This window comes from Pseudopipra pipra, chromosome 1 (assembly GCF_036250125.1).
Source record: "Pseudopipra pipra isolate bDixPip1 chromosome 1, bDixPip1.hap1, whole genome shotgun sequence".
Classification (NCBI taxonomy): domain Eukaryota; kingdom Metazoa; phylum Chordata; class Aves; order Passeriformes; family Pipridae; genus Pseudopipra; species Pseudopipra pipra.
In genome coordinates, this window is record NC_087549.1 from 103,238,729 (window position 1) to 103,815,444 (window position 576,716).

Below are 576,716 nucleotides of genomic sequence, written 5' to 3' on the forward strand. Positions count from 1 at the left end.
TACTTCCCGGCAGCTTCTGTCCGGCAGCTGCCAAAGGCATGAGCGTGCATTTGCGCCGCTGTTCGCAAAAAAAGCGGCGTGGCCCTGGCACAGCTTCTGTCTTTCCTCCCGGGAGTGTTGACGGGGGGCAGAGGATTTGCGGGAGTGCGGGTGCCCCGGGGAGGTTTGCAGCAGAAACGCTGTCCTGCCCCGTTCTTTAGGGAGAACTGTCCCGTTGCAGCGCCAGGTAGAGGAGTGCGAGCGAGGAAGGACTGAGGCCTTTTACCGGGGAGCAGCAGCGGCGAAGCCGCTCCGGAGGTTGTCTGCTCCCTAGGGGAGCATCTCCGGAGCTCCGGCCTCGTTTCTTCTCTCCGAAATCAGCGGAGCCCGCTTGGCCTCTGCGAATAGTCCTGCTCTCGTTCTCGGCATTTTGCTGCCAATACTTGCAAGGCCAAGTGTGTGGGTGAAATAAAACCGCGCTGAATTTGTGCGTTTTTAGCACACGGATAACAGGGGCCGTATCTGCCCGTACCGTTTCTATTCCCCTGCCACCAGCAGTGAGAAAGTGCTCCTTGTTCCGCGTAGCAAGTTACTTAATGAACACACAATCATACAAGTTTTTTTGAGGTGCTCCAGGGACATCCACAGACATTAAACAAAAGAGGGCATGTACAGTGCTCCTTCCCCCCAACGTGTTTTCCTCCAAGAGGCAAAACCAAGCTATTCAGTGTTCATTAAAACGTGCTTATGGTTACAAGCTCTTTTTCTAACAGGCTGTTCCTCTGGAAAGTGGGAGGAAGCACTGTCTTGTCGCTCAGGTACGTAAATAGGACATAAAAGCGCCACTTGTCTGGGCTGGGATTTCTTCGAGTAAATCATGATTCAACACTCAAACTTGTTAAATGATGGTGGATAATTTCTTCATAAAGTTCTTGAGAAGACCTGGGTTACACAGGCAATAGGATATGAAGTGTTAAACTGTAATGATTAAGTGGGAACTCCAGAACTGAAGTCAGTAATGACATGAGGTTTGGGAAACTACGTGCTAAATGCCTGTGTCTATCACAGAGCACTGTAACACAATAGATTGCAAAATAGCCACTGAGTGTACCTTTACTTTCCTCTGTTATGCATGTTCCGCCGAGAGATATCTTACTCTTCTTCTACCAGTCAACTTCCTCTGTAAAATCTTTTTTTTTTTCTGATAGTTTAACTAGTTACTCTCTTAACCAGGCAAAGAAAACTACCAACTCATTTACTTATCCTAGCACCTGACCAGTTTAACCGTGTATCCTCCACCATGCCTGTGATCATTTATTAAGATATGAATTGGGTTACAACTCAGCTTTTGAATGCTGTGGCTGACATTCTGGTTTGATTATATTTTGTAAATAATGTGAAAGATGTACTTCGAGGTAAACTCAGACATTAATAACATCCCAGGAACTCTACTTATGTGATTGGTTTCATGGTTGTAACTGAGGGCAGAACCTGAGCTTACAGTACAATATTAATGCAATTTGCTTCCAAGATTCTCATACAGTGCAACTTTGTAAACACAGTGTGTGTGTGGTTCATTTTGATTTATTTAGACAAACAGGAGGATCTTTAAAAGTGAGAGACCCAGGAAAAAGAGATCAGCTTCTAGGGAGGGAAGATTTGCAAAGCATCCTCAGCACACACTGACGATTACAGCTTGCATTATAAGAAAGGAAGTGCAATTAAGATAGCCAAGAAATGAACTTCAAATCAGTTCTGTACTAAATAAAAATATGCCCCTAGATGTGGACATTGAGCATCAAGCTCAATGTAGGAGGCAATAGAGTTTTTAAAATCTAGAAAAAGAAAGGATTCAAAGTGACAAATGAAAAACAAACTAAACATAGGAAAAAAAGAAAACATCTTTTGCATGTGAACTCGGTGGAGAAACTTGTCCAAGTCCCGTCCTAACATGCTAAAGAACAAATACTTGCTTTGCAGACTTTTTTTTGTGCAATTATGATTCTACCTGCTATACTGAGCAGGAACATTTCATGCTTGCTTCATCTCCCATCACGTACTGTACTGACATAAATGCATATAAACTCAAGTATTTGATCCAAACTAAACTCCTCCTTCATTGCCAACATGGTAAGCAAGGAGAGCCTAGGCAATTTCCTCTTTAATTTTTTTTCCCATACTGCAGATATCCGCTACAGGATACTCTCATCTGCTGCTGGTAGTGCAGTACTGCTGAAGGGGCTGCACAGCAAGCTGCCGTAGATTCCATCCTCCCACCTTTGTGAGCACAAATGTGTTATTTTTGTGGCATTGTGCTCTGCTTGCCAAGGTCATGAGATACATAAAGAGACTCTAAGACTGTGGTTTGAGAAGCTTATCACAGGCAGGAATTTCAGGCCTTGAACAGTTTCTGAAATGGTTTGAATTCAAACATGACATTTTCCCTAAACAGCTGGTCACATACCCGGTGACTGCCTTTGGTACAACTCCTTTAAATCTAACGTAATTACATGAATTTTACCAAGGTCATACAATATTCGTGTTGCAAAACTTTTATTACCAGCTGTATGTGTGCATGCATCAAAGGTCATGGGACAAAAGCCAGTCTTTTGACCACGAATTTTTAAATTGATAGTTCATCGTGAGAATACTAAATACAATATCTTTTTTCAGCTTTCTTCTTACTTGCTTGCCTCATGGTATGTATATATCTCCTGTCTTCTTTATATTAAGCCTAAACATGCTGACCTCTGAAGTGAAGTCCATGGAAGCTGGTAGTTCTTTCATATGAAGATACTTCTGGATTGCAGAATTTGGCTGCAATTGCTCACGACCACTTGCCTGCACCACTGAGCTGATTACTTTGCCACATGTGGAGAGAAGCTGTTAAGAGGATGAATAACTGATTTTCCTATCAGTGGAAAAAGCAGGATTAATTCTCATATCTCTTCCACATTCCCTCAAAAAAGAATAGAGTCTCAAAATCCTCTCAAGAGTAAAGAAATCCCTGCTACTGGGTCCTTTCCTTAAATGAAACAAAAACGTGTTGTTTTTCATTATCCACTGAGAGTGGGTCAGCATTTGCCCTCCAAAAAAATTCATCAGCAACCATTCCTGGATGGCAATGCAGTTCTTCTCTTTGTGTCGCAAAAGTGATTCTAAAGGGCAGGCCTTTTACTGGAAGAGGAGAAATGAAGTAGAGCTGAATTAGCAGGGGTTTAGAATCAATTTGCTCAGATTCTGCATGTTTTTTGAGATAGTTGACATTGTATTTTGCATTGTAGTTTGTATTCTACTGAGGTTTTAAAGCAAGGGCTCAGGTAATAATTCATGGAGCTTTATGGCATTTTGCATGTTGAAAACATTGCACAAACATTAACTGATTTATCTTGGCAAATCTCTTGTAAAGCAGGTTAGTAGCTATCATTTCCATTTTATAGATGTAAAATAATTTGCCTTGGGCAGAGTGTTAGTGGCAGAGCTAGGGTTATCACTCCAGAGCTATTCATTCTAAACATTCTGCTTAAACCTTCTTGGATCGTGCTGCTTCTAGAGACTGTCCCTGATGAAAAGGGATGCATTTTTACGCACTCAGATTCTCTCTCTCTCTCTCTTAATGCTGTTTTTTGTTTGTATAGCATCATTTAGAAAGGACAACAACAACAAACACATGAGTATTGAAATCACACATGGGTATTGAAATCAAACCTTAGTTATAGTAAATTGCACAGTCAGTATTTCAACACATGATCACAGTATTATCTCCGAAGGGTTCCTACATGTTCTTTATTGTTTTCATGTCCAGGTTTTATCTGTCATCTCAGTCATGAAGTTCAGAGTTGCATTTTTCAGGGAAAATTTACTTAAATCAGGAACAGACTTTTAATATTATTTAAACTCTGTTGGGGATTTGCAGCACCAGCTCATATGCTAATGACAGTAGGCAACAAAACAGTAAGTATAAAAATGAAACCTGTGTGGCTGTTGCATGGGAGAAAGTGTGAGCCATCTATTCTCTGAATTATGTCTTCTCCTTGAAAAGACCCCCAAATTTTGTCCAGTAGAAAGCAGAAAAAAAAATTGTTTTGTGCATTTTGATTAACGTCTAAAGTAATTATAAGAGAAAAAAGGCTATAGCAAATTCTTTCAGTATTGACAATAAACATTGCAATTGGTAACATAAACTGAAAAATGTTGTCAGGGTTTCATAAGAATAACTATATCATATTGACAAAAATATGCATATTTACTTGCCGTATAGTTAATCTTTCCCCTCTCACAAAATCTCAGTTGAACTCCTGGGTAATAAGGCGTCTCCATTGCCATCTAGTAGATATTTTCAAAGGGTAGAATACATTCCCTGCTTAAAAGTATCCATCCCTTTGGTGTTTGTAACTTCATGTAGGGACTACTGTGTTTTTTCACAAACTTTAACAAGTCCCAAAACTAGACATTTCTTGCTGTGTTCTTACCTCACTAAGTTTTATAGTTTGTATGGGTAAGGACATCAGGACTGATACTGTCATGGAATAAGGTATGTTATATAAAATCTTTGTTACTAAACAGTACAACAACTTCCTACATAAAAACAAGCTTCTGCCTTATTTCTGTATTTTGTTAAGGTGACTTACACTGATATTGCTATACTACATATAGTTCTTCACTCAACCAGAAATCATACAACTCTATGGTTGCAGCACAGTTGAACATGCTGTCAATAAATCGGATGTCAGTAGAAGCAGAGCTAACACGGAATCACAGAATGAGTAAGGTTGGAAGGGACCATAGTCAGTCATCTGGTCCAACCTCCCTGCTCAAGCAGAGTCAGTCTAGAGCACCTTACACAGAATTGCATTCAGACAGGTCAGTATCCCCAGTGAGGGAGTCTCCACAACCTCTCTGTGCAGTCTGTTCCAGTGCTTGGTCACCCGAACAGCAAAGAAGTTCTTTCTCACATTCAGAGGGAACTTCCTGTGCATCAGTTTCTGCCCTTTGCCTCTTGTGCTGTAGCTTGACACCACCAAGAGGAGCCTGGCTCCATCCTCTTTACACCCTCCCTTCAGTTACATATATACATTCATATGGTCCCCTCTCATGGACATGGCTCATGGACAGTTGCTTGTCCACCAGGACTCCCAGGGCCTTCTCCACAGAGCTGCTTTCCAGCAGGTCAGCTCCCAGCCTGTACTGGTGCAGAGGAGGAACGTTACCAGATCATACTGTATAGTTTTTCAAGATGGGTGACTAGTAACAGCAGGTGTTTGATTATGAACACTGATACTGCTAATTGCATTACTGTCACTGTCCGTTCTGCACAAGCAAAAAATGAGCCCTGCTCACCTATTTCCTGACCCACTGCATAGCCCGTCATAGCCCACGTATGTCCACAGTGACAAAGAGATGGGGACAACAAAACACAAGCCCATGCCACAGGCTTTGCCTTAGGAAGAGTAAAAGTGGCATGAAGCCAAGCTCAGGTGTGATGATTGGCTGGCATTGGTTGTATTTATCCTGCCCCTTCCAAGTCCTTTGACTGACCCCTTCCCAGCTCCCACACAAAGTTCAATGCCATGTTCAATACCATTTGCGCAAAATATTGTCTCCTTGGGTGTTTGTAGAGCTGAGAAATCTACAGCAAAGAGAGAGTGAGGAAAGCTGGTAGCCCTGAGTAAATGCACAAAGAATGTGAGTTGCATCAAGGGTGTGGCTAATGGGGGTTTCTTCAGATTCAGCCATCTCTTGCTGTTTGCATCCAAAGCGGACACAGATAAGAATGATAAGAGATTGCAACACTGTGATTCTGCTAAACAACTACAGCTACCAATCCTTATTTAGGCTAGCAAATATAAAGTAAATCAGCCTTCCCTTATATCCACTCCTTATTTTTCACTAAGGAGGTATCTCTACCTTGACTCATTTTCCCAGCCCTGTTAGACAGTAAGAACCCTAATGTTTACAGACACTTTCTTGCTTCTTGCTTCTTGCTTCTCTGTGACTCCAGAGATATGCCACTGAAATCATTACCTTGCATTTTTCCACAGGAAAACTAAGCCCAATAGCAAAGCTGTCACTGAAGAGAATGGAAAAAGAACTTTTCTGTCATGTGCTTTGAGGTTTTGTCCCCAAAGTATTTTAACCACAGAGTAGATGGTAATTTTTATTTAAAGCAAAATAAGTCATTATGCTTTAGAAAAATTCTATCACATTTTATTCAACACTGTATAGCTAAGTAATAAAGACATGTGGCAAAGGCTGGTCAATTCAATATGATTAACCCAACCAAAATCCTGGAGATATTACAACTGCACTGAAAGAAATCCCATAGAACATGGCCAGGCAACCAGTTGCCTTTTTTCTTTTATCATACCTCTAACTTCCAAAATCTTTCTCAGGCAAATGTTTTCTGCAGCATGTTGGAGACCATCAGCAAGTGTGACTGAGCAGAAGAGCAGGTTCTGGAAATCAGAGAGGTCACAAAGTGCCTGACTTTCCAGCAATGGCATCTTTATTTTCAAATGAGGAGGATCCAGTGTAAATGCCCCTGGGGAAGGCCTTAAGGCAGTTTGGCAAACATAGCAATGTACAATACTGAAAACTGAGATTTGGGTAACACGGTTTTGGAGGACTGGATTTGTAAAGCAAAACAACTGCAACACAGGCCCTGACATCCTCACTGCATGTGTTCCTGAGCATTTTAGTTCAGACTGCCTCTTGTGATCCTATGGACTGAATGTCCCTTACTTGTCATGGTATGTTATGTACGCCTCCGGAGCACATCTTTCAGCTTAACTCCGTTTGGAAGAAACGCAGGTTACTCACCCCAAGGCCATGGCACGAAGAGGATCACACTCAGAAGCACACTCCCAATCTATATCAGAATGCTTTTACAAATTTTCTGGTTTACTCTCTTCCTTATTTTCTTTTCTCTTTGCCAATACCCTTGCCCACAATCTGCTGTTTCTAGAAAAAAAAGAAAACAACAATGAAATATTTGAGTTCCTACCAAAGTTTTAATCTATAGAAAGCAAGACAGGACCTGGATTCCAGCTTCAGTCTTTGAGGTTTCCAAACTGGGCTGACCCCAAACCCAGAACATAAACAAACACAGTCTTTTACAGGTTACCTAGAAAACTGCTTGATATGAAAATGGCAATGGGATGAGAATGCCAAGCACTACCCGTTACCCAATACTGCGAGATAAACTAGATGAAGTAAACTCATGGATAACACAAAACACGTATAAGACCTCTAATGAAAAGAGTAGGCTGAAAACAGCCAGGCAGCTGTTCGGAGAGCTATTCCAGTGGCACACACCAGTGAACAGGCAGGCTGGGAGCCAGGGCTGGCCACTGCATCCACAGGAATCAGGTGCTTCTACTGAATCAGGGCAAGGTTAGTTAGCCCACAAACCAGATAATCAAGAACTGACATCACATTTTAGATGCTGTCAAAACATAGCTACGAAAAGGGGTTGAGAGGGGTCACCTGAATGCTCCTGAGCTTTTTCTTCCTTCCTATTTATAACATAGTCCCCAATACACCTCAGGATATGTGTTTGATCTCAACGCTCTGGTATTTACTTCTTGAGCTCTCGACAGCTTTTCTGTTCAGACAGATGAGCAATTCTCTGAGCATTTCAGTAAACTTTCCAGAGGTAATTAAGATATAGCTGTCTCTGCAGCTTCCTCTTCTCCAAACTCAGATTCAGTCCTTAAAATCCTCACGTGACATGACAGCAAGAGGATGTGAACCTCTAATCCATTCCGTGTGCACACTCCCACCTCCATCAGACCCTCAGCTACTAGTGTGTGATATCCTGCACCGCTGGTAAGAATGCAATATCCTGGTGTAATAGAAAGCATACCATGAAACAGCCCGGGGATATATGAAGATAAAGAAACCTGTCTCCTGCCAATTTTTTTTTTTCTGAAATGGGTCAGATTGGATAGGTTACTTCACATTCTCCATCATCCCATCTTCATAAGCAGCTCCCCAAACTACAAGCTCCTCATCATTTGATTTCATGCATTACTTCCTTTCCCAGCCACTTCTGCAGAACTAGAGACCCAATTAATTTAAAAAATGAAACCCAGCGCAAGAGCATTAACTTTTCCAGACTTGCTTCCTTCCTGACCTCACTGCTTATTTGACTGTAAAACAACCGATGCTGCAGTTTTCAAAGAGGCAAGTGAGGACCACAATTTCTATTCCCAGTCTGTGGGAGTGGGAAAGCGACTTTGGCATAAATACATGAAATTTGAGATGTTAAATATATTTTAAACCAGCTCCTTTTCCTTTAAACCTAATTTCCTCTGAAGACGGAAATTTATCACCAATGACTCAAGTTTCCTCAAGGTTTTATCAATTTAAACTTCAATAATGTTCTTTCTTTGTGAGTTCATGCTACATTGCCTAGCCCTCGCTTACCCAGCCAGTGCTTACTCATGCAAACCAATAATTTGGCTTTTCTGGTTTATTTGGGTGAGTGCTTTTTCATTATGTCCCTTGCCCAATCTATTAATTTGAGATGAGGGTCTTGTGGGATTTAATTATAAGTCTGGACATGGATGAGTGGTTTAAGATTTTGCCTGTTTTCTATAAGGTTGCAGCATATAGAAATGCTCGTTCTATATGGAGTAAGTAACAAATTCCTGGGCCTCTCAGCAGTGGAACTACTGGAGACTGGTTTTCTACAAATGATTTTGCTTTCTCCCCTTGTTGTCTGCCATCTACACTACCCTCCTGTGCCCTCCTCACAGGATAAGAGACAGCCAGTATGGAGATGTATGCATGGTAATTGGACATGTGGGCTGAGAGTGACACAACAGATAGCTGCTGAGGCTGCAGTACCTCCTCTTTACATACCACCAGATTTCACAAGGCTCATGAGATCCTCACTCCTCCATGGGTTTTGGTTAAAATTAGTTAACAGGGCTGGGGACCAATAGATGTAATGACTGCGTGCATCTTGCTTCCAGACTAAAAAATCAAAAGCTGGCAAGAAGCTGTGATTGTCTGACTTGAAACAGTTGAAATGTATCCTTGATGTCCTTTGTAGTGCCTCAGGAATAATGGCAGGTTTAGAGAGTGCAACTCCATGACCTTATTTGAATTGGAGCATACTGCAGTGTGTCTAAATGCTCTCTCCAGGCTTGTTTTTTAAGTTTAAAGAGACTATATCAGGACATCGGTGCAGTCCAAGGTTTCCAAAGTTGTTATAGCTAATGAGAGAGGCATATGTGCTCCATGATTCTGATGTTTGTCATTTACAGATCTGCTCCTGACCTTTGTTTTTATCTCTGCATCTCACCCCTGAAGCTAACATAAAGTGCAACAGAAGCCAGATCTACTTGAACAAGCCCACACAGAAGTCAGAAGGCTTCCCTGCAGAGCTGACCACGGCTCACGCAGACTTCCCTCAGGAAAGGAAACCAAGGAGATCGCCTTTCATTTACAGTTTCTCAAGAACCAGAAGATTGACCGTAAATGAACACCAGGCTTGTATGAGTACAAAGAAGGAGGCAAGAGAAAATAAGAATGACAATGAAAATGCCTCAAAGACACTAGTGGGAGCCCATCACTGCTTCTCTGGGAGACCCGCACAGCTTACTAGTGCAAAAAGGTAAAAAAGTCTGTCCCAAAGTTGGTAAATTGCTATGTGTGGCCTAAAAAAATTAGGTGCTGAAGTAGGAGCCAGAGCTTCAAAAGCTGGAAGTCTGTGTGAGCCTAACCCTCCCTATGTAAAATGGGGATAATGAGTAGCACAAATACCTAAACAATTTTTAAGAATAACAACTTAATAACTACATGGTGCTTTAAAGACAGGAAAGGCTTTAGGAATGCTAAGTATTCTTAAAATCTTGACCTTTCACCGTGATTTTGGTTTGGTATCTCTGAGATGGGGTTTTCTGTCTGAGGGAACCCCTGCACTCTCACTTCTTAAGTGAAGCTTCTTCCCTGAAATAGAAAGAGGGCAAAGTCAATGAGATACAGCATTGGCATTGCTGCTCTGATCACTCTAATTACTGCTATGGTGACAAGAGCAGTATAAATCAAGCCAGTTCAGCCAAGAGTTTTTACCACAGGCTGGTTAACCACTACATTAGTATGAACATCTGACACTTCATTTTCTAGGAGGAATTAAAACAAGGGTAAAAGCTGGGAGGAGGCCATTCGTTTGTATTGCATGGGAAAGGATAGGGGGAACAGAGGCCATGAACAGCAATCTCCATGGTTTCAACTAGTATAGATGGTTCAACCCTCCCTTTTGCCCTTGATATGGAGCCCACTCAGACTTACTCAGAGCCTAATGTGAAAAGGGGCACTGAACTTAGGTGGGATTTGCTACATAATGGTTGTGTATGTGCCTATAGGCCAGTCCAAAGCACACAAATAATTCACTGCCACTGGCAGAGTGGAATGATGTATTTGCTTTCTTTCCATTTTAAAACAAAAATCCAGCCTTAGCATTTTAAATAGCAGCATTTCTCTAGGAAAGGCATTTGTTTACTTTAGTGCCAGTAAAATTCCTCAGAAGGACAGTCTGAGAAGTAGAAAGCTTCGTCTTATTCACAGAACAAGTATAACAAGTCCTGCAAGCTCTCTTCCAATGTTTCACCAATATGCCTCTACTCAAAGCTGGAAGATTAGACTTCATATTCAAAACAGCACAGAAGTTTTCTTTAAGAATTAAATACCACAGCGTCTTTGTTAATCTGGGTCTAACACAGAGAACTACCTCTAACACAGATAACTGCCACACAAATAGCAATGGCATTGCTAATCAGCACCAGTTTTGCTGGGGACAAAGTCAGGACATTGAAAAACTTGTGCTGCTGACACCTGCCCAAGAAGAGCAGAGCTCAGTGGCCATCTTCTGCAGGCCCCATACCCCACACTCCACAAGAACCTTATTTTACCAAAGGCTTCTCCCTTTGGTGCCCAGTTGTGCTGTGAAGCTCATTGCCATAGGATGCTATGATGCATATGAGCAATGCATAAAAGAATTCAAGTTCCTTGAGGGCTGTTAAATACAGGGACAGAAGCACAATTGTTGTCTCAGGAAAGGTGTAACACCACAGCAGCCACTGGTATTGTTTGGGATGGGGAAGGAGAGGTGTCATAGAAACACCAATTTCAATTTGACACAGTACAGCTGCTCTCCTCTTGCACCGAATTAATACTGGCAAGCAAAAGTGGAAGTCCTTAGGCACTGTTCTCCAGCTTTTAAGGCATTTACATACACAGAACACCTCTTCTTCTTCCTCTGGGGAGTGAATGGTCTTCATCCACCACCACTGGAGCTAATTTTAAACAGCAGAGAAGGCTTGTCCCTTGTAGCAACTCACGAGCTACTCTCTCCCAGAACTCATAGAGTGGGACACACATTCTGTCCAGCTACAGAAAATACTTATGGAGTGTTGGGTGTATAAGAACTGCCAGATCCTTGAGATATCCATAGAGGTGGGGGATAATTTGGGTTGAGTTCCCCTGATTTGTCTCCAATACCAGGCTGCCGCACACATTTCTGCTGTTGACTTCATTCCCACATGACACTAACCTACCTAGGATCTGTATGTGTGGGATCAGATCAACCTAGAAGTACAGGAGGGGAAGAGATGATATTTGCCCCTAATTTTACAGGGAAAGGCTCTAAAGCTTACCATGTGTTAAGTAACACTTCATTTTACCGGGAGCTTCCCTAATCTGGAAGGCATTACTCATGGAGGAGGGACCTACTCACCATGAGTAAAGGCTTTGGAATCTAGCCTTTAGTGTGGAGCTTTATGATGGCAATACTGAATATGTAAATCTCTGCTTTGTACAATATGTGCATGACATTAGGAAAACACTGCATAACAAAGAGCAAAATAAGGAAAGCACGTCCAGCACCTCCATCTACATTCAAGCTTGCCCAGGTTAACAGAGCCCTGCTGATTTACGGGGCCATGGGGCAAGCTCTTGATCTTATGTTCCAAAAAATTGCAGGAACAAGATGCTGACAAGTTATTTAAGGAATGTGGTCCTCTAAGAACTTATCAAGTCTGTCCATAACTCCATTCACGTGCAGGGGCATTGCAATTTTGAACAGCACTAAGAAAAGAGACCAGGCTCTATAGGCACACATATGGCTTCCACAGATCCTAGCAGAGCCTCATACTCAGGACCATGAACACCTGTGGCTTGACCTTCCTTTATCTCAAGCATCAGATTCCTCAGAATACCTTACAATGACAGAGAAAGAAAGGCAACAGAATTTGATCTTTGAAGACTTCTGGACGCATATTGCTTTGCTGTGGAAAAGCAGCATATACGAAACAGAAAGCCTCTTTTCTGCTCTACCTGTTGGGTATGCCCAGTGATTTAACCTGTCTGCTAGTACCACTATAAAAGAAGAGATCAAATTCATCAAATTATAGCCTCAGGATTTATGTTTTTGACTGATTTTGCAGGGGAGGCAGAAAGGGAAGGAAAAGGAATGGAGTTTGTTTCAAGCTTGTCTGTCTTCTTCATATAAAAAAATAAAAAGTAGGAAAAAGATTTTTTTAATTATTTTTCCTGTAACAGAATGGGGTTCAATGGATACACAGCCAGTACACGGGTAAGTGTTGAAATTATGTTGTATATCACAAAAATACACATAGGTTCCTTGACTCCTTTAGTTTCATATGTAGCTTGTAGTTCACAATCTACAATGAGATGTGAGAATGTGGTTAAGAGCTGAGAAATGAATAAAGAAACCCCAACATGTTATTCTAATGGGCAAATTCTTCACTCTACACCATATTATCTCACTAACTCTACTTGAAATTAAACAACATCCAGTTTGAATATCTGCTCAGTTCCTGCCCTACACAGAGGTGTCAACAAGAGGGCACAAGCTGATTTTTATGATGTGAATCAAGTCTGGTGAAAACTATTACTTCAGCAGCGTTCCAATAGATGGTATAAAATAAAGACTATCCCTGCCCTAGGAGGTTGCAGTCTAAAAAAAGACCAGAGGAAAGTATTTGCCTCTTGCAAAGTGATTTATTCAGTTGGTTCTCTGAGTTTATAGTCTACTTTGAAGGTGGGCACATTTGTCATGTAAATTTTCGTTTCTGTGAGAAGCACAGAATAGGCCATACTGATAATGTATGCTGTTTCCAGAAATTGTGTTTGGTTAAAAAAAAATTCAAAAGATTGTTTCCTGTCTGTTCAGACATTTTGAAGTTGAAATTATTTAATTTATTGGTTAAGAACGAATTTTATTTCTAGACTTCTTTGAATAATTTGCTAAAGAAAACATCTTATGAACAAAATGTGTCACTCCCAGAAGTGATTCCTTCTACGTTTTTGTTTTACTGAAAAATTCTGGGGAAAAAACTATTCTTAAAAAAATTCCAAACTGAAAGCTGCCAAACAGCCTGCTGTTCAGTAAATTCTGCCATAATAACCCAAACTAATAATTTCAAAAAAGACTGATCATTATAAACAAACCTGCAGCAAAGCAGAGGGCTGGACTAATTGTTGGATTGGGTAATCTGCAGGACTCTGATTTAGCGTTCGAAGTCATAATTGAGTCCATGACCACCTGCTTTGGTCACTGGAAATGAATGCAGCTGGACTTGGCCGGTCACTGTATCAAACATTTGCTGAAGGATGCACATGAGCTTGTTAGCAGTTAGTTGTTGTTCAGGCTTTAGTTGAGTAAATTGTTGCTGAGCTTAAGTCTTGCTGTCAGTAACAGCAGAAGTGGTAAAGGAAAGAAATAGCATTTCCTCTCTCCATTGCCACAGGGCTTTCTGAAGAACAATGGCATAAATGCCTGATAGATAATCTACAATTCAGAATGCTTCCTACACAGAAGAGGCAAAAAAAGTAACATGGCTTAGTGGAGACTGCAGGCTTTGTGTCAGAAACCTGGTGTACCAGTGCACGTCTCTGCCAATTACTTGCTCTGTATCCTTCAGCAAAGGGCATAACCTCTGACCCTGCACTTCTCTTTCCCTTAGATAATGATATCTACCCTCTTTTTAAAAAATATTTTAAAATATACATCTAAGATAGGTTGGATCATTACAGAGCAAGCACACAAACAAATATATACACACCCAGACAAGCCATAGTGATACATAAAATGCAGACACTCCCATGCACAGAAATGTACCGATGACCTTAGGCTAATGACTGAAGTCTGGGTGGTACTGCTGGTATTCGCAGAGCACACACTCACATAGCTGTGCAGGTCTGCGCAGGCAGCCAACCAGCCCTTTTGCATGACGTTGGCCAGCGCTGATGTTCCCGGGCACGCTGAGCCATTTGGGGTAGCTGGCAGCTGCTGGGATGCTACTGGGCAGGCAGCTCTGCTAGCTCTTCTCTGGCCTCAGAGGGGAGAGCTTCTAGTCATAATGAAGAGGGAAAACAGTTCCCGCTTTCCAGAGAGCTGGGATTTTTATTTACTTATTTATCATAGCTGCTATTTAATTTAAAGACCTTATGTTTGTAGCAGGAGCCTCACTAAAGTAAATGTGGCACAGCTGGTGGCCAGGTTCCAGAAGTGTGTCTTGTTCAACACTTTCCACAGTAGCGAATGGCCTGGCCTTTTCCATGTGGTTTAAAACTGATGTGTTTGGAAATGTGGAAATGAAAAGCCTTGGGAGAAGAAAGGACAGAAAGGGAAAATTGGTTGTGGAGAATACCTATTTCCCTAATTTTAAGTGCAATTTTAGAAGCAATCTAAAAAAACCCAGTTCATTCCAGGTGGGCCCACGCTTTGTAATTTTTGCACTTCCAAAGTCCTTCCACAAGATAACAGGTTATTAATATTATTTTATCAGAAACAAATCTCACAAGTATATCCTATTCTCGGTACGCAGCACTGCAGCTCACTCTGCTTAGAGAGGTTTAGCCGAGCAATAGCCCCTCTGCTGTCTGATAGCCTCAAGTCTTACAGCAGCTCATGTGTGATTCACAACTTAGTCTTGTTTCATATATTTTTTGCTAGATCACCTGCAAACTTGTGAAGTGAAACTGTTCTTTAAAAGAAAAAGCTGTGGTGATGCTCCTGCTCTCTATGAATGGAGCCCTTCCTCCAAGCTTCCTGCAGGGTTCCTGTCCAATCTGATGCAAGGTGCTTCAAACTGTCATTAGCACAGACTGAACAGCACAGGTCAAATTACTGCATCCACAGTGTTCTGGTTAGAATCATAAGCTGAAAGTTACTCCATCCTAAAAGAAAAAGGCTTACCATACGTTGCCCCCCTTAGTCTGCCTAAGATTTTGCCCAGATACAAGTTCAGTCACATGTGAACAGCACTGTTTGTGAATTGAAATAGTATGTGAAACTTTGGACCTGTCCTGCCTCATAAATAGGGCTCAAGTTCAGAAGTCATTCAGAAACTGTTTATAGCAGTTCTGTATAATCAAATCAAAACTGAAAGCACCCAAACAATGATCAATGCCTGAACTCAAACACCTCAGCATGCTTTTGGCTATGCCATAACCATGCAAATCAGTCTAATTTCTCATTGTGTATATTCAGACTGGAAACTACTCTGCAAGCATTTGGCCCTGAATAAAACTGCTGCTTTATTGGGCAATGCAATCCTAGGTGTACTTATAGGATACTTAAAGTTTATTTCATATGCAGGCAAATAACTTTATCACCATTTGACTTGCTTTATTGCTTTGTCTTTCAACACCTTAGATATTATGGGATCTTCCTAAGTTTCTCCTCCAGCAGCACCTCCCTGCTTGCTACTACTAACCCTTCAGGCACTGCTTCTAGTTTGGTAACTCCTAATTACCAAAAATAAAAGATCCTTTAAACCTGCTTTCTGAGATGAAACAGTCTTGTTAGATATGAGAAAGTCCCCTCAGAGAGAGATAAACGTTCTGTAATGAAAGAGATTTCCACTGAACTTCTCATCCTTTTCAAACCAAAGACAAGAATAATAAATAGATTTAAGATAAATAAATAGATTTAAATAATTTAATAGATTAATAAAGGATTTCTACATATTTTCTTAATAAAATAGATTTATAGGAAATTAGGTTTATTTAGTTCTTCTGTTCCTGGAACTACTCCTTTTACTAATCTCAAGATAGTAATGATTTTTATATATTTGTCAGAATTGCTCAACAAATGTTTGTAATAGTTAAGACACATTCCATTTCCATTTGCCTCTTTGAGGCCAAGTATCTTCTCAGTTTTTTGATGCTTGACACTGTATCTGGCCAGCATGACTCAGCACGGGAATATGATTTCTATGCCCTGAATGGATGACTCATTCTGTGCATACGAGAACAGTGCCTGTAGAGCATGTAGAAAAAGATAAGGAAAAGAGAATCCATTAAGAATCTGCTTCAGGAATGTTAAACATGCTCTGTAAATATTATTGGCTTTTTCTGCATAGGAATATAAATAGTCTGTGATTTGAAGATGAAAAAAAGTAATCAAATTTACCAACAGTTCCTATACTCACACTTTCTTGGCACAAAATAATTTCCTGTAGGTTTTGGCAGGTTTTTTTGGTAAATGCATTTAATGAATGGATTAGCATTTGTGTCTGGAAAAATAAAATGCCTCTCAAATATTCCTGTGAATTGATAACAAATTTGAATTGATAACAAATTGATAACAAATTTGATAACTAGTTGAGTTGCTTAATGTACTATTTAAAAGAAATCAGATGGTGAACATAGTACAAAGACCATAAGGAGACAATCCATATGCACTGACTTACAAGAAGTCAAGTGAAATGGACTTTGTAAACATGCTTGCCAAAACCAAAACAAATGTTCCCAAATAACATCACATCCAATACTAAGATCACAGACACCAAGAGATGGGATGACTACAGCGACCCTCTGTGTGCAGAGGCTTTCCCTGCTAAACATCTTGACAGAGTACTCAGTCCACTCTTGAAACAGCTCACATAAGGGTTACTGCCTTTATGAAACACCTAAGTAAGCTTAACCATTCCCCGGTATCTCACTCCAGGAGCAATAGATGGTTGTGGAAGCTTAGCTTTAAGTCTTAAGTAGAAATGCTTGACCAACATCTGCTGTATTTTAATATATAGATAATAATGTTTTATAGATGCTGGAAAATGCAGAGACAGACAAAAAGGATTAAAGCTAGTATTTTTTTCAGTTCAATGTGACTGTTATTAGGAGTTCTGCCTTTTACTCTGTTCACTGCCTAGGTATAGCTAGAGACCAGGCAAAAAGTGATCTGAGGAAGAAAAAAAAATCAGACTGCCTTGAGTCAGAGTGCATCTCATGCAATTATGCAGTAGCCTGCAGTACACCTTGACCACAGCACTCAGGCACTCCAGGCAGAAGAGCCCAAGAATATGGCTAAAGAATATGACAAGCGGGCAAAACACTTGGAGAACTGAACACCAGTCACCTTGCATTCCCACTGTGGGCAAAACGTCCCGGCTTGTGTTTTCCAAAGTTTATGAGTGCCATGAGGTTCTAGTTGCCTCTATGAAATTGGCCTCTTGCCTTCCCAGAGCAAAATGTACCCATGTGTAGAGCCAGACATTAATTCTTACCTCACAAGAGTTTAGTAAAATTTGAAGGATGCTACTCAAGACCTTTACCTGAAAAGTGCTCTCAGTGAATCATTATAGATTGTTACCAGGTCTGTATTTTTAAATAACAAAAAAGAAGCCTCAGTCACTTGATTAAAAGGCTATTGCATACCAGCACAGACCAATAATTTTCTTCCCAGAAGCCAAGCCATATGATTTAGGAATGAAGAATGCTTATGGCTCTTGGACAGGACTTGCTGATAGCCCTGCTCACTTCAACAAGGAAATCTAGCCCTTACCTGGCTCCTTGCTGAAAAGGTTGTGGTGAGGTAGGGTAGTCACATCTGTTGAGTGTTGGTGGTCTTGTTCTGAACTGTACAGAACAGGACAACAGAGATAGCTGCCTATCATGGCTTTGCCCAGGTTGAGAAAGAAAAGCAGGCAAATGAGGTGCCTAGGTGCTCTCGGGGCTGAACCAGAGCCTGAGACCCACAAGAGTTTTTCTTCTCCATGGCAGGAGTTGAGCCCTGCAGAAGCACCTGTCAGTTGCATGGGTATTCAAAACATTTATTCAAATGCTACAAACCACTAAAACTTCCATGTTCAGTACAAAACTATAGTTCAACTGAGATAAGTGACTCTCAGGGGGTCTCGACTTAAGACAGTCTGTAGCATATGAAGTCAGAATCAAGCTCCTAATCATGTTTTTTCAGGTTGGCTATGCCAAGTTTCCTTTAGGGACTTTTGACCTCTAGAGCATAATTTCCTTACATTTCTTGCAACCTCAGTTTTTCAGAGGTGTTCAGCACTCCAGGGTCATGAAGCTCTTCTCTGAGGGCATCACCTGATAAGGAAATTATTTGTTTTCTATCTTGCTGTCTGGCATTGTTTTGTGAAGCCTGTCTGATTCTCATACATGCTATCGAGATTGTGTTTTTGCTAATCATTGGACTCATTCTATTTTACTTAGTCCATGTTTATAAATAATGGTTTGAACAACACTTGTTTTAGTGTGAAACGTGATATTTGGTATCTTTCTTAAACCCTCTGCCTTGGTTTAACAGAGAATTCCAATCTACATATTTTAAAGAAAATGTCATGCTCATTGGTGCTGCATGAAAACTTTAAAAATTGGTATGGAAAAATACCCCTGGCAAATAAATGAATGAGAGAGAAGTAAATCCCTTTTCTGTCAATATTAAAAAAAACTAAAAATCCAAAAAAAGGTGATCTGTAGATGCACCACCAAAAGGTAAAGAAGCAAAGGTCATATTTATTAGCATGATCTGATTACTAAAACAAATCACCCTATTTCTGGATGACAGAGTTTTGAATGTCTGTGGGTTATAATACCAGATAGAGAAGTATCTGTTCAGATACGAGGAGAAGGAGGGAAAGGGACTATGGTGCCTCATCCCTGGGACCTGGGAATGCTCCCCCATCCAAACAGATGCTTTTTCACCTCCTGCACTGAGTTCAGTTAGATTGTAGGACAGCTACAAGGTTGTAGATACCCCTATGCTATTTCTTTCTCTACTTCTCTGTGAATGTCAGGTTTGGAGGGAACTGAGCACAGGCCATGCCAAGAAAGCTTCCCTGGGGAATGTCACTGGATCATTGCTCAGTTCCAGCAGTCCCAAGCAGGGAGTCAGATTGCCATGCATAGTTCAAAGCAGCTTTTCTAGAAGAACAATTGCAATATGTGGCGAATTAACCCTTGAAAATTTTCTTCCACAGTACAGTAAAATTTTTACTATTAGTAGTTATTTGTACCCAAATCATCTCTTTTCCCTGCTAGGCATCTATATACTTGCTGCATTAGGGAATGCCAGCAGAATAAACACTGCTTTATAAGCCTGTGGAATTTATGATATGGTTGGGAGCTGGGAAAAAATGCTTTGTCTGTGCCTTGCCAACTCTGTGGTAGCATAAAGCTGAAGACAGACATCAAAACATTAACTGAGAGAATGCAAAACAGATTTGAGAATATTTTGCACTTACTAGAGCCTTAATCAAATTGGGAGAGGTAAATATATTTATAGCTGCTTTCAGAAATGTCTACATTGAAGTCAACTGTGCACAAGAACTCAGTGCTTTTGATACTTAAACTTTAAAGGAACGAAATAGCTCCAAAGATATAATTCAGAACTAAACACTGCCATCTTTGCTTTTATAAATTATTATTTTACAACTTGTCATGTACATGTCACAATGAATTTAAGTAGCTGTTTCCTGCTGTCTGCAACCTAACCTCAGTCATTTACAGTTACATCAGACAAGATTGCAGATTTCATCTGACGCCTAACCTAATTCCTACATCACTGAAGCATATTGAACTCTGGGGAGGAATTCTCTGTGGAGCAACTTACCCAAAAATATCCTTATCATGAGGCAAATCTTGAATATGGGGAGCAGCATCTTGCCCTAATCTATCAACCACACGACATTTCTGGAGCAACGGGGGATTCTGTAACTACGCCATGATCATTATGACGATGTATAGGTTGCCACAGCATCTTGTTCCACATGAAACAAAGAGCAGAGCCAAATGTAGCTCTTAATCATCTGCAGTGGGCTGTTTAGGACAAATCAACTTGGCCATAGATGTTGTGTTTTGAATGGATTTCTTTTCTTTTGAAGGAAAACACTGCAGAAGGACTTGCTGTCCTCTACAGCCAGGACATTACTCCACTAGTTAGGTTTGAAAATGTAGTTCCACCACCAATCTTGAATATATTACTCTTTATTTCTGTAAGGAGAATAAAACCAATTCTACTTGCTTTAAGAAATATGCCTTAAATTATGCCCACTCTTCAGTACACCTGCTTGTGTATACTGTATTACAACACACTCACACTTCAAAAATGTCAGTGACGTGTATACTTTCAAGGTGGATTTCTTTCATCTCCTTTTGTTCTGCTGATAATTTTCTCTCTCTGTGTATATACCTGTTCAGATGTTATTGAACCACCAGGTGTCCAAACAAACTTAACTGACTCTCTAGCTATTTGAGGAAAATACCATTTTTCATATAATCCTACTACACCTCATGCTACTTATAGCTTAGTTTCCTAAGGCACTGAGGTTTATGTAATTGTGCACTGTATGTATATGTTTATGTGTATGCATAACTTGACTCAGTCTCCTTTTAGTAACCTTTAATCGTGCTGGCCAGCCAGTCCAATGTAAAAAAACTTGCCAGCCTCAGATATTTTAAGTTCCTCCAGCAAGAAAAATAGGCAAACCGATAGTGAGGAGAACACCCTTATAAACTCTCCCACTGAGAAGGCTACTGCATGGATGCCCTGGCTGAGTGCAGAGTGAAATGTCCTGAAATCTAGTCCTGCAGAAACAATGCGAGTATGCATCCACTTGGATGCAAGACAAAACCATAGGAAATCAGACTCCACCATCTTCACAGCTCTTGGATAAGTTGTGTATGATCTAGATATGGATTAAGGTTTAGGTTTCCTCTCAAGACATGGCCACTGTCCCATTTCTCGTTCAGGGTACCCCTACCCAATTCTTACATCACTGATGCCTACTGAACATTAAAATTCCCTGCAGAGCAACTCACACAAAAATAACCTGTGTTAATGAAGATGTGGAGCCCTTCTGTAGGCCCAAGGGCCATCATGCTTTACAAATTAACCTCTCATGGTACATGCCCTTTTCTTCCCTCTTTATGCAAGGTGCTCAGTAATTTGCTATCTGTACAATGACTGACAACTACAACATGTTCCAAGCTATGGTTGTGAATTCAGCAATGAAGGAGGAGAGAGGAGAGCTCATTGACCCCATCTGCTTTAGCTGCTGATGGCTATTATTAGCTCAGATCTACAGATAGCTCAGATAGGTTCCTCAGCTCCTTCTTTCACCTTTCTTTTCCCTGCAGTCCAGGCAATTGGCTACATTATCAAGGCTACAGAAGCCCTGTGCATAAACCAGTGTGTTGAAACATCTTTTTCCCAATTCCCTAATCAGTTTGCAGCAGCATACCTTCTTTTTGTGCCATCCATCCATGGTCAGAGGACATGTTGGCTGTTCAGCAGCACAGCTGACCCATCAGCAGACAGACAAGACTGGAAAAAGAGCATGCAATTCCTGCCAACTCATCAAGCAGCATTGCTTCCTAATACCCAATTGGATGCAAATTGCTCTATCTTTCTAAAATGGTGATTAGAGTTAGATCAGCAAATGTACTGTTCATTTTCCTCATAGGAATGCCTTGTTCCTATAATAATATTGCCTTCATACAGCCAGTAGGAAGTGTCCTGGGCTTTGTAAGTCATAGAATATCTTAAACTGGAAGGGACCTGTAAGGATCATTCAGTCCAACTCCCTGCTTCTCACAGGTCTAAAATATAGGACACTAAAATATATGACAGCACTGTCCAGATAGTCCTTAATTTCTGTCAGGCTTGGTGCCCTAGCCACATCCTTTGGGGAGCCTATTCCAACACCCAACCACCTTCTCAATGAAGCACCTTTTTCCTAACGTTCAATCTGAACTTCACCTGATGCTTCATTCCATCTCCTCATGTCCTACCACTGGTAACCAAAAAGGGGAGGTCAGCACCTCCCCCTTCACTGTCCCTTGGAGAAAGTTAATAGACTGATGAAGCCTCGTCTCAGCCTTCTCTAAGTTGAACAAGCCAAGTGACCTCAGCTGCTCGTTTTACCTTGGCAATACCTCCAACCTAGGTGAATCATCATCTTCATCGTTTGCTTCCATTTCCAGAGGCTCAAACATACTGTACATAGGATGAGTACAGATTAAATATTGCTATATGATAAGCATAGCTTGTGGGTTTTTGAACAAGATACACTAAAATTAGGTAACCAAACAGCACACAAAATAATCCCTTACGCAAAATTTCAAATGGGGATTTCTGTCAAGACCTATGACTGTGTCAGAGAACAGCAAGAGAAAGATTGTTTCATGATAGGGGATAAGCCAGAGGCCAAGAGTGATTCCATTGCAAGCAACCCACAGGGTTAGAATAATATGATCCAGTAAGGCAAGTTGACAAATCAAGTTCAGAGGACATTCCCGAGTCCAGTCATAACCACCAGGAGGCAGAGCTAGAGGCCCACCCAGGAGACTGGTCAAAGACAGAACTGAGTACAAGCATACCCATAATATAGTTCAGACAAGAACCAAAAGGCCAGGGCTACGTTTAGATGGGGATTCTGGGCCTATTGTCAGAGGGTGTGAGAGAGGCCAATGTGAGTCTGATCTGGGCTATTAAGGTCTATTTGTGCCCTAAGAGCACTGAAAAAGCTTGAAAATTTACCCCTGGTAAGGTATCAGGACAACATTGATTGCTGTTCACACAGTTTCCTCTCTGTGTCTCTCTGTCCATCTATCCACCCAGAAATAGCTCCCACGAAACCTCCTGTGGTCCAAAACTAACAGTGTGTGATAGAGTAATCACAGTGTGCACCTGTATCAAGGAAAAGTCACTACCAATACAATGGCTGGAGCCACAGATGGTGACACCAGCTGGGAATTAATGATTCACAGGTGATGGATCACCACCCAGCACTAGAAACGACCTGCAGGACAAAGGCAACCCCATAGCTGATAAATTAAATGCTTTTGGATTTCTAGGTCAGCAAAGCAGGTTTATTGCAAAGAGTACCTGCTAGTTGATCAGCTCTTTAGTTCAAGACAAGCCACCTTGCACACTCGGGTTTTCTTGCAGTGGAAAGCACTGTGTAGATACGAGGCATGGGAGAGTTGGGGGAAGAATGCATGGAGACTTCAGTGTCAGGACCTATCCAGGGCTCCTGCCCACCCCAGGGAGACAAACAATGCTCCCAAGAATGCAGTGCACACAGAACCAGCTTATTCCATGACAGGTAGCACAGCCAAGGTGGAGAAACCAGCAAAGAAATAAATGAAATTTGATTACCAGCATTGCCTCCAAAACCATAGATGCTCAACTGCAACATGGCCAGTTGCTGTGGTTGCCCAGTCTCTAAAGTCAATAGGAGGGCAAGCAAATGCTCATGAAAATGAGTTTACATATTGCACTTTGATACCATATCAACACAGTGGGGAATGACCCCTACTGAATACTTCCCACGCCTTGAGGCATCACCACAAGATTCTTCTTAGTGTTTGAACATTAAAGCTATCATAAGGTAAAGTGGTATTGCTGTGAGGTTAAAAGCCAGAGAAGGAGTCAGCCTTTTGGCAGTGTCATGTTCGCTTGATGATAAAAGCTCTTTGCTATCTCAGAACTGTGTTTGACAAAACCATACATTTTAAATGGATATTCTTTTCTCCCGGAATTGCCATCTATGTTGAAGCTCTGTTGCCACTATAGCTAATGGTGTAAAAATATTTGTGTGAATGGAAACAATAGAAAGGCAGAGAAAAAAAACTTTTCCATTTTATCTGTTATGAAATTTCCAAAAAGATGCTTCATAGAATGACTGCAGAAAAAATTTACCTTATTTTCTTTTTATGGTGTGACACAGTGTCAAGTCATGCTGGCTTTGGCTGTAATCTTGTCAACAGTATCTCATCCTTTAGAAATCTCTTCTACAATTTCAGTTGAAGTACCTTTCTGGAAAAAGAAGACTCTTGAGAAAGAAAAGCAGTTGTACAAGATGACCTAATAGTTGAATAATCTTTTCCCTTTAGGGAAAGCATGAAAAAACATGAAAGCTACCAAACAGGATGATCAGAAAGAACTGGAAATACGTGTCCTGAAGGGTGGGACGTGATAGATCCCAAGGGTCGCTCAAAAACTCACTAACAGTTGTTTTCCCCTTCTAAACCTGGAGGTCTTTGGAGATTCACACTTTTCTTTTCATTACTTTAATCTCTTTCTCACACACACACATACACACACACACGCGCGCGCGCGCGCTCATTTACAAACATACAGTGCCAGGATCTAGACAGATATATACTGTTGACAGAAAATAAATGGCAGTAAAGGAGCCCTAGAGATCCAAGAACTTTCCTGTTTTTATTTAAAGGCTTGTTATTGAACTGACAGACTCTCCCTTCAGGTATCTACCATACTTATGTTGCCCAAAGATGCATCATTTATACTCTATGTTGTTGAACATGTGTTTCCTCAAGTTTTCTCTGCAGAGCTAATTCAGCACAATAACAGTGAAATGTAAAAAACATCCCTTAGACAGGACAATAGTAATACACATTTTTTTTATATGAGGCCTTGTTAGCTCCCTGCCAAATAACACCTAAGCTAACCATCATTCATTAGGGAAGCTTGAGTAGCATGCGAAGGACCAAAATTTGCTTAAGTGTCTGAAGTTATCAGTGGGCAAATGTCCAGTGTTTCTTTGGATTTGCAGGTGCATAGAAAGAGTAGTTTTTCCTGAAGTTATTTTTGTATTCTTCTACTTTGTAGATGTGTATTTAAATGCAGAAATTCACATGAACATAATACCTGAGAAGTTACTTTCTTAATAAAAAAAACAAGTATAGGAACTAGGTCAAATATTCGTCCCATTTCCAACCTCATTGACTTCAGGGATTTAGTAACCTGCCAAGGACTAAAATTTGGCTCTTTGTTTCCAGAAAGGATTACGATTAGGAAATCTGAAACCGTGTAACCTTCGTGCATTCATTAAATGTGAAAATAATAGAATTACTGGCATACGAAGTACTTTCAGACTATGCCTGTGAGACTGGCTGTCAGCCTTTTCAGAGAACAACCTTGCCTCTTTCCCCTCCTTGAACTGGAATGCAGAAAAAACACAAAACCCCCAGAACAGACTCACTAGAGGGTAGGGTTAGGGTAAGGGGAGTCAAACCCAGGCTTTCCTGAGGCAGATTAGCAGCAAGTGATTTTAGTAATTTGGGGTATCAGATGGCTTATGCCAGTTATCAGACATGTTAGGGAGGGAGTCAGAGCATTTTGCAGAAAAAACATATTATGGGAGGGAAACTGGCTGGCCTTTATGGGAGCAAATGGGTAGGCAGACTGCATACATCTGTAGGGGGACATCTGTGCTGCAGGACCACTGCACCACACCCGAGTCAAAGAGACTAGAAGAAGAGCTCTTGAGTGCAGGGTGGCTGCTAGTGACTGCCATGACATCAGGAAGGGAAGGTACAGGACGTTTTTAGGCAAAGCAGAGGATTTGTGGCTCTAGAGAAAAGAGCAAAGGAAGACAAAGGATAAATGTCACCTGAGGTGCCAGGGTCAACAGTGAGACTGATAGCTCTCCAGTTTGGAAGTAAGCAACTGACAGTGTGCATTTGCAGCCCAGAAAACCAACCTTATCCTGGGCTGCAACAAAAGAACTGTGGCCAGCATGTCATCTACTCCTCTACTCTGGTCTTGTGAGATCCCACCTGGACTGCTGCATCCACCTCTGGTGTCATCAGCACAGAAAAAACATGGACCTGTTGGAATGGGTCCAGAGGAGAGCCACAAAATGATCAGAGGGGTGGAGCACCTGTCCTATGAAGACAGGCTGAGAGAGTTGGGGCTCTTCAGCCTGGAGAAGAGAAGGCTCCATGGAGACCTTATTGTGGCCTTTCAGTACTTAAAGGGGGCTTATAAGAATGATGGGGACAGATTTTTAGTAGGGTCTGTTGTGACAAGACAAGGTGTAATGGCTTCCTGATCTAGTTGAAGATGTCCATGCTCATTGCAGGGGGGTTGAACTTTAAAGGGCCTTTCCAACCCAAACTATGATTCTGTGAACCAGAAGTACTGTAGCAACATATCTGAATGTCTAGCAGAGGAAGGGTATGGATCTGACAGGTTTTAATGAGTCTACAAAGCTGAATAACTCAAGACTCTCAGAAAAGACGTGCTTAAGTAGTCTTGAAATTATCTTAAAGTTTGCCTGACTTATGGTGAGACTTGAAGAGAATGTAAGAGAGAACCTCTACCCCCAGGTTGGCCCATCATGAGATGCTTTAAAGGGGTTATTTTTCCATGTGTAAGGAGAAAGCTTTCAAAATGTCTTTAACCTGTCTCAAAGATGTTCTAAAACATGTAGCCAGTGCACATACTCAGTGCAGTGAGGTATGAGTACACCTGGGAAGTAGTTCGAACTTTGGTTAGGGTATTGAACCAAGGCACAGAATTGAGAACACCAGACACAAGAGTAGCCTGAAAAAGAAGACTCCACACACAAGCATAGTGCATCCTCATGTAGGGTCAGAAAAGGAACAGACAATGTTGCGTCTTGAATGCCTTTACATCTGGCTGACAGAAGGTTATCTCCAGTCTGAGGTGCAGACAGTGATATATTACTCTGGCTTGTGAAATGTGTAAGACACAGTGGCTTGGACAAGGTCTGATGTGGATGTTATGTATTTCCTAAGAAACAAGTATAAGAAGTCCCAGGAGCAAACATGATCAGTAGACCCTTAGTTATGGCTCCATTTTGTTCTACTGCAATCAACTGTTCCCAGGGTTTGGGATAGAGGTATCTCCCACAAACCAGTATGAATGAGGCTGCACTGATTTTGTAGCACTCTGCACTGTGCTACAAACTTATCCCAGCTGGTCTTCTACCCTTATATATTTTAACATGTCCTCCTGCCATTTATCAGGGCATGAAACAAATGCCCTGAGATGGACTACGTGCTCTGGAGGAACAGAGTGCAGTCCTCACATTAGATCATTCACTCTGAACACAAGAAAGATATCTTGCAATCAGGAGGGCATTGAATGGCTTGCACTCTGCTGACTAGGAGGGTGGATGTCTCTCTACATCTGCACCTGCAGGCTTACTCTGCTTAAACAGGCAGAGTTACAAGGCGCTTTGGAAATAAGACACACAAAGTTGTAGGGCAGTGGTTCAGATCTCCATCAGTTTTGACTCTCTCCCCTCTCACAGGGTAGATGCACTTCCTTCAACTTTGCAGATTCTTCTCTTTTGAAGAGATATCAAAGTCGGCAATTCAGCCCCATGTTTTCTAAAAATAATTATTTCACAACTTTCCCTTCTTTTCTATTTTCCTCATGCCCTACATCAAGTTCAAGACCTCTGAATAGCAACAAGTCACAGGAGATTCTGGTGATCTTCCTGTTCAGAGTTAGGAGAACCATTTCTTTAATGACGATCTCAGTGGAACCAAGATAAGTTCTTTCTTGATTTATTTGTCACTGAGCGGAGCACTCAGAAAATATATGTTGTGATGCCTAGTGCATTCCTGTGAGAGGTGTATCACTCCCAGTCACGTGGCAACAGCTTTACTCAAAGACTGCAGTGTATGTGTTCCGAATTGCATTATTATGCACATACTCACACATGTAAATATGTTGCATTGTGTTTGTGATCATAATCAAGCTGTCTGTGCAAAGCAGACATCAATCTCACATTCAGGCACTGGGACAGAACTTCCATTGCAAAAACAGATCAGTCAGGTGTTGTGTGGGGTTGCCATATTCCCAAAAGGCTGTAGTTCTAAGAGCTGGCATCTCAAAAACATTCTCTTCATGTGTTTGCTTCCTCCTTTTGTGCACTGCTGCCTGTATGTGTGTTTACACGCACAGCCCATGTCCTGTATAAGTAAACACTGTGAAGGGAACATATGCATTACATGGGTCCGTACACGAAAGTGCAGAAGAAATGACTCTTCTTTTCTTTTTAGAAAAGCAAGTATCACTAGGACCACGTGACTTTGGACTCTAACTAAATTTATAAATATAAATACTTTATAATATTTATAAAGTGGCAAAAAGTACTGAAGGAATGTCTACTTGGTGGGATGGATAGTAACACATTTTAGATCTATTACTTACGTAAGAAACTCTGAAGATGTGCTCCTAAAGATATGAATTTGAACAAAGGTAAAGAATTGTGTTTTATAGATCATTCCTTAATTTCTGTAGAGTTTAAATGAAGACAGCTTTTTTACTTGTTGAAGGTTTTTCTCCTCATATATACACCTTTTTGACTTATTTTACTGAAGTCTATGCATAGTTTCCTGCAGCAGAAACTGGCTGTTTTGAATACATCTGCTTGCACACCTTTAAGAGCTGAAAGGTTAGTAATTTTTAAAAAATTATTAGACCTGACTGAAAATATTCTACTGAGACTTTCTTTCTCTTGTTTTCTTTAATGAAACAACTAAGAGCATGCAAACACATAAGAACTTAACTACGTTTATCCCTCTGCAAAAGAAAAGTCTTAAAATTTTGCCTGTGAAAGCATGAGAATTCTATACACTTCATTTTTATATACATGCATATATATATATCACACTTCATTTTTATATACATGCATATATATATATATATATATATATCACCAGAAGTTTTGGCTCATCCTCTTTATAAGCAATTAGTTATTTGAGCCTTTTGATTAAATGATCTATGTAAGATCAGTGTTCCAGAGTCTCAGTGCTTTAATACATATTTAATTATATCTTTTGGGTAAATGCCAAAGTGATGGATGGAGTTATCACAAATTACATTTTCTCCAAACATGTCAAAACACCATCTTTTTGGTACACTAAGCAGCACCAAATTGGCCAAGCAATAGTTAAGTGGTTTTATAATAAAAAAGCTGATACAAGCAAAACCCTAAAAAGCACTGAGTTTGTATTTGCCTTTTGGGAGGACAGTGCAGAGTCCAAATACTTGAGGAGCTGAGGTTTAAAATATAATCAGGTCAGAGATATTGTATTGGGTATTTCTGGTGCAGATCAAGGGGAATTGAAAGAGCTCAATTAATCCTTCTGTCCCAGCATGATGCCTCTCCCACGTAAGCAGAATCTGATGGGCCAGTGTTTGTTTCACTAAGGTGGTATCTTTTTAATGGCCAGTTCACAGCCACTGCTCATGATGTGCAAGAAAGCCCATGAAACACAGATTATTTTGCATGAAATTGTAGTTAAACTCTGGCAGAAGGTGTATGCTAACCTGTCCTCTCATCTTTGAGGATGTGGCTCCCTTCTTGCTACAACCACAGTTCTCCTAGGTCTAGTCAGAACTGCTCAATGCTGTATTTCAGGAAGGCTCATTCTGCCTTAAAAACATGCAAATTAGTTAATCAGCACTGTAAGTTGGACAGCCAGTTATAAACTTTTTTACATACTCCTTGACCGTCTTGCACTGTCTGCATGAGACAGACAGATCTAACTAGGATAAAAAAATCTGACCTAAGGCATCAAAGACATCGCTGTTGATTGAAGTGAGACTGGAGTGTCTGAAGGAGTCTGAGGTGGGAGGAAGGCTACAGGAGCTCTGTCCTTAGCTGGTGTCATGTCACTGAGCATGAGAAAAAAGCCTAGTTCTCATACAACCCTTTGTATAGGCACACTGTAGACTTTGAACTGGAAGAATTTCCTTTAACTGCCTCTGTCTTATTGTAGGCTCTGCAAAGCCACAGTCGGTAATAGAATCCCTGAAAGAAATTCCAAAGGGAGAAAAATTCCAGCATATTTTTGTTTGTATTCACAGACAAAGACAGAGACCAAGCAGGCCATATGGTCTAACTTTGACGTCTCTCATCCATCAAACCAGTTAGTCCCTCTAGTACTTCATATACAAATGAGAATAACCACAGGCTGGGCAGACATGAAGCTTCCTGCCCAGGAATGTTTATGCTGCAGAGGAGCAAATCCTAGCAGTGAGCAGCAAAAGTTAAGTACTCAAACAGAAGTGGGAAATGTGGGGCTACACTTGTCATTTGAAGCATTTGGTTTTTTTAAGAATGACTGAGACGATGGTCAAATATCTTTAAGGTATACAGCTCCGCTGACAGCCCTGGTTTGTGCCACTATAGTAAAGAATAGCCTTCTAATTATACATGCTAAGGAGTATAGCAGAAGGCTTTGCTCGTTCTTACTGAAACTTAGAGAAGGCCAAATAAAAAGTCTGTTTGTTTCCAAATGAGAGGGGTTTTCTGTGTTACTTGTCATCACATGTGGGACTCAATAGCAGAACTGCTACTAATTTTTGCAATTATGATACTACCTTTTTACCTGGAATTTCTTTGAGGACCCCAACTCTCAACTTACCTTCTCGTAGAGAGGAATTACATATTTTGAAACAGTTCATCAAGACAGAACCTACTTTTCTTTTGTTGTGTTCCCGACACAAGATTATAATCAAAACCATGTGGGAAGAAGCTCCAATAAATTTGTTTATAGATGCCTTCATTTGATAGTTTGCATGGTATATCCCAATAAGGGCATACCTGATTTTTTTCCAGGAATTGGGAAAATAGTATGAAGTCAGAGTTAAAACTGAAAAAAAAAAAAAAAATCTACCTGGTCTTTTTTTTTTTTTTTTGGACTAGGTGACCTCCAGAGATCTGTTCTGATTTAAATCATCCTATTCTAATGATTTCTTCCATGAAGTTTGTGTTCTGCCATACACTTTCAAAACACAGATGAAGAATCTGTGTTCTAGCTTTACTCGTGTCCTTTATCTTCTCACCCCAAAAGCTCTATCAAAACTAGCAGTGAAATCCAACTCAAGGTGAGTAAGAGTGCCACAGAATCCAAGATTTGCTGTTATATGCAGTTATGCATATTTGTGCACCAGTCCATGCTCTGTGTTTGGAGGCTGGCAAGATGAAAGCAGGTGTGTTCCCTTTCAGTTACTCTGTGACTAAACACACTTCCCCAAAGAATCCAGTCCAGTTTGTCATGGATTTGTTATGACTGCTAGCCATGATTACAGCAGAGAGACTTCTTTTGGATTTGATCCAAAATACATAGAAATTGATGGAAAAATGCCCACTTCAAAAGGTATTCCAAGAGAGTTTTTTGTTCCTATGCAGTACGAATAACATTCTATTCTATTCTATTCTATTCTATTCTATTCTATTCTATTCTATTCTATTCTATTCTATTCTATTCTATTCTATTCTATTCTATTCTATTCTCACACTTCAGGCAGACAGTCACTAGGACATGCACTTCTTTTTTGGCTGTACATGAAGATTACAATGCTTTGGAATTCATTTAATAAATCATAGCTGGGTTGGGGGAGATATGAAGAGAAGGACACAAGGAAATACCAGATAGAAGTAGTCAAAAATGCAGCATTTCTTCAGAGTTGCCATGGGATCTTCTTTTTGCATATGAAGACAAATGATCATACAGTTTTTTGCCCTTGTGCTTCTGCTGAAGAATTCCCTTCAAAACACCCCTTACTTCACAAGGGAGACATGCTTCATAGGAAAAAGCCAGGACCCGCATGAACAAGAAATAGGTGAGAATGAGCAGGGCCAGTTGTTCAGACTTGCAGAGCAAAAAACCCCCAAACAAACCCCAAATCAGACACACAATTAAATATGTGAGAACTGGCTCAGCTCTTTAATAGGTTGTTTGGATTAACATACCCACAAGGAAGAAGAAGACACCATTTGTATTTGCAGTCCAAGTACTCAACCTTCCTTAGCTCTGCACTACTTCCACAGAAAGGATGTCTCCACATCTACTGCAGAAGTGGCAAAGAGCTCAATCTGGAGAATGCTGAGGGAGATGGAAAGGCATGAAAAACACGAATGAGAGAATGACCTGTGCTGGTCTCACAGCCACTTGCCCCAGATTTCCTCTCCTCGTCAACAAAGCATCCAGGTCAGCCTCTGTGTCAATCAGAACCAAAACAATACAGAAGAGCAAGTGAAAAGTTGCTGGTTTCAACAACCACTTTAAAAAGTGATGGGCTGTTAACCCTTTTTCTTCAGAGGCATCCTTCCCTTTTGTGTAGTTTTGCCATGACTACACGCAGTCCTGTAATCTGTTGCTCACCACAGTCAAAATGAATTTAATATTTTCCTGTCATACCAAAAGGCCAATCTGTGCTACCTGAGAAGGTCCTCAACAGGCAACAGTTGTGCAGCACTGTGTTACATGAAACTTGACCGTTCAGGCTTTGAAAAAAATCAATAAATAACAAAACCTGCCATTGGATGAACTCTGTCCCGTGACTCCCCTTGTCTCTCCAGGGTAGACAGGGCTGGCCAGGTGCTGCTGAACAACCCCAGTGAGTATTCACCACTCAGGACCTTGTGATCCAGATCCTAGAAAGCAAGTGAAGATAGGTAGGTAATATCTCTCTATCTGCTGTCTCCAATTAAAGAACAGCAAGAGACTTTAGGCTATCTGAGGGAATATAATATCAAATTTATAATCTTTCAGGAGCCAGCCATGAATATCACAACATATGTTGTAAAAGACTGAAGCATTATTACTATGACACTTTTAACTCTGTTTCAAGTCAGAAATACTTTTTTTCAGTAAGTATAAGGTGTGCCAATTTTTCTTCACAACTTCATGTGCAGGAATCCTATGCATTCAGATCTTCCACACCCTGCAAACTTCAGAGATGCTAACGAAATTGTACATAAAGCTCTCCCAGAATGTGTTACCTCTCTAGCATTTCTTCTTCACAGTTCCCAGTTGTGTTGCTGGGAGTCCAGCTCTACAACTCCGAGCCTCTCTAACTACCAGCTATGTGTCACAGTACATTGCTTATTCCCAGATGTCCTCCTCTCCACTTGTACCTTTTCTGTGGCTGAGCATAACCTTTTTTCTAGCTCTTATGCAGTAAGATAAGGCTTTTCACTTCCTGATCAGGAATCCAGAGAGTTTCTTTCCAGCAATTGCAACAGCATATTTTCATCAGAGTGTTTTTTCCCGCCATAGAGTAGTTCATCTACCTCTTCCACTTGGATTTCTTTTTCTGGACTGTTGTACCTCTTCTGAGATCAGAACTGAAATGGAAATAATCACCGAGGTGCGTTAGCTCAGCAGAAAAGTTGGCTTTGCTCAGATACGAACAAGTTTTGAGAAGGAAATTTCTCTGTGTGCACACTTATGATGCTTTCTGACAGTGCCTACAAAGTCACTGATTATGATCTTTCTTTGTATCAGCAGTCTGCAGAAACAAGCTCTTTAGACAGTGATGGTATTTTTCCTATGTTGCAGATATGAGTGTGATTAAATATGTTCCTGGAACACTGTGGCCTGACTTCTTTTTTTTTTTTTTTTTCAGGAAAGCAGCCAATGATCTTGGATGTCCCATCTGAGACATCTGACTTCCAGAAGAGAATGTCAGGAATTTCCAAAGAATCAAACCCCCATACCCAGCATATGTTTTGTACTGACACCGGAAACAAATGGTCACTTGGAAGGAGGCTTCTGTTTTCTGAACACTCCTAAATAACTCTGAATGTTCTGATGAGGAAGTGAGGTGTTCACCAGAAAACTGGAAACTATTCAGAAATGCCAGGCACCAGAAAAGAACATTAAAAAAAGCCAATTTGATATCCAATTGTAAATTAAAAAAAAAAATAAATAAACTGCCCAAACAAACAAAAACCCCACAAAAACAACCAAAAAAACCCATGGCAAGGCCATCATTAGCTCTTAAAATAGGAAAAATTTCCAACTCACATGGTTCAGGAACATGTCCCTGGCAGAACCGGGGTTAAGAGTGGCTCAGCTCCCAGCAATCAGCCACATCAGTATTTGCTGCCAAATATCTCCTCTGGGATCACTATGCCTATACATATGCTATTCTGCTTAGACTGCCCCTGGTAAAGGACTGGGATAGAGCACTAGAGAGGGAAGGAAGGGCACACATTGCATTGACACTGGGACCAGGACACAATACCTGGGCTCCACCAACTGGTTATGGGCTCTGTGAAGTCTGACCTTTTATTTTGGCTCTCACGGACTCAGGCTGTACACCCACAGTTCAGCACTGGCTGAAAGCAGGCTCTGGACTGTGTGAAAGCTAAAACTAGGGCAGGGGAATTCTTGCCCTTGGCATGAACAGCTACCACAGCAGCTGGCCGAAAATATTATAATACATGGGAATCTGGCAGGTGGCTCAGGGCTGCATAGCTTTTGTGGAAATATTCTGTATTGCCCCAGAAAGCAGGATTCAAGATAAAACACATTTTCATGTGCTGCAAAGTGATAAATGAAAGATTTTAATAATGTAAAAGATACTATCCATGTTTAATATTAAATATAAAGCCCAAAAATTATTATGAAATCTTCCCAAATCCTGAGAGCAAAGCAAGCTGACTCTCGGGGAAAGGGTTACCACGTATATACCACAAGTTCTCCGGATGGCATAACAGTTCAACAGGAGATCACGCTCCTGGGAATACTAGAGGAGACATGTAACAATCTTTAGGCTCTGGAGCCCTCTTAGCAAGTGCTGGTTTTTGTGCAGAAAACAAGGAAGGACTTTCTACAGGAGCAGGGTTACTCCATGCCTTTGCAATGCGCATGACACTGAAGCCTCATCTGACTTCTCAGGTAACTCTACTTCTCTAGAACCCTTTTGGCACTTGCAGATGTTGATCTAATGGTAGATAATATAACAAGTGGGATTAAAATTCCCTGAGCTGAAGATAAGTCTCTAGTCCATCATGGAAAGGATTCACTTTCCCCCCCCCCCCCTCTGCTGCATGCTTCTTCCAGACAACTGTGAATGCTTTTGAAAGAGAAGAAGAAACATAGCAATGAAAGATTTTGAATATCTGTACAAGCCATCAATTTCTGAAGAATTCTCTCCAGAACAAGTTCTCAGATATTTTGGGATATTTTGTTGGCTGTGAGGATGTGATGCTCATAATTTAATACAACAATACTCATGAAATCAGCATGATGTCAAAAAGTTTTGTGCTGATATCAGTCCCAAGAAAAGCCAGATTTCTACAGTTCTCATTCTTTTGAACAGAACATAAAAAACATACTAATTTAATAATGTGACTTTTTCTGGGATCAGCAATGGAAATAATAAGTAGTTAGAACAACAAATTTAAACTGTATCCTGGAGAAATGGTTTCACCAGAAAGATAAATCTTTAAGTTTTTAATTCCTTTTTTTAAAAGTCATCTAGTTAGATTTAAATTGATACTAAATCAAATTCAGTAGTAGTTCTGTAACCAATCAGTGTACATTTCAGCATATATGCATTTTTACGCATGCGCTTTCGTGGTTGGTCAGTAACTTCAGGGTTGGCTTTTCTATTGCCTGATGATGGCACAGATGATGCCTGCAAAGCTCGAGTCCCAGACTGCTGTAAGTACTTCTGTATGTACATTTCTTGGCATGCAAGGGTTAATGTTAAACATCTTTAGTGAGTGTCACAGCTTTTTGGACTCATTTTACCCCATTTCTTTTTTCTGAAAAGCATGATGCAGTCCTTACCCAAAAAGGAGGAAGGAAGATCAGATCCCAGTGTAAAGGCACATGTCCATCCTCCTTGGCCATGATAGCTGCAAGGTGGAGCACATCCAGTCCTGCCACAGGCTCCACTTCTTAATGGTATTTGAATGCCTCATGCTTCTGAGACTGCTTGCCTATCATGAACAAGGCCTAAGGGGCTCTCACACACCATTTAATGCTTCACACATGTGTGTGAAAAATGGTACATTATGTTCTGGCTTCATGTGCAGGCTCTGCGATTATTTTTTTAATTTTCCTCTCCTTTTTTATTTTTCTATAAACGGTTCTGTAAAACCAGTGCCTTCAATATCACCATGTGTTTCATCGCAAAAGTTCCACTTTTGTTGGAAATGCTGTTCAAGATTTAACTGTTTGCCAATTATTTGCTTTAATGTTTTAATCCTGTGTGGTTTCATAAAATAATCCTATGCAAGTTTGATTTTTTTCAGACATTTGATCAGTCCAGTTTGCTTGCTAAAAATGATGCTTGACTCATATCCTGGCAAGTGTGTTTATTTGACGTGCGCTGGTGAAGAACTCTAAAAAACTGTACTCAGGCCATTCCAAATTTAGCCTCCTACATCTGTGTGTATTACTGTTTGGGTGCGTCTGAATTATCGGCGTGCGTCTAGTGGGTGACACAAGCTGATCAGTGCACCTTTGTTGTTTAATTAGAAGTTTGGTGTTGAAGAAGCCTTGAGAGAGAAAATATCTGTGTTTCTTATGGGCTTTTTTTAGATCTGTTTATGTTGGGTAGCTTTGTGCTATAAGAAAATCCAAGTCCCTTTAGACCGTGTCTGTCCTTAGCCAAACTCCAATTACCTTTGTATTTCTGTCCAAATAAAACTACTTGCTGTAAATGCAAACTTAGGAAAAATTTGCAGCTGTGAAGTTACATCCATTCCTGTGCTCAGAAATGTTAAACAACGGGGCCAAACTTTTTTTCAAGAGAGGCATACATGAAGACTAGAAGGCGAGGGGAGAGGCTGGCCACATGCTAGGTTTCATGTGGGACTGCACCAGCAGGACACTACGAAGAAGGGAATGTCTCATTGAAAGTAGCTGTGCTAAGTTGGCTGAGTGGGCCTTCCAGAGCACGATGGGTGTCACCCAATGTGAGCACCTTGCCAAGGAGGTGCTCCTCCAGGATCACAACAGCTCTGGTGGGAGTGGAGGCATCAGGCTGAGGTTCAAGCCAAGCCCCAGGCTGGGATTGCATACTGCTTACTGGCAGCTTCTTGCAGCCTCTGTTCAGTGGCATATTCCTTGCTCCCAGAGGTGGAAAGATCTGAGGGCTGTTTTTCCTTCAAAAATGGGAATGAAATTTTCTGGTTCCTGTTTATGAGAAGTGAGCAAACACGTAACTGCTCAAATGAACAGGCACTAAATTCAATTTCTTGGCACCTTCTCAGTGACTCCACCACCCAGCACAGACCTTTACAGCCTGTGATGCTGTATGCCTGTGCTAATTGTGTTTGCTCATCAGTGGGAGGGGGCAAGTGCCTTTACCACCACCCTTTCACCATTCCAACTGTCTTAACCACCTCAAATGCCTCCTGTGTGACTGCAGGAGCTGCAATCATACAGTAGGACTGGGGTACAGACAAAGGCTAAGAGGATGTCTCCTTTCTTACCACATCTATGGTAAATTAGGCTGTATTTTCACTGAGCAGAGGCACTTCTGCTATGTCCTGCTATGAGGACAAGGCAGCACTCTGTCCCAAGGAGCCTGTCACCTTGCTAACAGGTTCTCTCTTAAGGTAGGATAATAACATTCCTTCAGGAGACCTGACTGTTCCTGTTTGTAACGTATGCAAAAATGTGGAGGATAATGAGGCTGCTAAAATTTACTTCTATGAACTCATTCCTACCTGAGATGATTTTCCTTCAGGGCTCAACATCAATCTGATTTTGGAATGTATCAGATTGTGCCAAAAAGCAGATGATAGAGAAAATGGCAGGGTAACAGCATGAGATTTTAAACCAAGCTGCCTGCTGCCAGACCCTACTCTGCGCACACTCTCCATTTCACATCACTCAAGCAGGACGGCACAAAAGCCTTCATGCATTCAGAATATTTCTTTTCAGGTTGAAAGTGCATTTCCAACCAGCACAAGCTCAGGTTAGACTGCCAAGATTTGTTGCATTTTTCCTTAATTACAGCAGCAGCAAATAGGTTTAAATTTGAGAACCAGTGAACAGAATCCTTGCCTCTCCTCCCTCTTTGTTGATGGTTTGAATCTTCAAGAAACGGCTTCCCAGTGTCTTAGTTGGGAGAACTTCAAGCACACACTTATTTTCGGCTAATGCGCTGCAGTCAACCAGCTAATGCATTGCAGTCAACATGTTTGCCAAGTTTAGCATGAACTAAAGTGCTTTCTGGGGTGGAGGCTGGAATATACTTGGTTCACAACACCAAAAGCATGTGATTGCAATGAATTTGTCTTGCATCAGAGAGGATTTTTCTCGGAAGGCCTCCTGTTTAAACAAGAATCCGTTGGTGTTTCTAGGGCTTCGGGAACAAAGCTGCTATCAAAAAATGCAAGTATTTCAATGTTGCACAGATGTGTTGTATATAGTCAGATGTAATAGTATGTGTTGTATACAGTTTGCAAAGTGTACGAGACTTTTGGTTGAAAGGTACACTGTATCGTTACCATCATCATAATAAATGCATTGAAGGCACAGAAGCCTAAGCTGATCTATTATATGCACCTGTCCCTGTATAATTTTCTAGCACTGCCTGCCTGTCTGAACTGATGATATCTCCTCTAAATTGGGATAGCCTGTCATTTTATTCAGATTGAAATGGATTTTCTTGACTTGAATTCCTGGCAGAGAGAAAACAATCAAAAAATAATGGCTCACAGATAATAAGGTTGCATGTCGAGCTAGGCATAACAGATACACAGCTGTAACACACTTTTCCTGCACACATTTATATTGTTTCATTATGAGATGAGCAAGCCCAGGATGAGAGAAAAAACAGAGGCAGGGTGTTTGCCATTTGACCCTCCAAAATACGCTTGAGATCGTCTTAATAAAGCTGGTTCTCATAATTTAGAACAGCCAGAGAGATGGGCTCCCTGACAGAAGGATAGGCAAATAGTTTGCCTTCCTTCAGATAAGCAACACTAATTATATTCCACTGAAATGGTATCTAATATGGGGTTTTGTATATTTTGGCCCTCAGCATGGCACTACATCTCCTGCTCTCATCTCTGGAGAGCTCTTAATATCCAAGTGACGCATTTTGTGGAGATTTCAAGAAAAATACAGGAGTCCTGAACAGCTTTCTTTTTTCAAGGCTACACGGGAATCTGCAACTCAATACATAATGGTTTGCCTTGCTTGTCAGCAGAGTCACACTGGCCCAGGACAAAGCCCTGCTTGAGCCTTAAGACTCCATTATGCTACTGTGACCAAGGCACACTAACCCCACAGCCAGCAGCCCACAGGACAGGGATATTGTTATCACACCAGGCTGACTCCAATTCCCCAGACTGGATGAACAAGTGACCCTTTCCAGTGGGATGTGCCTGCAGAGCCTTGGTACTCTGGCTCCAGAGCCAACTACTTCATCCTGTCCCTGTCATGTCCTTTCTCTTGCCTAATTCAGCCTTACTTAAAGTCCCTTAAAAAATTATTATTGGAGTATGAAAAGATATCCAAGGTCTATGCTTGATTCCTCCCTTCCTTGCTGTGTCTGAGTATGTACTGCAAAACTGGAGGCAGCTGCTGCCTGCAGCTCATCTGTTGACGAGGCTGGAGCTGAAATCACATTCTCCAAGTGCCAGAAAGATAGACCTTCTGGAAGGAAGTATTGGGTGAAAGAGCAGGAAAGCAAGTTTGCTTCCAAACAATAAACATGCAGATCGGAAATAATTGAGGCACTAGAACAAGGAGGAGGGAAAACAAAACAAACCATAACAACGGATCCTTAGATGAACTAGTTTTTCTCTAGTAATAGGGAAGGAGGAGGAGAGGGAAGAGACAGAAAAACCCAAACCAACTCAGCTTTAGGTAGCTCAGAACTTACCAGAAAAAGATTTTTCACTGTGATAAATTCCAAGGAGTTGCTGACTCTTTATGTTCAGTGTCACGGTGACAAAGCTGACATCCTGGTGGTTCTGGCAAAACAGACGAAGTCTTTCAGGACCTGTCTGCCTGCTGGCTGACCTGCCGATGTGCCTGATTTCCTTTAAAAATGCCAAAAAAATTGCCCTGTTTCAACAAAGCATTCAGTTCTACCAACTCCCCATTATTTCTCCATACTTCTGTCTGATAAGGAGATGTCCAGACTGCACCATGATGCCAGACAATTGCAGCTATAAATATTTTTATTATGGGATACCACAATATCATTCTGTAGAAAGACATAAAGACAAGGAACAGAATAAAAGCCAGTGTCCCTTATTACTGGACAACACCTAAATTCTAAGCAGATGACTTGTGGGTCTCTTGGGATGCAAGGACAGAGGGACAAAGAATTTTGGAAAGATGAGGAGCACACACACACGAAAACTGAATCAGGGAAAATGGAGCTTTTTTTTGTGGCTTCATGGAATACTGTGTACAGATGTAAAGGTAAGTGACACTGCTTTCTACAGCACAGAAAGGATTTCTAGAGCACTGAATTTAGCCACCCAACCTAGCTGGTTAATTTACCTGGTTTGCCTTCTGAACTCCCTTAATATAGAAGCTCTCCCAGAGGCAATTCAGAGCAGGAACCTGTCACAGGCTTATTGAATTACTCCTGGAAGCAAGTCTCTCTCTCCCTCTCTGTTTATCCATTGACTCCAGAGGGAACCTGGAGAGCCTAGCTGGCTAGTTTAACCAGCCAAGTTGGGTGGCTAAATTTGGGTGGTCTGAACAGCTCTGCTTTTGCATGAGGCCTGGATTAGGATTAGAGCTTTGTCTTTAACATCTGCATTTGCTAGAAAAATACATTGCTGTTTTTCAACCTTAACGTTGCTATGCTTAAAATGAATGATATATTTGTGTTTTCACTCGTACATGAGGTGTGAAAGTGAAAATCTAGCAGCGTGGTCTATTCAAGAATGGACGGACAAGGGGAAGTTGACAAATAACCTGGAAGCAAGCAGAAGTTCACATTCACTTTGGGACATTGCTTCTATCGAAGACAGAATATTCCTGCTTTCTGAGTCACAGGAATGAATAATGAATATCAGTGAAAACCCTGCATGGCTGTATGAGCATCATGGTATTGTTCACTCCTTGTTCACCAGCTTTATAATGAACTCTCTGAGTGCATCTGCTCTCTGTCTGGTTTTCACAGCTTTCCCAAATATGAACATGCCTCCCCAGCTTCAGCCTGCATTATTGCATTCCAGCATAGTCTCTTTGCATGACATACCAGTTACCTTCAAACAAACTTTGGGCTAAGTTTGCAAAGACTAAATCAAAGGTTGCCATTTAAAGAAGCTAAACTATCCCCAAACATTTAGTCAGAGGTTTTCTTCAGGTCAATGAAATAATACGCAGCCAAACACCTCCTGCATTTCCAAAACTGGTCTTCGACAGTGCTGGCTCAGACCAGATTAGGAAGCTGAATCATAAATTATTCCTTAAAAAAAATAAGTCTTTGTTCCCAAGTGCCCAATCCTTACTGCAGCAGGATGAACTGCCTCTCCTGTGACACAGTTAACAGTTTGAACATGGTAGTATCTCCAAGCACTTGGCAAACAGGAGGAAGAGCACTGGACAGACACAGTCTTGCCATTCCAAGCAGAAGCTTGGGAGAATAACATGATCTTGCTCTGGAGTAGTGTTCCTTCCCCAGGTGATACACAGTCACCAAAAGGGTTATGTTATGTAGTCCAAAACTCTAGTCACCTCCTGAACAGACGAACCTGCAAAAGAGAAATAGATATTTATTATCAGAGCAATCCAAGCATGAACCTAATATGTCAGAGGGTAGATCATGTAGACAAAGATGGAGCCAATTGTTACCAATACCTTTTTCAAAGCAGAATGACAAAGATTCTGCATCATACATCTAACTTTTCCATATCATGGGGAGGAGGGGTAGGTTGGTGGGAAGAGAGACAGAAATGTTTTCCAGTCTTGAAATTACTGATGGTGCATATTGCTTCTTATAGTTCCGTCCAGCTGAAAAGGCATAAAAGAATCCATATATGCTTGGATGCATGCAGAGAAGAAAACAAAAAACTTCCCATGCTCCTGCTGCCTGATTTTCACTAAGCAGAACACAGACTTGCAATTGTGCTATTGTATATTACTCAAATAGGGGTAGGTCTGAAAACATCTGGCCTGATCACATCCCACTTGGCATGGATGAAAATTAATATATAAACTCTAATAACCAAGATCTACTGATAGGTAAAAAGTGCTGAGATTTTGTTGTGTATACTTTGGGAGAAATAATTACATTTAGTTATATAATCAGTTATACAACACAGATTCTCCTCAAAGTAAACGGTAGCTCCATCCGTGAAGACTTTTGATGTGTATTCCAAGAATTCATAATAAATCAAGGCATAAACAGGCTTTTTGATGGCACAAGTTGGAAATCTTAACAAGGAAATAAAGTTTCCTTGAAAAGAACACTGCTTTTAAACACTTTTTTTTCATCAAATTTTTGCCAGGTCCAAGACTTTGAGTCACACATGGGTCCTTGGAGAGTTTGCTTGAGGCTGGTGGTCTTCAGACCCTGGAAGCCCTTGGCCTCATAGCAGCTCACACATCTGCAGCTCACATGTCTCCGGCCCCAGAGCAGACAGGCTTGAGGGCTACCATCCTGCTGCCAGAGCTGCTACCACCTGAGTGCTCCTGGCTCCAAGGCTCACACATTCAACAGTTCTGCCTTAGGAAAGGGGGTTCTGGAAGCTTCTTGGAACCACCCTGAGAGAGTAATGTTTTTGAACACTGTGAAGCCAGGAGAGCTTCCAGCTTGATTGCAGAAAATTAAATAAAAGTTGGATTCCCATAAGAATTCAAACAAGTTGAATTAAAATAAGAAATTATCCTGCAAGTCTCTGCGTGGTGTGTGGCACTCTTAGTATTAAATATCTTGGTTTCCTCCAGAGCTGGAAACACCTTTATTAACAAGCAGAGCAGCACTATCAGCTGGTGCTCATTCAAGTCAGAGGGGTCTGTGCCTGATCAAATCGGTCAAGGATATAAGCCGCAAGCTCATTTTTTGGGCTAATTAGTGTCAGGAGGAAGTAACTTCCGCCTGTCATCACTGAGAGTCTTTGACATATTTAATCTGCTCAGTACTAGAGATCTCATGTTCCAGTGCTGCAATGCAAAAATGAGCAATGTGAGAAACAGATACCAAATCCTCATGTTTTAATCCAAAATCTTGTGTTGTTCTTCAAACAAAATTCAAAATAATGAACAAAAAAACTTACACTATTTAAAAGAGAGTGTGAAGAAGGAAAAGAATGGGGTGACCTTGTCTAAAATCTTGCACAGGTAGCTTGGCCCATCTTGTTGCTACATGTCAGCAGGAGTTAGCCAGCAACAGTCTTAATATTTGGTCCTGGAGGCCAACAGTCAGTCAATAGCCAGGGAGATTTAGGCCACCTGACATGACCTCTCAAATTCATGCACAAGATTTTAATTAATTCTATTGTGGTTATCCTGACATTCTATTTTCTTCGTTACTATGGCCTGAAGTCAGTAATACACTTGAAAGTACATGTGTATCTTTAATATAACTTTGAAATTTTGAGAAGCCCCATTATCTTCAATGAATGTGTGCAAGTCCTTTCCTGGAGTCTGGGCACAGTTTTACTCACTGGCTTAACAGGGGTGGCCAAAAGAAGAGCCTCAGTTTCTTTTTTTTTTTTCCAATTAAGTAGAGCATGACAATAAAGATTCTCTAAATGTCCCTCATTAACCAGTAGAGGCATTCATTTTGATCCAGTCATTATTTCTACTTCATGGCTCCAAATTGAAACAATGCTGTTTTTGCAACAAAGGTTTGAAATCACTTTCAGTGTTTTACATAGCTCCACATGGTGACCTAATATATCTGGAGTTGTAATACAGAGATGTGCTTAAGGTATTGCCTTGTTTTGGTTATTTAGATATATCATTGCACAAGTTCAGAAGACCTTCTATCAGGACATCTTCCTTTCCTGGCTATGGTCTGTGACAGTCTGTCAGGACTCAGTAGGACTGAAAATTCTGATTGTAGCTATCATTAAAATTTCTCCCAGTGTCTTTAATATTTCTCTCAGAGGCAGTGTTTTATGGGTTATCTCCTGCAGTTTGACCATCTTCAAAGAAATACAGGAAAACCCTATGGACAGCTTCAAGTTTGGATCCTTATAAATTAATGCAGCAACCCCAGACAATGTAAAAATATCTAATTCAGTGGACATATTTGTAAACAGGACATTCTTCTTTCCTACCAAAGTAATAACAAATGCATTTTCTTGCTGAATGACCTCCACAGAATGGGCTACATCTATTTATACAGTTAATGAGGTTATAACATTTACCTTTTCTGTTCACACATTAAAAACTTCTCATAAATCAAAATTGAAGCTTGGCTCATTTCCAGTATGTGATTTTTAAAATACTTCTATTTTAAAGTGACTATCATAATTCTTTTTTTATTCTGAGATATTATTTTTATTATAACATTTACAATGGGAAATCTAATAAATTAAATAAGCTTGTGGGTTTTTAAGCATCACACTCTTCCACATGGCTGAAACACGATTTTGAATTTTTAGTGAATCTGTGTTAGAGTATTCTAAGGACTAAAGTATGGGTCATGTAGGTAATATCATATTATTGTTTTTCATTTGAATATAAATATATTCAGTTATCCAGTGGATCTTAAGTCTACAATAAAAAGACACTTCATGTGTCAGAGGTGAATTCTTTATTACTGTAAAAATACTATAGTATAATCTTGTTTATAAAATTATCTGGCCCTGTTATTAACATGTTTGTTATAACTACTGGAAGCCTGTTCAAGAAAATGCCTTTGAATTTACAAGTTAAGCGTATTCACAGATATGTACATATTTATATATATTTATACATATGCACATATTTGTATGTATATGTATGTAGCACTGAATAAAATTTGAGAAAGTACCAATCTTTATGGGGCTGCTCTCGGTGCCAAGAAAATAATTAATGGACAGTTGCAATAATTTTGTAAATTATACTTACAGTAATAATATATGGGCTTGAAAAGGGGCCACAGCAGCATTTTTGACAGAGGGTGAAGCTATTAATTTCCATTTATGTCTCTAGTAAAGTTATTAAACACATGCACAAATCCTCAATAACCTGAGCTGAACTTCAAAAGTATGTCTAAGGGCTTTGCATAATGGGCCTGGCACATGAGAGATCAGAAACAGCACACTTCTATTTCCCAGAAAATACTGATATTTTGACTTTTTTCCACTTTTCAGTACAGTAAAAGATGAAATCATTTTGCAAAATGAACATTTCATAATTAACTTTATAGCCAAAGTGATCAATTTCAAAGAGATTTGACAGATAAACCATTACAGAATAGTAATATGTAAATTAAAATATATTTCTGTAAGAACAGTAGAAATGGAAAACCAGAAAAAAAGTATTGATGCCATCCAAGTAAATAAAAAAGAATTCTTCATCTAAGTATTCTCTCTTCTCAACACTATAAAATCAAGATAATCCCCAGAAACATTTTCAGTTTCAAAAAAGTACACATTCCAAATAATTTTGTTCTTGAGCTGTTTTTAAACCAACCAACCAGTATTATTTGTAGGCTTAAGCATGCAAAACAAATCTTGATATCTATCCTGCCTTCAACACTCCTGCTGAGTTTCTTCGATGCTGCAGAAACTGATCTTTGTGTTTCTTTATACAGTAACTGAAGCCTGAGTTGCACGTTTCATAGTTCCAGGTTATGAATCAGTGGCTGGGTGTCTTCACGAAGGAATTCAAGTAAAACCATGCCTGGAAATAATGCACATAATTTTGGGAGTAAGTGAACATTGGAAATGTATCAACGCTTTGCAGAGAAAAGCAGTGAAAAATGCACTGTTTGAGTTAAGGGATCAAATTATCTCAAAACTACGTATTAAAAAAAAATGTGATTCACCTAACACCTATAAAAGACCTAATTTAAAACAAACCAGGCTTGCTAACAGCAAGATACTCCTGATATTATTCGTGCTGCAGTAGTTCCTAGAAGCCCCAGGTTCTCATCATGTCACATACTGCACAGAGTGGACATACATTTATTTATTTACAGGGCATTAGATTTCCCTGCTCCTGAGTGAACAGGTAAAGCAGTGATTACCAAGGACAGCACATACACCCAGGCAGTCAGCCACAGAAAGCAATTTTAACCTCAGCCTTTGTTTTAAATGCTCTTGTTTCACAATGAGCTGTCACAGCATGTTTGCCTGCTAATGAACCAAAAGCTCTTTGAATTCTGCCTCCCATTCTTCCCACACTGCAATTTTGCCAGCCCTGACTATCCCTTTTAGTGCTTTTTGTTTTTCTTTATAATTTTTCTTTTTTTCCTCTTGAACAAAACATTCTTGCTTAGGCCTGCAGTTACTTTGTAATTCCCGTACCATTTACTACATTTACTACTTGTCTCCATTCACAGAAGAAAGAAGCAGATCACTGTCACTGCTATGTGCAGACAGGTATTTCGGTGGAAACATATACTTGGTGGTCAGGACAGGGAGCTCAAGACAAGGCTTTTCGTCACATCCAGGATCATGGCGTAGGATACCATGCTCCTGAGAGTCCACATACAACCCAACCTGGTCCCACAAGTGGCTGTGCACTCCAGCCTATTAAATCCTCAAAGACTTCTATGTCTGAGGCCCTCCTCCAGTATAAGTGTGTCTGGCATGTGTGGCAGCATTCCGAGCTCTCCACATAAGCCAATCCTTGCTTTTAGCATTGTAAACCACGGAGTCAGCCTTTGCTTTTCTGTATCATCTTGAGGGATTTTACACAAGAAAGTCTGTTTTCTTTGGGCTCTTGTATCAGTGCAAGTCCTTTGGCAATTATCACATTTAACCTTTCTGCTCCCCCAGATGCTCACTGGGGAAAAGCACATATTGAAGAAGTGATGTTATGCAAGCACAAGGTTTTTTTAACCTCGGCAATTTCACATGGGGCCCATTATATCATATGAGGAAGAACAACTGAGTCATTTGTAAGTATAGGAGTTAAAGCATAAAAATAGACGATAAATCCTTGCCTTGAGCCCCAAACTCATCCCTTCTCCCTCCCCTTCTGCCTTTCCATTATGCGTGGGCTTTCCCCTGCATTTTTTCTTGCCTGCATTATACTACTATATGCATCCCACCTAAACCTTACTTCATGACAACGTGAAAGGGATTCCATGGCTCTCCCTTCTTCCCCCAGGTTAACAGAGGAGACAGGTCTGCCTGGGCAGCCCACCAGAGTTCTGGGAGTGCGGAGATAAAGAGGGTCTCTTGCAGCCAGGGCTGGGGCACAGGAGTGAGTGAGCAGCCTGGGGTGGGCATGAGGAGGTGCTGTGGAGGCTCTCTGCTGTCCAGCAGTGTGGTGACATGTGGGCACAGAGGTGTCGGTGTCACCATGGGGCAACTTCATGGGGTACCTCCAGCCATTCTCAGCACTTCACAATAGAAAAGGTCTCTTTCAAGCTCCTATTTTCTTCCAAATCCTCCTTCCCTGACCATCAGACTCCACAAAACACACATTTTTTGTAGCTACACACACAAATAATGGAGAAATAAAATGTTCAGCAACTCTCTGGCATCTTTTCCAAGGCAAGTGGAAGAGAGAGTGGAAAAATGAAAGAGATGCGATGGTTCACCAGACTTCCCCCTCTCCCTCTTTCCAGCTCTTGACAGGAGTCATCTGGGCTGCCCTTAGGGGGCTGGCATGCACATCTCAGGTACCTGAGTCTGTTGGTACCAGCAGAACTCCACTGGAGAGATGACAGAGTCCCAGCTCTGCCCTACCTTGCAGGGCTAGACCAGGCAGGCAAAGGGCATACTGACTGCTGTCCAAACCCTCATGCCAACATGGTGGTGATTCCCGCAGCATCCCATCTTCCTCCAATCTGGGGCCACCAGCATCATCTCTGCAAGCAGCCCTCCATGGGCCAGCTCACAGAATCAGATGTGTTTAAGCTGAGACTGTAGCAAGCATGGGACTTTCTCTTCTAGCAAAGGCTTCCTCTCAGCAAAGTCACCCTCTGTTTTCTCAGCTGCACCTTAAAACGACAAGCACTTAATAAAAAAATAATATAGAAGAATATAGAAAGCAAGAAATGCCTAAGTACTGCACATCACATTCCAAACTGCTGACTGAGGGATCAGAAAAAAAACTGTATTAATGTTTAAGAGATGGGGAGGGAGGTGCTTTTGGCTATGAGGCAGAGAACGCAGGGCTGTGACTCAGTCCTCCTGCTGCCCTACTGCCAGCCCAGCCAGTGAGTTACTTCTGCCCCGCTCTCCCTGGTGTTCCCTCTCTGTCTTCCCTTCCAAGTGCCTCAGGTAGACCTGACACACAGGGATGCCCAGTGCGACCAAGGCTTTGAAACTCCTCTTCTGTGTAGGTAAGAAAAAAAGGAGAATATTTCCTTTAATCCTTGCCATGAGCCAGATAGAATTACACCAGTTTACAACAGATGAGTTTCAACATGGAAGAAAGAAAATAAAGTAAAACAGAGAGATATCAGATAAAAGTTCTCAGCTGGAGGTCTTCTAGGCACTTAGTACCATTTTTACTCTACCACACACAAGTTTTACACTTCCAGGGATATCAAGCAGTTAATACTAATAGCAAATAGTGTACTATTCCCATAGTAGAATTAAACCAAGAAATTAAATAAGAATCTGCCTTGCTTTGAATTGTGGCTGAATTTAACCATTGGATGTCAAAGTCAGATTAAATAAAAAGAAAAAAAAATCAAAAATTCTTTATGTGCAACTACATATACACCGAGGACAGGAGTGGTTTTCTTGCTACTTGATGAAAGGGAATTAGCAGGCCAAAAGATCATTTTTAAGCTGTCTTGAAAGACAAACTTAAAAGAAATACTCTATAACCGGAGGGGAAGGTGGTAGGGTGGGATAGGATTTTCTTCTCCTGTTTATTAAAAACACACCTTGGGCACGATTCTAATCTGATTTAAGTATCACGTGAGGTGTATTTATTACATGGGAAAATTGCCTCGGTGCATTCACTGACACAGTTTGGACCTAGCCTGTAGAAGCTACTCTGCATGCAGACAACTCTCCAGTATGCAGAGATGAAGGGCGGGGAAGGCAAGAGAAGCCAAGAAGAAAAAAATCTGGGGGAAAGCCTCCTAAAAAACAGGAGAAGGTGGCATGAGCACAGATATTCTGCTCCTGAAAGCTTCAGGGCAGTGACAACCAAGAAGGGTGGGTCCACTGGCAGAGGGGAAGAGAGAGTATGAGGAGAAACTGGCGTCTGAAAGGTCTTGACCACACCATAAAACTGAGCAAATTATAGTCGGCAAAATAATGTGTGAAACAACCAGCTGTTCCTGAATGTGCCGAATTGTGCTGCTGCGAGGTTTTCAGGCTTATAGCTTGGAGGCACAGAAAGCCCAGAACAAGGAACAGGCAGCAAGACTCTGGTCTTCCAGATGGATCAGGGATCATCTGTGGGTCCCTAGGACTATGAGACACCCACTTCACAACACAGACAACTAGAAAACAATTCAAGGTGTAGGCAGTCAATAAGTTGCCTGGCAATGACAGCAATTGGGACCAGTTAGCTGAAGCACCTCACTGAGGGTGCAGTGGGTGGTGGAGAACAGCCTTCCACCACAGGGTTAACAGTCATTTGGTGACGGCTCCATCCGTGCAGCCGAACCCTGGCTACACCTCAGTGGAGCTATTGGACTTGACATCAACATGCCATGTGCATGGGACAAGGGAGGCAGTGCAAGAGAAACAGCCAGGATCTCATATAATCATGAATCTCTGCTCCAAAAAGAGGACTTATTATTCAAAAATAGCCAGTTTTCTGGGCAATAGCCCAGGGCAGTACTTTGCCAGAGGTCTGTAGAAACCAAATCCATCCTTTTCCCTTTACTGCCAGCTAAAGGAATTGCAATTGGCTCCCCATATCACAGTTACTTCTCTCTCCTAGTTACAAGGTTGAAGAAATCATCACAAATGACTCTAGGGGTAAATCCCAAATGACTCCAGGGGTAAATCCCAAATTCTCAGAGTAGATCAGTTGATTAACAGAAGACTGCAACCCGAGCAGTAAGTCTAGAATTACGGTCTTGGAACTGAAATGTATTCCCGATTCTTACAAACAGACACGCTTCCTTCGGAAAACTCTCCCCACAAACCTCTGGCTGCACAGAAAAGCACGTTTAGCCCAGTCTCATTCATAGTTGCAGCTGAAAGAAGTCTTCTGCAGTTCATAGTCCCATTATATGGAAGCTGGAGTTCAAGAGGATGAGGTTATGCCTACAGCAGTCAAACAAGGAGGGGGATGGTGCATGTGTGTGTGGGAAATATCATAAAAGTGGTATTAATTATTAATATTCACCCAAGTTCCTGAGGGCCCAGTGGGAGCTGGGCCCCCAGAGTGCTAAGTGCTAAGGCTTTTTCCATGCCAGGAGTTGGGGCGCTACAGAGAAATCCGTGAAGCAAGGGAAACCAAACATGCTCTCAAAGCAGCAGTGCCTTCTCAGTCAATCACTGAACAGCTTGATTACCTTGGTCAAGGCACAATGTTATGTGACTCCTGACACACCAGCTGATGAAGCCCTTGCCAGGGGTGTCCAGCCTGGAAAAAAACTGCCAGGAGCATTGTCTTAGAATGCAGCATTTGTATTTTTCTCCAGTTCCACCTCCTCTGCCCAAATCTGCAATCCCGTAGCACACCAGGTAGCACAGCTGGTGTTGAGGAATACATCCGATGCAGGTAGTTTGGTTTGCAAGCTGCATTTTGAGATGCAGATTGAGCTCTGGATGGGAGCCCAGAGAGACAAAAGGCGGTGAACTGCCAATCTTTTGCACAGCAAAGAGCACAAAGATCGGTGGCACCAGCAAGGGGGATGGACGCTGAGACACAGCAGGAACGGAACACTCGGGAGGAAGAGCGAGACTTGTGCTTGTGTAGACTGTGAGAGGATAAAAGCCTAGGGGTTCCTTGGTTGGGGGTTTCTCCTCGGAGGCACCAGCTCAGGCTGTTTCTGTGTAACTGCACTGTGAATAAACAGCTTTATGGAAGGAGACATCTGAGATTCTGCTATGGGAAACTTGAGGTTCAACTAGTAAGGAAAACTGGTCTGACTGTGTGAGGGGGGTGTGCAGGAAGTCAAGCGGGGCCCTAGAGCTGTCCACTGTGAAGGGACTTTGGTCCCAGCTGTGAAGGTCTCTGGTGCTGGGAGTGTGACTGCCAGAGAGTCTCGTGAATGGTCAGACTGGGAAGTTTCCTTAGTAGCTGGCAAAGGAGAACTTGCTGGGATAGTCTGAGCTGGAACACTCAGGTAAGGACACACTTTTTGGTCCCTGCTGTTCTACTGGTAGTACGAAGATCAGACTAGGTAGATGAGGTCCCTTTTGACATGACATCTACCAAAATTCATTCTGAAGTTGGCCAAGTCATTCTGGAACTTGGTTATAAACTGCAGACTATGTTGGACTTATTAGTAGTAGGCTTGCTACATCATTATTGTCTATTTTTCAGGATAAAACTACATAATGTATAATATGATACAAGAAATGCCTCATCCCAGGCCATGGAAAGCAATTTCAATTGGTGAGACTATAATGAAAGCAGCATTTTATGTCAGTTGCTGACATAAAAAAGCAAATCCTCTCTACTACCTCCTCAAAGAGATCCTCTGTTTTCCCTAAATTGGGTAAATGTACAGTATATGCCACATTAGGACATGGGCTTCCTACTTCAGGGGTAGAAATCCAGTCAAGTCTTCAGATGACCAAAGCACCACCTAAACTTTGGCAAACAGATGCATACGCAGAAGATACTGTATCTGTTGCCAAGTTCCGGTCCTGTACATACCTTCTAAAGGTGAATTCAGGGCAATTATTTATGTAAAAGCGTTATTCTTACTTTAGAAGTCATAAAGACAGAGGAAATCATGGCAAAATTGGTTAGGAAGGGTACTGAAGAAGATTTCTGGTTCCCCCCCCCCCCCCCCCCCCCGTGCTGAAGGAAAAGTCATATGTATCTGATTAGTGTGGTCGTTGGCTCTGTGACTGAGACATGTATATTAGCATGAAAGAAACGATATATTGATTTTTTATGTTACCAGTTTACTTCTTACAAAGCTGCATGGTCCAGAAGGGTAGATTGCAGTTGCAGCAACTGTATTTGTTATTAATTAGATCTCTGGCTGCAGCTTAAAGGGTGCATTGTATCTCACAGGTCAGACTTTCCCGCTGCCAGTGCCACCAAATATGTAATTGACTCCATAATTCACTTAAATTTTTATGGCAAAATACTATATTGAGCACTACCTGACACTCCTTTCTACATAAGTTCCTTACAGTGCACATGATAATAATGACTTATTTAACCTTTGCATATATGCATTTTTTTCCCATGCAGAGGCAATCCATTGAAATCCAGATTTTTTTTTTTAATCCATAAAAAACAAGTATCTTATATTTCACATGGACTTCGTTGTGACTGTTAAAGACATCCTGGAAGAAAACAGCAATGCAGAGAGACTTGTAACTCAATGCTCCTTCTCTCTTGCAATATAAAATTAATGATTTATTAAGAAGTTCAGCTGATCTGACTAGTAATGGGAAAACAGTGCCTTCCAGTCTGCCCCATCCAATTCCTAATTAGGTACTGCACATAGCTGAATTACTTGGGAAAAGACCTATGGTTCGTGCAGTTACTGTAGAAAACTCACTCATGAGCTGTCTGCTGCTCCACCAGGTAGTTTGGTGGTATACACTGTGGTACAAATTCCATGAATTAACGTCTGAACATTTAATGGCAGAACTGCATGAAAAAGAGAAGTTAAGAAATGTAACAAATATAATTAAAGACGAGGAATATTAATTAAAAGAAATCCATATATGGTAGTCCAAACACACATTACTGTTCTTTCCAATTAAAGCTAAATGAATTTTCTTCAGATTCTTCTTCTCAGACACAAATGAGTATTCTCCTTCAGATCAGGATCAAGTACACTTAACATGGTAGTAGACCTTTACTTTATTTCAAAAATCCACAAAGTTACATGACTATAGAAATAGAAATTACAGCTCCACTCTGGAAGTACACATTCTTAAGGCTACTCATCTCTCCCAAATATTGCAGGAAAGGGGTCATGTAATGGAAAGCTAAAGTTGTAAATGCTATGTCAGGTGTGGCTCTGACAAAACATTAATTTTTCTTCAGCAGATTGGGTTCACTGTCTTAGCTTCAGCTACTATATCAGATCCCAGAATGACAACATGGATCATGAAGAATTGTCAGTCACTTACAAGGAATATTTAAGAGAGAGCTATGAGTTCCTCCCACTTTCCGTGGGATAAGTGCTTCATAAGATTGGTTTCCTGAGCCAGAGGGAGGGAAGAAGTCTGCTTTGAGATGACCCTGCTCCACAATATCTCTATATATAATTTCTGTTTTATAAGGGAGAAATCAAAGTAAAGGTGACTTGTCTGATGTTACATGGTGCTAAAAATAAAATCTAAGCATTCCGAACCATGGTACAACAGCAGCCTTTCCATAGCACCAACCCATTTCCTCTCCAGTTTAAGAATCCCAGGAGGAAGACAGCGTCCTTGGGCTTTAGGAGACAGTAGCTTCTTATATTTACTTTAGATGAGAAAAAAATGTAATGGTCTAACCCTGAAAAAATTCAACCTTTCCACCTGCTACCCTCCTACAGACCTGCATTAACACAGAATACACCAGGTTAACAGTTTTCTACTAAATGGATTTGCAGCCTCTTAACATTTTCAGCCTTATGACAAGTGAAATTTCATTTTATTCACAGCAACTTGTTTTCTTAAATACCTGTCATTGATTGCCTCAGAAACATCTCATGGGCTGTGAGGGCTCTGAAACCACTTCTCTGGAGAACTGCTTGTCAAGTGATTTTATGCCCTGGTCTTTTACACTACAATGTAAATCTTACAGTAAATCTAAAACAAACTTTGTATACAGGTGGACCTGCTTACTTCCAGAATTAATTACTTCCTACCTTGTCACGTCTTCACCATTTTTGATTTCCGAAACACTTATCATCCATAAGGGCTTTAGATGATTATTCCAAAATGCTTGCATTGCAGACGTGCTTGCTCTCCCAGGACAAAAACCAAAGCAACCCTCCCTCCTCAAACTCTACCACGCAGAATATTGCTCCCTACTAAGATCACTGGTTAAAAGCTATACTTCAAAATGGCAAATATAATAGACAGATTATGTCTGTTAAAAGCTCATATGAACTACAAAGTAGCAAGCAGTAAGTAAGATTTCTGTGCTGATACCTTAACAGTCTTAGACAAATGCTTTTCTCTGCCTAAGAAAGACTTCTGACTAAGGATGTCTCTGCAGGACTTTACTCAGAGGCAGCAAATCTCCTCTACTTTCACCCGCAGCTGAAACACAACAGACACGTTTGGGAAGAACTGAGCTCCTGGGAATGGTTTGCATGGCCATCAATCTCAGCCCTGCACCAACTCCTTGAGCAACTCCAAGAAAAAAACATCAAACAAACCAACAAAAAAAAATACCCTTCCTGTGCTCCTGTGCTATTGTCTGTATTTAATCTGTAAGATGAAGAAAATATTAACTTCTTATTAATGTAAAATGTCTGACAGTCTGTGAGAAGACCTGAACCACTACAGATGTTACTGCAGGCTGCTGAAAATCCATCACTGGCTGCCATCAATAAAGCAAAACTCCTCTGTGAGAAAAGCCAAAATAATTGTAACAATTAAAATATATATATCAATATAATTATGCTATATATACATGACTCTTTTTTGACTTTTATTTAAACTAAAGCAAATTGCAGTTATTCGATATCCAGATTTTGCTCAAGAAATCACAAAAACTTAATTTTATTGTTCATTCCCTTCCAAAGACACACTCATTTTGGAAAAAACAAATAAAACTGAGAATTTACTGAATAGTGAGCAAATCTCATCTCTTTGACATTTCAACTTATATGGTGGGACTAGTCTCTCTTCAGCTTTGAGGTCCTACGTGTCAGGTCTGGTTGAGCAGTTGCCAGTCAACCAGACATCCCCAGCATGTGGTGACCTCCAGCGAGGGTGTCGAACTGCCCATAATGGAGTAGCATGTGCCTCTGAGCAAGGCTCCTCTTAGGAGGTACAAGTTCCTAATGGCAGCTCCAGCTGGTGGCCCTTCTACCACAGCAGGGTCCTGTAGGCAACTTCCAGGGGCAGACAGAGAGAGAAATACCTTCTCTCCCTATTAGAAGGCACTTACAACTTATGGCATGGAAGAGGAAAAAAGGAAATAAGTCTTGAAAACATAACTTTGAAGTGCAATCTTTCTTGAGATAAGTGCCTGGGTTTCTAGGTTTATTCAAACTACCCAGATCTCTTGGGTTTGTGGCAAATGAGCTGTGAAATTTCCAAGGCAATTGCCTGTTATGTGGTTATCACTATTACAGGGAGTGTAGGAAGCAATCCAGAGTTGTTTTTTTCTTGAATCCCTACATGGGTAGAAGTCCAGGAGACAGCTACTAGTTGGTGTAATGACTGCTATTAAAATAATAAAATAAAAAAAAAATCTGTGTCCCTTTTTTGCTCTGCTCCTTCCAATTTTTTTCCCTCCCCCCTCAGTTTGGTGCCTTATGGTGACATTTGAACTCCTGTGCAGTGAGAGTAAATGTGCCCCTGCAATTTCGTAGTGCTGTACATCCACTTTGCACAAGCATAAATTATTTAACAGTGTTCGAGACAGCAGCAATCAGGTCAACACCATCACCCTCTCACAAAGATGGTGCTTTTTGCTCGTCTTGTTCACTAAATCTGAAAGGTCACTGCAACTGGAAGCATATGTTTATTCTTTTATATGGAAAATATAATACTACTTATTTCCTTCCTGAGAAGCCAGAAATGCTGGAACAACCATTTCTTTCACAGTATTACTACACTTCTGCTTCTAGTCCTGTCCGGAATCTAGAATTTCAAAAGGGCATAGAATAATGGAAAAGTTACCATGAACGTTTCTGGAAAGTAAAAAAGGGAAATATTGATTTGAGTTGTCTCTAAAAATAAAAATCATTATGTTTTTAAAATCAGTTCATCCAGATTGCCTGACTTTATGGTCCTAGGGGCCATCATTCAGAGCAATCGTTACGGCTTCCCAATCAGCTCTTTTGAAAGGATGTTTTTTTTTGTTTTTTGATCAGCTTCGACTTATCACTGCAAAATGACAAAGAAATAAATCTATAAATCTATATTAATGATATGTACCTATACAGTTAAGCCATCTTTTACTTTTAATTTAAGCTATCAGAGTTTTTTGACAGAGCTGTAAGCAGTTCCATAAATTCTGTGTTTCTTCAGTTCTTCCCTGCATAACTCCTCGGTTCCTTTGCCAGAACTGAAACCAAGCTCAGCTGCTAAGACAGCAATTGTACAGGTCTATGGAACAAAATTTCCTAGTGTGTGTCAAGAAACTGGTTTGAGTCATTAACAAGGTAAAAAATCAGAAACCCCAGACTTTATACCAGAACTGCAGTTCTGCAAACTACAAATTAAGTATCTGAAATCTTTTCTGCATAGTTTGAGCTTTACTTATTCTAGCTCTGAGTGTCCCATGGGGCATTCCTGGTTATTTTAAGAATTTCTGATGGGCAACAACCTTGGCATTGCCCTGATATCTACATTACTCAGAGATCAGGGGTCTCACTGTTTAAAAGCTCCTTGCTTCCATAAACATAGAAGTGATATTTGATGCATGTGATACCTGGAGACCAAGGGTGAAACTCTGAACTTGTGAGTCTTCATGGAGCTTTGCTCTCACTGTTATCCATGTGATCAACAACATTCCTACGCAGGAGTGATAGGTGAAAGGAATGAAGGGCACGAGGAAAAGGCTTTATAACGAAAAAAGCAAATAGGCCAAGTTTTGCTCTTGCGCATGGCTTCTAGCATGCCAGAAAAAAAAGAAAGCATCTTCTCCAGACATACTCACTCTAGTGTAATGATGATAAATGAAAATATGTTCTATTTAGCATTTAATCTTGTTTTTTTTTTAAATTAAAAGCTTAAAAAGATAAGTTCTTTCAGACAAAGAAATAATTCCTCATTAAAGTGCAATAGATCTCTTACCGTAGTACCCTAAGTATGCCTGCTGTATTCTTACAGAGCAGATTCCTCTCTCTTTTTCCCATTCAGCATTTTACTCTACAAGTTATGCTCTGAAAATGAGCATGAAATGAAGAGCTGGATGCTAGCTGGATGAATGGCAATAGCAAAACTAGAGCAAGAAGCTCAGGCACCTACAGTGCATTGTAAGCAGGTTTTCTTTAACCTCTGGCAAGAGCTTGCAGAGCAAGTACCCAAATTCAGTCTAAAGAGGAGAGACAAAGTACTTAGCCACAAAATCAAAAAACACCAGACAGATCAGTACCTTGTAAAGATATTGTCAGCGTGACTAAGACTTTCTTTTTCCGTATTTAATTTTTTTTTAACCAATGGATGTTTGTATGGGATAAAGGTTTTTTCCCTTCATTGGAATTAAATAAAAAAATAAACCTCTCTTTATTCGTTATTTTTACATTTCTCCTAATAAAGAGGTCATCCACAATTTCTTCTTTTATATTTTTCATCCAAAGAAAATCACTTACAAGCCACGGAAAAATGACCTTCGAGCTCCATAAATCAATATGACAGGTGATTCAATCAGCCACATGCCTTCTCTGATTTAAGCAGCTGCTGACTCTCATAGAGCATGCTGAGTGCAGGTCCCAGTGGCCCTGCGAGTGATGAAGAAAGCAGCAGGTTTGCACTTTTAAAACCACCGAAGCCTGGCTGAGGAAATCACTGACACAAGTGAAATAAAAGGGACTGAATATTTATTTTGCATGAGCTGCTGGCACTGCACACACCTCCACATTGCATTTTCTCACTCTGTATGCTCTGTCAGTATCTCTGGAGAAACTGCAACTTCAATGGGGATTTTGTTACTAGGAAGTGATACTCCAAGTCCATGCCTGCAATTTTACTGTACTTCCCAGGTATGCACTTCATGAACTTTAAGAGAGCAACAACAAAGGTAGGGGAAATACTGTTTAAACTCAAATGGGAGAAGCAGAACTGGACAGGCTGCTGAGTGCCAACAGGAGACCCTCACATGGTGTGTCTAATTCTCCTTAAATTCAGAGTGGCTCATTGTATCAGAATGACTCATTGTTAAATTTTTATGGCATTGCTTTGGATTTATTCAGATAGATATAATAAGACGGTTCAACAGAGTTCCTGGGGTCTAAGCCAGGATACAGTTTATGCCTACAACCAAAAATATGTACTTTATCTACTCTTGTAGTCCATATTTTTCTCCTCCCTTAAAATTTCTCACACTGCTAACTCCAAGTACCCTGTAAATTTGCACAGTTCAAAGTGCTTTACCAGGAGTAAAACCTGGCCCCTCAACAATACTCCTTCAGGACACCAAAGGAAGCACAAAGAAAAACTCAAGGCTTTCCTATGGATGCTGAAAAGTCCAGTCTTTGAAAGCAAGTTGCCAGTATGCTTCTAACTTCGCAACATCTAATTTGAATGAATATTTAACAAGCCTTGGGGATGGGAATGTTTCTTATATTTACTTAGAATCAAGTCTCTGAGCCTCAATACTTTTTTTTTTTTTTTTTAGTAAAGGACATTGTACAAATTAATTCACTGAAAGAAAATGAAAATGTGGAAGAAAACCCAGAAAATTGTCAGCTTTATTTTTATAAAGCCTGTAAAATTGACCTCTTTCTTGGGGAAAAAGCAGTGGGAAAGTTCTGAAATGTATGTGGAGTAATTCCTCCAGATCCTGGAACATAAGATCTGGCAGACTACCTCAGCTGAAAGATCCGTCTGTCCCAGCGTCCTATTTTAAAAATACAAATGGTGGAAACTCAAGGTAGAAGACCCATAAAATATAACAATTATTCATATAAACCATTTGTTACAAAGCAATTGTGATCACAATGACCTTCTAGCTACTGCCAAATTAGAGCTTCAGAGGGCATCTTCAGATTGCATCATGGTCCACTGTATTTGGGGATCACTAATAGGCCTACCCTTCATGTTAAATTGTATTTTAAAAATTGTTTACAGTTCTAGACTCTAATACGTCCTGCAGCAATGAGTTAATTATGGCAATACTGTCATAAGATTTGTGTAAGAAAAAAATCCAACATTTCTTCGCTTTCATCTAAAGCTTCTGAATCATAATTTCATTACAAGGTTTTTAGTTTAATACAGAAATATTAAGCTATGTAAGTGATTAAGGGATCCACCATTTGTTTTCTCTGCACCATACATGAATTCACAGACCTTCTTCTTCACATCATCTGTTTTATGAAACCTTGAATGTCCTAGTCTATTTACGTCTCCTTGTACTGAAGACATCTCATACTTGGGAAAACCCCTGTTGCATTTGTCCACAATTATGCCAGTTCTGCTGCCTGTTTTGGTTGGGTTGGTCCAGAATCACACACAACTACCAAGATCTAAGCACAGCATGGTTTTATCTATACAATGATTTAATTTTGTGTCTTCCTTTTGTTAATAGAAAGTTAACAGACCTACACACACACAGAAGGAATAACTCTGCCTCAGATGGCTGCAACCCAGCCAACCATCCCTTGCCTTACCACCTCCTGTCTCACTGCCTCAGCACATGGTTGCCACCCTGACCAAATGGCAGCTGCCTTGCCAGGGTTCCAAATTGCACCAAATGCAAGCATTAGGGCATGCCACATGCACATTTCACCTAGAAGGAACAGCTGATTTTTCATGGCATAGCTCCTTTCTGTACTCTCCTTGGCACATGGTTTTGATCAAGGCTTAATTTGAGAACGTTTTGTGGTTAATGCTATGAAGAAAATCAGACTGATTTACTGCAATGGTCCTTTTTGGCCTTGAAATGGAAAAAAACTGTGGTGCATAGAAATTTAGAAGGACATACTTTCCCGGCCTTGGGAGAGAAAATGAGAGAGGAAAGGAAAGGTCTCTAATCCCTTTCTCTTACAAATTACTTTCCTTCTACTCACCATGTTTTCCATCATCATTATTTTTTCAGGGATCTGCTTTCTCCAATATTTTAGTGTCATCTTTCGTCCCTCAAATAAGCCCATTAGGCATCTTCAACTTCAAAAGCTAATAGGCAGAGGCGCAAAAACCCACTGACACAGACATGATCATTAATAATAAGCAATGGTGAGCACGGTCTTATGCCTTTCCTATTTAATTACAGTTCATCAGCTGTATTAATGTATGTTGCTTAAACTCTATCCCACAAAATAATCCAGACTTAGGCGAACAGAAGCCCAGTCCTGATTGATTTAGGCAGACTTCTAGTCACCTTCAAAGTCATAGTTTTCTACCAGATCCTCAGCCAGCAGTGGGGAACATGCAGTTACGAAGAGCAAAATATTGAAATGAAGATCAGCTCTTCATTTGGCATAAAAGGCTCTCGACTGCAGTACATAGTTTGTGCAAGAAATCCCCGAAATTAATCTATCTTTAGACAGGTTGCATGACTACACTGTTTCATGCTATTTTTTCGGACGAGTATAAAGCATACACCAAATGACACAGAAAATATTTAGGAAGAGAATACAGACCATGCCTCTCAGCTAGAAAGTTAACTTCTGTGGAGATGGAAAAGCCTGGAATAATAACGACTACTGGTTGGATTTAAAAGAAAAAAAAAAGAGAGAGAGAGAAAAGGTTTATGGTACATTCATATTTAAGTCCATCTGAAACTTACATTTAGAAATCAAGGAATGTATTAAAGGCTACATTCTTAGTTGGAGCAAATTAGTTTAGTTTTATGAATGTGAATAGATGTTTGCATAAGGCAAGGACCAGAGTTTTATATTTTGTAGGTGTGTAATAGATTTGCCTATTTTCATTTTAAGGCTAACAATGGAATAATTTGAGGGAGAATCATGAACGGATCAAAGCAAAAACATAACACGGGATCTCGTACCGATGCTCTAGTTGCTCTGAAGTGTCAAGTTCTGAAAGTTCTCTTGGAAGTTACAGTGAAACATTTCTGTCTATCACTTCTCTGTTTCAAGGATTTCCAAAGAATGTACCCCTGCATTCCAAAAACTCAGTCTTTTGTTCTGTATTGCTTAATTTCTTGGAACATTTTTGGTAAGTCTCTCATATAGTAAGACTGAGGAAATGAGCAGATGAAAAACAAAATCTATTTCTAAGGGGCTTGAACACGAAATTATTCTTGGGACCATGGAGGTGACAAAGACTAGTTTTTTTGATAGAATCTGTAAAATGTTAGTTGCAAAACAATTCTAGTAATTTTATTGGCATAATAAATGGTCCAGGCATGGTATTTTCTCTTTCTATTTTTTTTTGTTTTGTTTTTAACTACCAAGATCCTCTATAAGGCACTAGATATACACACAAGGAGATAAACTTGTCTGTCTAAGACCCTTGCCAGGCATTGTATTCAGATGCCTCTTCCCTCTACAATAATTAGGTGTTTCATAATTTTTCACAGATTTGCAATTCACTTAAGATAGAAATTCCTGTTGAAAATGGGAACCTGAGACACATACAGGTAAAGCCTGTAAAAGGTATCTAGAAGCTTAAATCCCCTTGAAATGAGTTATCTCATTGTGTAATCTTTCTGTTGATCTCTGATTGGCAGAAACAGGAGATGAATTCAAATGTTAGGAGTTATTAATAACTATTGGCTCCAGCATCCTCCCATAAACTTGAGAAAAATAAACTGTTCAGTGCTCAGATGAGCTAACCTTTCCCACTTGCAAAGGACATATTAGGCCGCTGTACAAAGGATGTGCTAAGAAACAACAGGAAAGGATTAGAAAAAGATAAACAGGTAGAATGCAATGCCAACTGCTCCTTTTCTGAAGTATAGCAATAAACTTGTGAGCATCCCTCTCCAATTTTCTGCTGAGAATCATCTAGGACATCTGGTTACTTGCCCTCACGTGAGAACATCTTACTCGCAACTAAAGGGTGTTAAGCTCTGGGGTATTGTCGTGTCACATCACGGGACTCCAGCCCATCCTATATAGCTGCTCCTCCTCTACTGACCCCTCTAGCCAATTCCCCACTCCTCCGCTCTTTCTGCTCTTCAGGAGATGTAGAGCAAAGAGTAAGGACAGCCATATCAAAGGGTAACACTTTGCAAATACTTTGTCATTTCAAAATGGTAAAGTATTTTACAAACACTTTCCTTTCTTTTACACTCTGATTTTTGCACTCAAAAGTTGCAAATTATTGCCCTGAATTAAGACGACTCCAGCACCACTTAGAAGTAGTTACTTGACTCTAATTTTTATACTTCATAAAACTGCCCTACTTTAGGCTATGCTTATATTTATTACAGAAATGCTCCAAATATTATAACACAAACAAACATAAATCAGACATGTAAGGCCTATCTATTATTGTTATTCATGTTCACTCCTCTTGACAAGACATCACTGGACTCTTTCCCCACTCAAGGCATTGGAAGACCAAACACTACATTAGGTTTTTCATCTGAAACATGCCTCTCATGAAAGTAAAGACAGCAGACAGGAGCGCAAAATGTGAGCAACATATACCCCTGCAAGTGTAAAAATCTTGTTCTGCTGATTGGTAGATTTTATTTTTCTGCTAAGTAAAAAATTAATTAACTCTTCCATTATGTTGAAGAAATATATCTTTACGTCATTGTCAAAATCAATTACTTGTAAACACTTGATCGTGAATCCTATAGCAGGGTTTGTAAGGAAAACAGGAATTTTTACTATCTAAAATTTCTAAGGCACCTTGAGAACTGTGTTTTCCATTCTTGGTCTTTTGTCATAAGTACAAGCACAGCTTTATCATAAACAATGTAATAGGGATGAAAAAGAAACAATAGTCTTGCAAATTAATCGAACCATGTATTGTTAAGAAGAAACAATGGAGGCTTTAACTGGACTTGGATTTAATCCTCACTAGTCTCTTATTTGGTTTGGATGCAGTAAGAAGCAGGAGCAAGGGAACAAGGAGAGTGTTGGGAAGATTCTTATCATTATTCTATTAGAGATGGAAAAGTTCTGTTTTGAAGGTGTATATTTTGAGCTTCAGTAGACAGCATATAACAAAGCCTGCTTTTCAGAGTTAGATGAAAGATGCTAACAGTAATTCCATTCTTTTGCATGGCATGCTAAAATCTTTGTATTTCTCTGAAATTTCAAATACATTATGCTAATCCATTTTAGGGAGGCTTATATTTCTCTGTTTAAAAGCTAATACAGGATACTTTTTCTACTTTTCTTTCATTACTTTAACAATTCAAGAAACAGAGGAAAAATAATGGCAGTAAATACCATCCATGAAAGCTCAAATGACCAGGAAATGCAGGGGTTTTTCCAATCATGTTCAGGCTTGTGGAAGTGAGCGTAAATCTATTTATTTCTATATAATCACCATGCCACACTTATAAAATTCAGAGCCTTATTTTGAGACTCCTTAGGCCCAAGTAATTTTTAACAGCCTAGTATCAGTTTAAGAAACCTTGGCCTGAAGCAGTATTAGCTATTTAATCCTACAACCATCTCTGAGAGATGAATGGTCATGTGCAAGGTCTTCTGGCTTTAAGGAGGGGGAAAGTAGAGACAGAATATAAAACAACATGCTCATGGGCAGGTGGCAATTCAGAGCACCAGACCACTACACTTTCCTGTGGATTTGACTTTGAGCTGTGGATTTGACTCCCAGCTAAGAGAGTTCCTGGTCTTGCTTCATTATGTCACTTGTAAACTCAAGCAGTATGGGTTGGGAACAGGAACCACATCAATGAACCATACTGCAACAGAATTAGAGCAGCTTATTTTAGCCCCTCTCTGAGTTGCAACTGGTTTACAACTGAGAAAACAAATGTGTGCATGTGAGGGCAAGAAGGACAATGTGGGAAGAACGAGCTGGGATCAGAGGTGACAGAAGGGAGCAGTTTAGATCAACATAACTTCCAAACTAAAGGTCTGAGCTGGCAGAGCCCAGAAGAGAGCATATGACTTCCTAACATTTATTCCCAGAGGCTTGGGTGATACAGGTAATTTCTTATTTCTTCCAGTTTACCACTTGAGTTTCCTACTCAGTTCTTAAGATCACCCTCAAACATTAAAATTTCTCTTCTAGCTTTTCTGTACAAAATTTTTCTCATTTTCGCCAATAACATCCAAAGGAAGTCTAAAAAAGGTGACACAGAGCTCAAGAAAAAATAGTTATGTAGAGAGAATAGAAAAACTGCCCTTTTATGTGACAATTTACTTGTAGAAAATAGTACACAGCGTTCATCACCCACAATTTGAATGAGGTCTCCAGAGTTTTTGAACCAACCAAGTAAACAGGGGTCTTGACCAAATCTGGGCTGAATTTGAAGTGATCTCACTGCCTTGCCATGGGCTTCACACAAAGTTTACACATTTCGGTATGGTCTGGATAGATGCTATGAAGTTAGAAGTAAGTGGTATGAACAGATGGACTTTATTTTGTTTGTAAGTTACAAAATATCTTAATGCATTAAAGTTACAAATGGTCCAAAGTGCGTGCCATCCCACGAGCCTCAAACTCAGGTTTTTACGAAAGAAATGCTGCAACACTAATTACTATGATATTTGGATGGCCAGTTTTCTCATGATACAAAACACAAAAGTACCATCCAAAATTATCAATTAAGTGTGTGGCATTGCTTAGGGTACTCTTCCATATTTATACAGTGATAATAACAAAAAGGCCTCTGTTTACTAGTAGTTATAAGGGTTACCATGAGTCTTTTGTAAATGAATAAATGTGAGATGATGACACATGAGATGCACACACCTAGTAAGTGCCATACATAGACTGAACAGACCAGCACTGCCTGGGCAAGAACCTGGCTAGATGATACAGCAGGCAGAGAGGTATAATAATGTTTTCATTTTTCTAATGGTTTCAAATGCAGACAATGAAATAATCCATCAAATGCATACCAAGGGAGGACATAGAACAACTATCTTCAGATGGGACACGTCTGCTATAACCACAACTTAACACAGCCTAGGTAATTAACACATGATATGATCCTAGGACAGGGACAACAATTGTTCAACTGTTGAACTTCACTCATTGTCTTAATTAATCCCACAACTGAACAGGAAGAGAATGGTGACTACTTTCATGTTGGTTTAAATCCATCTGTTTTCACCTTTTTGGTTAAAAAGCTCCCAAACCCTAACACAATATTAGACAGTCATCTGAATTTGGATGTCTAACACATTAGAAGTTCTACTGCAGAGCAACATCACTGCACTCTTCTTTCTGTTTTTCTCGATTTCATTTGTTCCAGTAGCTGTTCAGCCTTCTTGGAGAGATATGAGCAATTGTAGGATCTGAGAGAAATGAGGTGAGGATGCAACAGCGAGTGTAATGCCATGCCTGAGATTGCTCAGACTGAGCTATTTGCACACTGCAGACATGGAGCCACTGACATGAGCAAGACAAGCTGCAAGTCCTACCAAAGCAAAAAAAGACTCATGGAATCCTCTTGATTCTCCAGATAAACAAATTATTCTGCTTACTGGGACTGCCACGCCACATTGCCATGCTTTGCTGTTTCTGCAAGGGCAGCCACGGTTTTGGGGACTCCCTCTGAGCCTGTGTACTTTGGCAAATCCCTTAGTTTTCTTGAAGGGCTTTATGGGCTCAACAAGGGAGGCAGAGAAGGTACTTCAAACCTCAAAATGGCCTTCAAGTAACAGCTGGGAAATTGGAGCAGCGACCCAAATCAACCACGTTCAGAGATTTGGGAAAGACGGCCACTCCTTCAACAACTGACAAAGAGAAAGCAGATGAGACCACAACAGTGAGAGGAAGGTGACCTGCAAATTTCTCATTCAAAAAGTCCTCCAGAATGCACTTAAGTCCTTTGAACTACACTCCTTTCATGGTCACAAAGACACTGCTGCACCTCAGTTTTCTATCACATTCCACAAGGTTTAAAAAAATTATTTCTATAGAAAGCTATTTATTTAATCCTTCTAATCTCTTCAAGTATATTTTCTGTGCTTGTTATTCAGTTCTGATCTTTAGATCTATGGGATTAAATTTGTATTGTAGAAGAGCCTGGAGTGTTGCTTTTCAGTTGTATTTTATTGAAGGGGGAAAAAAACCCCAAGTTTAAATTACTGAAATAAATGTCAAATGACCCAAGCAGCAGTTCATCAAATTCACACCACTACAAGTCAGAGCAAGCTATGGACTCAGAAAGCATGAACTACGAGAACAATTACAACATAGATCCAGTGAAAACTCCAGAGTCCCTAAAGAATTGCACAGCTGTTTTAGGCAGCCTACATCTATCTTCCCTGGGTGCACGCTTTGATCATTTTCCCACAATGACATTTATTTCAGATTTTGTGAACCTCCTCCCTAATTCTTTGTTGCCTCACTCCATGAAAGCCTGGTTTCTCCTTGTGCTCTATGCAAAGTGGGTCTGGGGTGGCTGTAAAAAGTCACTGAATTGAAACAAGTCTACTGCCCATGGGACATTCACTTTGTATAAGAGTATGCAACTCTGTAGTTCTCGGAGGCAAAAAAATAGTGGGTCTTGCTGGGTGGTTTTCTGCTCTACCCATCCCCTGCTTTTTTTTTAAAATCAATTTATAATATGGTTCATGGCCCAGCCTCACAAATAGCTTTACTGCTGCAACTCAGGGAGCAGCATGGAAAAGCTGTGGCCTTGGTGGTTAAAGTACAGAGCAGAGAAAACTGGGATCTGCCGAGTTACACGAAATTCCTTTTTAAACTATGAGGAATAAAAATATAACTATCTTGACTTTAGCATGAGCATATTCTGTAGGTTCAGATTCAGATTGTATATATCATATTGGCAAGAACTAAAAAAAAATACCCAGTTCAAAAAAGCAGTTCCTTGTTATGGCAGAAGAACAATTTCTGTGTACAAAAGGTCAATTTTTATAAGGCTACATGCACATAAGACTTATTTCAGTATCTGTGCGAAAGTTCAGGATAATCCATTGACAATGTGAGGGGAAAGATGCTTGGTGATGTTTATTCTCAGCTGTTCTGCGTTGGCAGTGGGCAAGTCCCCCTTGGCAAACCAATGAGATCCAAGGTCATGCATTTTACTCCATATTTTGCGGGTAATCAATTACCAGCCCAGCTGACACAAGGTAAGTCATTTAAATATGAAATACACCTTAGCTGACTCACTCCACTGTCTGATGTCACCAACCAACTAACACCTTGCTCACTCCCAAGTTCCACCAAGACCTTGTACCAGCTACCCTCACGTTCCTCTCTCTCATGGTTCGCTCCAACTAAGCATAGCTAAAGGGGACAGAGGACATGGTGGGACTGGTGGTGATGTTCCCAGTCTCTTTTAAAGCAATAATTCAACAATCTGTAAATTTGTTTTTCATGTGAAAGAACCAGGTTCAACTCCTTCTCCATCAGAAGAGTTGGGAGACTGCACTTTCCCTGACACAGGGAAATGTTTTAACCCAGACCTGAAAGTTTGGGGTGCACGTCCCTCACTCCTCTCTGCTCGAGAGGGCTAGATATGAATCAGATAGATGAAGTAATTATTGCAATTATTAATAAAAATGACCAAATACTTCTAAACACAAATTACTGCAGTTCTAGAAACAAATACACAACTCTTGGCCTCACAATGAAATTATGTGACTTAAGGTTACCAGCTGTAACTGGACCAGTGGGCTCCAAGGCATGCACTTGTTCAGCAATCACACTTCTTTTTTGCTGGAAGGGCTTAGATATTTGCTTTGAAGCTCAGCATGGAGCTAAGAGGAGCAGTTATCACTAACCACTGCATGGCCATGTACTCTTTTCTCATTTTCTCTAAATCCCCCTGACAAAATATTCCATTCTCTTGTAAGCTGCAGCAAGGTTTTGTGTGAAAGCATGCTGCACTTTGAATACAGAGTAAGCAGTTACTGTGTCAGTGTTTGCTTCTCATGAGGCAGCTCTTACTGCGTTTTCAGAGTTTACTTCATCTATTTTCAAAAGCTTAATAACTATGGTAACAAGTTTTGTTTGTTTTGTTTTGTTTTGTTTTTATATGAAAAAGATGCCAACAGTAAGCAACAAAGCAGTATGTAGTGTCCTAAATAGGAACCTCTGAACTATACAAAGTTTAGCTATTCAGTTTAGCTTGCTCTCCATCATAGGCTCTGTGAGGGGCACTATTCATCAGCAATGTTTTCATTTAGGACTCTGAATGTGTGTTAAAATTATCCCTGGCAGCTTGACTGGAAGAAGAGGCCTTTTAAAAACTGCACTAACAGATTAGATACTCAGTAAATGCGTGTGTGTTTTGACAATTGTAAAGCTGCTTGATGTAACTTCAAAACTAGCAGTCCTTCAAGAACTTGAAGGAGTCCTCTTTTTTTTTTTCCCCTCAAAAGTACAAGGATCTTCGGCAGCAATTATTAAAATCACAGAGCCTTAAGACACAGTAAAACAGCCCTGTTCTTCTTAAAATCCAGTCATTCTAGACAGCATAGAACAAAATCCATCCTCATCAACAGTAAGGATAGGTGAGGAACAGTTCAGAAGCAGGAGAGAGCAGGAACACCTTTCGGCTGGATTTAAATCTCACATTCAGTCTGAAAGCCCAACCAGTACTAATAGCCCCTCCGAGAACAAAGTAAGGCAGGCAGAGGACACCTTGCAAATGTCCAAAACGAACAGCTCCACTGCAGTGCAGGCTGAATATGGATGGTCTCTCAGATGCATTGCAGCTCACAGACAGCCTGAAAGTCCAGAAACGATGCCTGCAGAGATGGGCAGTGTGAGAAAGACAAAAATATTTGCCTCCATGAAAAATACAGTGTTTCCTAGCCCACCTGCCACTTAGAAAGAGATGCAGGGAGCTGCTACTGCTATCTTGGTTGCCCAGGAGGAAGAGAGAGAAATAACAGGACATGGAGATTAGGAACCATCCTGGAAAATCATGAAGACCGTATTTTATGGTCATACAAGAGTATTAAATCATTGTGTGCAGAGCCACAAGTTAATTTGGGTGACAACCCATCTGCTGCACTCCCCCCCTTCCTCCTGAAACACCTCTCAGCCTCAAAAAGCCATACCTTTCAAAAAGGGATCTACATTGTCTTCTGGCTCCTGTGTTCTTGACAGCCCTATTTTCTTGGCTGGTGACAAGTGCACCTGGGCACATGCAGGGCCACGCCAGCAGGAAGCTTCTCTGATACCTTCTCTTAGAGCTGCACAAGTCCCTGAGGAACAGTGAAGGTAGATTCATATTGACAGCAGTTCAAAAGAAGTTGGGAAGGGGATGGGGAACTACGGCCTCCAATAATGCCAATGCAAGCACATGAGAGGCCATCATAGAATCTGTCTTTTTATGAAATGCACACAGATCCTTAAGGAGAACAAGCTGAGACTTCTTGATGCATTCATCACAACAATTTCCTAAACAGACTTGTGTGGATTCACATGCAGGGAAGGAATGGTGGAAGAGATGCAAAACTCACAAACCCGGAAGCATGTGGAAGTGGTGCAAGTGGAGGGAGAAACATGGATGTGTGGAGGGTGTTGCTTGATCTTCAAACACCATTGACTTGCTATTTATCCTCCAGTGCTATTTATCCAGTGAAGCTCTCTCTGGCAACCAGTAACGCTATGGCAAAATGAGATGCAGTAGAACATGATATCTTTTAGAGAATTTTTTTTAAAAAGGGATTGAGAAAGCAATTGTAGTTCACAGACAAATTGTTCAGTCTTTTTTTTTTTTTTTTTTGTGAAACTGGGACATGGAGTGGTTTAGCTGAATTAGGGCTGTGGGGTTTGCCCTTCAATGTTCCTCTGAAAAATTCTTATCGAGAACTGAACCTTACCATTTGTACTGGCCCAGTTCCTTCTGCTTTTCAGAAAGCAGTAATTGCACACAGCTTGTTTTACTTAGCTTCAGTTCTCCCCCTGGGAACCAATACTTCTCTTTTCAGTGAACAGAGCTGAAGCTGAGAAAATGAAGCCTATTGTTACTTGAGCTCAAGAGACAAAAGATGTTTGGAAGTTTTATAAATTTGGCTTAGAAGACAAGAATCTTTCCTATACTCACCATCCACTGGGACCAGCTGAGCTACAGGCTTATGTTTTGATAATATGGAAAAATATTCTTTCACAACTGCAAGGGCACCACCCTTCTCCAAACACCTCTGTCCATTGAGCAGAGCTCTTTGGCAGCTCCCTCGGTGCAATTACAGCCCATCTCAGGCACTGAATATACCATGAGTCCTGGATTTCCCCTAGATGTTCAATTCAGACTGAGCATAAATGAGCCATAACTACATCTCATATGGGAAATAAGGCTTCTAACAAGCAGAGCAGAGAGGATCTGAAACAGTCATGCCACTGGGAGGACAGAATGCAAAAGGTTTAATTCTTTGTAAGGCAGAGCTTGATTTAGCATTCCCTAGCATTAGAGGTAATAGCTGCCTACACAATCATGAGGTTACTGCTCATGGCATCACTTTTAGTCCCACAGTATAGTAAAGAATTTGCACAAAGCTAGTAACCCACTAGGCTAATGCACTGTACATTAAGCTAACTAGCACAGCTGTATCTCCATTTCTTAACCAACTTCGCACATACTAGAGATTTGGAATATATAAATCTTCTTTATCCAGTGGAAAGATACCTGCATCTCACAGACTGCAAGACTCCTCAAGAAATGCCAACAAGTTTGTCTTCTGTTTGCCAGAGAGGCATCATATAGCTTTTGCTGCGAACATTTTTCTTTGTATAAGCTAAGCTACCATGAAGCTGCCGGACACCTTCTTCTTCCCTTCCACTCAAAAAGGCATCAGCTGAGCCTTCTCTCTTTGTAGTCCCTGCTCCCCTCACTTCTCATTTGTATACAGTTGATTATGATCCTGTGAGACCTATGGCCAGTGAAGGGCAGTATGGGTTAACCATCTTCAGAGACCAGGTCTTGCTATACTTCATCTAAGTGCAGGTTTGGGGTGGCCTGAATCCTGCTAAGTGTCCAGTTCCTCTTTTCCACAACCCTTTCCTGCTTGGGAAACTCCCATAAGGAGTTTCCCAAGAAAATGCACAATGAGACCAAAGGTATTTTTCATTACTGACCTAGATCTTGTGCAAGAAATTCTCTAATCAGAAGGTGGTTCAAAATATGAGATTGGGTTTTAAGTATTCTTGGTGCTTGATACTTATCTTTCTGGCTTGGTGTGAACCTACTACACAAATAAACGATATTAGCAAAACCTAAAGGTGTCTTGAGTGCATTTGGACAAAAAGTGTTAAAGGCTTAACTGTTTCCCACATTACTGTAAGTCATTCACCACTCACATTAGCTTCCTACAGAGAATACCTAGCACTTGTGATCCACCTCTCTGGAGATGGATCTAACGTGGCCTTCCACCAAAGGTTTCAGGTGCTGTATTCTACCTCATAAATACTCAATAAGTTTGATACACAATAATGTTTAGGAAGTTCATGTATCATAGCTAAACTGAAAGAATACACATCTTTATTAGCTCTAAAAATGGCACAGAAATAATGATCACACCAACACAAGCAAAATGTTGAAAATAGGCCCTAATATGACACTTCTACTTCTACTGCAGGAAGGCATAGTTTTGAAAGCTTTTTACAATTGTAAGGGATTAAATTTTTCAAAATGCTGCTCAGAAAATACATACTGTCAAGAAATTCCTACCTTATAGATTTTAAAAACATTTATCTGCACATGGTGAAGTTTGGATTTCTGACAGCTCATATATCAAGCGATTCAAAGCTTTAGAGGTCGGCCTTGTAAGAATTGTTTTTGTTCCCTTTTTTGGCTTTATTATTTGGCTTCTGATTTGAGATCTGTGATTTTAAACAAGGCTTTCTTTCAAAACAAGACATTTTTTCTGCTGGAATTCAAACAACGGTCCTACAGCGCTTCATGAATTATCGCTCTAGACAAATGTCAAAAATTTATAGCAACTCAAAACAAAATAGTGTCACTGTCTTCAGTTCAGGCTTACAAGCAATAAACTCCAAGACACTTATGTTAAGAGCCTGATTGTGTATTTTATATGGGATAGCAGAAATATTTATGAACCAGAACTCTAGAATACAGCATCAAAGTGTACTTCTGTTGTTTTTTATACAGATGAGAAAAATGGGCAAGTGTGGAGGAGAGCATTAAATTTATTTACTACGAAGAATTCAGCAAAACTGAAATAATTATGTTTTAGAGATTTTAAATTAAATGTCTTTAAAACACATATATGGGTTTTTTTGTAAAAAAAGTAAAATGTTTAGGTTTTTGAAAGGAAAGTCCTTCCCAAGGAACCAAGACATAAATTTTTAGCAAAATGATTACTCACTAAAATTTTGTTTTCATCTTTTTTTTTCCTCTTCACTTATTTTGGGAGAATGACCCCCCTGAGAAAAGTCAAACTGTAGTATTTGGTGGTTTGCATTATTATTCCACGTGTCCTATAGCTTCAAGAGAGTATAAGCTATAGGATTAAAGTTATGTCACTGGACAAGCACATTTCCCCTGAAACCATTGAGATTTGGGTTGAAATTCAAGAAAATGTTTTCCAGTATATGAATCAGAGCAGTGTACACGAGGAAATAAAAGCACTAACCTCACCCGCTGACTTCAGTGAGTGGCTCAGCATTTTTTAAAGTCTGGCTTCTGTTTTGTGGCCCAGAATTTTGACATCTAGTTTTAAACATCCAGGCTTTAATTTCCATGGCTATATAACATACATTTGTACATTAGATTTTTGTTGTGAAGGTTTTGTATAGCTTTATATACACATACAGAAAATGATATCTTCAGTGTGACCACAAAATATTGTAGAAATTGAAGTTATATCTACCTTTTTCAGACAATGTAACCTCTGAGCATCACCACTGAAGATAAAGCTCTTCACAGTGAATTTCAGTGTAGCTACAAGCACAGCTTGGTCTGCTCTCTCTTCAGGGGGCTGCAAAATGGCCCTGTGCGACATCTTCCCTGCAACACACTTGTAATTACTTTTTGGCCCTGATTTGGTCCTTTGAAACTAAGCAGATGGTCCTGCCACCCCACTGTCCTCTTCTTCATGAAAGACTGGTGTTGGCAAGTGAATCCTTTGTAGATGGAGCCTAAGAGCGGCACTCACAGTGACAGCTGTGGGACCAGCTAACCCTTGACTAATGGGGCATTTGTGATGGCTGTGGTTTCTAAAGACACTGACAGTCTTGGAACCACACTGACAGCCCTGGAGGGAGGTCTGGTATTTCACACACACTGTCCAGTACATAATTTTTGCATTTGGGGGTTATGCATGAATGCACATGAGCTGGGCTCTCCCCAGCCATCTTTTGAGCCTTCGTAGTGCCTGGCAGTGCAGGTGCATTCTCTCTATGCCTTAAAAAGAAACAAAACCAGAACACCAGGCTTGGAAGGCTAAAAGCAACAAAGCCACAGAGTTGAAAAGTGACTGTTAAATTAATGTTCTGGGATATTGTAATTTTGGGACAACAAAGTTTGTGAGCAGTATTTCTTTCTTCTTGTTGCCAGGTCTCTGAACTGCCGACCAAGAGCCAGGTCCTTCTGTCTGGCCACCTGTCACGAGGTGCTGCAGGCTGAGTGATGGCCTCAGAAGAACTTGTTCACCATCACTTGTTTTGCAGATTTGCCACATGGAGCTGGTTAGAGTTTGGTAGTCAGTGGCTTGCAAAAGAGCTGCTGACTGTCAGTAGCAGGAAAATGCATTTCTCATTATCAGACTCAGCAGGCAGGACAGAAAGCAGCTCTATCAAATTAGAAAATATTATTTTAACATAGGCAATATCTCAAAGAAGGACCTGTTCTTTAGGCTTTGTGTAAGGGCATTTTGACATGTGATGGAAACACAACCTGGAGGTCTCTCATCTATAAGCAACCTGTGCCAAGCCTCATTTTCTGATCTCAGGGACCTAACATTTGACATCTACTAGACCATTTGTTTTTAGCATTATACTGAGATAATGGCCTTGTTCTAATGGGGAACCTGATCTCTGAAACTCTGCCCATCTATAGACACTCATCTTGACCCAGTTTGTACAGTCAACACAGCATGGCTGTGCACAGTGGGCAAATAAAACTTCATACGTTCCAAATACTATTTATATGGAGACTAAATCAGGCCTGTCTCATCTGTCACCTGACAGCCACTTGGCTCAGGATGTTAGTCAAGTGAGTTCTCCTAATTTGTCAGACACCAAATCACCAAAATAATCTCTTTCTTAACAGAACTAAGCTTAAACTAAAAGTAATTTGCAAGTTATTCTTCAATATCTGTTATTTATCGAATGCTTTCCTATTGGTTTACTTTTTCTTCATGGCTTTCTGCTGCCCACCCACAACTCTTGGTACTTCTAAAATTAGCATCCTCTGTGCTTCTCTAGAATAATGAGTAAGTTTTCAGAACAAGTGTTCAGTTAATCATCTCTCCAGTGTTTTTCTTTCTGTTTTTATCCTTCCACACAGATCATTATGCAGCCTATACAACTACTATGTAACTTTCAGGGGAGCAGGAGTAGGGAACTGAAGGGTTTTACTAAGATTTAAAGGAAAATAAGAGAATTTTTTTGCTTGTGAGATGCAATTTTCTTGCAATTAGAATAAAGCCCTAGTTTTGTGATATTCAGGGGTCCTTCTCTAAAAGCTCTGAAAACCACAGTTATCCAGACTGTCCTGAAATCTTAATTATCTTCTAGGGTGATAGGGATGAGAGGTGTATGCTGAGTGATTTGTTTTTGTGGTCTTTGAGCCACATACACATATAGCTTCCCTCTACCCAAACCAGAGAAGAGCTTTTGTAAGGTTTTTAGGTTTGAACAGACCTTTCTGAAATCAGACTTCAGCTCTGAACTTGTCCAGACAGTCCTATTGTCTTGACACCTCTTCCCAGGCTTGTCACATCCTCTCTTTTTCGTGAAGGAAAATTGATATGAGTGTTTATAACAAAGAATTCAGAACGTAGCTCCCTAAAGAGGCACCTGCTCATCACTCACAAGAAGGACGGATTACCTGACACACAAAAAGACTGCTCTGCTAACCTTTATTCTGCCGGTTTTGCATGTGAACTGGTACCTCAAGGGGGCATGCAGAACCTCTTGAACCTGACCTACATCCAACCTGTGTCACTCCAGATTTCACTCTTAGTGGAAAGTGAAACAAACAAACAAATAAAAAAAGCACAGTGCTGCCATCTGCTTCATTTTATTTGGAAAAAATATGAATTAAGGTTGACGAAAAGCCAAAAAGTTGCTCAACCCATTGTTAAAAAAACAAATAAAGTACATACATGGATGTTTGCTGGAAGGGACAGGAGATCAATGTACATGGGAGCCAGGAAAGGACCTGGAAGAGCAGATGAGAGAAGAAAAGTACCCCACGGCTGACATGATCAAGTCAGCAGTACAAATTATGAGAGCTAAGGTATTTCTTGAATATTCACATCCTGTGTAACAAGGCCACTGATGTTCCTGGATGAACAAGGGCCATGGCTCAGTAGGTTGGAGCACAGCAGGGGCCAGATGCCTAGGCCAGGAAAACTGCTCATTTTGGTCTACCCCAAAAAGAAGATGTGCCATCACTTGCATTTGCAGTAGCAGACACTAAGACATCAATAGTATTTCACTTGGGAATAGCTTAGATGAAAGGGCTGGGTCAAGGGGATAGGAAGTGGAAATGGTAGGTGACGAAGAAGGAGAGAGATACACTTCTCATTTGTTTCTGTAACTCTGGAATAAAACAGCTAAGACTTTGAGATACAGCTCAGGACTGTGATTCCTCCTGGTAAGTTACAGGTGACACACACTGAGTGCTTTAAAATACAACTACAATCTCCATTTAATGTCAAAGGATAAGGGATAGAGAGGGAGAAGCAGATAAAGCAATGCAATTTCTAACCGTAGTAGTGTCTTAGCCACATAAACTTATTTTCAAATATTCAATTCGACCATTTCCCTGTGGCCAGAAGTTTGCTGAGAGCTACCGCTGCCGCCACCTTTGTTCCATAGCACAGCAAGGAGGCATACTGGAGCTCCTTCACAGGCACCCAGGGCTATTTGCTCATATGTGGCCAGGTGAGACAACAGGGCTCTCCCATCTGGCACAGAAACATGGCCCAGCCACATCTTATCTTATCTAAACTGTGCTTCCTTATAAGCACAGCTGTCTTCTGACTAATATGATGGGTACAAGCCAGCCAGTCAATGCAGCCAGAAAGTTATCACTGGCTACTGTTGGCTGCAGGGAAAAGGCAGCAGTAGGCTTCAATATACTAGATGAATGCTACAATTTTGTTATGTCTGGGTTTTCAGAGAATTGTTACTGAAATACGTAACTCTTCCACTACTCCAGAGGTGAGAGGTTTGCTGAACAGTCTGTTTCAGAAGGCAAACACTGTGGGATAACTTCATTTCACTGTTAATGAAGTTTACTCTTAAGGAGCAGAGCTCTGAGGTGGCAAGCCCAAGTTGCAATGGCAGCTGTACTCCTCAAGCCCCCAGGGAAATACTGTCTCTGCCAGCTCTTCCTTGGCTTCAGAGGCCTCACATTACTAGCAGAAAATCACATCTGCTTTGCCAGTTTCCAGAGTCAGTTATTTTTCTCTACTGCACATACAGTCGTATCCTCCGTGACACAAAAACACAGGTGAAAGTTAGCTTCTATTTTCCATGTCCTTTATTGATTGTGTATACATGTAATGGAAAAATAAGCACTACCCATGGGAGCACTGGCTGAACCCCACGATGGAGTCTTGCTGGCATACACATGTGAACTGCAGGTTGGCTCACACTGAGGGCTGCTTGCAGCAATTCCTTCCATCGTATTGTTTACAGGTCTGTTTGTGCATTTTGCGTGACAGGTTGCGTTAGCAACTACTGCTTAGGATTCTCAACATGTGTCTGATTTAAGGAGACAGATATCAATGCAAAAGAAGCCAGAATTGGCAGTAGAAACTATTGATACAACTTGCACTTACTGACGGTGAGACCCACTGTTGCTTCTTCCGCTGCACAGAAGAAAATTCACACAGGTAAATCCAAGAACAATCAAAGAACAAGGAGAAACTGGATTTTCTTCTGGACTGATCAGGAGCTATTGTCCAAAACTAAAACTTCTCACTTCCTATATCCCCCTCACCCCAACTATAATAAATGTTTTATGAGAATGCTTAGAACTTGGCCAGATTCAAGTGCTACATGAAGTCTTAGACCAATTTATAATATTCCCATATAGTTCTTCATTAGGGGTCTTGCATTGAAATGCTTGTGCTCCCTCGCTTCTCATTTATACCTCACTTCAAAACTTCTTAATTACAAAATTATTAAAATCTGAAGATTTGAATTTTGCTGCATTTGAAAATAAGGAAAAAATAATTATGTATCAAGTAATGAAAGATTTGTCCTCAGACTCTTGGCCACTGAAGAAGTACATGGTATTCATTCTGGCATTGAGTCTTAAGTATTTTACATTGTTCTGGGTTTGGCGTAAGCAGTTCTCTCAGAAAACCTAGTGGGAAGAGATAATGGAGGTAGTCAGCATAAGATGCTGTTGATGAAACCAGCATTAACAGTGGAGTTTGTGAAGCTGAAAAGCAAAACTGTGCACTGCCAGCTTGGTCCCATTGACCTCAAACCCATCGGAGATAAAAATGTCTGCAGAAGGGGACTTCTCTATAGCTTGAACCTCTGATCTGTTCCTGCTATAGGTATCCCTCAGAGCCATTTTCACCAGACATGGCTCCCATACACTGTCACTGCAAAGAAATACATCTCCCAGGTGGCTAACATGAAGATGGAGATTACAATTTCTTTCCTATACATCCACACAATTCTGGTGACAAAGGCAACCACGATCAGAAGAGGTATACTATCATTAAAACTTAGTATGAAAACAGACAGAACTAATTGTTCCTACTTTAGCTGATGCTTTAGAAAAATTAGACCCATCAAAGAATTTCTTCTTCCAGAGTGGAAAGCTGAGAAGTCTCTTGGGTGATCTTTTTTGCCCCCTCAAACAAAAGTCAGAATTTAAAACCCAAAGCCATGATTTGCTTACATTTAATGTAAAGACCTTTCTGAGATTTTTAGAGAACTCTGTCTTACAGTTCTCTCCTTTACAGTGACAAATTTAACAATTCCCAGGATTATGAAAACAGAAGGAATTTGCTGAGTTGTGTCATATCCAAATGATAATGGAATCATTTCAATTCAAGGGAGTAAATTTTTCCATTTTAGCGTCTTCTTTAGGACACCCCACCCTTTTCTACAGACTTGCCAGAATCTCATTCCTTCCATCTGAGCTGCTCTAAGAAAAAAATTGGAAGTAACTATTTTCCTCTGTAAAAGCTGACTCGGGAGAAAACAATATCCTTTTGAACACAGTATACAGCATGCTATCTTATCAGGAGCTGGACAAAAATGTCTTGGAGGCACTTTCTTTGTTCAGTACAGTTACAGGGAGCTTGAAGACTGCTCAGTCACTGGCAGGCTGTTTGTTTTCAGAAGGATTTCGCTATCTGCCTTCTGTTTGATCCCACACTACTTAATATGTGGACATTTCTGCATGTCCAGCCAACACACCTAGATATAGAAGGCTCTGTCTCTAGGAACTGTCATGGTGAATTTTATTCCACTGTTGCAACAACACAATAAAGAAAGCAGGGCCCATTCTGAAAGTACTCTTAAAACTGCCATTCACCCTGGCTTCTTCTTTAGAAACCTATCTGGCTACTAAGCCCCAGATCTGTTCCTTTCAGGGAAGCTGAGATCACCACTACAAGATTTAATACTCACATTTGGAAGAAGTCATTGCCTTGTCAATCCGTATAACCAGATCTTTGGAAACAGATTTTAGTTGTGTTGCCTTTTCCTCCCCTTCTCTCTTCTGCAAGCCCTGTAGAAGCAACATGTGCAGTGCCTATCTATGAACACTTGGGAGCCTGAGTCACAGTGCCTCCATTCCCGTTTTCTTCTCCAAAAAAGGTTTCAAGATGTGGAGCCTGACTCTGTGCAGAACTATTTTTCCACATACTGCCATAAGAGTCTTTACTGCCTTTCCAAGGACAAAGGTGATGGTGGCCATCTAAAACATGTTAAAAAAATTAGCACATCTGATATCTGTCACTGTAGAAACTGGTGCCCGAAAAAATAACATGCTTCTCAGATGTACAAAGCAGTGCACACCTGCTTTCAGCATCAGCTGAAGCCTTGGGGCACAGGGGCCTCAGAAAATTAGGGCATTTATGGAGACTCAGAGGGCAGCAAAAAATATTTGCAAATAGCAGCCAAGACTCCAACACTTAGTATGGGCAATGTTGAGGCTTGTTCAGCTTCCTATAAACATTACAAGTGTTACAAAATGTCTAGAAGGGCTTTTTGCTTGGTTTATTTTCAGAAAGAGGGAGAAAGAAAGAAAGAAGGAGGAGTAGTGAAGACCATGGATATTTGTTAGCACTTGTTTTCAGCTACTAACTGAACCAATTTCAGTAAAATTCCCTGTTATCTCACAACAAGTGAGACTAGAGATATTGGCCACTCACACAATTTGTCAGGACCCAACCTAAAAATGGCAAGTGTTTGACTAAGTCTCGTATTAAAGCTGCTTTAAATGTATATTCTGCTATTTTTAAATGCTTTGTATCCTAAAAAATATGTACCATTCTGAAATCGACACTTACTTATGCAAATTCCTTGATAGGTAAAGAGAGAGTAATATTTCTATGCAAGAGATTTGTACCCAGATATGGAAGCGTGTCTGCTTTGGATTGCCACCCTGTCCCCCACTGTGGTGTGCAGTCACTGCATTACAGGTTTCTTGAGCCCTCACCCACATAAATACACAAACATTTTATAATGCTACAACCAAGCAACAACCTACGTAAGAAGAATAGGAACATGGGTTAGTTGCAATATTGGAATATTTGCTCTTGAATCTCCATTTCCATGAACGCCTGTAAAACAGACTAATAAGACCTTAAATTTGCCAGGCTGTGTCTATGATTCAGACAGATCATAGCTGCCGCCTGCACCCCCCTCCTCTGCTGCAGTTTGGCTACCATCTTTGTCCCCGGGAAAAAACTGGTCACACAGATTCCTGTTGGGAGTGATGGTCATCTGCTCCTCTCCTCCCAGCTACTGAAATCTCCTCCTAGTTCCAAACCCATGTCAAATTCAGGCTGCCCTTCATGGTCTGCAATTTTGTGATTTGCATATCATGTAGGTTCTCTTCACACACGAATGACCTTCTTTTTACATTCAGCAAAATTCATAGGCTAAAACCTTGCCCTTTTCCTCCACAAAGGGGCAAAGCAGATCTGAGCACTCAGCAACTGGGACAAGTGGAAGAAGGGGGTGAGGGAGAACGAAAGAGGAAAGGCTTTACCATTCTTCTCTCGTGTTGAGGTATCTGCCTGATGTAGGGAAGTGTCCAGCCACAGGAAAAATTAGGAGAGACTGTTAATGGATTTTTTTCTGTTGTTGCAAATTTTGTGTACAATTTAACTAATGCATAAAGCAAGACCCACTACAGAAAGTACTCTTAAAACTGCCATTAGGCCTTGCACCTTCACAAGAAACATGTCTGGCTACTAAGCCTCAGGCCTCTTCCCTTCAGGGAATAATGCACAGTTTTGGAAGAAGGCATTTTCTTGGGCATACTCTCACGACTGTGGTTATCTGGTCTTGTTAGTTCACTGGGAACCAAGTGTGTTCCAAATGGACATTAAATTTTTTGTTTTCCTTTTCAATATAATAGGTGACTATTTTATTAGCACAGCCTAAAGGCAGAACAGGATGTTTAACAGCCTGGTACCTTCTCTCAGGACTTGCCTAGCTGATGATGTGCCCACTTTGACAAGCCCTGCTCTGCCAGCTCACCCCTACCATCTCCAACTACCCTGCCCACAGGCCTTTCCAAGCCTGAAGTGCCAATATAAACACCGGGGTGTGTACTTGGTTTACTTCTCCTCGTGTTTGGAAGAGGAAAAAACATCATGCCATGGACTAGACACAAGCCAAAATTCATTGTTTTTTTAGCTCTTTGTTTGTTTTTAATCAAAATGGGTTTTCATTTCAGGAAAGCATCTGGAAACATTGTTTCCAAAGAAATTGCTTTTAGACTAAACTTTAAATGACAAGCTTCTGAATTAAGTGAGCTTTTCTAGCAATTTATAAGCAAACTGCCAGCAGATAGTAAAATATATTGTTCAGCTATAATTAGAACAACACAGAATTACACGATAAAATTAGAGGTCTTAGGACTATACCTTACTTTAGTTTGGAAGGACCTTCTATCAGAAAAATGCTGTTTGAGTGTGAAGCTGAGTGAGGGAGTACTGCTAAACCCATGCTACGTTCAGAGTCTAAAAGTGTCTACACAGCCTTGCTAAACAGAAAATTCAATACAAAATGGAAAGGAGTTTGTAGTCTCCAGGGCCTATGTTAGTACTAGTGAGGTTAAACCAGACAGACAGATGCTACAGATATGAGCAGCAGTATCCAAAACCCCAAGGTTCAGTTGGACAATAGCCACAAGTCAATCTGACCTGCCTAGCTATTCGTAAAATGCCATCAACTCAGTATGGGGATACCAATGTCATCATGATGCTAGAGGGCAATCAATTCAGCCTTTGGTAACCAACAGAGAGTGCCATTATAGAAAATTCATAGACCAAAGCAAAATCCATGAGGTATAACAGGAACATAGTACTGATGTCATCATGCAGGTTAATCTAAGTCTTGTGTGTGGTAAGGCTCTGCATCTTTTCCAATCAAGACATTACTCATGACTGTTTTTTTTCCAAGTAGTTCATCTGTATGAACCACCTCTGACAAGTGTTTTTGCTTGCTCATTCTTTCTCTCCCACAAAAGGCTTTTGCTAACTGATTTTAAAAGAAAATGCCTTTCAGGGATCTCTAGTGCAGCGTTTTGGGGCTGCTCGAGCCTAGTGGCTCGGTTCCCCCTTGGCATTTGCTTGGCTGGAGGCAGATGGCAGTGGGGCTCTCGGGCAGTCGGCAAGCAGATGACAGGCTCGGGGTGCGCTGTCTGCTCCAGCACGCTGCGCAGCAGCCAGGCTGAGCTCCTCGGAGTCAAGCCTCCTGTGGCATTTTGAGGTTTGCTCTAAATCTAGGAAGGACGTAATCAGACTGTAGCTGGCTGTGCTGTGTCTTCAACCTTAGAAATTATTAATTCAGGAATAAGATCTTAATGCAGTCACTCCCAGCAACCTATCCAGAATCTAGTTCTTTTTTAAATGCTCCGATATCAGATATCAAGAGAATCCAATCTTGCACTAAAAAAATATATACTTTTAATATTCAGAGAAGCTAAGAAATTCAAAGCTACCATCTGCAAATCAAGTTGTAAAAGGTACCAAGCCATGAATTGTATTTTGTGCTGGTTTATATCCCAAACTGTGTCAAATCACAAGACCTTTAAATATGCAAGAGCAGGGATGACCCCACTCCGGAGTGGCATGGGAGTTGGTTGCAACAGGGGGATTTTAAATTTAAGTTTCCCAGAAGTTTGGGGATTGTGAAGATTACATGTTGCTTTGGAGTTGTCTTTCCCTTGTCTGAGGGGTTGAGACTGGTGCCCCAACCAGACACCACATGCTGCTTGTTCCCTGTGGTAGACCTTTCACACTTGGCAGTTTGCAGAAAAAACAGAATGTATTTGCTGGAACTTTACACATACGTCAATTCTTGGCCAAACTTAAAGGAAAATCAAAACAGTCCTTTCAGGGATAAAATCTTAAACCATTGAAAAAGGGGAATTCTAATAAAATAGATGATTTAATCCATATCAGCAAATTGCCCATAGCTAGGCCATAAAACTGTCATGGCAAAAAGTCCAGTGTGAAGATTTTAGTCTCTGAGTCAAAAGCACTGATGTTTCACATCACCCTCAGAAGCACAATGCATAGCTCAGTCTGTGGCGATAGAAGGATCAGTCACTTCCAGGTGAGGATATAAAGCATCCTCAGCCTGTCCTCCACAGGGGAGAGGGAGAGGGAGACAGAGCCCACTCAGAAACAATGGCCAGGGAGGAATGCAGTCAAAGATACCCTGCTGTGAAAGTGGTTTGTTTGCTCAATAGTCTTGTGAAAGATGGCATACTATATAGCTGTTGGGATTTCATACTTGGTCTTCTACAGCCAGTGGGGATTTAACCTTTAGATCTTCAGCTGCTCCCTGGTACAGCAGTCTTTGTCCTCAGTAACCTCACCAGCCATGACACTCCTCATCCAACAAACATTTGGAAATTCCAGGCTGATTTCTCAAGACCTCCTAAAAAGTCACTGAAGCAATATCCCCGAGCCAGAGATAATCACAAATGCCTTCCTGCCTGCAGAAAGGAGTTTTTCAACTCAGTCACAACATAGTTCATGTAACTTGGCTACTGGTGGGAGCAACAGGAAGGGATAGTCAACTTATGTAGTGGTTTCTTGTGGAAAGGAGGAGAAACTGTTGTAATCTACCCTAGAAAATTTACACTGCTCAAGAGGAGTCCTATGCATGAACAAAATCCTATTGGTAAGCTCTGGCATGTCATGCACTTTCACCTTGGTCAGACAGAAGAAAAGTGCAAGACTGGATCTTTCTGTCTGATAGGTGAGATGCTACAACGTGCTAGCTAAGGAATGTGCTCAACTTGGCTCCCCTGGATTCATTGAGCACAGATGAATCCACACTGTAAATCTGACTCCATCCCAGCCAAGATGATTTAATTCCTTTAGAGCTTGCTGATATTTCTGCTTTTTGTCTCCTGGAGAGTGTCACACTTTCAAGTTCCAGGCAGAAGGTTCCCCGAATCTCATCAATATTTCCACCTTTTTGCTGGTAAATTTAAACAACAATATCTTCCCACGTGTCTCGGTGCAAGGAAAACTGAGTATTTGATTGCTCATCCTTCCAGCTCTGCTCTTACATAGCTGCACATGTGCAGTCATTGCAAATCCAAACACCATTTCAACACATACATACTTCCCAGGTTCCAAAGCAATTCATAGTTGAGCTCGGGACAGGACTGTGAAAGCTTGCCAATGCTCAGGTAGAAGTTAAATACATTGAATAGTGTTCCTTTGGGGTGCTTTGAATGGTTTTGATTAGAACTGCTAAGCTAAAAGGATCTTTCCTTTAACTTTTGTGCACTTCTACTTCCTCAGTAGAGATTCAGAATGGATTTTCCACATATATAGATGCCTATGTTTTATTGGAAAGTATCTTCTATGTGGCTAAGAGGCGCAGATGTAGCTGGCATTGTTTTCATTCTCCAAGCTGTTAAATACATCAGGCTCTAGACAAAAAAAAGATTGGTGCTTTGCAACCTGGGTGCAAAAATAATCAGATGTCCTATTCATAAGAAAGTAAAAGCAACATCCAAGTCTGAACTCATGCTGCAAATTATACTTGAGACTTCATGGTGTTGGGATCCCTATGATGAGTTCCTTACTGGTAGGCCAAGGGCTGACTGTAAAGTTCGTTTGTGCCAGGATTTATCAGCTCCCAAATAGCCTTGCTGGCCATCTTGCAGAATCTAAATTGCACCAGGGGGAAAGTTGAGGAGATGAGGAAGGATGGCTGGTGTGGCAGAGCAGCTAAGCAAGAAGTCTCAAAACTATCAAATCCAAACAGCCAAAGTGGCATTGATTTAGGGAGGGAGATAAAGTACAATAATATTTGGTTCTAGGTAACATACATGTAAGGCCCACTAACTGTCCATCTCTCCATCCAGTCTAGAATTCAGCCATCATTTTGGATGTAAAAAGAGATGTTTTCTACCATGCAAAAATATTTTACCCAGTCCAGAATTCAGGAAATCCTGTCATATAACACTTAGGAGATGGATGTCAGCCTGAACTTTAGGAAGCTGAATTAACACAAGTCATATCACTCAGAGGTTTTTTAAAGCAAAATTAGCAACATGGAATCCTGTGGAGTGACCTGCCAGGGCAGCACGTGTTTGTTTTACAGCCTGACCTTCCGGCAAGAGAAATGTAAACAAATTCAGGCATTTTAACTGGCCTTAGCACTCAGCTTCTCTTATCCTGTGTCACTTCTCACAAGCTGAGTAAAATACTTTCATACACAATGGAAAACTGAAATTTTTCTTCCCTGTGACTTTCCCCCATAATATAAATCTACTATGTGCCTATAAATCAATAGGGAGCAAAAGTTATTTGAAGTCAGATTCTATTTTTTTTCTATTCAGGGCAAATATTTATCAATCAGGAAAAAAAAATAAAGGTCTATTAAGTGGGTTTCTCCTGAACTCATTTTTACTATAATCACACACGGCATGCTAGAGAATTGCCAAAACTAGACAGGTAAACAAATGCACAGAGCTTTCAGAAGACAGTGGAAAGCTGAGGCATAAAGAACAGAGAAGTCAGGGATACAATACCAACTCTCCCAGAAGAGGCTTAGTAAGGAAGGTGATAGGATTAAAGAGAAGAGGACAAAGCATCTTAAGGCTTGGTTTTTACCCTCCCTCTCCCCCAGACTTTCCCAGGGTAAGGCTTTTGAAAGTTTGAACACATTCAGACCTAAGGGGATAGAATTAGGAATCTAATCTGGCATCCTGTTTCAGGGACTATCTATGATATATGGAGCTGACATGAGTGGCCTCACACATTACATCTTACAGTAATATTATTGCAGCTGTGAAGAATCACAGTGTCTGTATTTCTGGCTGATTACAGATGGACATCATGCCCTGGATATAACCTTCTGGTATGGCATGTAGTAAACTATAAATCTACCATGACACTCAGGAACAGACTTTCAAATCAAGTGTTGGTTTTAATTGCTCAACACCCAGTGATACTGATAGGAATATGGCAGTTAAAGCAGAATACAAAGTTCTGAAAACATGCCAGTCCCCAAGTACTTGCTGTGTCAAAATCATCCCATTATACTGAATCCATAACTGGCATGGATGACCAAAGCTAGTTAGGCCCACACACTTTACTGCAATTTAATCCAAGTGATGACTGCAGTCTAGTCCATAGGCTTTCCATATAAAACATATTCAAAAGATAGCTCTTATCTCTTCCTCTGACATGTCTAGCAGCAAAGCTAGACATGACAGATAAAAAATATGCATTTGTCTCACTAAAATATACCTAGATACAATTATAACCTAGTTTCCTATATTATGCAATTAGCTGGAAGAAAAGGGTCTTTATTTTTACTATTATCTTAGGACCTACTCTGGGCACCACATTTATCACAAGCACTATTTTAAATGAGGCAGAGACATAATGCTAGCATAATTTTGGTGAATAGTTAACAACAATACCAAGAACTATCAGTTACATGCTTTTTTTTCTCCACACTGTTAGCTCACAGATTGATTTTCTTCTCCTGCCTTGACTTCTTTCCATTAATAAATATTAACAATTTTGAGCCACTGGGAAAGCTGATTGAAAAAAAAATATCAGTATCCTTTAATGACTGCTTTGTTAGAATTGATAACCTCTCAGAGTGCAATTAAGCAAGCTTCAGACATGTAATGAATAACCAAGGAAGCTGAGAAGACTTTCTTTTCCACCCAGAGTGTTCAAACACACACAAACACACGGAGTAGAAAGCTCATTGCTTGTCTCTGTTGCCTTTCTCATCAACATAATTAAATGTTTCCCTCATTTGTCCCTGAGAAAGATTACTTTCTCAGATAAAAACAGGGAAGAAGAAAAGCATGTCTTATATCTTTCATATGTCTGTCATGTGAGCAGCTTAAAAAGCACTACCTAGAAAGGTTTTGGGGTTTTTTTCACTGCACTTCTGACACCATCACTCTGGTGCATCATTTCCACTTATCTGCCAAAAGAGAAAGACACTGTGCTTGCACACTTCATGTGTCTGAAATGAAGGGATCCGCTGGGCAACCAGGATGAAGGACACCCATCACATCTATCCCACACTCTTCCTTTTCTCCCAGGAGAGGACAAACGATACAACCGAGTTTTTAGATTCGGAGATCTAATTTCATCACTCAGTATTAACTATGCAGAGATGCTCCCTATTGTATAATTCATCAATTACAATAATAGCTCACTGAATTACAATAATAGTTCTTGATCCTACTCTCCTCTCCCCCCCTTTTTTTTTTTGAAGCTAGAGAGTTTACCTATCAGCAATTTCAGGGGTTCATTATTATTCAAAGTGAAGTTTGGCACCTAAGATAGAAGGCTATTTTTCTTTTGGAATTAAATCTGGCTGACATTTACTTAGATCTTTCTCAGATCTACAAATAAAACAAAAGAAGTAGCTTTGTTATTTCAGTCTGGTTGGATAATTTTCTCTAGGCCGGCTTGAATTAAAAAAACAAGCAGGAAGCCCATGTGCTGGGCTTTGCAAGTGAAAAGCCCTTTGAACGGCCAAAATGGTAGGCCAAATTCTTGAAGATTTTCATGAGAGATAGATGTGAGAGTCTGAGGCTAAAATCCCAGCTTTGCTTAAATCAAAACCAAAGATTCCCCATCATTTCAGCCCAAGATCATTTGAACTGACCAGCAGGAAGGAGGAGCTCATTTGAAAGTTAAGTTGGAAGGAGTCTAAATTAAACATCCTCATATGATTCTTCACTGTGAAAGATGACCCCAGAAGGTGACAAACAACCCCAAATGAAGCTAGGTCTTTAGTGAGATCAAAAGTCTATGGAATTTGATAGATACTACTTCTATGAAATCCTAAAGCCATTTCTCGAGCACAATGACAATTGCAGCCTGTTACAATAATCTACAGATGGATTTCAAATTAATGGAATTAATTCAAGAGTTTTCTGTTACACGCTGCAGTTCTTCCACAGCACTGTTGCTGTTACCTAGATCTTCAGATTAGGCTGGATGACTCACAGATACTGGAAGTGACTCATGCCTTCCGATGAGATCACCATTAGGACAGGTAAACCCTGAAGAAAGGTGCTTCTGGAGGTATGAAAAGACAGTGATTCACACATGAGGCCAGGAGACAGACATTTTCCCAGATGAATGCTCCTGGTTATTTTGGCCACGCCAAAACAAGGCAATCGCAGTGATCTCATTGCGGAGACCAGCCAGGCAAGGCTCAAATCTGTTTGAGGAGAGCAGACTTTTTGCTGTCGTACAGTAGCATCCAACATAATTTTGCTATTTTGATATCTTCACAGTATCAATGGCCACTAATGATCTTGCTGTAGGTATTAAAATTTTTACTGGAGAAAAATGGTTGGCATTACCTCCTGAGGACATAGTAGTCACAACAGGGAAAGGAGACTATCTACTGCTCGCCTGGGCATCATCCTGGAAACTCATTGAGCCTAGCACACAGTGAGAAAGGTGACCTCCTTTCCCCTTCTCCCAGTAATTAATGCAGAAGGAAAATCAAAACGTGGATCGTGAGGAGTCCCAATGAGTAAAAATAGGGATTCTATGGAAAGTGGTATAGTGGTATAGCATCTATAACTTGAGATACCTTTTGTCCTGACCAGAGAAAAACTGCCATCTATGCTAGATGGCAAAGAAAAAAAGTGTAAAATTATGTCTGTTGCTGGAACATGTATTAGACGTTAGGTACTTTCCTGTGGTATAAATGGGCACTTCCAGCATCTATCTTGGATTCCCAAATGGTAGTAGCTTAAACGAGTTGCAGCAGTGCTGCATCACATACAGATTTTGCAATATAGTTTTCTTGTTCTACCTCTGCATCTTGGGCAGTAAAATACAGGCAATATATGTCAAAAACACAGTGAAAATATGCTCACATAGTAACTGAGAAAGGGATTCAGGGGAGAAGAAACAAGGCACACAGAAAACATATTTTCTGCATGAAGTAACTGTTCGTTCTGCTTAAAAAAAGTCTTTGGGGTTCAATGAGGAATTTCAATAGGAATCCCAAATGTTTGATTTCCCTTGAGCAGGTTCATTAAGCATGTACAGGCAGATTTTCAAAAATATTCACTTCTCAACAGCTCCTATTAAGAATAATGAGACTGGCTGTATGCTAAATAAATTAAAGATCTGGGAAGAACTGGATAAGGAAGCAAAACCTTCACAAACATAGTAGTACCAGGGGTCTGCCAGTGAGCTCAGCACTGCCACTTCTCTGCTGGTTCTCTTATGTTTGTGCTACTGGAAACACTAGTTAGATGAGGCAGACATTGTGAGTTGATTTCTACTTGCAGTCATACAGCACCTAAACCTGAGAAACTACAGAAAACTGTGTCATTATTTGTGTTTATCATATTTACATCGATCTGACATGTACACAGAGGAATGGGAAGCTGGCCCTGAAGCTCCACAAGGTATGTGGAAGGAAAGTCACTCGTTCAGCACCAACACCATGTTCAACAAGTGCCAAGAATAACAACATATTAATAATATTTTCTTTGTGGTGGTAAGAAGCTTGGAATTAGATCCAAAAGAGCAAAGAAGTGGCTTGGAAAAAATGTCTTGCACTTTCACTGCCATTGTATGTCACTCTGCCAGCATGACTGATCCTACAGAAGATGAACCAAAATAAAGAGTGGATGATTTCCTTTGCCATGAGGACAATAAAATATATTTGCTATTACAAACAAGCAATAAAGATGAAAAGCAATGTGAAATAAAAAAAGAAGAATATGGAGTATTTGTATTTCTTGCAAATACTTGAAAATATAATGAAATAATAAATCTCTGATTAAGATTATCTCAATAAGGGGTAGCTAAGATAATCTACTGACAACAACTGTTTTTCCAAACTGACAGAGCTAAATCAATAGGTGCCTCACTTAAGCAAGACAATGCCCACCAAAAGTCTTGCATTATGTTAATTGAGCCTGCTATAAGGAGTGAAGAGCAGAAAAAAAGAAGAAAGATAATCACAGTTTAATTAAATTGACACAATTACGCTCTTAGAACCCCTCCCCTGGATTTAACAATCATGTCTCTTCCACCTGAGTTTAGATGAATATCTTCATTTATGCCACCAAGTACACAGGCACAGGTGCTGCTGGAGCCCTTTAATAGGCAATCTCTCTCTTAGAGTGTTACTCAGTGCATGCTCCAAAGAGCCAAGTTTAACCAGGGTAATGAACCCTGGAGATGGAAAAAGAAGGAAGAGAGTAAACAGTACTTTAAATGATTAAAGAGAATAACCAAAAATATTTCAGATCAAATAAATACTTAAATAAATAACAGAGGAGCCAATAGTGACAAAAAATGGCAGCAATAAGATCTTCTCTGTGATCCTAATGTGTGTCTTTTGGGAGATGGGAATATAAATATCTCGTCACATCACAAGTTGACGAATATTGCAATCTGCAAGGCAGTCAGGTACAAGGATGATGGATGCCACATTAACTTACAAAGGTCAAAGCATAGTAACCCCAAACAATAAAAGACAACAGATCTATGGTTGCAGCTGGTATGGGCCCTCCTCTGTAGCTGTAACCTCCCTACAAATCATGATTCTGATACTGCTAACAGCTAATGCTTGCAGATGTCGGTATATCTTTTACATTATGGATACAGATTATTATGGGAGAGCAAGTTGCAGCAACATTACCAGTTACCATCCTCTCTTAGCTAGGCTCTACACCTAACAATAAAGTGTGTTAGTGCAGAGCTGCTCCAACAGACCATGAAATGTGTAGTAGAAATCCTTTTACCTCTGGTATTACAGGTAGTGATACCTATACCTATACGAGTTTAAGCTCCTGGATTCCTCCCCACAATGCTAAACTGGAACCAATTTAATAAAAGCACTGAATCAGTCCATTGACTGAGCTATTGAATGGGTAGTTTAGTTCTGTAACTATGTATATACTGATGCATAAACTTTCTCTAAGGTTTCTCTGGAGTCCTGTGGGCTTATAAGGACTGGTATATATGTCATATATATGTAAATATGTATAAATACATAGGAGAATCCAATTATAGGATTTGAATGTAACCTGCAGATCCAATCAACTGCAAGAGGGTTTTTGATTTTGGCATTTTCATTCTTTTATTGCTTGTTTGTGAGGGACATTCTAGTGTTATATACTAGTTTCACCCTTTATTAATTCATACTTTTTATCTTAGTTCCTCCTTCCTGGTGCATGTTAAATGAAGGACAAACATATTAATAACTTCAAGAGATACTGAATGCATATTTAAGATGATCAACAGGTATGTGCACCTGGCCCTTCACATTAACCTATATCTGCATGTTCCATGAAGTTCCATTATACAACCTGCTATAAAATAAGGTTACCAGGCCAGAAACAAAATTACTACATGTTTAGATCTGATACCCAGCTTTAACTCATACCAAGTCAAAATTCATTGCAGTAAGATGAAGCAGGGGAAAGGAAAAAGGAAAGATAATTCAGAAGAGACACTAGTTACCTTTTGCAGTTCAAGCAGAGAAGATGTATAAGCAGGGAATTATCTCAGGTTACATTCAGGGAGAGTTTGGAATACAACCTTTTAATAAAAGGCCATAAGTTACTATGTAAAAAAATCAAGTAAAGAAAAGCTCCCTAATGAAGCCTCAGTGTTATTCTGCTTTGACTTGGGTGTGAGAGGGGGAAGAAATGGCTCATGGGAAGTTTTGGCATCTGTCACGAAAATGTATTTAAAACCAAGATGAATTTCAGCTGCAAAGCATGAATCTGGGGTTCCCCAAAGCTCACAGATGTTTGACTCCAAGGTTTCGTTCAAGCTCAACTATATGTAAAGCATTGAATTAACCCACTTAGATTCACCCTATCTGTTATTTTAAACGTATTTCAAGAAGTAAAATAAAAAAAGGAATTTGAGCATCTACAGTTTGAGACAAATGGTTCATCTCTAAATTCAACTAAAGTGCATCCAGTCAGCTCTGAACAGTCACAAAAAATGCCACCCCTAACTCCCAAAAGTCACTTTTAGTCAAATAAGTTGGTATGGAATCACTGATTATTTTAATTTGCATGTTAAGCTTTCCACAGTTGCTTTGCAGAGTGACAGTTCCCGGGACATTTGATTTGCCTTCCACACTATTCTCCTCTTTCTTTTGTTCCCTGTATCCAGTCTTTGGAGTGTATTCAGCCCCCTATCTGATTCTTTTGATGCAAAACAGGAACAAAAAGCAAACTACCACAAACATCTTTGATGTTCTGAGGAACAGGAGGCTGAACCTAGAACTAGCTGGGGAGGAATGAGGGGAAGATGCAGCAGGGAATAACCAGAACAGTATTTCTTTTCAACCAAGCCATTGTCAGAGGGACTCACAAGCCCAGTAGACTGCAGCAGCTGATGATGGCCAAAGCCAATGACACCCTACTGCTACAGAGGTGAGTGGTGTTGCTTGCTTTTGCCCTCAGCAAAAACAGTGTACTCTGTGTTCAGAGACAAAAAATCCAGACTATCAATCTGAAATATTTTGAATAAAGCAGTTGCTGCTTGCTCAGCACTGTGGAATTAAAATCTCTCTTCAGTAACCATATAAGCATCTTATGGTCTTTCATTCAGGTAATGGAGTGCAGGTCCATTTGTACTCTGAGCTGTTTTGAGTCATAAAGGCCTAGAGCCAAGGATTTCTCTTCCATTAGCCTTATTATAGATGCAGGTCAAATCCCAGTTCAAAACATGAGGCACTCACATGAGTCAAGACATGCCTTCCACATCCTCCCATGGAATAAGTAGAAGCCTTTTTTTAGCTGGCATCAGTCAATAACCAGATGCACTTTGCCATTGCTTTCTCATCTTACTATTTTTTCTCTCATTTTGACCCAGTTCTGACTTCAGATATCTGCAAGGCCCTCATATGTAGCAAAGTGTGTGGCCTATTCCTCCTCCTGCTACTTACATGATGTGAAAGCCCCATGATGACATTTCACTTCTGTACCTGGTGCCACATGTTCCTATGAATATCAGATCATCCCAATGAACACCTGTGGTCCATCTGCTGGTGGCCATTTATTCTGCAGATTTCTAAACCGAGAAAACATCGCATAAACATCTTGCTACTTGAGAGTTTTTAAGAAAAACAGCATGACCTTTGTGCCTACAACTGCTCTTGGTCAAGAGAGATCATAGGATCATTGGACAAATGAAGTTAGGAATGTGGCAGCCTATCACCCCGTTTTCAGTGGATCAATCCCACCTCAGCATCAGAATACTCAACATCTATTACTGGGAACTGGCAAAAAGTATTCAGGTAGCAGACCAGAGCACATATACCTGCTCCAGCAAATACAGTTTTTCTCTCCCAGCCAGGCTCTGGTAAGCCCCTTGCATATTATCCCTTCTCCTGTGTGACAATAGGGATAGGTCTCAATCTCAGGACTGTGAGCCACCAGGACTAGGAAACCCCAGACACTGATACAGCCCTGCTTGCAGGCTGAAAGCCATCCCATCACTTACCCCATCACCAAAGAGGATGGCACTGAAGCTGTCAGTCTCAGGGTAGTAGCCTTCACTTGTCACAAGCAAATAAGCCTCGAAAAACTACGGGATGACCAGATGTGAGGCTTCTGTTCCTACTTGTTCGAGGCCCTAATTGGCTAATAATCTCACAAAGATGTGCATGACAGCTTTTTCTGCACAGCACTGCTCTGCTTCAGGACTATTTGCTGTTTTCCTATCCCAATCCTCATGGTCTGCATGAGTCACTTCCACTAGCAAGGGACACCTGACAATTTTTTCAGGTCCTTCGTCCAATATTAGACAGTCAGAGGTGTTTAGTAAAACTGCATCAAGCTCAATTTTTTCATGATGGTCTTTAAAACTCATCTCTTGTTAATACTGAGTATAGTGTACTGCCTGAAGTACTCTGAAGAATGCACGGATAAGTGGATCATATCCCAGAGAAAGAAAAGACAGCTAGTTACTTGTAACTTGAATTCTTTGAGGTATGATACCTATATGTTTGTTCATTTTCTGCCTTTCTCACTTTTTTCTTGACTATTTCTGCTTGGATCACACCTTCAGAAGAGCTGAAGGAAAGGACATTCTCTCCTAGCGCAAATGTGTACACACAAAGGGGAAGCAAACATTCAGTCCACTATTGCTAAGCAAAAAGAACAACTTAAATGCTATGCCCTCTTGACTCACAATCACACATTTACACAAAACAGACACAGACCCACATCTTAAGCAACTCTGACTACAGGAGAGTGGCACCACTTGGGCCTGAGAACATTCAGTGGAATTTTTGTGATTTACTACACACAGGGTTGCTTAGATATTCTCAAGTTTAATTAAATATTTTGATTCCTATCCTACAAAAAAGAGAAACTATGTAAAGTTGCCTTATTATCACAATCATTCTAACTTTGTCAAGTGTTGTTGTAAATGTCACAGATGCTGCATATTTGGTAAGATAGCTAAGCTCCACCAGATATTCCTGGCTTATATATCTATGAAAGCATGGATTTTGAAGAAAGTATATTACATCTGGAGTCACTTCAAGTCTTTTTTTGTAATGGACTGGTTATTTCTGGAAGAAGGAACTAAAATAGAAAATAGAGCACAAAACTGGCAGCATTCCTGACCTCTGACAGATATGCTTATGATTCTTACATCTTTACATTTCAGATATTTTTAGGTGCTCCTGTCAAAATCCTGTGTTTTGGAAACATCAGCAAATCCTTACATTTTGAGTGAAAACAGAATCCCACTTTGATAACTGAATAAGTAATGGAATTACAGGAAAACAATCCTCCGTGTCTCCTTTAGCTTAATAGAGCATTGGTCTGCCATTTGCCAGACTTTCAACTTTCAGCTTCTCCTATTGACATGGATTACACTCTGGGAAGTATAATTAGGAATCGTCTTGAGGTACAGCAGCCTACTTAAAAGCACCTCAAGTTTCTATAGAAATCAAAACAAAAATGGCATTTTTGAACAAGAACAACATGGTGAGACAGGCCCTTGTGGTTACCTTTTCCTAAGTATTATCTAGCCATGCTTTACCCTTTCCAGCTGCTCTTGGCAAGAAAACAATTAACCCAGGCCTACAGCAAATCTTGAAAGGCTCAGATGTTTTCCCAGTGTAACAACACTGAAATCTGTCTGAGGTACATGAAAGTTTGGGTACTTCTAGGGTCTCTGGATTCCAAGATAAAGAAAGCAGCAAACTCTTACATGCACCTGCTGCACTCAAGTGCTGGCAAATTATCAAGCCTATGTTCCTGCAGGGAGACTTGGATAAACAGTGGTCTTCCTTGGACTCTAGTTCTTCTGCAGGGAAAGGTAAAAGACCTCTTCAATCACCCTACCCAGTTGACAGCCTGGATGCTGTGACCTCCAGCTCCATCCTGGAAACCTGCATAGAAGGTTTTGCTGCCTGCCTACGGGTTTAGTCAGTATCTTATTTATACTATTATAAGTAAATGGATTTTGGTTTTATCAGAGCTACCTCCCTTGCCAGGAGCAGTAACAACACAATCTATTGGAAAATAAGGGCATACATTTCCATGGAAGGGAAAAAAAATAGCTTGCTGTTGACACCTCCTCATAATGCTAGTTACTTCATTGTAAATATCACACCCAATAATATGTGCAACAGATTTTGCCAGTTGCTGATCTTCACGTTCTTGCAGGATATACTCTCAAAAGGTAACCCCAACTAAAGCAATGCAAATAAATGGAATCTTTATTTCAATGCCTACTTTCAGTGGCTTGCCCCTTGTGAAAAAAAAAAAAAAAAGAAAAGAAATTCCTTCATTAGGATGTGAATTAGGAGGAAATATTTTGTTTCTTTTCTGGGTAACTTTTAAAAATCCTGAAATTGACAATTTTGAAACAAATGGTTTAACATTTTAATTTTTTAAGAAGTGAAAACACATTTTGACATTTGAGATTTTAATCTTCTTTTTTTTTTTTTTTTTTTTTGGTAACAAGTCCTATTTAATGAATAGTGATAATCTTGTTTAAACAGTACATTTGTTTCAAAGTACAATTTATTGGAGATCAGTTGCCTATGTGTAGAATTGCTCAGTGCAGACTTTTGTGCAAAAGCAGCCTCCCAGTGGACTACACTGAGTGAGTGTCCCCAGTTCATATAGTTACCACAGCAGAAGCTCACCAGTGACTCAGGACCTTTTTAGTCTCTTTGTTCTGGAAGATTGTTTCATTTCTTTGGTGATCATATGGTTAGTTTAGATGCATTCAGCAATGTGCTAGCATTTTCTTCCTCTCAATTTTCTAGACCAGACATAACCAAATAAATCTTTGCTAAATAGTATGCGATATTCTCTGTAACATTGAAAAAAGTCTCCTTGCTAGAGAAGTTAAATTCTGTGTTCTCTCCTGCCAATAAGTATATCCACCTCTTGTAAACTACAGCTTTTATTTCTTTTCAACCTCATGAGCTTGTACATAAAGTCAAAGAGGGACATACACTTCGGAGTATCCAACCAAGAGGGGTCAACCTTCTGAACTGAAGTTAACTCATTCTTCTAAAATCAAACACACACAGTGAACCGTATATTGATCAGCCCTGAAAGGTAGTTACACCAAAACCCATCAATTCCTGTAAAGGACGAGAACTATTGTCACCTAGATAGTGTAGACACGTTACCAAATGTCTTTCTTATTAAGGAATAGATATATCATAAAATCTTCTGTATGCTTTGCTCACAACCTCCCTGGCAGAATAGGTATCAAACATGAGTTATGAGATTAAATAGAGACTGGCACCATCATATGCTTTCCTTTACTGCACAGTCAAATTAAATTTTGTGCTGTTGACCCTTGCAGCCAAAATAAATGTACAGCTAGGATGAAGCTGGCTGATGACTCCCATTGGCTTAGCTTTGCCAGGGTTAGTGATGCTTGGAGTACTACAGAGGCATTGCCTTCAAGTCTCCAGGGTAAATGCCTTTTGCAGAGGCATGCTTGAGTGACAAAGTACCATTAAAGTAAACAACATGAAATAACTACAAAAGAGACATGTGGAAGATAGGGAACAGATCTGGACCTGAGAAGAGACTCCCTTTTCTCCTGTACCCTTCCAGTATCTGTGGTGTTCTCTCACTCCAGTGACACCAAGCTGGGTGTAGCAAAGTTGAAACTATAGATAATACAATGTTTGTTAATGTTCTAGATAAACTTTTTGTTTTCCCTACAGACCACCTTTTGCATTTTACTTGAGAGAACCTCATGCTCACCTATAGTCCAAAGTTACAACAGGACTCACATCCCCACAGCTCTGGGTCTTACTTCTTGGGAATATATGCCCTGCCTTGGTCTATACAGCTTTCATGAGTCATATTGCATCACTTTCATGTGCCTCTTCTCTGAAGGCAGATGGGCGTGAGCCCCAAACCAAACTCAGTTTTCAAGCAAGCCATTTAAATTCACGACAAGCTGCTTGCTTAGTTGTTCTGCCTCATGCATATTCCAGCCAATTCTGGAGAGCATCAGAAAGCTGGAGCCACCTGTGGTTTAGGTAGCCAAATCATAAAGACTCTCTAGTACTTTTCAGCATTGAAGAGAGTGCCAAAAAGAGAATTAGACAAAGACCAAACAGATCTCATGACACTGTGTCCCTCTGTGGTCTAGTTTAATTCCTGACTTCCACACTAGCTAACCTATTCATTTAGGTTATAACTCTCTGACAGTCTGACACTGCAATCACAGACAGAGCATGCTTCTCCCCCCTATTTTACAATAGCAATTCCCCTTGAGCTGTGAGTATGCTGAATTATATGAAGAGTACTTGACACTACAGGTTCTCTAGAGTGGGTGATTAGAAACATAAGTGATGCTATGGGGATGCTCTGAGATTCACTGCCTCAGCTTCTTTGAGAAGGCAGCACTTTCTTTAGGTTGCAATTACAAGGTAGTCAAAACAGATAATGGGCAACAGCCCTGTACGCAGCTGTAACATATTTAGAGAGCACTCTTTCTTTCCCTGGAGCTAAGGTTGTGGAGAAGCTGTTCCATCCTTCTTTTGGATTGGTTTATTGTAATGCCCTTTTCTATTTTGATCAAGTTTATTGCCACAGAGGTAAATTATTGTCTGAGTTATTTCACATGCCCAGTTTATAAAGCACATGTTGAACCATGTCTTTGTTAGTGCTCCAGCATGCAGAAGCTTAGCTACAGCCCCAAGTGTTGCATTAGTTGTCACAATGCATTCTTGCGATCAAAAAGAGCTCACATCTTGCCTTAGGCAAGTACGCTTATCTCAAATAGCGATGTCATTGCAAATAGATAAATAAGAGTATTGTATGTTGCTCTTCTTCCCTCTTTGCTCTGCTTGGTGCTTTATTTTGAAGGGGTACAGTTACTCCTTTATATGGTGCTGAGTAGAGACTGAAATGTGTCACCATTCCACCTGTTCCTCCTGACGACAGAAATCAAATTCCCTAAACCAAACAAACCTAGCAGAGAAGCAGAGCTCTGAGGTATCTGTTTTTGTTAGAAAGCATGGGATACGGTGGGGCAGATTTGGCTTTGAACAGATCAGTAACATTAAAATCAGGTTGTCTCCTTTTCCTCTTCCTATGATGCCTACACTTTCCATGGTCTGGCTATCTGCCCTGCTCTAAGAGTGAGCTTGGGAGGGCTTGGATGCTGCTCCCTGAGCACCATTACGCTTGGCCTCACTACTATCAGTGACAACAGCATGGGCAAATTTTCCCCTAGTTCTGAACTTAAGAAGTGAGCATCCAACACAGGAGCCAAAGGATGTTTAGCCCTGTAAAAGAAGCAACATAACAAACATCTTCATGAGCTCTATGTACTGTCAATGAATAGACACAGCAGGTTTAAGCTGGTTATAGACTGAAGCCAGTGATCACATATGCAGGGACAAGAACTCCTGAAGTCCTTGCAGTGAAGTACATGCATTTCCCTTTTGCAGCCAGCAAAACTCCCCTGAATAATTGTATTCACATTATTGCTGTAGCTATTACTGGGTTATTAGAGCCACTAATTTAATAGTCATCTGCAAAGAATGACAAGTTGTTAATGCAAGGAGCTCACCTTACAGCAATCCGTTGAAGATTGTCATTGGAAAAGGCAGAGCCTGGCTAAAGGCCCCGCTGAACTGGTTTCAAGGAGCAGGGCAAAAATCCAAGAAAGCACAAAAACAAAGGCCTCTTTTGCTTCAGTGAGGACATCGGGCTCTTGGCCAAGCGCAGGGACTGCACTGATGTTTTGTATTATGCTAACATAGACACAAGTTCTTGCCCCATTTCCCTTGAGCAGAAATGCTACAGCAAGAACAAGGTCTGACAGATGAAACAGAAAGGAATGCCCTGACATAAAACACAAGAGAAGATGATGGAGAGCAAGTTTGATAGAGAGGATTATTCAGCAGCATAGGATTCTGGCTTAGAGGATCAGCACTCAATTTGTTGGTCCTCTCTTCAGTCTCCATGTGATCTTGGGCCAGTCAGACACTGTGCCTCCCCTTTGGAAAAGGTGTTAAGCAGCACTTTCCCGCCTCACTGCATGTTTGTGAGGATGTGCTCAGGTACAATGCTACAGATTGTCAGCCTGTGGGTAAGAGACAACTGTAAAAAAATGGACCTGAATGTTCCACAGCATCACCAAGCTGCAACTCCAATGCTCCCTTCCCATCCTCCAGTCTCCAAGGCACTTATTAGACTGGAGGTTCAAAAACCCTTCTCTTTTAGATCAGATGTACTGATCACTTTAGGATTTTTCAAAGGATTCAGCCAGCATGTCTTTACAACTAGAACATAAAACTCTGTCATCTGTTGCTCACTAAAAATGAATAAATGAAATATTAAGACTCATTTATTTAGACACCTAGAAAAGCCAAGTAATTTATTGGCAAACACAATATAGCTTATGGTAATGTATTTTAACAACCAATGGCTCTTTACGTTTTCCCACTGGAACTTAGTATATTAGTGAGACAAAAAATTCTGGAAATAGGTACAGGGTAATCACAAAAGGCCACTGTGACATTTGACATCTAAGTGAGTACCAGTACCTCATTCCTAGTTTACGTGTGTGCTCTCTGAGTTCAGCAGTAAAAGTGTCACCAAGTGTCATAGTCAGACTGAATTCCCATGCAGGTCTACAACTATTTGCTGCTCAGTTTTAAGCCAGTAGTACCCTGATGGCCACAGCTACAGAAAGTCCAGCTTTCTCTGTAATCCTTGCTCTTCCTCCTGAAATGGCACAGCAGGAGTAGTAAAACAACACACAGTCTTATTGTGCTGCCAGAGATCACTGGTGGAGACCAAGAGGACTGCACTCATCAAGCAACAAAAGCAACTTGCCAGAGTAGAATCAATGCTAATTAAAATAGATACAAGTCACTCAGATCTGAAATTAAAAAGTAACACAGAAATCCCATCTATCATTATATTGGTTTGTTTTTTTTGAGAATGTATTCCCATTCATAAAAAAGTCTTTGGCATGCACAAATATAAAGTAACACTCTCAAGAGGAAGATCCTGTCTGTTCAGAAACTGGTTGAAGTACTTAGGGATGCAAAAAAGGAATAACTTCACAAAAAACCATCTTTCTGCAACTGTGTATGCACTAGCCTGCAGTAAAGAAGCAGGTATTGGATATTTGGAGTAATTCATTCTGGTGAAACAAAAAGAATTAATTTATGCTGAGTGTGTGGTCTCATGTCAGTCACATTCAGAAGCACTTGACAGTTCAGCCCCTCAGCAAGGTTTATGTACAGTGAGGAGGACATCAGTGTGCAAATGTTAGGTATATAGATCAAACAGTATGACTGTCACAGTAACTAAGAAAGTCTTGAAAACAAGCCTGTGCTCAGATATCATTTTTTTCCCGCTCAATATTTTGGTTCAACCATCGTTGGTCACTGGCCGGCCCACTTTACCTGCATGTTACCTTGGACCTCAGATTAAATGATGTGGTTCTTGGCCATACAACTGGGTGGAAAATTAATTCACTAAAGGGATGAATCTCATCTTAAGTGTCTTAGAAACAGCCAAATTTCAGTCTTGGAGATGTTAGGACTGCAGAGCATGGGCACAGACAGAATGCTATCAAATATCTTAGCTGAGCAGCCATGGCCAGCTCTCAGAAAGGAAACATCAAGGCCACTTGCAGTGGAGGGGCTGATTCATTGAGAGTACAAAAGCTGTATGTCCTCTGTTTCCAAGCACGGCTCTTCTCTTTCCTTCTGCTTCAGATTCTGCTTGCACACACCTGCACCTTGTACATCTCAGCGGGGCTCCAGAGCGCAGGGAGTTGGCTCTCCCCTGCTCTCCTCTTGTACCTTCAGCCCAGAGATGACAGTACTGAATTTCATAAATGGCTCAGGCTGCTCACAGACCTTAAACACTGCTTTTATATACAAAGCTGTGTGTTGGGAACTGGTTAGCCAGCTTTAACTATGAATCAGCTTTGTGCTGCGGTGTTTCCTCCAGAGCATTCACCTTTGGGGCAAGAATGCCATATGGGTGTTTCAGCTTTCAATCCACATGTTTGATAAGAGATGGCATATGAAAGCAGGCTTCCCTTGTGATAATACCACCTTTTTACCCCTTACCCAGGGCAGCTAAGCTCACTAAGAGCTAATGCTCATCCTGCAAGTTACATGCATGTTACAATGAAGGAGAAAACGTGAATTTAATTTTATCATTTTACAAACTTAGTCTCCTCATTCCTGGACTGCAAATGACAAAGGAAGACAAGAATAATTTTCTCCCAACCAATACCGCACAGGATTTATTATCTCCTGTCAAATATGAAGGACCAAGCAATTCAATCACAGCTAATTTCCAGAGCTGCAGCTGCAGCACTAGCCAGTCAGTACAACTAAAACATGGTTGTAGAAGACTATAAAATATATACATTTAATGTCATTACGCTCTTCCAAATACCCATCTGCTTTTAAGTAACTTCTGTCTAAACCCTTGGGTGTTATCTCCCATAAGCCCTTCATTAAAGAAGAAAAAAATCTTTTTTCTCTAAATGGCCTTGTTTTTTTTCCCCAGGTGTTTCAGTTCATTGTGTTTGACCTTCTCTAGCTACTCCACAAATCCTTGTATTTTAACTTTCATAGTCTGACCTTTCTTATTGTCAGTTGCTTTCTTGTTAACATGGACTGCACCACCTAAATGCCTCTCAGGAAAAATAAATATCAAATTAAATGTTGATGGACTTACAGAGAAGAGATGCTTTGGCTTACGTTGCACTAATCTCTGATATATCCTCAAAGGATGCAATGTATTAGTTCCCTCACCTTTCCTTGATTTTTCTGCGCCAAAATCCACAGGTAGAAACCATTTACCACTGACTATATCTGTCATATTGTTTCTCACGTCAAAGCAGGTCTTGTATGAAATAAACTTGACATGTCCTATCATTAAATACTCTGATATTTACCCCATGCAAGAGAGAAGGAAAAACTGGAAAGGCTGTTATTGATTGTTGGGCTTCATGGCTGTGATCCTGGGCCAGAACACTCAGTGTTTGTTTATTTCTTTATTTATCTATCTATCTATCCATTCCTTTATTGATGTAGGATGCATTTCTATTATCCTATCTAATCTATGACTTCGCAGAAATCTTACATTGATATCATAACACAAAATGAGCAAAGTATTTGAAGAGCAAAAATTGTATGTGAATGGATGCAAGAAGACACAAATCAAGGGATATCCCTTAGATCCTTCTTAACAGTTCTAAGCAAAGTTATTTTCACACCCCTTTGATATTCAAGTGCTATCTGTAATATATACTGTGCAACTCTATGGCCTGGAGGGTAATTTGGATTTATGCAGTCTGCTGAAATCTTGCAGTGGGTGTCACCCCTAAATTTAAGCTACATAAACACTCAAATGTTGTTACCTTTTAAGTAAGGGCTGAATTTGCTGCGTTTGTTCACTTGATGCCTGTCCCCTGCCTGTAGCAAGAAACATATCGTTGGTGCCTCTAGCGTAGATACAGAGGGCTTGCTTTGGGTTTTGACAGCAATAGTTGGGAATACACTGTATCTGTTACCAAAGCAAATACAACTATTTCAATATAATACATACAGAATATATACTGTCATTTACAATACTGTGGGGAATTTAGAATTCACAATGTGAAAAAAGAAAGAGAGTGCTTGTTCCTTAGGAGTAGTATTTGCACCATTTGAATTTCTGACACCTTCGTAGGTACAACTGAATTTTTTAGTGTAACTAGCTACATGCAAGACTAAAGAAGTTAACAGTGGTAGACTTTCTTCCTAAAATATTGTATTAGCCCACTGAAAGTTGTTTGAGAGCAAAGAGACAGGGAAGAAATAATTTTCCAGCATATTAGAGTGTAAGTAATATGAAATATTGATCTGAAATCATAAGCCCATGAGAATCTTATTTAGAAAAGCTTCCTGAACTAGACAGTACATCCTTCCACATAAAGCAGTACAATTTTCTCTATGATACCTGGTCTCATCAGCACCAGTCTTGTTTATTATTAATTACTTCTTAGAGATGAAGCAGTAGCTGGGAAAGCTAAATGGGGTGGTATATCTCGTAGCGATTTTTCCTTCATATTAATCCCTTTTATGTCTGAATTAAAGCCAGAGGCTATGGAAGTTAATTCTATGCTGGCCATGCTAGAACTATAATAACCTGTGAAAACTGCAACCTTGACAAAGAGAATTAATCACTGCTTGCATGTATGAGCTTGTGAAACTGAGCAAAGGTTTACATCAGTAGGAAATGCATTTTTCTTATGCTGATTGAAGGATGTGAATCTACGTGCTCACTCAGCATCTTGGCACCACGGAACAGGGATTAAAAAAATAAACCTTTTTACCACTTTTACAGAAGAAATTGGATTTGCCAAGACATTTAAAAATACAAAGTTGAAAGATTTATTTGTGTAGGATTAAATGAAGGAAGCTGAGAAAGTGAAGGCTGGCAGCAAGTTTGGCATTGTAGTTACCCCCAACATGCAGATATGTTCCTGCCCCAATCACTGCCATTAAATTTAACATGGAGACAGTACAGAGTCAGAGAAGATCGTTGGTGGTCCAGGAAGCTCAAAATACGTTCTGGGAGCTGGTTACTAAAGATCTCTGAAGCCGGGTCAGGATTGTAATCTCTCTGGCATGCAAGATCCTCCATACAATGTCTAATCCAGAACACCGAAGCCTGACTTGAAAAGTATCCATCTGAGCAACAAAACAGTCACCCAATATTACTTGTAAGATCCTAATGCCTGGGGCACCTAAGAGACGATTCAGATTCTTCTGCTACAGATTCAAAATACTCTCCCAGTTCCTAGGCATATGCATTCATCCACCTACCCATTGAAACATCCCTGTTTAGGCTGTGGGAAGAAATCAGGCTGTTGTGTAGCTGGCAGGAGACCTGGGCCAAAAGAGGCAGAGCAAAAGAGGAGACTGATGATCGCCTGGCAGCGGCAGCACTTCAAGTCCTAAGGAGTTTATTCTGAGCTGTCATTCCTCATATAGGTATATGTGCCTAACTTGTTTAATCCTAGACAGTAAACCATTGAAGGAGCACAGTTCCAGGAGCACAGTTCCAGGCAGCAACCACCACACTGCTTTGCACCTAGAGTCTTTGCTTATTTCCCTCTTGTTCCAGCCCACTGTTTACATCCCTTGCTGTATATTGACCATAAGCAACCTGTAGGTTAGGTCCCTCTTTCAGGATGCGTGGGATGCAGAGATAAATCCTTTTGTCCTGAAATAAGAGGTGATGCAGATAGCTCCATTCTTAGGTAAATGCTCAAACTATTAGACAATTATACAAATCTAAGGAAATAGAGCTCTCACCTTGCTTTTTAGGCAAGGAACAGATTGCTGGGCTTTGTTCTCAATTGTTTTCTGCCTGCAAAGACATTAAGTGTATTCAGAGATTTCAGCAATATTACCCCAGATTTATACACTATCCCATTTCTGAACTGCCATAGTGCCTACGTAAGATGCTAAGCAATCTGACCCTTAAGGTCTTTGGAGGGAGTCTTGCCTGTTGCTCTGTATTTGGGCTGCATCCACATAGAGAAAATTAAATCCTCTTGAGGATCTGATAAATGTAAGTGCCTGTTCAATATCACAGAAGAATTCTCCAGTGAAGGAAAGAACCAAGCAGGGGAATTTCCAGTCTTTAATCAATTATTCATCTGTAAGAACATCTACTGCTAAGAGTGCCAGTCTCATACTATGCCCAGGTTCATATATTTAATAATTTATTTTGGACTAAAGAACCCTAAATTATTAAGATGAGACCCACTTTTAATTCTCTGTGTATCTGTTGAGGGTTGCTTATTTTTACTATGCCTATTAATTATTTTCACTTGTTTTCCTTTAGTAATGCAATAAGTTAAACAGTTTATACAACCTTGATCTTTACCCCTACATTTCCATTCAAATTCTGCCAAACATTAGCCCATACTCAAAAAGCAAGAAAGTACATGCACTTTCTTTTTTTCCAATAAGGAAAACAAGAAGATACAGTCTTGACAAGAAATGATGTTTCTACGACAGCACTTTCTAGTTGCTACAGACAGTGTAAAAAGTATGTTTCTTATCCCTGTAGACAGAGAGCATTTGCAGAAGTTTAGAAGAACAGACATAGAAAACATGATTGCTCAAATTTTCAGTGACAGGTCAGAAAACTGTGACAATGCATGCCATGATCCATGAGTTGGGACCCTACTTATTTCAAAGAAAAATGCCTTGCCTGAGCAACTCTCAAGTGATAAAACTCCTGAGAACACTTTCTGGAAATATCTCTTGTGGCTGTCCTGCTGTCTCTGGAGTTTACTGACTGCAGTCTTTCCCTGCTCTGTTAGAGTGCATTGGACTGCACAGGAATTTGCTCACAAGCCATGAGAGCATGCTTTCTGAGAGCATGTCGTTCTGAAACATGACAATCATTATAGTCAGGTCTCAGTGCCACTGGCAGCACACAAAGGAGGACGACAATTCCTCTCAGGTTAAGCTGGCAGATCTCTGTCTGGGAGCTCAGACTCAAGGCAAGTACAACAGTGCAGACTTCAGCAGCTTTGACTCACAGGCACATTCATGAGCTGCTTTTCATTACGCCCGTGGCTTCCCTAAAGCCAGTCCTGAAGTACACATGACACCAGGCACAAGGGAGAAAGTTCAGTGGAGGGGGTTTACTCATCCTCCCAGTGCTGTCTGCCCTTTCCACAGTGCCCAGGATGGCTTTATTTCTGGCCAAGTGACTGAGGTGTGAGTCACAGATGAAGCACTGCCAGTTTGTGAGTGGTCACTAAATGTTCAGGATGAGTAACGGTATGGACAATGAGATTAAACGAAAGACAGAGAGGGACTGAAGTTAAGAGATCTGTCTCCCAGACTTAACAGAGTGAACAACTATATGAGGCAAAAAAAATTCCCAAGATCTTTGCCTGATTTTTCAATAAATTAGTATGTAACTTCCTTTGTGACTCGGAGTTTAGTAACAGAAATCACAGGAGAACTGCAAAGCCGGAGAGGGTCTTCCTTCCAATGTAGTCCCCTGGCAAAAAGTGGCCAGTGCTACTTGTAAGAAGGACACAACAAAATCTCTTTTTGTATTCTTATGAGAACATCCATATTTAAAAAAAAAAAAACACCAAAACCAGTTCCTTTTAATCTCCAAATGCTGGCAGCTACCTCATGCCATGAGAATGAGATCTTATGCCCTTTCTACAAATAAGAAAAAAATTATGGCTTCTGTCATTATCCGTACAAGCACCAAATCCTCTTCTGATTCCCACTAAAGTCTTTGCTTTGCTTCAGGCTCAGGGCTTCCATGGTTTAGTTGAGCTCCATGTTGCACTTCACCTGTAACACTCTCATGCCCTACCAGGGAGATTTTATATGAGGCAGACACGCTGTGCCCATATTGAGGCAACACCAAGCCATTGTGTATGCTAAATACCTTCATTCAGGTGCAGCACCAGGTGTCACACCTGCAAAAATGCAGAGATGATGCTGCATGACCCCCTCTCTTCTGGTAACTACAAGTTTGGTTTTGCTGAGTGTTGAAAAGGTTCATTACATTCTCCAGAATCCATTTACAGTGGTATCTGTAACTTAAGAAGAACCAGACCCGAAATATGCATCATAAAAGCAAGACCATTGATGTGACAGGTCAATCAAAGAACACAAGTTATCTGAGGGATTACTAAGAGGGACTCTTAAGGATCACAAAGCACTTCTCAAAAGCTCAGCATTTATTTGGAGAGGGTGACTTTCTGGAACTACATTTTCTTACCTTTCTCACAATGGAGCTCCTGCTTTTCTAATTTAATAATTTATACATTTGGAAGTCTTTCCTAATACTTACTCTTTGTATGCTGATCTAGCCAGAGAAGATTATTCAGTGGTTAGGATTCTGCTTGAAACTGAAGACTCACAGAGTGCCCACCCTGTGGTGAATTCACTCTGGGTTTTAAGCAAATTACTGAATCTATCTATTTTTCTTCAATGCATCATGATGATAAGGTGTCTAGTAGACAGGGGTGTTACAAAGACACATTCTTTGCATCAGTGTGGCAGCTGTAGTAAGGTTGTAAAATAAAGGTAGAGAAAAAATGAGAAGCTGTAATCATACTGTAGAGAAACCCTTTCTCTTTTCACATGTTGGCGAGGTATGCTAACTACTGGATATTCAGAAAAAGCTGCAAGAAAAAACATTCTGATCCAGCTGAAATCCACAGTGTGACTGAACTCACTGGGATAAGGATTTGCTTTTCTCTATTTAAAATCAGGGCAGTACAGTCTGAAACAGATTTTGAAATCTTGTCCTGGGGACAAGACTGTCAATTGGCAGGTGCACGATAAATCTGTCCAGCCCCGGACGATCTTACTCCATTAGGTAACATCATAAAACATATTTCCCTTTCCACTCTGGTGCATGGAGTTATACAAGAACCCTCCCCCCACTGCCAAGGCATTACACAGCCTTGTTATTACCTGGGATCATCCTTCTGTTACGTGTCCAGGCTTTTCCTTTCTGATGTGGACTGTTTTGATTCCCACAAATGAGCCTGCAAGCAAATAATTACACTCTTTGCATTTTGTGCAGAGGTATGGAAACCAGACTGTTCCATCCAAAAGGCTGGATGCTGCCTGGGGAGTGTGTGGGAACTGGGAGAAGGGGACTTTTCTCGTCCATTACAAAAGTTTGGAGCTTATGGTATTAAGCTTGAAGAAAACATGCCAGTAAAAACCAGATTGATTAGAGTCTGTTTTTGTAGCATCCCAGTCGTTGTTTTGTCCAAAGAGAATGGATTCATTTACTTTTTTATTTATTTTAAATAAACAAAGCTTTATGGCACTTGGGAGAAATCTAGAGTTTGAGTAATGACCAAAGACAATAAACTTCCAAAAATGTCAGAGCACAGTGAGGAAGTGCACGCTAGGACACATCTCTGACCAGGTCTGCTGGTTAACTGAGATTTTATTTAGGGAGTAAGAGGTCCAGCTTTCTCAGATTTCTGAGTCTTTTAAGCACTTATATATACTTGGATCATCTTTATCCTTGCATTACTTAGTTATATGTACTCTTCCTGTCCTAAATACTCCACCTGCATAGCCTCATGATAACCTCTCAGGTACTTCATTGCTCCAAGGCCCTCCTTAGTTAAGTGAACTATATCACTATTGAAATGAGGAGCGGAGCAATGCTTTGCTAGATGTAGCAGCACTAACTGGTTAGTGCTAATTCCTTCCTCAGACTGTGTTATTAAAACATAGAAGGAAAAGTATGAAACGAGTGGAGTAATTTCCTTCCTACAGAAAGGTCAAATCTGAGAAAGTGCTCAACTACAGTGATGTGCAAAGGTTATTGTCACAAATACAGTTTGCTGATTAAAGATGTGAGGCTTCTCATCATATTTACTTGAACAATTGCACTGATGCTGGGAGGAGTCAGGTTCATAAGACAATCTGTCTATTAATGGGCAAGCAGTCCTAGAAAGAAAATAAACAGTAAGGGAAGCCTTGTTGTACAGAAGATTAAAGTAACGTGGAAAGCATGTATGTCTCCAGCACTGAAAGCAGAAATAGGACACCTCTACCTTACTCCAAGGCAGGACTGATGTCAATGCCACAAGGAATTCAGTCTTTTACAAATGAGAATATTTTAATTTTTTTGTAGGCTTTTTTTTTTTCAAGTAGAGTCTGGACTTACAATGTATTTCTTAAAACCCCAGCTCCAGGAAGCAAGTGAATATGTGAGAAATTCAGCCTTAAGTGGAAACGATAACGGTTTCTAGTCTATAGCTATACAGAGAAAAAAGGAAAAAACCCAACCAAAAAAAAAAAAAAAAAAAAACAAAAAAAAAAAACCACAAAAAAGAATAGGAGGGGGAAAAAGGATCTCTAAGGTTCAAAATCACTAGGACAAAAGGTCCATTCCCAAAAATAAGCCTGACTCTTCAGTTTTTTACACCTGGGAGTGATAAACACTGATGACATAAAATTACATTAATGCCAGCTACAATCAAGAACTGTACAATAGTTTTGTCAAGACAAAGGTATTAACGCAGCTGCCTTGGCACATTTTCCACCTTTTGTCCTCCCAGTCCTCAGCATTTAAATACTTTCCATTAGAAACAGCCTTTTTCTTCCTTCTGCCAACAGAGACTGGAAGCTGACTTGGCAGAGCACAGTGCCCACCATGCTCTCTCCTTTTTGGCTGTAGGTGAAGAGACCTCTTTACATGCAGAGCCAACTCCTCCATTCACTTGATTATCCACTGGTTTAAGTTACCCTGCATTCTCCCTGGTGAAAGAGCAGATACTGGCACGGACTTTGAAATACTTTGCAACTCCTCAACATGAAGGATACTGTTAAAGGAGAGGTGTAATTATTAACCCGTGAGCTAGAGAACACTGTCTGAGAATTTGGAAGCAAATCTAAAACTTGTAAGCAAGATCAAACTAGTCACCTGAGGGAGGGTGGAGTGGGACAATAAAATTTATTTCACAGGCCAAAAAGGCAACAGCAGTCTTGTTAGTGCATGCTAGTAAGTGTACCCATTTCTCTCATTTTCCATCTGAAAATTAAGGTTATTATATGGCACGTATTTCCTTTGTCATACTTCATGAATACATCTGGAGCCAGACTCTACTAAATGATACTCAGCACCTCTCAGCTTGTGCCTCTAGGTATCCCGTTAAAATTGGTCCCACGTTTGTTGGTTTACACTCCCTGCGGTGTGAATGGCATGTTCGTGCATATCTGACTAACAACTGATAAACAATGTGCACAGAATGAGCCTTTGTGCATGAAGACAATTTGTTATTTATCAGGTACATTTATCTCCTGTGTTTGCTAGAGCTCAGTCGTTCTCCCCCAGGGCTCAGAAACACCAATTGGGTGCCTCAAGGCTGGACTGGTCCTCCTCTGAAACCTCTGTCTTTCACACGAGATTCTTCTTTAAGTGTTCCAGCAACACCTCAAAGTCCCAAACAGGATCAGCGTCATCTTACATCTTACACAAGCTAAAAGGCATTCCCTGCCTTGAATAACCAAGAAACATGTGAACACCCTCCTCTTCCTCCACTATCATTTACCTGCCTTCCAGCTCTCTGCCCAACCTCGAGCTCCAGAGAGCAGATTGATGGGCTTTCCCATGCCTACCCATCCTGACTGCATTCCTATACCTCCTCCCCCCTACTCCTCTGCTGCACATACCCCTGCTGCTTCTCTGTCAAGGAAAAACTGCAACACAGGCTCTACATGACTGAAAACCAGCCTCCTTGCCATGACCCACAGGGCAGAAGGCACATTTCCAGCAGGGTTGTGCAGGACAATGAAAGAGGGATTGTAAACAGCCTTTCTTTTATTTTGTTTTTTTACTTAATCTCTAGCATATCTAGAATATTTCATTTCCCATCAGAACAATGGTTACCTGTGTCTGCCACGGTGCCCTGCAGGACCAGCAGCAGGAACACTGCATCATTTAATGCAACAATAATCAGCATCTGGACCACAGCTGGCTATGGCCATCTGGGTAGATGCATACTAAATTTGAGTAAAAATGTTTCAAACCAAATGAAAGAAGTGTATATTTTGATATAGAATATGAAGAAATGTAACAGGAGAATTCCCTGTTATTTAACCTGTCACAGTAATGTGGCAGCTTGGCTACACCTTCTGAAGTAGCCAAATGGATGAGTAAGAACAAAAAAAAAAAAGGAAAAAAAGATAAAGTAAATCACAAATCACATTGTTCAAATTTTACCTCAAGCAAAACTTTATGGGAATCTGGCCTGTTTCATCCCCTGCTTTTTATCCCGTTCTTCCTAAGAAATGGGAACCAAATCTAATTGTTTTGCAGCCACGTTCTGATCTAGAATGAATTATACTTTTAGCTCTGTCACCAGCCTCATCTACTACACTAGGTGGCAAATTATTCAGCCATACTGTGCTTCAATTCCACGGTCTGTCCAACAATGACAGTTTTCTCAACCTCCTTTACCTTTACAAGAATGCTCATTTCATGATGAAGCAGAACCTTCTCCTGCAGTTGCAATTGGCACGCTGAGGATTACACATGCCAATTTGGTGGCATCATTACAAAAGGGCACTGCAGAGTGCTGAGATTAACCTATTTTAGACCTGCCATTATAGGGAAAATGGGCAGTTGAGTATGGTACAATAAGCGTGTCTGAAATGATGAAGAGTTCACCCTTTGCAGCAGCAGAGATGTGCCTTTTCTTCTGCACTTGGGAGCAGGAATGTCTCCTACGGTTGCCACAGATCAAACTAAATAGTAGCCCTCACTGTTCCCCATAATTAATATTCTTTCCTCACACAGCCTCTGCCTCCTTTGATGACTTAAACATCATCTGTAATGAGCCATCCTCTATGCTTAAGTTTCTTTCTTAGTCATAGCTTAAAAAAACCCAAAACATTTAGTTTGTTCCATGACTTTCAACCATATTCTACCCCTTCCACAAAGCACAAACGAATCAGTCAGCAACCATGTCCTGCTCCCTTTTGGACAGAAATCCTGTGTCTTGACACAGTTACAACAGGCTTGAATGGCTCTTTTTACTCATTCCTTGGATTCAAATAACATTTAAACGTGGCACATTGGGGAGCAGCTCACCAGAGGTGATGCTTTAGCAGTGTTTTCTGTTACCATCCACCACAATGAGAGTCAACAAGTACTGACAAGAGGGAGGGAAGACATTAACCTTTTATCTCCACCAGAAATGCTTCCTTCAGGAGAAGGTTTGGAATGAAGCCACTGTTGTGCCCCTATCCCCAATGCAATATTATTTAAAAATAAAATAAAAATCCTGCCCACGGGATGAATTCCCTTAACAGGAACCTCTGTCCATCTGGATGGAGCTGCCTCCCGTCACAAGCAGCTTTTGTTTCATGGAGGCTGCCAGATATTGCTGAGCTGAAATTTCTGTTTGGACTTATTTGGAGCATGAGTCCCAGGACAGCAGAGCAAAGAAAAAGAAGTAGTAAAAATAAATAGTCAAAGGGGGGAGTATCAGCTTCCTCATCATTATAGCATAAAACATGCACTAGCTTTATTACTGTCTATTAATAAACAAATAATAATAAATACTCTTTTGTTTTTCTTTTGAGAAAATAAAAACCTATTCTATTGCGGAAGCCAAGATACTATGATTCTAAGTCTTCTTCTATTGTAAGGTACTGTTAGCTGTCCATGCCATTTACTTTTCTTACATCTTTTGAAAGTTGTATCATGAATACTGATTGAAAAACCTTATAATAACTATAATAGCTTAAAAGGAAACCAAGCAGGAAATACATATACAAAAGAGTGCTTTGATAAGCAGTGGTGATTTGCTGAAGAGTAAATGAGGGTGGGTAACAGCAACCTGTTACTCTGATGCTCAGGCAAAAAGGGTGTCAATATTTTGGCACAGGAAAAGGTTCACTTCCTAGGAGATGTATAGGAAAAGGGAAAAGCATAAAAAGAAATTCCAAGCCAAAAATAAATTAATCTCCCTTTCTACTTCCTTGCCTTTCTACCTCACTTGAAGTCTTCCCCCATTTTATAACCCTGTTTTCACTAATTTTATCTGCCCTCTTACTGTCTGACACCTATATTGTCTGTCATACTTTCATGCCTGATGAGTCTGTCTGTAACTCTGTGGATTAACTGGTCAAAAAGAATAGGAGATTCAGGACAGGACATTTTTCTCTGCTATAAAAGATAATTACTTTTTTTTAAATTAATTCTTCTAGAACATAATTTTTTTATTAGGTAAACAAGGGGTATGTCCCTGTCAGGTGTTTCACAGATAGGTACCTATTTCCAAGTGGCACAGAAACAAGAAAAACACTACCAACCACTGGTACACCCAGACATGAAGAAGGATATGCTGGCATGCTCTGCAGGTTTACAGTGAGGGAGAAAGCTGTTCTGTTTACATGGACACCTCAGCTGGTTTTCCAAGGCAAAGAAATGTCTGACTCATGAATGCCTAAAATATTTCTCTCCCTTTTTGTACAAGCCAGGATAGATCAAATATACACAGCTGTCATGAATAGATGGGTTTCCTTCTATCTTTCTTAAAACTGAACAAGGAGACATATTAAGGTATATTGCATCCAATAATACCTAATTTAGTAGTGGTACCTCTTTTCTTTGAATTGCTGGTATAAGGTGCATCTACATGTTTTAAAAAATATTTTAAGGAGGTTGAGTGTGCTTTACATTAACAAACTGATAGAAAAAAATTGTAATTGAACTTTTTTTTCTTTAAAATGTGCAACTCTGTGTGCTACTCAAATTTGATGGCTTAATGACATACCTTGTCATATATCATTTAGCAACTACAGGTACCCATACATGTCCAAACATTGTGACAGATACTGTCTGTACTTTTACAACATAGATCATCACATCCTGATGAAGCTGCCTTTAATGTTCCAAATTTGTCAAGACTGTCATTAAAAATTAAGAAAGCCCTCAACAACATCTAGGAGAAACAAGCAGATCAGCTAGAGTGTTATCTAACATTTTTCAGAGCTTGAATTTCTTCTCCCTATATTATGTACTCCCACAATACACAATGCTGAAAAACTGGTAACAGCACATGAGGAGAAGGCTGAGCTACTCAACAATATTTTTGCCTCAGTCTTCAATGGCAATTTCTCTTCCCACACTTCGCAAGTGGACAAACAGCAGGATGGGGACTTGGGGAGCAAAGTCCTTCCCACTATAAGTAAAGATCATGTTCATGACCACCTGAGGAACCTGAATGTACATAAGTCTATGTGACCCAATGAGATGCATCCCAGTGTCCTGAGGGAATTGGCTCATGTAGTTGCCAAGCCACTCTTCATGATATTTGAAGAGTCATGGCAGCCAGGTGAGGTCCCAGGAGATTGGAAAAAGGGAAACATTGAACACAGCTTTAAAAAGTGTAGAAAGGAAGACTCTGGGAACTACCAACCTCTCAGCCTTACCTCTGTGCCTGGGAAGATCATGGCACAGATCCTCCTAGAAACCACGCTAAGGCACATGGAGGACAGGGAGGTGATTCAAGACAGCCAGCCCACCTTCGCCAAGGGCAAGTCCTGTCTGACAAATCTAGTGGCCTTCTATGGTGGGGTGATTATATCAGTAGACAAGGGAAGGGCTACAGTTGTAATTTATCTGGATTTCTGTAAAGCCTTTGACATGGTTGCCCTCAGCATCCTTCTCTTGAAACTAGAGTGAGATGGATTTGATGAGTGGACTGTTAGATGGATAAGAAAGGAGTGGGACAGTCACATCCAGAGGGAGCTGTCAACAGCTTAGAGTTGAGCAACTGGTCTAGTGAAAGGTGTCCCTGACCATGGGAAGAGGAACAAGATGATCTTTAAGGTCCCTTTCAACCCAGGGCATTCTATGATGCTATGCTTGCACATCAAGAAAAGGTTTATCTCAGATCAGTACAGAGGTATATCACTCAGGGTCTTCCAACCCTCAGAGCTATTTGTGCAATTCAAGGGGTGAGATAGTTTTTAAATTCCTATGAATTTGAAAGGTTGTTCCCATATAGCATTTTAGAATGTCTTTCCAATGGTAGTGTTTTAACAAAAGATGTACTTCACAAATCAGAATAACTCTCTGGAAGAGTTTAGTGGAGACGAACCACAGTCCATTTCTACCTCAGCAATGGTAGACACCTGGAGCTGTACATCTTCAGCAAGAGAGTTCTCCAGAATTCCAGTACAGCAAAAATGTGCTCGGATTTCTCTCTGCTGAGACTGTCTATCAAGTTTGTTATCTTCAGCTTGTTATTCTGATATCAAAGTGATCTTGTAGCACATACATGGCTGAGAAAGCACCTCAGATTCTGTCAACATGGTACTTACAAGATTTTCAATCTCATGAGATAACAAAAATAAATTTTGAGTTGTGCCTGTATCCTCCGATTTGATGTTAAATAGAAAATGATGGGCAGCCAACAACAAAAGTGCTGCCCTGCCAGAGAAACCCACACACAGCAGTGAGTTGGACTTGAGAAAAGTCTATGCTTCTAGATGGACACAAAACTGCAGGTGCAATGGAGAAAGCTGGGAGGGGTGTTACCCAGAAATTTAATGCCATTAGAAGGATGGGATGTAATATATGCCAATTACCCCGGTAGAATTGGGCCATCTGATACTAAAATCACTGAGATTTAAGTACATAAGAAAAGACCTGTTCCTGGGATTGTTAAGACCTTCAAATATGCCTTGCTGATGATTTGTTCTTCCTTCAGATTTCAGGTAATAGTCTCATCCTAGCAGTTCTCTACAGTTTAAGAAGTCTAAATTAATTTTTATTTGTTTGGTAAATGACCCTTAATAAAAGGGCTATAAACAAGAGGAATGAATTCGGCTAAGGACACTGCAAATCACATGCAATGTGCTGTCAAACAAATGCACCAAAGCAGTGCAAACTTCGAGCAGCCAGTACACTTTGAGCAGGACGCTTAGCATGGGGTGTCTGGTACTGGACTAAAGGAAGTAAATTGTTTGTAAATTGCTCACTTGCCCAACGTGAGCACAGTAAAAATCACTGTTATCTAAGAGAGGGCAGAGACACATGGGCTGGTTTTTATTAGCATTTCAAAAGGAAAGAAAATATGCACTTTGGACCCTTGAAGTCCTGCAGGCTGACATAGGATCTGTAGTCACAAAAATTACTACAGGACTTGCCTCCCATCATCTCCAGAGACAGATCCCCTGTCACCATACCCAGAAAGATGTAGACATTGCTGGTGGAGTCCCTTATCCAGCATCATGAATCATGCTCAGATAAATCCTTTTCATCTCATGAGGTCATTAGCAGAGGTAAGAGACTCAATGGGAGCATGACTTGTAGTAGGAGAGCCAGAAAACCTTTCCAGCCTCTGGGCAGAGTAAGGATCTGTTTTCCCAACACCATCCACAGGCAGCTAATGCAGAGCTGAGCTGTGTTAGCTATGGCTGGGTTTGGCTCTGCTAACACACTCTCATTTGAGCTAGTGTTTTGAATACTACACTTCCCCTTCACCCCTCTGCCCACTTTTAGGATATGCTTATTGCAATGGGAGGTGTTTCTCTGCTGTTCTAATTACAGGAGCTGGGAGGAGGGCAGCAGTCCTCACAAGAGGTAAGCGGGTGAGCACTGCTCGAAGATCATTGCTTCAGGGTATAAACATAGAGTGACTGCTGAATTGGTTCAAATGATATTGCCCTGCAGATGAAGGTGACTGTATCAACCTTTTCCTTGGCACCTGTGACCCAACACATAAGAAAAGCAGCAGTGAGGTCTGTTCCAGTAGCAAGGAAAGCAGGGATATGGTGTGCCAACAGGACAAATCTCAAAACCTGATGCAGAAATCCACGTTATGTTTTATGCTATTTGCCAAGGCAGATGAAAAGGTATCTGTTGCATTACTCAGGAATTCCTGGATCATTTTTTCACTTTGTCAGTAAAAATCAATTAAGCTTCTTTATTAGACCACAGTCTCTTGATCTTTTTATATTGAGAATTAGTATCTCACTCTCTTGCTACAGGGATGAAAACACAAACCTAGTTTGACTGAAGACTTGATCTTTAGAAGTTTTATATCTATATTCAGCAGCATGAGTCAGCATTGTTCAATCATGCTCTGAAGAAAGAAAAAAACACCCCAAACCTCACATGAACCTTTTCCCATCTTCCCACCCTCTAGCCCCCAGCACATTAACCCTTGACAGAAACTTAGCCCGGACATTGAAACAGCTCTCAGTTGTGGAAGCAATTAGCACACTATGCTATATATAAAAAACACACCATAAATAAATACTAATATAGTAATAATGCAACAAAACCAGTAATATAATCAATATACTGATATACTAAATTATATATGAAAATTAAATATATAGATATGACATTAGCACTGCAGTAGCTTAGGCTATGTGCCATATATATATGTATATATATATGTATATATATATACACACACACACACACACACACATATTCACACAATAAAAATCACGATTGTGGGTATACATACATAAAAATATATACAACTTTGCCTGGGGAATTTCACAACTTGATCTGTAGGTCTCACAGTGGACTGAGCTCTTCTGGATGCCTGGGGCTATGCAGGGAGCATGCAATCATGTGTACAGCCTGGGGATCCACCCGAGTAACTCCCAAAGGCAAATGCCCATCTCACTGGGAACCAATAGACAGAGCTAGTTCCAGCTTTGCCTAAAAGCTTGTGAGTGAATGCTGGAAAAGAGACATTTAGAAAAGTCTTCTATGACTGTGTTCTATTATTATGAATTTTTATTCAAAACTATGGGAAAGCAAACAACCCATATTTTTCCAACTTTGAACACAGAGATAATAGTAGCACTTGTGGTGAACTCGGTCCATTTCCCATTTCAGCTTGCATTTTGTTTTAGTTTGTTTCTAGAAAGTTAGGGGCCTTCTTACTGATTGTTGACAGGTGCTGATAGCAAACTGCAGTACCAATGTGGGAGAATAAAAACCCTTAAAAAATTGAGGACGTCTTCCTGGGTTTAATCAAAAAAATTTCAAAAGGCACAAGAGATGCTTTGAGAATGAAAAGAAATATTACAATAAAATTTCAAACTCTGGTAAGTGCTTAAACAAAAATGAAACTTCCTGAATATTAGTTATTATTTTCTTTATACATGAGTTACCATTTACATGTTTTATTTTTGTAATCTTCATGGGGTCAGTGAATGGAGAAAGAGTTACGTAAAACCCCCAACACTCTTGTTGTCATACTAGGGGTATGACATTTTTATCTTTAAGGATCTGGAGGAAAGGATTGTGTCCTCATGCTAAAGAAGCTAATGAGGCCCATGGGAACATAGCTCTGCTGACTCTCAGTGCTATTTACACTGGAGTCACTCTTAATTTCCTGATCTTAGCAAGGTTTGAAAAGAAAACATTGCTGATCAACAGAATTTTATCTGCACTCAGAGATGATATACACATCAATACATATTATAATTTGACATAGGATGGAGTAAAACCACGCACATTCATATACATATAAAGATACAGCATCTGATAAACAACATTTTGTTTCAGAGAATGCCAAAGAGCTAAGTGATACACAGGCTTTTGATATATCTCCATAAATATCTTTTAAGTATTTTGTAGTTAACACTGGTTACATAAAACTGACATTAATGAAAGTAGTTTGCTGAGGGTTTAACTTTTGCTTTTTAGAAAGCGATTGAACGAGATTTCTGTTTTTGAAATACTAGCAGTAGGGTAGTTATGGATAAACTTTCCACTGAGGTAAAAGGAGCCTGAAGTCCGTTTTCCAGAGCGGAGTGAAAGCAACCAATAAAAAGTATGAAACTTGGTAAACAATGATTGATCAGAACAACCCCGTTTGGGCAGAAGCAGGGGGAAGGGTATGTGTGTGGTGGAATTTAGTCCTGAAAAGTGACAATATGTGAGCTATAATAAGTTTAAGGGAAACTCCCGACTGCACGGACAAGAATGGACACCACATCAGGGACTGCTGGTTTTAAAACTTTTTATAAAGAGTGCTTCGTCTAGGGCAGTACAATACAGCACTAAAACACTTGCTGTAGCCAAGGACAATCTTGCATTATACATGCACCTCACAGCACACACACACAGTCTCTGAACCTGCTCTACCTGATCTTTGCAACTCTAAGCAGATGCCTGTGTTATCATAGCTTTTATTCTGCCAGACACGTCTCTCCATTCGACCTTTTTTGGAAATTTCATGTTAAGACTAGGTACTGCAAAAGTAGGATTGCATGGTTTGGTGTGAAGATCTCCTTGTTTTGTCTTGTCACATGAAGGAAGTCATGGAGCAGGCAGGTGTGGAACAACAGCAGCCTGACCACAAAAGCTTTGGCTTTAGGTGGGATATGGGACCAAAAATAAAGCCAACACACACATCCTAAAAGCATGACTGGGCATATTCTGGGCTTAAAACCCAAAGGCAGATCTGCATATCTGAATCTAGGTACACATCAAGCTTGCAGAGGTTTAGAATAGCATAGGACATTGCTGAAATACTTCAAAGAGCTCTGCAGTGTTTCAGCAGAATAGCAATGGCATGGCATAGCTGTGACCACAGGGGCTTTTCCAGATCCTAATGAGACTTGTTCTTTAAAAAACATAAACCAGAAAGCAGAAAATATTTGGCAGGGATTCATGTGCTCTCAGGATAAGAAATATTTATCATTTGTTCGCGGACTTAAGAGGGAAGTAAAAATTAAACAGAAGTATTTAGCAATGTTTGTCATTTCCAAAATGGTCTATTTTAATATTAACATGAAAATACTATGAATGCACCACTGTGAGTCTAGAGTTTGGACTTTGATATAATTTAATATCACATTGTGCTTTACAGTAGGAGACAGTCAAAGAAATGATTAAGCAAAACAGATCAATGCGTTTTATGAAGCCTGGGAATTTAATAAGCCACAGAATAAATATTGACAAGCTGCAGACAGGTGGAACAGGTTTGTAAAGACATAAAATGACTGTTCTAAGGTTCAAGAAACCTGAAAGCTTACTAACGGGTTGTATAGGATAAATTCTTGGCATGTTCTCCTCCTGCTAAGTAAGGTCAGTCAGGCTCAATCCATGCAGAACTGGGACGAGTTTTAATGTTCTCCTGAAGTAACACTGCCATCTAGATGTAACCTCCTCATCGATGCCCACTACTGCTGATCACTTCTAATTTAGGAGATGCTGCCAATCTGATTAGAGCATAACAAAAGCAAAACATGCATGTGTGTAAAATATATCTGGAGCTGGAGGTCTGTGTTCAGTCTCAGGCATGTGTCACTTCAGAAAGAAACCAGATTGACTTAAATTTTTCAGTCTGATGGCAGGGCAGGGTAAGGACAGGGTACCACACTGCAGTGGATGTCAGAGGGAAACTTCAAGGCGATCACAGCAGTGGGATGTGTCCTATTTCATACTAACTATACGTGAGGCTTTCCTTACACTTCTACTGTTAGACACTACTGTGCAGCTACCATTAGTGGTTGTAGACTCTCACTTTGGCATATATGTATAGAGACTGTGAGCTGCTTAGAGTATCAGTATCAGCAACCTCTCTTTTGAGCAAGTACTTCTGTCACTGTGGTCCAGCAGAGGAACTGCGGGCAAGGTAGTCTATGGGTCACCTTGTGAAAAAAAAATATTCAGACAAAACCAGCTCCTATACAACTACATGAGAATTAGACATCAACACAGTTCTAAAGATTCGAGTCCTGTTTGAATCACGAGGTCTGTACAGGAGTAGAGATCATACATATCCACTTGTGAGCCAAAACACCTGCCAGTGGGACATTTGCGTATTTACATAAACTGCAGCACTTCACTGTCAAGCTTGAGTTTCATGGATCCTGAGGAACTGCAGATTCGATTCAAGCCTGAGTTTAAGATTTCTTAGAGCCTCTCTGGCACCACAGTTTTCACATGCTCTTCCAGAAATAAACTGTTATCATTCCAGGCACATGCACACTCCCTAAATAGGCACAGATCTAGATCTAGATGAGAGAAGGAAAAGGTTATGTTGATTTTTAGTCCTTACCCTTTATCTAGAGGGCATGTAATGTATGATAAAGAAAACACCAAGAACTTCTATTATGAAGTCCTGACACTGAATCTCTTAATCCACGTTTGCATTTTCTCACTTGTAATATGGAAATAGCATTTAATCTTTTAATGCCTACAAAAGCAGCTGTGATTTGCATTGCCTAGCAGAGGGAACAGGGCGCTGGCCCATCCACTGAATCTCACACTGCTTGCATGCAGAAGACAGATTGGAAATGTGGCACCCTTCTCACAGAATACTTCTGATCCATGTACATAAACAAGCAACATAACTGGTTATTATATTGTGTTTATTCTTTTGTGGCTCATAAAAGCAAGACTGTGAAAAAGTCTTCCAGACTTTTGAAAATTAGCTGATCAAGCTCCAAACATATGACTTGCACCAGCCTAAGGCAGAAACAAAGTGTATTGATCGTAAAATCCTGGGATTAGGTAAAGTGGGTAACAGTTAGGAAAACCACTCTGCTGCAGGTTTGCTGCAGAAATTAATTCAAAAGCATAACTGGATAGGCAGGGTCTCCACAGGAAGGAAGTCATTCTTAAAGCCTATTTAAAGGCATAGCCCTTTGAATGCACAGCAGAGTTCAAAGCCGGAAAAAAGGTAGGAAATACAAAAGCAGAGTTTCAAAGCTGAGTAAGAAGAAACACAAAAAAAAGGGGATTATGGTCTTTTACAGAGCTTGTGTCTTCAGTACCTCACAGCACTGTTGCAAAGATGAGTGTAGAGATATTACAGATATCATGCGTGAATTATTCAGGATTCGTAGCATCCTACGGAACCTGCAAATAACATTGAAGCTGCTGGATGAGGCAGGATAAACACACATCACACTAGGAAATCAAAGTTGTTGATCTATTTCTTAGTGGCTGCAGTACTGTGTAGTTCTGCAAATAACAAAAAAAATCCCCTGCTCCCAAAAAAAAAGGCCAGTCAGTGCTGCTACCACTATCTTTGGTATTTAGTAGAAAGAGCCCACAAAAGGGCATAATCCCTTTAGGGCCAATGTGTGATGTTTACCCCCTCTGCTGTGAACAGGACTTTGCCTCCCTCTTCCTTCAGGCACTGGATTTATTTCTCAGCCACAGCTGGAGTGGCCTCACAGGCAGATTCCCCGCCAGCATGGTCACACTCAATGTGGGAACACTGGATGCAGACAATGAGTGTTTAATAAAGGCTTACTAGGTTTTTTTTTTTGTTTTGTTTTGTTTTTTTTTTTTTGTTTGTTTTTTTTTGTTTGTTTTTTTTGGTTTTTTTTTGTTTGTTTTTTTTGTTTTGTTTTGTTTTGTTTTTTTGTTTTGTTTTGTTTTGTTTTGTTGTGTTTTTGTTTTTTTTTTTTAACTTGGGCTTGTTTCATTGCTAATGCAATAATGGATTGCAGTTCAAGTCAAGCGTGGTCTAAATTCAAATAAACCTATAAAAGCCCTTTCTGGGAAGTTATGAGGCATCAGAATGACCGAAAAATTTAAAGAATAATCCCCCATATTTCTCAAGACAAACAACTGGCTAGTCCAAGGGTTGCTAAAGAATTCAGGGCAAGGCGGAGCAGAGCAGAAGCAGCTCAGAACTGTGTTGAAACAGACAGTGGTTGTCTACTCCTGAGAGATGATCTGCCCCCAGCCAGCTCACTGCTGTTATCTCCCACCTGCTATGACTACCTCCCAGCAGTAACCATCCAGAGGACAGTCATCTTGTCAGCTGTCTGTTTTCCACAGAGAGAAAATACGCTGCTTCCATTGGTTAAAGATCAAGAGGTTAGAGAGAGAATAGGGGATAGCACAGGAATCGCATCCATCATCTTTCAGCATTCACCAAGGCAAGAGCTGCATGAAATATCCCAAGCAGTGCAATACACTAAGTGTTGTAAAGCTAGGGTCACTGTAAACCACAGGCACAAAAGCAGACTTCATGTCTTGTAACGATTTCTTTCTTCAAATATCTGCATGGCTTCAGTGAAACTTCAGGGATTTTTTCTCCCTATTTGGGGTTTGTGGTAGTTTCTTTCCTCTGTTTTAATTGCCTGCAGCAAAGTTATTTAATCCTCTACCTTCCTTCCCACACATAGAAGCACAAAATTACGCTGAATGCAGCAAATATGCAGCTTTTTCACAGGTTTTAGGATTAACAAGTTTCCCATAAGAGCAAGGAAGCATCTGCAAAAATCTTGTAACACTTTTCCCTATGGTTATTTGAATGTGTTCAGATATTTTAAGAACATGTCTTCAGAGAAAGCTCATCTCTCAGGTTTTCCTGTTTCAGCAGTTTGTATTTTTCATGCAGGTAAGTTCAGTGACCATTGTTAAATTAATTTAGGATTGTGATTCCTGTTAGCAAACATCCACATCACTGAAGTTGCTGCTCTGACTGGTCTTGACCCATCAGCTGGAACAACTGCATGTAAGAGAAAGAGTAATGCATCGTAGAAATAAAAATATGGTCTGTCCAGAAAAGGCAAAAAAACCCTAGCAATATTAGGGCAGTGTAGAGAAGTCTATATTATTACCATTAAGATGCAGCTCTTCTTTCCATAAATAAAAGGACAAAATCTCTAAGTGCAGCAGCCCCAAGGAAAACTGACTTCAATTGCCAAAAACATAATACGAGTGTGGAAAAAAGTTGTATGGAGTGGAATGTATGTGGTAGAAAGATATTTTTTTTCCATGAGTTGATTTGCTAGTTACATTCTTCACCTTAACATCGAGGTAACTCCACTCAAGCTGGCAAGTTCCTACTAGCCAGTGATGCAAACCTCCCAAGCCCCGGCAGAGGAATGCTTCCGTTTGTGGCACTGGGGTTATTTTTTCAACTGCCTGTCTGCATGATGAGATGTTTTCTTAATTTTCACCTCCCTTTTATTTTCAGGCAGTTGCTGTGGTAAGGTCAAAATCCTGACACTTGAGACCAGTTACTGAGGGCTGGATTTGCAGACAGTGATCCCACTAAACTTAACATGGCGCCAAATCCAGGTTCATGCATGCAGTAAGGATTTAATTTATATATTCTTACCAAATATTAGGTAAAGATAAACCAGGGCAAATTAAAAAAAAAAAAAACAAACAGAAAATTTCTTTGTGTAGAATCAGAACTGAAGCCTGTAATTTTATGTTCCTTTGATCATTTTCTCTTTTCAAAGACCATGCAGAAATCTTATGCTGGCATTCACCTACACACTCCACCCCATTGAAAACACCTGCTGGTACCTCTCCTCAAGCAGCATTGTCTCATCTTCCACCCTTCTGGATGTCCTTTTGTACTGTAACACCCACTGCTTTTATCAGGATTTTGTCATGGACTTCTGTATTTTCAGCAAAACAATACTCAGAGTAGAAAACTTAGTATATGTCCTGGCTCTACCTTAACATTTATTTATCTCCAATTAAAAGAATAGTTCAAATGCTGCCTGTGGGCCTTCCCCAGCTGATCCATCCCTTCAGCTTGCCAAGGGATGCCATGTACCACCACAAGTCGTATCTCACTGTGAGAGTTGCAAAGGTTTGCTGCTGCAAGGGCAATGTGAGACACTGCACACACATTTTATAGAACAGATTATCCTTGCCGTGACATTTTCGCTGTATCCAAACACCAAATAACAGATGGTGATGATAAAACCTTGTGCAAAATTAAGAAACCAGTTGATGTGGTAAAGGCACTGGTCCACAATAGGACCCTAGATAATGAGACCATGAAGAGAGGGTGCTTGGGTCACCCCCTCAGGTTACATCATACTCAGTGCATGATTACACCTGACAGTTCATCTAACCTATTTAACACCTCTACTGATAGTATGCTGTCCACACTGCTCGGGATCAATTTTTCTTATTATTAAGCATTTTTCCCCTTACTGTTTAATCCAAAGTCTGTCTCACTCTGGCCACTACAATGGTTAAAAACTCCACTGCTACCATGGCAGGAACACCATTTCCTTTGTCCTACTGCAGTCACAGTTTAGAGATTAGGATGTCCTACCTACCCAACATTCCCTTCTGCTTTCAAGAACCTACGGTGTTCCTGTCCTAGGGTGTGATGCAGAGCTGTATTGTGTTGCTTGATACAGAGATACTGCCTTGTAAATTTAGAGGGCTACATAAATAATTCATCATGAAGAGAACAATGTGCCCTGAAATCTACCATACATTACACTTATTGCTATCCGAGGGGACAAAAAAAATTATCTGCAGAATAACATTTTGATAGCTGGGAAACATATGCCATGATCTTCCTCTCTTAAGACAGAAATTTCCAAAGAATTACATGGTCTGAATTAAAAATCTATTAAGTTTTCTTAGTATGAAAATCCTTTGGATTTAGCAAAACTTTCCTTTTTCATTATCTAGAGGAACCCACAAGTTGGACAAGAGGTCTACTTAATTCTCCTTAAATGTGGCAGTCCAGTTCTCCATTCCCTTTGGTGCCAATAGATGGGAAATGGGCTGAGGAAAACCCAGGAAATGAGGAAGGGGAAAACAAGTCTCTCCAAGAGGTGGCACCAAACTGCTGCCTAAGGATCCTGTGAAGGAGCATGAAAGATCTCTCTTTTTAGGCAGTCTTTCATAGATTCCTCACTTAAAATCTTATTATTTAAAGGTACTAAGGGGGAAAGACAAGTATTTAGCAAGCAGAGTGTTTCTGTGTAAAATCCAAGAGATTTCATGGGAGAAAAGCCCACTTGGCATGCTCTCGCTCCCAGCTTCTCATCCTTGAGTGACTAACTTGCATGCCTGTGGCTGGAGAGACTGGGTCAATAATTCATTCTTTCCAAGTCAAAGAGGCAGAATTATTCTAGATTAGTTCTAAACTGAGTAGAATTAAAATTCAGAATGATTAATATTTTAATCTACCCAAATTTTTATAGTCTCAGTACAGAAAGGAGATAGAAGACATCAAATCACACCGACAAGAACATCAGAAGAAAAGATACTAAAGAATCTAATAGTTATTTTCCCTCTCTTGTGGTGAGGAAATATTATCTATGTTTGGTATTTCAACTGCTGAGGGTATTGACAGACAGTGTCAATAAATCTACTTCAACAGTATACAGAAGTCATGACTTCTTGGTGATGTCCTACTTCTTATATTGACAGAATTAGTTTACATTTTCCAGTGTCAGATAGTGCTGGTTTCTGATGCAACTTTCTCACTCATGACATGAGCTATTATTCATCAAGGCAGCCAAAATCCAACTCTTTCCATGATAAATCCTGCCCACATCTGAGATTAAACATCACAGTTGGAACTGTGATTTTACAACTACTAACCAGCAGAGTCAGCCAACATGGTCAGAAGCTTAGCAGTGTGGTCTCTGTTCTCACAGCAGAATCTATACTGAGCCCCAGGCTCTGCTGTGCCAAGGGAGAGATGCTGGACAGTTATCCTGCAGACCCTCCAGAAAAGTCATCTCTGCCAAGGCAGCACAGCTGGTTTAACAGAGCCCCTCCACCGCCTTAGCAGGATTATGGGATAATCCTTTTTCTCAAGGGTCACAGTTCATTTTTCCATCGCAGACACATTGCTGTCAGTCTGAGTTGCTGGATTGCTGCTGCCTGTATCACGCAGCCTGTGAGACCAGACAAAGCATAGATCAGAAATGATAACAACCCCCCACCCAAAAAAAGGCATAATCTAAAAAGAGACAGTTTATATCAAGTCAGACCACCTTCCTGGCAGTTCGGTTTAACAGCTCCCAAGCTTGCAAAACCTCCATTGGTAGGATTGACTATGGCTGTTTCATTTGACCCTGAAAAGCTGGAGAAATAAATCCTGTTTGGTTCACTAGAAATTAAAATGTGTGGAAAGCTGCAGTTTTATCAGCAAGGGGTTTTCCCCAAGACAAGCTGTTAATAACAGCAGGATTAGAGCTCATGGGTGGAAGCAGAAAGGGGAGTGACGGGATGAAAGGAGAGACTTTCTTAGTAAACCATGAGTGTAAGCTGTGCAATATTACCAGGTCTTTGTAAGTAACAATGGACTTTCAGATGTGCTCTGGCCAACTTCCTCAATTTTTGCCCTCAGTGCGGGGAATTCTGATTCACTGATTGCACAGGGTTGTGGTGGGAACCTACAGGCCACTTGAGAAAACAGACACCCTGAAGCCTCTCAAAATGTGCATCTCCAAGAGAATTGGTTTCTTTGAATCCTACAAGAAGGAAGAGGCACAGAGACCATGGTCTCCATCCCTCATTCTGGTGTAACAGCAATCCAGATGGAAGCCAAAGGATTTCATACAGTCTGACAAGTTTTTGTGAACATCATAACTATTCTATTATTATTCTTCCAAATAACTGTAATAATATTAATAATTCCAAATTACTGTCCTCTGTGCAATAGCTAGTACTACAGTATTACTCCTATAGTTATCTTGCTTTTTTCTTTCCTTCCATATGAAATGTTTAACCCAATACTACTCCAGCCCATTTTATTCTCTCTCTAGAGAGAGTCACAGTACCTGTGAGAACAGAAGTACCAAAAGCAAAATCAGAAGTGGTGCTTTACTACGTTAATAAGGATGATTTGGCAGTGAATATTACACATTCTTCCCTCTCCTTTTTAGTCAGACCACAATAAATTTCATCAGAGGATGTCAGTAATTCAAATTTCTATGCAACCCCAAGAAACCAATTTTTGTGTTTTTCTCTCTGAAGGTGGTCTTTCACTTGGGCTAACTGCATCTGCATGTCCCACAAAGCCACATCACTGAATCTGGCATCCTGACTAACAATGAGTAACATAAAGGCAGTTATGATATTTTTTGGAGCAACTCTACAACATATTTTCCTTAGAGCTCCTCGCAGCCAAGAGCAGCAATAGCACACGGTGTGCTGCAGTGACACCCCACAGCATTGCTCCTGATGGGCACATCACCTGCCCTGCCCTGTACTGCCCTGGCCACATGCAAATCTGCTCCTGCAGTGCTCCCTCATCCCACCCAGAGAGCACCTAACCTTCAGTATGTAAAATAATAACCCCCAAGCAGGGAGGAGGCATCAAGAAAGCAACCTCTCCTTCACAATACAAAGAACAAGGAAAATCTGTGTCCTTGGCCAGCTATCTGCTTTCTCCTGTCCTTTTTAAATTATTAGATAAATGTCAGACTGCATTTATTACTAAATACAAGGTAAAAATAAAAGGCTTCTGCTAAATACTAGACTGATTATAGATCACAGGCTGTTAGTGATGGTGATTCATTGACTTGAAATCATTGTCTAGGGAAGAAAAAACATTGATTACTCTCTGGCCCTGAGCACCAAACTTGTTCATTTTCCTCTCTACTTAAGGTGCCCAGGCCCAACTAAATACAGGATTTCTCAGGTACCACATTCAAGCCCCGTAACCCACTACACTCAGCTAAGAGGTGCTTTGCTAATTTATAATGCCTTACAAGGTGCTGGCACATTTGACAGCAAAGAGTAATGCAGAGGACGGAGTGCATCTGATGTCCTAGAGGTGGGATATAGGAAAGATGTCCTCTTCTGAAAGCAGGCACCAGAACCCATGGCAGTTGTCACCAAAATCAACTACTTTCAGCATGTTATGTAAAATACTCTTTTGTCTTCTTATTAAAAATAGTACCTAGAGACCTGTGCCCAAGTTTTATACAATACATCACTGCCTGGGATACCTTTTGTCTCCCTCTCTCCTTTTCTCCCCCTCTCTCTCACACATGTGAACTGATTTGTGAGTACATGCACCCTGTGCAAAGACAAACTGCCATTTTCATTTTCTTCTCCTAACCATATAACTCCTTATTCCTTTGTTTTTAACATTGCCTGACCTCAAAAAAAAAAAAAAAAAAAAAAAAAGAGAGAGAGAGAAAACTCATTTTACAAATGGCCAACACTAAGATACAGCCAGCAGTTGCATGATATAAACCCATCCCCTGTAGGGAAACAACTCTTCTCCCAAACTTTCATTCCCTGGACAAGCATTCCAAGAGAGTACTTATTCCGCTTCCTAATTGCCACGGATCTCCCAGCATGACAGGAGCTCTCATGGCCATAGTGGGTACCCTGGAACAGGTCCTTCCTCGTTGTGAACAGTCCTGAGGTACTTTGTAAAAGGAGATCAATCCCCAATTTGAAAAGCTAAGATCACAAAGGTAACATCAGTTACAGACAACCCGTGTTACAGTCATTATTTTAAACCGTAGCCTTTAGCCCAGGAAGCGCAAGATCTCCCCACTTCTGATCAAGGACCAGCTCTAAGCTCTACTATTATGACGGACACATATTTGGCAGGGGAGGGTCAGTGCTCAACATAACAACAGAGTCAGCCCAAAGATAACAACACCACTCATTTCCTAACACTGTTTTCCTCAGCGCTGTTTTTGAAGTACCCTTGTAACACTAAATGACTTGCATGTTCAAACACAAGAGCAGACCACTCGCGGGAACTCAAAGCAGTCATTTAGCAGGCTGAGACAGAAACAAGGCTGCTTTACATTTACCATGTCTTTACATTTCTAGGAAGCCCTTCACCCCCTTTCTTGCAGAGGCATAAAAAGATAGGATTAACTTTTTGTACAAACACAAGACCCATCCTGAATAAGCTCTTACCACTCATAAATACAGAATAAAACAACTCGGGTAAGACTTCTTCTAACAGTATCTCTGAAGAGAAACGGCAGTAATCTTTACCTAATTACTCTAGCAGCTCCTATCCATTCCTTCAGCATTCAAATCGTTTCAGAATCTTTCATCCAACTCAAGCACTTCTAATTCCTCTCTCCCCTTGAAAACAGCCTAGCAGTTCCTCTCTCTCCAAATCCCTCTCCTGCTAATAAGCATCATCTGAACGAGCCTCCCGCCACAACGAACCAGCAACTGCAGTAATTACACCAGAGGTTCTGCTCCCCATGTGTATTTGGGAAATTGAATATTCCCTTGTTTTTACTTTGGGCTGCTGCATATATAATGCACACCAAAATATTTTCAGTCAGCTTTTACAATACTTGGAGTTTATCGTATCCTTCTAATCCCTTGGATCAAGTGATTAAAAAATTAATCCTCAAAACAAATGAAGTTAGATGCTCCCAGCACTCACAGAGGCAAAGTTTGGAGATAAAAGCCATTTTGACTAAAAGCATAGAATTTAAATAAGTAAAGACAAAAAAACCCAGTTCACAACACATGAAATTTAATTATTTTACAGCTATCCCATGATTTGGTTTGGTTTGATTTTATTTTACCGTAATGGCTCAAATCCTGTTGTTTAGTTTCTAAATGGCTGCAGGCCTCAACAAGTGACTGTGTAATAGGCATTTTAAGAAACAAGTCTAGAGCTTGAGTGGCAAGCCTCCAACACAATACACATACCTCAGGCGACTAAAGCCAGCACTTGTAAAGGGACTTGCTGACTTCAGGATGTCTTTCCCTGCAGAGAGCAGCTTGGAGAAGCAGGAATCCTTTCGAGACCTCAAGCAATGCAGACAGTGATCCCATAAAGCCACCATATGTCAGAAGCAATACACCACTTCATTTTGTCTGCACACCATGAATTCACTCTGCCATTTTTAAGTCCCCATTAAATGCCCACTCTTTCCCTTTAGCAATGATTCCCACCATTTGTATCACAGAATATGCCAAGTTGGAAGAGACCCGCAATGAGTCCAACTCCTGGCCCTGCACAGGGCCATCCCTAAGAATCACACCCTGTGCCCAAGAGTATAGTACAAATGCTTCTCAAAATCTAAGCCCCTCATTCTCCTGGATAAGAAGCCATCAAGAATGCCAAATATGTATGCACATGGAAACAAACTGAACCTGCAGGAGAAATGAACCTCAGCAACTGGGACTCTTCTTGGAGGGTCTTGTGTTCGAGCTTGTATGTGGGTCAAAATAAGGCATGGGAAATGCTTCAAATATTAATTTAAAAAATACAGTTTAAAAGACATACCAATTTTGTGCATATTTTTTGAATTTTACTTTAAAGGAAAAAGCACTCACGGATGACTCCAAACTGAGCTCAGGTCTTCAACAAACATTTCTCCCTTGGTTTGTCAGTGGGGCAGACAACGAATCACACCTCTGACAACCACTGTGATTCAGAAGAGTCTCAAATGAGCTTTGTGGGTGGCCTCGGTGAACATTTGGTTGATCTGTGCTTCCCCCAGGGCTTAGCTCTTCCTCCAGAACAGTCTGGGGACTCACACTCTCTTTCTTATTTTCCTTTCTCCCAGTCCCTCCCCCACTGCAACGAAGATATTGCTTGTTCTTTCAGGTCATTCAGATATATTCTCCAGAGTCCATATATCTTACGATTTGGAAAAAAACCCAAAACACGTGAATTTGAGACTACATTGCTTTTTTTTTCAGTCTTTGGGCCACCTTTTCTAATTTTGCTAACAAGCCAACTTAGAATTACATTTGCACCATCTCTGCAATACTGTTCAGTGTATGGAGAGAAAACCCAGCAAACCCAGAGCAAAAATTAACGGTCCATATGGGCTCAAGAATTAACACTGATGCAACAGGAATTTGTTTAATCTGCCACATCTGCAGACCCCAAACAAAGTACAGCTAACCTAAACAAAGTGAATCTACTCTTCTGTAAACCTTTCACTGAAAAGCGCAGCCTGTGGCTGACCCTGTTTTGCGGGTAACGGTGCCATCTTGCGAGAGAAAAGACTCACTGCGCCACTTACGTTCTCCAGGTACAATACGAAACATTCAGATTCATCCATTGAAATGATTGCATGAAAAGCACACTACAGGAGACAGAATGTCCACTCATGAGGCCACCTTTTTGATAAAGGCAAGACGTAAACAGATTTTTCAGCAACACTTGAATATTCATTTGTATGGGAAGATTTCATTATCTCTTCTGGACTTCCCTATTATACATATATATTAGAAAATTACTGTAACTATTTTTAATTATGGAATATTTCTTAAATAAACAGTAAGTTTCTCACTGGTTTGACGTTAAAAAGTTATCTGACAACTGATTACAATGACAATTGGTCAGATTAAAACGTTTCAAAGTTGATTTTGATCCTGTTGTTTTGCTAATTCTAAGAAAGGCTGACAAGCACTCTGTCTGCCTGTTGATTATTTTTTAAAATTCATACGTATGATCATACATTGAGAAATCTAAGAAAATATGAAATATACATTTATGTACGCAAACACCCAAAGAAATGTTAGACCAAAGTTGAAAGTGCCCAGCTTCTGCACAGACAAAGTCCATGCAAAAGAGAATATATCTGCAAGCAGAACAGAGGATGAGATGCCTTAATTATCTGTAGAGGAAAAAACTCCAAGTCAGATGCTCCTCATGTATAACCCCTTTGCACCGCTCTGTCTCACAGCACAAGAAACAGTATCATGGGGGCGTATGTTACAGCGAATATGTGTTCATGGTTGTGTTTGGGATGAGCTACAGAAAAGTGCTTGGAAACCCAAAGGTCTTTATTAATGTCTTGTGTCTGGTATTGGGGTTTACCGATTGTACTGCTCATATTGATCCCGAAAGTTTAGTTCACAGATTGCCACTTACTTGTAATGAATAAATCCTTAGGCCCCTTTGTTGAGGAATACATCTGGTGCAGGTAGTTCAGTTTGCAAGCTGCAGTTTGAGATGCAGATTGAGTTCTGGTTAGGAGCTCAGAGAGATAACAGGCCTTGGTCTACCAATCCTTTGCATAACAAAGAGCACAAAGACCGGTGGCACCAGCAAAGTGGGACATCGAAGGACACAGCAGGAACTCAAGGGAGGAAGAGTGAGACTTGTGAGATTTGCACTTGGGTAGACTGTGAGGGGATAAAAGCCCAGGGGTTCCTCCTCGGGGGCACTGGCTCCGGCTGTTTCTGTGTTACTGCACCATGAATAGATGGCTTTATGGAACGAGATTTCTGAGACTCTGCTATGGGAGACTTGGGATCCAACCAGTAAGGAAAGCTGGTCTGACTGTGTGAGTGGGGAGTGCAGGGAGTCAAGTGGGGCACCATTAGCTCACTGGAGCCACCTGCAGTGAAGGGACATCAGTCGCAGCAGTGAAAGTCTCTGGCCTTGGGAGTGCAATGGCCAAAGGGTCTCGTGAATGGTCAGACTGGGAAGTTTCCTTAACACCCTTTGAGCCTGTTTTAAACCTTGTGAATTGACCAGTTTTTCCCCAAGACAGCAATATTCCGTTCACCATGGTAGATATGTAAAACTCGATTCTTCCCGTGCAAGATCCAATGGATCTTCTCAGTTGTACAAATTGCTGCATGTTAAGACACCTTTGAGTTTGTTGTTCCAGCATCTATAGCCCATGTATTTAGTGCCATGAAAGCACTGGGTACCCAGCAATACCTGAAGCAAACTACTGGCAAATACAAACATATTTGTCACTCAAAACTTGCTCTTTTATTTTGACAAACTGTAAGAAAGATCCCCTGACAGAATCATGACTTCACAGCTCACAGCTGTTATTTATGCTCTATAAAATGTCAGCAACATCTGCTACCTTAGTGAAATACAGTACTGCAATGCAATCTGAAGTTCAGATATAAACAAACCAAAACTGTTTCCAAACAATGGCATAAAAGGCAATAAAGCTGAAATAGCCCCAAGTATTTTAAAATCTAAAAGGGTATCAATCTGTTGATTGTTTTATAGAATGAGATGCATATGAGAATGGAAAACTTCAATTTTCCAAATTTAATTCTTATGCGTCTCTTGAATAAATTCAAGGTTTTCAAAAGTTGTTTGTATTTTTTTTGTCTACATCTATGCCACACTGACATTTCTGGTCCTCACATTTAATATTCACAGAAAAACAGGTGTCCCTTCACATGCTGCCTTAGGATCTGTCACCTCTGGGCAACTCAGAACTGCCACAGGCACACTGACAACCACATTCAGAAAGGAATGTTCTGGGACACCGAGCCAGACCTGCAGACACCTCCTGTGTGGGCTCATGTCACATAGCAGCCACTCTGACCTGGCTGGCAAAAGGAACATGCACACTTGCTTTGGGGCAGCCAAATGACTCCAACTTTTCTTTCTAGCATCTGGAAATGGCTTTAATCAGTTAAAAAGCATCAGTTCTTGCAATCCAAACACCTGAAACTTAGAAATATCTTGTGAAACACTGTGTGAACATGTAATCCCTGCCACCAGGGATGCCAACCTAAATGTACATTTCCAAATACACACAGTCTGATTCTTACAGTCTGCAATGAATCTCCACTCCCTATCTTTTGTTTCCTTTGGTACGAAGAACTAACTCCTCTAACGTAGCTCACCCAGAGCAAAAGAATCTGTCCTGACTGCCTAAATTCCAATACAATCTTCATTTCTTGGGCTTTTCTGAAAGGAATTCCTGCAAAAAACAATCAGCAAGGAACACTGGAGAAAGCATTGTAAGGTCAAAGGCTGGATGTCCAAACCTTGGGCCACTCTGTCCATTTGGTTGGCCATACTAACAGCCAGTTTCCTAGAATTAGGCTTTACTGAAATAGACAATGATGAGAACTTTTCCAAGTGTGCAGCCCTCTACACACCCCCAAATGCATGGGCTGGTGCCAGAGAAGCCTTTCACAGAATAGAAGCACTAGTTAACTTTCTATTCTGAAGCACACACCCCACCGCCAAAACTTGGAGATAACAAAAGACTGCACCTACAAAACTTCCACAGAACCACAGTTTTAGCTTGGCACAGGCAACCTATCAGTGGAATCAAGGAAGTCACCATTGCTAGATGACCTTTAAAAAGTAACATCTTGTAAACTTCAAATTTACAGAGAAATGTCCTGAGAGAAACAGAGCTACAGATGGCTTTCTACCCTGAGGACCCCTTTGCAGAAGCAAAACTTGAAAGTGCACAGGAGCTGACAAAGTTGAATTTTAAAACCAATACTAGCTGTGGATAGCAGGGTAGCATTTCCTCCTAAGGTTTGGGACTAAGGAAAAGCATAAAAAATCTTCCATTCCATGGACTGTTTCAAGACCTTGAGTGGGATATTTAATGATGGTGCTAAGATTTCAAGCAGTTCCAAGAAAGCTCAGGAGTCCAAGGATGGACAAGTAAAGATCACCCTGCTAAAAAACCTGCGGGAATAATTAAGAGCCAGAGAAGACTGAAGAACCTCTACATTCAAGCCCTGGGAGCTCTCAGAGAAGAAAGAAAAAAGGTTCCAAGAAACTAAGAGAGGTGCAACACCATTCCTCTCTGTTTCAGCTGCCTGGTTGGTGGGTGCACTTTCAAGTCTAAAGGACTGGCCCTGTTATTGCAGCCAGCAAAGGCCACCTGGCTCAGTGCTTGTGCACAGGTATCCCTATAGTAAAACAGTACATATAGACAAAGCACTTAAAGCAGAATTATGAATGTTTAAAAAATGACATAAAGAAGACTCACTTCACAGAAAAGATGGGAGTTATGTATAAAACCTTTAATCTTATACTGTTGCAGTCTAAAAGGAAGCCCAGCCTAACTCATATTACAATTCGTCCGTGGTTATGTCTTAACATTATGTCTTAACAAGACATATGTCTTAACAAGTTGTAAGATTGGAACAAACTGGTGTTTGCCATTTACTTCCAGAATACATTGCTAGTCACGTGAAATCTGCAAGTGACTCCAGCTGTGGCTCTTCATTTCCTTTTGTAAGAGAGGACATGGACCCTACAACTGCTATAGGAGAGCCCATATTGCTCAAGTCCACTCAAGTTCTCAAGACCTATTCAAGTCTTGTCCATTTAGAACAACTTCATGGGATTATTTGTTTGATAATTCATCTCCACTGGCCCCCTGTCAGGTTCCAACCCCTGAGAAGTGAGGCATTCACTGCTCTAGAGTAAAAGACCAGAAAAAGGCATCTTGGACATTTTCCATGTAACATATTTTGCAAATACTTTAAAAATCAGAAGTCTTATTAGCATCACCCCTCTCAATCCATGACAAACTACACATCATCAGTAAGATTAGCACTAAAAAGTTGCTGATGCAATAAAAGACCCTAACTTATGTAATTGAAGCTGTGTATTTTAAAGGCCAGGGGTATCAATAATGCTGAACTGACAATAATAAAGATTTGTCAGCCTTTAAAAACCTTAAAAGTATGCAGCAGACAAGCCATAGATTTGTCAGCATTTCATACATAACAGCCTAACGATTAACTCACAATTAATTACATCATATTCAGTGGCCAGTATGTTTGTCAGGTTCATGTCTATAAACTATTTGTAGGAGTCCAAATGCACTGCAGCCCCAAAGGAATAACAAGAACCTCTTCAAATGTTCATATTAGCCCTTGTAAATACCAGAGACAAAGCTGGAATACTTCCCTCCAGGCATCTTTATCCTTCACCCAAGGTAGAACAGGCACCTGAAGATCCACCAGCTGAGCTATTAATTTATTTAGTTATTTACTACCCGGAGAGACAGTTTGATACAAATAAACCACACTATTGTCCCCTGAGACAAAGGATGCTTTGCTTTGCAATTTAATTGGCAAACGGGCTTAACACAGAAGTGCAGCAAGAAGTAGCATAAAACAAAAAACAAACAAACAAAAAGATTTCCTGTACTTTGACAACGTAACCAGTCCTTCTCTGCTTTACCTTGCATTTTCTCTGGCTCCTCAGCTCACACAAAATTTCATGCTTTCTCCCCCGTACCGACATTACATACCACACCTGAATGTTCCCTGGCTTCATTGCCGTAGGGAAACAGAGTAACACCTCCTTATCTCCCTCCTACAGATTGAGTGTCCTAAAAAAGGGGTTTTTTCCTAAGCACGTGACTTCTCAGAAGCTAATTAAGGGTAGTTAAAGCTATTATTTTACAGTGCAAATCAGGCTAAGGGTTGAGGGATGACATAGTCGGCTAAAGGAATGGTTGCAGAAAAGATGCTCATGAGTTAGGGTTGAACAGTTATGAGTATGCAGTGCTTGTGCCCGGCATGGGTAAAAACGTAAAGAGATTACTTATAGCTTCCTTAGCCCAGAAAGATCTCTCAGGTGATGTTTGTCAGCATAAGTTATATAACACGGATTACTATTATTTTACAGTGTTAGCTTCTTACATGTTTATTTTTATGCAAGAAGAGTGAAATATTAAATTCAAAAAAACCTCCAAAGACGAGGACACTATAGCCATGCAGTGATGAACTGCTTTTTCATCGTTCCTAAATATGTTGGTTGCTCTGCCACCTTGGCTTGAAGCAGACAGGAGCTGCATTCAATACACTTGTACAGATGCTTTGCTTGCACTTTTCACTGTTACTTCTGTATCCACTGTATGATTGAATCTCATGTATAATGTATCCATTGCATACTTTTGAAAGCCATTTTTAAATGTCTGAACACACAGACACAGAGCACCTGAAAAACATTTGTGCTGACATAAAATATTCTTCTGCTACAAAATGAAAATTGTCACTTCATTTTTAATCAAATTTTGTGCTCTGGAGAAAAAAAAAAATCAACTTAAATTTAAGAATATTTCCAATTTTAACTTGCCTTTTTTTTTTTTTTATCTGAAGTGGTAATTAGCATTTTCACAAAAAGCTTTTATTATGAAGGAGTCAGCAAATTGTTTATTATACACAAAAGTCTTCAGGTGAAAATTGCAAAGTTAGGGACAAGGCCTGTACCATCACCTGCTATTTACCAGGGGAAGCATTTTCTGGCCCATTATTTACCAAAGTTGTTTTTCTACATACTTTTGTTGCATATGCCCAGAAATGACGGGAGAATTATATTAACTGGCACAAAAAACTGCCCCAAAACAAACCAAGAACTTAAAAGGTGTGTACCTCAAAGAAAGAAACTACAGCCATCAGTTGTGCTAAAACAAAACAAACCATTACAAGCATTGCATCAGAGAAACTAGTAAGTATTTCATTTTTCTTTATCTCTCTGACCTGAAGAGCTGATGGAGGACCACTTATTCCTCTCTTAACTTTCCTGTATAGCTTTTGCTATCTAGAAACCTTATCTTCAGACCTTTTTTAGTCTGAAGTATCATTTAGCGATGCCATTTTAGTATACTGCCCTTGTTTCTCTCATTTCGCATCTATCATTACGCAGACACAAATCTCCCACGTGCTCTCTTTCAAATAAAATTGAACACAGCCTTTTTATAAAAGGTCATCTTTAAAATTATATACAATAAATCTAACGCTGGTAGAAATCTATTTTAACAGCACTTCTCTCTCATCCCCATATTTCATCTCCACTGAATATTAAGCAGCACAAATCAAAGGATAGAGTTTGTTGACTGCTTCTGACTAGCGACTTTCACAACCATGGCATTAAAGCCTGATGTAGCGGTATTTCTATAATTAATGAGGCTAACCCAAAGACACGGACCACAGGCACTTCATCATTTCCTTCTGAACCCCAAATCTGAGCTACCATTTCCTTCCTAACATTAATTCCTCATTTATGTTCTTACCCTGCATCTGTACAGCTACTGAAGAAGGAAATAATCTTTCTTCTCATCGTAAATCATGCAGATGTGCTTATCAAGTCCAAACAGAGTCTCTGGATCATTCAGGAGAATGAAGAACTCAAAATAATTTTTAAATGCCAAAAGAATATAGGTAGTCCAATGTTTTTTCAAGTTATAAATTAATCAAACACATTTATGAGAATGTAGAATTAAGAAATAAAAGGTCCCATATATCTTAGCAATTTCTAAAGACAGAATTTTATAGTTATTTAGTCATCCAACAACACCGATTGTCAGGCAATGGAGCATTAGCATAACTTCAGTGAACAGGGCTACTATGCTGCTGCTTTTGAAAATCTGATAAGGCATCTACTTGCAGCACTGTTCAACAAGGAGGTCCCCTAACACCTTTCCCACATCACTACTTTGCTTTCTCCTCTCTCTCTTCCTTCTCTGCATTGCTCCCTTGTTTGGGCTGGAAATCTCTGCTGTTGTGCCTTTGTTCTCAGCTACCTGTTTTCTCACCCAGAGAGCACACAGATGCCCACTCTCTGCAGTGGCCTATCTTCCTCGCATATGAAAGTCCACAAGTGGCCACCTTCCTAGTTTTCTTAGTCTTTTTCTTTGCTTTTGCTGTCTCTCAGGATAACCATTTCCCTCTCCAATTTGTGAAGGTAAGTCGGATTCTGTCCCTAAAGGCTACTCTTGCTCAAAACAGTCCATCCCTCCCAAAAACTCCACTGTGGAAGAAGCAGGTCTTTTGCCTTGCCTTCTGCAGTTCAAATGCCTCATGGCCTACCACAAGGCAGGCATTTAGAGATCCTGGGCACAGAACTGGCTGTGTCTCCTGCCCACCCACTTACCTCTCTGGCTCTTCCTGCAGGGGAGCAGCTCAGTTCCTGCTGTCCATCATGGGATGGGTTGGGATGTAAAGGAGATAGCTCAGTAAGACCTCATATCCAAAATCTATCACTTTTTGTGCAGGCACAGGAAACCTGTCAGGACCACTACAAGTACTTTTTTCTAAGATATGGGGAGTAATCCTTAAAACAAAAAAACTAGACTTCCTGATCTCTCTGCTCTGGCTTGCAGAGATAAGAGCACTGTCCCTGCCATGGAGGAGTGCTGAGGCCAGGCAGTACTAGCCTCATGCAGCCTGAGCAGGAGCAGACGCTTTGCTCTTTCTCTTTGGCTGGGGCTGGAGCATATTCAGGGTAGGGAAAATGGGGTTTCTACCTACAGGAAAACAGGGAAGCTTGGAGACCCATTCAGACAGAGCTATTTCTCTGTTCTACCCACACCCCTTGGGGATTGCATGTATGCCTAATATGCAGAGGCTGAGCTTCTTCTCATACTGAGGACTGTGTCTTTTCTCCTCTCTTCTCCATCTGATCCCCAAACTATGCTTGCTGCAGCTGCTGTCAGCTCTCTGGCTCCTGCCACCCCACCATGTCCTGCAGGCAGGCAGGTAGCAAGGAACGGGAGAAGCTGATCTCACTGTTCATGTGTAAGTGTCCAGATACAGGGGGATGGATATCATATCACAGTCTAATGTTCCCATAGTTAAAAGCAGATATTTATCTTTCATGCCCTTCAAAGGACAAACAAATTACAAAGCAAAACGTGTAAATATGCAAAATAAAACTATCATAAAACCAACTCTTTCATCCTTGGAGCACACATAGGATGAAAAGCCCCCTGGTGTGGCTCCAGTTTATGCAATATTCAGAAGCAAATAAGCATTAGCCCATTATTATACAGTATTACAATGTCTTTGGTTATGTACTGCTTAGATATTGCTGTAAATGCAGACTTGCAAAACTGCCATGAAAATTTACCTGTGCAAGCACACCACTTTCTTCCTCAACCTTGCAAGAACCATAAAGAAGTGGAAACAAAACACCCTAGTAACAGTCTAGCTTGCAGTGAAAGGAAAATACACATGTCTGGGAGAAGTAAACCTTTTCATATCTTTGATAAATGCACGTCTCTTTGTAAATATATATAGAAGGGTAACATAGTTGCCCTGAAGACCAAGTCTAAGTAACAAGTATTAGTTCAAAGACACTAAAAAGACGATGAAAGTTGGAAAATAGTTCAAGGATGACCAGCAAACATTATCTGTGCACAAACCAGGACTATGCCTCTTCCCTAAACTGCTGAGGTCCAAACTCACAGCTTGGCAGGAAGAGTTTGTGCTAGAGTGAAAGACAGCTGAGGCAGGACAACTGATACCTTCTCTACCCCACCGTAGCAAACCCATTGTACAAATTCATGACAAAGCCACATTGTTAAGTCAATCAAGATGCACTATGATTCTCCATAACATTTCTCCTCAGGAAAAACAACTTCAAATAGAAACTTCAGGGGAGGGGGAGAAAGCTTTATTTCAGCAAATGCTTTTAAAAATCAAAATCTAAACCAACCAGAAGTCTGTGTCATGAAGTGTTTCACACGTATTTCTTCTTGTTTCAGGTAAATTTTTTTTTCCCAATCAGCAGGAATCTAGTGCTGTGGTAACTATTCCACTCTGGGGATGGTTCACAGTAAGGCTCATCATGCAGCACAGCTGGAATTGTGAGTTTAGTCTGATCATAGAGATAAAAGCCTCAGGTATTTATCTATGACACTGAAGGGAAAAAACAAACAAGACAAAACCCACCAAAATCTTCCTCCACCCAACCTGATTCTCATGCAGAGGATCAGCAACCTACTCTGCCCCACTGCACACTGTGCACTATGATTACCAGGCCCTCAGCTGCTTTCCTTAGGGATCTTCCTCTCCCTGAGCGGTGACTGCCCATCCTTGCAGACTGCAAACTGGCCTCGAGAGCAAGAGACAAATTATACAAATATTTGCTGTGGGAAGCCTAACTGACTGTAATCTTTCAGTGCTGGTGTGCCAATGGAAAAGTTCCAGCAGAATTTGGCCACCAAAATTATGGTCCCATCTGAGGAATAGTGTTGCATGAAATCTCATTCAAAGCAAAATCCAATCCAAAGGCAGACTTTTGGAGAAAACTTGTAGAGGACCTCAAGCCAATAACCCTCCAAAGCCAAGTAGAGCGTTCATCTCTGAAGGAGATCAGTAATACTGAGGGACTTGCCCTGTGGACGGAGAAAAAGAAGGTGGCTGTCAAAAAATCCATGGAACAACCAACAACTCCCAGCTGTGATGTGATGGTACTTTATCTGTAATGAAAGCTGTCAGCAAAAAGTTAAGCCCAGAAAATATTTTGTGCGTGCTTATATGCAATAGGGAGTTGAGACCAGTAAAGCTGAGACCCTTTTCTGGCTGCAAATGCCCAACAGTCTGGCTGAATAATTAATAAGCTTTGGATACTCAATATAAAATCAAAGGTGGCAGCCAATTAGGAACAGAGTTCTAAACCAAAATCAATAACATCAAAAGCAAAATAAGGCTTTAAAGAAAAAAATCCATGTTATTTTTCTTCTTCCTTTACCTGATACAAGATGAAGTTTTCCTTTCAAAAACGGCAAGGAAGGGCTCACTTTAGGCAGTGACAGCCTCTTTTCCCCCCTCATGTAAGGAAGTGTTCTACACTACTTTGTGGCACTGAAATGTACAAAGCTTTCCTACCTTGTTTAAGAGCTGCACACTTCTCTACACACAAAAAAAAAAAAAAAAAGAAAAGAAAAGCCCAGGATTGTTTTCAAAGGTGATGAACTCCTGTAGTTTGCAGTGGCTTCAGCACTCCTACAAACCAATAGACTTCTGACTCCTGGGTAGTCACAGCCTGAACAAGTTTTTAATGGGTTTTTGTTGGTTTGTTGGGTTTGGTTGTTCTGGTTTTGTTTGTTTGTTTGTTTTTGTTTGGGTTTTTGTCGTTGTTTGGTTTTGGTTTTTCGCCATCCCTTCATCGCACAGCATTTGTTACAGGCATATTCATAGAATCAGTTAGGGTGGAAAATGCCTCTGAGATCATCAAGTCCAACCTATGATGGAATATATCCGTGTCAACTAGACCATGGCTCTGACTGCCACGTCCAGCCTTTCCTTAAACACCTCCAGGGATGGTGACTTGCAGCCCATTCCAATGTCTAACCACTCTTTCTATGAAGAAATCCCCCCCAATGCCCAACCTAAACGTTCCCTGGTGCAGCTTAAGACTACGTCCTCTCTCCTGTCTCTTGTTGCCTGGGAGAACAACATTGGTACTTTCTTCCCTTTATTTCCGGCTACGAGATTCTTGGATCCCAAGGCTACAACCGCACGGAAAGCAAATGTATCGTCAGACACCCTCAGAGGAGTCCCGGAAACCGGAAGAAAAGAAAAAACAAAACAAAACAAAAGAAAACAAAAAATGACCAACTCCGCACTCTCCAAATCCTCCCTTTTCCCCTCAAACCCCGCCCCCGCCCCCCGGAAGGGGCGGGGCCGCGCGCGCGGCGCGGTGACGTCACGGCCCCGCCTCCGCTGCTCTGTGCGACGTGTCCCTGGTGCGGCGGCGCGCGCGGTGAGGGAGAGGGGCTTCCAGGGGCATCCGGGGGGATCCCGGGGCGGGTCCCAGGGGTCCCCCCGCCCGGGGAGGCAGGCACGAGGGGTCGGGCAGCAGGGCCGCTGAGCCCCAGGAGGGCGCGGGGTCCGAGGCCGGAGGTGGCGGGGGAGCTGCGGCGGGCAGGGCCGGCCTCGGCCGCAGCGGGGGGGAGGGGAGGCGCTGGGAGAGGCGGGAGGGTCCGGCCTCTCATCGGGATATCAGGGGGTCCGTGCGAGTTAATGCCAGCGGACCCCCCAGGCTGGGGTCCTGCGCGGGGTGGCAGTGCTGGCACTTGTGTGCTGTGAGAACGGGACGCGGCCACAGCGTCCCCCCGGTGCAGCTTTGGGCTGGGGCGCTTCTCGAAACCGGTGACTTCTGCCTGTTCAGACATCTTCAGCAGTGTTTTCTGAAACGCGGCGTAGGACATAAGCTGAGAGGAAAATCTGATGGAGCTGTTGTTTTCTGTGCCGAAAGGCATAATTTTTCCTATTTTTTTTTTTCAGTCAGAAGTAGGCCCTCATGTTTGTTTATTGATACAGTCTCTTCATTTTCTGCAAAGTGGAAGTATCTTTTAAAGTCCACTTAGGTTGGACTATGAAATTTTAAGTTATCTTAAGTATTTACAAATTTTGTAGGTAACTGCTATTTCTGTAATTAAAAAAATCTGTTTTGCAATATATATATATATATGTGGAACCATCAATGCTAAATGCATTCACCTTTGCAGGTAATCATGGATCAGGTAATGCAATTTGTGGAACCCAGCCGTCAGTTTGTGAAAGACTCCATACGACTTGTTAAAAGATGCACCAAGCCTGACAGGAAAGGTAAAGCACACAATAAACCAGAACACAAACTTATATCTTACCACGTGTCTTTCCATATGTCACTTCTGCTGATTAATTTGCTGTGAATGTTTCTCATCTGCCAGTATGAGATTTAAACTTGAGCAGTTGTCTAAGTGGTAATGGATTTATGGTTCTGGATGTAATAAACTTGGATGTGTTCTTTTCTGGTACGTACGTAGGTGTGTGAGTGGAAGTAAAACTCACGTTATGAAACAGGCTAAGTAGCTGAAATTAGCCATTTCGAGACAGGCAAGCAATGCTTTTCATGTATTAAGTAAACTGATCTGAAAAGAACTTGTGTGCACTTTGAAGTGACAAATGAAGCAGTCAGATATGACTGATTGCAGTGAAATTGGGGGAAATTCTAGTGGAAAAGACTTTATTTTAGGAGACTTCAGTGGAGCCAGAACTGCTTTCTGTAGTGCCCATTCAGTGCTCCACAGTTGTCAGACACTGCCTGATTGGGATGGGAAGAATTTTGTTGCTGGGAGTATAGAAGAGAGGTTTTGGACTTTCTCAAAGGCCTTAGAGAGAAGCTGTAACTGTAACCAGAATGCAACTGGTCATTCTTACTGTTAATATTTACAATGCTTTATTTATGTTCTAAGAGTGAACAATTCTATGACTCTAAGTTTACTGGCATCTTTTGAGATCAGTAGGGAACTTCATTCATGGTCAGACTGGCAGGTTTGTTGACCTTCTTAGTCTACTTCATGGTTGCTGTCTTAAAATAATTGAAAATATCACAAGTACTCAATTTTTGTGGGGACTTAAGGTGCTGTCCTTCTGTGACAGACATTAATGGAGCTTTTATATTTTTGATACTGTATTGGGGATTATTTTCAGGGCTTGTAGGGTTGTAAAGGAAAGATAAAGGAAAAAATGTTCCATGAATTGTCATGGATTGTAGATATTTATGATTTTGCTACTTAAAGAAATTGTGATTGGCCATTGTTTGTGGAAAGCAGCACCTTCTCTCTTAAAATTATCATCTGTCTTCTGAAAAAGTGGATTTGTTTCTCGGGGTCACTGCAGTGACTATTTCCAGAACTATTTCCTGTGTTAACATTATTCTCTAAAGAGATACCTCTCCTGGGGTCACTGCAGTACACATCTATATGCCAATACATGAGACTTCCTAGACAATTTTTTTTGGTTTTGTTTTTGCAGAGTTCCAGAAGATTGCCATGGCAACAGCAATAGGCTTTGCAATAATGGGATTTATTGGTTTCTTTGTCAAATTGATCCATATCCCAATCAACAATATAATTGTGTAAGTAAATATGACCTTTAATTTCACTAAATTTTTACCTGTTCATTTTTAAACAGAGGATGTCAGTGAGCTCTACAGGATCCATGTTGCTTTAGTGTCTGCATTTCACATGTTAGTGTAATGTAAAAGGAGTTACTTGATTCAAAGAACTTAATCAGCAAGTAGATTGTTAATTTAGCATGCTGCAAAATATTAGATCTGTAGATCTTAATTTTTTTTCTGAGTATTCTGCTTCAAAACTGAACTTCAAATATTTTCATTTCCAGTTCCTCAGCGTGTGTTTGACCGTAGAACATTTAATTTATTTGGATCTTATACTCTCACAATTTGCAGTTTATAATTTGGGTATCCAAAGTAAACAGATGGATGGTAAGGTAGAGAAAACTGAGTGGGTGTCCTGCAGGATGACAGAGCACAGAACAAAATTGGTCTTGTTTCATTTACTCACTGCTAGATGTGTTTGAAACTTTGGTTTATGTGTAACTGCATTCTGTAAAATCCCTTTTGGAATGAATGTTGCAGCAGGAAAATCTTGACCCTTAAGTTGACTGGCACCATGGTACTGACCCATTAACACTACCAGTTAAAACTCCTCTTGTTATTCAGAGCTGATGTAATGCCCTTTCTAGCACTGGAAGAGGTTAAATACTGTTCTGTGACCATGATGTGTGGCTTGCTTATACGTGTAAGAGTGGTCCTGTAGGCAAGGAGAAGTGTTTGAAAATAGGAGATAAGCTGCAATGGTAGTAAAGGTTGTCCTAACAATGCAGTGGTGGGAGGATAAATTAGACTTCAGGTGGGATCACTTGATTAGTTGAAACTGATTACTTTGTTCTCTCAACAGAGGTGGCTGAATATTCATCATGAAGAAGAAGAAGAAGACAGTTGAGACACCTGCTGCAAAGATTTCACAGCTTTAATTTGTTTGATATTAAACAAGCTCAGTTTGGGTTTTCAAACACCGTTGTCACCTTATTTTTCTTTCAAAGTGTATGTGATCATACCTGTCTATATTACAGAATTTTTTTCTTTTTTAGTAGTAGTGCCTTTTGTTTGTTTTGTTACATCTTTTAACTGGTAGTAGAATCATTCAGGTGGGAAGGAAGCTTGGGAGGTCTCTAGTCCAATGTCCCGCTCCTCGCTGGGTCAGTGTTGCACTCTTGACAAGATTGCTTAAGCTTTGTCCAGTCATATATTGGAAGCCTCCAAGGATGACAACTGTATGACCTCTCTTCAGGAGCTGTTTACTAAGCAGTAAATTAAGCATAGGAACAGCATTGTTCCAGCAAAAGTAGACAGCAAGAAAACAACATTCCTGTATCCTTTCAGGTGGTAATTTAAAAGTCTTATCAACTGAAATTCTTGTCACTAATTTCTAGAATCACCATCATTATCACTAATTCCTTTCTGCATTTGGAAGTGCTGCTAGGTTATATTATGTACTTGACTGGAAAAATCCTCCATCAAATGAAGAACTTGCATGGCCAGTCCTTATTCTGATGGCATAATTAAAAAAGCCAAACTTAGTTGGTTACTGAGATGTACCATTTGAGCATAATTTAGTTGTCAGAGATGCTAAGCAGTCCTTCCGCAAATCTGCAACTTCCTCACAGTGTTGGATAGGATATACAACCATTTTGGATACTCTTCTGCACACAGAATTATAAAAGGCTCTGCATGTTGACCTGGAAGTCAACATTTTGATTTTAAGAACTAAGCCTGCAAAAACTCTAGTAGGTGCAATGCTATTCCTCCTCACATTGAGATTAAGAAATTTATTTCACTCCAGAAAGTTTACTGTAAGCATTTAGTATTTGCAGAAGTTAAAATGGTACTTCTATTACAGATTTTAAAAGCACTTAATACTTAGAAATTTGATATTGGTGTTACAGGAAAACTGAAGCTCTTTCAGTACACAAACTTGTTTCCTAAGTAGAAAAGTTCAACTATTATTCTTCTTGAGAAATCTTCACCAGCAGCTACATATGTTACAAACCAGGACAGAAAAATGAGATTAACTAATCCTAGTGCTATCACCTTGTAATACAGTTACACTGTGTGCAACTGGGTACTGTATTTTCTTTTGGCAAAAGGGGAAAAACAGTTCAGTATTGCAATAAAATACTTTGCAAAAGTAGTCTGGACTAACCAGATAAGCAGTAGCAGTTTCTTTACATTCATTTTTGTTTGTGACTGCACTGGGTGGCTGCTCATGTGTCTAATGGTTAGGTAGTGTGAGGTACCAGAATGAAGTACTCTATTACTGCAAGTAGTTTCGATTGGATCTCAAGTAACTTTTATTTCAGACTTGTTTTCCATTCGATACATAAAATCAGTGCCTGCTTATATTTTTTGGAACAGCTTTACTGTCTTAATTCAGTGAAATTTTGCAGTAATTGGAGTTGTGTTGGATCAGAAAAGGCAGCTGTAGCTGATCTTATCTTTTGATAGCCATTGTCCACAGCAAAGGTTTGTCTGTCTCCACAGTCACAATCCCAGAGCCATCATAGGTGTTGGAAGTACTGACGAGTGTTCCAAATTTCAGCACCTGGTTAGCTGTGAAAAAGAAATAAGAGACTTAGTGTTACTCTTCAACAATAAATGCACATCAGTGCATTTGTTTCAAAAGATGGCTGCTCCCACAAAGAACGAAAAAATTGCTGAATAAATCTAACCCAGATAAACATAATTAAAATACCTACGTTAAATGTTAATTAGAAGGCTTCAGTGAAGCTTTTTGATGACCTGTAGTGGGAATAAATTAATACTTAATCCCCAAATTAACATTTTGATTTTATAGCAGATTATTACAAAAGCAGTATGTCAGATATTCCCCAGAGTTTCACATCTGGAAATTTGTACTTCATTAGCATCAGCTCAAGTACCAGTGCTAGAAAAGGTATTTAAAGTAAGACAAGGCAGAGGATCTTATTTTACTTCCAAATTTGGGATTTGCTTTAGCTCAACAACAAACCAATAGTCTTTTAAATGAACAGTTCTAGAGCAAAGGCTAACAGTTAAAAGGGGTATTATTTAAGAACTTTGAATCAAGTGACTTGCATGTTTTCTTCTATTGCATGCCTAGTGAGGTAGGTGTCTGTGTACATTAGAAACCACGTGGCATTACTCTTAATACCAAAACGTGCAGTTTTTGTCTTTAATTTCTTCCCTTTTTGAGATAGCATTGCTTGCATTTTGCAAACATATCAACTTCCGCAATGGTACTCCACAACTAGTCAGTTCTGTTAGTCCTTGCTTATAGAAGGGTTCAGAGTAAGAACTCTTAGTCTCCTTTGCTTTAGCTTGTAAAACAAGCCAAATGACAGCTCTTACTCACTGGCAGCACAGAGATAGATTTCCATGGAGGATACAAGGAGAGCTGCAGCTGAGGAGAATTATTCAGGAAGATCAGCAAGTCTGTGTGGCCTAACAGAATTGCCAAATTGTGCATTAATACTGAAGGAAAAATCCTCTGGGTTTGCTATTGAGTGACCCACTGCAAATTGAGATCTCCCAGTGATCGAAAGGTGTGCAGAGCAACTTAGTAAACTCTATTTTGTGATTTGTGCAGGAGACACATTTTCCCATGTTGAATATCAACATAGGCTGTAGTACACTTGGGTGTAGTGCATGATTACAATGCATGTTACACTGTCTACCTGTTGCTGGAAGCTGCACAGGAGGAATGGATCTTGCCAGGCTGTATGGCTTTAAAATAAGGGACAGTCTGACAAAAGCCAGGACATGTGGTTCAGTATCTCTTCTGCCAAATCTGTGCTTGCTGCTACTTATTCCTACTCCTACACTTGTTATTAGCTTGAAATGAAATGAACTGAAGAGAAGGTTTCAGCTGCTAGCTCTGTTGGAACAAGAGTAACACCCAAATTTCAGTACTACTGCAAATGGAAGAGTCTTGCCATTTGGATTTCTCAGGAGCTGGGAGCATAACTGCAGTGCAGTGCAGTGCAGAAATTCAGCAAAGAGAGCAAAAGAAAAGTACCACTGTATTTGATCAACTGCGTACCTAAAATAAAGGTGCTAGATTCTATCAGGGTGCTTTTGGACACACAACAGCACTGGGGAGGCTTCTAGACAAATGCCAGGATCAATGAGTTCTGGTGTTTGCCTTTGGAAGACACACAGCAGAGGCCACTGGGGTCTTGCCAGAAGTTGATGCACTGGAACTGCATTGCCAGAGAACCCAGATTTCGCCGTTTACAGGTAAAAAAGTCATTTACTGATGAGGTAACACATGGGTAGAGTTCCCTGTGTAAAAATACTCCCAAAATAGTGTTAAGTCAAATCAAGTTATGAATGCTGCCAGTCAGTTTTAAGTAGGAAAGAACTGTAAATAGTTTAAAATAATTATTGACACACAAATTACCCATATTTGGTTACTATATATTGAAGCTTGAAGGGAGTGGGGAGGTAGAACCTTGTGGATCAACTGCTATATAAACCCACTCATTTAGTATCATTTATTGCTTCTTGCTCAAGAGTCAGAATAATACTTAATGTTTCACAGCTTTGCATATGAAATAATGGCTCTGTAGAAGGCAAGAATTAACAACATGGCAGCTTAATGAAACAAAATCTAAAGCTGTATTTCTTCATGCATAAAATTAAGTGAAAATGAGAGCATTTTTTTTCTTTAAATAGAAAATTCTTGCCCGCTAGATGGAGCCTTTTATCTTTATCAGGTTTTCTTCTCACAAGGATCACAGTTTGAAATGCTGAAGTGAAAAAATGCAGAAACTATAAAACAGTACTGCTGATTCACGTGGGTCAAATGGACCGACTCCAAGCACTTGGTTTCACAACCAGCCAACATTTCCACTAACATAATTAAAAATGCATGCTTTCCATTCAGTAAATGAACAGTAATTAATGTGAAGAACTAGGTTTGAGCCAGTAAAGGAAATAAAGAGGATGTACATACATACTGCTGCTAGGCAAACATCCTGCTGTGTCATGCATTTTGATGTGAAGTTTACAAGGTCAAAGAAGTGGGAAGTTTTATCAGTTCATACCTGATCCATTCCTTTTTTTAAAATGAATTTCAGTTGTATTTGTTAAGTCTTAGCGAGAGCTTATGCCTTGGGAAAAAAACCCTATTACAACACCCATTCTTGCTCTTGAGATTATTTCTCATGAAATGCTTTCCAAAGAAAACCACTTTTTTGTTTTCTAATATTTAGCATTTATAGTTTTGCTGGGTAGTAAACCCAATTTTAATAAAGGATTTCACATTTTGATTTAAAAAATTATCTAAATCTCAAAAACCTGGGAATTCTAGAATTTTCTAATTAAAAGAAATCTTATTTTGGATCACTGAAAATTTTCTTCTCTTGTTTTTCATGAGAACTTTCAAGAACTGATTTGGATAAACCCATAAGTGATTTATTAAAAACAACCCCCCCACACACCTGCTTCCAGCACTGTTAGAAGTTTTGCTTAGTGCTTTGGTTCCATTCAGACTGTGTTTACTGATAATAGACTGTTGATGAAAAAAATACCCAGCTCCTCCGTTGTAGCTATATAGTGTTTCACATTACTCTCCACCAGTCCAGCATAGACTTCAATACTAAAAGCAAATGCTGTTCCTGCCTTTATTTTTTTTGGGAAAAAAACCCCAAACACACAACAACAGCAAAAAAACCCAACAACCCAACACAGTCAGAGACAGCTTTTTGTGGTGTGCCCTATGTTCTTATCAGTAAGGACTTACTGATAGATTGCAACATACCATTAATTCAGACCAAAACATGGGCATAGAGAGGACTTATTTTGATGAGGTAGTGGAGGAATGTTTTTCCAGCAGTTTTTGTTTTGTTTATCAGGTGTTTGAATCTGCCAGTGCTTGAGAATGTTAGAAATCATTTAGAGAAGAAATTTGAGGGCATGTAGGTAAGCTTCCCAAAGGAGCATAATCACAAAGATCACTATTTCTTAGACGTGTCTTTTGCTGACCAAGTTATATGACTAAAGAGGAAAATTAACCCTGAGACTGCCAATTTCCACGATTTTATTGCTCATATTTTGATTTTTTTTTAAAATATGCAAATCTAAGGATACCATGTGGACAATGTTAATCTCAGTTTAAGAATTGATGACTTAAGGTTGCAAGAACAACATTTGGAAATGTTAACAAAATGCACCCTATAAGTAGTCAAGATATATAATCAAACAAAAAACCCAAACTTGAAAATTTATTTTGAAATCTCATCATATTTATACCTCTACCACAGTTAGGAGTTATTTTTGAGTTGATGGTACCATAAATGATTCCTAAGCCTTGCTTGCAATCTTTGTGCTGCCGACTTTCAGCCTGGAAACTGAGAAATAGTGTGGACTAATTATAAATAGATTGGGAGTCATCATGTTGGGTGCTCCAGAAACACTAACTCTCACTATCAGGTAATCTCTCTTAATAATTCTATTAATGATCTAGTAGATTTATAAACATTATTTCTATAACTTCATTGTACTATTTAGGATATATATATATATATATATATATATATATATATACACACACACACAGGGCTTGAGGGAGGCATATTCAGAGAAAAACTTCATCGTAAACTTGTCATATATAGCAAAAGCAAATCATGTCAGGTTCTTATCATTGTTACCACAAATGACTTAGAACAAAACAATATCCTGATAAGCATAATACTGTGATACTTATACTATGCTTCCTTTTCTCAGCTAGGTGTTTCAATTACTTCCTGAAATATGTAAAGTCACACCTTGCTGGTTTCCACCACCGAAAATAGAAATAAGGAAAGGAATACAAGCAGATTGCCAATTCTGGCATAGATGTTTGGAATATTAAAATAATTAATTATTAATTAAAAACCACATTACAGAATGTAATCCTCTTCCCCCTAGGCAAATGCTTCATCAAAATGTTAGAAAATAAAGATCAATAAGCTGAAACACAAGCTAAAGTGAAATATTGAATCACCATTTGGTATCCTGTTACAGTTTATCTGGAGAGGATTTCCCTGAAGTTCTGTGTTAGGAGCAAAAATCTGCATTTAAATGGAGATACATTAGTAATGCATGAGATAGTACTTTGCAGGTCACCCTATGTCTGCAGAATAGCAGCATTAATTTTGCTATTTAAAAATAAAAGAACCCAAGTAGTTTGTGGACTGATTTTCCTTTCATTCCTCCTAGTTTTACACTTGTGGTTTAGACTGACTTTAGTGGAGTTAATCTTGATTTACACTGATGGATACAAAGGAAAAATTGGGTCCTTGATCTCTGTGCAGTGGGAACTGCAAAACTGGAAGTTGCAAATAACAGTAATTTACAATAAAACACGGACTATTTTCAATATTGATGCAACAGAAGTACCATAAAGGCTTGCTGAGTCTGCTGGGAGGGAACAGGCTAGCCTGTTAGTGCACTGATCCCATTCAGGGCCAAGGGGAGTTTTGAATAAGCAGAAAATTGCATTGGGCAATTTTTATAACTATTGTAGCTTTTGGTACCTGGCTTTGTAGCACAAAACAAGGGCTTTGCAATCTCAATGTATTCATACAAGCAGGCTTATGAAAGCATTGAGAGGATATGGGGTGAAGGGGGTCCAGCAGGCAGGGCCAGGTGGCTATTCCACCGGTTCAGATGCTGGCAAAGACTCTTGGCAGGGGCTCTGCAGCACAGGCTGCTTGGCCTCACATCGATGGGAATTCAGGAGGTGACAACAAAAGCACTGGCTGTCAAGGCTTCAAAATTTCATTTAAAAAGAGAGAAAAATATGTTAACAGGACTGTGTGTTCTACCCTGGATAGAAACCACCCGTGTTGGGTGAGCCTTCAGAAATGCAAATGGATGTCAGAAGTTTTCAAATTTATTTCCAGCACACATTTTTTTCCAGCTTTGTAATCACGGTGGTACTGTAACAACAGCTCTAACTCTTCCTGTCACATCACCTGCTTGGTGGCAATTTAAAATGATAAGCTGATAAAAATGATGCTAAGAATCAGAGTGCTTTCTACATTTAGGTATCTGCTGCTTCTACTGCTTCACCAAGATCGACAAGAATCATTAACTGCAGGGAGCTTCTACAGCTATTAGCAGCGTTTTAGCACTGCTAACAAGATGTGCTTCAGTGTTTGTTCAGGATCACTTTGGCCTCTTAACTTAGCTAAAGTGACCTGGAAAGTAAGACAAGGAAATGGTATATACTGTTTTCAGTAGTGTCTTTCCAGTCGAGATATGATAAAGCTGTACCAATACTACAATAGTAGCAGTGATTTAGGAAAAACAGTAAGTCAGAGAAATAGCTGTCTGGAAGACTGTTTCACTAAGCTAAAGGGAAAGTCAGGCTATGAAGTAACTATAAGAGTTGAGTTTAGCCAGTAAGAAGTAGGGTGTTTACTTATTTTTAATGCTTTCCATTTGTATAATGTTTGTAAGTTTGTATAATGTTTATCAAACTACTTACAACTCTAAGGGGCTGTACAGGTGACAGGTACTATTAATAATAATGTTAGAGCACTGAAGGAACAGCTGCAGAAATAAAATGTAGCTTCAGTTTGACAGTCGCTGCTGTAGAGATTTTGCATATAAGGTAGACAAAATAACTTGTTGCTATTTTGGTCTGTCTCTACTTTGTGTTGTGAGATAAAGAACACTATTCTCATGAGAAAAAGGGCAAGAGTAATACTGAGATGCATCAGCTAATGAATTGTCTTACTTCTAACTTGTCCATAAGACACCTCCTTACGCACATCATCCTATTATGCTGTTAGGCTTTAGAGACATTACTTAGTCACACAAAGCTGAGGATGGCAATCTCGTGCAATACTGAAACCTGAGATTAGCTTAAAACAATGGTGTTCTGTCACGGCATTTTGGTCTGAAGCTCTGGTTTGACATGACAGCAAAGAACCTAAAAATACTTGCTATTTTGAAAGCTGCCATGCTGCCAAGTTGATATGATGCTAGCAGTGAAATCTACCGAATTTGTTAGAGAAATCCAAATGATCCTAGCAATTGACCACACACAGTGCTGCAGAAAGGAGTGAAATTCTCCCTACATTCCTCATGACTGGGTTGTTGGAGACAGGGAAGAGAGATGGGGGAAGAGGAAGGAGAAGGAATCTTTTCCTGACCCAAATCTCAGAGCTAGGTGACTATGTCCATGTAGTCAGGCTTCGAATAACTTGGCAGCAGAAAGCTTTTCAGCACAACCAGCTCCAGGACTGACCATGGTCAACAACTTGCCTCTATCTACAGTAATTTTCCAGCACTATATATAATGATGAAAAAAACCCCATTTATCCTTCAGCGTGTTTTAAAGTACGATACTAGTTAACTAGAACACAATGATAATTATTTTTCTCTTCTATTATTTGGAATCCTGATAAATCCTGTTACATTTAGATTAATATATTCACAAGAAGAGGCAGTAAAAGAGGATTTTAAAACACATTCGTAATACAAGTCTTTCAGCTTCTGTATGCATACTATTGTTCCCATCATTTGCAAAAATGTGCAGATACAATGATTATTCCTGTAACAATCAAACTGGGCCTGTAGCTGCAATATTGATATGTGGATATCTGCTCAGTAAATACCTACACAGCTTGGGTTAAATGGGGATTTCGCTCATCCGCTCTATGGAGGAGAACTGCAGCAATGCCATAAATATTGCACAACAGTCTTGGCCAACCTCTTATACCGCCTACCAGTGTGTAGGAAGAGTCCTCAGCATCAACTCTCCCAAGAAATTTAGCACTTCTCTGCTATCTTTCTCTGCGATGGGGATATGATTTTCCTAAGGGAGTTGATCTAAAGCCAGTCCCTAATCTGCCCTGAAAACCAAATTTAAGCAGGCTACCTTCTCCAGTGCTGCCAGCACTAGCTCAGGACCATATCTAGAGTCCTGTTCTGCTGCACACTTTGCTTTGTCACTGGGCTTCAGTGCCAAAATAAAATTAAATATGATTTGACAAAGCTCTGTAAAGGCTCAGCCCTTAACTCCAGTTTCTGCCATGTTTTGCAGGGGCAGGAAGCAGAGCAGCCACACAGCGGTGGGCTGGAACCAGTATTTGTGGCAGAGCAAATGTGGATGCGCACAACGTGCAAAGTTACAACAGCAAAGATCAAAGTAGATCTTCTGAACTCTAGGAGGGTGTATTGGGTTTGGTAGCAGGGGGGCTACAGGGGTGGCTTCTGTGAGAAGCTGGAAGCTTCCTCCATGTCCAGTAGAGCCAATGCCAGCCAGGTCCAAGACAGACCTGCCACTGGCCAAGGCTGAGCCAATCAGGAATGGTGGTAATGCCTAAGTAATAATGCATTTAAGAAGGGAAAAAAGTTATTGTGCAGATGTAACTGTGGCCAGAGGGGAGTGAGAATATGTGGGAGGAACAACTCTGCAGAAACCAAGGTCAGTACAGAAGGAGGGGGAGGAGGTGCTCCAGGTGCCAGAGCTGAGGTTCCCCTCACCCCATGGTGAGGCAGCTGTGCCCCTGCAATCCATGGAGGTCAACAGGAGTGCAGAGATCCACCTGCAGCCCATGAAGGAGACCCATGCTGGAGCAGTGGATGCCTGAAAGAAAGTTGTGAAGCCATGGGAAGCCTGTGCTGGAATGGGCTCTCAGCAGGGACCTGTGGACCTGGGGAGAGAGGAATCCACACTGGAGCAGGTCTCCTGGTAGGACTGGTGACCCTGTGGAGGACCCAGGCTGGAGAAGGCTGTGCCTGAAGGACCGCACCCCATGGAAAGGGACCCACACTAGAGCAGTTCATGAAGAACTGTTGCCCGTCAGACGGACTCATGTTAGAGAAGTTTGTGGAGGACTGTCTCCTGTGGGAGGGACCCCGCGCTGGAGCAGGGGAAGGACTCTTATCCCTGAGCAGTGTCAGGAACAACGTGTGCTGAACTAACCATAACCCCCATTTCCTGTCTCCCTGTGCCACTGAGAGGTGAGAGGTAGAGCCCAGAGAAGGAGGGAGGGGTGGGGGGAAGGTGTTTTTAAGGTTTATTTTACTTCTCATTATCCTGCTCTGATATTTTTGGTAATAAATTCAATAAATATCCCCAAGTTCAGTTTTGCTGATGATGGCAATCGGTGACTGATCTCTCCCTGTCCTTGTCTCAACTCATGAACCTTTCACTATATTTTCTCTCCCCTGTCCAGTTGTGGAGAGGAGTGATAGAGCAGTTTTAGTGAGTACTTGACATGCAGCCATGGTTGAGCCCTCGCAGAGGGCTCCAAGTCCAGCCCTGCACTAGAACTGACTCCTGGATGGCCCCCCAGGAGCCACAGATTCTCATGACCACCAATTGCTGAGTTTCTTGCTCCAAGGCCTCATGTCAGTCAAGCTGCCTGATGAGACAGAATGGCAGACCTAGTGCTCAAAAAGTTCCTCTGACCACAAGGAAGTGAACAATTGCCTTCAACTCCGAGCACTGGTCAGAGTGCAAAGAAGGGTATGTGCCCTGCCACATTGAATCCCAGGACAGCTGTTTGCAACATGGCCTGCAGAGGGCCATCACCAGTCTTGAAAGCAAGCTGCAACCCCTCTTAGCTACTAGCACTTTATTACAAATAATCAACTTCAATCAAATTAAATCCCTGACAAACAATTTTATTATGCTAGCTTTAACAGAGAAAGGCACCATTTCCTAACAGAGTTTTATGGAAATATGGTATTACATTTACATGGAAAAATGAAGAGAACAAACAACATCCTTACACACAAAAGGCACCATTAATACAGCAGCTGTGCTTTTGTCTAAAACATTTCTCTAGAAGCGGGTAATTATTATTTAAAAAACCCACACTGATCTGCTCCTGACAGCTCACAAGGTACATGTTTATCTACTTGCTCTCCCTGACAGCTGATCTATTCTAGGCACAGGTAACCAACTAATAAAACCTATTATATTTCTAATAGAAAAGTAATTCCATTTATCTTTACCCTTCCTAGCAGCACTGCTTCCTTTCACTGCGTTGGGGTGGGATGCTGTTAAGAGGTTTCTAAAATGGGGTTATTTTCACCCCTAGAATTGCTGTGCATTACTTAGAATTTTAGATTGCTCTGCTTTCTTGAGAAAAAACAATTAGACACAGATAGTATCACCCTGAGGATGAAGCAAAAGCAATTATTTCTGTTACAAAATGTCCCCCTAGATCTGCAAGTGAACAACTAAGCTTTTTGATTTTTAATTTTATTACTTTGTCTTTCTCTTAACAAATAATTAATATGGTTACTAACATCCGATGTACCTCTAATGTCTATATGATTTCAATTATAAAGCCATTACTGATACTTATTAATTCTATTCCATTTATCTTCAAACTTGCATCATAAACTTAAAACATATGTTGACATTCATGGAGCTGCAGCTCCTCTAAACTCGCTTACAGGAATCCAGCAAAGTTTATGTGTTGCAACCCTTGAGACAGAACATGAGATTCAATAGGAGACTGAAAACTACACTGTTTGTAGTTCAGAGGCAGTCAGTTGGATTAGATGGCTCTCCATGTCCTACAAAAAGTAAAGGATTTTTTTGGAAAAAGTGTTGTTCAATGTGTCTTTCAATCTTCCTTCTTTCTAAGCTATAAAATCAGATTTTAAAACAAAAGAATAAAAAAAAAATGTAACTTATGACACAGCAAAGCCTGTTTTAGCTGGTATAAGCCACTTCACCCCTCATTAGAACCCTTTGCTCCAGACAGGACACGGGAGTGGAATCCGCCTTCTATAGGAATCAGTAAGTCCTTGCACATGGCTCATTTAAAGTTCCTGGCTGTTTGCTTTTACAATTTTTTTTGGGGGGGATGCAAGATTCAGATTTGTTATCGATGCTGCTGAATACAAACAGCTTCTATATAAAGTTTGTCCCCAAAATGAAGAAAGGGAAATTCATCATTAAAGACAAGTCCTAAGTCTCATCGACTGTCAAAGACTTTATTCGAGTGGAAAACTAGCTACTGAGAATCCATTAGCCAGTTGTGCACTTTGAAAAAATCTGATTGATTTTGAGCAATGATTTCCAATATGAGCAGTGCTCTTCGTGTTGGTGTGCTTCCTCCTCCTGACCTCTGAAAAGCCTTTTTTTGCCCTGCCTACCTCCCCTCTTTGCAAACTGGCTTAGCTATTCATCTTTTACATTCAGAAACATGTCATGCACTTCAAGGCCCTGAAAGGATTCAGTGGCTGGGGGAATGTTTTCTCCTGGTTCTTCTTCTCTAGGGAACTCCTCCTCAGCAGGGCTATACCATGCTTTCTGCCTGGGCTGGGAGGGATGAAAGGCTTCTGCATTAATGATGCAGTGCTGAGCCAGGCACTGCCCAGGCCAGGTGGAGTAAGCTCTTGAACCTCAAACGCAGAGACTGAATGCACCACTAAATTAATGTAGTGCTACATGGTGCAGCCAAAGACATTAAAGTTTTAAGAGTGCAATTGATTATATGTAGTTCAACTTTCAAACACACTGGTCAAGATGGATTGCAATAGTCATGCCATGGCACAGTGATGCATGACAGCAGGCTCTCAGTTTTACTGCATGGAGGACTTGACATTGGCTTTTAAGCTACCAATAAACTACCCTAACACTGCAAGAAGTGGGAAGGAAAAGGAACTACAAATCCAGTAGTCACATGTAAAATAAAAGCCTAAGCCAACTACATTACAGCTTGTCTGCTGCCAACACCAAATAATTTCTAGGACTTGAGGTTGAAAGAACATGATAGCTGCAATTGCCAAGTAAGGAAGTGCCTCCTCAAACAGCTTCTTTTTTTAAACTACAGGGAGCTTCCATGAAGTAAATCAGCTTATAGACTGGAATGTTCCTTCTCTTACCTGAAATTACTGTCATCTTCAAACATTTGTAATTCCTCACTAATTATCAGTGTCTGAGGATTACTGTAGGAGAAACATTCCTATCAACAGTTAAGAAAGCTACCTTTCTGAATTATATTTTGAACTCAAAATCAAAGTGGTGAGATGCTGGAACAGGTTTCCCAGAGAAGTTGTGGATGCCCCATCTGTGGAAATGTTCAAGGCCAGGTTAGATGGGGCTTTGAGCAACCTGGTCTAGTTGAAGGTGTCCCTGTCTATGGCAGGGGGGTTGAAACTAAATGTCCTTTAAGGCCTTTTCCAAACCAAACTGTTCTATGATACTATGAAATATGACTGTATCTTATTTGACATTGCTTTTCCCATCCTGGCCGTTTGTTATACTCAATATTTTCAATTTTTTTTTGTTTGTTTTGTAGTCACTTCACAAAATGTGTGATATCTAGCAGAATTTCATTGACATAAAGTATTTCTCTGCCTAAAATCACTAGATGTGAAATACTTTTTTATTTTGAAAATATGGAAAATTCTACTGAAAGCAAAATTATCTCAGAGGAAAAGCAAACTTTGCTACAAATTACTATTAAAACATTTCTGTTAGTTCTAGAAACAATGATAGCAGCTTAGATTCCTCTTAAATTCACATCTTCCTTAAAAGCATCTGAAGGAAGAAAAAATAGCACTGTAAAAGGTATCTGATTAACTCACCATCTACAGCAGACTAATGCAACATTTTAGAGGTGTGGCATAAGTGTGAGGGAAAAAAAAGTACAGTTTAAAAAGATATGAGTAGGGTTGTGTATTTCTTTATCCTGTGGGGAGAGTAATAGATGTAGAAGTTTATTTCATATCTTGTTTCAAAATTTATTTTAACTAGGTGTGTTTGCTTAAAATTGAAAAAAAAAATCCCAGCAACATGAATTTCTACTTTCAAATAAGGCAGATCAATAATAAAGGACACAGTGTTTACAAATTATAACCATTTCTTTAACAATTTGCTATGAGGTTTCCCACCAGTAGTCTCAACATCTGCTGCACAGAGCATTAAAAGATGGATGTATCTATGACTAATGCTCATGGGAAAAACTTGACATAGCAATAATAGTTCAATTTGAATTCTTCTATGCTGTACTATTCTAAATGTCCTACAACATCCACATTTAAAAAAACCCTCTGATGTCTACATGATTACAAAGTAAACAGAAGTACCTAAGAACTGACGCATCTAGAGATTAATCCTGGGATATTTCAATTAGAGACTTTAACCAAATTCAGAAGTCTAAAAGTAAGTGAGCCCTACAACTCTATTTGACCTCTTGGAAGATGTGGGTATAGGCACATATTCCTCTTAATATCATAATTTTAGAAGGATATTGTTACATATCACTAGAAGACACCCAGTGACATGGAAGAGGTCAGTATATCTCCAAGGTAACCCTCAAAACCTAAAGATGTCTCATGCAAGGTTTGGACCCAACATGAAGCTTGGTGATCTCTGAACAGTTATATCTACTCTGTAATTTAAGGCATGGTCACCGAGTATCAAAAGGTGTATCTGTTACAGAACAGGCAGCACTGCTCTTCTAGAAACAAGTAGGTTTGTTTCAAGACCATCAAAATAATGTCACATGCATGGCCACTACAAGGCAGCCTTCATGAGACCAAGGGAAGCACTTTGCAGTGATCCTCAAAATCAGTCAGGAGGAAAGTCTGATAAGAGCTTAAACCTTACTGGGGGTTGGGTTTAGAAAACACCCAGTTAAACACCAACATTTACAGGAAGAACTGGAGAACCTTGCAAGATTTGTACATGACTGGTATAGAGGAGCCTTGCAGCAATGAGGTCAGGACATGGTGAGAGGTTTGTCATGTCATGTGGAAGAGTGAAACCTGAACAATACTGATTTTGAAGGGCTCTTTTACAGGTACATAAGCATAAAAAAGAGCAATAAAGTGTCACGTTTAAAAGCTGTGTGCAAAAATGTAGTTATATGACTTTTAATATTATTGGCTGCCAAGGGAATAAATCCCTGCATGCTGTGCTGAAAGGATATCCATAACTAGCTCTAGCATTCTCCAGTAAAGCACAGAATCTTTAAGGAAAGGCAGAATACTGCAGGAAGCTCTTACTCAAATATACCTGAAATCAGTCAGCCATAAAGGATGCCTTACAGATGGCTCACACACAAACTATACTGGTAGTGGGCTGAGAGGCTTGAAAACAATGCTTCAGAACAGAAAAAGTCCCTCAAATCTGTAGTTTTGGGAGAAGAAAGGAACACTATCAAAGATTTAACAGCAGAAAAAGCATGCCTTGGAAAGCTTGCCTTGCTGTAGCACGCTAAACTCATGAAATGCACTTTGCTGGCTAACCTCTGTTGCCCACAGGTAAACATTCCTGTTAAGAAGTTTTGCTCCCTCTCTTGGATTGTGGACTTCAAAAGTCAGGGGATGCTGAACGCAACACTGAGACAACTCCTGTAATTTGTGGAAGACAGAATGGACAATATCATTGATGTAGCGTAATGAGCCGTTTCCCTCCTCCCCACTGTGATTAATGGTGTGGAGAGGAGGTCTGCTGGCTGAGCTGGTAGCCGTGGTTCTGGCCCTGGAGGCATGCCCTATATATAGCGCCTGTGAATACTTGCATGAGAGATTGGCAGGCAGAAGCAGCTCTGGGAGCCTTTGTTATTGTCCAGCTTACTCTTTCCTGAGCTCCTCCAGCTTGCACAATCTGTGTAGCCTCTGGGAAGGCAGCTTTAGAATTGGCTTACTTGATGGAAAAAGCTGCTCTTCTTGATGCATATGATGCAAAGTAATGTGACAATGATTGACAGCTAGGGGAGAAGAGGAGAGAAAATTGAGTTAAGTTGGGTATTGTGTGAAGAAGCAGAAGGGAGAAGGAAAAAAAAAGGAAAATTCCTCATTACCACAGCACGTGTGTAGTGGTGAAGATAAGAGTTGCTGGTTTTTGTAATAATAATCATTATTAAAATCAGTTAAGTTGACACAAGTTTATGATGGTATAAACAGTACCCCAGTGATTACTGGATGTTTTTCTTCAAAACTTCATCTTCTCCAAATAGAAAATAATTAATAAGTTTAGGAGTCTGCCAGCCTACTCCCCCTTCTAATTTGCGAACAGTTAATGTAATGTGAACACAAACCCCAGGGCCTAATCCTATCTGCACCTCCATTGATACACTATGCTCCTCATGTATAATTTAAGGTGAGTCAGAACTTGCCTGCCAGCTTCTCATTTCCTTCTCCCTTACACTGTGGAGTCAGTGGTAATTTTTATTGAATGATGCAATTACATTGCAATGTACACCAGGCGAAAGTGCACTGAATGCTTTTGTGCTTTTTTAGTTCAGGTCTGAAAGCAGAAGAAAAAGCTGTAATTGATTCCATCAGCCTTTTTTTGTATTGAAACAAAAGTTAACACCCAGAGAAGCTTCCTTGCACTAGAAAGATGAACTCAAAATTTGGAGTCTCACTTTTTTGCTTTAGGAGATGGTACACGACCAAGAGAGACATACCATCTCAGTTTATATCTTAGTTTATCTTCAGCAGACTGGTATGTTCTAGATCACTTGCATGGAAAGTTGAAATGTTGGAGAAGAAAAAAAGGGAGACGCGGAAATTATAACAACTTGAAGACACTTGTGGCAAAATTGGAGATATATATCAAGGAGGAAAATGCTTATTTGGACAAACCCCAACTGTCTCTTATTCTTAGTGATGAGTAAAAGTCCCTTTTCCTGAGCTCCAGAAGGCATGCTAGAAATCACTGCTAGTTGCTGCTGTTTAGAAAGTTCTACAAGTGTCTCATAAAAATATGCCATGCTTGCATTCAGCCTGAAGGAACTACCATCATTAGTAAACAGGTAATGTTGTAGTTTGCCTCCTGCTGCATATATACATGCAGCTCTGTATAACAAAGTCGTAGGAGATAAGGTTAGGAAATGACATGCACAGTAGTTGTCTGTCTGTCAATACAGAAACCTTTTCTTCCAGAACAAAACCAAATGTTGGATTTTTTTTGTTTAAATTCTGATCTTCTACAGTTACGAATATCAGACCATATGCCACAGCACACTCAGTTTGATGTAGCATTAACACCACTATTTTAGCAAGCTCTGCATGGATTCATGATGCTCTAAAACACCAAACCGTTCCCTCAAAACCCCTTAATTGCTAACGGGACTAATTTCAGTTTCTGTCCCTCTGAAAATCCTAGAACTTAAGCCACTCCCTCTTTACAGAGGCTGTAACCCAGGGTCATCTTTGCAAAAGATCTGCAAGTCTAGATGGGTCATGATGGGTCAAACTTTGAATGTATTTCCTGCTTTGAAAATACCTGGTAGGTCTCTCTATCATTCCTTAGGGATGTGGGGTTCAAATAGTACAAATCTTCAGGACAGTTGAGTACATTCACTATCATGTTCAGGGACAACTGCAATTTCAAGACATATGCACACTCATCTTTAGGGTAAATTCATGCCTAATTTGGACCTAGTCTAGTCAGTCTAGTTCACTGTTCATTTCTGTAGGCTACAATTCAGAGAGGGACTAAATTATGTGCTTAAGCTAAATTCACATAGACATGTCACTGTTGTCATAGAAACCTCAGTACCCAGCCTGTGTTATACTGAATCGAAGTCCAAAGAATTCCCTTTAAAACCTCAGACCACATAACATGATGGAAAGAGGACAGATATATTTGCAACCTCTCACAACAACATCTAGACCCCCCCAGTGCCTTTAAAGTGCAAGTAAAACAAGCCAAAACTTAGCCTAGCAAAGTCTTTCTACTTAAAAATTAATCTCTTTATTTATAACCTTAATGATAGTAAAATACATCAATAATAACATGGTATGAAAACTCCTCTCTTTTCTCCCCAAAGTGGTATTTCTTAAAACAATTATGCTAATTTTCAGTATGTCGTGAATAAATGAAGGCGGTTTGCTTCATTTACACATGACTTGCCTGAACCAAGCTGGCTTCACATGATGGCATGCACACAGAACTCCAAACCGAAAAAACCTTAGCTAAGAAAGATCTAGTGTTCAAAAACTACTCAGTCTTGACACTGTATAGACTCCGTCATTTTTGTTGCAGCTTGGTTATGGAGGAGGGAAGTTTTTTAACCTGTCACATTAAACTAAAATTGGGTTAATCTGACCCTAGTGACAACGAGCCAATTTTAGGAACACATGAAAGCTCTGCACTACTTTTCAAGAAACAGTAAAAGCAAGAGTTATCTTTCCCCCAATCTCTCAAATACCCCTTTCCCAGCCCTCCTCTACTAAAACTAGAGATGTATGCTTAGAAATTCATCCTATGAAGCGTTTGAGACATTCTGACGGCTGCAATTTATCAACATAAATTACTGTACTTCACAGCAAAACTTCTGTCATAAGAAAACACCATGTGCCCTAAATTGCTTGCTGCCCTCTTCAATAATCAGCCTAGTTTTTAAGATCTAGAGATTTGCTGATAAAGGACACCTCAGTGCATACAGCAACAAAAAAAATGAGTTTCATACACATCACTGGAAACGTTCACACACTGCTCTATTAATCTTTAGATTGGGGTCATTTTTCTCTTGAGATGTGGTAACAGATTACTTCGAGAGAAAATGGGGAAGAGCACCCAGACAGCGGCCTGCTGAATACTAAGCAAGCTCGCCTCCTTCATTCTTGGTTTAATTCTAAAAAGTATCTAATGGTCAAAGCTGCTGTTAACTCTGTACCAACCAACATTGATGCAGAAGGAGCACATGATGTGTTAGTAATGTCAGTCTGCTCCTACATCTTCTCAAGCACCCTGTGCTGTAAGACCCGTGCAGCCACGGCTCATCTTCTCTCCCTGATCACAACACATTTTGCTGGTTCCAGCGTCATCACCCACCTGTCCAAGAGCTTCTTAAATTCCCTACCCAATACCCTTTGCAACTCTCTTTGTTTTCTCCGGGAATCAAAATCTACTCTCTTCTGTAAAAGCAGTCTGACCCCTTGTCTTTTCTCCTGTGGAGATTCAATTTCTAAGTTACAGCATACAGAAAAGACTTTCTCTCCTCTCATTCCTCAATCCCTCTGGATGAGTCTCAGCATGGTCCCAGACCTTGAGCCCCACATATTAATGTTCTTTTGTTTCAGGATATTTAAAACTGCATAAGGAAAAACATACCTGGAAGCTCCTGGGAGGAGATTATGAAGGGAAGTGGCCTCATGTTCTTCAGTACCTTTTTCAGTCCTGATTTTTATAGTATTCTTCCCATGTGGACTCTGAAAACTGCAATTACCAGCAGCATAGGAAATGCTCATCATTGTGTTTAGGGGCCCAATTCTCCACCCACAGAGTGAAAATCAGGACTGGGAACAGAAATCAGCAGAGTGCCCTTTGTGCAAATGACCAAGTGTTCTGCCTTTGCTCATGAGGGTACAGTCCCTGATCCTTGGAGGATCTCTGCTGGATTCCTCCTCTTTCACCATTTAATTCTGCAGCCAAGGAGATGGTCTGTCAGGGTAGAAGAAAAGCACATTGTGCTTCACCACTCCTACATCAGCTGAACTGCCTGTGGGGGCTGTGTCTACAGGCATAAACTAAAGTAGTCTCAAGCTACTGCATGGAATACCAGCATCCAGCATGCCTCCTGCATGGTTCAGGAACCCCAGCACAGGGAATAACAATTCAGTGGTTTAATGACACCACTGCTTTGCATCTATGCAGTCCTCTGGTGTGCTTACATCTCCAGAGAGCCTCAAGATGAAGCTCTTCTGATGTACTTCTCTCTGTTCATGGTAACCTCCAAACACCTGCTCCTGTATAACAGTATGTACTGGCAATGCTGAGGTTAAAAGGTTCTGTTAGAATTTTCACTGCATCTTCCTCCTTTTAAGATATCAATATTCTGTGCTGTTGCCCATGCAAAATTTCTCAGGATGCACACAGCTTTTAAATGATGGCTTACGGCTTAAAAGTTTTAGGCTCTTCACTATCAGTTAGGAAAATCTATGGAAAGGGTGGAAACATTTTGAACTTTTTGGGACAATACAGACTGGACTTGACTGAGAGAGAAGAAAGGTATTTCTATGAGGAACAAATTAAAGTATTACCAGGTAGTCCCCTATATAATGGGACAATATAATACTAATCAATTCTAATATATTCTCTAATGGTCCTGTTCTATTCCAGTCTTGAATTTCTAAATGCCACTTGTCCTGTGGGAGACTCTTATAGACCCTCATTGATATTAATGACATCTGCTTCACACAGCCAGCATGTCCCCAACATTACGAGACATTTGAGCTTTAGAAGGGGAGATGCTTTTATTACACTTTATCATAGACACTGTGAACTTCTGCCTCTCCAAACTCTGGGAACATCACCCTAGCTACACAGCGGGGATGATTTGCTCATTTCATTGTTGCTGTTTCTTGCTGTTTAGATGATACAGACACTATTTGGCAGAACTTTCCCCCTCCTTTTCATGGTTTGTGCCAGTCTCATAATTTCATGGATGGAAAAGAACTTTGTTTCTCGGGAGAAGCTGCACAAATGAATGACAGAAGTTCATACGGCAAGAACCTTGCAAAAACACACACTGAGAAAGAGCCGCCATATATTGATCCTACCTGGATGCTAAACCACAGCAGTTTTTGGCTGCCAGCAATGGTGCTGAATATCTGCACACAACCCTTTCAGCATCAGCTTTGAAAGTTATTTTTACACTAAGTAGGTCATAATTTTTGTTCCCAAGTCACTGCGCAGAGAGAAAGAAAAAAAACACTGGGGCACCTCGTGACATTATGGGGGACAGGATGAAGGTAAAATGACAGTGCTTACTTCTTCATTAAAGCAAGACATCTGCCACTTTGTTAATATTCCAGTATGCCCTGCTCTCAGAGAATTGTGAAGGCAGCAATGATTAAAGCCAATTCCAAACGGGGAAAATGCATGTTACACTGACCTCAAAAGTGTAATTCAAAATTTATGCTGCTGAATGGTCTACACTCTAATCCGAGGAACCATCTGTGTAGATGTAGGTACAGTACATACACAGTCTCAGGAGAGGCACCCTGGACTTATCATCAGCATGACAGGGAACAAAAGATGACAGTCCACTATCAATCCCTCCTGCCTAAAAAAATAATTTCAAGTGAAACTTATGACCCAGGATGTAAAAAGTTACTGAACTTTGTCCTCAGAGAGGCCACTGCCCTGACCCAATCAGCTGTAATAGCTCAAAGAAGTCACCACAGGCTGCTCAGGGCAGTTTTGCTGTAAATAGACAGCTGTGAACATAGGAGACTACGGTGGCTTCCTGCCAAAAATCTGCATTTTAATAACTTTGTAATTGCATATTTTTGCAATCTGTTGACTCTGACTTATTTTAAGAACATCCAAGGAATAAAACAGCATCACCACCAGATTTTCTGGTACTTTAAATTTCACAATGAAGTTTGCAACAACTCAGTAATTACTGTGAATAATTCATAATAAGGGTTATAATGATGTGACACATTTTAGTGAATCCCTGAAATTTAGGATGCTGAAGTGATAAAAACAAAATCTAAACTAAATTCAATAGTAAATATTAGAAGAAAAATAATTAAATTCCATAATTAAAAAAACCAGATTGCAAATCCAGTCTGGGTGCTGGTGTTGCTATCAAGCTCATGTAATTTCATTAGAAGTGATTTGCTTTAAAGATGAAGCATTTTAATGAAAATGGCTGTGATCCTGCAAATGCCAGCATCCACAGGCAAAGCCATGCATATGAGTAGTCTCACTGCACAATGGGACAACTTGTGTGAAACTATTTGCAAGACTATGGCTTCCCTAACAGTTTGCACAACAAAACACTTGAAAAAAAAATCCATCTTATTAAAAGTAATGGGGAATTAAATCCACTTTTACTTCGTTGTGCTTTTTAGATTAGTGCTATGAACAATATTACATTGTATATAGGTATTACATAGGGGATATGGAAGAAGTTTCAAATTATCAAAGTCCCTCTGCTTAAAGAAACGGAGTCAATTATGTTCTATCTCACCTTGGCTCACTGTACTCTTTCTATCATCCAATATTCTGAAATTGTGATCACTAAAGCAGACTTCCAGAGAAAGCCATAAAATACTAGATGAAGTATTTCTTTCATGTACTAATGAAGTTTGAGAGATCTCGAAAATCTTTTTTCACTTGAAATTGAAATAATGGGCTTTTTACATCTTCCCTCTATACAGATACACTGTCTGACCATTCAAAGTCAACCACTTGAACTCTAGTGCTTAAACAGAACAATAACATGAGTTCAGTTTTGTATTTGTAATGCTTTCTTCCAATTTTAAGTCAAAATTTTAACAATGGAAATGCTTGTTGTTCCATTTCATGAGTGCAAGAATCAAAGCCCAGTTCTCATACCCTTCTTTTCAGTGAGGCAGTAGGTTGAAATTAAAATTAAGTCTCTAGTTTCCTGGACTACTATCTAAGAATCCACCTCATAATAAACAGATAAATAGTTATAACCTAAAGTGTATGACTCTGAAGGTTGATGAGGCTGAACAGGCAGTGACCAACTGCTTTTCTTTCCTATTCCCGAAAAGCAGCAACAAAAGCCCCTTGTGGGCAGGTGAATTTGCCCCAGGATACACTGAGAAGGACAGGGAAAGACTGCCAGAAATACGATTGAAGGTATAGCTGTGCCAGTTCAGCCCAAGAGGTGGAGGGCTTTTTGTCATCACTGTTCCTTCCACCCACAAGTTATCATTCCTTGTCATTAGAGCTTATTTCCTCAGTAAAGGTGTGTTTGCTAGCAAGAGAGGGGAAGTGCTGGGTGACAGATCCTGGTGACAGATTTGCCACATATAATGATGTACGGATGTGGTTTTCATCGTGCTTTGCAAAAGCAAATGCAGTGCTTTCACCTAATTCTGAAGAATGTAAAAATGCAAGGAGGTTTTTTTTCCCCCTGAATATTTAGCAATGACCTTTTTGACAGCCTGTTGCAATTATTTTGTTGGTTTTCTCATTAATTCTCTTCAATAGTCAGTACATGTACCTTGTCCTCCAGTTTGAAATAGTACCACGTAGCCCCAATGAATACACCAATTTTTACCAACAATGAATTAAATATTCAGAGAGAATACATTAGACTTGCAAGTATTTAATACTGGTCACTAAATACAACAGAATAAATACAAGATCCTAGAAGGATGGCAGTCATCATAGATAAGACAGATTTGTGATATATGCGGAATGCAAACTCTCCCCAACTTCCTAATGCCACAACTTTTCTAGTGACAAGGGAAACACTGCGGTCTTTTCATTTCCATGTCAGTTCCAACAAGCAAACTGAAGAGCTTTATTCACTTAGAAATGTAAAGTAATAGACAGTGAAAGACCATTCTTGAAACATTCTCCATCACTCATCCACTAAGAAACCTTCATCGCCAGGCAGCAATAACAACACTTTCTAGAAGGGGCTTCCAGTGGCTGCTTCAAGGCTCAGCGATGCCATAGGAGGAAAGTAACATTTAATTTTACTTCTTTATTGGTGGGTGGGAAGGATGGGAATGTAACAAATGACCCCTGACATAGGGCATTTCATGGAGAATTGACCAGTTGGGATTAATGGCCCTTGGCTGAATTTGGGCTATAAAATTTTTCAGCCAGCCATTAATTTTCAGGAAACGTTCTGTTCCTCAGTCATGATTACTTAAATAAAAACATATATTGTATATATGGCCAAATCAAATTATGGCTAGAATTTTGTCAAGCACAGAAAAAGGTGTAAATTTACTGTGTTATTAAAGCTTTTTCTTTTATGTTCAGATAACTATACTTTGGTAGTGGGAATGACTATTATACATGCTCAGGGAAAACACCCTTGCTTTGTCCTTGTGTAAAGTGATCACGGGATTAGAAGCCAGGATAACTAATTTAAAAAAACCATCACCAATTACCTCAATTTTTCTGCTATTATCATGAAGAAAAGTAGTGTACATATACACACAGATGTTCACTGTAATTACATCCAATGATACATGTACTTACCACACAAAAATATATACAGTATATGAAACACATCGAGGGTGGTGTGGCATTTTTGCAGTGAATTTGGGCTGACTGCATTAATTATGTGTGTGAAAGCTGTAAGTGCATAGTGCAGATCATCTTAAAGAAAGGCTAATAAAACTTACCTATAACACTTATGTTCCCTGGTTTTTGCTGCAAACTGCAGGGCTAATATATAAAAAGGAATTTAACAAAATTTTATGGAAACTACAGCTTGCAAGCCTGAGTCTATACTTCAGCTGCCATCAGTGAAATCATACAGTGATTTGAGAAAGACTATAACCAGTAAAATTTTAGAAGCCTCTATAAATGACTGAAAATAGATTTTCTATACAAGTGCCTTGAATTGAAAATCTAATAGTAAGGTCTGGACCCATGATAGGTATACAGTCCACTACAGTTAGTATTAATGTATTATTTTATCAATAGACAGAAGGAATTTATAAGCTTACCAGGGATTACAAAGCATCTATGTAGAGCCAAGGATGGTTCACAGATATCTGACTTTAAAATCTTGAATGCTTTTTATGTATACAAAGTGATGTTAGTTCATGTCTGGAGATGTTTTACTTTTATGAGATGCACTGTTTTTCTTCCAGCCAGCCCAGAGCAGCATGCCTACTGAGTCAGGCCTTGTCCTTTGGCCCACTAAGGCCACCTGATTTTGAGGTGACAAAGCTAAGAAAGGAATGGTGAAGCTCCACTCTCAGCAGCAATGGGGGATTAATGCCATTCCCTGTTTCTTAGGAGCAGCAGGGCTGGACATCAAACTCCACGCTGCCCCTCAGCACCTGAGGCTGAAGGGACCCCTGCAGTGCATGCCAGGTGTCCACAACACCCCTGAGGGGCGGTACTGTGTCCTACACTATTTTTACAATGCCAGTTGCAGAAAATGAAGGACATTCTAAATCAGCATAAACAATACCCACTAATGGAAGGACAAATACCAATCTTATTTATGCTTAAATGCACATTACTTCATTTCAATTTTTGGGCATGCAGTCTCCCACCCTCCCTCTCACCTCCGTGTGTTGGTGCTGCTCCTTGGCACCCTCAATGTGGTGTTCTTGAGGTGCTCTGACCACTCCTCTTCCCTCTCAAACCCAGCCGCCAGCCTTCTTGTTTCCTGCACAGGCTGGCAAGCTCTTCCTTCATCCATTTACCACATTCGGCCTTCTCACACTCCCTTCCCCACGCCAAGAAGTACCTACTCTTTTAGCAAAATAACAACCTGAGTTTTCCAAGGTACTCAGCACCTGCAGTTTGTCAAGTGAGAGGGAACTCTGCCCAAAACACATGCAGAAAGGCCTGTTCTAGAAAGAGTTTCAGCTTTCCAAATCATTTGCTATTTCTAATGTCTTCCACAATGGTCTGCCTCACGCCTTGTTAGCTCTGTAGATCACACAAAGACTTCCAAGCAGCATGATATTAAATGCTTTAAAAGATGACAAAATCAGGACAGGGCCCATTGTAACGTGAGCTTTATACTAATACAGGATCAGTGAAATAATGACTTACTGCCTCCACACTTCATGGGCACATTTGAAACAAAGGAAAATTAAGATCGCATGTTCTGATTCACCTTGGCCTTCTTCAGCCTTGTATTTAATGTAGTCACTGATATGCAAACCAATTTTATCAAGTCTCAAGAGATTATTCTGGCTGGTACTAATGACTGAGCTAAAAAAATCAGGTTTGATCAAGCTCTGATGCTGAAGAGCTGCATATTGAGCTCTAAATTTGTATTTCCTGGCAACTGCCCATTTACTGTGAACACACACAGATCACAAAAAAAGTGCTTTCTAAGGACACCACACTGGACAAAACTTATTCTCAAATCCTGCCCATGTGCACCCCAGGAATCCAATGGACCACAACTGAGAAAGCGGCCAAGATTTTCTCTCCTTTTCATTCTTTGTACTGAAATGAAACTTTTTTTACATACTGTGTTAACCCATAAGAGAATCAGAAAGCAAATATTAATTTCTGCCATAAAACCAACGAGCAAATGTAGCATATATTTTATGTTGCAATTTCAGTAATCACTAATGTAAAAATTGGTGAAAAATGCATATCCACCTTAAAAAGCAGAGAAGCCCTGTAATGAAGGTTAATAGTCATTATTATGTTTAATTTATCAAACAGATGGAGCATAAGAGATCATATGCTGTGAAAGATACAATTCAGTTTCAGAGCCCTAAAATAATATAAAAACAATAGAACAGAAAAATATGTTTATATGCTGTGGATTTAAATTCTCTTCTGAGTAGAGAAAAGGCAGAAAGACACCATGAGGTGATATTACCATGTTCCTTATGTCTACAAAGGTACTTAAGAAACAATCAGGTAAAAAGAATCATACTTTGCTTTTTTAACAAATCAGTATGTCTTACTAAAGAAATGTATCACCTGGGAGACAGAAAAAACAGCTATGCCAATAAAAATTAATATTAATTAAAAAATAGTTTTTTAAAAGGAAAATGCTTTCCCTGGCTGTGACCTCTGGTTAATGCAAATCCACTTCCTTCTATTGCTACACTCTCCTTGCTTTATTTTCCTGTTATTTAATTTTTTTCCCAAGATTAAGAGCCTTTGGAGGAAGGTATTGTATATATACTGTATGTTAATACACTCTTTTTTAAGAGTTGCTTATAGCTTCTAAATGCCATAGCAATGACTGAAAAATGAAATTTCATCAGCTTAGAAATACAATCCATGAGATACAACACAGGTAGATATCCAAGTACATAGTCCGATTTTAGAAGTAACAGTAATCCGTGCTAAGCAAACTAAGGATGAATTAAAGGATGATATTTTCAAGACTTTTGGGTATTTTTATCTGTAATGGTTATTAAACATGGTTATCAGAGGGAATTTGTTAAGCATCTCTGAAAAATCAGGACACTTAGCACAGGGCGTGTAAACATTTTGGTCATGGTAGCACAGAAAATGCATAGTTAGGGAAAAATGCCTAATACCTTTTGCAATTTAAAACCATTGTACTGTTATTTTCCACATCAGTCAAAACTCCTGTAACTTCCTCATGCACATGAAAAATAACATCAGACACTGAGAACCAATTATCAGTTCCTGTGTAATTAATCCCTTCTGCTTGTAATTAATGTATTTCAGCTTAAAAATAAACAAACAAAAAAATATCTGAAATCAATAAGTATTTGTCCTAGTTAGAGCAGCTGGAACCAGTTCATCACTGGATAGGTGTAACCCAAAACTGTGTATTCTATAGCCTTCCATGCCATTTCCCAGAAACTGTTATCAATAGAGCATTTACACCCTCTGCCCAGAGCAGCCTGACTCCTCAGGCTATAAACTGGGTGTTAAGAGGCCTGTGAGATAGGAGGGTGCCCCCTCTCCTCACACCTATTGTGGAACTCCCTGCCCTGAGGGAGGTACTGGGCATTCCTGCCTGAACTGGAGAATATATAGTCTTGGAGTCTTGGAACTTTTTTAACCACTCCTGGGATCCAGAGAAAGACTGAAACCACCGCTCTCAACCAGACTGCAGACCACCACTTTTCAACCAGACTGCAACCACCATTTTTCAACCAGACTGCAACCACCACTCTTGACCAGACTGCACCAGCACTCTCACCAACAGGTTTTTTCCCTCTCTTTTTACTTTGGACTCAGGGTGCCCAATGAACACCACTCTGTTCATGCCCCAGGGTGCTGGGTTATACATTTGGGTTTTGTGGGTTAAAACCAATTGTTTGTCTGTATAATCGTATTTATTGTATTATTTTATTAAATTGTTATTCTGACTTATAATCTCTCTTTTGAGTTGGGTTCATTTCCCCTGCCGGTTTACCTTTAAACTAGCACAGTATTCCATTATGCTTTCTTTGTTCTACAAAGAAAACCCACCAGGCAGCTAAAGAAGAGCTATATCAATATACCTTCTCATAGTTTTCAAAGTTTTTGGCCTATATAAAATAATTAAAGATGGTGGAGGAAAAGTATTTGCTTATAATGCTTTGAATGGAATTATGATGTTATCAGCTTGAGATGATTAGCTACTCATTTAATATAATGCTGAAGTAATTTTTCCTACATAGGCCCTCATATACATGGATTTTGCACACATACATACAAGATATGCATTTATTTCACAAAATAAACCAAAAGCACTGTTAGCAGTATCATTTAGTCCCTTTCAACTGATCCTGATGAGAATTATTTGTGTCCTTTTTACCCATCCATTAAGATATAATTTTAAACACTTGCACAGGAGCTATTTTTTCTCCCAATTCCTGCCTCTTTGATACTGAGGTGTTTTATTCAGACCCTTGAATTACGATTCTGTGAGTAGTTTTGCCTGTGGAATATTCTGGACCTGACTTAATACTGTGTTTATTCCAGCAGTGCTGAAAGGTTTTTGTCCTATGTACAGCTCTAGTTGTGGCAATGCTGAATTCAGCCCTGGTGTCTGAAATGCTTTGAAATCTCACAAGGTGAGAAACAGCATGAGCTTGCTTGATCTTGGTATTGAGGCCTTTTGTTCACTCCTCACTTAAAAGGCACTATGGGTGAGGACTTTGATTGGGAAAGAGAAATTTCAGGACAAAACCCTACAGTGAGATGCGGTCTCCAGAAAGGTTAATGTGTTCTTCAGAACAGCAAAGATAGATTGCTGCTCACCAGTAGCACTGTCATCCACTTAGGTGAGACATAAAAAAAAAAAAAAATTTGCTCCTTCTGTTTTCTGATGCTTTTCATTGCTCTTTATATAGGAAAGTAAATAGCTGATGCTGGCCCAGCACCTGGGCAGTCATTGCCCTGTTCATAAGTCAGAATAAAACAAACATCTCTTTCTTACAGTGTAATCAGGCCACAAGTTCCCAGTTGATGGTGCTTTCAGCTGTCAGGTTTCCATATTTATTTTGTCTTTTGAAAATCAATCCTATGCAATGTGAACATAGAGAGGTGGAAATGAAGAAGAGAGAAATTTGCACAGTATCACTCCTCATGTTTACTTATCTTGTAAATCCATAAGGCACCTCTCATGCTCATGGAATGAGCATGTTACAAATAAAAAAGATAAAGAAGACATCTCTGCAAAGTAAAATCAACAACAAATCAAACACTTTTACCCTAATAAATACGAGGAAAATGCATGGAAAAGAGATCCCTCCCTTTTAAATGTTTTAAGGCAAGACATTTATGAGAACATAACTCATTGAGTATGCTTCCAGTATTAAAGAGAAAAAGTTTCTTCAAGACTGAAGCTATAATGGAAAAGAAACAACAAAGAAATTATTTATGGTGGAACAAAGGGTTTTTCACATGGAATCAGACCTGTATAAATAAAATCATTATATTAGGCCAGTATTAACCCAGTTGCAACTTCAGCTGTAACTGACAATAATGCCTTTATATTACATATAAATAATATAAATTATATATAAATAATGGTTATATAATCATTAGAGCAATCTTTTTTCAAGGATGAATCAGTTATGACAGGCTATTTACTTGTAAATGCTGAGACTTATGGTTCAGCTTTGTTTTATGTGGCCCAAAGAAGATCTGGAGATAAGCAAAGTAAGGACCTCAGGACTTCAACCAGTGTCAAAAGACAAAAATGAATATATATTTTATAAAACTTTGATAAACTTTTTAATACTCCTTCAGCTCTGTCTTATTTGCATTACCTGCTATCACCCCACAGACAAGTACAATACAAATGCATTTGAATAATGAAACTTCCTCTAATAGTCTCATGAGTAAATATTAATAAAATTTTTCTTTAGACATCTAATTTGATGTCTAAATAAGAATAATTCCAGAATTGCACAGAATAACCCCACCATTGCATTGCACCACAAGAGGGACTGAGTTGCCTGATTTTAAGCCTCTAAGTCATATCTAAACTAGAAGCATAAAATGATTCAAAAGAGGTGATGGAGGGGCCCTAAAAGAGGTTTCTGGAGGACACTTCTAGGCCACTTCTCATCCACTGCTTGTGACCTTCTTGAATATTGTGGATCATAAGCATATGGAACTGGAAGGGCTAACAACAGCAACATAGCGAAGTGTAAATAACTGTAGTGTCCACCTTGAAAATGATTCTCTTCATATCCTTTAAACAGAACTGAAACCCTATATTCCCAAGAAGAAGAGTCCAGTAGTGAAGAGGGGAACATTTTTTTCTCTACTACAGCTCACACTTTTCAGTTTCAAGAGAGTTCAGTTTGGGGTGACCTACAGGGGCAAATTTCTAGGGGAAGCAGACCACTAAAGAGCTTATGGTAAGAAATGCCAGCTGATATTCGTTCTTGCCACCTCACCTGCAGATGTTGTGGAGCGGAAAAATGAAGAGACAGCCAAAACACAAGTGAAGTTTAAATGAGACTGGTGTGAATCATGACTGTAATAACCAGCTCACCTGGGGCATGTCTCCTATGTGTAGGCAGGAACTCAATCAAAGCAGTCTGGTACAAAGGATGTGACTTTATGGAGAATGACTTAAGCTAACTCTACCTAGTATGTGAACATTTTGTGTTGATCAAAACCTGAAAAAAAAATCAATACAAAATGAAAATTCAACTGGTCAAGCTTTGAATAGTGGCAGACCCTGCCATTTAGATCTGAGCTCCGCAGGCAGACATCTCTTTTCAGGTACAGACATGGCTCCATATCAAATGCTCATTTCCCCTGCTTGGCACAGCAGGCCTTTAAAAATTGACTGTCCCTTACTTCCTTTGGACACAAAAATAAATCAGGTTAGCTCAGCCAACCAATTGGAACTGTTAAAGCTAAGTTGGCCTGCAGCAGATCAGGAAGTGCACAGGTGCCCTGCTCTGACAGCAGACTGATGGAATAGCAAGCCTGGTAGAGGAGGATGAGGGAGTAGTGATGCACCTCTCCCACTGTGTACAATCAGGTCTGCACAGGGGCCATGGTAAGGAATGCAAGGAATTACATTAAGGGCCTTCTGTGCTAATCCATCATGATGGGACAACCGCAAGGCTTCTCCTTCCTTGTTTGCATTTGGTACCTGTGTAAAACAGATCAGTTATTAATTCCTATGCACATGATCCAGTTAAGTGCTTAAAGCACATACATGATCTTTAGTGAAAAACTCTTCTTTTTCAACAAGTGTAGAACTGTATAAAGCAAGAAGCTTCAACTCAAATCAGCAGGCTGATCCATATGCTTACAATAGGTAAGTGCAGGCCCCGAGTTACATATGTGAATCACATTACTAACCCCAGTATGCATAGTACTCGGATTTTAGGCAAAAAAGTAGTACTGATTTTAGGCAATAAGCCTCAAAAGATAAAAAAAAGCCTTGTTAACAAAATGACTAGAATATTTCCTACAATAAAGGGGTCTTTCAATGCTCTTCATGTTCACATTAGACTATCCTAGCTGCTCTTACTCTCTCCCTCTCCTTTTCTCTCCTACCCTCACCTATAGCTCATGGAGCATTGGCTCTGCTTGGGTTAATGGGCTCCGTTTTTAGCCATCTTCTCACTTGTCAGGCAGAACTGAGCTACATCTTGGGGAGAACTGTGCAAATACAAAGTAAACAAAACCTAAACAGCTTTCCTTTGATTGTAAAAGCTTACATAGGGTGCTGCAACAGGTATTGTATTAAAACCTAAAATAAATAAATGTAAGCTGTTCCTAGCATAGTAAATATAACATTACTTTCCGTGTAACCCAAGGATTGAAAAGAGAAGAAAAATCCCTAAACATAAAACAGGTGACAGAACAAAATGGTCACTACACCCTGGTAAAAGTGAAGTTACTTACGCTCAGAACCTAAAGCAATATTTGTACCCTTTCTCCTGGGTGATCAACAGGCAGTAATTATTTGTTCATTAGCTGCTCAGATCACCGTAAGCTGGCGATGGGTTCAGAAATGGCTGGGGAGTAGACAAAGAAATTTTTCTCCCAAGAAATCAATTCGGCTGCTTCAGGAAAACATGATTAATGTTTTCTTGGGATGCTGCCTGCACCAGAAGGGCAGCTATGTCTTTACACATTATTAATATAGAGTGCACTCCTGCTATAAAACTCTCTCAGGTAAAGCCAGCTATGACAGAATTACCGACCTGTCAAACCTCACCAATTTGCTTTCTAACACCAAACCATGCGAGTGCTTACCAAAGCTGCTATTTCTCACTACTCCCGCCTTGCAAGGCCACCTGCCCACTAAGAGGCATGGGGAGGTGGACAGGGTTTTTCTTCCTTCTGCATACGTCCATAAACATGTGGAAACTTTGACAACATGTAACAAGCCAGAGTCAATTAGGTGGTGAACACACTCCTACACGAAACACTTAAACTGCTCCAGGATGGGGAAGATGCTTCAGTTTTCCTCTTCAAGGTGAGAAATAGGAATCACTGCATTTGTCAAACAAATTTACTGCTTTGGAAATGGGAATTTGAATAGTTTTCTCATTTTTTGGGGACATTACTACAGGTCTTATCTCATTGAAAGTCTACCTGATGGCATGATGACAGTGTATGTTTATACCTTCTTAGCCAACAAGACATATAGGTACGCTAAACCTAGAGATGTTAAGACTTTAATGTGCATTTGTATGTATGCAAATATCCACTTACATAGTGTAAATGATCCTAGAATATAGCATTGTACTATATTCAAATATAGCTTTTTGTAGTTAAAACAGAAAAAACCCAAAATACAGACCTCACAGTTTTAAACTTTTTCCCCATGAGAAAAGACATTATAGATGCATACGGAAAAGTTTCTTACTGCTACAATACAAGACAATTTATTCTCAAGATGTCCACTGAGCAATAAAGCACAAGTAACCACAAAGTATTCAGCAACTTTTCTGCAGTTTGCTGTACTTCTTTATCCAAGATATTTTTATGTGTGTGCAAATGAGCACATATATTATCTGACTTGTCATTAGCTTATCTAAATCTTGACATGGAGTATAAATTGTTAATGATGTGCAAACAATACTGCAAGCACTGAGAACTGTCAAAAGTATATAGCAGGACCAAAAGTCACAAAAAGGCAAACAGGAAAACTTTCCATGGCATCTTCTTTCCTGCTATAAAAATGTAGTTCACTTTAACACCAGTTAAGTAATCTTTACACAGCATTAAACAGGTGAAAGAGTAGAAAAATCCTTCTTTCACAACAGTACTTACGGGGGAAAAAAACTAAGATTCCTTAAATGAACACTGGAATAGTCAGTCCTAGTCCTTCCTTCATGACAGAAACCTTCAAATGCCCATGTCTTTGAGCACTAATGTTGGCAACTGATCTCTAAGCAGGATATTGCACTTTAGTGCCATCCTTGATTTTACACTGCATTTACAGTTGGATACACTGGTTCGTTGCAACAAGGTTTTATTGTTTTTGTTATGTTTTTATTTATTTAACTGCATGAGGAAGGGTCTAATTCATAAGCACTGTTAAATATTTACACACCAAGATTTGAAGAACAGCTATTATAGGTCTAGAGTTTGACAGAGAGAATTTTTTTTACTTTTCTTTTTTACTTTTCTTACTTTCTCTAATGAGAAAGTAAGAAAACTGCACTCTGTAATGCCAAGGTATACTCCAGGGAAGAAGGAGGGATGGTGGGAGGGATACCGCCTAGTTGTTTCTTGTAATCCATTCAGATGTCACCACCTCTGAGATAAACAGGAAGATGTTGGTTTCCACTTTGTGTTGGTGATGCATAAGCAGGAGAGTATTGTTCTTTCCATCTAAAGAAGGGAAGGGTCATCACACATCTCCCTATGTCAGGCACATGTAAGTATGCAGTCAGCATGGCTGCTCTTGAGATGTTGCAGTTTAAACATTACCTCTTGCTCAAAGGTGCATAAAATCAATGTCAAGCTCATCCTGGCTTCTAATAGTTACAATGTAACCAAAAGTTACCCCACTGAGGCTAATTGAGTAATTTATGATTTATACCAGTTTAAAGCAAAGCAAAGCAAAATACAGTAACCTTTGTAGTGCATAGCTCATACACTTCTTGTAAATATGGGTGACTCTGAAAGTTATCCAATTTCTTTGTCTGAGGAAATATTTACTTTGTGAACTGCATGTTTCAAGGTCACATTTCACATCCAGCACATGTTCATACTTAAGAACACCATATTAGCAACTCTTGGCACACCAGTCTCCTACATGCAGCATCAATTCTCCTGCTAGCAGAGGGAGGCAAAGCTGCCCTACTTCCTTGAGACTTTTAGGCTTTGCATCAATTTTATAGCTCGGTGCTCTCTGACTGAGGTTTAACATACTGTAGAAGCTCACGCAGAACTTCAGCTACTTTTCAACCAAGAAAGACATTTCACATGAACAGTTTTTATTCAGTATGCAGGAATGCTGGTTTGTAAAGTGCACTGACTATTCAGTGCTATTAGGTATTGTGTCCTAAACTATGGGCCATTATTATTATTACTGAAAAAGTTGTTCATTAATACTTTGTTAAAAAAAACCCCAAACCAAAACCCTCTTTTACGTGTCCATGGTTTTACAGAGTGCTCTGGTACTCAGCGGAGAAACACGAAGGTAAGAGCACAAAGAATGGGGGTGAACAGCCAAACTAGGTGGCCTCAGGCCATGATAAGAATATTGGAATATGAGGAATATAAAAGTAACAGCAGAAATAGAGACTTTCAAGTGCCAAAGTTTGATGTTCCGCAGGTTAAATTAAATCAAAACCAAATTTCTGCATTAAGGGAAAACAATTCAACAAGAAATTGGTTCAAAATTTTGTATTTGGAAAACCTGCTGATTCAGCAAGTTAGGATCTGTCAAACGGTTGCTACACACAAAATCAGTAATTAACCTCAAGGTACTAAACTTTCTTTTTGCATTTAATGCCATTCATATACAGACACACAGAGCACATTGTTTCTACCTCCTCCATGGAAGTAGACACACTCAAGTCAAAGGATAGGTTTAAGGTACAACATTTAATTTTAATTTAAAACTAGAATCTTGAAATTTTAAGGACATAGATTTGTCATACAAGCACCTAAGAACAGGAAACTTCCAAGGTATCATGCAATGAACAGAGAAAAAAAATACATGTTGAAGAATACAACAACATCTACTAATCCTGACTAGAAATCAGGTTCATTGTATCATCTAAGTAAATTAAGGATTCTTTTTGATCCAACTAACTTCAGACAGTCAAAACTATAACTACTGCACTTGCTGACAAACAGAGGAAAAGCGAATGACTAAATAAAATTTCGAAGGCTCCTGAGGACCTTGAGGATGTGCCAAAGCATGGAATACAACAAAAGTAATGTATGTTCTTTAAAAATATCTCCAAAATGCTCCGATTACTAGCAGTGGTCTTTCCAAAACATGATTGAGACCAGGTTGCTCTCAGGAGGGAGAGGAGCTGACACTATCAGGACTGTTGGTAGTTCAGAAATAGAGAAGCTTGATAATATTCAGGATATGATGCCTTACCTCAGTTTTTATATTTTAAATAACAAAGTTGCTAATTCAGTCTCAAATTTCAGGGAAGGGGAATAAATTACTTCCTTGACTTTAAACTAACTTTGAGGACCATTCCTCACCTCCCTAAGAAGGTGAAGCAGGGCACCAAATAGTGTTCATTATTTTCCAGCAAAGCTGAAAATGAGTATGGTGCTAACAGTCAGATTACTAAATTAATTCTTACTTCCCTATTCTATAGATAATTCTCTTTATGGTCTGTGTTAAAACAAACAAACCAAACCCACCTACCAATCATAGACAAAAAATTACAGTTAAGCGACGAAAGCAATGAAGCAACAAAAAGAGGGTTAAAAAAAATTGGGACAAATAAGGGTCAGTCTCCTCCATGCTTTTCATGTAAATTACATAATTATCTTTTCAACATTTATTACAGATTTTAGTGCACAAATCTTATGAATTCAGAAACAGATTTTACAAAGACTGACAGCTTTACTAACCATTCAAAACAACAAACAGTGCTGATCTCAGAACAGAGGGGGGTCTAAGCAGAGCTGCTATTAAGCCTGAGCAATTAATTGACTTTCTGTTCTATTAAAAAAAAAAAAAAGAGGAATAAAGTCCACATTATATTGTTGGCTATTTTTTTCTTTTGCAAGAGTGACATTAACAATTTATTATAAAGGCTCTCGATTACATGTGCCGATTTATAGCCAGTAAAAAAAACATAGAAAAGCAAGTGCTATATGTTGGCTAACATGAACGTACCACAAGTGCCTTAATTTTTCAGTTTTCTGAGTTGCACCAATTATTAATAAAACACTTTAGAAAACAAGTAATTTGCATTAAGAAAACATTAAGGAAGCATTTGTCAGCACAGTCATGGTCATCTTTAGAGATCATCAGAGGTGTGAGATGGCATCCACTCCCTACGCAGTCAATTTCAAATTCTGCAGAGGACAAGAGGATGAAGCATTTTGACCTTCTATGTTGCAGAGGAAAAATCTCTAAATAAAGTAAGGATTTACAAACATACATATTTGCATCCACAATGAAAATCCTCAAAAATAGAAAGAAATAAGAATGATGGCAATTCATAAAGTATTTCTCTTTCTGAAAAATACTTCAGTCAGGAGAGGAAATGGGAGTGAGATTCATCTGAGTAAATGCAAACACCTACAATGCCCTAAGGCTGTATCTGTATAGGGGGTGTGACTCATCTTAAGCTAAGCATAAGAAGTAAATCAATAAATGATACCCTCAAACTGCCCACTCATCTTCTGAGCATAAAAGGAGCAACTGTGAATAGCTAGCTGCAGAAATATAATGTTTGGTAAGATGAATCACAGCATGAGTATCTACATTTTCCTAACAGCACTACCGTGGACAGACAATTTATCCCTTAATCCCTTGTCCCCTCTCCCCCTGTAAATGTTATGTTTCCTACGTATTTTTCCAGTTATATTTTGAGAGAAATGCAATAACTGTTATAAGTCTGAAGCACTTACACCAAAATTGTCTGTAATGGACTATGTATGTATGTATGGATCCCTGGATCCTTTGCTGTGAAGGCAAGGATGCAATGGTATTCCACTTGATTATACACATATCATAAAAATGTCTAAAATACTGTCAAAAGTAGCATGCAATATTTTGAGTAACACAAACTACAGCTGCTGATTTACATTCATCCAAACAACTACTGATGGTTTATGAGCTGGATATTGATAGACTCTTAATAAAAAAAGTGACCTCAGTTCCCAGAGAGCCCCTTGGTTTCTCCTGCACTAGGAATTGTAGGCATCTCCAGTGAAACTGTCTTTTCAGTTTGTTCACTCCATCACCTAGAACAAGTCCACAAGGAATGATGTGCGATCAGTGTTAAGCAAAGGAAGAACTAAATCAAATCCCCAATTCTGGTGTTGCACTGGGAGCTCATCTAAAGTGCAACAGGAATTGCACTGCAAAAGTCAGATTAATATCATATGAATGAAAGGAGATTTATTACGGTAAATGTGACGTTTGAGAAATTGTATGCTAAGCAAATAGAGAAGGAAACAGAAGGCAGCCCAAGCTGTTTTGCTGACCCTCACATGCAACAATATATTTACCTCTCAACAAAACATTTTAATCATAATTCTGCAGTAAAGCTGGCAAGTAATTTTCAACCAGACTCCCTACCCTCCTCTTCCTAATCTTTTCTGGTTGCAGAAGCACTTCTGCAGCTGGCCAGCTGTTCACTGCTTCATGTTGTCATGGGGAAAGAATGATAATAAAATGCACAAATTAACAAAAGACGGCGTCAGTGTTGCTGAACATGTTGGAAAAGGGCAAGTTCCCCTGCTTCTGATGTAGCAGAATTTTACAGAGAGTTAACCAACTGCCCAGGAGGGCAATAATAATTAGTTGGGAAAATTATACTAGTATGTGTAGAAATAGGAGAGTGCAATGAACATTGAGTTGTCAAGCTGCTGGCTGGCATTTCTCACAGTGACTTGAAGTGCCACCTCTCATTAAGCTGCAGCATTAGCTTCACAGAACACCACAGCACCACACAGGTCGGTGTATACTTCTGTGGTCCAGAGCCTCTGGCAGGACTTTCTGCATTTGCCAGGATGCACCCACAGCTGCACAATCCTTTCCTTTTCGTTGCTTCCGTTTCTAGTCATCACAGTTAAGAAGACAGCTTTGAAGAAGTGCACAGAGCGAGACAAAGTAAATGCTACCTGATCGGCTTTGAGATGCAACAGACACCTCATCAGTCACAGTGACTTGTTAAACTATTGAACCTAAAAGGTGACAACTAAATATCAGCACAATCATTTAATTGCTGATCGTTTAGCAGAAAAATCAAGTCTGTCCCACAGTCCAAACTGCCTCCCACACAGTGCCAGATAGAGAATTGAATATTGCAACAACATCAGGGGAAGAATGTCTGTTTCTAGTCTGTGCTCTCATCTTCCCCCCTGTTCAAAGACTAAATAAAAAACTTCCTTTCTTTTACAACTTGCTAATGTGAAAAAATATTCAGATTTAAATAGGATATGAATTTAAACTGATACAGTTATTCTCATGTAATTCCTTGTATTAGCCTAGAGCACCTTCTGAAGCTCAAGTTTACCTGGGCAGAGATACAAGATTAGCTTTAAAAGCTGCAATTTCTAGGAATAAAAGCACCTAAAGCAGCATTACATGAGCAGTTTGACTGTAGTGATATAACCAGGGAACACGAATGTTGAAGGGATATGAAGAAGCTATGAAAAAGCTCTTATGGGAGAAATATGACTCATATTTATACAAGAAGAATAAGTACAGCAGTCAAGATTCAGTATTTAAAGGACATTTAGATGTGGCACTTAGGGACAAGGTTTAGTTATGGACTTGGCAGTGTGAGGTTTATGTTTGGACGCCATGATCTTTTCCAGCCTACATGATTCAGTGATTCTATGAAAGTGGATGATGACACAAGTAAGAAAGAAGGTGTATCTCCTCCCTATAAAATGTGCCGGTGGAGACACAAAAGAACATGATGCTGCTTCTAAAAATTTCATGTCAGGCTTTCTCCCAGGAGTAAGCTGAATATGAGCAGCAGGCAGGGGCCTTCCATGACCACTCACCTGGAAGTCCAAAGGCTCTCCCAGTGCCTTCCTCCTCCTACCTCCAACCACCCTCATCTCCATTGCACAGTTCTTTGGCACCTCTGCAGTGATCCTCGTCTTTCCTCCAACCTTTTGTCAAGACCATACTCACTACCCTCTGCATATTGGAAGCTTATGACTGCTTCTTTCTCCGGCTGTATTTCTTACTTGAGGGAAGCTGGGACCCATGATAGGAGCTGCACTAGGACCACTTCTCTTGGGGGCAGGAGTGACAGGGAGGAACAGATCATACAAAGAAAAGATTACTAGGGCTTGTGTAGGATGAGGACTAAAACATAAGATCTATTCTTTTTTTTATATATATGATTTAACAGTTATCAAACATTTCAGGTTCTTTGATACTAAAACCAAATTTCATGCCTGCAAAACTGGTAATGGTCAAGCACAACTGTTAGGGCTGTCCTCTCAGCAAACATGTAGATTATTAGTGCTACTTTTTTTATCATGCTCACTAAGAATACAAGTGTCTTTGATGCTTTGGCAACGCTTCTGTAAGTATCAGACACCTTATTAAATAACAAGTGATGGAGCAGTTTTAAGAAGTGTGTGACAGAGGGAAAAACAAAGCTGTATCGTTTGTATAAGCAGCAGCAAATGGAGATCCACCTGTGATCTGAAATAGCTGAGAGAATAAACAACTCCAGAAAGTCAGGTTCTTAATCTTGCAACTTCCAAAGCTCTGTTAAAGTCCTTTATGTTTCTTTTTAAATGACAATTTTGCTACATATTTTTTGACTTTCAAATGAAACTACACCCTCCTCACCACCATGTTCAGAGTTGTCATTGAAAGATTGTGTTACAGCTGTTGCATCTCGCTGAATTCAAAACAGTCTGGGTAGAAGCAGCGAGAAAGAATTTCTTTTTTCAATGCTCTGATACAACCCACTGATTGTGCCATCTGTCTGACACATGATGAAGAATCTCTAAACAGAGAATAGCTGTAGGGGACATAGTACAGTATTTGTAGATCTATGGTTGGTAAGAGATAAGAGCTTGTATTAAAAAAGCAAATTTGGTTTTTTTTGAACACAATATATTAGATATGCAGTATGTTTCTGGCATGAAGTGAGGAAAACATACACCAGCAGATATGTCCAGATGGAAAAGGGAAGTACAGCCAAAGGCAGGACAACAAAAAGGTGCTTGATCCTGTGTGAAGACCATGTCAACACAATCTGCCTATCACAAGTATAAAGGAAGATGGTGAGAGTTTTAAAGATGTCTTCCTGCAATGCAGGAAGTCACACAAAGGATAAAATATACACAGCTCAAATTACTGTGGGATGAGTGTGCAAAACTGTGCTAATAAAAGTGACAGCACTAAGTGCTTCAGCTAAGTATTTAATAGGATTGTAACAGCTACCTCCATAAATCTGTCCATGCCAAATATCAATTATGTAGGGATCTATCTCACTGCAATAATTTCTCTAAATTGGCTCCTCACTGGCACCTCTCCAATTATTCTTAGTAGTAAGGATAGTATGTCTTTATCCTTTTGACTAGCATAGGACAACATATCTTCAGAGAGTCTGGTATATTTATAGGTCCTTTCACCTCAGAAAAACCTGTGGGTATAGCAGGAATTTTAAAGACTTGGGGAAGAACAGCAGACCAGAGAGAGGCAAACCCTCTACCTGTTCAGCAGCTCTGTTTGGATCCCTCTTTAAATATCTCAGGCTGTCCTCAGACCTGACTGCTGCTGCAGTAAAGGGGCTGCAGCAAGGCTGGAGCACTGTGACTCCTTAGGTGTGCAGGACCAGGTGACGACTGCCCAGCTGTCTCCTTCCCATGTGCAGAGCCAGATGAAAGCCAGAGGACTAGCTTTTAGGCTATGGAGATTGATGGTTTGTTTAGAGCTTTGTGCCAGCATGGGCTTAATATTCTCTCTTCTAAAAGTGCATTCCTAACTTCCCAATCCCTAGAGTTGGCAAGAGCCTTTCAGCAGCAATACTCTTAAATCTGGTGAGAACTGAGGCCTTCTAAAGTCATTATATAAGTACTTGTATAAACAGAATGAACAGAAACACTCCTTCCTATCCAAAGCCCAAACTACAACCTAAAATATTCTGTGATGTTTTTTTCCCCCCACTGAATTTAAATTATACAGAATTGGAAGTACAGACCATGCAAACACTGTAGTTTAAATAAAGAACAAATTAGCTGTCTGTTGTTTGAGTACAAGATCATAAATAGTTTCACTTCAAAAGGCAAAGGAGCGTGTTAATTTAGCAGGAGAGAGAAACAAATACCTAAGAACAGCTTTGTGAAACCAATGGAGCCTATATACTTCAAAAATTGACCAATGACTGTGTTTCCTCTCAAAGTATTCTAACTTGCCTAAAAATCAAGTTTTCCATTCTACACAGTGAGAAACCTGGCAAGATCAAAATGTCACAAATACAAGTATTCAACAAGTTAGGAATGATCCAATTCTGTACAAGAGGGATTTACAGGCTATTAACATAATAACCATCCCGTTACAGGCTATTAACATAACCATCCCATCAACTTACCAAATTCAGTTTTAATTACCAGTGTGATAGCAGTCATTGCCTTCAGACTTCATTATGCTGGGCACTGTGCAAAGAAAAACTACATGATTGTCCCAGTCCTGAAAAAAACCTACCAGTCAAAGGAACCAAGACAGTGAGAAGATGGGAGAAGAAAGAAACCAATGAAGAGTGCAGCCTTCTGCCACAGTTAGACAGCACATCTAGTGACCCAGTCAGGAATAACAGCAGCAGCATTAGCTACTGTAAAGAAATGTTCATCAGTAGATCTCACAGCACTTAAAGGATGGTCAGTGGCATTATTCCTGTTTCTGAACTGGAGAAAATGAAGCACAGAGAAGTATGCTTGAAGTGGCCCTGGGTTACCCAGCATAACCTGAGAAAATGCCCGTCTAGTGATTCCTAGCACAATTCCCCATCTGCTGGACTATGATGTTTCTAATCTAAAATATAATTAAAAACCTTAATGGAATATAATATAAAGGTCTTTTTTTCTTATGAGGTCAAATACAGATTGAATATTAAAGCAACTATCCGGAATACAGGCAGTGGACACTCACAACAACAGATACTCATGTTGACATCAGATAATAAAAATTGCAGAATTTTATGATTGTTGTTAAACACTTTGTACATAATGAAGCCTGTTTTCTCAATTTCACAACTCTATGAGAGGCATGGGGAAAATCCAGTGCTGAAGACAGTGCTGCTTAAAAGTGAAGGATACTCCATAACTCATAATTATTAAAGCTTTCCCTGAAGTGACAAAGCCATCCAGGAATTCCCATGCCTTCAGCTGGTTAATTCTGGTGCTAAGTCTTTCCTCCTGCCTCAGACTGTAGACCTGTGACACAAATCAATTGTCACTCTGACATCTCTGCCCCTCTCCCCTACACATAGAGATAAAGGTTTAAGATTTTCTAGTTAACTAAAGGTGTGGTCTAATTCCAGAACTGATTAAACATTCATCTTTAAAACAGTTCATGAACCAGCTGTGATGCCATCCTTTATAGGGATCCCTCCATTGGGATCCCTCCATGGGACTTCCCAAATCTCCATTCTCACTGAAGACTGAGGCTCTGCAGTGGTTTGTTTGCTTATATTTCCTGCAATACTTCCTTTTGAAAAACAACAACCTATAATGAGGAAATATAAACCACTGAGACCTATCACAAGACTTTTAACTGCCTTCCCACTAGTTAAGTTGCCCTGAATACCACTTTACTACATAGTGTGAGTTACTGTTAATACTGCACTGAGATTGGCTGTAAGTTATTTAATTACTTCTGATTTATGCCTCATGCTTCTGAAAGAAAGTAAAGCAAACAAGTATAGGAAAGAAATGGTATTTACCTAACATTAAAAGTTGCTTTAAGTACATATTTTGGGTTTTAGGCAAACGAATGCCTAAACATCAATGTGTTGATTCTAGGAGGTGCAAAATATTATGAAAACAACAAGAAACTAACTTTATGTGAATGTAAAATTATGATGGAATGCTAAAAAAACTCTGGGTCTCTGAAGTACTAGATTTTCCTCAAAACTGTGCATAAAACAATAGCAATGATATAATGTACTTGGAGCTTATTCTCATCTTTGGATTTCAGTGTGCTTTTATAAATGCTAATTAATTAAACTTCAAAAGACTCCTGTGAGATACAGTAGGTAAGTATTATTGTACCTATTAAACACATATAAACCAGAGTTATGATGTTTAATTATATTCAGAGTTGCTTCTTTTTAAATTGATTTTCTTCCATAAAAGAAGATGCTGATGGTCTATTACTTTTTGAGCAGCTTTTTATGAGTTAGGTTTTTAATAGGCAACATTTCACTGCACCTATGTTTGCACATGCATGTATTCATTTAGAGTTTAAAAACATGCAGCCAACCAAAAGCTGGTAACATTCTATACAAACGGTTTGTGAGACAAACAAGCTTTAAACCAGAACTAGGAGTAATTATGGGAAAAGGCACACAGATCTCACGAGAGGCATCTTTTCCTTTTTTGGTAACTTCCCAACCAAATTCAAATGTAACAACAATGCCCTACTAATCTAGGCAGTTCTGACAGAGATAGAATATTTCTCCAGGGAAATATCATTCTAACCCCTAAAGGCTGACTACAGTCATGAAAACACAAAACGTTGAAGAAGCATTTGTGTCTTTTTTATTTTAACTATGGACGGTTCCATTACTCAAATAAATTATCCACTGTTTCAAATCTTCCACCATTGTCACATCAGGAGCTCTCATGATGGTTTGCCTCTGTCGTGGACATTGCACACTGTAGGTTATTATATTATAGGCAGCCAAGGACAAGGCAATCAGGCAGGATTACATGCTGCTGTCCAGGCACTCACTTTGAAGGAATACCGTGCAGTCACAAACAACTAGTGCTGACACCATCTCAACCCAATGTGCTTCAAAGTGAAACTATGCACTGCAGAAAGCAGTACCTTACTATCAGTTTTTGGTTTAGCACAGATCAGTTTTGCTGAATATTCTCTGCTGGCTCCCATGTCTCCATTTCATCTAAGTTCCAAAAGGACAGGATATATTTAGTAATTATCTAACTGTAATAACCAATTGCTAAGTCTTTTGAGAGCACACAGAATAATAAATATGTATGTGTTCCAAAACTAAAACATTCAAGGCAATACAATTCTACTAACAATTAGTTTTGCTTTGATACAAAATGTCATATGATAGCATCAGGTGACCTGCATCAGCTAAGGCACAGGAGAATCTGACTTGTTGCTTTCAGTTGTTCAAGAAACAAATTCTCTCTGGAGCAGGATCTGCTTTTCTTTGCCTCTGAATCCCCAGAGTGTCCATGTAATTATCACTGTGATTGTCATTCCCAGCCAGAATAGTGAGACTAAAATGTCATCTCTAGGCTATGGCAAAAGCTATATATTTGAATCAGCCTCTACTAGCTCCAGTGAACCTTGACATGACAAGGCAGAAGGTCTAAAATACTAAGTACCGTAATTCAATGCATTTTTCTTTCCAAGACAAAACACTGCACTTTCAAGTAATGGGATGATTTTACTTCTTCTGAAGCAATACAGTCAGCAGCTTGGAAATTTTCTGCTAGTACTGTAAGTTAGCTGAACCACTGATTAGGGGGCAGAAACTCCTGCATCATCTCTTCCCATCAATTTCTTTTCAATTTATCACATGGGAAAAATAATTTATTTCAGGTCACTCATTACAGATCACTTTTCCAACAGGGACTATTTGATTCCTGAAATCCAAGACTTTTCAGTAGCCTGCAGAGCACAGCACTGCCTTTGTTTGCCACAAAGGATCCCCTACCTTTCTCTAAGGCCCAGAACATGAGACTGAACCATTCACGTTTGTAACTTTCAAGTCATGGGCCATTTCTCTTCCAAGATAAGATTATACCTAAACGGTGCAGAGACAGAGCAGTTTAGGCTACAGAAGCATAAAGAATAAGCAAATATGGGATGAGGTTGGTGTTACTCAAGCAACGCAAAATAACACTGCAAAAAGGCAAAGTTACATCAGTAGCACCACTTTTGGACTGTATCTGCTCTAGGTCAGTTATCACTCTACTTGTCACCTGAGAGTTGTGGTAGAGTCACCATAATTGGAAGTGTTAAAAAAGTGAGATGACATGGCACCTCGAGATACAGTTTAGTAGACATGGTGGTATTCAGTCAAAGGTTGAACTTGATGATCTTGGAAGTCTTTTCCAGCCTTCATGATTCTATGGTTAGGTATTTACCCTCAGGGGTTTAGTTTTGGCGAATAAGCTTACTGCCATAGTTAGGTGCTGCAAGCAGAACAAAAAAAGGTATAAGCTACTTCAAAACAAAATTTAACATTAATTCTCTTAAGGCAAATTACTCACTCTGATTATTATATAATGAAGTGCCTCTGACAGTCTGAATCCACTACCCCATATATACCATGTTACTGTATGTATAAGTCCTGTTTGTGCTTATAGATATGTCTCCACCCACAAGAGACCATTTGGGGTTTTCTTCCTTTCCTTGTAGAGAACAGGCTGCAGAGGTTCAAGACTCAAGATAAAAACAAAAACAAAACAAGTAATATCTATAATAATTCTCTTCTGTATATGGTAAAATTTCACAACCCTTTGCCGGATATTACTTAATTACTTTCTACATTATCTCAGTAATGCTTTAGTCAAAGCATTTGAATGAAAAGGGGTGTGACCCTGGCCTGTCCCGGAACTCTGGCGCGCGGCGCAGTTCGCGGGAGCTCGGCGTGGCCCGGCCCCCAGCGCGCAAAGGAGAGAGAGAGGGAGGAGCTTTCGATACTGTGAGCAGAAAAGGTCTATGGCAGATTTTGGAATGCTTAGGATGTCCCCCCAAGTTCCTTAAAATGATCATCTCACTCCATGAGGATCAGCGTGGCCAAGTCAGATATGGCAATGCACTTTCTGAACCCTTTCTAATAACAGTGGTGTGAAACAAGGCTGCATTCTCGCACCAACTCTATTCACAGTCTTTTTCAGCATGATGCTCCAAAGGGCCACAGCAGACCTCGATGATCAGGACGGTATCTACATTCAATATCGTACTGATGGAAGCCTTTTCAACCTAAGGTGACTGAAGGCCCACACCAAGACCTTAAACCATCTTGTCTGGGAGCTGCTTTATGCTGATGACGCCGCCCTTGTGGCCCACACAGAAGCAGCTCTGCAGCGTTTAACATCCTGCTTTGCAGACGCTGCTGAGCTCTTTGGGCTGGAAGTCAGTTTAAAGAAGACAGAAGTTCTCTATCAACCTGCACCTCAGGAAGTCCCGGATCATCCCCACATCACCATTGGCCAATCAGAGCTAAAATCAGTCCAGCAGTTTAATTACTTAGGGAGCCTCATCTCCTCGGATGGTAAGATTGATGGGGAGATAGACAACAGGTTAGCAAAGGCATACATTGCTTTTGGAAAACTCCATAAAAGAGTATGGCGTAATAAATACTTGAAGAAAAGTACAAAGATCAGTGTTTGCAGAGCCATAGTGCTGTCTACTCTCTTATATGGATCTGAATCATGGGTCATTTACCGCCACCACCTGCAACTCCTAGAACGCTTCCATCAACGCTGCCTCCGTACAATCCTAAACATCCACTGGTCAGATTATGTGACCAATACATCTGTTCTAGAACAGGCAGCAATCACAAGTATTGAGGCCATGTTGCTGAGAACACAGCTGCATTGGGCAGGGCATGTCTCAAGGATGAAGGACCACCACCTCCCTAAGGTCTTGCTTTATGGTGAACTTGCCACTGGCTGCCGCACGAGAGGAGTCCTGAAGAGAAGATACAAGGACTCCCTGAAACAACATCTCAGCCTTGGCCATATTGATCAACATAACTGGTCTACTCTGGCCTCCTATCGGGAGGTCTGGAGACACACTATCTATAACGCAGCTGTTTCCTTTGAGAAAGCATGCAGGATCACTCTCAAGGAGAAAAGACAATGCAGAAAGAATCGTGTCTTGCAGAATATACCATCTAAGGAGTCCTTCTGCTGTGCCTTTTGCAACCGGACGTGCCTGTCTCGTATTGGCCTTTTTAGCCACCAGCGCACTTGCAACAAACGTGGGTAGAGCCCTCCTCAAATCTTCATTCCCAAAGCCTAGCCATGATGATGAATGAAAAATGAGACTGAAGAGAGAAGGTTCTCTTTCGCATGGTGATGGATATATACATGGATGTAAAGGATATCATCCACCTGATGTTCCTAGTAGGCAAGGTGCTAAAATATCAGGATCTTTTAGAAAGATGTGGAAAATTACACTTTTTGCTTCATACAGCATAATTCAATTACCTTTCTAAATGTGAATTTAAGTTTTTACAGATTTAGAAGTAAACTCATGACAAGGAAGTTCAAGATGAACAGGTTCTTGAAATTTTTTTATAATATAATGGTCTAACAATCACAAGAATGACCAATCAAGCTGCAAATTACAACATCAGATGAACCCCCAAAAGTGGCATTTTTCTAGAATAAAATATAACCTGTCAATGCTGGATATTGTTACTAAAAAGTGCAAATATGTTTCATTCACCTTCCTTTCCCATCACCCTGTATATAAATGTTATATAGTAACAAAAGCCACAGTTATAATGGCTGTGGTAAGAATTCTGGAATCTTACGCTCCTGCCAGCCGCTACTATATCTGCAGCAAACTAAAGAGACATTACAGCCTTTAGAAAGCACCATCAAATGGCTATTATACTGTAGCTTTACCTTTCAAGTCAGTGATGCAACATGCCAAGAAGGTACTCATGGAACATCTAAACTGCAGTTTCAGTCCTAAAACTGATTTACATGAAAACTACAACTCTAAAAGCAACATGGACTAGACAAAAGCCTTCTTTGTGGCTATATTCTGTCCAAAAGCATTCCATTTGAGCCAGCAGAGATAATATGCATCAGAGAAGATACAAATGGGATGAATTTGAAGAGAATTAATAGTTATTTAATTCTTTCCCAAAGAGGGCTTAAGGAAAGCAGTGAAGAGTTTCCACCTGTCAGGTGAGCTGCTATGAATGCATTTTTGGTCAGCAATCACAGAGAATTAACAAGAGAACTTAATGAAAGATCAACTGCCTAAGGCATAATATGGATAACTGCTTTCAGTTACTTATACCTCCACTCTTACCGCTCAAGGTTTGAAGTGCTCTTGTAGCTGCATACCCTGTGATGTGTATTCACTTCATAGCCTCTGGCAGGGAAGCTACAATTGTACCAGTTAAAACAAAACAAAACAACCAAATGAACCCAAACAGTTTTCTCTGTTAAAAGTCTGAAAACTCAGGAGAGAGCAATAAGGGAAGTCAGTTCTCTGCTTGAGACTCCACGCTTCAGGCCCAGAAACCCACTTCCATTGACGCCAACACCACCTTTAGAAACCCAAACCAGAAAGCAGGTTTTCAAGTAAAGCAGAAAAGTCCTTCTCTGAAACCTTTGTAGACAAAGCCCATTAAAATGCTGAGGCAGCCTCTCAATTGCCAACTGAGTTTGACAATTTAGCAAGCAATTGAAGGCTGTATTTTACAGCTGCACTAGCAGAAACAGCCTAGAGATGGTAAAAAACATGTGGCAGGTTAGATGTTTTCAGCAGAGATAAACACCTATTATTGCCACAGTACAGGTAGTACATAGGGGCCTCTGGTGGTCTAGTGGTTAGAGTGCAGGACTCGCACCGCTGCGACCCGGGTTCAATTCCCGGCCCCCCGGGCAGCTGGAGCTCGTCAGCCTTGTATGGCAATCCAGCTACGTCCTGGGGACCTCACTGCCACTGTCCAAGCTTTGCTCGGCCCCGGCAGATGAACCTCAGGATTAAAGGGTGGGCTCAGTTCAGCGCACGCTGTGTCTCACCTAAAAAATCCACTGCGCAGGCTCGAAGGGTTTATGACCTTTCCCAAATCTTCGCTTGCGAAGACTGGCCATTATTTATTATACAGGTAGTACGTTGTACAAGGGAATGCTTTCTGAAGAAGGGCGTATAGTTCTAGTCCTCTGTCCAAGAAAGGATAATTTAAACTGAAAAGATGAATCCCTAATCTGAACAGGGGACAAAACATCTTCAAGAAAAGCCCAAAAGGAAGAAGATAACTGTGCTCTCAGGAGGAAAAAGAGCTTCAGACTCTAGGGGTCAAAAGAGCACAAAAGCAGCAACCGTTGTCATCCCAAAAATTTATCTTAGTAGAACACTGAAATAGGAGCCTCAGGCAATTGTCCATAACAGGTATTCAGGAAAGACCTTAAAAGGCAGGGCAATATGGAGCATTATTCCCTCAGCACACCCTTCCTCAAAGGACCTATAGCTCAAGGGTTTCTTGAGGAAGAGACTGTATCACTGTGTTTGCTGAAGTGTTTTCCTGAACCCATTTATATCTGTGGTTGCCAGTATTCTGTGATTTTCACAGCCCAGGTCTGCCTTGTGCAGTGGGGTATGGCTGATCATCGCATGGCATGCTTGTTTGAGGCAACAAAGACTTGAATAAAATGACTCATATCCCCAAAATTCTCTCTAGTGATCCCCAACCCAAGATAATTTCTTTTCTTGGGCAATGAGTTATCTCAAAGGCTACCTGAGAATATACAGGTGCTCTCACACTGATAACTAATGGTTAAAGGACTGTTGAAGTGGAGAACAAATACTGCATTTGACTTTTCAGAAAACTGAATTTAACTCCATTTTTACACCTACACACTCTCTTTACGTTCAGGGATGGACACATATCAAATGACCAAGAGCTGACTACATATTCTAAGAGAAAGGCAGCGTTCCGAAATATAATTTTACTAGATACACTTTGAAAATACTGAGTACAATAATATTACATATATTTTAAAAAACTCCTGAATATCAAACAGTTATTTCCTTTGTCCTAATTTGTTTCTATCAGGATAAAAAAAAAAATAATTCCAAAGCCCAAGATACTAGGATTCCTACCTTTTAATTAGCTTCAGTTACAATTTTGGACCAGAAAAATGCTCTGTGACTCAGTTTCCTCAGTTAAAAGATTGGGAATGAAGCAGTTTCTTGCAACAAAAATGCTTTTCAGACACAGTAATGGATTTAATTCTGGTAAAGTGCCTGTAGAGATGGCTGATGGCAGGTGCTATGTAAGTGCAATGAAGTATTTCCTAATGTTTCTCTACTTCCTCCTCTGCAAAGGAGGAAACTTGTCATTCTTCCTTTTATGAGCAAATGCAGCTGGGAGCTAAAAATGCTGGTGACTCCAGCTGACTGATTTGGTAGTGTTTATGCAAGTAAGTAGCAAGACACACTAAATCAGCACATAAACAAATCTTAGGCTAAATGTGCAGATGAAAACCTAATACATACTAAAAATTGTATGTTCCTGAAATTAGTTTTCAGTTGGTAAAGATCCAAATTTTATTTTCCGGTTTAATTTTCAAATAATTTCAGTACTAAAGCATAACTGCAGACTGCACAGGGAAAAATACTGTAATGGTTATTTTCCCCAAATTTAGAAACCATCTGTTTTGAAGTTCTGTTTGGCTAAGCAAATTACAGGACTCACAGATCAGCTAAGTAGTTAAACACATACAGAATACCTTTTCTTTGGTGCAGGAGAAAAATGTCTTTAGCTGAGCCGTTTTGCATGGCACCTCCAATTTATCCCTTCTCAGTTCTCTCTGACAACTGTGTCCTGGTGGGAGGGTAACAATCACATCAGGGTGCTCCACAAAGGTTAACACAGACAGCATTTGATGTGTAAGGAAACAGGACTACCATTTCCCTTGCATCTAAAAGGTCAACAAAACACAACCTAATTCCCTTCTTTTATACAAGCCTAGGGGCAGGCACAAGACAGAAAAGACAGCAAGTTCATTGTCAGTTCTACAACACCACAGGAAAAGTAAGAGACAGATTTCAGCACTGCAAGTGAAGCAAACAGAGCAAGGAATAGTGGCTGCTAATGATCTGGGGCTTTTCTTTGGTAATATCCTGCTTATTTTTTTCTCAGCGAATAGAATAATTTATGTAGAACGAAGATTTAGCCTGTAATTTAATTACCACAGGTTACTTTTTGCATTCTATGATACACAAAGAGCTGATATTAAACTCAAGCTGCTGCAATAAAAATCCCTTTCAATTAATCTAACTACCAAAGGTTGTTACTGTGATTAATAATTAGCAAATGGCAGGTGACAAACCAAATAGAATTATAGCACCATTAGATTATATAAACTTCTTATCCCACCCCGCTTTTCTAGAGACAGCCTTGGTTGCTTGTTCACATCACAAACATACTTTTTCTGTCTCAAATGGCTCCTACAATGGGGGTGTAACACAATCATTCCGTGGCTGTCAAATACTGCTTCATAGCAGTAGAGCCTGATAGCTCTACAGGGCAGAAGAAAGGAGACAGGACATTGGAAAGTTGCGAAGGCAGGAGCCATGAGAAACAATAGAAAAATGAAGAGAAATGGCATCTCCTCTTCTTTTGAGCTGAGGATCAGTGGGCCTTCCCCACCAAAAGCCATTATTCAAGAATGCTCAGCCTCCCCATCTGTACTTTCAGGCTCTCTCCTGTAAACCCACCTTCCCAGCTGCACTTGTATTCAGGTCTGAACGTGAGCTGGCAGACATTAGGTGCTCAGCCCAATGATATCAATGGCAAAGTTCACCAGTTACTCAGGTAACAGCTCTGTGGTTATCTCAGCCTACAATATTGGCCTTCTACTCTAAAGCACTATAGTTTGAATTCATATTTCATGCATCATCATTTTGCCTACGGGCTCCATCCTTGCTGAGTAAAAAAGTGTTTACAACGGTATATAATGATAAACATATAAAGCCATCATCAATCATTCATCAGTTACAATTACCATTTGCATCCGTTTATCTAATCACAGTCTGCAGTAACTGCTGCACTTAAGCAGTTCAAAACCACTTTAAAGATGGAAATGTTGAGGATAACTACTACATAATTAACTTCACATTTTGTAGCACTTTGCTAACTCATATTTCTGTCCCTTTTCAGGTTTAATGTATATTAAATAAAGAGAAATTGTTATTTACATACACCCCCACTCACCTACACAGTCACATGCACTGACTGCGACAGTGCAGGTGAGAAATGGCAGACTAGTCTCATAAACTCTATTTAACATGTAACTTCAGCTGTCTCAGACACTCAGCTTCCCTGTCCATTTCTGCTGCTACTTTAAATACATTGGATTTCACAAGTAACTGTACAAAAAAACCTCAAACAAAGACCCTATCCCTTTTCACCTCTGCAATATCATCTGCCAGAAAATTATTTTGTTTCTGCTCTGGATGTCAGAATTCATTCTCAGCCCTCCCTTTCCATTTCTGTTTTTCAACCCCACTAATTTGAAGATGCCAAACAGTGGGTCCTGAGCTAGTAACAGCTAAAAGGTCAGATAACTTCCAATGCTCAGAAGCTAGACAAAAGAGGACAGTCAACATTTTGTTCTGCAGTGAGAACAGTAACTTAATTTGCTATATTACATATATAATGGACTCCTGAGAGTAGAAGGAGTGATATTTGTGTGTTCTTTCACCTTTTTCATCTTAAAAAAAAAAGAATTATTATTGAGCTTTCTGCACTAAAATTAACATTTCTCTGAGGAGCACTCTAAAGATTTTGGGGATTAAATCCAACTCTCCCTGCAATGTCAATACTGTCATTGCAACCAGTGGACCATGCAAACACAGAACTACAGCTTAACAGTTTTCTCTACAGCATGTGCTTAGGTAACACATGGGAGGACCTGCTCCCTTTCTCTCCACATTTAAACTGACTCTTAACAGAGAGGACAGCTGACAAGGTGCGATAGTATACTTCATATTCCCAGCATAATCCCATTGGCCTTTTTTCTCTCTGGTCCCTTCCCTCCTTTTTCCACCTCTGTGTGCCTGTCAGACCACTGTAGTAGATCATGCAATTGCTAGGAAAGCTACCTGCAGTCACAGCATTTCTAGAAATAGTCGTATTAAAAGAACCCCAAACCAAACCCAACAAAACAACCCCCAAAAATTTAGGCTTCTAAGAGAAATATTAATACTGGGTGTTGTTGATGAAAGCTGATCTATGGACATTGCAGATTACAGCTGAAGCAGATGAGCACACAAACCACATCCTATTTGGGTACCCTGGGTGACATAATCAACTTCCCAAGCAGCAGCAGCAGTTGAGAGATTAGGAACTGCACCCCAACACTTCAGCCAGAGCTCAGTCAGGACCCAGGGCTCTTCAACTCTCATCCTCAGCCTTCAATTCTGCAGGCATCTGACAAATACTCCTCATACACACTCTAGCCATTAATATCAACTGGAGTGTGAAAAAAAAGAAAAAAATACAGAAACTCAAACGAAAAATCCCATATAATGCATGAAGTGCAGGCTTGCACAACCTATTCTGTAGATGGCACTGTATGTTAAACAATGATTTTTCTTCTCTTTCCACAATACCCTTTCTGAAGATAATAATCCAGATGCAGTCTCTAACATAAAGAATATGCATTTATTTAAAATCAGGAATCATTCCATGGTATTAGCTTTCAACAGTAACTCCAGAAGTCACCTTCCAATTGCAATTAATTATGCTTCTCCCCGTAGTACCTCACTACCAGGCAGAACAGGGTGCACTGTACAGTCCCTGTTCCAAAGAGTGGGACAAGTGAGGTAGCATTCTAATGAGAGAGAATGGTGTGTTCCAGCCATACTGCTGAATTCCCAGCCTAGTGTGCTACCCGCTGAGTCAGGAAGTGGTGTTGTGCCATGACAACAATTTAAGTTTCTTGATGTGTTTTTTTGTTGTTGTTTTGTTTTGTTTGTGGGTTTGTTGTTTTTTTAAAGACTCTTTTAATTGTTTTTAAGTTCTAAAGGATTTGTTGAAAATGGCATCAGAGCAGATAGAGAACAAATTTGGCAGAGAAATTCAGAAAACATGGGTACAAAACCAAGACTGACAAACATCTAGGAAATCATTACTCTGGGAAGTTAGAGAGTGGCATAGACTGGAAAAAGTGAATATCACAACAGGTGAGTAAAATTCTTTTGAGATTATTTCAGAAGTGACACAAAATAATTATGGCATTAAAGCTAACCTAAAAATTCACTGACAACAATGTTTTCTTGAGATATTTGGGAGGTAAAATAATTACCAGCAGAAGAGCTCCCAAAAATCTAAGACAAGTCTTAAATGGTCCAGAGCTACGCTAACATAAACACCACAAGATAACAAAAGGTAGCAGCAAAGACAAAGTGGCATGCATAGGCTCTGAATAACCAACCAACCTTCCTACTGTACATTGCAAATGAGCAACATAAATCTCTACAGAAGCTTACAACAGAAAGCTGCTGTCTTTCAGTGTATTGCCAGCATTTGTTGATTTGCACTTGCCAAAAGACAGTTTGCAGGCTTTTAGAATGTTAAAAGGTAAACATAACTACCCTTCATATTTTAAAATAAAAAAGGAACAATAGTTAATTATTCTAGTACAAAAAGATTTATGTTGATGTTAGTATTTCATACATTCTAGCCCAAAACACGATATAGAAAATGTTTCTTATTCCCTAGTGGGTGTCTTGCATTGGCTGCATACATGTTTTTTATGTGGATTGAAAATCTTGCTTTACATATGGCAGAAACATAAAAGTGTGAAAAATTTGTATCATTGTAAGAAAAAAAAAATCAATTCAAATCCACTGTGGTTGATTCACTCTATTCAGAATGTTTTGTTCTCTTACAACTATGCAGACATGTACCATATTCTAATGCTTTTGGCTATTTATGAAAACTTTATGATTGTTTAAAAATTCTGGTAGGTATCCAGAATTGGTCTTTAACCGTTTTTTCCAGAATTCTCATATGAGAAATTCACTTGATACATGGTCCTGACAGCTGTACCGGTAGGAAACCACATCTGTTGAACTACAGATAAAGAAGCCAGATGTGAGAAATATTTCATAGTCATTTGTCTTACCATGTCTTCATACTTTGCTGAGGCATTCAACAGTAAAATCAGGAGGAATTCATGTAAATTACTACAGTCAAAGAGCAACACATAAAAAATGTGCAGAGCTAGAAAAGGGAGCTTTATAGCACTGGGGAGTGAGAAGAGGAATTCAAGTAGGAACGAGCCCTGACAGCTAACCCTGGAAATTGAGATTAAAGTCACTACCATGTTATTTTACATACAGAAAAGCCATTTCAGACATTTTTGAAGGTTATATTCTCCCGTGGCAGACTTTGACTTGCAGTAAGTACTTCTGTACATGTTTTAACTTTACCCACTGAATAATCCCTCTATATTCAATGGAACTAGTAACATGCATGAAAATGCATGAATGGGTAAATATTCTGATGAATTGGGGGTTAAATTACCCTAGTAAGGAAGGGACAGAGGCACTCCAGATTAACATACTAAAGTAAATTCTCCCATTGATTCCACAAGCTTATTGTTAAGCTCTAATATTTTCATAAAATATGAATTCTTCAACATACATTGGTTATACAGACTACAGAACAGCAAGGTTTGTTTACAAGGGTTTTACAATGATTACTTGGGGATAAATTTGGAAGAGGTACTTTATTTGTGTGTACCAAAACTATTTGTAAATCGTGCAGGTCAACTGAAGCTCATCTTGTTAAAACCTCTTAAATCATACAATAAATCGTTTCCATGCCAGACAAAATTGACTCAGCTTACATGTGGTATAGACAACATTTTTAAAATTAAAGCTATTCCATCTGTTACTGAACAAAAGAATAAAATAGATAGGAAGAAGGCAAAGAATAATTAATTATTCCCTGAGTGGTAAAGAGGGTTGGTTAAATTTATTGGGCTGAAAGCTAAAATTTGACGTGAAAGGAATGGAAAACTGACTGTGCCTCAGCTTCAACTGACTAGACCCAACAGACTATACACAATGTCACATAATTATTATTAAACAATGACTGGAAATGTAACACCTGTTAAAAACTAGAATGTTAATGTTTAAGCTATCATCACCCAGTTTTCAAAATGCACAAAGGAAATAGCCTGAAGAATACTGACTCATTCATGCCACAGTTTTTAATTCTACACTGAACTTTTAAAAGCATAATCCAGATTCGTGACATCAAAGCTTTCTATATTTGTGTTTTTCCTTTTTTTTTTTTACTGTATCAATACTTCATAAAATGGAAAAAAACCTCAAAAACAAACCTGATATTTCTCTTTATAACTTGCTTTTTATCCTGGCTTGTTTTTATAAGCAAAACAAACCCCGTATTTCTCTCCAACTCTGCTTTAAATCAAGAAGCAAGCTCCTGATGAGTGTTCATGCAGCTGATTAGAAAATTGTCTTATAAACAGCATCATTAGTGGCATGCCAATCAGCAGTGATACAGTGGTATTGCTGGTGCCTTTGTAAATTATAGTTATGCCCTACGCTTGGGAAACCTAAATGTACAATTCTGAGATTTCTTATTGGCAATTAGATTATAAATGCTGTGTTATAATGCTTAACAGCATGAAAATATGTTTATCACATCCTGTATCTGCAGAACACAGGAAAGAAAAAAACCCTAATTGAAGCAGACTTTCTGAAGAAGCTATTATGAAGGAATCCCCAAAGTTGAACTGAAAGCTCATAAAAGAACCTCCTTTAAGGTTTTTCAGGAGTGATGCCTTAGGAAAACTATACAGATTGTAAGATCTTTTGACATTCATTCCTCCATTTGTTGGGGTTTACTGTTTGGTTTATGACATGTATCACCACTTAAAATATACTAAAAATATTTGGAATTGTTTGAAAGGTTTAATTTGTTTTATTGAACTTTTCTTATTAAATACAAGGAAAAGCTTCAAAATCTAGGTAACACAGGAAACTCAGCTGCCACATGCTGACCTAAACTTCTGTTGATACAATGTGACATGCACCATACATACATTATATACATACATACAGTTAAACAGCACTTGGACCCACATTCAAGTGGAAATAATACACATGGAAGAAAACTCTTAAGAAATGCTAAGGTTGCAATGTCATGGACTTGAGAGCAATGAGATGCCAGAATTAAAGTTTGCCTGTGAAATTTTAATTCATGTTCTTTAGCTTTCATCCTTTAATTATACAGTCACATTAACCAAACAGGCCAGACTCATTACAGTAAATAGTATTCTCTTATTTGACACACTTTCATCACAGTGCTCTATGCCTTATTTACTGCACAGATTTAAACTGCATCGAATGCATGCATGCAGCATTCCTCATGGGCTTGTATGTATGTTGCTCATTACAACAGAATTGATAATGCCATTGCACATGCTAAACTGTGCAAGAGCAAAGACTCCAATACACTAACATCTTATGTAGTATCTCAGAGATGATACTATAGCTTTCATTTTGGACTATCCTGTGCAGAGCTCTCAAGAATGTTAGGGTGCCGAGAGCTCAGCCCCAGTGCTAAGAGAAATGAATGGCTGTCTTGCAAGTAGCTAAAGTATCTGCACAGAGTAACAACCCCAGATAATCAACTGCCTGAACCACAAGAAAATTCCACGTTTCAGCAGTACTTGACCTTATTCCCCTCAGGTGACTCTGCTTCTGCAGTGGGAGAGGCTGAGCTTGTACACACCTGCACCATCAACTATGGTTGCAGATTCATTCCTAGAGAATACACCTTGGACACTGAGTGATGCTGGTGTCTTCAGTCTAAATGCATGATTACATCCAAACCCACTCATTAATTTTATTTCTCTGTTTCTGGTTTTCCCTAGTTTCAGAGTCCTGCATTGGTACCCATAAGAGTGCAAATAAAGAGTTTTCCTCTTGTTCTCAAATCAAATGCCTAATGCCATCTTTTGCTGTTGGATCAATACACAGGCATATCCTGTGTACAGGCCTGCATGACTTGAGCTGAGCAGTTTACTGACAGTAAAAGTAGGCTATAATGCCTGGACAGCACTGGAAAATAAGAGAAATTGCTAACAACAGAGAAATAACAAGACTGAGAAATTTTGGTCTCAATTCAGTGCTTCAAAAGAGAAGATGTCAACTGTCCACTTAAAACACTTCTGTTCTCATTTTCTCAATCTCTGTATTCATATCTTCTCCCATTTTGATGTTATCTGCCTTTTCTCAAAATGTGTTTCTAATTCCAAATGCAATCTCCTCACATCCCAGTTTTGCCAGTCTCTCTCTCTCTGATTTTTCTTCCCCTTCCTCCTGTTTCATTGACTCCCTCTGCCATGTGAATTTACTGCCCAAAAGAAGCCACAGCTGCTTCTATGGCAAGACATAGAATCATCTATCAGAAATCTATATTTTCCAACTCACCTGAAAACAACAGCCTTGCATAGTGATTTGTAATTGGTATGTACATCTAAAATTAATAGTTCCATAGCATGCTCACTACACTCAATTGTTAACGGCTTATTAATTACGCATCAGGATGCCATAAACAACTTACAGCTAAAACATAATTTTTTATAAAATAAAACAAAAGTTAGTGATGACATCCACCAGACTTTTGTCCTCTCTGGAACTTCACATAACAGCAAGGAAAAATCCACCTCTTCATTTCCACAAACATCTAGAGGCAAAAACTGAGAGAGAGCAGAGCCCCCTCAGATACAACGTGCAAAGTGTTTACAAAGGGAACAGCCAGTGAAGAATTGAGACACTGCAGAGGAGATAGCCAGGACTGTTTGCCATTAAGGTACAGGAATAGATCACTGCAGAGAAAATAATTTCCCTCGGTGTCATGTTTTTGGGGAGAAGAGATCAATCATATACACCAGTATGTACTAAAAAATACACAGAACTAAAAGGTCGGCATACAAATTGGAAAGGAGGAGTCAATGCTCAGTGGTAATGCCTACCTATTTGAACAACTTCCCCCAGTCTAAATAGCATATGTTCATTAACTGAGTCACCAAACACAAACGCATCTCATTTTTTAACTCTGGGAGACTCTAGCCAGACATGATTGATTTGTCTTCCTACCAGTCCTTGCCCTTTTGTGGTTCTGCAGAGATGCTGGTAATGGCAATAACTCACCACATGCCTCCGAGAGCTTTTTTGTTTTTGGAAATCTCTCAGCAGTGTGACATTTACATTTATTATGGCTGATTCTGAACATTTAAATATGAAAACAATTAAAGTATATTTGCAAGGGATATGACAAACGAGCATTTGTACTCTGGCCAATTTTTCACTGATTTTCATTGAAGTACACCATTATGTTTCAGCTTTGACTCTACTATTGTCTGAACAAGATGATTTCCCGGCATCCATGGGCAGGTTGACTGATGAGAATGCCTTTAGGGTTAAATGTCTTTAGTATAAACTATGAGGTCTCTTTCTTGGACAAATTCATCCCCCAAACTCACCTATGAAAATTCAGTCACTGCTGAAATGGTCCCCCATCCAATCTAAATGGTAGCTCTCTGGCTCTCTGCAAATCTCTATCTTGCCCAGAAAGGTGTTTTGTCTTTGCAATCACCATCCTTCTGTAGCAGCAGGTTGCTTTTGATTTCCATGTGACTTTAGTATTCTCACCAACCTAGTGCCACCAGAGAGATGAGGATTATCTGGACCAAATCTGGGCTGAAGCAGAGCACCTACTTCCTCATATCTCCAGGTTACATTTCCATTAGCAGAAACAGGGACTGAAGTAACATAGGGAATGCAAATGAAAGAAGAGACCATTTTGCTCTCTTGACAACCCTCTCCCCTCTATATTAATAATGAAATTAAATTTCCATAGTTGCAATGTGCCACAACAATGCAGTTACACATGTATGTGTTCTGGTCAAGGGAGGTGAAGTGAGTTAATTGGGGACAGCAAGACTGGAGGCAGCGTAGGCTGCAGTGATCACACACAGGTGGAGTTTGTAGTCCTGAGGAATATGAGTCAGGTAAGAAATCAAGTTAGGCCCCTGAACTTTAGGAAAGCAAACTTCCAGCTCTTCAGGGAGATAGACAGTGAGATCCCCTATGAGGCTGCCCTCGGGGACAAGGGAGTGGAACAGTGCTGGTAGATCTTTAAGGAAGTCTTTCTTGGAACATAAGAGCAGGAAATCAGGCAAAGAAGGTAAGAGAGTGGCATGGCAGTGGAAAGAAAGACAGGAAACCTGGGAATAGTATAGAGATGAAATACAGCTGTGTAGGTGAAGCTGGAACTGAACTTGGCAAGGGACACAAAGAAAGGGCTTCTACAGGTATCTTAACCAGGAAAGGAAGGTCAAAGAAGGTACACCTTCCCCCAGTAAACAATGTGGAAAACTGGTAACAATGAGGAGAAGGCTGAGGTACTCAACATCTTTTTTGCCTCAGTCTTCAATGGCAACCTCTCTTCCCACACCTCTCAAGAGGATGGACAGTAGAAGGGCTGGGGACAGAGTGGCTGGAGGGCAGCCAGGCAGAAAGGGACCTGAGAGTTTGGATTGACGGGAAGCTGAACATGAGCCAGCAGTGTGCCCAGGTGGCCAAGAAGGCCAATGGCATCCTGGCCTGGATCAGGAACGGTGTGGCCAGCAAGACTAGGGAAGTAATTCTTCCCCTGTACTCAGCGCTGGTGAGGCCTCACCTGGAGTCCTGTGTGCAGTTCTGGGCCCCTCAGTTCAGGAAGGATATTGAGGTGCTGGAGCACAAGTCCTGTGAGGAGAGGCTGAGGGAGCTGGGGTTGTTTAGCCTGGAGAAGAGGAGGCTCAGGGGAGACCTCATCACTCTCTACAACTACCTGAAAGGAGGTTGCAGCCAGGTGGGCGTTGGTCTCTCCTCCCAGGCAACCAGCAGTAGGAGAAGAGGGCACAGTCTTAAGCTCTGCCAGAGGAGGTTTGGATATTAGGAAGAAATTTTTTACAGAGCAAGTAATCAGACATTGGAATGAGCTGCCCAGGGAGGTGGTGTATTCACTGTCCCTGGAGGGTTTTTAAGATGAGACTGGATGTGGCACTTGGTGCCATGGTCTAGTAACCACAGTGGTGTTGGATCGAGGTTTGGACTTGACAATCTCGGAGGTCTTTTCCAACCCGGTTGATTCTATGATTCTATGGGGACTGGGGGAGCAAAGCCTCTCCCACTGTAAGTAAAGATCATGTTCATGACCACCTGAGGAACCTGAATGTACATAAGTCTATGTGACCCGATGAGGTGCATCACAGAGTCCTGAGGGAACTGGCTGATGTAGTTGCCAAGCCACCCTTCATGATATCTGACAAGTCGTGGCAGCCAGGTGAAGAAAAAAAGGTGACTTTTCCCCAGGTGACTAGAAAAAAGGAAATCTTGCATCCATCTTCAAAAGTGTAGAAAGGAACCACCAACCTGTTAGCCTACCCTCAGTGCCTGGTAAGGTCATGGAACAGATCCTCCTAGAAGCCATGCTAAGGCACATGGAAGACAGTGATTTGTCAGGTGATTTGAGACAGCCAGTACAGCTTCACCAAGGGCAAGTCCTGTCTGACTCACCTAGTGGCCTTCTATGGTGGAGTGATTACATCAGTGGACAAGGGAAAGGATACAGATGTTTATCTAGATTTCTGTAAAGCCTTTGACATGGTTGCCCTCAGCATTCTTCTCTCTAAAGTGGACTGTTAGATGGATAAGAAAGGGGTTGGACGGTTGCATCCAGAGGGCACTTAGCGGTCAATGGCTTCCAACCAAGCCATTCTATGATTCTGTGCTTGTACATCAAGAAAAGCTTGATGACCAGTGACACTACTCAAGGGAACAACGTGAAGCTGTGTCAGGAGATTTAAGTTGGATAGTAGGAAAAGGTTTTCCACCTCAGAGGGTGGGTTGGGTGCTGGAACAGGCTCTCCAGGGAAGTGGTCATGGCACCAAGCCTGCTAGAGTTTGAGAAGCTTTTGGACAATGCTTTCAGGTACATGGTGTGATTCTTTGTGTTGTTCTTTTTAGGGCCAGGAATTGGACTTGATAATCCCAGTGGTTTCCTTCCAACTCAGGATATTTTGATTCTGTGTATCTTCAGTTTATTTCAGGATGGTATTACTCAGGTTTTGGAGAGTCATCTACTCTGTGTACAGCTGTGCTGGAGCAGTCTCTCTGAGATTTTTTTCTTCCTATCTCTCTCTGGCAATTACTGCCTATTACTGCTGCATGGACAGATCACATATACACTACCTATATCCCATTAAAGACAGCCTTCCAGCTGGGCTAAACTAACCACTGGAAGTGGTTTGAGCTACTTCAGAACTAAGGTACTCACATGAATCTTTCCATAAGTGGAGTCCTACAATAGTAATGTCGCCCCAATAGTGGATCTGGAAAAGCATATCTGTTTATCATCTTAAAGAACCCTTTCCAAACTGGATGCCAGGACCCTGCTACTTCAGTAAAGAGGAGCTGGAACCAAATCTGTCTCCTACTAATTCCAAACATTTATTGAAATATGTGAAAATGAACTGAATGTGTGACCACAAATCCCCATTTCAAGCCTCTTCACAAAGCCTGACTGAGTTTTCAAGCTGCTGTTCAGAAAAAATTCAAATACAGGTTTAGGGGCCCAGCACAACTGAGCTCAGTGCTCATCAGTCCTTTAATGTAGACCAAAGGTCTTTGTGGTTCAAAATCATCTACAGCAATGCTAAGCAATGCACTCGTTGCTTTTGCTGACTTTCAGTAAACCAGTAGGATGCCAGGCTGTCACGATCTGAACATCTGCTTCATTGGAAAAGTATTTCAGCAGCCTTTGCCTTGTAATAAATGATGTGATCCTGGAAGGCCGACAGCAGCGCAGGAGTGCGGGCAAACAGCTCACCAAAGGTCAAAGCCACCCAATGCTTCTGGATCAGCAGCACCATTTCTGTCCACCCCACCCTACCCAGAGTCTTAGAGCTGCAATGAATAAGTGAAAAAGTACATCACTGATAATATATCTTCTACCAGTGAAGAACATGAGAAGGGAGGAAAGGAGAGGAAAGCAGAGGAGAAGGGAATCCAGCTGTGAAGATATTTACTCTCCCACTGGAAACAGAGCGATTCTCAGAAGTGCCGCTTAGTTTGCCTCAGTCAGAATGAACTTGGGTAGCAAAATGTGAGATATAAACTATTTCAGTTATGAAATAGGCTACAGAGTACTTACACAAACAGCTTCACTAGCACACAGATACCTGTCCATCTTAATTTATAGCCTTTCCAAGAACAGTCCCTTAGCATCTGACTTTTTTTTTTAAGGAGTTACTCATTTTCTTTCATCTTTTAGACTCCATATTCTCCTAAAACACAACCCTCCACTGCTTCTGTAATCTCTTTTTTCCATCTACAGTGCAATGTCAAGAAAACCCCAATGCCATAAAACAGTGCAAACATTTCAATTTTACCAACAATGTAAACAGCATCAAAAAGATTTTGGATCCTGTTCATCTACCTGTGGCATTAGTAGTCAGTGGATGCTCTGCTGCTACAGTTAGAGAAAGGTCTTGTTCCTGTTGTTATTGTTATTGCCTTTTAAAGTGAAATGATAGTAGCACTCTGTTGAATGGTAGCATTTTACAGCAATTTAACTTCCTGCCTAAAGAAGCAAATCTGCATGAGAATTACCTGGAAAGCACAATCACATACACACAGTGTTTATACATATGTATGCACATATATGCTGGCATTTTCAGAACAGGTATGTCATACAGCATATCAAAGACCATAGGGATGAAGCATAAATTAGTTGGCAAGATTATTTTCTAAACTAATTTCCTAGAAAAGGAACCATTTCCTAAAAAATCCTACCATTACTCTCCAACCTATTCTTTGATGAAAAGTGGAGCTGATTTCTACCTTCATTCTTATTTACCTTCCATGAAAGCACCACTGAGGACCTAATGAAGAATGCTGGGTAATTCTGGCATTATTGGATTTTTGGTTATTTATTTATTAGACATGAGAGCTGTTATCAGCAAGCAGCCAGGTGAGTCAAATCAGATAAAGTATTATCTGATTCCTGTGCTGTAAATCAGATTTTAATAGAGAAAAGATCTGTATGCCTTTGGGATTGGAAAGAATATGTTTATAATGTGTTCTGAGTGTCTGCTACACAGTAGCAAGTATGGATAAAAATATTTTCTCTAATCAATTTTCCACCTTCTTCTCCAAGTTCTTTCACACATAAGATGAGAACTAAAATAAATGAAAATTCTGTTTGTCACAAGTGCTACCAAATAACTAAGATAAGCATGCATAAAAGCATGCATACATGCTGCATTCTCAAACGGACATACAAAAAATACTGAATTCTGCAATATTAAAAGACATTGTAATTTCTCTGTTGGCAGAATAACTTGCAGATTTCAGGTTTATCTAATTCAGCCATTGAAATGAGACCTTTAGTAGCCTACTCTTAACCTCAATACACCTTCTATCCTAGGTATTTATCCTTGTCTTTGAATCTATAAAGTCTTAAGACAGCATCTGTAGACTGGACACAGATAATATTTGACTACCTGTTGAAGGTTTTACAAATTTTAATCAGCAGAGTAATCTAGATATGCTCAGACAGAAATTAATGTTAAACATAAAAAAACAATACAAAGCCAGCTCTTTCTTGTACTGCAGTCTTACTTGAATTTTAATTTGCTGGAAATTTTTGTTCGCAAAAATGAGGGCTCCCCTCTCACCTAATGCATCTGTGTTTGAACTAAAATCCTGTAATTAGTTTACTGTCTGGATACTTAAATATTCTGAGGACTCAAAAATTACTTTTAAAATCAAACATGCCAGGTCACATCCAATTAATTCCATAACAAACTGGAGGAATAGGCCTCTCATGTTATATTTGGCTTAACATTTCTTCTATGATTTACACATGAAAATGAATTTATAGCCAAATGTTTTTATTTACTGAGGTTTATGAAGGTGTGAGCTCAAAGTACCATTAAAGAATGAATAGGGAAAGCTCTGCCACTGCCAGCCATCAGCAGCAAGGCTGACATCCACATCACACTTCACTATCTTCTTATTCCCTTTTCTTCCCAGGTGAGAACAATTCATCACAATTCACAGGAGGACTAATATTTTTAAAAATAACTGCAAAACTACAGGCAGCATAGAAGTCATTAACACAATGGAAGCTAATATCAAACTTAAGCTATCTGAATGTAGGTCCTACTTTCCAGTGAAAAAAACCCAACCAAGTCTCTACTAACCATATGCTGTGTTTGAGCAATTGGTTTCCCTTTTGGGAAATGCAGCTGCACTTTATTTTTTTTTTATCACTATCTGAACAATAACATTATTCCAAGGTTATTCTGTATTTGGATGAGTAAAGGTTAGCTCTAGTCAGTTGGTCAAGAGAGTAGTTTCAGGTTGTAATGACCTTGATGTCTCAGACAGACTGAATATCTACAAGGCAGACCAGATAATTTTTTGGTTTTATATATCTCTCTATACATACATCTGTGATTAAAATGGAGAAATAAATGAAGGAACTATGACCTGTGAGAAACATGAATACTGAGTCTGAAAGCATAGCCTGTAATTGGACACACTGTACACATCACTAAGGAAAATACTGTAAAAGTCTGTTCTCTTTCCTCCTGGAGACAGTAACAAGGGTGGGGAGAAGCATAGATGATGGTGTAGTGTTAACACGAAACAAGTAGGAAACAGTTTTTTAAATAGTTTTTTGCCCCCCCGCAAAAAGAAAAAAAAAAAGAAGAAATTAAGTGTAATAAAATTCCCCATTGGTCCACATTTAGTTATGTCTCTAAGAAACCTGAAGAAGTTTACTACAGCACAACTAGAATGACCAACACTGAAGAAACTGATATCTCAACCCAATCCTAGATAGGAAAAACCTTTGCTGCCATTGCATATCCCCTCTGTGCCCTCTTTCAGCTGGCACAGCTAGACTAGCAATCCCTTTTTCCTTAGCTTCAGCAGACCAGGTAATCATAATTTAGTACTAACAAAGCCACAAAGCCATGTCATCTGTGGGAGCAAACAGACCATCTTTAAAATTACCGTCTTTCTAATGAGCAGCTTGTAAATCCGATGAAATTTTTGTCATTAAGCTCAAGAAATTTCTGATGTATCTGAAAAACGGCATTTTAAACTAATAGTAAAAACCACAAGAAAGGCTGCAGCCTCACAGTATCTACCACATTCTGATCCACACAGTAGCCTTTTGCAATACGACATCAGAGATGCTTCCTTCATTAACATGACGTTGGTTTGAGCTTTTTTCCCCTCACCATGGCAGGTAGAACATTTTCTGAGAAATTAGTGTCTCAGTGCAATGGGCCACAAAATTCGCTGCATAACAGGAGATGAGCAGATGCAGATTCAGAACCTTATTTATCAATTGTACTTATAAATACAAGTGAAAATATCTGACACTTTTTCAAATTAAAAGAATGTCCCTTATACAGTATAGTCAGCTCTTCCAATCCAGTTTTAAAGGACAAAAGCATTGCTAACCTGGCATCTCTTCATCTGGCAATTCTCTCACATCCCAAAATTAATGCCATATTTATATCTTTTATCATTATTGAGGTACTAATGCCTACCACCATCTTAATTGCACATGTTCAAGCTCTCAGTGGAGTAAGAAATCCCCTGGACTAGCACGTGTTCTGCTGCCTGGCACAGTGGGTCAATCTCAGATTTTAGCCAGCAAAGGCACTGCATTGCAAACTGTGAGAACTGTATGCCCTTTCTACATGGGATGGGTCTAAAGCCTGGTCATGTCAGACTGTGAGACCAGAGCCTCTCAATTACTGCTTTCCTCTCCCTTAAGTTTTAATGAATCTTTATTGAAAATATCCCATTACTTTCCTCTGTAAATACATCCTGAATGACTCAGTACAGGAGGAAGGGGCAGGAGGATGAAGGTTGCTTCAATTTTTTTTTTTTAATCATGAAACCTTCTTTTTTTACAGATAAATGTCTCTGGTTCTAGATCAAATGCACCTTTTTTCCACTTTAAAATAAGAAAAGAGATGTGTTAATTCAGAGTTGACAAACAGACAATACACATGAAGCAGTTCAGGAGAAGTGAGGAAGCTTTAATAATCTGTATCACATTATTATTTGTCTGTTGTAACTTTATGGCTTATAAACAGAAGTTTAGACACTCGTGGCTTCTCCTCCCTGGAGGGTAATGTATCAAGATGGTAATGTATCATGACCTCAACAAATGTTCTATTTGAAGAGCACAATGACTCCCGAATGGAAAACATGTTTCTGCCTGTGATATCTCAGGTTTAAACATATTTCTCTTCTTTTTTTGTAAAAGCCCCTTCATTTCTAAGAAAAAAAATGGCCTGGCAGAGATTCAATGCCAGGCTCCACCTTTAAACTTGTAAGGCCCTTCAGCACCGGTGATGCTGGTGTAAATGTATGGTTAGGACCACATCAAACCCACCGTCCCAGAGGCATCTGACTTACTGAGGTTCCACTTCAGGCCTGTCGTGGTCACGCTCTCGCAGGAGTTCGCAATGGGGATGAGGCCACACCAGGCACCTTCCAGTCCTGTGTCCACACGCAGCTTGTGCTTGCCCTGCAAGACAGAAGGGTTTCTGGAGTCAATGCTTGCCAGGCACCCAAACCTGCTAACAGACCTTGCAAATAAAACAGAAAGTACTTAGATGGAGACAGGTCCAGAATGTCCCCCAAGAGCTCAAGAATATTTCATTGCAGCAGGAACTCAGGCCATTAATATTTACAGAGGGTGGAGAGATGTGTGCTTAGGTTCCAGACCTCAGGGCTTTCTGGTTTGCTTCTAGGTTTTTCTAAGCAGAGTCTGGCTTTGTGCATTCTTTCCTATCATTTTTTGAATAGACGCTTCTGTCAAAGCTAAGCTCTTTATTCCCATGAAATGAAGGCATCCTGATCCATTAATTCATTTTTCCCTCATCTAAACAGCTGTGTTTCACTTCCTAAACAATACTAGTCAAAGTGCCACTGAAACTCCTTCATTATTTTGACAACATCTGTAAAATTTCATGTACTTCCCCAGGCATGTACTCTTCCCAGAAGGACAAATATGTGCAGAAACTCAACTAGGTGCTAGAGAAATTAGCCTAAATATTTAAAGTAACATGCTTACAATGAGAAAGAACAAAAACTGAAATTAAAGAAAATTTTTTGTACACCTAAGATAAATTTATCTTGTAACTCTACAGTTCATGGGATGCAGGAGAAACAACAGCTATTAATGATGATGGATTTGTGACAAAGCTCTTAATTAGCACTTATAGACCCTGTGTGAACATCTTGCCAGGTATCAGCATATGAACAGTTGCAAGGAAGAGTAGATAGAGGAAATCTTATACAGAATGAAAATAAAAGTGCTGAGTGTTATAGTTCTGGCACAGTATGTGTTCTAAGAAACTAAGGAGGTGTTTATGGAAACTAGCTACAAGAAAACAGCAAATGCCAAGTAGTGACAAGATCAGTGAAGAAACCATCTCTGGTCTCTTCTACACAGATAATTTATTCTTTCAAATAAACATGGGCTTCATCTGGGGGAACCTTAAGAATCTTTAAGGGTTTATTTTATTTGCTTGTGGATGCACGGGCAAGTCAAACTCTTGAGCATGTCTTTTACACAAATTCTTCATCACTATAAATAAAATCATATATGCCTATTTATAAATATACCAAAATAAAAGGACTCTCTGAAACCAAATAAGTATTCAGTGAGTAATTTGTTAAACAAGAAACCAAGGTTTTATACCAAGAGCAAAAAAAACCCAGTTGAATCGTAAAAATCAAGTAAATGTCCCAAGCAGCAAAAAACAATGTCTCACAAATTTTCTAAGGAAAATGTATTTAAGCTTTTTTCTCACGCCTTGTCCTGTCATATGCTCATTTCACATGCTCTTGCAAATACAAAGTCACCAGTTAGAAAGTCAAAACTGGAGGCAAAATATCTTATTGCTGAGACATGATGTCTGAGGCGTTCAACAACTTCTCCCGTTAATGCCAAATGCATTATGAAGAAACAACTTCAATACTTGTCATGCTCTCAGTTAACAAATGAACCTTGGAAAAGCTGTCAATTAGAGAGTATCAGATTGCATAGCTTAAGCCTATTTGATTGTTTGCAGAGCAACAAAAAAACCAATCCAATATCATCTGACTTCTCAGGGTGTCCAGCTTCATGTGGTGATGAGCCATGTATATCCGTAGTGGTTTTGAATGCTTGCCTGCCAAATTCAGAGGTGTAACAAATTCAGGCTTGATAACCTTTTAGCTATGCAATATGCCATGCTACTTCTCTCTCACAGCACAGAGGGAGGAGGAAAGGGAGAGGTACAAGTACAAGCTCTCTTGTTATACGATTGCAAATATTGTCTGTAATGAAGCTGATAATGAAGGAGAGATGAAGGGGTGGGACTGTCTATTTCCAATGAATATTGCTGCTCAGAGCTACTCTAGGAGGGGAGCAAACTCACCATATTTATCTATTAGTAAGGGAATACGAAAAGCAGATGTAAAAGTAGCTGGCCCCACAGAGAACCTGATTAAGTTGTGTGTTCTCAAAATCTATGTCCAACTACTATGAGGTTTGCATTTCCTATTTCATGACATTCTCACCCAGCTTATAGATAAGGAAACAATTCAATGGAAATTTATGCAGAAAGTTGTCTTCCTATGCTCATGAAATAAATCTTTAAACAATACCAGAGGCTCACCAATATCTAGGATTTTATCAGGAGTCTTTCAACGTCTAGTACCTCCCTAAAATTCCAGTTCAATGTTTCAGTGATTATGTGAGAACATTAACTTTCTTCCCTAAAAGGACATTTTCTAGCACTCAGTTGTGTTTTGCAAACTGGGAACCCAAAGGGCTAACTCAGGGCAGCAGGTAAACAGGAACTGAAATATTGAAATGCAAATTATTTTTTAAAAAAACCCCTCTGAACTGTTAGGACAAATTTATGTCTTAGGGATTACTCCACTAATTTAATGGAAGTCAGTTTTTAAGACTTCTCTTTTTATAAGTCAATAAGGGTTCTTAATATTACTGGGGATAGTGGTGGCAGAAAAGGGAATGCACATTGGGAAAAACCCCAAACAAAAGAATTCCAAGTAACCTACTAATTTTTGACAAAAAAGGTTAACCAGTCAATGCATTTGCACAGTACTCTAAATTCAAAGCACTGTGAGCCTGCCATGGGGGAAATTCAGTGCCCAAGCTTATCTTCAAATTTTTGAGTACAGATCTCTCAACCAAGCAAGATGGAACTGATATTTGCAGGAGGAAGGGAGGATCAGAGCTTCTAATTTGCAAATACAAGTAATAATTTGTTCTATTTAAGTCTGTGTGATTAAAGGAACAATTATATACTGACACTTAAAATATCAAACTGTTTTCAGTTTCTGCAGAACTCAAAGTTCTAAAACTAGGTTTAAAAAGAAAACCAAAGTTTGACTAAATAAATTCCTCCTTCTTAAGTTTTTTTCCTCTGTTGGAGATAACTGAAATATTTTCACATTTAACTTAGGAATCAAATATTACCATGTTTGAATGGTAATTCCTGGTGATAAAAGAATGGCAAATAATACAGCTGCATTGATTCTTATCTTATTAAGTCAGTTTTGAAAAACATTGATCAATCTTCAGCATTGATTTTTTTCCTTCATTTTGTCTCTGATGCTGGAAAATAAGATCAATTTCTGAGTTCAGCAATAAGAGGAAAATGTCAGAAGATATTTTTAAGAATTCTTCAACCACGTAGGTTAAACTTTTCCTTTTGATTCTAATGCCTTGTGTTATAAAAGGCATTTAAGCAGTAGTGGTTAAATATACACCCACTCGAACACTGTTTTCACTGAGGAAAGACCTAAAGACATAGTTGTTCTTTGTCACATCTCCTAACTGAAATGAATAGAAGTCTGATTGCTGGAAACTCATGTACCTAACCCAATTCAAGGTGGTAAGATGCTAAAATCCTTAGTCAAAAATTTTCAAGCTGAAAAGCACATAAACAGTATCAAGATAAAGCTGATAGCTTCTCTGCTTATATAGATATCCCAGTACACAGAAAATTACTCCTCCAAGTGCTTTTCAGACCAACTTGAATAAATGTGCTGCAATAAATGTACACTCTAAAATAGACATCAAGCAACAAAAAGTTATGAAAGAGAAGAGGGAATGAGGGCTGATCTTCAGTACTGCATTCTGAAGGGATCTGAAGGAGGGAAACTTGGAACTTGGCAGGCTGAAACTGTACACAGACGAGTTAACAAGATGCTGGGGAAGAATAAGGAATTAAAATTAAGCTTTAAAAAACAAGTGAAGAAAGACATTGTAAGTAGATCTTGGAAACTGCTGAAGAACTAGGACATGTGAAAGGTAACGGGGAAGGAAAAAGAATGAGTTACCTGATTAGAGGGCAAAGCAACCTTATTCTGATCTTCAGGCTGCCCTGATAGTTTCTCTAGTATAATATAAGAAATCACTGATTTTCTAAAAGGTATACTGTCACCTGTACTTGCTGTGAGATCTGGGAATACAGAGAAACAGGATTTCTTGAGATTTGGCCAACTGTTCTACAATACCTCCTCTGCTAGCTAGATCTTGTTTTCCATGATCTTTCAATAAAGCATCTTTTTTATAGCAGCTTTATTTCCTTGATTACTCCGTAGATGGCAGCACACACTTGAAAGCAACAACAGCAGCAGAAAACTAAATACAGATGTCATAGTGTTACCCAGGGAAAAGGCAAAAACCACAGTTTGTTTTAGTACATAAACATCTGGGTGCAGAAAATTGTATATAGATAAAAGATTTGGGGAATGGGTGGAAATCAACACAATCACTAAAGACTGCAGAAGAGAGGAGGAGGAGAAAAGGAACAAGTATGAAACAAAGCCGAGAACATTTATGTTTAAAATCAAATATCAGTTGTTCCAGAAATATTTCTACTAATCATTAGTTGTGCAGGAGCTTGACTTAACAATAATAAAAGCTTTTAGGTTGAGATTCTGAGCAAGATAAATGCAGCCAATTTTCTAAAAGGATGTGCTTAAGAAGAGGCATTTTATTATAACCCTAAAATATCATCAATTGTCTTTTCACACAAATACACATAGTGCCAAGTTGCGATTACATGAATGCTATTCAAAGAACATTTTCTGAGCAAATCAGGCTTTTTGTTGTTGCTGAAAACTAAAGTAGTTACAGTTCCAGCAAAAACTAGGAAGTTTAAAAGCTCTTGCCTGTCATATCAATGACTGCTCAAACACGTATAGGAAAACCAGCAAATTTATTATTCTTCAAAATAATATTGAAAACTATTGGACCCAATCTTGCCAATCCCTACTATCAAACGTTTTTAGTGTTCTTGCATTGAAATGGATAGACTTCAGTATATCAGCTACTTTCAAGACAGAGCCTTACCAAGGCTATCCTTCAGGAGAAGCACTTCATAAAAAATGACTTTATAGTGAATAAATTCCCAGGCAGGAGAGAAAGAATATATTATAATCTTTATTAGATCCAATTAATGAACACATGTGCTTCAAACCAGTTTATGTCAAGGGTACAGAAGGAAATTCCTGTGGAGGTGAGTGCAACTAAACAGAAGAGATTTACTATACCCTGATGTTATTTGTTGAAGTGGTTGCCACTGTATATCTAATGTACAAATTATTCACAGAGGAAACGATTCCAGTTTCACACATTCACACATGAACATCTTACATACAGTCCTGGTAAAATCCTCTTGAGAGTACAAGTACACTCCTCATGTAATAGCGAGGCTATGTTTTACTGAGCACAGTGAGTGAATCCCTTGACTGTCCATCACTTGTTGCAGCATGAGCCTGTAAAACAACTCTATCTTCTGCAGTCCAGTCTATACGAGTGACAAAACCCCAGTCATCATAAATGCAAAAAATGTGAAAGTTAAAACTGCCAGCAGTGTAGACACTGGTAACATGCACACAAATGAAGGGATGAAAACATTTTATCAAGCTAAAAAGATATCCGGGAATACAAAAGCTACTTTTAAAGACACAGACATATCTTAAAGATTGACAAATGTCATAAATACTAACTCTTGTTCTACTCTAAACACCATACAAAAGAAAAACTCATTCTGTTGAAGCTTCCCACTTGGAAATGAAATTTCACAATATTTTCTCCAGTTCTCCATAAATCAATGTAAAATACACCACAAATGGAGAATGCACCAACGATAATCAAAAATTTACTGGTCCTTCTCTACATTCAAGTAAGTCTTAGACTGGCCCAGTGTGACATTTTATCCTTGAGCTTGTGCATTTGATGCCTTATCCTCAGCAGGCACATCATTATAGGTTTAATTAGCATTTTTAGTGATGCTTTAAAAAAATCGGAACCATTTTCTATAAATCCATTTACGAGACTACAGAGTATAATAGATTGCAGATAGGAGTAAAAAGTAGACAAGCTGCTGAAGATTTCATATTGCCTGTATAATTATTATGCAATGTTGCAGTTAAATTGTCAGCCTAGAGGGGCCTTCACTAAGGGTACTAATACCCTGTAATTCCCAAGTGATAAAAAATACAGCATAATCCTTCTCATTATCCATCAGTTCATAATAAATTTAGTGTCACTGCCCATTCTCTTTTGTGCATTTCTAGAGAGGAAGAGTCCCTAGGATCCCTTCTATCTAGACTTCATTCTCTTATTTTCCTGGGTATTAGAGAAGTATGGGAGTTAATTTAGAAGACAGGGTATTGTTCACCTAACTTGTGGCAAGGAATAATTTCTTCTTCACTGAATTACTAAGTGTTTCTGGAAGGCACCTTTATGCTATGTAAGATAAGAATACACAGAATTCAAATCTGTTTATCTGTTCTCGGGAGTCTTCCCAGACAAACTTGCAAATCTCTGAAGCTTTCCTCCTCCAAAATCTCACTTGGAAATCTTATATACTGCATAATTAAGAAGAATGATCAATAGGTTGCTGGCTAACACCTTTTAGTTTCTTGTACTTCTCAATCTATGTCCATAGGATGCCCTTGCTTTTTTATATGTTATACAATGCAGCAAATCATGAGCCCACAAATCCTCTTATATACCACCATCCTTTTAGTAGAACTGGCTTCATATTTGGGGCTTTCATGTTAGGATTAGGGGCTTCACAAAAGCCTGGCCTCTATGATTTCTTCACTGCCAACAAACTTATTAACGGAATTCTTTTCATTGAGTGGTGGAATCCCACAAATGCTCCTTTCTCCCTCTCATTTCCGACTGTTACTTTCATATACCTCTAAGCAAGAAAGATAGAGGCTTGAAGTAGCAAAGAATGAACTTTGGAAAAAATTTTGCACTTTCTTGAACTCTGTTACAGGAAGAAATAATTTGCTGATATTATAAGGATCTTCATTGACCTAGGATAAGAAACCATATCTATTTTCAGTAGACAGGAAAATAGCTTCTGTTTTATAACAGCAGGCTTTGAAGAAGTGTTATACCCGAGATCTTGCACTAGCAATGACTGACTGCTTCTCTCTACACCTGTGAAATTCAAAGATGTGTTGCTCAGGTCAGGAAGAACAAATATAATTAAAGAAACTTCAAGCTGGTTGTTCAAATAAAGAATTTTTTCTCCTCTTTTTTTTCAACCTTCTTCCCTTTTTCTTGTATAGGTCAGTAGTCAGTCGGAAATCACAGTCCACACAAAAATCCATTATTGGATTGGTGGGGAAACAGAATACTATACTGCCCTGAACTCCCCTTTCCTCATTTATAAGTCACACTTGGATAGGGGTGTGAAGTTTATTTGCAATAGCCTTTTGTAATGAATATAGCTTCAGTTCCCTTGCATTTCAATGGGAACTGTACCCATGTCATCACTGGTATCAATGACAGGTTTGGCACTCAGAATACAGAGGAATATGCACAAGCACACTAAGAGCATTCAAAGTAGGCCAACTTGAGTCCTAAATATTTGACAGTGATTTCTTACCATAAACAAACACAGTCAGCCTGGTATCTTTTCTCACAAGAATTTGAATGCTGAATGCATCTTTCCAGCACCCCATATGTCACCACAGTTATAATTCTGAGGGAGCATCCCAAAAGAATTGTAGCTTTATTTAAAATACCAAAAGGCAGAAGAAATTGTATTGTATAGCAGACAATGAAAGAACAAAAAGCTCATGTGGCATTTACCTTAGGCCTATGTGGAGGACCTCTTATATTCCCCAAATAAGTATTAAAAATTATCAACATGCTGAAGCATACTCAGCCTTAGCATGAAATAGTTGAGTAATAAAATTTGGTACAATAAGAAAAAAAAAGGTCAACCTGGATTTTAAGAGACCAAACTTTTAGCTACTCAAGGAGCAGTGTCACCTGGGAATCTGCTTTTGAGGGCTCACAGGTTCACAAGCACTGGTCATTTTTTAAGAATCACCTTTTAAAAGCACTGGAGAGCAGTAAAACCCATTGTGCCAGAAGTCAAGCAAGCAGGATAGAAGACTTGGCTGAGCAGGGAATTCCTCTTGGAACTCAGGAGGAAAAATAAACTGCATGATCTCTGGAAGCAAGGTCAGGCTTTGCAGAATGTTACAGAACTGTGGTTCACATATGCACAAGGAAGACAAAAAGGGCCAAAGCTCAACTAGAGATGAAACTGGCCAGTGTTGCATCAAGCAAGAAAGGCTTTTTCAAGCATGTTAATTGCAAGAGGAGGTCCAAGGAAAACATGGGACCAATACTTGTTGAAGATGGTCACCTGACAAACAGGGATGAAGAAACAGAGCCACTAATGTCCTTTTTTGTTGTTGTTGTGTTTGCTTTTTGTTTGTTTTTCTTTTGTTTTTTAGGTTTTTTTGTAAGTCTATAGGGCCTGATGGGATTAATGCTGGAGTAATGAGGGAGGCACCAGATACTCTGGCAGGACCCCCCTCAAACATCTAGAAAGACCTTGGGAGCCTGGTTAGGTCCCCACAGCCAGCTTAATTATCAACAGAATCTCTCCAGATAAATCATCTATTTCTTCTGGGGTGTTTTGGGGTTTTTTAGCAAGGAACCAAATGGAGACAAATGCAGAGTTTTAAACTTTGGTCAAGACTATATTGGTTAGTCAATGTGGCCAAGAAATATTAAGCACATCAGATTTTTAAAATGCTTTCAAGAGAAAGACAGAAACATATACTGTTTTAAAATGTAATTCACCCTCACTGCTGGGGGAAAATAGTATGTTTTTATTAACAGACAATAAACCAGGCACTTCAGATTTCTTTTGGAAGTGAATGGAAGACAACCCCTCTCTAATCTGATATTACTCTAATGAAACACCTATCCACAATAACATTGATTCAATGAATTGGTTTTATTTAATGTTAAATAGTCACAAGATCCTTGTTAGCTACTTAAGGACCACTTGCTTAGATAATTACTGAATATCTAGAGTGGATGAAATGCACCAGGAGGTTTTATATGGACAGTTTGTGAAAGACTATTTAAATAATAAATATGGTAAGCTCATTTGGTTTTGCTTTAGCATAGTTAATGCCAAAAAAGTTGGGTAATACATTGTTTCATTCAGCTCGTGCTGCAGGCTTCTATATATTCTACAATATGTTACTATCTACATTACTTTTGATATTTGAGTTTAATTTAGAAAGTGTATTTTGTTGAGACCCCAAAATTGTATCATTTCAACTAATTAATATGAGTAATGTCTCAGTATTTTTTTTAAATGAAGTTAATCAGAAGTAAAATCTGAGATTCCACATAAGATGAAATATGTTAGTATTAATTTTGCCCTTGTGTGGACAATATAATTGTATGTTCCTTCATCTCCACTTTAGACCAAAAGATTGTAACTTGTCTTTTTGGGATACAAGGAATAAAAAAAATAAAATCCAGGTCTGCTTTCTAAATTTGTACATCCTGTTTTCCTCCATTTCTCGTTCTCTCCTTTGCTTTTCTTAGGTAGTTTCAGGACAGCAACTTATCAGCCTCAAAGACTAATAAACTCTTGAGATAAGTGTTTTCTGTTAACTTCAAGAAAACATTACTTCTGATGAAAATAACTCATCACTTTTATCACTAGTGGTTGGTGAGGAAACCATTTCACTATTTGCTCTCAGCCACCAGGACCAGGTTCCCCAGAGGCCCTGAGTATGCCAAGAGAGTGTCATAACCCAGTGGGTTTTGATTTTCTGTCATTCAAATCCTTTCCTTGTCTGTTGATAAAGATACTGTAAAAGCCCATCAAAATACATACGTGCATCAGGTTATCTGTTGTCGCACTTGGGCTTTAAGTGCCATGCTAAATTTTAAGTAAAATCCAAAAACCTTCAATTTTACCTAAATTATCTTTTGGTGGTCAAACTGGAAAAGCATTTGTTTCCCCCATCTGCTTTATGTCAGGCTAACTGTAAGCTGGCACTTAGATTTCATGCAGGGAAAAAAAAAAAAAAGAAAAGAATGAAGAATTCAGATGTCTAAAATGCTTCCCATCGCAAATGCAAACATAGCTAGACAGCAGAAGTGTCACACTTGACTGTGTTAAATACAACTAGAGAATTTAAAGCGGAGTTTTATTGGGTCATCAGAAGTTTTGGGCCAGCAGAACTTCTATCCAACTGGAGTGAAACTGCTGGCAAACAAAAATGATAAAGCTTTTGAGAATTTAAATAAGAATAAGAAAGAAGGTTGACAGGTGCTAAGGAGCACTCAGGTCAGACAAAGACATCTGCCAGAGACTTCAGCAACATATAGGTAACTTTGAATCCAGTAGTGGAGGACAAGACAAAAAATTAGAGCTGAAATGAAGGAGGGGCAAGCTGAAATCACGGAAGTAATTTCCATACAGAAAAAAAAATCCACTGGGGATTTTAACAACTTTAAATAAAATATACCTACATGTATAAAATGAGGGAAAACTTAAAGGGGTTAAAGCTGTAAAATAGAAACATAAATACTAGTAGGCTTTTACTATTGATGATTCAAAGTGTGTTTAGCATGATATTTTATTTCAGACCAGGGAAAGTTGTTTTGTTGTGTGTTGGTTTTTTTTTTTTTAAATACTGTGGACTGTCTCCACACTTTGATTCACAGTGAGCTGGAGCATGCACAACAAATTCCTTCAGGACAAAATTAAACTGGAAGATGCTCTTCAGAAGGACCCCTAAAGCACTCCACTCACTAATGAGCATTCATAGAATCACAGACCCAGACTAGTCTGAAATAAAACACTCTGGAAAGTGTACAGTGTGGACATCAGACATCACAAAGTGTTTCAGCCCTAAGAACCTCCTTCTACTGGTCTGCACTGCTTTTTGTCATAGATACAGGGTCTGGAGAAGAAGGAGGTCTAAGACGAAGGCAACAGTAGTTACCGGGTAACATGATCTGTCTCCAAAGAAAGTGGCAAATTTACATTCAGCAAGATTTAGGAAAGCAGATTCTTGATGTCTTGAAACAACTTATGTTGTCCCTGGCAACAATTTTAAAATGCTGTACAGTGGCATGATCTACTCTATGAATACTGTGGTTTATCTTAGTACATTTTAGAGAAAACAGTCATGCAAAAAGAGGTCAGCTCAGGATAAATTTTTCTTGAATAGTTATCTATTAGAATACAATGGAGAAATGAACAACTGCAAAGATTTTACTTTTTAACTCTATACAAAAAATATTGCCTCAGAGGATGCCAGATAAAATTTGGTTCTGGCTGTGTGAAAGGACCTGTCACTCTCTGGCAAGGAAGAAAACTTCCTTTGGAGAAGCTGTTGGTTAAGGATCCTGCTCAGGGTATTTCCAAAGACAGGTCTGCCATTGCCAGAGATGATTAAGGCTAACCATTTGACAGAATTAGAAGCAGCAAACAGCACCTCCCACCCCTTCCAAACTGAAATTTAACCTTCTCAACACCAAATTTAAAAACAGTGACATTTTATGATCTGCTTGCAAGTTAATAAGCATAATTCATATTTTGTATTTCTGCTCCATTTGATCTTTTCTCATCCTCTTCATGTAAACTATTCTTTAGCTATAAAATAAAGTAAAAACCAAAAATATACTGATGCAAGGAAAAAACAACAGTAGCACGTTGTTAGATCTGCAATCTCTTCACTGCATGAGCTGGTTCCTCTCAAAATTATTATGGGCATGGCTACAAAGATGTTGTAAAAAAATAACCATTCTATTCACACAAAGCGTGTATATAGCTTTAAATAATAAAATTACTATTGCTCTGCACTCCCTACATGCCAACTTTAACTAAGGAACTAATAAATAATCAGATCAAATAATAAATCGATTGTTTACTAAACTTCTACCCTCCACTTTCCTCCTGAATTATAACCATACATGTTTCTTTATTTCAAAAACAATATACATGATACTGATTTGTTCTAGAAAGAAACACATTTTTTTCTTAGGAAATGGTTACACCCATGTGCAAGGGAAGACAAAATCAGATATGGAACAATCAAAAAGTTCAGATCCAACCTTAAATCTAAGCTTTTCTGAAATTTTCAATGTTAAAATACAGTTTTGGTTTTCTACTACTGCAAAATGTGATTCACCAGAGAAACCTGCTTTTAGACCGTCACAGGAGAAATATCTATGGAAAACATATACATCTATTTTTAGTTCTAGATTAAATTAATAGAACAGAAAGAAAGTGAGAAAATGTCAATGTTCCAGATTTCTGTTCACAAAAATAAAATGTACATCTGCGTCTTATTGTTCCTATACAGCTTCTTTGCCTACCTGCTGGATAAGCAAAGTCTTTCTTTCATTTCTTTAAACAGCTGCAGCTGCTGAAACTGAAACAACACCTGTATTACAACGACTGCCCTGCAATTTCCTGAGATGATGGATTGTCTTCAGTTTACACATCACTCATAAGAGACAGCTCTGTCTCTGATGACCCATCAGCATCTGGGAATTCCAGCTATAAACTTAGTGGTGGTTCTGTTTTGCAAAGAAGTTAATTTTCCATACATCAAAATTTCTAGCTGCTTCATTGGTTATGCCCTTTTCCACCTGCTGTCTTTGCAGTTATCAACTGTGCAATCCTTAAATTTTGCCTCACAATGTGTAATTGGTAGGCAGTTTTCATCAGAGGAGCTACTGATTTTCTCAACAAACTTAAAAAAAAAACCTACAGATTTTTTCACTTTCTTTTTTTTAATCCCAGAAAACATAGAAAAATCAAGATCTAACAAAACTTAAACTTGAGTTATTACCCCTAACCTAGAGTTACTGCAGATACATCAAAAAGAAATGTGGCAGTAGTTAAAGTTTCATGCTCAAAGCAGCAAGCCTGCTTTCAGGATATTGCATCTTAAACTACTAATGGGTGAAGTTAAAAACACCAGTGTGTTTCCTGATATTGGCAGCTGAGGTAGCCTTAAATTCACTCTAAGTTTGGAGAGTTTGTTTTAAATACCAAGCATCTTTGATGCACAGCTTTGTGCATCAGCTTTGATGCCTACTCTTTTTCTTTCCTGTAGGTGTGTACTTTGTGTCAATACACATAGGTGTATTGGTAGGATTTAAATATTTTCACACTTCATATACCTCATTTGCATGTTCCATGAAATGTCTACATAGACAAAATTTATGTTTGTTTCTAAAATTAGAAGAACCAGAAAGAGCTTCAAGTAAACATTTGCCTATCATATATTCTTATGAACTGTTCCAGGTATCACGGAAAGTAATGTCAGTCACAAAGTAAACCTCTGGACAACTAGTACTGTGTTTTCTACTGGGAAGTTTGTGTACATAAACAATCACACACTACACGTATCTTTTGCCACTTCCCAAAAGCAGAAGGGTTTTGTGAATAACTAGCCTCTTTCCCTAAATTCAAAGATCAAAGGTAAATACATTGAGTATTACCTGAAATTATATTGCATATTTTCTGAATCACTCATCTCCCCACAGTGCATGCAGGTATGACATACAGAACTGTTACCACATGTGATTACTACCATAAATCTCTAGAAACCATTGAATGAAGTTTTATAAAATGGATTCTCCAGCTCTAAACATTCAACAGCCCATTCTGTAAATTCGGTGTAGTTAAATCTGCGAAGGGCCATCTCTCTAGAACCAAAAGTTATACTTTTCTAGTATAACTTTTCAACATGATGAAGTCAGGGACTTCATTTTTGCCTGTATTTCAAAAAGTTCATGTGTGATAAATGGTACACTACCTAAACATACTTTTTTCTTTTTTTAATTGCAAGTACTCTTAGCCTGCAATTTTAAATATTTAAAGATATCTAGAATGTAATTTGAGATTCTTATGAAGTTCAAGGTCCTTAAGCCTCTGTCTGTATGACACAGATCCCCACACAGTTATATATCTATAATCCCATTCACATCACACGCATTTTTAAATACAACTCCCATGATGAAAAGGAAAAAAATTCTTGCTCGGAAAGATAAGTTCTAATGTTTTCTAAGTTTAGGATAAGCTGCTATGCTGTGTATAAAGAGCAAATTCTGGTTACATCTCTATCTGGTTCACTGTACACTGAAGCTTAATCTGAACACAGGGGTGGGCTGAACAGTAAACACAAGATATATACTGGGAATATGTTATGTGAAGTACAGGAGGATAATACTGTTCCTAAATCAGGCTACCAGCTGATCACATCTACACAGCTGAGATGTGAATAACTATTTGCTGTAGGCACCTATTCATTCAGCAAGGGAGAAATAAGAGTCCACTTCTTTTGCTTCCATAACAAAGGCTTCTGACTTTGGTTAAAAAAAATTGGGTGACTTTAAGACTTAGAAGCCAAACAGCAGCCAAAGGTAGAGTTTACCATGAGGATTTATTAACATAAACTTGCTCAAAATCTTAAAGTACTTTCTGCTTCATAAGTAAACAGAATATTCCTATTGCACCTCAAGAATTTCTTCTTCATTGCTGCCTTTATTTCACCATGCAAAAATATTTCAAGACATTTCCAAAAATGCATAATCTCTTAACATGCAAAAATATTTTAAGACATTTCCCGAAATGCATAATCTCTTAACTCTGCCATCTGCAGAGCCAGAACAAAATGAACAAATGTGTTCCTACTTTGTGAATGAAAGATCTTATATTTCAGTGACTAGACTACGCAGTAAATGCCCATTAACCAGCCAGCTGATAATATTTAATTTTCACCATTTCCTCAAAAACCTCGTTAATGACTTCGCAAATTATCGGCGCACAGTCAGTCTCAGTTTGCGTGAATAGTACTGCATGTAATTATGTGGCAGAACTAAACCCCATCAGGCTACAGGCCAAATCTTCGTTTCATTGCAAGGCAATGTTTTACCATAAATTTAAATGACTGAAAGGTAGGAGGTTTTTTTTTGTTTGTTTGTTTTTGGGTTTTTTTTGTTGCTTCCACAGATTCATCCAACAATCATAGATTTGAGTCACTGCTGAAACATGCTCTAGAGGCTTCAGCTAACTTAAGGAGAATGAGGAAATTCATACATCCTAGATCCTTAAAAGGCATTTATATTTCTACTTCTGGCAGCCCCTGCCTAGGCCAAAGAAGAGTGGTTTGTTTTTCACTTAAAATGCAAATTTTTCCCTCTTGGAAAAGTCTCAAAGGGTTCACTGTATAAACAAGAAAGTCAGCTGGCAAGTGTGACAAGTATGTGGATAACCCCTTCAATCTATTTCCACTTTCATATTAGCTATTATTAACCAGAGGCTGAAAAAGGCACCCCAGGATGCTTTTTCTGTAGCTGTCTAAAGATCAGCTCCACAATACCTGCCTGATGGGGAGAGCTCCCATGCCTGCTAGAAAATGAGACAGAAAAAAACCCAAACCTACCCAGAGAAACATGAATGACTGTTCATTTTCATATTCAAAAAAGATTATTGGTAATTGCCTCTGCATGCCATGAAACATGCTGCCTCTGATGAACCTTATGCTTCCATGCAGAGCATAGGTCTGCTCAGTTTTTGTCCCTTGTGTAAATAACTCTTTTGACCCAGGGCTCACATTCCTGAGGAAATCTCTTTTCATTGTCTGAAAACCAGCAGGCTTCATGAAACTATAAGCAAGGGAAGTAAGTAAAATGTCAATCAGCAGACTGAAAACATACTTATTGTCAAGGCAATGCAACATCTCTCACCAGCAGTCATGCAGCTTTCGCACATTATATCCATCTCTCATGCAACACTTTGTCTGTCCTCCAGTGCTCAGAAAGACTGTATAAAGGAGTCAACCACAATTTTATCAGCAGACAGCAGTAACAAACAGACTCGGGGGTGAGGGTCTTTATGGAAAAGCTGAGTATGCAGAGGGGAGGGCTTTACTCACAAAGTAAGTAAAAGCACCTGGAACTCCCTGTTAGGTGACAAACACATCACTCACTTAAAATGTTAAACCCCTTTCCCATCACCCTGTTGAGGTCCTAAGTCACTGCCTGCTCTGACTGTGGCTGCCCAGCCTCCAGGGGCTCTCCTACTCTGCCTGTGGCCCTGAATTTGGGGCCATTAGCCCCTGCCCCAGTGTCACCATGTCCCCATGGCCCTGCCCTCCTGGGCTCACATCTTGTCCTGTACCCTTCTCCAGGGAGGTGCCCAGTGCATGAGGCTGGGGTTGTTGAACTGGTTGCCAGGCCCCCTACAGAGCTCCTGGCTCCCAGGGAGCCCTCCCTGCAACCCAGATGTCTGTGCTTTCATTTTACTCCTAAGTGAAAAAAGGTACATGACACTGGGACATATAAGGATGAAAAATCACAATTTGAACTCTTACATCATCTTCCTAAGCGAGATCTAATATTTCTAAAGCAGAAGATAGAAATAATAAAAAAATCAGATTCTCTGATAAGTTGAACAAAAAATTACTTGCTTTCACCACCAAAAAAAATAGACCAGTTATCAGTGACTAATGTATCATCTAACAGAATATTGTTATTTTATTGAAAAAGGACACCTTCCAAACCATCTTTTACTCATTCTTTGGCAGAAGTTGTTTGGTTTTGCCTAATTTTTCAATATTAAAATGAAGGTCATAAGGGACCATCTCTTGTCAGTTACAACGTTGTTCAGCTGAGTCCATTGCATTAATTACAGACTGTATACCGCTTGAAATAAGAATGAAAGAGGAAAGCCAAATTAATGTGCAAAAGACTTATCTGAAACTAAGATGCCTTCCTAAGAAAATCAATTTACAACGTCCATTGTTTTTTCCTAAAGTGACAAGTAACCAGCCAGCAGTATATTGATATTTTATTGATGGGTGCAGTAAAAGAACACATAAAAACATTTTCTGCAAACTCATTTACAGGTTTTTCTCCATGTTTCTCCATGTACCATTTCTTCAGTTGATCTCTTTTCCACTTAAACTTCCTAAAAATAGTCTTGGTCTTGAAAGATCTGCTTTAAGACACCCTTCCTTTACTTTGCAAAAGTTAGGAAAGCACTTTACCATGCCACAACTTTTTTGTTGCTCCCAAACCCTAGAATCAACTAAATTAAAAAGATATGCTTTCCTCAAGCCCAAGTCCTTTGAAGTACATCTGCAAGTGCCTCAGTTTTACTGATCATTGCAGATGTACTGAAATGTAGAAATTAGCTTTCGGGTCAACATGTACATACCTTCTCTCATGCATCACACAGTTTAAACATGTGACAACAGTTTTATTTTAGGATGGTTAATCATCCATGAATATTTACTTATAAAAGCCTGTTTTCAAGAGCACCTAACTATACCATAAAAATCTGCTTTAGGCAGAGACAAGCACAAAACAAAAGTTGATGCTTTTAGTTTGTTCAGAATAATAAAAACTCATTTGAGCACTCCTAAGTCATTGACATCAGTAAGTCTGGTAAAAATAGCTTTTACTTTTAAATTAAGTTTTGCTAACCGGAGTGTAAAGATGTCTAACTGTTCTGATATTTATTTTAGGTCTACAATACTTCAGAAAACATGCAAAGTCTGGCAGAAAACACTTTTCTTGAGAAGGGAGGGGCTGTTATGACAAAAGGCTCCCTTTTACAGATCTCACAGACCAGAGCTGTCACTGGAAAGAAAGTGTGTTGTGGGTCATACTATCGTAGTGTTTCTCCCGCACTTCAGTGAAAAGTTGAAGTGGTGTTTTCAAGGGCACTCAGCACCCATTTGACTCTCACTAACATCACCATCATTAACATTCCCCAGGGTCCAGTGGGAGTTCAGGTGAGTCACACTGGACCTTTTCTGAAAACATGTTAATAATGACTTACTTATACAACTGTGCCCTTTGCAATCGGACATGTCTGTCTCATATTGGCCTCATAAGCCACCAGCGTGCCTGTATCAAGTGTGGATAGAGCCTTCCCAAATCTTCGTTCGTGAAGCCTAGCCATGATGATGATACAACATTGTTTAAAAAGAGGAGCATTCATTTTCTAATGCTGCCATCACCATCTTTCCTCTATGGTTTTTTCTTTCTTATTTCAAATGTATTGACCAATTGCCTAAACAACTAGTTTCCCATTTGGTCCAATAAAATTGTCTGTAGACAACTATAACAGTGATCTTTAGAATCAAACAGAATTTTTTTTATTGTAATGTTATGCATACAGGGTATTTACATAAAGGCATGACACACTATCCTGCCTGTAAAACTCTTTCCCCATTCATTTCTACCCCAGACTCAAGCCTATCAAAATTCCTTTAAGAGCTTCTTTATAATTTTTAGAAACTAAGAAATTGGCACAATCAAAGTTTATTTGCAAGAGGCAGGTGCTTACTTATAATGTACCATAATGATAAAGCATCCCAAACTCCTATGCACTGCTGAAAAATCCTACCAGACATATAATTTATGCACAAGTACACAAAGCATAAATTTCTCACACCTTTATTCTCTCTTTTTTTTGGCCTTCATATCTTCTTTTTTTGTTTGTTTGGTTGGTTTTTTTACTCTGTTCATTCCCATTCTTCTTTTTTTACTTTCTTTATCCTCAGAATATTTTTCTATTTTCCTGTACATAAAGCAGCACATCCCAAGATCAACATGAGTCAAACCATGTTTGAATTTAGCTATTCATACTGCAGTAAGCATACGGACTCAAGCCTACACAAAGCACTCTTATTCATAAATAAAAGAAACATAAGGGATGGTCTTGGACTAACCCTCTAATCTGACCTCCCCAGAACCTGGAGAAAGTTCAGATCTACCTGAACTTTCCCTAATCAGGACCATACATATATGCACAAGCAAAAATGATCACATTTTAGACAAGAGTTACATAAGAAAGGTATAAAGTTCTGAAAAATATATCAAGAATGAAGAAAAATGAGAAGTGGATAATGGAGACAAACATACAAGTGACTTGAGAAATGTAGGGCTTCCTTCTTGACTATTCAGAGTTCTAGAAATGCCAGGAAGACTTGCTAAGCTACGGCACATCAAGGAAATGTTTCTTAGCTTGGCATAACATTTTGACAAGTCATTTAAGGCCTTAAACTTTAATGAATATGGAAGCAATAATAAAAATGCATGACATATACAGTGTGTGTTTGCTGTCTAATAGGAAGTTTATCTACCAGAATGTGTTCTGCCTGTAACCTCTCAAAATGTGGCTGGTTGTCTACTCATGAACTCACAAATGCTCTTAAACTCAATGTTTTACTGTAAAAGCCTATGTGGTTTAACTAGCTTTGTACACAAATACACCCACATTTCCCACCCAACATAAATATCAGTCAGGGAAGAAATAAGGAGTCAAACTTCATCCTCATCCATTCTCAACAATTGCAGCAATATCAAGTTTCTCTATTCAATACTCTCACCTACAGAAATGCAGGTGTTTATTTTTAGCACTGCTAAGATAGTTAAACCAAAGAGGGGTCAGGAACCTTGTTTGATAGGAAGGTTCAGGTAGCCTTTTAAAAAATTAACTCCTGCAAATGAGGTCTTGTCTTTTCCCCTGCAAAGAACTGCATTCTTCTGGGCAACAAAATTACATGACTGTCTTAGAGAAGTGTAAGATTTTTCATCCACGTGGACACAAAAGTTCAGATAGTGCTAAATATTCTCCTTCCACTTTCCAATTAGCTTTCTCATAAACACATGCCTTTTCCTGCTGATGCACAAAACACGTCTGTGAGTCTGAGCAATGCCTGAGATCCAAAAAGCGTTAATGTTTTTAATTTCTAATGAAGTAAATGGCAGTGTACACAATCCTGAAGTTGTGTCTGTATTTCTAGGACAGATATCTTTGGGAAATTTCTGTTGTAAAGCAAATATTATATTAATTTTGCCTTTTAAAAAACACACACAGACATTTGGAGAAGACTGAGAGTGTTTAACCTCTGTTACTCCACAGATTGTAAGTACAGACTCATTTTTACACTTCTGTCTGGATGAAAGCTGGATTTTAAAACATTTAGTTTTTATCTAATCTGTCTTAACATCATAAAATGGAAACACCCCTTTTAAACCAGCAAAAGCATCAATCAGTTCAAACAGAGTAGCCTTCAAGTAATTTCCAATAAATATCATTATATTGCTTTTTCTCTTCCATAACAATAAAGTACCACATTTGGGCACACTTATAAGCATATTCTTTCCATTCATCCATCATACTCCTGGGAGCATAACAGTTATAACACTATGGTTAATAACTTCCCCTTTGAAAATCATGTTCCATTTTTGAGAACATATTATGGGTCTATAATGAAAGTAGGCAAAATGTTCTGTACTGGATAGCACTCAAATTTTAGAACTATGTAATTTTCTTCAGGTATGTAAGAACACACCCACATGGCAGAAAAAAATCTCAGGAGTTTTGCAAGTGGAAAGATCCTACAGTCAGAGAATCTTTTTTCATACATGTCTAGCTGTGATTTATTTATACTTAAACACACAGACCTAAAATCTTTAAACCAAACTATCCTCATTATGTATTACATGATGTATCATGTTTATGTGATGATAATTCACAGAAATCACATCAGTTACTCAGAGATGAAATTACTTCTGAGAAGCTCTATCTATTGCTCTGGCTTTGTTTGGCCCTCTCTTATTTCAACAGGGCCATTCAATTGCAAGGAACAGACTGGAAGCAATTTTGTTTATTTCCTTGGAATATTTTTTAGGATGAAGAAAAGAAATCACACTTTTCATGTGCCTCTCAATTATAGGTAATGAATATTAAGGCCCTGCTAGTGCCAATTATAGCTCACTTTGAAAACACTGGCATGCTTTGCATGACCTTATCTGTCCTTGGAAATGGAAGAGTTTGTACATGTACAATTTGGGAAACTCATTGCTTTGTGATGCAGAAACAGAGCTCACGTTAAGAAAAATGCTCATTGTTCCAAATATCTCCCTCTGCTTCTGACTCCTTACCAATCTTTTTGTGTCTGTCTCCTCAGCTGGTTATGTTTCCACCTACCACACCAGCCCTGTACTTGCCACAGTGCCTGGGCTCCAGAGAGCTCTTTGTGCCAGCTTATGTATGAAGGTCTAATAAGAAAGTTGTGCTCCTTTCATCCGTAGTTTGGAATGAGAGGCCCAGATTATTCTGAATGACTGAAATGTATTTCCACTAATCTGACTGGGACTAGGGAGGTCACTCTGTGAAAGCCTATACAATCAATGAGAAAAGGAGAGACAAATAAAACAAGAAGTAGCTTCTTCTGAACAGAGTTTATCCACGTAATCCATATTAGGTGCTAAGAGATAATTTACTTCAAATAGGCATACATTACTCAGGATTTTTCAAATACTGGGTTAGAAATAGTGACAGCACAGTTTTCATATAAGGTACTGGTATCTTTCCAGAATGTTGTGTACTATTAGTGCACTGGTGAATATTTTCATTGGTTTAACATGAAATCACAACCAAAAAACGAAGCAACGAAGAATCATTCCCTTCGTCTCCTCTAAATCAAACAGAAAAGAACCTTCTCCTGTAATGTTGTTCCTTACATGAATAAACACTGCCTGGGGAAGCAGTTGACACCACAAGAAGAGTGATTGTGTGCATGTGGAATTGCAACAGATAACTCTGCTATGACCTTAGAGTTCATTTCAATCTCCTTTTCAATCTACCATGGATCCAGATAATGATTATGAGCACCTCTAGAAATTTTTCCTAAACAATACAATAGGACAACAAATGCTTCAAATTTTTATTCTAGTAGAAAATGACCATGTCCATACTCTATTAGTTCTTCACATAATTCATTTCATCCTCTGCTTTTATAGCCTGTCTAAAGTCCATAGCATTCTCCAGTCTGCATACAGTTTGCAAGATCTGCATTGCCTCTCTCTTCTCTTTGCATATTTTCACCAATTTCACTTCTGTAGCACATCAAGTACAAATGTTTTCCCTGCATTTCCAAAGTTATTAGATAATTTGGCCTAGATTACAGACCTAATCCAACATTTAAAAACCTCTTCTGCCTTCCCTCTATGAAAGAACAGGCTGATTCTGATTTTCTCATAGCTTATTTGGTCTCTTCCTCCATGCTGAACACTTCACTTCAAATACTTTATTTGACACATATTTGTAAAGTTTCCTAATTTCAGAAAAAAAAAAAGAGAAATGCATGCTAGTTCTATACAACTGGGGTAAATGAGCATTCAACTCCGTATTTTTAAATTAATTTTAAGAAACTTGGCCTCTCTAAAAAGATAGGTCAGCAGCTCTTCCAAGAAAGGAAAGAATCAAATTGCTTAGGGATTTATATAACATCTACAGTTAGAGAGTAGTTTGGATAAGAAAAGGGGAAAATGTGTCTGTCCATCCAACCATGGAAGTTTGTCTGCCTACATATTAAAGGAGCATCAACATACTGCTATGCTTGAGTAAGCTGTGTTCATGACAGCTCACTGTACCGAGACATGCTATATGTATTTTGTAGACACCTCAGAGGATGAGAACAAATCTTGCTGTAAGCTCTATTATGTGATATCCTAGGATTTTCTTTTGCTCAGTGGCCTATGAAAGACTGTGATAGCTATAGTCATTTTCCCTTCTGCATTTTGCATTTGTAACCTACATATCTCTAACACTTTAAAAAAGGCAGGAGGGAACAAATATCCATCCTCTGATGTCTTCTGGGAACTACTTTTTGTTATGACAATGGAAATAGAACTTATAAAATTCTGATGAGATGAGAAATGTTTTATTGGATGGCACAGTAGTCATGTACAGGGGCAGATAGCTAAAAGATGTAAAAATGTAGAAATTACTACTTCTAATAATTGTCTGACACACTCTGACTAGCTCTTTGTTTCTTTTTTTACCTGGATATATTGTTCATTATAAATAATCAGCTGTTGATATAATTGGCATATATATATTTGGCCACTCTAAGCAATGGCATTTTCAGATTCAAGCAGGAGATTTTTTTTTTCATGTTTCTTAAGAACTGAGGTTATTTATACGTATCCATCTCTTCACAATTTCTCCTAAGGAAGTTAGGATGAGTTTTTGACTACTGTAGAAAAATGAGCTTCTGTGATTTTTCAGAGAGGATTATGCACTTTCAGTAAAAATCCCTATCATCTCTAAAGGTCACTCCTAATAAAGTCACAAGCCCCAAGAAGGAGGGAAAAGGCCCCAGCTGACAGGTCACTGGAGATAGAAACCTGGAAAACTGTATTCAGTTTTCAATGTGGTATTGACTCCCTGAGTACCTGAGCAAATCATTTCACTTCTTCATGCCTTTGTCTCTCTCTCTCCCTCTGTAATATTGGTGTAATACACCTTGAGATCCAGCTAAAGAGTGTGATATGACACATAGTCCGAGATTCACTAATGGAAGATCAGAGCCTGCACGAAAAGCTAGGTAAGTTATTATTCCTCATCTTATGGATTCTTCTAAGAGTAACTATTTCTTCAAAAGACTTTGTATGTCAGCTGCCCTGCACAATAAAAAATGCTGAGAATAGACATAGCCCCAGTAATCTGATTTTAGGTGTAGAAGCTGGAGGAAAGGAATCGTGGTCCTACAGTACAGTACTGTATAATACTGTAGAGGCCAGTATACTGTAGAGGCCAGTATAAAACATGCCTAAATACTAAGCTGATTTTCAGATTTAGTTCACTTTCCCCCTCTCCAAGATGACTACAAAGCAGGAGTAATCAAAACAATCAGCTTCAGGTAAGCTCTTCCTGACGCAACATTGGATTTTTATCCCTCAGATGAGAAAGAAATGTCCAATTATAAAAAGGTGGTGCTAAAATCACCCTGCATTTCCAGAGTCCCGTGGAGAAACACTGCCAAACTTCAAAGAGAGATGATCTTGTTCTCACTTCCCCAGCTGAAAGTGAAGTTTGCATGGTAGCAACCAGATGCAGGCATTTGACAGGCATGGACTTCCAGGAGGAGACAGCAGCAGGGTATCAGTTTCCCTGAACTGCAGGGGTTGTCTCAGCCTGTCTCAGAAACACGAGCTCCTACTGTCTTTAAAGAGGAGAGATTTGAACATCATTATGCATGAGTTTCCAAGGACTACAGAAATGAGCAATTACATTCACTTCATTACCTGAAGACTGGCTTTGGTAGGGACACCTCTCACTAGACCGGGTTGCTCAAAGCCCCATCCAACTTGGCCTTGAATACTTCCAGAGGTGGGGCATACACAACTTCTCTGCTTTTTAACAGACTCCACTAAATAGCTAAAACTGATTCACTTTCTCAGGTGACTTGGAATGAAAAAAGAATGTTTAAGTATTTTGCCTCCAGTTTTCTAGAAATATGTTTGACAGTTCAACGGGCTCCCATACTGGAAGCACTTAAAAACTTCCTAGACTGCTGCTGGAAAACTTTTCTAAATCAACAGCTTTATAATACCTTCCTAAGGAGACACAATGCATATAGTACAGTAATCTGGAACTAGGTTTAAGTAAGAAACACTAAAAAAGAAGAGAGATGTTCATGAAGGGCATTAATATAGATAAATTATAACAGAAATTACATGTTGCCCTGATATTTCTGCAGTATCACTGAGTGCTTATGAACAGGAAAGGAGATCCAGAAGTCAGATAGATGAAAGACTAAGAAATTACACCAGCTGAATGGCATTATTAATTCAGCTGATATCATTAAGCTTACAGAAAATTGATAAACTATGTATAATAGGGATGATTAACTACTTCCTTTAACTGCACAGGTTCTGAAGTGCACCTTCATTTGTGGCATACATTATCGGGCACACCAGAAGAGATGGTTTTGTTTATGATAACTTGGGCTGCTGTTCAAGAGTTCTGCCTGTGGGCACCCATTGCACGCAACAGGAATACACCAGACTCTCCACATTCCTCAAGGATTTCAAGAACCAGTGAGCATGGGTGGATTAGGGCTGCATGTGGTACCTTGCACACTTGCGACATGTGGAAATAACTCCTACACAATCCTGAATGAACAGGAAGGCCTGGAACTTTACGCAGAGACATACTGGCCCCTCAGAGACCTACTGAGTCCTCCCTTGGTGCTCTTTCAATTGCTTTAAAGATTCAGCCAATACTTTGGGGAGAATGAAAATCTTAGTTTTATTCCCTGTTCCCAAATTCCTCTAACATAAAGGAGACAGGCAGCTTCTCCTTAAAAAACCCCACCAAGTTCGCAGCTGATGAGACTGTCTGCCTGTGGCATCATTTGCACCAGAAGACTAATTCCAGATCTTCAACTGCTCTCACTTCACTCTGAAGTACCTCCTCCAGCTGAGGAAAAACTGTGGTGGTTACAAAGAGAAGATTTTTTTTTTTTACCAGAGAGGCTTTTTCCCCAAAAGAAAAGCAATAGCTAAGAAAGAACTGAACAAGGTGACCTCGTTATTGAGAGGGAGATACCTGCTGCAATGCAGCTTTTAGATGCTTGTATCTAAAAAACTTTAAGTTGTGAGGTAGGGAGACAGGGTACATTTCATTGCCAACACTGTGGTTACTAGCAGAGAATTCTGCAAGCTAATTATTATTCAATCTGATAATTTATTCTTTCTTCAGAATAAAAGGATTCCCCTCTGGGTACAGCTCCTTCTTCTCCCTCAGGTATCTGACATTGCCGAAATTGAAGGCCATAATTGAATTAACAATGGATAGGAACTGTGAATGAAAATTAACCATTCAGAAACAGATGTTGATGCCACAGAAATGCAGATACACCCCATGAAGCATCAGTGGCTGTCATGTAGATGGGAAAACGCAAAGACATCTTAACTTAGAATTATGCACCAGATGAGATAACAGTACTTACATCTGCAGACCACCATTAAACGAAGTGCTTTAGCACATGCTTAGATTTCATTAATCTGCTTTGCCATATGCTTAAATTTATTCTGTACTGGTAACATTACTAGCCAAAAGGTATACACTTTCACACTAGTAAATTTTCCCTGATTGCTAAACCACCTTTGATATCTGTGATTTCTTGTGGCATACACAAAAGCAATGCCTAGATTTCATGGAATCACAGAACTGTTAGGGTTGGAAGGCACCTCTGGAGATCATCTAGTCCAGTCTTCCTGCCAAGGCAGGGTCACCCAGAGCAGGTGACACAGGAACATGTCCAGGTGGGTTTTGAATGTCTCCAGAGAGGGAGACTCCACGACCATCCTGTTCCAGTGTTCTGCCAGCCTCAATGTAAAGAAGTTCTTCCTCATGTTTAAGTGGAACTTCTTGTGTTTTAATCTATGGCCATTACTACTGTTGCTGAGCACCACTGAGAAGAGTTTGGCACCATCCTTTTGACACCCACCTTTGAAACATTTATATGCATTAATGAGATCCCCTCTCAGTATTCTCTTCTCTAGACTAAACAGGTTCAGGATCTTATCTCCTCGTGAGACGCTCCAGACTCCTAGTCATCGCTGTGGCCCTCTACTGGACCTTCTCCAGTAGCACCTTGTCTGGACACAGTACTCCAAATGTGGCTTCATTCACCTGCTGGCTGCACTCTTCCTGATGCATCCCTGCATACCATTGGCCCTCCTGGCAGCAAGGGCACACTGCTAGCACACTTATCATCCACCAACACTCCCAGGTCCTCTTCTGCAGAGCTGCTCTCCAGTAGGTCAGCCCCCAACCTGTACTGGTACTTGAGGATATTCCTCCCCAGGTGCAGTGCTCTACACTTGCCCTTGTTGAACCTCATTAGGTTTCTCTCCGCCCAGCTCTCCAGCCTACCAAGGTCCCACTGAATGGCAGTGCAGCCTTCAGGTGTATCAGCCACTCCCCCAGTTTTGTATCATCAGCAAAGTTGCTGAGGGTGCATTCTATCCCTTCATTCAGGTCGTTGATAAACAAGTTGAATAAGACTGGACCCAGTATTGATCCATAGGGAATGCCTCTGACTACAGGCCTCCAACTGTATTCTACTCTGCTGATCACAACCGTCTGAGCTCTGCCATTCAGCCAGTTCTTGATCCAACTCACTGTCTGTTCATCTAACCCACATTTCCTAAGCTGACCTTCGAGGATGGTATGGGACACAGTGCATTTCCAGGTACAGTAAACAGAATGTAAAAGGGAGCTACATGTGTGAAACAGGCTCCATGGCTGGGGTTAGAATTCATGCTTTTCTTTGCAAACCAGCACTGCTGAAAGTCTGGTCCCAGAACATCATGGCTCATGTGACTCATGGTTCAAATTGACCAACAGGGCTATCAGCTTCATGTTTAAATAGCAGCAAATAAGGGCAGCTGGAAACACTATGCCTACGTGTTAGCAACTTTTGAAAGTTTTGTGTTCATTTTTTTTTTTTGGAATACAGTTGGGGATATAAAATCAACATAGTGAGCTCTGTTTCTAACTGTCCCACTCCTCCCCATTTTTCCCTTTCAGAAAGCTGTTGTGAAATGTCATCAGATGAATGACTAGGGACTTTTCCCCTAATTTCATAGAGTCATAGAATCCTATGGGCAGGGATGTCATTCACTAGACCAGGTTGATCACGGTCTCATCCAACCTGGCCTGGAAAACTTCCAGGGATGGGGCATCCGCTTCTCTGGACAACCAGTGCCTCATCACCCTCTGTAGTGGGTTGACCCTGGCTGGATGCCAGGTACCCACTAAAGCCACTCTCTCACTCTCCTTCCTCAACTGGACAGAGGAGAATAAAAAAAACCAGCTAAGGATTCATGAGTTGAGATAAGAGCTGGGAGAGGTCAGTTACTGATTACCTTCACAGGCAAAACAGACTCAAAGTGAGGATAGTACTTAAATTTATCACTAAGAGGATCAGAGACAAAGAGTGAGAAATAAAACAGTCTTAAAAACATCTTCCCCCACCCCTCCTTCCATGTTCTCCCTCCTCCCCCTCAGAGGTGCAGGGAATGGGGGTTACAGTCAGTTGTTTTTTCTGCTGCTGCTCAGGGAGACGAGTCCTTCCCTGCTTCCGTGGGGTCCCTCCCATGGGAGACAGTCCTTGATAGACCTCTCCAGCATCAGTCCATCCCTCGGGCAGCAGTTCTTCCCAAACTGCTCTGCCATGGGTCACTCCTCCATGGGGTGCAGTGCATCATGGATGAGTTGCACCAGTGTGGTTCCCCCACAGGGGCCACAAGTCCTACCTGGGAAAAAACCTGCTCCAGCGTGGGCTTCCCTCTACATGGGCTGCAGGTCTCCAGCAGGACCCTGCTCCATCTTGAGCCTCCCACGGGGTCACAGCCTCCTTCATGCATCCACCTGCTCCAGCATGGGCTCCTCCATGGGCTGCAGGTGGGTCTCTGCACCCTGATGGTCCTCCATGGGCTGCAGGGGCACAGCTGCTCCACCATGGGCTGCACCGTGGGCTGCAGGAGCCTCTGCTCTGGTGCCTGGAGAACCTCCTGCCCCACCTTCTGCACTGACCTTGGTGTCTATCGTGTTGTTCCCATGCGCTCACTCTGCTCTTCCCTGGCTGGAATTCTTTCTGTGCAACAACCTTCTGTTCTTAAATATGTTATCATAGAGTTGTTACTATTACTTCTAATTGGCTTGGCCAGCAGCAGGAAGTTCATCCTGGAGCTGGCTGGCATTGGCTCCACAGGACAGGGGAAGCTTCTAGCAGCTTCTAACAGAAGCCACTCCTGTAGCCCCTCCCGCTATCAAAACCCAGCCATAGAAACCCACTACACCCTCACAGTAAACAATTCATTCTAATATCTAATCTAAACCTACTCTCAGTTTAAAACCACCACTCCTTGTCCTGTCACTATCTGCCCATATAAAAAGTCCTTCTCCCTCCTTTTTATAAGCCCCTGTAAGGTACTGGAAGGCTGCTCTAAGGTCTCCCCAAATGCCTTCCTTCTCCAGGCTGACCAACTCCAACTCTCTCAGCCTCTCTTAGTAGGAGAGGTGCTTCAGCCTTCTGAGCATCTTCATGCCTCTCCTCTGGACTTGCTTCAACAGGTCCACATCTTTCTTGTGCTGAGCATCCCAGAGCTGGACATAGCACTGCAGGTGGATTCTCATGAGGGCAGAGAAGAGGGGCAGAATCACCTCCCTCAACATAATGGCAACTCTTCTGTTGATGCATTCCAGGATACAATTGGCTTTCTGGGCTGCAAGAGCATATTTTTGAATCATGTCCAGCCTCTCTTCCACCAGCATGCCCACGTCCTTCTCCACAGGGCTGTTCTCAACGAGTTCTTCTCCCATTGCATACTCATGTCTGGGATTGCCCTGACCGAGGTGCAGCACCTTGGACTTGGACTTGTTGAACTCCATGAGGAAGATTGAGGGCTCACTTCTCAAGCTTATTCAGTGGCATTTACTTAGTGCCTTTAGAAACAGCAATCATTTCTCCTTCCAGCATTTTTTATTGTGAGGTTTTAACATACCTGTTCAGTCCACCTCTGTTTCCACAAGTGTCCCAGAATCACTTACGTAGGATGGTGTTTTGGGACGTCATTGAGTGCAGCCTTCCCATTGGGCTTTGAACACTGCCAGGGATGGAGATTCTCTGGGCAACCTACTCCTGTATGTAATTAACGTCAGAGTAGAAACTTTTCCTTATAGTTACCCAGAATCTCCAATTTCAGTTTAGGACCACTGTCCCACATCCTTTTGTTGTGCATCTCAGGAATAAGCCTAGCTTTATCTTCTTGATAATCTCCTCACAGATCCTGGAAGATTTTTTCCAGACTCCCTTTCTTGCTTTTAACAGAAATATATTCACTCCAAATATCTCAATTTTAGTATTAAGAGTAGGAAGCCTGTGCACTCCCATGAAGGTCATTAGTCCAACTGCACTGCTTGCAAGTATTTTTGATTGGAGTTGACATGAGAGTGGTAGACACTTTACAGTCTTAAAAGACAATGAAGAATGCAATCCCTGATCACCATCTGCTCTTGGGATGTTCGGTTATGGCAGAGAGAGAGTGTTGAAGTAATGTAATCAGTTGTTATCAACACGAAGAAAATTCATATTGCTAAGTCAATCACTTCCCATGGCAAAGCTGAACAGTTCTGGCTAAATCTTGTATATCAGTGTAATACAGCATTTTCCCAGGAACCCCCGATATTACCAAATATTATCATTCTTCTTCTCTGACCCCTTTTTAACAGTAAATGTCAAAAATCCATACAGTTGACACCAACGCCCTGGCAGATGCAGAATTAACAGTGATACTGTAAGGGACTGGAAAAGCCTAAGCCATTTCACAAAGGGACTGAATTGAAGAGATAACATATTTTCAAATATAACTGAGGCCAGAATACAAATGCTCACCTTCTACAACTTCAACTATTGCCAGTACTCAGATGTGAGCAGAAAGGACCATTATTAAATTTACCTCTAAAGGATTCTAAAAACCCTTCAGACTTGGTCAGCCATTAGGTGTTCAGCATTCAGATTTTTTTTTTGGTAGTAGATAATAATTTATCACCCACTATCACACAATTTTTGCTGTTATTTACATTCAGTTTAGGTTTAATAATACTGATTTTTCCCTGCTATATTTTTAATTGTATGCAGTAAAATATTTTCTTTTTAGAGGAGGCTCTGTCACAGAGTACAGACTTCCAATATCTGTTAGTTTCCCTACTGAACTTTCTGTAACTCAGACAGGGAGTGAAAAAAATCCCATACCCCCAAACCAGCACTGAAATCCATTTAATACTCAAAGAGAAAAGTTCTTACTACAAAACTCTGGTGAAATTCATCTCAATCAAGCCAGTAAGATGCTCTCAGAAAGACAGTGTCACTTAGTAGGTAGAATAGAATCCTAGAATTTGAGAGATTTGGGCTAATACAATAAAGCTGAACAAAGAGTTATAATGCAGCAATAATTCAAGGGTGATGCATAGGCACTCTGCAGCAGAAATCACCCCAGTAGATTCCAATATTACACAGATGGGGCCACTTTGGTCATTGGTACAAGAGAATAAAGAGAAAACACTGTGAGACTGAAGAGGAATGTGATTCTATGAATTGATTAAGCCAGAATTACTAGGCATTGATGAATTAATGCTTTGTAGCATACAACTGTAACTGCTGGGGGAAGACAAATCCTGGGAAAAGTCTTCAGGGCAGCAGTGGCTGCTTTAGTTAAAGCTAGAACATTTTATACAAAACTAAACCGAAAAATTAGGATAACATGATGTGCTATGAAAAGACAGTTGATAGGATCCAAGAAAAATCCAGAGAGGAAAAAAAAAAAAAAAGGAAAGAAGAAGAAACAAGATTAGAAAAAAAGTAAGATCTTGCTGTATGGTAACTAAATAGTATGGGGGCTGGCCTCTTACAAGGCAAGTCACATAAAGTGTTCATAATTATTCCTCTAAGTCCCCTTAGTTCTTCATGTCTAATGGCTGACCTTGAAATTCAAAACATTTCATTATCCCTTCCAGGTGTTAGATGGTAGACAAATATTTTAAACCACAGCAATATTCATAAAAATACTAAAAAATCAATCCATAAAGTGCCATTCTATGAGACCATCATACAGACAAGCATTTGAATATTTTTTTCTTTTGTAAACTACAAAAATATGGCACCCTGTAGAAATATAAAGCTTATTAAATTATGCACAAAGTATTTAAAATTTTGACCAAATTTGGAATCCATATTAACAGTATTTTAAAATGCCTTTTTTTTTTTTTCGTGATCAAAAATTTATTCACAAAAACTTGGGAATTCTTTAGCTTGCTACAAAATCCCCATATAGCATCAAAGTCCTACCTGGAAAAAACCCCAAACAAAACTGGAATGAACACACACAAGCACACACTCCAGCTTTGTTCTGTTCAGTGACAGAACACACAGCAAGTGAAAATACTGCTGTGGTCTTCCTCAGCTTACTGCTATCGTCAAAACAGCAGAAAGTTTTACCAGCTTCCTATTGATCCCAGTTTAAGCATCAGCTTCTGATAAGCAAATGTCAAAGACAAACATTATATGTTTTATTGTTGACCATTTAATATAAAGCAGAAGAATAGTTTTACAGTACACAAAATTATTAATACTACATTGCACACAAAACCCTGAAGTATCAGACCACTGCAGAAAGAAGTTTGTTAAGGCTGAGGATGAAAAGATGGATTAAGACTTCAAAGGAAAGAAAAGTAATTAAGATGTTTGGGAGAAAAAAAAACAACTCCAAGAAAATTAGCTTTGTAGCTAACTTTGTAGCTAAAAACACTTCTTGCGGTTTCCATAAAGCAGCAAAATAGATATTAACATATTAACAAGAGCACATCACAACAGCTAGGGGCAACAACAGAGAGCAGGAACCTCATTGGAAGAGTTTTATTTAGGGTCAAGGTTCTCCTAGATGATCATTCATCAGCTGCTGTAGTAACTAATTAAAAATCTGGACATATACTGAAAAAATCTGAGAGCAGAACTGTTGACACTTACCAAGCACAACATATTGATTCAGAATCAAACTGGATGACTTCAGAATTTAGAAATACCTAAGTAATCCAATTAGACTCCTTACATTGTCTTCTCTTCCAGACACCATTAAGATGTGAATTTAAAAAGAGTTTTGTGATTATCATATCCTGCTATAGAGTATTACTTGTTTCTTAAGAATTATGAGCAGATAAAAATCTCACTTAGTAATGATTATTCTTTTTCTCTTTTTTTCACAATGATAATTTGGTATTTTCCTTTCCTTTCTGAAAGATAAGTATTTTTTCTAAAGCAGTTACCTACAAACTAACAGATTGACCTATGAATTTGTTGTTATCTGTTTGTTCAAGCAAAGGTTGTAGGATGAGAGTTACTAAAAAAAATATATTTTACATAATCTTCATTATACAGAAGTAATACATAAGTATTAGATATCATCCTCTGCAAAAAAGTTCACAAAAATCCACATAATTCCAAACTGTTCATAAAGTTGATGCAGGTTGTACTTTTAACTGATGCTAAATAAACTGTTTAAAAGGATTTGACTGTTTCAAAAGCTAATTATTATTTCTAAGATACTATATAAGCTTTGTATATTTCATACTACACATTTGCAGATGCTGGAATAGAACAAAGTTACAAAGAATTTAGCTGTTATGAGAAAATCCACCTAAAAGTTTCCTTTAGTAACAGTGAGAAACAAGATAGCAAGTAAATCTTTCCCAGGTCAGAATGTTACTGACAGATATGAATTAATTTTGGATCTCTGATATTCAGTAAAACACAGAAATCCTGTGGTAAACAGGAAATAAACCTGATTTTTTGACCTGTAGCTTTTTGAAGGTCATATTTACAGAGGCCCACTACATTAACACATGATAAGAATGATTAAATTATCATTAGTCCAGCTGGATTTGCTCAGGCAAGAATAAAAACATAGACTACAAGTCTTATTTTAAGAACAGAATCCTCAAAGTTTCTTACCTAAGAAGGAAACTAAGGCAGTTAAACTACCAACATAGCAACTATTTTTTTCTGAGAAGTAATTTAAATGTGAGACTAAAGCTCTGGAAGCAAAAACCCCTTTCTTCAAGGGTTTCTGTGAAGGATTCAGATTCCCAGAGAAGGGCTTAATTAAGACTTTGCCACTGCTAATATTTTTGACATTGCAGTCTTTCTGTCCAGCTGAATGGCTGGCTGTTTCATAGAAAGTCATAAAAAAGGTATTTATCAAAGAACAAGAAGCTGTATGTTTGTGAATTTAGTATTTTAAGTACTAAATATATGTTTAAATATTAAATATTTGTTTAAATGCCTTCCTTTACAACTGCAGCCTTTTTGTAACTAAATTTATGCACCAAAAATATGTATAGGAAAAGGAGACATTACATTTCCAAATTCCAAAGTTATCCTCCATAAGAGGCACATTCACTAAGCATTTTCTCCACTGAGCCATGGCAAGTCAGATCTGCTCCTTACACATATGAGGGGGTACAGAACGAATTGGATAACTCATTCTTGAAGTTCCTGCAAAATTCAAGGAACTGGCCCCCTGAAAAAAACTCAGAGGTTGAAGGTGTATACCCTGAACTTCCCATTAAACTTTACAAGCATAGATACAAACCAAACCAAGTAACACTGGCATAGAGAACTGCAGCAACAAACCTCAGCAAAGTTTCCAGTCTTGTACTTTCTCTCACGTCTATTGCAGTGTCTACATCTAGGAGCAGATCTTCATGCCTGGTCACTCTGTCTGCATCTGTAAAACTGTTCAGGTAATACTCTTTGGAACTCAAGCCAACTAGCACAGCAGTGCTCATATGCATGTGGCTGTTCTCTCTTGCTCCCAAAACAAGGCAGTACCTTCCAAACGCTACTGGCTTGTGCTAAAACTGAACTGTGCCCAGACACATCTGCAAGAATGACACCTAGCTCCCCCTAAAACTGAGTTTGGAACCATGCTAACTAATTATCTGCAGAGCCTCCGTATGGCAATATTTATGTTAATTAAAGGCCTTACTAATACGGTTGTTACTATTACCATAACACTGTGTTCCATCCCAGTGCAGAGATGAGGATGTAACCGTGTTTTGTAAAGAACTAAATGAGCCTCAAAGTACCCATTCAGAGAAGGGTTTTACACAATTTACAAACTAGGAGATGTGAGATCAAAGGCTGCACAATATACTTCTATTCAAGTACATGGTAGTAAAGAACCAAAGATAAGGGATGGGATTCCTGATTCTTATTGCTCACATTTAGCTGCTGGACCACTATCTATGATGCTAAATTATTCATAATCTCTCACAGGGAAGGCAGGCATGCACTCAAAAGAAAAGCCTGTGTGCAAGAAAAAGAGTTATCTAAGTAGTCACACACTCTTTCAAAAGAGTTAGCTAACTGACAAAAATATGCTGCTGTAACACATTTTCATGTGTAGGCAGCAATTCTTCTCCACATCCTAGGGCTGGAATCCTGTGTGGGGAAAACTGAACTGCTCGGTGTGTGTAAAAGACAGGCCTCATTAACTCTTGGACATCTTCTCATTTCTTGGTCATAAATCCTATTACCTTGTATTACAAACTGCCATAAAACTCACAGATAAAAGATAATTTATGCTCAGTGTACAGAAGCTAATGTTTCTGTACTCCTGAGAAGCACAAAACCAGAAAATGAGAAAGTATGTATGTGAAACCTTAAGCCATTCATATTGAGCATGGCTAGCATGATAAACACGACTCTAAGGGCCTAATGCTTTTCAGCCAGGGTATAGTCTAATAGTAATTGATATTACCAAAATTTCCAGCATAAAATGCATGAACTGTTGTATAAAATATTCTGCTTATAAAGAGGGATTACTCATTAAAAATTCAGGCTTTCCTTCCTCTCCCACTACAGAAAGAAATATGATCTCTATTCAGTACACAGGTACATTTTTTTTTTTTTTTTAATTTCAACCATCACATTAGAAAATGCTTCAGAACAAGCATCATCTCCTGGAATTCTTACAAAGTCTCCCTATTTCTGACTCCTATCCTAATTAGTGTTCCATGGCACACAAAAAGTAACAACCCTTGGAGTTGGCAAAATCAAAGGCAACTTAATCTTCTATTTGCTTTTTCTCTGAAGCAATTTAAAATCTTCAGGCCTTGCCACTGATTTTAACTGTGTTGGTTATCTGCTCAAAGGAATATTTTGCTTTAGTGAAGACTGAGCAAAAGTGCTCATTTAGGCTGCCTGTTATTAGTTTTCCTTTCCCATTCAGACAAGAGAAAATCTTTCACTGTCAACTTATAACTTCTGGAGCTACAAATTAGGGTCTCATTTCTTGGGCCCTTCCAGAGGGGCACCTCATTTCATGCCTGCTTTTTTTTTTAAAAAAAAATACTTGCTTAGTAATTTGACATATATTGGAATTCATTTATCTAAACTTAGATACCTACAGCGTATATAGTTAGATCTCAGCCTCCCACCCATTTCTCCATAGAGACCATGGAGACAGATATTTATGGGGTGTAATTATTCCCACCTTTTTTTTTCCATTTTCGTTAGAGGAGCTCATCCTTAAAGGTCAGAAATGAACATTAGAGAGTTTACTTCCTTGTAGTTTTCTTCACTTTCCATGCCAAAACATTTTTATCTATATATTTCAGAAACTTGCACTGTCTGTCCATCTATTTCCCAAGAAATGCCTCAATACTCAAAGTGCCCATTACTCTGACATTCAGTACTTGGATAATTTTACTGGCTGATGAAAAAAGGCTTTGTTTACCTGGTCCCCCTTGCTTGGTCGTCTGCAGTGGATCCCAAATCAGACATTGTCCTTGCTGTCTTTCTCTTATCACCCTGAAGACTTTCAAGAAGTCTATAATCATGTTTCCTACAGCATGTGGACCCTTTACAAGTGTGTTAAATACTAATATATTTCTTCTGCTGTAACCCTATATATCAACACTGTAATAATGTGAAATCACTCTCTTTCAAAGCAATTACTTAATAGATTTTATGGTGTACTTACATACGTACTCACACCATCCTCCTCTTAGTTTCTGCATTAGTAATTAAAAATTCAGCACCTTGACTTGTTACTCCCCTTTGTATCCTTCCTAGGGCTGTTATGGGATTACCAGTTTATCTGCTGTATCCAAATATTTTAGACTCTGCCTAGGTACACATGATAGAGAACCACACTCCTGATATTGTGAACAGAGGGCTAATGTTATTTTGAAGCAAAACCATAATTATATTTTGCTCATATATATTATCCCAAAATCCAATACAGATCAGATTCTTCTTCCCCAAGAGAGAAAGCTTTCAGATCTACATTTTATAGAAAAAGAAACATGCTCTTAACTTTATAGTTTGCATTAGCATTTGAATCTCAAAACCTTGCTTCATTTGTTGCAGTTTCCAGAGACTTGCATTTTGAAAAGTCAGTGGTCTCCCACTGTGTTAAACTCCCTCCTACCTTGATTTTAAATTACAAAGGGGAGAGGAGGGAAAAGAGAGAATGTCATGATTGTGGCTGTTTGCAAGAGAAAAATACCAGGCTGAACTTCATACAAAAAAAAAAAAAAAAAAAAAAAAAAAGCACTTCCAAGCTTAGGATCCTTGTATTTTTCTGTGTATAAACTACTCACTTGATTTTTATCTAAACTAGGTAGGATTAATGTTATTATCTGGAGGTACCATGACAGTTGACTGAAGATGCTGACAGTGACAGGTTTAAACAACAATCAAAAGCAATTTTGTGTCAAAATTAGCACAGAGATTGTTTAAATGGCCTGCCCCCATATCTGCCCTTTATTTCGGTACCCTACAAACAGTCTGAAGTTACAGAAGTCAGTTGCTGGCAATACAAACTGACAGCCAGGTACGGCAGAAAAAAAATAATATCCTGTAGAACTCTCCCCATCTACAAAAAATATTACGTGCTTCTTGTACGGCATTATTAAAAACAGAACAAAGAAGTTTTCAGCAAACACAAACAATTAACAACCTCACATTTCTATTTAAAATGCACAGATTGTGATTTTTTTCAAGTTATAAAGGGTTTAATTATTCATGGAAGATTCTTGTGAAAGCAATCTTAGGCATGGCATTTTAAAGCTACTTATGGAAAAGACGAATGAAAATAATTAAAAGTCTTTCCAGTCCGAGCAAGAGCTTTGTAAGCTAAACTAGGAATTCTCCATCTTATCTTCAACATGTTCTTAAAAATATCCTAAAATAAATTTACAGTGGTCGGTGAAGTACTGCAATCACAGATCAATCACAAGTAAGTTTCTCCTCACTTTCAGATTTTAACCGAAGTTATCGCTTAGCCCTCTCTCCCCCTCATTCCTGCCTCTATCCATTTAGCTGTGTAACTAATGATCAGAGTAATTCCTCATCATACTGACAAAAGACCTCCTGTGCCTACTATCTTTCCTGCAGACACAGTGCTTCAAATTGTTAATAGAGTATCTGCCCCTGTGGCTTTAAATCTATAAACTCATAGAACCTCATTAATGCTTTTCTCGAATTACAATGAAGCACACCTGGTGCAAGGTTTTGTCTGTGAATGTTATTTATTTTAATGAAATAAGCTTTCCAAGAGAAATTGGGAAAATTAGGTAAGCTTCTAGAAACCTCGACAACAGGAAAAGATATTTCCAAACAAATAAATGAATCACTGTTAGAGAACAGTGTTTGATGTTTAGATTTGCCTTTAATTTAAATCTTAGAAGCAGAAGATCAGCAAGATCTTTTGCATGTGTTGTTTTATGAATCAATAAATGCAGTAACAGACCTGAAAAACCACAAAAATAACACACCTTAAAGAAATTCTCTTGCTGATGCTATATGGATTCCCATCATGATGAACTGCACCACTGGGACTGCATAAGACCTCTGCCTGATGTGTATGTCAGGAATTCCCTCATATCATCCTCTCGTGTCTTTCTTTTATTCTTCTTATTGCAGACATCCTTATTGCTACTCAACATGCAAAAGGGCTATGTGCTAAATTTAAACTTACTGGAACGAAATTTAAAAGGTTAATTTTAATTTTTCCCATTTATAATCAAAATCCTATATTTACCCAAATTCAGTTTTCATAGTTTCTGTTTTTCTTCTTTCTCTGCTTTAAAAAAAATCTATTCTGAACAAATTCAACAAAATCTTTTCCAAGGCAGGAATGCAGATCCCATCATTTGCTGTTCATTTGTCTGCAATGTATATTATTAGGTTCTGGTCCTACAGAACACAATTGAAAAAATGAGCACTTAACGGTGCAAGACCTATGGTGTCAGGGTGGGTGGAAGGTCAATTTTATTATGAAGTAACTTTTCACAACACTTACAGGTTGAAGCAGGTAAATCAGTGAGCACTCCTGGATAACTATGACTGGAAAGGGAGTGATATTTGTTGCATGAAAAAGCGTTTCCACTGATGCCATTGTTTGGTCAAAGCGTCCTCCAAGTCCGCCCAAAGTCACAATCACATCAATCTAAAAGATAAAACAAAAACAGTCACCAAGAAGACTCTCAGGAATGATCTCTAGACCCTGAAAATCCACAATAAAATCACTTTGGGAAAAAAAAAAGAAAAAATAACTACTGACTATAGAAAAGAGAATGTCAAATACAGTTATTTACTCCCATTACCAATAAATACCATTATGTGATTTTGAGGCTGAGTAAATTCACAGACAACATGTGGTACTTTTTAAAAGGATGTAACCATTCTCCATAAAATACAGGCCAGTCTTCGAAGGTATTTATCTGTCTGCCCTAAATATATGGAGCCTAAGATCTATCACTCCATATCTAAGCTCCTCAGGTAAGTGTGGTATATCTGAGCCATAGCATTTCCAGTTCTTCACATCATTTCAGTATTACCCTCACGGTTTATAGAGCAAATAAAGGAAATTTCAGGTTAGGGCCATTATATGTCATTCTCATTCCTGCCACACAGCATTTCAATGTACAAGCAATACCCCTGAAAGGCTGGCTCTGCCCAAGATTAGAAGTACTGCTGAATAGGAAGTTCCACCCTAAGCAACTGGGACATCATCTCTGTCAGGGACAGAGACAGGCACAGGAGCGCTCTCCTGTCCCAGTCACAGATACACAGAAAGTGCTATCTGACTGTTTGCAGTAGGCCATGGTGTTGGACTGCTCCTGCTCAGTTCCCTCACACAAATGTTCTAGACTTTGAATACTTTATTTCCTATAATCAGAAAGGGAGTATTTAAAAGCCTTGGTTAAGAGCTTTCAGGTCCTCAGACGAAAGGTCATTGAGTGCAAAGTATTATTATTATTACTTCCATAATGTTGATCAGTTTTGTTCATTAATTTTATTTTAAAAAGCTACCACTAAGTCATATCTAGGGCCCTAACACATTGCAGCTTTAAAGTCTTTTAGAAGCTGCCTTGACAATGGCCATCTGGTGAAGTTTTCAACTTTATAGAGCTTAAGTCTATGGCTGCTGTGATTACATGAAATTTTACTCAACCCAGGAGCCACATAATGGTGCCCTGTGAATCTGGAATGATGTATTAATAGCATCAGCTTCTATTTTTATTACCAAGTCTAGGGCTTTATGATTCTGTTGAATATTCTTTTGCATGAAAATTGTCTTTTCCTTCCTTGAAGAAATATACCATTTTTCTCACCACCAGGAAAATACCTGAGAGGCCAGAACGGATCAATATAACACATTATATTAGCAGCAAACACTGAAACAAAAAAACTATCCTTGTACTGCTGACAGCATGTATTTTCTGTGCAGATTACAGATCACATAGACCTAACATACCACCAATAGAATATGAATTGTAGCAAAACCTATTCTTAAACAGAAGATAAAACAGCAAAAAGTAAAAAGCATGTGTTCCCAGCTAAGCCACAATACCATAATATATTTTCCCTTTTATTGATTCCACTGTAGAAGCAAACTGCTTTTGTTTGATTGGTGATGACTGTGAGTTAAAAGGGCGGATCAATTCTCTGAAGATAAAACTATTAATAAGACCCATCAGCACCAGTTCCCTACCAGACAATCAGCAGCAAAATTCTCCCATCCTCCCCCAGTAGAAGCCACTAGGGAAATCTGCTACACTAACCTGGAACCACAGTGAAGTTAAGGTGTCTGGCAAAGGATCAGGATCCACATGTATGTTGTTTTTCTTCTGAGCAATGGGACTGAAGCTTAAATATTAGCCTAGCCTCATCTAGAAGAAACTGAGCAACTCTGTATAGTTTCTTGGTGTATATGTCTCATCATACATGAACTTGTTTGTTTTGGCTTTGATGTTTTGTACAGTTTGAAAGGTAAGAATGAAGGAAACACAGACTCCCTTTGACTTGGAATTAAAATGATGCAGTAACATTCTGAATGTGTCTTCTTTCTCTTGTAAAACTGCCAGTATGTCAGAAAAATTCTGCTCTGTTATTCACACCCATGTACTTGCCATGAAGTACAGGACATATCTCAAGCAATGAAGTGCTCAGTGACTGCAGCTTTCTGTGGTAGAGATAGCCAGAGCCATGCAAGCTGAAGAAAAACATAACAAAAAAATACTTCTGTATTTTCCAGTATGACAGAAGTGATCCCAAAGTCCTGCTCCTTATTCAATGGCAACAGTGCAGTCTTGTGGATTGCTTCCCAAAAAGTAAGAAAATAAAACCAATCTAGCATGGAGTAGATACATTGCAAAGGCATTCATAAACCAGAGGTTTGGGGTTGAGGTATTTTGGGAGAAGGTTAATAAAGATATCTGAAAAGGAAACGCAGCTACTACTTAGGATACTTGCATGGATTGTGAAAATGAAAAACACAAGTATGTGACAGGTATGCAAGCAAACCCAGCTGGAGTACGAGAGCAGCAGACTGAGGGAAAAGCTAGAATTCTGCACTCCTGTGAGTGCAGTTGACAGTCTTGCCTTTCACTGGATAATCTTGCAGAAGCAACAGGCATAGAGACATTTTAGGACTTTCAGAGCCTTTATTTGAAGGTCTAGGTATACACACTTTGTTTATTTAACAGAAACACAAAGAGACTAAGTGCAACAAAAGTCTCAAGAGCTTTTCCATCCTAAAGTTAACATCTCTGTTAAAAAAACCACACAACCCAAGAATTACAAACTAACAAAACAATCCATTCCTTCCCTGCAATCACTACTCCTCTCACTCTGTCAAGCACTTAAGAAAATGGATGTGCCACGAAAGCACATACACGACTCTTGGTCATTCTACAACCTAAGACAAAGTGAATACCAATGCACAAGACACATATATTCCCACACTACAGAGACAAAAGGTCATTCATTTTTCTACTATGATTTCCTGTATAACACAGGCCTCAGAATTAATACTATTACTGCTAATGAGCCCAGCAGGTAACATTCGACTAACACACTGTACTTCCATTGAATTGTCCATGCTTCACTTAAATGTCCCATCACCAGTCCCTTTACACAATTTGTTTTCACACAGTGCTATTCATTTCCTGAAAAAAGGATATAAAATCGTAAATAACTACAAAGAACAGCTTAGATCATTGCAGGCACATTCTCTTGGAGTATCTATAACCTGACTTAAATGTAATGCACAGCATCTTTAAAGACTATGAAGGTTTAATTTAGAAAGAGTTGAGGATCTAAGGGTATGACCCAGTCATATTTAAGTGATACAGCTATATGTTATTATCTCTTTAAAAAGTTTTAGAAGTCACTACCAAACACCAGAGCAGTTAATAGGAGAAGGGAAGCATAAAGGAAGACTTTGTGCTTGCATTTCAGGGAGGTATTTCTTCCTTCCTACCCAAGCTGTAATTAAGGGGTACAGTAACCAAGGGGAGCTGAGGCTTCCACCACATCAGAATGAAATTGCTCAGATTCCTGCTTCCATTCTCACAGAGACTATTGAAATGGACAACCTGCTGTTACCTTTGCAGGCTTGCTGAACACGGTCTGTTAAAACTGGTCCAGCTGACATTCCCGTTTCTGGCACGAATGGGTTAAATACAAAGAATATTTTCACTGTATGACTGAGGAACATGTATTTAAGGATACAGGAAGTTGGGAACTGCCTGGAGTGGGTGAAAAGTGTGCAGTATCATTCGTTGTAATGTCAGCATCACCATGACATACAAGAGTGAAGTCCAAGGCTCAAACTGACAGCAAAGGATGCTCACTCTTTTCAAAACCATGCTCATTATCTCTGATAAGAAATACTCTCCCCAGGGACAGGACAAACAACTCAGAGGACTTTTTTCCATATGAGCTCACTTTCAGTCAGAAAACTTGCAAACAAACATCCCTAGGGTTTGGAGAAGTGGGTAGGTGAAAGGAAACACATTTACTGAAGCAGCACTGAAAGAACTGCAAAAAAGACCTCCCCTGAAGGAAAAAGGGAACATGTTGTAAAAGCTCTGAAGCCATGATTAAACTCCCGCCCTCTGAGACCATGGAGACTGTCCACTGCTAATATCCAAGACATTACTATGCCAATTACAGTCAGAAGTCAGATAGCTTCCTTTATCACCTCACTTCACTGAAATCTTTACATCTTCCACAGCCTTTCTTTATTTTCTGTCATTCATAAGCCTACTCCTTTAATTTTTGCAGGAATATGACATAGACAATGAAATTATTGTAGTAACATGCATGTAGTAACATGCATTGGAAGCATATTTTATGATGAAATATCTATATATTGAAGTATATCATATGTTAAAAAACAATCAAGTAGTAATGTGAATACTAAATTTAATATTGCTTTATTGCTTCATCACTTCAATTTTGACCAGTTTACCAGAAAAGCATTTTTTTCTTCATAAGGCAATTTGTCAAATTAGGATGTGGTTTAAAACTCCAGATATATCTTTTCTAGTCTTTGTATCAATACTGAAGACTTTAAAACACAGCAAGCACTTCCCTTGACAACAAATGGGCCAAAGCAGATTTTAGCTCATTTGTCCATAGCTGTATCAGAGCTCTTGTGCTGGTCAGATCACAGTCATTTTTTTTATATCATCCTCAGAATTGCAGTGTAAATTTAATGAACTATTAAAATCCTATTACCCAATGTTGAATATATAGCAACTTATTATACATTTTCGTTGATTCTACTAGCTCTCTAGCTCAGTGTCTTACATGAAGGTATGGCATTCATTTCCTATAGGAATGATAAGCTGAACCACACAGCAGCATTTGAACTTTGCTCAGGTAGAATCCCCTTTACTCTAGCCAGAATTTCCTTGTTGTTTCAGACATCTGACTCTTCATGGGAACAAGAGCTCTCAGCCAAAGGCTGCCATCCTGTCTGTGTACCTTCAATCAGCTTCATCCTCACTTCACTGACTCCACTTATCTTTATATTATATTGTTCCAGCTCCTTCACAAAGCATTTCTTGCTTCTTACCTTCATTTTCTTACATTCTTATCCAAGTGCTTTCTCTATTTATAACCCTTTTTATTTCAAATAAGAGGTTAATTCTTTCTGCTAATGACAGTAAGTATGCAGATTGCATTTGTCTGCTTAAAGCAAGTAACATGTATGACGGTAAGATGGAAATGAGAAAGATAATCTCAAAATCCAGAAACAGATCTGAGTAGCTGGAAACATTTTAAACCTCGTTTTACTACTGACTTGTATTTACATCTCTGGTCAAATGACCTTATTTCATTTCAGTGCTTTGGCTTTGCTCTTTCTTGCAGGTAAATGGAATGTTTGAGAGTGTATATAACATCATCTGGCATTAATTTTGTGGAACATAAACTTCATAACCATTGTCTTAATTCTTTCTTACTTAAAGAAACCTAATCTAAAAAAATCTACAGGAACTGCTGGACTCCAAGCAATCTGAATTTGACTGATTGTTTTTTTGCCGAATATTCGTGTTATGACCTTGATCAAACAGTACTCACTGTGTCTCAGATGGAGTAAGGACACCAATAATTCCCACTCTGCTATTGCTGGTCAGCTGGAGAAAGCTCTACAATTCCTTCTGCATGTGAGATCAGGGTCACTGGAATTCCTTACTGCCTCACATTTTCTGGGTGAAAGGCCTGTCCCCACCCCAGACTGTTACCATGCTGTTGTAAGTAAGTAAAAGTGCAATAAAACTCTTAAAGCAATTTATTCACTGAGGCTTTGTAGGAAAGTGTGTGCTGGTTTTGACCCAGACACATTTATTCTGCACATGAACAAGGATTCCAGGACTATCAATCACGTGTCTGCTGAAAAATCATAAAATCTCCTCATCTTTTAAAGCAGTATGAAAAGACATTCACGAGCATCAGGCTAATCTCTCTGTTCCCATAACTGAACCACTGTTATCCACAGTTCTCACCGTGGTATCACCCCCATGGAAGCACAAAACCAATAACCAAACTATCATATCCCTAATAAAGGAAGTCCTGGATTTGTATTAGCAGCAATGCAGGAGGCCCTAAAAAGATTATGCTGAAATGATCTAGCAAACCTCTTTAATGATCTGTGAACACTATGTTGGGCACATGCTGTGGTTTTAATAATTTTGTATACTGCCTCTAAGAGTTAAAAAAAAAGAAACACAAACTATCTAAAACCTCTCATCAATGAACAACTCAAGGAAGAAAAAAAATTATTCCATCCTCTTCAAGAGAATCTGTTAATTGCGAGCATTGTATTTTATATTTCACTTAACTCTGGCTGTCAGTCTTTACTGTAGCAGCCTTTCTTCCTCTCCCTCCAATACATTTCCATGTTGTCACAAGATCAGCGGGTCAACAGAAGTACAACAAGCTGGCTCCCAGCCAGCAGGGCCCCCACCCCACTGTGCTCATGCCTGTCATTCCATACCCTTCAACTGGAGCCAGTCTGCAGCCTGTGCTGAAGGGTCGGCAGGTGAGAAGGGCACTGCACAAGGAAGAGGCTCTTTGCTGCAAAGAGTCTCCCTAAAAGCCTCCCCAAGGGATACAGGTCATGATCCAGACCAGGGAGCCTTGCCTGGTCTGTGGCTCCTGCTGCAGCCTGCTGGCAGATAGACAATCCTGTACAGGAAGGTCCCTGGCTACTCAGGACCTGATAGATCAGACAATGTTCTGCCTGCCAGCCCACAAACAGGATATATATCCTATATCAATAAGAGTGTGTGTGCCTTCGCAAATCTCCTTGAGCCCTGACAATTCTGTGACGTCCCTTACAGTTCTGTGGTGGGTTGACCTCGACTGGCTGTCAGGCACCACACAGCTGCTCTCTCACTTCCCCTCCTCAATAGGACAGGGGGAGAAAATGAGATGAGAAAACTCACGGGTCAGAACAAGGACAAGGAGATTGCTAATTACCAATTACATCACAGGCAAAACAGATTTAACTTGGGGAAAATTAATTTAATTTATTGTCAACTAGAAATCAAGTTAGAAAGAGAAAAAAGAAAACCAAACCCACCTTTCCACCACCCCTCTTATTCCCAAGCCCAACTTCACTCCTTCATTCCTGACTCCTCTATTTCCCCTTCCCCCAAGCAGCATAGGGGAACAGGGGACTGTGGTCAGTTCACACTACCTCCTCTCTGCCACTCCTTCCTTCACATACTCTGCTGCTACAGTGTGGGGACCCCTTCACAGGGTACAGCCCTTCAGGAACAAACTGCTTCTCTGTATGTCCCTCATATACTGTAGCTCCTGCCAGGAGCCTGCCCCTGCCTGGGCTTGACTTCCCAGCCTGTAGCTTCCTTCAGGGTACATCCACCTGCTTTGGCATGTGGCCCTCTGCTGCCTGCAGTGCGGCTATCTGATCTACCATGGTCCTCCACAGGCTGCAGGGCAGACACCTGCTCCGGTAGAGATACTGGCACAGGCTGCAGCTCCCTCAGGAGAGACCCACTTGCTCTGATGAGGCTCTCCAGGGGAACTCAGTGGCCAGAGCCTCTCTTGTCCCTCCTCCTGCTCTCCCCTCAGCACTGGCAAGGACGTTTCTCCCCTGTTTCCTGTCATCCCTCCCTGCCCGGGTTTGAGGGGCCAGCATGGGGCAGCAAGACCTCACCTCATTGACGTCCTTGCAGCCCCTGCCAGCACCTGGGCACACAAAACCCAATACAAGTCCCCACTGCAGGCTAACTAATAACCCTCATCACTTAGCTCCTTACTATTTCTGTTTCTCTAGAAGGTTGGGATGAATAGAAGATGTGTATCTTGGCCACAAATCTCCCTTTCCTTCCCCACCACACCTTTGTGTGGTTTTGTTTCAGCTCCTGCTCAGATGCTGGTTTGGGACCCTTGGAAAGCCCACAAAGGAAGACAAAAAACCCCTGTGTTATTGCAAGGCAAGGGGGTAGGTTTTCTGTAGACAAGAGTGTCTATATGATATGCTCTGCCAGCAGCCCTCAGGCGCTTACATTCCCCCACGAACATGGAAAGCTGAATTCAACACTATTGAGAGGTGAGACCTTTTCCTGTGACTTCCTAAACCAGGTAGGTCTATTCCTTAAAATTAACTTTCTACCTATTTTTATTTCAATTCTGTCATATTAAGTTTAGGTGTCAAATTTTAAGGAAAGAATAACAGATTTTTAAGGGGAAACATTCCATACAAAACATGGAAAATTTAAAAATCTCAATTTCCATTATATATATAAATTTTTTTTTATTATTTCATCTGAGTAAGAGGTAATGGCTCAGGCACTTTCGCTGCATATCATAGCATTTAGCAGTGAAGTCTGTATAAAAGACGCCACAAATAAGGCAGAGCTTTGGGAGACCTTAACTCTCCCACAGCAGCATTGCAGAGGACATAATTGCAAGAGGCACTTGTGTCTGGGTAGGGCAAGATGTTAGCTCTGCTGTTTAAAATATTTCAACTCGGGTTCACACAGGTCTGAAGATCTCCTGATAGGTCCCAACAGAACAGTAATATTTTCAGCTGGTCTGAACATTAATCTTCATGACGAACAAGGGGATAATAGCCTATCCTATTACACTCCAGGGACAGATATAAGACCTGAAACTAAAGATGGAAAATTTTTCCTGTGCCTCTCAGGCCTTATTCTGTGGATGGTTCCTCTTTTGAGTGATTTCTCTGAATACCTGGGCTGTACAGAATATTTTTTTTTTGGTAAGGGAAGACAGATTTGCAGAAAGAAGCCTTGAATTTATACATTTGTTTATAAGAGGTTGGATATATTTTTATATTGAAGAAAGTAGGTTACGATTTGGATGCCAATTTTCCTTTTCAGCACAGGTTCAGTATTTATAGCAGGTAATTTACACATAGCCTGAATAATTACAGAATCTATTTTATTTTTCTACACTGTCCTCTAGACTATATAAGTTTAGCTACACACTTAAAAGAAATGAAGCATGATTTCTTAAACTGGAGGCCCTTGTGAAGCTGTAAACATTTTATGTGAACATTTAATTTGAACAAAATATTGAGCTTTAATTGTTCAGTGCTTAATTGTTCAGTAGTTTAAAAGGGAAACTTGCTGAGTTCTCTAGGCAAGTTGAAGAGACCATCCCGTCAGTGAAAAAGTCAAAGTAACAGGTAGGTGATTTAATAACAAGCAGCATGAGCATCAGAACTAGCAAAGCCTGGTTTCCAGTGCAGCTCTGCTATGAAGACCTTCCTTCTGTTGAGCTTGTGCTACTGCCTTCTCTGACAGTGAGAATACTGTAGGGGCGTTTCAAATATTATGAGGCTGCCTCATTTTGACAATATTTGTGAAGAGTTAAATTACTGTAAGCCCCTCTGCCCCCTTCTTGTACACCATTGGTGTCAGTGAAGTGGTGCAGAAATAGATGTCAGGGAAAGTTAAAGGATTGCAGAAGACAGCAAAGCCTCAGGAATAACAGGCTAAACCATTTCTGTATAGCACCAGCCACACACTTTTACTTTCCAACAGCCTTAATACCTTCCTCTCCCCTCTGCCCCTAATACTCCTTTCTAGGTAAGGAAAAGAAAAAAAAAAGAGGAAGAGCCACCGCAGATTCAAAAGCTTTGACCACTATTACAATTTCAGTGTTTCTTCTGGCTATTCAAAGGCCATACAATATTACAAAAAGAGGGAAAATGTCATGCGAAAAAAAGAATCCCAAACTGGTAAGGAAGCATTCTTATACGCACTACTGAGGTTAAATAAGTTTCCTTGAAGAGGATAAAAAAAGAAGAGAAGGTAATTTGTTGATTGATTCACCTACTGCTTCAAGGAACAGATCACTGCAGTTCATGAAGTTATGAAAGTGCCCTCTCTAAAGCCAGTGTTTCTTACACTCACAAATGTAGAAAACTCCTAAAGTTTTTATGAAACTATCTCAACAATAGCCAAAACCCTGTCATTTATTCTTGACAAGCATCTTAATTTAGCAAGGAAGAAACCATAGTTGAGATGTAAAAAATGCCCTGACTATTATAATTCGCAGTTAAAATTTACCATACTAGCACAAATTTCTTAATATGCTTAATGAGAAACTTACATACCATTAACTAAAAAGATTTTCATAAAAATACTCATAACTTATGGGAAATTTCCTAGCACCGCAGTATTCATGTGTCAAGCAGGAAAAAGAACCAAACAAGTTATTTATGAAAATCTCAGGCAACAAACTGAGCTCTCACTCTGTGAACTGCACAAAAATTCCTGGTGTCAAAAGTTATGGCTGTTCAGCATTTCCTACTACAATATCCACCTCCAAGACTCTGTCAATTCAAGTATGATAGTCTTTTGAGAATAATGGTATGTCAGTGTAGCCTGACCATTTTCCCAGCATGGAGGCAGTTACATCAGCAATACCTGCTATCAGGGAGCTCTGCTCCTGTAAAGCAGAAGGGGCTGGAAGAGAGAGAATCACATCTCCTATGAAAAAGAGTTGTAAACAGGACAAAATTGGTGGTTACAAAGGGAGCAGTACATCACCTGTAGTAACCTCACACTTTCTGTTTCAAATATATTTTGACTAAGTTGAGAGAACAGTAGCTGGCTTCCTTATTAGCTTCTGCAGTCCTGTTAATGAGCACATCCTTGATCTCTTAAATCCCCTGAACTGCCTAATAAACAGTATTTTTCCCCTTGTTCTTCCTCTCCCCAATGTTTGATACAGGGTTTAACTTTTTTAAACAAACAAACTGAAATCAATGTGTTCTTCAGAATCCTAGATCAAATACAAGCCCCAGTAGAATACAGAAGGATTACATAAAAAAATTTCTTTGTATGTGATGCACTGTGTTCTTGCAGACTCTCATTTTGCATGAAATTATTCTAACACAAAGATATACTTGGTGTGTCTTGCTATACTGGAATAGGTAGACAGCTTGTTTCCTTGGCATGAAATTAGGGTGCTTCTCTTTGGAAACTGGCAACTTCTGATATCCTGTATTGCACAAAATGCATTTTGTCATACCTTTACAATGGAAAGCATTAAAATAGTTCAGTAGGAAACATGGGTTAGACACTGCATTTCTGGAGGGTGGACTTGGACCTTAGAGTTAAAAGGATATGTCTGAAAACCCTATAGGAGGGATTTACTCCAGTTGGAAGGTATTATGAAGTTCTACATTTTAGAAGTGGGAATTAACAGGATACACTTTAGATCCATTTGTTTCTTTTGGACAGGAAAGGTTCATGAGGAGGATTACTATTAATAACTCAAGAAAATCTTTTGATGCAGCACTTGGCATGATAAGAACCTTTTCATTACACATATTTAACTTCCCTGAAAATATATCTCATTTGCATTTTTTATTCTCCTACCGTGAAGCATTAAGAAGAAAAACTCAATGGTGCCACAAAAACTGAACAGGTTTATTCTCAATCCTGCCTCCTACATAGGATTTGGAGATAAAGCCACAAACTTCAGGGTCCTTATGGTCCTTCAGGTCCAGTGGTGGAGCACTGGAACAGATTCCACAGAGCAGTTGTGGATGCCCCATCCCCATAAGTGTTACAGGCCAGGTTGGATGAGCAGCCTGGTCTAGTTGATGGTGTCCCTGCTGTGGCTTGGGAGTTGGAACTAGACAAAGGTTAAGGTCCCTTTTGACCCAAATGATTCTATGCTTCCATGATTTCTTATAAAAGCTTCATACTCCAGCTCCATGTCAGCTTTGGTATTTTCCAGGTCGCCTCTCCTATTCTGGTATTTAGTCACTTCCTTGTTCCCAAATTCTGGTGTGACTGTCCTCATTCCTAAGCTTTGCTTTAAAAGCCCTTACCACTACTGTCCTGGATCCCCAAAAGTCTTCAGAAATGAAAACAAGTAGTGTTCTATCATGAAATTACCAACTACTAACATGAGCAGCAAAATTACAACTCAGTCAGGAATGGAAGCCAATGTATTTAGTGCTAAAAAAAGTCAAATCATCAGGAATAACCTCAACTGATAGAAAAAAAACAAACCTAAGCCGAACAGAGCACAGTAGTTGCAATAATTATACCCTTTCTCTGTAGGACTGTTCTTTATATAAAAAAAATATTATCTTTTAAAGTATTTTCTAATTTTTGTTTTAGAGCATTTTCTGTTTTCCTTCAAGGTCTTTTTCCTCATGTAAGACAAAGCAGAGAGGGCTTAATAAGCTGTTTGGACACTGCATAGCTGAAGGTGGTAAATGAACATCACTTCATTGTCTTCGGCACTTCATAAACAGAGGACTGCACTAACATTATGTTTAGCCTCCCTCAACAGAAAAGAAAGTGGACTGATATGACACTTTCTTTAAAAATGCAAAGAGAAGAATGTTTGCATTCACTTAAAAGAATTAATATCCTAGACTGCTGACTGATTGAACCTTTAAAGTGTAATTTGAAAATGGAAATGTTAGTATAGTATGCCTTTATTGCCAAGGGTTTTTAGGAAGAGTTGGTTTGGATATTTTCCCTTTTTCATATTGACACTGGTACTTTTATCAATTTAAGCACACTAACATTAAACCACTAAAAGGCATGTAGGTTTCAATAAAATTCATTTTTTATATCTTCAGCCCATATAACTAAATGAGCTGCTTTAACTTTTTTTAAGCAGAAAAGATAATAAAGTTAAATGAAAAGTCCCAGAGCCTAGTTTTAAGACTAAATGGTATTTTAGATGAAATAGTTTAAAGAAAGCAGAGTTTGTAACTCTGAGATAAAGACAAAGGTTTAAATCTGTCTTTATATTATGAGGATTCTTCTTGGAGCTGCAAAATTGATAAACACACTTCCAGGTCTCACTGGTGTGAGCTGCTACGAGCTACCTGTGAGTCAGACCAGATGCTGTTATGGAAAGAGCATTTGATGAAGATTGGGAATTGGAGTATCACCCCCAATTGTACCACTAGCATGCTGGGAGACTGTGGACAAGTTGCTTCTGTACTTCTGCTTTCTGATCTGCAAATGGAAGATAATAGCGTACACTTCTAACGCAAGATCTGCTGATCCCTAAATAAGAGATATTGGAAGCTTGCCTATCATTTTGCCAGTTCAGTTGGTTTCTTGAAATAGCTTGTGTTAAGATGAGAGAAAGTTAAGAACAGAAAGCAGTACCAGGCAGAAATAAGTTTATTTGAAGGCCTTGTAATGAAGAAAGGAAAGTATTCACATAACTACAGGATGAATTAAATAGTGATTAAAGCAGTAAAGCTTTAATCTATTAGTGTGCACACCTAATAGACCATAAACAACGTGAAAGAAACACACAGCAGCAATAAAGGCAGAGTTATTAAGATATTTAAAAAGCACCACTTAGGGCAGAATGGTGCACTGCCAGAAAATGTGTGCGTTTACAAATGTACTTGCACATACCTGTGTGTGCATGCATATTCAGAGTCATGCAGAAAGAGAAGAGAAATATCTAACAGCCTTTAGGCTGGAAAGAAACTTCAGGAGTCAGATTCTCTTGGTGGTACTTCACTGCTTCACCCATCCAATAGAATGCAATTCACAAATGAATTAGGGCTGTGGAGAGGGAAGATTAAGCCTGATTCTAGCTTGCAAAATTTTGTTCTAAAATCACTGCAGTATGCAATTTTAAATACATATAATTAGGTGACATAGATTTCATGAAATGACCCAAATGCTGCTTTCTGCATGACTTGCCTATGCAACAAAAATATGCAATGTAAACTAGAAATAAACGACTCTGAGTATTAAAACTAGTCTAAGAGTGTTTGTTTGGGAAATAAAGAAAAAGCAGTCACAAATTTGGCTAATTGTTCTAGAAGACAGAATTACTGCTGTTTATATCAAACAAGATGCTAAGGAACTAATGCATTTTTTCTCCCAGATTTTTATCTCAATTAACCATCAACTCTAAATGCATATTTCCTTGTTGTAAAGACATTTCCAAGGCCTCTTCTCAAAGTAAACTCTCTAAACACCTTTAAAATCAAAACCAACTTTTTTTGCAGCCTTCTCTCCAGATAGATACTGAGTAGCTATCTCATCTCCACTTCCCCTCAGGTGACATCCAAGAAAACTGCTTGACATGATTATCTTTCAGTACTCCATTCCTCTATTCAAAAGTTATTTGTTCAAAAGCTATTTGGATGATCAGGAAGAAAGAGAAGGAGGGTGATGAAGGTGCAGAGACATGGAAAGGAAATTAGACAAACTTAATTCCTTTGGAACAAAATATTGCCCCCATATGTTCATGTGATCTCAAAAACCTCCTTGACATAGAACTTCTGCAGAGGTGACTGATAAATCAGAGTAGAAATTTTATCCATTCAGTATAGCAGATCAATGATAACTTATTCTCCAACCAGTGAAGGAACATCCATTTCAAATACCTCTGCTACTCACAGTTGAATTTTATCCAGACAAACTATGCCACAGGATTGTGAATCCATGGCATACTCCGAATGCAATTTAGTTCCCAGCTTAACATATTGCTACTCAGAAAGAGCAGTAAGCACATCATGACTGTGGTATCATTTTTTTTAAAGATACTAAAGAGATACATTCCTTGTTTACCTATTTCAACTATAACTTATGAGAAAACAGATTTGTAATGTCTCTTTGTCATATTTCTCTTTGACAAATACTTTGGATAAGCAAGACAGAGGGGAAAAAAAACAAACTGGTGTTACACATATTTTTCCTGGAACCAGTAAGACATATTCCACCTAGTTAATACTCTCAGTTAAAAGGAAAGCTTTTATGATATTTTTTCCAGAAGTAAAAAAATTCCACTTTGTGACATGCAAGTTTGTACTTGAGGTCAAAAAAACTACATACAGATGAAGAACTCCTTTATCTTACCACTTGACATTTTTTATGGCGGAATGTTACCAATAAAAACCCCCAAATTAAGTGCAAATTTAAGTATTTAAAGTGGCTAGAGTTTCAGAGGAGCCAAGAGGTTGTATCCATAAACTGAGGACAGTGTATTTTGCAAGTGCTCAGAATCTCTGTGCTATTGGGAAACCAGACATCAAGCTATGCATTGCATTACAAGGACATTCTGAAGAACCGCTAATCACCTACTAAAAAATTATTCTTAATGCTTCTGAACAAAGGGCAAATTGGAGACCAAACTTGTAATTTATACAATTGTATTACAGTTTTGTATTCCATTTGTTTAAGTTTCACATTTTATCTGCCTGAGTCAATGACCTTATATCAGAGAATGCAGAAGACCAAAAACAGAAATGCATGATGCTGTAGCTAGTGTGCATTAATCAGCTGATAGCATCTTATTATGTTTGATGGAATAGACTGTAAACAAGAAGCAGCTAGGATTAGTGAACATGGTACTTAGTTTTAGAAAATTAATCTGTGTTACTTTTTACATGTCTAAAAAACTCGTATTTAAAGCACATCTCTTATATGTAATGGCATGAAAATATAACTGAATGGAAATCTTAGGTTTAGTGCATTACTGCAATGACACTCTGGCTTGTTCTCTGGAGAATATCATCCAGGACTACAATGCAGTATCCTTTAGCCAACACAACATGGCTTTATTACGAGAGTGGTCAAAGAACTCGAACTTCTACAAATAGACTACTTATTGTTGAAACATATCTGTAGCTGCCATGTTCCCATTGCTCTTATTTTAACCATACATTGATTATTCATTATAAAACATGTTGTGATATCTTAAAAAAATTCCCTCTAAAATAATAGCTGGGATTTGATAATGAACAAAATTCAGGAAACATTAAAGTTCTCCTTCGTTCTAAGGGTATTTCTGTTAAGAAGAAAGCACCTTACTTGCCAAATTCAAACCAAATCCTAGGCACATCTGTTCCAATGGCACTTATTATCACTCCCATTCTGGATGGGAAGACACTCCTCTGAACCCTTGTGATGATAAATTATAGGGGAAAAGAAAATAAACTACCATACAAAGAGTTTCCTGGCTCACAGACAAACAGATAAGAGAAGTGTATGGTGAAACCTTCCCATATCTGTCTATACTGATGGGGAAAATAACTCTGATGAACAACAGTGTGTATTGAGATGGAACTGCAGATGGGCATTGTGCAACAGCACTCCAAAATGTCCCATGGACATTTATTTCCTTTAGAAGAACATGACATTTCAAAACAGCTTAAGGAAAAAGTGGTTAATTTTTTATCAGCCTGGAGTGAGGAAAGAAGAAAGAGAGAGGGGTATTTGGCATTTCCATCCCTTGCTGTTTTGCTGGATTACGGTGATCTCAGAAAATCAGACAACTTCCTTATCCTGCTACAATGAAAATGGGGAAAAAGGTTTACGCATATTCTTTCATGTTGTGCTGTTTTAATTTGCTTACATGTCTCTTGCCCTCACTTTAGGTAAGAGGATGCAGCAGATGTTTCCTCTCTTTACCCACAGGTGAAGAGCAGAAGAGAGAGGTCAGCCCTTACGAATGACTGTTCCACTGGGAGGAAAGGGCAGCAATTCCAAGAGCACATCTGCTACTGACCCACCACATTTGAAATTCCTAAGGAATTTTAACTTTTCATCTCAGAGAGACAAAACAAGTGGGCCTCCGAAACTAAACTGTGGAACGGGAGGCAGAACATTGCCTTCCTTGCCTTTCAAATGAAATGAGCTGCTGACAACTCCATATGGCTCCTTTTAAGTTTAGTGCACTCCTTGCTCTGCAAAGGCTCCCTTTGATTCCAGGGAAACTGTTTGCAGAAGGAGGTATTGCTTACCATATGTAATATTGGCAGGATAAGACTCCCTCTCTCCATCTCACCTTTGGATGGGGAGAGAAAGGAGATGAACATCAAGGCTTAGTGTGCCAAGTCTTGAAAATATATTTACATGCCAAAGCGGGACTCTTTCTTTGAACACCAACCACAACAGCTCTTCTGTACTTTGGGTAGTTCATTAACAGAAATCAATGCAAGCTGCCTTTTAAGAAAGCCAACACTTGTTCATCGACACACTTTATAATTCCTTTTAGCAGAAGCATCAATGCTTACAAGGTGTGCAGTAAATTATGGCAAAACTGCAGAATGGCAAGGCTACAGAAACTAGTTACATTTCAGTGTAAACTTATAAGATAAACCTAAATACACTGAGAGAAAGAGTAATTACTAAGAACCAGAGACAAAGGATTTGTTGTCTTTACCTGGAGGCCCTTCTTCTCTATCTTTTTCTGGAGTATCTGAAGACACTTGGTGAAATCTGTGAGGTCCTGATCCATGGTCTCAATTAACTCACATCCCTAGTGAAGGAAGCAGTAAAACAGAGAGAGAAAAAAAGTCAATCATTTTTCAATTTTGAGAACTAATGATGTCTTTGGTGAATTTAACTGCAGTCAATAACTCAGAGTCTCTGCATGGAGATGCAGAATTAAGCAAAAGACTATTACCCTTATAGAGCCCAAAGACTGTAGGTCCCAGCTTAACAAGTTACTATGAAATAGCAGTTTGATGGCTAGAGGAGTAGAGATTCAAAACCCATTGAGTACCTTTGTGCCTTTGGATAAGCATGTTTTATGATGCTCTGCTGGATGAGCAAGTTCTGGTGTAGCAAGCCCTGAGTGATCAGTAACTTCCACGAAAATGACTGTTCTCTCTGATGCTGCTACATATATTCAAATGTGTATAAATGTAAACATACAAAAGTGTTCAAGCTTCCAGACCCCGATGCAGTTCTAGAAGTTAATTTGCAGTGATCCAACAGTGATTTCCTTGCAGTGGGGTACTATGGATGAGAGCATGTTAAAGTAGAGAAGAGCAGGAGTTCAGATTTCTTAATTAAGAACTAAAGCAATTCCTAAGCCTCTGAAAAAAAGCTGAGTAAGGAAAAGTTGAGTGCTTCTACCACATAACGTCACTATTCAAAGACGTTTCAAGAACACAAAATACCAAGTAAAGCATTGTAAATTAAAGTAAAAACCATGCATGGTGTATTTAGAGGTTCCCTTTCGTACCACAAGGTTCCCTTAAAAGCCTTTTATCTTTGTCTTACCTGACGGATTTTAATTTTCTCCTATACACAATAACAACTGATAAGAGAAAAACATTCAGACTATATGATATTTGTATGTGTGCCTGTGTTTATAAAGTGCATTATTTTGTTACATCAAAAAACCCAACCCAATGCAAACAAAACCCATAAACCAAAACCAAAACCAACAAATGAAAAAACCCAAACAAATCCCCCCCCCCCCAAAAAAACCCCAAACCACAACCAACAACCAACACCAAATTGCTGAAGTTGCATCTACATTAGTTGTGAAAATAAAGGTACAGAAGACAAAACTTCCCAGATTAGTGAACACATGGAGTTTAGTGAATTGCATGCAACAATGTAACAAGCCTCCAATAGGAAAACATACACTATCACTGAGGTGCTTCCCCACACAGTCAGAATGTATATAAAACCAAATAAAGCCATAATGCAGAAGGGGCTGCATTTGGATGAAGTAAAAGAGGTAAGGGAGGGGAAGATAATGACATGGTTTTTTATTATACCTCTTTTCCTCCCTCCTCAAAAACTTCTGAAAGGAAACATAGTCAAAAGTAATAGCCTTTCTGATACCTGATATTGCCCTAAATATCTTTTCAGGCTTGCCTGGATGAAGAATCTTATTGCTGCAACAGCACAAGTAATCAGAGGCCTCCACTGCAGACGTGATGCTGTTGCCCCCACAAAAGGGTTAGGGAAAATGTAGCTGGATCCTGGACTCAGTGCTAAGCATGAAACAACCTGAAGAGCTGTCACATCTCCACTCTTCACTAGGAAAGGCAAAAGGGTAATTGGCAGGAGAAGAAGGGACACAAGCCATCTGGAGCCTATAATGAACAGGTGAGTTTGGCAACACCAGCCAGAGACACCAAGGGAGCCGAGGAAAGGTATACGGGTGTTCAGGACCACCCAGAAAGCTCACGGTTGGATCTGAAAACTACCAAAGGGGATTTGTTAATCAAAGCCACTCTAAATGAAAAGATGTTTCATTCACTAAGGATGGGGTGCTCTCAGACAGTCTCAATATCAGAACTGATAGTGGGAAGAGACACCAAGCTGTGAGAAACTTTGAACAGACAGAACCTCCTCAGTCTTTCTCAGACAGCCGCTGAACAGCATGAGAACAGGACAGATAAAGAGTAAATCAATGGCAGGGACAGCTACTGCTGAGCATGGGAGAAGAGACACAACCTCAGTTACCAGCTCTTAAATTGGCAGTAGAGAAGGAAGGCTTTTTGTCTTTTGCCAGGGCCATTCCTTGGCTTCACAGCATTGGCAGAAGTAAGCATTTTATAGGTACCAATTTATAAATAAAAAATTTAACCTCCACTCTCCCTCAGCACTTTGAAATACTCCTGCACTCACTAACAAGCCTGATCTCCTTGAACAGGCAGGTTTTGGCAGCTGCAGGTATGCTGCAATTCTGCTTTCCACACAGGGAAGACCAAAGTGCCAAGTTCTATCTTTTCTTTTTTTTTTTTTTAAGTGATGATCTAAACCAGCTTAAATTATTTTATTATTTATTATTTTATGCTACTATTAAGAACATTTCACTTGAGTTCCATTCTTGCCCAGCTTCTCAGGATGTTCTTTGATAAGAAAAATATTCTAAAGCAACTACGCAAGGTACTACCAAGGCAAGATAACATTAGCATGGTGGTTGGAGAGCACTGAAGGTCATTTACCACAGTCCAGAAGAAAGCTGTGATGTACCACACATAGAAAACATATGTTCAGACCTACTACTGTCTTTTCTGCATATTCACCATAAAAGGCCTCAAATACCCATCACAGAAACCCAATATGTGGATGGGATGTCAAATGCACAGTTCATTAAAGGCACATTACTGTACCCACAATATTGGTACCAAGAAGGTACTGTGGCTTAGGAGGAGTATCCTGAAACTGCTTACTCACTGCTCGTACCTTTGATGCTTTATACAAGTACTGTTGTAGATCATCATATCAAAAATGTTGATAGAGTGTTACCATTAAATCCACAATTTCCTTCAAATTAAACTGTGATTTCTCATTCTCTTTCCACATCGAACAGATAACCAGTTCTGGAATTGACAGAGATTTTAGAACTGCTCCTTTTGCCACAATGTCAAAGAGACTGGTATGGCCAGATCGAACTGGGGGTGGGGACAAGCAGCAGCACTTGCATCATCCTGCACCCTCTTCACAGCCTTGTTGGAATTAATGTCTGTGCAGTTCGTGTCCACTCATGGTTTAAGAGCTTCAGATAAATCTGTTGCTCCTGATATATCAAATCCAATATTTTATGCCACGAAATTGGATGACAATTGTAATGCAGTTCTTTTCAACCTCCACTGCATTATTCTGGAATGACAAAAATCTTCAAGACAGAGCTACCCACTGCAGCCAGAGTTTAATGAAAGGACAGTATAACAATGGCAAGATAGGCAATAACGCTTGTAGTTTTATAGATACCTGCTCAACTTAATAACATTAACCTTTTGTAAGAAAGTTAAAAAGCCAAACAAATTTAACATTAGGAAAGGTTAGAAAAATCAATACCACACAGCAGGAATGAACACAATAGATTGCATCTGATGACGATATAGCTTTGCTGAATGATAGGATGAGGCACACAATATTAGGCTTTGGCTGTTCTGTCTTATTATAGCAGCTATGGGAGGCACATTGCTAAAGAAGGAGGAGTGTGTCAGACACACATAATAGGATTATTGAACCCTATATTTCAGACAGACACTGAATTTAGACAGGCACTGAAATGTCAATCTGAACATTTCAGGATTTCTCCAATTTTTAGAAATGTTACACATCACAGCACGTTGCGTGTTTGGAGAAAGCAGCGTGTAGTTGTCCACTCTCCCATGTTCTTCTTAACCTTTTATTAAGAGAAAGTTATCCTTGCTCTTTCTCTTATCTTTCTGAGCATGAGAATATAATTAGAATACATAAAATATCCTAATGTGTACTCTATCTCCAAGATCTTCATACAACAAGATATTCGAGACTATTTTTGAAGCCTGTATCTGACTGTGCTCACTGAGTGCACCACTGACATTCAGTTCAGTCCTCTAACAATTCCTGTGCACTGAGGCTCAATTTTGAGGTATCCGTCTCAAACAGATGCACTTATGCATAGTGTTAATGGTAGACACAGGAAAGACAGATATCCTCAAGTTAAAAGAGAAGAAAGGAGACAGCCTATAGAGCCTCTCAAAATCACAGCACAGACAAACAAAGTCTAAGAAACCTATAAAAAGTAATGTTATCTCTAAACATGCTCCTTCCCTAGATTTTACCTACCCAAACAGTAACGAACCCACTCAATCCTAATATCTCACTGACCAACTAAGTAAGAGCTATAGATTCTCAGCACTATTTCGGTTGGAAGGGACTTTTCAAAGTCATCTGGTCCAACCTCTTGCTCAGAGTAGGACAGATTTGCTCAGGTTGCTCGAAGCCCTTTCCAGTCCACGTTTAGCACCTCCCAAGATGGAGACTCCAATTCTCTGGGCTTGGCCACTCTTGTGGTGAAATTTTCTTTCCCAATGCCTTTCACTGAGATCTCCTGTATTGCAAATTGGGGTTGTTGCTTCTTTTCCTGTCCCTACTTAACTTAAAGAAGAGTCTTTTTCTATTTTCTCTCTGCCCACCCATTAGGAAGTTTGACAGCAATACAATCTGCTGTTCACCTTGTCTTCTGGAAGCTGAATAAACCAGTTTACTTCAGCCTCTTCTCACATATCATGTGCTCTAGACTTCCCTAAAATACATTTCCCTCATTTGTGCTTTATTGGCACGCAGTATTTCCACCTCTAAGAGCTTGAAGAAGTCAATTAACAGTAAGGAGGCAGAGGGTTCCTAGTTCTCTCTTCCTTTTAATTTCTGGCCCCAGGAAATTTCATTTTGCCTCTCTGGTATCCTCTACCTCTTTTGCCTACTCAGAGAATAACTCCAAACCTCTGCATTCTTCATATACTATCTTCAGTTACCCGAATATTTTGAAGCCTCAAACATTTTCATACCCAAATGTGCAGACAAGTATTTACATTCTGAATTGGACTCCGTGGAATTGATACTGAAAAGCAACTCTAGGGAAAAGCATATATGGATGCAAGCAAGAGATGCTGTTCTATACAGAATGATGAACAGAAATGAACTGCAGCATCTGACTGGGGGTCTTGGATAAGGCCTAGCAAAGAAAAAAAAAGTGTGTGGATGCATAACCAAACAAGTTTAACAGATAACAGACATCTACTCATCTGTAATAGGAGGGTGGTGGTGTGAGACCAGAGCATTCAATCAGTACCAGAAAGAAAAAAATATTTTGGGAAACATCTTTTGCAGAGATAGCAGTAACCCAGACAGTAGCTATCTTCATTGTTGGCCCAGTGTTCCACTGCTGATCCAAAGCAACTCTACCAGAATTGAAACCAAGTCTAGCATGGGATAAATATGAGTCAGGCTAGAATGTCACATGAGGTTTCTGAAAACATTTAAAGAGACAGGATTGTAGAGAGACAGACAGAACAAGAACCTCTAACTTGAGCTACTGATAACCATAAAAGCTGCATAGGTTTCCTATAGGCAGTAAATTTCTGAAGACTGATTTAGGATGACAGCTCCAAACTAATGGAGCTGGTTTATGTCTATGAATTACAACCAGCAGGAAACTTGTGAATTGAAGCCTTTTGCATTTTGGGAGTATGATGCAAGTAAGGAAACCAAAGCAGTTACGTTCACTGATTTCTTTGGGGAATTTCAAGTACTGTTGAATAACAAATATCAAACAGCTTCTCTTTAGATCAGCTTAATTGTATGGATTGTCTTTTCATTTTTGTAGTGGAGAACAAAACAAGTATGTGTAACTGGTGAAAATTATTTTGGATTTTTAAATAGCCAAAAATATTTAATTAAGTGAAATGTATTTTCTTTCAGTCTTTGGCCTCAAATTTGGCTGACTGCTTGGCATCAGCACCAAGTTAATACTGTACAGATTGCCTGGCCCTCAGTTCTGGGGTTGACGATGTTTTGACTCATCCAATTGCACATCAGTGACACTGCCATTCAGATTGACTAAAATAAGTTATTAATCATGTTGAAGTATATGCACCAGAAGCCAAATAACTGAAACTCACACTCCAGTGAAAAGTCCCATTACTGACAAATAAACCAAAAATGTTCAGGTTTGACCATCACTTCTAACCTTATATAACATAACTTGATTTATTAAACAAGTACTACCTGGTGGCAGGAAACAAAACCAGTAAATATATGTAAACGTATGCATAGCTCTACAACCCAGAACTTGTCAAATTTGACAAGTGTTAAAAAAAATAAAAGAGAGAGCTCTGTAGTTGAAATTTTGACTGCAACAGCTGCAACCTCTTCTCCCTTCCTCCATTTTCATATGATCTTTTTCAAAGTAAATAAAATGTTTCCTGATTTTGTTTTTAGCAAGGCAGCATGTCGCTTCTGGTGGAGGGTAGTTTTTTTGATACCATACATTTTATGTTGAGATAATAGCGATGACAGAGTTCTTCTGCATTAATTAGGTTGCTCCCTTTCAAAAGAAAAGTCTATTGCTCATGAAATTGTAGCAATTACTTAAAATGGACAAAATATGAGTCTGTTTAGTTGGTATCTGACCAATACTAAAGAAAGAAAGCCAACATGCCTTTGCCACCTAATAGAAACTGAAAAGCAGAAAACCAAAGTTTTCTAAATCTAAAAAAATCAAACCAAACAAAAAAGCCCCAAGCTTAAACAAGCCCCAAACAACAAAAGCCATAACAAAACAAAAACCAAACAGTACAGTTAACAATCACTTGCTGGAAAAATTCCCAGTATTCATCTGTAATGGAGCAAATTCTTCTGATGTATTAAGTTTGGTGAATGAAAGTAAACCTCTTGAATACTAACCTACAGGTCAGAAAATGCAGTAATACACACGTCACTGAAACACCTCTATCAGAAGGCCACTAACATCTTCTAAGACTTTTAAATAACCAAGCAGAAAGGTAAGAATGTTGTGTGAGAAAGGTCTGTCAGGAGCCGAAGTCGCATATATACAACCCATATCTTTTCATACCCATTTCTGGCATTTAAACAGTGGACCTACTTTTGTACATCCCTGTGCAACCCAAACATTATTTTTCCAATCTGATGATTAAAAATGAGCACAGCACAGCAGTGACAGCCACCTGCTATTTTTGGATCTTCTCTGAAATTTCCCTTATGTTCCCTTCCTTGTCTGAAAAACAAAGGTTCAGAGAGAGAAATTTTAATTGATGGTCAGGCTCCCTCTGTAATCGGCACCGTGAAAAGCTTTTGTCTACCAAGCTGATTAGGCCCTTTGGATCTTAACCCATTGATGAGACTGATTGCAGTACCTTGCTTTTCTCGGAAAATAACTTGGAAACAGGAATAGGTACTCTATCTGTGTGCATTTATGTAAGAAGATATGAGGTAGCTGGTGTAAGGGAAATCAGAGTCCTGGAATTGCATCAGTCTCTGACAGAAGAGAAGCATGTAATCCTGATTGTAGACAGCATGAGCCACTACCCAGTCGTGTAGATGAGAGCCTTTTTTGTTGACTTGGACACACTTTGAACCAATACTAAGAACTGTATAATTTTCAAAAATGTAGTAATTATACTTAACCAATATTAAAATGAATACTATCTTTGGCACTTGCACTACTGACAATGCAAATAACAGTCAAGTACTCTCCTAAAATAATGCACCAAACAGAAAAGCTGCCCAACCACAAATCCTATGCCCACAAAGCTGAAGCAATAGGGCATGCAGTTATTTCTTGACATTCATTCATTTGAGGCGGGAGGGAGCAAGAGAGGCCATCTACACATCAAATATCCCACTTTATGGACAGTAACGGAACAGATTTTCGTTTTGGGTTTTGTGGGTTTTTTTTTGGTTGTTGTTCTTTTTTTTTTCTTCTTATATTAAAAGGGCTTCAGGTTAACAAGTTTTGCTTTTTGTCACATAGGATGACAGACACTACAAAGAACTAAAGTTAATAAGCAGATACTGTATCTGAATTGACTTCAGTTTCCAGACTAATTGCCAATTCTCAAGATCATCTCAAGGTAAGAAAAACACGGAGGAAACAGCAAGGTATGTTTTCAAGGATCTGGGCTGATAAATTTTAGACATCCTAAACACTATCTTAACATGATCCTTTGCCAGCAACCCAGGTACCCAAGAGCAACACGACTATGAAAAATGCATAGAAAATACAAAGAAGATGTTAACCTGGATGGCATAAAATTCCCTGCAAGGCATCTAATCATAAATTTTATTTAAATACATATGACCAGTACAACTAGTCCCTCTCTCTTGCATTCAGACAGGCTTTATGCAACAGAATTCTTGTTCCTCACCTAGTATCTACCAGTATGTCCTTAGTTTCAGAGATACGTAATTGGTTTGAAAAGAATTTGGATTGTGAGAGTGAGTTGCATTTCAGATATTGATTACTGGACAGAATTAATTGAGACCAGACCCCAAATGTGTCCTAAGTGCAAAAAAAAAAAAAAAAGGGTACTTTCTTACACAACTATCTAACTATCTACATGTACAAGATGAGTACAAAGAGCTTGATTACCTAAAGGTAGCAAATTGAAAAGAGAAATATCCTCCTGTTGTGTATAAAACTCTGAAATTTGTGCTATCAATACAATTTAGTACCTCCTTTTTTCTTTTTGGTATTGGGACAATAATGAAAATAACAAGATTAGTTCCAAGACTGATCCTTCAGGAAAGTCACTGATTACTTCCCACTACTTGTTAGTTTTCTTATGAACTGCTGACTGCCTACAATTTGTGTAGTAAGTTCTAACTTGGCTAGGTATGTGCCTAGATAATACTCTTTTTTTTCCTTCTTATTGTTCTGTCTGACACTTTCTAAAACCTCTCAGCCTCAGTGTAAGAGCTGTATGTCACAAGGAATAGAAGAAACTTTCTGTAGGGAGAGTTTATTCACTGTCTACAACACCCCATAATTTCAGGATCATCTTATATAGATCAAAAGGAGAATGCTAGACTATATGTATCGTTAGCACAATGTAGATCAGCTTCTGTGTTCAACATTTTAAATGATATGCTGTCCCCTCTTTTTCCTCCTTCCCTTTTTCTTTCCAGTCATTTTTCTCCTTCTCTATAAAGGAAATAGCTAATTTAAATTTATGGATATCTCTTTTGCTTTCTCTAGGCAGATCATCTGGGACAGGCAGTTTATATAACATTTCTAATATGTGCTGGTGCCTGAGAAAGCGGGAGGTTTATTGCTGAAAACAGGATATATGCCTGCACTGCTACACCAGGTCTACATCCTGCTTATATATTTATAAGATATCAGAAACAGTAATGCAGAATGAAGCAAATATATTTTTTGTTATCCTTACATACTCCATGTTAACTACAGGCAGAAAATTAACACACAAATGAGGGGTGGCTGAGGTCACTTGGTCTGTTCAGCCTGAAGAAGAGGAGACTAAGGGGAAACCTCACTGCAGTCTACAGCTTCCTTGTGAAGGGAAGAGGAGGGGCAGTCACTGATCTCTTCTCTCTGGTGACCAGTGACAGGACCCGAGGGAATGGCCTGAAATTGTGTCAGGGGAGGTTTAGGTTAGATATTAGAAAGAGGTTCTTCACCCAGAGGGTGGTTGGGCACTGGAACAGGCTCCCCAAGTGGTCCCAGCACCAAGCCTGACAAGAGTTCAAGAAGCATTTGGATGATACTTTCAGGCACATGGTGTGACGCTTGGGGATGGTCCTGTGCAAAGCTAAGGGTTGGACTCAATGATACTTTTTGGGTCCCTTCCAACTCAGCATATTCTGTGATTCTGCGATAAAAGAGATTTTGCTTTTGGGAAGTAATTGGAGGAAAGTTCCTAGTCATGCCACAACAGATTCACGTCAGAAGTAACAATGTTGTAAAGGGTGCCAAACTCAAAGGCACATTCATTTAGCTATAGACTTCTGTACTTAAGAGAGCTTTATGGGTCCAAGAATTTTAAGACCAGATAAGGTTTTCAAATGCCTAATCTTAATGTAGGCCAGTGAAAACAGGTTTCACAAACTCAAAATAAAATTAAATTGTTCCGTATTTTAACAAGTGATATTGCAAAGCTAACAGCAATGAAAATAAATAATAATAATTATAATAATTATAATAACAACAGCAGCAACTACCACCACTGAGCTTTACAATTCATTTCTGCCAAAGATCACCAATCATCTGGGAGCAAGGAACAGAAATAATTGACACGCTGACATTCTGACAGACATAAGGGAAAGCTTGGGAATTAAACCACTGCCCAGGATAGCAGTTCTGACTGCATCACTACCAAGCGTTCCACTGAGTATGAACAGATTTCCAAGTGAAATTCAGGCTATTTGCTATATTTCCACATAATTGAGGTAGATTCTTGAATAATAAAAGGTCACGCATCATATTCATGCAGTTGCTGCATTTTTTATTTGTGGAGGGCTTCAACTGAAAGTGAGGTTCCTGAATAAACATTCAGTCTTTAGATCTGAGAGTACTTAATTATTTGGTAAACAGGAAACCAGTTTTATCTTCAAGGCCTGCATTTCAATAGGCAGAGGCTGCAGGTTTAAAAACCGAACGCTTGGAATTGGGTTGTACATCCTTCTCCCCATCTCTCCTTTCCATGTGATATATAAACAACTACTCAGTTCAATTAGATATCAGAATATCCAAGCTTACTGTACTGACTATATTTCCATTACATATGTGAAATATTTCAAGCCTTGAATGGGTGAAAAATATGACATAAAACCAAATAAAAAATGTGTAGCCAACTAATAGCAATTACTCTGCAAGTAATACAGAGCTTTGCAATAAGATAATTTACATTGGTATACCCTAGATATCTCCTAATAGGATATTCCTTTGCATTATATACGAACAGTGATCTCTGAAGTCAACATTTCTAGCTTTTCTTATTGATAGCTGTGATCCCTGGCAAAAACACGCTAACACAACATAATAGATACAAACACCACAAAGGAACTATGTAGTCGTCTTTTTGTTCTAACAGGGTCTGTTCAGAACCCACTCCAGTAACCATCTTTTGAGCTCTGACCAGTCACAGTACACTGGAGAGGTTATGTTTTAGGTGATATATCACAGAACCACAGAATGCCCATCTCCAGAAAGCAGGGGGCCCACTCTGATGTTTTTTAATGCTGTATGCCTGAAGTGATATCTATATGAAATATCAGATCCCATGATCTTCCCCAACATGACTGAGAGTAGAATTTGGCCTCCTGCATCTGCTGTTGACAAAGAGCAATGGAACTGTCAGGGCACATTCGTAATTCAAAATGCAAGCCACAGCCTTTTGTGCAAAGAGCTGTAACAGATTTGTAGGAACTAAATGCAGCAAAAAAAGTAGAGTTACATACTATGCCAAAACACGAATGCCAGTGTCAAAAGGAGCTGCATACATGCACAAGGGCAGACTGGCCTAACAAACTATCTGGAGTATGGAAAGATGCAAGACAAGTTATTTCCTTGACTGCTGCCTAGACAAAGCATAAGGCTCCAGAACATTTGACTGTGTTTTGAGCTTCCCATCAGCTATCCAGGGTAACATGAGAGCTATGTGAACCTGAACTAGCATTCATTGATACCAATACTTAGGACAGTAAGGCACAATATAAAATTTCCATAACATACTATTCTAACATATAATCACATCCGTGAGCTTCTCCTATTCTGCTTTCCTTTCTCCTGCCCATACTCTATTTTAAACTACTGCTGTTAGAAAGAAAAGAAAAAAAGATATCAAGATCTGCTTGTGCATTTTGATCAGAGATCTAAAAAAAGCTTACAGCTTCAAAAAGCTGTGAGAAGATGCATCAGAAGCTCAGCAAGGCTATATGTGCACATTTTGAAGGGGCAATTTTAATTTTTATTTTAGCTCATGCAAGTCTTCCACACGTATTATTTTCACTGAACTTTGCCTGAATTGTAAGTCTGAAGCTCATCCACATGGACATAGCAATATATGCAGATATATATAGTCCCCCAAATTCTGAAGTTTTCCAAATATTTGGTTCTTTTCCATCTGGGGTTTGTAGATGATGGTTATGTCTCTACCCTAGTCAACGCTGTGATTGGAAATGGTAGTGGACATAACCAAGCTTTAGTGGGCAACAAAATTCATCCTGAAAGCCTCTGGTTTTTTTGGTGGGTTTCACAGTCTAAAAAAATCAAAATACTGCCACTGCCCCTGGATGGCCAACTAGCTGGTTCATAGCTAGGTAGGTTTTCCCAGTGACCTAGTTCACAGCAAGGAAGGCTATGTCTGCACTGAGCAGGCCCAGAACAGCCCTATGAGCCAATTAATGCTTTACTCTCCCACTTAAAAGCCTCTCCCTGCACAGCAGTTTCAAGCAATGGTGAACATTAGTGACTGCCCTTTAACCCATTCTGCTAAAGATTTGTCAGACACTTCTGAAGTGATGAGGACAGTTGAAAAGAAAACTCTTTCTAAACATTTTCCAGGGCTTGATTTGCTGTGAGAAGGTAATATATACACTAATCAGGTGATAAAGCATGGAGATTAAACTAACCTTTTCAGTTATCCTGTCCATCTTTCTAAAGAAAGAGTTTTTCTCCACTCACTCTCAAATGTGTTTAGTTTGATTAAAAGACTTTTCAAGCTGCAGAGGTTTTGCTTCTTTCCAGCAAAAAAAATGTATCACACCACAACTGATCCCTCTAGGTATTTCTTCTGATATTTCCTAAAGTCTTTTATTCAGCTGTATCCCACCTCAGACATAGGCACTACATAAGTATATCTCCCCAGTCCATGCAATGCCTAGTTACAGTCTCTTTCCCAATCTTCATTCAAATTCATGTTTCAAAATCCCCATCATCCAAAGAATACACAAGCAATACATGTGGCATATAGAAAGCAGCTTTTCTCTACTAACAGAAGGCATTAGAGCTGCTCTCCTTTTATCAGGAACTCATTGTGCTTTTCCTTACATAATGGGATGGCAATCCTGTGCCTGAATTGGACTACAAAAATTATTTAAGAGGCTTTGCTTTTCAAGCGGCAGATCATATTCTAAACATCAGCAGATTACAGTACATTCAGACACTTGATAGTTTTTCCTTATACAAGCAAAAACTACCCCAACACCTTTCATTCCATATCTGTCTAATTAGTGGTTGTCCACCCATGGCTTCTGGAGACAATGCCCTAATTTTACTATGCATTGCAACCTGCAGTTCTAAAATCCACATCCAAAAGACTAACAAAGAAAATGTCTTGAGATCAAGGCACCGAGACAACATTCATCAACTAAAGGTTCAGCCACTGATGCTCCCATGGGAATCGTGTGACCTGAGCAAGCCGTCAGAGCACAGTGTCCAAACTCATGTTTGGGCACTAAGTGGTTCCTAGCTTCTTTGTCTGTTAGGCTTTGATTTTGGCCTCTCTCCATCTCAGTCCTGCAAGTTTTGGTCTATCTCAGTCCTGCAAGTGTGCAATAAATTAATACTTCTAGCATGCACTGCGAAAACAAGTGACTAGGCATTCAAGAACCAATCTATAGCACCAGAACCATCATGGTACACACATGTAAAGTAATCATAATCCTAACCAGATAAACAACTGCTTAAGGCAAACACCTCCCTCTTCTCCACAATTTTTGAAGACATAGCCATGCACATTTATCTCTGCTTTTCATATATTAAAATTCTTTAAATACTTAGTTTCTTTACCGTGACTTTTACAGAAAGAAGTTACCATAAAAAGGTAGCAATCATCATCTATTCTACACCCCCATTTTATCTATCTTAGAAATTCTTCCTTTAGAAATTCAAAAACTAAGCACTCTAGAATTACATGCTGCATCAAGTAAAAATAAAAATACCACAACAGAGGAAGTATGTGACACACTTATTTTTTCATTTGAATGAATCACATTGGATACATGCAGTGAAAATGATTTTGCAGCAGAATTAAAGCAAAAGCTGGGTTTTTTTAATTAAATTATATTATTACTAAGTAAAAGAAGACAGTTATGTAACACTTCCTTCTTCATGTAACCTTCATGTACTGTTACACTTCTAGACATTTTATGCTGTCTGTACTTTTATACCCTAGATACTTTAACTCTTTTCAACTCTTCTATGCATGCAATGCAAATGAAATTTAAATCAGCAGCTTTCAATCAGATAGTTTTTTGAATGTGACAGTCTAACACCAAAATTGGTATCTGAATGCAGTCTGGTGGAGCGTAAGATACATTTTTTTAATGGATTCACTGGAAAAAAATCTAAACCCACTGTGATCAATTCATTCAAATTACAATTAAGCAAGTAAAGGGTTTTGCTAGATTGTTAAAATGGAAGCTGCATATAGGCAAGACTATAGCACTAAGAAAAAACTTTGTGTTTGTATGTTTTGCAAAAGATAGTAACACGTCTCTTCTGACAGCAGAGCATTTTCCTTTATTCTTAGCAAGCTCAGCCAAAATTTAGCTAATATTAAAACTCACATAGTGCTATGGCACCAGACATTTTTATTAACTACTTATTTGTTCTAAATAATTTGTCTGAAAGTGAACAGATCTTATTTTTAAAGGAACCAAGATTATCATGTGCAAGAAGAAAAAGAATCCCTCACTCAAGAAGAATTAGTAGGTCACTGTAAATAACATCTGCACACTTACTGTAAATCATTTTGGTGACAGAAGGTACTGCCATGCAGTCTGATCAACATTACCAATGAAGCACAGCCAATTTTCATATGTTTGTATGACAGATTGCTGTTATTAGTCAACATTAAGATGTTTGATGTAGTTGCATAGGGTTTCCATTCCCCAAACTTCTTGTTTTGTATTCCCAAAAAAGCATCTCTGCAAAAAATTAAATTGACATGAGAAACAAGGATGAGGGTTTTATTTCACTTGCATCATGTAAAGTTCAACTTCAAGCCACATCTTCTCTTAACTTCTAACAGTCTTCAACTCACCTTGAAAATCAAATTCTTATGCCGTATTCTGAACACCTGCCATCATCACCAGTGCCTGCAACTAGAACTCAATCAACACCTATGCTTTGCATGATGCAACACTGAACTAAGCCCTTCTCCTGCTGAGCTGGAATAACTAAGAGCAAGATCTCCCTTTGCTTCAGAAAAATATGGCAGTTTCTCCAAGTTTTTTTAGCTAACTAGGCACAGTTGCTTTATCCATAGATAACTCCAAAGAGGGCACAGTAATTCTGGTACTGCTCTGTCATTGCTCTTATGCCAACATTGATGTAAGGTGCAGGTTCTAGTCTGGGGGGACAGGAGACTTCCATGTTCCTTGAAAGACCCACTTAGACTTAAGGGCCAAACAACTATACTTCAAGGAATTCAGCTGTTTTTTTCTGAAGACATGGAAGATTAGAAACAACATACATAAATGGAGAATTTGGAAGGCATTAAGCAGACAATAGTTCCAATACACTGGAAGACATTGCTGCACAGACTTTCATAGGGCTGGGAAAGCAGCGGACATAATCAAGCAAGTCCGAAGGCAGTAAGAGTTCAAAACACTACAGCTGGATTTGCTACCAAGATTTGCATCATTCCATATTCATCTTCCATTTAATTTTTCATGGTATCTCATCTGCTTTGAATAAATAATGAATTATTGCCTCAGATACTTATTTTTACATACCACATTCATCTCAATGGAAGCCCTGCAAGTGCTGCCAATCTCTGTTGTGAACAGCCCATCTCTGAGAAGGCTGATGTACTGCCCGCTTCTCTTACCCAATATCCTTTTCTTTAAAAGCAGTGAACCAAATAGCTATTTAATACTGAACTCCCCCATCACCCTGAAAATCTCCAGTGACTCAGACAGCAAATGATCTGAGTGGATATTCCTGCTGCACCACCTAGCTCTCACTTCTTCCTCTTCTATTCAAAATACTCAATTCTTTGATCCCCCATGTTTCAACTCGCTAACCACTTTCCCAGATTTCTAGCTCAGAAGCAGAAATAAAGACAGTATAAACCACAAATTGTTAGGATTTACACTCACATAATTCTTCCCAATGGTAGCCTTTCCTTATTCACTTGAGACCCATTTCTGTTCTTTACAACTTAGTTTCTCTGCCTAAACATTTTGGTCAAAAGCTGCTGCAGACAGGATCCACGCTGCGTCAGTGCCTCGGCCCTCCTTTGTTGGACAACTACATTACAAAGCAAAACAAAAAATCATTCCAATTAAATCCATATCTGCCTTGGCTTCCAGCTGAAAGGTGTCCCTCTAGCCACTGTTTTGGGTTTCCCATGTTGCCCCCTCCTGGCCTGATAAGTAACTGGGGTTCCCATCACCAGCTTGCTCTGTCACCAACAACCGAAGAGTCACTCATCTTCAAAATTAGCTCTGAAATAAGACAATGTTTTTAACACTTGGAAGATGCCTCCAACCTCTGGCTTGACATTTGGAGAAACAACTGGATGGAGTAGACTGAGCAAGATGCTGATTAGTACAGTATTGAACTTATACATCACAGTACAAGGAGGGGGAAAGGGAAGAACATATACAGATACACACACTCTACCTGAGCCCTGAGGATCTTCTTTACTCACTTTTTCCTAGTGACTGTGAAAGAATATCAGTGCGTGAATTGAATCTTAAGAAGCACTGAATGATGCAAACAAGTGGTAACACTACAGGGAAGGTGAGAGTGCTTGACCAGTCTTGGTAAACCTCTTCAAGGGCCATCTTGTGTTGGAGGGAAGCCAGAGTCTTCACTTGCGAAGGGAGTACAGTCCCTGCTTGGAACTGCTCTTTTAAAACCAGAGTAGAGGATGGAGGGGGGGAGAAGGGAAGGAGGGCAGGGAAGAAAACCTAAACATATGGGGCTCACAGGTACTGTGACACCACAAATAATTACGACATCATACATCTGACTCCTAAAGTGCATGTGGTACAATGAAATTAATAAAGCAAAAGGGATGAGGGAAACAAAGTATTAAGAAACACATGGACATGGATCAATGAGTTAATAAATTGGCCTTGCAATGTTGGACAAAGGATTTTTGCAAGGCATCTCTGATAGACTGAAATGCTAGTGATAATCTGTATTACCCCATTTCCTGTAACTGTGACTTATCCCTAAACTAACATCATCCTTTCCTCTGTTACTGAGATATCTTAGGCCATCCTTCTTCTGTACATAGGTGCAAAATAGCAGTGACAAGATTAAATGAAGCACCCGCTTTTAAGTAAGCTATTAGTAACTCTCTGGGGAGGCAGAGGGGTGGGCAGAATAAACACTCTGTTTGATCCTACCACAACAGTAGCTTTTCTTGCTACTGCTTACTCTGTAAGGCAGAGTAAGCAGTATGCTTACAGAGATGGCTTTTCCAGCTGAAAAATTAATCATAGCAGATTTTATTACTTCCTATACTACAGAGTGATAAACACAACTAGTGGAATAATTACATTATGTTATAATTACATATAGTAACCAATTGTCAATGGCATGGCATTGCTCTGGAAATACTTTCAATTCTAAACACTCTGCATTTCTCAGGCAGCTGTTAAGGACTTTTCTTTATTGATAATTCCAAACCTATGACTTATCAGTACATGACAAGTGAAACCCAAGTGCACAAGCTGTGATCCCTCCATGCTCGCCCCGGGGAGAATTGTTCCACACACCTTTGTATCATTCTCAAAGTCTGGAGCAACCAAAGTCATGCTGCAGAGGCATTCAGGTCAATCAGGATAAAGACATTGTAGTGGACACCTAATCAAAGCTGGAAATGAAGTCTGTGCTGGCAGGGGAGGCCGAGAAGAAGAGGAAACAGAACAAAAGGCAAGGCATGGTACTAGAGTCTTGAAGGGAATTTAGCCAGAAGCACTTAGCTTGACAACCTGCAGTTCAGCCAGAAAACAGAGACATCAGACAGACATTTCGTTCTGGAAGAAGTACGGAAAGGAAATACTATATATGATTGGGCAGAAATAAAAAGAAAAGAAAGGTAAAAATCAAGATTTATTTTGTTGTCACTCTTATCCTCCTTATGACCCTATAAGCAAGTCCTGTCTTAGTTAAGGAAAATTCATTCCCTCCTTTTGTACTGTATTTCTACAGTACCTGGAAAAAGGTTAACACAAATTATAAATAGCAATAAAGTATCAACCACAACTACAGGCTTGTAACCCACATCATAACCACAAACAAGACATTTGATGTAGAAGCTGCTTGGTATAGAAGGACACAAGAGAGCAGATAAAAATCTGCATCTGTTTACAGCAAAGATGCATCTCCACTTAATTTTGAGTACAGTCCTTTCAGGATACTTATCCAGACTAATCAGATTAATGTAGCTGTGGACTGTCCTCTATGATGGATTGTCTGAATTCCTTACCTAAAATTTGCATGAAATGTGGTGGTTGGTTTGTCTGGAGGTCAAAAAGGAGATTTGATCGGAAAATTTTGTTTGCACTTTTTGTAGCTCAAAGGCACAAATGTTTGAAGTTCCACTGAAAAGCACACATTCACTGTAGTAGTTGCTCACTTGGATTAGTACATATAGTTAAGTGAAAGGCAAACATCAGCTCTGCAAGTATGAAGATTCTTATTTTCCTTGAAAAAACTAGTGCTATGCCTTAGAACACACATTCCAGTAGTTAGGAAAGTGCAGGACTAATAATAATAACAATAATAATAATAACAATAATAATAATAATAAAAATAAAAAAGGATATACTTTAAAATTCTTAGTTTACTGAATATTTAGAAAACAATGCCTAAGATCTGAATCTATGAATCAGATATATGTTGATGTAAAAATTTAGGACACATGCTTTTTCTCTATTATTTTTAGCTTTTGCTGTACTCTTTAGAAATCACTAAAACAACCACAGAATGGTTTGGGTTGGAAGGGATCTTAATGATCATTTAGTTTCAACCCCTCTGCCATGGGCAGGGACACCTTCTACTATAGCAGGATGCTCAAACCCTCATCCAACCTGGCCTTAAACACTTTCAGGGATGGGGCATCCACAACTTCTCTGGACGACCTATTCCAGTGCCTCACCACCTTCATAGTAAAGAATTTCTTCCTAATATCTAATCTAAACCTGCCCTCTTTCGGTTTAAAGTCATTATCTCTTGTCCTAGCAATATCTGACCTTGTAAAACTCTCCCTCTGGAGAGGATCTTTTTATATTTGGCTCTCCAGTGGTCTATCAGTTTGGGTGGAAAAAGTCCTGGAACAGTATTAGTGGCAACAATCAACTTAATTTGCCAATACTGAAGAAGGAATGTTGGTATCAAGATTCAAATTAAGCCCATTCTCATCTCGTATTTTCAAACAAGATTTAATCTATCTATTGTCAAATTTACCAATAAAGTCATTAAAATGAAATACAAGCTCTCTCTGCAACAGATGCAAATCACATCAGGTCACATTAAACTGGCTATTAAAAACATGCAGAAGAAAAATAACCCAATGATTGTAAAATCCAGTTTTGCTGCTGGACTATTTATTATTGCAGATTGAACAGGTTTAAAAAGGAAGCAAACAAAACAATCACCTACGCTATTTCTGTTTAATGATTAGAGTTACAACTTGAAAACCATATGCCTGGATTCTGTTCTTTAGAGTCAAGCTGGTTTCACCATGACTTCATGAGAGGAAAGTCCTGCTTATGAAACCTACTTGACCAAGGGGAGCCAGTTGATGTAATCTTTTTAAACTTTTCGGATTTCAGTAAAGCTTTTGATACTGTCTCTCACAGTATCCTTCTGGACAAAATATCCAGCACACAGCTGGATAAACACATCATGTGGTGGGTGAGCAACTGGCTCACAGGCTGAGCACAGAGGGTGATAGCGAATGGGGTAACATCAGACTGGCTACCTGTCACTAGTGAGGGTTCCACAGGGCTCCATCTTAGGCCCTGTGCTCTTCAACATCTTCATAAATGATTTAGACACAAGGCTGGAAGAGCCCCTCAGAGAGACCTCGACAAATTAGAGGGCTGGGCAATCACCAACCCTATGAAGTTCAACAAGGGAAAGTGCTGGATTCTGCAGCTGGAATGGGACAACCCTGGATGTCCATACAGACTGGGGAATGAGATGCTGGAAAGCAGTGCCATGGAAAAGGATCTGGGGTCCTGGTCAGTGGCAAGTTGAATATGAGTCAGCAGTGCCTTGGCAGCCAGGAGGGCCAGCCATGTCTGGGGGAGCATCAGGCAAAGCATCACCAGCCGGTCGAGGGAGGAGATTGTCCCACTTTGCTCAGCACTGGAGCAGCTTCACCTTGAATACTGTGAGCAGTTTTGGGCACTGCAATATAAGACAGATATTAAGCTCCTAGAGAGCATCCAAAAGAGGACAACAAAGATGGTGAGGGGCCTTGAGGGGAAACTGTATGAGGAGTGGCTGAGGTCACTTGGTCTGTTCAGCCTGGAGAAGAGACTGAAGGAAAATCTCATTGCAGTCTACAACTTCCTCATGAGGGGAAGAGGAGGGGCAGTCACTGATCTCTTCTCTCTGGTGACCAGTGACAGAACCCTAGGGAATGGCCTGAAGTTGTGTCAGGGAAGTTTAGGTTCGATATTAGAAAAAGTTTCTTCACCTAGAGGGTGGTTGGGCACTGGAACAGGCTCCCCAGGGAAGTGGTCACAGCACCAAGCCTGACAGAGTTCAAGAAGTGTTTGGATGATACTCTGAGGCACACGGTGTGACTCTTGGGATGGTCCTGTGCAGGGCTAAGGGTTGGATTCAATGATCCTTTTTGGGTCCCTTCTAACGCAGTATATTCTGTGACTCTGTGAAGGTCACAGAAGCATCTAAACGGATCATCCAAAAAAAAAACCCCAAAAATTATCTACTAAAAGCAAGGTTTTTTCTCAGTAGGTTACCATGACAAGCTCAACCCAGAAAACAGTTTTGTTGTTATTCTTAAATGACACATTTATCTTCCCAGACGACTCTGTCTAAATGCTTCTAATCAGTTTATTAATTTTATACATCTTTTTAGTCTTCTAGAAAATGGTGAATGGTTTTCTCAGTTTTTGTTTTTTCCTTTTTTTTTTTTTAATAATCAAGCTGCACTCAGACGGAAATCGAAATCAAAATAAAATGCACACAACCACTATTTCCCATTTTTAAAAGCAGTTAAAGATTTTAGTTAAAATCTAGGACAGGTAGGATTCTCCTGTCTCATCAAATTTAATCCAGTGTCATCAATGAAACATGTCGTGAACATGTCAATACTTCTCACAAATTTTCTAGCATCCATTTAAAAGTACTTCTGCTCCAGCTACAATCTCCTGGAAGGCTCAATTCTCCAATGGATAACAGCACACTTACAATTTGCAGCTTGATTTTATTTGAACAGATCTTAAATCAAGACTACTTTTAATCTTCTCCAGTCCTCCTGTTAAGGCGTTTATGTATTTACTTTACTTTAATTTCATTAGGCTAAACAATATGAGCTCTTTTAGCCTTTTCTCCTAAAAAAGGCTGTTGGGCCCCCTGCTCATTTTAGAAGGTAGTTTTTGAGCCTGTTTCAGAACAGGTTCATGTTTTCTGGAGATGGATTATCAGAGATGTATGTTGTGTTCCAGAGGCAGCATCAAAACCTTCTACAGGGTCACTGAGAGAGATCCTGCTGCTGGCTGTGAATCTTTCCTTCATCGGGGAATCCTCTTTGCTCCTGCTGATGTCATATTGTGAAATGACACGTCCAGTGTCATTAAGTCTATCTCTTCTCCTGCACATGCGATTGTGAGCCTGAGCTCTGTGTGATATGTGGAAATTGAGTCTCCTAACCCAGCTTTTATGTCCAAACTAGGATTCTAACAGGAGGTTTAGCAGGTTTATCATCCAGTGTGTAGCTGTCACCTTTTGATAACAGCAATTTTCACTGCCATGTTCTCCTTCCCATTAGCCAGTGTGTTTTTCCCAACTTCCACTCTGTCCTCTCTCCCAACACTTAAGACAGGTTTTGTTTTGCCATGGACTGTTATCTTCAATGACCAAGCTGTCCTCGTGGGTCAGTTTGACTGCTTCATTTTTCTGCATTTTCTAGGTAACTAAAGCACCCATTACTACAAGTGGAGCTGACAGAAGAGAGCTCTTAACTCACTGCACATTTTGTACTTCAAAACAGTATTTTTGCTGATCAGTCCTCCTCCTCTTCCATGCTTCACACGTACTCCTAATTTCTTTTCTGAGTTCATATGGTTATATCTGAAGTCTTCCTTGTCTATCTTTCACTTTTTGTTTACAAATCAGTTACAGGCAGCAGTTTTTAAGACAAAAGGGGTGGGAATTTGCCTTCTCTGTTTAGTGCATAAGATCCAACACAAATGGCTTTCTCTTCTCAATTTCTCAAGGCACGTCCTTTTTGAAATGCAATTACATAAGATTTATAAATAAACCCCCAAATTGGAGTGGAATACAGACCTCACAGACTTTTCATTCATCTCCACAGTTCACAAGTCAACTTCCGATCATTCTATCCAAAGTAATTTTTGGCCCCCAAAGGTATCAGAAATGCTTTACTGTCTATCAGAACAACACTGAAAATACCACAACTCCTCATTTCTTCAGAGACTGTATGCTAAAATATTATCTGCCATCCACCAGTCAGGTATACCTGGGTTTTACCATTTAAATAGCATTTCTTCCCTCATGCCCAAAGAGACGAGCACAAATCAGCTGACTGTAATTTCACATTACCTTCCTTTATATAATGTAATATTTCTATTTAATCCTTGCCTGTTACTTTGCCATATTTCCAGTAAATCTGTAAAAATCTATCTGCATACCAATAACAATTGGCTTAGTACTTCTGTTTTGCTGCCAATTTTTTTTTACAATAGTCAACAAAGCATTTCAATTACTTCTTGCCGACCTTATCCAGTTTTCTAGCTGGGTTACGTATATTGACCAACTCCCACTCCAATCCACATTGTCTCATACTTCCCTCTTCTATGCTCTAACCCCCAATTTGTGTTTTTATCCTCTACTAAACAAAGCTATTTTATATGCTACAGAGACACAAATAAGCTTATCTAACCACATTTTGCATTTAAAAATTAACTGATTTACTGGACACATGGTTGAACTCAGTACCTAGAGATAACGCTGATCGTTTCTCATCACCAAGCCCTTCCGCACTTTAGGAGCAGTACTTCTCATCATCTCATACCTCATTTTTATTCATACACTGAAAGAAAAAATAAACCATTCTACTTTTTTTCAAACCTAAGCATTGAACTGAAGTCAAATTACTACAATAAAATATAATAAAAAATCTCTGACTCTATGGCAATCCCCTATCAAAAGCTTCTTTAGCTTACTCTAGCTTGAAATTCTTGAACTAGTAGGGTAGCCAATTCTGTCTGTTCTCCTTAACTTTCAGCAGTTCATATTTTAAAAAGCTTCTTTATTTACTTTGCATGATTTTAAACCAAATTGAGGAATTAATTAAAATAGTGCCACATTATTCACTTTAATTAGGTCTACTTTTTAAGATAAATGTATGAATTTAATGAAATATAAATCCTGTGGTTTCATCTTTCAGATCAGGTTTGTTTGTTTTAAATTTGTGATAGTAACACAAAAAGTAGCTGCTAAATATTTATTAACCACTGAAAGGCAGGTAGAGGACACTATATGTTTCTAAATTGGACACTCACAGAAGTGTCTGACAAGCAGACTTCAAAAACTATCTTATCTGCCAACACAGCAACTGGAAGAGACCTCCTGTCTCATCACACTTGCTGCTTGCAGTCCTAATTAACTACATTCTAAACACCCTTCCACTGAATCATCAAAGACCAGAAATGGGCTCCCTGCACTCAGGCACATTTGGGGTTGAAATGTCTGGGATTTTATAGCCTCATCAATATCACTTTCAAGGACATGTGGCCATTTAGAAAGCATGTCTGTGTACTGTTCCACACAGTATTACACAAATACGTTTAATGAATGCATTTTTGAAGATGCAGTTTCAAAGTCTGGCTCTTCCACTGTGTTTTAATTCAGATTTCTGGGTCCGACCATAATGCTCTTACTTCGCTCATACCTCAGACAAAACTCTCAGCAAGAAAGGCTCAGGAGCAATCATTTTAAACTAGTGAGTCATTGGAAGTAGCAAGGAAAGAAACAGCTAGGAGAGTGGGATGGCTTGCAGCTGGAACAAATAAATCATCTATTATCAGATAACAGGATTGGCAGCCACTGGCCCTTATAGTACCTTTTGTGCACCTTCTTTGAAAGTGAATTTAACTAAAGGAGAGACAGTGTAAACACCAGTAATATGATTTGGGGACAGTTCATCTTTACAGAATTTACATCTTTTTACAGAATTTATCAAACCATATCAGATTTACGCTAACCCTTCAAAGCATCTTGAGTTTTCCACAAAAAATACATCACATGAGTGATAAGTAGTGCTCCCTAAGGGACCTTAAACTTTTTATACTATTTCCTTTCCAAATCTAACCACTCATTGTACACTGATGCCTGTCTCCTGCTCCACCACACTCTCCTCCTGCCACAAGGAATTTTGACCTATTCTACAGCATCTATAAGCTGTCAATCCATACTTACATTTTTCACACTATATAGAACCAAGTTCAAGAAGATCGTGTCAAAAACCATCAAATGCAATTACTCTCTCTTTCCCATATCAATTTATTTCTCTACCTACACATCTACTCACACTTCAGGTCTGTGAGGCACTTAGGCATATTATCGACACACAAAAACATTACACGGGGCTGTCCTGTATTCTCTACAGGAAGGCAAAATCAATGGAGAATCACTGACTTTCACTCTTAACGCTGTGTAATCTCCATTTTGCCCCCTTTCAAAATCCTGAAAGCCTCACTATTTGTAATAGCCTTAAATAAGCGGAAAAGTTTTCAAATTCATCACTTACTTCCTTTTATTAACTCTAAAAGGTGAATTGAGGTATTATCACGGCTTTTGGCCTTCTCTCTGCAGATGGCTGCCACGGGGAGGACCCATCTTGAAAGTCCTGTCACAATCAGCAGAACTGCCACTGACTTGGATGGGAACAGCACTTCACACCAGGACACCAGCCAGCCATGCCTCCTGCAGACGTGCTGCACAGCGTGACACTTTCTTTGGAAGCCTGGTGCCAAGGACTACAATCAACACTTCATCACGGACTGCAGTCAATCGGAACAAACCAGTTATTTTTGATGAAAAAGTGTTCAAAAAGACTTTTCCATGAAGGAGAAAGCTTGGTTTACATTTAAGGCACTGAAAAGTCCAAAGGTTCACAGCTAGAAGGGTGCTCTTCTACAGAAGGGGAGCAAAGCAGAAAGAAATTGAGTCTGGCCACAACCAGTTATTTCAGTGCACTGAGGGTGGCACAAGGGCTGAAGCATGTAGAGCAGTTTAAACTTGGTAATAAAGGAAAGGCATGTGCTTGAATCCATAACTGCCCGGGGAGAGGAGGAGTTGGTTTGTCCAAACACTCAAAAAAATTACAAAAAATATTTGAAAACTTATCCCTACCCCTGTCCAAGATCAAGCCAAACATATTTTTATTCTGGAATCTGTGTGAGTCGATTCCACTGTTGTTGATAAAAAATGTCCCTTGCAACACCCTGCCCCTTAAACCAAACTATACTTGCTCAAGGTGTAGTGGGAACAGAAGTGTTTTGGAATTGTAATGGAGCTTTTAAGATGGAAAAACACTTAAAGGAGTGACAGACCCCCTCAACACTGTCTCTTTTACCTTATGAGTTGGAGAATAAAATGGAAGTTGAAGTGTGGTATTGACAGTTTCCTCCCCCCATATGGCCCACTTCTAGTCTGGGATGAGCTGAAGATATCAAGAACGTAACCCCATTAAAGAAAAGATTTTTTTAATCAGTCTAGAGACCTTCCTCACATTCAGCTGTGAAACAACTGTCAGTGCCAGATCAGAAATGCACCTCTGCAGGTATATTAGGTAATATGAGTACACTTATTTGCTCCAAAAACGTGCAATAAATACAGGATACAGAGTACATTCTGATGCTAGTGTGCTCTACTACTGTACCTGTTAATATTTCCACTGGGAAATGTATCTTAAAGTCCCAAGAAATACAATCAAATTTGATTTGAAGACAGAATGGAGGCAAAGGCTGATATCTTATGTCTCAGAAGTACTTTTGATGCAGGATCCAAACACATCACTAGTGGATGCTTGGACATACATTACAGGAGCAGCTGCTGAAGAATTTGGACAAAACAGTCTTAACACCTGTAAATTTACTGTAAATATATTCAAACTTCCATTGAAGTTAGTTATGTTTTATTAATTAAGTTTCCTCCTGGTATATGCAAATGCAACTTTTACCCTATTTCTGAGTGCAGCTATGAAAACAAACATTGTATTTTTCATGCTTTTGACTAACTCAAAATTGAACTAGTAAAAATAACTACCTGTGCTCCAGAAGCTTCACCTGAACTTTTCTGTCAAACTCTTCCCCTCTCCTGGTTTATGAATAACCTTACACTTCTGTGATTCAGTTAATTAACACAGGTAAATTCAAATTTGGCAACTTCAGCTCATATTTTGTTTCACTGAAAAGCTACAAAAGCATTAAACTCCTCTACCTGAAAAACGCACATAATTTTCTCTCTTTTCCATTTGTTGGCTTGTAGAACACTTATCTGTGTGAACACAAACAGAACAAATCCAACCTTATTCCATCTGGATTGTCATCCTTGAGGTTTTGCAATTGTATTTCTGTAAGTGAAGCGTAAGCACCACAAGAGCAACGTTATGGTAAGCTAAGACATACTGTCTCTCTATCATGTATCCCAATTTATTATGCCTTTTAAAGTTCATAGGTGTCAAACTGAAGAAGCAAAGATTATGGTGGCCTTGGTAGATCTGCCTCTGGAGTCTGGAGGGTAAGGAGAATGATCCTGAGTAGTCCACAGGCTCCTTTTAAAGCAAGGGAACTCACTCACCGAAATTCTTGCTGCAGGTCCCTGAAAGCATGTTGGAAGCACTCCTCCTCATCCTCTCCTGCTTGAGCCCACCTGCAAACCTTCCTACTTTGAAATGAACAACAGATTGCATCTTTTCACTCTGCTGCTGAAATGAGAGCTGCCTGCTATTTGACAAGATGCACAATAGAATCATTTGCACAGGCTGACAAGCTGCTTCTCAAAATACTTGAAAATTGTAGCATCAGGATTTTGGGGATCTTTTTCTTGGTTAATGATCAGGTTTGTGTACCAGTTGCTCGCCAGAGTTGTGCTTTGGCTAGCTCACGACCTGCCGCACAACAGAAACAAACTCATAAATCCCACCGGGCATTTGAACTGAACTTGAGTGTGCAGCTATGTTTGATGAGCTGTGAGGTTGTGGGTTATGCAGCTTCATTGGATACTGTTCTAATTAGAGGTCCATAGGCAAGGGCACTGAGCCCTGTGCTTTGGGAACAAATTTCTCTTACATTCTCCAAAAAGAAAAGATGGATGTATAAATCCTACTTACATCTAAAAGGATGTATCATCTGAGTCTTTAACCACTAGTACCATATCAAAGTTATCTCTTTTGTGTGAAGAGGCTTAATCACAAAATAACTGTTCAATTTCCTTCTCCAGATTAAGCTGTCATTGTTTAAAACTCCTTTTTTGTTCCTTGCATTGGAAATGAAGCTAATTCAATGCCTTTCTATTTTTTTAAACCTTTCTGTTATTTTCTCCATCACAGGCTGACAGACCAGAGTAATGACTTCTTTCAGAGATTAACATCAGATTAAATTTTTTAAAACTCTTGAAAGTAACTCAAATGTCTAATGCAATACAGATTCTAGCCTTTCCCTTCCTCGGGCCATAACCAATGGAAAGGAGAAATAAATCTCATACTGCAACATAATATTAAACTGAAATTGGATGCAAGACTAAAATACCACCAGCATAATTTTTGTTATATGGTGCACTGTTTTCTTGCATATTCTATATTCAAGCAGTTGAGCCTCAGCTAAAGCATTTGTGAGAAGAAAGCAAGAAACTGCAAATTGTCATTTCAAACCTAAGTAAAAGAAAGACAAACCACCTCTAATAAAAGTTTGATCTCTTAATTTCTATATGTTGTCTCCAAAAGCTACATTACAAGCAGCAAAATACTGCAAAGGAAAATAGAGTAGCACTCTTTTTAAGGAATGAGAACTTGATCAAATTGCATTCACAAACTTGCTAGATAAATTAAGGACTGACTCAGGCCTTAATAAACATACAGAGTAGCTCTCAATGACCTCAAAACTCTCAGAATCTCAATGATATTATATTGATCCTACAACACATAGGTTTTAGCTGTTTCTTCAGGTTCAAAAGGAGTGATGCGCAACTCCCAGATATAAAGAACACATATTGCTTAGAAAGATGAAGGCTTGTATAACTGAATTTGTTTTGATTTGTGCCTTCTCTGCCTCCCTGTCCCCATAAATCTCATCTGCACTTAAACAGATAAATTGTTTTCTGTAAACTGCTACCTTAGTGAAAGTGTAAAGATTGATCTTAGAAATGGACAGAGATTTTTTGGGGGGTTGTTTGTCCTGGAGTCCTTTGCATTAAGGAAGATTCTTTTCAACAGGACATCATACAGACATTATATATATATTAACACAGCAGGACACAAAACATCTGTACAGGTTGTACATAATTTTAGGCCATAAGTTTGATGGCATATGTTTGATTGACATAGTTGTGCATACACCCCTACATACCTACAGGAATGCTAGACACAATCATGTTAATACAATCAGAACAGCAGTGAAAAGGTGGTTCAAGTATGTTTATCCACTCTTTATCACAATACAAAAATTCAGGAGACTCAAATGTAACTATCAAAAGTCTAGTACGAAACCAAAATAACATCCAAAAGACAGATTATAATTCTCTGTAAACACTTAAAGTGGGAAAAATATTGCCAAGGGTTTTTTTTGTGGATGCTTGCAGTCTTTTTTTTTTTTTTTTGTGGATACTTGCAGTATCATCTACATATTTTGAAGAAAAGCGAGTAGATGAATTTTGGGGAAAATTAAATCAATCTGTGAAGCTATTGAACACAAAAATACCACCTCTGACTTAGGAAATCTTTAAGCTGTACATTACAGAGAGATGGAAAAGTGTATCAAAGAAGCCCCACTGTGTCTACATATACTTTCAAAGGTATTCTGTACTGGCCCAGCTGAGACCAGACACTGACTGAATGAACCTTTGGTCTGACCTAGTATGACTGTCTGTCACATTCACCTTAACAAATGTGCCACCAAGCACAGATTCTCTTACAAATTCATGACATATCTGGAACATTGTGATATTACTTTCATTTAGCATGAATAAGAAATCATATAACCAGATTCACCTAGACAAGTCACTTGGAAACACAGTCTTGACAAGACCTCCGATGTACTATTCAAGAATGGAACCATTTATGAAAGCTACTGTTGAATAATTACATGACTAAGGCATACAGAAAGCTTCCAGTCTAAAATCCTAAATTGCATACAGTCATATACAGTTTGAACTGTTAATAACAGGACCATCCCAACCCTATAAATCATCTTGACTTGAACCTCTATCTATATTAAGACACTGAGGCTCTTTCAATGAATGTACCTCAGTAGAAAAAGATTGATCTAAGTCCAGGTGGCACTGGGAACCCTTAACACATCAGAAGGTGAACTGAGGTAGGCATAGCACTTTTTATGCTTGTCAAAGGTATCTTCAGCAGGACACACAGAGCAAGGGACTGCTTGAAAGTTAAAGTGGGGAATGTCAAGCAGAAGTAATCAGTCTAATAGCAAGACTGAACTGTCTCAGATCCACCTGCACAATTTTTGCAACTCCTTCTTTAAAGCCTCTCACAAAGGAATCAGGGTCTAAAATGAACCATATTTTTCTTAGAAAACTATTCAATGTAACAAGAATGCTCTAAACGAGTTGAACGTTTTAATATCTGAAGTCCCAACCTATATTAAAAATTAGTTTTAGGAAAACATACTAACATTCAGGGATAAAAGATAAAATAGTCACGAAAAACTCAATGGCTTTGTAAGTCTTAAATTGTAATAATATAACTGAGATAAATCAATTAATATTGGGATTTCACAAAATTATTAAAAAGTTTGGCCTCGGAAAGCAAGCAGGGAACACAGCATTAAAACATGCAGGTTAGCGAGAAAGTGTAGAAGTTAGAGAGACATACGAGCAATATATCAGTGCTACAAATACATTTTGTAAATCTAATTAAAGATGCATCATCACAGAACAAAAAGACAATACTCACACCGTACCTATTAAGCATTTCTACAGCCCTGATAAACATTACACCCTGGAAATGGAAATAGGAAAGAGAAAGTGTTATAGCTGCAGAACTGCCTGCAAAAATAAGCAGCTCTATGGGACTTGAGAAGAGAATAGGAAAAAAAATGGATTTGTAAATAAGTTTACAGCATTTAATTACAGATCTGAAGTAAAGCCTACTAAGTCTACAGAAGCCTTTCAAAGCACATGAAATTTACCTAGCAGAAAAGCCAAACTGGATTTTTAATAAATAGCATAATCTGGATTTCAAAGGGCACTGGATTCAACCTTCTGCTTCTAGGCATAAGTACAGATTTGGTATAATTTTAATAATGTCTTTGGTCTCAAAACTTCAGAAACAGAACATTGTTTGAGGTGTAACAATACAAATGGCTGCCTTAACTGCAAAGTAATGTTTGAAAGGTTTCCATAATAGAAACATTCAGCTAAAGCAAGAAACAGATGAAACTGTAATGACAGAAATATCACCACAAATCCTCCCTGCTTTGTACAGTGTCATTTCCAACGCACTTCAGACTGTACAGAGAAAGATTGCCAGTGCATCTATTATGGGATCATATGAACTTGTGTATTTATCATGAAAGTACAAAACCTCTTCTCAATATCTATTTTAACAATGACAGAAAATACACAGAATAAAGAATATTGAATTGTTATTCTTTATCCTTCATTTATAGTGCAATATGATTTTAAAAGGAAATTTTAAATACGACACTTCATTTCCAGTTGTGGTGCAGTTTTATCCAGTTTTAACATTACTTAACTCTGAGAAATGGGGGAAATAATCACTAATCTTTTAATATAAAGAATAAAAGACTACAAGCATATCCTTAACAAGTCAATGAGGCAAAACTAAGACCACAGAAAATGAGAGTAAAGCTGAATAACTTCTGATGCATGCTTACTTATTCTCTCCCAGAAGGACAACATATCCAAGTCATCACTTACACATTCCACTAGTAAGTCTATTACACAGTTACCTTCCAACACAGCACTTGTGCCTTTAAGCTCTTAACTAAATATGGCACACCACACCTGACAGAGATAAAAATAAGGTTCCCCTATACAATGGTGATTGTCCTCCTAAAGGGGAAATGGAAACACTTATCATGTAATCCTTGCTCAAGCCACACCAGAGGAAGTGGCTTAAAGATATCCCTAGTAAAACTTGAGGAATAATGTTTCCTGTAGTGGCATATACTGCTCTTGCTTTCATCACTTCAACGAGGTAGAAAGCCTTCCAAGTCCAGGAGCAACCTCCTGGCATGAAGCTGGTGTGATGGAGAGCCAGGTTGTTACAGTTTTGTGATGATGATACAACTGCCTACAGACAATGCTTCACAGAACCATAATTAGTTTCACATACTGAGTTTAATACTTTCTGCTTCTTACTCAGCACTACACTCGTCTGTCTTTGACAAAAACACTTGCATATGATTATGTTCTCTAACTCAATAATTAATGTCCATAAGCTTTACTGTGAAAAAGTAACTCCTCTTAGCAGTGGCATGCTATCGTCAGATAGATAAAAAAAGCCATGATGTATCAATTTTTGCCCATAGAAGTAGCTTTTATAAAAAAATAAAAACAATTGATAAAAGAGAATGCTTGAAACAATACATTAAAATTCTCTAATGATAGTGGCTTACCTTGTCTCTGGGTGTAATTTGCCTGTTGGTAAGGAAGGATGGTATGGGAAGCTACCCTAACTCACAACATGCTGCTACATACTTCCCTAATGTCAATAGTACTACACTGATCTACTCACCTGAAGTTCTCTCACGGCCTGTTTTAAGTATCCCTAATACATTTTCGGTCATGAACACATACAGCATTTCCAAAACACAGTGACTTTGGAAATTGTCTGGACTACAGAGCGTGCTTTAATGAACAAGATGTTTGACAATAGAAGAAACATACAACTTGCTCCAAATTCTGTGTTTTATTATATTTTTTGCTCAAGATAACCTTAGACACTCACCTGTATCTACCATTCTAATTTTCTGACCATGGAAAGTTAATTAAAAAATGCAAAAACATTAGTTTTCTTTCCATGTACACACAAAATTAAAATCCTAAAGTCTAACTGCATTGTATGAGGACCCCAGGCAAGGATTTTGTAGATTAGATTATTCTGTTCATTACACCTTTACAATCCTGATGAATTACTGCTTTCTTTACAGGCTATCAGCTCAGCACTTGCACAGATGTATTAACTCTGTATGAAGCAGAATTGTTCACTATGTGTTCATAGAGAAGATGCAACCTGCATATCAACAGTAAGTTGCAACTGAGCTGACAAAAGGGATGCTATGGCCAGAAAAGTAATAACTGTGAAAAAGGGTAATATCCATTTACCTTAGCTTATCCCTTTCCACACCCTACTGTATTCTTCCACCTTCTACCTCTTCCATCTCCTCCCTCTCTCTGTTGAATGATCCTTAACTTGCATTCTTTGGTAGGACTTACCTACCTACCACCATGCTGTTTATTTAAGCATTAATCATAGAATCATAGAATGGTTTGGGTTGGAAGGGACCTTAAAGAACATCCAGTTCCAACCTCTCTGCCATGGGCAGAGACACCTTTCACTAGAGCAGGTTGTTTAGAGCTCCATCCAGCCTGGCCTTAAACACTTCAGAGATGGGGCATGGCATCCACAACTTCTCTGGGCAGCCTGTTCCAGTGCTTCACCATCCTCACAGTAAAGAATTTCTTCCTCCTACCCAATCTAAATCTACTCTTTCACTTTGAAGCCATTCTCCCTTGTTCTGTCACTACATGCTCTTGTAAAAAGTCCCTCTCCAGCTTTTTTATAGGCTCCCTTCAGGTACTTGGAAGGCCACAATTAGGTCACCCTGAAGCCTTCTCTTTTTCAGGCTGAACAACCCCAATTCTCTCAGCTTTTCCTCATAGGAGAGGGGCTCCACCCCTCTAATCATCTTGGTGACCCTCCTCTGGATTTGGTCCAACATGTCTATGTCCTTCCAGGTCGATGAGGACCCCAGAGCTGGACACAGCACTCCAGGTGGGCTCTCACCAGAGTGGAGTAGAGGGGCAGAATCCCCCCTCTTGACCTGCTGGCCACTCTGCTTTTGATGCAGCCCAGGACACAACTGACTTTCTGGACTGCATTGCTAGCTCATGTTCAGCTTCCAATCCACCAGCACCCCCAAGTCCTTCTCAGCAGGGCTGCTCTCGATCTGTTCATCCCCCAGCCTGTATTGATACCGTTGGTTGCCCATGACCACACCAAACAGAGCAGTGGTTTTTGTGGTTTCTGTATTCATTAACAGATCATGGATTTCCAGCCTGTAATGAATAGCATTAACACCAAACTTTTTATTTTATTTTCTCTTCCCAAGCTGTAATTTAAACATTCACAAGCATTTTTCTTGAGCTGTTCTCCTAATATGAACTGCCATCACACACTTCTCCCTTCTAAAAAATGGAATAGAACATGGAAATAAAACTCTACAGTGTTCAGAGAGGGACTAAAACCCACCCAGCTCCACACACTCCTCCAGCCCACCCCTCACAGTCTGAAACTTTTTTTCTAACCATTGAATCCCAAGTCCATTAGGGAAGATTTCAGGCAAATTTCATTTTTACACATTGAATAGCAGCAGACTAAATCAACTAGCTCACAAGGATGAAACACTTACTCCTCTTGCAAGTACAGCCTGCTGCAAAGGTAAGCAAAGTGAGTTTACATTTATGTTGCTCACTGGAAACATGGTGGCTACACTGGAAATAAATTAACATATGGAGGAATTTATCCAATAACACATTAAGGAGGGCACTGCACTGGTGAAGCAGAAGTAGTCAGGTGTAATTCAGTGCTTCAGTGGCTGAGGAAAGAGACAGATGTCTCCATCTGCAGCTTTCCTCGAAAAAGGTAAAGTCATATCATACAAATAACAAACAGCGAAACTCTCTCTAGAATGTCTGTAAGTGCCAGCCAGGTGGGAATTACAACAAGTTAATCTTTATTTCTTTGTATCTCACCACGCAAAAGAAGTCAGATTTTTCAGAAAGTTTTATCCTAGTTTCTCATTACTGTAATCTCTAGCAACATACAATCTATTTCCTCACCTCATGCTATGAAAAGTCTCCCTACACAGGCAGTACTGCACCTCCTGTGTTTACTTTAAGCATTAGTACAGTACCACATGAAGCTTAATCTCTGGGCTTGTAAGGTGCTTCACAACCGCAGCCTTAAAGAAACCAACGAAGCCAGAATTACTTAATGACCAATGGGGGCACTAATGGGTTGGATCTTACAATGCTCTATCACACAAAAATTCATCAGAGACATTTAATTTACCTTGACCTTGTAGAACTCCTTGACTTCAGGCTGAATGGAATCAAAATCACCACTGATGTAATCAGGCAAAAAACTGAAAGGAAAGCAATGAGCAGTGAAATGAAAAATTAATCCATCTTATTACATTTAATATTTATTTTCTCAAGAGTACTAAGGGGTACAAGCATTAATCTCTTAGGAGTTCCTTAAAAGCATGTTAAAACAAGAGGTGATATGAAGCGATACAAAATAAGGTAAGACAAAACATAAAACTGGTAAATCTATTATCCCTTCTTTGTTGAGGGAGCTACACATCTCTTATACCTCTCTAGGACAGTAAGGCAAGACTTGTATCTGTCCGGTTTCAGAAAGACAACTTTCAAATATTTTTCAGATGTATCATTCAGTCAGCAAAGTATTTGACACAGCATATCAGAGTGCTATCCATCAAGCTTCAGAGAATGTTATTTGTCAGAAGATTATGATGATGATGATGCTTCGACAGCTGGTATGCCATAAATGTTTCAAGGATTTGTATTTTAGTTGTTAGTGATGTCATCTCATTTCTACTCTTCTAGATTATTAAAAATACTCTCAAAATATAGAAGTCAAATGCTCAGTGATTTTTAACTCATATCTTCAATGTACAAAATGTGTATGAACTCCATTTCAACTCCTAACCATCATTCAAACAGTAATATTGCTGCAAAGCACATGGAAATAATTTTGTGATATTTATCTCAAGTTGCTTCTTGTAGTTTTTAAATTGCAGAATGCTTTAAAATATTTATTGTATAAATTCTTATCAAATTCATAATGAAACAAACTCTGCAATAGAAAGAACAGTTTAAGAATATTATTTGAAAAAAACCCAACAAACAAACAAACAAAACCCCCCAAACAAACCAATCAAAAAACCAAAACCCCGGCACAGAAATACAGCTTTCCACCTTGCACAATTCCTTTAGATTTAAGAAGCAGCTAAGAAGACGGGTGAGAGTGTTGCCAATTTTTCTGCTTCATCATTTTAGAAGAATGCTGAAGGGTCTACAAAGTCTCCTTATCGGTAAACCTATAAAAAAATCTCATGTTCTGGCAAAGATTTCAAAGGAGACGCGTGGTCACTGGCCACCCTTTTCTTTGAAAACTGAAAGCTGCTTCAGCTGAAGCTGGTAAGTACAATTGCTGTGAGTTAGGTCATGTGCAGCTACGGCATTTCAAATTCACTGCTCTCTACTCTTACTAAGGCTGTTATAAAAGGATATGTTCTGAAACTAATCCCTTCAGAAGTGATGCTCCCACACTTGCAGTGGTGGGAAGGGCAGTCCCTTCTGCAATGGGTTTTTTTGAGGACAGAAATCAAGCAGGAGAAATGCAAATGCTTCAGTGCTCTGTTTCATATGCCCCAGACAGTACGGTTCAAAACCAGCAAAAGCTAACCAGAAAATCAGGTTTGCTCCTTCATTGTAAGACTTTTGTAATGTACAAAATATACCACATTTTCAAAAATTAAATTTTTAATTGCTGCCTTTTTACCTTTCCATGAGTTTCCTAATGAAATATTTACTGAATACAACAAGCCTAAAAATTTGCAGGTACTCTCTCTCAATTTGTTATTTTCTAATTATTTCTTCCTGATTGAAGCAGAGCCATTAAAAGTAAACTCACTCTAGGCATTTCAGTGGTGGCCCTGAATGCAAGCTCTGGAGATGTTCCAGCAGGCTGGGCAGGAAGAACAGCAGCCAGTTGTCATGGAAAGCCAACTTGGTATGACATACACATCCACTGATGAAAAAGCTGTTTCTCTTACTGAAATGCTATACATAATTCCAAAAGTGTCTTTGTCTTTTTTTTTTTTTTTTCTTTTTTTTCTCTCTACAGCAGCTATAGATCATGGTGCTTTTAAATAATCAACCCCTTCTCCTGAGTGCTTCAAGAGGTATAAGTGGGAGCAGAATTACTCAAAAAATATATCTTCTCAGAATCAAATACTTTTGCACAGCTTTTGTTCTCATCCAAAGTAAATAATTTCCATGAAAAAAAGCTAGCTGAAGTTGTGTTTAAATTTTTACAGACAGAAGAACAAGAATTTCGGTTGTATCTCCCATAGGCTCTGCCAGAGGTCCTGGCTGCATTGCCTGAACATGTCTCCTCTGCCAGGAAGCACTATGTCCATTTTCAAAACACCCTCTCTAAATTGTTCACTTGGAGCAACCACAAAACCAGAAATTACTAAAGGGAATAAGGAATTGTGGCTGGGAACTTCAAAATTTCAAAAAGTCTAGGCCTCACATTAATGATTATGAAGAAAAGAATTCTTTCTTCTCTTCTCCTCCCTTTTAAAAACACCAGAAACAAGGAAAGTTCAGAAAGTCATGCCTGATGAATTAAAAAAAATGAGTAAATCCACTTTATCTTCAGAGGGAGGATGGCTGCTCTTTGTAGCTCACTGACTATGAAAACCAATAAAAGGCAAGGCAACACTCAGCATAGAGTCAAAGACTGCATTTGAGACAGTCCTTTTTAAGTTCTGTGGAACAAATTGCCTCATCCAGGTGAGCAGAATTGAGTCCAGGCTCTTCTCCAGTTAACACAAGTGAAGAAGAGTCATTGTGTGAAGAGATGTCCTTGATTGACTACCCTCATAGAAGATTAGCACTAGCTGATATAGAAAAAGGAGAAATAGTTGAGAGAGAGATATATGGAAAAAAAAATCCTACTAAAGTAACTCATGCATATTTTGTAACAATTGTTTTTTCACTTGCTTGTTTTCATATAGTTTTGTATTTACTCCTGAATACAGACTAGTGCAGGAGAACAGGCTTGGAAGATTCACACATCAAGCTTACTACTATGTGAGTGGAACAAATTATCTCAGAAAAAAAGTAACAAGAAAGGTCTCTCCATGAAATTTAAAACAGCTGCCCTTATTTAAAGTACAGATTAAAAACAGGTATTATATTAGTCCAACTCATGTTTCCCTACCCTCTGACCTCAAATTCATGAATAATTCTTATTCTGTTGCATAACTGTATTGAAGATTACATATTTCAGTGACACATATGGCACACATTCTTTAGTGAAGGACTAACTTTTTTGCCCATGATGGCAAAAGATGTCTTTAATTCCTGCTTAAAATGTGATTTAAAATTTTAATTTCTAAACAGTCTAGATGATGTATTCTACTGCATTTCAGAGCCATGCTATACCAATCTCATTACCTATTAATTATCACTATGCATATAAGGTCATGACCAGCTCAGCTGGCTTGATTCTCTGCTGCTTTATATTGGCATTTATCAGGAGTGAGCCAACTCCTTAATCCTAATGGGACTGAAAGCATAAATTCTTGTAAGATCAGCCTAGTCTACCAAATCTTTTCTAGGGTCGTCAAGCAGCATAACACCAGGAACTGGGCAACAAAAAATCTTCAGAGGTTTTGGGTCAACTGGAGTTTTCCTTTCTCTTCTCATTCTTTTTCCTTTTTTTTGCGGTGTCAAGGGGTTTATTTTGTTTGGATTTAGGTTGTTACTTTTTGTTGTTGTTTGGTTGGGATTTTTCTCTTTTTTTTTTCTCATGAGGGTATTTTAGAATCATACTGCAACCATCTGAAAGAGTACGGAGTCAGGAGGGCCAGGATTACTTTCAGATAAGGACCGGAAGGCACTTGGATAGCAACTGCTTATCTTTCGTCTATGCAACCTTTTTTTAAAAAAACCCCCATAATTTCAATGTGAAATCTTTAGTGGTTTAGCTAGCTTACCAAGAAAAAACAGCACTATTTCTCACCAGTTTTGAGACAGATCCCAGCTAGAGGATTTATACAAATTGGATAAAGGCTGAATGTTAACTGAACAGTTTTATGAATTCCCAGGATGCTGGGCTGGAAAGTAGGGGGGAAAAAAGGACAGATTCCTGCAAGTTTGACATAGTTTCAAGATACACCAATAAATTTTTAGACACCAGTACCATAAAGCAGTAATGGATTCTTATCATAGACACAGATTACAAAAATAAACACAAGCTATTTAAACTCTTGAGGCTCTCATGCTAAGTAAGCACAACTGTGCCTTTTGCCTTCAAGTGATCCATCTAATAGACATAGTTTAATTCAAGAAGTAGTATTATTTTTAAATATTCAACACTAACAAACTGTGTTAAATTTAAAGCATCGGAATACTTGCTTCTTTATTCACTCACTTTTAGAATTCAGTGTGAAGGGTTAAATATGCCTTTTTAAGAGTTATGAAAAAGAAAAAAAAACACCAAAAACTTGTCACTGATAATGTCGGAACGGCCAAAGCGACACAGATATCAGACGTAGTCCAGGTGTAAGGTGAACAGGAAGCTGTTTATTGCTCTCAAGTGTTTCTTTTATACTCCTTGTACACTATCGTGCCACAACACAATTGGTCAAAAGTCTCAAGCACAAAAAACTGTAGACACTGCACACACTCTTATTGGTGACACTGAAGACACTATGCATGCTGTGACATGCTATTGGTGACACTAGACACATTTTGATTGGTGACCTTTGGTCTGGGCTGCATTACGTTTGTTCCGTCTGGCATTACAGTAAATATTTCCTAAAAGTTGTTGAAATTCCTCATCACTAATTGCCAGGCTGCTGACAGGTTCTCTGTCAACCCCGACAAAAACTCATGCAAAACCATCACATTTTAGCAGTTTATAATAAGAAAAATGTTCCGCCTCCTTAAATAAAATGCTCTGGCACAACTGCTCAGTTCTATCATTAATTCAAAGTTACAGTTTCCTAGTACTATTGACTTTTCTTGTGATGTAGCTCCTTTAGCACATAATTGCCTGCAATTAACCTTTTTTAAACAAATGTTAACATCAAAGATATGAACATTTGAAGGCAGTATCTGTGTACCCTTTGATTCCTTCAGTTACAGCACAGAAAATAATCCCACATAGACAAAGCATATGTGTCCCAGCTGCATAATTTTGAGGGCACAGAGTGGGTTCCCCATGCTTTTTCTTCACTGCTAAAAATAAATTTCAAAACAGATGCCTTTTACCCTGGACTAACACACACATACAAGCTACAACCCTGTAGAAAAGAAGTTCAGTGAAGATAAAATGCTGTAGACTGAACATGGAGCAAAGTCACTAAAGTCAGCTTTGACTTTTGTAAGCATCTACTAGTTGAGAATACAGGCGACAAAACTCTCTAGCATTACTTCAGGATAAATATTAAAATAATAGTTTAACAAAAGAACCCCAACAAACATAAATTAATTCCCCCAAATCCACGTTTGCTAATTGTTAAGGTGCACTTTTAGCTTGTCCTCTTGACTGTCAGTCTTGACAGGAAGTATAAGTGAGGGCTGCCCTCATCAGAAAGGTTTTAAGTCTGTTTAAATCTGTCAAAAGTATACTGTTATCTGCTGTGAAGATCAAAGTGCCTTTTTAACTGCCAAAGACATGTACAGCACAAATAGATGCCATTTATATATTGTCTTAGAGCAGCATATTCAGATGTCCCAACTAGCTGTACAGAGGTGAGTTCCAGGGGAAAGGAGAAATATCAGACTGCAAGATATATTCAGAGTTAATGTCTATTCAATCTATAAATACCTTCATGGTATTATCTTCAAGGTTACCAAACGTAAGCATCACACTTGAAGCTCAGAAGCCAAACACCAATACCAGTAAAATTAATGAACTTCAAACTGACCATAGAAAAGACTTTCGCTTTGATTCATCTTGAACAGATCCCACTAATGATCCCACAACTTCTTATTATCATCAGGCCTTTAAAAAACATCTCATTCACAGTCCTTAGTTCCTTCACTCTACTTCCCAATCAAGACTGTCTTGAAGTCAGTAGGCTTACTTTTTCTGACTCCTGGTTCACATTACTGTTATTTCAACCCCCAAGCCCTCTAAAGCCTCCCTTATCACTATACAATATTTGTATTAGGGTGGCACTGACAAGGATGTGCTAGTACTGTATGAATTTGGAAAGAAACAACAACAAAAAACCCCTCAACAATTCTCCATGCCTTCTTCAAAGACCTTAATAAACCCTAATGTTTATTATGCAATTGCTTACACAGAACATAATTTCCAAGCAGAACTTTGCACACTACAATAAATCCAGATGTGGTTTAACAAATTAAAAAAAAAAAGGGGAAAAAAAAGGGGGAGGGGGTACAGCAACAGTACTGCAGACCCCAATTTAACAAAGAAAGCAAATATATGCATACATCAAGCCATACACAGATAACCAGAATTCTTTCCACAGTCAGACAGTTCTGTGGTTAAAAGTACTTGGATTATTTGGCAACCTTGAAGAACAACCTCTTTTTTCCTTACTTTTTAAAGAGCTTAGTATTAAAGAGCATATAAATATTATTTCATTTGCAAAACCCTATGATTTAAAGAAAAAGATAAAAGTGTGTGAAGATTTGAAGGCAGTAATGCATTCATTTATGCTTGCCTGGTATGCAGTGTCACCTTGCAAATAATAAAAAAATATCTGAAATAAATTGGAGAACATATTACCTTCAGCTCAAACTGCTATGCAAAGCACACATCAGGGGGACATCTTCTGCAGTAGACACCAACTCTCTCCAAATATCATTACAAATAACAAGCCATTTACACCCTGCCTCAAAACCCTATCCCTCAGTGACAACGATGAGCATTAATGATGGCTACAACTGCTGCATTTTTCTTTTTAATAGTCAATATTTGAAACTTTTCTCCAGTTACAATCGATACAGTACAAAATAAAGTCATACTCCAAGATTTAAGAACTTTTCACTTGTTTTCCATGGTGCTGAACATCCCCCTGTGTTCAGGTAAATACACATACTTCATGAAAAACCCAGTGTGTACAGGACAAGCAACTCCCAGAGACTGCTGCTAAGTACCTGTGCCTTTGTTTTTATTACTCACAGGCTGAAGCGTTGCTTAAAATAAAGAATACATGTCTGCAGTGTATGATCTTAGAGCCAATTAAAGCTGAAGCTATTCAGTACAACTCAGCATTGCACAGGCTCAAGCACTATGTTTTGCTGTTGGATCCTTATCAAAAGGAATTTAGAAAAAGAAATTCGAGCTGTGAATTTTCATCCTGCACAGGGCAGCAGGCTCAGGACAGCATATTAACTCAGTAGGAGAACAAGTTCCAGTGCTTCAGCATGAGTCATTCATGAGCACATGATTTTGAAAGGTTGGGAAAGCATAAGAACACTTCTGGAACTGCCAGACTCTAGTCTTCTAGGACCTAAGGCCAGAGGAAAGGGGAGAAGATGAGCACTGTAACCTCTGACAAATGAGAAGATCTGACTCACTGCGAAGATAGAGGCTGAAGAGACACCCAAAACTGTTTTTCCTGTTTTCATGTCAAAGTAACAGATAGCAGAATTTGGTCAGAAAATTGAGAAAAATCAGCCATTACATTAGAGGAAGGGACATTGTTTATTAACATTTTATACTGCATATGAAGAGTCAATAGGATGGGATATAAAATGTGGTAAACTTAGGTCAAAGCAGTCACAAACTACACAAACTGAGATTTAGAAAATAGTCTCAAAAAGGTGGAACTAGAAGCCATAGCTGGCTCAGGGCTTCTTTATGGAATACCACCAAAACTGGATTTTGCTGCTCCAAACTGAGAACAAGAACTTTTCCAAGACAAGACAATTTCTCTTCTTTCCCAGAAGTGCTAGAAACAGGCAGATTATATTTTTCCACCTAATCAGACAGTTACTAACAAAGCCTCCAGTATGGCTTGCAAACTCATTATACTCTTTTAAAAGTCAGTTTTGATTACTAGTATTTAAACTCTAAGTGTCCTTTCTGTGAACTTTCACACCACTACAAACACTTAAAAGTCAAGCACAATCAAACAGAAAGCAGTTATGCGTGAAAGATGTTCACTGGGATTTCCTTGCTTCCCTTAATTTACTTACTCTCTCCTGAGTACCTTAAGTACTTCCTGTCCTGAGTTTAGGATCTGTTCACATACTTCCAAAACCAGCGAAGAAGACCTGTGCAGGGTAGGTTGAGTCTGAAGAAGCCCTTTGCTTCTTCAAGGCTTGAAACTGCAGTGAGTAGCTTGCATCAGAAATCCTCTAGTCTTTTCTACATGATGACTTGTGAGTGCAATGAGAAGAGATTTATCCCCTTACTGAGCAACCTGTTCCAAGCAGGCAAGGAGAAATCTGTAGATTTTCAAAAGTTTTAATTATGCTTCTCCTGTTTGGGCCTGCATTTTCTTCTCTGATTTCCAACTACATTTTATAGATTGAATTTTTGTTTCATGGCCAGAAAAAAGACATCTCTGCACTTATCAATAAGGAGGAAGATCAGACTTAAAAGGTGAATTGCCATACAAAAATTTATTAAAAAAACACCTATGCAGAAGACAAAAAGTCTTAAGGAGGAAACCAGAACATCTGATTAAAACACAACTTCTGAAAGGCAAAGTTGATTCTACACAATGCTTCCTATCCTGGACTCTGATTGCCTGTAGAGTAGTCACTGAGCAAACTTCTGACTCTTTTTTTATTTTTGGTGAAGATGTGCTTGAGTACCTTAAATACATTAATATAATTTCTTTAGGTTCTCAGCCCTTACACTGATAAGGTACATAACATTTTGCAGAGAAACAATGTATTGACAATCCTGAAAACACTTAGACTACACAGAGGGACAGAACGTATGACTCAATGTTTTTAGGGAATGTGAGCCCATGAGGCAAGGAATGGAGACAAGACACACAACAGCGGACAGCTGTTTGAAGTCTGTTGTCTCTGTATGGCAGAAATCAGGTAAGTCACTGGGAGGCAGAAGTTTTATTAAACCTTTTGCTGCTGATCTCTGCTGTAGCTTCTCTGGTGCTGACAGAGAACCAGGATATTCCACTGGAGCATTAGCATTTCAAAAGGTGCCTGCACCTCTTGCCCAGCACAGTACAGCAGCATTAATTAGAGAGAGAGAAGAAGATAAATGTGCATACAAAATGAGAGCTGGGCTCTATTTGATGCTGAGTAACCCTTACCAAAAAGCATCCTCATTTTCATCAGATAAACTCAAGGAGGTATACTCACATTTCTCCACAATTTAGCTGTACAATGGATGACCCTATTTAATTTTCTGAAACTTGTGATTTAGACAACAATGTATTGCAAAGTTTAATAGAAATTCTTTTAAGGTTCCTACTGATTGAAAAGGTGAAAGGTGGGCCTTGAACTCTGAAGGAACTCGTGGAAAACTATTTAATATACTAATGTCCCTGTCTTCAGTGGGCTGGAGAATCACAGCTGGGTAAGGCTCCTGCAGCTGGCAGAGATCCTACTCACTTTAATCCTTTTTTTAACCTTTCTTACAGTGTCACCAACTCTACAAAGTACCAGGGCCATATTTTAGTTAACTAAGTCAGAAGGTATGAATACACACAAACAGTTCTCTCTTTCACAAGTAAGATTAGAAATACTTCAAAGACCATTTTCATGAGCACAGATGCAATTAAAATGCCTCTGATAAAGCTCTAATTAAAGAATAAACCCACCTTTTATAGTTACCTGGCATATGGATGAAATTAAGAAACAAAATAAAGCTGCTACTCTCATGTATCAATAAATCTACCTTCTGATCACAGCCTGATGTACTTAATTGAAATAGTTTTTCTATCAAGGTTTTATTTGTTCTACATTTTTAAGGGATAAAGACTGAGGAACTGACGAAATGTGTTCATCTAATGAAAAATCAGCTCTCTTGACATTTTCTTCTGTAAAACGCTTAAACTGCTATAATAAAGAGGTAAGTTCATACCTATGCTCTGCACCTTAACAGATGCAAAAGAATGGTTGGTTGAAAGGGGCTTGCCAGATCTAAATTTTTATTTCTTTCCACTGTTCTTTAGTGAACAAACCTACATGTAATGAAACCTACTAATGTAAAAAACCTGCTGCAGTTTCACCCTGGCCACTATATGAGCTGTCTGCTTTCCAAAAGACTCCAGAGTACAAGGAAACATGCTATTTTAGCTGTTAACATTCTCCTTTAGGTTAGTTGCAGTCAGGTTCCTCCTCCTGGCAGTCAGCACAGCTTCCAATGCCTCCCAAAAGAAAGGCCTTTTTAGAAGTTAGTCATTGCCACCATAGGGAAGCTTCCTGCATGTCCCTGGATGGCTTACCTAAAAAGGGGAGAGAGTAATTACACAGCCATGGTATCTAGTGTAAAGGTGGGAAATATTCATTAGGGGGAAAGAACCTAAATTTTGCACTGGCCAAAGTACCATGTCAAATCCTGAAGTCCTTCTTATTTCTCAGAGCTTCCTTAACTCCCTGAAAGCACCAGCTGCCACAGAGATACACAGAAGGTATAACCTTTTCCCATCTTCAGCTACTGTCCAAGGCTGGAATAACTCACTAGTAGCTAATCAGGCTAAGATAATTTACAGAAGCTAAGGATATAGTTTATATTAATTATTTCACAATTTAGCCCACAGCTGATAAAAACACGAAGCAGGCTATCTCCTCTCAGACATTATCCCACACCTGTGTAGTGGCTACCAAGGACACACTGCACTCATTTGATCAACACAAATTTCACCTGCTGCTTATTAAACTAATCTTACCAAGGAAACACTGATCCTAAGCACAACATACAATGGCTTTCATAATCACAAGAGTGATCATCTAGTTCTAATCCCCAAGCCATGGGAAGCAACACCTTCCATTAGATCAGGTTGCTCAAAGTCCCATCCAACCTGGCCTTGAAAAAGTCCAGGGATAATAAATACATCAAGGCAGCAAATTTCTGCAAGAAGTCAAGATCTGCAAATAATACTTCCTTCAGATCACATTAGTAGACTTCTACCACTGTGAAGTCTCAACTATATATATATCACTAATAAGCACATCAGGAATCTGCATGCATGTGCTAAAATCCTTACTAGGTCCCAATCCTTCAAATCCAGACACATACAGCCTTGCTGGCCTATTCAACCAGCATCTCTCCCCTCCAGGGAGAGGGAAGTTCTGTATCAGCTCCATCTGAAACTAGCACAGATACACGCAACTCAGCTGGTGAGTCAGAACCCACAAGGAGTTCAGTGCAAAACTCAAGCTCAGAAGCAAATTCATGCTTACATTCAGACTTGGTAGATCAGAAGAGGAAATAAAATTGTTGTATTTTACTACATTTAAAATGAGTACATAATCCTTGCTAGAAAAAAAAGCAACAAAAAACCAAATCACAATAAATCCCAACCGCTCCAAAAGATGCAAGCATGACCAAGAGAAACGAAAAGGGCACTGTGAAGAGTCTTCAAGGCTACACTGAGAACTCGGCTGACTGAAGTGTATATAAATCTGATCTAGCTTTAAAACAGCTCAGAGACTGGTAGTAGAGTAGTTGTGATGGCAGCACTTGCTGTGCTGCTGCACTCGTTTCCGGAACAATGCCAGCTTCGTGGTTGAGAGTCTTAACTGTGTTTAAGAAACAAATGTGTATGTCTGTCCATCTTCTCTGCACAACCCCCCCATTCCCCCCCCCCCCCCCCCGCCCCGATCTATTAGTCACTAAGGTGCTACAGTGTATTTTCAGTAGAGCAAGTAGGTGTGTGCTACTACTGCTTTAAGCTTTCAATACCAGACTGTTGCTGGGACCCACCCTACCAAACTCCTCCTGCCTATGACTTAAGTTGGCTGTCCTTATTAATGGTCTAGCAAAAGCAAGGAAATCATACTGTGGAGGGAAGGTTTGAAGAGAACCTGAGCTAGTCCTCCTGTTTGTACCTGCATCATTTAGTCTACCGCCAGTTAGAGCACAAATGATAGCATTTAGATAACTACCTACCTGACAGATATCAAATCCAGGCAGGTCAATGTATAGATTTATGCTTTTTTATAAATGGCAATCACAGAAAAAACCTACATACACGACTGAGGCATTAGAAATATTACAAAAGTACACGTGATATTATAGAGTTCTCTGTTCTCAATCTCTCCCCTCCCCTGTCCTCCTCCTTTCCCTCTTTTTGCCTGCGAGGGATAAAACCACTCTCAGACAAAAAACACCTCGTTGTCAATAAGTAACACATAGTCCAAAAAAGCCCCGTCTTGGCCTCTGTACAAGTAATTTTCTATCAAGTAAAGTAGCTGAAAAGAAATTTAATGTAAACTCTGGTGCTGTTGGTGTCCTGCTTATTATTAAAAAAAAAGATAAATTAACAATACCCCCATATGAACTTCACAATTTATTATGATTAAAAAACCCTTAACTACTTTTCTACTAAGTTCTATTATTGTCATTATCATTTTGACTTAATCTTTTATTAAATTTCAACACGCTAATTAACTTTTCTTATAGGATGAGAAATAGATCTTAAGGACACAGATCTACCCATAAATAATACAAATGCAATGATGAGCTCTTATTAAAAGCTACTCCCATTACATACAGTGATAGTAGTTGCTCCTCAGGGAAGAATTCAGTGGTCTAATACTCCTGTTACCATCTGCACCATGTACACTACAAAGAAGGGAGAGGAGAACTCTGAACGGATGCAGCATTGGAAATGCTTTGGAAAAGACTAGGCACAGATGAGCTGTGAATCAGACACTCTGAACCAGTGTATAGTGAGGTGCTCTGGGAGTAGCATGAAAATCACCACAGGTGACATGACATGTAGCCATCATTAGAGATGTCATTCAATGGAAGAGCAAGATTCTGAATGACAGTGTGGCCCATTCCTTCAGTGTAAAATTCACTACTAGATAATTTTTTCAACATATTTTAATACCAGCAGGATATTAATTCGTAGGTGGATAAGTTTTTGAAAAATATATAAAGGTAGGAGGTTTAAACCTATCTGTCTGATAATGAGCTAAGAGACCCATATTTTATTGCAATGGCAGAAAAACTGTCACTGAGGTTACTTTTGTAATTGTTCTTGGAGATAAAGTCCTCCTGAAGATTAAGAGAGAACTCCATTATAAGCAAAGCCATTGCCTAAATCCTAGACTGTTAAATACCTGGTAAGTTCCAATGCAAAACATGCCTGCACCAGCCAGTTACAGCTAAACAGCTAGTAACAAACTGGAATTTGGACTGACAGACAGATAAAAAGGCACCAAGATTTTGGACCATTTCCACCTTTAAATTCAGCTCCATGCACTCTAGGAGGTGCAGCACACCCATTCTCTCCAAGCAGCAATGAACCTCAGGTGCAGTTCACACTTCAACAGTTTTTAGGGATCCCAAAAGTGTTTCAGGCAATGTGGCTCCCTAACTCCATAAAACACCACGTCCTTTGCCTAGGGCCATGATAGAGAGGGAGATGGTGAACACAAACTCCCCTGTCAGAGCCATTGGGTCACAGCCAGGTCCAAGGCCTGAGAAGGGGAGGCTGCAGCATTTCCAGAGGCCAGGCTGTGGAATCAAAGGGCAATTTCTCTTCAGTTGTACTCCTGGCTGATGTTGGTACATGGAAGAGCTCACGTAAAGTAGAAAAATTCTCAACTTTTATAGAATTTCACAAAATGCAGGTTCCTAGATTCATGCCTATGCTTTGTCTACCCCAAGAATGAGTAGATATGAGCAGTGTTCCTCTTTTCTTTCTTTTACAATGTGGGGGAAATAGTTTACAAATGCAGCTTTCAGATGAGAAAAAAAAATAATTAAAATTGCTTTTAAAACACAGAAGTAAGGAATTAAAGCTACAACCTGCTAGTATAACCCATGCTTTTGGCCTCTAGATTCCTATAATATGTTTACAGATTAAAATAATTCTCTCTTCAGAGATAACAGAGGGGAGCAACCCAGGGTATGAATGTCTAAATCAGCTAATTTACAAAGAAGGTTGGGGAAAAGAATAAAGAAAAATCTACATTGGATTGACAACTTGCCTGTGGTCCTGAGCCAAGATCCTGCCAAATACACTTGAACAGGCTGAAACATTAAACCCCAGAAGCACAAGAACTGAAAGGGAAATTTTGATGAGCTCTTAAACAGGGTCATGAACATGATTGTATTTCTGCTGGCTCTACTAAAAGAAGTCAAAACTTGCCATGGCTTTTCCAGTGTGAATGTGGCAAAGAAAGCACTTTCCCTTCTAAATAAAAATGCGATCCTGCAGAATGGGGAAGGCATTACCCTCCTGATGAAAGCCCTTTGCAGCATATTGGGAATGCTATTAGAGTGTTTGAAATCACTCCTGAGGTGTATTATGATCACATATATGCATGACAGTACTGACCACTTAATCCCTGTTCTGTCATAGGCAAGTTGGAGAATAAAAATTACACTGACACCCAAGGGTATTTTATGATAGAATATGAAATAAAACAATAAATTTGCAGATTATTTTGGCTTTGCCTCATGCTACTGCATTATACACCAAATATTACTAGCCTCTCATTTATTACTATTTAATTACAACAGAATACCTTTCTTTCAGACTTAATTAACCTCTGAAAGGAGTTTGTGACCTTGGGACCCTCCTGCGCACTTGCAACGTGCTGTTAGAATATTGCTCTGCCTGGAAACGCTTCCTTTAATGCTGAGATTTAATGAAGTGCACAGGTTCTTACAGGGAACACACAAAATACGAGAACCCTGCATGTGGTCACTTAATGAACAAAAGCAAGAGCATATCAATTAGAATCATAAATCAATACTAAATTAACATTAAAAGATGTCACAAGAGTTTCCCTAGAGGAGAGGCTCATTACAGTAAACATGATCATGAATGCTCTCCCCTATTACTTTTACTGTGGGGCAGAGAAGTGGGAGTAAGCAAATGAGGAGGGATTTGTCCTTAAATTCCTATTTGTTTAAGCCAGCAGAAGTTTAAGTATCCCGCCAAGCCAAATGACAGTGTAGCGCAGTTCCAGCTCCTGTCTTTGTCAGAAATTGCTGTTCACTCTGAAACACTTTGATTCTGAAAGGAAATCGGAGAGCAATAACCTTTTCACAAGATGAGAGGCAGAACCACAGCTCATGCAGTCACTTTCACTGCTTTGTTGCAAAGCTTCGAACGATGGATCAATGTTGGCCCCTTGATGCCAATCAGAGCAGACTGGTGCTTGCAGAGTGGGCGCTGGTTCAGTAACTCACTTGCTAGCAATGTTAACTCTTCAAAATGGATTCTTCACCATCTTGAGAATTCCCTCTGAGAGCTAAAAACCCCATCAATCTCCTCACATGATTCTCTCCTGTACAGACCATCCCAAAATCACCTTATGCACAGCTTTCTTTCTTCCTGCAATTGAAAGCATTAGAAAGCAGAGATATTGACATCCACATCTGTCACTTCCTTAATTACACGTATTTGTTGTCAAAGCCCTCAGATGATGGTTTAGCAAAAAAAAAAGAAAAAAAAGGCACTCAATTCTTTACTGACTCTTTTTCAGGTGTCTTTCTGGGACAGTCTGTCTTTCACCACTCAAAAACCTTCATGTGCAAGATTCCAATCTGATCTGTCACCACTATTTAACATGCCTGCTGCAGCTTATAGAATTAGAAAACATCAATCCTCCCACAGGTACTGCTGAAACTGGCAGAGGAAAAGAACATTTTTTTCTTTACTACCATAAAGACTTCCTTTCTTTCTTGCTACAGAATAACAGTTGCTCCACTGGAGTTATTAGCTAGGTTTATTCAAGAGACTTTTTTCCTTTTCAGCTTTAGTATCAAAAACAGTTTCATTCCCTTCCCACCTTTTCCTCCCCTCAAATTTTTGCCTTTTTTAGATTATGTCCATGCCTAACCTGTTTAGATCCTCCAAAGACCAAGGCAAAAACCCTGCTGACAAAGAAACAGAGATATTCAGAGTTCTATTGCATCAGCACGTAAAGACTATGATTCCAAGCCCCTGCAGAGTGACTTCACTACTGCACAGAGGGGATGACAACGAAAGGCACTGCTCTCTGGCCCACAGCTGGATGCCCGGCACTCTGAACAAGGTCTCTGGACTTGTAACACACACCAATTGCAGAAACAATCAATCAATCAATCAATTAACCACTCTACTACCACTCACATGCTTAAAAAGAACACCAAAGAACAAAAGGCAATCCAAAAATCCTACTAGCCTCATAATAAATATTTTGAGCTACACCCACATATCAGTCTCTCTTTTATGCTGAAGAAAAAGGGGAAGTACAAAGGTGCTGCCATTGCTATCCCCTGTGTCTGTTTCATACACCAAGCACTCTAAAAATATACCTTTCCTAACCCACTGATCCTTATCAATTTTCTTTACTGGCATCCTATTAGGTCTCGCCACATTAATGAGTTAATCCAGTCTCAAGCTGCAAATCCCTAATATTGCTTTCACCTAGACAATTACTCTTACTTATGCACAACGCTTATAATGAATAAATGAAAGGGAACAGTTACATGATTATTTACTGCTTCTATTCTTTTTTTTTATATATGCCAGACACCTTTTACGTGGAGATCATAGCACTCAAAAACACACCGAAGAAAATAAAGAGCAAACTGCAAACACATGTACTCTGCCTGATGCAAAACATCTTATCTACACATTCAGTCATGTGATGTGAGTACCTTCAATTGCCCACTCAGCTTAATTTCAAAAGAAAGAAACTTGTTCCAGCTGGAGTTTCTTAACCACCAGGGAAAGCCAGAGAATTTAAGAGTCAAGCAGTTTGTGTAGGTGGGATATCCCTCAAGAGCTAGTAGACCAAAAATAATTTATTGTTACAAGATGAATTTCATGCCTGTTGTTACTGCTACTATTCTAAATATTTTGATCACTGTGTAGGCACTGCAAAGTTATTCCAAATACAATAAGCAGTAGTAATTTCCAACTATTGCCAATGCTCAAATCAGAGTAACAGATGCCCAAACAATATTTACACAGCTAAAATGTTTTTTGGTTTGTTTGAGGATTTTTCTGAAAGCACAAGGCATAAAAATGCATTATGTCCCAGTCTCTTGAAGACCTGGTTACTGACAAAGTAGAAGTAAGAATCTTGTTCTTGCTCCATCCATTTCACAGGCTGTTGAAACAATATCAGGTTGCTGAAAACATGAGATCCAGTCCTGGCAGTTTCCCTGTTTGCAAACACAGCGCAAGAATTCAGGGCAATGCACAGGGAGGATATAATTGCTTAGACATCTAGAGCTTAATATCATCCCAATTAATTCAACAGAAGATCCTGAATTTGTACAAAAGGTGATCTGGGTCCCTATTCAGCAAGCACAGGCCCCACACATTTCCATGTTGCGACAATAAAGAAAAAATCCCTAAGTAACACTAAGAAGAAAACGAAAACAAAACATAGCTTTTAGCTTGTGTTAAAAGCTCTGACAAGCTTCCATGGAATCTCAGTTCCCCTCATTCACCATGTGCATTTCAAAATCCTGAAGAAAATCACAACCTAATTTCTGGCAGGATCTCCATGTTGTATGCCCGGAGAGAGTGACAGAGATAGTGACAGAGACAGTCACTGGTCAGTTTTGGTTTGTTTTTTCTCTCTCTAGAATGAAACATAAATTTCAACCATGTTCAGCTGTATTCATTCTCAAGTATTATTTGTTTGACCCTTCTTAATTTGTAGTCAGTTTACTCAGAGGAATAAACAAGGACTCTGCTCCACAGCCAATAAAAGCTGTGAGCTTCTTACTTGAATCCTTCTCTTCTTTAGTGTATTTCAGTACTTTCTTTATACATTACGTGCATATGCCCCTATTTGAGCCAAAAAGAACTACTGCAGGACAGATTATGTTTATTCTGAATGTGTTCATGATCAGATTATCTCACAACATACAGGTATTTTGGTGGTATTCCGAAGCTGTCATCTAGCCCTTTATCTACTGCTCTCTTCTCTCATCTCTCTAAAGTTCACTCTTCTAGTCGTATCCTTGCAGTGCTAATCTGTTCTTGAGGTGCTGATACGTACACAAGTGCTTACAAAAAGATAAGCAAAATGGAAATTATTTGCAAGTAAAGGCATTGCCCACAGCATACAGAACATATGCACTCTGGTATCAGAAACTATCTTACTGCTTTAGTGCATGTTTCAGCCAAAACACTCCCTATTTCATAGTTGAGTTAATGAGCCAGAGCTGAATGATGTCCTGATACTGATCCAGGGTTCTGCAGAGACACCAAAACCAGTTTGCAAATAGACTCTAGACTTGCGTGTATGGAATATCCCACTCAGGTAAAGCATTATCATGAGACAACCCCAGTGGACGTTTATGCATTTCCATGTATTTTAAGACGCTCTGTAATCTTGGGTCCAATCTACCTGTCATATGATCAGACATCATTCTGCTCAATTATTTGGCATCAATAGGCAAGATATTCCCATACAGCTTGTATCATTTCCAACTGCCATTTGACTGTCTTTTAATATTAATGCCTGATATGTTTTCACTTGTTATCCAAAACAGATCTTTCTTCCCTTGCTCTAAAAATCAGAATTCTCTACATTTCTCTGCAATTGACATTCACTATGGTTTTCAGATACATTGACTAAAATTCTTTTTTAAAAAGTCTGCATGCAAGACAGAGACAGCAAATTATTTCTCTCTCTCTCTTTTTTTTTTTTAATACAACTAAGACTTTACAAGAGTTTTTCTCTCCAATTTTGCAAAAATAAAGCTCAAAAATTAAGGCAGGTAGTATGGTGGTTGCAGAGGAGTGTGCATGCCCAGGAGTGTCATTTTTTGTATGAACTATGAGTTGAAGAAGATCTGAGTTTCTATGAATATAAACATATCCAAGAGCAGCTTTGGAGGTACCACTGTACACATTATCTACATGCTTGAGCAAATTATTTCTGTTAGCAGAACAAAACTTGTTCTATGATGTCTCAGAGCTCTAAATTTTTAACAAGGATAACCCTTGTGTCTTAAATTATTGAATTTGTAGAGCTGCCTGGCAACCTTACCTAGTCCAACTTTCAGTCCACCAATGATTAATTGATGCTTAGCCATTCATATAGATGGCTTTGCAACTGGTTCTGCAAAAAGAAAAAAAAAACTTGCTCTATGGTTTGTCCTTGTCGAGAGACAAACATCTCTTGACCCTAAACAGTGAATTTATTAAATATTCTCATTTATCAACTGTAATAAGCAGCCTTGGTCATAGTCTGAGAACACAGTTCCTTGTTCTTGATAGTATTTTCTGTGAAAACAACAGTAGCACAAAACATTTTTAAATGAAAAGCTGAAAGAGTCCATTTGTAAAACGGAAACACCCTTGGAATACAGTTACATTTAAAAACAACTCTTAGTAGAACAACTAGGAAAAATAGTTTAAGATGAATGGATTTATATTCTAAAGTTTTACTTCTCATTATATTCTACAATGCATAAAGTCCCCCCTTCTGGCTTCACTAACACTAAATTTTAACAGATTTGAAATATACAATCATCTGTTCTCAAAATAATGGTGCCCATTTGAATGCAAATTGTTAGAAGTCAGAACTTCTGCCTTTCACATATTCATAAAAAGAGAGCAGAGTCTACTGAAGAAAGAGAATAGGAAAGAAAACCAAGCAATAAACACCCAGAATATGTTTATGCTCCAACAATCACTAATAAGTTTACTGAAAGAGCATTTTAGAGACAGCAAAAACTAATCTGAATAATTTATCTGTGGATATTTTTTTTGTTCAATCCCATTAATTATGTAATATTCTGTGATTTGAAGTCACCTGGAAGGGACTATAACTGCTCTTCCCTGGAATTTTCTAGGCTATGAAAAAAAGACAACCAAAAAATGAAAAAGTGAATGGATGCTATAGCACTAGTAATCCCTCCCTAAATCTCTGAAGTGCATCAGTGCAGATTAGTCAACTTCAATGTCATTTATTAACATACATTCATTTAAAGGCATTGATAGCACATGGATTTCTGTGCTCCCTGATTGAACACTGCTCTTGGCATTCTTCTCAGTCTTAACAGAGCTTCTTTCAAACCTAAGATCATTCTTGCCATGTTCAATAAAAACGTTGTATTTTAAATTTTAAAAGACAAGTACTATTGCAGCCTGGTTTGAGGCTTGTAAAAACTTTCTAGTTTTGTTTTGTTTCAAGCACAGGAAAACTCCCACTGCCCAGCCTGCCCCAAACACCTGTAAAAAGCATTGCTCCATAAAAGCAAGCATTGACTGCTTAATCCCAAACTTCTATTGATATTCAGGGATGCAAAAGAAACAAAGGCATACATTTCACCCTAACACTACACACAGAGCCAGCTTTTCCTGGATCTGGAGAAGTACTCCTTAGGCACAGCAAATCAAACCACTGTAAAGTGCTGAGTGCTCTTTGGTCAGCTCAGGAGTCCTTTCCAAGCTGCTTGCTCCAGATGTGACTCAATGCAGGGATATTTTATCACTGCAAAGTCCTAACTTCCAACATTGGGGCAGCCATAAATGATTTTTACCATGTCATAAAGTCAGAAATCACCCAGATGGCAATGACATTCCTCTGCTTACAGTACACTAGGGGCACAGATACAGCTATTTGAAGAAGAAGCTGAAGTAGTACAAACTCTCTGATTGAAAGACTTGGGATTAATTGAAAGTGTCCCTATATTTTCCTTTCCTCAGGCCCTTTATTCCCTGTTTTTTTCTAGAACTTTTTTCTGGACAAATCGTGACCCTTTGTTTTCCTGGTTGGCAATTTAAACTTGGCTTACTGTGCTCTTACTAGGATAGTGCAGGTTTATGGCCAAAGTACCTCACTGGCAGCCAAGACACTCAGTTTGTAAAGTTGAACTGTCCATCTGTTTTGTATTTGCTCATCACTCCATCTCCCCAGACTTTTGTCCTGGTCCTTCCCCTCTAGTTCTTAACAAGACTAGAATAATTCCAGAAAAGCAGTGTCTCGCATTTAATGTTTGTTGATGTGGCTGAAACAACAGGGTTCTAACACCATCTTTGAATGTCTTGAGAATACCTCAAGAAAAGAGAAAAAATATCAGTGGATTTATGCCAAAGTGTGCAGATCCCTGGAGTGCTCATGAGATAAAGTCTGTTTCCACCTACTATTCCTTATTAAATACTGATCTCATGAGGAATGATACCTGGCTCTTTGATAGGCTCATCTTTTAACAAAGAAATATCAGAAATTCTGATTAGATCACGTGAATGATGACAGCATTTTAGCCCTTCTTAAGAAATATTTGCCTGCATCTTAAAGATGACTAACTGAGAATCTGAGATGATTTCATAACTCACTGGATGACTTTGAGCAAACTGAAAACAAAATTAGGGCCTGGCTGTTTTCTAAAGATTTAAACATGAGTCCCAAGTCAGGTATTACCTAAAGCAGGAAGCTGTGGATAGGGATGTTTTTTCTGAACACTCCTGCATAATTTATTAGGATAAACTCAAGGTCCTAATTTTGATCCTTAAACACTGCTATAGTTTGCAGGTCAGGCAAAGATGTCTGATATAAAAGATCTTCTTAAACCATTTGACAAATAAAGCACTGCTTGAGCTTTCAACTTTCCTGGCTTTTGGACTGTAATCCCTCAATTCAAAGAATCCTTCATCACTAAGCAGCAAGGGTGCTAGCTTTGACCTCACAGTTTCAGAAGCTAAATATTTTTTCAAACATTACTGAAACATATCCTTATATCAACACGAATAAAGCACAAACTTCACATGTATAACTATCGCACATCCTCACATACAATGAATAGATTTTAAAGACAAGAAAAGACCATTGTACTCTTCTAATACAACTCTATATTCAGAAAATCTCATTCGATGTTTTCTGCATCAGTGCCCTAAATTTTGCCTGAATATAAGATAGCTTAAAAACAATACCCAGTTTAATCTGAAGAGTTCAAGCAAAGAATTCCTCTCAACTCTACATTAAGCTACATCAATGGCTAATTACCTTCATAAGTACCCTATTTCTAATCCAATATGGAACACAGTGAAGTATATATGAATTTCTCACTCTAATAATCCTCTTAGGGACCCATTTTTCCATGAGTAGAAGGTTATTCAGGAAACAAGACAGAAGATCTCTTTTTACAGATGGGTTTTGCTAGCTGATGCCAGGCTGGATTTTTTTGGTTTTATTTTTGGTGTGGCTTTTTTTTTTTTTATTATCTTGACAATGGAGACACTTGTTCTCAGATAAGGCAAATCCAGTGCAAAATATAAATAGCCAAATGAAGTAGCCAATGCACAACTAACCCTGACTAATTGCTAAAATGCACTCATGAAGCCATCCAAGTACACAGACAAACTCCACTCTGAGTTATTTTTCCACCTTTCACGTAAGCTACTGTATGACTGCTTTTTCCTCGTGGAAGTTACAAAGTTACATTAGCTTAATCTTCCTATTCAGAGGTTAAACTTATTGCTTAATTTTCAAACTTTCAGGCAAAATAAAGCCATGGGAAATGCATGTAGCATGGGGGGGGAAACATGATGAGTTAGATCTTTGTGCAGTTGCAGAACTACCAGCTTGTTTGGATTGTGGAAACAAATGGACTAGGTGTTGCAATGAGGGGATGCAGGCTCTTCAGGAAGGACAGGATGGAAGCTGAGAAAAAAGAGTTGCCCTTTATGTGAGAGGGCAGCTGGAGTGAACGGAGCTGTGCTTGGGGATGGATGAAGTCAGGCAATCTAAAGCCCAAGTGAAATTGCATCTGGCCAGGGATGTCAAAGATATAAATTGCTTGTAAAAAGATTTTTTTGAGGTCTGTACTTGAAATTTAGAAGCTGGAAATGTTTACATCAACTGGAAATGTTTACAAAATTTGTTCCTAATGTTCAAACAGACGTGTAGAGGTTCTCGAAGCTGCCTCCATTCACATCCAGCTCAGAGAAGAATTATATAGTAGCAGCTGTATTTTCATGCAACACCTGAGTTCACCTCATGTATGTTTAATATGTAGAAAATGCTATCATTTTCCATTTTCACTGTTGCTCTTATGTTTTATGGAGTTCACAGAAAAAAACCAGGAAGGGTAGTGAAAGTGATGTTCTCAGTGACTGTAGGCAAATCAACTTGTGTCATACAGTAAGTCTGAAATACTGAAATACTAAACAGAACCCCAGAAAGACAGTATTTGTCACGACAGTATTATCCTTCCTCTTATAGAGCTCACTGCCCCCCTCTTCAACATGATGACCTTAACACTGCAAAATCTGAGTAGAGGATGGATGTGACATCTCTCTGGAAAACAGCATCCAAGACACAAGTATTAATGATTGCTTTTAAAGGTGCCAATACAATGATAGTTTTCAACGCATTTTCATCTTCATGTACCCCAAGGCCAGTGACGCTCAGGTACATCGATGCCTTAAGATTTAACCAGAAAGTGTTGAGAAAGAAGTTGCTCCAGGGTGGTACAGATAAGCCTAACTCTGAAGCAGATAACAGTGTTTCATAATGCTTCAAGAAAATAAACAATAGGATAGGCAAGGCAGACAGAATAAGGCAGAGCAAAAAAACCATAAATATTAGTAACTCACCTTTAACTCTGATTAGCTGCAAATGTTCAGCAACTAAGAACAATTTTGCAATAATCCTTATTTCTAAATTGAAACTGGTGTTAACAAAAAAACCCTGTAGTTTAAGGAAAAAAACCTTTCTGGGCTGCAGAGTCAGAGAGAGAAAAGCAACAGGATTCTCTCCTTTTTCAGTCTTGCCTTTCTCCTGACCCCAACACTCACAGTTCCCAAGGATGAGCCTCTCTAAGGGAAAGTTATCCTGTCCTTTTGGTTACTCTTCCTATCCCTCCTGCTCTACAAGGCATTTGTTTTAACATGGTTTCTCCTTGTTGGTACTTATAAAAACGACGATTTTCTTGGATTGGTTTGTTTTTAAACAAAAATAATTGCAATTCAGATTTGTTGAGCTAGTTTTTACAGAACTTTATGGGAAAACCAACCAAATGTCATAAAAATGACACCACAAACACAGATGAAGACACAAAACATCTTATGTATGTTAATCTCATTACCCAAAGTCTCGTTGTTAAGCCAGCCTGTGCAGTGCTATAGAGAGGAAGGTGAAAACTTCCTTTGCTTGATGGGAATAGGTGAACCACTTGAGCACAGAAGCAAGTCAAAACATCAGTGGAAAAAACAGGAAACAGATGGAGGCAGGGGGGTGGTCTTGAATCACCCTTTCCTGGTTTTCATTCGACAGCATAGGCCAACTTAATGAGAAGCAAGTTAAAGAATTATTCACATGGAGTAAGCCTCCTGTAGAGCATCTTGCCTGGCTTCAGCCACAGCACTTTTAGAACTAACTGAAGAGAGTCCAATAAGAGCAATAAGAGAAGATGACCAATAGAAAGACCAAACAAGCTGGGCACATTTTAGCCCAAAACAGAGTAAGCTGGATGCAGGGTGGGGCAGCAGATACAGCTCTCACTTGAATATTTTTAAGAACCAGCTAATTTAGTTATGTATCAGGCATGGAACAGGTAGCTTTGTCTTCATCTTAAAGTGGAGGGAAAGTAGGATGGATCTCTTGAGGTAATTTCTAGCTCTGTATTTTGCTAGGATTTGGAAATGGACCCTTCAAAATAGCAACAACTATTTCACTGCCAATCGAACCCAATCCCTAGGGTTGGTTGTTGCCTCTCCGGGCCTGGAAAAGACACATCACCAAAAAATTCCCCACCCTGGTATGGCCCACTGATTATTACCTGCTACTGGCTTTTCAAGTGGATACCAATGAAATCCCGACAAGAAGGCTGTGGAAATGTAAGAGGGACCTCAGGGTGTTGGGACAACTAGTCAAGGGATCTGCAGCACCAGTTGTGGGTTTTTTTGTCCAGTTGCAGAGAATGTTAGGGTAAGAAACAGGAAAATTATGCAGATGAACATCTGGGTTCAAGACTGGTGTTAGCAGTGGTATTTTGGTTTTTTTGATGGTACGTCAGTTTATACGACACTGAGCCTGCAGGCAACAAACAGAGGCCACATGTCTCAAAGGGGTAAAAGGATCTTAGCTCAGGGGTTAGCAGGGCTCATTGAGAGAGCTTTAAACTAGATTTGAAGAGGGATGGAGACATAGCCAGGCTTGACAGAGATAAGGTGTGAGAGAGATAAGCGACCGTCCAAGTACCAAAAGGAGGCTGAAGAGGGAACACCTCGATCAAGCACAAGCATCCAAAGACATAACCACAAGACAGGACTATGGGGCATCCCTCTGCACTCCTACTGGGCTATTGACACAGTCAAATACCTCTATAAATGCTTGAACACTAACACATGCAGTATAGGGAACCAATTCTGTGATTCTGTAATATGAACTTATCTCCAAAGGAAGACACTTGTGCAACAGTCCCATAATCCAAGCTGTTATTTTTCCATGTTATCATCTATTCCCATTCTTTTAAAGGGTTCTTCACATACTTTAGTGTCACTGAGAATCAAGCTGAAAATATCAATCAAATTCTTTATTTGTATCTCTTGGATATAATAATCTCTAAAATTTAAGGACTGTAGCTTTTTAGGGTTTGATACAACACAATTAGATATCAGGGCTTCGAATAAAGTAGAGTTTTACAGAGAAGGTTAAGACAGCATTAAAAAATGATTAGCATGTCAGTAGAGTCTGAGCAGACAGCTCTTTAATGACACTGGACAGGGAGTTTAAAGGAAAATACTTCAGAGAAGTAAATGGATATTCTTTCTAGCAGAATGATTTCCTTAAAGAAAAAAAGTCCAAATTAGGTAGATCTTTTTTTTGTTGTTTCAAAAAGAAGCAGCTTGAAGGTAAAATATACCTACCCAAAGCAATTAAGATGAGAACAAAGAGGAAAAGAATACTCCAAGGGCCAAGTATGTAAGACTGAAAGAACTATTCAGTCAAGGTATAATCATCCATTTTCCCCTGAATTATATTTATTTAATACAAACATAAAGGTGTGCAGAAGAGATGAATGGGTTACAGGAGAAGGTAAAGTGAAAGTTCTAAAATATTGTTCTTTGGAGAGCATCACCATTATCAAAGAGAAATGTTTGCTGCAAGTCAGTCTTGAATTCAAACAGTCACCTGTTGAGTTGTGCATGGCTCTATGAGCAACTACTAGAAAAGGAGAAACAAAGGTTACAGAAGGAATATTCTATGACAGTAGTGCTTGCCAGACTCCAGTCTCTGTTTTAGCAGTTGTAGAACTTCAGCCAGACCTTTCACAGGTGACAAAGAAAGAAATTTTTAGATAATTTTTACTTTCAGACTGGAGTCTTCCTCTCCAACTCCGGGCTTTACTCTGAAGGAGAGGAGGAAACCAAGCTTCCCCTGGTCTCTGTCATACACTTGCCATGACATGAAAAGCAAACCCCATGTCAGATTTTGCTATATGAACAAAATTGTTCATAAATTTGTAAGTTCTACCAAATGCCTGTCTCATTCCGTTGCCCCAAGAGTCAGTTCTATAAATTTATTTGCTTTTATGAAACTACTTATTTATGAATTATTGCTCAAAACAACTGAAAATCTTAAAGACAAGAAAAAGAATCCTTATTAAGTTAAGTTTACACAGCATTACATGGTTCCACTACAAAAATAAGAAAGCACTTAAATGCAGTATTTTGCATCACAACCCCAGCTCAACAACTCTGGGGCACAAACTGGGATATTTTACAATTTTAAATGCCATTGCAGAAAAACAGAACATATTCTTTCAGTCATATTTCCTCACCTAGCATATACATTTATAGATAACCTCTGCACTTTCCTTTGGTCACTTATCACGCCCCGATGCTAATTGAGAAATAATTCAAAAAGAAGACTTCCTATTTTATTACCCATCTCACTTCACAAAGTAAGCAGATTTCCTCTAAGGCCTCACAGGAAAAATGAAGAGGACACACTTTGTTTCAGCTCATCATGACAGGCATAAGATGTTCCTCTAGGTAACCCTTGCTAGGGGGACAGCAATTTTTTTCAGAGGCATAACTCTGATGGATGCATAAAATAGGACAGACTGAGAGCAGATCTTTTAAGAGGAAAAAAAGATTAGTGGGCTTCAGGGAAAATGGTATTTCAGGCTACCTGTGTTTTTAAAAATTGTAGTTGGGAATAAAAATTAAAGATAATGTGGAGAAAATATTATACTATCTGCCACAGTTCATTAAAGTACCATGCACAGAGCAGGCAGGTACTTCAGTAACTGAACAGATCCTGTTCCTCTGTATTTTACTTTCATTGAGAAGATGACTTCAATGACTTCTAGTGTATTGCTAACATACCGTTCCTGGCTCCCTTCCGTGATGTAGTAGAGACGATTGGCACCTCCATCAGCACAAGCTCTCAGGGCAGCTGCAAGAGAAGAAAGAGAACATCAATGCATTTGCATTATAAAAAAAAACCCCACAACCAGTTTCTTCATTATTGACAATGCTGTATAAACTCAAATGTTCATGGCAGCATGGGGAATAAACTTGAGATCTCATATGGCTTTTAGCTTCCTATACATGACTGCTTCCCCTGTTTTTATCAGACTGGTGCCAGTGTTCATCTGCTTGTGCCACCGTACTTGCAAATAGCTTATTTCTATCCTAACCTATTGCCCAGACAGCTTAGACTACATGAGGGGCTAGTATTCAAAACCTGAAACATACATCTATGGGCATGTATTTGTCACGAAGTGCGAACTTGCACTGGAAACCTAACTACCTCCTCATCCAGGCAGAAGGTTCACAATGGTGGCTCTATAACAACCTGCATAACAACTGGGGAAAAAAACCCCACACAACCAAGAGTTCATCATGACAGTACCCATTTTCTCTTTTTTTCCCCTCCTATGACACAAAAATGGTAACTCTTACAGTTTCTATATTGTTCCACAGACTGTTTGAATCATCTGATATAAAGTAGGTGGGTTAGGTCTTGGCTTTGATATCTTGAACTATCCTGATACAAAATCACAATAATTTTCAGTGCTTCCACCTAAGTTGGGGACCTCAAAGGGCATGTGCCACTAATTCCAGCTGATTTAAACAAGCGCAGACATGCTGTTCTCTTGTGATCCCTTTGTTTATAGACTTAAGACAGAGAAAAGAGACAAGTCTAACGCTATTATTACAAAATCAAACATAAATTGGTATATTTTATTCATAAGCATCCCCATTAATCATGATTTAACTAACACACAGCTCTTTCGTGAGATTTAAAAAACCTGATAAGCTATTAAGGATTGAAAATGACCATCTTGTCTTAGCAGTCTTTATCAGTTTTGCTCTGAGATGCACAAGTCAGATAACCGCAGCACACAAGATAAAAGGAGCTGCCGCTTCCACAGTAGAGCAGAGTGTTCCTTCCAGGCAAAGAGAGACTGACTGCTAGTTCTGAGAGGGCTGAAAGTCACAGGGCCAGGGCCAGGGGCTGGAGGAGAGAAAAGGGAAAAAGAGGAGAGACAAAGAAAACAGCCTGCCAAAGTTTTGGGGGAAACGGTACAAACAATCAGATCAGGCACTTCTTGCTGCTGAGAATCCAATTTTCAGCTAAAGCCACTTTCCTTTGGTGTTTATTTCTCAGTCAGAACCATCTCTCAGAAGTGATACAAACCCATTATCTTTCCTTTTGGTGTGCATTAGGTGGGCAATGCAGCCCTCCCCCTAGCTTAGCCATCAACTTAGCCATCAACTTAGACAGCCTATACAAACTGGGACAACCAAGTTCACCTCTATATCTGCTCTCAAGTCACTCTTTCTTATGTTACTGCGGAACTCCCACCATGGGGAATGTTCTGTATGGGTTTATCCACCACGCAGTATCATGTGACCTTGGCTGAGGCATTTTGGGGGGAAAAAAAAAAGGAAGGAAACAGGGCAACACAAAATCTACCAGTTCATCACAGGGGGCTTTAAGTACTTGAGCTTTTTCCTGCAGACTGAAACAATGTGCAGGGCAGGAGAATGAGCACTGTACTCCTCTGTATTGCTTCTAGCACTGCTCTGCTCTAGGGATCCCTGCTCTCTCTTGCCCATAGTATTATGGTATCCACTATGGCAAGCCCTACTACTCTCAGCCTTCTTGTACAGACCATGCTCCTCTCCGTTTCCTTATCCTACTTCTACTCCTTCCAGCCTCCATCCAAACCCGTATTAATGAGACAAGGTCAAGCAGATTTGATCCTGACAAATTTCATTAGGTGAGATCATTTCCAAATTATGGTAGCTGGCCAGCCATTTACCATGGTGATTCACTGCTTCAGGTAGGTTCCTTATCCATTCTTATGAATATAAACAACACAAGAACACCATTTTTGCCTGCTGTGTTTGATGGGATGATTTTAACTTCTCTCACTTGAGGTTACAGCTAAAAATGGGTTGATGTACTTTCTTTATCCTGGGCATATTTGTTAAGTTCTCTCAGGGAGTTCAGCTCACACAGAATATATTAATGGCCCATTGCAAGAAGAGTCTGTAATACCTGTCCTTGAATTAGTTATCCTGTCTATCGGCTTATTTAGCAGATAGAAGGCATCTAAGCAAGGCCTAGGATCTAGGCAATTACAGAATCTCTTCTCTCCCCATGAGCTACAAAAGCAATTAATCAGTTGAGACACTTTTTATATTCAAAACTGTAAGAGGCCTGCAGAAAAATTATTTTCTAACTCCAGGTACATAAACTTCCTAAAGGATGCTTCCCAGGCCAAGGACAGTTCCAGCCTTTTCCTTCTGAGAACAGTGAGTTTTATATTTATTATCCCACATTTAAAAAAAAAAAGTGGCTTACAACTTCTGAAAAAAAAAAAAAAGAAAAAAGACAGGACGAGATACAGAAAAAGAGATTAAAGAGTCTATTATCTGTCTCAATTACTTTAAGAAAGCCAGACTGTCTTTAACTATTGCAAATTCTCTCAATGGACTTACCACAAGTGAAGCCTGGCCTAAGATCTCTTCATCTGATCTTACTATTTTAAAACAACATGACCAAAAAACCCAAACCAAACTAAGCATTATAAAACAAACCAGTCTTCAATCAGTCTGGTACATGTAAAACTACTGAAATTCTCCCAAAAACATGAAGGTACCTAAGTAACAGGTCTGTGACACTTACACATAGTACACATGGATATGTGGCTACTATTTGATATCTCAAATCAAGAGTTGCCTTATATAACTGCACTTTAAAGCTGCCCCCCACATATTTATTCTTATTTATAAGAAAAAAAAATACAAAAATTAAACTTCTGCAACATTGTCAAGTTATTTAGAGAAACTATTTATGAGCAAGTTAATAACTTACACTGGAATGAACCAAAGCCCCAGGTGCAGGGGCAGGAACTAGCAGGTAATTAACAGATTGGCCGGAGGCCAGTAAATCACAATATTTCTACAGCTGGGAACAAAGCTTTGCTTTATAAAAAGTAATGATTTATACTAACTGGAAGAACTTGTATCATTATTATCTGAAAGTGTTTAAGGAGATAGCAATTCTAAGCTTAAAGTTTGGATGGAGATTCTCTATGAAAAAATAACAGGAGCTGATTTTACACAATGCCTTTTATATTAGAGGCAAAATTGCTTAACAAACAACTATGTGGCCAAGGTGCACCACGGCAACTGTGTAGGCAAATCTAGCAGTCTCTAGGCACTTTGCAACAGCTCATACAAAACCTCATTAATTATTTCAGCAGAAGCTGAAGGACCTGAACAGGATCTGGGCTTTGTTTTGCTTGGCTTGGCATCCTGAAAACAGAGACACCTTCTTCCAAGATGTCTACAATTAAATAGATGGGAAAAAAAAAAAAAAGAAAAAGAAAAGTTAGAAAGTGACACAGAGGGATGAAGTGCTAATGGTCACACATGGGTCAAAACCAGGGTGACCAAAGTGGATGGTGGGGCTTGTAGAGTGAAGAATAACTTAAGTGGTCAGTCAGAACATAGACGGTCTTGCACTTACCTTCTCTTCTGGCTCAAAGGTTGCCATCCCATTATTGGAGACCCCTCAGATTTGCCAGGTGGCCTGCACATTGAAGTACTCTCTAGCTTATGTAATGTCAGAAAGAACTAAGTCACCAAAGACATTATCTGAAGGCTTTTAGTTAACTCTGCCTGTGTGAGCTGAGACAGACTAGGGAATGGTCGTTCAAGTAGCTCACTGAGCTCTGAGGGGTTAGGAGGACCAACACCTCCAGAAAAGATGCTGTGATATGCAACCTGGAGCGATAGCTTTTTTAACCAGCACAACTAGAAGCAGATAAGGCCCGTGCTCTTAGCCGCACAGCTCAGCTGGAAAGCCCCAGGGTACCACTTCATGTTTTTGTTATTAGAAGAGACAATGCTAAGAGGACAAGGGTGCAAGCACACTGAAGCCCTGGCTCAGTGTGTGAATCTGCACTCCTTGGCATTACCACAAAGTATCACCTTTCCAATCTGAATATTCTGTGTTAAGCTCTACTCCTCAGAAATAGCTCCATCTGCCAAAGTACCCCCTTTTCTATCTGTCAAATTCCTTTCTAATGTAATTCCTGTGTCATTCAGTGTACTAGGGCATGGAGACATAACTGAAAAATCAGCTGTTTCATTGTACAGAAGGGGGACCTCAATGCCACTGACAATAACTACTTCCCAAGTTAATGGGAGCAGCATATGTTAAGTCCAGTAGTGTCTGAAATTACAGCAAGAGTAAATAGCCCTCATCTCCACCTATGCCAAGGAAAAGTTACATCAAGGGCATATTATCAGCCTGTGATATCTAAGTTTCTCACAGGCAACATGGACGAAGAAACCAAAGTCTTTCTGAGCAATGGCCTTAATTTTAAATGGTGCCTCTTCTGCTATGAACCAGTGAACTATTTCCCTTTAGTGACTGAAGTTGAAGCACCAATTTTAGGGCTAATTATTAGTTGTTACAAAAATTATCATAACACAACAAAAATAAGGGAAACAATTATATTGATATTTATCCCTTTGGCAAATACTTCCTGTCCCTGTGAGACAGGATATGAATAACATATCAAACACAAAAAAAGAAGGTCTTGGCTCTAAGCTAACTAGTCCTGATGCTTTTTCCAGAAAGAAGCAAGTATATTACCATATTCAATAGCCCTGTAAATTCAGGCAGGGGGAAAGACTCCACAGAACAGATGCATCTCTAGCAGACTAAGTAAGATGAGGGCATAAAAAGGGAATACATTTACACACTACAGCAATACCTGAGAAAGAAAAGCATAATCTTATTAGTCCTATTATTATTCCTATTCTATTATTTCTTGCAATTAGCATTGAAAATATTTTTCCTTTTTTTTAAATGGATTTTGAAATCAACCCATGTTTTTTTGCCTAAATTCAAATTTATGACATCTCTCCTTAAACTGCCTTAGTATATCCCCTCTGTTCCTTTTCTAATTTTACACAACTTCTTCTAGGTATGCAATCTGTTTCCTTTATTCTTTTATTGATTCAGTAGCCTGGTAACCATAATTAACCTGCCAGCATAATCTACACATAAGAGAATTCTGCTTAATTAATGACTTGGAGTGCTGGTAGTAATACATACATGATATATATGGGAGGTATGCAGAAAACTGCTTGGTCTGCTTGATACATTGGGCCAACACATTTTTGTCCCAGCATTACTTAAAAAAAATAGTGGTTATCGACAACAAAATGCATAATCTGTATTTATGTGCTTTCTTGTTTTCTCCTTTGTCCTGTAGAAACTGCAAAAATAAATTTAGCAAACCCATGGCTTTATACAGCTGCAGATTGCTAGCTAGGTGATCTAATTGCATCTCAAACTACTCCCTCCCATCCATGTGTTTCCACCTGTGTTATGAGGACTGTATGTAACTGCTATTATATATCAAGTACAGTGCACTGCAGACGTCCCTCTTCTGGTCAGCTGCAGCTCTGACCAGAAAATAGCAAATCACCCACTACTCTATAATAGTTTTCTGCTTTGCGGTTGGACATTGGTCTTGCAAAGAAGCTTTTTAACTATTTAGTTAGGTCTATTCTTATGTTGCAAAAGAGTGGTTTGGCTGCTTAAAGAAACACGGTCAAAGGTATTGGTGAAGGCAGGGTTTAATGTGAATTTGTGAAAATACGACTTTAGAGAGTTCAATGGCAAGGTTCACTCTATTACTTACTACACAGATTAAAGCATCCAAGGAGGGAAGGTCAAACAAGAAGCAATTTAAAATCATTTACACAGAATCGGGGAGTGTGAAAGGGGGTAAGGGTGCAAAGGGTACAGATGCAAAGATAAGGGTGGAAAAGGGTTTAAGAGCACTTAATAACTATTTTAACATTTACAAAGCAATTCAATAGGGTTCACTACAATTATAAGAAAGACTTAACTATAGATTTGAGATCGTAAATTCATACTATAATCAATTAATATGCACACAGGTAAACTGACGTGTACACCTATTTCTATTTGTGTAAAGGTACCTATCAAAAATTCCCCTTGAGTTCAGTGAAATGCTCACATCAAACCCCTTTGTGCTTCCCAACAGGCAAGAGCTGCACCTCGAGAAGTGTGGAGATGGGGCAGGGTGGGGGTATCAGCCTAGGCTTCATTGTCAGCGATAATCCTTCAAATATTGCAAACTTGGGATTTGTCATCTCTGAGGTGTCCCAGTCAGAGTGAGGTGCTGGCACAGCCCACTGTGGTCCAGGACCACTCAAAGGGCTTCACTTAGGACCAGTGCTTATAGGGTCATAAGATGATTGACTTTGGTCATCAGTAGGTTTCCATCCTGGCAATAACCCAAGTAGGTGACTACAGGGCTTGTTTCCCAAAGTGCAGTAATAATGGTATCATTACACTTGCATTATGATTCAGGTATATGGTTTAGCAAAGCTACAAAATGTAATTGATTATCCTTTGTTTCCCACATTGGTTAGTGTTGTGATTTGACTCCCCAAAAATCCAATTTCTAAGCCCCCCACACTTTGCCTCAATGTGAGAGGAGTTTTCAGACATAACACATCAACTAGCATGGGGAAATTATATAAAAGTTTATTACTAACACAATAAATACTATAATAAATTTATATACAACAATTCTAACTATCTCTCTTATGGTAAAGCAATATATTTACATAGATCAAATCCCTCCTTTCCCTCCAAATAAAAGTTCAGAAGGAAAGAAGAAAATCACTTTCAGGGCAGCACAATCTCTTCTCTTCCAAGCAGCAGATTCACTCTGTCGTAGTTGGAAAATCTCTCTCTCTCTCTTCATTACAAAGCAGGGGTTTTTCCTTCACCCCTTTCTGCCCTTTGGCTCCAACCAAAGGTCTCTCTCTCGTGGGTTGCAAAGCAGGGACAAAACTCACCTTACCATGGTCATATCATGGTGTGCAAGGCATCCCATGAAAGTCCCTTCCTCAGGGGGTCAAATTCCCCCTGAGTCAGAACGTTTAGGGCTCTCAGTTCAGTTTTTCTGCCCCAAACATTCTAATGGTGCTCCTTTGCTCCGTCTCAAGCTGCCAACGTGGCGGTGGGGGGGAAGGAAGGCCACTTCCCCTGCATTCCTTCTGACCATCCTGATCCAGCTCCAGGACGTCTCTGAGCTTTCGGCTCCTCTCTTTCTCTAGCTGCTGCTGCATTTTGGAACTCCCTTCAAATAGAAGCCCATCCCCTCCTTCCAAAAGGGGTCTCAAGGGTTTTGGGGAAGTAATTCAGTCTCACCCCAAACAGTCTCTACTGAGCTTGGTTCTCTCTCTCTGCGTCGGATATCTCTGCGTCCCAGCCTGGCCATGTGCCATATTTGCTGCTTCCCGGTTATCTTCTTGGCTTTCAGCTCTCTTATTCAGTGCTGTCTCTGCTGCCGTTCTTCTGCTGCCCACTCACAGTGGAGAAAACTCCTCCCAGCCTTTTGGCCACGGCACCCGGTCCAGTTTTAACGCTGCGCCGGGTTTCCGCAGCCCCAGCCAGGGCTGAGGGCCTTGGCCCCCAGCGGGGCTCCCTGGCCCCTCAGCTCTAACACATGGTGTCTCAAGCCACGGCTGCCTCTCTTCCAACTACGTAATCTGTCTCCTTTTCCAGTCTGTTGTAATATGTTAATTTCACAGGGGCAAATTGTAGTTTCTGATTGGCTCTACACCAAGAACACCACCCCCTGGGATTAACCACCTTCCAACTCCAGGGGAAAACCCTTTTTAACCCACAACAGTTGGGCAGCTGATGCTTCTGGTTGTTCCCACCTTTACCATGCAAGAGTTCCTGGTACGATCAGGGAATACCTCACGGCCCAGTTGGTCAAGGGATGCTTTGTGGCTCAGCTGGTTTGATAAATCTTGTCAAGAATTTCTGAGATCACAGAGCAGGCCTGAGGACTGGGGGAGTGGGATGCACCATCACACCTTAATTTGTCTAAAACTGAAAAGGTGCAACTCATGTCACTGGGATTTTAACTTTGTAGCAGTGCACAGGGCTTTAAATAAGCACAATGAAGAATGTCACCCACTCTCAGGATATTCTGTAGTTTCAAATGAAATTAAAGAGATATACAGGTGCTTTCTAAGCTTCTGCTACAGGTGCATATTCATGCTGCTATAATCAGCAGTAGCAAGAGGAGTCAGCCTTCTGTAACACTACTCAGTACTTCCTAGGATAGAGCCCATTCTTAGGAATTTCACCCAAGATTCCTCTTTTTTCCCTCTTTTTTTCTACCATTGGAAATTCACAATTTTTCATGCATACTTCCAGCCTAGAACAAGTTTTAGTTTTACAGATCCTGCAAAGAAAACAATGGTTGCTATTCTTAAATTTTCTGTGTACCCAAGAAAGATACGGCAGCTACAAGTGTCTCATACCTGACTACTAAACCATCTGTATCACACAAAGAACAGAGATACCCAGTAGTCCTGAAGTAAATGCATCACCAACACTGGAGCTGGCAGTCAGCTTCCATATGGACTGGACTATGGATTTCAGAGGGAAAACAACTGTACTTCTAAGAAGGTAATTATATATTTCCTATAAAGCTTCTTTAATCACTCTGCCTTGAGCTGTAAATGTCATAGAGATCTCAGCCAAGCAGAGGCAGAATTCATTAAGCAATTAAATATGAGAAGACAAGGAAGAAACCAATGTGAGAATGAATTAGAAACACTATTCTTTTTTCAGTGCATTGATTCAATATTGAGCAAAAGCCACATAGATAACGATGTCTCTCTAAAAGCTTCACTCAGAAATGAAACATAGGGAAGATTAAACAATTTTTCCCACAGACAAAACCCACCACTGAATTTTAGCCAAAAACTGTTAGACAGTCATCAAAACAAAATCTTACTTTAAAAGAAAATCCTAAAAACATTTGTATCTCAGTGCTCACTTTGGAAAAAAATAATAAACAGAACAGATCAACCCTTTAAAAACCACATTCTTAAGTACCAAAAAACATGACTGCAAGCAAAAAACTTTGAGTATTAGTAAGTATAGTAGGAGTAATATGTTGTCAGAGACAGAGGCAGGAGAGCAACTGTGATTTCACCAGACTGAGTTTCTGGACTGTCATCAGGAGCACTTCCATGCAGAGTTCATTACAATGATTCATATTCAAGGCTGCTGGGTTTGGAGTAATCTTTTGTCAGGTGTTAGATTTAATATTCCTACAAGTCTCACTTAGGATAAGATTTTCTCTTCTCTTTCCTGTCATTCTTCTCCCATTCTGTCAAACCCGGGAGCTCTGGTACTCACTATGTTGCCTTAAACCCATTGCTGTAACAGGCTCCATGAGCAGAGCAGCCCCGTGCTGTGTCACAGAGAAAACCAGGAGGAGAGAGCTCAAATGTAAAACAAAGCATGTGCTGTCATCATTTCAGCTAAAATCTAAGTGACCTTTTCATGACAAGGCCATATGGCTTGATGCCACTAGGGGGAAGAATCAGGAAGAAGTTTATTCTTTTCATTTTCTCCTTTTTTTTTTTTTTTGCTTTTTGTTTGAAAAATGACATCTGAGGCAATAATGTAACATTTAATCATCTTTTCTTTTTGACCTGAGCACACATCTTTTATCACTAGGTGACAGTAAAAAAACACCGATTAGGGCACACACGAAAAAAAAAAAAAAAAAAAAAAAAAAAAAAAAAAAAAGAAGAAGAAAATGGACAATATGACATTAGTTTCCCCTGATAAACTATTTGTTTTGAATGTATTTAATGAATATTTTTTCAAATCAAAGATCCTCACAAATCAAACAAGCTACTGAAAAATAAATGGGAAGTCCTACCTGGGCCTTAAATCTGTCATTTCCAGAGTGAGAAGGAATACAAGTTCTCTACAGTGACATACTTGCATCTTACTGAAGTCTGCTCTGACATCAGGAATTCCCCACAGATTCACAAGCCCTTTCCGCAGTGCCACACATTGGCCCCAGGGTTGGGTGGGATCCTGGTTTGCAGACTACCATGTGCCTGCCCAGGTGCTTGTCCTGGACTGCAGTTCTTCCCCAGAGGACCTGTGAGTGGTAACCAAACTGTCTCATCCAAACCTTGCCTATGTAACCCCCGACTGTTGATGAAGGATCCAGCGAATTCTGAGCATCAAACCCCTGCAGACACCAAGCTGGTGATCCTTCATCATGCCTTTCAAATACCACCTTCTTTCATTGCTTCCTGAGCACAGCGTGCCTCACTAACTAAACTTTACTATAACCTGTCTACCTACAGAAAACACCTATATGGAAATACAATTGAAGGTAAAGTAACTGAAAGAGTGTGCTTTCTCTGCATCCATTACCTGAGTATCAAATGAAATGCAGAGGCTTCAACATTAATATTACTTCTGAAGTTCTAAAATTATATTGTTTAATAATTCAGTGTAAGCTCCATTGGCTTCAATCTTTGAATGCAACTTTTTATTTCTTCATTTCCTATTTTCCATTGCTGCAGCATTGATTTCTGACAGAAGGAAAATAAACTGCTACAAACATGATGGAATACTCCAACTGCCTGCAATTTTTAATTGCTGGTCAGCATTGTTATCAGACAAATTTCAATAACAAGCTGACTCTATTCCTATAAGGAAAAAAAAGATGACTAAAAAAACCAAGCACCTTTATTAGCCATAAAACATCCACACTTGCACAAAGGATCAGACAGTAATAAGGGAAAAAAAAAGCTTTTTTTTTTTTTGATCTGGGACTGCATCAGCAATGACAGCCTGCATGAAATCACTGCTCCCTATCCCAGAATGTGCAGGACATTGGCAAGCAGGGAGGCAACATTTGGAAAGGGTGGTCAGGTGTGCTAAAACAGCAAAGAAGGAGAAATAATCTCCTACTACTAGTGGCCACCAGCAAGACTGCAGTCCTCACCACAGCCAGAGTCAGTGTTACTGTCTCTTTTGCTTCCACTCAACAATATGCATTAATAATTTAAGCCAACCTGCAAGTGTAAAGCAATGAGCATGATAAGTTCATATTCATGTCTATGATTAAATATTTTCAGCTAATGCATTTATATTTCAAATTTTGTTTGCATAAATTGGATTTGCAGTAGCCAGCAACTCATCAAAAAATTAATCATACACTTATTTTAAATTGCACAAAATATATTAATTCTCATGGTACTAAAACACACATGGTACCTTAGCAGCCCAGAAGAGATTTCCACATAACATTTATTTTCTAATTTTTTTCTATTTTCTTTTAATTTACAGCTATCCTATGTACATGGTGCATACTCTTGCATATAGATAATTTTCCCTACTCTTAATAGGTAAATTCTTCAATAGATTTTCAACCAAACAATCATAACAGTAAACTATTAAAAACATCATCAGGAGAAATGGTCAAAAAAAACCCCAAACCATCATTATTTCATTTACGACAGTTTCACCCTTTTGTATCTGACTGATCCCCACATCTTTTCCATTCTCCTAACTCCCAGATTTGGGTAGTGGTAAGCTGCAGTGGAAGATTCTTGAAGAAACTGGAAATATAAAATTACAAGACTTGATCTGACCTACTTTTTTCATATTTGGAATAGCTACTTGTACATATGCACGGGTGTTTGCACCAGTCTAAACCAGAAAGGTTTCGAGGAAGCAGTGGATTTGCATTGCTATTACTTTAGTACTGGCACTTTAACAGAGTTCCAAGGAAGAACCTGAATTCAATATTTATAGTACAATGTATGGCTCCTCTTAGGAGAAGAAGAGTTTTAGCTACCTGCATCAAGACTAATCTTGATCCAACATCTTCCTACACAAAATAGGAAAAAAATTGAAAAAATATTCTTGTTAGGCACTTTCTTTTAGCTAAATTTTCCAACAGTCAAGAAAGAATGTCACTTAGTATAAGCTGGCATACTGATATAAAAATCAGATCTATGGTATAATTTTCTCAAACACATTTCTTTGATAAAATAGTAGAAAAACCCAAAATATGCTATTTTCAATTCTTAAAATAATATAGAATGTGTGAATTAACATTTTCAAAAGAAACAATCGCACCATCAATAATTTTTGGAAAGTTCTTAGTTATCTTGATATGTCAAATCATTACAAGACACAAATAAAGCATATTTGGACAGGCATCTACAAACCAGACTAGAAATTGTAATTCTGAGTGCAAAATGGGATTTCTCATCTCAATTCTCTTCCATAATGCAAATGCAAAATCAATACTGTGTCATCCATGAAAAAAAAATCAACATCTATACGCAGTCCAGTTATGAATGAAGATGGCATAGCAGTAGTTTCCCAATTCATAAAAGTGATGAAGAAACAAGTGCATTGATTTCAAAACCTCTCCTTATTACAGCTATAAAAGAGCTTTAGGATTAAGTTTCCAAGTAAAAATATTTGTAGGAAGCAATCTAGAGTTTACTGTACAAAACCAAGAGTATGCTCTCAAGGGGAATAAACTTTCGTGTGACAACTCTCCTCATAGCAAGGTTGCAAACAGGTAATTAATTTATAGATCTTTGCATTAAGTAGAAACAGCTCTTATCTTCTACCTCTGAAACAGCACTATGATAGAACCCTAATTCATAAAGGGAGAGAGGTTTAGAGTGAACGGAAAAGTAGAGGCTCAGTGGAAACTCCAGCCCCCTAATTTTTGACTGTTCAGTGTTTTAGAAAAACCTGCAAGCTTCTGGACTATTCAAAAACTATTCTTAGTAGCCAATTTTTCCATGTCTAATTTCCAGTTACAAAGAAGATCAGTACATTGCACATGATTTTTATCAAAATGCTGCAGAATTACTGCTCCAGGCCTTCAATTTCCATGTGTTACAAAGATAAACAGCCCTAAAAGTGAAAAATTAAAGAACTTTTCCCTCTCATTTTGGTCTTGTTTTTTTTTCCTTTCGAAGGAGAGAGACTAGACTTTAGAAGATATTGAAGTCTGAAGTTCAGAAGTGAATTCATGGAAACCAGGTACGAATTCTTTGTTTTGTTTAAATTACCTCCTATCTAACTGTATTATATCCCCTTTTAAATTAATGCTAATATGGAAACATTTTGTCATCCTTTGAGCATAAGCCAAACCATTTAATCCTTATTGACTAAAAATATTGGCCTCTTCTCTGGGACCATTTCTCCCTTGTAGATGAAACACGTGCATTCAATAAATAAAGCCTTAGATTTAGCACACTTGAGCTTATTCCGAAGGTGTGCTTTAAGAACACATTGCCTGTGAAACAAACAAGAAAAACCCCAAGACACAGATACATTACATATTGTATCTGTTGCTCTTTATTCTCAAAATGGTTCAATGAAAAAAAAACACCAAAGAACTGTAAATCTTAATATAACAAGTGTTTCATTGCAATGTTGATAGTAAATTGGAAATTATCACCCTGCTAAAATTTCCACAGAAACATGGTTTATAAGGGTGGGAGAAAAAAATGTCCTAATTATAGCTAATACATCCATTTTTAAATCAGTCAAGTGTTGGCCAAAAAGAATATCAATATTCTATTTAATTTACAAGCTCTGTCCATACTAAATAGTTCATTATCAGGAACAAAAAATATTAGAAGACAGGATGTTGAAATGTGATTTGAATCACTGCACCAATCCCATGCTACCCTATCTGCCAGATGTGCTGGATACTTCAGATTAGTACACAGCATTTTAATTTAAAGTAGTGAGTTCCTGCACTTGGCCTTGTTTAAATCAGTATTGGTAGCAAAGAGCTAGTAAAATAATAAAAAAAACCTTTTACTTGTTTAACCTGAATTTCATCTTTCATGAGCCCTTGGAGCTTACAGTATCATTATCTATTGGGCTTTGAAGCACAAGAATTATACAGAAGTCAGCCTTTTCACCTCGCTCTGATCTCCCTGTTCTAAAATAAGAGAACTCCTGTCTTCCCCAGATAACCAGTTTTCTCACCTCCTGCTCATCCATTTTTGACCATGCCTCTGATAGCATCCCTTGATAAATATACAGGGGAATTCCCAGGCCTGAGCCTTAAATGTCAAACATTAGAGACCTAAAAACAATCAAACAATCAACCATTCCACATCGAAAAAAGCAATACAAAATTAAAAAATACAACTCCACAACAAGCACATATTAGTGTGTGTAAGAAAGGAGTTTCATCTAAAATATTTATCTCCTCACTGCTTTTTACTGGTTTACTTCCAAACAACTGTGTTGGTCCTGCATTAGCTAAGACACTCGAGGTCAAGTTCTACCAGAGCACTTCAGCAAAATGTGTTTAAAGCAGGATTCTCTCTGTTAAGAGGTTTGATGAAAGGATTTCTCTTACTCATGGTGTGATAATACATGACTAAACATCTAAGGCAGGTATCTGTTTGTATGCAGATTTAAACATCCAACACTGGGGGACTGTTCTCCCTAGCAAGGAACAGCAACGCTCTGTTCACACATGACACTCACTGTCATGCAGACCTGGAAAGACATCTCTGAATCTCTGGTTCACCAGATGCTACAGAGGTACTTCTGTACCATAAAGGCAACAAGCACAGTCTTGCCAGTGAAGAAGAGATCTGCATAAGGCCTTGCTGTCTGCTTGGTACAGACACCAGAACTTCTAATGGGTTTTGCAGTTTGGAGGGAGTTTTTGCTTACTGATGCAATGATTTCTCTGTGAAAGATTAAAAGATGACCAAATTGCCATCTTTATTAATTAAACTAACATTAAAAAAAAAAAGGAGAGAACTAGATATCCTGGTGCTTGTTCACAGGTCAAATTGACTATCAAATCACAGTTCAGCCAATCAATAGTCCCTTGCCAGAGAAAAAAGTTTCAGAAATTTCCTTTAACAGCTAGCTTTCCAGTCTCAGAAACATTTGAGGTTGTTGCTCTTTTAGCAAACCATAATCAATAGCTGTGACTAACAGAAGTAGGTTAAATTTTCCTTTATGTGATTAATCCCACTCCTAACTTCCACAATTTTAAAAGGCTTATCTGGAGGAGCATAAAATAGTATCTGCTTTTCAGCCATAATTTGAGAGGTTTCTGCATGTAGCTGGTCCTCATCCCCTGAGGTCTGTGATTTCAGTGAAGCCACCTGTGCTGAGCAGAGAGTTCTACTCCTCAAGTATCGGGATTCAAACCACACTTAGCACTCTATCCAAGCATAAGGCACCTGTAACAGCTCAAGTCATAATGCCATATATGTTTTCTCTTTCTCTGTTCACCGTCTATCTTGATCCCTACTATCTCCCTCTTTGACATTTCATCTAGTCTGGCTTCCAAACGCACACAGTATCTCATCAACTCACAGCAACACAAATATCCTCTGTCAGCCTTCTTCTTCCTCCCACACACCCCACCATTTCATCTCTCCTTCTTCACCTATTGTCTCCATTCTGCCCCACTGCTGCTCTACAGTGCTGTTACCTCCTATTTCAGGGTCTGCTTTATGACCCACACAATTATTTTACTCTACTTAAAATTTAGCAATTGTGAGAGCAAAGTGAAAAGTGTAACCAGACAAGCATGGACTTCCTGGGGTTTTGTAAAAAAAAAATAATCAGAAAACAGAGAGGACAGGTTCTCACAAAATAAGCAAGAATAAAAGGCGAGCAGTCATGCTATTTCTCCTGACATGCAACAACTTCATGCATTGTCCTGCCACTCTACCAAGGATGAGATGACTGAGCCAAGACGTTCCCATGCCAGCAGTTTCTCAAAGCCCATATCACTCTCTGGGCAGGCACAGGATGGAGGCAAACAGGTCTTGGGGAGAGTGTATGTGCCCAGGGAGCTGCAGAGACAGCGCTGCTATAGCTCTCTCTGTCTGAACAGCTCTCATACCACTGGAGAGAAGGGAATCGCACACTATGTTATACCTGGTGCAAAGATGCTGCCTTCTTCCAGCAGCAAAGAGTCACACTGAGGCACCACTGATGCCACTCTCCTGGCCACCACAACTGCTGAGAAAGCCTTTGCAGGGGAAGGAAACAACCAGCTGCCCTCAGGGAAGTATCCGTCTTGTTTTGATAGTAAAGAATGGGGACAGATAGGAAATCAAATTATATCTCTTTTCTTCTCAAGCATGAGTGGTGCATTTCCTCACACAGTAAAAAGAGCATGCAATGTTTAACGAAACATTCACTTCCTAACACAACTGAATTCACCAGGGCATTCCTAGTCTTTCCTCTTCTAAAGAGGAATGACACCATCCATTCAACAGTAAAACAATGCAATATGCATTTGGAACAATAAACAAACAAACCTAAATAAGAGAACCATCAATCCACTGTTCTTTTAAAAAATAAGAATACTAAGAAAAAAAGGCTTGTATAAGAGGAAATAATTAAAACTAACCATACAGAAAAATAAACCCAAAACCCAACACACAACAAATAATTAAAGGTAACCTTTAAATTCTTATTGCAGTCTATAAGAGACCTGCTGCAAACTTTAATAATATTGTTTGGAACATCAGTCATTTTGCTCTTGCTGAAATTCATTTCTGATAATGCAATAGTAACATCTCAGGAATAATATTAAATTTCTACTTCGTATTAAAGTAGAATTATATTAGCATGGTACAGTATATGTATCCCTGGTAGGATTACTTTCATGCTGGAAAAAACAATGTTATTTTTCTATTACTGAAATAAGTTATCTATTTTGACACTGGAAAATATATTTCACTGAACTATAAACTAACAAAATCTCTCATCTAAGAGAATATCACTAAAGTTTCTCTCCTGGTGAATTTTCAGTTCCTAGCCAGCAGCAATTCTGTTAATTTTTTTGCACAAACTCATTTGATTTGTGGCATACCTGTGAGACCATATCCTAAAGTTAGTATGTCCAGTCCAATTACTCTTGTTCAATCCTTGACCAAACTATTGGGAAATCTGCCTGAGAAAAGAACAAAAGATTGCTACTGACAGATGTACATCTTTCTGAACAAAACACAAGCAGCCCCCTTCCAGGATCTCTCTTGATTCAGTCTTTCCATTTGACTACCTGAACCCTAAGAAAATGAGCCCTACACCAGTTTGGAGGGAGGAAGAAATGGGGAATCAGAGTTACGTTTATATTCAAACACATCTGTACTTTAGTGACATAATTTTCCAAGGCACCCAACCTCATGTTAACTTTTGCTTTTCAGTTTAAGATGTGGGATCACTGGTTTCCATCCACCTTTCATTCACACTGATGGATCAACTTGAACATCCTCCAGCTGACCCTAACCTTCCAATTTATTGTTAGGATACGGAAGAAATGAGGTCTAACAGGGATTTATAAGGGAAAGTGAGGGAAGTCACCCTATCTGATAAAATCTGCCTCCGGTATAAGCCACAAACAGTTTCAGATATGAATTACAGAGGTTATCAAAGACAGGCCAGGAATCAAGCCCCTCAGTCATTGATCAATCCCCCCACTAATGGATCAAGACCATGGTTAGCAAGTACTTCAGCAAAATCCAGGCTTTAGCCATATAATTACTTCAATTCAAGTACTTTTCTAAACATACACCTTAATTTTCTATCGCTGATTGATGTAATTTACAGTGTGTTCTGTATCAGTTTTGAAGCTGACCAACACAATTTGGGCAAAAAGCTTCATGGGCATTAAGTTTGGCACTGGCACGTGTACACCATGTGTGTTCCAACTGCTGGCCTGAGGGACGTTCCTTTTCTGTTGCGATAACACCAGAATCAGGAAGAAGACAGTGAACTTGAATATATTCTAGCAAAGCTCCCAGCAATCACCTGGGGAGCTTTTGACACCTCGGAGCCAAGAACCAGCTTTCTGCCAAGCCTGACTGCAGCGGCAGGTGTCGCTGTAAGGCAGAGCTACGGCAATTACTAAATTATTGGGACACAAACAAGAACAGAAGCAGGCAAAAGATGCTTCATGGTACACCTTAAGAACATGCAAATTCTTGACAGCTGGTAGCTGTGCACACTTCTCGTGCTAAGTGTTTTGGTGGCAAACATGATCAAACAGCAGATTGCTAGTATACACCTGCCTAAAAAGAAACATGGAAATTCTTACTATTGAGGTAACAGCTTGCATAGCAGCATTCATTATGTATAGTTTTCCATTTACTTTGCTCAGTCCTCTTCCACACATTAAAGAGTTCGCTGCTATTCAATGCAAACAGAACTCTATGCAGCACCCAGTTGTTGAATCCCCTGAGAAGAGCAGCAAACTGCCCAAATGGTGCCTTTAAGTTCTTGTAATGGGCCTTTTAAGGCTAAAGACGCGTGTAACTTCCTGTCACTCTAGTGTCCAGTCATCCCAGGATAGGGATTTTGTATCTTCTAGGGAGCAGGGTCAGCTGGGTTATACCCAGCACAAAACAAGGTTCAGGCACCGCTTTGTTCTGCTCTTCACTTATGTGGCATTTCAGCCAGAGGCTGGTATCAAGGATCATCATTTTTGACCATCTTTAGGTCGTTTACGATTCTGTAACGTGTTTCCCTCCACACTGCCTGGAAATTGCAGAGCCTGATGTCTCCCTGAGAGAAGGCTTTTTTTCAGAAGGGTTTTCAGCCTGCTGTCAAGCCATCTCTCCCTTCTACTCTTTCATGCCTGAAATATTAGCCTTCAGTTACCACTGACACAAAAAAGCCATTTTCTGCTACAGCATTGAGCCATTTTACAAAGAAACTGCCAGCAAAATTAAGACCTAGTCTTCTACTACAAAGCCTGTCAAAGCAAGGGGAGTAGTTTAAATAATGACAAGGCAAGAAAAATACTAACTTACTGTCCAGAGACTGCTAGAACTACAGTGCCATGATTTACTTAGATGGAAAAGACGGCTGATCCTGTTAAGAGATTCTACAAAGTCTTGACTTGTCTTAATGGCTTTAAGCAAGGGATATAAAAGTCAGTGCTCTTATCACCACTACCAAAATCTACTACTAGAGGTGCTAACTTCGTTTAAAAAGAACATTAAGAAAGGAGATTTACATTACAGTAAGCAAAGAATGTGCTGAGTACTTGCGCTGCCTGCAGCCTGGCAGAAGGTGCAGATCAGCAGGACTACTGAGCAAACTCTGAGCAAAGAGGGTTTCTCCTGTCCAGCCGTGCCCTGGAAGGAGCAAGGTAAAACAGCTTCTCATTAAGGAATCCCCTTAAAGCTTCAGGTAGACCATACTTGAGGTTTTTGTGTTTCTTTAGCAAACAAAAACCATTTCTACAGCATATGTTTTATGCTGCCCTCTCTGAAGCACAGTCATAGTTTTCCTGTGGGGAGAAGTATAAGAACTTGGAACATGAACAGACAGTCACTTCTTCAACAAGGCCCAGAGCTGCTATTTCACACCACCACCAGAGCTGATACCACTAGGCCATAGTGGTAGTTAATGACAGTAACACAAACCAAACTATTAACTAAGGGTTGTCATATTTTCCCTGCTTCCTTTTTCCATTGTCTGAATATTTAACTGAGCTGAGCCTTCTTTCTTCTTCCATCCTCAAAACCCCGAGCTCTCCTTAATACACATGTCGCAGCACACTTGCCCTTGTACAGGGACCTTCCAGAATCTAAGGAAAACTCAGCTTCTGAACAAGTGCATGAAGGCACTGCAGGGCATCAGGCAAGCAAAGTACTTTAGTACATCTTTTACTCTTGTCATTCGTCAGTCCCTATCTCTTTTTTCTTAAACGTAATATGAACAGAACCTAGGCCTAAGAGTTTTTGTGCTTACAGTGACTGGCACATCATAGACCCTCTCCAGGCACTGCCTTAATAAAAACAAGACAGACAAAGCGGAGAGAAAATGGATAACATAATATCTACAAAACACACAATACCCACTGGAAGCAACCTGTAGGTTGCTAATGCCAGTCTCTAATGCAGTGGTAGTCTCTTACTTACGTCTGTACAATATCTAATAAAATACAAGCTCTGGGAAAGAAACTCATCATCTCCTTCTGTTCCTCTGTGCAAACACGACCTCTTGTTTACCAGTTCAGCAAAGATCCTGAGCTGTGACCAGAAAAATAGGTAGCAAAATTATGTATTTTGCTCTGGACTGGACCTCACCTCCCATGACTGTGATCGGCTAGGCAGGAGGTGTCAGTCTCATTGCTCTACTCCTGTGATAGTTTTCACCAGCAGTACTTGGTCTGTGACCCAAGGAAGGTGTGCAGCTATACCAGGGGTGGGCACAGGCAAAGGAGGCAACTGCAGACGACACTCGGGCTTGGGGAATGGGAGACTTGGGTGCTACATCTATCTTAGGAACCAGAAGTCAAGGCCAAACTCTGAAAATACAACCTGAACCAGAGGAGACACAACAGCAGCTTATATACCTGCACTGTAAAGCAGCTTTAGAGGAGGAAAGAAAATCCTACAGACCATAGTAAGGGAAGAATAAGGTTGTAAAAGGTTTCGCTTCCCATAAAGCTTAACATCAAGTTAATGATTACAGTCCAAGCAGGCACCAGTTTTATTTAAAAATTGGATTTTGACTGTCTTCCTATTTTTTTAAGGTGATGGAACTGCATGGCCTGTTAAAATTTGATTTTCCTTGGGCTTAGCTTTTGTATATATAAAAGGAAAGTATTGCTTGCAATATCCCTTTGTCAGACAAGTTTCAGAGAAATCTGTTTCAAAACATATTCAGTAGTAAAATCAGAAACCATTTTCAAACTGAATGCTTCTGTTTTCAAAGGCATGACTTTTCTTAAAGAAATGTTTCTGGTAATGTATGGAAAGGCAATTATGATGTAAGAAAAAAGGGAGGGTGTAATGTGTGCAATGAGAAAGAAAATATCACTGCCCAAAATGCTCAATATGCTCAGCACACTTTTCTGTAGCTTGAAGTATTAAAGACTGCTAAATTTTCACCTAGGTTTTTATTTACTATTTCATGGCAGCATTAAACATTAAACTTTTTAGTAGTTTTGCCATTTAGAAATACCTTTATTCTCCCCTTTTGTCTAGTTGCATGGACATTTTTAAAAAGTAGCCCTTAAAAGCGAAACTAGATTTTGTTACTGCAATTGCCATAGTATCAGAAATATGCCTTGTGGGTGGCCAAGGGATGTTTAATGTTCTTGTGACATGGTTCATAGCAGCTTGGTCCATGTCCCAACCTGACTGCAGCTCCACAATAAAGTTAGCAGTGCTAAATGTAATTCTCCTGAAAGTAAGTTGTGTGAAGTTTCCAAGGTGTCCTACCATTAGAAAAGATTCAGCTTCAGTTCATATGAATCCACATAGCTACAGCTATCTAAAATCCCACTGCCAAGAGGTGCACTTTTTGTTCATGCTTATGTCCTCAGCCTTCATTTTCAAGCCATCTGTTATCGCACCAAAATCCAAAGGATTTTTATCTAAGACAGAATGTTCAAACCAGTAGTGAAAAGACACCTGAATAGTCCATGAATATGTATCTCCAAGATACCTGCCTAGACTGAAAAGCCAGATTCAGAAGGACTAGCAAGGTATAAGAGGCTACAGAAACATAATTTCTTCTTTTCACAAAACCATCTTAAAATATTCATTTAAAGAATCGTTCATCTCAACTCTATTTGTAAGTATACATAATCTGTATCAAAAGCTACTATGCCCTTCATGATATGAACATGAGAGTGTGTGGTCTTTAGTATCACCTATGGTATCTTTCTTTAGTGAGGTTTTTACGTTATTTATGTTCAGTTGAGATCAGTTACTTCATCTGTGCCTTCTGCGCACACTCACTAGTCTTCCCAGCAAGCATATAGACTCAATATTAACTCAAATTAAATGCTTTTCTCACAGAACTGTTAAAGTTGGTGTCAGAACTAGGCTACATAAATGGCACTGTGAACCAGAAGTCAAGAAGCACCAGAAATCGCTCCTTGAGAACACGCATTTTTGAGATACTACAAATTGAGCAATTTCTTTTAGTCTTTAAACTGCATTATAATGATACTGCACCTCAGGTTCAGGAGAGTTGGATAAGTAAAATAATTTTAAAACAAGCAAGTTATTACAAAATTGAAGGCTACTGGAAAATAAAATTATATGTTAGAAATTTTCTTAGAGAAACTTTCCTTTGCCTTTCAACTTAAACTGAGTAATGGAAAACACTACACTTTGTGTCTTTTGAGTGCAAAGCTAAACAGTAATATCTGGGAAACAGAAACTTTAACCAAAATTTCCAATTTCTTCTGATAAGCTAAGCTATAGAGTTCCTTATTTGGACCAAGCTGCAGGATACGATTGGATAAAGGAAGAGCCAAATTCATCCAATTCCACCTACTCCCTACACAACACAAATATATTGCAAGCCTCAAATTACCCACGTGTGGTACTCCTATAGTACTCCTAGTTTTCACAGGGATGCCTTCGAAACTCCCTTTCTGCTCTCTAATATTCAGCTCACCTTGAGTCTCTCGTCAAACTACTGTTAACATCGAAGGAAAATACAATTTACATCTCACTCCTACTAAACAAATCTGAATAAATAAAAAGACATCTTTTAATCATTAGTCTGAAACAAGAATGACAGTAATACAGACACAGAGGAAGATGAAGTAAATAATTTTATTTTTGTTTGTTTTTTTTTCCCCTACCCCTAACTTTAGGGAGACTATTAAAATCCACTTTCCCCTGCCATTTGAGAATAATGTAGTAATCCCAAACACATGAAAATAAATTCTTTATTCCACCTCCTCTTCCTCCATGCTCTCTGCATTTATGGTAGTTATAATTTTGCTACTCATAGAGAGTGAGGGAGAATGCAGTCCAAATGCAGCAAAGCCAGCATTAACTAATAAAAGGAAATCTCATCACAGAAGGGAAAAGTTATCAGCAAGCTTAAAACCCATCTGAAATTAACACACAAATCCACTTCCCGGTAGCCCCATGGTAGGTTCAAAGCCAATTCTCTCGAGGAGTGCTCAACTCAGAAAAGGGGATAAGGGAAAACACGAGGAGAAATAAGTAAGGTGAGAGAATCTCTATGTGTACATTTATGTACATAAATTTTTATTATTAGCATAGTCACTGAGCAAGCAAATTCCTGTGGATTTAAATATACTGCTTTAACATGTTATTTCTTGTGAATTTTAAATGTACAATTTCTACCACAGCTTTCAAGTCATTAACTCAATATAAGATTCTGAGGGAAGAAAAAAAACCAAAACATATATTAAGTAATTTTTTAACAGAACTAGATCAAGTAGAGCTTTACTGAACACCCATTCCAAAAGAAGAAAAGGATAATCCAGACAAGTTTATCAATCACAAATTACTTTCAAAGTGAAAGAAAATGGAAATTATTCTTTCACAGCTCATGTAGATCTACCAGCATATTTTATTATCATCTGTACCAGGACCTTCTACTTTAATTCTGATACCCCCTTCTTTGGCAGGGTAAGTCTTTTGAATCTACTAGAATCTTTAGTGAGTGTGCTAAATAAACCAACAAAAACAAATAAAACTCCACCAAGCCAAGTTCTGCACTTTTTATTTATATATGTACATAAAAATTGATTCTATGCATATTAACATTGTATATAGAATATACACTACTAAATTAAAATATTTTTAGCATTCTTTCTAACAAAAGAAAAACCTTTTTATGTTTATGTAAACTTCCCTTGGAAGCTGAAACAGATATTTATTGTCAACACCAGCTTTTGAACAGCAAACACTGTTTCAGAAATATTTTGATTAATATTTTAGGTATATAGATCTTGATATTAACTGTGGTAAAATTCAACATAACAGATTATGCTAACCTATTTGAGAAACATTAGAATAGCAGTATTTATTTATGAGGCAATAAAATGAGTGGGGAAAAAAATAAAAGCTCTCAAATGAAAGATCTGCTCTTTCAACAATGTTCCTGACAAATATTTTTGAATCATACATAGTCAGTGGGGTGGTTAAACTCACTAAGGTAATGCCCATCCACAAGAAGGACTAGGAGGAGGATTTAGGAAACTACAGGCCAGTCAGCCTGACCTTAGCACCCAGCAAAGTTATGGAGCAGATCATCTTGAGTGTGATCACATGGCACATACAGGATAATCTGGGAATCAGACGCAACCAACATGGGTGTAGGAAGGGCAGGTAGTGTCTCACCAATACGATCTCCTTTTATGACCAGTGACCCACCTAGCAGATAAGGGAAAGGTGGATGTTGTCTACCTGGACTTCAGCAAAGCCTTTGATGCTGTCTCCCATGGGGCATTCTCCTGGAAAAGCTGGCAGCCCATGGCTTAGACAGGTGCACTCTGTGCTGGGTTAAGAACTGGCTGGAGGGCCAGAGTGGTGGTGAATGGTGCCACATCCAGTTGGTGGCCGGTCACTAGAGGTGTCCTCCAGGGATCAGTGCTGGGCCCAGTTCTGTTTAATATCTTTATTGATGATTTGGACAAGGGGAGCGAGTGTAAATTCATGGATGACACAAAGTTGACCAGCTGGAGGGCAGGAAGGCTCTGCAGAGGGACAGGCTACAAAGATGGGCCAAAATCAACAGTAGGAGGTTCAGCAAGGCCAAGTGCCAGGTCTACATTTCTGCCATAACAACCTCATGAAGCACTACAGGCTGGGGGCAGAGTGGCTGGAAAATGGCCTAACAGAAAAGGACCTGGAGATGTTGGTCGACAGCCAGATGAACATGAGCCAGCAATGTGTCCAGGTGACCAAGAAGGCCAATGTCATCCAATGTCATCCTGGCTTGTATCAAAAACAGTGTTGCCAGCAGGACTAGGTTAGTGATTGTCCCCCTGTACTTGGCACTGGTGAGGCCGCAGCTCAAGTTCTGTGTCCAGCAGCACTGGGGCCCTTCCCTACCCTCTGGGCCCCTCTCTACAAGAAGGACCTTGAGGTGCTGAAGCGTGTCCAGAGAAGGGCAATGAAGCTGGGGAGTGGTCTAGAGAGTAAGTGATATGAGGCCCAGATGAGGTTGTTTAGCCTGGAGAAAAGGATTCTCAGAGAGGACCTTAACGCTCTCTACAACTACCTCAAAGTAGGCTGTAGCAAGGTGGGGGTCAGTCTGTTCTACAAGGCCACCAGTGACTAGAGGACATAGCTTCAAGCTGCACTAGGGAAGTTCAGGCTGGACATCAGGAGGAATTTCTTCCTGGAAAGGGTTGTTGAACATTGGAATGCACTGCCCAGGCAGATGGTGAGGTCACCATCCCTGGAGGCATTCAAGAAATGACTGGATTTGGCACTTAGTGCCATGGTCTAGTTGACAAGGTGGTGATTGGTCAAAGGTTGGACTCTATGCCAAACTCTGTGCTAAACGATTCTGTGATCAAGCTTTTTTAAGGTTGTTAAAAAGTATTTTATATCATGAGTGTGAAGAGCATCCCACACAGAGCAGTCAGAATCAGGGCGCTGTGGTTTCACCAAAACAACAGACATTTCTGCATAACACAAGGTAGCAGGACTGAGTTAAAGGTGCACAGCTCTAAAGGGGAGCGAAATGCAGTAAAGCATTAACAAAATGCCACCACCATGAAGTCAAATTCAGGTCAGATCTTGAAAATCATTCACAGCAGTAATGCTTGAACACACGCAGAGCCTCGTGGAAGCCTCCTTGGGGGGATGTAAGTACAGACTTCTGCTTTGGTTCAGAACTAACACATTGCCCAGAGCACGCTGGCACAGAGGCTGAGTACCCAACACAGGTTCTCGGATGAGGGCACAAAATACTCCAGTACCTAAGCAAGCACAATCTCACACTTGGCCATACACATCAAACAAATGCCATCTTTAATTAAGGTCATGCCAGACAAGCAACACAAAGTCATTTGCATGCTCTCCAGCAAGCTTAGATGAGCTATGCTCTTCCCATCTGTGATTTGGAAACAAGAGACAAGAATAAAAAAAGAACATCTATTATTGAGTTCAATAAAAACACATGAATGAACATAGCTCCAAGAGCCTCTTGCTGACTTTAAAGCAGGTATTTTTTTATGAGCTATCATGCCTGTTTAGGAAACTGAGTGTTTGTTGGTACTATTAAAAAAATAAATATATATCACCATAACTCCAAAACAAACCCTAGGAAGCCGAAACCTTTGCCATGCAGCCCAAAAGGATATTCTTACTGGGTGCCAGGGGCAAAGGTAGCACAGTAAAGTCCTAAGCATGACCCGTTTTTTCCCAGTTCTGCTGCCCCAACCACACAGTTAATATTTTGATGCTGGTACTCTGTAATGTAGATGTGTTCACACATCTTTTCCACTCTTTTCCTTACTTTCCCTCTTCCGTCTCCATCATTCAATTCTGTGTCAGGAACGTTTTTTTGTTTGTATGAGCATATAGCAAGTGAACTGAGCAGACGTTGTCCATTAAACTGAAGTCAATTTGGAGAGAAATACAGAAGGTTAATTAACAGCTAATGATTTTGGCATTTGTTTAGGTTAGTCCCTAAACTTAATTTATTGATGTGACAGTATATCAATGTGCCATGGTTTATAAAAGACACTTGAAAAGCAAAAAAGTTGGTCATGAAACATTTCAGAGTTGCACACTAATAAAAACTGTTTCAAAGGAACACTCTCAGATTATAAACATGAATTTCACACCTGAAACAATGTATCAGAGGAGACTTGCTCCAAGAACCAGATAAGCCTAACAGAGCCACAGAGTATTCTTCTCTGTCAGCAAAGCGTAAGTGCTTAAGTTCCTAAATAGGGGTTTAGAAACTTCATTCTGCCACTTCCAAAGCCCTCTCTGAGATTATTTCACAGCATGCCCTGATGCGGTGTTTTTTCATAGCTGCAGGTAACAGAGACGTGCAAAATCGATACAGATTTGAATGAAAACTGCTCTTTCAATGAGTACAATGTAAGCTATGGCACAGACAGAACAACCCAAGTTAACTTTCATGTAAGAAATTAAAGCCAACTGTGACAACAGCATGCGAGGGTAAATAAATCCATGATCCTCAACCACTTTCAGTCACAAGTCAATCTTTCAGGTTGAAGCACCTGAGCACAGTCAGGTCAGGCTTCTCAGACGCAAAAGTACAAATCACAGCATGAGTCAAGGAAACCACTTCTTGCTGCTGAGGTGGGAAGGCAAAATGGCATGACTTGGATGAAAACCTGAAAGTTGGCTTTGCGTAGCATTTAGGATTTTGAACAAAAACAAAAATTAAGATCCATGGAGTTTACTCCACAAAGGAATAGAGGTACTTTCCTACCAGCTTTAGACTTAGTACGTGTACTTTCTGCCCACAGAAGTCAAAGCTGAGATAAACAGGTAACACAGTGGTGCTCAACACCACGGGGGGAGACGGAATTGCACTGCCATTGATTTATGCACCAAAATCTTAATTAGGCTTCTAAACAAGAGCCTTTTGGGATTCCAGTAGAAAATGATGGTACCTGTGAACATCTCCTATGCTAAAGGACATGCAGAATGAGTACAGGAGATATACAGCCTCAGGTAGAAGCATCTGTCTGACCACAGCCCTTTTCTTGCTCTAATATCAATATTGCAACTCTAAAAGGACCAACAGTCGGTCATGAATCCCATAGTCAGGATATTCAGAACAAACAAAAAAAAAACCTTGGCACATTTTTAGCAGACTATCTGCAGTGCAAATTCAGAACTCAGGGTAAGAGAAAGACTGAGATTGTAATCAGCACTTACTGCAGTACTCCAGTGGACCTGAATAAAAGATAATTAAGTTAATAGTGAACTTTCACCCAAATCAGGTCTGTTCATCATTAACAGTCTGCAACCATGACAAAGGTAAATGGAAGATGATGGTAGGAAATCATTCAGGAAAGCACTTCAAAAATAGTCTTATTGGTACAGAGAACATCATGTTGCTATGCTGCCACATTATATATAGTACATAAATTCCAAGCAGATATATTCAAAGAAGTGTGGATGCTTATCCAATGCCTTGAATCAAGAGGTACAATAAATATAAGATTAATGACTTTTGTTGCTGGGAGAAGACCCTCAGAGAGGATCCTAAATAGTAATAACAAATGAGTGCCATTTAATATGCACTGTTATGTAGTAATATTATCCTTGAAATGACACATTTGTAAAAGACCTTAATATATACCATGCCAAGTCCTCATTGGCCAGATACTTGTAAAGGATTAGCACAGTACCAAAAGCAGCACAGGGGCTGAACAGATTCCAGTTCTCATTTCATTCTGTTGTATCCCAAGGCAACTCTCTGGAAGAGATTCAGCTACTTCTTTCACACTTCAGGTTTCTACCTGTCAGCCACAGCAGCTTCAGTGTTGCTCCTGTGTTAAGAGTGATACTGTGCTACACATACACGGACTGTGCAGCCACAGTCACATGTTCCCCCAGCTGCAAAGGAAACAGTGGTGTCTGCTTAAACTAAATTGTTAGGTCATCCTGAAAATAAGCTGAACACCTGCTTGCTCCTGTCTTCAGAGTGAGAGGCAGAGTCACTGAGGAATCACTGCCATATTCAGTCCCAGCATCCCTTAACTCCCTCAGACATACAAGGATGATGCATCTTGTGACATTCTGCATAGAGAATGTGTGGTTTTGCTTGTCAGATGAATGCAGGATTTTGCCTGAGACAATCAGGAATAGACTTCACACATCACCACTCCCTCATCATCTGAAAGACAAATGGCTGCAAAACTTTATTTCTCATCCTTCTCAGTGCCCCATAACCTACAACTACCCAAGCCAACTTCTGGGTGTTCTGTGACACTTTCCTTCCCATCTCACACAGGACATATGTGAGGGAAACAGAGCTGCAAACCCAGAGCACAGCAGCCACTTCTTGTTCCCTTCTGAAAAAAAAAAAAAAAGGTTGCTTTTAAAATTCACATCCTCTCCTATGCCAGCTGTACCTGGTAATTTCTCTCCCTAAGAGAAGTCCCTGAGGTTTTCACATCAGGCTTTTACACTTTGTTATAACATGGTCTAACTTAGCCTCTCAATTACACCCCGTGTGCTTCCAAGGTTCATGACACACTCTAGTAGTGGACAATAATATGTCAAAAGAAAGCATAATATAGAAAAGGAAAAAGTGATTTGCTTGCAGATTTCAGACATTATTGGATATGCCTTATTGATTCAGCCATGCACAGCTCTGAGCTGTTATCAGACAGCTCTAGGAATGCAGCCACTCAAGGCCAACACCATAGAAATGGCAAACATAGAAGCTGGAAGATCTTTTTGCCATTTTGAAAATCCTTCAATTCAAAACTCCATCTTTCTATTTGCTACAAGCTTATTTTGAAATCCAAAAGTCATTTTTCACTTGCTGCTCCTGCCTCTCTCCCCCTTTTGATCGCTGCACAGCAATAGCACTGCAGATCCATTGTTCTCAAAGGAGTAAGGTAGTGCCTCTTTCTCCTTGGACCTACAGCAACAGCCAGCTCCTTTTGAGCTTTCATTTAAAGAGAAATGAACAAAAAAAGCCCCCAAAATACTTCAAAACAAAACCCTCACAAATCTTGAGGAGATAAATTAAAAGCAGTTTGATTTATCTTCTTCACTACTGCTTTGACTACTAGTAAAACTACCTCCTTGCAAAGTGATGAAAAGTGCAGGAAGAAGGCTGTGGTAGAAATACGCAGCCCACTTTTGAAGTTTAGTCAGCTGAGGAGAAACTGGCAGCCATGCTCCAGAAGTAAGTAATATGGCTTTTCTCCCCACACTCACCTAGCTTCCACGCATATTTACTTTCACCTTAAAAACTTAAATCTCAAATGTTTAAGAAAAAAAAAGCCCAACAAATTCACCCTTAACTGTAAGTGAAATCAAAACTTCAGACATGGCCAGCCAGCTGAAGCTCTGCTTGAGGGAGGAAAACACTTGAGAAAATACTTGAGACTGCCTCAGCAATTCATATCTGTACTTCACACTGTGATGAGAATGAAAACATATCACCCCTAAGGTATATCCCTTGACAGCATAACACTGACATATACTATCACTTTCTAGAAATTAGTCATACTATACTTCTGTGCTACCATGCCCTCTGGACTCCTTTACCTTCACCAGATCCACAACAGAAATTGTGAGCAGAAATCAGGAGTCATCAGACTCCTGTCAGTGTTGCAGAATGGACATGAAGAAAAAGGAGAAGCCTGCAGAGAGGTGGGTGAGACTACAGCTCAAGAAAGTTTGTTAATTGTCAAAGCTCTGCTGGCTCTGCAAGAGACCACCACACACAACTACAGTCTTCCCACCACAGCAAAAGGTTTAATCAATCACCATTCAGCTCTGCCAGTTTATTTAAAAAACAATATTAGCATACAGATAGTCATCCCAATTACCTTTTGATTTATTAGCAATTGCTATTGATTAGGATTTATTAGGATTTCATGGGTCCTTGAGAAGTAGTTTGAAATAGGGCAGAAAGCTTTAAAAGCATGTATTCCTTTTCTAATACATGAAAATAGCAACAAGAACATGCACAGAAAGTTTTAGGAGGGCTTAGATTGATAAGGGAGCAGAGGTAGGTGCAGAACTAGAAAACAAACATAGCCTGATTATAGAAGAGGCTGAGACTCTCCTATTCAATGAAGCTCTTTTTCTTAAAACTGACTGTTTATAATAATCTCTAATGAAACCTTTCCCTTGCCCCTATATAAATTTTTTTTAAATGACACTCAACTCAAAGTTCGCTATTAATAATTTCTTGATAGGTACTAATCTTCCCTAATCAACATTAGCAGAGACCTACAATTTTCTAAGTGAGAGCCAATACTCGGAGCTTAAAGCTGGGGTTCTTCTGTCCCAGTTGTGAGAGCACTTAGTAGCCTCTGATCCTCTTGAAGATATCATCCACCTAAATTATTGATCGAGACACTGGTATTTTTTCACTCTCCTACTCTTCATATATCAAGTGAAGGTAGCCCAACGACATGTTGCAGATTTTGTTTTCTTACGTTTATGAAATACGAGGTGGCGCTTTTTGGGGAAGAGGTATTAACCCAAGTTGCTGAATGAATCATAGACTCAAAATCACAGAATGGTTTGCATTGAGAAGGGCCTTAAAGATCTTCCAGTTGCAACCCCCCTGCTATGGGCAGGGACACCTTCTACTAGATCAGGTTGCTCAAAGTCCCATCCAACCTGGCCTTGAACTTGTCCAGTGATAAAGCATCCACAATTACTCTGGATAAACTGTTCCAATGCTTTATCATCATCTGAGTAAAGCATTTCTTCCCAAAATCTAATCTCAACCTGCCCTCTTTCGTTTAAAACCATTGCCCCTTGTCCTGTCACTATCTGCCCTTATAAAAATTCCCTCTTCCTCCTTTATATAAGCCCCCTTAAGGTACTGGAAGGCCACAGTTAGGTCTCCCTGAAGCCTTCTCTTCTGCATGTTGAGTGACATGGATTTTGAGTTGGGAGAAAGGGGAAGAGGAAGAAGACAGAGCTGGAATCCAGAGCCGAAGAGGCTTTTGCAGAGAAACAGGGTAGCCAGTCCTCTTATTGCTCACAATTGAAGAACACTATCTTCATTATCCCTTTTTATACTGTGTCTAGCTAGAAAATGGGTTTACATGGTAACAGATATATATGAAAGCATGAAGAAAATATTCTCTGTGGGACTTGCACTTTTGGCATATGCTTTACTGTCTTTAGTTCTTTCAGCTGCAAAAAATCAGGGACAGGGGAGTAGCCATACACAGGGGAGTAGCCATAGAAAACAGTTAGTGCTCAAACCTTCATAGCATGTACTGTCATTCAAAGATTCTCAGTAGCAGGGGAAAAAAATAAATTGGAGGAAAAGCTGCCAACAGGCTATGTATGCTTTACATCCAAAGGCAATGGTCATGCTTGAAGTGTCTCCTGACCCATCAGGAGAAGTGGTCATGTTTGCACCCCAAATAGATTTTTCTCTTCAACAGGACCACATGACAGCCAGTAAAACAATTAATGCAGAGGCTGATAACTTAAAAACAACATATATGCAAGCTGGATAAAACAAGATGTCAACCAGAGATTCAGCTGTTACTCTTAACTAGTGATACTAATAAATGCTAATTATATATATATATACATATTCAACCTCATGCTAACAATACAGCATTTCAAGCTCTCAGGCACCTCATGGTGGAAGGTCTGCAGGTACTTAACAAGACAAATGCAGCCTGTATCCAAGGACAGGAAGCCTTTAAGATGCATGTTTTTTCAGATAAGTGTTTCTTCCATGTTTGGCCCTGTTTTTGTCCTTGAGGATAACAAGTGTTGCTGTGTGTACTAGCAGGAACATGCAAGTTCTGCTTTTGCCCTCAGTACTGCAAGAAAAACATACAGATCCTCAAACCCAAGCAGTTTTATGCATTGGAGCTGCTTTACTGACTGACGCTGGCTTTGATAACAGTTTTCGTAATTTTCCTGATTTCACTGCTAATGTTTTCTACCCCATGCCTTCTCCTCTGATAATTTTATACACCCATTTTGATAATCTCTCAAAAGACATTAAAGAAGAAACAAAGTTTTAGGTTCCCTCAGTATCATACATCCACTTGGATCTTAGAAATAATCAGAGATGTTACACATCCAAATGCCAACATCTGTAACCACAGTCCTGCTTCTTGCCAATCAGCCTCTACATGCTGTCAACATCTGTACCCAAAAGATAAACTCTAAAGTCAGCTCCAAGAACTGAGTACCTCCTTATGCATTCCTGACAATAGGCAGAAGGGCAGTTACTCCAACATGCTCTCACATTTCAAACCCATGTACAGTTTCAAGTAAGAAATTGCCACTCATCTTCACTATTACAGAACTGCAGGGTCCTTTGGAATCAACTCTTCATTGAAAGCACTTGACACACTGGTTACTGTGCATGTAGTAAACATAAAATCTCCCTAGAATACAGCTTGGCTAAAGCACGATCCCCCAAAGCCAAACACCTTGTTCTTTGTATGTTCTGAAATGTCTTCCCAGCACTGCCAAACTTGAAACTCTCCTTGCATCAGAAATTCCTAGAACATTGTCATTTGGAAACAAGGAAGAATATGCCTTTTTGTTGCTCACTGTCTATATATTTCAAATACCACTAAATGCTTATGATCAAATCTTTTTTTACGAAGTCATCATGCAATGACAAAATACCCTAGAAGATTCCACTGAGAGAATTATGGAAAATACAAGCAAATGGAAGACAGTTTATGATTAAAGCACTCAAGTAATCTGAATTATAGAATCTAGATCTAATACCTGAAATAAACATTAACAAAGAAATGCACTGTCCTAGTCTCAGTATAAATGTTTGCTTTAATTTTGCCATGCTATTTACACTATGAATGTTTATATGTTGTTATAATTAAAATTTAGTGCTTGGCATAAATTAGGACTTTTGAATTGATTTGATTATTCCTTATATCACTGTACATATCTTATTACATAGCTGGCTAGGATTTATTTACTTATTTAGTGTCTAGCTGAAAACCTGGGGACTAACTCTAGAAGAGAAAGGCTCCAATTTTTGTTTGCTGCTGTTGGCTGTACTGCATAGTTTTCCCGTGGATGCTCATATTTCCTGATGTTACTATTTTTTATGCAATTCGTAAACTGAGATTATATGAATGGTATCAGTGAAGAATCAGGTAATCAATTCAGTTTGCCTATATACTTAAGTTGGGAGTGGGATGAAGATGTCTGTAGTCTTCTGCTTCTATTACAATGAGAACCTGCATACCTGCCTTCTGTCACTTGAGAAACATTAAAAAGTATTTTCACTCCATCTTTTCTATGTTGCATTTCCTGCAGAATGGACCATTTGAGTTAACATCACATCTTTGAGCCAGAAATTTTTTATCTGAGATCCTTTAAATTTGCTTCCTACAAAAATCAGACTGGCTCAGTCACTCACTACACTTCTGTTAAATCTCAAACTCACTTATTCATCACTGGCTTTTTATATAGCTTGCTGTGATTTAGTCCTTTTGTACAGCCACTAAGATGTCCCCATAAAGAACACAACATAAGTGGAAGCAATAGGATATTAGCACACTCTGCAACTCCCTCCATCAATTTATGTGCTGAATATGAATTTGGAAACTCCCATGAACTTTAATAGGCACTATGTACACAAACATCCACTGTCCTGCTAAGATATTTAGCCTCCTTAAATCACAAAGGCATAAATCACCTCCTTGAGTCACAGAAAACACAGAGAACTCAGTTCTCTGCAATTAGCGGAATTTGTATTTCCTACTCAACTTTACGTAGATGGCTCACAAAAGTGATGGTAGATGAAACCAGCTAGAAGTGGTGAGCTTTATGCATGCATGTTCAGCAAACAGACTGTAGTCCCACCTTTGACATAAAATGTGATTAATTTACGTATGAATGCATATTTTGATACTGTGCACATTAAGCATCCATTTCTGAGGTCTGGCTTCACTTATTTTTTAGGAAGGAGGGGAGTCCTCAACACTCAATAACATTAGTGAAGAAGTATTAAGACTTCTTGCACTGCTATCAAGAAATCAAGTGAAATAATTGCCAAACAACAGGAATGATGTTCTGCTAGCTGAATTAGTTACTAGAATAAGAAGGAAGAACTAGCATTAATCATTCTTGCACTACTGCACTTTGGCCTGTTTAGCAGATACACAACAAATTCCTTTCCCTCCTCCATTTCTCTCCTTCAACCCATATATTTATTTCAAAAGAGTTTATTAATTGCAGATTAGGTTTTGTCATTCTTGTGAGTCTTGGTCTATTCAATGATAACACAACACACATTCAGTGTTCACTTACATACACAAAATGTATGTAAGCTAAACCGAGGTATTTGAAAAGCAGTTGCATTTACACAAATACCCTACTCACTGCTCTGGCTAAGGTCTCTTCTGCATTGCCAGAGAACAAGGGCAATTGATTGATTTATATACCACTTTCAGATCCTCTTATGACTAGGCAAAATGCTGTAGATGAGTCCTAGTGCAAGATAAAAAAAAGTCTTGAGTGAAAATTCTCCTATGGTTTTGAGTCTGGAAGCTGTGGTATCTTGATAACCTTGATAAAATTACTATATTGCAAAGTTTCAACTTTGCAGACGTTATTCAGTGAGTCTAAAAAGAATCTTTCATTCACAAAGCCTGCATGTACTAACATCTTCCTGGACGGTTCCTTATCACCACATATACAGTCGCTATAAGCAGATGCTTTCCTCCAATGCTTCATTAACGTTTCTAGTATTAGGTGGGACATACCATTTTTTTGAGAACTAGTAGGCTAACATGATGCTGTTTCAGTCACAGCATCAGCTGTTGACTGTTTAAGTCTAGCCTCACTGCTGCTCAGCTTACACCACCATCAGGAAAAGGTGAACACAGTCTTCTTAAAGATGAAAAACTTCCTCAGAACTGACAGGCTTATTGCTGCACACATACACATCTGTGATACCTGTTAGTGAAGCACAGCTTTGCCAACTCTATGGGAATCAAGACTCCTTTAGAGGTTGAATTTCCAGCTGTATCTGCCTTCAACAGATTCAAAACCCAATCCTCAACAGGGGAGTAAGATCTATTATCTTTTTAAATTTGGAAGACTCACAATGGAGACTGAAGGAGGAGAAGGAAAGATAAGAGCTCTTTAGGGGTCTGGCTTCCAGGAAGGTCAGAGCAAAGAGACATACCCAGCATTAGCAATGCAAAGCACTCAACTCCAGAAGTCACTTCTCTCACTGATCTGCACTTAACAATCTTCTACAATCATCCCAGGAAACATCTACTCACTGCCTTGCCTAAGATCTACAGCTTGAGGGCATGGCTGTTCATAAGCAGAGTGGAGTGAATTACAAAAGAGTGATTTTCTACTACTTCTTGGTTTTGTTATCTGTGGTTTTATACAAGAACACACAAAGCCTTTTTCATTCAAAGAAAGAACATCAGGAAATCCAGGAAGAGTCCCATTCCCTCTTGCTCTATAGCTCTGAGGGGTACAAGTGACCACAGCCCTGTAAGTGCAGCATAATATCTGATGGCACACTCAATACATTCTGCCAAATTCAGCCACTGAATGGAAGTGCTAGAGCACATTCAAACTATAATAGAGGACAGTGAAAGTGAGCCAAGAGGTGTTATAAAAAAAGCTCCATCTGAGACACTCCAGTGGGCAATAGCAAATTTTAAGGCCCTGTCCATTAAATGGCCACCAAAGGAGCAATCTCTGATACACACAGAATATTAAGTTGGCATGATTTTTATATATACAGGCAATTAATAAATCTTCGAACAGAGTTCTTAGGGTAGCACACAAGCGTTCTGCTCTTTCACATCCAAACCCCTAGTGAGCCCTGGAATCTCACCTGGATCCCCAGAAGAAAATTTAACCCTCACAATAAATGCCAGCACAAAAGAGAGAGTAACTACATACCATACTTTCTACTATGGTAGTAGGTCGCTCGTAGAAGACATTGATACAAAATACTTCAAGATTTCACATGAATGAAAAACCTTCTTTCATTAAAAAAAAAAAAAGAAAAAAAAAAGCAATTTTACTCCTAGGATTAATTTTAGTTAAAACTACAGAAGCATAACAGTGCACATCATATCAAGGTATTTCCTATGCTAAGATTGGCTTCAGTCTCTCCATTCTCTATGCCCTACCTTTAGTTCTCACTTTTGTTCATAGAATTAGAAAGAAAATGAGTAAGTAATCAGGGATATCATCAGTTTCTTTTTTCTTTTCTTTTTTTTTTTTTTTTTTTACTACAAGGTTTGGTTTTGCTAATGAAGCCTTTTTTACACTGGAGAGGAATAAATCAGATAATGTACAATAACAGGCAACAATATCTAAAAGCCTACATTACTGTACTCAATTATATTATTTTGTCCTACCTTCCATTATGATCTTCTGCTATGGGTTTTAATTATTTCCAGCAAACACTAATGAGATCATAGACCATAAAAAAAATCAGTGTGTGCAAGACTCACTAAAAGATGGATCAGTCTTCTTTTAGATTAGAAAGGTTTTAAAAGGGAGCTTTCCACTCCATCTCTGGAACAGAAATCTCTTCCTTAATTTTCTTCTAAAGAGAACATGCACATAATCGTTAGGGGGTTTTGTTGCCATTAGTTAGGTTACAAAAAACTTCATTACAAAAAGAAAGATATTATGTTCTATCTTTGCCCTGAGAGCAATGCTTCTTGGTAGCTTAAAAACAATAATTCCTTTCTTCTGCCACTCTCTCTATCCACTTGCACTTAGCACACATTGATTTTCATCCCATCTTTTTAAAGGAGGGTCAGCCATCACAGCTCTGTTTTGTTTATTTTCATCAATATTGGTGTGAACATGTATAACACCTGAGAAAAAAAAAAGGAGGGGCTGATTATTGACTATTACAGAGAAGCATGGGGAGGAAAAATGGCAACCATGCAACACTGGTAGTTCTCTTAAGGAAGAAAACTTCCAAAATCTCTTTTCTGTGGCTAACAATCTTAGTGTTTTACACAAGGTAAGCTTTCTTGGGTCTAGTTGAAAGCTTATGCTATAATTTCAGTGAGATGCTATGTCAGGAACTAGTGGGAACATCTTTCAACTAGCTACCTATATTCACAAAGCTTAGTGCACCTTATTATTTTTGATACTTTTATCCCTCTCTCAATATAAATATAAGTCAATTCAAAACTTGTTTTGAAAGAAGAACAGCACAATCACATATCCCTTATATGACATAACTTTACATGGATGTAAAAGGAACAGACAGAATATTCTACTAATTCTCAGCAGTTAAGACAAGCTGGCACAAAAAACTGCAACATCCTTCCCATGCATGAGTACACTGCACCTTGGCTTGTGCACCTTGACTAGTCTCAGGGAGTGAGGGTGTTTATGTGAAAAGATAAACTGCAGTGTGGTCAAGGGCTGGCTGTAGTTAATGTTTTGCAGTGCACTATGACCAGAATAATCCAGTGTTCACCTTAACTGCAATGTTTCTGGACAGCCAGCTTTGAAAGGATATCTCTTCTTATTTAACAGATATATATCAGAAAGTTCTAACCACTATTCATAAAATACCCACACTACCAGACATTTTAATTTTGCACTGGCATCCACCAATAATGCTCAATTACGGAGAAAGCCCTGTACCTGTAAATAAACCAGCTAGGTTCCTTAACAGCCTGCTCATTTGCTTGATTTCAGCTATCATTAGCCTGTCCCAGATTGCAACTTTTATTTTGATGTTATTAAGAATCTTTTAAAATTTATTTTTGGCATTAAGCAACCATTAGCCAAAATAAAAGTATCTAAATTATTAGCTTTTCCAGGTCAGAGAAACTTAATATCATTAAAAGAGGGGTATCTTGTAATTCTTGTCTTAGGTATGAGTCTTAGCTATTTTCTTATTTGTTGATGGCTGAAATATATATATGTAGAAATTTCCCATGGCTATAAAGTTGCTCAGTAATGGAAATGACTTGGACCCACTGAAGAAGCACTTTAAAAAGCTGCTCAACAAAAGTATATCCCACAGGTGGATATGATACGGACTGCTAGTATACGAAGAACCTTATGCTACCCTGCCACAATATTGACCTAAGAGAAAATGTAGATGGAAACTGTACATTTCTATCCATTGAAATACATAGTTTTCTTAATATGGGGCAGCTCAAAATACCACTGACTTTGTAAGCAGATAAATTATTTTAAGTCAAAAATTTTCTAGGAGATCACTGCACTCCTTATTACAATATATGGAAAAGTGTCTAGACTATCCAGTGTATACACTTTAACAAGACATTTTTTACAAATGCAGGAATTTGACGTGCTATGTTAAATACCTGCACAGGCTCTGACTTGCCAGTGTTCCCACTCACAAGCTGCTGAAGTCACATAAGCACCTGCCAAAAAAAAGCTGCAGCTGATTCTTGACTTGCAACACTGGTGCAACAGGGAATTGAAGTCTAAATTTGATCTGTTAACTCACAGCAGTCTTTTTGCATGATCAACCCTTAACCCAACCAGCCTGTCTTTCATTATCATCAGCACCATTTTCCTGTGTAAAATGACTGTCATCTATCAGCATCGGACAAGCTCATTTAATATTTTACAGAGTTAGTCCAGGTGCAGAAATAATCTATACACACTTTCTTCATCACGGAGGTAAAGTAGATGCAAATTTGTGAATAATTATGGTTGCATAAATTATGGTTGCATATACTGCAACAAGATAACTATAAAAGCCCAATTAGTCCACTCATGATTTCCCTGTGGGAATCTGTTCATTTCTGGAAGTAAGACTGTGCTTCTTTCTTGAGGGTAAAAGCATTATCTTAAAGCTGGAACTAAAACTTGCACCCATTTTATAAATACTCTTCACAATAACATACTGACTGAGAAGCACTAGCTAGTTGAAAAGCTGACTACATTCCTGAGAAGTCCACTTAAATCTGAATCACATCTTGTTCTCCAGTTATCAATTAAGATACAAGGATCTGACCTTAAGCAGAAGTCACAGCCACCTCTAGCGTAAGCATCCACTGACTGCTCAAGCATGATACCAATTTGTGAAGAAATTCTTGGTGAGTGAATGCAAGGTTCTCCAGGGAAAAGCCTGAAACATCCAGATATTAACTATTTACGAAGCATAATGTGAATAAAAGGGCCCTGTGTGAGAAAGAGTTGTATTGTCAGAAGCCAGGCTGAGAGCAAGCAGGGGATGTCAAAAAATGGATGCTCTGGCAAACCTCTACCTGTCAGAGAGAAGGCAAGCAGAAAAAAACCCTGGGCTTACAATTATCAAGGGGACTAAAGGTTCAAATACATATGCTGACCCTGATTCATCCTGCCTAACTGATCCTAAAAATCTCTGCACAGCAGTCAGAAAGACAAGATAGGAGACTACTCAACAGGGTGAGTTGGGTCAGGACGTTAGTGTCAGTACTCTAAGTCACCTTTTACGGAGGTGTCTCTGCCTCTGCCTTCACCAGGAAGGACCCCTGGACAGATAATGCAGGTGCCTCAAATCCAATGGTGCTGAAAAGTGGTATTTTCAAGAATAGATCGGGCTTCTGTAGCAGTAACACCCTTTGTGATTGCCATCATCACAAATGATCCTACTGCAACATAGAAGGGATAGCTCAGTAACACTGCATTACAGTAATTACAATAGCAAATTGGAAAAGATAAAGGGAATCACACTTGTGTTTAGTCTTGCTACAGTGTGACATGGCTGGATCAGCAAGGAAAATTTTTTAAAAACAAAACAGAATAAGGTTATTTTCACCCAATCTATTTTCTGGAGGGTGTAAGCATTATCTTAAAGCCGGAACCAAGCTCTCACCCATTGTAATAAATACCCTTCACAATGACATAGTGATTGAGAAGCTACTAGCTAGTTGAAAAGCTGACATTCATAGCACAGCCATTTCATCCTACAAGTTCTATAGCCCTGTTTCCTAAGGTTGTTTTCTTTTCCATACAGAGGCCCTTTCACCTCACACCATAAGTTTGCTTCACATGAAAACACTAAACTAGGTACTTAATGTACTACTTCTCCCACAATCCCACCTGAGAAGGGATGGTAAGAATGACAAAAATGCAGCATTAGAACCAGCAGAATAAACGAGTTAAAGGATCACAGCATCCCTGTAAGTCAGTTCAACTTAACAACCAAGGAATCAGAAAGCTCCTTTTTAAAAGACTTTCCCCTGTCAAAGACCGATGGTTTTTCTTCCTCATACAATAGCTGATACTGACATTGGATTATTCCTTTCTTTCTGTGGACATCTTGTTCCCTCACTGTCAAACTTTCATCTTCCTGCAAAGGGCACTTGCTAGCATTTTCAGCATATTTCCTACTAAACTGCATTTATTAAACCAGCTGCCCCAAGGATAAAGCAAACCTCCCCATGTCTCCTCCCTTTTCCCAGAAGGTGTCATCAGTTCCTGCCACAGAACTAACCTGTTACCTGAGGAAATCAGCTAGCCCTAGCCCTCTTAAAGAGGTAATTTATCCTGCTGCAGACTCAAATCCTATTAACGTCCCCTGTCACAAACTTGTGTTGGTGGCAGAACAGGAGACCCAAAATGCTCCTTTGAGCACATCGGATCTTTTTTAGTAGAACAGAGAAGACTTCAGTCTGGTTTAAGCCAGACTTCTCAGGCTTACTTCCCTCAATAAAAATACAAAGTTCTAGCACTGCCTTTGATCTCCTTCATTCAAGGGAGATGATGTTTCCCTGCTATTTAAAATTCTTTATCCAGCTGTCCTTTCATTACTACTTTTGGACTGTGTTCTGTAATTACATTAGATGCTTGTTTATTCAAAACACCCACCATCTAAGCCTGCCTTTGTAACAAGCTGCCAGCTTGTCTTTCTGTTCAGCTGATTCCCATTATCTGGGCTCCCCGTCATCTGAATATATTTAGTCTCACCCAAGTAGTTTTGATTATCAAGATTCTACTATGGTCTAATTAGTGACATTTTTATTACTAATTTGTCACTCAGACATTTTCAGTCACATTAAAAATTTCTGCCAACTTCTCTGCAATTGCTGCACGTTCGCAGTCTTTTTCTTTTCACACAAGATCAGCTAAGCATTTTTATTTTGCTGGATCCTTGGAGACTTTTAAAGAAACAGTCAGGAAAATAGTCTTAGGTAGTAGGAGACTTTTGAGCACCACAGAGAGGTGGTGCTCAAGGAACACAGCCCAAGGAACTGATATGTGGTATTCCACCTCTTAGAGTAGGTTTGAATATCCCTGAGAAGGACATAAAAACCATTTGAAACCTTTAGGTTCTTTCCTTTTTGTTTCTAAAAGTAGTTGAATTAGGACACTGTTACACTTCCTCATGCTCATTCTACCAGTCAGCAGCAAATCTGTGGTAAGTTCCTAAGAGTTCCAAATTTGCAGTCAGCTGTGCAGTGCCAGTCTCTGAGGAGCTGCAAGAGCATGCCAAAACAAGGAGGGGTGAGGCTGGATTTGGTGAAAGTCTGCCAAACTCCACCTGAATCTCAGTGCCGCACATCTGAAGTAAATACAGAGATCAGAACAAAACTCTGCATGTTTGTCTCTCAAGCTCTTCACAATATGTCTGTCCTTTCAGGTGAATGGAAGATGAGGTTTACATCCACATATTCTACCACCCATTGCTCAGGTTGACCAAATTCAGGCCGTGTCACTGCACTTCCTTTCACTAACCTCTGAAGTTAAGAAACAATATCAACAACCAGATTTAAATTCAAGGTGTAAGCCTTCCAGAACAGCACACATTGGTGAAGGGAGACAATTTCTGGAGACACAATACAGCTACAAATGTTATTTAAAATCACTAACTCAATATTACACTTTTTTCAAACAAAATCTGTCCTGGACTTTAGAATGCAGCCATACATCACTTGCAAAGGGTTAATAAACAATGGCAATATGCAACTTATAGGCACAAGCAGTATGTTTTATAATGGTTAATTACATAGATAGCTGCTATTATAAATAGTTCTGAAACAATCCATTAACCAGATGGCTTTTAGTAAATCAAAATTTATTACTCTTTTATGAGCTACTTATAAAAATGCAACTTTCAGATAAAGAATGTGAAACAGATGAAGCAGTTGTCCATATCTGTTTTCCATTATAGCATCTTTGAGAGTAGGGTGATGGAGGGAAGAAATAAAGTGTCATTAACTCTGCACAGACAGCTCATCCTATTGGAAACTTCTCCCTTCTTCTCCTGGGGAAGGACAACTCTCACATAGACTTCACTGCTCTGGAGAGTGATGAGGTCTATTAGCAAGGGCAGTGAAGGTGGCTGAGGACAACACTTTCTAAAACTCTGACTGAAGTCAAGGAAACAACTACTGTTGACATAAGTAGGAACAGGAGTTCTGTCTCAAGTACCTATGGTTGCACATAAAAGCTAATGATATAAAACATCTGAATAAACACCTTGGTATTATACATTAGTTTATTACTTACTTCCTCATGAATCTACTGAAAAGCATTAAAATTCTGAGTGAGACAAATATAATTTATTTGCAGCCCAAGCCATCAGTATTTGTTTACATTTCTAAAGATTTTACATCAGACATTTGGACAAGTACAGCAGCCTGTGCTTTCAGAGGCTATCCTCTAAACAGGAGCATAAGAGAGGGTTAACTTTCAAACATGTCAATAAAATCCATTTCACAAGTCTTATGGCCTAAATAACATCAGTGGGCAATGAACTGGAATTCACACTCATTTGGAACTTTAATAGATTATACTCCAACAGAAAGTTGGCAGATAAAAAAAGCTGAGATTGAAAAATAGCTCTAACATTCAGGATTCATTTTACTGCATTCCTCCAAAGAACACTTATTCAAGAAAAGTATTACTTGGGAAAGTGTTGCGGTGTAGAGTTTGTCTGGATGAGCTTCTTTGTTGAAACGTGAGACCCTACCACCCTACCACCAAGTGTACGTTTGTGATTTATTCTCCTACACAAATTGACACTCAGAATGGTATGCCAGCTTATCATTCACAGTGCATCACACTTTAAGGAGATAGACATTGAACCAAGATTTAATGAAGTCACAGAAAAGCTAACCAGTGGTTTCAACACTTTGCAGTGTTTTGCCAACAAGGGCTCAAAGAATATTTATCCACCTCTGTTCTCTAAACATTAGTAAATTGTACAAAAAAGGAAGACGACAGTGTTCAGTGTGCATTGCCACATAGCCATACATAACCTTCACAGCTGATGAAGACTTTTGGCCTCTTGCCTTATCATAAACAACCTGTCCATGTAAGTCTCGAAAACCTAAACTTTGATGAACATCACTGCTTGACTAGATCTCAACAACAACGATGAACAAAAAGAAGACTTGTACTGTATGAATACTCGCACCTTAGCATGACAGGATCTTTTCCCAGCTTTCATTTGTAAATGGAGAAAGAAAGTCTAGGGATCTGTTAGATGAACAGGTATTTTTTACATTATTTGAATAGGATTTTCCAAAGAATCGAAGGCAATGAAACTTGTGAATATTAAATGGCACAACTTCTCCAAGCTACTTTGAAAAAGCATCTGTTATACTCATTTATGCTCAAGTATATTGTAACTTCAACATTTCTCTTGGAATGCTCAAATATACCATATATTCCCTGTGAAAATACAGTGTGTCAATCTTCACACTCAGCTTCTCTCTCAGCTGCTTCCAATGAGAATGCAGAATGCCTTTTCTAAACAAAATAAATCCATGCTACAGAATTAACAATAGACTGAAACAACATTCTGAACAAACAGTTGCTTTAATACAAGTAAATGAATGGTTGGTTCTTGGTCTCTGGTGAACTCTGGGATAATTTGTTTATTTTAGCACTACATTTCAAATGCTGAGTGAACTGGAAGATATCCCAGAAATGGTTTAACATTCATGTCATCACAGTATTGCTCAGAACATGTATGATTCAAACTTGACTGTGGTGCCAGGTCCTCCTTTCTACTGTTTCCCTCAGTGTCTGGGAACATTTAGCACTTCAGAAAGACCACAGGCAGGGTATGTTCCTGCAGTAAGGTTTGAATCACAATTCTGATTCTGGTAGTGATTCTCAAACAGGAAATGAAGTATGACATGAGAACAAGAAACATCTCTAGACCTAGAAAAACCTCTTAAGTGACCTATAGAGACATGTGGCTAGACAATCAATCATCCATCTTTAGACAGAGAGAAGTTCTTCTACAGAGATATCAGGGAAGGACTCAGTGCCCTCATGCAAATCTATGTCCCACTTTCATGTCCTACTTTTTCTCGATTCCCTTAGGCAAGACCAATAGCTCCTAACTGATCGTAGAAAAAGAAATCACTGTAACTCCCAAGGGAGCAGAGACTGAAATGATTTCTGACCTCTCCACATGGAGGAAAAGTGAAGAGGAGAAATGCGCTTGGTTTCCCAAACCAAAGCTCAAAATTCTTCAGCCTGTATCAGAGTGGGTTTTGTCTCTAATGAGAGCATTATTCCTTACTATTCTCTAATTCTTAATACTTCAGCAAGAAATCATCAAATCCACTGATATCCACTAGCATCTAACACAGACCTCTACCTCCCACCTGAATGTCTACAGTGATCTTGCAGTCTCAGTAAGAAAAAGGAAACATCCACACAAGTTCCTCTTTTGCAGGTTCAACAACTGCATCTATGAATGAAGAAAAACACCTCATTAAGCCCGCTTCAAGCCACTGCACTAATTCACAGGAAACAAGTGATATTCTTCTTTTATAAAACAATGCTAGGAAAAGTATCACAAACAAACTAGGATTAACAGGTTTAAAACACCCTCAAACCATTAAAAAAAAAATCTTTTATAGTTTCTTTTTAGCAGTGTGTCATAGTCTGAGATGGCCCCCCCCAGGAGTTGGGGGCTCAGAGGTGACTGGGTGCCAGGGCAGTGTTCCCTGGAGAGCCAATCACCACTCATGTCGTTCGCTTCTGCTCAAAATCAGATATCACAGCACCAGAAGCTGTTGGCAGTTTCTCTGTTGGTGTCTGCTGTGTGTAGGTGTAGAAGGCCAGGGGGTGGCTGGGCATCTTCTTCCCCCTTCTGGGGGGGAGAGGGGAGCCCTGCGGCCCCCCAGCTCTGCCTAGGCCAGAGTCAGAGACAGCATTAGAGTGAGTGTATGTTTGTGAGGGACGCGACTCACAAACAACTGGTAAGCGGGAGAGAGAGAAGGCAGGCCTTGCAGCCTTCTTCCCCCCCCACCCCCCTCTTTTTGCAGCTAAGTTGTGGAGGGCGGCCTTTTCTTTCCCTCCACTGTAAAGTGGAGGAGAGGCTCAGCATTGAAGCAGAGCCAAGTGGACAGGCTGATAATGAAGCAGCTCAGCGCTAGGGAGAAGAATCCCAGGCGAAATTGGAGACGGGCCAGAGAGAGAGAAGCTCGGGAGTTGCCCTGCCGAAGCTGACTGCAGGCAGCCGAAAACTGACTTGGAAGAATGAAGATTCCAAACGCCTACTGTGATAAGCTACACTACAGCAACAGCAAACCGAGGTAGGAGACTGAGAGTGAATGATACAGCAGAGACTGACATGGGACCGAGGAGAAAGGATTCAGAGCTACCTTCTTGGACTTCGTGAGGAAGGAAGGACTTCCACAAACAGCTGAAGGTTGGTAGGGAGTGTTCAGGGGCCCCGAACACTCCCATGAGAGAGAGACTGGTTACTTCCCAGCCTGAAAAGACCTTTCCTAGACTAAAGTTAAAAGGAGAACCTTCGAAGGGACTGATAGAAGTGTAATAATATATAGTTGCTTTTAGTTTGTACAGTACATTTATTTGTGTAAATAAATGTATATACTTTCCCCTCCCCCTATAGAAGCCTTTGGCCTGAAAGTTTCTCTCCTGTGTTGGGATAAATTGTGGGAAGGGGTGGGGGACGCTGGAAATTGGATCTTAGATTTCTAATGTGGCTCAAACTGCCACACAGTGTATTCAGTTTGTAGGCAATGATTCTGGACCTGGGAATGAGCTGGATACATCTTTACTGCAAATGCGACATATAAAATGTAAATTGAATTTGTTGCCCTGAAGTGTTCTCAAGATCCTTTTTCCCAACCTTTTATGGCTAGTAAGATGGGTTAACAACTGCAGCATCCTGCACTACCTTGATAAAGAAGTGGTCTACAGAGTGTGATGCTACTGCATCAGCAAGGACAAAGGTTCAGTGTGCAGTTATTCATGTTATTATAAGCAGTCCTAGTAGGATAAGACAGCACATTCATAAAGAAAACCAAAAACCAAACCCCCCCCCCCCAAAATCCTACACACCACAAAAACTGCTAAGACTTGCAGCAAACTTCAACAAATTTTGTACGCCTCTAAACTCAATATCTAAAGGACAATATTAGCGGCATGCACTTGCAATATAAAAGAACCTTCTTTTAGTAAAGACTTATGAGGCTAATGGCAATAAAGCCTACCTATTGTCCTGCACATTTTAAAAAAGGACATTGCATATGTATATTTAAATTGCCAGAGATGAACAGTGGGTCAAACAAAACTTAAAATGTTGAACTGTGTCAACCAAATTGATAGTGCATTTATTATTTCTACCCTTTCTTATCCATTTTGGCATAGTCAGTTCTGCTGCCAAAGCTTTTCTAGAAGGTGAATACAAAGGATATCAAGCACTATAATCACTGAATGAAATATGACCAATGCATTAATGTTCACTCAAACCTACAGATCTAAAGAAAAAGCAATAAAATTAAATGCATTATTTAGAAGTAAGCTTAAACACTAAACTGATCCTAAATTCACCAAGGAAAGAAAACTTCACAAATCACTGCAAAGAGCACTAGCAATCTCCCTCCCAGACAAAAGGTCAACTTCAGATACCTCGTTAATATGTATCTGGGTTTTACAAAGTTCTAAGGAGAATGTTGCTTTATGACAAAGGTGCATAAGCCTACAGAAAAAGAGGTGGTCAAGGAAAAGGACAACCAAGGCATGTTCAAAATTAGATGATAGCTTTGCAGTCTCCAGGGTCTTAACCTCATTGTCCTTCCCCTGTTGCTAAATAGAGAAAGCAAGTTTGAGATGGCTAGTGGGAAAGATCTGAAGGTAGAAGAAAAATAACACTGAGACTAAATAAAGCAGATAGACACCTCTTGTTTCACTTGCCTCTTGGTTTTGCAGTAAACTGGCCAAGGAAACAGAAATAAAAATAACCTGACATTTGGGCTCCTATTCAGGCCCACACACCTCCTCACTTTTAGGTACCTAGTAGACATATCTAAATTTCTGTGCAGAGCCAGCAGACAACTCAGATCTCCTGAGACTGACTGAGAGGAAAACACTGGCATCAACTCAGAAAACTAAGAAACTAATGTCCCAAGTTAAGTGAGATATAACTGTAGGACCCAGTGCATTACTACTGAAGCAACTTTAAACCTTGTCAGTGTGATATTTAGTGGACTTTTGCCATGCCTCATGAAGCCTCTTACGCTTTCTATTCTCTTTCAGGAAGCAGAGGGAAAGATAAAAATTTAAAAAAAAAAAAAAAGAAGGAGACTGTAGCTTTTGTCAAACAGTTGCTAATATCACAGTTATTTATATTACACCACCACCAAGGACAATGTATAGACAAATCAGAAGAACCAGACTACTTCCTTAATATGTCGATATTCCCAGGAATTAAAATTGGCTGCAATCCTTTTTGTCCTGCTAATATTTTTTTCCTAAAAATGATGGATTACACAGTAATGCTCTATGTACTTGGGCATGTTCCTCTCCCACTCTCTCTGCCCATGTCTTTGCTCACACTCCATTCCCACAGTAACTTTTGAAACAGTTATCCAACCTCAGAAAACAAATCAAGAAGCACAGTCTCTGAGTCTCTGGCTAAGCAGGTAAGTGGAGTGAACTAAAACAGTTTTGTGAGGTATTTAGAGGTTCCACCTGGCTCTAAGTTCTTGGTGGGACTACTTTTGATGACAGAAGTGTCTTCTGATGATCTAAAGCCTTCCTGCAATTTAAATACACCTTTTGATATTACATAACGGCCTTGCATACATTTGTCAAAATGATTAAACAGTTCAGTTAAAGAGTTGACATGTGATCTATGCCATGCTAAGGGCAATTCATTTGGCAGTGACCAAATGTTGTGACTTCTTGAGGACATTTTGCTGATATTAATCACTTTCTTCAGAAACCTCATCAAAAATCATGTTCCAGATCTGTAATTACTTTACATCTTTTTAGCAATGAAAAGATCTAAGTTCAAATGACCACAGAGGCTCCTTCAAATGCAGTATCCATCACAGAGGATGCAATTTTCCATGTTTACTTAAACTGAGATGGGAAAAAAAAAACGATGAAAATTAGAGACCATTTCTATACTGCTTCTGTGATATAGGCTAACCTAGAAAATTCTTCTCCTGATTCCTAAAATTCTCCAACTTCAGAAGATTTTAGAGAATGAGAGTGTATACCGCATTGCTGCTTTGCAAAGGTTTTTTGGCAGTCATGTTCTGTGTGAGGAGTAAGGAACTTAATATTTATCCTCCTAGGAATAGAAGGTATAATTCTCATTCCCTTTATCTTGGATTATCTGTCAAGACAGTAAATGGACTGTTCAAACATTCAGGGTTTTGAGTGGTTTTAAGTTAAGATGAAACATAGCCCAAAGCTGTCAATATGTACTGCAAGACTGCATGCCTCAGCTGCTCAGTGCTCAGTCCTGGATGGGTCAAAGAGAAGGCTGGGAAACCACAGCCCATTTAAGATGGCAATCTGGGCATCCAAACCCAAAAGATAATTAAAGTCTCTTACTTTTGGTATGATCTGGGCCAGATACTACACTTAGATCACTTTTGCTTTGTACCTCAAAGGACTTCAAAGTCCAACGGACCCATCTTAACTCTATATTAAAACATGAGCTGTGTTCTTTTCTTGAACCATGTATTTTCTCAGGCTAAATCACTTACTCAAAATTCTTTGTAAATATCTGGAGTTTATTAGTAAAGTACAGATTTGACATATCCCCAAATTAATTTTAAGTCATTGTGACAGCATGTTACAAATTTGTGCTCTTTGTAGGCCACCTAACATTTTCAAATAGCGCAGTCTAGATGCATTCTGAGCCTCCCCAGTTCTTCCACTTCAAAATGTCTGGGGCCTCTTCAAAGACTTGCAATGTCAAATCAGTCCCTCTTTCTCTTTTCTTCCTCTGATGAAACACATTTCAAGAGTGCTGTTCTAGATTTTACTATCCAGTTTAACCTGAATATCAATTATTGATAGCTTATTACACCTCACAAACACCAAGCTAATACTACGGACTACTATGGCTTACTGGAAGAGGGGAGCTAAAGCCAAGTACTTGATGTAGGTAACATCAAGAAGCTTGAAAGACAAGTGCATGTTCAAACATAAGGAAAAACTTAGTTACCTGCTGAATAACTCATATTGCCAGAAACAGAACTCCCAGTGAGCCAGACCTTGGGTTCTGAACATAAGCAGATGGGATTTTTCAAAAGGAAATCCAACAGAATAATACTCATACTCTAAAGTACCAAATTACTTCAGTGCTACTGCAGCTTACATTGAACCAATTGCTTACATCTTATCCAGGACACCAAAGTTAACATTAAGCTTTATTTCAGTGAAAACAGAGGGAGGCCCTCTCTAAAGAAAGAATTTTATGAAGGTCTGAACCAAATTAATTCAAAGTAACTGAAGGCATATTGATATCAAGAGCTTCTACATCAGGCTGCTAGTCATAAAGCTTCCAACAATAGAAGATGATAGTAAAACACCCCTAAACATTATAGGTTGCCCCCATTATTTCTGACGTCAATGGAATTTTTCACAATGAGAAATATATGACAATTTTTTAATTTCTGTACCAGTGTAATCCACTGTCAATGAAAGCAAAGACAGGCTGAGGTACATCACCCTCGTCTCCTCAGTGTATTAAATAAAGAATTGTGAGAAAAAAGAGTGTTTATAGCCACAATACTTGTTCCACTTCTACGTGCTAATTTTTTGCCTAAATCTAACCAGTTACACATAAAAAAAAATAATCTCACTATGTTGTTTTCAAAATGCAAATGCACGTACTCTTTTTAGTAACACATTTATATAATGCTGAAATCTAACAAAACAGCCTACCTGTACAAAAGAGCAGAGATAATGAGTAGAGCAGAAAAATTAGCTATTTTCTACTTATATGAATTTAAAGTTCAATTTTAATACTTGATAATACGGGTGAGTGCAAGACAGTCTGTAAACCATTCAGATGTGAATACCAGCAATCCAACATCCACAATCTTAAACTACTGATGTGACTTCAGGTCCTGAACACAGTGAAGGATTTACACTCTATCAGTCAAGTAGCTAATAAATACTAGCATAGTCTCGACATATTACAGAAGAGTTAAACTGTTCTCTGCCTGAGTTAGTTATTCTTACAACCATGGTAATAAAGTAATCAAAACTTTTAAAATTCAAAATCTGGAAATATAACCAGATTTAGGCAAATTAAAAAGAGGAGATGCACTTTTTAAAAGCAATCAAGATTTGAAAACCAAGGTGAGACATTTATACCAGTATGGGCTTCTTGGTGTTTTTGGTTTTTTGTTTGTTTGTTTTTGGGTTTGTGTTTCGTTTGTTTTTGTTTAGTTTATTTGGTTTTGGCTTTGCTTGTTTTTTTTTTTGTTCATTTGTTTTGTTTATTTGTTTTTTTTTATTTTAACTTTTTTTTTTAATAAAAACAATTTTTCTGCCCTAAGGCAACCTTGGAGTAAGAGAAAAAGGAAGACTATAACACAACGGTTTGATCCAAAGGCCATCATAGCCAGTGAGAAGACCCTGACACCAGCAACTCTAAATAACATCCATCTTTTACAAGACCTTACATTTTACCCTTGTAGTGGATTCATGTTAAGCTATAGCTACGAAAACAATACTTTCGCCCTGTAGTAACTCCCAGAGAAACAATCTTTTTAAATGCTTTTCACTGTGTAGCTTGAGGCAGTGAAAATCCAAGTGTTCCTTTTATGGGATTAAGAACCTGCTCTTTTCTCTCACAAGTCTTACTTATGCTAACCTCATGCATTCACCCCTGATCCTTGGGTTCATTCCCAGTACCATTTCTCTTGTTGAATACTAACAAAATGAGCTATGAATCTTTTTTTTTTTTTCTATTGCCTTATGCTTCTTTTTCTGCTTGGGGTGCTCCAAAGCATTCTCCCAACAATATTTTCCAACGCTCCTTCTTTCAACAGTCCTCTGGGAAACATCATGGTAACCTGATATATAACACGATGCTATCAAAGGCATCTACAGAGCAAATCTTGTGACAACAGCACTCCCCTAATGGGATTTGCATCCTGGCTTCATAGAAAAAGCACTTTAATAACCTCCCATTTGTTTCTTGTGCTGTAATCATCTGTTATGCTTCTCACTGGTACTTCAAAGTAATTCTCTATTGTTCTGTTACTCTGAACTTCAGCTCAGCGGGGTTTAGCTTTTCAAAGCATCACAGAGGGGAATCTTAATTACTCTTTTTTATTTAATTTTTCAAAAAAAATCTCAAGTCCATTAAACAAACAAAAAATCCTTTTAGATCTCAGAATTTCCTGTTGCTGGATTTGCAGAAAATTAAAATCACCAACAACAAAAAAAATAGCCCAGTATGTCTCAAATTTTATCCAAAGACCTCATTCTATCACAGTTTCTACTATGGTGAGTAAACTTGAACTGTCCAAAAGACCTGGAAGATCAGCTCTGTTCTCAGCTTTGCTAGTAACTATTTAAAAATTCACAAAAATCAATGAGACTCACTTTTGCAAATTCCTAGGTTCACATACCCAGGCTGTGTTTCTCAAGAGCCCCAATTCTGAACCAGACACACACTAACAATATACAGTCACCAATAGGAAAATTTACCATATTTCCAGAGTTTTAAGCTTAGTTTTATGAAGATAAATATAAAGCTTCCAGTTCAACAATGAAAATCTGGTAGACATCAAGCTTATACACTGAGTCATAGGCAAAGCGTAGTCTAGAAAAACTCTCTTCCCAAAATCCCTGCTAATGCAAACTACCGCATGTACTAAGATCCAGATACTACTTTGCACCTTGAGTACTGTGTCCAGCTCTGGGCCCTTCACTTCAAGAAAGACATTGAGATGCTGGAGCATGTCCAGAGAAAGGCAACAAAGATGGTGAAGGGTCTGGAGGGTCATATGAGAAGCAGCTGAGGGAGATGTGGTTGTTTAGCTGGAAGAAAAGGAGGCTCAGGGAGACCTTATCACTCTCTACCTGATAGGAGGTTGTAGCCAGGTGGGCATTGGTCTCTTCTCCCAGGTAACAAGTGACTGGATAAGAGGACATAGCTTCAAGCTGCACCAGGGGAGGTTCAGGTTGGACATGAGGAGGAATTTCTTCATGGAAAGGGTTGTTAAGCGTCGGAATGGACTGCCCAGGGAGGTGGTGGAGTCACTGTCCCTGGAGGTGTTTAAGAAATGACGGGATGTAGCACTTAGTGCCATGGTCTAGTTGACAAGGTGGTAATTGGTCAAAGGTTAGACTCAATAATCTTGGAGGTATTTTTCAACCTAAATGATTCTGTGATTCATTTCCAAGCTTAAAGCACAGGGCTAGCTAGCCCTAGAAAGGGTCAGATTTTCATATTCTTAAATAATAGATTCCCTACCCTTAAGAACACTTTAAACAACTTCTCTCAGACTCTTGTGGTTGAAGGACCTTAACTCACTGTGTGCAGTCCAACAACAGGCACACCACCACAACAAAATGCTGTTTAAAATCTAAATTGAGTGGCACGGAACAGCTAATTTAAGTTACTGAATACAAACTAAAAATTATATTTGTGTTTTGGTTCAAATGTGGAAAAAATGAACTTCATTTTGACATATCCAGAATCTAATAGAACATAGTCCCTCTGTTCTCAGGGAAGAACAGAATAGTTTTGCTGAGGCCCACAGTAAGAGTTACTGCTAGTCTGGATGCCTGCTGGAAAGTGCAATAAAGCATACCAGTCCATGCGACATCCCAATCACCATTTTTATGAACATTTTCCTATTTATTAATAGTAGCTGCTCTGAATTCCCTTAAGTTTTATGCCAGCTGCCAATTCTGGGTCCAGTACAAATTTGAGATATACTACAAGTAAGTTCAGCTAGAAATGAAAATAAAAGGTGAGAAAAAAGCTCACCATATGCCAACAAGGCAAGTTCATTGATGATAGGTAAAAGGGCAAGTGAATCGCTGTACATACCAATAATTCCAGAAGTGCAGGTGAGTTCAACCACTAAAGACAATGGAGGAAAAGGTATCAATTATGGACAAGAAAAAATAGCACCAGGGAAAGTCAGGTTATTTTCCTCCTGTTATTAAACTACAATATCCTTTTCTCTGCTCTGAGAAAATAAAACTGTTCCAAGTAATCTGTTACTATCCCCTCTATATATCTACCTGAGCTTTACATCACCACTTGTATCTTATTTACCTTTACATACAGCTCCTGGACCTCAACAGAAAAGACATTCAAAATATCAATCATCAATTAGATTGCAGACAAAAGCATACGGAACATAAAATGCATGGGAGCAGGTGGCATTCAAAGAGAGATGATTTTGAAATTGGTGATACAAATTAGCACCTTTCCCAACTTGATTACTCATAAGAGGAGATATTTTGCAATGCAAGTCACCTCCAGGTGCTAACCATCCATTCATTAGCAGCATTTTCACCACACAGTAGGCTGACCTTGATAGAAAATTTGCCTCACATTCAAGATACAATTTAAAATCCACTAGACACTTTGTTGCAATATGGGTATTGATAGAGATGGAAACTTGCAAAAAACCTCAATTTATGGATAAGCAATCACAACAGAAGTAGTGTAAAAAAATACAGTTTACATGAAGACAATTTAACAGAGTTTGAATTTGAGTTATTACACTGCTGCTGTAGTGTAGAAGGATGCATTCTGTTAACTCAGATTCTCCCCCCTAAAATATAGAGCTGAAATCTCCAGGGTAGGCAACATTCCTCTTTCTGGAATTCCTCCATGATCACAATCTACAAAGTGTCATAAAATGACTATATACTATGTATATAGAGAAGTGGCTGTCGGCGCTGTCAGTAGGGCAGCATATGAAAACATATCTAGACCCTGACTTCCTTCCTTGAAAAGAAGGGTCCATGAAAGGGACTTTTTAGCAATGTACATCTGAAGGGCACATATTTTTGCAGTCTGGTTTCACAGATGTCTCCTTCTCATCTACTTATCCAACATTAAATACTGAATCCTTGTCAGGATTCAGTCAGCCTGTTCCAAAAGGATATTGGTAGTTTAGTATAGTACATCAGCCAAGGGCATTTGGTAGTATAAATGGCTAATATTTAAACTACTTCAGCATGTTCTGTTTGATTAAAAGCTTTCATGGAACATCTTTATTTGCAGAAAAAGATCACAATCCTCTTGAGGAAGACACAGTGGCCAATGTATCACAACTATTGAAAGAACTGAAAAATATCCATGGACCCATTTTCTTACTGTAAAGCACAACTTCATCAGATTGCTGTAGAATGTTGCCATTTTACTCTGATTCTTGAAATAATCTTATTTTTCAAAGCATAATTCCTTGCTCTTTAAAGCTGTAACTGTCAACATTTAAGAAAGGAAAGTACTCTACAATGTACAGTCATTTAACATCCTATCATCAAGTGAGGACATTAAGACAATCCTGGATCATTTGAGTAGCTTGTAGGGACAATGTTTTCAGAAACAGGAAACAACTTTCAGGTCCTGAACTTGAGACAATTTTACAGAGGTAATTTCTCAGCACTGCAATAATTCTGCCTCTTCCCTAGGGAGACATCAAAAAACAGAAGCACTTGCAATCACTAGACATTGGTGAAATTCTTGGCACAAGTAAGTCATTGCATTTCTGATTAATGAGATTTTAAAGAGCAGAATCAAAGCCTCAGGAACTTTCATTTAACTCTTCAGAAAGCCCATTCTGTTTTCAGCCACTAAAGCCTGGACTTCTGTACTTTTCAAACTTAACATAAAGACAGCTTTAGACTTTAGATTCAGAGTAATTTCTGTTAAAGATATATTTACATGTGAAACCACTTGCAAAGTAGCCCTAGAGACTAGAAAATTCACATAAGCAGGAATTTACAAAGTGTAAGGGTGTTGTTAAGGTAAGGCCATACTGGATTCAGTTTTTCTTACAGAGACTTCACAGACAGAAAAATGTGCAGCTCTGAGGAAAGTGGGACTCTGACTCTTCCATATATTTTCCACAATTAGGATCAAGATTGCAAGGGAATCCATACAACTTCCTCAGGTAAAAATCACTGCATTAGCAGCTACAGTCAAAGCACTTTTGATGGATTTGACTGATGTTCCCAGCCTTACGCTTACTCATAGCCTACTTCCAACCCTCTGCACCACCTCACTTTTCCATATTCAGTCTCCTTATATCAGCTTCACTTACTGTGAGAGCTTTTTCCCTTACCTATTCCCCTTTACTGACCTATTCCCTTCAATTTTGCTTGCCACTTGCTTTGCTCCTTCTCACTATACCCAACCCAATAAATCCCTCAAGGAACAACCAGTGTTTTCTGTCATGTTATTCTTCACCCTGCTTTGAAAAACTACCCCTTCTCCCACATTTCATCCTGAAATTTCATCCTTTGGGACAGCACTAATACTGCATGACTGTACCTAACACAAAGGGAACATGTTCTAGATTGATTTACCACATAGTGAATAAAATAAACTAAAATCATATAGTCTTTAACTTGTACTAACTTGCTATTTTCACTTACCCTGCTTGTATGGTAAGAGTGGTAAAAGATGTCCTCTGGAAGTGATGAAAACTGATCAATGTCCTTCACAAAGCACAGGGAAGGAAGTTCATGCAAACTTGTACAGACTGAAATACTTCTTTTCAAAAGTATGTCAGTAAAAATAGATTTCTCACAAGTCTGTAATAAGACAAAGGCTAATTAGCTGCAACCACTTCTTCTTGAGGTCAAGAGGAGTTACACCTGGGATGATTTCAGCCTAGAATAGCCACACTTATCGATGTGATTTTTTTTCAAACTCAGGACATATCAATCACACCTTCAATTTTACTTGACGCTAAACTGACAAGGCTCATGAAATGAATTATTTTGACGGGACACAATCTACTTGAAAATAACAGATTCTGTACTCAGTGTAACACCCAAGATTGCTGTAGCTTAGAGAAGATGGACAATATTTTATCTTCTTTTTCTTCCTTTCTATTTTTCTCTCCCTTTTCCCCTTAATTTGTGTAGCTGGCAATATTCTGTGGATTAACTGCCCCATTTTTTCCTTCTCATCACTCATTTATGAGATCTCAAACATATACAGTTGGTCATCAAGCACAGTTTCTAAGGATGTTTCATTCTTTCAGAAATTCTTTCAGTTTCCATACCAAACTCCCCAGGTTCTCCTCGTCCTGCAACAGTCTCTGTGCTGAAACTCTTTCAGAAGTAGGATCCAGAAGATTGCTGATATCTACAGCAGTCCACTAGAATTGTAAGCCAGGTATTGCCAAAACCTTGTCCTGAATTCACTAAGGTTTACTGAAGATGCTTTGAAGAAAAACATTTCAGGTCCACTATGTCACCACCTTCCTGTCATTTTACTTAGATAGAAAATATCCACCTATTTCCGAAAGTAATCTACCAGCAGAAGTCTTATTAGCTTAAATAGGACTTCTGCTCCTAAGTCTCACAAACTCTTTGGGACACTATTCACAGCACCAATAATCACTGTACACGCAATTATGCTCAGAGAACAGGAACCCATTGAGGTAGTTTCACACAAAGCACTCTTAGGTCTACTCGATTTTATTCAGCTTCTTATCCCAAGCCTTTACAGAAGCACTACAGTTAAGAGACCATTAGTGTTAACAGTTAGAAGCACTCCATGCCAGAAGGTTAGATCAAAAGAGGAAGACTTAAAAATTCTAAAGGACAGACAAAAACATAGTCTGATTAACAGAACACACCACAAACACATGCAAGGTACTACAACACACCAAATACTGCCTTTAACTGTGCATGTCTGATTTGCTGTCTCTTTTTTTAACCTCAACCCTCAAAACAGGAAAGGTGGGACAAAGAAATAAGATCAAAATATTTCACCTTCTTTCCTTCATTACTTAATACAGAACAGGTCTCTCAGTGTATCTTTTTAAATGCAAAAATAAGTAGAATCACATCTATAAAATAACTTGACAGCCCTTCCACTTCTCTTTCTTGCTGATTATGCAAATGAAAGCGAGCCCATTTGGGGTACAGCACTTCTTCAGATGCTTTGAATCATCTAGTGCAGCTCTCTCCCTTTTTTTCTCACTTGTCTGGCTATATAGGCACCTAATTTGTGTTTACTGGAATTAAGTGATACAAATACATCCTGCCACTTATTTCAATTCCTTTCAACTGCACAGCTACCCCCTGCCTGTCCTTATGCCTATGGAGAAATCAAATAGCTCTATCTTCCTCAGTCAGTTAAGAGGAATCTCTGCAAGGTTCACATCCTGGTAACAAGTTGGAGACAGTTCCTGTGGCTTTTCAGAAAGCTTCTGAAGGACTACATTCCTGCAGTGGACGAATTAATAGTTCCAAGCTTGTAGAGATTTACATATCTCCACAAAATGTCAGTAAATCTGAAGCTATCATACCAGAGATGATGATTAGCACTGTGCATATTTAACAAAGGGGTAGTGAAATCTGATTTGCATATTTCTGACAAGCACGCAAATTCCCTCCGCTTTCACAACTTAATATCTACACGGTTCATTTTATTTTGATTAAAATTAAAACATTTCACTTATGACCTTTAAAGGAATGCTTGCTTCCAGACTCTTAAATGCACCATTGATCTGCTGCACTTTGTCAGCAAAACAATGATCGCTCCTAAGCTGCCTATGAAAAGCTGGTCTTATATAGATCAGTCCATAAACTTCCCACTGACGTATGCAATGCAGAGATGCAAAATCTGCATAATCAGCCTATTTACTCCATTCAGCAACAAGGGACATATTCTGCCAATTTATGCCTTCATCAGAAGGTTGCTCTAGCAAAGAGGAAATTGCCACACTGCAATTCAACAGACATGAAGTACATTAGCCAGGTAGCAGCTAAGTAAATAAGCAAATGAAGATGTATGTAAGTTATTATTACCTTTGCTCCACAGACAATGGAAATGACCTTTGTTTAAAGGCTGGTTCAGAATCAGAAGGCAAAACTTCAGGTTTCCTGCAAGATAAATGTTGATTCTCATTAGCAAGACTATTGATTTTTTTTCTCCTTTTTTTTATTTTCCTTTTGCCAGATTAATTTTGATTCAACCACCTTAGATCAACTCCACAAATTTCCTTGCTTCTTAGGTTTCACCATTTTCAGATAGGGAAGCTGTCAGAACTTCATTAGATACCTTTTACTTGGTAGGGTTTTATTAAACATTTAATTTATAAGTGACTTTTACTTACTGAAGGCCACCCTCAACAGGACCCCATATCTATACAGCTCTCTCATTTAATCTTCCACTTGCTGCTGTTGCTGACATGAGCAACGAATACTGACATGAGCTTCACCCTGCCCTCTATTAACAGGGAAGGCGGTAGATGACTTCATATGAAGATGTCTCTAATCCACATCCAATATTCCACCCTCCTGGCCAATGAAGAACTCTTGCAGCCATCAGTAGCTTCTGTGCCTGTGTTTTAATATCACATAAAAGCTCTAATTTTGGTAGATCCACTCTGGTAGATACTTTCTAAATACAGAATGAAAGCCCATGACCCAGGAGCTTCAAATCAAAAGCTACTAAGAGAAAAAGTGTACTTGAACCTGTGTTATCTAGGTGATACTGCAGACTAAAAATCTCGGTGGATTTACCAGCCCAACTTGATTGAGCTCATAAAGCCTCCTGCCCCAGCAAAATGTGCATTGTGAAGGTCGATAATAAACCCACAGATATAAAAGCCTTAAAAGAAAAAAAGGATTTATGATATGACACACTTTGAATTCAAAGAGTAAATACATAAATCTTTTGACAGCTGCCTGTGGTGGGATTTGCATTATTTCACTTCCTAATTATCTTGCCAATCATACAGGAATACAAGTTTCCTCTGGAGCTTGATATCCTTAGGCAATCAGGTTAATGAAGTATTATTTGGTCATATGAAGCCACTGTAATTGAAAAAAGAAAACCTCTATCACTAGAAAGTCTTTTAAGCTTTTGAGAAGATCCTGTATAGCAGGAGGCAGAAGGCTACAGATGAAGCTGTGGCTTAAGCCATATGATGTTACCAGGGAAAATAACAGGTGGTCAAAGTCCTGAAGACGTAGGAACATCTTGGGGTGAGAGTTGGGAGGAGCAGTATTTAAAATAATTAATTAAATGCATGGTTAGGAGCAGGAAGTGAAGGTTAGTGACTGGGATACCACTATTCTGCATTTTGCCTTTTGAGTGATTTAGGGTTTCCCCATTGACCCATTCTATGCCTCAGTTCCCTAGAACAGAAGTAACAGTATTGTCCTCTTTCATAAGTATCAAGAGAAACATAATGACCTAGATAATTTTTACCCCACAAAAAGTCTGCATGATTATCATAGCTATCTTCTGCATGGTGCTTTGAAATACCTCCCCTCATGCCTTCCACTTTCATTTTTCCTGACATGGTCCACACTTTCTTTTAATTCATGTACATATGGGAGAATAAATTTACGTGGGGAATAAATTTTCATAGGGAATAAACAGAGAGGTCAGAGGAGCAAGTACACAAAGGAAAGTGAAAAAACTTTTTTCTTTGTGTAGTCCGAACAGTTTTGCCTTGTCCTTGAACTTTACGAGAAAGGTAGAAAACAATACATCTAAACTAAGTGCCAATTTCCAACTGCCTCACAAAATGGGACCTCCACAGCAGATCTCCTAATGATTGTTAAGTGAGAGAGGCTGCCAGCTCCTTATATTAAACATAATCATCTAGTGATGCCCTCCACTGAAAAGAGCCAGCAAATATCACAGGTTCTTTTACTGATAGGGTAATACAAATATGCATGGGTGCTGTAAGGCTATTCCTGCTGGTGAATAACAAAAGGCATTTCTGTGCCTTAAGCTGTATCAACATATGAAAATGCTGAAGATTTTCAGCATTTTTTGCACATCAGGAGTACTCTTGTTATATACATTGAGGTACATTTTTGAAGCCAAGGCCTGTCTGTGGGTATTCACACTGAGACTTCAGAGGCTGATTTTCAGAGATGACACTTCCAAGAGCTTCCAGTGAGGCCCGTAAGAGCTGCTGGCTCTTACATGTTCAGTTGTTGCAAGGAAGCTAAGAAGAAGATGCCCCCAACACACACAATCAGAAGCAGGCAGGTTGTGAGTTTGGGTTGTTTGTTGTTTGTTTGACTTTTCTAAAGCACAGTTATACGTTGAAAAAGTGGAGAAATGGAAATTATCGTTTCTCCTGCTTTAAGAAAAGTAAACATTCCAGTTATTTCAAACCAGTCATTTCATGCAATTAACACATGATAAAATGCTATGATTAATGCTACGATTAATGCTACCAAAATGAGCCTAAATGTCAATATTTTAATGGTGCTTGCTGAGTTAATATAAAGCTGCACACAGGGCTCAGTCCTCGGTAGATGTAAAACAGTAATAAAATTGAGCTGCAATAATTTACCACCATTGCCCTAAAAAACCGTTAATAAATTGGGACATCTGAAGGCAAAGACCACGTCAGCAGACAGAATATGCAACATTCATCACTCTGAGAAAAACTGATGAGAGCTCACTGTGCCACTGCTCTGAGCACTCTACTGGCTATTCATTTGAAAACAAATCTACTTCAAGGCCATTTATCTTTAAAAGCCCTTAACAAATTAGGAAGCATCTATCTCCTGACTGTCTGCCCAGCCATTTTTCACAAAGATAATTAGCACCCTGACCCAACCATTAATGACATTGTGCTCTGTTTGGATTAACGGGAAAGAGGATTCTATAAGCAAGAATTCAGCAGCAAAAATAACCTTTCCCCAGACATGGATATCTCCACTGAAGAAGCTTTTGCGGGCCCTTGATAAAGGCAGAACAAGCTATTCTTTTGCTGTCTTTTGCATAGTTTCTTCCATTTTTAGTATAACTTTCTCTTTCCCTATGTATTTTTGCAGCTTTTGCAGACTGAGCAAATTCAACCATCTGCAGCACAAGCAGAAAAGAATAAATTTCTCTGTACAAAAACTCCAGTTTATTCTTGATGTTTACATCAACACAGAGAACAAATGGAGCCAATTCCCACAGTCAAAGTCCTCCTGTAGATGAATTAGCCGTGCACTAAGGCTGATTTCTACAGGACAGGAGGATGACTATAGGAAAACTTTACTTTCATTTATGGAACTAAATTTGTTTCTCATCTTGTTTTTCTGTTGGCTGCTTATAAACCTTGAAGTCTTACAGGCCCAAGCTACATATGTATGTATTAACAGATACAAAACTACATCAATAGGCAGTTATATGCAAAAATATAGTTAAAACGTCTTTTAGCAGACTTGGAAAATTCCTAGTCTTTGGATAAAGCTGTATCATTTTTAATCCTGCTGGAAACACAGAGAACCCTTTCCCTAATTTCTGAGGTTACAAATCAATCAATCATCAATCCCTACAGGTTTCTACTGGGACGCTCTGTGAATACGTCATCCCTTCTGAAAACTCTTTCCCTTCTCTGCTTTCCAACTTTTATTTAGCTGCACTTCTTTGATGAAGCTTTTCTCACGGTTGCTTAGAAATTACTTTAATCAAAAGTGTTGTGAATGTCCCTGACAGCCTATGCAATGCCTTTTTACCCCATTGTAACTCAATTCCAATATATTTTAGAGCACAGTTCTGCTATTCTAAAAGCCTGCTTGACTTCTCCCTGTCATGTTATACTCATCTAGCTATTCTATAAATATTTATAATATCATTATGTGTTTTTTATTGATTTCCCCTTGTCATATGCCAGTCTTCAGGCTGTATGTCTGTCACAAAGCATATGCAAAAGGCATATATATTTTTAAAGACAACCTTTTCTTTGATAGCCAGTAAAATAATACATACCACTCCTCTGCTTCCTTTCAGTGTTAGAATAATATCGCTAGGAGTTATCCCACATACTGTGAGGTTCTTGGCTATTGAATTTTCCAAGAGGGAAAAAAAGCTTTCAGTGCTTCAAACAAGGGGGCCTTTGGGAAAGATCACTACTATTCCCTGCCTTTGTGAAATTATGTAAGCAGTAATATACAATGGGGGATATGCTATGATAAGATACAGGCATGCCTCAAGTTGCTAACCAAATATGACTTCAAAGTCAGAGCTTCAACCATAGAAAAGGGCTTACACTAAGCAGTTAATGTTTTGGTTTGGTTTTGGTATTTGTGTTTTACCGCTTGCCTGAAGAGGAGTGATTCCTTTCCTTTCCAGTGATCTATCAAACATCTACAAAGAGGTAGGTTTAGTACAGAGGAAGAAGTAAGAAAGAGACAGGTAGTATGGGGGCAGAGTTGAAAGCTGGAAGATAGTTTCAATTTCCAGAAAATTTCTGTACTGATAGAAATACATCTTGATAACAAAGATACTAAGATCCACTGAAAACATATTGCAGTCACACATATTTCTAATCACATAAGTGGAAGTCCAAATATAAAACAGCTTTTGAGAGAGAAAACCTCTGAATGATCTCACTGAAAATTTCCTTTGTTGTTGTTGCTGCTCTCACATCAATCTACAGATATCTATACCATGATATTAAAAAAAAAACATATTTGGTTTCCAGTACCATATCATATTCAGGAAATTCCTATGCCTCAGATTAATTTTTTAAATGAAGAGTCACTGCCTACTTAATTGTCAGAGTATTTGGGAAGGGACAAGGCATTTTTTCACAATTTCAAAATTGACTGATAGGACAGCAGAGCACCAGGTTGAGGCAGCTCTTTTTATGGCAGTTGAAGTTTCTTCTGCTGCAGAAGAATTAATATGTGATTCTAAGAATTCCACATAAGCTATATTTAGTGGGAGCCCATCATAATAAACCCTAAAGAAAGCAGTTCATAAAAACGGTGAAGATAAAGTAATCTTCATGCAGAATTACAGCAACGATAGATAAGGCTATTGCTACAGATCAAAGTTACTGAAGTGACTTGGGATTTTAAAACTAAAATAAAAGTTTGGGGGATCAGCAGCAAATCTACACCCTTTTCTGCCAAGTAAGCACCTGTCTCCAAGTGCTAAGTCCAAAAGTGATGCTCTGGAAAGAGCTACTTGGCCAACTTATTGAAATGGACCATTTCATTCATGGGTTTTATTAAGGGCTACCATCCACTTCCCAAACATACTCAAACAGTCTCCCCACCACAAATGAAGTAAGACAGAAACTAAGGAGAAATGAGTCCATCAGACTAAGGAGCATCCCCCATTTCCTGAAAGGGTTTCTTCAATGTGGCTGTTTGCTTTCTATTTTTTAGACACTGAAACTCAGCACGTGTAGTTTCCTACCTGCTACACAGATACAATTCTTAACAGGCAATTTACTTGCTAGTGTAGCAATTCTTGAAAGCTGACTTCTGCCTCACAAGACAAGATTCTGGTTTTATCAATTAATGTCTTAACTCGTTGACTATGAGCATTATCTGGGTCTACCTTAGCAAGCAGCATGGCAGAATAAAATCAGGTCTACAGACCAAAACTGTTAATGCTGAGGGCATGATATTCACACTACACATGTTTTGGGAAGAAAGAGAGGGAGAGAGGCTACTTCAGGTTTAAGGCTAGTCTGGTTCTGTAGACTAAATATCCATTAGCATCAGGAGAGCATTATGTATGCTTCTGGAGCACATTTTTCTTTCAGCCAGAAGGAAATTAGCTTATATATTCCAAAGCCACTCTGCATGTAAAGCAAACCACAGTAAACAGTCAGGATCAGGACACTTGCTTCAAAATCATATTCTTGATCCAAACCAAAATGCTAATGTAAGTATGCCAATAGCCACATAGCTTGTGGTTATCAATTTTTTCTTTTTATTTTTTAACTGATGTCTTTACCAAAATAATATGACTAACGCCACTAGATCAGTTTAATTTACATGACACTTTTGTAATCTCATACTCATCAAAATTTGGCTCTAACTTTAGATTGTTATACTTAAGAGACAAACTGACACTTCTATCTATCAGGTAGGAAAAGTGTGGGGGGGTGTTAACCCAAAACTTGAGCTTATGGGCATTATAAATGAAAAAGCACTTAACATCACATCCTAAGATGCTACTTTTTAAGCTTATTTTTCAGGCGAAAACCTCACATTGTACAGAACAAATAGTGCACCTTATACAAAAACTCTCTTCATTCTGCTCTTCTCTTTCTTGAACTTTCTTTCAAGTCAGTAAAATTCACTTCCTCCATCTGTGCTCTTGCTAACGAAGTAGTTGTCAGCTTTAATTCAGAGAAACATTTAAGCTAGAACTATTGCATTAATTATATGCACTACTTATAAAACATTGTGTAGCTGCATTTTACCACACTGAATCCCAAGCCTCCAAACAAGCCATTTAATTTTCCTCATAAGAATGACAACTCCAATAATAAACCAGCACAAATTATGCAAAAGGATCACAGACCTTACAAACATGTTCTCAAACTTATTGAATGACTAAATCAAATATGCATACCCAACTGATTTTTGTGCAAAGGCAGTGTTATCCCTGTCAATGCATTTTAGTGTTAATTTTTTCATGTAAATTCTATTGATTTTTAAAGATTTTACAGCTCTTAATTCTCTAGGCAAATTCCAGTAAGAAGAGTAGGAAGAAAAGGGGATTTGTGCAAACAGTCTTATTGAAAAGCTGCAATATGTTACTCTCTGGAGAGCCCTCTACAAGAACTTATGTGGATGAATTCAAACCAACTAATTTAACACAATAAGTCACAAACACGGACATACACATGGGATAACCCACCCACATCATCAACCACTGCTGCTCCCAGAAGGGTGTTATGCCTTGCAATGAAATTTATTTCATTGCAAAACACGGACATACACATGGGATAACCCACCCACATCATCAACCACTGCTGCTCCCAGAAGGGTGTTATGCCTTGCAATGAAATTTATCAATTAATTCTGGTGCTTCTCTGGAGAATGTGAGTGGTGCATTTCTCATTTCAGTGTGTGATGGGATACTTGTTTTCATACTAACTCCTATATCTGAGTGCTTGGGACTTCTGCTCTTTATGTGTCAAACATCTCAGTCTGGTCAAGCAGAATAAGATCACACAGTTCCCAGTACTGAATCTTTAGTTTTAGATAAATTGTCCAGCATCACAAAGAAACTTCGTGTCAGGATTCAACTCTCTAGGGCAACATTCAACAGCTGAATCATGAGAACTTGTCTATTTAAATAGAAATCATAACAGTCATACTTCTTACTATTATAAACATGGAAATGATGCTCATGACCCATTATCAACTCTCATTTGAAAATAAACACAATGGAGTAACCAGTCACTCTGGGGAGGTAGCAAGGTATAGAAACCCTAAAACAGGCTCTTTGAGGGACACACTGACAGATGGACCATTTGCCACTGCAAAGCCTTGGGCTAGGTTTACCTCATACCCCTGCTGCTTGTCTCCAGAGATGTGGCCAGACCACACATCCATCATTCTCTGCTTTGTGCAAATAGGACTTTCATTTCAATCTGAGCACAACAAAGGTCAGAATTAGCTGGAAGGAGCAGAGTTTCTTTAGCTGAGATGTTATTCTCCCAGTTTTCAAGACTGGACTCAAATTGTCCAGCATTTAAAAAAAAAAACAAAAAAAAAAAAAAACAAAAAAAAAAAAAAAAAAAAAAAAAAAAAACAAAAAAAAAAGAGAGAGATTTCTGATACGGTTTTCTGCAGAATGGGAACTCTAGTCCCCAAGGCTGCAGAATCTGACACAAGTTTCAAACTTCAGGTAAACTTTAAAAGCACATGAATTTCATCACAACTACCTTGTAAAAAAAAAAATAAATACTTTGCTTCGTTATTCACAGGTAAGTCGTCATCTGAAACAGTACCCATTTTACACCGTCTAAGTTCGATACCAATTGGAAGGCCTTAAGAGACAAGAATTAGACATACAGACTTGCTATAAAAATACTGATAGTGTAATGGTAAATTTGACTTTCGAGTGTAAAATTTCTAGGCACAGAGCATTAGGATTGGAGTGTAAATCTACATCAAAGTGAAAATAAAAGTGAATCTGGAGGAAAATGTATGAAATTTCCATTTTATCTTCTGAATAATAAAATAATTGAAAAATAAACACAAATTACTAGATAACAGTAGGTTCTAGTCTTAACTTTTTTTTTTTCCCTCAGAAAGATATTGGAATAACTTCACTTTCAAAAAACTTTAGGAATTGCTGACCAACCTCTTCAATGACATCCAAACGACTATTACTATTCAAGGAAGTTCCAACCTTAAAAGAAAACCCAAGACAGTTGCTCACTTTGTAACTGTGTAATAGCCAGGTCTAATACAATGCCCTCCTTGCATTTTAAAAACACAGGATCACATTGTCTGAATGTCTCATGCTAACAATACTTGTTATCTGGGATGTCTCTATTTATAAGGATAGAACTAGGCATACAAGCTCCCCTGGCAGTCGGTATCATCAGCTCAATCTGCACACTGCAGGAGCAAGGTGACTTCAAGGAATCACAAGGCAGAGAAGGCAGATGTCAGTAGTCTCTTTGGGTAAATTGGTATAAAGCACAATACCCTTGGCAAACATTCAGCTCAGCAAACAGTATAATCTCATCTTATTTCACCTATCTATGGTCAACAAATATCTTTGGGCATTTTCTATAGGATTAACAAAATTTAATAGGTATCTAATGATTCACATATTAGAGTACTGACCAAAAAGTAAGATCCATGGGAACACATAAGTGCCTGACTGTTCAGCACTTAAAACCACCAAGCACTCCACTGACACTTCAGTTACTGGCACTAACATTTCCTGTGTACATAAAAGTCTGATTTCTATTTGCACCAAGATGCACCTTAAGAGGCTGACAGAACCTCATGCTTCCTTTGATGTCAAAATACCACTCCTATCCACCAAATAGACATTTCCCTAGTGATCTCATTCGAAGGACACATTTGAAGTAGCTCTTTTCAGAGTATACCTATTGGATACAGCTTCACAGTGTCAGCCATCTCCTTTTTAAAAACTGGGAAGGAGCTATACCTTTTATCAGCATGGATAGTTAGAGTGCTCCCTCAGGAGGCTGATGACCCATATTCAGGTTCTCTCTCTGTCAGAGGGAATTTACATCCAAATTCAATCAAGACAACACTCTCTTCCCCATGCATGACACTATTTTTGGGGAAGCAGATTCTTTCCTCCCTGCTCCAAAATTAAATATACTAATGGAATTATTTTCATAAAACAGTTAAACAGGAGTAGCATGTGGAAGTCCAATTCCACAGTCCACTGACCTGAATACAGTTTGTACTCCAACATTTACTTACTCAAACTCTCTTTCCCACTTTGAATAAATCCTTCAATTACTTCATCACAGTATCACAGGAACATTATATCCACTCTTACCTCCTTCCTAATGTGTAATATGCTTTCAGAGAAAAGTGAAACCTTTGGTTTTGTAGGATATTTTTCAGGTAGGAAGAGTGGTTCTCTCACTATCTTCAGAAGACTTGGCACTCGCAGTCACAAAAGGAGGGAATAACTTTCTGCAGTACGGCATAAGATGTCCAAATCCAAGAGAGCAGGATTTTAGATGCTTCATTCTTCCCACTGCTCATAGTATTCCCACTGACAAGCTCAGCTTGATTCCTTCTTAGTACACATATTAAGATGTATTGTGCTCTTTGTATACAAATTCTCCCTCTGCCCTGTATAAACATGGTCATGCTCAGGACCAGTATGCTGTGGCTAAAAGTCATACACACATTTGCTGATAGCCCAAGGGCTAAACTCCATTATAATGTTGCAAGGGCAGACAGTAATGTCACATTTCTAGAAAAAGGAAAATAAGCATTATGTGACTGCAGGAAGATCACACTCCTAGTCAGCAAATGAGCCAATATGGAAAAACAAAAATTCCTTTCTGGTTCTCAGCCTGATATTATAGAAACATTAAAAATCACAGGTGGCTTCTGGCCAAACTCTAGTTTGGATAATTTACAGACTTCTGTTTCCCTATTTCCCTTCAGCCATCCTAATGAAATACAATATCTTCTACTGTTCTGCACTCACGTACTAATTAAGCTCTTCCTTAATTGCACATAGCGTTGAAACCAGGCTACCATGGACTTTGGAGTTTAAAAAAAGTTGAGTAAACTGTAAGCGACCTCTGCAACTATCAACTATTATATCCTCAGATATAATGGGTGAGACTGACAAGTAAACTCCCATTGACTCCCACTGGATTCTGCAACACCTCAAGACTCTTTGGGCTGAATGCCAGGGAGGACATTCATGCCCATACTACCATTTCAGTCTTGCTGTTTTCCCAGAGTAGATTCTTCTGTACTTTTAAGGGAGTGGATCTGATAAAAGGACCGGAATGCCATCCAGAAGGTTTAGAAGGGTAAAAGGGGTTTTCACGGTGGTCAGAACAACAGCCCACATAAGCAGTGGTGGCCATGGGAGAGCGTTCTGGCCTCCAGAATAAGATTCTGGTAAAAGAGTAATGAGGAGGGGAACCTCGTCCACTATTATAATGAGGATTCTTTTAACAGACATAGGAAGGAGTGGCAATGACTGTAATTTTCCAACATTCACAAACGTTTCACTTCTAAAAGTATTACTTCTGTTTTCATGAGCCTCACTCTATTATTTCTAGAGTTGATTTTTTTTACCTAATGAAGGCAGCTCAGCTCTGCTACCTGTTTTAAGACATTCTATAACTTTACATCCGCCACTGGCTTCTTTTTTTAAAAAACATTTTTAAGACCTACTTCTATGTATTTTATAAATAGATAAATCTACACTTAGAGAAAACAAGGTAAAATAAACAAAAAGAAAGATAAAACCCACAAAGGCAATGAAAATTGTATTACATTACCAGTCGGGTAAAGAACTTTTATGTAACCTGGATGAAGTTCCTCTTCAGATTTTATTCTGTAATATGTCATTGTGTTGCATCTGGTAGAAAAATAAGACAACGTTCTATGGATTGAATAGTTCCAATAAGCTTACTAAAATCAGGAACTGCCCAAAACCTGTGTCTTGGAATAAAACCACTGGGTGATAAAGAAACAAACAGAGAACACTACCAAAATATTGATGTTTCTTCCAGAGATATAAAAAAAATTACTTAATGTTGAAAATTTTGGAATGAGAGCTGTTCATCCTTCATATAACTTTTCAAGAAAATTGAAAAAGCCCTTTGCAAGTAAATGGTCTGACAGCATTATTGGGATCACTGTAGTCGGGCAGAACAGGACACCATATTCAGCAAATACAGGCTCGCAAAAAAGTAGGTCATGTCTGTACCTAGAATACTTACTCAAGCAGACCATCCAAATCATTATGACAAACTGTTCCCGTAAGATACCTGTCACACCAATAAAGTTTGGTAGGTTTAGTCACTATGCAAAGTCTATGATAACTGCTTTTATTATAAGCCACTTGTGCTTGTTTATAGTCCCTTGTTTTGACACGCTGCAGATGATGTATAATTAAAGATAACTGTTACTTTCTTCCTTATTTTACAATACAGTCAAGCCTGTAAACAAAGACCAGCTCTGGGACCATTAACAGAGGCCCTTGTTTGCAGACTGTCTTTCCAACCAGCTACTTCAATTTCAATGCTGAAACTGTCAAGCTTAATTAAGAGTTATGGGGCATAACCATTTCAAAACCATAAATCCATACAGCAGAAAAGTAATATGACTGCCTTTGTGAACATCTCTTTTTAAATAAGCAATATCTCTTACTGAGACCTAATTTAGGTTCCTTATACACAACTTTGTAATATAAATAACTTTATTGCTTCTCCTGCAGTGAATATAAAGACAATCATAAAATAATTTCATCCTGATTTCTTTTGGTTTATTTGACTATTTAAAGTGGACCTCAATGCATATTCTAGTGCTTACACTGCTATTCCATCCAAATTCACCATGGCTTTTTGTGATCCTCCAAAAAGTCTGCAGAGAACTGCCTTTCTCTACAGCTTCTTTCAATATTTTTTTTCTAAAATCTCTTTGCCTTTTGAGTGTGCACAGCTGTCCACACGGCCTCAGAGCATCAAGCAGAATGATACTGAGAAAGAAGTATCAAGAACTCACTGATTAAGTGCTGCGCTTTAAAAACACCTTTAACACACAGCACACCCAGTTTGAGACACCAGTGACACACTCCACAAAATCCACCAAAACAGCGCGATAGTGTAGGCTTAGATTTAAACCTTAAAACCACCTTATCCATTGCAGGGGAACTACACATTTGCTTCCATTTTAACAGTGCTTAGGTCTTCCACCAGAACCTCTGCCAAATCAGCATCCTAGGGAGCACAAGACCAATTCATAAAACCGAGTGCAATCTGAATCATATTGGTACTTTCAACCAGAAACTGAATTTAATAGACAACTGCTTACAGTGCTTCAAAGGCTTGACAGATTTCAAAATCAATGGCTTTTGCCATTTTCAGTGTTAAAAAAATCCCAGGTAGTTTTACCAATGACTTTCCTACTTTTAAAGTTATTTTCTGGACTTTACAGCAAAGGAGTTATCCTTGAAAATGCAACTCCTAAAGGCTTAAAACAAGGGTGATTAAAACAATATCATGTTTACTACTGTTTCTTAATCTAATGATTTTTGTAGTATGATTGCATGAGGAAACCTTTGGCTTTCTTCATCTGCTTCATGGACTAACAGATTAGTTCAATTTATAGAACTGCTGATCATCTGACAGTTAGTCTACAGCCACCCCCTTAAAATAAAAGTTTCCTTAAAAACTTAAATGGTTTCTATCCTAACAATCACTTTTTTCTGTATTAAACAACACTTGGGTTAACTTATAGAGGAAATTATGGCTGAATATCTAAAAGCGTAATTTATGCAGACTAAACATTAGCTGTAAAAGACTTTTATTGGCTGTTTGTCAGGTCCAGAGAGGCACAGAAAACCCACCCTGGCCAGCAAGTTAATACATTTTGGGAGAAGATACTAAGAAAAGGAACTATGCCTCTCTCTTCTTCATTACCCTATGTGGAAAATGTGGTTATTAATAATAATAATGCTCTGAACTTAAATTTCCACTTTACAAAGGTGCATAAGCATTATTATTCTCATTTCACAGTTGGCCTCACTAAGTACAGAGATTTGTAGCAATTTGTATGAGAAGCAGCACTCTCTAGTGAATAAGTTAAGAGCCTGAAATTATCTCCCCAGGGTTTTCTTCCCAGCTAAGCTGTAAATTTCAGACTCCACCAATACCCACTGTAGCAAAACCAGACACAGTCCATCTGAAATTGGAGGGTTTCTGCATGGGAGTAGGAGCAGAGACTAGAAACTCATAAGACAGATCTGAAGAATTTCTGCCTTACATTGATCTAGTTGCTTAAAAAATTAACTTTTGGGACCACTGAGGAGATGGTCATCACAGAGGTCATTGCAATGTACAAACACAACAAAATACACAAATAAATGAAATAGCATCGTTTCAGAAGAAAAAGGAAATAATAAGATACATAGCAATGGACAGACTGGAGTTTGACCAGGAGAAGTCCTTACTCAGCCTCATCACACTTTTTTCTCTTCTCTTGCTGACAAAAGACCCCAATTTCCTGTAATAACGTTTCTCTTACTCTATATAATTCCTCCTCTGGAAAACAGCTCCTGCACGTGACAACAGCCTTACCTATGGATTTTAAATTTTGTCATGGAAAGCACTTCTGTGTGGTAAGTCCAAGGACTCAGGAAAATACTGAGCTCCTCTTCTCTGTTAACTGAAATCATTTTAATATCTTTTATTCTCAAATATCACTTGGTCACTTAGGTTAAGCTTTAATGAACATTTCCAATTTCACACTGGATTAAAGGCCAAAAATGAGGAAGTAGTACTGTATTTTCCTTTCTTAGAATTACGGGGATGAAAAAAAAATTAGGCCTATAAGCCTAGCATGTAGAAAAAGGTATTTTCAAGGTTGCAACCTTAAAACTATTATCTATTCTCCAAAAAGCTGCTTAGTTTCAGCGTCAGGCCCACAAAGTCAAAAGTATCTCTCATCAGCTTCAAAACTACTCAGTTTTTTCCCCAAACATCAGTTGGCCAAAAAAGGATACCAACAGAGCCACAGTTAGTAGAGGAAGTAAAAAACACGCTTGCAGACTTTTAACTTTAAATAAACAGAGACCCTAAGTATTTGCAGAACTGGTATTTTAAAAAAAATTGCAATAGTTGCCAAAGAAATCAATCTGCAGCAGCTTGTATATGCAAAAAGTGTAAGGACAATCAATTTTGTACATAAAGGAGAAAAGCATAAACAAAAATGAACTGTCAAAACAAACAAATAAAAACATGAAATATTTTTAATTCAATAGTAATGTAGTAAATTTTATACAGAATATGAGTTTAAAATGGACAGATCAAACTACTTTTCCAAGCACAATGTGTCAGACAAAGAACAGAAGATGCCAAACTGGAGTTATAATAATTTGAGATTTTGCTACAGCTACAACCCTGAAAAATTTTGTAATTCATAATTTATAAGCAACTGGTCAAGAGGAATATTAAATAATTTAAATTTAATAAGAGTATATTTTTTTTCTTCCTTTATACTTCTTGTAATCACAGAAATGCCTGTTCAAATTAGTCAGAAAAAAAAAAAAGCTGACAAACCCACTGTGTTTTTTTGTAGCTTATTTCAGGACAGCATCACTTCTCTCTCATATTAGAGTTTTGTGTCAAGGCATAAATCCATAATGGTTTCATGCTAATTTGTGCCCAGTATGACAATTGCTCTGCTGTGTCTTTGGAAATTTTATCAGTGTTTCTTTACATGGTCACTTCTCTAACACTCCTTGACTACAACCACAGTCAGTCAAACTTTAACATGTGAATGTGTGTCAGTGATGGTAGCAGGCAAGAACAAAACCTTTGGGTGATATGTGGAGAACCAAACACATTTAGTTTGACCACCAGTACCAAGATGTCTTGATCAGTTCTGCAACACACCATGGTGAGTCAATCTTTATCTTTAAAGAAGGTGATCTCAGTGATCACCTTCCCTTCCCTTCCCTTCCCTTTCCCTTCCCAGCCAGGGCACTGCAGGGGCCCCCACTTGGCAGTGCCTCCTCTACACCTGACTCATTAGGTCAGGGAGGATGTAGAGGGAAGCTTTGCATTCTGTGTAAAAATTCACCAGACGAGAGAAGAAGAAACTGTGATCTGCTGTTTTAGTGTATTTCTGTGGTTACCAACTTTTGCTTCAGCTCCACTATAACTGCACTACAACCAAATCAAGGTTTCCTGTCAGCAAGATCTACTGGCAGTACACTTTCCTTTCAGCTTAACAGCTTTCAGGCTTCTTATGCCACCTCCCACTTCCTCCCTAAAGCCACAACAAAGATTGTTATCGACTAATATGACAACACCTAACAAGGGTACAGCTGATAAACTGTAGGTTTGATCCTGTCTACAATGTTCATATGCCTCCAGCAGAGGTTCATCTGTCTGATTTTGAAACAGGAGGTAGCACTGCAACTAAATGTAGATAAGATGAGGAAAACATGTAGAAGTTTTTATTTTCTGAAAGTACATTCAACGAGCACCTCTAAATATGAGCAGAATTAAAGAAAAGATGCATGAACACTCGTCCCCTTCAGGACTGAGGGTGATTTTATAGTTCTGCACATGAATATAAATAAATCTTTAATCAACATTCATAATTTCTGCTTCAGGACAAATTTAGAGGAAGCAGAAGTCAAAGGAGAAAATAAAGAAAGATGGAAGCATAAAAATATTCATGTACATACACATATGCCCACACCCACCCACACAGCAAGGCCTATTTTGCCATATGGGATCACTATTCTGTATTTAGCTGATGGATTAAGCATCAATAAATTAAAAAAAAAAGCTGAATATTACTTTTCCAATAAAAATAAGTCAAGGATTTAAAATAGAAAAGCCTTTTTAATGAAAAACAAATGGCATTTAAAACTTAATAGCCTTTAGGTCTAATAAAAAAGTCAAAGCTTTTATTTAAAGAAAAGAAACTTTCTTTAATAATCACAGACACTGCTATGCACAAAAAGAACCACTTGCAATGCAACAGGTCCTACTTATGGCAGTCTGGCTATGGTAAATAGTAATAGTACTAATGGAAGAAAACACATATGCCAAGAAGCAAAATTATAAACAGTCTAAGGCAGATGAAGCTGAGGCGCCATTAATTTTTCTTTTAGGAACATTTTTAAAAGACATTAACAAGTGTAAACCCTCAACACTAGTGATGAGTAGTCAAATCAAACAGATCTCTAGGGACCACTACTGGCTAAAGAAAAGGGTTACAAAAAATAGGGCAACTTTACACACTGAGCTGGCATGTGGTATTTGCTGGTACCAGTACTGACATTGCTGACTGGGCCATCATCAGTGTGACTTGTGGGGACTTCGGAAGCACTGAGATGTACTGGCAGTCATGACTGGTGAAACAGTCTCATAACTGGACAAATATTTCACTGGTACAATCATGTATTGACAAACCTAAATTTAGTGGGCACAATCCCCATTCTCAGGAACTGTCACAGTGTTCAAACAACTTCCCAAGTTTGAACCCTCTGGGGAGATCCTGAACCCACAGCTGGAAGTTCTGTGTTGATTTTTTAAAGGGCCACCATTTAATCCCATGTGTCAACAGTGCCACTAACTTTCCTTCACCCTTGTGCCATTCTTCCTGATACACAGTAAAAGAACAGGCTGTTTTGAGCATTAGGAGAAAAATCAGTGAAAGAAAATCTGGATATGAAGTGTGCATATGAGTGTTTCGATTTCAATGGGGCAAAAACAAGTTAAAGCTTCAGCAAAGTAGCTCTTATGTTGCAACCCAGTATGTTGACTTTTAGGTTTATCCTGTCCCAAAATTTCCTCCCGCCTTATTACCTTATTACCTCCAGTCTTATTACCTTAAACTTATTGAAATAATCAATACCAACAAGAGTGTTCACACAGTACTTACCTTCAATAGCTGCATTTGATGGGTTTAAGAACCACCTAATGCCAAATAATACAAAGCTCTCTTTTTCAGTGTCCCTAAACATTGCCGTTTTAAAAGATGTATTGAATTCTTGTATCTTATATATTCTAAGAGCATGCCTTCCCTTATTTCCTTCTTTGCTATAATGATGCTCAGATAAAACAGGTCAGCAACACTTAAGTTTTTTTCATTTTCCAGAGAGAAGATAATGGTTTAGATGGATGTGCCCTATCAACTGTAGTATGCAATTTAATGAAGAAAGTTTCACACCTGTAGTTTTAAAATCAATGAAGTTTCAATGATGAAAAAACAAAACTGCAGAGTGCAGATGAAGGTTTACTTCCAGCTCTCTATTCCTTAGAAAGCTAAAATCACCACCATATACAATACAATAAAACTACATATGGTGCTTGCCCTGCAAAAAACTTTTGCTGAGGCTTTCTGTTTGTTTCCTTTTTTTTTAAACAAATGTAAACCTGTGCTTCTTACAGCATTTTGAAATTCAAATGACAATTCAGTGGACTGCTAAGTACACCTCTATAGACACACAAATGAGTATTTTCTTCTAATTACCTTACTTCTCTGTGTGGAACGTGAAAAAAAAAATCACATAATTTCAGCATTAAAAAAAGTGATTAAAATGCCCCATTTGGCACCAAATGCTATAATCATAAAAAGAAATGAAGGAACTTGAAATGTGTTTCAACTTTTTGAATATCCAGTTCAAATCTAAAAGCCATGAATTTCAAAACAATGTGGATTTGAACTGAGTAAATATCCCAATATTCTTGAGTGACAACATAAAAACTACTATAATGTGGTGTGACCTCCAAAAATTGAAAAACACTAATACTCTGATGCTCCTTTAAAGCATATTATTCAAACACTCTAATACTTTTTTGGTTACACCTGAAAAACAGGGATACACACAGATACTGGAAATCTGATGCTAGGCAGCTATCTAGAAGTCGGAGTGTTGACAAAGCCACCAGTGAACCAAGCAGCAAGCCTGCTGCAGCACTTACAAAGTGTATCAGGCTAGGAAAGTTAAATGAATACAACATAAAAGGTGCTGATTTTCCAAATGAGTAGATCATGTATATTTTGGGTGTGGCTGCATATGACTTCATCTGCTGTGTATCTTTAAATCAAACTCCACGAAACAAAACAAAAATCACCCACTATATTAACTAAATACACAATGGCACTAAGAATCCCTGGCTGAGATGGCTGCTTTTACACAAGGAACAGTTTTTATCAGATCTGGATACCTGCAACTGGCTTTTGAGTACCTTTTTCAAGTTCCTAATGAACAAGATCCAAGCTGCATAACTTCACACATGCTGCACAGCAGCATCCCTAACGCGTCAGCTCAGACAAAGCTGCTACAGAATTGCACTCAGGCAGAGCTGCTATAGAATTGCACTCAGGCATTCGTTCTGCTCTCCAGCCCTGCCAACCTTGTGGCACAGTGGTGACAGTGGACAAGAACAGAAGTAAAACTGCCCCTCTTCCAGCATCTCCCCTCAAAGCATGAAAATGGCTGAAGCATTCCTGTGCCTTCACCAGCATTTGTTCCACACGGTTCAGGCTCTCTCCTTTGAGATGCCACATGGCACAGCCTTCACTTCCACATCTAGTCCTATCCATTAGGTGATATATCCTCCAGGCACCTCACAGGAGTGTCCTCTGTCCCTTCCCCAGCTAACTGTTCCCCACCCCAGCCTCCCCACTGCACACAGCCCTCCAGAGCAGAGCCCCTGGCACCAAACATTTCACCCTGCCCCAGCAGCCTCCAACCACCACCCAATTAGCATGTTTGGCTTCTGAAAAGGCAGCGCTGACAGGAAGGCTGTAATTGGAAGGGGCGGCAGGCAGGAATTCAGTATACAGAAGGAAGAAGTGAAAAGTAATTTCATGTGGGTCCTGATGGAAGAGATGACAAGAGGGATATGATCATATGCAAAGAATTGGGTGTCTACAGATGAACAGCCTAATTTAACTCTCAGTAATAGATATTGTTATCTGAATAACAGCAGACTATCCATATAAAAACACTAAAAGACGTGGGTGAGTGATTTATAGTAGTTTGCTATTTGGAAGTGTCTAAGAGACAACAGGAAATTCTGGTAATTAGGAGCTTACTAACAGTAAGATACTTTAGAACTGTGGCAAGCAGGGTGATAGATTTGAAGACCTCTTCATACTTCTGCCAAGTGCACAGTAGTTTATTGCAGCTCACCATAGCAAAGTTTACCTTTTGCTAAGCAGATGTCAAGAAGACAAAACAGTATATTTGTTTGAGAGAGGAAGTGCAAAACCTGGCCCATGATCCACCTCCTATCCTCTTCCTAAACCACCTTCCAAGTATGTAGCTCTTCATGGAGCTTGGTTTAGAGAATGCAGTAACTCTTGGTGAGGGTTCTGAACAGAAGTTTAATTTTCAGGTAACCCAATTCACTGCTTGGGCCAAACGTAATCTCCAGTTATGCAAAGAAACAAGAGACAGATGTCAAGTCAATAAAACTTAAAAAAAACCCTTAGGAAACTAGTTGCAATTCCCTGTTTCCTTAATAGAAGTCCTTGTACCCTGTCTATCAAAATATTATGGTCATACTGTATATGTTTGAAAACATAAAAACAGCCCAGATGGAGAAACAATAAACCAGTATCTACTTATTAGCTTCTGGTTTCATACACATAAAACATGCTAATAAAAAAATAAAATAAAGATATTGACACATCTTAAATAATGTTCTTACAAATTGGTAGAAGTACTGTGGGCTTGTACAGAGCCAGACTGTGACAGAGAGAGATAAATGTGAGTTGTTGAGCTTTCCAGTGAGCGCAGAAGCAGCCGCCTCTTTTAAGCTGAACTCTCCATCACACATGCATTTAATATGTCTGATATTCCAGTGGAAATGTAATTTGATGTCTTTTGAAAACAACACTTCACTATGACTTTAAATTATTCCCCATAGGGGACCATTTTACTCCAATGCGCTTTGTTTACTAGCTCTGCTGCTTCCAGCAACCTGCTTGATAGATGCCAAAGATGAAGATGAGCTCTGTAATGCACATTTTTGGATGACTGAAGACAAAATTCTCTGCTTCTTGTCATAGCTTTCCAAATGATCATGACTCTTAAGGCATTCATTACTGTGTAGTAAAGCAATCTATATTTCTGTCAAATCCTGTTATTTACAATTTATGGAGAATAAAGATTAGAAAGGAGAGATACTTCACAAGGAACACTTTCTGCTCTAATTTTTATTCTCCCCAGTGACCTTGTTATCCCTCTCCTTAAGTGACAGAGAGATCATTAACAAGTCGCCCACTTGGAAGCAGGAATGGTGATGGTGCAATGAAGTACTTGGATAGAAAAAATAAAAGCATTCTAGGATTATAGGAAAGGACAGCCTTTTGACAACAAGATAAACAATCAGTATATTTTTCTTCCTTCTTTGCACGTTCATTCTGTATTATTATTGTTTTTTTTAAAGTAGCAGCTATGAGCTCCAGTGAAGATCAGTTTCACTGAAAGGGTACTTTCCAAGAACATAAGAACAGGTGTTTAAAGAGTTGATTACTAATTAGATCTAATTGCCAAAAGGAAAGAGGAGAAATGCAGATCACGTCACTGAAACAAAGTGCCACTTGTCATATATTTTGAATCATGCCAGCAACATAGGAGTGAAACAAAAAGTAACTGCCTGATCATTAAAAACAGTCCAACCTTGAGACTACCAAGACAAACTCATGTCATACTTCTCAAGCAACTGGTCAGGCACATAGCAAGTTCTAAGAACAAGAAACAAAGTAATAATTTGAACAGTGCATGTTAATCCTACTGTTTCTAAACAAATGCCTCAACATCATCTAAACAAATGCCAAAACATCATAACTCAGCTAAATTCACAACGACTGTCAATGGTCACCATTTTCAGGCCAGATTCTTCTTTTCTAAACAGAACCTTTTAGTCGTGCTTTCTTTATCTCAGGAAGGGAATACTAAGGTTTGTGATGGAACCAAAACTCCATTTATCAGAATAAATGATATGATGACAGATCTACTCAACATATCTTTACAAATAGGAACCCACTTGTTTTTCTATTGAGAGTCCTCACTAAAAACAAATCAGCTTTCACACTTATTTTAATAAACTGCTGCAGTTTTTCTTTCTGTTTTAAGATGTATTTAAGGTCATGACTATTGTGGCTGAATGCAGACACCCAAGTTGCACCAGATGAAGCTTAGATAGTCAGCATTAGTCTGTAAAGAGAGCTTAAAATTATTTGACATTTCAGTTATGTGAAACATGGCAAATGTGTAGAAGCTTTATACAATGGCTCCCAAATGTTTTTGAGGGAAAATCAGCTGGCGAAGTCCAACCAAGCTGTATGGAAATAATCTCAAACCTGTTGTGCAACAACCAGAATCAAAAGAAAAACATTTGTGATCTAGTTATCCCAGGGATCACTTCCGTTTCCACTTAAGAAAGAAACACATTCTTCTCAGAATACAGATCAGTGCAGCTACACACACATGCAAATTTAGGGACATCATGAATTTACTGAACTCGCACCTGACATCCTGGTGACAAATTGATTTATTTTTTACTATAATATATACACTGTATGCTTGTACACTACATCCCTAGCCAGTGGAAGACTTTCAAGTCTGTTTTGTCAAAACAAAATACTGACTTTATTTTACTTCTAGACCGTTCCTGACTTACTCATGAACTACTTGTATTTATAAGCAAAGGTTGAGTCCAATAACCCTTCCCCATCACACACATCTTAAAAACAGAACTGCTATGACAAAGATAATTTGATCTCACCACTTCAGGCAACCAATTCTGTAATCTGTAATTTACCAGCCATCCCCAATACACTGTGGTCCTTATTCCCTACAGTCCTCAAGAATCTCTCTTCTATAATTCTTGGGAACTATTACACATCTGGCATCAGCCTGCTCTCTCTTCAGCAACAGGCTCTTTAGAGAATCAAGGATGACTTGGAACCTTTCTCAGTCATTTTCGCTTACATAAAAACTGTAGTAAAATGAGATGCTGTTACTTTGAAGTAATGCTTGCAATCAAGATTTGTCTCAAATTCTACACCTGTGAATGACTTGCAAGAAAAAAGTATTTTCTTCCTTAAAACTGCTCACATCTCATCATTAAAAGATTATGTAAACATTTTTTACAATTATTTTCCATATGTTTTTATTTAAAATTAGAACTCATGCATTATTAACTGATGAGGAAATACAGACTCATCTGCCTATTTCCATGAGAAAGGTTTCTCCTGGTTTTCCACTTGTTGATGCACCCCTTCCTCAGATTCTTCACTTTGCACAAGTTTTTCCTACACTAAAGAAAAAGTGGGCACAGAAATAATTCATGTCCCCAAAATATGCCATATAACCCTACTGGAACACATGACCCAGGAAAGTTTTCAAAATAAGGAAGAGAAAATGAGGATTGCTTTCAAAGACAAAAAGCAAACCACAAACAAACCACAACAAAAATGACAAATCCACCAAAACCCCCACAAAACCAACAAAAAATATACACATACAAAATCCAAAACCAAAACAACACCAAAAAAATCAACCAACCAACCAACCAAAAACCCCTAAACAAAAGAAAAAAAAAAAGAAAACTAGTAAGGAAGGAATGTTTGGAACCAAACTGTTCAGGCTCATTTGTGAGATTCTGTCATCTCAAACAGCAGTTTTAAGGAACTGGAGGATGTTTGAAATCTGGTGTTTGTCTTTTTTATCCTATAAAACACTACCCCTATAGATTTTTAGCAAGCCTAGGGCAGCCAAGATACTGAAGAGCTGTCACAATTCCCACATTATGCACAGCTGTGGGCACCAAATAAGGATAAACTTTGCTTAATACCACCAACTAACTGCATGAGGCCCCAGGGCTGTGTGATGCCTCCCAGCACCTCCAGGAAGCATATTCCAAGCATGAAAAAGGATTAGACAAACGTAAAAATGTTCAGTGATGTGGGTGAGTCCCTAGAAAACAAATGGGATGTGAGTTGAGTCAGGAAAGCTCACAAAGACATTGACAAGAAACTGGAGCCTGGTGCAAGGTGAAGGCACTTAGAAGTTTCAATATGGAATATGACACTAGCTGGGAGGGAACATCCACACACAGCCCTTCAGACACTCTATCCTGCCATGCCCTTGTTAGACTGAAGAGCTCTTGATGAGCAAAGTTCTCTTACAAACTTCTCTTACCAAGCTTAATCAATGCAGCTCTGAGTCTTCCTTTAAAAGTATGCTTCATATGCCTCATAGCATGCCTCATTTCTCAGTGCTCTTCTCAATTAGTATACACCAGAAACGGACTGGAAGGAAAAAACAGATGTAGCAAAAGGTTCCCTTGCACAGAAATAGGCTCTGGCACAGAACTTTGTGAATTCATGTTCACTAGAATCGTTGTTTCTACTTCAGCCCTGCCTCTCTGTATTCAAACATTTTGTTTCTAGTTTTTACATTGGATTGGATTTCATTTTAATCACTTAACCCTATCTGTCTACAAGCAGTTCACCCAAAAATTCTGTACACCATACTTTTCCTTTTCATTGCTATTTCCCATTCCATCAATCTTTGTGTCCATAATCACTTGCAGTAATGATTTTGCATTTTCTTTCATTGCAGACAAAATATGATTATGCACAAAATCCTGCTAGACCTGTCACACAATCACTCTATCACCTATACAGATACACTAGTCTAATTTTGTGCCACAACAGATTCTAAATCAAAAGTACCTTGACATGTGTCCTACAGAATCCTATGAACATTACATTGCTCCTATAAGTGTTCTATCCAAGCTCTAGTTCACTTGACAATACCTTTGTCCAGAGCCCCCAGTGCTGGGCATTTTCTCAAAAGCATTTGGTTTAATTGTAGATTTAAGGCTGTAACTATTACCGAGGTACGTTTTGGTTTTTATCTATATACAACCTTACACATTTCTATTTGCCTTACAGAACATAACTATTTAGATGTATACCTTCAGAACTGAGTTAGTTTTATTAAGACTGTAAAAATGCCCCAAAAGTATGTCTAAAGAGGTACAAGTTGCATTACTAATACAGAAAATATACCTGAAATAGATTAGTTCAACAGAATAATTATCTGCTTTCTCTACTGCAAAATAGATATTTAATTTAGCGAGAAAAAAAGTGGAAAGTGGGAAAATTGTAAAAAGGTCTAGAGGCTGCTTTTTACATTTTGGTTGCAAAAATTACATCATCTGAAACAGGTTTTGTAGGTCAAGCACCAAAAAGCTTCACTGATCAGAATTACCAAGGATCCGCAAGTTTTCTATAAAAGCCATTGTCCTTCTCATCAGAGGAATAATAAGCAAGGTTTGTTAAATCATCTAAACAGCACAGAGACACTCAAAAATGCTATTTCATAATTCTGCCTGTAAACAGTATTTGCCAGCACTATAACATAGAATCTTCTGGTGCCCAGTGACAGGACCAAAGGCAATTGGCATACACTGAAACACGGGAGGTTTCCTCTGAATATCAGGAAACACTTTTTCACTGTGAAGGGACTGAGCACTGGCACAGGTTGCCCAGGGAGGTGGCGGATTAGCCCTCCTTGGAGATACTCAAAAGCCGTTTGGAGATAGTCCTGGGCCACTGGCTGTAGGTGGCCCTGCTTAAGCAAAGGGGTTTGGATCACAGAACTCCCAGGGATCCATTTTAGGCTCAACCTTTCTGTGGTTCTGTGATATAAATGTCTTATCTACACTGAAAAAGGAACTATAATTAAAATTTAAAATGCAAAGAGTAATTTCCCTTCAGCAGACAGAAAAGACGTATTTGCGACGACAGCTGATGGGGTTTTATAAGAGACTGACAGCATAAATTGGAGTATATGATTAAAAACTGGTGGTGTTACACTGTTTCATTCTGGTCGAACATCTGTTCTGTAGTTGGTTTATACATTTTGCTCAAATTCCAACCAGAATGTAGAATGAACAGAGTTTAAAAGATTGTTCTGGAAAACAGTGTGAACAGAGTCATGGTCAGCACATGAGGAAATATTACAATCACAGAATAAAACAGCAATCCCATGGGCTACTAGCAAAGTATAATTTTGATCTTATGGTTTCACAGTAATTTCCTATAGCAAAAAATCCCTCAGCTTGGTGTTATATGCCATCAGTTTGGCAATATTTTGAAATCATTCACAAAATAATGTAAGTTTATTGACTCTGCACTGTTAAGCAGGGAATGTCATATATCTCTTCCAAAGAAGCGATGAGTCCAGAGTTATATAAATTCAAAAATTAATACAAGTATATTGCAAAGGAAGCTCATGGGGATTTTTTTAGTTTATTTTAAAAGGTTGGCAAAATTTCTTTAGTTTTTAGTTTTAAGCAAACACTGCCAGGCTGAACAGGTCAAAGAAGGTTGAATAGAGTAATTGAGTACAGTTTAAGAACATGAGCAGTTTGTTCTTGCTGATAAATTAGACAGCTTCTCTGAATTACATTTCATGCTGTTTTCACACAACAGCTAATTTCCTCCTGCTAGTTCTAAAGTTACTTGGAACTGTATGTAATTAACTCCAACACCTTTCCTTCATCCTTCAAAAAGCATAAATTTTGTTTGCTTTACAGTTAGTTCCCCACATATTTTCTTTTCTTCCTCTGTGCTATAATATCATAAAAAATAATACACATCTGTGATAGAAGAAATGCATTAGCAGCATAATGCAAGTTCTAAAATGAATAAGATATATGATATTTTAATGATAAAAAAGTGCACATTCTTGTACTACAGAATACTCACGTCATTGCCAGCTCCAACAAATTATTTTTCTTCTCATTTTCAATATATTTGGCAACTCAAAGTATTTTTCCCCTGTATTTGAAAAAACACTGCAAAATGCTAACCTTTTTGTTTTGATAATTTACACTTTTACATCAACTCACTTTCAATTATTATGCAAATTGCAATATAAGTGGATCCAAAAATCAAGCTAGAGTTCTTTTGACTGAAAAAAAAATTAGGAAAAAAGAACAGGAGAGTAATTGTGATAAAGAACATTTATAAAGACTAAGGTTGCACAAATACAGTTTAATACAAAGATACAAATGAAACTCGCTTTTAGGGAGAATTATCTCTTTGGCATGGTAAGAGTAATACATAGCACAAGAGTAAAATATTCTTTAGTGAATGACTTAAAGTCCAAGTCCTTGAAAATGAAAAACAGTTTTTGCAGGGAAAAACATCTAAGGCACATGCTTAAGTTTAAACAGAGGTTTAAGTTCTCCCATATTCCCCAAGCCTTTCAGCAGAGTTATGCCAAAAAAACCAATCATATTTGCTACTTTTGAAAGACCCCTCCAAGAACTTCATGCCTAATTCACAGAATTCAACTATAATCTTTCCACTGACTTCAAAAGACTGTTTTTAATTATTGGGGATGGGTTTTTAAAAAAATGTATTAAAAATTATATTTAAATTGTAAATACACTCAACCAATAAAAAGCCTTACACTTACATGTACTTCTCACTTACAGGAGTCGAAACCGGCACTAACAGCAAGCTCATTTAACATTGTGTTAAGTTGTTAATTCTCTTACAGTGACTTTTTTAATGATGACAAAAATATGTATAATTTTGGTTTATAAGCTGGCAATACAATTCTCATGATAAATAAAAAAGAGGAATTTCTGTTATACTTGCAGTTACGATGATGCTAATATAATGTATTATCTTGCAATTTAAATTTCATGTGGATATTCCTCTAGCAAGGGAAGGTGTAGGCAACTCTTAAATCAGTTTCAAACAGACTGGATTCTGAAGGTTCAAACAGATAGTCCCAAAACAAATGTAAATTGCTCTTTTTCCTCCTCTCTTTACTGTTCTATTCAAGTGTACATTTTTTAATCTGTTTCAATAAATTTTTGATACTAAAAAATAAAAACAGCAAAGAAGAAAAAGAACTTAATTTTAGAGTCTATTAAGTCATTAAGAAGCATAATGTTTGAGTTAAGAGCACTTGAACAAATTCATTATTGCATCCTCACATTTCAACCAACTTTTCCAGGAGCGAATAGCTTTTCAATAACATCTGTTCACAGCAGTACTAAGCCATACCAGTATGTAGATATTTTTTCTTTTTACTTGCTCAAAATACAAAAAGAAAATTTCTAAGTTATTAAGTTGGGGGAAAAAAATATTTTTTTAAAAAGACAGAGGCAAGTATCCAGGTGAAGTTATTGGGAATTGTGTTCCCTTAAGTCAGACTGAATTTCCTCCCAGTGAAAGTACTTAGCAACTTAATTTTATGGTAGGATGAGTTTCACAGTTTGTTTTGCTATCTTCCCTGAGATATCTAGTTTCATATGACAGCTCTCAGGCCAAACACAACTGATGTAAAGTATTTTTGGCTAAAGCTATCTGAGGGCTTTGGCACAAAATCCAGGTGGAATGGATTTCTATAGTGTTAATTAAAAAAAAAAAAAGTGCCACACTTCACATCTACTCTGCTGAAGTGATTGTGTGAATACTCTTGACTCATCATAAAATAAGACAAAAAATAAGACAAAATTACTAATCTTAAGCCTTTTATGTATTTATTTCAAACCAATTTGCTTTCAGGTTTAAATTGCTATCATTCTTACACTTAACATATATTTTTCCTGTTGACTTCAAAAGCCAGTCATATTAATTTTAACCCTAACCAGCACAGAAACTTTTCAAGGATACAGACGTCTTTTGAAAATAATGCATCTATACTAGTAGAGTTAATTATTACCTATAATTTAATAAATATTGAATTGAAATGTCAGGTCCCAAATTACTGTTCAGTAGACATAAGAAACTTTTCATATCTTATTTTGGACTGACTTTTGTTTCTCATTAAAGGTAGCATCCACTTCCCTGAGTGGAACTACTCTGGTTGTTTACATCAGGAAAGCAGAAGTAATTCAAATTTTTGGTTGCTATTGCTCTTTCAAGAAGGAAGCAGTGTCAGCTGTGCACATGCCATCAGTGGTTCTGTGTGTGAGTATTAGGGTCTGCCAAGCACTCTGTAATTTTAAATGGGGCAGGTAGAGGAGAAAGAAAACAGAAAAATAAAAGAAAATAAAAGGAAATATCTGAAACAACAACAGATCCAGTTGTGTTTAGAGCCTTCCAGCATCTGTTTGGAAGACTTCTATGTAGTCTTACTGCCATGTAGTTACACAGGATAATGCAATCAGAACACAGCCTACTGTTGTCAGAGGAACTTTACAGCAAAGAAAATTAAAATGCTACAGATGGACAACACAATTAAAAGAGATACAAGCAGTCAGTGAACCAAACAAAAACAGAGTGGCCAAGTTCAGAGGTTTTAATCCAAAGCACTGAATAATATTCCGGATGAAGTCACCATGAGATAGCTATGCAACAAATATGGCAAAAGACTCCTATTTTAATATCATAAATCTGTGATTTATTGATCCCTCACAGAATTTGATGGAGGAGGAGAGCCTTTTAATTAAAGGAAGTGATTAAGTGCAAATCCTTCTCAAGCCTTTCATGAAAATCTTGCTTCAGAGAGTGATCTGAAGAGCCACAGCAAGGCTGAGTCAGTATGCTTAGAAAGAAAAGGTGTACTCATAACGAGATTAGTTGCATTGAGTTAAGATACTATTGAAGATAAAGGCAATTTCTAGTTGTCAGCACGAAAGAATACTTTTTTAATTTGTAAAATTAGCAAAGCTACTATTATTATTCCTCTCAGAGAATTTTAGTGGATTCTAAATTACTCTAACATGTCCCTTTGTTTTACTCATTCTAATGACAAAGAACTGAATCTTGTTTAAATGGAGCTATTTTTCCATAGCTGTAGCAGGGGAAAGTGTAATAGAAACAGATGACAGTGAATATTACCTCTTACTACAAGGTTATACCTTGGCACTGCAGAGAGGCCTTTTGTTAGAGAAGCTTAGTCAATTAAATATATCACTGATGTAACCTTCTTAATTTCAGGGAATGAGATGGAAATTTTTTTTCATTAAGTTCCATTTTGTCATAAGTGAACCAATAACAAAAGAATTTAGCTTCATAATTTCTCATTCCTCTTAAAACAGCCATAACATGTTGGCATCTATGATTTTATTAATGAACTTTTCCTAAGTGTCCTCTTCCTCATTAGGTTTTTATTAATTTTACTTTAAACATATTTGTATATGTCTGTACTCTTTTTTCCCCTTTCAATCTCATTGTTATTTATATAGCAATTGGCATAAAACATTAAAGCCAAAAATAACTCCAGAAACAAATTTCTTGATGTAGAAGCTCAAGCACGAAGAAGAAGAAATAAAAACAAAACAGAAAATTAAAGCAGAAGGGATCTTAAGAAATTATTTAATAAGTCTGCTTAATAAAAGCCAGACACAAATACACCTAATGTGAAAAGATGATAGAAAGAACATAAATAGTAAACTGACTGAAACAAAAGCAACATTCAGAAGCTTTATGAAGGAAAAGATCTTCTTGCAAAGGAATATGTCATAAAGGTGCACAGGATCTTACCACAAATTACACAAAACAGGGATCAGTAGAAAGCGGCTAAAAAGGAAAAGAAATTGGCTAATTAGCAAATGATACTGATTTGTTTCAAAAGAACAGGTACTAAACTGAAGAAAAGGTTACTAGTGTAGATCCTCAAGGATCAGTGCCAGGACTAATCTTAATATTTTAATAACTGTAGCATAAGACAAAGTTTACTAATGATGAAGTCAGAAGGCATCATCAACACAAAGACACAGATATCTCATGGAATTTAATGCACGGCTTCAAGACACCAAATAAAAATAGCACAAAACTTAATAGTACCAAAAGCAGGAGAAATGCATTTGTGGGGTCGGTCTAATAAAAAACCATGCTGTATGCTGGGAGCTCATGAACTGCTGAAGCACAATAAGTATGTAAATATGCTAACTAGTCACAAGATCACTACAAGTCACACAAAGACAACGAAGTTGTATAAGTAATAAATAAAATACAATGTTGCATTGCATATACAGAGAATAGCAAAAATTTTGTAGAAAAGACACAAAACTCCTATAGAAGATTCCATGCAGCAAAATGTCCACACATGAATTAACTGGTATATGTTACCCATAAAAAGGGAAATTAGTTTCTAGTTATGAGAACAATGATGTTTTGTAGTATCAGCCAAATAGGAGAGGGTAAAGGACAAAAACCACCCGTTGTTACATAAAAATGAAGACCTAGATGAAAGCAAGAAAAGGATTACGTTGTATGAAATAAAAATTGTCAACCATTAGATGACCCACCCAAATGTTTTCATTCTTCTTACCTTTACCTTCTAGTTTACCAAGTCATTGTAAAACTTGCCCTCACTACATATCCAGGGAAATACATTACTTAAAACCTTCATTAGTACCATTTTTGTTTCAAAAACAGATGGCATTTTCAAAGTACACAACTGCCTGATCCGTACCTAGTTATGACATTATATAATCTAACACTAGATAATAAAAGTTTAACTCCTTTTTTTCCCACTTGAGAATATATTTACTATACTGGGAACTATCAGGGGCAGTCTGAATCCAAACCAGTCAGTCTGGCAGAGGTCCTGTGTTTCAGCTCTGCAGACTGGGTTCTGTGAGGTGCTAGACTTCTAACCCATCTGCTTTTCCACACAAGGTCATGAGACTTTCCAAAATTGAGAGCAATAGAACAACCATTTACTAGCTTTATAGTGTCAGTCCCTCTACAGAGACACAAATCAAAAGTCAGTTTTGTTTCTTTCTTAAGGCCCAATATTGCATTCCACTGTTCAGGTGAACTCTCCATTAGCTGTCATTTCAGTGAGTTCTGAACAATAATTAAACCAAAGAGGGCATGATGCTCTGTCATGAATTCTCTCGAGATCTGCACTCAATACAGCTTTTTCCGTAGTTAATGTACAGTGTTGACACATAGTTATATTTACTTGGTTTTTACTGGAAGATTGGTTATCAAACAAGTTTTTATCACTCTGCTCTGCTGGGAAATTTGTATTACAAACTGTAATGCTCCGTGGCTCAAAACAAGCTTTTTTGTTTGTTTTGTTTTTTTTTAATATAAGTAGAAATCTGCCTGTTGCAGCAACTTTATTAAATTAATTTTTTCTGAGTTCAGGTAATAAAGTACGTACTCGGAAAACATACTGAACTCTTGAAAGTCAAATATCCACACTACTAGCCAGATTTGCTTTTGTTTCTGCATAGCTTTCATCTCTCAAGTAATAAAAAAATACCATCATTCATGGGGGTTCGGTTTTTTTGGTTGGTTGGTTGGGTGGGTTTTTTTATTGTTTTGGGGTTTTTGGGGGTAAGGCAGAGAAGAATCTAATCACTTCATCATTTTCCTCAGCACTTTGCCATAATCATCATCAATATAATTGTCTAGCATTTAGAAAGAGTTTTCCATGCAAGGCGCTCAGGCATTTTACAGAGCATCAAAGAGGAAAAGCTCTTCTGTTCTTTAGCTTGCTTTATGATGTGTTTTAGTTCCACAAGGAATAGTTAACACGTGAAATGAGGTCCACATGAAACATCGGAATAGTCAGATGCCTTTTAAGATCTCAAACACTGTGTATTTACTGATGACAAAAAAAAAAATAAAAAAATTAGTGATACAGTTCTAATAACAAATCAAAATAATGCAATTCTTTGCTATGAAAATTATTCTGATAGGATTTTACTGATATCATAGAATCACGGAATATCCTGAGTTGGAAGGGACCCAACAAGAATTATTGAAGTCCAAGTCCTGGCCTTGCACAGGACACCCCAAGAGTCACACCATGTGCCTGACATCATTGTCCAAACACTTCTTGAACCCTTGTCAGGCTTGGTGCTGTGACCACTTCCCTGGGGAGCCTGTTCCAGTGCCCAACCACCTTCTGGGTGAAGAACCTTTTTCTAATATCCAACCTAAACCTCCCTTGACACAACTTCAGGCCATTCCCTCAGGTCCTGTCACTGGTCACCAGAGGGAAGAGAACAGTGCCTGTCCCTCCTCTTCCCTTTGTGAAGAATCTGTAGAATGTTATTCCTCCAGTTAAGCCTGTACCTTTAGTTCTTTAGAAATTCAGTACTAGGTACTGGAAAAAAATCCAAACTTGTGAAGAGCGCAGAAATTGTACATGCATGAAATAACACTTCTCTTATTGTATCATTCAGCACCCAGTGACTACAAACTGAATCAAAGGGTGCATCCAGGTCTTTAATGACTGTACAATTTAATCGCAATCTGCACAAAAATGACTCCTTTTGCTCCAAACCTTCAATGCAAGAGTTTCATTTTATAGCCTCAGCTTTGGCATTAAAAAAAAAAAAAAACAAAACACCAAACCCAAAACCCAAAAAACCCCACAAACATAAAATACTTGTCTTGGTTTGCCTTTTTTTGGTAATAATTATGATTTTATAGGCTTTTACTATATTTTCTTTGTCTTCCCTTTTCCAAGCTACAGTTCTAATCTATTTAGTCTCTTTGCATGGAAACACTTCATACTACTGATAGTTCATCATTACCTATTTCTATAACTTTTTTTAACTCCAGATGTACAAAACTGCCGCTGTTTGCCCTATACAGTAAATTTGGTCTGATCCAGCTTTCATCTAACCCTGAGGCAAACAAAACTCTCACCAGGTTCAATGATCTTAAGTCAGGCTCTTAACTATCTTCATGCTGCAATACCTGTATTTGAAGTACCTTAATAACTGATTACAAACCTTAAAAAAACCCCTAGGAAGTACACACTGGTGCTACCTTGAATGAGCACAACACTAGCAAAATTAGGGAGAAAATGCCAAGGCATATCATGTGAGAATCTGTCACTAGATACATCTTACTTAGTAAAAATTGTAATTATGCAGAGTTTGAAAGAATTACTTCCATCTGATAATTCAGCATAATGTTTTTACAATGCACAATAATCTTCTGTATGCCAGGATTGTTCAGTAAACATATGAACATTAATATAAAAAGTATGCCTATCTAAATTAGCTGACATTGTTTTACCTTCCTTTTTAAAGTACAGGTATAAACTACTGCTCTCTTAGATTTTACATAAGAGTTGTATTATTTATGAAAGTAGTCTTTCCTTGACTGTCAGGTTTTTTCTTGTCTTACAAAGAAATACAAGCAGACATTAAATTTAAAAAACATTGAAATTAAAATATTTCTGTAAGAAGCCCATGTATTTTATCATGTAGCACTAGGCTCTGAGTTTACAGAAGTAAAATGTGCAGCAGATAGAGCAAACTGGGACACTTGAGAAAACATTTTTTTCTCTCAGAATAAATAATCATTAGTAAAACAAATTGTTCACAGGGAAGAGGAGGTTAGATAAACATGCTTGTTTTCATAATCTCTGAAGCTGTTAAACTATTCCTAAGTCATGAATCTCCAAGTGAGATATTTCACTGAGCAAGATTGTTCACTATTAAAGCATGAGCATGAGCAGTCACATTTGAAATAAAACATTTTAAGATAATTTAAATGAAAATGACTTGGTTAATCTTAGCTATAATTTAGGAACTTGTCTGAGAATTCAACTTCTTCTCCTAGTTTACAACACAGACATCTTTCAAAAGTTTGCATATTTTCCCAGGACAAAGTAATCTTCTCTCAACTGAAGACTGACAGAAAATGCACAAAGTATCTGTGAACACAGGTGTTTATCTAACCTTATGCTTCTGAAAATGACTCCTAGTGAGTACAACAGCTTTCTTTAGGGAGTGGGGGCAGAACTGATTTTCCAGAACTCCACAGGAGCAGACAATCTGCTTCTTTGGATTTACCAGGTGACAGGGAACCACCATTTTCTTGAGGTTTGTTTGATTTTCATTTTTTTTTAATCTAAAAAATGCAATATGTTATATTTTTAGCAACAGAGTTCCATTAAGTACCACTTTAGGTGAGGTTGTTTTTTTTTACTTCACCTGCATCTATGACACATATATGTGTTGTGCTAATAACTTGACTCCTTGGTCCTTGATCCCTTCCGAAATAACCTGCAACAAAGAGCTAAAAGTGTAGTGAATAAATGTCTCAACAACATAACATCCCCAGCAGAACTAGACCCCCTGAAGTAGCACTGCACCTCCTCAAAAGGGCCTCCAGTCTTCCAATATCCACAGGTGACCTTGGTGGCATACTGCTAAAATAACTGGAATCTGAAAACCAAGAAGTATGTCACACTCTGTGATGCATCTTGTGTGCACACACACACCCACACACCCACCCAATAGTCCCACTAAAGATGTTAAAGGAAGATGGCCCAATGTAATGTGGCAGTCTATCATAACTTCACTATATTTCTGCTATGTAATTTCAATGAAAGGAAGGGAATATGAAAAAGTATTCTAAAAGCTAAAACATATCTGCTTTGCAGCACCTGTTTCCTGTCTACACGGACTTATTCTTTCTGATGAACGCAATCAACAGAAAGTGGAAATAAAATACTTACTAGGAGAAACAATCACTACACTCATCAGTTCTCCTGTAAAACCACCAATCACATCTGCTGTTTGCATATCAAAAGTGTATTGACAATTTCAATTTGGATTTAGAAATTAGCACTCAGTTATTTCATGGAACCTGGGGTTTTTGGCTTTTTGTTTGTTTGGCTGTTGTTTGTTTGTTTTTTAATGCCTATATCACCTCTAAACTCCTAAGCTCTTTCACCAATATGGAATACATAGATTTTTAGTGATGTCTGAAAAGATCACAAACTAGTAGTGTAAATTTTTATCAGCTGTCTTCACAGCTTAATTCTTACAGAATTAAACCAATACAACAATAAAAATGTTAATTGAGAAAGTTTTCGCAAAGATGCTGCAACCAATACAACTACATGCACGGGAAATTAATTCTGTAGATGATGTGTAAAAGATGGCTTATAAAGTTAACGAGATATTACTTAAGGCAAAAGAAACAATTAGACTATTAACAGTGAAGATAAAGCAAACATTTTGCCATCAAATGTAATGAAACTAATTAAAAGTGAAATGAAAATTAAGATAGGAATATGAAAACAAAATCAAACAAAATAAAAGGGCAGAGTTCAGAGGCTCAAAATCCAAACCAATGTATTCAAACACACAGTACCTATAAAGAGCCTGAATGGACCATTAGTTTATCATTTTCGCACATGCTAAAACTGAAAGATCCAGCCTCCTTTGGACATGGATTGGTCTGCTATTTAAGACTAGAAAGAGATTTTATGGGCACCAGAAACAAAACTAAAGGGCATGAGTGTAATTGCAAAGAAAGCAAGTGCTGAAAAAACAGTAAGCTGTGCTATGCAGTTAGGTAATCATTCTGAAAAATCTGTAATGTTTAAAAGGGAAGATTCTTCTCCAAGGAATGTTGCAGTCATATGCAAAAATAGAGCAAGTGAAATCTATAGCTATTAACTTGTATTGCTTCACAAAATACTTTTTTGGCACCAAAGAAGCATGACAGTTGCCATATTCAATTCTGCTTACACCACTAGTCTAATTCACATAACCTGATGAAAAAATGGGGTATTCAGACTTATCAAGATATTTTACCCTACTAACATTCTTTCCTAGTCAGTGCCATCACCAGTTGGGACTGTATATGAACACTTCAGTCCCCTTAATTCAGAAGGGCTTTTGTAAGACAACCAGACTACTGAATGGTTTCAAGACTTTGGTTAACAATGCCAATGTGTTCCTGGCATACAGTCACTTGACAGTTTTCATGGATCTGTCTCCATTTTTTATTTTGCTTCCCAAGTATTTCTTTGTCATTTCTTTACTCCTTATTCTCTTTCAAAACTCTAAAGATTCTCTGATTACCCCTCTCCTCCTACTGTTTCTGAATGATCCTATTACTAGCATCACTATCAGATGATACCCTCTGCTCCTGGCTCCTCTCTGGCAGTATTGACATCTTGTGTTTTGCTCACAGATGTCCTGCAATGATTTCAGCCCAAAAGATCTATGAGCGACATTTGAATTTTCAATGCTTTCTGTTAAACCATCCCACACTGGTGAAAACTTCAACTCACTATGTATTCTCCTTGAGAATTTCTCAAAATTTACCTGGTGTCACAATACCACAGACATGGATGGGCAATTAAGCAGTTTGCATGCTGTGATTACTATATACGGTTCTGACTACAGCCATATCACCTTCACTTGGTGCTTCCTTTCTCTCTTCTCTCATAGTTTGAACTAGTACATGAACAGTTTTGAATAACAACTAGTCTACAGTCTATGCATTGATTACCACTAGCCTACAGGCCTCATATTTCAGGACATATTTCAATGCAGATATAAGTTTTAATTTTGTTTCACACAGGCCTCATTAGTGTGTCTTAATAGCGCAATCCTCGTGCTCAGAAAAATATAACAAGATAATGTGGAATGTCCCAGGAAAATTTCCAGAAATAAGGAGAGACACAAAAAGAAAAGTAATAACAGAACATCCTAAAATCCACGTTCCCTAATTGCAGGACATGCTATTCAAGAAGATAACGATACCCTCTCCTGTCATTTAGAAACATCCCTTGTTAATTTAGGCTTTGAACAACTTAGGGCATTGTCTGCATAACATAAAGCAAACCGGCAATATTGTATAAAATATAATTGCTTAATAATGAATTGTTGAATAGTGTGTTCTCAAGAGAAAAGGAATAAGCATTTTCCAAGTAATTACCTTTTTAATTCTGATTAGCCACCCTATACGTCTACTCTGTATGTTACAATGACCAGGTTTGCATAGGATAAGGTCCCAGCCTTCAGAAGTGAGACAATCACCTTGCTAATCTGAATCGCATACAAATCACAACAATTACACTAACACTGAAAGGACACTAACCAGTACGTGCTGAATTCTGAGCCAGCAGGTAATGCCTACCCAATACAGAGCACTGATGCACAATGGCATAAGATGAGGTCCTCAAAGGAGTACTGCTGTAGCACCACGCCTCTCTGTACCAAGAGCACTGCCAGGATGTAACAGTCCTCCTCCTGCTCACTCTGGGGCTATCTGCAGCACGGCATTGTATCCAGTATGCCCAAAGAGAGAATTTAAGGTGACTCAGGTGATAACAACTAAATAACTAACAATTGTAAAAATAGTAATGTTACAACATATACTGTTTTTAAGCATGCATTCAGTTACATTTAATTTGAGTTATACACACATTTAAAACCCAGCAAACATAACAACCATGGAGAGCTCAAGTAGCTCTAGCAAATGGTCTGAAAGAAATACCTTAAAGGGCCATATCTGTTTTACTGCAATATAGTAGGAGATTCTATTCTCTCGTTTCCATACGAAGTATCAAAATATCAAAGAAGTTGTTACATTTACAGTGAATTAATAAAAAAGACTACTTGAATTTAAAAATAAATCACTTTGAAAGAAAATAAGGTTAAAATTGAGCAAGTTTATAATAAACTGGAAAAACAGAAGCATGATGAATGGAGGAATCTCCAGGACTATCTGGTGCTACAAGCACTGACCATATCTTTGTTGAATCACAGGCACTTCTCTGAGCATTGCACAGCACAAAACATATTTCCACATATCTCTTGATCTCTAGAAAGTGAGACACTGAAAGGAGCAAGTCAATTTCTCAAATCTTAAGTTTGCTAGTGAGAAGCCCTGTATGTAACAGTTACCAAAATTTCAGTCCATAATTCAAATCAGGGCCAAAATGAGACCTTAAATGATTTTCTACTGATTTCAATGTTATGAATGCTAGCACTGGAAACTCAAAGACTTGCCTCTCACCTCTCCACTCCCAGTAAGGGACTGTCTCCAAGAAAATTCTGAACAGATATCTGTAAGGTATGATTTTCAATCAACCTAATTATATTTGTACAAAAAGCTATACAGACACTCTTTTTTCAGCTCCCACAAGCTTTTTTTTAGTTTAATTTCAGCTCTTTTTCTTAGGAACACATTTAAGATTAACAGAGTAAGCTGCTTTCACATCACAAAAGAGAGTCCATAAAGGGATTTGTAAAAGTTAACTTACACAGTACAGCTCATGCCTCTGAATAAACTTTTTCATGTGAACAATATCAAACTACCACTTTTCTCCAAATTCCCCAAACAAATTAAAAAAAGGTGCATTCTTTCCTCTTCAAAACAGAGACTCAATGGACTCAGTGATTTTAATTGTGACTTTTTATTCCTAATATGCTCTTAACGGATTCCCCAGGGAAAGTTACTTATTTCTAACAAACTACAGGAACACACAGATGGAATTCTAGAAATATTTCTAAAGAACCCCCCCAGAGAGAACAAATTTGAAAGACGGTACCCTTCACGGTGACCCAGCAAAGCCAGCAGTACCTCACTTACCAAGAAAGAGGATACAAGTCTGCACAAGAGGTGCACCCCAATGTAACTAAGCAGGAAAGATCCTTTTACATATAATCATGGTTGAAAACAGATGTGCATTTCACACTTCTAATAGGATTTGATAAAATCGTAGCTATAGAATAAAATAATAGGTTAGACAAGGCAATGGAGGGGTAATTAAGTTTCCAAAAAATGAAATACATAGAGCCCCATCATTTAACCAGTTAAACCCTTACTGGAAGGTAAAACAACCACCATGTTCATTAAATATTCTGCATTAGCTAAGCTACATGTAGACACATTAGCTAAGCAAGCACTGGAGTGGCAATGCCTAGTTTCAAGCTCTTTGACTCTGTTTTCAAGAAAAATCAAATGCCATACATCACAGGGGATAGAACTAAAAGACATAAGATAGAAAGGTGACATTAAGCAAGCTGTATGCTCACTGGACCCCATTCAAAATCTCAAAAGTAGCTACATGCAATTGGTAAAAAACGATTGACATTTATGTTTTCCTCAGTAGACCTAATTAGGTCTGACATATCCATTCACACTCAAATAGGCACAGAAACCTTCAAGGTTATTTTCCAATTATTTCCACTTATACTGCCTCATTCTGAAAGGACTGGCAATCTGAACCTTCAAAAGATGCTACAGGTGCTGCTCATGCATCCTCTCTCAGCAACTGAACCTTTAATAAGAAAAATATTTATTATTTAAAACTACTGGCTTTTAACACATGAATTCTAATCTCAGCTTCTTCCACCCCATTTTTATTTGTGATTAACAGAATTTTTCAACACAAAAATGGTATAAGTAGTATTCTAATACTGTAAAAGTGTTTCAAATGCCCAAAAAGCCATTTCTGTTCATAACACTGTTATTATTGTAGTAACATAAATATCCATCTGAAAAGCATAAAATGTGCTAGAGGATGGTAAAGTAAATTTTCACACATGGAAGACAATCAGATAATACAGCTTCCCCAAAGAGGCTATGAAATATTAAAGTTAGGATAAAGGTCACCTGAAAAGACACATCGCATTTAGCACTGTATCATGGGGTGGTGGTAAAATCCCCAAACCAAATGAATCTCTTCTCTTTGCTTTTCTCATAAACGTAGAGCTTGCTCTAAGTTTACATAAACATTTTCATGAAATGTCAGCTGCCCATCAGTAGTCAACTGCATTTCCACAACGGTCAGGTTACCTCTGAGAAAGAACTCTTAATTTAGCGTCTAAATGCCATAACATTCTGAAAGCTGTCTCCTAAAAATAACTTTTCCTGTGATTTTTTCACAGATTTTGTAATCTGCTGTATCATGAACTGAAAACAGCAATCAAATCAACAATGTGATTAAAGATTATCTCAGAAAAACAAAAAAACCTAAACCCTTGGTGGGACCTGTATATTTTTTATATGACACCTGTTCAACTATATTTGCTTTGCTTCTAATGATGGCATTCAAACTGCCAGAAGCAGAGGTTATAATCTAAGAAACAGCAATAACAACCTTTCTGGAAAGATTTAGGAAACATTCTTTAGGTTCTGGCAAAGCAAACAGTGTTATCTTTAAATCCATAATTAACATGAACATTAAAAGAAAGGGGGGAAAAAAAGTACAATTACTACTGGATAAAGTTTGGAGCTTTTCAACAGGGTATTTCAGGAAGTATAATTGACTCTAATTTGTTGATGAGGAACTGAGGCACAAGGTTAAAAGCTTTCCCAACATTATGCAGCATAGGACTTGGGAAAGAAACTCAAGTACCTTCAAGTTCACGATAACTGGAAATGAGCAAACTGAAAAAATGCTACTGCTTGTTTTGCACCCAAGAGCCTTCCCAGAGAAAACTGCATAAAAGTGGAATAACCAGCAACATTAATGTTTAAGGCAAACACTAAATTTAGTGGCTATGAAGAAAAAAAATGACAACTTTTTACATAATAGCTGAGAAACAGTGAACTTGAATGAACATCTGGAGTGTCAGAACAAAACTTCCCTAATACATACAAAATGTCGCAAAGTGCTGGCATGTCAAGAACTAAAATGAATTATCAGGTTTGTAGAACAACCTGTGCTTAGCTATCTTTTGAATTTCCATATAAATGTAATGATCTGCAAAGTACCTCTTTGGCAAATGCCTATGGCTATTTTAACTGCTCCTTTTTTGGCTGCAAATGCTGTATAAGCTATACCTCTGCACAGGCTCTGGGCTCCTCCATGTTGAGTTGACTCCATGGAAGTGCTAGGTTCAGCCAGGAGGCTGCTCTGTGCAAGATAAGACTTTAAAGCATTCAAGGCAGGAACAGCATTTTGTCATCTACATCCTCTACCGCAGATGTCCTGCAAGGATTTGAGGGTGTGAGAATAGCAGGGCAATAATATATTCAAAGTTCAGCCTTCTACATAAACTTCAGAAGTATAAAACTGCATATAAATGCCTTCCTAATATAGATTTTCCTGCATTATATTTGGAGAAGTTTACTGTCTGCCTCTGTAACATACCCTAGGTATCTCACACTGTTCCCCATTGTTTTATTCTGGAATTCCAACAATATCATTTTAGGATTTGGAGCCAATGCTAGCACATTTCAATTCTTAAACTCATTCAGTTTATGTTTCACTCTCACATTGGCTATTTGCTTCTATCCTGTAAGGAAGCTCATAGTATGAATGACAAAATGTCAGGAATAATCAGGGTAACTAGTTTTATGCCCCTAAAGAACAAAATGCCATCTTTGTCCTCTCAGGTAGGATGTTGTCTTCTCTTAGTAAAAAGAATGGCTTTTAGCATCCATCAAGTAAATTCAAGCCAGCATATCATTAGAGATTACTTGTATTTATTCCTGCATCTTGCTCCATTTCTTCCCTCTGTTTTATGACATTACCTTCTGCACCCTCTATAGTCATAGCCTGCTTTGAGAGTGGTAGCAGAAAAACTACTAGCACTACTACTACTCCTATGCCCTTGCCTAGGAAAATCACCTATGGCTTTTGCTACTCCAGACTATTCAGCAACTTAGGATATAGCACTCCAAAAAATTCTTTTCCCCAACCTCCTGCTCTCCCCTTGCCATCTCTGAGCGTTTTATTTCTATGAAGCAGTTGTTATAAACTACCAAGTGCACTGGCATTTGACATGCCAATCCAGGACTATCAAAATAAATTAAAGACAGAGGGTTAAGCAAAAGTCACAATGTAAGCACAGCTGCTTCTTGATGTGAGATATCAAGTAAAACATTTCAGTGCCATACCCTTTTCCTAACTTCTCCAGATTAGTAGCTCAAAGCATATAGTAAGTAAAAAATGCAATCAACCAAAAAAAAAACCCACCACAAAACCCTCAGTTGTATAGTAATAATATAGTTTGTTTCAATGCCCCAGCTTGTGTGCCAAGACGTTCTGTGGAGCCAGTGGTTTGTTGCACACCACCCTTCAAATGCTGACATGTTTTGACAACGCTGCCATCAATTCTGACTTTTAAAGCTGAAGAGAGAGTAGATGTTCACCTCAGCCATCTGCCAATGCAGCAGATGAACACAATGTACACAGATTCCATAACTGATGTACCTCAAACCACCAGAAATCCTGTGATTTGAGGCACACTTTCTCACTGAAGGTAATGAGTATAGAAATTACACTGACAGCAGGATTTGTCTCTAGAGTGACATGCACAAAAATGAAATAAATTAACTCTTTCTTGATAAAGTGGATTAAACTGTAGAGAAACTCTTTGCAGACGCATTCACTTGCTCATTTTTACTCTCCAAAATGCATACTTGGAGCTTGTGAAAAAAATTAGGGGCTATTATCTGAAGCTTTCCTTTTGAAAACCTAAAGTCTGTTTTGGATATCAAGAGAAAGTACATTCCTAGAAAACTCTAGAAGACACTTGTGTTTCTTATCACTGCAAAAGGTCATCTGTAAAACCTAAAAGAGTAAGAGAGCTTTTAACTGTTCAGATTTTTTTTCAAGGTAATCTCTCTGAAACCTCTATGAATTCAAATGCCAATTATCAACAGTATAGAAATAGATGAAATGAAATCACAGAGACAGATTTCACCATACGGCAAACTCATAGTGATTGCTACACACAGTTTTCACTCCTTATTTCAGAACTTACGGAACTTTACTCCTTGTACCTCTTTTCACATATTTGTATACTTTTGACATCGTCTGTCACTTAGCTAAAGATAAATATCATTACTGTACTGAAGAAGAAAGCATTAGTAATTTATAGTATGAAGACTTCAAAGCACAAGAATAAGTCCTGTTTGTCCCAGATGAAGCTGGTATAACTACCTGAGAGAGAATGTGCGCAGAACTGGCCTGTCCTGCCTTCAGCAATACACATATGGGAAGCTCCTTCTGACTCTACACATATGATTCTTACATTCACATCTCAATTTTCTACACTTCTGTACATCGAATTTTTGTACAGCTAGTCCATTTCTCTGCCCCTAAGTAGAATCAGTTCTCTAAAAAATTCCTCTTCACGTACCCTTGAAAAAGGAAAGGCTCCCAGTGACAGGAACTACATCATCTTCTCAAATAATGTATTCCAGTGCTTCCTCCTGCTACTTACAAAGTTTTCCCCCTAATATCTAACTCAAGCCATCTTTGCTAGAATTGAAATTCATTTCTCACTCAACTGCAATATAATTGCATATTTCCAAGGTATGTTATGTATGCTTCTCGGGAAGCTATGAATGGGACAATTCTATACAGATAGACTGTCAGCTGCAAATGTCCTTCCACTGAATAGAACAGCAGGATTTCCTTCCTAAATTCTCCTCTTTTCATAGGCTTCTTCTCTCGAGAAAAGTAACAAAACTCCTCTTACCTAGTGTTTGTATCATGTGTGTTTTCCATATGTATTTGCCATTGGGGGAAAAGAAGAAAAGGGAAAATTAAACAGCAAAGGATAAGACTACAAACCTATAAGTTTATAAACTCTCACAAAACATTACCAGCTCTTCCTGTGTATTCTTAAATTTAGATTTCCTCTCTGCTGTTCTAATTTACATTATTTGGGGTGTATAACTACACTATTTTAGAGTTCAGTCCCTTTGTTAGTACTCTGAAGCTACATTTAATTTACATTTAATCAGTTCCAACTTTGCCCTCAAAGGAAACTGGCTATTTATTTCAGCAAATGTATTCAGGAAATGCAAATCTGGACAAGAAACAGAATAGTTGGGCAAAAAGTTGTATAAGTTTAGGATAACTATTTGCTTCACTGTCTGAATTCAAGCTTTTTTTTTCCTCCTTGCAAGATTCACAATTACAATATTTATAGATAAATAAGAATAGAATCTATGGAAATAATTTTAAAGCTCTCAATAGCTCACAGTAACCAGCAGTAAATTCAACACACTGAGTAGTAAAATCTTACTGCAATAACTTCTTGCTGCCTTAGGAACCATGACAAAATACTACAGCACTTTTTGAGCTGGCTTTTTTTCAATTGTAAAACCACAACATACTCAAAACATAAGGAGGAAGTACAGCCCTCTAAATTTCTGAATTCCATTGCAAGAGCTCTGAAATCTGCTCCTAGTTCTCTAAGACCTCCTTTGTGACATGACACTAGCCACTTGATACTTCATGCTGCAGCACCCCAGGATATATAATTTCTTTTCTCCTCCCAGAAGTCTGTCCATTCTACTTAAATAGAAAGGAAAAGAAGTCTCTCATTTGGTGGGCTAAGTGTTTCAAATTTATAGACTCAGAGGCCTGAAAGGATTGCTGTGACAATCTACTTTAGCCTTTTTTATAAAAGACAGACTGAAATTAATTTTTTTTTGAAGCTAAGTATGACTTGAAACTGATTTACACTGATGTAGAATCTGTGTTTCTCTAGGTACAGTATTCAAATGGTTGGTTATTCTTCTCCATGTTAAAAACCTGTACCTGATTCAGGTATGAATTTTTTTGCTTTCAACGTCCACCCTCTGTGTCTTGTCATACCTTTGCCTGACAAAATACAGCTACTGCAATACCAATGCAAATAATAAATTATACTATGTGTTATCTAAAGAGCATTGCTCCTTAACTGCACCCCTGGGACAGGTCTAACACTACCTTACTGGAGCTAGCTGACACTTGAAGATTTTGGCAATAAGTATGCTATCAAACATGTGTTGAGCCACCCCTTTGAAGCACCCCCTCTCCCAAACCATATGGCCATCTCCACTGAGTGGTACTGCAAGGCCACAACCCAGCTCGCATCACTCCCTGACCTCTCTGGGGATGCCAGACACTGACTGATAATTTCACACAAACTTCACATCTCATCAGCAGGAAAAAACAGCCTGCTGCTGTGAAAGGAGACATGCAGAGCATGTGCATGTTACAACACGCTCTGTCCAGGTCACTGTCAGAAAATCCTCCTCATGGAGGTGTAGCATACTCTAAAAGAAGGTATTTTATTTTCGTCTAGTGCTGCTGTTGCTCCTCCCAAGTGACAACTGCTGTGCTCTCTGTGTAATTGGGCCTACTCTAGGGGCTTTGTCAACAGAACTATGGCAGCTGAGAGTGTAAAGAGAAACAAATAAACTAGTAGATCTAGTTTCCTACTGACTTAAAAAGGTTTGTTGGCAGTAAAATTTAACTTATGACAGGATAGTAGACTAAGAGAAATGAAATTTTTCCACAGGCTCAAGTGACCAAACTCCTTACTATGATTAAGGTAATACAGCAGCAGCAGCACTAGTGACCAGTACCTAAGAATAGTAGTGCAAACAGAGGCACATGGAACTAAGAAATTGAGTTTCCAAGTGAAAACCTTACAACAAGTCAGTTCAAGGAAGAACATCTGATCTCAGTGATTTTATTTCCCACAGTTACAAATGACCATCCAAATTCTCTGTTCACAGTTACCAAAGTCATTAGAAAGGCTCAAAGCCTGTGCATACAGTACTAAATGTCATTCCCACAGTGAATTCTGTGCAAAGAAAGCAGAGCTAATAGAAAAGCACTCTGAATAACAGCAGGAATATACCAGCATCCTAAGAAGATAGAACTGCAGATACCATTCTACTTTGAACCAAGTAAAAGTCATATCACAGAATTGTAGAATGATTTGGGTTGGAACAGACCTTAAAGATATTCTAGTTCCAAACGCCCTGCCATGGGCAGGGACACCACCCACTAGACCAGGTTGCTCAAAGCCCCTTTCAACCTGACCTTGAACACTGCCAGGGATGGGGCACCCACAGCTTCTCTGGGCAACCTGTTTCAGAGCCTCTTCACCTCCACAGTAAAGAACTTCTTCCCAATATCTAAACTAAATCTACTCTCTTTCAGTTTAAAGCCATTCCACTTGTTCTATCACATGCTTTCAGCAAAAGTTCCTCTCCAGTTTTCTTGTAGGCCCCCTTGAGGTACTGGAAGGCTGCTCTAAGGCCTCCCCAGAGCCTTCTCCAGGCTGAACAGCTCTTTCAGCCTGTCTGCATAGCAGAGGAACTCCAGGCCCTTGATCATCTTTGTGGTCCTCCAGCAAGTCCATGTCTTTATGCTGGGTCTCCAGAGCTGGACACAGTACTCCAGGTTGGGTCTCGCAAGAGTGGAGTCCTTAAATCAGTCTGAGGCAGTCTTGCAGCACCACCTTTCAAGAACACTGCTGTCAAAAGTCCAGAGAGCCAAACATTAACTTGCCCTTCACAAAAGTTTCCTAGTATTGCCCCCTTTTCTTCTTTCTATTTTATTTTTTTTTTTAAGTAAAGAATAAATCAAGCTTTTCTTTAAGAAACTTGAAAGGTAAATTTTTCATTAATAGCAGGAAATGGCAATATGGAGACGCACACTTTCATATCAGAGCTTAATCACCTCCGGCATACCCAGCTTGACTCATTACGAAATAAGGTGATGACACATTGCCCAAGAGCTATTCTTGCTGTATCAGCAGCAGCGAAGCCACTGCACCAGTTCTTCTGGCAGTCCAGGTGTCCAACTGGCAGATCTTTAGCTGTTTGACTCTCAAGCTGCCCTCCTTAATATGTTTTCTCTTTTGGATTCACAGGATGGCAAAACACTGCTTAGATGATTATTAAATGTAACTGTAAACTGAAGAGGGAAACAGCCGTATAGTGGAACGCTACACTCACAAGGCTGTGCTTTTACCCTCCACAGCTTGCAGAGCACTGATTTCCTGAAGTGAAAGTGTTACTTGCCTTAAAGTATCTGCATTAGAGGTTGTCTTCCTAAATCTTCCTTTTCGAAGCTTAGCCATGATGATGAGAGGCTGTCAGTTACATTTAAAGCAAAGATCCTGGTACCTTGTAAACATTACTGATACACAGGTCAAACTTCCTAGCAGAAACTTCACCTCACCCTCCAGGATTTCCCCCATAAACTCTCATCAAGAGTGCAAAGTCTCAAAATGGAGCACCTGGAGATTGACTCTCTTTGCATAGCTGCTCTGTGACACATATCAACCTCAGGAAAGTTTCAAGTGATTTAAGTCACACCATCTGCTGAACAACTGCCCAGATGTGGTTTCAAACCAACAGCCTTTTAACTCATTCTGAGCAACTAGAGCTTTGGCCTATACTTAGGTCTGGTCTGTATGTTGATGCTTTGCTTACTGCACCTAAATCAGGTCTAGGTATAAAAGCAAATAAATCTCACAAATACATACACACAGGGATTTCACTGACATACCAGGGCCCTTCTCCTACGAAAGCTGAATGCAAAAAAAAAAAAAAAAAAAAAAAAGAATACACCTCCTGACAGTCCTTGTTGTGTCTGCACCAAGCAAGTCCACAGACACCCTTAATGACACTGTCACAGAAGTCAAAGCTTTTCCAGATGATGAATTCTTGAGGCCCCGGTATTTTGTGACAACAACATATTTTCCTTTTGCAGTAAAGGTAACTTCCTGCTGTCAGACATAGACAGTTTTTAGCACCGAAGACACTGAACAATTTAGTCAAAAACTGTATGTATGAATATTTCTTAACAACTCTTATTGTTGTGTTGCCCAGGGTCAATGTTGACCAGATAATTTGGGAGGAAAGAATAGATCAGAAAAGAAGAGCTACAGTAAGACAAAACAATAAATAAAACAAACAGAACTCATACCAGCAGTCACAACTATAAAATAAATAAATTGTGAGGGGACAGGTTCTGCTCCTACTGAATTCACTGGCCAGCTTCCCATTTATTTCAATTGGCCTGATAAACACATGCATCCCTCCAGCTCCTGTCCTGCCAGAGAGGAAGGCTGGCAGACAATCCATCAACATAAGCCACAAAGAATCAGCACAAGCACTGAGAAAATTCAGCTGCCATTCAAAATAAAATTAAAAGCTAGGAAATTACAGGAAAAGCCTTCCAGCAGCTCCAACTGCTACTGGATATACAGCAATAGATTTAATTTAAGGCAATCCAAAAGCTACTATGTCTACCCTCTATGTAAAATTTAACTAACAGAATGTTCCTGTAACAACTTTAAATTCTCAATTCTCTTTTTAATTTTACAAAGGCAGTACTATAAAAACACTGTTAATCATATTCCTCATGTTTAAGGTCACAGCTAGATGGAACAGAGAAGCTGTTTCCATAAATTACTCACATGTAATCCACCATAGCTATAATTTACAGAAAGATGTAAGCCAAAAATCTTAAGAACTGTTTATACTGCACTGTGATCAGGTATAGTCACTTTGGTAGAAGGGACAACGGATAGTCACTTCTTTTCAATTTTGAAATTATTTGGCAACTGATAAGATTATTTAGTCTTGCTGGACACACTGCAAATTCCCCTCACTCTGTAGAAATCAGAGATAGGGAATGCTCTATACCTTAACAACAAGCAGGTCTATACATCAGAATTCTCTCCTGTTGATTTACTCCATTTTGTACCGGGTAAGATCTACTAATGGTTGCTGGAATTTTTGTTTCTTTGTGGGTTGGTTTTGGAGTTTGTTGGTTTATCTATCGGTTTGGGGATTTTTGTTTTTTTTTTGGGGGGGGAGGAAGAGAAGCATCGCCCCTCCCCTCTTTTAATCCATATTTTTCAACAACAGTACGTTGAGACTGGCATAGGTTATTTTTATGTCACACAGAGACAAATCTGTTATCTAGCTAGTAACATCTCCAGACAAAGTTGATGGTGCTGTTGATAAAGGTCCTAATCCCTGAGGTTACACCCAAACAAAAAACTCACTAGAAGTGAAAGCTGATGAGAACTGACTAATGCAGAGAAGCTGCTAACCCTTTAAACTTGGTTCTTAGTTTTCAGGTGGTTTCTTTACTTGGCATGTTGGGGGTTTTTTGTTTATTTTTTTTCTTCCTTTCTTTAAGACTTTGATTTTAGGTTTTACTTTCGATGCTGCTATTTTTTACATAGATCAAGCTCTGATTAATATCTTACGATGTCTAAACTTAAAGCAAATCCACAAGGATGCCTGGGATTTTTTATTTTGGATCTTGAAAAGTTTGAAACCTACATGTGTTATGTTTTCTCCTGTGTAAATAAAAGTGCCTCATTTCTATGCTTCATATTCAGTTTCTCCATAAATCAGACTTGGATGAACCTTGCAAACAGGAAAAAAGTCTCTTCTGTTTTTCACTCCCAGAAAGTAAAACTAAGTTCTATATATATATATATATATGTATATACACATATTTGAGATACAGCATAATGATACAGTTGCTGTGAAACTACTGCAACCTCTTAAGAGGTGACCAGAGACATACCAGTGAATACAGCAGAGGAAAAACAAAACTTGAAAGTCCACTATTCTCCCTGACTTCCTGTACCTTCTTAAAATTAATATTTTGCTCTTTAAACACTAAAAAGTTTAAATGATTTCTAGCAGTCCTGTACACATTTAATTGGATATAAATGACATGAGCATTTTGAAGATGGGAATAAGTGTATTTCCCACCTCCTTATCTGATATTAAATCACAGGATAAAAAGAAAACAAACAAAAAAAAAAAGAGGAAGAAAAAAGATACTACAGGAGGTCAGCTAGTGTATTTCCTAGCTTTAAGGCTCTATCTCACAGAACTCACTGCAAGCTACTCTTGAAAGCCTCAACTGATGGAAAATAACAAGGCCTTCCAAAAGGAATTCATCAAAGTGTTTTACTATCTGTGCAAGCAGTAATGAATGTGAGTTTTTGTCTCAGAAGCTCCAGTAACATCACCATTGCTCTTATAGTCTGAAGTGCTTTGGGTTTGCCTTTTTTTGTTGGTTTGGGGTTCTTTTTGTTTGTTTGATTGGTTGGTTGGGCTTTTTTTTGGTGGGTGGGATTTTTTTGTTTGTTTGTTTTGGGGTTTTTTGAGATCACCTCAGTCCCCTCCACCATCATATTTCCATCCAAAAGGGAGCCAGCTATGCCCAATTAGTGACTGCAAGATATGGAACTATCAGTTCATTGACCCTCCACAAGATGAGAATCCATCATCCACATAAAGAGAAACTGGCTTTGAAGTCAACGTATTTCTAAAGGGGGCTTTGTGTGTGTATATGTGTGTGTGTGTACAAAAATAAGAGGACATAGTCTAAATCCACACCAAAGGAGGTTTAGGTTAGACATTAGGAAAAAATTCTTCACAAAAAGGGTGATTAGATATTGGAATGGGTTGCCAAGAGAGGTGGTGGAGTCACCATCCCTGGAGGTGTTTAAGAAAAGACTGGATGTGGCACTTCATGCCATGGTCTAGTTGATTAGGTGGTGTTTGGACATAGGTTGACTCTATCATAGAATCATAGAATAGGTTGGGTTGGAAAAGACCTCCAAGATCATCAAGTCCAACCCCTATGATCTCAGACATCTTTTCCAACCCATCTGATTCTGTGATAAGTAAATATAAGCAAATATACTTTCCCTCTTAGCTCAAATGGTTAAAGATGCCTTGTTGCCCCCTTTTAAATAACACACCCGCATACAAAGCATTAAAAAAAAGGAAGATAAAGAACTTCAAAAGCTATCAGTGTGTGAAAGCAAAGATCTAACAGAAAGTGGTGAAGTTAACAAGGATTATGACTACTAAATGCCATCTGTAATACTTCACTCATAAGTGCACCTGTAGGTAATCTATACAATAATGCTTACAGAACAAATGCTGACCCAGCACAGCAGATTAGCAAGCAGCAGGGTCCAAGGCTGAGTATTAACAGCTACTTCAAAAACAAACTAAAGCATCCCAGGTGACTAGACCAAATGAAAAATGTTGCTTCTTACACGAAACAAAGAGCAGGAGCAGGTCAGCAACATCCACTTAAAAAAAAAAAAAAAAAGGCATTTTAAATATGTTTCAATTAAAAAAGACAGAAGAGTATAACAGCCATATGGAAGTGCTTCCTAATTTCATCAAGGAACTCCACCTCTGCTAATATTTTTCGGCTTTGGTGAACTCGATAATAGCTTTTCAATAATCTGATTCACCTGAAAACTTCACTAGTTTGATCAACAGCAGTGTCACAAACCCCGTAAAATTACAGCACTATCCAATAGTTTGGGACCCCACACCCTTTCCATATGCCTTTGATATTCAAGAGCTAACAGAGACCATCAGACTGATTTCCTAACCCCATGACTGTCTCGATTTCTACCACAGAATTTTGTTTATTAGATTGCAAGATAATGCATCATAGAGACCACAAAGAGCTCTAGTGAAGGGGCATTTAAACAGTCATTGGCACTTGTACCAGGCTGGAGGTCATTCACTGAATGGTAAACATGCCACTGTTTCACAGAATAACTTTCAATCCTTAGTGTCAGATAAAAGGGAACATAAAGGAAGAAGTTCAAGCCCCAGGCATTTAAAAGGAATGTGGTGATACAATCCTTTCAGAGGTAAACCGTTTCCAGTCAGTAACATTTCCAAGAGAAGACATACAGTAAAGCAAGACACAATCAAGCTTGCAGAATGATGGAAGAGCATCCACAGCTTATTGTTGCTTCCTCTTGTTCTCTTTGCTTTAAATTCAATGCAGAATTTTATAGTCCCTTTGAACAAAGAGACAACTATATATTTTCCCCATAATTCTGAAGTAGTCTTTGTCCTATTTGTTGTTGCTCTGTCTCTCATGGCATATAGATGATCTTGCTTCAGTGAGATGAAGACAGCACCCCCACTTCTCAGCAAACCAAGTCTTAACCACTAGCTGTCAATGCAGCATAGTTCAGGAGTGCATTTGACTCGAAGCATGGAGAAGCGGGAACAGGGGAACAAACCCTCACTGACAGCAAGGAACAGAAAAGAGCAGAAGGACCAGATTTGCTGCTTCTTTGCCGCCCCTGCACCTCAACAAGGCTGGACACTCATATCAGAAGCTGTTGGATTATAAACTGAGGCGGATACCTCCTTCTGCATCACTCCACTTGATAAAACCAATAATGAGCCGCACTTTAAGGACTGTGCAAGGCCAATCATTAATCACATGTGGAGATGAGTGAAAATCCAGGCCATATTATGAAAGGCAATGTAAAACATTCCCTGTGAGAAAATACAGCTTAGCAAACCGGCACTCTGCTCTTCTCAAAATCTCAAGTGGTATTCAGGGGCAACCTTATTAGAGGATGCTGCAGTACTTCCACTGTTAAGCAGTCACAAGCACAGCACACTCAGCTCCTGAAGTTCATGGTATTAAAATAATAAATTAAAAACACTTGTCTCTCTGCAGAAGTGCCTGCAGCACAGTCTGGGACAAGCAGCAGGAGGCAATGACAGTGCAAGAAAAGGGGATAAACAGCGGGAAGGAAATGTCGAGCCTATCAAAGGATGCTCCAGAACAAACAAAGCTATTCTTGTCATGAATTCAAGGGCCATAGTGTGACATCATGATGAGCCTTCTACAACAGCTTCACCCTGTGAAGTGTCTGCCTGACTCTTTCACCACAGCGTACAGGACTCTATGGTGGACTTCTGTGAACCTTTTAACGGTTTCATTTCATGAGGAAAAGAAAATATACTTGTTTCAGCACGCAAGACACAAATTTAGAGCTCAATCCCACTTTAAATTCTACCTCATTACACATTCTGAACTACATTAAGCAAATCAACACAGCTCTAAAGCTCACAGAACAGTGTTCTGACTGTAGCACGGTGATTTTCAACAGTGCTCCAGCTGTTTGACTGAATAATGTTTGAAATCCCTGAGCATACTAGTTAGCACAGCAGTTCTCAAATATCCACTACTTGGACTTCAATCAGGTGCTATAGAGGGAGACGAACAATCTACGAACGCGCTCTAACTACACTGCCTAAAATTACCAAAGCACACATGGCCCTGAAATTCCAATGCAGGTACCTAATGTCGTGTCTCAAAACCTATGTTTTATTCTATTCAGTATAAATATAATTTCTGAACACCTTCAAAGAAGAGAAACAAAGTTAATAACCTCCAAAAATAGCTGACAAATCTTTCACAAGCTCCCCACCATAATGTACCACTATGTTTACACAGGGCTTTTAGAAAGCAAGCAGAAACATTATATACATTGCCATACATCATAATATTTATAGTATTTTTAGGAAAGGGGCAAGGTCGATAGTGCTCCAATGGCCTCACAAGGGTTTATTTTGTAAGCTCACATCTAGCCTCTAAGCAGTGCCATGTTCTACATTGATTAGCTTTACATTATTTGGGCCTTTAAATATGTATCCCACTGAAGCAAACAGATGGAGGAACTACTGGTAGGTACTTCCTCCAGAAGAAATCAGGAGGCTCATTTAACCTACCCCATTTTGAAAATCTTATTTCTGAATTCGGCTAGGGGGATACCACAGTTTAAACTGTGGAATTGCCAAATAAATCTGCTCAGCCTTGAATACTTTGAGCAGGCTAAGCCAATTGGTTATTTTCGTAATGAATGTTTGTAATGATGACAAGGATCCAGATACAACATCACTGTGTATTTCATAGGCACAACATCCTGTATAACCAACTGATTTGTACACATGTATCAGACATTTCTTTGGAAGAAGTGGGCTTCTTTACCTCCAGCTGAAGCCTCTGGTGTGAGAGGGCTGTGGGTCACCAGAAAACTGTGAACAAACATCCCAGATCTTCAAATCCAACCAGACATAACCAAAGAGAAAAAAAACCAAACAAACAAAAAGCCAAACCAAAACAAAAAACACACACAAAAAAACAACCAGACAGGCAACTCCTGGAAACTAAGAACATCTGGTAGCCCTAACATCATACAACATCTATCAATAGCAACTATCTTAGAATGTAAACAACAATGCCTGTAATTCCACAGGGATAAATTCATAGAATGATGTTAAGGGGTTGGAATGGACCTTAAAGATTATCTAGTCCCAGTCCCCCTGCCATGGGAAGGGGCACCTCCCACTAGACCATGTTGCTCAAGGCCTTATCCAACCTGGCTTTGAACACTGCCAGGGTTGGGGCATCCACAACCTCCCTGGGCAATCTGTTGCAATGTGTCACCACCCTCATAGTAAAGAATTTATTCCTGAAATCCAACCAAAATTTCCCCTCTTTCAATCTGTACCCATTACTGCCCGTCCTATCACTACAGTTCCTAACAAAGAGTCACTCTTCAACTTCCCTGTAGGCCCCATTCAGATACTGGAAAATTGTTATGAGGTCTCCATACAACCTTGTCTTCTCCAGGCTGAACAGCCCCAACTTTATCAGCCTGTCTTCATAAGTGAGGTTATCCAGTTCTCTTATCAACTTTGTAGCCTTACATTCTCAAGGAACCTTTTTGTCTTGCCTTATTACATACTTCGCAAGCACTTATTCCTCATTTCACACAAGAAGACATCACATTGCAATGAATCAAAATTAACCCACTAAAATCTCACCTCCATATTCATTCCCTCTTTCCATCCAAAGCAACAGTGCATCTCAAAATACACATGCATACAGTGTCAAATATACATTTCTGGTAGGAATACATTGAGTACAGCTCTATTACTAGCTTTGAACATATCCTGAAGAAGTTTTTAAGAATCAGAGAAAAATATGATTTAAAAAAAATACTGGGATGAGTTGAAACATGCTCTTAACCTGCCAGCTATAAAAATGTATTGAGTTGTTAAAAGTGTACATCCTGTTAAACTCTGCCTTTCCTACAGATTTTACTAGTAAATAACAACATACACCTCACTGTGGCAGCTGGTCTGTGTGCCAGAACAGAGCAGAAAAGAGCAGTGTAAGTTAGAATTCAGCTGCTATGCCCAAATGATTTTTAAGCAGCTTTAAAATCATGTTATAGAAAGATAAAAATATTTACTATTTATAATGTTATCATTGAATACAAATTGGACCCTACGGAATTAGACACTGCAAATACATAGTGAAAAAGTGCCTATTCCAAACAGCATACGAGCCACTTATATAGTCAGTGCTTGTTTCATGTGCTCCATGCTTTAGACAGGTAAGGATGTTAATTATATATATTATTAAGGATCACCTCTCAGGTCTCAAAAATAGTACCAAAGGCAGAGCACTGGAGGACAGCTTGGGAAAACCAAAGAAAACCCCCAAAGCGTTGCTGTGCGGAAGAGGCAAGCGGGGCGCACAGGTGTCACACAGGCAGGGCCAGGGAGCCAAGGGCACGTGGAGAAAGCCTGGCCAGCAGACAAACAGGAGATAAGACAGGATTCACCGGGGCGCTCTGCCCCGCCGAGCCGAGAGAAACGGCGGCGAGCAAGCGGGAGAGAACGACTGAACTCGGAGGGGCTGGGGGGCTTTAAACACAGATCTTTGATTCCAACACGGTAACAAATTGCTGTATTGAAAAGAAAGCAGCCTAAGCAGGGCAGGGCAGGGCAGAGACACCACGGTGCTTGCACACCGAGCACACACCGAGGGGGCGGCAGAGGCGGCACCCGGCGGGAGCCGGGGCGAGGGGCAGAGGCAGGACGGGAGGCAGAACCGGAGCAGGAGGCACAGCCCGGGTGAGAAGCACAGCCCAGGCAGGAGGCAGCGGCGGGAGGGAGGCACAGGATGGGTGGGAGGCACAGCGCAGCCCCCATCCCGCCCAGCCCCGGTAGCACCGCCCGCCACCGGGGCCGCCCCGCCCCTCGCTCGCCCCCCGGTGCTGGCGGGGGCGGGAGGTACCGTACCGGCGGGCAGGAGGCATTCCAGCGGCGTGAACGCGTGCTCCATGGCCCCGGGGCGCGGGAAGGCACACAGTAAAGGCACGGAGAGCGAGGCGGGGCCGGGCTGGGGCGCACGGGGAGCGGCGGTGCCCCGTCCCGGTGTCCCCGAGGAGCGCCTGAACCCACGCGGCCGCGGCGGCTGCGCCCGCCCTTGCAGGCGGTAGGCGGCGTGCCGGGGGACGTGGCGGCGGCGCTGCCCGGGTACCTGCGGCCGCGCGTCCTCCTACATCCCCTGGCACCGGGACCGGGATTGGGATGGTGCGTGTGACCGGGAAGGGGGGGGTGGAAAGGCAAGCCGAGAGAATCGATCGTCGCCGCGATCCGTTACTCGGCGGTGGATTCAGCAGCGGTTGGGGAGGAAGGCGCTGAACCCCGCCCCTCGGTGATTGGCAGCGGCGGCGGCCTATGGGAGCTTCCGCTGAGAGGGGCGGGGTTAGCGCCTGTGCGCGCGGGGAGCGGGGGAGAAGGAAATAGGAAGGGAGCGAAGGAGTGAGAGGGAGAATAAAGGGCAGGATAGGAGCGGTGGGAGAGAGGGAGAACCCGGCCTCCCTGGGCACCAGAGTGGTGCCGACCTCAGTACAGCCGCGCTTGGGGAGGCCGTGAGGGGCAGCTACACGGCGGACACCCGTGGTGCTCTGCTGACTGTTCACTCGGAATAAAAGCCCTCCCAACAGCTCTTTGCCCGTGGAAAGTGACTGAAAACAAGGACTGTGCCCTGACTCGTCAGCCCCTCGCGTGCAGCCCGTGTGCGGCCGCCATCCCACGGCGCCGGCTGTGCTCGGGATGCGGGAAAAGCCGTGCCGGGTGTCAGCCTGGCTCGCTGTGCCTTTGCTGTCCCCGCGGGTGGCGGCTCCGCCACCTGCCTCCGCACCGCGCCGGTGCCACCTCTGTGCCCTTGTCTCCGAGGCCTCGCAGACAAGGCAGTTTGTAGGTGCAGCTTAAGTTTCAATTAAAGTTATTTGGGTGTTATCACAAAACTTGTTGAATACGTAGTTTCTGCTAACTTACGCACTCTTAACCGAGACGTTAATCACCTTTACGAAAAAAATGGACAGCACCTGCTAAATTTAAGTTTGCTCTGGAAGCGGGGGGGTCAAGTTTTGATTCCCCCAAGGCGTGTCTGTAATGTGTCTCCACCTCTTGGGCCAGCCTTTTTCCCTGTAGGTACCCCTGTCCCATCCATCAGAGACAGGGGCGGCCATCTCCTCGTACCAAGCGTTCTCAGCGGCGCTCCCCTCGCCTGAATGCACGGAGCTGTCCCTGGACCGACGCTTTCCCAGGCGCTCGGAGGGAGCGGAGCGGGGCCCCGCAGCAGAGGGCGGCAGAGGAGCGCCTCTCCCTCCCTCTTTTACTCTCTCCCGTCGTCTCCCCTTGCCGTCCCTCCCTCCGCTGTCTCGGCAGCAGGCACCGAGCGGCCGAGAGGGTCCGCCGAGCCCCGCACGGAGCCGCCGCGTCGCCTTCTCGATGGTGCCCTGCACCCAAACATCCTGGGGCCGCACTGGGCGAGAGGCGAGGTCTCGTTCTTGGGTCGTTTGGATAAAGACAGAGCGAGCTGCGTCACTGGTTGGGCTCGATGACCTCCGGAGTCTTTCCCAATCTAATGCTTCTATGATTCTCTGTCAGGGTTTCCCGTCAAACGGGACGGAAGTGGGACCAACACATCAGCTACTCAGTCCATGCTGTTAGTCTGAGATTCACACTCAGGTCAACATGATTTAAGTGACTTCAGTGTTCGGTGAGGCTTGGCCACATGTTTAGGACGAGGGGGAATGGCTTCAAACTGCAAGAGGGCAGGTTTAGATTGGATATTAGGAAGAAATTCTCTACTGTGGGGGTGGTGATGCTCTGAAACAGGTTGCCCAGAGAAGTTGTAGATGCCTCATCCCTGGGATGAGGCCAGGTTGGACGGGACTCCGAGCAACCTGGTCTAGTGGAAGGTGTCCCTGCCCATGGCATGGGGGTTGAAATGATCTAAATGACCTTTAAGGTCCCTTCTAATCCAAACCATTCTATGATTACTCCAGTGACTGGAGGTGCTCCTTTGATTTGGATGCTTCAAGCACTAAACCTTTGCTTTGGACCTTTCACATAAGCTGCCCTGCCACCTATAAGAGATTACACTCTACAGTTTTAGGCCACAAAGACTGATAGAAATTCAGGAGCGTTGGAAGCATTCGTACTTGCCAATGAGAGAAATGAGATTATTGGGGAACAAGGAAAAGATATTGAAGACATCAAAAGATTACTGTTGTTTACACTATAGAAATAGAAAATACTTTTTTTCACTTTTGTGTCATTTAAAAGTTTTCTACCCTCTCCACTGAGAACTTGAATTTCAAAGGCTCTTAGGAGCCTGCTATCATCTCAGCATCTCATTCTTCAAGCAGGTTAAGAACAACCAGCATTAGGAAGAAGCAGCTTGCTGTCCCTCCCAAGAAAGGAGACCATGTGGGAACGGCCATGCAATTGGCCTGTGCTCTCCTACTCTTAATTATCTGTTTTTCTAGTCTGTCTCCCCATTTCTCTTCTTTTCAATTTTGACAAGCACTTTCCTATTGCCTGGTAAAATTATCAAACCTTCTCCAGGATAGCTTATTTTTCTTCTTCAGTATCTGTCAGTGTCTCTGTAATTATTTTTTTAATTTGTGCTTGAGGAGTACCATCTGGTACAAATAGTTGCTGATAAACAGCTTCTTATGTATGAGAATAGCCACACTTGCTCAGAGGGAAGGTCCATCTCATTCAGGTACCAGTTCCCAGTAGTGTTCAGTTACTAGTCTTCTTCCTCCTGTTTTCCATTTCTCCATTCTCTTCATATCCCACAAGGTGCTTTTCCCATCTCTGTCACATCTGGGCTTCCAGGCAATCCTTTGCCAGCCACTGCTGCAGAAAAGCAATTGTACCTCTCTCTGCTAATCACACTAATGCATGATTCATCACAACAGTAGCATTGCAAAGAGAAATCAGTTTTGAGAGAACAGGCTGATACTGGTATTCTTTAAATCCTTTCAAGATGTGCAAAAGTCTGCAAGGTAAAGGAAACTACCAGCCTGCTGTACAACTAGAAAAGAGGAAAACAAGTCAGATGTGCTTTCTATCCCTGAACTCTGGCTTGCTTTCACTGGTCTTTCCTTCAGATACAAACCTCTCATCCACAGTATAAAGCTCTTTTTAAGAGTCAACTCCACAGGAATAGTTTCAGTCAATGCTAAAGTGCACTGATCTCTAAGGCAGGACCTGACAACTATTTAATACTGTTTATCGGAGCCTAACAAAGGTATCTAGTAGAGGAAGTTTCAGAGAGCGAAATGAATAACTCTGTGCAGACTGGCATGTTCTCTTATGGATAGTCCCTTAAGGACAATGAGCAGTCAGCAGGCTGATTTACTTTTTCGACAAATAAGCACTTTCACCTACTTTTTGCACTTTACATCTGTGCTAGGACATCCCTTGAATTTTCCTGTGAACGGCTACCATTTAATGAACTAGTTTTTTTTTTCTTGTCACACATGGGAAATTCCTCAAAAAATATTACACCTGTTTTTCCAGGTAATGTATGAGATTCAGCAATATATTTTTTCCTTTAGCTGGATCTCAGACCAAACCTTCTCCCCTGTTCTTTTCTTCTGGTTGTATATGCCTACCTTACTTTGCAAGATTTGCAGATGAACACAGAGAGAGGCTATGTAGGAAAGACATCCTCGGAGCACTGATACTGTGCTTTGATTACTACTGTCTCCTCTGATTAGTTAAAAGGAGGGCAGGTAACCTCAACCCTAAGTGAGAAAGTAAACAGGCAAGCAGATGTAGTTCCTGAGCCAGTCATGCCTCTCACCTGAGATATTATCCCTTAAAGTTTTTACAGACTTGATGACTGCTCTGCATAAAGAGAAACCACAATGCATATGTATTATTATATACATTTGTACATGTAAAAAATCCTTCTTAGCAGACTCCATATAGCTTCCTCTTCTTTAGGAAAACTATTCAGAGGAGCAGTCAATTGGGTAGCTTCTGTGGAGAACGGTTATGACTAGCACTGCATTTCAGCACCATTAAAACTGATCAGATGGGAAGAGTTGAAGGGTGATTAGGAGGACACCATCTTTTACTTACTCGTAACATCTCCCAGGACTCAACAAGGAAAGAGGAGGGAAGTCAAAATGAATTGCAAGGGGATTTATACAAGAGGGCTAAAACCTGCAGCATTTGCTTTGCTTCCTTAGGATCATCAGTCTCTGCATATGTGGATATGCTGCTGAGGCTAATTTATTGCAGCATTAGTTTCTTTCAGAATTTTTTTCCTTCTTTCAAATAGGCCAATCTAGTTGAGACTGAAAGGTTTAAAGGTATTTAAGGATTTTTGTCCAACAAAAAGATAGGGCCTGTCTCTAGCATTCATGACATAATGTCTCTTTCCAAGGTGAAAGTCAAATAGGTCTGGTAATGCCAGACTTCATAATTTAATGCTTTATTTTTTTCCCTTCCCTTCTTCATTGTTCACCAAAACAGGAATCATATCTCTGTGCTTGAGTTGGAAGTACTTTGTGTTCTGTTCAAAAGCTATGGCAGATTTCAGTAATTGGCAACATGTATCTGAACCTTTTGATTGGAAAGCATGTAGACTCAAAACTACTGAAGTACCTTCAGAGGTCCCTATTGGTGATGTCTGAAACAAGCTGCTTGTAAAGCAGGGGGCATTTGTTCTTCCAGCTACTCCAATTTTATTGCTAAAATAGAACAGTCTGTACAAGGCTGGCATTCAGGATTCAAGCAACATGTAAATGTCAAAAATATTTTCTCCTTCTCTCCACAGCTTATCTTTATACTAAAATGAATCCAGAGTTAAAACTAGCATGCTGGGATGGTTCATTCTGTTATCTATCCCAGTATTTATGCAGAATAATAAGTTTGAGAATGTTTAGCTAGCTCAGCTGTCTGATTGTCTGTACATCCCTAAGTGCTTTATAATTCAAAAAACGCAGGCATCAGTAGATAAATGGGATGCTTTATTATAGACATTATATCCTTGCAATTCTCCTGTGCCAACAATTTAAGTCCTCACAACCTCCTCAGAACTCAAAACACCAATTTAAAAGTTACAGTCACTGAGGAGAAAAAAAAAACCAACAAAAAAAGAAGACCTGTAAACACAGGCAGACAGAATCTAACACACCCCCCCTGCTTCAAGTCCAGGTCCTGTAACTGTCAATAGAGCCAACTTCACATTTGTTTCAAGGCCTGAAGAGGTAATGAAACTGCAAAAATATATGATGTTAAGTGCAATCTGTTTCTGCAGTGGAGTAGAGCAGGCCAGAGATAAAACTTATGAATTTTATTAAGTAACACAGTAAAGCAGAAGAAAATAGTGGAATAATAATCCTGTGGCTCACCAGGCAGGACGCTGCGTTCGGAATACCTCAGTTTTAATCCACCCTCTACCACTGGCCTGCATAGACAGAATCAAACCCCATGGATGCATAGCCTCATGTGTATATAATTTCTTAGCAATTAAGTTACCTTTGAGAGATCTAGTTTAGAGCATTCTATGCCTTTGTTGCCTCATCTGTATAATGGCATCAGTGAGATATATCCATAGTTTTAATGAAACTGAGATCAGCAGCCAAATACAAATGAATCTGTGGTACTAATGAATAGCCATACAGCAGGTGAAAATCGGCAAGGTAGCTGGGTTTGATGGAATTCCACCTGAAGTCTGGAAACATGGGGGCCTTGCACTACGTGCTAAATTTCACGAATTTGTACTGCACTGTTGGGAACTAGGCGAACTACCATCAGATCTCCGTGATACAGTCATCATCACCTTATATAAGAAGAAAGGAATTAAATCAGACTGTTCAAATTACCGTGGTATTACTCTGCTCTCCATTGCTGGCAAAATCCTGGCAAGAATACTCTTGAACAGGCTAATATCTGCTATAGCAGAAGGAATTCTACCTGAAAGCCAATGTGGTTTCAGAGCCAACAGGAGTACCACAGCCATGGTGTTCTCAGACAACTGCAAGAGAAATGTAGGGAACAGAACAAAGGTCTCTATGTAACCTTTGTTGACCTCACCAAGGCTTTCAATACTGTGAGCAGAAAAGGTTTATGGCAGATTTTGGAATGTTTAGGTTGTCCCCCCAAGTTCCTTAAAATGATTATCTCACTCCATGAGGATCAACACGGCCAAGTAAGATATGGCAATGCACTTTCTGAGCCCTTTCTAATAACTAATGGTGTGAAACAAGGCTGCATTCTCGCACCAACCCTATTCACAATCTTTTTCAGCATGATGCTCCAAAGGGCCACGGCAGACCTCGAGGATCAGGACGGTATCTACATTCGATATCGTACTGATGGAAGCCTATTCAACCTAAGGTGACTGAAGGCCCACACCAAGACCTTAAACCATCTTGTCTTGGAGCTGCTCTATGCTGATGACGCCGCCCTTGTTGCCCACACAGAAGCAGTTCTGCAGCGTTTAACATCCTGCTTTGCAGACGCTGCTGAGCTCTTTGGGCTGGAAGTCAGCTTAAAGAAGACAGAAGTTCTCTATCAACCTGCACCTCAGGAAGTCTTCCATCATCCCCATATCACCATTGGCCAATCAGAGCTCAAATCAGTCCAGCAGTTTAATTAGCTAGGTAGCCTCATCTCCTCGGATGGTAAGATTGATGGAGAGACAGACAACAGGTTAGCAAAGGCATATAGTGCCTTCGGAAAGCTTCATAAAAGAGTTTGGCGAAATGAACACCTGAAGAAAAGTACAAAGATCAGTGTTTGCAGAGCCATAGTGCTGTCTACTCTCTTATATGGATCTGAATCATGGGTCATCTACCACCACCACCTGTGTCTCCTAGAGTGCTTCCATCAGCACTGCCTCCGTACAATCCTAAACAATCCACTAATTGGTCAGATTATGTGACCAATACATCTGTTCTAGAACAAGCAGCAGTCACAAGTATTGAGGCCATGTTACTGAGAACACAGCTGCGATGGGCAGGGCACGTCTCGAGGATGAAGGACCACCGCCTCCCTAAGATCCTGCTTTATGGTGAACTTGCCACCGACTGCCGCAAGAGAGGAGCCCCAAAGAGAAGATACAAGGACTGCCTGAAACAACATCTCAGCCTTGGCCATATTGATCAACATAACTGGTCTACTCTGGCCTCCAATCGGGAGGTCTGGAAACACAGTATCTATAATGCTGCTGATGCCTTTGAGAAAGTACACAGGATCAATCTTGAGGAGAAAAGACAACACAGAAAGAATTGTGCCTTGCAGAATATACCACCTAAGGAGTCTTTCTGCTGTACCTTTTGCAATCGGACGTGCCTGTCTCGTATTGGCCTTTTTAGCCACCAGCGCACTTGCAACAAACGTGGGTAGAGCCCTCCTCAAATCTTCGTTCGCGAAGCCTAGCCATGACTAATGAATAGACAGATGGCATTTGTTTATGAATCAATTCTATATAAATTGAGAAGAAGATTTATTATGATCATCAACAATATTGTGTCATGAAGATGGATGAAAAATAAACTTTGGAAAGAGGATGTGTATTGAAGTGATAACTTTTAGAAATAAGGCATTTGCATCAAATCAGCTGCGATCAAGACACTATGGATATCAGTAAACAGAGATTGTGCAGGCTAATACTTGTGACTGTATTCTTGACTTCATGAAGTCAGGAGACTGCAGATTACTGAGATGATAGGCAAACTGTTTGACTAACCTGGCTGGGAATTTCTGAGAGGCCTTCTCTGTGGTGACCTGGCAGCACAAGAAGAGTTAAGAAGTAGGAATAATCCAGTGATTTGCTGCACTCTCTTCTGCCTGGAAGAATTGTCTTTCTTTGACTGACATGTACAGGAACTCTCATTGTTTTCTCAGTGTGGGACAACCAATGTGGAGAATCACTCTGCAGTTTCCTCTCAGGACCTCTCTGGTACAATCTAATTTCTCACGTCGATGCATTTCACAGCACTAAAAAAGGCACGTGTTTTTGGTTCTTCGTGTCTTTACCCTGAGTCTTGTTAACTGTGCTACTCCTACAAGCATAGCTCTCTCAGTAGGCAGTCTAAGGAGGCAGCATTTGGAAGTGAATATTGTGCATTTGGACTGGATGTGAGGGCAAATACCATCCCATTTACCCTCACAGGTGTGAGATGTGATGAATACTGTCCTGTGTCTCTGGCCTTGTCCATGTGCCAGTGCATTCAGAGTGAGAGAAAACAGGTTGCAGTAGCTTCACACTGTGGTCTGTCAGGTTCTCATCCCTGTTCCACGGGAATGAAGCAGTCTTGTAAAACTGCCAAGGGCAACATTTATCTGCAGTCATTTGAGCATGCAGCACAGTTGGCATGATGCTAGGTCTGTGGAGATCAGAAGGTGAATAATGGCTCAGGATAAGAACAGGGCTAGCTTCTGCTAACAAGTCATTAGTGTCACTTCTGCCCTGCCTGGGCTGTTTGGCCAAGGACCGTAAGGTGGTGTCCATGGTGATGACTGCCAGGGTGATGAAAAGTGGGGCCGTCGATAACTGACATTTACAGCTGTATTGACCTCTCCAAGCCACTGTTTTAACTCATCAAAGTAAGAGGGGAGATGTTGAGTCCTGCAAGGACCTAAATCTGTCAGGGACAGTGTCATTGTGAGGGGGAGCCACTTAGAGGGATCTCTGGAATGGAAATGATGGGAAGCACCCAGCTGCTTCAGTGTCTTTGTTAGATTCCATAAAAGTGGCAGTACAGTCTGATGAGCTGTTTAAAAGGCAGCAATAGAGAAAAGATAATGGCTGCTATTCTGAACAAAGCTGCCCAAGCTTGCCCTTAACTCAAAGACTAAATCTGTTACCACTTTCTTGCTAATTCTGCCTTTGGGTCCCATGTGAAGGGAAAAGAACATCCTGCTGGGACAGAGGGCAACCCTCAGATATACCTTCTGGAGTTATGTGAGGAAAACAAGTTTCTCTCACTTGCACAACGTTTTTCAGCTAATGCATGCAAAGACACTCCCTGTCTGGAGATGCCTGCCATTAATGCCTCTTTAATTGAGAGAAAGAAAAATTCCTGAGACGCCCTATGAGACAATGAAAGACCTATAGCACAAGAGCGTCACGCAAGGCAGAGTACATAAATTATTCACATGCATTAGGTGCTGCTACTTGTGGACATACATACACAGATAAATATGTTGCATCTTCTCATAGTTTAGTTGCTCTAAGTTAGCTGCAGGCTGACATATGATAGAGTTCACATTTAAATCTTCAGAGTAAAACACCTTGAAAGCAAACCTATTAAGGTTAATAGAATGAACTTACAATGCCCATGGTTAAGAAGGAGAGGGGAGTGAGACACTCAGTAAATTGTTCACCAAATAGCCTGTCACCTCCAGGTCTGCAGCTGAAGGCCTGCCGATGGATCATTCTATTATCTTTAATAAGCTTAATTTTAAAGTGGTATGCACATCAAATGAAAAATATCAAATCCAGTTTTGTTACTCTGATCCTGGATCTGCATCAAATGTGTTAATAAAGAATATGTACAGCCTAAGAAGGTGCAAAGACATTATACATACAACACTCACCTAAAAATGTCTAAAATTTTTTTTAAAAAAAGTATTTCTGTTCCTTAAGCACGTTCATTCATAAAAATGTACAAAGTATTTTCTAGAAAATGCATTCAGAATTGAACAAACTCACCAAGTCAGTTTGGGGGTTTTATACCTACTTCATGAGGAAATAGATAGCTACTTCCTTAAGACTTAAGATCAGATTTTCTAAGTGCCTAAAATGCAGATTAGAATCCTAGGATATTTTTATTGCATTTGATTACATTAATCCTTGGGCATTTCATCACCTTAGAAAATTCATCTAAGGGTTTGAAGACAGACTGCCACATCCAGCTGGGCTGCTCATGCATTTGCTGAAACATGCAGCACATTTCTACTCCTGCAGAACCTCTGCTTTTCCTTGCCTCCCCTTTAGGAAATTGTGTTGAGTATACTACAATATCAATCACATTTGCCTTGTGCCATTTCGTAGAATCATAGAATGGTTTGGGTTGGAAGGGACCCCAAAAGTCATCTAATTCCGCCCTCCCTAGCATTTCAGATGTTTTTATTCCATTGGCCATTTCTTAAGTTGTTCCCTTCCCAACAGTGTGAAGCATGCCCTGGCTTCTACTGCAGGAATATTCTGAGTTTAATCGGGAACATTGCTAAGAGGTTTTTCACCATGATATCCAAATACTGACGAGGAAGACGTTTCAAATTGAGATTCAATATGTATAAGCCCAGTCATGGGAGTATAATCACTAAATATCACTAAAGCAACATTATTATTCACATACCAAGGCTCTGCCTATGAACCATGAAGGACAGAGAGAAGGTTGACAGCACAGCTGGAAAAAGGAAGAGATGGGTAAAGTAACGAGCACAGAGCTCAAGGGTGTTCTCTCCCTCTATGTAGCAGAAGTGGCAAGTGGGATAGAAGTCAGAAGGGAAAACCAAGCCTAACAGCAGGCTGTGGCAACTTGCACCTGCATAAGTATCTAAGGATAGCGTAATTCTGGTGAACTTAGTTGTAGGTTGATGTTAGCAGGTGTTCATTTGTAAACTGAAGTTTATCCCATCCAAAGCACTCCTTGTGCTTTGACATGTACTTTTGCCTGACTTGTACTGACTTGTTAATCTTATCTGTGAAATTTGTTTTGTAGGCTGGGATAAATTCACAAACAGAACCAAGCTCTTAATTCAGTATATTTTGAAACACCAGATTGTACTGGCTTAATTATCATTGTGTCAAGCTACCTAGCAGTTTTTATTTAAACTAGTGCAAGTTTGTATTTAGCAATTCCTTTAGCTCAGTGCTACAAAGTATTTAAGCTTCAAAAAGGCTTAAAATTAATACTTAACCTGAACGTCATTGTGGATTAGGATCTCTATACTTTGGATGTTTCCTTTATTCTCATTTTCTCTCTCTTTAATATTTGTTTCTTCATGCCTTTCTTTTCCTCCTTGCTCGTCCCTAAGTTTTCTTTCCCTTCTGTTGAGTTCTACCCTTATTTTCCCATGGGCCCTCCTACCTGAAATAATGGAGCAGAGTAACTTTAGTAAAGCTGATTAATATTATTTCCTGCCTTGGCAAAAAGTGGAGAAGGGAATACTCTTGCAAATATTACCTACTTAAGATGCTAAGCCAAAGAAATCTGTGTTACACTTGAGGCTGTACACTGCAAATGGTGTATCCCAAGAAAAGTTAAAGTTCTTTGTAGGAAGGAAGAAATTGCTGAGTCTCAATGAAATTATTTACTGAAGATATTTATTCTGGGATATGACTCCTGGGTCAATTTAATATAATTTTTATACAGGACACAATTAAAAAAGGTTCAATTCTTTCTTTTTTGTCCCCTTGCATCCCATTTCCCTTATGTAGTTATAATCAGGCTTTTATCCCAGGTTTGTTATCCTAGGGCAGATGGAGCAATGACCTTAAAACTTCTTAAAGTTGAGGGGCTGTTAAAACATTCACAAATTGTTGCAGGATGCGAATTATGTTTTTGTTTTTCCCAGATGCATCATTAGAGAAACTTATTTCAAAATGTGGTAGATTTGCATACCCCAAGTAGAGGAATTGGTTACACAAGAATATTTTATAAGGAAAGGGAGAAGCCTGGTAGGCCAATTTTAATTAGAGTTGAATTTTACTTCAACAGTCATGCTCTGAAATTTAAGAACAAAGCAAAACATCACCCCCCCTCAGTTCTGTAGAAACTAGAAAGTAAAGATCTAGTATTGGGCTATTTACTCCATTCTCACTATGGAATATATTTTACCACACACACTATAGGACAAAATATTTATTTTGACCATGGCATGGCAGACGTGAGGAAGAAGTAAATATAACTAGTACAGTAAATAACACATACATTACCAAAAGGCAGAAAACACATGATAATAAGTCATTAAATTCTTTCATGCCTGTGGTAATTTAAAAGCATCCTGTATACTGGAATACAAGTTTGTCATCAGAGCATAATATGTTGCCTCAATATCAAATCAAATGAAGAGGACAAAATGAAAACACTTTAGAAAGTCTCTGTCATTATTTAGAAACCCTATTCATAGAATACAAGACCAAGAAACAAGTTCAGTGCTATTTCTTGATAGGCTAAAATGATAGTCTGTTTTGCAGAGGAATGGATGCTTTTCAAAATTTCGGAAAGTAAATAATGAGGATCTATATGCATGAAATCACAGGGAAAGGTGAGAAAAAGAGAATTTGGTCATCCCTAGTAATTTCTGAATTTACAGCTCAGTTATGTTGACAGAGAAACAGGTTTCTTCCAGTTTCATGACAAAAACCATGATGACGGAAGGAAAATCTAGACTCATGTGTTAAAGACACTGGAGAATCTTCCTGGAAAAACTCACTTTCAAAGCTTTTCAGTATAGGAAAACAGATTTATTAAGTATTTATAATCAGTCTCACACAAGTTGCATATACATGAGTATTTTAGCACTTGACTCAAGTAGGGAGAATGAAGTTTGGGTTTGAAGGGCAGAGGCCTAGTAAATGAAAGCTTTGACAGGCAATATCAAAGAATAGGGAAAGACCAATTTATCCTCGACATCGGTAATGTCTGACTTCTGCTAATTGAAGAGCAAGGCACTAAGCTTTGTTGTGCATCAGGTTGTTAGAATCAGAACAAAGTGCAAATCCAACTATGTTAATTCAGAAAAACATAGTGCAGCAAATTTACTGTTGGATTATTTTTTAGCATGAAAATCTTCTTATGAGCAAAAGTTAACACACTGTCTGTTGAGCTAAGAATTCATTTTTACTCCAGTTACTGCTTTAGCAGTCCAATAGTCCACAATGGTCTCATTAATAAAGAAAAACTTAATTGATAGTGCAGTTACATTTTTTGTACAAAATGGCCTAATACCAATCCTGTTCACGGTTTAGGTATATGTTTGGATCCTAAGCTTGACTGTTTCTGTCTCCTTTATTTCACGATGATGGTGGGGAGTCACATCATTAGCATTCTGAAGTTCTTGCTGGGAGGACATTAATGGTGGGATTTTCTTCCTCTTCAGTCTTAGGTCTTCTTGGGACTAATTTTGTTCATTTTCACATCCCAATCTCATTCTTCTTAATCAGATCCCAGCTGAGGTTTGAAAGTTGCACAGAACCCTCACTTAACCTCACTTAACAGGCCTGCTGTTGTGAACACAGGGACAACAGGATCTGTCAGTCCTTCACTGTCCCTGAGACTCACTAAGCAGAAGCCTATCGACTTAGGCACCAGTCAGGTGGCTGCTGGCAAGCATTAAGCCATCTAGAAACAGCTTAGGCCAATGAAAACCTGGTTAAGTCCTGAGACTCTGTTCTGTCAGGTCTATGTAAAGTGTAGCCCTTTATTAGTGATTGCAAAAAAAATCATATTTCCTGTCCTAAAGTGACTCAAATAATTTTTACTCGGCTACAGTTTATGCCATATATAATTGCTTAATGTATGAATCAGCCAGTATGAAGATAAGACGGCTTTTAAAGAATGGCTGTTTGGAGCTTTTCCCCAAGGTGATATCACAATGGCTGTCATTCATATTATCTCTGCAATGCAGTGCGTGGGATGCTCAGGAAGTCTGTCTCTTGTTACAACTGACTTTGATTTTAAAAACAAAGAAAGTAGCTCATAATATGCTTTTTACTTTTTTCCTTTTTTCTGTTGCAAACACAGCTCTCCTTCAGTAACTTCATCTGCAGCTCCTGTAGAGGGATGGACACAACAAATACAACAAACTAACTTGAAAAATGAACAATAGTAATGAGAAGTTAAGTGTAAGTTTAATGAAGTAGGAAATCTGGCTTCATTAGTTCCAGGATTCACAAGACTTTAATGTGTAGCACCTCAGGCTGGATAAAAGTTGCCCAGAGCCTTTCCTGGAATGGTTACACAAATTAAGATCCTCAGTATGATTGAAATCCCCTTTCTCTGATGATATAAGGGATCTCAGAGGACTGCAGTGTGTAAAATCCAGTAAGTAAAGAACTCTGTCAGAATAGGACATCGACTACTCTTGTACTGGATTACTATATAATAAATGTGATGCTTGTTTCACTAAGCTCTTTTGGTAGTTAAAAAGAAATCAAACCTCCAAATTAGTCCACCTCAACTGACAAAAATGTGTACAATAGCTGCCAATCCAATGGAACTGCAGCCTCTCACAAAGAGCTCAAATTTCAGTGTACTCACTTCCAACCTTCCAGCTGACAGCACAGTATTACTTTTCGTTTTGGGTGCCTGATGGTGACAAGAAAATTCAGGATGTATGTAGAGCACGTATTAACAGTACCATCTAGCAGGAACTCTACTGGAGCTGCAGGATCAGGAAACATTTCTTTGCCTATCCAGTGGGAGTTTCAAGACCACTTCAGATAAGTGAACAGTCAGATTAGAAAGAGAGAAAATCAACTAGCCACAAAAAATTGAAATTGATTGAAGCATTTAGTATTCTTACACAATCTTTCATGCTTTAACCACTACCTTAGACATGAGATGAGCAGGATATGATCAGTGGACAGATCTTTTAGTTTGTCCAGGAATGGGGGTATTTGAATCATATGGAGAAAAGGCTGGAAAGTACCGTTTAATCCTCCCGAGTGCAGAAAAAGAGAATACGAGAGACAGAATATTACTGTTTGCATTTTAAAGATACATGCACCAGAAAGTCTGATATTTGTCTTCTGAAATGACAGTACTAGAACACCTCCTCCTCCTCCTCTACTCTCCATCCCATCCATTCACTTCAGATTTTTCCACAGTCAGAAGCTATACGGCTATCTAGGTCTGTAAAACACCATGTGTTGCTCTTTCCCTCAGTTTGGCTTAGAGCCAACGCTCTGACTATTTTGGACAAAGCCATTCATACCACCATTGCTCCTGACAGAATAAACGATAATCACTGCTCATTTGTCTCCTGCTACTGAAGCTATGTAAATTGGACTATGGCACCACTCAAGTGAAGACAAATCTTGCCAGTTCCCATTTATTATTCATTTTCATAGCAACTTCTCATCAGCAAGTGGTGTCCACACAGTGATGAAAAGTGGTCTTAAATTTGAAATTTTAATAGTGTTTATTTAAAAATGCTAATGCCACTGCCAAAGATCGTTGGGAAGGTATTAATCCTCCTCCCAATATATTTTAAAACCTATTTCTATATTATGCAGATCATGAAGCATATTTTAACCTCAGTGATTATTTAAAACAAGCTCAGTGTAGTCAACCCTAAATTTCCAACAACAACAAAAGAGAATCTGACTCCTTAATTAACCCTGCATTCAAGATCTCATTCAGAAGAGGATCTGAGTGAAGCAATAACACTGAAGCCAACTACTAAGGGACTTATCTGGAGGCCCAGCTTATTGTCTGTAATCCAATTAATTGATCATTTGTTAAGTGACTTGGAAAAAATTCTCAGAGCTTAAAAAAAAGAAAAAAAAGAAGCATCTGTTAAAGGTTCTACACAGAAAAACTTTTGATATAACAATATATTTGGTATAAGTAAAGAACTTAACATTTTTTTGCTTTGTCTCCATTAATCTTTTGTGTCTCATCTTCATGCTTAACTTTATTACATCACCTCTTCTGTCACAAACCACGAAACTCCCTTCTGCTCACCAAGGAGGAGGACAATCAAATAAATATTTTCAGAAGGAGCTTTGTGTATGTATTTCCATGAGCTGGTTTCTTTTTTTTCTCTCATACAAACTTTGAACTTACTTATCTTTAAGAAATAAGCATCTTTCATGTTAATGAATGCTCTAGATGCAAAAGATTACAATACCTTTTAAAAAAACAATGAATCACATATAGGCTATTATATTTACCTTTAAAAGAAAGCCACATCTGATTTACTTTGCTACTTTATGCTAGATCAAAAAAAAAAATAAAAAAAATCCAAAGCAACAAACTAAAAAAATTAAATATTATACAGGTAAAAGTTAGTTTAACTGCATGTAGAATAGAGTTATTATATCTGAAGTCCCTGATCATGAGGAATAATAATCTTTTATTTTACAAAAGGGACAGTAGAACTGCCTAAGAGCAGTCAGAATCCCTCATGTATATATTATCACACCAAACAGCTCGTGCCTCAACAATATATTGTCTCTACCATTTTCTGTAATTCTCAGGCCTGATTTAGAATGAGGAGCTCCCTTGATGTCCTGAACCACTGTCATCACCTAAATCTCAAGTACGCATCAAGACAGTGTTCTATTGCAGAGCATAAATGGAGATAGGTGCCAATGGCAAATTATGGATTGCTAAATAAGCAATGCCTAAGTGGTCTCTAAAATTAAGACCTTCCCATACTTCAAAAATTAATCTATTTTAACCACTTCTATTGCTGCAGTAAACTAAAAATTAAATTAATAAAATGCTACAACTTCAGAAAAAGGAAACACACTCTGAGGGATTTAGCTGATATTAACAATCACAACACCAGAGCTTTTTTATCCATGTATCTCACTTAAGGCCATATTTCTCATCTAAAGCCACATGATAATTATATGCAAAGTTTCTTAACTCTGTTGACAAAAAATTAAGACCAAGCCACAACAAAATAACAGACCACACCTCCTCTCAAAAAGAAAAAGATAAAAAAAAGAAAAAAATGAAAAAACAACCCACCAAAAAGGCAAAAACCCAACCAAAACCAAACCAAAAGATCCCAAGTATTTAAAGAAGATTAATTAACATTTTGAAGATTCAAATTTGAAGGTGTTGCATTCTGTAAGGATTTGTTACGTTCTGACTTAGTCTGTGGAGAAATAAGGCCTCTAATTATATTAGTCATGATGTGCAATACTACATATATGTTAACATAATTTCCTTGAACTCTGCCTTGTAAACCTACTTGAGATTTTAAATCTGGGCAACTTGTCATAAGATGCTATCAAAAGATTTATGCTTTAATACACTTCCAGATATTTTTCTTCTGAACTGTTCTCAATAACATTTTTGCAATATCTTTTCTGAGAGAAGTTATTTTATTCCAAGGTGGGAGCAGGCACAGAGTGCCAGCACTAACATCACAGGCAGACACTTTCACTCCGGCCAGCAGTCTGAAACAAGGCACTCTGAAGGTACACAGAGTTTGTGCAGGAAAGGATATGAAGTTGCCTGATGAGAGCTCTCCACTACCGTTTTCATATAAATAAAGGAGGCTGTGTAGAAAAACATATGATAGAAAAGACAGTTTTCCCTGGTTTCGCTAATGTCATGCATCAGTACAGAGATTTTTAAAAACCAAACAAACCATAAACCCAGGGCATGTTACAAGTGAGAGACACCTTTATAGTGAGTGAGTAGCAGCTATACTCGTCAGTATTGTCTCCCTACCTTTGAAATTTGTTCTTTGTTCTTCACAGCACAGACAAGAGAGCTCATGAAATCTTCGCCAAGCTACAAAAGCTTGCCAGTTAAAGCCCACATGGAAATATTACGAAGAGAGGAACAGTTATAATAATGACAGATGGACTGTACATAACAGATAGCAATTTACTTCTTCAAGGGTAATTACAAAAGTTGTTGGAAAATAATCAGGCCCTTATTCAGCCAACCAGGAAGATAGAAGGCAGCTGTACAAATACCAATGTTCATTATGAAGTGCAGCCAAAAATGAGAGCTGAGGCTGAACTGCGCATCCTGGAAAAAGTTGTCTAAATGCATCATTGCTACCTCATGGGACTACTCGAAGGTGGTCACACAAGTATTTTGAAAAGGATATTCAGACAGTAATTACAGTGGTTATTGATGTAGATGTACCAAGGGGCATTACGGGGGTTTGTCTGGGGCCCTGTGAGTGTTTGTAGAAGTACCAAGAATGATGAAATAGAGAATATGTTTCTCACATTTTCTGATGATCTCAAGGTGGATGTAACAGCGAGCACACAAGACTGGGACCAGAATTAGAAAAAACATGACAAGAAGTACAAGATACAGTTTTCCAGGAACGGTCAAGTTTCACTCATAAGACAGCAACCCGTATGCTTAACCACGGGCAAAAATGGGTATTAAAGTAGATTTTACAGATGCGAATCAATAGTGATCTGCTATTACAAATAAGAAGACATGCAAATGAGTGTGCCGCCTGTCATATGTCATATTTTCACATCAGTCAGAAACTGAGATAGATGCTCTCTAGTGGAGTTCTCTGGGTAGTTTTGGGCATGCTAATTAATAAAGATGGAAAACAGCTGGGTGTAACAGAAGCCTAGGAAATATATCTGAATGAGTGAGGGTTGTAAAGACTGGAGAAAAGAATTCTTAGAGTTAACACCATAACTGTTCAAATATGTAGCAGGCTGTACTGCTTCTCCTCCTCCACAATGAATAGGACATGAATGGGTTTAAATTACTGCAAGTAAGATTTGTAGTAGCTACTAGGAGAACAAATAATGATGGTTAAACAGTATAATATAGTGCCAGGCAAGACTGGAGCTCCTTCACCAATGGGAGTTTTTAAGAACAGATTGTCTCCCTGGAAATGGTTTGTGCACAACTAATACAGCCTTGGGAGGTGACAGATTTTATTTTTCTTGATTTTATTTTTCTTGATTTTATCCTTCCTACGTGCACACACATACCATGCATCCTATGCATATTCATGTTTGAAAAACAAATTAACTTGATCAAATTTGATTAAATTAGTCTAATCATTTCACAATTCTCTTCTGCTCTTTCAAATCTTCCCCTACCACTACTCACTTTCCATACTTTTTGGAATCTGTTTCATCTCCTTTATTCCCTACTCCCCTTTTTCTTCCTTAAAAAGGGTCATTTTTTCCTCTGAAAATGTCAGCTACCAGGAAAATGCACAAAAAATCAGAGACCGATAATTTGTGACATGGAAGAATGAAGGGCAGGAGCATAGGATTTATTTGTCCCATTTGTTCTATCCTTCAAGTCACATTTTTTTCATGTTCAGTAATGTTTTTAAAAATTATTTCCAACTGTGAATTCCTCTCCTATCCTGTTCTTTAACAGTCAGAATTACTTGATTGCCTGTCACTTCATGACAAGTCTGCTCAGAGACTGCTGCACCCCCACCTTGCAGCTCTCTTGCCAAACTAAAGCCTGTCCATTGCTCCACATCTCTGCTCCTCTGCTGTAGCTTTGATCATCTTAGACTCCTACTACAGTCAGGAGAAGCACAGAGGCATTTCCAGAGGACAAGTAAGTCTAGCTGTGACTCAGATCTGCCCTCTGGAAATCCCTCTCTCCCCTGACTACAGTGCAAGCCTGTGGCTTAAATTGTGAACTTGCCTCTGGAAAGGACCATACCCTGAAGAAAAATAAGTTGAATTGCCCTCAGAAACATCCTTTCTTTCAAGACAGAAAGTTTTCCACTGAGGCAGGGACATCCTCTTGTCACTTAGTTGGCACATGCTAGATTCTACAGGGAGAAAGAGGACATTTTGACTTTTAGAGAATGTCTAGCCTTATATACAGAGCTCCTACAAATAACCGAATAACTGAAAAGAGTATAGCACCCTAATGAAGGCCTTCTAATCTGAGATTTGTCCTCACAGGTGACAAGGCCTTGATGTGGGAACTGGAGAGCTGCTGACAGACAGCATTGCCTGGAAAACAGCAGAAGCTAAATGGGGCTACTAGTCTTTGGAGCATGGAGCCCTGAAAAAAGCCTGCAGCAATGCAAAATGTTAAGTACCTTCTCAGTAGAGAGCAAGCACTTAATGAAATGGGACCATTTGATAGCCCAATAAACAGATAAATAAGACAGGCAGCTATAGATTACATAGGTTTTCAGTGACATGATTAATCATGAGAGCATAGCTCATCTGGATAAGGACATTACTAGAATCTCTTTGTTTATAGCCTTGTAATTTATAGTGTCTGCATTATAAAACAGGATTTTCGACAACACATACTAACAGGATTTTTTCCTTTTTTTTTTTTTTTTTGGCAGAGCTGTATCAAACCAAAAATTGCAAATGTCAATTATTTTTCTCTAGAAGAAAAAGAAGATCCTTTAATCATTCAGATTCTGTTTCCTTGATGGCTGAGTTGAATAGTTTAGCTTTTTGGATGAAAAAATATACATAGATTTAGAATTTCTCATTATGATGCCATGTTTCTGAATGACACTTTTCATACCCAAACAATAAATAATCCTTGGGACCTTTCTTGCCCTCTATTAAAAGAAGAACTGAAAGCATATTCAGCAGGATACTTCCATTTCTCAGGAAACAGCACATGCTCAATCAATCATTGGTATGAAAATTTTCTGAAAATTTCAGATCTACAATTGCACTACCATTTGTGGTGACTGCAAAAGTAGTCATGGTAGTGGGTTTTTATAACTATCACCTCTGCTAGTCTTCATAGTAATTGTGGCAATAGACAAACAACAGCAACCAGAATTTTTTGATTGTTTTAAAACTCGTTACAGTGTCTACCATAAACAAAAGAATATAAACACTAGTTAAAGTTGAGGCAGAAATTATTCAGTTTAAGAGGAGCTTTGAAGTTTTATTTAAAAATTCTCTTTGAAGTCACCTATAAAAATGAAATTTAATTTTTGAGTCATGAAGTTTTCATGTCATCAATGAAAATTAGGTTGGCACAAAAAGACTTACAAATTAAACTATCAATAATTTTGACAGCTAGAAAAATGTAAGCTGATCTTTCTTCAAAAGAAATCTAAACCACTCTAATTTCTCACCTTGTTTCAACTATTGTTTCTCATTCGGTCATGAGTTTCCTTTTGAAAATGTTAGCCTCAATTCATCTTTTTTTCATGACAAATAACATAAATAAATAAATCAAAGAGCCAAGTCCAAGTTCTAACCCCTGGCAATGTTTACATTTTATGTCCAGAAAAGAAAGCTCTCATGCCATTGAGTATGACAGGTGACATATTGTCTTTTCAAATATAACTGGTTTGCCAGCAGAGGAGATTCTTCCCTGCTTTCCTATACAGTTTTGTGCTTGCTAGATGTAAGTTGCTTCATGAACTGACAGCCTAGTAGCAGAGTTAATTTTTTGGGTTTTGTATTTCCCTCTATGTACAGTAGCTTTGTTCCACCTCTATATGCCCACAAAAATGGGCTTTCATCAGCACACCCCCCAGCATCCCAAATTTTGAAACATGGAAATAAAAAAACAAACAAACAAACAAAAAGCCCCAAAAAGCAGAAGAAAAGTCTCTTGCAACTGACATCGCTGACCCCAAAATGTATCAAGGACCACCATGCACCTCAGACTAAGATTTATAAAGTGTTAATGATGAACTTCCCTCACTCTCCGAGTTGCTGGTGATCACATCAGAATGCCTCACTTCACATCCAGCGATGAAGTCCTGTTGCCCCAAAACTGCTGTGAATCCTTGGAAGGTTTTGCACTGGACTACATGTCACATGGCATTTTGATACACATTGTTTTGGAAACAGTATCTATTGAAAAGATAGATAGCTGAGCATTTTATGCACCTGACACAGACAGAGAAACACACACACACATATGTACTAAAGAACAAAAAAAAGAAAAGTGAGCTGCTGATTTCATTTGAATGGAGACGGTTTTGTGCTCTCTGCTGACTCAAGAGCTAAAAATTCAGTGTTTACACACTGTTTTCAACACTCAGGTTCGTGAGTAATTTTCTTGTTTTATGACCTGCATTCATTCATGTATTTTGCAGCAGTCTTAATGTCAGTAATTACCTGGATCTTTGCATTTTGTAGCTGTGTTGTTCTTCCAGGGAACTGAAAAGAAGATGGAAATTATTAGAACTACTCATCTCTTACATTATCAATAGATCCTCTTCAGCTGTAGCATTCTCCAAATGTGCAAACACAGAATTCATGAATTGTGTATTGATATAAATTATTGAAATCACAAATTATTACAGTTGTACCATCCTCTGCTGCAATATTAATAAATGGGATTTGTGTGCTATAGCAAGTGCAATAAGAATGTGCGTTTCTCTGGCAAGTTCTCTGCTAACTCTGAATTCTAGGTGAGGTAAATAAACCATTCTTACCTTTCCTATCTACATTTCTGTTTTTACTCTTTCCAAATTCTAGTTGAAGTGCATCATACCTGAGCACAACAGCTCTAAAGGAAATTCAGAAATGTGACTTCAGGTCACTTCTACTTGAAGTGCTGCCCAGATTGTGCTTCATTGTCTTTCATATACTCTCAGCAGTCACCGATCTCTGCCTGCTTTTTTCATTAAAAAGCACACAGACATGCACCTCCCTACCCTTTTAAGAATCTTGGGAGGTGGGCAAATGCCTGAATGAAATTTGCTGATGATTGTTCCTTCAAAGCTAGATCTCCAGGGGATAGCAATAGTAGGTCAGTAGGAGAAAGCTGCTGTTGTAATTGTGCCACAGTTAAGGCTGGCAGGTCCTTAACTACCCACACTTGAAAACCTGGCAAAGTTTTTGTGGAGTTAGTGCTATACTGTCTGGATTGTAAGGTAGTAATTTATTTTTTGTTATGCACAAAATTAATGGCAAGTTTAAAGCACATACATGCTATTAGATTGTCGTATGTACAGGATGAGAGGGAGTGCATACTACAGACATTTTAGCTTCTTGGTATTTGTTTCACAGTTTATAAGGGCTGGAGACACTGGTCAAGATGCAATTGTTCAGTTGGCCAGTGGGTAGTGGGGTCAATGTGGCTACATCAGTTTTTCTCTGATGTCCTACTAAGCTCATAAGAATGACAAAAATAACTCAAAGCTAGGAAAAAATAAATGAGATGTGTAAAAAACTATAAAGGCAAAAGGGATAAAAATGTATAATAAAAATAATAATGACAAAATTAGAAAATGCATTCTCTATTATCACGTGTAGCTTGCCTGTTGGCATCCCTTCAAGGTAACTCATGCACGTGTGAATTGAGATTTTAGTTTAGAGTTTATGGAACACCTCACTACTGTTGGAAGCTTTGCAGCCCTTACCAGAACAGCAAGACTCTTCTATTTGCCAGTAGTATGAGCCACATTACAGTAAGCTTGATCTTTTATTAAAATAGTTGTCACCTTTCTTCCTTCCCTTATTCTGTGAAAGATATGTATGTGTCACTTAAATGTCTTCCACCTCCTGAAATTAGTGTGCATCACATGCATACCTCTAGGACAAAACTGCATCAGAAAATAGTTTGAGAGCACAAATTTCACCCACCCACTCAAGTGGTCCAGTCTGCAGGACCCGCCTAAAGCTAGTCCAAAGAATAACCCCCCGCAAACTCACACCTTGAACCAAGCACAATGGACTCAAGATCTCCATATCAACTCTTTAAGCCCACAGATATACACACTTTACACTGCATTACCTGTTGAGGTAGACATAACTTTCTTTGAACTGTCGTTTTCTTGAAAACACCATTCTGTGGCTTTGTGCTCAATGCAAATAAATTTAAAAGCTTCCTTTCCAGATAGCAATTTGATATGAAAAACCTGTCTGCCTTGTGGCATGTGTTTTTTTCCCACTTTCTACCTCGTGTAGCTAGTCAAGATCAATCCTGCACTGTGGTGATAGCCCCTGTGACCATATCCTCTTTATAAGTTTATTACCAGTTGGTTAATAGAGATTCAAATTTTGGATCCCACATCTTTTAAATGCATTAGGTCTAAGAATTGAGGCCCTTCAAGTCTGGCTTCTGAAATGCATTCCCCTTGTGAGCTGACAAACCTCCAGAAGAAACATCACATGGTCCAGTGACTCGGGACGTTTAAAATCAGAACTGCTCAGGAAAAGAGAAAGTAATCACACCATCTACCCAGATTTAAATGCCCTCTATAGGCAATGGAGAGAAGTAAATATTCTCTAGTGACCAATTCTGCACAACTAAATTAGGCTACTTTTCTGAATTGCCCTCCAGAGAAGTATTTGCTTTCCACTGACAGTGGAGGGAGTCTAGGGAAAGCATCTGACAATATAAAATCACCACAGTCATGTTGTGTGAATATTCCTCCGTGTCAGGGTTGAAGCCAGAACCATAGTAACATACACATGGCCACCGAAAAGTGACACATACATAGATGCCATTCTCTCCCTTTATTGCCCTGTCTCTGTTATAAGTTGTCTCTCTTTCCCAAAGCATCTCAAGCCATCATACCTCCCCTCATTTCATTTGAGAATTACCCTCTTCTCCTCCTCTCCTCCCCCCCTCATCCTTTATATGATTGATGGGGGAGAGTCATTAAAAGTCACTGTATGACCACTTATCTCACCTTGCTCAAATTTGCTCAGCATGAAACTCTTAAGCACTGGCTCTTTTACTAAAAAATAAGGATGCAATGAAGCACAATGGCAACACTTTCAGGTGGAAAAAGCATGTTCCTTTCTCTCTGAAAAATGCACACCTTGAGCTGAATCTGCCAGAAAATCTGTGGTGAATTTGCCCAATCGTTTTCAGTGAAAAATTGGGGGGAGGAAAAAAAAGCTTAAACTTTTCAACAACAATAGTACAAAAGCTTCTGCAAATTTTTCTTCTGAAGTGAAACTTGCGTAATTTTTTTTGTGTGGCTTTTTTTGTTTAGTTGGAAACCCTGAGAGTTTGGCTTCACAACCAGTCCGAAACAATTCCCATTGATGTGTTTCACAGATCTAGCAAGTCACCAGTAAAAGCTATTAATCAAGGTTCCATTCAAAACTGAGGCAGATATATAATAGGACTTTTTGAAAAAAATCTGATTTGTAATACAGACAAATATAGACAAAATTTCATAAGCACCCACCTGCATGAATAACAATCAGAGACAAAAAGGACTTATGTCTTGATTGTATTAGAACCACGATCTGTTAGATTGTAGTCTCAATACAAAAAGACAACTTTGCAGAGAAGTCAAAACTCTGTTTTAATACCAGTATTTCATGAAGAAATGAAGCCCAAGGATAATTTTGAAATTATTTCTCTTGTTCTTACGCTTTGCCACTAGTAGAAGTGGCTGTCAAATATTGCACCACAGGCAGAGGTGACACAAGTACTATGAGTTTAAGGGCAAATTATTTCAGTAGTTGAACACTGTGCTTTGTAGGGAGGACTTTCAACCCTTCTAGTAAACCAGCAAGGCTGGTTGAGCTTTTTGCTTTCATGTCTAAAAATAAATAAATAGCATAAATTGACCTATGGCAAAGTTCATTTAACTGTATATATGGTACCTGAGCATCTCCATGTGAAAAGTACCATATAATCTAAGATACTGTTGACCCTTTCACCCAGCAGTCCAGTAGCTATGTGCCCACACCCATGTGTGGCTCAGCAGGGACATGCTGTATGGTTAAATCGGTACAAAGACCCCAGCACTAAGCACAGAAGTCTTACAGAAACCAGCATCCAAGAAATGCTACTTTCCTTTTGAGTTCCTCTGAATATAGATTATTACACAACTCATTAAAATCTGTTTCTTATAGGAAGTTTTAGCTGTAAATTCTGAACAATAAAGTTTAGGTAAAGTCTGTCTATTATTCTATTTTTCTTGTGAAGTTTTTTTTAAAGTTACTTCAGTACCAGATCTGGAAAACTTCCAGTGATGTTCAATAAACTCCTTTAATTTTATCCTTCCTTCCACAAAGTGAAATTTAGGACTGAATTCATTCTACATTTCTGCAAGGTTATAGCAGAGATAAATTTGGCCAATATGTATTCACTGCTCTGCTAAACACATTACAGTAGTTTTCTTGTGATATTGCATGGAAGTGCCAAAAATAACTTGTTTTTCCAGTGTCCTCATCTACTTTTACAACAAATATAGTTGGTGAATGTAAATTAATGGTTATTACAGCATCTGCTCTGCATTTCACTTATTTTTATAGTGAAAAGCTGACTAGACTTTTTATTTTGATATTGCAATGGTAACTCACCTGCTGGAGCCTGCTGTATTGCTACTCCAGGGAAAGATGGTTAATTGCATTTTCTGCCTGTTAAAAATAGAAGGATTTAGATTTAGCATTGTCTTCTATGAGGTTCTTTAAACATCTTATCAAAGCTTTCCAATAAAATAAACAACTGAGTTCTCCTTACTGCCCGCCAAGAAAAGCTCTACCAAAACTAAGTTCTTGGAGAGTGAGTCCAGTCTAATTAATGTATTTTATATCTAGAATAATAAACACTTGAGCCACTACAGTTATAACAATAACATCAGTTATGACTTCCTTACATGTAATAAAAGGCCACTTTGAGGAGGACTAATGCAGTGTGAAGTGTAGGACTTAAATCTAGCTCACAAACTACAATGCATTTTTACAGAGAGAAAGCTGTAGTCTGTAACTATTGGCAAAACCAGAGGAAAGGTCCATTTCTCTTCATTTCAGCACGGAATGAAAAAAAAATTAAAGGCCAAAAAGTTAAACTTACAGCTGGTTTATGAGCCAAATTTTTTTGCACGTACTTGGTATAAAAGCAGGTACTAAGAATGCTGTTGACTTGCTGACAGGTGAGTGGCTAATGGATTGGCAAGGGAGGACACCACTAGTAATAGCTGATAGGTGGTCTGGAAGAAGGACCAGGAATTCTGCCCTCCTATGATGGAAGGAGCTGGGGAAAACAAAAAGGAAAAAAAAAGGAGAAAAAAAGGCATAAAGAACAGAGTTAGAGCCTTAGTTGGGTTTTGTTTGTCTTGGCAATAGGTAATTTCTGTGGATGACATGGAAGGATCTGGTTAATGTGCCTTTTAGTCACCACTCAAAAGAATAAGGAACAGGTGTTGATGACATGAGAGTCCTGGAGGGACTATGGCAAATGAAAAGCAGCAGTGATCAGGCGCCCACACTAGGAACAGCTGCTTGATGGGGACTATAAAAAAAAGAAAAAAAGAAAGAAAGAAAGAAAACAAACTAAAAAAAACCCAACAACCTGGAGTAGAGGAAAGAATAATAAAGGAACAAGAGCAAAATAAAGTCAAAATCTGGAAATGAGAAGAGAAAGCCAAAGCCAATAAAAACTGGCCAATGTTACAATTATCAGTGGAGCCATTACAAAACCCGCAGTACTAACAGTAACAGCTTTGCACCATTTTCACAGGTTTCTGGGACTCCCTCCTCTTGCACAGACTGCAGCAGTGGGTCCCTGTTCCAGCATGCTTCCTACCACCCAGTGTGAATTAGGAGCCTCATTTTACTGCTTCCACCTAGACAAGAGGGAGGGTGTTTATGTTCTGCGTGTAGGAGACTGTTTTGAAATCCAAATTCAACTGCATAAAATTGACTTCCATATAGTTTCAGGCAAGTGTTTCCCTCTACTAAAGTAATTGCATCGTGTAATCTATCTTAGAGTAACAGACCCACCAAGCATCTTGGGTACTTTGGACTAAAATGAGGGGAATAAAAATAACCAAACACAAACACCTTACAATCTTTTTTGGCATCTGAAACATACAATTTGCATTCCAGCATATTCTCTAGTGGCCGTGTCCTGTAGTGTTTCCCTGTATAATGTGTTGTTTGCATTTATTTCTCCTATTGTTAATGCTAGCATGAGAGATAATTCATTTTCTCAAAGTATATAGAATTACATGACTATAAAGAAAAAGTAAATAAAAGAGATCTAGGATTGAGTATGAAAGTTTGCTTTCATAGTGAAACTAATATAAAACTAGCCTATCTCTATTCATATTCATATTCAGTCACAATTCCCTCTTTAAATAAACCTACCACAGAAGCAAGCTTATATCTTAAACTGTAAGTACTTCAGGTTGGGACTGTGGTATTTGTACAGTGCCAGAGTAATATAACTGCTGTTTTCAAACACTACCATAGTAGAGGTGAATCCTATGAGTAAAAATAGCTATATAGAAAGAAGAATAAACTGTCTATGGATGGAAGGGGAAAAAAAAAAGAGCATATGAGTCAGGCAGCTAACAAGAAGGTTGAGGGCTCTTCTGAGACAGGAATGGTAAATGGCATCTTAGTGTTTGTCTATAATATCTATGTGTAATTTGAAGGTCTTGCAAGATCTCTTAAGAGACCTGAGGGTGTTACAGTAATGCAAATAAGAGCAGCTTCTACTTAGGGGCTCTAACAATTAATGATGATTCTTTTTTGGGGGTAGATAAGCCTATAACAATAAATGTTTTGTTAAAATAGCTGTACTGCAAAATTATAAAACAAAAAAATAAAAAAAATAGCTTTTTCAGCAGAAGGAAGGTGTTTTTCATATGCTTGTAGTGGAATTGGCTTATAGAATACAGGGTAAAGAAATATGAAAGAAAAAAGTCCGGGTTGATTCTTCTTGAAAGGCAGCATACTACATTATAAAATATTTGATCCATGACCAAAATAAGACACAACAAATGCCTAGCAACAATGCATTTTGGATACTAGAACAGTTACAACCAGGAACAATTTTTCAAAGGCTTCTTCTTCACCAGTCCAGAGTAGACAACTTGTTTTATCAATGCAGCAATGCTAAATGCTTCAGGCTCTTCTACAAAGTCACCAGATTGTTCCTGAGGTTGCTGCCCAAGGGAAAAACAGCAATTTCAGAGAAACAATCTCCAAAGAGCATTTGTTTGTTAGGTGATGAGGGTGAATTAAAAGATCCACTCAAAAGCTTTAGTTCAAAGAAAATTGATCAACTGAGGAATAATTGTAAAAACTGATGTTGGAAGAGAATATGCTATTTTATGAAAGAGGCTGATGCAGCAGTTGGAAATGAATCCAGTCTTCTGGCTCTCTCAGGGACTAATGGCTACTGCTTTGCTTTGTTTCCACTCAGACATCTGTTAAATTGGTATAATTTTTCTTATGTACTTCACAGTAATGCTTAATTACTTGCTTAAAAGGTGACCACAAATTGTAAGGGACATTGTGCTAGAAAAGCACGCTCTATAACTGAAAACTTATTCTACAGCTCTCCTGAGTTCTCTTCTATCCAGGAGTTACATTTCATTTACAAAAAACTATATTGTTTCCAGCAGTACCTGGAAGATGGAAAACATATGGATGTTTCAAGAAAAAGAAGTTTTTTTCTCTATAAAGCTACATGAGAGTTGTAGCTCTAGCGTCCTCTTTCAGCTTCTACCTGGGATATTCCACCCATGAGGCATTGTGGTGACATGGGTGGCCCCTCATAAGAAATCCAGTTTGGACTGGAAGTTTGTTTGAAAGAGAAGGAAGACCTTGGGAATCACCCATCCGAATTTCCATACAAAACATTCAGGGTAGTGGAAGATTGCTTATATTCCTTCAAGGAAAAAAAGCAAGATTTCCCACAGGCACCACACATATAATCAACTGAGTTTTTGTCTGCACATGCTACTTGTTAAATTTATATATATGTATGTATATGTATGTATGTATGTATATAAATTCAGATAGTTGTGACAAAATTAAATCAGTTCAGACAGTAATTACATTAGACATAGCAATGATTAATACATCATGTAAGGAATAACTATGTCGGACAGCATATTTCTTCTGCTGAACTTCAGTTTGGCAGACTTGCACCTTAGAATGGGGGCTTTGAATTTTCTGCCTCTGAAAGCTCCAGCAGGAGTCATCCTTCTAGAGACATAATCCTTAGCTTGGAAGTAAGAGCTCACTTATCAGTTACATAGGAAAAGTCTAATCAATCCAACTGGAGAAGCAATTAAGACATTTTTTTCTTCTCTGGTACTCCAGGAACATGATAAAAATTGAAATTTTGCTAAAGGCAGGTTCCATTTGGTGTTCAGAAGTAGCTGAGCTGTGATAGCCCTTCCTCAGTCTACCTTGACTAAGGCAATGAAGTAGTCTGAGAGACATAATTTCTATAGGTGGGATTGGCTAAATGTATGCCCACTGATTTATCTCAGCTGATGAATGGCAACTTCCTTGACCATTATAAATCAGTCAAGTGACAACGTCCCTGAACCCAGATCTTTACAGCAGTGTGGTATAGCATATGGCAAACACAGGAATGGATTCCCACTGCTTCTGCTGGGACACGCGTCTGAGGAGCTTGCTTTCCTTAAATTCCACTTTCTGACAATATCAACGCTAAAGTCAAACTTTATATGTCCCAAACGTGACTTCTCAAGCACTCAGGAATCTTACTGATTTTAAACAAACTGAGGGAAAACAGAATTCAAATAGAAGCAGCCTATTTGTTTAGTGCTTGGTTAGTGCTTTAAATGTCTGACTGCAAACAACCAGATTGGGCTGTTTGTCCTAAATAGCCTAAGACATGCTAAGAAAAGCAGTTAAAACTGCAAAGGAGGTATCTAAGCTGCAGCGAGCACTAGGAAAAAACCAACCATATGCTCAAGGTGCTTCACTGGGGAAAGAGAGAGGCTCTGGTGTGCAGATCTGGCTGTGATCCAACATGGTACACCTGAAGTGTTTCACCGTACCAAAGCTTAATCAAGGGATCCCAGTACAGCCTGAGCCCATTAACTCCAGACAAGCATGAAGTGTGAATCTACTGCTCCAAAAAGACCTGATTGCTGTTTTGAAATGCATAAACAGTAGTATTACCCAGTGAGGAATCAAGGGAGTAATAACAGCACTATTTTACATCAACTCTGCAAGGCCAGATCTGCAGCTGTACACACCACTATGGTGCTGCCGTTACCTTAATTTCTGTTATGCCAAGATTTATTTTTAAGTCAAGTTGGTGCTTGTGGAAAAGCAATGGCTTCAACCCAAAATGTGAAATAAATCAGAAAGATTCCAATGAGGACAACTAAACCGATAAAAGACTGAAGAAATATGTTCAGTGCAGACTGCTAGGAGAACTGGGTATGCACTGTGTAGAGACAACAAGCCGATTTGATAGCATGCATGTACCTGGAAAAGATTAATTGTGAGTGCTGTTTATTCTCAATCATCAACATGGACAAGAGAAAAAAGCACTTTAATTTCTGAATATCAGAAATAGTAAATCTCTGTTTTCTGTAGATTCATGGATAAGCTTCTATGTAGACTCACTTTTATCTCATTTCTCCTCCCCAGTCTCATCTCGCCACAAAATTTGCAGGAACTCAGTATTTCTAAGGGGTCTACCCATCCAGAAAAATGCAGCTGAAATTGGCAAATACTTAAAAAACTTTAGAGGTAAAGCAAAAGATGACAGAAAACCCACCTACTAAACACAAGATTAACAATAAAAGTATTTGACTACATATCACAAAGATTTTTTCAGCAATAAACCAATCCTGTATTAACTACTTTAAGTATGTCAGGACAGGAAATGGATAATGGATTCTGGCATCTCCTAATGCTATCCTTATATCATTACAGGCATAATACCTAAGAATAGAAGTTAAATGGTCTTGTCAACTCTGTTTACTTCTAACTCTAGGTCTCTGACACTTGACAAGACAATTTTTGAGGAGGGCAAATTTTAAAGGCTGCCAGATTGAAATTGCAAGTCATGAACTGTTCACAGCACCTAAGCTTGAAAGGAAACTCGAAAAGATAAAGGCATAGTGACTGAATTTTAAAAATATATTGGTGGCATAAAGCACAGTCTTAATGTGATGAAGGATCAAAAGCCACCAAACAACACTTAAGTCAAAGCACAGCCATTTCCTTTTGTCTTTGACAAAATAGTTTTGTGATGCCAGCTACTTTATAGAAGTACATTGCAGGAATCCGTATGTTCTCAGTGACATTTTCCATGGGAAATAGTAGTGAATAGATAGCTTCAACTTCAGTAGGGAAACTCATTGTTTGGACAATTTAACATTTTAGATAATGTCCAGCATAACAAGACCATCCCTTTTTGAAACCAAGGAAGTTATCTCTGCCTTGATTTAAGCAACACCTTGACATGCAGTGTCTTTATAGCCAAACTGAAGTGCATACTAGTTTCTGTAAGAAAGCATTGCTTTCAGGAGGTTACTCCTGCTATCTGTGTATTAACTGCTTGGCCTTTAGATACAGATGACACCAAGTTGTGTGGGAGTGTCAAACTGCTGGAGGATTGGAAGGCTCTAAGAGGGATTTGGACAGACTGGATCGATGGGGCAAGGCTCATGGTAGGAGGTTCAATAAGACAAAGTGCTGGGTCATGTGAGGTGCTGTTCAAGGCACGAACCCCACTCAGACACGAACAAGTGCCAGAGCAGAATTACCGTTTATTCAAACTGCCAAGGTTTAAATACCACACCTGAACATGTCACGTGACCCTCTAACCAATGACAATCAAATATTGTCTGAGAACCCGGGAGACCACAACTCCCATGATTCATTGCTACATTCTTCCTGCCACATCTCCCCCCTCTTTTTATTAACAAGTTGAGAAACAATGCATTTTTAACATTCTTATTATAACTAATCTTATTTCAACTAATTATAAAAAACAGGGCCTATCGTCACAAGGCCTTTATTGAACTGTTGACAACTTTATTGGTTCGTGCAATATTCAAACAATCTCAAATTACCCAGAGTTTGTAGGTGTGGATAACCTTTTATCTGAGGGTGACTTTGTGTAATGGCATCATCTTTATTAAAAAGGGAAATGTGTTGGGTTGTAGATGTTGTGTCTGAGGTGGTGTTGTCTGAAGTAGTGTTTAAGACGTCTTGCTATAAAGTGTACTTGCGTTCACACACACATACATGCGTCCACTCAACTTTCTCATTCATACTCCGGTAGCCACCGTTTCATTCTCCCTTACACATGCACACTTAAACCCTTTATTGTCTTTGACTCATGGAGTTTTGGTTCTGTATTGGTTACTGTTTATATGTTTCTTTTGGTTCTGTATTGGTTACTGTTTATGTGTTCCTTTTGGTTCTGCATTGGTTACTGTTTATGTGTTTCTATTGGTTCTGCATTGGTTACTGTTTATATGTTTCTTTTGGTTCTGTTGTATCATTTATTGCTTCTTTGTGATTATCCCTGTTTTAAGGAAATGTTAATGTAGATTTACACACATAGGGAACAGACCCATATCTCTTTCCCCTTTTTTTTTTTTTTTTTTTTTTTTTTTTGAGGAGACACCACTCTCTTTAATTATCTGCCTTAAATCCTTGATCACCTCGTATGATAAAGCTTGGTACTGGGGGCCTTGCCGGGGTCGATGTATAACAGGGCACGCACTTACCACTTTCCAATCACCCGCACGAGATGCTTCCTCCCTGCATTTATCCCATAAACCTATGGAGGGACCTCTACCCAATCCTGAAGCTGTTTCTCCTTCTGTGTCCTCTATAGACTCGCTGTCCATTTGTCCATCATAGTCATTCTCCTCCCTTCCCGGCAAAACTCCTGAACCTGGGGGTGGCGGCTTCACTTCCGTCGCACGGCAGGGGCAACATGGCGGTGCCTCCAGTGCCACTCTCCTTCTGCACGTTGACTGTGCAACCGCCGTGTAACGGTCACCCCGTAACGGTCCAGGGGTCGGCGCTGCTCTGTCACGGTCCTCGGCTCCAGCAGCACCGCTTGCTGCTCTGTATGGCACGGTCTCAACTGCAGCCATGGGCGCTGGCATAAAGCCAGCATCCCCCCTGGCTGCCATGCTCATGCTGTCAGCCCCCAAGCCATGCTCCTTCACACCACACGCTGCCACTGCACTGTTCCCCCCAAGGGCTCCCCCTCACCCCCATCCCCTCTGACCAACGTGCATTCTCCCCCTGCCCCACTCGGTCAAAGGGGGGGCTGGGGTTGAAGGGGGGGGGTTGAGGGGAAAGGAGTGAAGGGGGGGGGAGTCCACTCTCCCGGGTGCATTTGCCTTTCTGTAGTGCTTATTCAAGGCTATCATAATGTCTTTCCATGTAGCCAAATTCTTGAGGGCGTCTGTTTTTCCCTCACTGGCTTTTTCAATAATTTTGTTCCCTATTTTCCTCCAAGATGACACTTGACAAGGTCCAGTCAGAGGTAGTGCAGGTTCATGCAACGAAATCCAATATAACAAGTCCCATAACTTACTTTCTTCTATGGTTATACTCTGTTCTTGTAAAAGTTGAGAGATAGCTTCAGCTGTTTGTTTGATTTTTGGAGTATTTCCCTCCTGACGGGTAAACCACCCTCCCATATTCGCCAATTTTTGGTTACCTCTGTGCTGAAGCTCTGTTGTCCTTTCTTCTGGTCCTTTTTTCTTCCTTTTTTGTTCCTTTTTGCAGAGGTAACCCAGCGCGCTGAATTCTTTCTTTTCTTCCTTTTGGTTTTGGCGATATGGACACCCCCGGACAGGTTCCCCGGAGCTGCTGCTCCTGGTTGCCGGTAACCTGTTCAAGTCCCTTATCGGACGGCCATCTGAGGTGCTGTTCAAGGCACGAACCCCACTCAGACACGAACAAGTGCCAGAGCAGAATTACCGTTTATTCAAACTGCCAAGGTTTAAATACCACACCTGAACATGTCACGTGACCCTCTAACCAATGACAATCAAATATTATCTGAGAACCCGGGAGACCACAACTCCCATGGTTCATTGCTACATTCTTCCTGCCACAGTCATGCACCTGTGTCACAACAACCCCATGCAGTGCTACAGGCTGGGGGAAGAGTGGCTGGAAAGCTGCCCAGAGGAAAGGCACCTGGAGGTGCTGGTCAACAGCCAGCTGAACATGAGCCAGCCTGTGCCCAGGTGGCCAAGAAAGTCAATGGCATCCTTTCCTGTATTAGAAATAGTGTGGCCAGCAGGACTAGGGAAGTGATGGCCTCTGTGTACTTATCTCTACTCAAGTACCATGTTCAGTTTTGGGGCCCTCACTAGAGGAAAGACACTGAGGCGCTGGTGTGAGTCCAGAGAAGGCCAACGAATCTGGCAAACGGTCTGGAATGTAAGTCCTAGAAGGACTGGCTGACGGACCTGGGTTTTTTTTAGCCTGGAGAAAAGAAGGCTTGGGGGAAACCTTATCACTCTCTACAACTACCTGAAAAGAGACTGCAGGAAGGTGGGGCTTGGTCTCTTCTCCCATGGAACTAGTGGCAGGACAAGGGAAAATGGCCTCAAGTTGCACCTAGGGAGGTTTAGGTTGGATATTAGGAAAAATTTATTCACTTGAAAGAGTAGTTAAGCACTGGGAGTGTTGGAGTCACCATCCCTGAAAGTGTTCAAAAAATGAGTAGACATGGCACTTGCTGGTATGGTTTACTGGCGTGGTGGTATTTGGTCAAAGGTTGGACTCAATGATCTTGAAGGTCTTTTCCAACCTTAATGATTCTATGATTCTATTCTGTGTAGTTTCTGGTGGGATATGGCTGATACCAGTTTCCCAGAGTGTTATCCCTGTCTTGGTTCATGTTAATTAGGCTGCAGGTCAGCCCAGGGGTCTTCCAATTTTCTTGCTTTTTGTGCACTGTATATGCTTCTTTAGTGTAGAATAGTTATTGGGTTTCCACTTTGTACCAGGCTCCAGACATAAGCAGGGAAAAAAATCAAATCACATAAACATGAAGTAAGCCAAATATAATGTAGAGCACTGTGCAAATATACACTTGGTTAAAATGGCTTTAAGAGAATGTTTCAGAAGGAATGTTGTTTCCCAATTACTTTTCATCCCTTGTGAGTTTATTGTGAGGTCTCCTTTCCCTTTTAAAGAGAAATGGAAGAAGGCGCTCGCTTGGAGCTTCCAAGGCATTCATTCATAAGGTAGACCCTGAACAAAAGCAATGCTGATGAACTGCAAGTTGGCCAACTCTTTAAATGCAGACAGATGAACAGCAGGTGTTGTTATCTGCCAAATGAATGTTGAATTTGACCCACTTCATCCAATTTTTTGTTGCCAGTGTCTGGCAAGTTATGTGATTTTAAGAGCACGTGCTCCATCGGATTAACATGGTGAGGATGCTGGATCTAAGCAAAGTGTTGAGAGCTGGTGGTGGCTATGCTGTTCATTGGCACTTACTGATTTAACAGCACTGTGTTTGCTATAAATACAGTTCCTCCAAATCATCCTTTGTTATGCTTCTTGGATTGAGACTTTTAAATTCTGCTGCTAGTCCCCCTGGTGCAAAACCAGTACCTAACAAATGTGATGACATATTTAAAAAGTTTGGAAGCACAATCTGGCTCCTTTCCTGCTTAGATTGTGCAGGCTCAAACGGCTTCAACTACAATATGTATCCACTGTATGAGTGTGTGTATATATATGTACACATATATGAAAGCATATACATACATGAATGTATATTCATAAGTAAATATGAATGAATAATTGTGTAGATGAGTGTGTAATTCATTGGCCCAAACCCTAAGATACAAAGGTGAATTGTTAATAACCAAACATTGTTTTATCAGCCACTGGGTTGGTTCTTTATCCTCATGAACATGACAGTGGTTCACTCCAGCAGATGGATTACTCTAGCAGTACTGCAGTAACTTGGGGAGCTACTGTAGAAAAGCAAAACTTTTCAAAAGATTACCTCAGTTTACAAGGGAAAAAACCAATGCTTGTTTTGGTGCTGGGATGAAAGATAGTTAATGCACAAAGACTATTTTTTTTTTAATAACCACGAGCATAGCACCAAAAGAAGTTTTAGTAACTGATCACTGTTTACAAACATTGTGAACATTTGCCAGACCCAACATGGCATCATAGCAAAGATGCTACAGTTTCTCTATGATCAAGTTCAGGGATTTGCAAACCTTTACAAGGATGAACTATTATCCTACATTTTTTGTGGGGTTCTATGCTCTTCTTTTATCAAGCTTTTCATTAAAGATGCAACAAAGCCAATGCAAATGATAGAATACTATTTAATAACTACTGGCTTTATTGCTTGTGAAAAAGAATTTCACTTGATTATATTCACCTTGCATTTGGGAATAAGGAGGCATAGAAAAAGCAGAGCTTCATAATTAACATAAATGATCAACAATTTTTTTTGTTTGAATACAAAATATACAAAGCACTAAATTTAACTGGATGTTAAAGAGCTATTAGGGATTGTTTGATAAATTGAGAAGATTTTTAAATTGAAAGCCACTGGAAAAGAAATTGAAAAACCATAAAAGGGTCTTGCTTTAGCTAAGTGTGGTTGTGGCCTTCTTGTTTTATCTGGCCAACAAGCCACTTTCTTAAAATCAGAGAAAGTCTTTGGAGACTGCAGAAATATCAGAGGGGAAAGCATTTGGCCAAGAGTGAATTAGATGAAACAAAAAAAATGATGGTCTTATCCAAAGGAACAGTAAACAATTCAAATCTAGGACCCTGCGAAGAAAACTTGATTTTTTCAAATTAGACCAGTTATTGTCTTCTTTTGACAGTAGTAGTATTGCTGTAGCTGTGATATGCTAATATATAATGAAATCAAGGATGGAAGGAAGAGGTTAGAGATTTGGACAAATAATGGGAAGACAAACTTTCAGGCAAAAATCTCCTTTCTCCAAGTCTGAAACAAAAGCAGGAAACTTGAAAATCAAATTCAAACTAAAAACAGCTCCTCTGGTTTTTACTCAGATTATATCTTTCAGATTAGGACACTGCCTATAGAGCATAAGATTGTCTCTGCAGGACAGAAACAAGAAGGTGTTTTTTTTGGAACACGGACAAGGCCTCAGAAGTAGGGAAAGTTATAAAATGCCATAAAACTAGTATCACTAATGAATAGATATTTTTAATGCCTAATAGTTTCAAGAGTTTTTGATTTGTGCTTGTCTTCAAGAGGTATTATGCATGATGTGTTTTTGAACACTTATTGTAGCGAATGATAAAAAGATGTGCAATAAAAGAGATATATTCTGAATCTGATGGCAGTTCATTCCTGCAGGAAAAAAACATCTTCACCTCTGTAATATTGTTTGCAGCTAAGCCTTTACAGACCAAAGAAAGGACAATGATCCAGGTAGCAGGGCAATTGTGTTGCCAGTAAAAATATGCAGATTACAGCCAGGCATCTATTATCAAATTTAAGAAGTAGCTCCGCCTAAAATTGTTGCAGCAGCTATTTTTCCCACTTTGCCAAGCAGCTAAAGAACAAGGAGACAAGAAGAGGACTTGGTAACTTGTTTCAGACCCTACATCTAAATTAGTAGCCTATGCTACCCCTTTTGTGCCTTTAAAAGGTTAATTTCATTCAATCCAAATATTTTCAAGGCTGAGTCTAATGGGATTTATTATAAATAGTCCAAATAAATAGGGATTAGAGTTTACTAACCCAGTTTTCAAAGAACTTTACAGGAAGACATTAGGCAGATTCAGGTAATTATTTTACCCCCTCCATCCTCCTGAAATTATAGCTGTCTGTGACCATAAATTAGAAGAAGAGAAAAAGAGTTAGTTAAATTTATTAAGTGGATAACCTCTTTCTCATAAGATAAATGCAAATTGTATTTAATTGACAGTCGCCTGAGGACAATATATTTACCACAGATGTCATGGAAGCTTATCAAAAAATTAAACATAAACTCAAGGTATTTCATTTAGTGTCCAAGGAAAGATGATTGAATATCTGCAAAGCTGACACTGAGAGCTACAGATTTATCTGAGAGATTTGGAACTTTTTGATCAAATAAAGATTCAAAGCCTTCCCAACTCTGCTGTATTTATGGAATTACTACACAAAAGGATTTACTGGTTTAGAGGTGGAAATCAATAACAGTTCGTGAAAAGCCCAAGTTAGAAACATCTTGAACTAAGACAAGCGTTCAATATAGAGTTCATTGTTATAGACTTTAAATTGTCCGGTATAAAAAGAGGGACTGACGTTTGACCTTCACCAGTTCCTGTGTGATGAGGAAAAAAAAAAAAAGGTATATTTACAGGAAAAAAAGGATGAAAAAAGGCCCTAAAATTGAAGTGAGAGATAAGGCACACCAGTTAAAGGTGATTGATAGGCATTTCCAAACAGGCCTCGGCAAGGCAACACAAGTCCTGATGCTCCTTTATAAATAATTTGTTACTGTTCTACTGCATTAGCCTTTCTCCAGACTCCAGGATCCTTTTTCAGACAGCAAATACACATTGCATGTTTTAGGTACTAGCTAAGTTACTAATAGGTACTAGCTCAATTACTAACCTATGTATGGGTACAAATCTTAAATGAAATTAAGGATCTAGGTCTTCATCTGGCAAATGAAAAGGCTGTTAAGGGCTGTTGACCTTTGTTCTTATGGAATAAGATTGCCTGACTTGTCCTCCCTCATGGGAGTTTTATGCAGTTAATTTCTATGAGGCCAGGATTTCACCTACAGAGGTGAAACTGATGCAAGCTTAACTGGTTATCACCAACTGGTACCTCAGCCTTAAGAGTTGTTTTTAATTAGTGAGAAGCCTCCATGTCCAGAAGCAAATTAAAAAAATAAAATTCCAAGAAAATCTCTGGGATGTGACAATTCACCATCACCTGAATTGGGGTGGATGGGCCAGGAGCTTGTTACAGGTGTGAAATTTAAGGACAGTGTGATTTACAGCTAGTGTCCATCCAGTGGTAAATCATGTTCAAGGAACCTGTGAGTGGTTTCTCAGCATTTTCCAAATCCCATCTCTCTCCATGAAGCGGGTTCATTACCAAGCATAGAGTGATATTCTGGAGTCACAGTTCACCAGTGTTTCCTCCTTCACTTTCTTTTTATGGGAGGAAAGGAGCAACTCTCATAAACCTCAGAGAAGATGTGGGATCCCACAGACAAATAAAAAAGGCAAAGTTTCCAGTTTTGCAGAGATCACAGAGCTTCTCATTCTTCCTTTGGACCCTGTGTTAGATGTTTCCTCAACACAGAGAATAAAGTGACTGTGGCAGTGAGGTGGACTGACCTGTGATTATAGCAGTAGGGACTCTGACAACAAGAGCTCAGACTGGTGTCTATTGCCCAGTTCAAGCATGGACGTGGAAAAACCACTCAATATTTGAGTTAACAAAGGGAGAAGGGCAGAAAAAAATGGATGTTAACTTTACATGATGTACTTAGACATGTGTGAAACCTTCTCCTTCAATATGTCTTTGAATTTTTCCCTGTGCCAAATCAGGCTCACATCAATTATTTCACTATCTTGTCTAATTTTAAACTATTAGCTTTTGGAGGTAGGGCTGCAACCCCTAAAGAGAATAAACTAAAGGAGAGTTTTAAGAACACCTAAATGATTCAGGAGTCTGAGGCTTACTGGATTTCAATGAGATTTAAGAGATTTAAAAAGCAATTTAGTACAATGAAAAAATTCTGTGAACAGTGCTTGATCCACTGAATTCTAATTCTTATAAAAATTCAAAGTACAGTATGACAAAAAAAATAACCAAATCAAGAACTGGATAACAAGTTATCTAAGGCAAAATCTGAACATATTAAAATAGCTGCTTGACCAAAGTTATAATTATTGTGGATTTCCTCATTTACTCATTTTCTTCACTTCAGCAGGTAAAAGATTTCTAGCATCGTCTAAAACTGTCCTGCAGCGCAAAATACTTAATCTCAGAAAGTAAACTTTTCCTTTTTTAAATATGTGTTTTAGAGTTGTTCTCATACTCCTTTAGAGTAGTCATAAAGCACCTACGGGAAAAGCAAGTTGCCTTTCTCCTTTTACCTACAATAAACTTTGTCTCTAAAATCACCATTAAATCATGGGAAATGTTGGAAAACTGACACAAAATCAAAGAAGATTAAAACTAGAGTCACAAGACTACAAACTTCCCTGAATAAAATCTGAATTTTGGGTGGTTTATTGGTGAGGTGTCCCTCCACCACTGAGAAAATCACTGCTTTTCTCAGGGTGATGTGAGAGCAGGCATGAAGAGAAAGCTAAAAGCAGGGAAAGAAGAATGCAGTGGAAGGTATGAGCAGGCAGAGAAGATAAAGTAAAATGAACCAGTGCTAAATTCTGGCAAAAAAGTGGTCTAACAACAGCAAAGTATTTGCTTCCTTTTGCTAATACTTTTTCTTTTTTCTTGAAAATAATACAGATGAATATTTCTAAGCAGTCAAAAGTGCAAGGGTTAATGAAGCATCTCATTAATCTTTCATAATTGTAGCATGCCCTTGTGACCTTATGTCCACAGTATACAGCAATATTTGGGTTATGATTTGGAAGAGCCTAAAATAAGATCAAAATCCTGTAAACAAAACCCCAGCATGCCTCAGAATTCTAGGTGTAGAACACCATGGAATTCATGGCTGGAAGAATAGTTGGCTTCTAAGAATATGCTATACCAGCTGTTAGGCTGCTGTATAACTCAACACTGAGAAAGGCAAGCGCTGTATCTTTTCTCTTTCTCGTTTTTTTGCTATTGTGTTTGTGATTCAGTATTGGTAGACAGTACCACAAAGTACAGAGGGGGAGGACAAGGTGCAGAATAGCTGATGTGGGCTGCCATGCAAGTTTCTTAGCGTCAGGTTGTCTCTCTTAAAGTGCATCCTTCAGAACAAAACGGGAGTAACTGCAGACCACTAAAAAGAGAAAGAGGGAGACAGGGAATGGGGAAAGCACTCAGTCAGCAAGATGGAGGCAGAACTCACTGAGAAGGCAGTGCAGCTTATTTTCTTCCCTTGTTGAGAAATGCCAGCCTGAAGAGGTTCCTTGGGCACACACCTGGCAGGGACGTTGGCTTCTGCACCACCTAGTGACAACTAACGAGAAGACTTACAGTCCAGCCAGGCGCTCCGGGGAAGAATTATAGCCAGTGGGGTTTGACTTGATGGTCACTGTTTCGCTGTCTAAGTGATATTCTGTCCGGTTTTCTTTCTTGGTTTTTTTTTTGCCTTTAATCTGTCATGCTACTGGAACAAGACAGTTCATCCAGACCACTTCAGATGTCTGATAGGTGATACAGATCCTGCTATCCTTTTTGAAAGATTAATCCAATCTACAATCTTATCATTCTATCCACAGGTTTACCTATGTTTTCACTCCAAAGGGTGTAAAATTGGCTTGCTATCTCTGGCTGATAGAGCAGTACAAGCAAATAATAGCAGATCATTCCTTCTGTTTATTTGTATCACACTGTTGGCTAGAGATTATGACATCCATTGTTAGGTGCCATCCAAACATAGCGTGAGAAATAGCACCTCTCCCTGCAGTTCATCCAAAATGTGTGAGCAGGGAAAGAGGATTTCATAGAGAAAGGTGCAAGCACGGAGTACCTCAGGGGGTGTTTACAAATACAGTACAGCACTGAGGAGAGATACTCAAGCCTGGAAGATACTCTGTTTGTCAGCTAGGGGGGGTTAAGTAGCCTAAATAGAGTGCTCTGTGAATAGCAGCCCTCTTCTTGGTCCCTAACTAGCTTGGGAACATTTCCACAGCATTGCAAGATATCCGGTAAGCATAGCTAAAGGCAGTTTCAAAAACTCATGAAGGAATTTTGTAGCATACCTGGGACTTGGACCTGAGTCTCATGCCTCAGCTTTGCACAGACCACTGGTTGTCTCATTTAGCTCTTCCCTCTCTCCCTCCCTCCCTCCCTCCCCACCTCCCACAACTCATATTTAGAAAGCAGTGAAGAATAACAATTTATATCTAGCAGATCCTAGACCCTCCCTCAGAGACACCTCTGGTGCGAGAGAGTTCTGAGTCTGTGCCTAGATAAAGACAAAGCAGCCAAGGGTGACTAACAGAATGTAAACTACAACTCTTCATATCATGCAAGCAACTCAGACAACCTAATGTGAATATTAAGACCTGATTCACACATAAAAAAACTCTCACTACAAAGCAAAGCCTGATCATAAGCTAAAAATAAAACTGCATGAATTAATATTTAAAATTTATGGTACTTGGGATAGTAAGGTGACAACCCTTATTACTAAATGCAACTCCAGCTTCAGAAGAGAAAAAAATAGACCTCCTGGCTAGATATGAAATTATGTGCCTGTACGTATACCCGTAATGTTTAATTTATTTTGATAGTAAAATCTTTGGTATGGAGAATGTTAGTTTTTTATGCATGGGTGTAAATGGGGTTTGCATACTGCTAGATCAGATCACCAGTCACTACACCAACATCCAACAGCACATTCCCCACTGTAGTGGATTTCTGTGGCTGGGTTTTGCTAGTAGGGGGGGCTTCAGGGGTGTCTTCTGTTAGAAGCTGCTAGAAGCTTCCCCTGTCTGGTGAAGCCAATGCTAGCTGGCTCCAGGACGGGCTTCCTGCCACTGGCCAAGGCCAAGCCAATCAGGAGTAATAGTAACGCCTCTGTGATAACATATTTAAGAACAGAAGATTGTTGCGCAGAGGAAATTCCAGTCAGGGAAGAGCGGAGTGAGAACATGGGAACAACAATGTTGACACCAAGGTCAGTGCAGAAGGAGGGGCAGGAGGTGCTCCAGGTGCTGGAGTTGAGGCCCCTGCAGCCTGTGGTGAAGACCGTGGTGGAGCAGGTTGTTCCTCTGCAGCCCATGGAGGACCATCTTTAGATGTCACTACTGATCAACTTCCAAGTCTACTCATGATCTGGTATTACCTTATCTACTTGATATGATAGAGAAGAGAAAGAGAAAGAGAAAGAGAAAGAGAAAGAGAGATGAAAGAAGAGAAAGAGGAAAGAGAAAGAGAAAGAGAAAGAGAAAGAGAAAGAGAAAGAGAAAGAGAGGAAGAGGAAGAGGAAGAGGAAGAGGAAGAGGAAGAGGAAGAGGAAGAGGAAGAGGAAGAGGAAGAGGAAGAGAAGAGGAAGAGGAAGAGGAAGAGGAAGAGGAAGAGGAAGAGAGAGGAGAGGAGAGGAGAGGAGAGGAGAGGAGAGGAGAGGAGAGGAGAGGAGAGGAGAGAGAGAGAGGAGAGGAGAGGAGAAGAGAAGAGAAGAGAAGAGAAGAGAAGAGAAGAGAATGAGAAGAGAAGAGAAGAGAAGAGAGAAGAGAGAGAAGAGAAGAGAAGAGAAGAGAAGAGAGAGAAGAGAAGAGAAGAGAGAGAGAAGAGACGAGACCCATCCAGGAGACAGGGGATAGAAACAGGCACACCTCCAGCATAGCTCAGATAAGGAGTGAAGGCCCCAGGCTGAGCTGGGACACATTCCCTGGGGCCCTTGGTAGGAGACAGAGGGGGTCCCAGAGGAGGCTGGTCCCAGACACCAAGTCCTGTGAGCACCCACTGGACCCTGACAGAGGTAGACTTGCACTGCTCATGTGCTCTCCTTTAGACAGTGGCAGTTGGCTGCTTTGGAGACCACTTCCCCTCCTTAGGAAGCTGTAGGGAGCAGTGACGTCACCCCTAAGCCTCCTCCTCTCCAAATTAGTCAAACCATCAGTGCCCTCAGCTGCTCCTCAGAGGGCATGTCTGCTGGCCCCTTCCCCAGCTTTGCTGCCCTTCTCTGGATGCATTCAAGTACCTTCACATCCTTCTTAAGCTGAACTGATCACACTGCTGAAAGTGATGCTACATCAACACTAAATACAGTGGGATAATCACCTCTTTTGACCAGCTGGTGAAACTGTGTTTGATGCACCCCAGGATGTGGTTTGCCCCTTGGCTGCCAGGACACACACTACTGATTCCTGCTGAGCCTCCTGCCAACCAGCACCCTCAGACCACTTCCTACAGGGCTGCTTTCCAGCCACTCCTCTCCCAGCTTAGTCTCATGTCCAGTGTTACTCCATCCCAGGTGCATAGTCCAACATTTGGTCTTGTTCAGTTTCATGCCATTGGTGACTGCCCAATGCTCCAGTCTATCCAGATTCCACTGCAAGGCCTCTTGTCCCCTCAAGACACCCAACAGCACCTTCCAGTTTAGAATTATCTGCAGACTTACTAACTGTACATTCAACTTCTACATCCAGGTCATCAATACAAATATTGAGCCCTGAGGAACAGCACTGGTCTCTGGTCACCATCCAGTGGTGACCACACTATCACGCTTTGAGCTCTGCCCCTTCGGCCAGTTCTTCATCCCTTGCACCATGTACCTGCTCATCTCACAGTTGAACAGTTTGTCCAGATGGAGATGCTGGGAGGGTAAGTAAGGCACCTTTCAATTAATATTTTTTTTCACAAACAGGTATATGCAGAAATTATTGCTTGCTTCCCTCTCTGTTCAGCTTACTCACATCATAGTCTTCTCTCCACATTTACTACTTCTCATCTACACTCTGAAACCAACTGGCCGGGGTACAACTAATTAACCACTAGGGATCAAGAATGAACCTCAAGATCCTCTAAATAATAACAGCCATAGAAAGGTTAATAATGATAATAAGAATGTGTTTTTGTGGGACAAAGTATCTTCATAATTTCCTATCATGTTTGCAACATTTTCTTGAGGCCACTAAGAGCCCTGGAGATTTCAGCATAACATGTTTCTGCCACACTTCTGCATTGTCAAAGGCTGGTGAATATGTAAAAATGGTATCTTGCACCAGAGACCAGCTGCAAAATCATTTGGGAGTTCTGAAGAATTTCTAATGAAAACCCCATGCAATTCACTGAAGGTAATATTTTTAATTACATCATGTTAGAACTGCAGTAGAGCCATATCATTTGGTGATAAGACCAGACACACAACACATCAGCATATGTAGCCCTAAGGGGTACCAGGCAGTAACCTGCTTTATCAGGAAAAGCAGTAGGTGACTTCACATTCAGAAACAAAGGCCTTAGTTTAGAAGTGAAATAATTTTACATATTCTAAAAAGAGAAAAAAAAACAACAGTAGAAAAAGGCAGAAGTAAAATAGAAACTGTATTCTGCTGTGAATTTTACTCATACATTTCACAGATTCATTACAAAGCATTTAAGTCAGGCATTTCTAAGAGATAATAGCTTCTGGAACTGTTAAAAACCTTATTACTCTGAGTTTGTAAGAAAAGTCTTTCAATTCAATCACTTTGGGACTAATGGAGCTCATTTGACTTTGTCCTAAAATCTTCTGGCTGGTTTAGTTCAATATATTCATCATTCAGTTGCATGTAAAAGTCTCTGAACAATAGTCTTTGCCAATAAATGAGTTTCAAAGATTTACAACCTAAGTATTTAGGAAAACTAAACTTTACCAAAGACTAACCATGTCTCTTCCTATGCATACTGCTGTGTAAATATTTTAAAACTTGCATGGGTCTAAAACTTGTTCCATAAGATGAATGTAGTAGATTTGGGTTGCTTTTTATACCAACTTCACAATTTTTCTAGTTTCAAGAAGACGTACTTTGTTTTGCTCATGTAATATAATTAATACACTGTAGTTCTGTAAGTTGAGCAATGCATCTGGGCTGAATAAATTATTTGAGCATGAATCAAGAAACATGTCTTGTGTCCCTTTTATCAGGAAGCTTTTCAAGTAAGTTGTCATCCTATCGTGTAATGAATGAACAAATTCCTTGACATTTAACATCATCCTGATCATAGTGGCTGCCCAGTGGAGGGTTAGATGACACAACAAGGAATTATGTGGCTTATCATCTAAATAGCTAGATTAGATGCATCTGAGAACAACTTGCTATCCCATTCCTATTTGTCATTACAATTTCATTTGTTATTGTTTGACAACCTGTACATGTACAGCTAAGTGTAAGCACAGTGCCTTCATAATCCTCTTTTTTATGATATATTTTGCATGCTTATTTGTGGTCTCTGTAATTTCAACCAATTGTAAAAAAGCTCTTTTTGATCTTGCACGTATTTACTTGGGTACTAGTGATGTTTCCTCTAAGACTCTCAGGATTTTTTTGTTCATTTGTAGAGCACTTTTACCCTGGCTAAGGTCATAGCTTAACTCATGGTCTGACAGATGAAGTGTATCTAATATTTTCCACAAGCAGTATTGGTGAAGTAGCAGCAGAGACCCTGCAAGGGCCATATCAAACGATGACTTGACATGGTGTGGTTTCACCCCAGCCAGAAACCAAGCCACACACAGCTGCTTGCTCACTCCCCTACCAGTGGGACTGGGGAGAGAATTGAAAAGGTAAAAGCTGGAAAACTCATGGGTTGAGATACAGACAGTTTAATAGTGAAAATAAAAGCTGCAAACACAAGCAAAGCAAAACAAGGAATTAATTCACCTCTTCCCGTGAGCAGGCAGGTATTCAGCCATCACCAGGAGAGCAGAGCCCCATCATGTCCAACGTCTATTTGGGAAGACAAATGCTTCCTCCTTCTTCCCCCCAGTTTATATACTGAGCATGATGTCACATGGTCTGGAATATCCCTTTGGTCAGTTTGTGCCACCTGTCCCGACTATGTCTCTTCCCAACCTCCTTGCCAGTGTGGCACTGTGGAAAGCAGAAAAGGCCTTGGTTCTGTCTAAGTGCTGCTCAGCAGTAACAGAAACATCTCTACATTATCAACCCTGTGTTCAGCACAAATCCAAAACACAACCCCACACTAGTCACTGTGAAGAAGATTAACTCCACCACAGCCAAAACCAGTACACATGAACAGGACATGATTTTTTTTTTTTCTCAGGAGGACAAGACCAAGAGTGAGGTACTTTCATCTATTGCAAGCAACTTGTTTGAGATGCCAGATATAAACACGGTAATGAGAGATAGTGATCCTAATAGTGCTGTTTCAGAAATAATAAAGACCATTGAGGTGACTGACATTGTTTCTTTGTGCTTTATGTTAAAACACTCTTAGCTCATTCTGTCCGGCCACAGTTTCTGCAAGGCAGAAGAGCATCACTTTATCTTAATATTGCTTTTAAAATAAGAACTGGGAACTACATGCTTCTTCTGAATGTAGAAACTGTCAATATAAATTAATTTTATGGTTCTATCTGGGTTTCTGTGGAGAGGTTCAGTGGTTGCAGCTGTAATTTTAGCCTGGGAAATAGGATGCCTGGGAAATAGGACACCTGGGAAATGGGACACTTGTGTGGATGTGGCATTTGCCTACCTGTTCATCTTTTCTCCCTCACTCCCCTGAGGGACTTTTGCCATTGTTTGATTTCTAGATGATCTGACAGCAAAACAGGTCCTCCCCTCCCCACTACCTCATCCTCACCAGCTTTGGCAAAAATCAAGAGCTGGGTGGAGGAGACAACTCCAGATTAGAACTTAATTGATAAGCAGACTGCATCGTGAATATGATGCTACCTCTAACAGGGCAGCCTCCATCCTTGTCGCTTTCAGCAGGAAGAAACTCTGAACAAACTGCTTTGATGGAACAGTTATCTCTGTTTGAACAGAAAGTTGGACTAGAGATCTCCTGAGGTCCTTTCCAACCTTAATTGTCCTATGACCTAGTCAGTCAGCAGTAGTAGAGAGCACTGATGATATCTCGTACCAGCTATTAGGGGGATTGTTAAAGAAGTTTATGAAAATCTAACATTATTTTGATGGTGATGCAGGTATACAAATGGAGGATGCAAATCCAGAGGAAACCAGACTTCATTAGTGTTGATGTTCTCCCCAAACTGCTTTTATCTTATATTTCCACGGGCAAAGTTGCCTTAATCTCTTTCAGAATTTTAAAAACTGGGGCTCATAGACAGTAGAGCTTGCAACTTAAGAAGAAAACAAGCTAACTCCCCATTTCTACTTTTATGCAAAGAGTGACATAAACCCAGCAACAGTGTGACATTTTATTTGGCAAACCTTTTTCCTTAAATATTTCAAAGAAACTTGACTAGCAATGGTACACAATCTGAAATTAGTTTCCTGACAGTCTCTCATGGTGTCAGTTTCACTTGGGAAAAACTAATTAAATGTGAGTTCTCTTTGATGCAGGAAATAAATGTGCTATAATCGCTTACCCTACAGGCAACCCTGGTGCTTAATTATACATAGCATATGCATGGCATCACCAGAATCCATTGATTCTTCCATAGGTGAGCAGTAGCAAGCAGGTCTGTGACCAAAAGGGAACTGGTGACCAAGAACTCTTGGGTGCATATTCCATTTTAAATGATATTAGGCACTGATTAATCCTCAAAATATTTAGGAGGGGCAAAGTTAAGAATATGGTCACCAAGAGGCAGTAGATAAACTCTGTAGCATTTTCTCACTGAGCAGAGAAAGGAACTTGGCCAACATTGTAACTCTCTAGGTGAAAACTTGATCTGTGTTTTTTAGATGGACTGATACAAACATGGACCATAGTTTCCGGGCAAAGTCAATAGGGCTGCTTTCCTTTATGTTTCATTTGAAACATGTCACACAGCGAACAGCATGCAATTCATCTGCTTTAGAAGGGCAAAGGGCTGAGTCAACTTCACTGGATTGCTTCCTTGCTGTTCCTCCTTAAGATATTGCATGATAAGCTGATCTTTGCTTACTGTGATTCAGCTTTAGACAAATCCTGAAATTACCTCTTGTGATAAAATATGTGCATCTGCCATTGAATGTAACTGATCTATGAGACCAATTTGAAAATTTCAGAGTCACTTCAGGTGCAAGTATAAATAATGAATAATGATTTTTTTCTTATTTTTTTCTTATTTGTAAATCCTTGATATGGTCTAATGATGCATCTATCCTTTTTACTGCCCACTTGATGTGTGAGTAAAGACAGCATTGACTTAAGCAATAAATTACTCCTAATCCCCTATTAAGAAACCAACTAGACCAATACAAAATGAATCCAAGTACTTCTTCAGTCACAGCAAATTTTTAACTATTTTCACACCATAACAGTCAGATTTAGACAATGTCTATTTCCAATCATCCTACCAGAGCCCTGCTCAGTGGATTACGGCTTTCTTCAATCCAAAATGCTGGTACAGATTTTTGGGGCTGTAACCTGAACAAATCCCTTTAAAAAAAGGTGGTAGAGAAAAAGTGAAAAGTAAGCACCTCAAGTCATTAACACAGACCAGGGGGAAATGCTGATGTGTTTAGATTCAAGGATTTGGTTCTGTTAATAACCATCCCAGACTTCCTAGAAGGAGCTAAGTATTGTTGTCAGTAGACTTCAAGTCCTGTGTTTTGTGGAGACAATGATTAAGAAAAAAATTAACAGATAGGAGAGGAGGGAAAGAGTACAGTCCTTCCCCCTTCAGGAGAAAGTCAGGTGGGGGGAAGCAAGTCCATACTTCTTTTAGGGTTCAATAAATTCCAGCCAGCAAGGCTCAGGGTTGTATTTTGTGCATCATCTTTATTGTTTCACTTGTTATCCTGCCTGCTACTCCAGCCTACCTGTTTATCCCTTCTCTCCTCCTCCATGAATGACTGGCATACACTGGCTTGCCACTTGCACTTCCTTTTGCCCCTTTCCTCCATCTGGCAATGCCAGTCAAGCCCCAATGCCTGTGACACCCCATCCCTTTCACAGCCTCTGACATTGCTGCCATCTCATTTTCTGCCATCTCTTACTGTATGTCCTGTTTTAATTCTGCCTACCCTTGCTGGGCTCACTCCCACACCACTGCTACCTTCTCTCTTTTGGTCCTCTATTCCTGTCTATCTTCCACTTGTTGCCTCTTGCTGCCACATCACCTCACTTGATGTTTTCCTTACTGCCTCATCAGTCCCTGTCTTACCCTGCTTCTCCTAATTTGGCACCTGCCCTCACCTAATTCTCTTCACTGCCTCTCTCCTCGCCCCTACAGCCTCTAATTTTACTTCATGTTGCTTCATGTGCATCTTTTTCTGTCCCATTGTCACCTTCCCCCTGGTCCCATATCTTTGTCCTGGTCCTTGCCATCCACCCTCAATGCCTCTCTGCTTGCCTCCGCTTTCCCTTCTCTTAACTGCACTGTTTCCCACCACATGCCTTGCTACTGTCATTCACTGTCTGTTCTGTCCAGCCCCATTTGCTGTATATTTTCTCCTCATCATCATCCTCTTCTCCTAACAGTCATGTTTGCTCTCTACACGCAATATCTTTGTTTGCCACTCCACTTACTGCTTGCTCTTGCTCCCCAAATGACCAGGCCTTTCTGAGCTCACCTTGCCCTGCCATCACTTATTGTCCTGTTTGCCATCTTGCTGCTTCATTTTGTCTTCACCTGTCAGAGATGCCTTGTTTGCAGACGGCCCTCACAACTTCTCCCTGTTTCCTGTCTGCCGTCCATGCTTGTTCACTCACTGCCTGTCACCACCCTCCCTCATCACCCTACTTCTCCTTCACTTTCTGCTTCCTCCTGCCACTCTGTGTCCCCTGCCATTCCCACCTCTTCTCACTGATTCATTCCCAGCATGTATTGCTGCCCATTGCTAACTTTATACAGAACAAGCCCCTTCTTTTGCTGCTTGCCTTCACCACCTCCCTTAGCTACCTGTTCTCACTGACTGTCTTGCCAGCTTTTCTTCCCACTGCTTGCTTGCTGTTCTTGTAAACATGTCCTTCCTATGACTTTTCAAAGCTGTCTTTCTGGATTGCACTCTCAATCTTTCCTTGCTGCCCTTCACCATTTCTCTACAATGCTGCTTCCTGGCCTCATCACCTCATTTCAATACCTGACTTGCTGACCACACTCAGTTTTCGTGTCGGATCATTTTTGCCATCTCTCTTCACCATCATGTTTGCTGCTTCCTGCTGTTGCCAGCCCACTGTCTTGACTTTGCACCTAATTTGCACCCTATGCTCAGCGTGTCTTCTCAAACCTTGATCTGCTGCCTGTCTTCATCCTCAGCTTGTCACTCCATACGCTGCCCGCTTTCTCTGCATTGCCCACAAGCTGCATTTGCTGTCCTTGTTCTTTTCCACTTACCCTGGTTGTCCCCCTTCTCTTGCCAGTCTGTCAGACATGCACTTCTCCCATTGCTGCACAGTCTGCTCTTGCCACATCACCAGCACTTTCTGCCTGTGATTGCTACTTCATTTCCTGGCAAGTCTCATCCTCCTTACTGACTGCTCTCAAAACTTCCCTTGCCTGTAAGCTTCCAGCTGTAATGCAGCTTGCTTTTCACCACTTCCCATAGCTGCTTCTCCTCCTGACTCCTTAGCTGCCTGCTTTCAGTGCCTTTTCAAGCAGCAGTATTCAACTCCATGGTGGGTTGACCCCAGCTAGCGGCAAAACTCCCACACAGCTGTTTGCTTATTCTCTTCCCAGTGGGATAGAAGAGCAAAAGCTAGAAAACTTGAGATAAGGACAGTTTAATGCAGCTAATAAGTGAAGTTAATAAGTGAAGGCAGTTTAATAAGCAAGCGAAAGAAAGAAAGCAAGAAGAAAATCCCAGCAATGCAAAGGCAATCACTCACCACCTCCTACAAGCTGACTGATGCCTAGCCAATCTCTAAGCAGTGGTTACCTTATGAGACTCTCCTCCCTTCTTTTGCCCTCAGTTTTGTTGCTGAGCATGATGAAGTATGGTATGAGATATATTTTTATCCAGTTCAGGTTACCTATCCTTGCTGTGTCTGCTTCTAATCTCTTTCCCACGCCATTGGGGGAAGAGGAGTGGGGAAGGTAAGGTGGAAGCAAATGAAACCTTGACACTGTGCAAGCACTGCTAAGCAATAGAAAATACACCATTGGTGTATTATCAACACTGATTTAGTCACAAATCCAAAACATTGTACCATATGGACTGCTATGGAGAAACTAACTCTATCCCATCCAGACTCAATACAATTTCCTGTCAAAACAGCTGACCTTACTGATTCTGTGATTCTATATTACTACTTGTTGTGCTGCTGTTGCTATTCTTCCCTCTTCTTGAAGACCTGACATCCTCCCCTTCCGCCTTTCCTCACTGTCCTCTTTGCCACCAACACCTCCCTTACCCAATGCCTGCCCTTTCCAATAATTAGCTGCCATTGACCACCCACCTTTCAGTTGCAGCACTCCATTATTCTCCCTTTTACTACCAGTGGTTCTCTCATCTTCCCAATTTGCTGCACCTTCTCACTGAGGGGAAGGAATCTTTTCTGTAGATAATAATCTCCAGGCTTTGATTCTTCCTTTACTCTTTCCTTCACCACCTTGTTTCCTACTGTTTCTCTTTGCTTTCCTTTTGACACCAGGCTATGTTTTTCCCCATCATGCTCTTTTCCCCTTTCCCTCTTCTTTGTATTGATCTATTTATCATCTAGTATCACTCCTGCCTGTGTCTTCACATACTTGCTCATAAACTTGGCCTGTTGTAAGGTTATTCAGCCCGTTAGCCTCGCTGCCAGGGTTGCTGGCACTTCACATTTCACCTTCTCACCCCACTTGCTAGTCCCTCCTCAAGATACTCACCTCCTTCCTCCTCACCATCAGTGGTGCCCTGTTCCCTCCCGATGTCCCTTCACTTCACTTATTCTGTACCTCCAAAGGAAAATTGCAGCCAAACCACAGCCTGCTCACTCTCCAGCTGTGTAGCCAAACCCTCCCTCTGCCTAAGGTCATTACAACCTGGTACTACTCCCTTCCCAGCCCCCGGCCATTGCTATTTCTGTCTGTGGCAGGATTCCTACCCTGCTGTCTGTTGTAGCCCTAAATGCATAACGCACGATTTCCAAAAGTATCCATATTTTCTCAAATTCTTCATTTTAGAAAACAGGATCTGTGGCTTTTACCTGCTTAGGTTTCATTCTAAGCCGACAAAAACTGAACTATGAAATGCCTTGTCTCTGAATTTTCAAAGTTATTCAAGCATGCACAAAATGGCCTCAGGGGCCCAGCTCAATTTTCAACCATATGTGGGCCACTTAAGTTGGCTTTTGAAATTTCTCTAGGCTAGTCTTGTTAAAGGCCTAAATACATGTGGAAATTTGGCCACAGATTCCTTTTGAGGCTGAGGAAAGCAGGGGAGAATATTCTGGGATTCTAAATAGCTCGCATGCTTTTGAAAAATGTACCACTGGCTTTTTAACCCTAAAATAACTAATTAGTGGGCTAAAGAGCTGATTATAGTAGAGGACCTTTCAGGAGAAACATGTCATATAAAGGCTAAGTATTATGAGTGGAGGTGTGAACTTTTTTTAAAACATTCAGATCATTGCTCTCTCCCACAGACGCTGCTGAGATGGGCTAATATTAAAAGTAATTTTGTACAGAAAATTCCCAGGGGTTAGATTATATAGTCTTACATTTAAAGTCCATGGTACCTGGATGGATCTGTTATTTATTAATGTGTCTACAGAAAAAAATTAAAAATAATTTGAGGCTGGGACAAAGTGAACAAGAATTTTTTGCAGTTATGGTGCTGTTGCTGTGTGAGCCCTACTCAGCAGCGGCCAAAACAGTGGTGTGTTATTAACTTTGTAGCTACCAGTGAAAAGCACAACACTGTGAGGGCTTCTGTGGGGAAAATGAACAAACTTCATCTCATCTAGACCCGACATATTCCCTCAATGGGACCACATTGTCAAAGAACACTGATACTAAAAAAGAAAAATCTCTAGGCTCTTCCTCAGGCATAGAGTACATAACAACAGTGAGGTAATCTTATACAGGTATGAATGGACCTGAATATTTCACATTTGGCTGTATTTATTAAAATCCATCTGGTGGTCTTAGCTTGGGTTTTGCTGTAGCAAATAGTGTAATTCAAGGATGACTGGCTTGGGACTCTGCTTAATAGGCAGAGCTGTATTGCCCTGTGGATGTTCTGCTATATTCTTCAAAAGGTGGTACTTGTACTTCTCTTTCTCACCTTTATTGGCAATATTCACATAAGGAAGACTTAATAATAGAAGGCGAAAGGATCTGAGAGGGCAAACTCCTACAGTAATCAGCAATCCAAAAGCAATTGCAGCTCTTCCTCCAGCTAGTTCTACTTAGGGATTGTCATTACCTCTGTCTCTCTTGGCTGCTAAGCTATTACAGAAATATAATGATCTGCAAATGAGGAAAAGTATGAAAAAGGAGAAAAAAACCACAGACAAAACCGTATATTAGCAGAATCTTGCTTCAACTGTTCACACACCACTCATTGTTCTGTCAAATTCTAATGCAGTGGTCTTGTCTCTTTGTGGTACCTGAAATATCCTTGAATTAATTATCTCTTTCACACTAGATGAGTGAAATAATTGAGCACACTTTTTCAACAAGTCTTATTTTACTGGGTTATGCAGCTTATTTTTCAACTACCTTGATCAGAAAGTCTGCATCTAAATAAACCTCAGCAGTTTTTACCTAAAACAGAAAATGCCAGTGCTTTTTATATTGACTGTTTCTCCAAATTTAAATATGTGGTAATTAACATAAATAGAAACAATTTACAGAAGCAGCTGTAAATGACATGTTACTTAGCAAATGGTTTCTATTTAACCTCTGTGTACCGTCTAATATGAGCAGGGCTCCAGAAGTATCCACAGAACTGAAAATGGATCAGATGTGCCATAAAATTAATAGGTCATTGCCTCAGGTGGATGATCCTTGGAAGGATCAGGTTGCAACAAAAACAATTGGAATTACTAAGCCACTAAATTATTGTGCAGTTTCAAAATCTCAGTATACATTAGTATACTTTATGTGGTGTTTTAAAGGCTTTCTGTACAGTTAGAGTGCACTGGCATGGTCCCCTCAGCAAGAAGCACGTAATTCTGAAGAACGAAATGCTCTCAGGCCAATTATAAAGAATGTTTTTTGCTTCCGAGCTTTTCCACTCGATAGAAACTTTGTGCTGAGTTTACCTTCAATGTGATACTACTACTATCTTGAATTTTTCCATTACACCTGTATCAGCAGAAACAATTTTAAGAGATATCAATTATGATATATTAAAGTAAGCAAATCTCTGTTTCTCCCTTCTGCTATTAAGTTCTTCCGACTTATACTTAATATATTATTTTTTTATGAAATAAGAATTAAAAAACCTTGATGCACATCCAGCCATCTGGCATAAACAATAAACTGTAGTTAGAAAGGTCATAGAGACTCTGGGGCTCGAACACATATAAATCAGAATATTAAATACATAAGAAATTAGAAGCATCTATGTAATGTGAAATTCTTCCAAGGTGCATACCAAGATCTAAGATTTCATTTACTGCAAAAAGCATAGAAATCTCTCCCACACCACCTCTCTACTGCTGGATTTAACTTGGCCATGGTAGCTCAAGCTATTTTTCTCTGTTAAAGTAACAGCACAGACAGCTGTTGGCATAAAAACCTGAACAATTTCTTTTACATCTGTAATGTAACAAAACTTTTTGTGCACATTCTACCTTCATATATGTAATAGCATGTTTTTAATGATCATATCTATTAATATGGCCAACATGTTATTTCAACCATTTAGACGCTGTGTAAAATATACTAGATAGAAAAAATCTTAACAACAATATAGTAATCACAAAAAGACAAAAAGATCAGTTTCTGACAGTGGTGAACCAGATTTAAAACCTTACTAAAAACAAGTTGATGAAATACATATTTATTTAATAAGCATAACATTTTGTATGTGTGTCTTTATGTGAAATATAATTTGCACTCTGCTCATCTTTAGAATCACCTGCCTCCAATGTAAGATTGACATTTTCAGTTTTTAAAGTTCTTTAATGTCCTTTAGGAAAAGATAAATCCCCAAGTCTGCTTTCACTCTTTGCCATGAACTACAAAGTAGGCACTTACTATTGATCAAATCCAATCATATGAAAAAGATCTAAGCCCTAAACCCCATTTAACACAAGTTCTGAGGGCTTTAGTTCCCTCAAACAGAACCAGTTGTCCCGATCCCTTCCTGTGCAGACTTTGCTTTAAGGGGCTGAGAAAAAGCCAAATGTCAGTTGATGAAATTCAGTGATGCTGGTGGAATTATATCTATTTATATCAGTTGAAAAGCTTCATCTCAGGAGTCTGACCTTTTACAAGAGAAAGTTGATCCTTAAAATACTACAGGTTTGTATCAGAAAAAAATATTTTAAGAATCTGTTTGGCTCTTAATGGGTTTTGCATCTGACATTTGAGTTTTCTGTATTCTAAATATAGGTTCCTGGAAAAAGTACAATATTTCTTATATGAATAATTGTTCCAGTAATTGGAACTACCAGTAATTCTATGCTTTCAGGAAACAGCGATGATCTGCCTGAAGCTCATTTCCCATTTCACAACATCTCCATCACTGCACCTCCTCTGGCTCCTATTTTGTGAGCCACTACCTTCTCTCCATAGAGTAGAATCTATCATAGCTAGCAAAAAATGACTGTGTTTTCTCTTAAAAATGTAAGATGAAGCAAAATATTTATTGTTTTGCTTGACACTTCCAGGGAAAATACTTTGTTGTGAACTACACAAGATTCTCCCTTTTTCCTTACTTATTTTTCCCAATGAAGGAAAATGGGAGAGAAGTGATAATTCACATTTTTACCTTTTACAAAAACAACATTTGATGGCGTTTACCTCTTCTTTACCTCCAATAAAATAAAAATAAATATTTTTAAGCAGATGGAAAAAGTTTGTCTTACAGCTGTGCTAGTTATTAACATCTCAATCTTGACCAAAATTATGAAATATTTTCAGAAATTTTGCTCAGTTTATATCAAACTTGATATAATTTATAGAATTTATGCATGTAGTGATAGTCTCTGTTGTGCCTACTTCCTCTTTCAATTTGAAACATAAAAAGATTTCCTTTTTTTCCTTACAATTCAGTTTGCTATTTTTGTACATTTGACATACATTTTGACATGTTGTCACTCTCCTCTCTGATTATGCAGGAATAACACTGATTCTAAACTAACTGTAGAAGTTTATACCTTTCCTACTAAACTAATTTCTCAACAATTTCAAATTTTTTGAAGCTAGAATTTTAAATGTGGTGACAGGAATTGTAGCAGTTTTCTCTTCTTTCTAGAAGAACGTCCAAATTTTTTGTAATTAAGAAAAGCTGTTGCCATGGTAAATTTAGCATCAACAACAAATACAATATCTTAAGGCTAAGCCTCCATTATTCCAGTTGTCTTAACACAAGGAAAGTTTGATGACATGTAAATAAATCAGCTATCAAATACTATTGTTTAAAGCCTGGTCCAATTATAGTCTTTGTTAGGTGTAATTAGTGACACTTTTTGATACTTTTTTAGCCAGGGCTTTAAAAAGTCCAGGAGAGAATCTATCATCCTCATTACAGAATGAGGATGATCACTTGCAAACAGGGATGTAGACAAGACAGAGATGTTTAATGCTTTCTTTGCCTCTGTCTTCAGCACTGATGATGGGCTAAGGGAGTCCCAGGGCCCTGAGCTGGAGGACCATGGCTATGAGAATGATAAACTCCCAGTTTAACCTGAAATTGTGAGGGATCTGCTGCTCCAGCTGAATCCCTGTAAATCTATGCAGCCTGATGGGATACATCCAAGAATACTCAAATCGCTGGCTGATGTCATGGCAAGGCCTCTCTCAATGATTTTTGAACAGTCTCAGGAATCTGGAGTGGCTCTCTGCTGATTGGAAGCTGGCCAATGTTGTCCCAGCTTTCAAGGAGAGCAATAAGGACGACCCTGGAAACTACAGGCCTGTCAGTCTCACTTCAGTGACTGGCAAAATTATCAAGAAGATTATTCTGGGAGGTCTTGAAAAACACCTAAAGGACAATGCAGTCATTGGTCACAGCTAGCACAGCTTCATGAGAGGAAAGTCCTGCTTATCAAACCTGATTTCCTGTTATGACAAGGTAACCCACCTAGTTGATCAAGGAAAGCAAGTTGATGTATAATCTTTTTGGATTTCAGTAAAGTTTTTGCCACTGTCTCTCGTGGTATCCTTCTGGACAAAATGTCCATCATAGAGCTGGATACACCTCCTTCAATAGGTGAACAACTGGCTCATGGGTTGGGCACAAAGCATTATAGTGAATGGGGTAAATCAAGCTGGCGACCTGTCACTAGTGGGGTTCTGCAGGGCTCCGTCTTAGGCCCAGTTCTCTTCAACATCTTCATAAATGACTTGGGTCTCAAGGGTACGTTAAGTTTGCAGCTGATACAAAACTGGGATGAGCTGTTGACTCCCTCAAAGGCAGGGAGGCCCTGCAGAGAGACCTCAACAAATTAGAGGGCTGGGCAATCACCAACCCTATGAAGTTCAACAAGGGAAAGTGCAGGATTCTGCACCTGGGATGGTGCAATCCTGGATGTCCTTACAGATTGGGAAACGAGATGCTGAAGAGCAGTGCTACAGAAAGGGACCGGGAGGTCCTCATTGACGGTAAACAGAAAACAGGTCAGCAGTGCCCTGGCAGCCAGGAGGGCCAACCGTGTCCTGGGGACCATCAGGCAAAGCATCGCCAGCTGGTCAAGGGAGGGGATTGTCCCGCTCTGCTCTGCACTGGGGCAGCCTCACCTTGAATACTGTGTGCAGTTTTGGGCACTGCAATATAAGAAAGATATTAAGCTGTTAGAGAACGTCCAAAGGAGGCCAACGAAGATGGTGAAGGGCCTTGAGAGGAAGTCGTATGAGGAGCAGCTGAGGTCACTTGGTCTGTTCAGCCTGGAGAAGAGAAGACTGAGGAGAGACCTAATTGCAACTTCCTTGTGAGGGGAAGAGGAAGGACAGGCACTGATCTCTTCTCTGTGGCGACCAATGACAGGACCCAAGGGAATGGCCTGAAGCTGTGTCAGGGGAGGTTTATGTTGGATATTAGGAAAAGACTTTTCACCCAGAGGGTGGTTGGGTGCTGGAACAGGCTCCCCAGGGAAGTGGTCACAGCACCAAGCCTGACAGAGCTCAAGAAGACAGCTTTTGGACAACACTGTCAGGCACATGGTGTGATTGTTGGGACTGTCCTGTGCAGGGCCAGGAGCTGGACTTGATGATCATTGTGAGTTCCTTCCAATTCAGGATGTTCTATGATTCTGTCTTGGTTTTGTTCTTCACTTGATCTCTACCAATACAGACAATGGTCAGAAAAACTGGAGAAAATATGTAAGAAAATAAGTAAGAAAAGCTGGGTGGAATTAGTCTCAGGTCATATATTAACAGGTCTTTTGCTCAGTGTTCCCATCTGAAACTGCTAAGATCAACTAAATTTTCAAGTGAAGTCTGATCTTCTGTTGAGTCACAGACTGTAAACTCTACCCTGGTACTTCCTACACCAAACCCATAACACTTCCTTGCACTAAGATATACTTGTTTAATATTCCAGGTAGTGCCTCTATAGCTACAGAAAATGACCCAGCAAGAAGAACAGGAAGCAAAACAATATTTACTTTGCCATTTTTCTGTATCTTATCATCATTGTATCTCACCCTTTTTGAAACTACTGATAGATTATGTTCTCAAAAATGGTCTTAAAATTGAGAATTACTATTTATAAAATGGGCAATAGAGCTAAAGGGTAGATTAAGTGATTTTTCTGAAGGTCACAGTATTTATGAATAAACCACAAAATGAGCTGATGTTTTCCACAATCTGTCTTGACACACAATGCTATTTCTTGGAATAAACACAAAACAGATTTTTTTCTGTGCTCTAAGGTCATGCAGAATTCGTATCATTCAAAATAGCTCAAAACAGTAACAATAGCCACTCCATAGTCAAAGTCCTTTTATGAGTTATGATGACAAAACAAGTACCCTTGTGAGCAGTGTGGGCAGACTCCATTCATCATAGATAGCAGGTTATCTGGATCTTCCACCCTTATAATACAGGCTGGCTCATTTTTAGTAGCAGACTGCACATTAATCTTCATTCCTTGTGGCAGTGTATATTTTAATAACTCCTAAAGGGAAATCTGACAGTAAGAGGCTCAGCTATACGTACATTTATATCCATATACTACAACTGATTGGAAACTAGACTCTTCAGTCTGACAATTGAACAAACTTTTTAAATTTGCAGTTGGGGCTTCTTGCATGATTTCTGGATGACCACCCTCTCATGAGCTGCAAACATGAAACACTGCATAACATAATTACAGTAGTAGAATAATACTGTAATAAACCCCACAACTATGCAAGCGAAGTTCACTCCTTCCAAACATGTATTTTTCTTTCAATGACACTGTTGCGATGGCAAAGAGCGCCAGTGATGTTTTGCATCCCTCTGTAAGACTTCAGCTGTGTATTTGAGAACAAACCAACTGATCACACACTGATCAGATCACTTCCACAGGCTTTTCAAAGGCCTTCCTGTTTCTAAATTTTTAGCAAACTTCCTAAAAGTTTTATTAAACCTTAAGTATTTTCAGCCTCTATTTGAGACTGCCTCCTCTAATGTAATTGCAACTTTTGATATAAATGGCAGTTTCACATTTTAAAATATGATTTTATTCACTCTGTATTGTGAGGTGATATGACACAATAGGTATAAAAATCCTAAAAGACAGATTTAATAGATCTAGGATCCCTTATCACATCCCTTTTTAGTTCTTATTTGACAAATGGCTTTCAGATGAGCTCTCCTGAGGAGATAAGCCAGAATCTTTTTATCGGTTCCATTGCCCTTTTCATAAAGGTTCTTTTAACTAATTTTCTTCTATTTTATCTCTTGACAATCTATTAAGTCTTTGCTTTACATTAATAAGCATTCTGTATCACTTCAGATTTAGGTAGTCTGAAGAGCTTCCTTTTTTAATTTTAAGAGAAGTAATTATTTCCAAGAATTTTTTAGTTAACTTATTAAGTATACCAAGCAACCTTTTTCAAACTATCTCATCGGCCATATCACATAAGGACAATATTTTGTGACTATTTTATTTTTGTTTTGTTTTAGTTTTTGTTTGTTTGTTTGTTTTTGTTTTTGTTTTCTTTTTTTTTTTTAATGAGGGAAACACTTCATGTGGTTTTCTCAGTCAGTCTCCAGGACATCTCAGGAAAGGCCATGAAATGTTAATGTTACCTTCTTGTACCACTCAGGGATTTATTTTAATACAGTTTATACTTCCTTCTTACATACCTGCTTATCCCATTTGATTTGGGAATCCCTACTAATGCACTTTTTCCTGTTGTATAAGTCTATTGGGTGCACCTGCCCAGGTTCTGGCAGGGGGCTGCAGGGGTCTCCATGAGAGGAGAGGATGAGCTGCCCCATGCTGAACACAGCTGGTTCCAGTGGTCCCAGAGCTAAGTCTGGGTGAGGGAAGGGTGGAGGGAGAAGGGGTGGTGTTTTAATGCCTGTCTTTCTGTGTCTTAACACCCAAATCTATTTTATATGGCAATACAATTAAGTTTCCTCAAAATAAGTCTCTTTTTTTCCATCACAGAAATTGGAACGCGAACTCTCTGCTTTTATCTCAACCCACAAGCCTTTTTTCTCCCTCATCCCACTAAGGAGGGTGAGGGAGCAAGCAGCTGGCTGGGTGTTTTGCCCTTAGCCAAGGTGCCCCTACCATGACATGTCATTGAATGTTTCTCCCCACAGAGAGTGACTGTCATGTTGTCAGAGGCAGCAGCAGACCTGGGAGATGGTTAAAGGTGGCTCTAATGCACAACATATGTTTGGGATATTGCTTTCCACATGGTACGAACTTAATTCACAACATGAAAACTGATGGAGCCCTTGGGCCATGAATCTGTTCTCTTGCTGCCATGAAGCTCCATGGGATATCTGTTTTTCTAGAAATGCTGGTTTTAACCACCACAAAACAGTCCCTTCACCCTCCCTCTCAGCCCTCCATAGGATGCAGAATTGCCATTCTCTGATCTATATTTAACATCTGGCTCTAGGCAGATAGCTAAGGTCCCATCCACCCTCACCACAGACACATTTTCTATCTGCAGTAAAAGATCATTAATAAAACACCGTCCATTCTCCTTTGAAGACAGTGATTTCTTACCCTGAAGATACAGATATATCTCTGCTTTCCAAGAAAAAATCTCTCTCACACATAGACACATATTCACTTTCATTGGTATGTGAAGAGATAGATATATAAGAAAGCTGGTAATTTCTGTTTCTTCTTAAGAAAGGCAGTTTCCTCCAGTTTTTAGCTCAGTTAAAAAGAATAAAAAATTAAGAGAGATTTGATTGTCTTTAGCAGTGAAGTTTGGAAGCAACTTTGTAAGTTTATTAATTATAGAGTTGGTGTGGTTGAAGGAAGTAGGTTTGGATAGTCTCAGAAAATGTGAACAGAATCCTTTTAAAAGTTTACATAAATATTACAAAATTGGAGGCATTGCTCTGTTTATCCCTGAAGGGAAAAAGCGAAAATTCATACCCCCATCCAAACTGAGTTCTTCACTCTTTTTATAGAATTTTAGTTCGTTGCTTTTGACTGTGTATACAAAACGCAGGAAAAAAATCACAGGAACTAATTAAAACAAATTGAATCATTTGAGGAAGACCCAAGAAACAAACACCCAAAGGGCTACCTGAACTGTCTAATAAAGAAGTTATAACATAACTCTACTCATAGGTTCTTCCATCTACCATATACACTTAACCCCCCGTCCTCTGACAAAACAGAAAGAAAAAAATTAATTTTTTTACCATCATATCCAAGGAATCCCCAGCTTTTTTTCCCATCTTCTGGTAAATACACATGTAATAAATTTTAATATTACTGTAGTAAAATATGGAACTTATATGATTTTAACTAAAATAGGAAAATTATTCCCATTGCCCTCTTACCCTAAAAAAATTACAGGCACTGCATATTTCTACATTTAAACATAGTTTTTTAGAAATTCTATATTTAAACATAATTTTTCCCCCCCTCATCACTCACTGCTATCTGTAATTTAAAAAAAAACCTGGAAAAAAATTTTCAACAAACCTGAGCCTGAGCTTATAAGTGTTCATTTTCAAACTCTGGCTACTCTTTATAAGAATGATTTATTGGGCACATATATTGATTCTTATCACTGTTTAGATTATCCATGCATCAAATTGCTTCACAAGAATTTTAATTTGTGGTTTCTTTTTTTTTTTTTTGGTAAATTAAAGTCTTACAAGACTCCAAAGAACAAAGGATATGCAAATTTATTTCATTCTGACTTATTTGAGAGAATACAATTATTCTTTTCCAAGGGGCATCAGAGAACTTTAGCATGAGGATTGCTGTGGTCCCAGCTAAAGAGAGCTCATTAAGTCATGGCTTAGAGACCAGATAATAGGGGAGTATAAATGACTGAACTTCACAGATTTAGTCTCCCCTGTATGGAAATTCAACTTCTGCAGTCCTTGTAGTTCTTCTTCCCAGAATAAAGTAAATTCATTATTAATCTGAAGGAGTTCCTGAAGCAGTTTCTATATCAGTTTTTGAATCTTGATCAAGAATTTAGATAAAATATGCCAAGGTCCTTATGACCAAAACAGTATTCTCAGGGCTGTTTGTATCTTATCAAAGAGTTGTAGTTTAAAAAAGTGTTTCAACAAAGAGAGCTGCTCTTTTTAAGAAGGGTACTTAAACTACTAGTTCTTCCACTGAGATTAAATTGCACTTTTTATTAATAAATGTTGTCTTATGTCAGGCTCACAAACAATGATCTCAGCTTCAGGCCAATTAGCCATGGGAGCAACCTTGTGCCAGTCTGAGTAATTGGGTCAAAACCTGACTTCACATTTGTGAGCATTCTCTGGTTATGAATTTCAAGTACATGTAAGGAGGTAAAACCTAATCCAACTCAAACATTCAAGTATGTCTTCTTTGGCAAATTAGGGTCATACATTCTGGTCTTGAAGAACACTTAATATCCTTTTGCAGTCTCTGACCATTAAATATTAGGAATTCCTGAAGCTATACCTGCAATGCCAACTACACTTGGAGACAACTGCATTGTCATTCCTAGCAGTGAGCTGTGCAAGGTCAGGCAGTAGTTCTAAGGGAAGGGCTAACCTTGCTTTGCAAATAGCTTTATCTTACAGGTAGTTAGTCAGGTACTTATCCAGGTATTACCACCCCCCTACCTTTTTTTTTTTATTATGAAAAGTATTATTACCCTCAGTAACAATGCACAGACAGAACTTATTTAGTATAAACCACTTATTTCTGAAGAGCCTTGAGCTAGCACTCAGTTCCATAACACTACAAACATGAAATATGAAGCAAGTGAACTCTATGCCTACATTTCCTTATCAATATGTTACATTAATGGTGGAAGGTGATTAATACTACATGAAAAAAAAACCCAAACCCCCAAATCATTGAACCTAACCATAAATATACTGTAAGAGTTCTAATTTACATTCATGTCTTCCTATTCCAGCAGTGAAAAGTCATCTTACAGCAAGCGGTTCCTGATCACTAGCTTGTTTTCTGTCAAGTAGCTTGTAATTAGCAAATAATCTCATAAGGGCATTCACACATCAGAAGCCCGTGCATCTACAATAAATTCCAGAAGTAAATCTGGCCCTAGGAACGAATCTTTGCATGACAGAGAAGGGCTTCAGTTACATGTCCCTTCACCCACAGCGTGTCAAGAATTTTACGAAGGTACAACACCCAAAACTGAACTTGAATTTTAAAAATTTAAATAACCCACAAGAATATGATGAAAGACTTCTCTAGACAACAGACTGCAAAAGAAAGGAGATTGAAGAGAAAGCTCAGATCAGTGGAGAGAATTTGCAGAAGAGCTTGTTGAGCATAATTTAATGAACACAATTTCAGTCATTTTGACAGCTTTCAGCATATATCCAAACAGCATTTGTAATTAGCCTACAGTCACACCTACTCTGACATGTAGATTAATTAGGAATTCATCAAGACCCACTTCTGGCTTAGGGCAGATTTTGGTGGAATACACAATGCATATATATGTTTCCCTGAAATGCAGAACTCAGGTGCCAGGTGACAATAGCTGCACAAAAATGAGCACTTACTAAAGAAACTGCATGAGAACTTTTATGAGTCTGGAAAAAAGAGTTAGGAAAGTACTAATACCAATTCAAGACTGTCTTATTTTGGACAGAGAAGTCAACTGCTGCATCCTCAAAGCAGTCCTGTATTTTTATTTAGCCTCATCAGAGGTTGACAATGAAAATATAGATAGCTGACATGGCTGCAGAAATGTCTTCAGTCTGTGCCCTGAATGCTGTGACTTTTAGATTCTTACTTCTCAGTTCTTCTACATAACAGAAAATTTATTTATTTCTAGGAAAACTCAGGTTCTCAGCAAGCTCATATTTTAATATTGATATTATATGTCATGACAGAGTTTATGTGAGAGCTGGCAGCTCTGCAAACTGTACTGGTGCATGGGTTTGTGCTTAAGCATGTACATGTAATTGAAGATTTGGGCTGTAGTTTTCAGGCATCATGTTGTAGAGGAAAGGTTATAGCTCTATGCATTCGTGCTTTCATTAGAATTCAGACAGGTTATAGGTTACACTTGATTTGCTTGAAAAACACTAGAAATAGCACATTTCTGGTCTTGTCTAGAAATTCGTGCTTATGTTAAAAGCAGAGCTTTTTAAGGTTTGGTGGAGTAACATTGAAAGAAGATAGAGGAACGTTCAATGTTCTTACATTCTTTGTTCTTTTATTTTCCTAAGTTAAAAAATGCATTTTGACTTGTCAGCACGATAGTTATATTTCACAGTAGTTTATTCTTGTCTATGTGTAAAATTGTGTAAGTTTATATCAAGCAATAAAATACATGTAGACATTTCAAGATCAAAAGGTTAAGTTGTCCCTTACTGTGGATTTAACATCGCTGTTTTTATGTCTCTTGTCACCAATTTTCAAACTGACAGTTGTCAGAAGCCTTTAAACTCTCAAAATTCCTGCACTGACACCATATTCCCCAAGTGAAAAGCTTAGATCAAATTGTGGCACAAACTCTGAGGAGAAAATATATTTACCACTTAAACTAAATATGATTATTACGAGTCACGATGTAGAACGCATTAATCCTAGTGCCTCCTGGATGTCATGGCTCTCTGTCTCACACAATACTGTATCTCTCATCCCAAAGATCTGACCTTTTAAAAAGCGAGTCCCTTGTCATCATTTTCTGTAGAAGAGATGGGTTTTTATAAGGCAGCTTAAGGCCTTTCTGAACTGTCACTGCCAAGTTTAGCTTAAAAAAATAAATTATTTTTTACACATCTCCTCAAGGAGTTTATGCTTCTCCTGGGCTTCCAATGACGGTGTCATTTAAAATGAAAAATGAGGTGAGACCCAGCAAAGTTGTTTTTTCTTTTTTTTTTCCAACTAAAACCAGCAGACTTCAGACTTTCAGTTCTACTGTTCGTGACAACAGAAGGATATCAAGAAGTAAATTTTTAAAAAGCTAGATTTTGAAATAAATCACCAATCTGGGAACTTTCTGAAGAACTTTCTGCAGCCAGGTCACTCACCTATTGTGTTGACCCTCAACAGTAAATGTCTCCATGGATGTTCAGTGGGAATTCTTAAGAACCAGCAGGTAGAGAGGAGAAGGACAAGTGGCACATTCAATGACAGGAGGTATGAACCACCTGGACCACTGGATGATGGCTGAGAAGGATGATGAATAAAATCTGAGGAGATTACGCCCAATTCCTCCCCTTGTTAGAGCTGCTGGTGAAATTGATTGGGTCTCTGGATTTCCAGCAGGCAGGCTGCGGGGCTGCCAGGTGTTCAGACGCTGCAGACAAATGGTCAGTGCTGATCACTTTGCACATCAGCATTTAGTCTGGTAGCTCTCATTGAAAAAGCTGTTGGGATGTTTTCTGATGAAGAAAACACAGGCATCCTCATTAAAAATAACCGAATCACCTTAGCTAAGATAGTCCCTCATACAAGGTAAATGTGGCCTTGATTTGATACAGATTGTCAAAGAGCTAGGAAACAGGGTCTTACTAGTACAACTTACATATTCATGCAGTCTCAGTCCAATCATTACAACCACATGTAGGCATGTATGCACACAAAAACATATGTGGATGCACATGCATTCACTGTAATTTCCAAGACCTCAGCTTTTGATCGGTCACAAATATATAATTCATTGTTAGCAGATATTTAAATGCCACTGAAGGGGAAAAGAAATCCTAAGAAATCAGAGTGAGAAAACCCTGTTACAGATTTTACTTGGTTGTGAACAAAGTTTAAGATTTAAATGAATCATATTTCATGTCCTCGGAGATCGTTCCGGAGATGAAACCCTTTGAATCTGTGCTACTAAAACAGAAGCTTGCTTTACCTCCAGGAATTATGAATTACTGTGTCTGTTTGAGTCTAATTGAGCCAAATGGTAGATATATGCCCTCCAAATGAAAATGTTCCCACTATGTAAAGTTAAAATTGACACAAGTTTGTCCTTTTTTTGAAACCCAAGCAATGACATTAGTATTTGGCAGGAGCTAACATAAAAAAAAAATAACCAAAAAACCCCAACCCCCCACCAAACAACAGAAAAAAAAAAATCCCAATAAACCTCACAAAGATCCCAACAAACCTAGAAACAAACAACCCCTCCCCCATACCCTAATCTCATTACCAATATACTAACATTTCTTTAAATCAAGCTATTTTAAAATTCAAACTAAAGATTAAACTATTTTACTGCTGCACATCTTTTTTAAACATGAATAATTATAGACTATGAATGAAACCTATAGTTCATGAAACCTAGGCACTTGGTACAGAAAATTTTTGTTAACTATAAAGATACCACATCAGCCCTAAAGTTTAAGCTCAGTTATTTCTCTTTTTTTTTTTTTTTTTTTTTTTTTTTTTTTTTTTTTTTTTTTTATTTTGTCTTTTTTTTTTTTTTAAATAAAATTTGGTCAGTAGGTTTCTGGGTTTTGCCATTGTACTAGTGCTGAAAGAAAATAGGCAGAAGAATATAGCACATAATTCCACATAAAGAATAATCAAATTTAAGGACTAGGTTGTATCTTTAAGCATCTAAGATCAGGAAATACACATATGCACAGTGCTTTTGCAATCCTAACGCAGCCACTGGGATCCATATGCATGTTTATACTAGGCTTTAACTGGAAGCTTAGAGGATGGGTGTTAGAAATAATAAAAGAGGACTGTGCCACAAATAGGGCTGTTGCTTGTAGAATTCCTGGGAGCACACTGGCTGTTCATTGTGTGCCTTCCCTTGTTTTGTTTGTAATCTTGATTGGTGCATTTCATACCCAGCAGAGTTGGCTGTGGCAATAAGAGGTTTCCAGAATGAAAGCCAGAGCAGTACTTTTTTACCTATAAGCTTCTCAAAGCCTCAGCAGTATCCATTGCAGTAGCTGCTGTGTAAACATGTGCTGAACACTTGTGCCAAAAATGGGTTCGATGGCAAGTTGTATTTGTATCCTCTGACTCTTAGGGATAGGCACCGGCTTATCCCTTAGAGAGAAGCCTGGCAGGGGCAAGAAGGTGCTTGCAAGGGACATCCAGTTTGCCTTGTCACACCCTAGCCAGACCCCTCCATTGGATGACCTCAACATACTCAGAATTTGTGAAGTAAGAAGGAAGTCTGGCAACATATTTCCACTTTTGGGCTCTAGTGCTGTTCTAATTTCAGGATTTCTCACCTGAGAGATAGATGAGCCAGACAGCAGATGAGAAGGTGCTGCCTCAGTACTCAAATCCAACTCCATTCAACTAATGTGGGGATCATGAATTTAATTCCCTTCAGTATATTGCCCAGCCCATACTTTATAGGTGATTAGATTTCTTTCTTATCATTCTCCGCTCCTATGTTGTGAGAAGGAACTTAACAGGACATGGTAATGACAATAATGTCTGACTAGAGGAAGCTGACATGTTGCAGACTATATTGGTATAAAGGACAAAAGTTAAAGAGGAGAATGATAGAACAGTCACATACCATCCTTCTGAACTATCTACTGCTGCAGAAGACCTGCACTTTTCCTTTTGTTTTGATGGTTGTTTAGTGTCCTAGGAACATGCATTTCCAATTTAACTAAAGCACAACAGATTGCCCAAAGAGGTTGTAGATGCCCCATCCCTGAAACATTCAAGGTCAACTTGGAGAGAGCTCTGAGAAACTAGACGTAGTGGAAGGTGCCCCATGACAGGGGTTTTGGACTTAATGACCTTTAAAAGTCCCTTCCAACACAAGCCATTCTATGATCCTATGGAAAGAAGGCAATTCAACATATTTTTTGAAGAACTTGCACAATTTGATCAGTATTTCAATTACTTTGAGGCTAGAAAGCAACATTCACAATATTAAGGATGTATTCATAAGTAGAAGAAAATAAAATCTTTTCACAAGGGTGCTATAACATTGCTAACAAGTATATGTATATCTGTCAAACAAAATCTTTAGTGATATACCTCAGAGAATTTTATCAAAGTATGTCCTAGAAGTGCTAAAGTTTCCCCTTACTAGATAGGTAAGGAGTTCCAAAGAAAAACTAATACAGCAGAGAACCCATTTCATATTAATAATAAAAGTAAACTTAAGGAAAAAAAAAATTTTCTTTTGATAGAATTTTCCAGAAAAATATGTCTTTCCACCTGGGCCACTTGTACATAAACAACTGTACATAAGACATATGTGGAGAGCAATTGCATGGGAAGGGACAAAATTAGGATATCAGATTTTTAGTTCAATATGCAAACATCAAAATAGGTTGGTTTACTGTTTCTAGAAAAATTTCCCAGTTTCATCTGGAGGCAAAATAATGTCTTGTTGGCTATTTAAGTTCGGTGTTTAAGACTAAATACGATGCTGAATGCTGCCAATAGAGATTATAGGAAGACCATTTCCGTAACAATGCATGCTTGAAAATGGGACACACGTTGCACAGAACTGGCCAGAAGAATCAAACAAACTTGAAGAAAAATATATTTTGCTTTAGTCGACATACATGCACTGGTAATCTTAGGTGACAAAGAAGTACAAATAAGACCGGTGAAAAAGCTCAAGTTGAATGAAACGGTACATAAGCAGGCTCAGATTGCAACTAACTACAGGCTCAAAAATGCAGTATGAAAGAATCAAGACAGCAGGAGATTTTGCTTGGCTGCAGGCACTCCAATGAGATACAGAGAGATTAATCCTTTCCTTCATAAAGAACCAAGGAACAAGGTGAAAAAGAAACATTGGATAAAGAATGCTTATAGGGGCCCTAATAAGCAATTAAAGAAGTTGACAGAAGAGTAGGCAAAAATAAAGCTGATGGTTCCTAACATAGAATCATTGACTCATAGAATGGTTTGAGTTGGAAGGGACCTTAAAGCCTATCTAGTTCAAATCCCCTGCCATTGTCAGGGATTTCCAGTAGACCATTGTTGCACAAAGCCCCAAGCAACCTGGTCTTGAACACTGCCAGGGCCAGACACAGACACAGAAGTCCACAACTTCTCTGGGCAACCTCTTCCAGTGCCTCAACACCCTCAGAGGGAAGAATTTCTTCCTCATATCTAATCTCCCAGGTTATCTGTCCTTGTTCTCACACTCTGTAAGCTTCCTTTTTTTTAATTTCTTTCTTGGGATGCATCGCTCCACAGCTCGGAGGAGGTGATCCTTGAATTCCAACCAGCTGTCTTTGGTCCTTCTTCCCTCTAGGGCTCTATCCCATGGTACTTTACCAAGAGAATCTGTAACAAGGCCAAAGACCACTCTCCTGAAGGCTAGGGTAGTGAACTTGCTCTGTGCCCTCCTTGCTGCCCTAAGGATCTCTAACTCCATGGTTTCATAGTCACTGCAGTCAAGGTTGCCTTTGAGCTTTACATTTCTCAGCAGCCCCTTCTTCTTGAGAAAAAAGTCCAGCATAACACTCCTCCTTGTTTTCTCCTCTATCACTTGGAGAAGGAAATCGCCATCAACACACTCCAGGAACCTCCTCCTGGTTTGCTTATGCCCTGCAGTGTTGTCCCTCCGACAGATATCGGGGTGGTTGAAGTCCCCCATGAGGAGGCTTGTGAGTGTGAGTCTGCTCCTATTTGTCTATAAAAGGCCTCATTGACTCTGCCTTCCCTGACAAGTGACCTGTAGTAGAGCCCCACTATAAAGTCACCTGTCCCTGCCTTCCCTTTATTCCTGACCAATAAGTTCTTGGTTAGTTCATCATCCACCCCCTTGAAAAGCTCCAGCGTAGAGGGCATCACCTCTTCTCATCTCCCCTGACTAATATGGCAGGAATGCACATGCAAACTTGGATTTAATGGAAAGAACAACCTTACAAAGTTATCAGAAAGGCACGGGAAAAATGATATTGTAGAGAAGTAGACTGCACAGCACCATTTTTCACAATGTAATAAAAAAAATTATATCCATTTAAGCAAAGAAGGAAACAGTGCTTTTGGCATGAAATTAGAAATGTACTTGCAGTAGTTGCAGTGAAAAAAAATTCCTAGATGACTCCACATTATGATGGAAGCTAAACTACCCCCAGCATGTCAATTCTCATGTTCAGAATACTTTCTTCCTACTGTCCTGGATAGAGTATCAAAGCTCAAAACATGCTACCAAGTGATGCAATGCTGGCTCAGCTTATCCTCCAAGGAACAGGGCTGTTAGGTGACATGAGGGAAGTGTTGTTCTGTTTTTGCAAAAAGGAAAGTAGTAGAGATGTTCTCAAGAGGCTAAAACTGCCTCCTATATTTATTGGGGTGGGAGATGAATAAGAGGCTGCTATTATGCAAAACAAGTGTTCAGAATACCATCACATGTTTCAACGATCATCTACACTGAGAAGAAAAGATAGAAACAAATAATTAAAATTACTTCAAAAATCTCAGTTTTACCCTCCCTTCCCTATGCAGTGGGGAACCAGTTTGTGTTGTCTTATCTCTATAACCACCCCATTCTTCACTTTTCATGTCCAGTTCCCAGTATCTTCACATCTCTACCCTAGTACTCTTTTCTAACACACCTACCTCCACCACCATCTTGTAGGGCGAGCTCACAGCTCTTCTGTCTCTCTTCCTCCTTAGGGCTAAAGGGTGGAAAGCATGGAAGATGTGACATCCTAACCCACAATTTCCAAAGTTGCTTCCACCTCATCTTAGACATAATTTCAGGGGAAAATCCATTTTGGTCACTAGGATTCAAAAATCTGGACCATGATTAGTCACACAAGACTGGATAGTTTAGAGCAGTATGATCATAAAGACAAATACTGTCAAGTGGGCCAGGGTGTAATGAATGTAGGTCATCTCTGGAAAAATCTGGTGCTCCGTTGAAAAAGTCTGCTGCATCTTGTTCAGAAAGTCTTTTTCAGAGGCTTTTGATATGGTTAAAAGTGGGTTGCTTTTTATGGAAATAAAACATTTGCAGGTAATGATTCCCCACCTCAAGGGCCGGCACACAGGGTTTGGTAGGTTGAGAAAAGGAAAAAACTTTTGTGGTTCTCAAAAATATTTTCAGATTTATTCTTTCAAGTGTACCAATCATGTTTCTCCCTAATCATCATCTTGTAAATAACTGTGCCACATTGGTCTGAAGCTTTCACGAAGAGTTGCTGGATACAAACAGCTGGAGGCACATGCACACCATGGAAAACTCCAGCCTGAGGAGTTTACAGTTGATAAATTCCTCAAACACTGAAAGTAAGGTTATGGGAGACAAATCAGGTTGTTCTAACAGTTACCTAAGGCTAGACTGTGCCACCCACAGCCACTCAGATTATAGAGGACACCCACAACATGTGCTCTCTCAGAGTCTGACTGATGCTTTCCTGTTCTGTTATTTTCTGAAATAGAATTAAAATTCAGTCAGGCTGAAAGGAGCTTTTTACTCTGTGTATGAGGGGAAATAACAGTAACTGCAATTCATGAAAACCTTCTAGCGTGTCTATACATATGCATGCCTTCACTGATAAATCCAAAACAGAGGTAAACATAGAGGAGGCATTAAGTTATCTTTTCCAGGAGGTAAAGAAATCTGTGTGACAAGTTTATTGAAGCATTTTACAGAAATCCAGGATACTGTTCAACATGTACAGTAAGTCCTTATTAAAGACTGCATTTCACCATAAACAGCAATTTTGGAGGACAATGATGTGCATTTGTCGTCAAACGTTATTGTTGTTTGCAAACACCAAAACGGTTCCATCTGCCATTATTTTTTGCAATGATATAAATAAGAATATTTAAGTAGATAGGCATTTTATACATAAAAATGTATCAGTTTGAAGAATGTTAGCCAGAGAATAAAGACGAAATTAAATAGAAATTTAACACAGAAAATATAGCATTTTAAAGTGAAGTTTAGGGCAAACAGTAAATTATTTTCTGAATAAAGTAAATTTAAGATACTTGTCACTTCCTAATAAAGATAGGGAAAAATGCTGAGATCGTTCGAAGTCAAGTATTGTTCATAGACCACTTTCTTGCAAAGATCATTAACATACATACCTTGGTAATAAAAGTTTCAGTTGACACAGAGAAATTAGTTTATCTGTGTTAGTCTACTGCTGAGGAGTATTGGGTACTTTACTGCTGTCAGAGTGATGATTCAACATTTCAAGTGATTCTGTGCAAGTAAGTTGGAGACAGTAGATCCTTTCATAGGTTCTATTTTTCAAGAAAGCTACTGCACTACTGCACAGAACTCTCAGCTTTACTCCATATTCTATCCCATGAAGAGAATACAAAATTATAATTAAGACAAAGCACAGTCTGCTTGTACAGGTTCACCTGTTCACTCCCAAAAGCACAACTATGCAAAAGTGCAAGTGAAAAAAAAAGATACTTTCAAGTCAGTACTCTGTGATTATGTGCTTTGGGGCCTGTCTTACAGTAACAGTTCATCTTCTAAGCATGAGAGTGATTACAAATTTTCTTGCTATGGTAGGATGTGTTTGCCAATTAATTGCATTTAGCTGTTCCAGAAGAAATGTACTGCCAAAGTGTTCAGAAGACCTCTTGATTTAGCTTAAGGCCATGTTTCTTAATTCAGAGAAGACTAGAAAATCTGTAACTTTCAATACAATTAATAAAATATTTTCTTCCATACACAAAAAATAATGACCCCGGGTTGTATACATTATTCTGTTAGGTTCTAAGCTACATCCATTATCTAGACTATTATATCCTATTCAGGTGACAGTAGTATTTGAACACCAAGACAAGTTCTTACCTTACTGGAAAAGTATCCCATCAATTGAGTAATACTGTATATTTATAGTGCAGCAGTAGCCATGAAACTCAGCCTCTGCTACACTCTCTGCATAGTCAGAAAAGTCACACTATGGTTCCCCCCTTGAGAAGGAGCCACAGCTAGAACTGAGTTTGTTATAAAAGACTCTGCTATTCCCCCACTGACAGCACAAGGCAAGAAATACTACAGCATAAAGGCCTGAGACAATTTGCTCCCATAACAGCAGAAGGATTGCAGTTACCTTCAAAGTCAAAAATCTGTCTCTGTCTTTACATAAAATTCTGTATTTCCCTACCTTATCAGAAGCATGAACTGGCATATTGTACTTTTTATTTCTAATTTTACATGAGAGCTGGAAAGAATGAGACTTGCTCAAGTCAACTTCTCTACAGTTCTACAGTTCCCTCCTGATCCCCAAAAAAGGAAGTTCCAGATAGAAGACTTATTGTCAACCTAATAGCATCTTGTTCATTCATTTGCCTAAGTAATATTTTTCTCTAAAATATATTTTAGAGAAGTACTTGAAGTACTTGACTCAATCTGATTTTGAAATGTTCAAAGCATTTTGTAAAGGTTAAAGCAGTACTATAAGCTTTACTTGAGAGTTGATCCCAAAGCCAAGAAGGCTTTTTACTGGAACTTTTCATCAAGGTTTGATTTCTATACAGTTAAGAAATGAATCTTTGTCTTGATAGGTAAAAGATGCTGCCATCAAGATACTGTTTTTCTTAGCACAAAAGTCACAATACCAAGTTTGGGACAGTATATTATAAGTCACAATAAACTTCCTTTTATTTAAGGGCAGATAAGAATCATTTCCAAAATTTACTTTCAGTTCTTGCATGGCAACACAGGATGGAAATAGTTTTAAAAATCCTTTCATAAAATTTCTAGTTGCATATGAAATAATTAGACAGATGTTAAATGTATTTCTTTTGACAACTCTTCAAGATAATTTTATGTAGAACAGACCAATAGATTACCTACAACATCCTTGTTACATGAGCCAGCTTGTGTTCTTATAGAGATGCAGTGGTATCCCAGGAACTTCTTCCCAAGATGCCAAAGGTTCCCAGTTTATTTCATCCAGTCAAAACCACTGACTAAAGCTACAATTTTTTCTTTTCTTTTTCTTTCTTTTTTTTTTTTTTTAAGGGATGCTGCCTTAGTGGTACATTCTGGGCTTATGAGAACAGGCACCATAGTGCAGTAGATTGAGCAACAATAAACAGAGGGAAATGCAGGCACAGTCAAAATTGTCATTTTACGGAAAGAGTCACTTGATGATATATTCAGGCCCACACAATAAACATGCTTAGACAACCATATTTACAAGTACCTGAACAGCATGAATATGTGGATGACTCTGAATTTAGCAGCAGGAACGCAACTTCTTTAGAAGAATATTTGTGATCTTCAGGGAAACAACAAAGTTATCCATGAATGTACTGGCTCCTAGTTCTGGGGAAATGAACTGTGAACAATAAAATGGAAAAATTAGATATAATATATGATTTTTTAAAATAAAAATGTTCTATTAAGTTTTAATTCATATATTTTTCTTAAGCCTTCAAGTGCCATTTATTCCTGAACAAAAATGTTCTTTATCAGCTTTGTTTGATGCAGGAAGAAAAAGGAGAAAATTGAATGCACTATAAATCTCCAAGAAACACTTTTTCCAAAGTTAGAGTAGGCATACAGCTACATTACCATGCAAACCTTCATCCTAAAGAGTTCTGAAGTTGGCTAATGTAAGGAGAGAAAAGAAGCATCTCTTTATCTCCTCTTGCCCCGCTACCTGTTTGCTTTTTGCACACTGCTGTGATACCATAGTATCTCAAAATGACCTGTTCTGCATTCTTGTTCCTTCCTTCCAAGTGTTCCTGCTGTATCCATCACCTGGATCATTCTGTGTGCTAAATCACCCCATCTTTTACTTCCAAGTCTGTTCTCAGCACAGATTTTACTCTGACATGGAAACTATTGTTCATGGCTCATCTCAAGGATCAAGGAGATGAAGATTAGAGATTAAAGATGTACCACTCTTGACAATACAAATTGACCATGTGAGGTGATATATTGGATTTGTTCACTCACATGTTAGTGTGCAATATTTCCTGCAATCAGTAAACTTATAATGTTTTTAATGTAGTTCCCAGAATTTAGCATGAAAACAGCAAACTAGTAAGGGCTCAAATCCTTAAAATACTTCTCTACTTTTTTCTCAGTAATCGCAATGGGAAAGCATTTGTAAGCCAAAAGCTGAGCCTCCAGCTCTTTCCATCATTTCCTGAAAGCTGAAGGTTTTGACTGCTAGCTTTGGGATTAAAGAACTGATTAGAAATTTTTATCACTAAAAATATCCATGTGTCTTATCCTCTAAAATCTCCCTGCTGAGGTACTGAGTAAGTTTGCCAAAATTTGTTCCTTTGCTGTTCTTTGCAAGATGCAAAGTTGTAATTCAAGTTAAATTATACTCGGGCAGGACAAAAGAGGCTTCATTCCTAAAAGAAAATTCATCAAAGATTCATTAACAATTACATCCTTTCTGAGAAAAAAAATTTTCAGCTTTCATTGCTGCAGCAGTTGCATCTCACACTACTCATGGACAGACTGCCTCTCTGTTTTAACTCACAGCGACTACAATATGATTGACCTTGCAGCCTAGGTGTAACCTACATGCAGCCTTTTCCCTGTTTGTCTACCCCGTATCCTGTGTCTTGATTTGTTTGACTTTTTAGCCCATTACATGCTTACATATAAATTCTTTATTCCTCGTGTACTTATATTTAACTTTCAGAGGATGATACAAACTACACCACATCCCTCAGAGACATTTCCTCACACCGTGCCCTCCCTTCTCCAGCTTAGGTCTGCCATGGTTATGCCTGAACAAAACATACTAACTCTATACTTAGGCACTTGAAATAGAGAAAGAAGTAGAACAGAGCTGTTTGAAGGGATAATTTCCTTTTCATAAGGAGCCTGAGAAGAGTGGAAAGACAACAGTGAATAGGAACAGGAGTAGCAGTAGTAATTGGAGCAGGCATAGGAAAGTGAACAGAAGGTAGACAGGAGAGACTTTCAGCTGTACTTTCTGTGGAGATGGGACTGTCTTCCTTTATAACATGTTTGTACTTGCCATGGAGGTGATCAATCTGATGCTCTGCAGGTGCTATTAAGTATGCAGTGTATATCCCTCACTGCCAGTTCATAGGTGATGAGGTCTTGCTTCAATGCCCTTCCACAGCTTTGGTGCTTCAGATTGAGACATTCTTTTTCTTCAGCATTGACAGAGTTCAAACAGAAAAAGACAAGAAAAACACAGACAGAAAGGGAACAAGGAAAATGTACAAAGATCTTAAGTGGCACATTTAGCACTAGATGTTGCTTATAGAGGCTATTTGTCTGAGGGGTGAAGAGAATGTAAAAGTAATCTGTTCTATAGGTTTTTGTTAAGTTATTAGCTTAGATGCTATGACTTTGATGAATACAGTTATATAAGTGAAGGTAATTTTTAGATTGTAATGAGTATGCCAACCAGTGCAATGGTATCCGAGTGAAGCCAGTCATTAATGATGTGTGTTTCTTTCTGCTTGTCTGAACTAGTATTAATACTAAACCATAATCTCCCCATAAAAAAAAGTAGGGGAAAAAAAGCTGGAGAAAGAAAGAGTGGCATTGATATGGCATGATGATAGGCCTATCTTGAAAAGAAAGTTACTTGTTAATTAGGCAGGTATAGGTGAAATATGGTAGGATGTCATTGATTCCTGACAGAAAGGAGAAGAGGAGCCCAAAAGACTTCAAAATATGATAAGTTCATTTTCTCCTGCACATTTAATGTCTGAATAATTTCTAGCTCAGAGATAGATGTCAGAGAAATGCTTCTGAACTCCAGAGATGAACCATTTTGGATTTCTGTCTTGTGCAAGCTTGCTGCCCTTCTTGTAAGACACTGGCCAATTTCCCCATTAAATAAGTATTTGCTGTTCACCTACAGATCAAAAAGTTATTCTTCCACTGAGTTTAATGGGTTTACTTTCTTCGGATTGTTGTTCAATCTATCTCTACATCTAAATGCTACTCTCAGAGCCATTTAGAGCATGTACACATGTATAGAACCTATTTGTTTTGCTCTTCCTTCATTCTCTAACATCATGCGTTCTTTTTGATCAACAGCATAAAAAGTCAAAAATTTTTTCCGTGTTGTGTTTTTTCATCTGAAAGAAAATCAAAATGTTAGCTGTAGCAGTGAGAAATAGCTGGTTCTTATTTACAACTGAGACTTGTTTTCCTCTACACAATGGCAAAAATCAACCTTTAACTCCATTCTGTGTTCATGTTTTTATGAAGTCTGTTGCCAGCAAAGAGTCTAAGGAGTCAGACACGTTGCTTTTGAGACATGGTACTGCAGAAGTGTGGATAATAGGAGTAAAAATATTTTCTTCCCCCCTTCCCCCCCGGTTATCCCTACCCTACCATCAGATTTTATCTTTCTTTTACCCCATATTTCATATTTGTCTTTCACATCTCAAGGTCCCCTATTTCTGTAAACAAACTCTCTTTCAAATGCAAGCCTGTATTTGAAAGTTTTTATTCTATCTAGTCTCATCTCCATTTTCTTACTTTCTGACTAAATCTCAAAATGATGAAATAATCTTATTCACAAGTCAAAGCTAAATTGCTAATTTAAAATTAATCTTTAATTTTTAGAATTAAAGGTTTAGGAGTGTCAAAGCAGAAGACACGGTGAAGAACTAAACAAACAAGAAAATCAAAGTTACAACAAATGTACCAAAAAAGCATGGAAATAATTTTAACCGTCATTGTTAATTACTTGAACAGTAGCTTAAACACTTGCTTCCCAGGTAACAACTTGATACCGTCAAAATACCAGCAGGCTTCAATGATATTGACATTTTGCCTTTTTCTACACATCACCTGCAGAGTTAAAGAAACCAAGAAGTATCAGAAAAGGAGCCTTCAATCCAAGGAAAAAAAATCCAAGCCCAACAAGTACAAGGTGATAAGAGATTCTTGCAAGCCATCCGCTAATCATTTAATATTGCTTCTTGTATGGTTTAGAGCAGACACAGAGTAGCTCAGGCTTTTCGAGACCTCCGGTAAGTGCGTGAGTGAAGGATTTATATCCATGTCATCCATTTAAAAAACCTCTTGGAGCACTGAATGATGTTGTAGGATTAGGAGTGATGTTTCAATATGAGGTTTATATGCAAAATGGTGAAAAAGACATAGTACAATGAATGTATACATAATAAAACCTACTGAAACAACAAATGTAAGCTTGAAAAAAGTACACTTCATGACATGGAGAAAGTAGGAGACAAGAGGAAAAATATAAAAAAGACTAATGCCTTTAGATACTTAATACGGAAAAGATATTGTCCTCATATACATTCCTATTTTTCCTCACCCTCCTGCAGTCAGTGTATTACTTCCTTACACACAGCAGTTCCTTTCTGTCATGGAGGCAATTAATTCCTATCCTATCAGGCTCACTTTTTCCTTCCTAGTGCCTCAAGACACTAGTTGCTGTCAAAGTCGTAACAAAAAGAACCCAAGAGATTTTTTTCTGACACCTCCCGAAGTCTAGAATCATCACACTGGATATATATTTGGGGTCAGGAAGACCAGCTTCTGTTATATGACCTCATACAGCCAGAGTTTTCTCTAAATCCTTGTCAAAAACATTTTTATGATCTCCTGCCAGCCAGGAGAAACACCGTTTTTTCTCTCAAGCCCAGCTAACTTGTTTTCGATTATCTCCTTATTAAAGAAAATGATTGTTCTTCATAAAGCAGTCCTGGATGTTACAGAATTACTGCTTGAAACATAGAATTTGGAACAACTCATTTTTATTTCAATATTGGTATCCAATGCCTTATGAGTCATTGTAATGATTCCCTGTTGCCTTCTGTACTGAGCTTAAACAAGTTCAGCATTTTCAAAGCTCTTAACTAAAGTCACAGTGGAATTAAAACACTTTTGCAGAAAAGAACACAACATAGCTAAGGAAGACCCTCAGCTGGCCTATGCTAATCTCTCTTATAACAAATTTTGTTCTCCCACCCTGTCCTGTAAGCACCCTTCCCAAATCACGCTTTTTCCCTTACTTCATATATTTTGCTTCTAAGAAAAAGGAGGGGGGAGGGATTACATGCAGAGCAACAAAAAACTCTGCGACAATCAAGAACTTACCTGCATTTCTGACCAAATTATCTTACATTGTTAAATTGGTCTACTTTGTCCCTTTCCTTTTTAAAACCCATTTATACCTTTATTATTAAGGCATATGAGTCAAGGTAGCCATCCTGATAATAATTGTGTGGGTGAACAGTTCCATGGACCAATGGAGACAGTAGATTCTGACTTCCAAGACTGAAAATCATGAGAATCACTAAAATTGCTCATAAGATTAGAGGGAAGGAGGTATCCCCACAACAAAACAAACAAACAAAACCTCCAAACCACCACACTTTGTTTTCATCCACCCTTTCTCAATGCTATTTCTTTATCCCTGTTGTTTTTTCCTTGCATAGAAACTGACTCTCCATACATGGGGAACGTAGCATTGGATACAAAAGGTATTTTCCCTCCTTCAAATCAAAGAGAATTTAAGCCTAGTGAGCTCAAAATTGTTAGGTTAGGTTTGGGGGGGGGGGTTAAAACCAAATTAAGTAAAAAAGGTGAACTCTACACATTACTCTCATGAGTGGATATTCATAAGTGACTACCTGCAGTGAAATCTGCTCTTGAAAATAGAACACCGGGGACCTACTCCAACCATCATAATTGGAACCAGGCTGATTTTTGATTTTCTGTAAACTCAAACTACATTACATGCACTTTGTAGTTTGCAAATACAATTCACTGCAGCTGTAGAATAAATCAATCTGAAAACACATATATACATAAATAATACTGGTTTAATATTACCAGTGAGAAATCTAGACATCTCAGAAGACTTAAAAACTCTGAGTCAAGGCAAATTCCAGCAGTTTCAGTATTTAAAATTTACTCAATTTCATTCAACAAATTCTTTCTAATAGCATTTGGCACTGTGTGCCTCCATCTCTTAGTATATATATGCATGTGTGTTTACAGAGAAATATATACAAACTAAACTTTTTTATACTGAAATTGTAAAGTAAGCATTATTTGTGTAAGATAGCAATGCAGAATCAAAACATAAACACTCCACAAGCAAGGAATCACATCACTAAAGCTAATTAACAATATTTTGAGGCATAAATGGACATATGCTTATTTAGTTTGCTTTATGCTTCCCAGAACAGCTTCAAATGTATGCCTTTTTATGGAGGCTCAGGACTCCATGTGGTCCAAAAACCTGGAATCTGCTTTTTCCAGTTGGTATTGTTTAGGCCATGCTTCCTGGCACATCCCTCATTTCAAATTGCCAAGAGAGTGGTGGAAGATTGAAACACTATGGCACAATGTATTTTCTAAAGCAATACAAAAGATTGACCTTGGTATTTACAAGTTTCTCTTCTGTCACACAATGGGTTTTTGTCACATTTTACCTGTTAACCAACTTACCTCCTTCAAATCTGTTTTATTATTATCTACTCAGGGTTGAAAATGGAACAATAAATAGCCTGTGTGCACCTGTTTTATTGTGCCAGTATTAAGGGATGTTTTCACAATTTAGATCAGAAAATAAAGGTGTTTTCCAGCAAGCTGTTTGTATACAGAGAGAAATAATTCTACACTTTGCAGAGAGGACTGCATTAAGGAATAGAGCATTTATGTGAGAATTCCTCTCTTCCATATGCATATCAAATCTGCAGCAAAGGCAATAATTTCAACCAGTTTTTTTGGCATTGTGTGCCATCTGTAGAGCTGTACAGGAAGAACAATGCAGCTACCAAATGTATTAATGTGCCACAGAAGTTCAGCAGTCCATGGCAGAGATGCTTGCAGGGGAGAGGCCAGAGCACTCACTGTAAATACACCGCAGGCAGAGCGCAACTGGAGTGAAGGAGGGCACAAAACTTTAGTGGTTTGTTTAGTGCAGAGCTAAACCTCAAGCCTTCTCTGCCTTTCACATCATCCTCTTCTTGCAAACTTTCTGTGCCATATGTGTGTCTGCTCCTGAGACAGGAGGGATACAGAGATTTCAGGCTGAGTTTCTTTACAGGCATCACATCTACCGGGTGATCTGCTTGCTGTACTACATACATGTCTGATTCTCCTCCGGCTGTCACCTTCACTAACCCTCAACTGCAGCATGAGACAGTTGTGGTTCTGGGATTACAAACCGCACTCCAGATGTTGTGCTCCTTTCTTTTCCAAGGTCATCCATTTCTTACCCATCACATTCTCCACTCAATAAATAATTTAGATGGAATTATTGAATGACTTTTCAAAACTCTGTTCTAAATATCACTCAGTGACATTACCCACACTAAGTCTTACAGAAGTAAAATATTTCCATTCTGAAGATTACCTTTGATTTATGAGCCATGTATTGCAGAATTGAGCCACTTTAAAGAAAGTCAACTTGATGAGAAGTCTCATGTTGACTTGAATCTGAAGCCAGTTCTGCAAAAATGAATTCAAAGGAGATTTTCTTTTATATAAATCCAGTTCATGGTTTTACATTATCACAACCTACAAGGTCATGTTTTTCTGTAAATGCTTGAAGCTTCATACTAGTTGCAGGAACAGGGGAAGAGTGTTAGGAGGAAGGAGCAGCACAGACAGCACGTGATGAACTGACCCCAACCCCCAATCCTGATCCTCCTACACTGCTTGGGAGAGTGAGTAGATAGAGAAATTTGGAGTGAAGTTAAAATCAGAAAGGAAACAGAGGTGGGAGAAAGGTGTTTTAATATTTGTTCTTTTTTTATCATTGTACTACTCCTATTTGATTGATAATAAATGAATTTCATCAAGTCTGTTTTGCCTATGACTTGCAGAGTGATCTATCTCCGCCCTTATCTGAACCCACAAACCTTTCATTTTATTTTCTCTCCCGTGTCCAACTGAAGAGGGGGAGTAATAGAAGAGTTTGGTGGGCACCTGACACCCAGCCAATGTAAAACCCACCACACACATCTTTTAAGAGGTCCTCTTACTTATACTCTATTTACCAAAATGGAAGTTTGTTCAGTGATGAGGCTTCCCAGATTGACATTAACAGTTCTCCAAAAGGGGTTTGACTGCAGCAACTATTCTTGGTTCTTTGATTTATCGTTCGCCCAGAAGCCGCAGCTACTCATGAGCTGGACAATATGAGAAGTAACTCCCAAAAGAACATAACAATATAGAAGAAAATGGACTTTCTCTTTCCTACTATTCAAATTATCTTGCTATACAATGTCCAAAAAAACCCCCTCTGCGTTTCTCTACTTTAGTCTTTCTACACACAAGAAGAAAATTTAGAATTATCAGCAAGAATACTGTGATGGATCTGCATCTTTGAATTTAGAAGTGCTGACTCATGACTTGAAGGTCTGCCAACAACTACCTAAATTAAAGATCTTGAGTAATCAGGTAGAGGTGCTTTAAATTATTTTTACCTGTTTCACTGAAGTGACAACTTTACCTTTTGTTACTTTATCTTATTAGTCAACATATTCTCGTGTGTGTTTGTTGAAGTCTCCTTCCAAAAGCCTCTTTCAACAAAGTGTCATTGGGTTCAAAGCCCGATTTATTGTACAATCCACCCTTCAGTCCAGATTAAAGCTTTGGAAAAGCTCTTTTGTTAACTGTGACAGGAAGAAGCATTTTGCCTGTATCATGTTGATTCCCTTGGCAAAGAATTACTGATACTGTGAGCAAATAAAAACCAATAGATTGCAATTTTGTCACCATATTGTTCCATCTTTACCTACCTTAATAACATTATAATATATTAGATCAATAATACACTTGCTCAACCCTTTTTACTAAAAAAATCTATAGATGTATATGAAACTGGTTTACTCTGCCAAATCCTAACATGGGTCGTGAACTCTGCAGGTGTATGTAACATCAGGTAAGAGTTCTGCAGGCTACTTGGCTCTGCTTCCAAAAGAGTATCCAAATCCTCACACGGGGGAATTTCCCTATAAGGGAAAGACTAAACACATTTCCCACTGGTACTTATTAGCATCAGTTGCCAAAAGTTTTGCTAGAGAACGTACGTTTTCTGCTCATCCCTCAAGAAGCAGAGCTCAGGAGCATGATGCTTTTAGGCAGGGAGAAAATGACAGAACTCTAGCCTGAAAGGCAAGCATCCGCAACTGCCAGTGGTGTACAGCAGTCTCAGTTAACTGATTAAAAAGAAAAATAGCACCGAATGAAAAACCCCAAGCTCCTTCTTCATTGTAATGCAACACATTTTTCAGGTGCATCTAAACAGTCTAGTAACAAGAAGTTTTGAGTAACTCCATTAGAGTTTAGGGCCTGTAATGCTTTGGGCTCAGTAGGCGCCTGTTTGAGAGCCATGCAGTCTGTTCCCTGCACCACAGAGGTCTAGGTGTAGAGCAGCTGCACCCAGCAAGGACCTAAAGGGCTGGCATCCTAAGGGATACAGCATCTGTTGCTTTCCTTGAGCAAATAGGTGGTCAAGCAGTAGGATTGCTGTTGGTGCCACATTGTTCATGGTTCTGATACAAATGCAGTTATGTGTACAGGTATGGTGGGTTGAAAGCAGCATAACTAGGGCACAGACCCATTTATAAATGTGTTATTCATAGGACAGCCTGGTATTGTATTCACTTTGAAACAGTTCATTCAAGACAACAAAATTAAGTTATTTACACAATAAAATTGGATGGACACAAATAAACAGCAGTATCAGTAGAAAACTTTGTAAGACCTTTATCCTGCTGGGTTTTTTTCTGGAGGTTTTTCACTTACCACAGTCTGCATTTTAGTAGTTTATGGTTTATTTCCAGGAAAACAGTATGTTTGTTCTCATTGTCAATAGGCAAAGCAGTTTGGACTGAGCATGTCTTTTTACTGTTAACCATACATTTCTAATCTGAGATTAAAAAAAAATGATACATAATATTAAATGGCACTGTAATTCCCTAATAGCGAGACTGTTGAAAGAGGAAAAATGGAGCTATTCATGTTTAACAAAATGACCATCCAGCTCTGCTTTGATGGAACAGGGACTACATAAGACTTCTGGGTGAGCACTTTCAACACCCTTTCTTACTGTAATTGCATTAAAAAGTCATTATTTTGATGTCATCTCATGAACAAAAAATCTTGTCCAGTTAACTGTGAAAGTGTGGAAGAGCATATGGAGTAAAAACAGGTTTTCTGATCAGATATGAAAATAACAGGGACAGTTACAGGGAGAGAAATAAACAAGTAAAGGCCATCTAAAAGGACTTCACATGCTGTTCATAAAAATAGGAACACTAATTGGCTGCATCTGAAGTCTGAATTATAAAACTGTTTTCTTCTGTACAACCCCAAATGGATTAGTATATTTTCTACTATGCTTTGCATACTTACTGTCAACTAAATTTCATGTGTCATTTTCTGCACATTTTTGTATCCACTTTAAGCTGGAAAGAACTGCATCATAACAATCCAAGCTGTTTGGTGCTCTCTTTACCCACCCCATCCTACCTCACTGCATTAGTAATAGTTTTAGTGTCACACATTGCTTGACAGTTGCTATGTTTACCTTACAGGAAAAGAGGTAGGTGTTTGCAGATCAGAAAATAATTATAAGAACTTGAGTAGCCAGACCAACAGGAATTAAAGGAACTTCAAACAAAGCAATCTGTCATAAAGAAAACAGTGGAAAGCATCCATGTGTCTACCCAAAAAGAAAGCAACTTGCATGCTGCCACTGTCTTGGCTATGGAGACATTAGTTTCTCTTTAATTCCACAAAACAATTTCATATAGATCAGTCTATTTTTCTCATGAAGTCACCCTTTATCCAACTCTTTCGGTCAACTTCTCTCTCACTAATTTTTATTAGGTTTCCTCCGTTGTGCAGCTGCAAGCATGACATGAAGTAAAACTTGAGATTAAAGAGAGTTGCAAGCAAAGTATAAATTTTCAAAAATTGTGTTGCATATGCTCAGCAGGCACCAAGAGGGGGAGAAAGAAGTCAACAATTTGTATAAACAAAAGGCACATAAGAAAATCATCATGCTGAAATATTGTAAACTAACAGCAGGCTAGAGTAAAACATTCATATTACCAGAGTTAATTTATTTCTTTTAGCAATACCTTTATAATCCTTCACCAAGAAGGAATCTTTTTTTTTTTTTTAAGCATGAAAAATATGCATTATAATCAGTTGGGTTAGATTAGTTTTTCTTTTTTTAGAGATAGATTTTCTCTCCCTGAATCGTCAACTGTGACTGCAATGAGTTTCTTCAGAGAAAGAGAGATATTACAAAAGAAAGAGAGAGATTACAACAGAGTGCTTGCCATCTTCCATTATTAAGCCATACAATGAAAGAGAAATACTATTTAAAAAAAAAATAAGCAAAATGAGAACCCTAGGAGAAAACCACTCCCTGAGCTGATGGAAGAAGTGACAAGGTTTGTAAGACCTGATGTATACTTAACAGATAATGTCATGTACTGAGTGGGACAAGAAACAATTGGGGAAAAAAGGTATAAGCCTGAATAGTCTCGAGGGGAATCAGACAAGACAAGTTACTAACCATTGGGCTTAAAAACCCCACAGACTAATTTAAGAGTAAAAACATTTGCAAAGAATCTTGGTAGGCAGGATCTTGGAAAAGACAGGTCATTGAGAAAAATGACCTTGAGCAAACTGGCTCATCAAGTCTGGAATCTCTTTCCAAAATTCTTGATCCGTATGTGCCTCCCAGTGCCAGAGAGACACTGAGGCAAATGCTGACTGCAAAGACAGTCAAGCCAGGAGGCTCAATAACGTGCCTTGTGAACAGAAGCTGAGCAAGTGGGACTTTTTTGGGACTGGGCTGTCCCTGCAGACAGCCTCCTGCTGTCTGCAGGGAGATTAAGATGGCAGAGCCGGGATCTTTACAGAGGTGCACTGTGGGACACCAGGAGAGAATGATCCTGAATTGAAACAAAGGAGGTTTCAACTGCATAAAAGGAAAAAAAAAATCTCTGAAAGACAGATGAACATTGAAACAGGCTACACAGTCTTCCTTGAAGTTTTTCAAGGCCCAGCTGCACAAAGTCCTGACAAAGCCAGTCTGAAATGAGCACTAACTCTACTTGGAGTGGAAAGTTGGATGAGATGACCTCTCAGGGCCCCTGCCAAGCTGGATTTTGTTATTTTTGAGACTTGGTCCCAGACAATGGTGAAGTATAAGGAAATGTAGACCCTATCACTGAATTTACCACTGGGGTATACTGACAACTAAGTCCTGTAACTATTGTAAATTGTAGTTCAGTGATTTTATATGGATATTTAGGCCCATAAATACATGGTTTGATGTTCAACAGTAAGTTGCTTTTCAAGTTCTGGGTGTTGCCTAACATGAGTAACCAGAATTCAGCATATGATAGTCAGTATACTACATTTATATAATATTTTATTATAGTTATATGGATTACTTTATGTGTCTTCCTATTTATACATAAAATTTAACTCAGTCTCTACTGTGGAATAGGTAACTGATCGTCCTAATAGTGGTGTAAAAGTGGTATAGAGTAAAACACCGAACAAATAGAACAAAATAATTTTTACCTTATCTTTTAAGATTTCATTAAACATATTAGCACTTGAATTTCACAAGACACCCAAGGCTTTAAGAGCTCAGAGTCTTATTTTTAGCCCTTGAGTCTAAAGACATTGATCCACACTTACTGACATAACCAGACAGATCACAGTGTCTCTTTTCCAATCACATACTGAAAATTACTATGTGAATAAACATTTAAAAAATGCTGTCCTGGAGATTCAGGCCCGTGAGAGCACATCTTCACTTAAGAAGTGAAGAGAAAAATGAACTCATTGACAACTGAAAGCCAAGAACATTTAGACATAAATTGGAAGAAAACAAATATCAACACATCAACCCTGGTGTTGAGTTTATTGAGATTTAGACTACTTAAAGTCTCACTGAAATTATAATTTGCTAACCATGACTAAATCATGTTATAAGTCCAGGAGCAAAGCATGTTTGCCAAACACAGTGCACACTGACAAAAAAAAAACAAAACCAACAAACAAACCACTTTATAAAAGCAAACAAATGGAGAAATAGAGCATAAATCTAAGCCAATTTGAACATTGTAATTATGAATAATTTAAAGGCAGTGACGTACCAGGGACTGCCTACTTTATCATGATCTGTAACTAACTACAACAAAGAAGATTAAGGAGGCATCCAGGCAGGGATGTGCATTTAAATGGGAACAGTGTGAAGGGACCAATGAAGACAACGGGGAAGAAGGACCAGTTTATGGTAAGGGTAAAAAAATGTGTCTAGGCCCTATTCCTATTTTTGCTGAAGCCCTTTGCAAGAGAAAGTATTATCTAATAACTTTTTATCCTCCAGGACTCAAGGTCTGAGACAGGTCACTAGTCTCAATTTTAGACACTGACCTAAACTTTGAAGTTGAAAGACTAGCTAAAGCTTTGGGACTCTGTTTGCCACAGAAGTTCAGTCCCACAGACAGATGTGGAAGAAGACTGTTTCATGAAACCTTCCTTACTGCAAATTTCTGCAGTGGGCACAGTACATTACATTGCAAGTGGGAAGCAGTACATGTCTGAGTCTCACTGCATATCACATTTTTTTAAGAAGGAATTTGTCTCCTGTAATTTTAAGGATCTTCTAGCCCCACATGACACATTCTCAGCTACTTGAGGAATACTAGCAGGTGCTCAGAATTGCAATTAATTTTGTGAAAGGATGGACACATTCAACAGGCATATTTTGCATTGATCTTCAAGAAAATAAAGAATTTTCATTAAAAAAATTCTTTAAAAAAATCAAAAGTTGAGAAATGCTCAGATTTCACAGAACTTTTAGAATTTGAATATTCCAAAACTAAAAAGATATTTTACAGCATGTGCATTTTTTAAACTGTATGACTATAAACCAGAAAGCACTATGCATAACATTATTAAAACTACCTGGATATTTAGGAGCCTAAGGCTTATTTGCCGTGTCATAAATTTATTGTAAATTAGTATGTGAACTCACAGTGCACCAGTTTCCCATGTAGACAGACACAGCAAACATTAAGAAGAGTAACTTGCACGCTAGACAGTTCCCATTTTTTACTATTTTGCTTCAATAAACCTTCTGTATTGGAATGCCTTGGCACACACATGGGAGGGAAAGAAACCAGAGATAGACTGTGATGGGGAGAAAACAAATTGTGAAGGAGCACACTGGAATTCAGGAAAAAGGGATTATGAAGGAAAACATAGGAGAGAAAATACGAACTAGACTTAGCACAAGAAGTAGAAAAATGTGAAAGATACAGAGAAATAAAAAAGATAAATACTATTAATAATCAGGGAAGAATCGTACAACAGCAAAACCAAAAATCTAGGTAGAGTCCAAGAGAAAATTCAGATAAAGTATGTCCACAAATTCCAGAAGACAAACCAGTAAATCCAGCAAGCCCAGCTATAAAGCTGTGCATTTTCAAGGTATGTACCTAGTTTCCTACATTTCCTTAAGATGAGCTGACCAGCATGTATTTTTATGGATCCCAGCGTAGACACAGGAGCCCAGACTGCATTTGCTCTGATGCACTGAGGTTCTTTCTCAAGGTGGGCCACATGCAGGCACTGCTGGGGACTTCAGCATACTGCATGGGGAGGGAATGTGGCTGAACCGCAGTTTGAACAAGACTGCAGCAATGCAGCAGGCCACAGGCTATTATCACACTGTCCTTAGGACAAGTATCTTGCTTCAACCTGATTCACTGGCATGTTCAAAACTAAGCTTTTCGTGACGCTGAAAAGTTGTGTTAACTTGAATTACCGTCCCAGCAGAGCAAGAAAAACAAGTATTTGAGAAATTCCCCTGGGACAGCTAATTCTCATTAGCTCCTGGGGGACTGAACAACTACCCAGCCTGACTACAAACTCACATCCCCTCTACCATCACTGTTTATTCCCTATAACAGTGGAGTATAACTGTTTATTCCCCAAGGTAACACTTGCTCTCTTTTCACCTCCCTGGATTTCTTTTTTTTGTCTTCTCAGTCTGTCGCACAACCTGTTGTCTTTTCTATTCCTCACCTTGTTTTCTTTAATCTTCCTCTTTTCATTTCCTTCATGTTATTTCCTATTCTATTGATATTCCCTGCCTTTTGGGGCTGTATTACCCAGTTCCTGGCTGCCAGTGGATTCCAGGTGAGCAGCATCTTCAAGACACAGAAGTCCACGGTTATTTCACTTGTGGGCTGATGGTGCGAGCCTTGGTATAAACAGCTGATTTGGGAAAATATAAATTTGCAATTCCTGAACTGGATTTATTGCAACACACAAAGAATAAGTATGTCAAGTATTTTGTCAGGGGTTACTGCCAAAGCTTTTATATAGATTCTAGGATTTATATTGTTTTAAAAGTTCACTTCTCCCATTGTCCAAATACTACCTTTTCTAAATAAAACTAGTGGCAACAAATTCAAGATTGTTGTTTGTACTTGAATATACATATATATACACACACACACACAATCCCCTAAATCTAGAAGTACAGTTTTAAGAGTATGGTAGGTATAGACTTAGAAGGCTTTATTGATCCCATCTGCTTGGTGAACACATAGCACCTGCCAATAACTGAACTCCTACAATCTTGTCCCATTGTTTTTAACAGGATCTCATTCTTAGATTCTCAGTGCTCAATGTGTTTCAATTGCCTTTCCCCATCCAGCTGAGAGAGAACAAATCTGCGCCATGAGGGGAATAAATGGATGCAAGATCTCAATGACTGGAAAGTTCTGCTGAAATTTTTCCTTTGCTAAGATTACTTCTGGACCAAAAAGCTGTCATTACTTACACACAGACTTCGTAGTGCTGCTAGGTAAACAAGTAAAAAAAACAGGTAAGGTGATCAGAATTTAAACAAATTTAAGGATGTAATGTGTAACAAAATATATGTACACTTGATAATGACTTCAAAAACTAAAATCAAAATAAAATTGACCAGAGTTAGCAATGCAATATTGTGTTTCTTTGTTAACTTTTTTGCAACGTATAAGTCCTGATATCCTGGAAAGAAAACAGCTTCCAGTTTTCTAATGTTCTAAGAAATTTTACTGAGCATTTTCATGTCAATAAGCATAAACACATCCCAGGTGGCTTTGCCTGTGTTACTCAGGTCTAATGGGAGAGCAGTGGATATCTCAGCAACATCTTCAGTTACAAGGAAGGAGCTGACCAAGCCTTTATGTGTTGCTGTCCAGAACAGCAGATGCCCGGCTGAATGTGGCCTGTTTCAGACTGGTGCCAAGGTGGTCTATGTGTTTCACCACAGATCAGGCTCTTCCAGACAAAACACCCTGATAGTCTTGGAGGCCTCTGAATCAAGACTTATGGTGCAGTGCTTTTTTGTCGTCAAGTTAATCAGAGCAGCACTGAAATAAAGGAGCAGCACTTCTAGAATAACACCTCATAGTGTATCCTTGGTGATAAGCCTTCCATCTCTGGTAGCTGTGTCCTTGTTTTCCTATCTTCATTCAGCCTTGTACTCTCTTTCATTTAGGGTATGTGGTTTAACATTAGAATGAGAATGTTTCTAATCAGGCAGCTGTGGAAAAGGCAATCACCACCAGAAGCAGTTCTTAGCACTCTGGAAAAGGCAATAGAAAGACCTGATGGGATATACAGTTCTGGTCAGCTGCATTTGAGAAGGTGAGAGGGAGCGAAATCATCTACTAGGGATACAGATATTCTACTTTATAGGAGAGAATGAGAAGTATTTAAGCCAGAGCTACTTGAAACCAGAGGCTGGTACTGGCAAAAGAACAAATGGCTATGAGCTAGTTTGGTTTGGAAATTAAATTTCTAACGATGTGAGCAGTGACGCTCTTGTACAAACTCCTAACCAGCATAGTATGTACAGGCAAGAGTAAAAACAACAGTGAAATGGAGGCTCACACAGGAAGGAAAAGAATTTATGTTCTACCATTCAATGGCAGCTCCACTGCAGTCGCTTTTGTAAGTTTTCCAAAGTTCATCTGTTGGTCTTCCCTGTTGCCAAATTTTCTCATTGACCACATTCTTCCACCATTATTCAGCAAGCCCCTCTTTATGCCCCCCCACTCTTCAATCTAGCCCTGCTGACTAGCTCAGCTGTGTTGATTAGCCAGCATATGCTTTCAGTGCTCTTTCTCTTTTGAAGAGAGGGCTGCTCAGTCTCCCCAAGCTTTGGCATTTGCTGATGACAAAAGGAGGACAAATTCAGGTTTTTGGCAACACCCTCTTGTGTTCCAAAGTTCCAAAATCAACTTTCTGTATTCGTGGTATGTTGCATTGTTTGAGGAAATGCCATAAATATGCTTGTTCCTCTATAAAAAAAATCTTTCTGAGCAAATATCCATAATTTGTTTAACTTAACCAAATCCTGGATGCTAAGTCCTTTTTCTGTTTCTGGTTAATTTTTCTGTTAATTTCCCTCCCTACACAGAAAACTGACAAAATTATCTTCATCTTTACCTTCATTTGCTTCCCTTTCCCATTTTTGTCCTATAACAATTTTCCCTGGAACAAGTCTTTCTTTGCTGTCTTTTTCCCCTCTCTCTCCCACTTGTTCCAGTTTTTAAGACGCCACTTACTCGCTTCCATCCCTTTCTTTCCCTGTTTAATCCATCATTCTCTGCTGGTTTATACACACCCCCCACCCCCACCCCCGTATCACACAGTGAGTAGGATTTAATAACTCATTTTTAGTTCCTGACTACCATCTCTCCTGTGACTCTGCCCATCTCTCCCAATTACTTTGTATCACCTTGGTCATTTTTGTCAAATACACGCTTTATAATCCCGGCCCCCAGTTCCAGGTTAGGCTCTCTGAAGTCTTTTTGTTCCTTGAACTCCCCTGAAACAGTCTTTGGCAAGGACTTCCATTAAACCTAAGCTGCAAGGGTATAATCTTTCTTATTCCACCTTTTATTGGCACTTTCAACACCAGCCCAGTTCCTTCATGTTTGTTTTCTTGAAGTTGTTGGTTTCTTTGCAGGTGTTTTGTTCTTTTTTTTTTTTTTTTTTTTTTTAAGCATTGGCTTCCACATCAGTAAGATTTATGAGTAACACTAGTGGAACGTTTTCTTGGTAAAAAGAATTGAAATTAACTAAAATTCACTTGGATTTTCTCAAGCAGCTATCAGAGGCTCTGTGTCCTCTGTCAGCTACACAACTAATACTTGGTGCACTCCTGTAAAGCATGTCTACATATTAGACACAGGCAGAATATTGGTCTAAAAGAAAAAAAATCAAATAGGCATGATCTTTGCTTATATTCTTATCTCTCAGAGAAACAGGGGATTAATTCATAATTTTTTTCCCTATTTATGAATTCTCCAAGGTGTATGAAGAATCCTCTTATCTCTACTTCATTAAAAGTGTTAAAAATTGCTTCAGTAAATAATTTTTGTCTTGTACATACTTTCAGCCTTCTCTATTAAATCCAAGTACTTATGTTGCAATGTAAGCTGCAACCTTCTAAATTAACTTGTAGAACTAGCACAACTTTCAAAGCACACTGTACAGCTGATTGCAATACACACTATCAGTGATGTAAAATGTATTAAACTTTCCAACAGGATCTAAAAGTAATACCTTTTAAATTGCATAACTCAACAAATGCAAGCCATTAAATACAAATTCTTAATTCAAATATGCAATTATTAATTTTTCTCTGAAGACATGATTTGAAATGAATGCTAAGATCTTCATGAACATATACACAAGTAAGATTGCTTTTGAATAAACTATAGAAAAATACTCATTGATTGTTTGAACCTACTGCTTGGGCCAAAAACAATCTTATATTTGTAGTTTTTGTATTACAGAACTCTACATATCAAGTAATTTAGAAAAATTACATTTTCTGCAATATAAGAGAAAACAATACAATGTGCTGGCAGAGCACTTAGCATCATGGGGTTGCCATCTCTTGTGGTCTGTGAGCATTGCTCTAGGAAACATGATTAGCAAACTGGAGTTCAAACTGTAGAACTTATGCTGCTGCTCTTTGTTTAGCATGCCAGGGAGTGAAATGGCAGAAAGATACTAATTTTTCACTGGTATATGATACACTACTTGCTTAAATTAAAGGAATGATAGAAGTGTCATATTTAAACTCATTTGTATTTATGACAATTTTAAAATTGAATCAGGATTAATCTCACTACAATTTGGATGGGAACAGTTTTGCAACAGTTTTCTTCACTTGTCAAATTGTGACCATTTCTTCCCATTCTGGAAGAACATAAAATCCGTAGTACTAAAGTTTTGAACAAGTTCTGTATCAAAATTTACCACAATTTCTTACAGAATAATTAAATTGAAAAGAACTTCCAGGTGCCATCTAATCCCACTGAAACTAAGCGCTCAACTTAAGGCTGACTTCAGTGTCAGGTGAGGTTGCTCAGGGACTCATTCAGTCAAGCTCTGAAGAGTTCCAAAGCCTCTCCAGTTGACTTGTTCCAGTGTTTGACTATTGTCATAGTGAAAGTTCTTCTTTATAACCCAGGATTTTTCTTGCAGCAATTTGGAATGACTGACCACTCTCCTTTCACTGCGCACCCTTAGAGAAGGCCTTATCTTCCATCTTCTCTAACAAGACTCCTACAGGTACCGGAAGATCCCCTCAAATGCCTTCTCCAGGATACACAGTCCCAGAGCCATCAGACTCTCTTGATATGCCACATTCTCCATCCCCTTCATGAACTTGGCAGTCTTCCACTTGATTGGCTCCAGTTTGTTAGTCTCTTCTGGTGGGAAGGGGTAAAACCAGGAATGGTACTTTCCACATGCAAGTGCTGGAAAATAAGGAACAGTCCTTTCCCTGAACCACACAGAGACATCCTGGATAATCCACCCCCTGCACTTTGACTGCAGCATGAGCATGAAGCAACTTCCCCTCCAGATCCCTTTGCACAAGCACCTGTACAGTTGTACGTATACACTTATTTCCTCCCAGTCAGGTGCAGGACTTTCCACTTGCTTTTGCTGGACATACAAGGTTTCTACCAATCCACTCTAGCCTTTTAAGGTCCCCCTGGGTGGCAGCCCTCTGCAAGTCTCATGAAGATACATTTTGCCCTGCTATCCATTAATCATTTGAGACATTTTTGAATTTAGCATGATTATTCTGCATTATAACTTTGTACAGAAGTCAGAACAAAACTATTTTTCCATACTTAAGAAACCTGGCTTTGTTATTAATCATCTTGACAAAGCTATTAAGAATGTTTTTAATATTACTGAAAATCAGTGTTCTTTGACAAAATTAATCTGAAAGAAAACCATCAACTCTTCTTTGGATTGAGTTAACATGTAATACATGCATAGGGAGTTATGCCTTGGTCTGGCCAAGAAATAGTCTAAATCCTGTTTTCAGCAGGATTTGGGATTTGGAGACAAACACCTGTCAGGAAGCTGATATATGGCAGAAGGGCAACTGTAAAACCTCAAGAAATTTCCAAAGAATCTTTGCTTGAGGATCTAGTACTTACTTTTCCCTGTATGAACAGCAGATTCCTCTCCCTGCCCCCCCCCTCCATCAGTAGTCCTAGGGAATGTATTACAAGCTCCCCTAAAATTGCTGAAATAGGACAGAGTAAAACAAGCTATAAGGTATCATCCTAAAGAGAACAAGCCCCCTCTAGAAATGTATAATAATATGTTTCATATTTGTCAAGGTCTTGAAAATGAGTGTCTTTCATAGCTTTATTCTGCCATATCAAAGAACACAAGATAAATTTGATTTTGATAGGCTTATTAAGTTTAAGCAACCACCTTCCATTTTATATGGAAACTGCAAATGAATGAGAGATTTTCAATTTTCTGTTTCTAAAGCATTCAATTATACAGGTATGACCCAGATGAAATAAGCTTTCCCTCATGGTAAGTTCAGTGGGATTTAACACATGTTGATCTCAGAAGTACTAGCACTTTCCCATAAATGAGCTGCAGCTAAACATGTGCCACAGTAGCTAAGCTGGGGTGTGTACTGATTATTACAGCAGTGGAAAGAATTGTGTTATTAAATGTAAATTGATTTTTCCATTTAGTTTGGTGGATACAAACAGTAACTGGTATTATCCTTTTTTTCAAGCTTCCATACTCTCCAAATAGGGTGCTACCCACTTCCACACTCTCTAAAGCCCTTCATATCTTACAAAGGCAGAAAAGGGCCCCAAGAAGAACAACTGTTTTTATCAGTCTTGTACAGAATGGAGCTTTTTGATGAGAAGACTGGGACATGCATTAGCACTTTATTATAACAGGGGTCTGTCACAAGTTTCAGATGTGAATTTGCATATCCCAAAATAAAAAAGTATGTGATCCTCCTTTTGAAGGATTGAGGCTACACTCTTATAATAAAGAACTTTCACTGAAGTAGCAATCAATAAAATATCTGATGAGTTTAATAGTTACCAATGTCTGTTAACAGGGTAAATGACAGCATATTTCTTTCTGGTTAGAGGTGTAATATAAATAAAAAAAAACCAACCAAAAACAAACATCCAAATTGCCAGGCAATGTTCAATTAAAATGAGGAAGTTCTCAGATACTTTCTCACTTGAAAAATTATAAAAGAGAAAATCGGTCCACTAAAATGTGGTCATAGGGAATGGGCAACAAGGATGAAGATGGCAGATTGTTAAACAGTTGTTTTGCTCCAAACTTTCCAGAGGACAAAGGAGACAGAGCTTTGTTTTCTAGTCACAGGACACACTCCAGAGGACTGGAAAACAGGAAACCTGCTATTTAATGAAAAAAGTCTATTGTAGAAAACAGATTATAGCCTGGTTAGCATAGTTAAGGGAGAAGGGGTACAGGTGAAGAAATGGTTTGAAGGACACATTATGGAGACCTTCACATGAATAATTTGATTCTAAATATCCATTGTGGACCCGTAGGAGTCCTGCTTAAACTAACTCGTTTTCATTCTGAAGAGATAATATTGCTGCAGCAGGAGCAAGGGAACTGCAGTGTTTCATACACTTACATTTTCAAAGAGTAATAAGGTTCCACACTGAAGATAATTGAATAAGGCAGAGAGTCATGGTACATAGGTTAAAATAATAGCTTTAGGATAGAAAATTAGCTCAAAAATAGGAAACAGTGAAGAGGTAATAAGAGGTGTGAAAGAAAAGAGTTTACTAGTGAGGTACCTCAGAGGTCAGGTAGCTTTTAACTAATGTATGCAAACAATTTAGATAAGAGGAAATTTCACCTTTTCTGTGCCTGCTGAAGTTGTTTTATCCACAGGGACTGAACAAGCATAGAATATGCAATGGAGACCCAGGATGTACAGAGAAGAGGTGAAGGTTGGTCTTAGTTTGTTGACAAAATAAAAATAGTAAATGCCATACAACCTTGATTGTACAAAGATATACAATGATACCACGTGGCTCTAGACAACCAGGAGTGCAGATAATGGGAGAGCTAAGACAACTTGCTTGCAAACCTTCAATAAACAGAACTAAGTCAAGTACCGTGGTAGTTATTCAAGGTAAAGTTTATTACAGCTCTGCTACAAGGCAATACCTGTCATAAGTATTGTTTTCTCATAGTAGATGGACATGAGCAGTCATAACTTCAGATCAATATCATGGTCCTCAAAACCTGTGCTAAGGGTTTAGGGAGAGAAAAGACAATAAGCTGCAGATGAACTCCCCAGGAGCTCATGTGCTCCTTATATGAAATATGCTTGCAGCAGAGATGAGGTTAGAACAAGGATGAGGATAGAACAAGGATGAGGATAGAACAAGGCTGGGTTACCCAGCCTTCCCCAGCTTTACAATGTTGGTCTTCAGGACATTGTGATTGTTCTGCTCAGACAAAATCTTTCTCCTACTTCCCAGTAAAAGTCAATTAAGACATAGTAGCCTTGGAAAAACACATGAAAAAAGAAGCCCAGTAACCTACTGAATTAACAAAACCCACTTCAAACTCTATAGGCAGTATGGTGGGAGGTGGGAAGTATGAGGATAGAAGAGATGCTGCTGCTCTCTTTTAAGGTTTCTACTGGAAGTTTCAGGTATACCAAGAACATCACAGTGGTTTTTTGAAGCTAAGCTCCAGCAGGAATAATTAGCTCTTAAATTTTTGTTGACTCACTGGTCAACAGTCCTACTACGTCGACATATCATGAGCAGCTTGAATTCTTCTCCAAAACCAGAGTTTCAGGATGAATTCACTTGCCTTATTAAATATGAAGGCAAAGCAGCTTTGAAGCAATATCAGTTTATATGGAGAGGAGATGAAGCTGGCTGTGCAGACTCACATAGCTGTAATTCATATTGAGGGATGAACAAAGAAGCATTCAGCCCAGAAGAATGCTGGATTCCTTCCTGTCATGGTTTAGGAATGGTATTCCCACTGAAACAGCAAACCACTCACTCACTCTCCCTTTCTCTTCCCCCTGCTGTGGGCTGGAGAGAATTGAAGACACAAAAGATAAAGATCATGGGTTGGGATAAGAACAATTCACTGGAAACAGCAATGGAATAGGAAAATAAACAGTAACAGCAACAATATTAATAACAGAGGGTACAAGAGAGGCAAAATAATTCGTATATAAAACATTCGTATATAAATGTTCACCATGCAGAAACTGGGAATACACAAACTACCTCCATTCTACCCTTGTCCAGGGAAAAGATGTGAGGTGGTATGGAATAACATCTGGGTCCTGGCCATACCCCCTCCTGGCTACTGCAAAAATTAATCCTGTCCTGGCTGGAACCAGAACACTTTCCTCTACATTAACTTGCTAATTTAAAGAAGCAGCCTGAGGTTTTCTTTAGGCAAGGCATAGCAAAATGTGAACTCCACTTGTGCCCTTTTCCAGAGTCTTAAAAACAGGCAGAAAGTAATTCAGTGTCTCAACAATGCAGATTTGACATGTGTAGAAGGTCAAGGATTTCAACCTTCATCAGAAACAGTAGAAACAAAGGGAAACACTTCAGCATGTATATAGAGCTGACTGAGCTGTGTAAGCAGGTATTTTACAGCTGGAATTTTCACAAGGTAGTTACAGAAGAGAGATGACGTACAATGATTTATTAGAGAAGCATTCATGCCTTTATTTTCCTCCCTCTCCAACGAGGATATTTAAAAGCCATTCAGTTTGCTAACTAGTGTTAGATCTGAAGTGTCTTTACGCTTCAATTCAGAATACCCCAGCCTACGTATTAAAGTACTTATCCAACTAACAGGCACACACTGGTTTCCATAGAAGGTTGGTCTAGATGAGAACAATAATTTTCAGCAGAATATGTTCCTTTGTATAAAATAGTTAAAAAGGATTTTTAGTGTCATACTTCAGTAGATTAATATAATTGGCTTGATAATAGTGTTTTCTATGAAAAAGAAAATAATAAACAAGTTCTATTTCCCAGTGTGAGAGATAATAATCTTATCTTTTATTTAGCTGTGCTGAAAGGCCACATACTACTTTTTTTGAGGACAGCAATAAGAATACACTCTTCTTGCTAGGTCTGTTCTTCAAGGCAAGCAGTGACCTTCCTCCTACACTTTGCTAATTTCTTCACTTTGAGCCAATGACATTTTTTGTGACTTTGATGAAGGGTTCCTTAGTTTAATAACAGCAAGTAGCACTTCCTATTTTCAAGCATTATGGATTCAAACTACTGTTCAACCTAATTAAAAGCATTGTTTTGTCCTCATAACCTGTTTTAATCAATTGTCAGTAAAGGGGTTTGAAATAATTACTGTGTTTAGGCGAATTTTTGAAAGGGATGATATGTCAAAGTGACAGAAAGAGCAGCAGTTTCATAGCACTGTGGGATTAAGGAAGATAAATAAAAAAATGTCTTACCATGACCAATTCTACCATAGCTTCTTATGTTATAAATAGCTTAGTGGAGAGAAGTCTCCTCCAAAATCAAGAGTAACTGTAGGTTTGAATTGGAACACTCCTCCCTCAAGTCCTGTGTAATTGATTTCCTCTAAAATACACAAAGATATTTGAATATTATTTCTTGAGGATTGTGGACAGTTTCAAACAAGCAGGAGTGGCAGTAAATAATTGATGCTGCTGTCTTCTGCTGCTGAACATTATTATTAAAATATACATGTACGAGTCAAAGAAATGTGTGTGTAATATGTTCATGGCACATACTTGGGTCAAGTTTCAATTGTAGAGATTTGCCACAGAAATATTAAAATTTGTACAAATGAAATATGAATAGCAGAACATGTGTGTTTACAAGTACTGGAAGAAACAGCATGATAAAGGTTAATAGTCTGTTTTGATACAGAGAACACAATTCCCAAGATATTGCTCTCAGAAGTAAGACTGATATTTGTTAGATTCATAAGATTCATATTCGTTAATTAATATGAAGACCAGAATAACTGTACCCTGATAAGACCACAGCAGTGATGTGTCATCAGCAGAAGATCCTGTATCACAATAGCAGGAGGACAGTGACAAGGCTGCAGCATCTCATATGCCATTTCTTTTTCTGCTAGTCCCTCAGGAACAGAGATATTCCTACCAGACATGGGAAAAATCAGGAAAGGTTACTTATTCCCCATTGTCCAAGATTCATGAAGGCCCAAACTAGCAAGATCCGTTAACCAAAGGATTATCCTCTACCAACTGCTACCTCCTAAAAATACAAAAGCTTGGTTCAAATAGCAAGAATGAAAATATCTTGGTTTTACATAAAGAACCACAACAATAAGTTAAGACTGAACAGCTGGCACCCCTTGTCCTCTCCGCAACATTAATTATCTTGTCTATAACATTTACAACATACCTTTTGGTGATTTAGTATATAATTTTGGCAATGTGAATCAATGAAGTCTATGAGAAAATGAGTGTGCAAAATCAGTTCACTTGCAGATTTCGTAAGCCAGTATTGTATTTTGCCTCAGAGGCAGATGTGAAGAAAGTTCTTCACTGAACCTAGTTACACCTGGAAACAGGTTGACCAAATAAGTGGACTCTCCTTCACTGAAAATATTTAGGACACAGACTGATGGCGCTCTGAATAAAGAATCTAAGACCTTGATTTTTAAGAGAGGGCTGAAGCACACAATAGATGTCCTCCAACACTGACTTTATATTTTTTATTATCCATTCATATTATCTCATTTTGTCTCTTATTACACAAGTTCCCAAGTGTATTTATATTTTTTAGCCAAATGCTGTGGACCTCATTTTGTGAAGTATTGGATTCGGAAGTATTTTGTGAAGTGTTGGATTCTGTTCAAGAACATGTTTTTGTTCTGAAAAATGCATAGATTTATTGAAATAGCATGACAATGTTAGTTTATGCTGTCTGAGACAGATTCATATGAGAATGTTCTGATCCCATTTCACAGACCCGTAACCAGTGGACTCACAGGTCTGGTCACTAGAAGAATCCTTACAGACCCTAAATATGCGCGAGAAAACTCCTATGAATTTCAGTACACCTCGTCCAATGCCTTTTCTGAGTATGGAAAGATGAAAGGCAAAACAGACAAGAGAGACTGATAGCAAAACATTCACAGGAGAGTGATCAGGTTGTTGGTGTCACAAGAGAAGTGAAAGACACTGTAAGGTTAGAATTTCGCTCTGTTTTAAATGGAAGTAACCAGAGGAAGTAGTACAGTCATCAGTGTAAAACCCCAATGATTCAGATACAGAAAAACAACATTCCCTGGGCTCACTGTTATTCTCAGAAACAAACTTGTTTCTGTTTGTTTTCCCTTCACCATCCTTTTCTATTACTGCCTAAAAATATATACTTCTAAAATACAACCAAATGAAGGGCTCCTAGGGATAGGAAATCTAGCTACAAAACCTGCAAATGTCAATTTTCCACATGAATCATATTTAAAAATGACTTCAGAAAAGATTGCACACTTCTCAAAAGCAATAACTATCACCCCATGCTATGTTCTGTAAACAGCACGAGTGACATTATACATAATTACGCCTGTCAGGAAATTCTATGCAAGCCCACTCTACCAGAGCTTTTCAAACAGAAGGTGGAACAGCCTCTCTGCAACGTGCATTGGCCAAAGCTCTTAAAGATTTGACTTCTAATTACAGAAGAGTGACATGGACATAAATCTCATTTTCCCCAGTGCACCCCAGCAAGAGGACTAGGAGAACTGTCTAGCAGATATAAAGAGATTAACCACTACCTCATGTCCATCACCTCTCAAGTAAACCGCTGTTATATTGTGATGGATGACTTTTCAAGAGTCATCAAAAAGGCTGTTTGTAATCAGGAATCTGGCAAAAAACCAGTTTTACACAGAGCTGTGCTGGTCCATGATGAAGTTGAATAACTGAAGAAAAAAAAATCAAATAAAGTATGTTAAATTACTTCTGTGAAGATCTCTCTGCTGTGCACAACACAGGGTGTGAGGCAGCCTCTCATACAACTTGTAGTTCCCCTAATCTCAATTAAGAGGCCTTTTAGTTTAGCAATAGTCAGTGATATATAGGGCATGGTGCAGATAGTAGCAGGTGTGTGATGACTTCTGTGCACATACAGGTCACACTGCCCTTGCAGGTATCAAAAACGTGGAGCACAGCTGTAGTCTGGCCACAAAAGCTGGCATTTTTACCTCCTGCTTCTTTGAGCATTAAAGATTAGTTTGCAAGAGAAGATAAAAAGAGGCATGGGCAAGTTCAGATGAAATGTGTTCAAAGCTGTGAATAGATCTGTCAACACAGCATAGTACTGCACTCTGTAGAGATACCTGCACTAACTCTGAAGCAATGTCATGTTATCGTAGCCCTACTCTTATGGAGAAATACTTCCAGCTTGCAATGCTGTCCAAAACATAACTAGAAAGCACTTTAACACCATCCCAGGTTTGTCTTCAATCATTCTTAGCTCACTCCTGTAGTGCAGAAGACTAATCTTGTTACGCTGTAGAATCTGGGCTTTAAAATAGGATGCTGCAATGAAATAAGAAATCGAAACAGGTCAAAACTGCAATACTTCAACATGACTAAAGCATATTGCAAACACTTCAAAGAAAAAATACAGCAAACCTCACCAGACATAAATGATCAAAACAGTATTGGGTTCTACCTATTCCTTTTTGCCACCAATTAGAAATCATCTATTTTACACATACAAAAATATACTTTTTGGAACACCAGAATTAGCTTTTAACTTTTCCAACTAGAAAGAAGTTTGTCATTTAAGGTAGTGTGCGCTTTTTCTTTAGCAGTATCTCCTTGAACGTGGAATATTTAGGTGCAATCCTTTCTGTTAATTCACACCATTCAAAAGCAAGCCTGCATGAGGGTGTATAAGTCCTGTTTATCACTTTTTTCCCCCTCAGAAATAGCACCAGCAAAGTTTTCAATATTTGAGACAAAGCAATTAAGCAAGACATTCTAGAACTAAGGATCTGCCATAGCATGCTTTATATCTAATTGTTTCTCCAATAACTGTTCTTACATACTAAGTGCCAATATCTAGCTATTTTATTTGGTTAGTGTCATCTTACAGCAATATAATGTCTGACCTCCTCCATTTCCATAACAAATTTATAAATACAATGCATAAATAAGAATAAATAGGTCCAAAATTCCTTCCTTTTACTGTTTTACCAGAGTCTGGGCTTCAATCTAGCTAATTACATATTGAAGTTACTCAGGCTGTCTTTGAGTACCATGAACAGCAGCTCTTGCTTCTGAAATTTATTTTCAAAGGCTTTCACCTACATACATATCAATTCTGACACGTACAAGATGCACTATTTTTTATTAATAATAAGCTTCACCATTTGTCTTTTAACCATTTCTATGTGAGACGGCTCAAAATATGTTACAGCTTGTGGGTACCAGTAGGCCTAGAAATAAAGGAGTGATAGGGATGTTAGTTGACAAAAGGACTAATAAGTACTAGTTTTCCAATCTAGTATGCCTAGAACCTGTGGTAGAGCCTCATACTCCACAGGACCTCAACAAGTTTTGTAATCCTATTAGACACTAGAAGTTTTATAGGATTTTTTTAAACACCCTTCCTATACTCTTGGGAAGTTTGTACGTTCTGCATGGCTTCATGCTGAATAGATAAGCTTTGCATAGACTCCTGTAGGGGTTACTGCACAGAAGCCACACTGTTACAGGGAATCACAGGAGATAAGTAGCTGTAATATGTTCACGCTGAGAGCACTGGACCACTCAAACATCCAATTCAGAGTAAAGATGGGGTTATGCAAGGTTTATTACATACTATTGTTTAACAGAAGAAGTATGCCTCTCTCAAAATCTACTGCCCATTAAAGTATAACAGAAAACCTAGAAAACATGACGCTACTTTGTAGTAAACTGCAACAGACTAGCAAAGTCAAATAAATACAACAAATACTTATGAAAGTCATTGTTAACCACACTGCACTGTGCTGTTCGTAGTGGTGGTTATTCTCTTCTAAATTTAAAAAAAACCACAAAAACAAACAGAAGAACCAGTTGCAACCTAATACAGAAACTCAGTCTTCCCTTCTTTCTAGAACCTGACATGACTGCAATCACAAGAAGTCAATTCTCCTTTATTCCTTCTTAAAATTTCCAGTTCCTACATCAGCCCATGTATTACAGTAAAATTATGTTTTATACTCTGAGTAATCTGAAGGAAAGTTTTGGGGCTGCAGGCCTGAGGAGTCATATTTGTTTCAAACTGTCACAGGGGTACAGTTGAATTTTCAGTTAGCCAGGTATTTTATAAACATCCTAATCTCTAGCTAGGTTAAGGTATTATTTAAAAAGAAAGAAAACACATTTATGAAGAGTCAAAAAGACACAGGAATCTAGGTAAGCTGTTGGGGGTTAGCTCCAGTAAACAGCTAAGCACCAAACCACTCCTAACTACATTCCCTCCCCCATCCTCAGTGGAATAGGGGAAGAAAATGAAGAGCAAGAGAAAATTCATAGGTCAAGATAAAAATAGCTTAATAAGCAAACACGAAGTGAAAGAATAAAGAAACAATATAAGACAAGATGCAAAGGTACTCGCTCCCCATGTCACATGGACAGACTAACACTCACTCAGACCATAAGCAAAACTCCCTAAACTACTCTACTCTCCATTTTATTGCTGAGCAGGACATCACACAGCATGGAGTAGCTTTTTGGTCAGTTTGGGTTATCTGCCCAGTTACATCTCCTCCCAGACTCTTGCCCATTCCCAGTCTTTTCACTGGGCAGGGTGGGGGAAAATCAGAGTGAAAAGCAGAGAAGGCCTTGATGCTGTGCAACCACAGTTCAGCAATACTTAGAACAGTGTTATTGGCACTGTTTTGGTCACAAATCTGAAACACAGCACCATGGGAACTGTTATAACAGCAGTGAACTCCATCCAGCCACACCCAGTACATAAGGAAAATACTCAATTTACTATTTCGAATTCAAGTCCCAAAGCCTCTCTCACTCTGTGTAGAAGACTTCATCATATAGTCTTACACAAGACCAAGGTGTCAGGGCAGGTGCTTATTCTCATACCACAACTACATGAGAGAACAATAGCTGAAAAAAAGCTATCATTTACTGTCCTTCCTATTATTTCTAGTTCATCTTGCTCATCACCAAAAAGAGGCAAGTTTTTGCGCTTTTTTTCGGTTTGGGCTTTTACTCCTCATTTTAAGAACTGAAAAATCTTCAAGCAAAATGCCTTGATCAGTGGAAAAAGCAATGTGCAAGCCTCGGCCCAAAGCCTGGCATACCCTGAAACTTCCATTTTATGTAAAGACGTTTGGTACAAAAGCATCAGAGATCAATGCATGGAAATGCATTGTTGGATCTTGAAGTCAGTCCTGATGGCAACCAAGCATGTGATGATAATGGATTTGAGGATCACTGACCTTAATCATCCCTTACAAGCATCCTATGCTGTGGCCTACATGTGCAAACTTGTGGTTTTGCTGCATAGCCTAATGATCAGGTAAGAATGAGTGAAATTTTATGAAGTATGATGTTTAAAGGATGCAAAATTTTCATCACCCTATATTTATTTACCTTCAAGAAAAAATATTCTACATGCTTTAGTGGATTTTAAAACTAGTTATCTCCTCCTCCAAATACCCATTTAATATCTTATGTATTTCACCTACTGTACATATGCAGTTTCTATTTCCCATGTTCCAAGGTCCACAATACAATATCAAATCTGTTTTTCTGAACACTCCCAAACTTCACTTATTCTTAGAGAATGATCTCACTTTGGGTTGGTGTTCAGCATAATCTTTCTAAGAGATAGCACCTAAAATGTCATCTATGGCTCATACCAGCAGAGGAAGGGAAGACATTGCAGGGAAGTCTTGGTTAGTCTGAAGTCCAGGTGAAAAGCTCCCCTTTATTGAAGCTAGACAGTACTGACTATCGAGATCCTGTATCCTTAAAAGGATTTTAATTTACTTTCAGAATCAAAGTAGGTAACAGTTGTCTCAACTGCTCCTAATCTTGCTCCTTGCTTTAAAACCTGTCTTTCTCCAATCAGCCATACATCAGTGGCAGAAATATACCACTTCACTTGGCAATAGGGAACTGTTGATTGATTGCTGTACAATCTGCGCTGATTTACATGATTTTACCATTGAGACTAAAGGTAATTTATTTTAGGTGGCTGGGAGGACATCAAATCCTTGTAGCATGCTCTGAAGTTTGCTTTACCTGTCTTCAAAAGAGATTGAAATTATTTCATTTACATAGTCATTTCAAAATTGGGTCTCTGTTAGTTAAATCTCTCATTCTGACAAATTGCCAAGTGATTTCTGAAAATAGGTCATTTTGAAGACATACTGTTCTTTCAGTCCACCCCCTACAATGGCTTTTTCTAAACCAGAGATTCATATTTGCTACATTATCATAAGAAATACAAAAATGTCATTAAGTAAAAGCAATTTCTTTAAGGAACGTCTTTAAAAACGTATGAAATGTACTTTACTGTCGTTGGCTTTCAATTAAAACTGACTAAAGTCTACAAAGGCTATGTTTACAAATGTGGCAAATTCAAATGAGAAGGGCAAGTGAGATTAACCAAAATTCACAATAATTTCAACTGGATGCTGCCTTGCTTAATGTTTTCCTGCTGTGCTCTTTTTGAACTTTCCATTATGCTTAATAGGATTTGTTTGGGATTTCAGATTAAATGATTAGAGGCATTCTTACAGAGATCATCTGAATTTAGAGGTATACTTAAGATATAAAACAAATCTCTGGTAGTGTATCAGATTATGCTGCCTTTCTGAATATTGTCACCTGAAGCTTGTTTTCCATTTGCACATTCCTAAAGCATCCATACCTAGAAACTGGAAAGGTTTCTAGAACTCTTTCAAAAGATTCAATGAAAAATGATTTTATGGACATGTGTTACACTAGTCATAATTTTGCCCTAAATAAAACTTTACACCCATAAAAGACAGTCTAGTCTTGTCAACGTTGGAGACAATAAATGGCAAAGTTGAGATGTGATCAATGGCAGCAAGACAGCAGGTCTCTACAGCTGACAGTCTGTCTGTCCAAGGAAAGCAATTCTAAAGAAGAGAGAGGACAGTGACTGTGCCCAGCAAGACTCTGCTTTCAGACATCTTGAGCTGTCTCTGTATTTTTAACAAGTCCAGAGTCAGGAAAATTTTATTAGCTCTTAATGGGTCCCCTGGAAACAGGTGTAAGGACAGATGAACACCAAGACCAGCAGAATTGCAGCTGCCTGTCTCACCTCAGAAGCAGGGAGTTGGATCAAACAGAATTACTAAAATCCTCAAGGAGAAGATAAGAAAAATGGAAATATAGAATGTGTTGAGTGTAAACGCAGTGAAAGGTGCGACTATCAGGATCAGTCTGTAAGCATGACACTAACTTCAACATCATGTGCCCAGTGCTACTCTCCAGAGTAAATTGGTCATGATCCAGTGATAGAACATGAAAAGACATCTTACATGCATTTAAACTTAAGAATAGTAATCCTGGTGACAACAAAGCTGCATTCTGACTGCAGAAATTGCCACAGTAATCACTACACTCATCATAGTCTAATATTTAATGACAACAGAGGTCCTGCATGCTACATGGGAATTCATCAAATCATTTACCTTATATTCATATGGAATACATTTTCCCCTCAGCAATGTAGGCAAAGAAAGTCAGAAGAAGGATCCTGAGCTGCTTTAGTTACAGTCACAAAGCGGCACTGAAACTTCCCTTGTTGCTCTATTAAGTGCAGGATTCTGTGGCTGCTCAAGTTGTCAAAGGGCAAAAGGGAAGTGAAGAGTTAGCACCAAGAGGGCTCCGCACAGGTGAGCAAACATCGCAGCATCTGGAGGGGCAGCACCTGAACTCCCAGAGGAGGAACACTTCCAGAAAACTTTCCCCCTTCCTGCCTTGTCATGCTACAGAGAAATCCAGGACAGTGATGCAGCATCAGGGACTGTTCATCCAGGCACACTTGCAAAGGCAGGCATGACAAGCTAGCTGGGAAATGCACCTGCAGAAAACCACATAGCACTCCAGGCTACTGTTTTTTTCAAAGCATTATACAGTTCCAGCTCTGCATAGGCTGGAGTCACATCACCAACAAGTATAAACCTTTCCACTACAATCTGAGCAGCACTGCTCATGCTTGCCTCTCACCTTCCCAGAGTTACAGCAGCTGAAAGGGAGGGGCTGCTCTTAAACCCGAGTGAGCTGACTGACTATCAGCGCACTGTGCATTTTCTGAAAGACTGACTCTGCTATTGCACTCTTGTTTATTGAGATCATATGGCACTATTCAATTTTAAGAGCAACTACAAGTTTTGTGTTTTCTCTCAGTGTTCTCAGACTTCAAGCCTTTATATGAAACATGAAAGCAATTTTTTTTTTTTTTTTTAAAAACAGGCTTTCTACTACATGGTCACCAAGGCTAATACAAATGTCATCTCCCCCACCTTTTTGTGCACTTACCATTGGGTGACATGCTTCCCTGTCCAAAGCTCTGCAGTCTGCTCTCCTACAACATGTTCTATAAAGCATAGAAGCTGGCTAGGTATTGAACTGCAAAGCATTTTGTCCTTGGAAGCCCAGCACAGCTGTATGAGCACAACTTGCAACTTCAGACTAGCATAGCTTTCTCTTTTTCCATGTGAGGAGGTATAACTGGTACACAGGGACCACCAGCCACTGCTTGTGGTGGCTTTATTGCACTAGCAAAGCTTGCCATACAAACCCAGAGACAGTGCTACCTACAGTGTAAGGCTACAGAATGTACAGAAGACCCAGGCAGTAAGCTAGGGCAGCAGAAAATGGATCCAGCCGTTAGTACACTTACAGTATAACTTACAAAAGAACTAACCCCCTCAGTTTGACTTAAATAGAAGCCACAGGGCCCATGGGCAGTGTAGGTGGTGACCCTATGTGAGATAATATGGTAAAGGCAATTAAGGCTATCAGAACCTTCTGAGTCCTCTTAGCAGACTTGCTGATGTCTATTCCTTCGGGGAAACTTCACAATAAACACCAAAGAGAGTTTAAACATGTGGAAGTTTGTCTTTAGAAAGCTAGCAATGGCAACACAGTTAGGAACTCTGCAGACAGGTCCTTCCCACAATCCACTCAGTAGCTTTCTGAGTTGCTTCAAACCCTGTGTAAAACCATTTGGCCCAAAGCATCTCTGAGATGAGGCTGTTTACTCCGTGCTTTCCATTCATCAGTCCTGTGCTCTTCCCACAAGCTCTACCCCACTGACCCTTCAGCTCCAATAGATAATTTTTATTACGATTTGGTCCTTGGGCACACAGATTTATTGCCTTTCATATCCCTTTTTCTGTGACCTTCTGAGAAACTTTACCTATAAGCACTTTCCAACTGCATTTCTGGAAAGGTGCTCCTTTGTTGGGATTTTTTGTTTTGGTTTGTGCAGGGATTCTGCTCATTGGTCTCTACAAAAATCTTGAACAATCTTTCTCTGTGTCATTTAGAAAAGCTTGACTTGTGTCATTTCTGTTAGTTCTGTCCCAGCTGTTTTTTTTCTGGATCGAGAATCCCCAGCCTTTGGCTAAATGCCATGCTTGCAGAAAGAGAAACATTTCCAGGTCTTGTTTCCCTCTGGGGAATGGCTTAGCCTGTACTCCATCACCCACCTGGCTGCCTCAGGCACAGTGACAGGGTGCCTGCCCCCTACTTACAGTTTTACTGTTTACAGTTTCACTGCCAAAGGTTAATGAACACATTGTTGTTCCAGGTCTAGAAAATACATGACTCCTTCAACAGTTTCAACCCTTTCTCCCTTAAACAATTTCCACAGGAATTCCAAGCCCAATAGCTACTTGGCAGGTGCTATCCTCTTTCATTTTCCTTTGCCTAAATCTTGGGCCATGATTCTCCAGCATTTTTTCAGACTGTACAGCAGTTTGCTGTGCTATAAGCTTCAGAGTACTCTAAAAGGTGTTGTAATCAACTTTTAGAGATTTTTCTCTGCGGTAGATGTAAGTAATTAGCTTTTTCTATTCCTCAGCTCCACACATCAGTTGAAAGTTTTCATTGGCATTAAAAAAACGTATTGATTTTCCTCAATACTTTGGAATATAGGCTGCAATATTCATCTCGATATTCAAGGCCCTTGCATGAAGGCTTCTTTTGCCTTCAGGCCAGCAGACTGACTCCAAGGTGAGGCTGCTGGTCACAAACCCTCAAGGTTCACTGGCAGCAGTGTCTCAGCTCGGTCTTGAGACTCCTGGGGTGGTCACAGCACTCCCATAAAGCTGGCATATGCTGGGAATGTCATACTTTGCACAAGGAGGCAAGGCACTGAGATTACTCTCTCTTTCTTCGATTTTCTTGCATGAACGGGTAACACAAAGACAGTAGGAACAAGATCTTCCTCCTCTAAAATATAAAAGCTACAGCTTTTTGTTTAAACCTGCTGCTGTTAAGCTTGGATTTTCTTAAACCTCAACGGCATTTTAGTGACCTTCACACTGTCCCAGATGGGATGACAAAATTAGTATGACTTCAATCACTATTTTAGGGATGTACATGAAAGTCAGACATAAGAAGACACCAAACTGCTGAGTTCAGCTTAGTCCACCCAAAAGTCTGGTATGACTGGATATACAAAACAGATTATTATGAACCTAAATAACTACTAATAAAAGTAGATGACTGCTTGTGATGATGTTAGCTTAATGTAAAAGGTTACTGCCTTCTTCAGATGGAAATTACTGTCTCCTCAGCAGAAAGCAGCTGATGGTTGGTATGATCTTCCATTCTGCAGACTAATCAAGTTCACTTGAAAACTTTTCAGGGTTTATTGTACATTGTAATAGAAAAGGAGCTGTTGTCGTGCCTCAGCTGGGACGAGGTAACTTCCATTAAGTGTGCAGTAACTTGTATATGCAAGTATATCCCTCCCTGAGAGGTCAGGGAAATGGACAGACGTGATGAGTTAAATAAAAGTGGTGTGGATTGTTTGCTTTTGGACTGGGAAACTTAAATTCCACTTCTTTTGAGTTTTAGGTACCAAAGTAATTTTTTTTGGATCTGGTCCTTGTTCATAGTTCAGATTTCAGAATCCCACCGGGGAAAGGAGGCAGGTTTGAAAGAAAAGAATCTTATGTCCTCTCATTACACTGTGTTATATACAAAGCATCAGATGTATTTCTCTGCAGAAGGTATTAATCTGGCTTACATATTGTTAAAGTTGCTGAACTGAAAAGGATGCTATGTATGTTTTATTTATTACTTCTCACAGGGATTCGTTATCTTCATAAACTTACATGCTTTGTATATACTAAAAAGTGCATAAGATACTTCATTTCATGAGTCTTCTCCACTTTTGTCCCTCCTAATAACTTCTCATTAAGAGACACATTAGATGCCAAAGAACTGAGCTGACTTCTTTTTAGTACTTTCTCCAAAGACTAAGAGTGCTGCATGAATTTGAAGTCATATCTAATGATGACATGTGAGGAGGTGCAAGTAAACTCACCCATGGTTTTAGACAATTAGAAGCCAGGCAAACTTGTTAGACAGCAGTGAGTGGGAGGTAATAGATTCCAAGCTGGTTTGCTTAGTCTCAGCATCACGCTGCCCATAACACTACTACTCCCAACTGGATGTTTTGAGCACAAGCTGAACTTTTGTCCATATTGAATACATTGGAAGAGCACATAGAAATGTCACAAAAGTGACTGTACAATACAAATATCAAAATTGGTTCAAGACAGGAGAATAGTATGAAAGTTTCAATTTATTGCCAAGACACAACTGATAAAGGCAAAACAATATTTATTACATCAAAGGAAAGGGGATGCACTGAAAACCATCTGTAAAGTAGAAGGGGCACATCTAAAGCCATCCTTTCCAAAAAACTAGCCCGGAGTCATAGATAATATTTCTAAACTAAGAGTAGTGCCCAGAAGTTCAGCATTCACATCTGCATCACAGAACTCTCCAGGTTCTTTTGTAGTCACCCTGACATGCCTTCCATGATAGGATGTTGAGATTTACAAATTATCCCGTGCTCCTTTGCATCTGTGACTGTGCCATATTCAAGCAGCAAGTGCTTCTTTGATCTTATCTTCTTGAGACACAGCCCAGTATGATCCAATTGATGGACCTCACATCCTACAGATCCCTGGCTCCTCTCTGGACTTGCTGCATAGTCACATTGCTGCTCATTATTTCCACCAGTGAGCTACATACAACATGGAATCTGTTAGCAGTGCATATCCTCTGAGGGACCATGTGTCTGAACCATAAGGTGGTGAATTGAGTACCCAGGGACTGCCACACAGGAGCAAGACGAAGGAGGGTGGTAGTTATCCTAGGCAGGAAATGGCTTTCTCCTCATTTGATTCCCCACTCCATCATGAGCCATCCTTGTCTTTGTAATCAATGTCTGAGCTAACCACAAGCCAGGGAGGAGGTAAGCGCTCAGTTTCTGGAGTCACATGCATTGGGGAAGCCTCTAGTGTTCCTAAAGACAAACCTTTTCTTTCATAAAGACATTCCTAAGTAAAGAGGGAGTATCCTCTGCAGGTCTCTCTCCATGTTCTATTCAGACATACCTCCCTATTCCTGCCTATGTTGTCTCTGTAAATGGAGTTTGTGGATTTGGGTGCTCTTTTCCTATTTGGCACAGCTATGGTCCAGGAGCAGATCTGAAGTATAACAAAGTCAGCGCTGTTCACTGGCTATCAGTCACACCTCACCTGCAGAGGTGAGGGTGCTGTCTCAGGCAGAACTGTCTCACTGCATTGCCCATTGAAGTAAAACCATAATTCATTCCTGACAGGATGCGGACACGCAACACATGGGAGTAAAACAACACACATGTACACAAAGGAGACAAATAGGTTAAGCAACACAAAGAACCCAAACTTAATTAAAACTATGTATTTGGAGGCCAAACCATGCCCTCCCTGAATGATTCCATGAATGTCATTCCTGGTCATCCATTTTGTATCACCTTTTTCACTCCTTCTGGCAGCAAAATGATGCCAGTTACAGCATCAAAGCTGATAACATTAAATGGTGATTTCCAAAGGAGGTGTTCTCCTTATCTCAGGAATGGTTGTTGTGTCTTTTTTTACTTTTCTAGGGAACCACCAAAATTGGCAGGAGAGCTCTTCATGCCTTTAGCAGTAATCACTATGGTCACTCCTTTGTTAGCATAGTGCCTGATTCTGGTGCCCTTGATTGTGGAAATAGTGCTTTGAAGTCTAGAGCCAGCAATAGATGGAGTCAGCCATCACCTCGAAGGGATGAGTGCCATAGTCTATCAGGGACAATGGAGAGGAATCACTGCTCTAATTCTGTTGAGCTCTTCACCACTGGGACTTGGACAGCAAATGTCCTTCAGTGAGAAGTGTTAGAGTTTGCTTGGCTCAAGCTGATAGAACTGGTTCACAAAGTTTGCTACAGATACAGACAGCCCACATCTCACAGCTCTTGCTTATGCACATTTTGCATTGGAATCCTGCTTTTAAACTTAATTATTAAATGACCAGTATATCTATATATAGCTGTGTCATGCAGATCTATGTATTGCTACTCTGGTGCCCTTTACATTGTTAATAATTAGATTCACTTAACAAATGCAGAATTCATGAAATACCCAGGAAGAACTATTTGTGTGGTAGGGAAAGATTAAAAGGAAAATTCATTTCACATAAATATTTTTAAATCCTACTTATAGCTCCATGCACCTCTTTCTCTTCATATTTAAATTTTACAGTAGAGTACAAGGTACAGAGACTCTTTTTATATTCAAAGTTTACAGAAGAACAAACATATATTAATATAGAAGCTGTAATGTATTCTGAGTTAAGCTGTCATAAAATCTAAGGCTTTTCATATCATCACTTTTGAAGGTCAGTGCCACAGAGAAAAAGAAGCATCTGTACTGGATCACCATGAACATTTGTAATACATTGCAATAAATACTGCAATATATTTCATTTTTATATGTTTTTGATGAAGAGGCAAAAGTGCATCTTCAACAGTAACTTTTCAAAAATTGCTCATCTGTTTGGAATGGCTGTAAAAGAGATTGAAGCTAAACATTATTCATAGATACATTACACCTCCTCACTGAGACCACAGCTGAAATGAGAAGAGTTTTCCAATGATATTTCATTTAGAGTATCGATTTTTCTGAGCTTGTCCCACAAAGCTATTGCATACGCATTCCAGGCAAGTATGAGAAGATGTAGATTACCCTAGCTGTCTTTCTTTCCTAAGTTGGTTTTAATTCTCCCAACTTTGTTATAAACATTTTGCTCATTTTGTGCTTTAATTCTCTTAGAACTCCTAACAAGGGTGAAAATTGCTCCCTTGCAGAATTTTTGAAATGAAGACTAATATTTGTTTTTCAGAGGGTGCCTGAATCAATTCAGAAGTGAAGTGTGGAATACTTTTGCCTCCCACTGCAAAACAATGAAAAGTAGCAGTTATTTTACTGTGAAATACTTGTCAACAAATTAGGTTGCTGAGTGCAGTAACCTGGAAAAGTCCAACCAAAAGATTATAAACATGGCAGTAGAGTACTCCATCTGGGTAACTTTGGTCTGTCGAGAAATCTGACCCTGATTTTTTATTTGCAGCCGATTCTCCAGTACTTAAGCTACAGAATTATTTTAGGGTTGCCTGAGGATAGCATGATCTCTGAAGCTTCCTTATCTTCCAGCCAAATGATCTCATCAGGTCACCACAAGACACAGTGACAAAAGGAGCAAGGAGATAGTTTAACCTTGAGGAACAGAAGTCAGTCTGACTCCTGGCACTGTAGTCAACTCCCAGAGTAATGGAACTTCCTGCTTAATCTGTGTTCCCACATGCCTGGGGGCTGCTGGTAAGAAGAAAACTGCAGGTTTTCAGCAGTTTCTAAAATGAAAAAGTCCAGGGAAAGAAGGAGTGTTAGTCGCTTCAAGTTATGCTTCTGTCTGCGGGGCACCAGGATACAGAGGCCAGTGTGAGCACCAGCAGGCTGCATGGGCATCTTCTGTTATCCATTGTGGTGCAGCTTAGTACATACAGCCAACAAGGAATAGAGCATTCCCTGATGACTTGTGCAATTCCCGTCTCTGCTACCTTACAAGGGCTTACACAAAGTTGCCAACTGAAGCTGTGCCTGTGGATTGCATTCCTTGGTGGTGTTTTTTCCCTCCTGATGCAGGACATCAGCATATAAATTTTCAACCAGGAAGCAAGTAGGCTTTATGGGGGACCTCTCTCTCATAGCAGCTGCAAGCCTGACAGAAGAAGCTGAACTTAATGGTCCTTTTTCTTTTTGGATGAGCAGACCAGACTCAGTTGAGCCCCTGAAAGAAACACTGTTTTTCCATTCCATAATGACTTATTTATTTCACTGTACCTTGAATTCTGCAAGAACAGCTTATTAACTACAGAATATCATTGCACATGTTCCAGGAGAAACTACATTAACAATAACATAAAGTAGTTACTATTTTATGAACTCACAATCCTGTATGATCCTATATTAAAATGTGGCAGGTTGAATATTGGATATTATATTTCGATCTCCCTTAGATGAATAAAATGAAAATATCAAAAAGGCTGGGTTGTTATAGTTCAGTGAAGTACTGAAGTGGTTTCCCAAACATTTCAAATTATAATGTGAAAACAACACACAGACACATCCACCCCAACCAAATAAAAGTTTCTAATAAAATGGTGCATTTCTGCCTTTTTCTTTGCTCCTCATTTCAGGATTTCCAAAACCAAAGAATCTCATATCATGAATATAAAGATAGTGACCAAGATCTGCAGGTACTTCAAATTTTGGGTGCTTCTATCACCATTAGAACATTTGCTGAGATTTTTTTTTTAAATCCACTGGAAAAATGGTTTTGTGAAAAAAAAAAAATTGCTGTGGAAACATTGCAGGATGTTCTTGCTTGCCAAAACTGGATGGAAAAGAGTGTCAAAATAGCCAACTGGCCCAAAACTTACCTTTTGCAGCTAGTGTATTATTTGTAATGAATACAACCAAGGTTTTAGCCCTGCTCATTTTAAGGCTGAGTCTACTGCATTTAAGGTATGTCACTCACCAAATTAATATCTTGCCTTCTGCGGTTTTCCATAAAAACTTTGAAAGACCTAGGATTGATCCCATGTCAAAACTGAAAAAACTTTTCAATCCAATAAAAATATGAGAAGTCTTTCACTCCATATATTGTTTACAATTTTAGGGGGTAAAAAAAAAGGAAAATAAATAAAAAAAAGTAAATTCAAACTCTGAGATAGCTACCCTAACAGAAGGAGCTCCTAAATTACCATTCAGTAATAAGAAGTTAACTAAGAGTAATTTTTCTGGCTTTTTCATTGAAGTTTTGTTTGAAATTGCATAGAAAGTGTAAGCCTAAGTGGAGACAATAAACAGGTAAATATTGAGTAAATTTATTTGAAAGTTTGTATCTTTTCCCACAAATAGCAGCAATAAAGCTTTCAGCAGGGTAAAACTCTCAAGAAACATTCCCTGAAACTATGGCCAAATGGGTCTATTTTTCACTCAAAGTGCGTACCGTGTGGGGGCCATAAACTGCCACAGGGTCACATTTAACTGGGGAACCAAGCTAAATAAAATAAAACCCAAGCAGGTGACTTAGTCTCCAAACTTTCCCACCTCCCTACCCTAACATGAATCTTAGTGGTCTGAAAACTGAGTTGCTTTTGCTTTATAAATAAATAAATCACTTGATTTGACACTCGGTGAATTTAGCTGGAGGCAAAATGAGATCATTTTAATGCCGTTAGTTCTTGCGCTGTTTCTGACAGAAGCCCAAAATCTATCAATAATGGAGTTTAAGAGAGACACTTTCTTCTTAGATCTATAAAGAGCAAATAGGTAGACCATAACTCGAACTCAAAAAATTAAAGGAAACATTCAAACCCATGCAGATGTTAGGTGGGAGCTTTTAATCTGTTAATGTCTGTTGACACATTCTCATTGTTGCACACAGCTTCTGGATGGTTTTGTCACTCATGTCACTAAGACAGATATTTTTTCTATGTAGTTTTTTCTATGCAGTGACCACAGATGATTAATGACTTTTGGATTAGATTTATTAATGTTTTGCACTTGTTTCTGTTACTCTGTGTGTTTGGACAAAGGAAACAGAGTACCCTCAGGTTTTGTGTTTGTCTGCTTGTTTTTCTCCTTTCATCTTGACAGCCAATATTGAAAAAATAAATAAATAAGGTTTTTTTCAAGATCAAGAAAACGGCTCCTGCAGTGCCTTAAGAAATTATATTCAATACATCATTTATCCAGTTTTACTGAGCACATATTTTCAAAGCTTGTGGTGCAAATTTAATGCAACATTTCGATACAAGATTTAGAAAAACATAAAATGCTGGAGTCACAATTTTCTACATGTCTACATGTCTAATTATTTAATTAAGCTGACCTGCTTCAAAGTGGCAAATTCTTTTATTCTGAAAAGTTTTTGACTAGCAAAGACTTCAGCTCTCTTACAACCTAAAATCAGTATCTGAAATGATCACAAATAATCAAACTCTTGTTCTGTTTTAAGAACCTAGAATGATCCCGTCCCTTCACATTGCTCCAAAATAAACAAAAATATTGTAAAACATAGAAAACTCAACATCATTTCCAACTAATGGACATTGTTGGTATAACATGTTGTGCTCCACATCTAAATAGGTTTATTGTAATTGTTACACAGCACGAGCATCAATATCAGCACAACCTGAATGCTGATGTTTCTGCAGAGGTTGCTAACTAAGGAGACATTAAAATATACCAGGAGAAGTGCAGCCATTTCTTTGTCTTTCTTACAGAATATTTCAATTCCATTTTCACATCATCCTGAAGATTTTTCTTTGATAGAGCCCTCAATAAAAGTTTCAGGAGAACTCAAGAACCACTGACAGGCCCAAAAGTATAGTTTTTGCTGAAAAGTGGATGGAGAACAGAAAGAAAGCAGATCATGCCAGGTACGGATGATACTTTTCTTTGAGAAGATACTTGTTTTCTGCAGACAAGTGAAATATGTTAGATCCAATTTGCCTGAACTACAGTAAGGCATTCACGGGAATTCTAAAGTAAAGAAATTGGGAATTAGGAAACCATTTGTAAGATGGCTTAGAAATTTTAAGGGAGAAGTGTGACACTGGAGTAAATAAGAAACTTTCAAAGTAGAGGGATGCTGCATTTAAGCTTTTCCTTAATGACCCTTAAGCAAGGAAAACACTATAACTCTAATAATGAAATTTCCATAGGTTGCAGACCTGAAAGACACCACCAGAAAGGAGAAAGGGATGCAGAGAGAGTTTGGAAGAATAAGAGGCACCAATCTGATGTTGTCATTAAAGAAACAGCTAATATTTATCAGACAAAGTCACCCTAATGAGGATAGAGTGTATGAATGCTTCCCTACAAAACCCTGTCAAGAGTTTATCTAGAATTCAAAACACAACTCTAATCACAAAGGCTCAAGAGAAGTGAATTCCAAAGGAAGAGCTACACAGTTTGGCCACCAGGATGGGAGGGGAAATAAAGTACCTGTGCTGCAGAGTGAGAACTGAGGTGTCTGCCTTGCTGAGAGAACAAAGTCTGCACTAAAAAAAATACACTTTGAGTTCTCAGGTTTTGAAAATTTGGGCTATTCACTGTTTCTCTCTCAGATGGATGTGAATTGCCTTTTTTCCTCTATCTTACTCTCTGAAAGGGTATCTTAAAAATAATAATTAAAAAAAATCAATCAACTCGTCCCTATGACTTTGTGAAGCACAAGCAAGAACATCTTTCCGCCTAGTTAGTACTTCAGTGAGCATTTCAATAAGGCTGATCTGCAAAGCCCATTTTCCTGAGAACATATGCCTTCACAGTGTAGAACCTCATAGTACACTTACTACAAGCAGAATGCGTTAAAATAATACTCTTAAATATTTCATGTGCTCCTTAATCAATGTTTTTCCTTCCTTTTCAAATCCAAGCAATGTCACTTCATTGCAACTTGCTGTCCAACAATGTTGTGACATAAATCTTCATTAATTGATTCCTTATTACAGTAGTAATACCCTAAAGTCTTAATCTAATTCCTAAACTTGGAAAGAGCGAGGTTTCTTTTTAATGAGCACTAAAGCTTTCTGATTCCTTAAATTTCTCAGTTAACTGTTGTAGTGGGTTGACCCTGGCCAGATGGCAGGTACCCACTAAAGCCGTTCTCTCACTCTCCCTCTGCAACTGGACAGAGGAGAGAGTAAAAAAAGCAGCTAAGGATTCATGAGTAGAGATAAGAGCTGGGAGAGATCAGTGACTGATTACCTTCACTGTCAAAACAGACTCAAAGTGGGGATAGTACTTAAATTTATCACTAACAGGATAAGAGCCAAAGAGTGAGAAATAAAACAGTCTTAAAAACACTTTCCCCCAACCCCTCCTTCCTTCCATGTTCTCCCTCCTCCCCCCAGTGGTGCAGGAGGACGGGAAATGGAGGCTGTGGTCAGTTGTTTTTTCTGCCACTGCTCAGGTAGAGGAATCCTTCCCTGCTCCCATGGGGTCCCTCCCACGGGAGACAGTCCTTGATAGACCTCTCCAGCATCAGTCCATCCCTTGGGCAGCAGCTCTTCCCAAACTGCTGTCCCGTGGGTCACTCCTCCATGGGGTGCAGTTCTTCACGAATGAGCTGTACTGGTGTGGGTCCCTTGCATGGGCCATAAGTCTTATCTGGGAAAAACCTGCTCCAGTGTGGGCTTCCCTCTCCTGAGGCCACAGGTCTCTGGCAGGACCCCGCTCCATCCTGGGCCTCCCACAGGGTCACAGCCTCCTTCATGCATCCGCCTGCTCCAGCATGGGCTCCTCCATGGGCTGCAGGTGGGTCTCTGCACCCCGATGGTCGTCCATGGGCTGCAGGGGCGCAGCTGCTCCACCATGGGCTGCACCACGGGCTGCAGGGGCCACAGCTCCCGCGCCTGGAGCACCTCCTGCCCCTCCTTCTGCACTGACCTTGGTGTCTACCTTGTTATTCCCATGTTCTCCCTCTGCTCTTCCCCGGCTGGAATTTCTCCTGCGCAACAGTCTTCTATTCTTAAATATGTTATCACAGAGGTGTTACTATCACTCCTAATTGGCTTGGCCTTGGCCAGCGGAAGGAAATCCGTCCTGGAGGTGGCTGACATTGGCTCCATGGGACAGGGGAAGCTTCTAGCAGCCTCCAACAGAAGTAACCCCTGTAGCCCCTCCTGCTACCAAAACCCAGTCACAGAAATCCACTACATCTGTAATGAAATTTTTTTCCCACCGTTAGAGTCCAACCATTCTGACAGCATATATCCAATAAAATTTTTAACTTCATTTGCTGCAAAATTTACCTAGTAATTTATCTGAAAACCAAAATCAATCACTTTCATCTCTCACTTTAATAAGCTGTATGTTTAAAGATTTTAATACATGTACATGTTCAAATACAACAAAATATAGAGGAGGACAGGGTTATTTTACTTAAAGAAATACTTTTCCCATCTCCTGTTCCTATTTCTCTCTCTCAATGTGTATGTATACTTTTTCCTCTATCTCATTTCTTACCTTTAATCCGTGAGGTTGCAGACAGTTTCCACAAAGAGTCATGAATGGTTTTCCTGATATTTCTTGTACTGACTGTATGTTGAAAAATATCCTTCCTTTGTGTCTACAAGAGACAGGCTTCCAAAGCAGCCTCATGGAGTACCAAATGACAATGATGCATGGCAAACATTCCCCAAGATTAATTATAGATTGAAGGAAATGAAGAGAGAAAAATAGAAGCCATAAAATCCACAGAATGCTTTTGAAAGAATCAATGGAATAAATACACCTGCTTGAGAGACAACTCTATGCATCATCTCACCTTTCGGTAGTATGCAAAGCTGTTTTCAGCCCCATCTTGAAATTCCTTAACAAGTTAACAAGGAGCTCTGTTAAATGAGATCCTATTATACAAGATAAAGACCTAAACAAGATTTGTTTCTAAGTGATTCACTATCCATCATCTCACTATTCAAGATTCAGCTTTTGAAAACGTCAGAAGTAACATCACTCAAAAAGGAAAATTCTCAGCTCCTGTCTTGCTCTTCTCATTGCTACTTCTTAATGTGGCTTGCAGTCTGTCAACCAAGTGTAACATATGCAGGCACATATAATGACAACAACTAACTGAATGCTGAATTATCCATTCCTTTTGACCAGTCTAGTCGCTCAAAATATCTATTCCCAAAGTGTGGAGGAAGATCAAATGGCCTCTGGTGGGCTTAGTTTTAGGTCATCTGGATCTGCAGCCCATTTTAACTGACTGCAGGCTGGCGTGAAACACCAAATCAAGCTGCTAAACAAAAGATGTGTGGGAAAGACAACATATAATAATGGAGACCTTGGAAAACGCATCATAATTTATTAGGTCACAGAGTCATGCAACACTCATAAAGAAAGAAGGGATGTTATAACAGAAGGTATTGAATTATTCCTTACATGACTTTATGTTGTTACACACTTTTTGTATATCCACAATAAGTGATTTACCTCTCTGTGCCCCTTCTGTAAAACAGGAATAAAAACACGTTCTCTTCTTTACCTTTTGTCTTTCTTCCCTGGAGTGTGAGCTAGTAGGGTATGAATTCTCTCCTTTGAGTATATATAGAATTGTGCACAGCAAGACTTTTTTGCACTGTGTCATCTGAATAAAATACCTGATAACATTTAATGAACACTGATGTTTTGAGAGTACCCTTGACACTTTGAAAAGGCTTCTGTAACATTCTAATTTCTAAGGAATAGCAGGATCTTAGTCATTCTAACATTTCAAACTATTCCTGGAGACAATGTGGAAGATTAAAGTTTATGAAAAAATATCTCCAGGCCTTCATACACTTATTGTAGAATCATAGAATGGTTTGGATTAGAAGGGACCTTAAAGATCTTCTAGTTCCAACCTCCCTGCCATGGGTGGGGACACCTTCAGTGACACCTACTATGTCAACCTCATTCCTGACAGGTGTTTGCATAACCTCTCCTTAAGATTTCTAGTCATGGACTCTCCACAGTACCCTTTCATTTTCTGTTGGCTCAGCCACGAATGCGCTTAAAAACCTGACACTTGGCTGTGTGGTTGCAGATTGCCCCAAATATCAGTATTCCTTTCTTCTTCTCTAGGGACATGTTCAAAGTTGCATACAAGACAAATCCTGCATTAACTGCCTCTTCTTGCTGCTTATATAGCTGGGATTCTTTGACAATCATCTGTTGTAAGAAGTACTTTTGTATCCTTCCTCTGGTCTCCTGAAGGAATCCCTGGAACTCTTCCCCTCTTCAACTACTGCAATACTATGTTTTGTTTTGCCAACTTCTTCATAGCTGCTTCTGTTTCTATACTTAGAGTTTTAGAATTCACCTCTTATTCCTTCAGTTTCTTTCTGAAGAGGAATTATCTCCAGCTGCTCCTCTATGTTCTATAACAACCTCATTGGAACAATTTTACTGAAGATCACATTTGCTGTTTGCTCATGTTTGTCCGTCATATATGTTGTCTCACAGATGTACAGGCTGTATGATAGTTTCTATTCCCCAAGTACACTTTTTGTTTTATATTTGTCTTTTTCTAACTTATCTCTGAGTTAAAAGAAGAGGTTATACAATGAAGGTGTCTGGCTCTAAGTTTTCTGTCAAACCACATTTCAGCTGGTGACAGATCAAATTTAAAGGATGTTGCCCTGAAATTCAGAAATGCCAAATAAGAATCTGGTTTTTTTCCTAGCTTTTTAAAGCATTCTCCTGTCATTTTCTACAGCACTAAAACCACTGACCTTGGACACTCTGGACCTGTGGTAAAATACCTATGATCTTATTCTTCTGAAAATCATTTAATCTCTTAATAATTGAATGTGGTCTTTTACCTGTCATAACAACATTTATTATGTCCCATTTAGTAAGCACTTAAGTTTCACATCCAAAAGCCTTAGTTTTCTACTGATACTACTTCTAGATAACAAAAACAGTTGTTCAGAAGCTCATTACTCCTATTTTATGAAAAAAACGATTTGATACAGGTTGGGTTGCTTTTTTTAACCTTCCTTCACACACTAGGAATTATTCTCTTGCTCTGTTCTTCAAACATTCCCTATTCTAATACAAATAACTTTGTTCCAAAGCCTTTGTTGCTGCTAGCACACAAGCTTGTGTACCAGGGCTTACTTTGCAAGTGATAAAGATTTCACTAGTATTTAAGCTGATGTTCCCTTTCTCACACATAATTCTTTGGATAAATTTCACAATGGTGAAAGTCTTGTTGTCCAAAACTTCATCATTAACTTAGTTTTAGATGCAGTCATTCTTTACTGGCTGTTCTAGAAGATGTTTTTTTTCTTCCAAATATAGTCTGTCTAAACTCCAGACACTGCTTAAATCTCACTTTTTTTCCTCATCCCACACAATTTTTCATCCTGTTTATTCTGAGCAAAACTCAGAATAAATGTTTATTCATTATTTAGGCTTTTCTTTGAGTGTTTGATCTTATTCCACTTCTGTATGCTCATGGGAGTTGTAAGACTTACTTATCCAGTGCATTAACATTTCTTGTCCTCTCCCCTCAAAACATATGGCCTGTTGTGCCTTCCTTAGCTTGCCAAATATGCATTTCTTTTTTATGTACTAAAAAAGTCTTTCTGAAAATCCTTTTCTCCTGTTGGGGCCCTTGATTTCTGTTGTAATTCGATCTGAAATTGGAAATTGCTCAAGATGCTTGGTCTTGAATATTTGACATTTGTTTCAAAAGCTTTTTTTTTTTTTTTCCTGGTTAATAATGTCAGATATCTTTCAGAAGTTTCTTTCTTTCTTAGGATGGTATATGCTTTATCTCTCCTTGGAACATTTCAGTACTTACTCAGCTCCTGTTATCCTACTCAAGTCATCTACTGCCTTACTGGACAGCCCCTGCTGCTCTGGCTCTCCTGACATGTTTCAGTTAGAACAGAAGAATTTAGCATTTGGTAGTAGTCAAAAAGAATGCTAAGTACAGAAGTCTATAAATATAAGGTCTCCCTAATTAAATAAGACAGAAACCACCTTATAGATGAATAAACCTATTGTGAGGAAGGGACAGTGTGTGCCACCATCCAACAAGTTAAGTCAATATTAGCAGCAATCTCCTGTATGTTATTCAGCTTGAAGTGATCTATAAGAGGGCCGGGATAATAAATTAAGGCAAAAGTAAGGACCATACACTAAATGCTAAATTTCTTTCAATTTTAATAAGCTGCAGTTACATAAAATTTTAAACTGGATTTTAACAGACATTTACAGTTCATTCTGTAAACTGCAATTTTAGCACATTACCTTTAAACTGCATAACTAAAATAGTACATAAAAGAGAAAAGATAGTTATTTGTGAAAGAACTATTATTTACTGTAATGCATAATCAAGGTTATTGTCTCTAAAAATCATTAAGTACTCGTCACCAAATTTTAAATACTTTAAATAGAGACCTGTAAAGAGCTCATGTATATTTAAATGTCTGTGTTTTCACACGTCTATTAAATACTAGCTAAATTGAGATAAAAGCATTTAGCTTCCACTTATAAGCAGGGTTAGAAACAGCAATTAAAAGAAGAATTAAATCTCAGAGGAAAGAAAAATAAAAAATTGATAGGAGTGACGCAAAGGACTGCAAAAAAAGAGATGTATTTTCAGAAGACAATTTCTGGAAGCTTTCTCCCAGGTTTTCAAGCTATTTCTAGTTAAAACCTTTGCCTTCAGCCAGCCTGAAGCCAGAACTTGAATGACTAGAAAATAACACAGGTCAGATTGTTGGTTGTGTATTCCATTCATGTAAAATTTTGAGTAAATACCAAGTTGCTATACACAGCTGGAATCCTTGTTTGCAAGAACCAAATGGACAGTTTTTCTAAAGGAGTTTAGCAGGAAAATAAAATATCATAGCCTTCACATTACTTGTTTGTTCCCTGCTTGAGACCTCTCTCTTACTTGCACCTCCTATTCTTTTAAGTTTCTGTGTTGAACAGAATCTGGATCACAGTCTGTGAATTGTGTCAGGTCTTTTGTCTTTCTCTTCAAGGTGAATCAAACTCCATCCAAATTGCTTACTGAAACAATCTAGGCCTGTCTATTAATCTGCTTCAAATACTCAGCCTGGAAACAGCTCTGAGGAAAGTGATCTGTTAATGGTATTGATCCTCATTTGGCCTTTTATATCATGGATATTTTCCTCAGATGGGTGCTGCTTGCTCCACAGTTTTTGTTAGCTCAAAATCCCTTATGCCAGCATCAGACTTTGGGATGGAGGTTCCACAACGTTTGCATTCTGTGATCAGATCCATCCCTTGTTCTGTCACAAATGTGTTTGGATTTAAGTAACTTTTTCTTCTTCTATAAAATCTCCATTAAAACAACAATTAATGTCAATTTTTCCTCCTACTTGCCCACCTGAGGAACCCTCCAGGGTTGCTCTAATTTACTCAACCTGTTAATTCCTCCTAAAATATCTAAACTAGTTAAAACATTTCAGATTATTTCTTTTTTTTTACTACTAAATATTTACAAAGGGTATGAGACAGATTTTGTTTTACTTTGGGTCATATTAAGAGTTTTTATATTGTAATTTGAACGAAGATAAGGCACAGTTTTTTCAATTCGAGTTAGAGGAACAATTACTAATGCAAAATATTATTTAGAGTAAACAGTGGTCTGACCACCTAGGCTTTGGATTTTAGTGGTTATTGAAATCTTGCTTATTCTCCCATCCTCCTCATCAAACATTGATTCTGCATTTCACATTTTATATTTTACTTATCTGATAGTTTTTCCAGTTCTTGCTTGTAGACAGCAGTAACATAAGGCTGTCACTTGTTAGAGCAAAAAGCATGATAATGTGTGCAGAAAAGGTTACAAACCTTGCTTTTTTGCAAGTCTTCCAAGTATCAACCTGATCAAGGAGCTCAGAGGAGGTGCATCTTTCACTCTGTTACCACATTTCATTTTAAATAAACTACTGGACATACATAATTCACAAGGAACAAATGGGTTTCTTAACTCTGATTGTAATATGAAATATTTTTCTATTTAATAATGATAATAAAAAAGGTAATATATACAAAACAACATTCTCATTATTTCTCCAAATTATTTTCTTCCCATACCCCATGGGAAAGGGGTGATTTTCTATTCTATTTTATTTCAATCACAGCACAAGTTCAAATATTCATTTTTGCATACATTTTGAACCTGATGTGTAAGTTTGACACTTTGAGCTGTGAGTGATACAGCATCTGTCAAGCAGGAGTCTATTTCTAATGTTTGGGGTTTTTTTTTAGTACTTCACAATGCGAAAAGCAACAACCACTCTATAGTTTAATTATGTGTTAGCACCATAATGTACATGTAGAAATAAAATAATAAAGATGTAATTGATTTTATGTTTTAGTAAATATATCACCAATTAAAAAACCCCTACTAACTGTTTATTTGTCCATTCTGTTATTTTCCATATAAAGCTTATAATTCAATGCTTTAACAACATGCAAAGAAAATAGCTCAGCTTTTTAAAAAATCATGTTATATAATTATGCATCTTGACATTGCAATCTCTAATGAAAAATAGACCTTTGTAAACATTTTGTGCATGAATGTCTTATATTATTTGAGGCATGGCCTTGTCATCTGCAGTGCTGCAAAAACCTTTGGTTTGCTGTTCTTACCTTCTGCTGTAGCAAGCTGCCTTTTTGAGGCCCAGTTTAGTGTTAGTGTTAGTAGAAGAGCATATCAGCAATACAGCTGTCTGGAACAAAAGGAGGAAGAAAAGCTTGGAAACACTTGTTCTAGTTTAAAAGTTGTAATTCACATATAATTTTAAAACAGTTCTCATGAAGAATGATGTGAATTTCTATCCAAATATTTTTTTCTCACAAAACCCAAAGATGGTCTTACTCAGCTCTGACAGATACCCAGTAAAACCAACAGTGTCACCCTTTCCTTAACTGGGTCTCAGAAGGGACAGATTATTTTTTCCTTAGAAATATATCTAACAGCTTTCTCCAAAACAGTTGCCATTCAAAATTTCTAATTCTTAATCTTATATTAGTCCCAATAGGATATTTTGCAATTCACACAGAGCAAATACACATACAGCTTGCTTCTGTCATTTAGCCAAACCAGCTTCATTGAATTCAGCGGAGAAAATAAAATCAAGCTCATTTTATACATACATAAATATAAAAAGATACATATATGTATCTTCATATTATAGATATATATTTCTTAAAAAAAAAAACAACAACAAAAAAACCCCAAAAACAAAACCTCCAAATCTAGTTGGGCATTTCTGTTCTTTTTTTTTTTAAACTATAAAGAAGAGAGAAATCTGATATCAGGTACATTTTATATCACAGTGAAAATGTTTGCAGGAGTATAAAAGTGTGTGGTAAGAGACATTAAAACATAATAGCACAGTAGGACAACTTATCCCAATTGCTTCACAGTGGGACTATTGTCATTCAAGCACAAGTACTAAGTTAAAGGGCAATAAATAGTATATTAGGTCCATTACTAAAGGCAGTTTAGATACAGTAATATCTACTGGAATTACTTGTGTTGTTATTAAAATAGATGATATTTTGGTAACAGTGTGTGAAGTGGGAACATGAACAGTTTATTTCTGAATGAGCCATTATTCCACATCTTTTACTCCTTAGGATTTCAGAGGAGTGGGCAAATAAACAACATGACAAAGAAAACTTTTTCTGCAGAACCAGAGATTAGGGATCACAGAAGCTCTTCAATAATCATTACAGAATGAAATCAGACCCCAGGATACACCAGTTGCAGCTGGAGGGCAAGTGTAAAAGAGAGAGGGGAAATAAACACCAAGAGAGACAAAGAGAGAGAAGGGTGGAACGGAGGAACACTAACACATTTTGCAAAAGAAATTATTAACTTTTAGATGTGCTGAAGATCCTTCAGTTCAGTGTCTGCTGGGAAATGCAAACCTTGATGATGACGCAGTAGTCATTAATGGTTTTGATAAGTGTATGCAAGATTATATTTAATTTTAAAATGTATGAGAGGTGACATATACACATGGGAGGTCAAGCCTATCTGCAACTCCTGAGCAGGAAAAAGAGGATTCTTAATATGGAATGAATGAACCTGGTGCTGTCTTTTCTGTACAAATCTCTTGGGTTTTGGCCGTATTTGTGACCACAATGACACACAGATATTCTTTATCACTCTCCTTTCAAAAGCAGTAAGAGAAACAAACCGAAATGCTAGATCCTAGCCTTTGGGCTTGCCAGCATCACAGAGGGAGTAGAGAGAAAGCTTCTATTAGTGAAGAAGTCACAAACTTGCAGTTAGATGAACTTAAGCAATTTTTTACCAGCAAACCGTGGCTATAATACTATGCATGGATCACAACTTATATTTTCATTTGTCTATCTGCTAAAGATTGATGAGACTTGTCATCAGTAAGGAAGAAATATTGTTGTGATTCTGGGTAAGTGTACAGCATATCTTAAGATTTCCTGAGAAATTTATTTTTTCTCACCATTTGAGGTTATATATTTAATCCAAGAAATAGGCCACAGAATATGCTAAAATCTCAAGCTGTAGGATAAGAAAAAGAAATGGCAATTTGTTTAATAGCCTAGAACAACTGGTTGAGAATAACTGAAAATTGCGTATTTGATTTTTTATAAAAAAAGTTGACAATACAAAATAGTCAAGAAATCTTGGAAAATATACTAAGACCCATCTTGTGCTTAGAAAAGTACCTTTAAGAATGAGTCCAAGCTACATAAATTTTGTAACAAAATAGAGGCACAGCTACCTTATTTTTGCAATAGCCACAAAATTTACTGTCTCTCACCCAGACATGTCATCACAGATATCCCTAATTCCCCATCTCTACGTTGTCACCATCTTTGGGGCACCTACAAAGCAAGAAGGCAAGGATTTGTGATGTCTCTTCCTTGCGGTGAGGCACATGTTGTCACCAACATCTGACAAGCCTGTCAATGATTATCAGGAATAGGAAGGCAAATCTAGAGAATAATATCCCCAGCAGAAAAAGAGAGACTGGGCCCCTAAACTGTGGGGTGAGTAGCACTCAGCATAGCTGTGCAAGGACAAAGGGATGTTTTAGCAACACTGCTAAGAATGACAGCAGGTACTATGAAACAACATGTGGAGCTGGCTGATGCTCGCAGTCTAGAAGGGAAGCCAGCATCTTAGAACTACCCAGCATAGGCACTCACCTCTGAAGTTGCAGTCATGTAAAAATTCTGGAGGTAGTAAGCAGTAGAAAACAACAACAAGCACTTTCAACAGTAAAATTACTTAATTGAAGTGTTTTTTATTTGTGAGTACAGACTGGCTTTTTGAGGTCTTCACAACTCATCCTATGACAAAAAAACAGAAGGAGCATCCCTTCCTTCCTGGCTTGAACAATATTTTGTTCCTGTGTTTTATTCTCACAGTAAACATCTACTTAATCCAATCAGCCTTGGCTGATTAAACTATTTCTATAGGGCAAAAATTTTCAAAAACCTAAAAATAACCTTCACCTGACACTTACAGTGTCTTAAAACACACTTCTGTTTTGAAGATGGTTATTCAGCATCTGATGAATCTATTATTAAAGTATAACTGTTTGCTATGTAAAAACATATCTGCTTTAACCAGTTATATCTCTAATACAAGTATATGAAAAGCTCAAAATTTGTGAAATTAAATTTGTAACTTTTTATAAAAGGTTAAAAATAGTATGACTTTACTCTTTTCACACGCTAAAATATATGAGTTGGCCATAATAGAAAGAGACTCTGAAAAGCTTGGGAAAAAACCCAAAAATAAACAAACAGTAAGAGCAAAATTCCTGATATCTGGAGAAATTTGGTCTTTATATATGATGTCAGGGACATGAGGCATCAAAAAGCATTTATCAGCAATGGGTATTGCTTGATGTTATGAAATTACTTTTATTAGCCAAAATATTAGAAACTGTAACCAATACAGCTATGACAGAGTCCACAGTCTTGCTTTATTTCATGTCTCCAAACTAAAGTTTTAAAAAGGCACTGACTTTCACAGGCCATGGAGAGAAAATTCAGAGGCTCAGCTCACATGCCAAAGAGCAAGCAGATGGGGAAAAAAAGAGCTCTTAACATTTCTTAAAAAAAGAGAGAACAAACTTCAAGGGTGAATTTTCAGTAGCCTGAGACCAGGTCACTGAAGGTTTCTTGATCAGAGCGTAAAGGTAGAATCACAGAAAGAATCATTAAGTAGTTTGGGTTGGAAG

At 39.1% G+C, this 576,716-nt stretch overlaps 2 protein-coding genes and 3 long non-coding RNA genes across 17 annotated transcripts; 2 read left to right on the plus strand and 3 right to left on the minus strand.

Annotated features, from left to right (window-relative positions):
* Nucleotides 1-750: 750 nt before the first annotated feature.
* Nucleotides 751-33,906, plus strand: LOC135420844 (uncharacterized). The gene is made up of 3 exons (XR_010433749.1): nt 751-797; nt 9,252-9,601; nt 33,467-33,906. It is a non-coding gene; the product is annotated as an uncharacterized LOC135420844 (long non-coding RNA).
* LOC135420835 (uncharacterized) lies at nt 2,516-19,963 on the minus strand. Of its 3 annotated transcripts, XR_010433748.1 has the most exons (6): nt 19,871-19,954; nt 18,273-18,345; nt 9,845-9,936; nt 6,799-6,939; nt 6,347-6,434; nt 2,516-3,156 (listed from the first exon to the last, which is right to left on the minus strand). It is a non-coding gene; the product is annotated as an uncharacterized LOC135420835 (long non-coding RNA). The 3 variants fall into 3 exon arrangements; XR_010433746.1 differs by lacking the exon at nt 18,273-18,345 and having other exon boundaries at nt 19,871-19,963; XR_010433747.1 differs by lacking the exons at nt 6,347-6,434; nt 18,273-18,345 and having other exon boundaries at nt 19,871-19,963.
* A 102,312-nt stretch (nt 33,907-136,218) lies between the features above and the next one.
* Nucleotides 136,219-142,677, minus strand: LOC135420893 (uncharacterized). 2 transcript variants are annotated; one of them, XR_010433768.1, is made up of 3 exons: nt 142,610-142,677; nt 141,740-141,900; nt 136,219-141,383 (listed from the first exon to the last, which is right to left on the minus strand). It is a non-coding gene; the product is annotated as an uncharacterized LOC135420893 (long non-coding RNA). The 2 variants fall into 2 exon arrangements; XR_010433767.1 differs by lacking the exon at nt 142,610-142,677 and having other exon boundaries at nt 141,740-142,562.
* SEC61G (SEC61 translocon subunit gamma) lies at nt 142,652-145,934 on the plus strand. 3 transcript variants are annotated; one of them, XM_064668816.1, is made up of 4 exons: nt 142,652-142,753; nt 143,502-143,601; nt 144,793-144,895; nt 145,740-145,854. In XM_064668816.1, exons 2-4 carry the CDS (start codon nt 143,508-143,510, stop codon nt 145,747-145,749), a joined length of 207 nt encoding a protein of 68 aa, XP_064524886.1. In that variant the 5' UTR covers nt 142,652-142,753; nt 143,502-143,507; the 3' UTR covers nt 145,750-145,854. The 3 variants fall into 3 exon arrangements, with proteins under 3 accessions (XP_064524886.1, XP_064524892.1, XP_064524881.1); XM_064668822.1 differs by lacking the exon at nt 142,652-142,753 and adding an exon at nt 143,280-143,409 and having other exon boundaries at nt 145,740-145,934; XM_064668811.1 differs by lacking the exon at nt 142,652-142,753 and having other exon boundaries at nt 143,484-143,601; nt 145,740-145,934.
* A 1,234-nt stretch (nt 145,935-147,168) lies between these two features.
* TPK1 (thiamin pyrophosphokinase 1) lies at nt 147,169-445,555 on the minus strand. 8 transcript variants are annotated; one of them, XM_064668769.1, is made up of 10 exons: nt 400,580-400,664; nt 389,643-389,717; nt 369,746-369,805; nt 330,912-330,981; nt 303,731-303,803; nt 269,152-269,247; nt 251,990-252,136; nt 213,319-213,430; nt 147,598-147,640; nt 147,338-147,451 (listed from the first exon to the last, which is right to left on the minus strand). In XM_064668769.1, exons 1-9 carry the CDS (start codon nt 400,647-400,649, stop codon nt 147,606-147,608), a joined length of 738 nt encoding a protein of 245 aa, XP_064524839.1. In that variant the 5' UTR covers nt 400,650-400,664; the 3' UTR covers nt 147,338-147,451; nt 147,598-147,605. The 8 variants fall into 8 exon arrangements, with proteins under 8 accessions (XP_064524820.1, XP_064524811.1, XP_064524847.1 ...); XM_064668750.1 differs by lacking the exons at nt 147,598-147,640; nt 400,580-400,664 and adding an exon at nt 445,209-445,555 and having other exon boundaries at nt 147,169-147,451; XM_064668741.1 differs by lacking the exon at nt 147,598-147,640 and having other exon boundaries at nt 147,169-147,451.
* Nucleotides 445,556-576,716: the final 131,161 nt, after the last annotated feature.

Excerpts from the sequence above, each read along its gene's own strand:
- TPK1 (XM_064668741.1), bottom strand. The coding sequence starts at position 400,649 with ATGACATATTACAGAATAAAATCTGAAGAGGAACTTCATCCAGGTTAC. Across the intron at positions 369,806-389,642 it reads CCATTGTCTGTGGAGCAAAG|GTGCTTATGTGACTTCAGCA; the intron begins GTAATAATAACT and ends TTTTTTTGGCAG. Across the intron at positions 252,137-269,151 it reads TAGAGAAGAAGGGCCTCCAG|ATTGATGTGATTGTGACTTT; the intron begins GTAAAGACAACA and ends TTTATCTTTTAG.
- SEC61G (XM_064668811.1), top strand. The coding sequence starts at position 143,484 with ATGCATTCACCTTTGCAGGTAATCATGGATCAGGTAATGCAATTTGTG. Across the intron at positions 143,602-144,792 it reads CACCAAGCCTGACAGGAAAG|AGTTCCAGAAGATTGCCATG; the intron begins GTAAAGCACACA and ends TTGTTTTTGCAG.